This window comes from Trachurus japonicus, chromosome 3 (genome assembly GCF_045865225.1).
Source record: "Trachurus japonicus isolate A0001 chromosome 3, Traja_1.0".
Lineage (NCBI taxonomy): Eukaryota > Metazoa > Chordata > Actinopteri > Carangiformes > Carangidae > Trachurus > Trachurus japonicus.
The window spans coordinates 14,108,778-14,674,673 of record NC_140909.1 but is presented as its reverse complement, the minus strand read 5'-3'; the positions used below and the strand labels follow the sequence as shown (position 1 = coordinate 14,674,673).

The 565,896-nt window shown below is 40.0% G+C and overlaps 9 protein-coding genes across 14 annotated transcripts; 4 read left to right on the top strand and 5 right to left on the bottom strand.

Annotated features, from left to right (window-relative positions):
• Nucleotides 1-1,518: 1,518 nt before the first annotated feature.
• Nucleotides 1,519-8,534, bottom strand: kifbp (kinesin family binding protein). Of its 2 annotated transcripts, none has more exons than XM_085763375.1 (14): nucleotides 8,297-8,534; nucleotides 7,977-8,248; nucleotides 7,331-7,429; nucleotides 6,602-6,681; nucleotides 6,388-6,446; nucleotides 6,075-6,199; nucleotides 5,732-5,825; nucleotides 5,362-5,474; nucleotides 4,067-4,216; nucleotides 3,655-3,729; nucleotides 2,716-2,878; nucleotides 2,420-2,594; nucleotides 2,143-2,328; nucleotides 1,519-1,904 (listed from the first exon to the last, which is right to left on the bottom strand). In XM_085763375.1, exons 1-14 carry the CDS (start codon nucleotides 8,499-8,501, stop codon nucleotides 1,766-1,768), a joined length of 1,935 nt encoding a protein of 644 aa, XP_085619501.1. In that variant the 5' UTR covers nucleotides 8,502-8,534; the 3' UTR covers nucleotides 1,519-1,765. The 2 variants fall into 2 exon arrangements, with proteins under 2 accessions (XP_085619501.1, XP_085619511.1); XM_085763385.1 differs by having other exon boundaries at nucleotides 7,977-8,251; nucleotides 8,321-8,530.
• A 1,752-nt stretch (nucleotides 8,535-10,286) lies between these two features.
• Nucleotides 10,287-13,980, bottom strand: mpc1 (mitochondrial pyruvate carrier 1). The gene is made up of 4 exons (XM_085763363.1): nucleotides 13,794-13,980; nucleotides 12,437-12,533; nucleotides 11,509-11,641; nucleotides 10,287-11,143 (listed from the first exon to the last, which is right to left on the bottom strand). Exons 1-4 carry the CDS (start codon nucleotides 13,866-13,868, stop codon nucleotides 11,119-11,121), a joined length of 330 nt encoding a protein of 109 aa, XP_085619489.1. The 5' UTR covers nucleotides 13,869-13,980; the 3' UTR covers nucleotides 10,287-11,118.
• A 1,880-nt stretch (nucleotides 13,981-15,860) lies between these two features.
• Nucleotides 15,861-21,335, bottom strand: LOC146989737 (globoside alpha-1,3-N-acetylgalactosaminyltransferase 1-like). Its single transcript, XM_085773104.1, has 10 exons — nucleotides 21,286-21,335; nucleotides 20,636-20,722; nucleotides 20,080-20,112; nucleotides 18,053-18,187; nucleotides 17,733-17,841; nucleotides 17,268-17,381; nucleotides 16,950-17,066; nucleotides 16,617-16,750; nucleotides 16,256-16,333; nucleotides 15,861-16,104 (listed from the first exon to the last, which is right to left on the bottom strand). The coding sequence occupies exons 1-10, from the start codon at nucleotides 21,318-21,320 to the stop codon at nucleotides 15,957-15,959; spliced, it is 990 nt and encodes a 329-aa protein (XP_085629230.1). The 5' UTR covers nucleotides 21,321-21,335; the 3' UTR covers nucleotides 15,861-15,956.
• Nucleotides 21,336-30,050: 8,715 nt separating this feature from the next.
• ddx21 (DEAD (Asp-Glu-Ala-Asp) box helicase 21) lies at nucleotides 30,051-38,725 on the top strand. Of its 4 annotated transcripts, none has more exons than XM_085763323.1 (16): nucleotides 30,051-30,202; nucleotides 31,116-31,328; nucleotides 32,042-32,182; nucleotides 32,541-32,613; nucleotides 33,019-33,197; nucleotides 33,304-33,421; nucleotides 33,604-33,789; nucleotides 33,890-34,035; nucleotides 34,293-34,442; nucleotides 34,612-34,773; nucleotides 35,882-36,001; nucleotides 36,366-36,439; nucleotides 36,630-36,789; nucleotides 37,127-37,261; nucleotides 37,506-37,550; nucleotides 37,644-38,725. In XM_085763323.1, the coding sequence occupies exons 1-16, from the start codon at nucleotides 30,119-30,121 to the stop codon at nucleotides 37,899-37,901; spliced, it is 2,244 nt and encodes a 747-aa protein (XP_085619449.1). In that variant the 5' UTR covers nucleotides 30,051-30,118; the 3' UTR covers nucleotides 37,902-38,725. The 4 variants fall into 4 exon arrangements, with proteins under 4 accessions (XP_085619449.1, XP_085619439.1, XP_085619430.1 ...); XM_085763313.1 differs by having other exon boundaries at nucleotides 32,538-32,613; XM_085763304.1 differs by having other exon boundaries at nucleotides 31,116-31,337.
• On the bottom strand, nucleotides 38,643-64,978 carry chs1 (chitin synthase 1). Its single transcript, XM_085763349.1, has 34 exons — nucleotides 64,877-64,978; nucleotides 61,460-61,595; nucleotides 59,035-59,220; nucleotides 58,313-58,514; nucleotides 57,120-57,280; nucleotides 56,746-56,821; nucleotides 56,312-56,430; nucleotides 55,641-55,818; nucleotides 55,274-55,370; nucleotides 53,377-53,473; nucleotides 53,141-53,262; nucleotides 52,790-52,885; nucleotides 52,268-52,432; nucleotides 52,040-52,187; nucleotides 51,585-51,650; nucleotides 51,326-51,501; nucleotides 51,093-51,151; nucleotides 49,863-50,063; nucleotides 49,567-49,735; nucleotides 49,252-49,367; nucleotides 46,833-47,012; nucleotides 46,629-46,733; nucleotides 46,357-46,471; nucleotides 45,514-45,595; nucleotides 45,210-45,433; nucleotides 44,811-44,932; nucleotides 44,585-44,666; nucleotides 44,048-44,201; nucleotides 43,673-43,777; nucleotides 43,166-43,276; nucleotides 42,709-42,846; nucleotides 42,485-42,564; nucleotides 42,038-42,104; nucleotides 38,643-39,877 (listed from the first exon to the last, which is right to left on the bottom strand). The coding sequence occupies exons 1-34, from the start codon at nucleotides 64,921-64,923 to the stop codon at nucleotides 39,800-39,802; spliced, it is 4,260 nt and encodes a 1,419-aa protein (XP_085619475.1). The 5' UTR covers nucleotides 64,924-64,978; the 3' UTR covers nucleotides 38,643-39,799.
• Nucleotides 64,979-101,360: 36,382 nt separating this feature from the next.
• Nucleotides 101,361-475,006, top strand: LOC146989734 (CUB and sushi domain-containing protein 1-like). The gene is made up of 75 exons (XM_085763336.1): nucleotides 101,361-101,904; nucleotides 189,559-189,775; nucleotides 225,605-225,717; nucleotides 289,873-290,067; nucleotides 291,033-291,240; nucleotides 304,388-304,500; nucleotides 305,363-305,440; nucleotides 314,797-314,878; nucleotides 317,445-317,569; nucleotides 323,364-323,485; nucleotides 336,821-336,924; nucleotides 337,265-337,377; nucleotides 346,878-347,060; nucleotides 347,250-347,435; nucleotides 352,040-352,180; nucleotides 356,240-356,361; nucleotides 356,488-356,560; nucleotides 358,004-358,142; nucleotides 359,123-359,310; nucleotides 359,523-359,711; nucleotides 365,176-365,292; nucleotides 365,411-365,626; nucleotides 367,161-367,349; nucleotides 369,073-369,242; nucleotides 376,641-376,797; nucleotides 378,773-378,964; nucleotides 383,455-383,581; nucleotides 384,091-384,302; nucleotides 387,110-387,301; nucleotides 389,320-389,458; nucleotides 393,014-393,201; nucleotides 394,864-395,058; nucleotides 405,425-405,541; nucleotides 405,658-405,771; nucleotides 407,458-407,553; nucleotides 407,711-407,914; nucleotides 408,307-408,431; nucleotides 408,561-408,657; nucleotides 409,658-409,762; nucleotides 415,333-415,451; nucleotides 415,797-415,866; nucleotides 416,748-416,864; nucleotides 417,421-417,630; nucleotides 420,257-420,445; nucleotides 423,216-423,393; nucleotides 428,402-428,547; nucleotides 430,126-430,206; nucleotides 431,902-432,015; nucleotides 433,263-433,379; nucleotides 434,554-434,625; nucleotides 435,663-435,809; nucleotides 438,812-439,000; nucleotides 439,097-439,282; nucleotides 439,591-439,788; nucleotides 441,091-441,264; nucleotides 443,370-443,543; nucleotides 444,384-444,557; nucleotides 446,163-446,351; nucleotides 447,997-448,173; nucleotides 450,122-450,307; nucleotides 453,889-454,065; nucleotides 454,674-454,853; nucleotides 459,322-459,495; nucleotides 459,603-459,669; nucleotides 460,251-460,357; nucleotides 461,558-461,631; nucleotides 462,685-462,796; nucleotides 463,009-463,188; nucleotides 463,697-463,759; nucleotides 464,441-464,602; nucleotides 466,522-466,634; nucleotides 469,436-469,523; nucleotides 469,822-469,948; nucleotides 472,308-472,370; nucleotides 474,670-475,006. The coding sequence occupies exons 1-75, from the start codon at nucleotides 101,769-101,771 to the stop codon at nucleotides 474,827-474,829; spliced, it is 10,833 nt and encodes a 3,610-aa protein (XP_085619462.1). The 5' UTR covers nucleotides 101,361-101,768; the 3' UTR covers nucleotides 474,830-475,006.
• Nucleotides 475,007-508,688: 33,682 nt separating this feature from the next.
• myom2b (myomesin 2b) lies at nucleotides 508,689-536,155 on the bottom strand. Of its 2 annotated transcripts, XM_085763252.1 has the most exons (39): nucleotides 536,095-536,155; nucleotides 533,461-533,564; nucleotides 530,866-530,923; nucleotides 530,516-530,670; nucleotides 530,252-530,338; nucleotides 527,886-527,974; nucleotides 527,529-527,579; nucleotides 527,216-527,380; nucleotides 526,621-526,782; nucleotides 526,311-526,452; nucleotides 525,457-525,656; nucleotides 525,190-525,243; nucleotides 524,961-525,088; nucleotides 524,568-524,751; nucleotides 524,250-524,424; nucleotides 524,020-524,141; nucleotides 523,694-523,881; nucleotides 523,476-523,602; nucleotides 523,150-523,328; nucleotides 522,091-522,205; nucleotides 521,645-521,807; nucleotides 521,409-521,515; nucleotides 520,295-520,339; nucleotides 519,612-519,748; nucleotides 519,256-519,400; nucleotides 518,785-518,847; nucleotides 518,348-518,415; nucleotides 517,408-517,521; nucleotides 516,996-517,083; nucleotides 516,786-516,824; nucleotides 515,822-515,927; nucleotides 514,935-515,001; nucleotides 514,453-514,549; nucleotides 513,781-513,817; nucleotides 512,235-512,257; nucleotides 512,015-512,070; nucleotides 511,831-511,920; nucleotides 509,602-509,727; nucleotides 508,689-509,272 (listed from the first exon to the last, which is right to left on the bottom strand). In XM_085763252.1, the coding sequence occupies exons 2-39, from the start codon at nucleotides 533,541-533,543 to the stop codon at nucleotides 509,063-509,065; spliced, it is 4,245 nt and encodes a 1,414-aa protein (XP_085619378.1). In that variant the 5' UTR covers nucleotides 533,544-533,564; nucleotides 536,095-536,155; the 3' UTR covers nucleotides 508,689-509,062. The 2 variants fall into 2 exon arrangements, with proteins under 2 accessions (XP_085619378.1, XP_085619386.1); XM_085763260.1 differs by lacking the exon at nucleotides 533,461-533,564.
• Nucleotides 536,156-538,831: 2,676 nt separating this feature from the next.
• Nucleotides 538,832-545,528, top strand: rnaset2 (ribonuclease T2). The gene is made up of 10 exons (XM_085763281.1): nucleotides 538,832-538,928; nucleotides 540,370-540,447; nucleotides 540,637-540,691; nucleotides 541,592-541,641; nucleotides 541,869-541,926; nucleotides 542,186-542,250; nucleotides 543,301-543,414; nucleotides 543,641-543,689; nucleotides 543,847-543,918; nucleotides 544,087-545,528. Exons 2-10 carry the CDS (start codon nucleotides 540,377-540,379, stop codon nucleotides 544,264-544,266), a joined length of 714 nt encoding a protein of 237 aa, XP_085619407.1. The 5' UTR covers nucleotides 538,832-538,928; nucleotides 540,370-540,376; the 3' UTR covers nucleotides 544,267-545,528.
• Nucleotides 545,529-547,217: 1,689 nt separating this feature from the next.
• On the top strand, nucleotides 547,218-565,164 carry rps6ka2 (ribosomal protein S6 kinase, polypeptide 2). Its single transcript, XM_085763270.1, has 23 exons — nucleotides 547,218-547,511; nucleotides 549,991-550,107; nucleotides 551,734-551,815; nucleotides 552,588-552,668; nucleotides 553,038-553,117; nucleotides 553,795-553,901; nucleotides 553,994-554,031; nucleotides 554,138-554,280; nucleotides 555,398-555,468; nucleotides 556,127-556,215; nucleotides 556,507-556,571; nucleotides 559,100-559,202; nucleotides 559,299-559,444; nucleotides 559,772-559,894; nucleotides 560,242-560,331; nucleotides 560,478-560,636; nucleotides 560,793-560,954; nucleotides 561,112-561,188; nucleotides 561,501-561,618; nucleotides 561,738-561,794; nucleotides 562,041-562,121; nucleotides 562,459-563,429; nucleotides 564,059-565,164. Exons 1-22 carry the CDS (start codon nucleotides 547,407-547,409, stop codon nucleotides 562,606-562,608), a joined length of 2,244 nt encoding a protein of 747 aa, XP_085619396.1. The 5' UTR covers nucleotides 547,218-547,406; the 3' UTR covers nucleotides 562,609-563,429; nucleotides 564,059-565,164.
• Nucleotides 565,165-565,896: the final 732 nt, after the last annotated feature.

Sequence of the window (565,896 nt, the reverse complement as noted above, 5' to 3'; positions counted from 1 at the left end):
TTAAACATATGCTATAAATGTATATGGTAACCTGATGTGATGATGGTGTTGGAAAGCACTCTTCATCATGTCACACATTTATAAAAACATAATTTATGTATTTTATTTTCCTTTTTTTGTCATCTATCCACACAGATATTGTCGGGTGAGAAGACTGTTGTAGCCTTAGGTGATGTGAATATGATTTTGATCAAGTGCGTATTGATGTCACTAGATTGTCTACCCAGTAGCTTCACCGCACACACCCTGAAGGCCTCAGGGAGGAAGTAGCACCTAGGCAAGGTGACATGACCTCATGGTTTGTTGGAAATAGCAGCAGCCCACACATCTGACCTCTTTTGCAAATAGTTCCCTGGCGAAAACATCTAACGGTATCCGAGAATTGACTTAGTATATCCTCAATTAAATGCAATTAACAAAACGTGTCTTTATCTCTAAAGCTCTTACATGAGAGTGCATAGTTTTAATTCAGCTGTACCATGTGATAAACGTACACAAGAATGCTTCAATAATGAAACATGTAGGACACAAGTGTTGAGGGTTGATAAAAAGATGTAGGGTGAGCTATACAGTAACTTTTATAGGACATCAAGACACAGTCACAGACAGTTTAAGACATAATTTGGTTTTAATAGACACAGTTTTAGACATTTCTCTGCATTAAGCAGTTTAATAGTCTGGAAAACCAGGTTCTTATACTCATCTGGAGCCCAAACTGAGACAATTTAAGCCTTTTACTCAGAGACTCAAAGTCATTAAATCTACTCAGTAGTCCTGCTATATAGAGCTACACCAGAGAAAAGACTGAGGCGCCATTTCATCCCCAACTTGTCTCCGCAAGTACAAAAGCACATATTGGTATTGTGGCGTGAGTGTGTAGTACTTCATTGCTTTACCATCATTACATTTAATATCGACTGTACATAAGATAGGATGACAGTGTGATTCCTCAGAGACAAGAAGATAATACACATGTTCATCCAGATGAAGCAGGCATCATGCAAAATTATGACATCTAATACACCGACATCAGTGTGGTTAAGGATGGTTGTTTCTCAGAGGCAAAACCAAAAAGCAGTAAAACATGTCAAAAACATGTCTGACTACTGTCTGGTTGCTGTGGTTACGGTGAGCTTCAACACTAGTTTTATTTTCAGAGATTTCAAGTCACTGAAGAAACTGAATTTTAATGTGCTGAGTGTTTAAATAAAGAAAATGAAGCACTATCAAATGAAAATCAATATGATGAAGAATTAAAAAAAACAGTATGAACCAGAAAGAGAAGATGTTTGAATAGTAAAATAAAGTTAAACAGAATGAGACAAAATAAAACTCTTTTATGTACATATGAGCTATAATGATGCATTAATCATTTCCAAAGGTGTCATCTGACATTTTAGCCATACACCCACATTTTAATTTATTTATGCGTGTCGTGTAAAGCATTAATGTTGAGCGACAAACAGGTTTTGATTAATTCTGTGTTAAAAACGTGAAGACGGTACACAGTAATTGACAATTCCATGTTGATTTTGAGAGGAATATATTTTTTCTGTCGTGTGAATTAAAACTAAATTGACCACACATTTTACTACATAAATGTAAGCACGTAAGTATAGTGTATACTGTGTTCAAAGGTCTTGAGGCCATCACCAATACAACTATAATAACGAAGACAGTCAGTTTATGTGCCACCCAGTTTCTCTCATCTGGATGCATTTAATACAGTTAGTGAACCATGTCGGTCAGTGAGCGGAGCCATCCCTCAGTTGTTTAAAGCCATCCTTGCTTTGAGGCGGTTGATTTTGAGAGGCAGCAGGCCGACCATCTCCTTACTCAGCTCCAACTCCGTCTCCGCAGCCGGTGCTGCATCAGGATGAGCCTCACAGTACTGCACCACGTATCTGGACAACAGGTGGAGGGAGAAAGCGATGGTCAATACATCATAGTGCCTTCAACATTAAACTGCAGAGTACATCCTTATCCCATTAATTAAAATGAAGCATTTTCCTCATGCTTCTGTATTAATGTCAACCTGTTACTCTCATCCAGCAGAGTAATGCAAGGGAGCAAGTATTTCAATACACGATAACGAAAAAGTTTACATTTTATCACAACAAATGGAGAAACATATTTTCATACTTGTAGTTTTCCAGAGATCTGTTGAGGTTTTCCAGCTGAACAGAGGGTACAGAGCTGATGAGCCGGCTGTGCAGTCTGGCTACTCTGAAGCGGGCCACCAGTGCCGGTCTGAGCACCTCCTCCTCCAGGTGCTCTGGATACTTCCCTTCTGGAGAACGGAGAGAGTCCAGGAACATCTGGAAGTACCTGGAGAAGAGAGAGAGGATCACAAGTCACTCACTCATAGAATAATGAATATGCACACACAGGTACTCCACACACATATATGTTCACTTACTTGGCGGAGGCGGAGCAGAGGTGGTTGAATTTCTTAATGGTATGATTATCTAGGGACTGTGTGTCTGCTTGTCTGTTGGCCAGTGCCAGTTTCAGATCCATCATTTCATTATAGATCTCTGCCAACTCAAACATCAACTGTCTGCGGATCATCAGGTAGTACTGGGAGTTCAAGTCTACAGGAGGAGAAGAAAGTCAGATTTAACAATTCTGATGTCACCTCACATTGATGCTGACTTTATATTATATGTATTTTCAAAGGATGAAAAAAATGAAAGCAGAAAATTATCTCAGTACCACTGCAGATTGGCTCTAACATATCAACTCTTCGCTTGTGCATTTTGCAGCGTCGCTCCAGATCCTCTTCGAAGAAAGCCAGGGCCCTGAACAGAGAACTGTGATCCTGCAAGATCTCTATGTGGTCCGTCACATACCCATCCATCTGAAAGTACTCCTTGGCCTGCAAGAGTGAATGAAAGGATGTTGCAAATACGGAAAAACTGCAGACAACACGAAGAAAACAAAAAGCCCCAAGGATGACTCTGCATAATCAATCTTTGACTGTAACCACTGGATCTCAAACACCCACATGTTTCAGGTTTAATCACCACATTTAACAGCTGAAACTGGGCTGGGTGTATCAAGATAAAAGATGAAGGACTCCCCACCCAATCAGATCACATTCTTTACTGAATCAGTAAACACTTAATAAAAACGTTGTCATACTTTCTGAGGCTGCAATTTTGCAAAGTGTCTTCGCCCATTGTCTTTATCACTGTGAATTATTACTTCAAAAATAAATCCTTTTTTAATTGTAGTCGTCTGTCAAATTGAATGAGTTTGACATAAAGATGACAAGTCGGTACAAAGCGGCACAGAAATAACCTCACGTTGGCAACACTGTGATGAGATCGAGATGTACACTTCAGACAACAACGTGGTTGAATACTGTAAGGATCAGTTGAGTGTTGAGCATCAGTGCAGATTGTGCAACGCAGTCGAAATCAACTATAAATATCACGGTGCGTTCACTTCTGTGTCAATTCATGTGAGGTTTCTTTTATAGATCCTAATATCACACAGTATCTCAGTGGGCCCCAAAGCTCTGCTGCTTCTAAAGGAAGTTGAAATCCAGTGTAACATTTTACTGAAGTCATTTTTAAGTCTCATTCAAGCCTCTTTGTCTATCCAAGCAAGTGTGTGTGTGTGTGTGTGTGCATGTGGTGTTGTGGGTACCTGTGTAACATAATTCTGTCCCACTAAAAACACAGCTCTGGCCTCAGTGAAGTCCAGTGGAATCAAACAGCCCACCTAGAAAACATAAAAGTAGAAACGTAAAGCTCATCTATTTGAATGGGTTGGTATTTATTCACACAACAGCGCCTTCTAGTGGCACAATACTCTCAAGTCTTCAGCTCTTTGCTCGGTTGTTTGTGCTTGTGATCTACTGACTGATGCTATCACAGCCTTTCACTCCTTATATCTGCTGTGAAGACACTGCGGTGTTAAAATGTTAAAGGGAACACCTCTGCTGCTACTGGTGGAGACATTATGGTGATTAAATATGTTGATGGAGATACAACATGTTTCTTAACAGTGGTTTTATCAACAGCATTGCTAGAAATAGTAGAGGTCTTATCAAACAGACCTTTTCCTCCAGACTAGCAATGGAGTCAAAGGTATCTTCGGAGCCAAACAGCATAGCACTCTTCCTGCCCTTCTCTTCCTCCTCCTCCTCACGTCTTCTCTCTCTCTTCAGCTCTTCCTGACGATCATTATCCAGTTCCCCGATGTTGTCCTGGTTACAAACAAGCACAAGACACACAGAACAATTAACTTCATCTGAGCTCAGCAGGAGCAGATATAAAGATAATCTACACAAACAAACATTTTTGCACAAATAAACATTGCATGACAAGATTTATTACAGTGATGATCATTATCCTAAATCGTCTTTTATTTCGGCATAATCTAACATTACATAATCTTAATTAACTTTGTCCACTTCTTTCTGTTCCTTGGGTTTTTAGTTGATACAGTTAAAGGGATAGTTCACCCTAGAATGATATTTCGCTCATTATCTACTCACCCTCATGTTGACTAAGGGCTGGAAGAAGTTTCAGAGTCCACCGTCCCTTCTCTGAGTTACAGGGGGTCTTGGCGTAGCAGTGCATGTCCATATAACGGTTGCAAAGGGACACCGGAGCTCTTCGTAAAAAAACACACACAAAAAAACATCCAAATACCTCCATGATGCTCGTATGTAATGTCCGTCTTGTGCTGAAGCCCCAAATTGCGTAATTGTCCCGAAAAAAATTAAATAAGTCTATATTTTAAGTTTGTTTGTAGCGGAAGCTTCTCGAAGCTCCTCTTCCTGGTCCGTCCAAATCTCGCGTGATTCGCAGTAACCGCACTGACGCCGGCGCAAATCACGCGAGATTTGGACGGACCAGGAAGAGGAGCTTCGAGAAGCTTACGCTACAAACATGCTTGGAATGTGGACTTATTTCATTTTTTTCGGGACAATTACGCAATTTGGGGCTTCAGCACAAGACGGACATTACATACGAGCATCATGGAGGTATTTGGATGTTTTTTTGTGTGTGTTTTTTTACGAAGAGCTCTGGTGTCCCTTTGCAACCGTTATATGGACATGCACTGCTACGCCAAGACCCCCTGTAACTCAGAGAAGGGACGGTGGACTCTGAGATTTCTTCCAGCCCTTAGTCAACATGAGGGTGAGTAGATAATGAGCGAAATATCATTCTAGGGTGAACTATCCCTTTAAGTTTGTTTGTGGGTGGTGCTCTTTATGCTCAGTCACACTGGCTATCACGGCTCATAAGACTTGAGTCATGTGACCTGGGACCAAGTCATGAGCCTAACACATTTAAAACCCGCCATAGGCACAAGTACAACCACACACACACACACACACAGTACCTCTAGCAGCTTCTTAGCATCCTGCAGGATGTTGAGACAGTATTTTATCCAACATCTCGCTATCTCTGCTCTCTTCTGCCTGAGCTGCTCCCTTCGCTCACTCTCCGTCTCACCTGTGTCACACAGACGGAGAAAAAGATGTTGACAGGAAGGAGGAGCATGAACTGAGAGGGGGGCCAGAGAGAGGAAGGATGGTAATAACTGAGGAGAGGAGGTAGGAGTGGGCACACAATTGCAACAAATGCTTCCTTCACAGTTGTGGTATCTCCTGTTTAACTCAATGTAGACAGAAACCCCATGTAAAAGGAAAAGTAACTCAATGTGCTTATGCTGAAATGTGTATTTATTAAATATTTAGATGGATACTTACTTTCCTGTGCTGCAGCCTCAGAGGGAACTTCTCCGGCCAAACCTGATATGACAGTAGCTGCTGACAAGCAATGTCTGCCTTCCATGTATCGGCCCTAAAAAATATTTTTTTTTAAATTTTACACACATACCCATCACTTATTACTTGTGCTAATGAACATCTAGACCACATATTGATTATAATAAATACAACTATGAAATCAAAATTATTTTCAACAAGGAAATTGTAACTTTTAATTTTTAGCGAAAGTGTGTTGCATCCAAGGCAAAATAGATGAAACATTTTGGGTGATAATATTAAGGTTTGAGGTTTGAAACTGATTGTTGAATCAATATGAGATTACCTTAGTGATGTAATATTGTGATAGTGTAGCAGCGTTCAGTGCCCACTCCATGGGATTGAACTGATTTAATTTTAACTGCCTCTGCAGCGTAGTGTGACAATAGGTGGCAGCACGCTCAGTTTCACCTGGATGACAAAACATTATAGTTATTATAACTATCATTTAAAAAAAAGCAGAAAGCCTATAACAGCACACTACACTATATTCACACAATAATAAATACATAATAAAAGGTAGATTTAAGTCTGACAGAGTATTTGGAGTTACATCCGAGACATTTTACATAAGATTATTCAAACACAACAAGCCTTACCAAGGTTTTTATAGACTTGAGCAAGGTAGTACATGGTATGAGTGTAGGCCAGCTCAAACCTGGTAAGTATAGAAAATATAAAAGGAAAGATGAGAGGAAAAGAAGGGAACAGAGATATACAGTATTAGGGGAGGCAAAGTGAAGTAACTATAATATTACTATAATAAATATGAAGTTAAATCTGTAAAGTGTGTGAGTGTGTGTGTTTACTGACCTCTTGGTCCTGTCCTGATGCGTCAGCAGGTTTTCCTCAGTAGTAAAGTACTCCGTCATGTCGGTGGGAGGACTCCCATCCTGAAAAAGGAAAACACCACAAACATGGCTGCAGAAGAAGGAATGGACTTGCACAATGTTGTGTGTGTAATTTTCAAGTTGTGGTATGTTTGCTCCTAGCTCTTCCCCTGCCGTCAATTTACCCTTGAATGTTGGCGTCACCACAGTTATGACAAGTGACAACATTGTCAAATATATTGCTCCCTTTTGGCTTCATGGTGCACTGTATTGATATTTCATCTTAAAAAAAAACAAAAAAACAAAGTGCAATCAGGGCTTCAGGCTAACTTTTTTCACTAGGAGCACAGTGGCCCCTAACTAAAAATTTTAGGAGCGCAACCAGAAAGTTTAGAGGGTGCACACCACAAATCGACTTGCATAGCAAATATTCACATTTCTTTTCCATTCATGATCCTCACACACATTGTGTGCCTGACACCTGTAATAACAGAGTCCAGATTCTTTGAGTCGCCCCTTTCACATATCACCAGTTTAAAACAAACCCATTTACTGGTTGCACATGCGCAAGTAGATGAAAAATGTACTTGCACAGTCTGGAGCCCTGGCAATAAATCAAAAACACAACAATACATTGGTCTTTCTATTCTGGCATGTTGATGATGATTACCAGCAGCTTCAGTGTTACAGCCAAACAGGAAACTGACTTTACCTCCTTCATGTAACGTTGGTAGATGGATTCAGCTGTTTCAAGGAATCCCTGAGCAGTCTCTGTCTCATCTCGGCCGGCCCACAGGATGCCCAGCTGGTTCTGAAAACACACACACACACACACACACATGTTATTATGAGATGTGATTTAGAGTTTGGTTTCCTTTTATTGAGTATGTGAATAAGTTCAATCTCTAATTAATCATGTTATCAAAGTACTTTCTCTTGTCAACCTGTCTGACTAGCCCAGTGATGTTAAACTTATGCAGCATTGGATGTTTTCTTTTTTTCCCCTTGTACTCTTGGTCCCAAGGGAGGGAGTAGGGGAGGGTAGGCTACTAGGATTATGTTTAACTTACGAGAATGATATGTACAGTATGTGTGGATGTAAACTTTTGTCTTTACAACTGAAAATGCCTTAAATAAAGTTATATAACCCTTTTTTAAAAAGATGACGTGATTTACGTATGATTGATCAGCAGTTAGTGCTTCAGTCTTTTAACAAAATACGCATAAATACAGGTGTATGTTAATCTTAACGGCTGTGGCAGCAGCCTAGCTGGTTGTCAATATTGTTGCTAACGTGAAGCTAAACAGTCATGTAACCTGTATATATGTCTATGCATGTAACAACTAGTCAACGTTACCCTGACGTGGATAAACAGTGACACATTGTCGCTCGACACGCCGCATCTCTCCAGCTGTTTCATGCAGTTCATCAGATGTTCCTGTCCGGCTGACAGCTCCTCCGTGTCGACGTGGTTGACGCCGAGATAGTACTCCACGGCCCCGAGTTTAGCGGCCCGCAGCCCGGCTGGCGAGTCGCCGCTGAAGCCCCGACCGAAGACATCCTCCGTCTGCCCGTCCAGCGGCGGCTCGGGCGGCCGCTCGTCGCCGCTCTCTCCTCCTTCTCCTCCTCCTCCTCCTCCTCCTCCTCCTCCTCCTCCTGCTCCTCCTGCTCCTCCACCGCCGTCCTCCTCCTCCTCCCCACCGTCGCCGGCTTCAAAGCTCTTCAGCGAGCAGTAAATCTCTCTGAGCAGCTCCCTGGCTTTGTATTTGGAGCGGAACGGGTCATTTTCTGGGTCGTTTCGTGATTCTACTTCTGTTAAATTTTGGGCGTTGGTGAATTTGTCGCAGATTGCTCTCCACTCATCGCTGCTGAGAGACGCCATGACGGTGTCTTCTTCCACTACGCTCCGCTCAGCTGCGCCTGGATCTGTGTTGATTTCATTACCGCCACCCAGCGGTGACAATCAGTTACTGCAGCCTATTCCGTATTTTATACGTTAAACCAGCACTAAGTAACTTTTCAACCTTCATAAAATATTTTCATAACTTTTGTGATGATACATCGACTTACAACAAGTTGAATGACACCTCTGTCATGGCCTGAGGGGGTCTGTGTCTCTTTCTCTGGCACTAAGCAGCTTTGAGGAGCATGGTAGGAACCCTGCTCTCACTTAAGTTTCACTTTCACTTTTGCGAGTCACAACAAGGAGGGAACAGGCAAAACGGCACTTTAGCAATGGATTATGTTTGTGTTTTCACTTTGAAATGATCCACTGGAAACAGAAACTTAGTTTTGATGTCTTCTGTTAATTTTAATGCAGGATATTTACAGGGCTTCACGCTAGTGTTCATGGGAAATGGAGTCTTCCTTCAGGCAAAACACTACCGCTTTGGTCCACAGGCGCCGCCAAACTCAACCAAAACTGAAAGTTCTTTACTACTGCTTTAATTTATATCTTTTCCTCCAGGCATTATTTCAGTGATAACCGGTTGCTTTACAAATTACAATAGTGCTTAAGTACAGTTATGAGGTACTTGAACTTTTTTTTTATTATTATTGTACACCACTACATGCATAAATATTGTACTTTTCACTCCAACTGTATGTAAAAGTGATTTAATGTTACTAACGAATCTAACATCTTATATACAGTACAGGTCAAAAGTTTGGACACACTCAATGCATTTCCTTTATTTTCATGACTATTTACATTGTAGATTCTCACTGAAATTCCACTAATGAACCCTGACAAGGCACACCTGTGAAGTGAAAACCATTTTCAGGTCAGGTTCACCTCTTGAAACTCATCAAGAGAATGCCAAGAGTGTGCACAGCAGTAATCAGAGCAGCAAAGGGTGGCTACTTTGAAGAAACTAGAATTGGTGGGGGCAGAGCTAGAGGAGGAGGAGGAAGAAGGAGAGGAAAAAGAAAAGAAGAAAGAGAAGACAAAGAAGAAAAGACGTGTTTTCAGTTATTTCACACTTTTTTGTTAATTCCACATGTGTTCATTCATAGTTTTGGTGCCTTCAGTGAGAATAAAGGAAACACATTGAATGAGAAGGTGTGTCCAAACTTTTGGCCTGTACTGTATATATACAGTAGCCTATATATCAACATTATATTAAACTCAGTAATAATACAAAGCATTATCTAATGTTTTATTTATAATTATGAGTCCACGACAGCTATGCACTTCTAGTTTAGTAAAATTGTGACTACTTCATGGAGTATCTTTACCCTTGCAATATTAAATGTTAAATTGCAGGTTAACTATAAGTTAAATTGGAGCAATCCTACATCCCCCACTGGTTTTGACAATGTCACTTGGCTCCTATTCATTTCATGGTGAGTACACAGAAAATGGTATAAGTATGAAAATATGTTTAATATATTCATAAAACTTTCTAAAATTTTGACATAAGGTTCAAAAATTGCATTTGAGGTAGCCCCCATTCCTTTCCAAACAAGTTTGAAAAAAGTGTCATCATGAGGGCGTTAGATTGCAGAGCACATTCTTGAGTGTAAATAAAGAGCAGTGGCCTGTTTGTCATTACCATGATGCGTATCTCCAAATAACAGGGCAGGGCAGTAGCAGGGCTTCAAAGCAAAGAATAAAAAAATAAAGTTGCAATGCTGAACTTTGGAAGAAGAAAATCAACTCACTGAATTGTGTTCAAGTTGGTTATTGCCAGTTTATTTAAACAAACCCAAAGAATCAATTTGTTAATCAGGGAAAAAATATGTAAATTATGCAGTGGCAATAAATTAATGTGAATGACATGTAGCAATGACACAGGGTACATGTTTGGTCAGCACTGACAGAAGCAGCTTGTCTTGCCAAGTTATGTGAGCAAATTCAACATTTGCATGATTTAACCAGTTGAATCACTTATACTCTCATAAAACTGGTCATTAAATTACATCCTTGTGACCTTTACATTTTCAATATACAGCATAAGAAGAGCAAATAAAAGGCTCACCTCTGTGTGCACTCTGAGTAAAAGTTAATGAATGAATGTCCATATGCTCAGCCAGTGATATATATATGCTATAGTGCAGACATGTTTGCACAGGCTAACGAACAAATACTTAAATGACTAAGGAGGTATGGCTGTAATAAAAAATTTTATGTTAATAACTTGAAATGAGATGATTGGTGAAAAATGATTATTTTAGCCAGTTTGAAAGTGCATGGCCCGAATGGATTCAGTGTGCAAAACATAGTTAAATGTTACATATTTGTGTGTCATGTTGAAAGCAAAAATAAACCGGAGCACTTGACCTTTAAGCTTCTAGGAAAGCTTCTGCTTTTATTTTGTCTGTCTATTAAAAAGTGACTAAAACTTCACATGGATGATCAATCATGGTAATATATCATGGTGTAAGTGCCACAGTTTTCAAGGATTAAATCAAATGTTTTCATGTCCAGGTTTGGGTGGCTGTCGTGGCAACATGGTGCCACTCTGCAGTGAACGTCCGCCATCTGCTACAGTCCGTCACTAGGATCCACTCTTCTTCTCCAGGCTGAAATGATACAGAACCAGTCAGAGTCCACACAGTTACAGTATATTCTAACCTCATGATCAATCATCATCAATGCAAAGGGAAGCACCAGATATTTTCAATCATTTCAATCACTGTCATTTCTTTAAGTGAAGCTTAACAGGACAACTGAAGACTCTAATGACACCAGTAACGAAAAGAGAAGTCTAGTGGTTCAATAACCAATAGGACTGGAATCTGTAGGCAAAGTGGTGAAAACAATCCAGAACAAAACACACCTTTTTTGGTCATTTCAAGAAAATTTACAAATAACTCCCAGAGCAACAATTTGTATATCTCCTTTAGGCAATGACAGAGGAAAAAAAACTGATTAGAATATGACTTACTTAAATTTAATGAGACGACTGGCTTGGACGAGCTGTGCACTCTCATTGGTCAAATGGCACGCAAACAGTAGCCAGTTGCGTGGCTGCACCTTGTAGGCAAACCTCATGAAGAGTAGTGAATAGCAGCACAGAGCTGAGAGAATATAAACAGACAAAAGACATTCATTAACCAACAGTTATACAAAATTATGAGCTCTTGTTATCACTGCTGAAACAGGCATGCTTAAATAGTTTAGCATGTTAGCCACAAAAGAAGATCAATTATAGAGTAACTAACAGCTCACATTTTCATATGTTTAGCTTTGAAAACTTTGAAACAGCACAATCCTGCAGGTAAGTGGGGAGTAGAGCTGCAACAATTAATGGAACAAAAATCAATTGTTAAATTAATCGTCAACTATTTTGATAATCGAATAATTGGTTTGAGAAATTTCTTAAGAAATAAAGTTAAAATTCTCTGATTTCAGCTATTTTAATGTTGAATATTTCTGGTTTCTTTGTTCCTTGATGACAATAAACTGAATATCTCTTGGGTTTGTGGACAAAACAAGGCATTTTTGATTGACATTTTTTTTTAGCATTTTATTGACCAAACAACTAATCAATTAGTCATTTAAATAATCGACAGATTAATTGAAAATGAAAATAATCGTAAGTTGCAGCTCTAGTGGTGAGTACAAACTCTTCTGTCACACTTCTGTTCCTTTAAAACCTTTTTGAGGCCAAAGTGAAAACACTCTTACGACAAGGAATGTGACAAACAAATGGGACGGCCAGGAAATAACAAAAATTGCGGCTACAAAGTGTACAAATTACAACCCTTACCCTACCAATGTGACATTGGGATCCAGAAAAGCAGAGAGGTGTTGTGACTTGTGTGCATTTGTACTTTTTTTTGACTATCAGTATGAGTGTTTGTGTGTCTTACCAAAGGTCATCCTGCCACTGATAATCTCAGGGCTTTTTTTCATATCCGAGATGGCGGCGATAGGTAGACCCCAGTTTGCTACTGGACCCCAGAAATGCTGAAAAATAAAATAAAAAGCATGTTAGTAAAGATTTAAAAATGAAAAATACAGTAGATATGGCATTGGCTGCACTGTACAACACCCACATTAAAGTCAAAACAGACAGGGAGGAGGACAGACCAACAGCCCGTCACAAATGAGGAGAGACACTTAGAAACAGACACTGATAGACAGACACAAAGAATTCGTACTTACCGTGCTGTTTAATGTTTTGTTTTTCAGGGGAGATAAGGAGGAGAAAAGAACAAAAAATACAGATAAGTCACACTGACAAGAACCAGGTCATACAAGACAGTCCACGGGTCTGTTCTGAGCCATTCACAAATCATTAAAAATAATGTACAAATCATTTGAATGGTCTTGCTGCAACATCAAGTCCTTGGATGAAAATGTTTAACAATTAAAGAGCAGTGACATCCACACTCTCTAATAGCAAAATAGTACGTGCTCTGTCAGAAAACCCCCTAAAGGTCATACAAGTCATCATAATGTGAGCCTTAACCACCTATATAGTGCATTTGTTTCACAACCACACTGTATTTTTTTAAATGTTTTATAAAAAAAAATTAAAAAATATATATATATATCTCACAGATAGACACCCTCGTCAGCATGTGTGTCAAACGTAAACAAAGATGGCCTCTTACATCAATCACTCGGACATGGCCTTCACTTTAATCTGTGACAACTGTAAACAAAGATGTCCTGCACGATACTGTAGATTTGACTCTGTTCCTGTGACATTAACACACACTAAACTGCACATGTACACACTAATCAGTCTTCTCGTCACCTGAATAAGTAAAAACAGCAGCTCTCCCTGCCTGCACTTTACTACCAGAACCAGAATTTGGCAATAGTCACAATTGCATTGATGTAAGCAATGCACCACTTCCTGGTTGTTTCCCCAGAGTCACTGACACTATGCCCCTCTTGCATAGTTTAGTTATAACCCAGAAATACTGGTTTATGCAGACTTTGCTCTTCTGCATTTACAATATGCTACAGTAGTAGCCTACATAAAGCTGCTATTGCAACACCACCGTCCTTGAAAGCAAAAGGAGAATAAAGACAACTAATGCAACAGTCGGCACCACATATACTTAGGATACTTTAGAGTTTTACTAAAGCGTAACTTCAGCGGGCTGCTTCACATTGACTACGTTACCAAGCTGTGTAACTCCAGTCACTTCATGGCCAAGAAGCTAACGTACATTAGCATGTGTGCTAACAAAGATATTCAGTAGATGCTAACACGTACCTCATCAAATATTCCCTGAACTCTTTGCTCCTCAGGTGGTCAACAGCTTTCCGTGCAAGTGTCCCTGCCATGGTTTAACGTTAGGACGGTGTGTGTTTTGACCGAGAATGGCAGAGTTTCGATGCTGAAGGGCGACTGGAAGCTCAGTTCAGAGGACGACCGGTCAAATTTGCGACCACAACAATGACGCTTTACGACACTGACGTAATGACGCAGCTCAACCAGAGGCCTACGTCGGTCAAGCGCAACCATGATTGGATCGGTGTGTGGAACCTCCCATATAAATACCTCCCCTTACCAACAAAATTGAGTCTTATAAACTAATTCACAGGTAGACTATCCCTATCACCCTGCCAAGCATTAGCCTATCTACTGAAATTTAAGAAGAACATTTGTGTGATTGCTCATTGTGTGAGTCTGAACCTGAAACAATGATGCACCTGTTCTGGCACTGTCCCTTTAGGCTACTGTCATATTCTGGACAGAAATGTCCCGGGCAAGATTGACTTGATTTTTCTCTGTGTTAGAAAGATGTAGGCTACTGTTTGGTTTCCATAGCAAAAAAAGAAAGAGTTATATGTAATCAATTTGCTGATCATTTTTGGGAAATGTCATATTCATAAAAACAAAATTTAGTCACTCAAAACCTTAATTTAAAGCTTTTAAAAATAAAACTGAACAGTAGCAGAGGCTACATCCAAGATATAGCTATCTGACTTTAATAACAAAATAGCTGTTAAAACTCTTCATTTGTGCTCATTATTTAATAGATTAAAACTCCCCCTGGTTTGTTTAATTAGGCCTATTGTTTGTGCAATAATAACTTCACTTATTAGGTTGACAATGCAGACAATGTTTTTCTTGTTGTTGTTGTCAGTGATTCTCAAAACGAGAGCCCCTTGGTGGATTGTGAGGTTGTTTACAATAAGGAGGCAACACGAAAAAGTGTTCAGTGCTCAATTCACTTGAAATTAATCACAAATATGTTCACATATTAAATTAAAAATCCATCACAAATTCATGTTGAAATTGAGTTTCAAAATCATAAAACAGATGGTCTGCCTGCCACTATTTTAAGATTTTGTTCAGGTCATTGGATACAGAGCCCCGATTGTCTAAAATAAATCTCTTTGCTTTTGATGAATAAAATAAATGAGTAAATATCAGATTTTGGAGGATTATAGAGGAACATCACTGCACGGTAAAAGTCACCCTAACACTGCTGGGAAAAGAGCACACACAGATAAATGTGCATATACAAACAAATACCTGAAATATGCTCATATATTCATAAAGACATTTTCCCCAGAATAAATAATAACCATAAACAATAAAACTGAACTTGATTATTGATTTATTTTTTATAAAAAAAAAACTAAAAAAAAACATAACACAACAAAAACAAAACAGTAACAGTAACACCTTTTTTTCATTATATTCATCAATAATTTTGATTACATTTCAATCATTGTAATACTATAATGCACATAATTTTATGTTTGAAAAATATTTACATGTAAATGAATGCAATAAACTCATAACATGCTGTAAATCCCAGAGAATCCAGAAAATGCAGGTGCAGTAAAACATCCCTAGGTGGCAATGAAAACATTTAAATACAAAAATGAAAGTGTATTTAAAAAAGGACAATCTTCATGTATGTATAAATTATGTGCTGAGTATCTTTTTAAAAAATAAAATAAAACAAAGGTAAAAAATACAAATAAAAACATCTTAATGAGGCTCTAGATATTTAGACACAAAAGTATTAGGTGAGACTCCACAGAAGTAGCCTACACTGTCTTCCGCTGCTATATACAGTTTATCTTGACACCGCATGTTATTAACGTCTAAGCGAAAGGATTCGCTTTACCATGGCCAAATAGCACATTGTTATTATTAATTCAACCATGAACATTATTGTGATAGACAACTGTTGTTCATCTTAGCTTAGATAAACTGTCAATCCACTATTGTTAAGAACCTGAAAATGTGTTTTTATTGCTGCATTTATATCTTGGAGAGTAGCCAACAAAAAACAAAACTAACCACACCAACTACAGTATTCCCATTTTTATTTATTATCATTATTATCTTTTTTTATAAGCCTATCTTTTCTTCACAAGGCTCAGTGTCATAAATATTAAATTGACTCAATATCACTGTCCGCCATTGGGCCGCACCTCCTCATAGTTCTTAATTAGCTGGGAGACCCTGACCACTCTGACATCCGCTGGTACAGGGTCGTAGTCCGACCACAGATACTCTGGAGACAGCACCTTGGTTGGTTTGTTGTATAACAGGTACCTGCATGACAGAACAACAGACAGACAAGCTACGTGAACTTTTGTCCCATACTTTAGATATGTCATCTGTCCTCCTCAATCCATCCATGAAATGGTCCGACCGGTTCTTTAAAAATAAAACAAACAAACAAACAAACAAACAGAAACTGTACCTGTTGAGGTGACTTTCCTCCTGCCATATAGCTTCAATGTTAACTTTGGCATCCTCCTCTGACTGCTCATAACAGTACCTGGTCAAATAGAAGAAGCAAAACTGAGACAGGACACAGTTGCTAGATTTACTGTATTTATTTTAGGAAGTGAGTGATGAAGCTAGTTAAACTAGTTAGACATTAACCTCAAAACTTTGTAAGAGGCTTGCATAATGGTCACATTTGTGTGTAAGGAAGACACTGAATAATGAAAGGTTGTATGCAATAATCTATCTGTTAATCTAATTATCCATAATATTGTCCACTATCACTCTGCCTGTTGTCTTTTAATTAGAAATAGCACAAAAGTAACCAAGGGTACCTGACTAGTTTGTACATTTCCTCCAGATATCCACCCCAGACAGCAGCAGTGTAGTAGTAGTCTCCTTCACCTAAAGGAATATACGCCTTGGACTCGGGCCGACGCTCATATGGAAACTTATCCCTGTGTGTATCCTGGGGCGAAAAAGGGAAAAAAGTATGAGTGATTTGTGAGGGTAGTTAACACTGCAACTGATCAGAAAACAAGGCAATAATAATGTCAATAACAAATATCATTAAAAAACAACAACATCACATTGCTTTATGGTGAACATAGATAAAGTAAAAGCTTCAATTAACTGATGAGAAATACTTGAGGAAAAGGAATAAAAACCTTGTAGTAGCCACGGTGAAGCACAGCAGATAACGGACTTAGAGACTCTGCTCCAAAATGGCCGTGGAAGACACTGTCGATGTCCATCATATAAAGATAATCTGCTTCATTACGGATCTGATAACATGACAGATGAGACATAGTTGGACTGAATACATTAAGATGTGCGTTATTTCAGAGCACCATATTTTATCTTCATGCACCTCTCAGTGAGAGATGGATCCTTTGAGCAGTGAAGATTTTAAAGCATCAATTTGGGTTACCATATAAAAGTCTCCCATGGCCTATATGGCCATGCATATGTTTTGCGTTTCTTACCTGTTTGTCTATGGTAATGGTGGCCCATTTCATCCTGCCAAGCACTACGTCCTGCCACCGCATAGCACTGGGAACAGGCACAACAGAGATAATCCGGTCCTTCCCCAGGTTTATCTGTAATTTGTGATGAAGATTTGTGCAAAAAACAAAAATGAAACTCTCATGGAGGTAAAAGTAACTGTCCTCTCATTAGATGCCATCATAAAACACCTTTTTGGCACACAACTGACAATAGGTTTCATTTGGTTGTACAGTAGGGGGTATTTCTACACAATGAAGATAATAGTGTTAACATTGTTTTGTTGCATAATATAAGTGCCCCCCCCCAAAAAAAAAAAAACTGTAGTAAGTCAAATGAAAGCCAAGCACTCACTTTTATTTTACCTTTAGCTTCAACAGCTTTGTCGTTAAATAGTGTATGTTTAGCCCCCTAGCTATTTTTGTACATATTAATCAACAACTCACTTCAGGAACTTCTTTTTTGTTGTCTGTGAAGATGTAGTAAGTGACTCTGAAGCCAACAAGAAAGTACTTTTCACTCGACTCAAGGAAGCCCTTCAGGAATTTAGTGTATCTGAGCAGACGGAGAGAAGAAAGCCAGAAGATTCATCAAGACAAGAGAAGACAACACAATACAACACAGAAGGTCAGTAGGATATACAGTATATGAGGTAGCTTTACATTTTCAGGTTCACGTTTATGATTTCAAATTTCATCTTCAAGCAGTGGGTCAGTGGGTCGAACCTCACACCCATTATATCCTGTGAGAAATCCTGTGCACCTACTTGCCAACAGCAAACACCACCACAGCAACTCTTGGGTTCATTCTTTTATAGATGGCATCAATAACAACTGGATCAAAAGTTCCCTCCCAAACCAGAGGAGCATTCCAGTTTGTCACCGAGTTCACATCTCTGCGTCTGGAGAAAACACAGAAATTGAGGATTCAAACCTAGATCTTCAGTATTAATGTGTGTGTGCGTGTGTGTCTATGAAAATAAGTATAATATCTCGCAGGCCATGGTGGCATGACAGATGTCATATTTCATCCACAGACGGCCAAATCTGGCAGACAGTCTGAATGTAATTAACATCAGCACACATTTCACCCTATAAAGCAGTAGCTATTTGTGCCAAATATTGCTCCTCGGATGCTGTCTGTACATGAAGAAGAGAAGAACAGGTGTACTACACGCATAAAAATTGTATGCACTCAATAAATCCAAATGTAATATCAAGCTAATGGTAGCTATGTATTCATTACATGAACATTCATAATTCAACAGAACGTAGAAATTTTTTTTAAAGCAGAAGTAAGCGATATATTTGTGTTAATATAAGTCTTAGTTATATCATCCGACAGCAATCACTTACATAGAGTGTTTGGACCGAAACACGGGTCTGTCAGTCCCTCTGTTCTGCTCTGAGCCGAGGAGAAAACTTTTCTCGTATCCTACAATTTTTATCCAATGAGGAGAGAGAACGGCATGGAGGGCTGTGTGTGCAGCCAAGGGATGCGCCTGAATGTGGCGACGTAGGGACGAGGACTGTTATGGTGCGTTCAAGGAAACTCGTAACTCGTGTTTTTCCGACCTGTGAAGTCGTACCAGTTCGATCTGGTACGAGTTCACGGGTCGGAAGTTACGAGTGGCCGTTATAGTGACTTTCACCGGTAAAACAGGTCGGAAAAACACGAGTGGGTTGCCTGGAACGCTACAAAGTCGTAAGTTGTGACTTGAAGCTGTAATTTACGGTTTCAAAAGCTGGCCTGGAAAGCAGCATTACCCAAAACGACCGGATCGCTTACTTCTGCTTTAACCTTCTATACAAACTATATGCCAAACATCTGCTATATTTTCACCTTAAGGTGCTTTTTATATTATATATTATTTACACAGTCCACCCATTATTACGTTCATTAAAAAGAAACAATTGGCATTGCTTTTCATAATACTGTAGTCATTTGACTGATGAGTGAGCCAGGCCACAAATACCAATGTTATGATCAACGCTGAAGCAATTGTAATCACACATTTAAAGGTACAATATGTAAGAATGTGGCCAAAAACAGTTACTGCAGTCAAATTCAAAACACAGCGATCTCGTTTTTTCTCCCAGCCATAGCGGCAGCTCAGTGGAAGCAGACTGAGGCTGAAATGCCACTGACGCTGCCGTGACTGGGAGAGAGGGCTAGGTGGCGCAACATGTAAACACGCAAATTCAAAACATAAACATGATTTGCAGTCTGCAAAAAAAGATTTTTAATGCGAATACTCTGGCTGTACTATTGTTGTTGGTGAGTTCATCATGTTATATGAACATTATTCCTATTAGGAGGATTTTACGGCCAGTTGCTTTAGATTTCTTACATATTGTACCTTTAATTAATGTGTGTCTATTCTTGATTTATGTCCTCTCTTGTGTTCCCGCCAAACTGGTGCCCAACCCTAATACCAGTGGTTTCTGTTATCTGGCTTTTTGTGTGTGTTTAGTCTGCTCACTATTGTCATCTGTTCTACAGAATTTACTTGTACTGTAAATCTGATGGTATGACACACACTGTGACGGCTTTCACCAGCATCATATCCTGCTACGGTCGGCAGGAGTTGACAGCAAACAAATCCTGATGAATGTCTTAGTGAAACCTTTATACCTTGGACAATATTGGGTTTCAGTAAGAGTGAGTGCTTGTATAAAGACGGAGCTAAACAAAATATATAAAATGGAAGTCTTTGCTCTATAAACGTAACAGCAGATAGAGAGCAGACACAGACATGCACACAGCAGATTTAAGATGTTTTCAATATCTTACCCTTTTTGCGTGTCTGGTTGAGCATATTGCAATCTGAAAAGAGAAAGAAAACATTGAATCCAATTTAAACAGTCTAGTGGAAACTAATTTGGTCAGAGAGGTAAACACAGCAGAAAATAGTAAAAACAGTAATAGTAATAAACAATGAATACTATAAAGACAGAAATGGTGACACGTTTCTGTGAGTTATTTGTTAAATCTTTCTATCCAACAAGCCTTCCATGTATTTGTCCATTGTTATTCAAGGACTTCAGAGGCCTGTCCCAGCTAGTGTGCCTTATGTGCCAGTGTAGGACATAAAACTCTAGTGATGATTATCCAACAGAAAAAGGTGGAGCAAGTTTGCACATAGAAACTGTGAGAACAAGCAAAGCTGGCTTTACATTCTTCATACTTTATGACCTGAAACAGATCCTGGATTGCACAATATCTTTTGGAGTTAAGACTGTGTAAACATTTTATTGAGTGGAGAAACATCAACTAAAGTCACACCAAGTGTAAACATGCATGAAACACCTGTTCTTCTTTGTTCATCAAAAGAAAAGTGGATTCTCACCCAGTTTTCATCTTTAAGTTTCCAATCCTCCATCCATTACAATTTGTTCCCATTGCGTTCTTCTCATCACTACAGGGTGGGCACATGCTTAGAATGGAAACACAAAACAAAACCATTATTAGGTGCATTGTGAGGGGAAAACCGTGACATAGCATTTTGATTCTATTATTTATCTATTAAATAATTCTATTGTTTATTTATGAATGTGAAACTCTTGAAACTGGCTGGATTTTCTATTCTGTACAAACATGGCGGCGCAAGATGGCGACACTCTCTAAGCAAGACCCTTGCTATGTATAAAAGAATAATTATAAGGCTATGAAAACCAAACTAATTATATCTAGTGATTATACACTTATACAAATATATTCATTGGTAGTATATTCAGATTTTGCCAGTAAACCATGACAAATTTACACACTGTCCCTTTAATGATTGACAGATTGGCATTAATGTCAGTGGCAAAGGTGTGAGAATTAACCAAATGAATTCTTCCTGGTTGGTAGTGACAGATTAATGAGCGCCTTACACAATGCACAATGTGCCATTTCATCTCTAAAGTTCTACATGACAGCCACTGGATTTTGGGTGTTTTATTACTTTCTGGTGATAGTGTTTCTTGAGTAACTAGTTCAGTGGGTTTGACTCACCACTGACGGATTATTTTCGTTTCATTGTTGCACATGAATGGATACGTTTTCTTTGTCGTAGGGAAACCTTACCTGAGGGGCGGCATGGAATATCCAGAGTAGATATAGGTGGCTCTGAGAAGACACAGGGATGAGTTAAATAGTGACAGATGTGTACAGAAAATATTTCCAATTTCCATCACTACATTAGAACATTTCTAAATACTTGTAAGATATCAAAGTGGAACAGAGGAAGGACGCTGGAGCACACTGTCAGTAAAAGCTTTTTAATGAGGTGTGGCTGCTGACGTTTGGACCAGAGTCTCGAACAGAGCTATTTTGTGAATGGGGGGGTTTAAAACCTGTGCCTGCTTCTCTGATTGGGAGAGCAGGGGAATGAAGTCATCACAAAATCAAACACATCAAACAATAAAACAAATGATGTATGTATATACAAAAACAAACACATCAAACAATAAAACAAATGATGTATGTATACATATTAAAATATACAAAGACATGATAAGAGATAAGAACACGATCTGATACACAGAATACAGAGATAAAAGCCACGTCTAGACACCATAAAATACAGGACAAGTTCTGGTTTTTATTTGATTTTACTGTGTTTATCTTTTATCTCTTTTATCTCATTGATTTTAATTTTGTTTTATCGTATTTTATTGTATCTTATTGTGTCCATTGTTTTATTGTGCTTCTGTTGTGTTACTTAGGCTATTGTATTTTTATCTTGCACTTTGGAAACCTTGTGTTTGTTTAAATTGTGCTATATAAATAAAATTGGATTGGATTGGATTGGATTGGATTGGATTGGTTTAGAGGTGTTCAGGGTGAATATCCAGAAAGCCTCTCTCTGTAGGAGTTTTTTTGATAATGTTACCACCCCTTGGTTGTGGGGGGATTTTTTTTCGATCCCCCAGAATTTGAGGGTAGCTTGCACTGAGCCATGTTTGGCTTGATCATAATGCCTGCCATTGCATAAGTTAGGTCTTTAGTGTGGATAGCATTTTTATGTTCAGCAGCGATCCTGATTTTGAGCGATCGTTTTATCTGCCCAGTATATAGGCTACCATACCGCACGGACACTTAAGTATGTACACAGCACGAGTGCTTTACAGTTAATACATTTTTTTTATCTTGCACGATTTTCCTATGCGTGGGTGTGTGAATGATTTGACATTAGAGGTATTGGAGCAGTGTGCGCAATGTCCGCACTCCGCAGCGATGGAAGCGCTTCTTAATCAGTTATAGTAGGCTATGTCTGATTCTCCGTGTCACTTGTCTTTTGTTGTTGTTCCATATCCTCTGAAACACATGCTGCATATCAGATAGTTGCTATGAGCTATAACCACAGTTATGGTAAATCAAACCTAATTTTCCTTACTGTCCCTGTGATGAAAGTGGGTTTATGATTGACTCAAAATTCTGTAATTAGTTAAGAATAACAACAGTTCTGTTTCTTCTCACATCTGGCTCCAGTTCTGTGCCATGGAGGCACATGTATTGGTCAAATGACCCTGATGTCTAAAGCCGTATGAAATGCAAAGTAGAAGGAACTGGTTTGATGAGATAATGGCCTCAAATATGTCAAATGCCACAGACAAGCCTTTCAAAGTGCAGCCCATATTCAGTGCACTGAATGACTCCTTCAAGATGATGTCATAAACAAAACAGCTTACAATTGATGAAAGCATGATAATGGCCAGCAAGTTTATCAGGGGCAAACCAATCCGGTTTGGGTACTAGTTGTGAAACCTTGCTTCACCCACAGTGTACAGCCCTAATGTGGCATTCAAACAAATAGGACCCAAGTTAGGGCCCAAGTGTAGTTCTTGGTCTGGCTAAAGTTCTGTCAGAATGCACATTTGTGGATGCCTTGTTAAACATGTTAGAGTCATTTTTTTATTTTTATGTGTGTAAATACATCAAAGTAAAGAATTTGTGAAAATCTAGCCGAGTATCCACTAACAAAACCAACACGAGAAGAAAGAAAAAATCATACAGTATTACGTGTTATGGTCTAAAGAGTGAAATGCATGCATTTATTTTGCAAGGAAAATTTTGGGATTAAACCTAAGTTGAGGACCTATCCCCGACTGATTGTGACTGATTTTCTCTCTTTTTTCCAAACATTTAAAAAAGTAATTCTATCTTAATCAGAGAGATATGATACAGAATGACTGAAACACTGCATGACCTCGTATGGCATATAAACACTTCACAATGACTCTCTTTTAGTTCAGCCTTTAAAGCAGAAGTAAGTGATCCGGTCGTTTTGGCTAATGCTGCGTTCCAGGCAGGCTTTTGAAACCGTAAATTACAGCTTCAAGTCACAACTTACGACTTTGTAGCGTTCCAGGCAACCCACTCGTGTTTTTCCGACCTGTTTTACCTGTGAAAGTCACTATAACGGCCACTCGTAACTTCTGACCCGTGAACTCGTACCAGATCGAACTGGTCCTACGACTTCACAGGTCGGAAAAACACGAGTTACGAGTTGCCTTGAACGCACCATAACAGTCCTCGTCCCTACGTCACCACATTCACGGCGTCCCTTGGCTGCACACACAGCCCTGCATGCCGTTCTCTCTCCTCATTGGATAAAAACTGTAGGATACGATAAATGTTTTCTCCTCGGCTCAGAGCAGAGCAGAGTGACTGACAGACCCGTGTTTCGGTCCAAACACTCTATGTAAGTGATTGCTGTCGGAAGATATAACTATTTAAGACTTATATTAAAGCAGAAGTAAGTGATATATTTGTGTTAATATAAGTGAAGTCATACCAGTTCAATCTGGTACGAGTTCACGGGTCGGAAGTTACGAGTGGCCGTTATAGTGACTTTCACAGGTAAAACAGGTCGGAAAAACACGAGTGGGTTGCCTGAAACGCTACAAAGTCGTAAGTTGTGACTTGAAACTGTAATTTCCGGTTTCAAAAGCCTACCTGGAACGCAGCATTAGCCAAAACGACCGGATCGCTTACTTCTACTTTAACACAAATATATCACTTACTTCTGCTTTAATGCGTGTATTGAATTGCATTGTTTTAAAGATTAACTAATTAATAATAAAAGAGGTATGAATAGTTCACTTCAAGGGTTGTCAGTGCATCAGTCGTTGGTCAATTAAGACTCTTACAGCTCCACTGGCTCCCTGTCCAGCAACGGATACAATACAAGCTCCTCTCCATAATCTGCCCCCCCTTTATCTCTCTAACATGCTTCACCCATATACCCTCCCTCGCCCACTCCATTCTTCATCTGCTGCTCCGCTTACCACACCCCTGTTCAAACTTAGTTCTTTTGGTGCTCGTGCTTTTTGCTGCTCAGCTCCCAGACTTTGGAACACTCTCCCACGACAGACCAGTAATCTGGACTCATCTGCTACCTTCAAGTCACACCCCAAGACACACCTCTTCAAAACTGCCTACTCCCTTTAATCCCAGTAGATTATATTATATTATATTATATTATATTAGATTATATTAGATTACTTAATTTGTAACCGCAGGTAAATCTGGCTTGCAGTGAGAGATATTCATACAAAAACAATACAATAATTAAGAAACAGTAAAAATACCTACACAGTTCATTATCATCCCCATCATCATTCTATGCTGCCTCATAAAGTGCATGTAAAGTGGCTATACCTCAAAGTGCACGGCATAAGTGCATAAGTGGCACACAACATCAAATCATCATCATCATCAAGTTACATATAGGCCTAGTCATCAACATCATCATCATCATCATCATCATCATCATCATCATCATCATCATCATCATCAACATCACCACCATCAACACCTCAACCATCGTCAAGATATCAACTCTTATTAAGATGTATGATGGCTGCAGGGACAAGACTAGCCCTGTGCCTTTTAGTTTTGGTCCTAGGTGAGACCTGTCCCCTAAGATGGAACCAGTGAGTCAGTAGTTCATCTATCCGTTCAGCCACCTGTATTTGTATGTTCTGTATGTTTATTACTTGTACATTAATCTTGTTATTTGTATGTTCTGCTTGTTTGCTATTTATATATTTGTATTTGTATAATTTGGTACTGTACTGTTCTAATGTTTTCTGTTATCTATGTGTAAGGCAGCCTTGAATGCCTTGAAAGGCGTCAACAAATAAAATGTATTATTATTATTATAGTGACCATTGCAAACTTGACTTTTATCCATTCCTCAAATCCTGAATCTCAAGCTCATTCAAGTAAATGCTCCTTGATCTTTGGCTTCCCCCAAATAATTCACATTTGCTCCCTGAGGCCAGTGTCAGGTGTACAGCCACAGCTCATGGAGACGTACTTTGAGTCTCTCCCGTGACCCTTACTTGAATCATTTACCACTGCACATGATGACAGGCACTTAATAAGAAAGCTTGTTATGCTAATCTCGTGGGATTTTTTTTCTAAAACTCTAACAATAAAATCTCAACAGTGCCTGTCTTATGTGTTAACACAAGGAGAAATGTGCCAAAGCATGCAGACCAAAATATAGTCCTGTAGCAAAATACTTATACCCATTTAAGGAATCAGTTACCACTAGGCACAATTATTTATTCCTATCACAGATCAAACCTATTTAAACCTAAATGTAGAATCTACAGGGTATTTTTTAGAAAGACATGTAGGACTGTTTTGTATAGTCTTATACAGATATTACAGATGAAAGACTTACCCCAAAAAGGCGAGAAGAAAAGCTACAAAGACTATAACATGGGTCCTGGAAATGTGGAGATACATATTCATTCTTTGAATTCAGCTGTTGTCTGACCAGACTATAGCTGTAAGATGAATACTAATGAACTTTCTTTAAGGAAAGAAAAGAATCTTAAGAAATTAAATGAAACTAAGAAAATTGGTTGTATGCTCAGTCTCAAAATAACCTAACACGAGCACGCCATTATGTGTTTACAGAGCAAACTGCTTAACAGGTGAAGCCTGAACTAAGCATGAGGTAGAATCAAACACATGTAAGTAGGAGGAGTAGGAGGGGCTGCAGTGGTGGACTGATATTACAACCAGGAAGCTGTACAAATGGCTAGAAAATAAACTGATGGACAAATCCCTCAAGAGTAATGCAGACATTAAAACCTCTTTTTTTTTTTTTACTGAAACTACTACCAATATTATTCTGTCAAACACATGTGTAAAGTGTATAAAGTCAAGGAAGACCTGAGCCTCTGCACAGAGATGACCACGTGTCACATCTAGTGTTCTCACTATTAGTAGTTTATGAAAAGAAAAAGCAGATATTACATAGGACCATATATAAAAATGAGGGAACGTTCACTGCTCTGCGGAACATTTGTCTCTTGCTCCTGATGGAAAGTTAAGGAAGTAAAAGGGAAATCCTGACTGGTCAAACTAGCTGAACCAGTTTTTAAAAGTCAATGATCCCCAACCTAGCAACCCCCACACCAGCCCTCGCTATTTGCTCCATCATTTGTATAGAAATAGGTAGACTTACACAGAACACAATGGGATATGAACATACAAGATGTTCACTGAAATATTTAAAGGAGCTATGTGTATGTTTCCCTAAAACCAACCAACCAACAAGTATTGTTGTGTTTACAATACAAAGGGCTATAATATACCCTCTGGGCATCAGTTTTTCCACAGGGGCAACTGTAACAAGGCAGGACAACTGAAGTAAAGCTAGCTGTGGGCAATCTGTAAAGAAGGTGAAGAGCCTTTGCGTCTGAGACCTCCCTTATTGGTCCCCACTCCCAGGAAGCTGCTTTGAATAATTTTCAGTTGAACACTGCGTAACACCAAGATAAGACACACCCCGCTCTGGGAAAAAAAAAATCGAAGAAACATGTGACTTGACCACTGATGTCTGTGTGTGTAGCCTACTTCAGTGATGTCCCGTCTCAAAAGAGACGACTGTACATTACACCTGAAATATACACTGCTTAAAAAAATAGCAGAGTTTCTGTTTGGACCGTGGACACACAGCTAAGATAACATGTCGCCGACGCCACCTACATAGCACACAGGGAGTGTTTGCCTAACAAACTGGGGAGAAACCTGTGAATCTCATCCTGTGGTTTTTTTTTTTCATCCCCTTGTTAAGTGCAGCCACCCTGTTTCTGGTGTAATAAAAAAATCATGAAGATATAAATGAAACGATTATCAATCGATCAATTTTTTAACTTTAAAAAATTGTTTGCTACGTTTTTTTTGTTTTTTTTTTCCTCACGGCCTGCTACTTGCCCTTTTGTGCTAAAACAGCAACAGTAAAAAACTTGAGTATCAAAATAATAACGAGTTAGTGACAGGAGGAAGAATTAAAAGGAAAGGCAGTCAAAATTTCAACATCCTTTGTGGGGATTTCCCCCCACATTTCCAATGAATCACTGTGGTAGTGAGGAATCTTCACTTGCTGCATGCCTGCTTTTTGCAGGCTGAAAGCTTTAAAGGTGTACAGAAAAGAAAACTGAATTTGAGCCCACTCTGGATCATAAAATTAATGTGATAACTCATCTTTCAGACGATGCAGGCCAAACTTTGTGCAAAATTCTATTTTTGAGTAAATCCGGGATGAAAGTGTGTATTTTTTTTTTTCGCATTGGATAATGCAGGCGCACGGATTATACGTCAGCCTGTACACGATTCACCAGCCACTGATATTGGATCCGTAATCCGTCATTCAAATGTCTGAGACACGCACACACACACAGAGCTCGGGCTCGCCCCAAGCTTTGAATATCCCGCCCGCTCGAATCAAATTTGTTTTCCTTACAGCTCGTGACAACTCGACTCGACAAACAGGACAAATGGCTATTTCTGTACACCTTTAAAATATTGTTGACTCAAGGCACATTTTATCTGTTGATTAATGATTGGCCTGATTGATGGCCTTTCCTTTCTTATGATTTCAAAAGAACAAAATCCTGATAATCTAGCTAGCCAGTAAAACAGGACTATTAATGAGGTAGCATTTGTCCCTGTCTGTTTTATTGTTTTATTTGTTCGGATCCCCATTAGCTGCGCACTAGAGCACCGCTAGTCTTCCCAGGGTCTGGTTTCATGTGTGTAATCTACACCTATTTACAATAATTGTTGGAATGGAAAAATAAGAGTAGCCTATTTTACTGGGCATGGATTGTGTCGTTTTGAACTAGTTTTGTTGCACATATGATCTTTTCTTATTTCTTATGTGCCATAAAAACGATCAGTGCTGTATCAGGCCTGCCATTCAGTATTTTATTTTATTATACCTAGGCTATGTGTGAAGACTTCTCCTTCACAGTTTCATCCAAATTTGATCTATGACTTTAAAATGTTCAAAATTACATTAGGGGGAATATTCAACATGCTAGAAGTTGTAGTCTGAACATGTCCAGTCCTCTGTGATCCAACTTGTAGCTACCTTTACATTATTAAAACATAGGGTAGTAATGGCACTGTTGTTACTGCACACTGTTGTTATTTGAGCTATTTATTATTACAGGCAGAGGAGGGGATAACAATGATTGACACTGACAAACTCAGTTTTTCATTTATTTATTTTGTGGAATATGCCTGATACCAACACAGTGAGACAGTAGGCCTACGCCATCTGCTGGCCAGGTGTCGATAGCGTTTTGATGTTGACTATTGGACTAGCTACTATTGTATTAAAATGGCATTTCTGTTGTCTGGTTATAATCTTATTCTAACACAACTATAATGTATTTTTTGCGGCTGCTTGGTTAATTTTTTCATCATGTAGGCTATTTCATAATATCATTTTAAACATTGTTTTTCTCATGGAAGCCGTAGCATAACAATTCAGGCTCCGTAAGACTTCTCCTTCACAGTTTCATCCAAATTTGATCTATGACTTTAAAATGTTCAAAATTACATTAGGGGGAATATTCAACATGCTAGAAGTTGTAGTCTGAACATGTCCAGTCCTCTGTGATCCAACTTGTAGCTACCTTTACATTATTAAAACATAGGGTAGTAATGGCACTGTTGTTACTGCACACTGTTGTTATTTGAGCTATTTATTATTACAGGCAGAGGAGGGGATAACAATGATTGACACTGACAAACTCAGTTTTTCATTTATTTATTTTGTGGAATATGCCTGATACCAACACAGTGAGACAGTAGGCCTACACCATCTGCTGGCCAGGTGTCGATAGCGTTTTGATGTTGACTATTGGAGGAGACTAGCTACTATTGTCTTAAAATGGCATTTCTGTTGTCTGGTTATAATCTTATTCTAACACAACTATAATGTATTTTTTGCGGCTGCTTGGTTAATTTTTTCATCATGTAGGCTATTTCATAATATCATTTTAAACATTGTTTTTCTTATGGAAGCCGTAGCATAACAATTCAGGCTTCGTAAGCACTGCATGGCACAATAGTTTGCACTGTTTCTTTTAAACTAACAGTGACAAATTACTGTAGCCTATTTTATATTATTTGTTTGGTTGTTTGTCTGCTTTGTGTATGTGTATGAGACTGGACCACTTTTTCGAGTCCATAATAAAGATTATTATTTTTTTTATTATTATTATTTTATTATTATTATTATTATTTTTTTTTTCTAACCCTTAACTGCTCTTTGACTCCCTTAAAGCTCGCAGTGGTGTGTCGTGTGGTGTGTTGACCGTTGACGTGTTGTACCCATATAGTAGCCTACTGTATATGGGTTGTACCTTGCTCTGCCGTGCATCGTCTCAGTTACTTACATTTCTATGTACCGTATGTGTGCCTCGTGAACGCGCTTCCACGCGCCGCCCATCTTGCGCGCTCCTTTCCGCCCGTGTGCCCGTGGGTTAGCCTGTGTGTCTACGCAGAGGGGAAACATCTGAAGAGAGAAATGCCGTCTAAAATCATCTTTGACACCGAAGAACAAGCCATGGATGAAGATGTCAACACCGTCGTTGAGGCTAAAACCCTGAAGGTGAGCAGACTCGGGGTCGTGTCAGTTATTATAAGTGTCTGTGTCTGTGTCTGTGCTGCTCCCTGTTTGACAACATGTGGCTGAGCATGCTAACATGAAACTTCGGCTAACCGGCGAGCTACCTACCTATGTTTCTGTCGCCACACCGCCGACGCTGCTGACAAAGACGCACACACTCGGAGTCAAAACATTGTTGGTCTTTGATGTAATAACCTGCGACACACACACGGTGTATGACGGTAAACACGGACGTTTTCTCCGGTAACGTTAGCACAGCCGTGTTAGCATAGCCGTGTGGTCACATGGCCTGTCCACGTGTAAAACTGTACTGATGTGGAGAACATGGGGAACGAGGGGTGAAAAACGTGAGGGGTCTTTAACAGATTGTTTACATGCGCACGTTTTCTCCGCTGCTGTGAACCCGATGTGCTCCGTCAGCTGTCAAATTCACAAGATAGTAGCTCACCGGTGTACAATTATGGCTACTTTTTATGATAATTGACATTTTCCTGAAAATATTTTTGACAACTTCCACGTGTTATTTCCATTGTCAAATACATTTTTCCCCCAACATCACGGGAGTTTGAACAAGTCACTATAAAAGCAGTTGTTACGTAATTTAACTTGGATGAATAATCAATTAAAAGGAATACTAAATTATATAAAATTCCTTTACAAATTTCTAGTGTATCCTTGTTTGTTTTACTCAAATATAGTTAAATTATGTTTTTGACATAACAAGTGCAATGTCAATGTTTTAACATTTTAAATACAATTCAATATGAAATGTGATAACACTTTAGTACTTGTTTATTTTTATTTTATTTTAATAAAAACAAAAGTAGCTGTGCAGTATTTCAACAGTTGTTTAACTGAACTCTCATTATTTGTGTTGCTTTTATTGAACAAAAAGAATAAGACCAAAGAGGGCAAGAAGTTGAAGAAGAAGAAGTTGGAGGACCAGGAGGAACAGGAGGACCCAGGCTGTGAACCTCCGGCACCTAAGAAGAAAAAGAAAAAAGACAAGACCGCGGATCAAGTGAACGGCCACTCGGATGAGGCCGCAGACATGAATGGAAACACCGATGAAATTGAAACACCAAAAAAGAAAAAGAACAGTGAAGAGGTCAGTGTTGTGATATATATGTAAATATTAGTATAATTTTCTTTATGAGAAGGTCTGATCTTGGTTGTTCTGTGGGACACTGGGTGATCCTTCCTGTTAAAGCAGAAGTAAGTGGTCCGGTCGTTTTTGCTAATGCTGCGTTCCAGGCAGGTTTTTGAAATCGTAAATTACAGCTTCAAGTCACAACTTACGACTTTGTAGCGTTCCAGGCAACCCACTCGTGTTTTTCCGACCTGTTTTACCGGTGAAAGTCACTATAACGGCCACTCGTAACTTCCGACCCGTGAACTCGTACCAGATCGAACTGGTACGACTTCACGGTCGGAAAAATACGAGTTTCCTTGAACGCACCATAACAGTCCTCGTCCCTACGTCGCCACATTCACGGCGTTCCTTGGCTGCACACACAGCCCTGCATGCCGTTCTCTCTCCTCATTGGATAAAAACTGTAGGATACGATAAATGTTTTCTCCTCGGCTCAGAGCAGAGCAGAGGGACTGACAGACCCGTGTTTCAGACCAAACACTCTATGTAAGTGATTGCTGTCGGAAGATATAACTATTTAAGACTTATATTAACACAAATATATCACTTACTTCTGCTTTAAATTGTAAACATTTAAAGTAGATAAGATTGTTGCTAGTACTGTAGATATTATGAACTGTCTGGCGTATTTGGTCAAACTCTGTTTCCACTCTGATCTTTGGGTTTAGAAGAAAAAGAAGAAGCAACAGAAATTAATCGCCGAGGCAGCAACCAACGGACATTCCACCCCAAACACCCCAGTTCAGACACCGATCCAGACGCCTGCACAGTCGAGTGAGGAGTCAGCCAGCGACAGCGAAAAAGAAACGGTACGACTTGTGGGCTTATTGTAAACAGTTTTTCCTCTCAGAAGTTGAAAGTTTGTATTGATACCGAATGTACGATGATTGCGCTAAGGAAACTGTTCCTTATTCTTCTCTGTCTTGTGTCACATTTTGTTAAGATATTCATCATTTTATCATATTATAATGGAAAATTGAATTTTGTAATTGTTTTGTTTAGAAGCTAATTTTCCAACTCTGCGTTTCCAAGCGTTTAACATTCACAGACTTGAATTATTGATTGATTACTGAGTTTACTAGTTGTGGTTATATTACATTTTTGATTTCTTTTGTAGACAGAAAAACATAAAATCAAATAGACTGACTCTGTTCATCTGTTAAGCAGGAGACACCAGAGCAGAGGGAAGGGGCCTTCTCCAACTTCAGGATCTCTCAGGTCACCATTGAGAAACTAAAAGGTAAAAATTGCAATTATACCATTGTTAATCTTTTCCTCTGTAGCTGAAAACCAGAGATGCGCAGTCCGACATTTGATGTGTCTGCTTCTACATGTGCAAAGCTGACAAGACAGTTGTTGCACTTAAATCAGAAGCACATTTATTATCTTGGCTTTTATTGACTACTCAGGCTTTTTAATGGTAGTTGTCATTTTGTGTTGTGTATTTTTTTGAGAAGTGATGGGACAGATGGCAATCACTGTAATAATGAACCAGTCACAGATTGGTCCTCAAATTCCTTTTATTTTTCTTTAATGAAAATGTATGCTGGATGTTTATCAATGATCCTAGGAACTTTGCTCAGTCACTGATTAATTGTTTGTCTTTCTCTCTGCCCTGTGACTCCACGTTGTATCATCTTCTCAGCTCGGGGAGTCTCTTACCTGTTTGACATTCAGGTGAAGACATTCAATCCTGTGTATGATGGAGAAGATGTTATCGCCCAAGCCCGAACTGGAACAGGAAAGACTTTCTCCTTTGCCATTCCCTTGGTGGAGAAGCTCCAGAAGGATGCAGCGGGGCCGATCAGAGGCCGGGCTCCCAAGGTGCACACACAAACACCAGTCACTGAAAACTAGCATCAGTCAGCCCCGGCGACAGTGGCTCTCAAAGTATATTTATGTGTGACCAAGTCTGTTTGTCTGTCTGTAGGTCCTGGTGTTGGCACCGACCAGAGAGTTGGCTATCCAAGTCGCTAAGGACTTCAAAGACGTCGCAAAAAGACTGTCTATTGCCTGTTTCTATGGAGGAAGCTCATACATGCCACAGAGTAAGCAACATTTTGTCAAATAGAAATCCTTTTTGAAAATGATTTAAGTCCATTTATTCATGTTCAAATTAATTCTTGCGTATTAAAATAGATTTTAATGTACAAAAGGAACTTCTAATCATAGCTTGCTATACTTAATAAATCAATGTTAATAGTGACCATGTCCTTTCCTCCTCCTCCAGTTGATGCCATTCGTAATGGTATTGATGTTTTGGTTGGAACCCCTGGTCGTGTCAAAGACCACCTCCAGAACAATAAACTCGACCTCACAAAAGTGAAACACGTAGTCTTGGATGAAGTGGACCAAATGCTGGACATGGGATTTGCAGAGCAGGTTGAAGAAATTTTGACTTCATCATATAGTAGAGGTATGGTAAATCTGTATGTCCTGGTTTGTCAAATAAAAGTGGAAAATGTTTAGTGAAAAAATTCTTATGCATCATCAATTTCATGCATGTTCCTCCACAGACGGTGAGGCAAACCCCCAGACTCTGCTGTTTTCGGCTACTTGCCCCCATTGGGTCTATGAGGTGGCCAAGAAATACATGAGACCAGAATGCAAACATGTTGATCTGATTGGCAAGAAAACACAGAAAGCTGCAACAACAGTTGAAGTAAGTGTGTGTGTGTTGTATTTTGGTTATTGTTAAGGACACATTTCAGAATATTGACATGGGGACAGCTTGTCCATCTGAGAACAATGGTTGACTTGTTTTTGTCAGTGGTTAAGGGTAGAGTAAAGTTTGAGTTGCAGAGAAATGAATGTAAGTCTATGCAATGTCTGTGGCAAGGTGAAAAGGGCAATAGGTATTTGATGGGTGTCCCTCTCACTGTCTTTCTCTGTGTATCTTTCTGTCTCTGTCTTCTGTAGCACCTGGCCATAGCGTGCCATTGGTCTCAGCGTGCAGCAGTGATTGCTGATGTGATCCAAGTGTACAGTGGCAGCCATGGCAGAACCATTGTGTTCAGTGAGACAAAGAAAGAGGTCAACGAACTTTCCATGAATACGTCCATCAAACAGGTGCAGACATAACGCATACCTACATATTATGCACAAGCTGCTTTTTATGAATGGCCTTTTCATACACTTGCAATACATTACACTTTTACTGTCGCCTAACTCCATACAAATGAGAAATGAAACAGCATTTGTGTGCATTACTTATTGTATTTTGTCTGTATGTTTTCAGAGTACCCAGTGCCTCCATGGTGATATTCCTCAAAAACAGAGAGAGATGACCCTGAAGGGCTTCAGGAATGGGACCTTTGAGGTTCTTGTTGCCACCAATGTTGCAGCCCGTGGATTAGATATCCCTGAAGTTGACCTGGTGATCCAGTGTTCTCCACCAAAGGTGTGAAAGTTGTCAGTGTCATATACAATCTTTTTTCTTTCACTTGAGGCATCATAGTTCACTGGGTAGAGCAGCCGCCCCATATACAGATGCTATCATCCTTGCCGCAGCAGCCCCGGTTCAGGTCCTCCGGTGGCCCTTTGCTGCATGTCATTCCCCCTCTCTCTGTCTCCCCATTATCTGTCTCTCTACTGTCCTATCAATTAAAAGCCTGAAAAGCCAAAAAATATATACTTTAAAAAAAAAAAAAAAGATGTATTTTTTTAACCATCTTGGATTTATTAGATGTGACATATCTTTTAGATGTAGGTTAGGTTTATTAATATTTTCTAATTGTAAAATGCAGATTCTCATTAAAGCAGAAGTAAGTGGTCCGGTCGTTTTCGCTAATGCTGCGTTCCAGGCAGGCTTTTGAAATCGTAAATTACAGCTTCAAGTCACAATTTACGACTTTGTAGCGTTCCAGGCAACCCACTCGTGTTTCTCCGACCTGTTTTACCTGTGAAAGTCACTATAACGGCCACTCGTAACTTCTGACCTGTGAACTCGTACCAGATCGAACTGGTACGACTTCACGGTCGGAAAAATACGAGTTGCCTTGAACGCACCATAACAGTCCTCGTCCCTACGTCGCCACATTCACGGCGTTCCTTGGCTGCACACACAGCCCTGCATGCCGTTCTCTCTCCTCATTGGATAAAAACTGTAGGATACGATAAATGTTTTCTCCTCGGCTTACAGCAGAGCAGAGGGACTGACAGACCCGTGTTTCAGTCCAAACACTCTATGTAAGTGATTGCTGTCGGAAGATACAACTATTTAAGACTTATATTAACACAAATATATCACTTACTTCTGCTTTAAGGCAGCACATTTAGAAAGGAGCATTTGCAAGCTCCAGGTGGAGTTGAGTAAAAAATGGAAACTGATACAATAGACATGATCCGTGGTTGATTAGTTGATCCATGAAAAATGAGGAAATTAACTCTCAGTGGATAAATGTTCATTGCACACTTTCTTACTAACATAGTTGTATGAATTAAGAATCATGGAGGCTTGTTACCTTTACTTCATTTGACCATTTTTTGTTGTCCCTGGTTGTTGTCAGGATGTGGAGTCATACATCCATCGTTCGGGACGTACAGGTCGAGCGGGCAGGACTGGAGTCTGCATCTGTTTCTACCAGAGGAAAGAAGAGGACCAGCTGCGCTACGTAGAAACCAAAGCAGTATGTGTTTTTAAAATGGGTCAAAGGTGCAGAAAAGCAAGCAAGCAAAAATGAAAAACATGCTCAGTTGTTTCATAGTTGAAGGAAGCACTGTAAAGAAAACTTGAGTAAAATTTGTTTCCTCTAGTTGAAAACAAGGCAAACAGTGAACATTTTCTTGATTACACATTCTATAGAAGTTGTGAAACCATGGTTGGTATTATCATATTTTATTGATTCCGATTGTGAGTCTGCTTATTTACTTTGTTTTTTTAACCAATGGTTAGAGGTCAGGTGAAAACACACATTATTTTAAGTCATGCATTAACTATTTTTTGTTTTTTTTGAACATTAATTAAATGCACTTAATTTTGTCCCCATCCAGGGTATCACATTCAGACGAGTTGGTGTTCCCACAGCCAATGATATCATCAAGTCATCAAGCAAGGACGCTGTAAGGTGGGTTATTCAGGAAAGTCACAGGACTGCCATTATAACTCAGAGAACTTGGTTTAGTGTAAAGCTGTTCCATTGACTTTCAACAAACTGCTTCTCTAACATCTCCATAGTCATGCCCAGTGTGAAACTAATTTCCTGATGTCAAGTAACTTTAATGTTTGACATGATTTCATTTCTTCATTGTGGATAGGTTTCTGGACTCTGTTCCAGTTACAGCCATCGAGTACTTCAGAGAATCAGCTGAGAAGCTAATTGAAGAGAGAGGAGCTGTTGATGCACTCGCTGCTGCACTGGCCCATATTTCTGGAGCCACAAGTCTAGAGCAAAGGTCACTGCTCAACTCTGATGCTGTAAGTCAAATGTGCATGTATACAGATACAAAGCAGCACATCTAGATGCACTGCTTGCATTAAAACAACCACTGCTCACACCTGACACAAGCCTTATGTCTGCTCTAGTTGAGCTTCACTGGTAAATGCAGCATGGCAGCTATGCCACCCCATGGGTATAGCACAAAGACAAAAACAGCTAAATGGTCCAAAAAGCAATGACCCTTGTATATAAACATGGCATGGTATCACTTCTGCACATTCAAAATGTAGACCCTTTCTCTATTAGATCCGTCCATGGATTTGTTTTGCTTTTAGGTGATGTCTAATCTCTGATTTCACCTGTTTATACTTCCAGGGTTACACCACTATGCAGTTGGTATGTTCTCAGGAGATGCACAATATAGGGTATGCCTGGAAAACCATCAAAGAACAGCTTGGAGAAGAGGTGGAGAGCCACATAAAGGGAATGACCTTCCTCAAAGGCAAAACGGTATGTGCACACACAAACATGTACGTACATTTGTGTTGTGTTTCTGGTGTACATGCACTTACTTACCTTGATTATCAGTTGTCAAATGTCACAATACATGGGGAGGGCACTGGTAAATTAAAATGTTAATTGAGTGAAGGTAAAAGGTCTTAAAAATTGTGGCTCATCTCATGTGGCTCTTATTTTGAGAGCACAGTCATAGATTTAACCACTCACCATCTCCCCCTCATTGTGTTTCTAACAGGGAGTTTGTTTTGATGTCCCCATTGCCAAAGTCAAGGAGTTTCAGGTGAGAACAACAGTGAAAAGGCCAATACTTGTTGAGTCAAGATTGAATTTGTGAAAATATAATGTAATGTTTTTCCTCTTGATCCCACAACAGGATAACTGGAAAGACGGACGCCGTTGGCAACTGACTGTAGCCACAGAGCTTCCAGTGTTGGAGGAGAAGCAGTTCAATAACCGCGGCGACAGAGGGTATGGCGGCGGTAGCCGTGGAGGAGGCTTCAGAGGTGGAAGAGGGCGGCATTTCGGGGGAAATGGTGGCCGTGGTAACAGGTTCCAAAATGGCGGTGGTGGCTACAACAACAACAGAGGAGGAGGACACAAACGCAGCTTCAGTCAAGCTTTTGATTACTGAAGAACCCACCTGTGACTGATAAGACTGGCTGTCACTCATCTGGGCTGGCAGTGGTTTTTATTGGCTGTCAGTGAGAGTGTTTGATGTATGGCTGGTGGAAATCCCCATTATGATGCAAGCTGAATTGTAAACTGTCAATCTTGTTCTTATGTTAAATGCACAGTACAAATATAATTTTCAAATATAAAGTAAACATGTTATCTAAAGAACAAGATTTATTTCCAAGTGGCCACATCCAAACGGTTTAAGATCAGATTTTCTGTGTACAATTAAATAATTAATAACACAGTATCACTGGCAGCCAGTGTTTCTGTAAAGTGATTCATCACATGAATCTCGTGAATTGGCATTATCCTAACTACATAAATTGGAAAATAATTCACCTACTATGTCTTGAACTGCGGATAATCCAAATCTTTGGCTACTCAAACCATAGTACGATTTACAATATGTGATAACATTAATTGAAAGTTTGAATGTGTCATTCACTGAGTTTTAGGTGATGTGTCGTTTTTATATACTGGGTGTTTGGGGAACATTGGTAGCAATCAGACCTGAGCCTTTGTCCAAAATCCTCACATAAGAACTTGACAACACTAGCTAAGTGTGAAGTACCATGAAGCTGCACTGTAGTGCAGACACAGAAAACTGTGATTAACCTTTTACACTTGTGCTCAGTGTCAGGTTGCTGCCTTATCCTTGGCTGAAACTTCTCCCCAAAATATATTGGATAATTGCTTTGCAATTGCCTCTATTTAATATTTGTTTCTACTGCTTCCATTCATTTGAATGATATGACTTATTCATTAAAAAAGGTCAACTGAGGTCATCTTTTTTCTTTTTATCAGGATGTGAAATACATAACGTATAAACAATGTGTTAAGATGTATATTTCAAGAATGCTTCTTAAGATCCCTTTACATTTAGGAGGATCAAGATCGCATGTCCTTAAATTGATTGCTAACAGTTTAGATAATGTAATTTATGCAGTTTTATAATTTTTAAGATGTGACTGAGTAAAACTTACTGAGGAAAAATCCAGCACATAGTACAAATAACATAGATTTTGGAGCCATCACACTACCCACAGTTAAGCCCTCTTCCTTTAGCTAACATCCTACTTGTCCCCACATAATTAGAATGAAAGAAAAAATATAGATCTTGTAGCAAGTCAAGTTACATAATATTCTTTTCACTCAAGTAGTGTGTGTGAATTAGACAGGAAGACGAATATGAGTCGGACCTTAAAAAGTTTGAAAACATACAAGGCTTTATTTTGACATGATTTCAGATAGGTCATAGTATTTTTTTTTCCTATACAAAGATGTATCACTAATGACATTTACCAAAATATTAAGTCTTTCTGAGAAAATTCTTTCTATTTGTGAAGGTAATTTACATTTGGTACAAATAATCACACCGATTAGATTTTCAACAGTTCTAAAAAGGCAACATGACAGAGTACCTTACACTTTAAAGTAGGCCTGTTCAAAATATTTATAGTAGATCTATCAAAATCCTAAAAGTAATCCTCACACCTACTTCATGTGCAAATATGGCATTTAAAAATCCCTGACAGCATATGTTGGGGATCACTTGTTCAAGTTAAAATAACTTTCCATCTACGGTACATCCATTACATTATTATGAGTCACAAAAACTGATTTTGGTGCAGACACGCATGAAAAGAAAAACATTATCATTCAACAGATCACAAAACTCTTATGTAAGTTTTCTTTTATAGCCCTCCAAGTCTTAAGAACAAAACATTTTAACCTACAGACCTTTCTAACTGTTGAGCAAAAACTTGACTTTACATCCTGACAATTTCTCATCGGACCATTTTGTTTTAACAGCTGTGCAAGTTGTTGGATTTTGGTGGTTTCACTCGGTTGTAATTACAGGTCATCACTCGTAATGACAAGTCCATTGGCATAGTGGTTCTCCATAATCATGCCGTCATCATCCTCCTCCTCCTAGATCACAGAAAGTCACAAAAAAACAATGACATGAGCTTATAATGTCTATGGCACAAATTTGCATGGATTAAATATTTAAAGAAAATTCTTTGTCAAAATCCCCAAACCCAAAAACTGCTTATAGGCTACCACAGGCTATACTAACCCAGTGATTTTGCAGGAGTTTACCCTGTTCATTTGGCTAGACAGACATGCTATTTTATAGTGCTTTGTGTTGATCCTGACAAGAACTGAAGATTAAAAAGTGATTAAGTTAATTTGAATTAAGAACTCAATGGCAGTGTGTCAACTGAATTCAAGTGACCCAGGCCACAGACAGCAATGTTGTTTTCTACCCCAAACCTAGAGAAACTTCATAGTGTTTTAAAGTCAAATGTGCCATTCCATTAAAAACATCAATATTTTTTATTTACAGGTCTTTTGCTGTATAGGCCGATCAGTGCGTCCCTAAATTTTAATTAAAATCAGTGAAACAGCGCCCCTGTATTGCAATAGTGGGGTCGTTGTACAGGTGTGTGAGTTAGCTGGCCGTGGCCGTTACGTTCATCACGTCATCCTTGGTCGCTATGACGCATCAACGCAGGTGAGCTAGCCTAGTGACGCCAACCTCGCGCCTAACGAGTAGTGTTTACAGCTTACAGCGGCTGGGACTAGGTTAAAAACTGCTAAATGAAGCCACCATGGCCCTTTCCACTCCAATTAAACTGTAAAAGTGTGCGAGGCCGTTGTTCCCGGAGGGAAGTGGGTTCAATGAACAAGTTTTCCTACAACGGCACCTAATGATTATAACCGCGGGATTTTTGCCGAACTTTGCATCAACATGGCGGACTCAAGTTAGAAGTTAATGGGAGGCCGACGGACCCGCGCCCGGATAAAGGAGGACGGTGAACATGATGACAGCAAGCAAAGACGTTGAATAGACGGTATGGTGCAGTAAAATGTGACGTGGACATCTTTAAGCATCTCCCAACAAGGAGGAGAGTTCTTCACATAGGCCTACCAGTGGGTAAGTCAGACAGACAGACAGACAGACAGACAGACAGACAGACAGACAGACAGACAGACAGACAGACAGTCCCTCTACCTGCTTTCTCTTCTGGCTGACCACCTGTTGTGGCTGTAGGCTAATGCATGTAACACTTTGCCTCTGGATGTGTGGTTGCTGATGTGGGTTTGTAACTTGGAATGCTTGAACTGAACAGTTTATCATCCTAGGTAGCCTGAGTAAAGGTTGGTAAAACAGTAAGACAGTAAATGCCTTGAATTGAGGTGGCTGGAACAGAGTTTATCAGCCTACACTTGTTCAGCAGCTGTGGATTTGTGACTGTGTGGCTTAGGCTAATTTTTAAAGTCTGATAGTTGCTTGTTGGATATCTATCTATCTATCTATCTATCTATCTATCTATCTATCTATCTATCTATCTATCTATCTATCTATCTGAACTAGTGCATGCATATGACATCAGTTGTTAACTAGGATCCTTCTGCTCATTTATTTCAACTCCTTTACCACCGTTTTTGTTAAATTGACACACAAAACGTGTGGAAGTTAACTGGCAGCTTTTAGAAGTTGAAAGATAATTTAGGAATGGTATTAATGGGCTGCAGCAAAAAGTACATGTGACTTTTTTTTTTTTTACCATACCATTTATCTTGAATGAAACATTTCAGTTATCCCTATATTAAGTCCATTTTGCATTCATGCACTAACATTAAGTATCCATTAGTTCACGTCTGTTTTGACTAAATGCTATTCAATCCCTTTTGTGAAATTAACTGAAAATACACCACTGTGTGTGAATTGTGTGTAGTATGCTGTGGCAGTTGTGTTTTTGCCCTAGATGCTCTCAAGCCCTAGCCAATCGCAGTTTGAGTGAGGTTTTGGATGCACGACATACACTGCTGTGACAGAGGAGTGTAGAGTTTCTATATTTGGATGTCCGAATGAGCTGGCATAATGTTTTCGTCTAGATTTGTTTGACGTTCTGCTCAAATCTCCCATTGGCAATTTGTTTTTTCTTCTTGCTTTTTAATAATCAAGCCTCTGCAAATACCTGACAAGGATTCCAATTAAAACACAAAAAACAATTTCCTGCAGGCTTAGGTGTACACATAAATACATACGTGTGTGTATGTATGTGTGTGGTTGTTACTTACCTCATCTCTCTTTTTATAGTCTTTCTCTGTGCTGCGATAGGACACCACATGGATCAGTGTGTAGATCCTGCAAACAGAGAGGCACCGAGATAAAACACAAGTAGAAAATATGAAAATGAAAATGAGGCAATAGATGCACAACAGTTCTGGTAACAGCAGGGGATATCATTATAATCCTCTGTCAAGGCAGGAATTTATCAATCAAAATTCCCCTGCTCCTGGCAGGAGAAATAATCAGTAGAAGTTCAAAAACATTGGTATTTCTTTGCCACTGCCTCAGACCTGCAGTATCTGAAAGTTTGAACGTTTCCTACTAAGTTTTCAAGGTCAGGCTGCGAGCAGTCAATCTGGCAAATAGAAAATCTGATTTTACAGCTGCAGTAAAGGGGGAAAAAACTGAACGTAAGGGGATGAGACTGAAGTGTGTGTCTGTGTGTGTGTTTGTACCTGTGATATAACATAGCCAGGAATTGGACGAGGAGAAGAATAGCAAAAGATAACAGGAACATCAAACTCAGAGGCTCCACCTGTCAACACAAAATGACAGTAATGGTGATAACTTTCAGCGGGTTTTACAGCACCACTGATAGACATTCAGAAATACGTCAGCCTTCTTGTCTCAGCAGCACAGCACATTGCATGTATAGGACTGTCTCTCTGCCGGCCCACACCTTGAGGTATTCTCCAGATTCAGATCCGTTTGGATAGTATTTAGGGATCTTGATGCTGATAACATCATTTCCAATGGCCTGAAGGAAGAAGGTGGCGACCACCCACAGCACATTGATGATGAAATACAGGAAGACAGCCTGTGGGGAGGGAGAGCAATTTAAAGCTTTTTCGTAACTCCACATGCTAAGATACTTACAACATACTGTATGTCACATTTATTGCCTGCAATGTTTTTAGAGCTAGCATTCAAAATGAACAGGAATTTTTTTTAACCAAGATAATTAGTTAGTTAGTTTCAGATTATTTCAGACCGGACATGTTTAAAAGAAAAAATTATGAAAATGTGTTAGTTGTCTCTTTGGCCTCTCTTCTGCTGTCAGCCTCATTAACATTACAGATGACAAATGGTAAACATTTGCAAAACAGTTCATACAATACAGTAACGGTAAATCTGACCTTGTTGCGCAGTGACTTCAGTTCTTTGCTGACCTCCGCCTGATGTTGTTTATCCTGCTTAATGGGCTCCAAGTAGCGCTCGATTAATTTGTGCCAGAAGTCTTGCTCACCCTAAACACACAGAATCATGCGCACACACATTTTGGATTTGTTTTAATTCGGGCAGAAGGGAAATTGAATGGGTCATTTGTTAAATTCAATACCTCTATTATTCAGATATTAATTTTCATCTGTCTTAAGCCATCACAATTTAACCATTAAGTAAAATTTCTGGATGGTTGTTTATTTTTTGTCATCATCAAGTAAAGCCAAGAATGCCAGAGCATTTATACATCTTTATGACCCACCCTAGTAGACATTTTACTCTCTTAATCGTGACAGATGTTTTTGAACTTTACCTGTACAGAAAAAGATTCTCAGCTTTATAGCTGGGCCTGATGTGTTCTGCCACTTACTACTGTAAAATATTTGCTTGTCACAGACCTTGGGTCTGAATCAGCATCTTACCTCATCTAGTCTTTGCACTTGCGGGGCAGTGAGTGTCTTCTCGATGGCCCTCTTTACTCTCTTCTCTAGTCTCTCCATGCGACTGGTTTTCAGGACACGTCGAGCCTAGGAGACAATTATTATATAATTTATTTCTCTCCAGCCGTATAGTTTGATTTTATAAATAAAGGCCATGTAAATAGAGTTAGAAATGTGATGCAATACAGCAGTGCTTATTGTACATGCAGGGGTTGACATTTAGCAAAACAAAATATGGCAAAATAAACATGAAAAGATTGAAACTAAATAGCTGAGCTGTTGGCACCTAACTCATCAAATATTGTTTGAAAACACAGAACAACATATAATTTCAGTTTTAACCAAAAGAGTTCTCACCTGCTCTGCCAGTGCGTATTGTAACTCCTCCAGCTGGTTCTGTGACAGAACGTCTTCAGGCCCCACTGCACTCAGCTCTCCATTAAGAGTATCTGTCAACATTAAGACCAATTCTTCACACACCTCGTCCTGGTTTTTGTTTCGGAGAGTGTATCTGAGGATAAAAAAGGCACACACTATTCATTATTAAGAATTTCTGTATGGGCTACCTTAGAATTGAATAGACTTTTTATTGTCATTGTATAAAACAACAAAATCCCTAGTTGCTTTCCTGTAGGTGCCACTAAAACCAAACCAATACACACACAGACACCATCAGGCAACGAAGTGTATAAATAATGAATAAATGATGCAGAATAAAGAACAGAACACCGAATAAAAAGTGTCAGAAAACACAGATAAAAACTCTGTCATATTGCATAAGCTTATTATACTTGTGTTCTTATACTTGTACACATACCCGCTTGTTGACATTAGTAACGATGCAAAGAGATGTGAAAAGCGATTTCATTAATTTGTATAGTCTTAATATTTTACCGTATTTGTTCTTGTAGATTTCTCTTCATGTTGGCATAGGTCAGCTTCTTCAAAAACTCTCGTTTGACTGGCGTCACCCAGTCTACACACACACACACACACACACACACACACACACACACACACACACACACACACACACACACACACACACACACGTAAGTAAGATCATATTGTGTATATTGTGCTCTACATAATAGATTTAATAAATTAAAATGATTCTTACCACTGACAGGAATCTCTTGCATATTCTCCAGTTCAGCCTTCATGTCATCATCATCATCATCGTCACTGTAATCTTCATCAGATGAACTCACTGATCCTCTCTTTTTTTCATCAGTATCATTACTGCACACATACATACATGCACACATTTATTAGAAATTTGGGTTTAACCTCACAATTCCCATGTATAAGTGTATGATATTGATATACTGATATTTTCAAAATGAGGTACAACCAGTTTCGGACACCTTAAACTTAAACTGTGTTTACTGTCAGCAGCAAGTAGAGCTGAGTTTGTGTTGATGAATAACATAACAGTTTGGTTCATTGACTGAACAGCTGATTGATTCATATATGGAGTGACCAAATAGCTCGATGATATCCATAAGTTAATAAATACCTTCCAGTGGATTCACTGTCTTTTGTTGCCTTCACGTTTGCTTTGACTTTGGGAGGTTTCTCAGCTTCTTCTACAACATCTTTGGAGGTTTCAGGTTTGGCTTGAGGCTCCTTACTTGCAGCAGGCTGTGGAATTACGTCCTGGTTGGTGACTAGTGGCTGGACCTGCTGTGTCATCTTGCCTGCGATCTGTTGTAGCGTCACATTCTCTGTGTCCTGTGTGATCTGCAGAGCAAAATGATAAAATAAATGTACCGGTACCCATCCATCAATTCATCCCATAGCTGTTTGGTAATAGGCAGTACCTGTATCTTCATGTCCCAGCAGCAGAGTTGACAGTTTTTGTCACACAGAACATTTTGGTTCTTCTTAACTTCTCCTTCTTCCCTGACAGACAGAAAAAAACATGCACATTATATTTAAATACTGAAACACATAGCAGGTGATTATTGGTCAATCTGCAGATCGGATAAGAAGTGAAAATAAATGGATGCATGAATTGGTAGATTTAGTCAGCTAAAAAAGTTGTTCTGGCTTTTGGTTGGTTATTCATAACCTGATATTTTTATATAGGCTATCAGTTGTGCTGCAGGTCTTTTAGTTCTTCCACTTTTTAATGTTAAATGTAATTGAATGCACCGTTCTCTGGCTAATTGTGCTTGTGACATTGAGAAATCAACTCGTGATACTCAGGGACATATGTATATAATGTTGTTAATCAATTTACCTGATATTGAGCATGGATTTCATCACATAAACACTTTCCTTTTTGAATTTTCACCACAGGGTTAAAGCTATAGTGCGTAACTTCTATCGCCCCCTAGAGGATTTCTGCGTTATTACAACTGAATTACAATAATAATTATTAACAATAATAATAATTATAACTAATACTGAAATCTTGCTCTTTCTAATACTGTTTTTTGCTGCTTCCACGAGTACCACTTTTCCCTTTACTGTTATCTTTACTCCTGCCACTAATGCCATTAGTGCTGAAACCACTTAATCAGCTCAGTTAAAGGATTGGAGAAGGATTTATTGATGATTTGATTTGTAAATTGGGGGATTTGCTGCATATTTTAAATATCACTGTATTTTAAAAATTAAGGAATTTAATAGATGAATCAATAATGAGATCAGCGCATTACTTGGTTTCTCTCGTGCCCCAGGACACATTGTCCATGTTAACCAGTGAGTAGATGGTCAGAAGGAGATATCCACTGGGGATACAGATGAAATACATCAGACCATACAAAATCATTCCTGTGGAAGAAAATAAAATAACGTAATGTAACATAAGGTAATTTGAATAACATGACACACAGTTAACATATTATAGCATAACATAGAATGGGTAATACAACATAACGTGATGTGAAAATGTGAAAATTATCTTTATAATGAGATTATATAACCATACCAAACTCCTCTGGGTGTAGTATAGCAGTCACCATGTACATGATTGTCATAGAAACCAAAAATATGCCAGTAGGTGTCAGGAAGGTTTCTTGAACCACCATGTCACCTAAAAAGGGAAGGTGATACATGCATGTGCATTTAATGGTTTAAAAGATTCTTACAAAAAAATGTCAGTAAAATTAAGTAATTTTTTTTTTTTACATACCGATGATGGAGAAGAGGGATGCAGTCATGAGGAATGCATACAGAACACTCATAATACCAGCAATGACAATTTGATTATCGGACTTGACTAGAAAACAGATGATGATGTAGAACACAGGAGGAATGCTTGCAATGACGATGGAAAGTGTGCCAGTGAGTTTGAAGACAAACTGGAAAGCACCTGTTAGGAAAATACATAGACAAAGACAGAGATGGTCAAATAGACAAGAGGAAAAATAATATGCAGATGCAGGTACTCATTGGTGAAGGGACAAAAAGTCATGCATTTCAAGTCCATATCCATTATTATCACAACCAATGGTAATTTACAGTATGACCAGAATCCCAAAATAGGAGCTGCTCGAGTCCACATAATAACCACATACACCACAGAAATAGGTAGATCATTAAGTTTTTGTTTCCTAAACATACTGTGTGATGCTATGATTAACTTGTTGTCAATACCCCAATCAGTGTCATAAACTGTTGTAACCACAGGGCCAAAGGGCAGGGTTGCCAACTCTCACGCATCTGGCGTGTGTCACACGCTTTTAGGTCCTGTCTCACGCTCTCACGCCACTCAAACAATTCTCACGCCAAAATCAAGCGATTTGGCAAAAAAAAAAAAAAAAATTTAAAGCAAGCTTTGACACTCATCAATAGGCTCTCTGATTGGTGTGCGTGATGCTTATCCGCGTGTCGATTGGACGGCTGCTCAAGCCTGTGATCACAGCACAGTAGGACGGGGAGTTGTCGATCCGCTACCCCCCCCCCCCCAACAGCGGCACGGTGCTGAAGCCTGGACCCGACTTGGTCCGAATCCGATGGCCAAACAAAAAAGGGAGAGAGCGAAGCCCGAGACACAACCTGACCTGACCGAGTTATGTTTTCAGACTGAACGCGGCTCGAACTGACGCCTGCGGTCGGGCTGGTTGGGCCAGTCCGTTGAAAACTATAAAATCAAGATGCAGACTGGGTAGCACAAAAGTACAGCCAGGCAGCTCAGTCCAGAGAGCAGAGGAGAGAGAGACAGCGCAGCAACAGAGGTGTGTGTGTGTGTGTGTGTGTGTGTGTGTGTGTGTGTGTGTGTGTGTGTGTGTGTGTGTGTGTGTGTGTGTGTGTGTGTGTGTGTGTGTGTGTGTGTGTGTGTGTGTGTGTGTGTGTGTGTGTGTGTGTGTGTGTGTGTGTGTGTGTGTGTGTGTGTGTGTGTGTGTGTGTCTGTGTGTACGTCTGTGTGTACGTCTGTGTGTACGTCTGTGTGTACGTCTGTGTGTACGTCTGTGTGTACGTCTGTGTGTACGTCTGTGTGTACGTCTGTGCGCAACTGCGCATGCATGCACGTGGGCCATACCTGCAAACTCCGAATGGGTATGTAGAATGTTTATTACAGAAGAGAAACACACATTTCAGGACCTGACTTGTATCATCAGGCTGTAGTAGAAGACTGAACAGGACATGTCTGTTCTGTCCTTTCATATATTAATAGGCTCAATAGGCTGGTCCAGGCCAAAAGCCACAGCTCCCCACTAGACCAGTTTCATACACTCCAGCCATACAATGATAGGAACCACAGATCTGCTTTTTTCCCTCTTATCTGAAGCAAATGTTGTGTTTTCCCTTTATTTTCTTCTCAGAGTACACCAGAATGCTACAAATACATGTTAAAATCACAATTTTTTCCTGGGGGGGTGCCCCCAGACCCCCCTAGAGGGATATACGTATTTTGTCACCTATTACACCTCTAGCCTACTCAGTTTGCAGGTATAATGTGTGTGTGTGTGTGTGTGTGCGTGTGTGCGAGAGAGAGAGAGAGAGACAGAGAGAAAAACTACAATAAACATAACTATTATTATTATTATAGACAACCCCCCCCCCGCCAACAGAATCTCACTCCAGCCCAGGACCAAAGGTTGGCAACCCTGCCAAAGGGTCATCTGAAATCATCTCACGTGTTCAAGTGTTCACGTGTTTTCATGATAAGATGAAATTTCCTGGAAAATTAAAGTGTGTGAAGCCTATTGAAACACATCATCCCTGCAGTAATTGTAGTAACTGCTCTTCAAAGTTGTTTTATAACAGTAGTTTTGAATAGAAAACTGCACATCATAGCTTCATGGGGAAAAACTTAACTTCCAGCACAACAGTGTTGTTGGGAAGATACTGCAAGGTTTTGAAGGAAATGTTCAGGATTTTGTTTTGAGGCAAAAAATGATAACACGATGAGAAATAACAGTTTTTTGGTAACCCATTATAGGTCATGTAAACAGACTGTTGGACCCATAACAATTGGGGTAAAGGGAATCATTGAACAGAAGAAGATATGAGATGCAGAAACTGCGAGAAAATTACAATCACTGTAGTCATTAATTGACCGCCAGTAACAAAGGACTGGTACAATAATAAACTAGACCAGAACCTACCTGCTATCATGAGTGTCACAGATGCTGGACCAAGGATGGAGGAACCAACTGTGAACATCTGGTATAGGATGTAAAGCCTTGAGATGGATGAGTTTCTCTTCACTGTCTCTCCACCACTATAGGTTAAGTCCAGCACAAAAGAGTGTATTTGAATACGATGTGCCTTTCATAGAGCAATAGTAAACATGAAGTGATTGTTCCTCTGAATATGAAACCGTATGGATAAAATCAGGATGTCAAATTGAGATTAGCATTTTAATTCAGTTGCTAGCTTTGTAATGAACCACTACTACTTCTAAAATAGATATCACTAACCTGTGCAGAAGGTCCAGTGTATTGGCCAGTGTAGAGGGTCCCCAACGTCTCCTCTGGTTGTAAAACTCTTTGAACTCCTGCGGTGAGTTGGTGTATGCATCTGAGGCAGCATTGTATTCGACACGCCATCCTTGCTGCAGTAACAAAGTACACAGCCAGCGGTCCTCCCCTAGAAAAGTATATAAACAGATAGAAAATGTGTTAAAGCCTACAAGAACACTCAAAGAAGAAAGTTGAACAGATAAAAGTATGTAGAGGTAAAAATGTCTGTTGCATGTGAGCGTCTGTGTGCCAACCTTGGTCATATTGCACATATTCTACCGCTCTTGATGCAGTTGTTGTGTATCTCTTTAAAACATTGTCATCCATTAAGGCCGACCCTCTGAACAGACTGAAACATCCAGGACTGCACAGCACGGAGCCAAACACGTGTTCTGCTGTCTTTTGTAGCCAATGGCCTACTGCATACTCAAACTTCTGGTACCACACCATGGGCCCTGAGACAGAAGACGGACATGTTAATGAGCAGACAGAAGTCACAGAGACACAGTGACAAAGAGAAATGGAGGGAAAAATTAGCAAAAATCACAAGATAATGAGAGAATACACTTGATTTATGGACTGGACCAGTCCATTACACAGACATTTAACTAGCCCCTCTCCCAAACTTTTTTTCTTATTTAGCTTTAAAGAAAAACTGACTTATTTTTTTAACTGTATGAGGAGGTAAGACTTGTGTTGTGACACTTTATATCGATTTATATAATAATGATTTAATGTTAGTGCCGCAAAATACAGTCCAATTAATATAGTTTGCATCTCAGCAACCAACAGACCCATGTATGAACCAACTATTAGTGATGTAGAAATTAGGGGTGGGTATTGCCAAGGACCTCACGATACGATACGCATCACGATACTTGAGTCACGATACGATACGATATTGCGATATCCAAATTTTGTGATATATTGCGATATTCTACATAGTTCACTGAAAAATGTAAAAGGCATTATGCATCTTAAAATCCGAGTTGTATGTTCATCAGATGATAGTGAGAATTTATGGGACAAACTGAGTCAAAACAATGTAATTCAAATTATCCATGCCATTTTATACAAGTGCAAGTTACAACAACATATTTGCATGTACAACACACTGTCTAAGGTAGCAGTACAGTGACACCTCGCGGAGCAGAGGTGCGAAAGTCGTACTGGATTTATGTCTGAAACATGATTTATTTGAAAAAAAAAAAAAATGTTGAGATTTAAAAAAAAAAATCGATATTTAAATATTGAATATCGATATCGTATTGCCATATCGATATTTTTGCCCACCCCTAGTAGAAATGTGGTGTTACAAATGGTATATGTTGTGACTTAAAGTCACATTTACCATTTAAGGACATTATTTTAGTCCTATTCATAGATGCACTGCTATGGCCTTTGGTGATGTTACTCTGTACTAGCTCAAGTAGCAGCTGCAGAATAAATTCATGATCAGTTAAAAAAAAAAAAAAAGTACTTACCCATACCAGTCGGATGGATTCTGCCACATGCTGCACCTACATTGTCATACATTCTCAACCTGTCAATCAACATGTTAAAAAAAAAGAAAAAAGGTTTACGTAATAGTGGGTGAATAACTGACAAAACTATCTTAAGCATTTACTGTCCATCAGTAATCTGTTGATGGTGGAAAAATATCTTAGTCCTGAGTTACAATAGTACAAGTCAGTGGGTTAACTTTTCTGTCACTGACCTGTCCACAAGCAGAATCACAGCTTTAGGCTGGAAGTCGGTGTCTCCGTCCAGAGCCAGGATATATGTGTTGTCATCTGAAATGAATTTTCTCTTGTTGTCGTTATCATACTGAGGCAACAGGAAACTCTCGCCATCCAAAGAGATCAAACTGGCTCTGGACAGGTTGTTCGGGCGCTGCAACAAGATAAATCGGTATTTTATATGCTTACTGTCAAAACATGAACATGTATTTCACACAAAATGCAGGATAGCCTTACAGGGATCTTCTGAGGGTTCTTGACGATGTAGCCCTTCCAGCCGAGGAGATAATACAGATACATAATCTGAAAGTCATATATATGAATTAGGGTTGTCCAATAAATTAAAATTGTAATGTAATATGAAAGAGCTGCAGTTACTTTTTGATATGTCACAACTTAGTGTACATTGCATCACAGCTCACACACCCCAGGCTACAAATCATATTCCTCAGTACAGGAGTCTGTCTTCTTGGCTTCAGCTCCCAATCACATCATAATTAAAATTAAATGCAATCTGCATGTGTTTCAGTCCCAACATTTATACAACCCTTAGTGTGGAAATCCACAAATGGGATTGTTATGATACTTGGATGCCAACTTAATATGTATTGTGATTTTTAAAAATGAGTTTTATGACAGCATACTCTTTTCCAGTGTAACATCATCCTCAAAACATGATTAGTGCTTCATACCTGTGACCATCTTTTCTTGTTCCTGATGAGGCTTTTGTCTTTCAGGTGAACATAAAGCATGTTGCCTTCTGGCATAACAAACATCAGCCTGCCACCGTAAGGAGCCTCAATGATTGACACATCATCTGGCTCTTTGTTGGTAAACACCCTGAATGGTTAGATGATTGGTTAGAAAGACAGACATAATAGAAATGTATGTAGTTAGATAGTAATAATATATAATCTCACCTATAAACCTCTATGACAACACGGATCAAGTCGTCAACATATTCGTTAACCAGCCTCTTTCCTGTCTCCTTTTCAGTCATGAAGGCATCGTCCACATAAACGTGACATTCAAAGTCAAAACAGTCATTATGTTCCTCCTTTGGATCGCCTCGATAACGGTCCAGTCTGAAAAGACAAATGACAGTAACAACACTGCAGATGCCTATGAGATACTGATTACTCTTTTCTCCTCTACTAACTGTCAAAGCATTAAATGAAATGGTAGGATAATCTAAATTTGTTTAGTGTTTTAAACATCTTTTATGTCTAAAGTCATGAACAGATACAGTACAGTGGACACTGACTAGAAGTGACCCTTGTACTGCCACACCCTAGACTTTGACATCACTACAGCAAGATGAGAGTTTAAACCAGTGGAAATGAGCGGAAACATTTTTTAGCTGCACTTAAGTTAAGAAAAATAATTAAACCCATATCCTATAGTGAAACCGGTACACACGATTTGCAGCGACTGTGTCAAACCTGAACATGGAGGTGAGAATCTTCAGCATTTCATCATAGGTCTCATGCCACATTGTGGCACAAAGGTAGATCACACAGTTCTGTACCTCATCCTGGCTGTTGATCAGAAGATAGGGGATGGGAGAAAATGTTAACACACAAATCTCAACATTCAAGGAAAATGTAATAGTTTGCGGAGGCTGGTGAATGTTGCAGTCCCATTATGCCAATGATTTCAGACAGTAATAATCACACACTCAAAACCTTTTGTAGTGCAAAAAGTTTTCAATTCTGGTAGTTGCATGCACTGTGTATACAGTGTCATTATGTGATAAACGATAAAGTAATCCTGACTGTTCCTCTGCATCTTACCTCTCTTGGTTTTTGGCTCGTGGCACCTTCATCTTGGTGTTGAGTAGCAGAGACAGGTCAATGAAAGCAGATTCATAGAGTCGGCGAACAAAGAGCTGAGATGTTCTCTCAATACGCTGGACCTAAGACATTGTGAAACATAGAGGGAGTTTGTGTTTGTCCAAACTACAAAGAAAACAATTTATCATCTTCACTAATATCAAATCTTACAGGTAGTTTGTGTGTGCGTGTGTTACCTTGATCTTCCAGACATAGTAGGTACATGTGACGAAGCCTAACCACATACACACTCCCTCCAGTGCCAGCATTGCAAAAGGCCATTGCATGTAGTGGCTGTATAATAATAAATAAACATTCAGGTCAAAATACGAGTACATAGATGCTTGCAGATGGGGAGCATACGTCAGTCCACCCAAAAGTCCGACGGCCCATCTCTCCGACTATCCATTAATCCGACTTTTCTAGACCCATTGGGTCGACTGCCCACTGCTTCGACTAAAATAATCCCTATATTGCGACCAGGGCTAAATCCGACCATCCAGAATTCCGATTTTGGACGGGACCGGCTCTGGGTCAGTTTGGAGAGGCTCGAGACGAATGTTATGTGTTTGCCTCCTTTCTTTTTTTTTCACCACCGGCTTTCCTGTTTGTGTCATTTTGTGGAGCAGTAAACAACCCAGACCCCTGCCCGTTAACTACATCCTACTGGAAAAACTACTGACAAGTCAAACTGTAGTTTGTTAGAGGACTAATTCATCTGACATAACCTCTCTCTCTCTCTCTCTCTCTCTCTCTCTCTCTCTCTCTCTCCTGGGATAAAGGGGCAGATTCGACATAAGATTATTCTTCTTTCTGCTCACTTTTGTTGAGATTTGGGAGGTTTTTGTTTTTATTGTATCTTATTAAAATGCAAGATCATTTTTCTGACTGATTAATTGCCCGATGTCGCCCTATATCTCGCTTTCTTTCCCCCGCCCTCCGCCCTCCGCCCGTTGTCTTTGTTGTCACTTTGTTACTTCGTTGTCACTTTGTTGCCGCTCCACAGAGCGCACATGGCTAATTAATATGCACGTGCTGATATGGTTGTCTAGACGTTCCGGGGGCGGAATATGTGGTGTGTTCACGTGCGCACCATTCTTGGGTCCAGTGTGATTTATCAAAGAGAAATTGCGGAGAGTTGTGCGTACGCACAGTTTGATAGATCTGAAAAAGGTGTTAATATTTTGGGTGTACGCCATTTTCGTCTTTTCGCCATAGGCCTAAGCAAAAATTTAGTAGCAGTTTTACACTGCTTACTTACAGTTTTGATAAATGAGGCCCCAGGCCCTAAGCCCAGACGCTCACAGCTGCAGCTTCTCCGCGGCGCTGTCCGTGGTGCTGAAGGTCACAGGTTAACTTGTTCTGTTTGTTTATCATGTGTGTCAGTTTTGTGTGTGACTTGATAGTTTATTTGTTGAGATTAAGAACATCACTCCCTCATCAAACAGGTGATAGGCGGAAAGAAAAAAAGACACTTCTTCCTCTGCTCCTCCTCCCTCACTCACTCACTCACTCACCTACACACACACACACACACACACACACACACACACAGAGGACATACAGTAGGCTACAGCGATGAAATCACATAACTTAAACATCATAACAAGAACATGCGGGGTCGCTACAATATTTTCAGTTGTGCAGTAGGCTATTATTAATAATGAGCGATGAGTGCCATTGCTACGTGGCATGATGCGCACCAGTGTTTGTAGAGCCTGGTTTAGGGGTGCTTCTGGGCCGGATTAGTCGGGCTAATACACTGTCGTAATTACTGGGAGTCGGAGCACCGGGCATACTTAAATCAAGGAAATGGGAGGTCGGATTAATGGACGCAAAAATATAGAAATGTGTGGTCGGAGAAATGGGAAGTCGGACTTTGGGGTTGTCGGAGAAATGGGAAGTCGGACTAATGGGAGCAAAAATATAGAAATGTATGGTCGTAGAAGTCGGAGAAATAGGAAGTCAGAGAAATGGGAAGTCGGACTGACGTCACACGCCCCTTGCAGATTACCAAATACTTTGGATTTTGTGTTAGTTTAAAATGTTGGCTGAAGCACAGAAGCTGTGTTGTACTCACTCACTCATACATACCTGTTAAGAGAAGTCCGACAGATACTCCTGGTAATCTCAAGTAAGACTAGAGGGGTTGTGTTCTTGTGGCTCAGGAAGGCTAAGCTTTCACAAAATGCTGCAATGGAAACATATCTTTATGTTTTGGTGTGTTGGTGCAAGTTAAACTGTGCAAATTGGAAATTGAAATACTGGAGAGGAAAGCCGGCAGTACAGCTCAAAGGCTCCCAGATCCAAGTGATTATTTTTTAATGATTATAAAATTGACGGTATTTGGCGTATATAAACAAAAATGGTAGGGGAATCACTGAAGCGTTGCACTACACTGTACATTCGAAGTAAAGCAATAACAAAAAAATGTTCATTGGTTTTATATTATAAAGTGTACCTGGGATGTTTCCCACATCTGCTCCGTCCAATTTTTCTGCCTGGGTTATGAAAAGTATCAGGCCCAACATGAGCACTGCAGGTCCTGTGCAACATACTGGCAGTGCAAAACTCATCCTGACTGCATGAATTTTACAGGCCACCACCCCAAACCAATGGCATGCTGCTGAGCAGAAGGCCTGAGACAGGACAGAAGACATAGGAAATATTTATTAGCAATTCATTGTCACAAATGAAAATTTTAAGTTTAGCAGCTGCTAGGACTGCTCATGTAAATGAGCTGCAGTTTATCTGATTTCCATGAGGTGCCATTAATTAAGATGTGATGATGAACTGTTCATGGCATGTGTTGCTCATGTCTGGAAAGCATAGCTCTTGTTGGCTCCGCTTCAAGTTCTCTTGTGGGGCATTTCATGCACTCTTGTGGGTTCTCATAGGACTCCTGAACATGTGCTTACGTGCAGTTTAGCTATTTGTTGCTACAACTCTGTGTGGCCTTTAAGTACATAAAGAGCAATGCAATTTGTGTATCTTCAAGCCAAATAGAGGAAGACAAGGTTATATTGTACTTTATGCTGTATACTTTCTCTTTATGACTGCTATCAGGATAGAATAGGATAGACTTAATTGTCCTGATGGGAAATTTGTCTATTCTGTCTTTCCCCTTCCTACCTGTAAGAAAAACAGCACCAGTCCTATTTGCAGTAATTCCCAGTCCTCTGCCTTCAGATTAAAGTCCTGCCAGATGATAGACTCCTGAAAAAACACGTTGTATAGTAGGTACACGCCACCTACAAAAAGAAATGTTGATGTAAAAAGGTAATATAATAAACAGTATAAATATACATACACAAATACTAACAAAAACAAATAATATGTTCAAACTGATTAGCATGAAGTCAAGTGTACTGATTTTAAATAGCAAGAGTTCTTCTCATGGTGAACGTTGGAAATTACATTTTCACCGTCTCAGCAAAGCAAAACGCATTGACATTGGCTGTTGACATTGACAATACATTTCAAGAGTGTGTGTTTGTGTGTGTGTTTCTGTAACCGTGACTTTTGAGTCTTGTGTGTTGATACAGACATTTTTGGCAGATAATTACCTATCACAAGTATCCTCAGAATGCTGCTGATGACAAACACAAAGTCCCTGAAACCGTCCAGTTCTGACAATGTATCCTGCAGGAAGGAAGGAAAAGACTCTCACAGTTAATGTCAAGTCACTATTATCCAGATGTAAACCCAAAATGGATGTTCACTTGAAGCTGAATCAGAAGACATGAAAAAAACAAACAAAAAAACATAGTTGGCTGTGTGGGCAGTACAATTACAAAACATTACAAAGTTGAAAGAGAAAGCATTTTTTAATAATAAGTTAGTCAGTTCTCTTACAATATTATATTGTGACTGATTAGTAGTAGTTCTGTTGTTGCAGTGAAAAAAGAATATAAATAACACATTATAGAAAATACTGGACCTGCATGCTGTTAGTAGCTTGCAGTGGATTTTCCCACCAACAAAGGGAGATCAGAAGTGAAGAGAAAATTCCAATTCCAACATAGATGAAGCAGTCGGCACTCTGTCTGTCCACATATAATGATATACGGACATAGTAGTCGAGTCCCACGAGGCAGTAACCTGTTAGGTAGGTAGGTAGTTGGTTAGTTGGTGAAGTAGTGAGGCAGTTGGTAAGTTCGTTGGTTAGTTCTGTTCTTTGACAACTAGGGACAACTTCAGCTGGTGACTGGACAATAAATTACACAGTCCAGATATCCCTGAGATTATTTTAATATAAAGTACATTTGCATAATAAGTTATAAAGAAGAGTGTGATTTTGTGAAAACACAATTGGGATATGGTTATATAGGGACAGATTATGGTCTGATTAATTACAGAAAAAGAGAAGTTAAGTTACATTCACATTTAAATGAAACTCCAACCTTTCCCTAGTCTTAACAAATCTTTGCTTAACTTAAATAAGATGGGACTGTGGATGTGAACTCTGGTGTCACAATGACAGTGACATATTTTGGATGGCCCCCTGCTTGTGACTCCACTGTGCTAAATGTAGTTTCTTGGAGAATAGACACATTTTTAGCTATTGAAGTGTTTCTCCTCCATGAAACCTCAAGCTTGCAACCTATGAGAAACGAGTTTCTGACTGCTCACATCACAGCCTGTCAGAGTTGTTATGCTAGTTAGTAGATCTTGCATCATTCTTCAGAGACAGTTGTCATAATTAGGATGGCAGATTTACTGCACCAGATGGTTCTGTTTAACAATGGGAAGAAATGACAGGGCTTATAATTAGAGAGACACCTCAGTTCAGTCAAAAACCTGAGGGCACAGACTATGACTGAAATGTGTTCAAAACAAGTGAGAGTGCATCAGTATGAATCAAATTATTGCATGTTTGCTGTGGGAAGAAGAGAAAAACAAACTGTCATCCCCTTTTACCCTCACTATTATAGTCCCAGTTTTGTATATGGATCAATGTGGCTATTAAATATTAAATTTGAGCAAACAGTCTTTTAAAGGTAAATGTCATTATGCTTTTATGCAGCAGTGACTTGTTAAGGCTAGGGAGTAAAGTCAAGTAAATTCTCACCAGACGTGATCTCAAAGCACTTTAGAAATAGAGAAACTGTCAGATTTCAATTAATGAGTTACCTGCAATTGTAAGAATGAGGGAGCAAATTGGGAATATGATTTTCCACTTTTCCCTCTGTAGTTTAAACACAATCTGCATAATGGCAGAGACAATGCAGACTCCTCCACTGATGAAGAGATTAGTTAACACGTCAAACTGAGGCATCACGACCAGCACCAGGACTGAGGTGCCAAGAGACACCAGACACTCAATCGCACAGACCTGGAAGAGACACAAAGACACCATTATGTTAAATTATGTTTCAGTGAGATACCTGGTCTGCTCTCAAGGATCTCTAAAGGAGTTTCAGATCCAAGCAGTCAAAACATTGTAGCTGTGGCCAAACCTCAAACTGTCCACATACTTTTGTGGTTGAATAAATTGACCTTTGTTTAGGATTGGCTTAACAATGAGGGAATCTAATTCCTTCTCTCTTTTATTTTTAACAATGTTATGCCGATTTTCTCTATTGATAGAGGCAGATGTGGAGATTGTTTATTCCCTGTCTGCCATAATTTTGAAAATCTACAAGAAGCATCATTCTCATTGATGTGCATTGTGTACACCGTGACTAAGTACAATATGACGATATCTTCCACTGACATACTATGGTTAAAATGTGCTAATTTGCACACGCAGACTTCACATTACATTATATCCTTCTGATTTTAACAATCTTTCTACAGTATAATCACATGCAAACATTTTACATAATGGATAAGTCTGCTTTAGAAGAACATACAAACGACATGGTCCTCATGTTGGGCTGTACGAAGCTCTTGAAGGCACATCTCCACAGTGATTTCATAAACACCAGGAAGTTGGGGCAAACCAAACAGAAAACCAACATCAGCATGTAGAATTGTTTTTCCTTTGGGCTGCGCATGGAGGCCGGACTGGACAGCGTTGACAACACCAAGAGAGAGCCCTGATTGGAAAAACAACTTCAGCATGTTACAAGAAAAACAAAGTCTGCACATATGAGACATGATTAAATGTAGATTTAGGATTTGCTCAGTCATAATAGCTTTACAATTCATGTGTTTCTCTTTCTGTATTTTCTTTAGCACTAAAATACTGAAAGTGGGTTAAAAAAGAGTTGACAGTGAGTAAGTACACAGCAGGGATCAAAGTCCTCTTTGTGACAATACTTCCATCTACTATCAATATAAATATGACTAAGATTTAATAACTCCCCCTGGCTACATCTACTGTAGATAGTAAGGGCAATCAATAGTCTTATTGTCACCCCAATAAGGAAGTTTGTCAGGTTAAGCAGTAAACATTTCTTTATTACATTTGAAGAATGTAGTGTCAAGGGACATGATTTCTTTGAGACTGACTGTGGCTCAGAATGAAAGGCAAGGCCAAAGGGGGAGAATTAAAAACTGAAAGAGAGTGGGACAGTAGCACAGAGATAGACGAAGCAAACACAAGACTGAGAGAGAAAAATGGAGATGACGTCTTCAAAGAGGGAAACAGATCCACAAACAGTGAGAGATAACGCAACAAAGGGAGACAGATGGGTACAAGGGGATCAAGTATTGTAACTGTGCGTTCACACCAAAAGCTTCCAAAGCATCAAAAACGCTCGAGGGTGGGCGTCAGACAAGACAGCTCCTAAAACGGCAAATATTTTCAGCCGCTTTGGCCGCTCGTCAGGTGACTGACGTCAAAGTTCGATCGCGCTGGTCATTGGGGAGCCGAAATACAAAAAAAAGGCAGCCAACGGACATCTCTATTCTGACAGGTTGCCGCCGAACCGCGTCATAGCTAATTACCCTAAAGTTAAACCTGGCTCAACTTCTCGTCTGGTGACGCTTTGGAAGCTTTGGAAGCTTTGGAAGCGCGGCGACGCCTGTTGACGCTTTGGATGCTCAGTGTCGCCGGGCTCTCATTGAAAATGAATTGACTTCCGGCGTTTTTGGTGCTTTGGAAGCTTTTGGTGCGAACGCACAGTAAGACCTGCCCTATTATAAAGGGCAGGAATATTATTCTTGTTACTTTGTGGACAGACGGGTAATGACAGATAAGTCACGTTTTTGTAAACAGTTTAAGTCCTGATAGAACATGAACTACAATCACAGCACTGAAAACAATTCAGTCTAAATAATGCATAAATAAATGTGCTTTGCTTTTGGTGTTTGTGGTTATTTATAGTTGATTTATCTAACATTAAGAGTGTAGCTTAGATTTATTTTAAAAGCATTCAGTTTCAGAGGGTTGGTCGAATATTTCAGGGACAATAACTCTCAGATGCCAGCTGCATAAAGTTATACAATTAAAGTATCCATTAAAGAAATGTATCATACATCAGTTTTGATCAGCAACAATCACAGGGTTTTAAATGATTGACACTTGCTTCAGTCTCCCTTCTTGTCTGTGAATTGCATAATCTTAAATAGACAGTAACAGCCTCAAACACACACACTTATAAGATCCTACTAAGACTAGGACTAAGATCCTAAGGTGAAAATTTACCCCAAAAGTTTAAAGCAGATATCAGTGGAATGTTTTTGTTAATATAAGTCCTAAATAGTCCTATTTTCCGTCAGCAATCACTTACATGAAGTATTTCAGCCTAAACACGAGTCTCTCCGTCACTCTGCTCTGCTGTAACCCGAGGAGAAAATTTTCCTTGTGGGATACAAGTGTTATCCAATGAGGGGAGAGAACGGCATGAAGGGCTGTGTGTGCAGCCAAGGGATGCGCGTGAATGTGGTGACGTAGCACGAGGACCAATTGATGCCTGACAAGGGCGGGGGCTGCTAACTCATGGTGCGTTCAAGGAAACTCGTACTTTGTGTTTTTCCTTCCTGTGAAGTCATACCAGTTCGATCTGGTACGAGTTCACGGGTCGGAAGTTACGAGTGGCCGTTATAGGGAACTTTCACAGACAACAGGACGGTAAAAACACGAGCTACGGGTTACCTGGAACGCTACCAAGTCGTAGTTGTGACTTGAAGCTGTAACTTACGGTTTCAAAAGCCTGCCTTGAACACAGCATTAGCCGAAACGGCCGTGCCACTGATATCTGCTTTAAGCTCTATCCCTCTGAAACCAGAGAAAGTAACTCCATAGTATTACGTAGTATTACTCCCTTCTATAGAATAGACATTCATTTATAGGTAGACAATTACACGGGTACTATATAATGATTATCCTACCTTGGCAACGACTGCACTGGCCAAGACGGCAATCCCCACAATTACAGCCACCAGATACTGGGCTAGCTGGAAACATATTCTCTTAGATTCCTTCTCTGCTCCCACTGGGTTCAGCTGGAATGGATCCCATGTATCCCTGAAATGTACACATGGACATACGTATATTAACCATCATGAGTTACCAGTACAGTTATACCAAAGTAAATGAACCAAGATGGCAAATCCATGACAGAAGGCTAGTGAAACCAATTGAATTGATGCCTGCAGCCAAGACCAAATATAGGTTATTATAGTATAAAGAAATAACAATGATAGTTTTGTTGTTGCAGGTCTTGATAGACATATAAAATAACTCTAAAATAATTGTCAGTTTTTTTATTTTGTGTGTCAGTGTGCTTTGTTGTTCACAGCTTATTTGTGTTGCTGTGAGATGGAAGGTAATAGAGTAAAGATAAGGGTAAATGACGTATGGGTCATAATCCAACCTAGGAACTCTAATACTCGGGTATCATAGATGAGTGAGCCTCCACAGAAAACACAACTTAGGATGTTTTGATTATCTATCAGCCACTCCCTGTTGCTTGCTGATTGTCATTTATGACGGTTTGGATTTTCGACAAGGAATTGATAACACACGTGGTCTTTGACTTATCCATAGCAACTATCATATTATCAGTTTTGTACTTCGAGCATACAGTAGCTGCTCCGTGTGGCACGACTCATGTTGGCAGAAACTGTTTACGTATGTGAAATGAGACGTGTGTGTGAACAGTAATGCACTCTTTTTGTCAGTGATGCGTAAGTAGTCATTATGTAATTAACCATGAGATGCTGCTCTTTTTTAGAAGGACTAAGCTTTTAAAATGTTGGAGGCTGGGCTGTTTTTAATTTGAATAATCAATACCAATTATATTATAATAGAGTAGGAATTTGTACCTTGTCACATAGATAAGTGTAACACAGAATACTAACACTGATGCTACCTAATCCACTCACTGGACAGCAATGCCAGTAAAGAAATTGATCTTTAATCCTGCTAAACGCTCTCTGGACCTTCTGGCATCCATCATAACACTTTTGTATTTATTTGTCCGTGCAGTTCCTGTTATAATTAATTTTAGCTAGCTCCATGGTAAACTCTTTAGATTTAGATTTCATTGACACCAGTGTGTTTATTTTAGGCTATACAGACACTGTACGCTTTTTCTGACACTATTAAAAGTTATTTTATAATCATACCTAATTGAAATTTGTTTTCCTTTTAAGTGTTCCTTTTTTGTTAAATACATCACTGCTTAATATAATGAATTAAAAGCAATCTGATGCCAAAAACACCTGCAGTCTTTTGATTTAAGGCGTATAAATATGCAGAATGTGATTGAAACTGTAGCATGTATTTAACATTTTAAATGGAGCAGCACTCCCTTAGCAGCAGTTTGTATCTGTTGGGATGATATCAGCCACAGCAATAAAGAGAAGCACAGTGGTGCACCAGGGAAATTAGCCGTTTCCTCAAATTGTAAATTATACTTAATATAAACCTGGTACTAATACAGTACTTGATGACTATGAAATATCACTGGACAAATAAATTCATAATTATATCCATTACCAATATCTATCTCCTTAGCAATTATCCTCCTAATAATGATGAAGAGGTTAATAAACTTGTGGAGGTGCAGCAGCTGGCTGTTTCAAAGATGCACAATGAATGTATTTGTCTCTAAATCTGTCTCATGGCTACAGCCAGTCAGACACAACTTCACCACTTGATGGTATGAAAAATTTTGACTTGGTTGTATCGCTCGTTAAAGAATAATCCAAAGTGGCCCTAATAAGGAAATAAACTAACTCTGTACGCCTTTGCCAGTTCCAGTCAATCGCTGTGATCAAGTAGTGATCGTTGCCAAACAGTGTAACCTTTGCTTATTTTCTCTCTGGAAATGATGACGGTGCAAAACAGCTATTTTCATACTGGATCTGATCATGTTGTAGATGAACATAAGTCAGCCATTTCTGACTTGAGACTAAACCTAAGCTATGACAAAGGAGGTTTCCATTATAAAGACATTATTATAGATACAGACAGCATCCAACTTTGTCTGAATTTGTGGAGTACATTCAATAATAATAGTTCTTAGTGAGATATTTCAATCAATCAGTGACCTCCTCTATTAATAATTTATTTTATCAATGTTTTAATTCACCGTAATGGAACAGTTAGCTCTTTCCCATCTTGTAGTATAGTGTTAAAGTTAATCTAGAGGCCAGATCTTAACCCAATAGGGATTCCATCAAAAGGTTTTTTTTTCTTTATAGAAATTCTACAAATTGTTTAATTTCTGTTTAATTTTTTTGATCTGATCTTTATCTGTCACAAATGTAAACAAATGTAGTGTCTGTAAGATAATATCACACGAAGAATAATATCTTTTTTCCTCAGTGAACAAAAAAGTGAACCTTTGAAATTTCTGATTGGCCGAATGTCCTTTGGCAATAACGACCCCCCAAAAAGTGTTTTTGGGAGCTGATGATCAAACTGGTAAAATGTTGAGGAGGAGTTTTTGGATCATTCTTCTTAATAGAACAGTGTCAGTGCAGTCATTCTCTAAGGATGCCTAGAGATCATTTGACGGAAGCTTTAATCCCAGTTGTAATCGGAATACAAACTGCTGTAGGCCAACAGATACCATGATTGTGAAATATATCTCACAAAGACAGCTGTAAAGACATAGCCACCAGAGAAGAGGATGGACTTTTGCTGCCTAGGAAGAAAGTGTCAGCTATATACATTTTTCTACCCCATTGAATGTGGTATTTGATAGGGGTGGGAGAAAAAATCGATTCACATAGATATCGCGATATCTTTTTTGACGATTTTTAAATCGATTTTTTTTTTCAAAAATCGATTTTTTTTTTTTTGAAATTTTTTTTTTTTTGAATTTTTGACATTTTTTTTTGAATTTTTTTAAATATTGTGCAATGTGTATTTGTTAGCCTCTTTTACATACAGAGAGTACAGGCTTTGAAAAGGGTTTAAGTTCATTTTATAATGGAGTATGTTAATTTATAGGCTCCTACAGTGTTTGTGTGCAGATAAATGTTAAAAATGCGACTAAAAATCGAGAGAATCGGCAATATCGTAGAATCGCAATTTAAATCGAATCGGCATCCAAAAAATCGTAGAAGAATCGAATCGGGAGAAAAGCATATCGTCCCAGCCCTAGTATTTGATCAGGCAGGCTAAGTGAGACCAAATTGTGGCAGCTGGACACAGTGGACTTCATTTATTATGTATTTAATATGTATTCAAACTCAGCTTATTATCCTCGGTTTTCATCTGTAACAGTCGCCGTCTTAAATGAAAGAGAAACGCAACTTAATGAACTAGAGGCAACAAAGAGGGTTCATTTTTACCTGTGCCGCCCTTCTCTCTTCTTTCCTCTGTATTTGAGTTCCTCCATCTTGCTTGTCTACTCCACTGATAAGGCTGTGGTGACCTTTGTTGAGTCTGTGTGTCAAAAAGAAAGAAAATTCAAACAGAGCATGAAATTAGTATTCTTATTTTGGTAGTATAACAGAAGCTGCACACAATTACTTAATTTTTATGTCATTTTAAAATGTTGGAAAACAGAGAAACGGTACCTTTATAATTCTTCAAGTTGTCTGCAGTCCACCATTTGTGTTTTTTTTTATCTCTTCAAAAAAGTTCTCCCTTCAGTGCCTCAAACTTGAAAAGATGTCCTCCAAACTCAAATGTCAGAAAACTTTTTATCCACAGGAAAGAAGTTTGAACCATTCAAAGAATGAAATGATATGAAATTCCAAGTCATGAATACAAAAGCACGTATTTTAAATTGGTTTCATTTTAAAACACGGGGTGTTAGAAACCAGTTGTGTCACAGCCTCAGCCAAACTGAGAGTCTGTCAGTCGGTTCGTCCTTCGTTTATTTGTTTGTGCGTTATCACCAGTTTATGAAAGAAACACCCATGCAGAACATCAGGTTCAACCCTCTCAGGTGTGGTCTGGTCATAGTTTATGTAGGCTGTGTAAACCAGGAAGTGTGTGCAGGTTTCAGAGGTATTGATGAATAACCATAAAATACTTACCAGCAGTAAGGTACGTGATTGGGGATTTGGGTGTGTAATCACAGCGTCTCACTGACCAAAATGTCTATTGGTTTTAAATTTATGATGGGCAATAAAAAGGTACAAGGATCATTTGCAATGACAAAAACACACACACACACACGCACAGTCCAAAGTGTTTCTAATTAAGTAAGTCAACACTGTTTAGTTCCCTGCGCTAAAGATGACCATAGGTGAAAAAGATGCTATGGAGGTGGCACTGGAGTTGTTTTTTAATCTCTCATAAATGCTTCGTCATTTTTGTCCTGATGTGCCAAGATTCACTATTCTTCCTTAAATATGGCCCCAAGATGAACAGTGTAGTGTTTTGTAGTGTTTTTATTTTAATATTTTATGTTTTATTTAAGTGTTTGTGACAGCAGCCCTGAAGAAGCATGAGATACCAAGTCTTATCTGTTCCTTATCTTTCTGTATGGTTGTTAACCTAATGTTTATAAGCTCAAATATCACTATGGAAACATTTACTGTCATGACGCCCCTTATTTGACGCCTATTTGCTCTGGCCTTCTCTAAACATAGTCTGTCGGATTTAATGCCATTTTCACAGGCAATGTGTTATTTTAGGTGCTGTAAAAAATGGTATAATATTGTTCCAACACCAAAACAACAAAAAAGCTTTACTCAGTTTATTGTCAAGGTCAAGTGCCGACCTTGTTGGCAGCTACAAATTTAGTGTGTTAATGTTACCACTGGGTGCCAGTACAGAGCTTTGATTGGAGCCTGAGCCGAGGCTTCATCTTTTTTCTAACACAAATGCATTCACACCACACACATTGAAGAATCATTGGACTATGCAAAAGAGTTTTCATCATGCATGTCTTTAGTGTTGTGTGTACATATTTCACAAGAATGAGTGTGTTTGTTTGCATCTGTGAGGCCGCATGCCTGTAATACTACATCTCTCTCTACCTGTGTGTGTGTGTGTGTGTGTGTGTGTGCGTGTGTGTGTGTGCGTGTGTGTGCATTCATTTCAGTGTGGTGTGGGCTCAGAAAGAATGTCTCTGTCAGGTTGTGGACTCTCATTAAGATGCGCTGCCAGTACATAATAAGCTGGCCATATGGTCAACATGGCGGTGGTATCTCCCCCCACCTTCAGGTGGTTGAGTTTCAAAACAGTTTGATAATAATAACATACAGCAAGGCAGGGAAGAGCTGATTTTATGTTTTTAATTTGGAGAAGCAAGAGTATTTGCAAGATAAAATGTTAAAAAAACAAAAACGATCTCTTATTGTTCATTAAAGGGGATGGGGATGACTAACGGATCAAAAGAAGTTGTGTCAGACAAGAGAGACGGAGTTTGGCACCTTGTCATTTCTCAGCTCCACAGTCCTGCTCCATGATCTGTGAAATGTTGCTCACATCACAATGGTAATGTCACAGAGGGCAGTGTTACTGCTATTCACAGCTGATGCCTCTCAGATCTACAGAAAGGTCAGTCACAAGGTACCCATCGCTGGCGCTGATTTGGGCACATTGAAATGCTCGGTGCCAAACTATAATTAGTAGCCATATGGACTGTGTGTTGAGAATAACTACCTGCTGTAGATACACATGGAGAGGCTACGCTTACGCTCACTATTAATCGGCTGTTCAGAGGCTGTTAAATGGCATGGGAGGAGTGGGGTCAGGAATGAAATGTTAAATCAAACTCCCGAGATTGGCTGAGTGGAAACGAGTATGCTCTTTGTTCTTTCAAAGATGCAGAAGTTTGATTTTATTTCTAACTTTAGTTTTGTGTAGAAGGAGCCTTATGAAAAGTTATAAGTCTGACATTGCTGGTGTCACTGTTCGTTCTTCAGCTGCATGTAATGTAGGTTTATAAGCCATTTTAAGCTTATTGTTTCTGGTGTGTTTGGTTGAATCCCCCTTACATAAGACTGTGGGCAGCTGCTTCCAGCTCACAAGCTCACACTGCCCGATGGTGTAATACCTGCCCAGAGTGAAATGGTGTAGAGGCGCTGACGTAAATTATGAGCTGGGGACCTAGATAGTTTTCTCAGCAGTCATTAGAACAAACCAAGGCTAAAGTAACACTAAATATAAGACATACCATATGTTAGGGAGGTGACCAGACAGAGGTCGTGTTGTTCATCTTCTGTTTGATCTATAAATAATACGAGGCAATAACTTGGCGCTTCATTCACTTGATAAATGAACATTGCTGATCATTGCCATGGGTTAATTCTCAACCCCTCTGTCAGTCAAAATTATAGCTTTGACACTGCTATTGAAGTGTGCTCACAAATTTAGCAGATAGACTACATTTAGCTTTGGACTGTCTCAGAAGATACATTCAGGGTCCGGAGAAGATTGCACTGCCACTGATGATCACTGCATTGAGAAATCATGAAGATGCAAACAGAGTTTTTTTTTTTTTTTTTGAAAATTATGCTCAGCAAGAACTCTAAATAGGCTTGAGGGTGTTGATCAGCTCTGATTGTGCTGAGAGAATATATTTAGGTAAGAATCAATTGAGATAAGCCTCCCCCTGGTCCAATACACACACACTTCAGAGAGGCATATCGTTGGTTGTTTCTGTGTTGTCACCACTGCTACACACTAAAAGATAAGTCTCATAAAGATATCTCTACAAACTGCACTACTTAACACAAGCTTAAAATTGTGTCCCTCCACATCTAGTTTGAAAACTGGAACAGCTGCAGTTTATGTCTAGAGTCTGCCAGAACAATATATGGACATATTTCTATATAGAGCAAAGATGTTTCAAGGCAGAAGTACTGTATTCAGAAACACCAAGGTCATCACAGTGTTGTAGAGCTGCACTCTGTAAATGTGGATGAATGAGGTCTGAAACAAAATGAAGATCAGCACAGTCTTTTTTCAGAGAGGTAATAAGTTAATGCTTTTAATCTGGCATACATTTACTTGACTTAAAATTACACTTTACTTGAAATTCATAAATGTCCTTATTATGCGACTGTGGATGTTGAGAAATTGAATTAATAAGTTACATTAGGGCTATGATGAAGTTGACAAATGTGTACTGTATTAGATTTCTGTTTTGGAGCAGCAGTAGATCATAAGGAGATTTTTATTTTTCTGGGCCACTGTGTATATATATTTTTTGCAGTATTAAAAAATCTGTAGTATCAAATGTGTGGGGAAGCCAACACCCCGTCGGGACTTCCTAAAGTGTAGTCTCTTTATGGCTTGTTGGACCTCCTCTAATGTAATATCGCTCCCAAATATCCTCCAGATAATTATCCGTGTCCTCCTGGTCTTAAGTGCCCTGTGATGTATACAATGTTTGATAAAATATTCTAAATGCTTCATTAATCTCCCTCATGTCTGTCACCACGGCCCCTTTCTCATTCACTATACTGGCATCTGATTGCTGTTTTTCTCTCGGGCCAAGAACTTCCTGCCATTTCCCACTGCTTGTAGTACCTCCGTGTGCGCTGGATCAATACAAATGCCGCTTTCTTCTGCAGTATAGGATTCAATTCAAGTTAAAGGTTCAATTTTGATGCATACATATTTTTTTGAATGTCTGTAATTCTAGAAAGCAACCCTTCATTGCTTGTCTTGATAAACAGTGTTGCCACTCCTCAGATAGCTGTCCACTTTCTTTAGATGCAGAAATAAATTGTTTTTTTTTTCACAGTCAGATTTGCTCCCTTGATATTTTAGCATTCCTGTCATAAAACATAACAACTGCCATATAAATCTGATCCTTCTGTTGCTTTATGTGTAGCCATCTGTCATGATGTATGGCGTCGGTGTATATGAACATGTGCACTATAAGCCAAGTCCTGGTTTCCACTCTTATATAACATACTCATCCCTTTAGTCACCACAAATAGATAAGAAGGTTCATCATAACCTGTTATCTGAAAGACAAAGACAAAGGAAGTAAAACAACCATGGGGAAATATTTTCAAAATAAAACAGGAAGTCAACAAGAGTCCAGTGGGTCAAAACTGTCCAAGGGTACAATCCCTTCATGGTAGACCATGACACCCCCACCCTTTAAGTTGAGTAGCCCTCTGCTATGAGCCTTATAGCACATAAAGCTTGACTCTGAACTGTATTGTGTTGTCACTTTGCACCAATATAGGCCAACCAGTGAGTTCAGAATCAAAGGACTGACAAACCCCAACATCTGAATTTGTATTTATCTAAGCTTCAGTGTTAACAAGTTTCACTTAAAATGAGTGCCATCGTGACCAGCAGGTTTTGTGTAGTTGAGACATGAGCACCATCTACTGTGCTTTTAAAGTATAATTTGTCCTGAAGTCTACAGCTTTGCCAAAGCCAAACTAACATCCAGGTCTGGACACGGTTTGTCCAGATCCCTCAGTCATCAAACCGTCCCGCATTTTATCAGGCTCCTGACAAAAGGATATCTCCAACTCCCTCAGGGGGAGGTAAAAGTGTGTCGGATATTGTCAGCAACCACTCTGGACACGGCAGCTACATCAAACTTCTTGGGTCTGTGAATGATGTCCTGTGACGGATCCTGGAAGAAAAAAATGCTTATTTTCTTTCCCAAGTCACTTGTCCCTTCTCTCAGACTGCTCGCAACACCACCACCCCATGCTGTTAGTCTCGGTAAATGTCAGTCTCCGCTGCCTCGTACGCTCAATTACCAAATTCAGGTTAACTTCAATATCCAGTGCATCATAGATAAGCTTCTGCACCCCCCCCCCCCCCCCTGCATATCTCACCCTTCGGCACCTTCCATCACTCCCACTATACGGACATTATTGCGACTGCCGGTATCTTCAAGATAAATTATTTTTCTCCTGGAGCTGCTTGATGAATTTCACAGAAGTCTTGGCCTCAGTCATTCGAGTCCCTAATTTCTCAACTGTAGTCTGAACTGCATCCGTACCTGCTTTCAGTCCACTGCCTTGTAGCTGTGTTTCAATGTTAATTAGTTCAGCTGAAGCTTCTGTCTGTTATCCTGATCTTTGAGGAGCCCCGATTTTGTCCACCACCGTCTTTGGAAGTCTTACAAACCACATTACTGAAGGTTTGTTTTTTTAAACTGTTTCAGGAGGTGAGTGGGTAAGTAGTTTAGTGGAGGATTCCCTTCTGTGGGCATCCTGGGTGCTTGCTCCAGTGAAAGCCTCCACAGTGTGTATTTTTTAAATTACCAGAAAGTATTGTACATGTGCTGTCAAGAACTGCAGAACTCTCACTTGGCCTGTAACAGCCTGTGCTGTGGCTCTATAATTCACCTTGACCAAAGCCCAAAATACTCATGATTAAATTTCTTCACTCAATGGCCCACTAGACAGTGTTTTCCCCCCTCTATGATATGATTTCACAGCCGGGCGAGAAGAGGGGAGCCTAATTCTCTGATAGAGCACAAATCATCCATTAATCACAAAATAAGCTCTTAAAACTAGAGCAGGTAACTGACCTTTTACATTTCGTTTATTATTCTGCCAGCCACACTGAAATTTAGAGAAGATTAGCATCCGACTGCTTAGTAGAGATAACCAGTGACAAGTTTTATTGGCTCTCTTGAATTGTTTTTTGTGCATTTATTTAAAGATAACTTCCATAATAATTTTTGAAATACATGAAACCCATCTGTGTCTTGGAATGGGGAAAAAATGACTTAGTCAGACAATAGTCTGCTATTGAGAATTGTTAATTGGATTTGTGAGGCTGTTGGTTGACTGCCACTGGGCCTCACTTCTTCAATTCATTATACAGGCGACAAGGTCAGCTGGTACACTAGGTCCTCCAGTAATTGCAGGTTTGGTTGTTCAAATCTGCTGCATGTGGAAGGGTCCTTGAGCAAGACACTGTTCTAGTCTACTCCAGGTGCAGCAGGTCAGTGATACCATCGTTTTTAGGGTGAGATGAAGTCTTAAATTGATGACCTACATGCACACCGGCTTTAGATTCAATGTGCACCTTGCCATTGTTGACTCAAGACTTGCTTCAGACATTACTGAGACTCAATAGTAAATTATCAATGAAACCATAGACTTCTAAGGCACCGTCACCAACACAGGGGAATGTGTTTCATGTTGTTGCAGCATGGTGTCTACTGTCTACAGGATATGAACCACACAAATGCCTTTGCTATGTTCATGCCATATTGACATTGTAATTTATTACAATAAAGGAGGATAATTGAACACATTGAAACTGTGCTAAACATGTTTGTTGCTACTGAACACACATGTCTGTTTTCTACTAATGCTGATGACAAATGATGGCTAAACAAAATAGTAGATACTGCGACACCTTACAAGAGGAAGAGTCTAGGTTGCTGTGTTTTCTCTGCATTTACATGGCTGAATGAATAGCTAATAGTCACATCCAAACCTTCTGTAGACGTGCTGCAGGTAAACAGAGGCATCGCTTTCATATTATAAATGGAAGTTCTGGAGAGTGGACATTTTCCCCACTGATCAAACAAAAGGAAAATACTGCAGAGCATGGACAATGATAAAGAGAATTTTATTTATTTCAGATTTATTTAAAAAGAGCAGTAGGACATTTTAATTTAAGAGAGAAGCATTAAACAAATATTACTCATTAAATTAAAGACTTCACAAGGGAAGGAATGCAAGACAAATGCATAGAATGAAAAAGATACAAACTTGTGCGTGCGTCCTTGCTCAAAGGACATTTTCACTTTGTTCTTTGGATTCCACACCAGGTATGATTTCGACCACCTCTGTGACTCTGCTGCAGTACATTAAAATGTTTTGCTTCCTTCACTCAAATATATGTTGCCTCTGAACATAATCCAGGCAACGCAACTGCTTCTTAGGAGGCTGTTTATTACTGTTCTCTTCTCCTCTCAGCAGGAGGTGAGGTTCCACTAAATTGACTGTAAACCGGCTCATTGCAGCAACATATCATTAGAAAAGCAATGCAAATGTTTAATAACGCATTTTAGTCAACTAATATATCCATATTAGTCAATGCTTTTTCCTATAAGACTGTAGTTTCTCAGTTACTTTCTAAAACACAGCCATGACTGGAAGCAAACTCAAAGATTGTTGGGCTAGTATTGTCTGTTTGGAGAAATGTGAAAAAAAGAGTATCTTTGTTATCACATCACAGGTGTGTGTTCGTACAACACCTCGGTGTGTGACTCAGTCAACGAGGACATAAACTGAGCTTTCCATAACAAAAGCCCTGCAAATGTCATATGGTGTTGCGTGTACAGTCGGTGAACTCCACTGATCAAGTCATGAACAGGCTGTGAGTGCGGCCCTGCACTCTTTCCGTCTACTCTCACTGTCATTTGCAATTCTATCAAGTCCCAAAGTGACACATTCCGCCTTCTGTTCGTCTGAGGACAGAATCACATTAAAATATTGTTGGTGTCCTGCAGAGAGAGATGCATTTGTGGGTGTGTATGTGTGTAACAGCTGTAATGCAGAATGATAAGACAGATGGCATCAGCTTCTTTGTTGTGCTTTGTTGTCTTGTTAACTCACCTCTCTGTTTTTTGTTTGTCTTTCCCTCTTTCTCTCTGCCTTTGAGTTTGGAATCAGGTTTTTCTTGTTCGCAGCATACGATGATATGAAGGTGTTTTTTTTTAAAGAATTTGGATGAATGATATCATAGGGCTTGTGATGTACACAAATAGGATATTCATGTAGCACATCCTCCAATCAGTGTTTTGCTTGATGTCTACCTGCATTGCTCTCTCTATTTTTCTCTCTCCTCTGCCTTTCACAAAGGTTTGGGTAAATTAACTTTGCTTTTCATCAAACTCAAACAACAACCACATACAAATAAAAATGAATCCAAACTTTTCCCACAAAGTTTACATTGTTATGACAGTGGCCAAATCCAAATCAAGTTGGTCAATAGTTTGTATCATATCATGAGGACATGACTTGTGCACTGTTGTGAAAACCAGTTTCTTAATCCTTTAGTTTAAAATAAATATTCTTTTAATCTTTTTTATTTTTTAATCACATAACTCCCACTAAACTCTTGCATTAACAAAGATAATTCATAACCTTCAGAACTCTATTATAAAACTGACGAGTCTTCAGGTTGACAGATCTTGTCAGTGGCATTGTACATCATGATTAGCAGATAAACAAATATCACTGGTTACTTTATCTGTAACAGTGAATTGATTCAGCCCTGACATATTGTATAAACACCTAACACACAGTCTGAATATGCTCAATGACTGACACTTTCTACCTTTATTGCACCACAGACTTTCCATACTTTCTTTGAAGTGAGGGAAAAACAAAAATAATACTGTTTTACCTGTCCTTTTCCTTCTGTCCTCTTTCACCTCACTTAATTCAGTATGTCTTTAATTTTCAAAAGCAAACAGTCAAAGTATGACTTTTGTCACTGCACCAGTTACCTGCTGCAGTCATGTGAAAACCCGGTTAGAAATTATTCTTGGTTGTCATTTTCTTGACACTTCTCTGCGTTTTAACTTAGATTTTAGCTTTCAATTCAACTTTTGTTGATGTGGCTGTACAAATTACATCACCAAGGTTATTCCATTAGGATAAGGACCACGGCTGGAGCAAATAATTGCAATCTTCAATCAAAACATTTACAAATATGATGCATTCTGCCTCAGACTCATGTCATGACTCCTGTGTGTGTGTGTAGTGTCAAACAAAAATAGTGCAACCTCAATGCACTAAATGAGCTTTTACACTGAACATGCTCAAGTTGGTGTTGGAAGGTCAACTGAATGATTGAGTTTTAAACTTGTGAACACAAGCGTTGTTGATTCTTGGGAGAAGGCGTCTGTAATGTACAAAAAAATCCAAGCAGCAAAGGACATCAGCACTGACTGTTCAAACAATAGAGGGGTGGTGTCCAACGCTGCGTGGAAGGCTTTAGGATTGGTTTAGGTGACTACTGTTGTTGGCGACTCTGGATGTGCGCCAGGTCCCTCGGTGACAATTACATCCCGTTCTTACCCTTGGGCCCGAGCACATTGCCTCGGCTAGTGCCTTGCTGTTGACTTAGAAGTGGAGTGGACCAGGGGACTCTGCTGTTTAATTACATCAAAGCTGTCTTTGATTCGAAGGCTACAATAATTCATTTAGGTTGGAAAGTGGCAATGATTGGAGCTGAGGATGGATTGGTAGGAGAACACTGTATTGAAAAACAATAGCCCGGAGCTGCTCATTTAAACAATAATAAAAGCAGAAGAACTAAATGTGAATTTCAGGTTTGGGGCCCATGAATTTAGTTCAATATTAAAGATTGTGAACTACTGTAGTTAATTTTAATCTGCGTGAACTGAACTCTGAGCTTGCTCTTGTGAAGTGTAAGGTTGAGTGACTGTCTAGCAGTAATTACTCCCTTTGTAAAGCTTATAATGATCTATTTTTAGAACTGTGTTTAAGTGGTCAGTCCTTTATTCTGAAATAATTGTAATGTTGTTGATGTTTTTTTGACCTCTATTGCATACACAAGGATCATGAAATATTTGAAAAACCTCTCAGTATAATTGAGTCCATGCAGTTAAGACACATTGTTTTACTTGATTAAGATTCAATTGAAATACATTTTATTGAATTTAAATAATGCATGGATTTAATGTCCCTTTATCTGATGAACTAATGAAAGATCCAACAGCAATTCAGCCTTCTACTTGATTACCTACTTGCACTCCAGGGTCAGAGAGGGCAAAAACCAATGCAAATGTGCATTAGGAAAATGGCAGGGGACAGTCCTGCATATACAGGCAATAACTGCTTTCACACATTGAAAAGTGTTCAGTTCAGCCACACTAAATTATGTTTTTAGACTCTGAATAAAGTAGAGCACCCATGTAGTTGTATAGAGAAATGCAAACTCAGAAAAGTCCCAGGATCCTCTTGCTGTGAGGTGAGGAACATTGAGCCGCTCTGCTTCCTGGTAGCAATAGTAGATTAATAAAAGGAAAAGTTTTCTCAAGTTTCAAAAATTCCACTTGGGGTTTGCTTTGTTTCAGAAAACCAAACTTTACTGAGCAGAGAATTTCAAAAAAGGAATTAAGAAATGGATGGTTGGGTGACAGAGAAATGATGTTTACATAGTGAATCAAGGCACGGGGGTGGACAGAAGCAGAGAGGAATGACAAACAGAGTGGGGAAGGGAGCGGGGATAGACAGACAGACGGGAAGGAGAGAGGGATAATGAGGCAAAGGGAGAGGCACGAGAGAGAGGGGAGTTGTGCCAGCGAACAGAAGATCAAATGGGGAAAAATAAAAAAAACGATGCAAGAATTGAAAGGATGAAGGGAGAGAAGGAGGAATTAAGAGCAGGTGATAAGAAATGGACAAGAGGACTAATTGAAACCAAGTGAGGGAGAAAAGTATGGACTTGGGTGAGTGGAAGGTGTTTGAGAGACAAAGACTGTGTGAGAGGGAGATAGGGTAGGAAAACAAATTAAGAGAGGAGGGAGGCTGAAAGAGTGACAGAATGAAAGAGTGAAATCAGATGGAAAGGCCTCTCTTGTTCATCCAGGCTGAAAGTTGAATCACAGTTTACAAGCTTCTGCCTTCAGACAAACATGTTTTGTATGTGCGCGTGTGTTTTTCCATTAGGCAGTGATACAGGAACGGAGGCATTGTACCATATGCTCTATGATTCTTTCTTGTACTAGAGTACAGCCTACCCATATCCACATTATTCTTAGCCTACATTTAATGGGCCTGTTATTATATTCTTGGAGAACTGTGTGTGAAGGTAACAGCTGAGTGACAGCCATACTTAACAAACTTAAATTATTGCAAAGAAATCAAGTCAATACAACATGTCCTGTTACTCGAGAGAGTAGAGCACACAATTCAGCTGCAATGGGGCTTTTAGTCAGATGATAATATGTATGTGGAAGGACAATGTACAGTAGAGGAGGTCTGCGGTCTGCAGTCACCTGATACGGCGGTTGCATTGGCAAACAATCTCATCTGTCATAATGATTCTCACAGAAGACCACAATGAGGTGTCAGGGAATGATGTATAGGATAGGGCACAGGTCCACTATACAAAGGTTGGCATTCCTGCCAGACACAGCACCCACACAAAGGCTGTTTTTAGTCCATGCTGAGACAGGAGCACAGGCACCATGCAGAGGCCCAGATCCCCACTAATGGCAGCACAACAATATCTGTAGGGTGAGACGTACGACAACAGGTTCCAGCATAGGTCTGCACAATGAAAGGAAAATTTGCAATGCGCAGTAACATTGTTCAATATGATGTGGAATAATTAAACAAATATTGAGGTGTACAAAGACAGTTTTGCTAAATTAAGAACGCAAATCACAATTTGTCATTCCTCCTTCTCTCATACTTGTGCTGCAGGAAATGGTGATAAGAGCGGGTGACTGCCTTTTTACTCACTGAGGTTGTGACCATGATCATAGTTCTTGTCAGCGTCAGCCAAACAGCTAAAAAGTTCTGGTCTCCGCTGTCGTCAGTCGTCACTGTGCTGTGTGTGAGAAAAGGCTGCAGCCTGCCCAAACAAAATGTGGGTTTTTATTTCTCTTTTCTTTTTGGGATGTGTGAATAGAATTATTTTTCTAATTCATTGCATTTCAGTCAGTCATTTGTGATGTGTTTATTGCATATGTTCATATTACGATAATTTATTGGTCATCACTATTTCAGCACTGTGATCCAATTTATTTAGGCAAAGAAACCTCATAAAGAAACCAGACGGATGAGATGGGAACCAGATTTACATGTTTTGCAGGACAATCTTATCCAACTTTATTTATTCAGTTGAAGTGCGAGTAATATAAGCAGGAAGCATTACACAGACTCTTAGGATTTCCACTCTCCTCCACTCAATTCACCTGCAGATTATTTGTTGACTACCAAATTAATATTCATGGTGGCTCAACAGCGTCTTTCTCCACCACAGTTGAAGGCTACTTGTTTTCTTTGTGGCACAAATGAGGGAACAGGCCCTACTGAATACTACAAGCTGCAGTCCTATGTCGAAATACTGAAAAATACAATAATGGTAATGGTAAGAAATGATATCTAATGAAGTCGTTCTGTGGTAATTTGAGGTAGGCAAAAAGTAGATCTGGGATTCTGTAGGATGTTATTTACTCCACTGCCACCACTGAGCGGTTTCCTACATCCGTTCTTGCCCTTTCTAAGACAAAATGGTCAGCATGAAGACAAATGATGTGATGAAGACATGATGTACGATGGAGATAACTGGCTGATGATTAAGCTGACAGACGGATGAAACATGGCTTGAGGGAAGTTCGGTCAAGGTCTTTGGTGTGACTTTATTTTCGGGAAGCGATGGCACAGGTGCAAAGTGCAGTCAACCGCAGAGATCACACAGGGCATGGTGTCCAAGTTTGGTATCGCTGAGGCCAGGGGCATGTGGTTCACCTGCGATGCCGTCAGAAACTACAGTAAGTGGGATCTTGAGGAATAACGTTGTCAGTGGGTGTGTGACTGAAGGGGCTGGCATTAATCCATCTCCCTTCACTTCTTTAAAAGCAGGGCACTCCTCTCACTTTCAGGTTGTAACTCTTTTTTTTTTAACTAGGTTATACTTTCCTGAGGAATTTGTCATCAAACTGAACAGGCAAGCATAAAGTACATGCATTATATGTCAAATGGCTTCAATAGCTGGTGCTTTTGTCACAACTACAATAGCACACACTCTGTGCTTTGGGTTGTACAATACTTGGCTAGTCTAGGATCGCCCTGCTGACACAGAACAGCTACAGTAAAGCAGCAGGGGCTTTATCAGTATGTCCTGTCAGCACTGACTAATGTTGTACCAACCCTTCCCATTTCTGCATCTTCAAAGAGTTCTTGAGTGGAGTCGTGCAGGATTAGGAGGCATTCAGACTGAGAACAACCCTGTGATAAGGTGCCAGTGAGTAGTTGATCCAGGAAGTCTAGTTTGAGTAGATCACACACAAGTACACACACACAGACATACCATCCCCTCCAAAATATGCTGAAAAAAGAAACAGTTTGTCAATTTGTCTCTCAAATGCAGTTTTGTGTTTTTTTATAGTACATTTTTGGCACTTTTCCTGTGAAATGCCGCTGTGTTTCTGCCCTTCCTTATTTTTAGTCTGTTTTGTTTTGTTTTTTTCTCCTCCAAATGCTGCTTAGATGCTATTTACAAATGAACTAAATCTGATCATTACATAGCTTCAGTCTCCAACTCTCTCTCTCTGGCTGTTTCTCTAAATCATCAGTTAAGCCTCCATTTTAAAAATATTTTATCTTTGGTGGCATACACATAGCCTACGTTATTTTGGAAAATACAAACAAACACAGGAAAGTATCACAACAGTGGATGACTTTGTGAAATATATGGCATTATTTAATTTGTAAACTGTGTATTTGTGTGTTAGGACTAAACATGTGATGATGAGTGCATGCTTAGGCTATGTGTCAGTTGCAGCTTTATTAATGTGAAGGTCATTCCCACTTAAGTTAATGTTTTGTGTGTTACATGTAGCTGATGCAGCTGTGTGCAACAATAGTTTCATTAATACCTTCTTTTAATGTCAGTTAAAGTTGAACTTGATGAAGGAAATGGTGAACAGAATGTCTTTTTTGAGTATTTGATACACATTATTTTTATTAAGTTGATCTGAGATATGAGCAGGTTCCTCTCAAAATGAAGAGAAGTCAAGGTGTTGATAAAATCCTACAATAAGTCATGGGACAGTATGTAAAATGTTATCTTACAGAGTTGACTGTGTGAAAGATTTTTTTATTCTTCCATTAATTGTTCATTCCCTGCAAAGGTCTAATACACCCAAAGATATTAAAGGTAGAGTCTGGAGGTTTTTGCTCAAAAATAAACGCTACACTTATATGAATGAAATCTGTCTTAATCATCACCTATGGGCTTCTAGTCCTGTGTGGTGGTGACTGTGTCTGCAGAGCCTCTTCCACCCCCCTTTATTTTGGTCTTTTGCTCTGTTTTGTTGAGCATGGGGATGCCTCTGGGTGGAGAGTTGTGTTTTCAGAGCTCAGGTGAAGCAGCACAAGTATGAGGGCGGTTAGCTCCGCTAGCTGTACCGGATGCTAGTGAGTGCTAGTGGCGGATGCTATCCACCACCGCTAACACCTGCTAACGTCCGCTAGCGGTGGCGACTAGCATCCGCCACTTCCCAGCTCACCATAACAGCTGTCCTACTCGTTACAGCCAAGGGGGCAGTTGTCGGTCTGAGAAGTGAAGCTCACTTCCGCGTTCAAAAAACTGCAATCCCCTCGGATTCCTCTGGGGGCTGGTGTCAGAAGGGAGCATTCCCCATAGACCCCCATGTTAAAATCGCCGACTTTACATCCTCAGTAAACATGTTAAAAGCCTGGTGTCAGAACGTTTTTTCGTCTCAATCGATAGTTTCTACCCCCGCACACACTCTGAGGGGGGTGAATTTTTTTTTAACTCTACCGTTTTACTGTTATTAGGTTAAAATTCTGGCCAATTAGGGCGCGGAAACGTTGAGTGACAGGTCCGAGCAGCTCCGGAGACAGGCTGCTTCGAGGCCAGTGGGCGGGTTCTCGGCCGGCCAATCCAACATGGCACTGTTCAGGCCGCCATATTTGAGTCACAAAAACGACTCCCCAAAACCAATGGGTGACGTCACGGACGCTACGTCCATTCTTTTTACAGTCTATGGTTACAGCAGAATTCTCGAGGCTCCCATTTCGTGCGACGGTCGGGTTTGGTTAAATTACTTTTTACAGGGAGAATGGAGGCTCTCTGCCCTCCACCTAGGGTCTCATGGCCGAAAATTAACCTTGCAATAAGTGCTTCCGAGCATTTGTTTTCTGAAAACAAATGCACATGGCCGGGGTGGAGGGAGGAGGGTTAGCTCTGTGAGTTTTTACGACATTGAAAATATGCACTCTGAAACTGTAGGGGGAGCTCTGTAGAGAAAAAAAGTAACCAGACTTGCATAGTTAACCTTAAGGTTTGATGGTTTGATCCCCAACTCCTCGTGTCACTGTTGAAGTGTCTGATTCTGAACCCCAAAAATGCCCCAGATGATGAACCATGTACCCAGAAGCACTAAGAGTGTTGACGACCAAGACTGGCTTAGACTCGAAAAGTTCTATATAAATTAAACACATATATTTTTCTCACAGATTCCAATCAACCATGAGTGAGAAGATACAGATCATTTTTTGCATGCTTTTGTTTTCAGATCTGTCTCACACACTTTGTAAAAGTTCCCCATGGGCGATATGTTGTTTCTGTTGTTCAGAAGCATTAATTAATTAGCATGAATAAGACCCATGTTCCATGAAACAGGTTTGAATCCCATACAGTAGATGCATTGCGTACACTCTTATCTTTATCACCACCTTTTAGCCTACTGTTCGTGTCCCTGTCTTAGACTGTCACTCAGTGTTTCTCGAGGATATCCATAAAATAATTGAGCTGTGGTCTGCTTACTTCTTTCACAGTGTAATCCAATCTGTGTGTCGTCCAATTACAGTAATGGGTAATCTGATTTCACCTACAATAAGACCTGATCTTATTACACTTTGGGAGTCATAAACTTGTCTTTACAGTAATGCAACACCTGGGAAATCTCTGTGTGTGTGTGTGTGTGTGTTTGCAAGAGCATAAGAGAGAGAGAGACAGGCTTATGAAGAGAGAGACAGGAGGTGTATACAGAGAGGCATACAAGAGACTTTTTGTACTTGTGGAAGAGAACTTGATTACTTTCATTGGACCTGACCTCCCAAACAAATCCAATATAACTGTCTGCTAGCTACTTACACCGCAATCCCAGTGGTGTGTGCGTGCGTGTGATTGTGTTTGTGTGTGTGCACGCACATGTGTATTTTTCTTTGGATAGCTTTGCTGTGTGTGTGTCTGTGTACGCCTGTCTGTTTGTGTTTGTGTGTGTGTTTGTTTGTCTGCCTGACAGTGTGTTTGTCTATTCAGTTAGTAGCCAATAGGTCAAAGCGTGGGTCAAGGTGACTTAGTGAATCAAAACAAGCTAATTAGCTGCTAACCTAATTAACTTGTCTAACAACGCAGGTAAAAAAAGAAAAGGAAGAAGGAAAAAAAGACAACATTCACCCTCCCTCCTCCCATTCCTTAATGAAATATGTGTCTCCTCTCTCTCCTTTCTTCTCCTTATCATAATCAGTCTCTTCTGGGCATAAACTCAGAGTTTAACCTCCTCAAAGTCAATTTACCTTCCTGCCTCACTCTCTCTTCTTTACCTCTCTGTTTTCTCTCCATTCCTGTCCTCAGTTTACCTCCATTTTCTTTTTCACATTTTCTTTTCTGTCTCTTGTCTCCCACTGCAACTTCCACTGCCCTCTGTCTCAGCATGAAGAGCTTCTCTCCTTGGGGAGGTGATACGCTGCTATCGCTACTACTTTCCCCATAGACGTCTGCGCATATGGAATTATGTTAGGGACTCAATACTGATCGAACAGCAAAAAATTTAGTAGTTTGATGGTAGGGTAGGGAAAGAGTGGCTTTTCACCTTCAAAACATTTCACAATTCAATTTTAGCTTGATTGATTAGTCATCCAACAGAAAACTAATTGGCTGCTCTCATCATAACTGATCCATTAATTAATTTACAGGCATTTGTAAGTAAAACATCAAACTTTTAATGGCTCCAGTTTCTAAAAAGTGAAAAGTAAGTGTATTATTTCACACTAAACTGTGAATGTTTGGATCTAGGGCCTTTTGAAAATTCATCACTTAAAGATTTATATACAAAAAAATCTTCAAATTACTTCCCTGCGTGCCATTGTGGGCACAAATCACAGTGGTGATCCTTTGTAGGCTGTTGGAGTGGTTTATGTTACATACGTTGAATGTACCTTTTTTCTTTTGTGCAATGAAATAACACATCTGCAATAATAATATTTAGTGCAGCAGAGAGTGACAGGTAAATATTGTCCAACGCAATAAAGCAAAAATAATCCAAGCAAAAGTAATGCAGACACAGAGATCAGAGCAGAGTCTGGAGTCGAACAGTTTAAAATCAATGTTATCGGCTTTATGATAAAAACCAACTGCAGACACTTCTAACAACACAGCAATACAACAACACCGTCACCGTCTCTAACGTAAATATCTCAACCTCCAGGAGGGAGAGAGAAGGGAGGGGGGGCGGCGCTATCTGCAAAGTTTTGATTGTGTTGTTTGAGCTTCATCTAAGTCATGGGGCTGCAGCATGCAATCAAAGTCAGTCAACATTTAAATGGTGGCAATGGTAGAAAATGAAGGACGTGTACAGAAAAAAGAAGAGTGTAGGATTAAGAGAGCGTGAGACAGCATGGCCCATGCTCAAATGAATTTCAGTCAGATATGCCAATATGAGATCGGTTCATTGTGGATTCCACTGAGCATTTAAAAATATTGGAGATCTGTGCTGGGCTTCACTACTTTCTGCCATTTTGGCAAACAAGACAGAGTTATGGCCACAAGCTCTGAAAAGAGTTGTACACATGAATTATGTGAAAATAGTACACACTGAATTTACAACCCAACAGGTGCATTGATATTGGATGATTTTGTTAAACCTTGGAATATAGCTCCTGCCAATGTTTTTTCATGTTCAGTGCCAACATTTTCTTTCATCTACAATATCAAACTGACTATGACGGGAGGGGAAAGAGTGTGTAGTCATAGCAAATAAACCAGGGGTGGGCAATTATTTTTCCTGAAGGGCCACATGAGAATCCCAGATTGTTGCCTGGGGCCACACAAATGTTTGTCACCTCATAACTTGACAAGCGCAATTACAAACACAAACTAAGACACATGGTTAAGTTTTCATGAAAAACATGAATGTGTGGTCAGAGCAAAATTGGGATTCTAGTTTAAAGTGAGTGACTGAACTAAACACAATGTGTTTACTTACTTAAATCATGATCATGATATGAGGAAAAATAGAAAAAATAATTTCTTGAGGTTCACTTATGTCCTATATAAAAGTAAATGGGTTTTTTTTTGTTTGTTTTAAAAGAAGGTTTTTTGCTGCACTGCAACAACAGGCCCAGCCCAATAGGTGGATACAAATATCGACTGACTGACTCACTGATGATCAAGATTAGCAGCTTGGAAATGGCGTGGAATTCAACATGTAGTTTTAAATGGGCCATGTTTCATTGTCTCACAACAGAAAGGGGAAAAAAACATGTAAACAAGAAGAACTTTTCTTGCTGTATTCACATGTGAGCACAGAGAGCAGGAGAGCAGCTGATAAAAGGCTGAAACCAGCTGACAAAATGCAAATGAAACTTGATGGTTTCAGACTCTTCGACAGCAGTTTTCACCTGTGTCCTCAATTTCACACACTGAGCACACTGGTCCATCCATGTACCAGGGATCATCTTGTTAATTGTCTTCTACGGATATCAGACTTGAAGCCTTTCAGGCCGTGAAGGCAGAGACACAGCAGTTGTGTTTTAAACACTCATGGTTACCTCTGAGGCTGACCTGCTTTGAACAAATGGTTTAATTTAGAAGGCTGTCATACTTCGTGCACAAGGGCCATTAGTTCAACCCAGCAGGGACTTCTACAGGCCCCTGCTAAATGTTCGATAATTAGCTGAGGAGGTCTGAAAGAAATGCGAACAAAACTACACACCTAATATTTCAAAATTTCTTTCCAGGAAGTAGACGTTGCTATCGATTACATCAGCAAAAAAAAAATACATGAAAGAAGATGTTTCACTTTTTGTTTTTTAACTGTTTTCACGCCTGTGGAGACTGCATCGTGCCTTCAAGTGAATGTCGACTCGGTGTATGTCAGCTTGCCGGCTTCACATGCTTTTAACCAGCCGTGAACTTGTACTGAAAAACCCCATCGCCATTACGCACACACAAGCACACACTCTGTGACTAATGCTTTGGAGCACTGCTCTTTTCCATATTATGAAAACATACCTCTTATCTTCCCACTGGAAGCCCGTTTGTATGACCTTGTGCATCATTACACGCGAGACTTCTTTCCCATTGACTGGCCATTTCGTATGAGAGTATAAATTGCTTTCTAATAAATAGAAAAAGATCAGAGAGGAACATGATTGTGGTGGGCTCCAAAGGAGGTTAAGGAGGTTACTTGGCCATGTCTCATATTGATCACTATGATGGGGTATCGACCCATGTTAGATTATATTTTCTAATTTGCTAAAAGACTGTTTTTAGCTCTATTATAACCCAGGTGTCCTCATCTTGCTTTGTAAGTCCTCTTTTATCTATGGGTGGTAGAAGAATGAGATAATCATTGCTCTGTGAAAACAAATCAACTTGATTTGCAAAGCAATTTTAATCCTTTGTATTGAATTATGTTTGTGTTGAATTTGGTTGATTTGATGACACATTAGATTATCACAACGCAGTGATGCCAAAAATGTCTAATAGACAATATCACATAGTTGGATCTGACAGCGTTTTTGAATTGCTGATTGACAAAGTTTTTTAAATCAATTTTTTTCATAATAAATACTTTTATCCTAGCAAGATAATTTGGTTCCAACTTCACAAATGAGGGAATTTGGTACTTTTCTCTGTTTTATAATTTTATACCAAATATACATTTAAGTTTTAAGATAATTTTAACATTGGTGTTTAAAGAAATCGCTTTGAGCTCTTGGAAAGTGTGAAGGGAAATGTATGGATAAAATGGATAGAAGACACTACTTACTGTGTGCTGTGTGGGAAAAGCTTGCCACACTCATTTTCCATTGCAGTCATGCATTCACATGGAAGAAAGTAACTCTGTTCAGCGCTGCAGTGCTATTGACTTCAGAAACCGTTTCATATAGAATTCAGATGTCTGTTTTTATGGTTGGTATAGCATAAAAGCAACATGATGCAATCCTGTGGAGCAAGCTGGCAGGGAACACCATTTCCAGTTTTTCGTAGCTGCCAAGTGTAGGCTTGTTTTGTCACTTGGTAATGATGAAAAGGTGACACGACCCTTCTTACGCACACATAATGATTTGTCATTATGTAGATGAAATTGACTTGGCAGCATACAATTGTGAGCATGTATTGCGATGTATTGCTGCATGAGTTCAAGATGACAGTATGACTCTTACAGGTCATATTGTATGCCGCTAAGTATGGTGCAAATATTGTTAACCACTCCTATTGTATTGTGTCACAGTATTGAATTGATTGAAATTGTAGTGTTAGCAGAGAGTGGGCTCATACAGACTATGAATTACTCTCTTGACATGATATTATCAAAGATGAAAGTGTCATCATGAACATACAAGAATATTTTTCGTGTTTTAGCATCTCATCAAGTCTCATCAAGTGTTTAAAGGGTTATCACATTATCTCCATTTGTCTCTCCATCAGTGTCTCTCTCTCTCACACACACACACACAAATCATGCAGAGACAAAAACATTTCTTATCTACCAAAAACAAAGCTTGGACATGCCGAGTTGTTAAAGGTTCATGAGGCAAGATTTGTGAAGAAATGCACATGCGTTTTAAGTTTTTTACTGCTAATGGGCGATGAAGCGTTCAAAACCAAAAAGAATGAGCCCACTCGCGTATCTCTCTGTTGCCTTGAACAGGCTGTGTGCTGCAAAATGCGCTGCAATTCTGGGTCCGAATTTCCCGCGCTGTCCGCGGATGTGACGTCAAATGACGCTGCATGCGCGTCCTCGACAGCTTTCCACCGCTTACGACCAGTGGCGGTCGGCGGATGTCTTGCAGCCTGAACAGTTATGTGAGCAGCGAGTAGGGAAATAACGTCACTTTCTTAAATTTTAATATTTTTTCATGCGAGAAAGTGACAGTTTAGATTCCCAATCTGTTGTCAGTTTATCCAAATAACGTCTGTAAGTAGATTTGCTCCGACATTTTTCGGAGGAGTGCAGAGCCACACACGAGCGGTAGCAGCGGCTCGTCACAGAGGCTGCAGCCGGGGAGCTGAGCTCATCGGCCGGGCAACAGCTGTCCTCCTCCCAGGGAAGAAAACGAGCCGAGTAACTTCCCCACAGGTTTTTAGAGGTTTTCTGCCGGCCGGTTGAATTGTTTTTAGGAGATAAATGCTGGTCTCATTGATGAAATCTAACAGTGGCAGTCGCATTAGTTCATTTGAATGAAAAGTGAAGCTTCAGGTGTGTGTGAGCAGCGCAGCCTTGGGGCTCGATCTGTACGTACAAAAATCACCATATTTAGGCTACTTCAATAAATAAATAAATAGTTTTACAATGAGCCGATTGATTCATCCGTGGTCAGTTTATCCAAACAACGCCTGTAAAGAAATTCTCCGACGTGTTCGGAGGAGTGCAGAGCCACTAGAGCAGCCGAGCGGCACCAGCAGCTCAGCGGCGGCGGCCGATGTGCTGACCTGATGCCTGGGCGGTCAACCTCCGGGTGTCGCCGTAAATTGAGCACTGTACAATGAGCGCGGCATGGCGCATTTACTGTTTATTAACAGCCAAGCGCGACATGTGTGTGTGTGTGTGTGTGTGTGTGTTGTGAGAGAGACAGCAGGTAGAGGGGCTGACTGGCAGAGATGAGAGATAGTGAAAAATGTTCTTTTTTTCTGTGAGAGACTGCTGCGGCGGACCCAAACGAAACTGTGGCGGCTGATTAATGGAAAACACTGGTATAGTTTGCCGTTTCCAATTCAGCCACAGTGTCACTGTCACATCATCAGCTGCACTGCTGTGTCGAGTTGATGCGCGCTCCCGCACCAGCTTGGCTGATGGCTGCAGTAACCCTGACGGCCGTTGTATCGCTAAGGAGTTTTATTCCTTGATCTTGCCTCAAGCTCCTTTAACTAGGTTTTTTTGTAGAATGGCTTCAGACAACTGATGTGCCATCACTGTTATCATTTCATTCTACATTCAGACGATGTGTTGCTTTTTATATTAAGTGCATTTTATGAGGTCTGTGTTCTTAAAAGTGAGCTCATTCCCGTTGCTTAGCCTCCTCTTCCGATACAGTAGATTCTCGTTGGATGGTTTTGTTTATGACAGCTGTAGGACAGGAAGGAAGGGTTAGCATGAGCAGCCACAGAAATTTAAACACGATCATCAGAATATACACGGAAAAAGACATCACTGTATGTTACCCATTCTGACTAATGGGTGATCTGAAGGATTTCCAGCGCATAAACGTCACAGCAGTGACAGCTTATCACCAGAAGTTATGCCAAAAGAGAAAAAACACTCAGGGATTACCATGCTTAGGTAAATAAATTTGCCTGCTAACATCAGGAATAAAATAAATTCCACTTCTATCATCAGAAATAAACTCACATCACATTTGATGCACACACAAGTCAGTCAGACATGCTGCAGGAAAGGTAGACGGATGATCAAACGGACAGACAGGCAGACTGATATGCCCTGCTCAATATAAATTGACAATGTGTGCAACCTCTGCAGAGGGTCAATGGCTTTTCATTGATTGGAAATGAACTTATTAATGTGGTGCGTGTGCACGTGGTAAAAAAAAAACAACAACAGAGAGGAGAAAGAAAGGAGAGATTGAGGAAGACGGAGACCACATCAGAGTTGCATGTAGATGTGCTGAAGAGGAAGAATTGGAGCTGGGCAGAAAACTGCAAAAAGAAAAGGAACATGAGGAGAGAGAGCGAGAGAAAGAGAGAGAGGAAGAAAGAGAGAGGGAGACGGAAAACAAGACAAGTGAGTGACAGAGATCAATAGAGAGAAGTGGGCAGTGTAGAGGACGAGCGAGAGAAGCTGAGGAGATGAAAGACCCGTCTGCTGATCTGCTCCCCAACTGGAGAATTGAAATTGAAATTGATCTCAGAGACAAGCGTGTGTGTGTGTGTGTGTGTGTGTGTGTGTCGGTGGCTGTCATGTCAAGCATATAGGTGCATGGTTGTGTATACCTGTTTAAACTTTGTGTTGTGTCTGTGTTCATGCAAGCATATTAGAGCGAGAGTGGGGTCATCAGGCCGATCGACTGAAACGGGGAGACACTTAGTGAGCTCGGTCAGATGCTGTTTAATAAGGGTCAAATATTTTCAGATGGTTGTTACTGCTGGGTCAAATAGTATTTGACTGGGTTAAACTCAAAGAAATTTTCTTGACCTCTGGCTGAACATCATTTCCACTGAAGTACCATGAAAAGGGAGAAAAATAAATGTATCCATGTCTTTATCTGGATGTTGAAATCTAAACCATTTCCTTAGGCCATTTTCTTGAAGAAACAATTTTATTTTTAGTGCATTGATTGCGTGCGTGAGTGTCTGTGTTGATAGAGATAACATTGTAATTATAATCAAAATCCTCCATCCTCTACAGAGTTTAGGATACTCTGCAATATTTCAAAGATGTCTAGAGAATAAAAGAAATCCGTAGGCACGCTGAAAATGTACTTGAGGTATTTGTGGACATATGTTTATTTCCAGAACACAGAGCACCTGCTGTTTATAAAGCCTGAGCACTTTTGTAGACAGATGTTTATTTCACAAAGCTCACTATTGTTTGAGTAATTATGTATAGATCTACTCTAAAACACCTGTGTTTACTTCCTCTCCAGGACTTTATAAAACATGTGGTATATGTCTTGTCCTCTTTCTATGAAACTGGTGTGGATCTAGTTTCTCTGTTGTTACCATACAGTTTATGGTTGTTACACAGGGAAACAGATTTGTGTTTATGTTATGTATTTAGATGTCATGTTGGCCCTATAATTGTCCCAGGTATATTATATGTAATCCCATACTCCACCTCTACTGGGTGTGGCAGAAAGGTTAGGGCCAACTTTATTGCAGCATCAATACAAGTGCAGAATAAAATCAGGACTCCAAACTGCCCATAAATGGCCCCCAGCATCCTAGACCAATGTGTGTGAGGATCATGAATGAAAAGGAAATGTGAATATTTGTTTTGAAAGTGGATTTACAGTGTGTGCTCCAAAACGTTCTGCTTGCGCTCCTACATTTTTGAGTTAGGGACCACCGTGGAGCCCTGAAAATAAATACTAGCACCTCTGCAGCTGCTGCGTAATACAGTACAGTGCCCCCTGCACGCTTGTGTGTAGAAATACAGTTGTTCATTGGTTGAAAAAATGTGATACCAAAGGAGAGTTATGTTTTATAGATGACTGATATTCCATGTGAATGTTCTTGAATAGTCTTGGTTGGTGCTTTTAAATGCGTTTTAAACATATCTTTTTTAACACATAACCTTGTTAGTCCGGGTGCTGCCAGTCAGCTCTCTTAAAGGGATAGTTAAACATTTTGGCAAATTGGCCCATTGCCATAATCCCTATAGTTTTAGGAGTAGGTTTGTTACCTTTAATTGTCAGTGCAAGCCATTTTTAGAACAGCCGAGCCGAGCCACAAACTGCTCAGAGCTACGCTACAGAGGCTAATGGGATTTCTTCCAACAACTCCAAAATGCTCTGTTGGACAAGTTGTGACCTGCACATTCACCACGCTATGAGATAATAACGGAACTTTTCGAGACAGAGTTGTTTTTGAGGTAAGTTCATGCAAAACCGCTGATGCGTGTTCCCATCGAGGGCAGTTTTTCAGTAAGCAATCTCTGCATTTGCCTCGAAAACAACTCCGTCTCGTAGCGTTGCATTATTATCTCATAGCGTGGTGAATGTGCAGGTCACAACTTGTCCATGAGAGCGTTTTGGAGTTATTGTGTATTTGATGAGTTTGATGAGGGAAACCAAGAAATCCCATGAGCCTCCGTAGCGTAGCTCTGAGCAGCTTGCGGTTCTGCTCCGCTGTTCTAAAAATTGCTTGCACCGACAATTAAAGGTACGAACTAACAAACCTACTCCTCAGACTATAGGTAGTATGGCAATGGGCCAATTTGCCAAAAAGTTGAACTATCCCTTTAACTGGGAGGCTGCTGATTAAAATGTATTACAGGTAATGTACGTCTATATTATATGTATAGTATACCTCACACAACCCCATGAGCCAGACAGCAAAAAACTATTTGACAAACAAATGAACATGTATTTTTTTAGCAGATAGGTGTCTCCTTGTGTTTGTACGCTATAACACTCTCATCTCCCTTGCTAAACCCCGCGTTTTTAGACGTTTCTCTGCATATTCTGTCCGTTTTGTCTCTTTCACTTATGCCTGTCTGTCTCTCTATCTGAAAGACGAGTTGAGAGGAAGTTATTCTCATTCAGCACAGCAATTCACAGTGCAATCACAGGGAATATGCAATTAACGGGGAAAGCCTTCAGTCAATAGCACGTTGTGTGTACTCATACACCTCACCCACCCTCTCTTCCTCCTCTCTTGCTCACTCCCTCTACTTCAACTCCTTCCCTCCATTCCTCCAGTGTCCTCTTCTCTGTTGTTGAGTGCCTCCTTTACTCTCCTCCCCCACATTAAAACCGAGGAGTTCCTTGCCCCCTCTCCTTCCCCCATCTTTTTGCAAATCATCTCTTACTTAACCACATCTCATCATCCCTTACCATCACTAATACCCACCAAACTCCCCTACATCCCTTTCCTCTGTACAAGTACCTCTCTCCCTCCTGCTACCCCCTCATGCTCATAAAGCTCTCATCATTATCATCCCCACCTCCTCCAAATCTGTTTACTCTCTCCCCACCCCTCTCTCCTTTTCCTCACTCCCTCCCGAAGTAACTCAGTGGCATCCTAATTCGCGAGTTCTTCCCTCTTGCTTCGCGACACCTATTTTCTATTTTCACCCCAGTGATGGTGCAAATGGCACAGAACCGTTCACAGAAATCTGTGGAAGCTGACATGGTGTCTAAAAAAAGTCTTTCTCCCATTCATTATCAGTGGAGCCAGTCCAGATCAGAGTTTTGTCTCTTACTGCTCTTTTGTTTCTAGCTTTGGGAGGCAGTCGTAAAGGTTCACAAATTTTACGATTATTCCTCTCCTCCTCTTCCTTTTTAATATGATCTGTTCCAAAACTCCCTGTTTTCCGCTCCTCCTCCAACCTATTTCATAATCACTGCCTCATCAGAGCCATTACACTTCACCTTTTCCATCATATGCTTTCCTTTTCTTCCCATCATACGGCACGTTTCTTAATTCTCCCTTCATCATTAGCTTTTATTTGCACTCTTTCATGGTTATTCTTTCAATTCATACCTTCTTGTGAACCCATAATCACACTTTCAAACTTTTACATTTCTATTAAACTGCTTCAGATACATATCAACTAATTTAAGCCTTATAAATTTTGTGACTGCAAGACTAACTCTCTTTCCCAGGCCATCACGTTCAGTCACTAAGAGCTGAGATATTAAATATTAGAGCCTTCAAACTATAAAAGCCTGATTGAAACTAAACCTGTAGGACAATAATATTGTTGTTTTTTGTGGCTGAAAGAAATCACCATGCTCAGGTTTTTGAAGTCAGTATTTAAGCACAATGGAGAGTACTCATAAGACATGTCATACTGCCTAGCAACAGCCATGTTATCTCTTACATTGCAAGGAAGATATTTTCGAAACCTGAAGGGATACTTCACTCAAAATCGATAATTCACAAATTTTCTACTCACTGCCATGCCAAGGAAGGGTTCGGAGAACTTTCGGAGTCATTAAAATGTTTTTGAAGTTCCAGGGAAGGTCCGGCTGGCAACGGAGTTTCATAATTATAATGGTTCACTTTTGAATCGTCATTGATGTTTGTGCATATGCGCGAGATTTGCTGCGAGATGTTCTTCCGTGTTTACATCATACATCCAGTGGTTTACAATGACGAATGAACATCTCGAGGGCAAATCTCGCCCATGCGCACAAACATCAACAGAGCCACTGGGAGCTACTGCTACAACAAAGCTAAAAACAGAGATCAAATTATTTTTTTTCCAACAACTTTTTAATATCGCAGCTTCAGGATACTTGGGTCAGTATGGACGAGCAGTATGGAGGTATTTGGATGTTTCATAGTGTGTGTTTTGGACGATTCAAAAGTGTAGGCCTACTCTATCCACCGCTATTATATGAAAATCTGTTGCCAGCCGGACCCCCCCCGGAACTCCAAAAGCGTTTTGATGACTCTGAAAGTTCTCCGACCCCTTCCTTGGCATGATGGTGAGTAGAAAATTGGTGAATTATCGATTTTGGGTGAAGTATTCCTTTAACCTCTCAGAGCTGTTTGCATAATCTTCAAGGTCACTTTACTTATTAAAACTGGACAGGTTCTCACAAAACTTTCCTGCAAGACAGGACATATGATCAACGTGGTTAAATGAACACTTCCCGTCATCTTTCCTTTAGCTAATTAAGGAGTTTATGTCACATTTTAAATCAGCAGGTGTTTACAAGGTTGATGAGCTGTTGACTTACTCTGGTGCTGTAGAGAAGAAGGGAAAGAAAAACAGACTGAGAGCTGAGGTCCCAATGCTTTTGTTGAGAACTTGCTAGACTCGCCAAGGACTCTCTCCCTCATCTTCATCACATATCTTCTCCTGCCCTCTTATCTCTGTAATTCTTCCTCAATTCCTCTGCTGCCTTTTGTTCTTCCTTGACTCTAACCTTCTCTTGTCTCATTCATCTTTGTCTTTCCCTACCCCAGCTTCACTTTTTTTTTCTCTCGCTGCACTGTAGCATCCTAGCTCATGTTTGTCTCAAATTCTGTCTCAACCTCTCTTTTTATTTTCCTGACTCTTCCAGTCTGTGTTGTCTCTCTCTCTTTTAGATTCTCTTCCCTCCTGTCATTTTCCCAAAAAGGCATCATGTTTGACTCTGCACTCTCACAGGAGAACAGGTGTGCTCTCTATTAGCTCACAGTAAGACACGGGCACACATGCTCACAGACGTACACACATACACGCACACATACACACAGACCTCACAATTCAACATAAGACAGAGGACCATGTGTGCATGGGAAATAACTGGTCCAGCACACAAACGTAAATTAATTTATTTAGAGCAGGATTAAAACAACACGCCCACCCCAAAAAATGTGCAGATTAAACTACAATAGAATACTAAAATGATGAGTAAAAGTTGATAACATAAGTAAATGGAGTAAAATGAAATAAAGACAAGAGATAAAAAAAAACATAAATCAATTATATATTAAAAACTGAAGCTTGAGTTATAACATTATTGTGAATGAACACGTTAATATAGACCCAAATGAAAACAGACAAATTAAATAGGTTGTTCTTTTATTTTTCAAAATACCAAGAGAGCTGCTGTTCTAATATCCAGAGGCTTTGCACACAGTTTAAGGGCATAAAAACAAAAAGCTGCCTCACCAGTATTTCTGTGGGACACTAAAAAAGGCATTGGAGGATCTCCGCTATAGGGAGAAGCAAAGCGATTTTCTTCGTAATACAGTAATAAGGGAGTTGCAAGTCTAAATGTCTGATAAAGGCTATAAGACTGGGAAAAGGCATGAATAGTAATTTCAACATCATTATGAGTTAAAAAAAAGAAAAGAAAAGAAAAAAGGTTAAAGCAGGTCTTAGTAAGATGAAAAATAATGTTTTAATTACCTTAGTTAAAATTGAGATTTGAGACCTCCAAATATAATGTAAATTTTCTCTTACTTGTTAATGTCCGATTAAAAGAGGAAGAAAGAGGAAGTAGTGCTCTGGGATCATTTGAGGAAATGGATATTCAACTACATATTGTCAGCATAAAAACTGTGAATCACATTGTGATGGTGAATCATAATTCCAAGTGGAAGTAAATATAGAACACAAAATGTGGCTGAAAAATGCATTTTCCTGAAAAACCATTCATTTATTATCAGCTTGGATGTAGCATCACAGAACCAAAGTCGAATGGGCCTGACCATTTCTCCGTATAATAACTGAGAATTGAAATTTGAGTTAGTGGGTTGTGTGTTAATTTTTTCTGGTGGTGTATTGTATGTGTGTTGGTGGTTTTGTCTGGAACAGAACTGTGAAAATGAATTTCCCTTCAGGGACAATAAATCATGAATCTGAATCTGAAACAAGAGGATCAACAACACATTAACATTTTACTATAATTCTTAGATTTACAACTTTTAATAGCACAGTCTCAGTGCTATGATGCTAATCAAACCATTTTTTGGTTAACGTTTGCTAAGCAAGGGTAGATTAGAATTTCTTTATCTAATTATTAAACTCTGAGTTGTCCAGGTTGGATTTCTTATGGAGCGATTTGACCATTGACATTTTAAAGCAGCTCAATGTTCTGTTCTCTCATGAATGAGGCATCTTAAAGCTATTTCTGTCAAGTTGAATGAATAGAATAAAAACAGTGGTTCACCTTGAAACCTGTGCTGCTCATTAAAATATGCAGTCTTTTTCTTTACCTGTGGGGACTCAAGCTGAGTCAATTAAGGCTCTTCTTGCCAGACACTGACTCAGTAAGATATTCTGTAGTCTACTACTTCTCTTGGGGATTCAAACACAATAAGATAAGGTTTTTAATCTGGTACCCAGGCAATGTACTCTAATAGTGTTTTTGTCATTTGGGTACCAGTTTTGAACAGGTCCCACAGCACAGGTTGCATTCAAACCCTGAGTACAATATAATTACATATGGATAATGCCAGCCTGGTTTCACTGTTAAGCCCCGGAAACAACTTACCTTTTGTACATCCTGATTTACAAACACAGGAAACACAGTATGTCCTTGCTTAGACTCCAAGGTTAGACAGAGGAAGGTGTAATGGAGATACCATGACAACCACCATTATATGCTACAAAGGGCCAACATAACATGTTTGGGGTTAAAGTCGCACTATTCATTATATGTATAAGTATTTTAATCATTGAATTTGGGTATTTCATTCAGTCTCATTGTCACAGGTATCTAAAATCAAGCACCTAGCCATGCTGACTGTTTTTACAAACATTTGAAGAAGAATAGGTCGTCCTAAGAGCTTGCCAAAACCTTTTCGTCCCTCCCAGATATTCCACAATCAACTGTGAATGGTGGTATTGCAAATTGGAAGTGTTTAGGAACCAGTGCTACTCAGCCATGAAGCGGCAGACCATGTAATGTTAGAGTGGGGTCAGCGAGTGCGTAAAAGTCATCAACGCTCTGCTGACTCAACTGCAGAGTTCCAAACCTCCTCTGGCATTAACATAACACAAAAATTGTGAGCAGGGAGCTTAGTTAAGCTAAAATACAACTTACCAAGTCAATGTCAATGATAAATTATCCTCTCCATTCATCAGTCATTCACTCAACAAATGCATTAATTGACTATTGAACTCACTTCCTTGAATTAATTATTCAGGAAGTTTATAGAGGATCAATGGGAACATGAATCTATAAATACAGAGTTATTTTTTCTGAGATGTTGGGCTGTTGCCAACGGTGATTATAGCATAGTGAGAAAAAACAGGTTTCCTTGAGTACTATACTTTACATTGCAAGTTGAGACTAACTTCCAGGCTGTATGTTTTTCCTGGAGGCTCACCAAGGCAGAAATTAAGTCATATAGGGATATTTGAAAAAGAAAATTAACAAGTTGTGGGACAAAACCATCAAAGCTCCTATTATTCTTTACAAACTTTGGAAAACTCCTTTGAAGGAGCGCACTGTTTTACTAAAAGCTGGAATATTTTTTACTCTTGTCCCACTGTGGTCCAAACTAAGAAAATATGCAAAACTTTAAAGCTGTTGGAGACACTAAAATAGAAGGAGGAAAGAGCAGTCTCTAAAATATTGTCCCTGTACTGTACCTCTGGAAACTTTTGAGGAAATGATTTTTAAAAAAGACTGTCACATTCTCATGGATGAAACTTCGAAGGTCAAGGGTGTGCCGACCTTAGAAAACATGGTCTCTGGGGCCTTTTCATAGAGAGCAGGTCTTCACTAATACTACTACTATATATAACGCCAAGAACTAAGAATTTAGCAGTTGATGATATGATCCAGTCCTTATGTATGGTCATGAGATTTGGATAGTGAACAAAAGATTGAGATCAAGTGGTTTCCTCCATAATGTGGATGGGAGCTTCTCCATGTAGATTGGATCCAATTGAGGTGGCTTAGGCATCTTATCAGGATGCCAGAGCACCTTCCACTGGGTGTTTTCCAGGCACATCCGACCCAGTCGGAGCCCCTGAAGTACACCTCGAGCATGCCTGGAAATGCCTTGGTGCCTGCTAGGAAGAACTGGAAAGCATGGTTAGGGAGAGCGATGTCTGGACTGGAGTACCTTGCTTAACCTATTGCCAACCAACCCCACTCTTAAAGGGATAGTTCACCCAAAATTCAAATTTCACTCATCATCTACTCACCCTCATGTCGACTAAGGGTTGGGAGAAGTTTCAAAGTTATCCGTGGCTTCTCTGAGTTACAGCGGGGCTCTGTGCAGCACTGGATGTCCATATGACAGTTGCGAACGGACACCACTTTTCTTCGTCCAAAAAGACACACCAAATACCTCCATAGTGCTCATCTGTAATGTCCCTCTTGTATTGAAGCCCCAACATGAGAAATTGTTCCGAAAAAAAATTAAATAAGTCTATATTTCAAGCTTGTTTGTAGCGGAAGCTCCTCTTCCTGGTTGGAGGCAGACATTACAGACGAGCTGTGTGGAGGTATTTGGATGGTTTTTGGTGTGTCTTTTTGGACGTAGAAAAGTGGTGTCCGTTCGCAACCATCATATGGACATGCAGTGCTGCACGGAGCCCCGCTGTAACTCAGAGAAGGCACGGAGGACTCTGAAACTTCTCCCAGCCCTTAGTCGACATGAGGGTGAGTAGATAATGAGTGAAATTTGAATTTTGGGTGAACTATCCCTTTAATATTTAGTTGAAAATGAATGGATGTTTTGTCATTTTTCCAGTCTTGCTCATTTAATTATGTGAAATATCTAAGTCTTGCTTTGTATAGGTGCAAGGTTTCAAAAAGATGAATACACATTAGTTTTTTTTTTTTGTTTTTAAGCATACCTTGTGAGAAAAGTAACATTATCAAAGCAACCAATCTATTTTTTCCTTATGACAGTCATTAAAGAAGAATGCGTTTCAGATCTGGATGCACTTTCAGTTTTTGTATAATGAGGTCAAAAACAAACAGAACAAACAAATATATCTGCAGTGGTGGAGAATACTTTCTTCTCTGTTTTCAATTAATGTCAGTGCAGACACCGGTTTGCAATATATTTTTTCCTCCACGCTCTGTGCTACATTAGCAGTTCCTGAATGAGAACATGCTCTTTTCTCCTCCACTGTCTATTCACATTCACCAACTACTCAAGGCTCCAGATGAGTTCTGCAACCATATAACTGTGGATTTTCCCCACTACCTGTGTTTCTTTTGGATGATATTCTAGCACAACTAGTCTTGGCTGCACCTCGTACCTAACTGTATTACAGTGTTGTAACCACACAATTACAGCAAACCAACCTCAAGGGTATTATAGCTTTTATTCAATGAAACGCCTCCTTTACACTGCTTAAGAAGTGTTTTTAGGACTACTACATACATCAGAGCACTGCCCCAAGCTACTGTATAGACCCAAGCTGCTTCTGAACACCTGCGTGAGCTGTGCATGTGGTGTGATGCCATGAATGTGAATGTGGAAAGTTGCCATCACTGAGCTGCTGCTGGTCCAGTAAAAACCACAGAGATCATTGTTATCTGTGCAACAGATGATCCACTCTGCCAAATATTGCTCAGTTGAGCTCCCTGCTCGTGTGGGAAAAATTCTCAACAATAATCTGAAGGCTGGTGCATTCAAATGCACTCACACAGTGACGCCTTTTAGACAAAAACAGAATGAGCATCACTGACTCCGCAGAGAAAAAGTGGTTAATCATATCGTATTCTGATTCATTGTGTTCTGTTTCAGCAATGTATAAACTGAGAGTTCAGCTCATACTATCATACTCCCTCTGATGTTCTCCGCCTTTCTTTTTAAAGTTGTCTTGCGGTCCATCTTTGGCCATTAGATGGCAGCCTTACTACACAGAGCTATGTGAAGGAGCTATCCATGGTGCTGAATGTTCTCTGTGTCTGGCTGGTTCACAGACTATGTTAGGATGACTAATGTTTTTAGTATCTATCTATCTATCTATCTATCTATCTATCTATCTATCTATCTATCTATCTATCTATCTATCTATCTATCTATCTATCTATCTATCTATCTATCTATCTATCTATCTATCTATCTATCTATCTATCTATCTATCTATCTATCTATCTATCTATCTATCTATCTGTAGCAGATGTGTGTTTGTGTAAAGCGACCCTCTTGTCGGTTGAAAACGGCAGTCTTTTTGGGAGTGTATGCTGAATGACGACTCCCACCAGTTGATGTAAAAAATGTTTTTATAAATATATATAAAATGACTAACCTAGTCCAATGCACAGAGAGCTACCAGCTTGATGGATGACTCACAGTAATGCTGTGAAATGGCTCAACCCACACACACACAGAGCTCACCGAAACACATGACACACACTGATACTAACACATGCACACAATACACACACACTTCACATACACATACTTTAGCCTATAAACCCATATGACTCTCTCTTGCATGTGCACGCATGCACACACACACACACACACACACACACACACACACACACACAGGGTTGTGATATCAAAGTTGAGATGGTTAACTATCTCTTCGTGGAGGAAGGGGTTTCCAAGTGGAACAAAATCAGTGTGGATTACCAGGGTGGGAGATTAGCAACAAATCTATTATAAAAACTATTTAAAGCACAGACAAGCTGCTGCTGCATCCTATAAGTCCTCTAACATGTGGTCGTAGGACCCAAAGGGGCTTTTTAGGGTTCTGAAGCAAAATGAGGATTCAGTTCAAATACATTTTTTTCCTGACATTGTAGCAGCTACTAGCATGAGCACTCGCTGATTAATCCAATTGACACACAAAGCAAATTTATTTTATTTTATTTATTTGTTTATTTGAATGGGACAGTGCACATTAATGGACATTAGAACATGTCAATATGCCAGATTATAGCAGGATGCTACAGTAGTTTCCATCCATAGTCCCAATAACATAAAAACAGTTCAAAACAATACAACATTACACATAATAATAAAAAAGTGAACAACACAAAAGGCAACAATAACAATAAAAAACACATTGAGATACACAAGTTATAATATACATACAGGTAATTTACAAAGTGACTGTGGATAATGAAGTAGTCCACAGGCAGGTGGACCATAAGAGTTTTGTTGGTCAACCAAAATCTCCCTCAGAAGTGTGTTTGATCGGCTCTGCCATGATGGCAGCAAATGGTAAATCCTCAACCAAACTGAAAACCGTCCCCGAAAACTACGCGGGATATCACAAAAGCTATGTCAATTTTTTACAGTCTATACTTTGGCCGCCCACTTGCTGGCTTTCCTTTTCATGAGTTGAAAGTAATGGGTGGCACCTGCTGTGAAATACTGTAATGGGCCAAATTTAGAGTGACGTGTAATTTGCATTTGCCTCTAAATCTTGCTGCTGTTGGTCGTCTTGGTGGCTCAGCGGGCTAAGTCTCCACGTTGTGTTTGTAGCGTTGTAATCTTGTTAGCGTGATCCTCTGCACATTCCACCAGGGACGGGGGATCAATAACTGGCTCGTGGCTCCGTTTGGGGTGCGCACACAGACACACAGACACACACACACACACACACACACACACACACACACACACACACACACACACACACACACACACACACACACACACACACACACACACACACACACACACACACACACACGCCCTCAAGTACTTTCAAGTACTTTCCCAGGCTACTTTATTTGAGGTCACATGATGTTGAACCAAAAAAAAAAGAACACTCTACCTTGTGCCAATTAGTGTGTGTGTGTGTGTGTGTGTGTGTGTGTGTGTGTTTGGTTTCTTCTGTCCTGCCGTTCCAGTCGTTTTCTGTTATTTCTACCTCACCTCATTTTTGTTGGACCTTCTCCCTCCTTTCTTTCCTCCCCTGTAGACTGAGCCATCTCTCTATTTCTGCCCTCGTCCTCCTCTCCTTCTCCCAACCCAGCACTTTTATCTTCGTCTCCTCTTCCTCCATGATTCCTCTGTCCCCCTATCACTTAATGACCCTCATCCTTCCTTTCATTCCCCATCCCCTTCTTTCTCCAAACCTCAAGCTTCTTCTCTCTCCTCCCATCTCTCTTTCTCATTTCTGTCCTCTGAATCCTACTCTTTCTCTTTATTTCCTCCTTTGTTTCTCTCTCAATTTCTCTTCCCATTATTTTCACGACTTTGCTCCCTTGTTGTCCAAAAATAATCTTTGCACCTTTTTCTCACCTTTTTCCCCAATAACTATTCCTCTCATTTCCCTTCCTCCCGTCCTCCCTTCCTGCCACCCCTTGCAGCCCCGCTTTACTCTCCATCCTTTAGTGCTGAAAGCACTCTCTCGTTACAGCTCTCTCTTTTACCCTTTTACCTCCTTCCCTTACTTTCTTCCTGCTTCTCTCGTTTCATCCATCACTTCTGCCCTGTCTTCCCTGACATGATTCTCTTCCCCTTCCTCTGGCCCTGTGATGCATCTTCCTCCCCCCTTTTTCATGAATTCGCTCATTTCCCTCCTCTTCCCTCATCCTCTCTTTCTTAAATCAGTTTCTTTGCTCTCCTTCCCTTGCCATCTTTCCTTATTATCCTCCCTTCATATCCCACTCTTATCCCACTCTCCTCTCTCCCATTCCTCCCTTCTCACTCCTTCCTTCCTTTCCTCCCTCCCTCCCACTCACTTTCTTTCCTTCTTCGATTTCCTCCCTCCCTCCATCTCCTCCTCCACTAACACTTTTCCTCCCGGTCTTTTACTTCCCCGTGTAACCCTCTCTCTTTCTCTCTTTGCGTCGGCCTCTCTCTCTCTCTCTCTCTCCCATGCTCTCTCTCCCTCTCCCTCTCTCAGTCGTCGCTCGCTCGCCGTGCTGTGCGGACCTACCGACCACCTCTCTCCTCTCCTTCACTGATTCTCCTCATCTCTCTGTCTCTCTCCTCCGGTCCACCGGTCTCTGCTATGACAGCTCACACCAGCGGCGTGTTGCCCGATCTCAGACCGTCAACCCGTCACCGGTTGTCCTGTCCAAACCTTAACATGGACATGTGTGTGTGGGATATCCGTGATTGATCCTCGGGTGTAATATCTTTTTTTTCTTTTTTTTTTTCTTTTTTGTTTGTTTGTTTTGATATAATAACGAAAGAAAAAGGAGGAGGGGGGCGGCCGTCCTCTTTTACCCCCCTCCGCTTCCTTCAGCCAAGCAGAGCGGCAAGGTGGGGAGAAGGCTTTAAAATTAAGCCAGCTTGGATTTATTTAACAGCAAAATGACGGATTTGGGAGTGCCGGAGATGCTGCTGATGAGGAGGAGGCTGCATGTGAAGACAACGGGCAGGCTGAGACGCGACCTCCCGCTTCTCCTCCTGCTGGGGCTTGTCATCGGGGATTTCTCCTCGTCCAAGGGTGAGTTTTAGAGGTTTTCGATTTGTCTGCGTTTGTGTGCGTGCCCGCGCATTTGCATGCCGGTATATGTGTGTGTGTGTGTGTGTGTGTGTGTGTGTGTGTGTGTTTCGGTGTGTGTGTGTGCGCGCGCTTCGGAAGCGATCAGAATATTCGCGTCTATGCGCGCACGCGAGAATAAGGCAAGGTGATTAATTCGTGCCGTTTTCTTGCGTGTGTGTATGTGTGTGTGATGTGTGGTGTGTGTGTTTGTGTTTGTGTTGGAGAGAGTTGCGGATGTGCGTGTGTGCGTGCAGCTCTGGTTGTGTGTGTGTGTGTCCATGAGTGCGCGCGTGTTTCAGATACCGAGAGTGTAAATGAGAGAATTAGAGCTATAGCCTATATATACACGCACTGGAAACTGTGTGTGTGTGTGTGTGTGTGTGTGTGTGCGTGTGCGTGCCCGTGAGAGAGACAGAGTGCAGTGCCCAACTTGGACACAATATTACATCTGAGTAACAGTGTAGGCATGCTCTCTTTTTTTGGGCCTCAGTGCTGTGCAGATATTTTCATCAAAACGAATAAACCACAATTTCTGTGAGGTTTGTCCCAAGTGTAGACAACAAGCGCTCTTATGCCAAATCCTGTCTTGGCAACTAACTCAATAACCTGTGTTACTGTAAACAAAATGAGCAGAGAGAGAGACTCAGACAGAGACGGGCAGACAGGGATAGGGTGAAATTTGATCTGCAGGGCAAGGAGAGAGGAAGCATGCTCATGGTGAAACATGATTTTGTGGAGTCACACTCACAGAGGAGCAGTTGTCTCAGAGACTGTGGAGAGTCTGAAGGTATGACAGGGGATTGATGCTGTTTGTCAGCAGCCCAGCAGGTCTGTGTCGGTGGGGATATTGTGGCCATGGAGGTTGCTCATGTTGTAGATAGATGGATAGGTAGATGGACAGATGGATGGATGAGATAGATGGAAAAAGAAGCATTAACATTCTCCTCGTTCGGTGGGAGCGATACTGTTACTCTGTTTATCAATAGCTTCTCTGTGTGCACTTGTGCACGTCTCCTCCCTCTCTTTCTCAATGCCTGTCCTTCTGTATTTCTCTCTCAGTCTCCCCCCTAACTCACACACACATGCACACATCTGTCAGGTCGCTCCCTCTGTGATTAAGGGGAAAATTGTTCTTTTAGCAGAGGTAAAATTCCTGATAATTGTTGGTGGACAGAAGTAACAGTTTTTGTGTTGTTCCTGTGTGTAGTCCCCATGCCTTTCACTCAACACTCATCTACTTCTCGATGATTCATACTCTGAATTTTTATTTTTTTGCCTGTGTGTTTGGTTGTGGTATCTTTATTTGCATTCCACTGCTGTGTATGCAGACTGTCAACTTGGAAATAAAGGGATTGGAATGAAAATGTGATTGTTGGAGAATTTATGCACATTCATGAATATGATGATGGTGCTTTTAAGGTCTTTTTGATTGAAGCAACTGCTTCTTATCACCTGTGAATCGTCTTTCACTGCACATTTTTTCCCCCCATTGGCACAAGCTGTTTTATAGTCAATGCGTCTATTATGTTTCTAGTATCATTATCAGTTCAAACACGTGTTGAACATGTAACATGTAATTTACCTATTTAATCCAAGACTAATGAGAGCATGACAATGGCCACACAAAAAGCCTTTTATTAAAGAGATGAGCAACAGACCAGAAGCTATTTTTAGCTGCTGAAGAGCTAAACACAGAGAGACGGAGTATAAGAGAAAATTAAAGGGCAGACAGACATCTGGAAAGACAGACGGAGGGTGGCAATAATTTATTTCATCAAACCTCAAACCCCAGATGGTTGTCAGCCTTTTAAATGTGATGTCGCATTTTAAATTCCAACACACAACTAATTATTGATTGTCTGGAAATGTCACTTAAAAATGTCATAAGAAGTCAGCTATCTTCAGACATGAACTCAAGTGCAAATAACAGATAATGACAGAGTGAAGATGGATGGTGGTGGTTAATTATCATGATTTAACAATAAATTTGCAAAGAAAAGTGGATTTGGATCTTTTTGCTCTTACTCTGTCATTGATATCAGGGATTCTTTCCGTAATCATAGAAATTATTTTAGCTAAAATTTTGAAAGTACAAGTGATTTTTCAATTTTAAACTCAATAAAAATGCACTTTATTACATAGACACGTTTAATCTGTATGTGAATACACTAGTTTCTAATTAGATTAAATTAATCTGACATTTTATTAAAAATCAAAATCAGAGTGAATTTTACATTATAACCATTATATTGAGTCACGTCAGTTATTTCATATCACATGAAAACATGTTAACCGTGAGCCATCTGTATGCACACAGAATTCTGTTAAACAATAAACACAAAATTAGATTTCTGTGGCCTTTTCTACGCCAATATTTAGCTGCCAAACCCACTTTATTAAAACCTCAGACAGAGAGAGAGAGAGAAATCAACCCATTCATCAACAGGTTGTTTCAGCCAAGAAACGTCCAAACATCCAACTGTGATCATAATTCCCATATTACCCAGCCACTGTTCATATGAATAATATATTGTAATTACACTCGACCATGGATTGTACAAAAAGACATTTTGGTACATGTTCGCTCTCTCTCTCACACACACACACACACACACACACTCACACGCACGCACACACGTATAAATAAAAACGAGATGTCCGAGAACTTCATTTTAGACTCCCACTGGGACTATGAAGCACTTGATTAATCGCTCATGCACACATTCATTTACACACTTAGAAAAATAAACATGCACAACACACACACTCACACTCATACTCAGACACATACTTAGTTTGATTCCCTTATCAAAGTAAGAGCTGATTTAAATGTCTGTCTGTAAAGCTTTTTAATGTTTTTATCCTTATGAGGGTATTTAGCCCCATACATACACAATCGCACACACACACACACACACACACACACACACACACACACTTGCACAAGTACATGCACACGGTGACAATTAGCTGACATTGAATCAATGCCAAACAACAAGATATTGGAACTAGCTGTCTGTCCCCCTGCTTGGCATACTAATATCACACACGGGACAAAATGAAGCTCTCTCGCTCTCTGTCTCTTTCTCTCTCCCGTGCACGCACACACACACACACACACACACACACACACACACACACACTGAGCACACGCGTTCCTGTGGATGAGACCATGGCTAATTAAAACAGAGCTCTCTGCCCAATCCGAATTAACCGTATGTTCACAAAACTGAGGCACTGAAACGTATAGGGGCAAGAGAGAAATATAGCAATGACACTTGTAAAACCTTAATAAAATATAGATTGTGTGATAATGTGTATGTCAGGCACTGATCAAAAATTATTTTTCAAGACTTGGGTTTTGTAGTAGCTCTTGAGCCCACGGCATTCTTGAGTCAATTAAAGGTGTTCAGAAATGGCCATTTGTCCTGTTTGTCGCGCCTCCTTCTACGAGTTTCCACGAGTTGGCGCACAGGTTTACCCGAGGAAAACAAATTTGATTGGTCGTTATCGAATGGGCGGGATATTCAATGTTTGGGGCGAGACTGAGCTCGGTGTGTGTGTGTTGTCTCAGACGTTTGATTGACGGATGACGGATCCAATATCAGTGGCTGATGAATCATGAGCAGCGTGACGCATAATTTGTATGCCTGCATTTTCCAATGCGGAAAAAAAACTACCACACTTTCACCCCGGATTTACTCGAAATATAGAATTTTGCTCAAAGTTTGGGCTACATCGTCTGATAGATGAGTTATAACACTAATTTAATGACCCAAAGAGGAATCAAATTCGTTTTTCTTTTCTGTACAGCTTTAAACTTAGTCAGATGTCACCTTTTTTTTCATGATCTTCCCTACATATGTGACGACCTGTTTTCACATAACAGGTCCTGTGCTTAGGCCACGTAATGCCATTTGAGACTGTTTCATCTACTGAGCAGTTGAGTACACACAAATCTTGTGTTCATAATTCACCACATATATATTTATATTTCTTAAAGTGTTTAGAGGAAAAGAGTAATTCCCCCTAATGTAGTTATAATAAGATATTTATTGATGTATCTGTCAAGAAAGACTCTTTCAGTGAGCATCCAAAATGGAAGCTGATGCGTTCTCAGATAATAAATGAGTGACAATATAATAAGCCACAGTTGGAATTATGTAAAATATGTCTTCGTAGAGAACTTTGAAATGTCTCTATCTGCTTACAACTACAAGTAAAATGTTTACATCGTACTTATAAATAGTTAACATGGGACTAAGAGTGTTACCAAGTTTTTTGAATTGTAGAATATCTGAGAATCAACATGATGGGTGAGGCCTTTCATCTAGAGCAGAGAGCACAAAACCTCAGATAATTAAAGGATTATTTTTGGAAATCAGTATAGTGCCGTATTGATAGTAACTCACCCAGCGCTTTGATTTGTCTTGGTTTCTGTGAGCACGGTATTGTTATGCATTATGTAGGAAGGAACAGTTGTGCAGGTCCGTGGGTGTCTTTGTGTTAGTGCTGCTGTGTTAATGATGTATTTCTTTGTGGCTTACTTTAAATTGAGCGATGGCGGTTTGTGTGTGGTGTAGTGTGTGTATTTTAATAATTGCCTGCTTCCTGTGAATGAGAAGTGTGATAGTGCTTATAGCTTTCACCTATATGTTGGAAAGATAGACTAGAAGACATGCACACACACACACACACACACACACACACTTCTGTTTTCCCCTCAGTCGCACAGAGGCCCACACACAGATCAAACGAAAAGAGCAAGAAAGTGTGTGTGTGTGTGTGTGTGTGTGTGTGTGTGTGTACACGTGTGACCTGTGGCAGAAAACGCGAGACATGTCATTGAGTGCTGATGATTTTCAGGTACTTGAGGGTCCTTCTAGTTGTCCAGTGAGACCAGAGAATACACACACACTTCAATACAGTTAACTACCGCAGAGTACACAGTTCAGTGGAGAGCAAAGAGGTAGTAAGTGTATGTGTATGTGTATGTGTGTGTGTGCAAGAGAGGAAGAGATACAGAGAGGTGTAATGAATCCTGGAAGCCATGAACCATTTGTTTGCTTTGAAATTTAGATATAGAGATATAAACTGTAGATGCAGAGTCACGGAATAGAGTTTAATATCAGGGAACACACCAAGTACATATACATGGGTCATTATGCTTGTGGTGCTGGAAAGAGAAAGTTTTTTTGCCCTCCATGCTGGCTTGGAAATGAGTGGGTAATCTGTCTTTATAGTGTTCAAATGACAGAACTTTTAAAAGAGCCATGGCCTACATAGAGTAGACTGAGAGGGCAGTGAGAGAGACGCAGAAAAGAGAGGAAAAAAGAACATGTGTGAAGACGGAGAGAGAGAGAGAGACAGAGAGACAAAGAGAGAGGCAGAGATCAGAATAAGTGTGTTAAGGGCAGATTTGGGTGGAGAGGAAGCAGAGGAACTGCCATGCACCGAGAGACAAAGTGAAGGAGAAAATGAAAATGTATTCCTCAGTAGACGTGATTAATCAGGAATGACTTTTCCATCTTGTGCTGCTCGGCTAGTAATGTCTGGCATTAAGTAATGACATCATAACCCTGTCCCCCTTGAATTTATACCTCAGATATGGAGGGAAATCCACCGAGCTGACCTGAAGGCAGAGGCAAACAGGGCTCTAAAATCTGTTGATATTAATGACTGGACTCAAATATTTCATGCTTGCTGTAAATACTGCATCACACGCTGCAGAATCTAACATCTATCCGTCATTTAAAATCACAGAGGACACTGGGGGAAAAAGGAAATAAAAGAGCATGTATATCATATGAAATAGCATGACAAAGCTTGAAATTATGAACATCATAAAAGTGCTGTTGCATCGCTGGGCCAATTGTGTTTTACCGCCCATTAGTATGCATGAGTAAATGCCGCGTCTGCTTGATGTCAGGCTCTTTTTCTCAACAACCACGTAATGTTTTTTTCCCCCAAAAAACCTTTAAAACCAACTAACAGAGACCACTACATTGCTTTTTGCTGTTCTGTTGTCAGCATACATCAAGTTATCTAAATAAAGATCTGGTGTAAGCTATTGAAACTCACGTCTGATGAGCTCTGTGCTGGGACACAGTCTGATTCATGACTTGAAACTTCTCACTTGGTTGATATGGGGCATTTAATGCAGTCACTCTGGAACAGCAGTTTGTAGCTGTTTTCCTGTACGTTGTAGTGCCGACGCCTCGCTGTGGTGGGAGCTGAGGGTTATTTCATAACACAGGATTACTCAGCCAGCCAGCTCTAAAAATAAGCATGAAATGAACCTCTCAACTGGAGTTCATAATGAAAGATCGGTCGGTGTGGCTACAAGACATCCATGAAAACCAATATCCAAATTTAATTTGAAAAATTATTCAGAACATCAACAGCTATGCTACATTTTTTTAACCAATTCCAGGGAAGTACATAATTTTGACTGCTTTCTGTTCATTTCCGATGTTAACGGGCATGCAGTGTATTCTGGTAGTAGCGTAGTGAGTTCAAGAAGCGCTGCTGCACATTGACCGCTCCATTTATGCATAAAATTGAGGTCCCGTCTATTTTATTCAACTTTTAGATGTCAAACCTGGCTCACTACCTGTCAGAACTTCCAAACCTTGTGAACAAACTAAATGTGTTCAGGGGCATTTTTTCTATCAACGCTTGAAGGGTTTAGTGTACTGTGGTGTGTTTGTCAGCCCCAGTATAGTCAGACTTCAAAACGTTATATTGACTGTTGTCGTAATCTGTAAACAGTTCAATTGCCTCCATTCACAACTTTTCAGAAAGAGACGATGCAAATGAAAAGGTTTTACAAATGAGGAGCAAATTATTTATCACTTTCCTGATCCAAATAATTTTGTTTAGTCAAGATAAAAGATCTAAACTAAGCAACATCATCACATATAAATGCACATCAGTATAAACATAAAAAAGCAACCCTGTCACTGTACTTACAATGCTTTTTTTTTTTCAAAGGCTTTTTTGCCTTTAATTGGCAGTACAGTCGAGAGAGACAGGAAATGGGGAGGCAGAGAGAGGGGGAAAGACACGTAGCAATGGGCCAGCAGGGTCAGGATTTGATCCAGGCGAGGAATATAGCCTCAGCATACCGTAGGCTATATTATAATATGTAATGCATTTTTTTAAAGTATATTTTTGGCCTTTTAATGCCTTTAATTTATAGCACAGTGAAGAGAGAGACAGGAAATGGGGAGGCAGAGAGGGGGAATGACATGCAGGAAAGGGCTGCCCGATGCGGGATTCGCACCGGGGCCGCCTGCAGTGAGGACTGTAGCCTCATAATGCATTTTTATGTGCTAATTGTTGTTTACTGTTCCGCTCTGGACAGTAGAAAACTAAAGTTATACAAGAACACAGTGAGAGGTCAATAACTTAAAGGTAAAGGTACTTTATATGTCACATATACAGCTTGTATAGAGTGAGATTCTTTCCTTGCATTTAACCCATCCCCGAGGAGCAGTGGGCAGCCACGGCGCGGCGCCCGGGGACCGACTCCAGATCTTGAGCCGGTGCCTTTGGTAAGGGAGGCTGACTGGAGGATTAACCTAACTGACATGTTTTTAGTGGTGGGGGAAACCCGGGGGAAACCCACGCAGCAGAGTTATCATATGCTTTTAACCTGGAAGTATCTCACTGTGTATTATGGCTGAGACGATGACGGTGCTCTCAGTCACTAGTGACGGGCTCAACTGCTAAAGGCTTCTGATTCAGCCAGCGACAACAACAGTGATTTAATGTGGTTGAGTTAAATGTTGAAGAGATTTAGTTTAAAATTCAGTACCACCTCTGTTTTGAACATTTGGTTCATTTTCACGGCAGCAGTAAGTGTCAACATTTGCAGGTAAACAGCAGAACAATGTCAAAGGGACACACTACTGGGCAGTTGAATTGAATGCGAACTGAAGTTGGACGGTACTGCAGCAGAATTAGAGCTAAGAAATCACATTTTTCCATTCACCCAATGTTTCTCCTTCTTCTTCGTTTTCTTCTTTTAGCCCTTGGTAGCAGTGACCTTACTGCATCAGCACATTGGTCTCTCGAGTTTTATTTCTTTATTAATTTTTTTGATGTGGTGCCATTGTCGGTCTGAATGTAAAACTGCTGCTAACTACCGGGGGTATCCCAAGGCTAGCAAGTTAAAATAACACAGATAAAAGTAATATGGTAATTACTGGGGCAGGTATGGAAAATACTGTAAGTTGATGAGCGTGCAGGATCAGCTGGGAGGACCGGTAAGGATTCAGTGTTTTGCTCAGGGACACTAAAGCAGGTTTGAGATTTATTTTTTATTTTTATTTTTTAGCTTCGATCCTGTAAGCAGCTAAATGATGGCGCCTGTTTACTGTGTCATCCTGCCGCTTCACACCTGTGTATCTGTCGGTATAATGTCTGCTCTCTGCCTAATATAGTGGCTAATGTGTCTGTTAATGTAGCACTTTTGCTGTTTTATTATTTCCACTTTGCCTCTCTGTTAGCATGGCATTTTCAATAAGCTGTAGGCTAATGGCTGGCTAGCGGGCTAACATTAAGCAGGCTAATGTGTCTGTTAATGTTACATTAGTGTTATTTCAGTTTTTCTCTTGCTTAGTTCCATGGTTTAAGGGCATAGTCTGTGCGTGTGTGTTTTATGTGTGTGTGAGTATGAGACACTGTTACAGCACACCTACGCTCTGTACATGTGTGTGTATGAGTGTGTGTGTATGTGCGCTCTACATATGGAGCCAATGAGTTAAATTTCCATTTCAAAGCGACGAGTCAGCAGCAGCAGAAGCGACTTTCATCCATTAATGTGATTTTTAGGGAGCGAGCGAGACAGTGAGAGACACACACACACACACACACTGAAAGAAACACATAGCCACAGTAATAATTACTCTCCAGGTTGGCAAAGGGTTCAGATTGTTTATTAGTGTCTCCCTCTCTGTGTTCCACTCTCGCTGACAACCACCTCCCAGATCCCTCCGTCTTTCTCTGTGTTTTTAGTCAAATTATGTGTACTCCACTTATCTGCTGAACAGTCCAGTGTTTTAATGCAGTTGTCACTCACATTAACGGGTTCACTGCTCTTCAAAGTGGTGTTTTACCACCGTATCTGTAGAAAGTTGAGAAGTCTGCAGAAGATGAATCATTTTGAAGAAGAAACGGTCTGCGAGTGAGTGTGGGTGTTTGTCTTGGCCTTAAAGAGAAAAATGCTTAGGGTTAGGGTTAGATCTGTATGTGTTAGGGGGGGGGAAAGTGAAAGGATTATTTTGTGCTTGAGTGCCCTTTTGTGTGTGAATGTCCATGCGTAAGCTAAAAGTGTGTATGTGTGTGTGTTCCACTGTGTCAAGGCATTATGAATGTGTGTGTGTGTGTGTGTGTACACAGCTTTTCTGACTGCAGCCATGCGAAAGCTGTACAAGCTGTGTGTCATATTAATGTAGTGCTGCAAGTTGAAAGTGAATGTGTTAGTTACGAATTTGTTTATATATGTGTATTGGTGTTTGCTTGTTAACACAAGTCTGCATGAGTGGGTGTGTTTGCTTGTATGAGTGTGTCCATGTGAAGGAATTAAAATGCATTTCCATAAAGTCTGGAAGTTTGTGTGCAAATGAGCGCAGGCAGAGCAACTGTGTACAAGGATACAAAGTATGTGGCTGTCAGTAAAGGGTTGTTTATCGTCAGAGTCCTGTGTGTGTGTGTGTATTTGTGTGTGTCTGCACTCTCATGCGTGGTATTTGGAACATTTCTGTGCATGTCCGCATTAATAACCAGCATATTTGTCTGTGCACTTGTGTTTATGCTTTTTCAGTTGAGCTTGTGTGTATGTGTACGTCTGAGCATAAATGCATTAGCCACAGGCTATCGCTGCTCCAGTAGCATCGTTCTTATTCTATTCATTTTTAATGATCGGTAATGGTCGCTAGCAGTGTTGAACCTACATCATGAGGACACGACAAAAAAGAAAAAAAAAAAAAAAAGTATGGCCCCTGTGGTGCACAAAGTGAGGAAGACAGAGGCTGAAAAAGAGATTGGGAGAAAGTGAGGGAGAAACCAGGAGGGTGGTAATAGATGTTAGCTTGTAGAAACCAAGATCATAGGAGCGCTGCTGGAAAGGTCCCGTGATGCACCGTGCCACTGCAGCAGAGCCCCACAGGGAAGACAGTGGGAGAGGAGGGAGGAGGTGAGAAACTGGCCAGCAGGTTGGCTGACTGACTGACTGACTGACTGACTGTCAGTTTGATTTACGGACTGAATGATGGACTGGTTGTTAAGTTGATTGACTGACTTGCAGGCTGATTGGTTGTGTTACAGGCTGGCTACGTGACTGACTGAGGCAATTGCTGATTTGTTGAAGGCCTTCTACAAGGTACCTTCTTAATGGCAGAGCAGGAGAGGAGGAGGAGGAGGAGAGAGAGAGAGAGCAGACGGAGAGATGGAGGGAATGTGAGGCTCTCAACTGTGTTTAACCGCTACAAAAAAAAAAAAAAAAAAGGTTTGGAATGAGTTTCCAGGGTCCAAAGGCCAAGAAACGTATTTAGCACATAATGGCTGTTAAATTGTTTCTTGTTAAATTTAGGTTTTATTTGTTCCCATTAAAGACCACAATGTGCTTTATTACCAATGCTTCCCTGTGCCATCCTTGGGGGAAATAGGATTTTATCCACCGAAATCCAGAGGAATCAAATCAAAGTAAATCAAATCAAATTCAATTGTATTAAACTAAATTAAATTACATAGGGCAATGGAAACATTTGAAACAATTCATCAATTCATGTAAAAGAAAAACTAAAACAAAGAAGAGAGAGGAAAAAAAGGTTTAAAAATGAAACGCTGAGGTTTTCACGGCACACTGACATCTGTAAGTGTAAACTGAGCAATATTGCCGTGTCAGCTGCAGAGGCGAGGCAGGGAGATGGATGGAGAGACAGGGAAAAATGGTGAGGAGGTTGAAAGGAGGAGGGAAAGAAGACATGCAGCAGGGAGGGGGTTAAGAACGAGGAGGAGAAGGAGAGAAGGAGGGAGGGAAGGCCTTAAGCAGTGTGATAAGGAAATAATAAAGGAAAGGTTGTAAAGTCTCCAGCCGTAGCAATATCAGCTGCACACACACACACACACACACACACACACACTTGAACACACACATTCTTGCTCATTTTCTCACAATCACACACACACACACACACACACACACACACACAGCTGTATGAAAATTGATGTTGCAGTGTCCTTTACAGGCCATTAAATCCGAACAACGACAGTCGCTTACTTCTGTCTGACAAATGATGGCTAAATAACACAGCTTTTCTGTCTGTCTGCCCGCCCGTCTTCCTTTATGGTTTAAAATGCAAGCATGTGTAAATCTGACTTTGTTTTGTTTTTTTTAGACTAGTTATGTTTCTTTTTCCTCCCTCCAACATTGTTCTCGACTCAGATTCGTTCTAATTCTGCCAGATTTCGCCGCCAAAGACGGTATCAGGTCCCTTCAGCACATCTTCAGCACATTAGACAATAAGCTGCTTCTGTGAGGAGTTTCAAGTAGTGCTTCTTGAATGTCAACAAGCAACCGATTCTCTTCTCTCTCTCTCACCCCGTTTTCTTTCCTTCCCTCTCCACTCATCCCTTATCTCATCTCTTGTTACATCCCTCTGCCCTTTCTCTCTCCCCTCATGTCTTCCCGTCTGTTCATCCCTGACTCTGACTCTACTCTACATTTTGCCGTATGTATCATCCTCTGCTCCATTTTCCCCCCTCCCTGCCACTCATTCCTCTCAATTTGCTCCCCCTCCCCCTTTTATCGCTGTCCTCCTTTTCTCCATCTGTACCTCCACTGTTTATCCTCCCTCTCTTCCTCTTCTGCTCTTCCGTCCTCAACAACTTCCTCCACCTCACTCTTTTTTTTTAACTTTCATTCAGTATCTCTCTCTCTCTCTCTTTGCCCTTTTGAGTCCTTAGATTAGGTTGTTGGCATTTTCATTGAGATGTCTATATGACCACTGAAATAACTCTCCTGTCACAGTCTCATCTGCCCTCTATCTACTTCTTTTCCTCCGTCTCTTCATTCTCCACTTCTACTCCCCAGCAGTTCCTCCTCCTCTCTTCACCAGCCTTTTATTTTTTTCTCTCCATTTTATCCTCTTCCTGTGCTGCTGCTGTCTTGCTTCTCTGCCAATATTCCTCTCAGTTTGTCCTCTCTCTTTCTTTCTCAGTATCTCTATGTCCTCCTCCAGCCTTTTCACAATTCTGCACCTCATCTTGCTACCCCCCCTCTCCTCCCCCTTTCTTATTTTCTTTCTTCTGCTTCTTTATTCTCTATGCCTTTCTTTCTACTCTCATTTTCCCCTCTCTATTTCCTCACCCGGTTCCGTAGATCATTTGTCTAAATGTCAGATGGCCACATCAGCCACTGTTGGCGTTATATCTGTTTGAGGGAGACACTGGGAGAGAGTGAGTGAAGTGAGGCGAGTGTGTGGTGGTGGTGGGTGCTCGGCTGATGCTGCAGTTTTCTTGTGTTTCTGGCAGTGAGGAGAGAGAGAACATGTTTAAAAACGATACGGGGTGCGGGGTGGGTGTGAGAGAGTGAGTTGGCTTATAGAGAAGAAAAATTAGATAAGAGGAATGGAGGGAGAGAGGGGAGGGGGCAGGAAGAAAGGAAAAAAAACAGGAGGAGAAGGAGAGAAATGAAGAGAAAGGGAGAGGGAGAGCCTGCGTGTCTACATGCCTCTAATCTGTTGATGGTTGAGGGGAAGCAGACAATAAGCCATTATCTCTCGAAGACTTAGCTTTAGCTGCAGCAGTACGGCACTGCATACTGCTAGTGCCAAAGCAGCTTACAGCACAGTTAGGTACCCAGGATGCACTGACACCCATACAGGAAGAGGGGAGCACATCCAGAGTTTAAATAAGGAGGGCCATAAGTTATCAATACACACAGCTTAATTATACTAACAATCAAAGCTGATAAGAAGAGCCAACATGTAAGAGATTAAAACTGTAACATTTCCATCTTCAATGGACAATAGCACATATACACTTAGGTGGCATTTCATCAGGAACACTTAGCTATAACTAATGTAGTCTAATCCCACAGTCTCTCTTTAAATCCTACCTTCATGGAGGTTATGATGTTCATTTGAATAAAAACATTAACAAGAACTTAAACTTACTTTTAAAAGTGACTGCAGGGACAGAACGGGACATATTTTACATTCATGCTGTAAAGACATCAAGCCCCAGTCTTCAGTGTGTCACAGTCCTGCTCTCTGTACAGCACCGGTCAAAGTCTGGACACTTTAACACAATACTGTATCTAGCAGACAGGGTTGAACTGTGTAGGAGTGATAACTGGTGACTTCCAGCGGGGAAATCTGATTTTATTAACAGTTTCCTATTTATTTCAATTATTTGACTTTGCTGTTAGTTTGAAGATGTGACTAGAAATTAATAGACATAAAGGAGCATTGTACAGAACAAGGCGTGTATAAATGCCAGGGGTACGGCAAACATCCAAAATCCATGGTGTGCAAAGGCACAAAGAGGCCACACACTGAAAATATGCATCTGTATAGATCCTGTGGGCCAATGAAGGAAAGAAGTGCATCTAGATGGAAAAACTAATTCTGTTTTCCTCTACTCCTGCACATTAGGCTTTAATGTATTTAATGTTCTGCATTAAGAGCCGTAAAGCTTACAGTTTTCCCTATATTCTAATTAATATTTAATCAGGAACCTTATGCACCTCCATTTGCAGTTAAAACTGAATGATTAAAAAGTTAATGTACTTCCTATGGTGGTTATGTTTGTGTTGTTTTTGATAAAATGGCACCATGTGGAGACAGATTCTTCTTTAGATGTTTGTAGAGTCCCTTTTAGATGTTTTTATTTTCAAAATCTCAAAAGACAGTGGCTCTGAAGTGGCTGCAGGAGAGAGACTCACACTTTGTGGACCGAGCTACCAGAGGAGATTGGACCCTGGACCTCATGTATGCTAATGTTAAATAGTTATAGTGGTTCTACCTCACACATTACTTTTTGCACATTTGCATTAGTGCATTTTAGTATTTGCTAACAGTGCAATTATTGTTTCCATTTTTTTTTTAGTAGTTTTTACTTTTTTCCCACTCATTTACTTTATGTGTGTCGTGCAGTTGTAACAAAGCGATTTCCCTGCAGAGATCTTACAAGTTTCTCTGATCCTCGTTTTATTCTTTTTGTGTGTTTTGATGATTCAACAGATCTTATTTTGGATTTTGCTCTTTCCATTTCTGCTGCCTTCATTTAACAGTGAAATGAGCAGCGACACGGAGGAATTGCCGTTGTACAAATGGCGTTGCCAGGCTTACAGTGACATGAAGTTATATCAGTCGCCTGCGTTGTTAGATTTTGACCCTTAACTCCTTACTCATACCCACTGTCAGTTTAATAAGCAGTACTGTCATTTCCAGTTTGATGCTCACTCATAAACATTTTCTTAAGAGCAGTGTGTAGTGAGCATGCTGTTTAGGGTGATATTTTTTGTATTTTTTGAGGAAGAAGCAGCTTTTAAAGTTTGACAAAGGTAGTATCAAATCAAACAGGTTTGATTGAGATTCGAATCTCCGTAGAATGAACGCATCACACATCTGCAGTGATGAAAAAGGATAAAAGTCTTATAAACATACAGGAAAAATCCACATTTGCTGTCTAATAATCTCTTTCAGGCTCTCTTTCCTGGTGCTAGAAACAGGAGGGAGACCAGATTTGACACCAATGCTGTTAAAAAGCTGACGTCACTGCACTGACTAAGACAGAGAACACAGAGAGGTGTCACATAGCAAGCCTGCTCCTCTCCTCTTTTCCTCTCTCCCTTCTTCTCCTAATTTTGATTTTAGCATTCATTTTGTGGCATCCAGTAGCCTGCTGGTGTGGAGCTGTTTAGAGGGCATGAAGAGCTTTCTAAATGATGGCTAAATTTAACTAAATGACTTCCTGCACTCAGATCTGATATAATGTTCTCCCCTGCTCTTCTCCTCCTCTCTGGATCTTTCTCTCTCTCTGCCTCATCCTTTTAACTATTGTCCTTTTCCTCCTCCTTCCTCTTGCTCACACGTTCTCTCTCTGTCCTGAAGTGTGATCCGTCCCCTCCCAGCCCCCCATCTCCTGCCTATTTACCTTTTTCATCTCTTTCTGTCGCCTGCTCCGACCACTCCCTCTTCATCGTCTCACTTCCTTTCTACTAATCGTTTTGTTTTGTCTACTTCCTACTCATAAAAGGGTCAGACTGTTCTCTGTTTGAATCTAACTCTGTCTGAAGTCTTAATAAGGTGGCTTTGGAGAAATTTTCTTTTAACATATTAGATAAGTCAGCTGGCAGGTTGTCTGTCTGTCTTTCTGTCTGTCTGTCTGTCTGATCTATCCACTTTGTCCCTGTTTTTGTCTGCTGTTTGTAATAATGTGCCTTTGACTGGAAGCGGCAACTAATTAGAGAACAGATCTTTTACCTGAAAATTATGGTCAGAAAATTGGAAAAGGATCATTTCTTTTAGATCAGCAGTCATTGGTGACTCAGCCAACCACCTAGCCTGTCTTTGTGCTACTCTCTTCATCCACTAACAACCTCTCAGTATTGCCTAATTATCTAATTTATATGTATAAAGTCTATCACTCATTAGATTACCATATATATTATGTAACCATATAATTATGTTGTAATATAATGTTATGTTGAAGCTGTAATTTATATTTCCTGATCTGTGGTATCTAATTATTATATTTATAAGTTTGTGATTTATATATTGATACAGCTCCACATATTACATTGGAGTAATATAACGTCACATCAAAGCTTTAATTTAGTTAAAATACATTGTTATTTCATGGACCCCGTGAGCTACTGAAATAAGATATAAATTATCTTATTAAAAACAGCTTCGGTGTTACAAATTCATGTAACTTAATATAACATGATATGATATAATATCGAAGCTCTCTTTTGAACAAATGTGTTGCCCATCCTAACCTCAGAGGAAAGCCACACACACATTTGAAAAAAACAACAACATGTGTATTACCAAAGCTTATAGTTGTAGCCCACCAGGAGAAGCCGGCCAAAAATATAACACCACTGCCCGTTGCACCAACCCTCACGTATCATCCTACTGAGCTTTTTGGCTTCTATCGTTTTGTTGCTGCAGCAAATGTCACATGCATACAGCTGTTGGTGACCGCCGGTCATATCAGTCTTCACTTCGGGGGCGTTTAAAATGAACAACGATTCGCAGGAACGTAATGTTCTCAAATACAGTAAAGGAGGCTGGAGTCATGATACCCACTTTTTACATCAGGCAAAAAATAGTTACCTTTTTGAATTAGGCTAACCAGAAAAAATCTGTCATACGAATAAAAAATATCTTTTGCATTAGGAATACACTTATTAGCTTTGTTGCAGTGAGACAGATGAGAACACTGATAGTACTACTCTCTTGTATCTGTACTGTTAACATGCATACTATAAGCAGGGGAAAACATTTATCTTGGCTCTTCAAATTCTTATCTCCACTTACTAATTAAAACGATATACCTTGTTCACTTAAATTGAACACAAACATACAAATGACAAGTTGTGGTTTAACGACAAGGCTCCTTATCACTTCTTTTGTCTGTGCAACTGAAAACAAATAACTGGCATCATTAGTGCTAAGGCTGGATCCATTTTAATCAGATCTATTTACGTATCGAGAATACATTACATTTGTTTCTCTAATTTGAATTTCCACCTTAATATTGATTCCCCACTCGACACAAAACACCAAGGAAAATCCAGTTGCATTTAATTGTGCCTGTGAAAAACTGTTTTCTGGTCTCAGTGCTGAAAGCTTCCAGATCTCGTTGTCAGCTCCGCTCGGTTTTTCATATTTTAAAAAAACCTAAAAGTGAAAATAATCACTCTGTGAAATAAATGGACATTGTGAAGATGCTGTAAATGTCTGCAACACAGGTCGATTGGTGCAGTCAGCGTGGCTCAGCTCAGCAGGCTATCTTGTATTTCCACAGTCTGCATCGTGAACATGACTGATATGTTAATCAGAGTATTATTTATGGTTGAATGTGGAAATCATTGATGAATGCATCATATCTCGCATGTTGTGCTAAACGTGTCATCTGCAGTCTTGTTTTAATGAACCACTGCATATGAAGTTATGTTGTGTAGTATTGACTACTATTAATAATCACTGTTTATGATGCCTGTGATTAGTCATTTGGTTTTCCCAATTACAAATGCTACATTTATAATTGGTTGTACTGGAGATTACATGGTACAGTAAAACATTGTTATGATTCAGGTATTGAAAGAATAATTCTGTATCATGTCAGAAAAGCAACTCTTAGCTTTTTTGTTCTAAAATCTCTTTGCCAGAGGCTTACAGTGCATCTTGAAAGAAAAACAACTTAAAAAAAAAAGAGTCACCATGGGGCATCTTGGTGACCTTGTTGTTTTTCCTTCTTGCATCTGTTCTTTCCTCTTCCGCCCCGTGTTTCAATTTTTAACCACATTTTAATGAAAACAAATGTCCAATGAAAAAATGCACTGCTACTTATATTACTCCACCCACTGGGTTACGATTTCCGCCTCACAATATGGATGGATATAAAACAAAGTATTACAAGAGATTGTATGGCCTTTTCCCAGCACAATTATTACGTTGGATGTGGCATTTTATAGATGTGGTGATAAATTTTTTACCATAAAACAGAAGATGAATACGTTCTCCCTAAATGTCACATCGGACGGGACCATCCCCATGTTTCCTCTTCATCTTTGCATCCTTTCTTACTAAACTTAATATGCACATAATTTCATCCCATTCTGCATTAAAATTAAACTGAGCCACCACATCCTGTGTCCTTTTTTAATTTTGTGTATATATTTCCATACAGGCATCATTGCAAAAAAAATCAAATATGTATTTGAAAATCCATGAAGGTCATTATCTATGCTCTTTTAAATCAGCAACACCATAATTTAAAACCCGTCACGTGAAGAACCAACACCTGAAGACATGACAGGATGATGCATCCCATGGTTTACAAAATTATAGTTGCAAGGCAAAGGCATGCAAGGCAAGATGTCTGAGAGTCTGTGAAGTGCAAGGTTGCAGAAGAAAACTGTTGACTCCGGTCTTGTCATCCACATCTTCTCTCCTCTGTTTTCTTCCACTCCAACAAGATATTACAACATGACAGTAGTTGTGGACCTCTGGCCAGCTGCATTATTACTGTCAACATTCGTGTCCAAGGATTTTCTCTCCCTCCTATTCCTTTGTCTTTAATCTGTCCCGAGTAGCTATGATAGTATAATTGAGAGTGACCGGGTCTTCGCTGTGATGATTAACGTTCAATGTATCGACATGAAAACACACGCACCACTAGGTATGATGTGATATCAGTCGGGGTGTAGCTGCAAAATCAGTGTATCCGTAACACAAACGACGTGATCAAGAGATGACCACCGGTGCATGAATCAAAACAATTACACACCCATCAGGTTCTTACAACGTTCGGTACTTAGAGGATAAGATCAAGATCAATGGTGACTCTTAGAATATTGGGCGATGAGAACTGGTGAATATTTCAACGCAGCACAGTTTCCTTCTCAGCGAGGCCAGGAGAGATAGTTGTTTTCCTGTTTTGTTGTTGTTGCAGGCTGTGACAGTAGGCATCCTTCTCTTTAATTTATTTGTCTTGGGATGACTGCAATCCCCAACTGTATATTTCTACAGTAACGCACTGTAGTGCCTTGCTCAACAGCAGCTCAAATCTGCTGTTGTGGGTCAAAAAAAGGTTCTTCCTCATAAATAATTAACCGTAACATTTAACCGTGCACCTGTGGTACTGGCAGTGTTTTGTTGTAATAACTCACCACTACTGGAAGAGCTTAAAAAAGAATATACGTATATAGGAATATAAATATATGCTAAATATGAAAGAATAAGAGCAGTACTGTAGGAATATTAACAGCGTTAGATGCACATTTCTTTTTCAACAAGTTTGAAGTAGTGAATGGAAATTTAGCATGACTTACCACCCAGCCGTTAGCCCTAGTAAGGTTATATGAATGAATGAATGACTATTTATTTTCATGTCATGCCACCATCGTGGCCCATCCCATATGGGATTACAAGACACATTTACTGACAAATCAAAAACTAGACAGTCCTTCCTGTTGGTATTACCCACCACACAAGTGTGACACATAAATAAACAACTTAAGGTATACTTTCAGTACTCATCTGTATATCGCTCTTCGTCTCATTGCCCAGGCCTTTTCAAGGAATAAAGAAAATGCTAATATTTTCAACTGAAAAAGATGTTTTAGCTTCTCAGGATCGTCCAACCACACAAATTCGTTATTTGGATCTACCTTGCTAAACAGTTTTTGTCTTATGAAGTCATAGAAAGGACAGTATAACACAAAATGAATTTCATTCTCCACCTCTTGGATTTCACACAAAGTACAAATTCTATCGTCTTCTGCTATAAAGTCATTGAAAACCAGCCACTCAGCACTATGGAGCTACAGTACAGTGGGAACTCTGCTGATTTTGACGGTCAGTGCTTAAAGTTTATAAAGGATGATGATACAGTCCTCGACCTGGGCCTTATTAACAGGCTGCCTCTCATTAATTATGACTGCACACGGGACAAACTATCCTACTGCGCTGCTTAGAAACTAGAAAGTAAACGTGTTGATCTGTGTGTCGTCTACACTTGGCTAAAGGCACAAAGTGTTTGCCGCTGTTCTGAACCATCACGTCTCAAAGGTGGGGCGCAGAGCCTGCTCTCATAGCCTCCTCAGAGCGCCGTCACATTGCCTCCTTGATAACGCTCCAAGACGCTGTCTCTTGTGCATGTCTTTGTAGTCTTGATGCAATGAAGCGTAGAAATGGGGATGAGGGTGGACCCTTTTTTCACAGCCTCTCCATTCAGCATTCAGCTGTACACTGGACAGTGATAGAAAGAGTTGTGTGAAGAATAAAAAAAAAAAAAACAGGAGCGAGAAGGTCAGCCTGTTACTCAAACACTTTCAGACACCTGGTCAATTGCTGTGTTAGGTGTGGAGTTGGATTGTGAGATAGATGTATACATATTGTCACAATTGTTTCACATGCTGTTAGACAAGCATTGCATTGAAATGCTCCACCCTGGGCTATAACAGCCACAGTGAAGTGAAACGTTTCCTATTCCTTTCCTCTCGTAGAATGGAAATACCAGGCTTAAGCTCAATATGACTCTATTGTATCCATAGCAGTGATAACATAACATGCTGCGACCTCGTCTTTCCCTCCACTGCATTACATTACATTAGGAATTCACCTTTAACTCAGTTTAAACAGTGTCCCCTGCTGTGAAGTCACGGCTTTTCCTTAGTGCCACAGAAAGAAGCTTCATACTGTAGTAGTTTCAATCCAGGATGCTTCTGTGTGGATGTGGTATGTTAGTTATGCAGCTGACATCTTCTGTGAGGGTTATCCTGCCAGTCTACATCTCCTGGGTCCACGCGTGACGGCATTCAGTAATGGTTTCACAAATGTATTGCTCCGTGTCTCCTGCAGGATGAAGGATAACTCTCCAGATCTGTAATTGATACCATTACCACAGTAACACCAGATACCACGGATATTAAAAAGTGGACATTCAATAGGGAGATGCAATCTCTTCTCTTCTTCTTCTTTGCCAACTTGTCATCCTTGCCAGTGATTTACCGACTCTACACTTATTTGCTCGGTGACGTTAATTCTGAAAAGTGACAAGCAACAAATCAAGCTACTTTTCTGGTGTATCTTAGAGAATCTCAGTGAGCGTGAGCTGACTTGATTAATATGCATATGAACATATGATGGCCTCAAAGCAACTCTTTGAGAAGCCAAATACAGCTTTGAATAATAAAACATTGCCTCTCTTTTCTGTTTGTTAATAAAATGTAACTGTGGCTCTACGTAGGATGTTTTAGACCAGGGGAAGGAGGGAGGGCTCCGCCACTTTGGAGGATGATGATAATTTAAATTTGAGTTCAAATTTCTGCTTCATAAATTGATTATGGAAGCAATGCAATCTACAAGATTACATTATTGTGTGTAATCGAGTGCATTACTTGCAATTTCGAACAAGAAAATGCATTTCATTTTAGCATTTCTGGAGCTTTACAAGAGAACAGTTATCCTATCACGAAAGGTGACTGTGACGGTGCTGAGGATGTTTTTCTGCAATATGGCCACTGCAGCAACATGATAAAAAAAAGCTTGCTTGGATGTAAAATGTTGCTTATACAGTTGGCAAGAATGTCACGCTGTTAGCCTACTTCTGGTGAATAGTCACATCATAAGATTAGTGATCTGATTTCATGCTCCTTTCCTCTCTTCCCCTCTCTTCCCCTCTCCTCTCCTCTCCTCTCCTCTCCTCTCCTCTCCTCTCCTCTCCTCTCCTCTCCTCTCCTCTCCTCTCCTCTCATAGATTGATAGATAGTTAGAGGGTTCTTTAGTTGGTTTGTTATTTATTCATTTCTCTATAGGGACTGTTTGTTGTTTGCGTGTGCATTCTTCTTTGCTGCCTGATTCTGTCATAACTTTCTGACAACTATCGCAACTATCTAAGATATAGTCAATTAAGAGGGATGCTCAGTCGCGCCCTGGGCTCTGACCTGGAACAGTATAACATTTTTTCTAACTTTTTAACAACTGTCCTGTTTATTTCTCTGCAGCAACGCATGAACTGGAGGCAGAAAAACATTTGTCTTTTGAGCAGCATTGTGGACAGTATGTGGGGCGTGTCTCGCCTCATGACTGTGTCAGTAACCACAGTTTTGATGCTCTCTATTCAGCTTGTGGCTTTTATTTAATATATTCAGATTGAGGCAAGATTTTAACTAACTGTGCTCTCAAGTCCTTTTTGCAGCTTTCATACTGCAAAAGAGTGGTATCAGGTAATGATTATGATGAGAGACAAACCCTTTTAAATGAAATTCATGCATAAAACTAAGTAAGCATTGTAGTGATAATATTTTTTTGTAATGTTATTGCTTTGGTTTAGCATAGCTTTTGATTCAGAGGAACTGTAAATCATATGTGATGACGCTGCCGTCTTTGGTCTCAGGCACTGAGCAGTAGAAACTGAGGCGTGTTTGCATTGGTGAGTTGTCAACTGTGATGAACTGAATTATAAAAGGTCAGTGGAGGTGGTGGTGTTTGGTACAAGAGCACAAGTTCATCACAGGACATTTTTTATTTTAAACTGAAGATAAACTCATATTGTCATGACCCCAGACTCACTTCTAACAGGCCTCAGCTGACTGTAACTTTTAAGAAAACAAGAAACGCTTTCTGTGTGCTCATTGTTGTACAGTACTACAGCAACTCATAACATGGAGTTTGAGTGGTTTTTAAATCTTCAAGATAAACCAGTGTTGTTTTCTGACCATTTTCTTGCAGCAGTTTTACATCTCATCCAGCATTTATGAACATGGGAGAAGAGACAACTCATCTCTCCCATGTTCCCTGTCAGCCATGTTTCCTCTCATCAGGCTTTGCTGTAGTCTGTTGATGCACAGTTTTAGAGCTGTGACAAATTATTAGTATTGATTATTCCCCTAATTATTTAGTTACTATTTGATCTGTAACATACCAGAAATTTCAATTTGCCAGACAAAGTGTCACATCCTCAGCCTTTTTTATTCAGTTTGAAGATAGTCTGATAATCAAATCTTCAATCTTCACATTTGAGAAGCCTTGTGTGTCAGAGCGCCGGATTTCTGTCATTTTTGCCCGAAAATTTATTTCAGTGTTACTTACTTATCAAAATTGTTGCCTTTTTAATCGGCTTCATCCTCTTCAATAGCATTTCAGACACATTTTGAGTATTATTTATCTGCCTTTAGATTTTCAGACATTGCAAAGCCTTTGTTGACTGTGCCTGGAGCAGAAAAAACATGATAACAAAGTTAAAATCAACTTTTCCTAACTACAGATTTCATGTAGAGAAATACACAAGCATCCATCTTGCATGAGGACCCTGCATGTGAAAAGCACCGTACCAATGCACAGCCAGGTCTTTGTGAGAGTGTAGCTTCAATCACAAATCATTAGCATTTTGCCAACAGCTCAGGAGGTCATGAGTGTCAAGTTAAACTCATCCATCCAGGGCTTTTATGAGTAGGACATTAGGCAGCCCAGAATATAGTCTGTGAGACAACACTCTCAGTCTCCACTCCACCAGCTCTTTCCCTGCGGTGGAAGATTGAGGCACCCGAGAGGAGGTTGAACAGATATAAAAACTAATTTGTTCCTGTACCCAATACGATTTTTAATGGCAGGAAATAATACTTGTGGGCACTGGCCGTGTGCGGTAAGTCGCCACTGTGCTCTTTAAATGCAAAGGCTTTTATAAACATACTATACTCTAGCTCGCAGTAGTGTGGTGTCCCAATTCAGCAACTCTGTTGTTTTTTTGAAAGCTTTGTTGTGAGCTTTGTTCTGGTGATTTTCACTTTTCCTCGAATTATAAAATTGGCAGAGTGCAAAGACAAGTTTTCTCCTTAAAAATCTGACATGTATTGTAGTACAGTATATCTGAATGTTCTTGTATCTTCCTCTGTCACATCGCCACATGAAGAAATCACACATAAAATTGTTGGCTACTAAGCAACAAGCATGAAACAGAACCGAGGAGTAGCAAGACTATTGAAGAGCTGTGGAGGGCAGTTTTGAAATTCTGTCTGCGTGTGTGTTTGTGTGTTTGTGTGTGTGCACGGCACGCAGACATGGTGGGTGAGGGTGTATAAAAGAGAAAGAGGAGGAGAAGCAAATTTAGCTGTCTTTCAGTGTTGTGGTGACTTGGTCAGAATCATAACAACCCACAAATCAATGACCAAAAAAAAGAAAAAAAGAGTCGTATATGAAACAGACAGACACAAGCAGACTGCTCGAGAAAGAGAAGAGAGAATAGACAGAGAGTATCTTAGTGACTTTGTCAGTAACTAACCGCAGAATCAACAGCTCAAGTAACAACATGGAAGAGTAAAAATGAAGAAAAACACAAACAAAAAACAGCTCAAACCCAAACCTGTTTTCATTCTCTGAGGACATTTTTCTCTGCACCAGCAATGCATCAGGCAGCAGCCAAACAGATACCACTGGAAATTAGAGATGTCCTGAGCTGATCCAAAGGATTGGTATTTGGGCTAATCCAGGTATATTCTAATGGATCACTACCAGCTAAAATAAAATGATGGCAATCAAAATCCTGTTATTGCCGTGCTCTGCTGTGTTTTGTCCACCTCAGCTTTCACGAATTACAGGTTTTCTTCTTTAAGACCAGTGAGCATTACGCTGCAGCATCCTGCTGTATAAGCCAGTGCAAATTAGCGTGTGTGAATATGAAATCTTATTTGGATGCCGTGGTGAATGACTCAGAGTTCAGCTGTCACTAAGCATGACATCCTTACTGCTAGTGTTATCATTACAGAATAGAACAAATGCTTAACAAAACCAGCAACGTATAAATCCCATCATCCTGATGTGAGATTACTGAAATGGCTCCCATGGCTGATTAATATACATGTGATGAGGCAAAACCTGAGAGACCGCTCCTTTGTTCGACAGTGTTCAACTGTTCGCTGTTGGCTTGAATGGCGGCCGGGTTGTATAGACATTAAGAGCCTATATAGGAAACACAAGACCTTGTCATGTTTGTGTGTGCGCATTTGTCTGCAGGTAATTGATGCGTTGCATCTTTTAACAGAATGGCAGCCATTTTCCCTAATGTCTTTTTTCAACATGGGGGAAGTTGGCATTTAGCCAGCACCTTACTATGTGTCTCAATCCATTAACTAGCAACTTAGATATAACACAACACACTGCCTCAACCGATTGCCTGGCAACATATCTCATTAGACAGTTTTATGAACCCCAGATTAAAGTCTCTTATAGAAGACATGTTGGTGTCTGTCTGTCTTGTTAGGTTTGGAATTCAAAAGGAAGCATTTAGCTAATGAAGAATGTGCACATCCTGCTGTTACAGAGACGACTTTAAGTTCATTACTGACCAGCCTATCATAGATTGCATTTATAATGAAAGTATAGAAACACATAATGCCTGACATATTAGCTACTTATGTTTTCATCTATCCTATATATTGAAACATGACAGACATTTGACATATTGTTATATATATGGGAAACAAAAGACAATGTTGTTGAACAATTCAACGTTGAATAAAACCTATGTAATGAATATCATAATGTTCAGATTTCTGAGCTTGTTGAGAGGTTTGAGTAGATTCAACAGATCCAGGCAAACAAGTGGCAGCGTAATTTCCATAGTAATAAGCATTTACAAACACAGGATATCCTAAGGTCTAGGTCCTGCTATTGTATACTGACTGTGTTCAATGTGCAAGCCCAAACAGTCCAGTATTATGATTACATGAAAAGGTGGTGACACCTTTTAAATTGTTGAAACTGCTGTGTTGAAGCCTTGAGTTCGGCTGTTGCCATTTTGGTTTTTTGAAAACAGAAGAAACCAGATTTGGGGGAGAGGGTGGAGCTGAGGAGGACGGTGGGGCATATCTGATTTCAACATACACCGGGAACCTGGATTCATCTTCCTCCTGTCTAAGCTGTGCAAAGCTGCTGCTAACGAAGTCAGTTTTGAAGGTATAGTTCATATCATATATGAGGAGTAACTTTGTAATTATATTGAAGGTGAAGTCACTGTGTGTGACCTGGCTGTGAGGTGGAACTACTCCTATATAACGAGTGAAATACAATATTGTGTTTTGCAAAACAATAATGTTATCAGTTAATTAATGGCATCTCCATGCGCTGGTTATTCAGCCAATCAGGGGATAGAAATTAACTAATTTAACAAAGTTACACAGTTAGTGATTTACAGTAACTATATTCTCCTAGTTCAATGAATGGAGAACAGTTTAATGTTATGTTAATGTGAGTTAATATTAATGGTCTGTGGTTAAGTGTTTGTAAGATACTTTCTTCATCCTGTTCATTTCAATGTCAATAACATAAAGAAATAACACAAAGAAATAATATTTCTCTCTTTAAGAATAAGATGAGAGCTAGGAACCATCACACCACACGCATCCACACACAGAGTATTAGTCACTTTCTATTGCTATATAATACAGACAGGAGTCTGCTGAGGGAATAATGCATTTTCAGATAACTGTGGTGACTTTGTTTAATAAGAGAGCCATTTCTTTAGCCTTTTTCTCTATAGCCTATGATACATTACTCACTATTAGAATGTTTTTTTTCTTTCCCATCCAGCCATAGTCTTGGGACATCTACAACCTTGACGCAGCCAATAAGCAGGACCTGCATCACCTACATCTGCAGTATCCGTAAACTAATCTTCTCTGGCATCACCTTCAGGCAGCCCTATGCATGACCCTCACTTATGGGATTACACCCCTGGGCCATTTGTGCTCATTTTACCCATAGTGGAAATTAGATGTATTTTAAATGGTTTTACTGAGTCCATTAAAGCCTAAGAAACTTTTTTAAACATACAACAACATAATGTCTAATGTAATGAGTGTTGTTTTTGTTAATTTTGTCAATTTTTGACTGCAATGTTCACTTTGCCTATTGGTCCCTTCCATGGTGAACTAAGTAAACCATTAAACAGTTTCCTTGAACAGACTTCAGAACAGCTTCTCCCCCAAGCCGTATTTATTTTTTCCAGTATTTTGCATTTGATTGTAAATTTCACACTGCATTTTTAATTCATCCATTTATTACAATATTTTATAAATCCATATAGTGTTTTAAAGTGCTGAAATTAATACAGCTTTTAATGTGCAATAAAGGCATTTATGAAGCTCCCTGCTTTAAGATTGTTGATGATTTTTAATGAAGCATATCTGGTATGAATTTTAACAATAGCAAAATACACAGCATTGTAGTCGCACAAGAACACAGAACATTGATAATGAAGGTGCAGGACTCTGAGAGTTTGCATTTTGCTTGTGTCTTGTGTACTTACAATTTTGATAACTCTACCGTAGTTCACTTAAGTGTTTCATTATGAGGCATATCAAATCGAATCAACTTTATTTATAAAGCACTTTTGCAGCACAAAGTGCTTTACAGCCCCACCCCCAACAACCCCCATCACACACATGTGCATACACATACACGCACACACACACCCACTCATGTTATAAATTGCCCACACACTCTCACACACAGTAGTTCAGACGTGTGAGGAAACACTATCACATGGAGCTGTCTGCACCAGCACAACTAAAGATATAGCAGAATAAAATATTTGAATTAAATTCTAAACAATGGATACAAAAAGACTAAGAATGACAATAAAACACAAGTAAAAGACTAATAATAGCTTTAAAGCATCAATACAAAGTAAAGTAAAAAAGGCTAAGAATGGCATATGGTAACTTTGGAAACTGGCACTTGCTAAAAACGCAGATGCATACTTACAGTACAGTATACATGCATACTTAGATTAGTATTAATCAAATTTACCTTTTCATTTGGACTTGACTGAACACTCCCACGGTTTTTTCTTGACACGTTTCTCTATCCTTTACCATGGGATCCTCTCAATCCCATGGTAGACAACCATAAGGCATACCCTGTTGTACTGAAGACTTGACAAAGTTTACCTGGGTAGTACAAGAGAGTGACTTTTGTACAGTCACACTTTGCAGTCAGTGGAGTCGCCCCCTAATGGTTATTCGGTAGAATGCAGGTTTATAGCACGTTTTTTTTCATCCTGGTCTGTGATCTTGATACACAGGCGTGAGTAATGACAGACATGGTCACTGAACTGAACGGCATTTGTTACTTGCCTGGTAGTGGGTCTGGTTTGGCTGTTGTGTTGTCTTAAGCAAATAAGAGAGAGAGAGAGAGGAAGAGAGAGGGGGAAATGAGGGTGGAGGAAGTCAAAGGCAATGAAGGGGGTTAGGCAAAGAGAAGCCTCAGAGAGAGAGATGAAGAGGAAGAGTGAGTGTGAAGAGCAAACGGAGAGGGTTGAATAAAGGTTCCGGGCCCCAGAAGGCCGAGCTCTCAGACATTTTAATCAATAACCGCAGCTCTATCAAAGGACGGCTGATAGGCCAGAGACAGAGGGATTGTTCTGCACTCACTGCCTCACCCCCAAGGAGTGACTCAACACTCTGGGACTGGGCGAGGAGGAACACGGCGGCAAAGACGGATGGATGAGGACAATGACGTGGAATAAGGGATAGACAGATAGCACGGCAGAGAGAGGGAGAGAAAAGAGCAGACAATAGAGACACAATTACAGAGACAGAAGAGGGTGAAGCAGAAGTTTTTTTGATAGATTTTCTGCTAGTGTTGGTTATTTTCTGCCATTATGTCACAGACGGAAATTTTGGAGTGTGTGCGTGCATGTGTGTGTGAAATAAAAATCTTTTATGCGACTTGACAGACTGCTGCAGCTCAAATCTAAGGACTGTATTCTGTGAAACTTAATGTATTTATTTCCGTGTGTGTGTGTGTGTGTGAGAGGGAAGGACATCTTCTGTGATCTGAAAGAAGCTCAGTTGGTCTGATGGAGTTGGACATGGAGAGAGAGAAAGGAAAAGTATACGCCTTGTTACTATCATAGTAATGTTGATATAAAACTTAGAATAAATACTTCATACGTTTGTCTAAATAAATGTTTTCTGGAAATTTAACCAATGTTTGTTATTAAATTGCCTGGATTCATGGCTCATAAACACAGGATGCTGTTTGTAAATGTGGAAAAGTGTGAGGTGTGGACCTGGCCATTTATCTCAATATTTACCTTCACCAAGGTGGCTGTCTCTTATGTGCCTGTTGCCTTGTTTATTCTTTTATCAGCAAGATTACACGAGAAGTGCTGAACCAATTTGCACCAAACCGAGAAACACAAATTCAATTTTGGGTCAGATCCGGATCATTTACTATGAATTAAATTTTTTTTCTCTGAGGTCTGGTTTATGTTGTTTGACACTGGCCTGGGCGGCAGTCTGCATTTTATTGAGCACATTTTTTTGTTTATCACCATTATTGTTCTCCCTTGATTATGTGAAGCTAGTGTTTATTACTGTTTATAAAATTACTGAAATGAATGCAAAGGAGCTGCCAACCCCTCTACAGTTTTCTTCCCCAAATGTGTCAGATTTTAAATTTGAGCAGAACCGCAGAAGTAGAAATAAATCATATTTTGAGTACATTATATCCCTTGACTGACTGTGTAATCTCTTTGTGATATTGATCAGTATGTATTGTAATATAAGGTTACAGTTGTGTGAGATTAATTAGTATAACTGTCTCTGGAAATATTAGTTTCACTATATCACAGTGACAGCGATATTTTAATGGAAAAAGTATTCACATCTTTATCTTAAGGTTAAGAATTAACAGCACACAGTAAAAATACTCTAATGCTATAAGTACGAGCTGTAACACTATTACAAGTAAAGTGCTTTGAAGGGTTGAGGTCCGTACTTGTGTTCGATGTTCTACTTTTTACTTTTACTTTTTAATCATTAAATTAGTGTTATTAAATTATTATCACTTGTGCATTTGAACTAGGTCTCTATTGTACTGTTGATGGAGGTGGAGCTCTTTTGAACTGGTTTGTATTCAGCTGCAGCTAATAATTTCATTATAGGTGAATCTGCTTATTATTTTCTCAATTTTATTGATTCATTGTTTGGTTTGTTATAATGCAGAAAAAAGGAAATTCAGCCACAAGTATTTAAAAAAATATATCACAAAAGGTGCCATGTGAAGTATTGGTGGAATATTATTTCCATGCATTTTTGTCCACATTTTTTTTGCAAACATGATACAGTATGTGTCTTTGAGGACAACCCTGCATTCATCCTTGGAATATCCAAAGTAATCCCACCCTGCTGATTTTAATTTCTTTTTTTGGGAGGGGGGTGAGGGTTGGTGATAGCAATCTGCCCTCTCTTTGCCATTTTCTCCACTGCATGTGTGAGTGTGGCAGCGGAGTAGGAGGGAAGGAGATGAGCAGGTGAGATTGGTTGAATCCTCATATCACCCAGGCCTCTCTGTCGAGTTTTGTTTGGGCAGAAATGCAGTAGGGAAGGATGTGTTGTGGAGCGGAGAAGGAAGAGGATTAACATCATTGATGCCTTAGAGATGTGACTCATGACCTTTACTGGCTTTCCTCCCTTCTTCTTCCCGTGCCTGTTACCTGTCACTCTCCGCTACAAACTACGGATTGAAGAAAAAAATGATGTAACCTTGACAGAAAAGAATTCAGAATCACAGAGTCACACTTTGGTTTCTGAAGGGGAGACATGTCGCCTCTATTACTCTCCGAGGATTCAGTCTGTGGCGCGTCGTTCAAGAACCATGTGCTAAACATTGTAATGCTCCGAGCACTATTTAAACTCTGCAACTCTGTGTTTCTCAGAATCTGTGTGTGTGAGACCGAAGCCATTTCTGTGAGTCTCGGAGGAACATGCAAGTGTGGAAGTGTAACAATAGGGTTGTTAAAAATGCACACAGCTCATCTCTTGTGTGTGAGCGTATGAGAAGTGATTAATTGCACAGTTCTGCATCCTGCTGCTACGGTGTCACCAAACAGTGCTGTGTGCTTGTACATGTGTGCATTCGCAGGGGGTGCTTGTGTGTTTCATTTGATTTACGTTGCCCTGGTTCTGTGATCAATCCAGGAAAATCCTAGTTCATGTTACCAATAATTAATAAGTTTCTCTGTTACGGCCGAAAAGTGGTTATATATATCTATTTTTCTTTTATAAAGAAGCATTTTATAAAGCCAATTTATTTCCTCATTCTGGAAAAGATGTACTGGTATGGACAGAGTTGTGTTTTGTTTAGATCAGGAGTGTCATTCATTCTTTTATTATGAAAGCTGTGATTTGCATCTGCAATAAACCAAACTATCATTCTGAATTTAAAAGGATGCTCTAAGTGGTCTCGGTAAAGCTGCATTTAAATTTGAAATGAATTCAATTATTTACAACTCAGGCAAAGTTTGTATGTATCACTTTTAAAATGAATCCAATCAGAGATTGTAAATGTTGTTTTGTTACCTAAATAATATAACTTGACCATCAAATCCTTATCTGTCTACACTCCGACATGATGGAATTTCTAATAACAACTTAGTTTGAAATAACATTTGTAAAAGCTTGACTCAAAATACAGGTCTGCTTCATTCCTGTCATATCCAATTACAAGCAGATGCCCCTCAATGTAGTGCATCCCTCCTCCACCACCATGCAATTGTCAAGGTGTTTGTTCCACATGTCAGGTTCTCACTAAAAGCTAATTATTTCTTCCATGCTCCATTACCGGCAAACCTCACATCAGGAGACGCATGCATTCATCAGTGTGTCTGAAATTCAAGCCCTATTTTAAACATTTTGGCTGATTATCACACCACCCTGGACCCAATCAGCACTGTATTTATGAAATGGCCCTTAAGCGACCCCTCTGCCTTTGTCTGGGGCAGTTATGAAGAGCCCTCTGAGTGACTTGCATCTGAGTGCATGAAACGGCACAGCACCTAAAAATTCAAAGCAACAGCTTATGATTTGAAAGGCAAATGTCCTTGTTGGGTTTTATTTTGTTGGGTTGGATCTGCATGGGCTTTCCGGATGTTTCCTATCACAAGCAACTGCTACACATTACCTCCTATCCCATTAGCACTACAAAGTTACCTTTATCATCGCTGGAAACCGACAGCATAAACAGCCTCGTCTAAGAAGAAGGGAAATGTGACAAAAGCTGAATGGCAACCAAAAGAATGGACAAGCAGAATGAAAAGGAATTCACATTTTCATTTTGGAGTTTCTTTTCATCCCACAAAAGTTAATGTTTATTTGAGCGCATTAGAAGCATCAAAAGGCTGGTGGTGTAGTTAGCTCTTTGTATTCCTTTTAGCCTTTTAGACCGAGCTCTCAGTTCAATTCATGGAGCTACAAAGTCACCCTATCCCAATGAGAAAACAACTGATCCATTCTCCTTTCCAGACTAGGCTTCTATGGATAGATGGTTTTGTATGTTATATAGATTGTAAACTCTGATTTACACTTGCGGTTGAGTGAGATTCTTTTTAATTTTTTTGCTGCGCCAAATGTGGGCCGTGTTTTGTACCATAGGCTCTAAAAAGGTGTGATTTCACAACATCATTTGTACTCATATAAAAGTCACGTGCAGCCTGTGGGCTTGTGCGTATAAAGTTGACAACGCTGGCGCTTCACATCGTTGTCATCGCATCGATCATCCCGGATGATCTGACCCAAATATCTTACTCACTACATTTAGCACTTGATCTGCCATAAAGAATGATCCTCCTCGGTTTCAACGGTCACAACAATAATCTTTTTGAATTAAATTTCACGTCACCCTGTGCACACCGTCACTTGAGTGTGCTCTGAGGAGACGGGAAGCGAAGACCTGCGGGTCAAGGTTTTAGGCTAAATAAATAATCTTGACTTGACCGCACTGTCGACACATTTTAGAGAGACTGCATCTTCGCTGTGAGACAGTCCTGAGGAAAACAGTTGACAGCAAGGTGTGTGGGTTATTCAGAGTGACCAGGACATTGTTTTTGGACAGGCACATTCATGCTGAGTCTGTCATTTTTCAATGTTTTTTGCACCACAGACAAAACTCCATTCACCTCTGTCAGATTGAGGGTGGTGACAGCAGATATATGAAGCACCCAGTAAATAAAAACCAAAGTGTTTACATTGAAATACCAGAACATCCATCCAGCTGTAAATGGTAGAAACGGTTATGTCTTTTATAAAATGCAAGATGATAGATGTGATGTTCCTCTTCTTTTCAATTAAAAGATTACTTAAATAAATATCTACAGTGTAAGTGGATTTTTAATGGCAGTCAATACTGGTAATCTCAAAAATTATACCTAATCCCAATCTTGTAATTGATAGCAATGTAACCCACCAGAAAATCCATTTTATGGCTCTAACTGAGTATGGCATACTGTGAGACTTTATTATGTAATAGTTTTCTTAAGCCTGTAATTTGTTCTCACTACAGGTGGGACTTGGCCTTTCAAATGGCTTCTATTGGGCAACTGGGCGGTGTGGTGGGTGTGTTGGTGAAGGGAGAGAATAAGCTGATGGCAAAGGAGAGACAGATGAAGGGAGAAAAAGAGAGGGTCAAAGCCAGAAAGGCATTGAAGACAGGGGATGGTAAAAGAGACAGAAAGAGAGGGGGGACGGCAAAGAGTGGGGAAGGCAGATAAAAACAGAGACTTGTAGATGCACAAACTGACAGCCTCTTGACATGAAAGAAGAGGGAGAGAATAAAAGAGAATATTAAAAGAACTGTAAGCATGCACTTATATCTACACACATACACACACACACACACACACACACACACACACAGAGAGAGAGTGAGTGTGTGTATATGTAGTGCCTGCTCTGTGTGCTTGTGTTTATTAGATTTGAATCTCAAGCTGGAATAAAAAAGGGAAAAAGAGTGGGAAAAAAATGCGCAAGAGCCTTCGAGATCAAGGAGAAAAATCTGGCACAGTGTCATGTATGTTTTAAACAGAGAGACAGAGAGATGGAAAGAGACAGAGAGGAAGGAAGAAAGAAAGATGGACAGATTGCAGCATAGAGCGAGACGGGGAGGGAGAAGGAAAGGGGGGAAGGAGTTAAGTGGAGAGGGGATAAGGTAAGTGGAGGTGAACAGTAGACTGTTCTGGAGCTCTTTCTCCGCTCATTTAGTGTGTTGCCTTGATAATATCTACTAAGGCACACACTCTCTCTCTCACGCACAAGCACACGCACACGCACACTACTGTAGCTCTAGTGATTACAGGAGAGCATGTACTGTTGTAATGTGTGACAGGCCTGGCTTTACAGCTCGCTAACAAATATCCTAAGGCAATACAAACAAAAGCACAAGGTTACATTCAATTCACATACATGCGTATGACTGCAGTTGTATTGATAGAGGCTCTGTATGGAACAGTTTCAGGCCCATTATATTTACTGTATAGCCTGTATGTTGCTTTTTGAAGGAGCACTTTCTCGTGATTAGGCTCCTTCATGAAGACGAGGTGGAAGCAGGCAGGAGGCTCGGATCAGTGGGACAACATCACACTGTGTGAGTGGAGTGGAGAAAGATGGAGAGATGAGCAGACAAGTCGAAACTATTATTAGCCTGCTGCTGTTAACTGCCTTGGCATCCTCACATGCACACAAGAGACACACACTCGTTCACATATACGCACACGCACGATGCGCACGCTGAGGGAAGGAGATACTGTGCATTCGTCATCCATATAGAGCTGCAAAAGATGGTGTGTGTGTGAGAGGGAAAGAGAGATGATGTGTGTGTGTGTGTGTGTGTGGTGGTACTGTAGTGGAGGGGAAGCGCTAAAGTGGACGACAAGGGGCAGAGAACAGAGGAATGAATGGGAATAACGGAAGCGACACAAGAGAAAAGGATGGAGGACAAGAGGAGCTGAGAGAAAGGGAGAGATAACCGATGTTCTCGTCCTTGTATTAGCTCTAATTCCCCCTAATGTACCTGATATTGAAGGGGGAGTTCACCCATTTTCTCTGACCTTGACTATAGCACTTTGAGAAGCTATGGAGATACAGAGCTGGCAGAGATTGTCTGGCTCGGCGCCAGCTGTTCATCTCCACATCATTCGAAGAAAAAAAAAAAAGAACACTGCTTGTTTTATTGCAGCATATTTTACCCTTTCTGTCATCCTTACATTCATTCTTCTGTTGCTTTCTCTTCTCCCCCTCCAACACGCTCATACAGTCTATCATGTTAACGATACCGTGTTAAAATACATATGATGAATTTGATGCATTTCAAACTGCGTGCTTAATCGAAACACATAAAACGAAACTCAAACGAAACCTTGGAGGAGATTAGTGCGACTGTAACTGCAGCAGCAGAAGAATACAGCAAAGAATAACAGAACAAAACCCTAAAAATAGAGTAAAAACCAACAGGGGCTCTCCAAACATTATGCAGCTGACAGTTCCAACACATGCTGAGTAGAGTCTGTGAATCTACAGAAAAAAGGAAATACTGTTACTTATGTCTGGAGGGTACAGTAAACATTGACTGATTTAGCTTACAGTTTCTTCACAGGCAACATTTCACCCTCTAAATGAAGCCTGACTCCAGCCTGTCTGTAAGATGTTAACTGTGTTTTGTATTTTTTCAGAATATGCAATTGATATTGATTGAATGAGATGATCGGACACCAGAGTTTCATTTGGCTTCTGTTTCCAATAAGAAACTGTTCCCCGATGAGCAGACAGCCAGCTTAGCTTATTTCAGCCAAGCTGCATTCAGCTGTTAGTCGCTGCTGACTGGCCACTCATGGTTAAATTAAAACTTCCAAATAGGCTTTTTCAGGTTTTTTGCTGACACAGCTGATACGTCGCTTGATACAATAGCTTTGCATAAAGATTGGACACAGCAGGAAACATGGCAGTGTTGTTTTCTGGCTTGAAGAATCCTGTCTGCTGCTAGATCACATCAAGTAGCTCTTGCAAGAAAGCAAATAAGCATTTTCCCCGGTGTGAACTGTCGCTTTAAAATTTTTATTCATAGTAAATATTTTTAATAATGCAGTAAAAAGTCTACTAAACTGTAACAGCGGAATAGATACTGTTTTCTGATTATCAACCAACAGACAGCAGAGGAACAGACAGAGAGAGAAGTAGCATGGCAGGAGACTATTAAAGTTGGAGAAAGACAGAGTGAGTTAGATGTGAGGGACAGAAAGACACAGTGGGGAACAAGAAGTGAAAGAAAGAGCTTAAAGATAAATCAGACACATTTCAAAGCGCTGGTGAGGAAGTCCAAAGGGCTTTGCCTGCCTCTCTGCACCTATCAGAAAATAATACACACAAGCACACGGACACACACACAAACACACATATATGTGCTTTAAGATCACTGACATAAAATGGTTACGTGGGCACATTAAAGACGGCAGTGTTTTGTAGGTGCCTGTCTGCACACTTCCTCTCTGCTCTCTAAATTCCTCCCCTCTTCCTCGTTCACACCTTCCTTCACACCGCCTATTTTCGCTCCTCTGTTTCCATCTCTAACCTTAGTCCCTGCCATTTGAATAATGACTTGGAGTTGTCATTCATATGCAGAACCGGTGCAACATGGAAATGTGATTTATCTTTTACCTCAAACCTGCGTGTGCTCGTGCATGTGTGTGTGTGTGTGTGCATATACATGATTAGCCAGTGCTTGTAGAGGAGAAAATTTGTGTGTGCATCTGTGTGTGGGTGTTTAGTGCGACCAAATCAGGAACAGTTTTACCAAATTAATGCATGAAACTAATCATCAGTAACATTGTTGTTACCAGCTGCAGTTGTCTGAGTCTGACTCACAGCCTTTTAACATGACATCCTCTCTCCATCCCCCAATTCCACTGCTTGCTACCGTACTTTGTTCTACTGTGTTAAACTTACTGAAGCAAAACCTAATAACATAAGTTACTTAATGACCTATAATAAGAGTTATTAAAATGCAAAAATAATGTGCTGCTTCTTTGAAATTTATGGATCGTTTTGTTTTAAAGGTGGAGCACAAGACAAAAACAAACAAACATTTGCATACATTAATCAGCTAGGGGAACAGGGTGTGTAAAGTATGTGCAAGCTGTGGAACAACCCGTCGTAGTTTAATCAGTTTTTAAAAAATATTTTAATTCATCATATCATGTGGCCATTGATCAATATAACCATTTTAAACACAAGGATAATGTGTTATACAAAGTTGTTATCCTGGCATTCTCCTCCAAGGCCCAAGTCTTCATCATTGAAAATGTGAACACAGGCATATGATGATTTGCAATGTGAGGCGGGTAATGACGATGTTAGACGAGTCCTGGCTTGTTTAGAAATGGAGGACAAACAAAAGCTTTGACTCAAACGCAACCGCGAAGAATTCGACATCTAGAAATCACAAGGTTTTTTGCTGCGTTTCCTCCAGTCTGCTCCCCCCCCTCCACGGTGAAATTACTTCTTTTATTCGTCTACCTTCTTGAATGCTATCATTCAGCTACACCACCGTTACGCAGTAACTCCACAGTCACATTGTTTACACCAGGGACCAGCTGATGCTACTGAAGCCAGTCTGCCTGATGACCACAGAAGATGCAGAGGAGGAATGACACAATGCACGACCCAACACAGAAATATAGAGAGACTGCATGAGATCATTGAACAATAAGATGAGCAAGCTGTGAGCAAGTGTTTCAAAGAGACATAGCCAAAGGAAGATATCCTAGATCTAATTGTTACTATGGAAGGCTACAGGACAGTCCAGGAGTTCAGTTTCTGCCACCTAGACAAAACACATTTTATCTTGCAAATGAGTTACTGATTTCAAAGACATGAAGGTGCCATTGACGACATATTTTTTATGAGATATAGATAGTTCTGTGCTTCTGAAGTCATGTAGAGCAGGGACACGGCCATGAAAACACAATGATACTCTTGACATGAGGTGCCCTTGAGCCACAGCTTTTTCGTGTAAAGTGAGCGTAGATCTGCTGATACGAAATCCAATCTGCTATCTGTTTCTCTTTCTGTATATTCCTCTATCTGTGCTCATGTTCTGGTAGGTATAGGAGGAGTTGAGCTTTTAGTGTCATAGTCTGTTTTGGGGTTTTATCGGACCAAAGCTACAACATGGAACACACTGGTACTGTGACAATCTAAAAAACTAACAGATAATCCCTGTCTTTTCATGTGTATCACAGATGGCACTTCATCGTGGATGTTGCTGAACAACAATTCTCACACAGTCATGGCTAATAGCTCGTGCAGCATCTGTTATTTGCAGCATAACATCAGCTCCAAATGACTTTTTACTGTACCGTGTTGTTAAGTGGTCTTTGCTTGCTGTAACCCAATTTTGTGCACCACAAGTAACCTAGTATGTGTCTGCTGTGTGTATATCTGTGTGTGTGTGTATGTGTGTGCACAATTATTCATCACAGTCAGTCCTGCCAGATGCTATCTGCCACCCTGAATCAGTTTGATCGAACATGCGCACACACAAGCACACACAAACGCACACAAGCACCACACTAATCACCTAATCACTCACATCGCCTCGTCCAAGTACTTAGTTATTTCTCAATGAGTAAAAACTACTTAACACTTCAACTTAGCTCAGTTCATTGTATCCTGGAGAGGAGAGGAGAGGAGGTAGAAAATTAAAGTAAACACGGGTGATCAGCTGAGGTAGCAGAGGAACAGTGAAAAGGAGTGGACATTAAAGTAGAGGAGACATGACGATCTGCATCTTTACAAAGTAACATAATGCATAACAACAAAACCACTCACAAGAAAGAGGGGGGTAATTTGCTATAGAAAAAGACTTGACGAAGAGCACTGGGAATGCTCTAAACTGCACGTCAGATTACAATCATTCCTTTCGAGTAGCACTTCCAACATCTCTGCACAGTATGTAGACCATTTATTTATGGTTCACAGAACATACTGTAAAGATTGTGCTTGCTCATGTTAAATGATATGGTAATTCATTACAGTGTGGACCACCTAGAGTGTGTGAGCTTGCATCACATTACGAGAGACCGGTACGTTCCTTGATACAAGTGCATCCAATTTAAGACACAGCCAGGTGCATTAAAAACAGCGGCTGTCCTAGTTCAGCGTTCAAATGCTGAACATCTCCTTTGATTCAATACAGTATCCTATCATTTGGAGTTTTAAAAGTGATGAAAAGTATAAATGCAGTTTGTGAGATACGACTTTGTCAGTAAACAAGAGGCAATGTTTTCTCTTCTCACAGAGGACACAATGATGTGCTCTAAAACTGTCACCTGTAATGAATCTGAGGACGTTGTGATAAACAGCATCAGGGGCCAGAGAGTATAGAGCTGCTGCATCCATGTAAATCACATCTGAGAACTCTAATAAACAATGTTTGTCTACACTGTTTAAAGTAAGATGCTATTTATTTCTGTAGAAATACCCTCATTTAAACCCGAGCGTGCTAATTATTTCCATGTTTATCATTGAACAGATTTCTCTGAAATGATAATACTCATAACACAGACATTAATTGATTGGATTATTTACTTGTGTTGTGGTGCAGGGCAGGTAATTAGCTTTGTCTGATTGTGTAACTGTGTGTTTTTCATGAAGGTGACTGTGAAGGGAAATAGAGTGGAAGCAGAAAATTAGTCTTTCAGTGAATATAAAATCTATCTTTGACCTTGACAGAAAAACAGCTAATTTTTATATATTGTATATTTTTGTGACCTCTCATGATTGTGTGAATAATTGACAGTTTAATATAAAAAGTTTTACCTGTTCGCTTCATCTTTCCCCAGCTCTCATAAAGTTTTAGTTGTCTAAACTACGTAACCCAACTCTACCCATAGAAGAATCGGAGCAGATGATGGTCATTTAAATACTTGGTGAAGGTCAAATGCAACAATAGACTATTTTGGTGTTCAGGTGTGATGACTTGTTGCACTTTGTGTGATGGTTTCTGTAATCACACATTGGCCCATAGGAAAAACAAGAGTCAAACTGTGAAGACAACGCACATACAGTATTATATATAGGCTATATATATATATATATATATATATATATATATATATATATATATATATATATATATAAGATTTTAAACCCCTTTGCTATTAATATGACTTATAGAAAATGTACAGCATAGCCTACTGTACTTGCATACAGTGTAAAATGTTTCCACTGTTGAGGCTGCTTAAGGGGAAAGAAAGGAGCCACTAGATGTCAAGGGTTTCTGATAGACTTCTTCACAGTGTTAATGAAATGTGAACTGACATTGCACATGAGAATGGGTGTGGATCAGGGTCTTTGTAATGGTCAAAATCTTTTTTTTGTTCTTAAACTGTTAACAGTAACCTGAGGAGGGAGAGTGGAGGGGAAGTGTGAAAGTGATAGTGATGAGCAGGGAGGAACTGGTGGTGGTGCTGCGGGAGGAGGGGAGGAAGGAGGAGGAGGAACAAGAGATAAGGAGGAGAGCGGCAGAGCAAGCAGAGAAGTGGCTTGTCAAACTCACAAGAGACCTGAGAGAGAAAAAAAGAGGGAGAGGAGAGGTGAAGACAAAAGAGAGGAAGGAGTGGAGAACGGGAAGCAGCAGCAAAGCACAAGCGGGATAGAGCTCATGGAGGAGGGCAGAGTGAATGCTGTTGCTGTGAGAGTGAAAGAGATGAATGTAGGGCAGAGGTGAGGAGGATGGAGGTGTGGAGTCAAGAGAAGAGAAAGAGGGCAGGCAACAAGATGGATGAACATGGAATGAGAGAGTGAGATGGATGTATTCAGCAGGGTCAAAGGAGAAGGAAGGAGAGAGGAAGGACAGATGGAGAGGTCAAGAGAGGAGGATAAAGAGAAGAGCATAGAGATGGATGTATAGATGGAGGCGTTGTGTTGCCTGTTTACGGCTGCATCCCGTCATGCATCTCTCAACAACAGTCCTGAGTCCAGTCACAGTCAGTCAGAGACCTGTACAATTACAGATCCTTCCTTTTTGACCAGCTTGTCCAGTCTCCTTGTATTCATGTTGGACATGCTGCTGACCCAGCAGCTTGCAGCATAAAACGGTGCACTGGCCTCCATTGACGGATGCAGCATTTCACTGCAGGTGTCAAAGGACCTCTTGAATTCAGAAAGCCTCGGCTCTGCTCCTTCAGGTTGATGACATCCGTGTTCAGGGACCACTCCAGTTTACTGCCTGGTATTTATAAGCGTACATTACCTCAATGTCCTTCCCTGGCTTCCCAAGTTAAGGCTGAAGGATGGGGCTGACACCACCAAAAGTCGAGGTCTTGCCGCTCCATTGACTGGAGGTCATTGTCTGACACCTGTTACTCCTCTTCCTGTCCCTTTCATGATGGACACCACAACAGCTGTGTCATCTGTGGAAAAAGTCATAGAGTTGTATTTAAAGTCCAGCGTACAGGAACAGGAACGGAGCCAGAACAGTTCCCTGTGGAGCCCCAGTGCCGCTCACCACTGTCACTAAGACACAGTTACCCAGCCTGGCGTACTGCGGTTGTCTCATCAAGTAATCCACAATCCAGGATGTGAAGCAGGGATCCACCACCATCCCTTTGTGCTTGTCTTTAAGAGATGGGTGGGTTGGATGGTGTTAAACGCAGTTGAGAAATCAAAGAACATAATCCTCATGTAACCACCTGGCTCATCCCAGTAAGAATCGGCCTGCTGGAGCATATAAAGGATGGCATCACCCACTCTAATATGTTCCTTGTGGGAGAAAGGGTCTAGTGCATGTTTAACCTGCTTGGCCTCGAAAGGTGGAGGAGCAGTTGCTCCAGGGGCTTCATGGCGTGTGATGTGAGGTCCACCAGTCTGTAGTGATTTATCTCAGCCAGGTGTCCTACTTTAGGTACCGGAACAAGATATAAACAAGACACAGGACCCGAAACCTCCCTATTCATAGATTTAAGATGTAGATCCCCCGGAGAGGCTCAGCCAGCTGGGCTGCACAGTCCTTTAACAGCTTTGGACACAAAACATCCGGCAGGAGACTTGACCTCAGTGTGTCAGAGTTGCAGCAGTGTGGAGGAGCTGCGGCTCAACCAGTGAGAGAGAGAGAACAGGTGATACTGTGTCAAACAATCTTGTTGTAGCACAGGTTGAACTCATAAATCAGTGGAGGGAGTCAGATTTAACCCACTGACATGCAGCGTCTTTTGCCGCTTGAAATATTTACCTGATTGTAGCAACATTTTTATTTTCCAAACTGAGATTTTACACGAGCCACTAATGTTTTGGAATCAGTTCTTCTTAAGATTTTCATAAGTATCTGCAACTTTACACAGGTAGTTGTGCATATTTTAGTATTGACTACAAAATGCACCATATTTTACATAACGCTGCACCATTCTCTTAAATATGCCATAACTTTGTGAATTGATTTCCCAACTTCCATACAGCCACTGGTTTAATTTAATCTCAGGACGCAATTAAAAATCAACTTGCAAAGACCTGAAAGTTGCTTTATGTATAATCCATCACAATGGATGGCTCCTTTTACTGTATTTTATTTTAATTTTGTCAAAGTTAGACTTTATTAATATGGTGATGCAGTTGCAAGCAGGAGCTGTTTTTAAAACTGTCCTTGTCGGTGCACTCAACAATGCTTCAGTGGACTGAGAGTCATCTGTCGCAAAATATAGCACAGTGTAGAGGATAATAAGCAACACTGGTGTTATAGAAATATAATCTGTAATTGGTCTTGTCTAGCCTAAAAAATATTTCTGCAGCTGATGGTGATTTCAGAGGTCAGACTGTCCTCAAATGCACCAACAGGGAGAGTTAAAAAAAATAAAAAAATAAATAAAAAAATCAGTCCCTGCTCCAGCTGCATCACTATGCAACCATGTTTTTTTGATGGAACAAAACAAAGCTGTTTTGTTGTTCACTGTGATGGATTACCCATTTCAGTCAAGTCTGAAGTCTCTGTAAGTTGATTTTTGTACCCTGTTGAGATGATATAAAATCAAAAAAGTGTCTGAAAACCACTCTAAAAGTTTCGGTACACAATTGAATAAATCCATGCATCATGAAGCAGGGAAACAGAAATCTGCATAGGAAAAAGTAGTTAAATAACTGAGCAGATTTTCCTCATATATATGTATCTTTATTTTTAATTACCCAATTCACACCATGCTTCTTGTCCTGTAGGTGTAGCCCACCCCCACTTCTACCTGAAGAACAATCTTTAAGAGACGACCAGCCTACAGTACAGTTCCTGCACACTTTCTTTAGCTTGAAAGTTTTTGGTACATACAATAACTATATGTTTGTCTTAACATCATTTTTGTATATTCTTCTACTTTTTTTTACCTTGCATGTTACAAATGCTACTGTAACAACCAAACTTCCCATGTGTGGGATTAATAAACAGTCTTATGTCTTGGACAGGTTGATATTTAGTCACATTTCACCACATTTTCAATACAGGACAATTTCCTTAAACAGGAATTGTTCCACTATGATATAATTGTTTGATTTTAATTATTTCTACATCAGTGACTGTATCTTTAATTCATATTGTTTATCACAATTTATTAAAAAAACAAAAAACATCAACAAACCAGATTCTTTGCTTATCTGACATCTAAATTGGCACCGTGTTTTGGAGGTCACAGACTGCCTGCAGTTTTAAATGTGCCCCTTCCCTGTTGCACTGCTGACTGTTACGATAGTCCGTCCAGACGGAGGACAGGTCGGGTCTGTGAACATGTGCCTGATCCTGCTGAGTGAGAGTTTGTGCTTGTGCAGGAGGACGGGCGGACAGACGGATGGACGGATGGAGGGAGTGGTGCAGATAATAGGTGACTCTATTCTGAGCTGAGAGACGAGGAGGTGAGAGAGGATGGATGGTTGGACTGGAGCGGCGGGATCAGCGTAGATAATAGCTAGACATAATATCTGGCAGAGAGAGGAGGGAAGGAGAGGGGAGAGACAACAGGTAAAGTGAGGCAAGGAGTGCTCGGAAGGATGGATGGATAGAGAGGATGGAAGGGCATGGGTAGAGGGATGAGTGCAGATAATGGGCTCAGATCTAATGTCTGGAAGGAGGAGAGACAGAGACGGGGAGGTATGGATGGTTATGCGTGCAGGAGTGGAGCAATGAGTATAGATAATGGGCTCCATCTAATGTCTGGAGGGAGGAGAGGTTACAAAGATAAGAAAGAGGGATTGAGAGATGAGGGACAGCACTATCTTCATACCTGCATGCCATGCGTATTCAGCGCGTATTGATAGTGAATGTGTATTTGTTAGGTGATATTTGGATAGTCTCTTGTCTATTGTGTGTTCTGTGGTGACCTATTGGATGTGAAGTGCGTAGGCCGCATGACACTGAGCTGTGATGCTGCGAGCTGAATGTCTCTCCATCAGTGTCACAAAGACATATTCCCTGCGCATGTCCTGTCTGTGACAAATAAACTGATTCCTGTGAATGTACTGTGTGAGGAGCAGGTAATGGGCTTTATCTAATGTCTGCAGGAGAGGAGAGGAGAGGAGAGGAGAGGAGAGGAGAGGAGAGGAGAGGAGAGGAGAGGAGAGAAGAGAAGAGGAGAGAGGAGAAGGGAGGATAGAGGATGGAGACAGGAAGAGATGGATGTGCTGATAGAGAGGACTGGAGGGATGAGTTTAAAATATGGTTAGATGTGATGTCTGGAGACAGAAAGTAGGAGAGAGCAGAGTGCTGGAGAGAGACAGGTGGATGGAGGAATGGAAGGGATGAGCATAAATGATGAGATAGGTCTAATGTGTGGAGGAGTGGCGAGAGGACACAGGGGAGGAAAAGAGGGAGAATGGATGGATGGATGGAGGGACAGGGTACAAGGATGAACATTGTGGAGCAGGGAGAGTGAGAGGGCGAAAGAGAGATAGATAGATGGACAGTGGAGGGATGAGTGTGGATAATGGCTAAATCTAATGTCTGGAGGGCAGACATCCATCTGACTGACCGAATTATAGTCCGGCTCACTTTCCACAGACTAATTACTGGAACACAGAATTCTCCCTCTGTCTTTCTCCCTCTGTGTCTTTGTCTTTTCCCTCTGTTTCGGTACCCAGGGTGATTTTGAAGGCTTATGAGAGGGGAGGATGCCCATGCTGATAACACACATCTCTGCTCCGCTTGTAGATCTGCTCACCTGCCCTCTTTTCTCCCTTGTTAGCTCAGATCCTCACATACCCTCCCTCCCTCTAACAGATGGTTTTTCTGAAGAAAATGCAGTTCGTTACCTGGCTGCCCCACCACCACTGTGCTCATTTGCCTTATTTTTCTTTCCCCGCTTCCTCGTCTACGATCTGTTTTCAGGCATAATCTGAACAGAGGAGAAGCAGCAATCTACCTGTCTGCACCTCTGCTTGTTAGTGCCATTGTAAACGCGCACACCTCTTGTTTAAGTATATATTTCAGAGAGTGAATAAGTGGGGAAACAACAAGCTACGTGCTCTGTGAAATATTTATCATGACCCTGCTACATGCTGTTTTAAGTAAACTTTGATCAGATCGGGCTGACTTGTTAACGGTGGAGGCTGAAGGGAAAACGTGTTCGTCGAAAACAACAAAACTGCCAACCGTCTCTCCTGTTAGCGCTTGTGTTTAATAAAAGTAAGTGCTAAAATAAAGGAAATGCCAGCATAAAGGCCTTTTATAGGGTGTAGTGCCACCAGAGCACCTTCATTGAGCCTTGGCATGAATTCTGCAAGTGTCTGGATTTTACAGGGGGGCCATGGATACAGCACGTCTCTTTTACAAGAAGCTCCATTATTCATTGTTTTGATGGTGGAAAAATAATGCCTTTGGCAGTGCTGAATCTCCTGTTGTGTTTAGTTAGATTCAGGTTTTAGTCTCTGGGACCGCTTCGGGATTTGGTTTACATCATTTTAAGGCCTATCAAACCAATTTCCTTTTGTTCCCCGTGGATGCAGCTATTATCTTCCTCTCTTTGACAACATTAAACGTGCTGTCAAAGACACTCACTGTAGCTCAACCACATCATGAAAAGCACAAACCACATGAGGGAGTCGCTGCGTTTAACTCTTGTCTGCTCACTGAGCTTAATCTGAATGATGACACATCTGATCTGACCATATGATTTTCTTTGCACAGTAGACAACTACCTGCAGCACTGGTCTGCAACCTGCAGCCCCTCCACTTTAGCCATAATAATATGTGATAATGCCATCTCTCACACAACTTGAACATCTTTGTGAAATGCTCCGTCTGCTGCAGCTTTGGATTGTCACTGCGCTTTTTGTTTTAGCTTCTCAGATGATACAAGCACACAGTATTGGCAGCTTTTGTCCATGTGTTCTCCAAACTTCATGTTCGTTCAAGACTTTCCAGGATTTCTCTTTAAGTGAAACTGTCAGTTAAGTCCTATCAAGCATCCCAGAAACTGATAACTGCTTTTTGCATAATTGCAGCCAGCACTTCAGCTGTTCTCTGCAACCGCCCTGATTCCCAGGAATAAATAAATATTAGTGACAGGACTGTAAAAGATCAATGACACATCAGCAAATTTACAGTTATCAGTCCTGTTGTTTGTTGCATTGCATCAAAGCAGTTTGTGTGAGATCAATGCTGTTTTAAGTGTGTTTTAAGGTCACTCTTGAAACTCCATATTGAACTGGAACAGAGGGTCACAGTCACTAATAATCATCACAGACTAAACCACTTAATTAACTCACAGATCAATTTCAGCTAATCATTTTACCAATCAATCATGCTCCCTTGGGACTTTCAGCAGGTTGTGTCTGTGTTTGCTTCCTGCTGCTTTTAAATTATCCATTAAATAAAAAGACAAATGACTTAATTTCAGGGACGGCAGGACATTGTGTCCTACTGCCAGGATGTACCTGTGTGTGTGTGTGTGTGTGTGTGTGTGCGCTGTTTACGCGTTGTTTAGAGCAACTGTTATGATGATAAAAACAAAAGGGCAAAGAGCAAAAAGTATGGGTGGGTGTGTGTCATTGTGTGTGCATACATGCAGTGAATGTACAGTAGAATACACACAGATTAACCGAACTGTGTGTATGACATGGCATCAGGGGTTTTTGTCAAGAATCGATATAAGAGACAAAACAAATATATTTATGTCTGTGCACGTCTCTTTGTGTACGTGTGTGTTTAGGATTTACCTCCTAAGGTTTGGGTTGTTTTGTGTTCAGTTCAGCATCAGGTTAGCACTGTTAAGGTCTAACACTCCCTTGTTTTCTGTGTGTGTGTGTGTGTGTGTGTGTGTGTGTGTGTGTGTGTGTGTGTGTGTGTGTGTGTACATCAGAGAGAGAGAGAGAAATGGAGAGAGATAATTAAATCTAGCTCCATGTTTCTACCTGTGGCTGTGTGTATGTGTGGTAATTAAATCTCTCTCTCAGTATATCTGAAGGAATGGAGATATGAGGCTTAGTGACAGAATGATTTACTGTGACACAATGACACTCATATTAACGCACTGTGTGTGTGAGTGTGAGAGTGTGTGAGTGATAAGTTAAGAGAGACCTTCTTGTTGGCTGACTTTTGACTGCACTTCATACTCAACCATATGTGCGGCTACTGTACACTTGCTCCATCATATTTTTGTTTTTTAATTCAAGAATTGATCTGTTTTTTGTTTTTTTTAGGTTAAAAACAGGGTAGAATCGGATCGATCCCAAACATTCTGTAGTTTACTTTAGTTCAGAGACTGTGGTGCATCAGGAGCCAATCCCTTGAATTCCTCCCCACTATCAGTCAGTGCATTTTAAGCAGTGCTTTAATGTGCCTTTACCCCCCCCCCCCTCCCTCCTTGCATACAAGACTATGCATCTTTACTGTGTATCTACTTTGTAGGGAATGCACTGAATTGCTGTAGTTATTTTATGTATCAGGTAACATTCATCAGACCCGAGATGAGCTGGAAAGAAGCTGCTGCTCTGTGTCTGTGTGAGGTGCAGCACAGGCTTCACCTCCACAGGGCAGTTGCTGGATAAGAGCTTAGACTTTTGCTCTCACCTCTGAAGTCCTCTGTCAGTAAATGGTCTGCCATGATGTGCAGACAGCAGACGGGGCCAGTTAGAGGCAGCGTGGGCCAGCCCGCTCACTTTAAGGCAATTTTCATGGATGAGGTCTTTTCTTTCAGGAATGAAGTGGAAAATAGTCTGAAGCTTTCTCATAAATCTTTGTGACATGAATTCATGGTCTGTTATGGTTTTGACTCATGGGTTTTTGAAGGCTGATCTTCGAGATCCATTATCTGTAAGTCCAATCATATTTTATTGAAAAAACAAAGAATTTAAAATTCACAAACAGATTAATGAGGAAGGGGCTTTCAAGGACATCCTGGTGCCTGTTAAAAGTTAAAAAGGTATCTATATGGCCTTCATCATTAAGCTTTTAGTGTTACCTACAGAAAATATCTCACAACACTGCTGTTAAACCTCTTTCAATATGCCCAAGGTCTTTACTTCCTTATGAATCATAAAAGTTTTGAGTCTCTTGAAACCATTATATAGCGTTTCCATGAAAAAATCATCTGCTCATACCCAACCAAAGACAATATGTGACTATTTGTCTTGTTTAACCAGGCAAAACAAAGCTGTTCTATAAATGCTGCATGAAGACGCCGTCCTGGCTGCTGCTGTAGATTCATTTCAGGCACTAACTGGAAGCTTAATCTGAGCTGTGCTCGCCACAAGGAGACCTTGTTTACAGTGAACGGCATGAACGCTGTCGTTTTGGAGCAGGAAGCACAACAACTTTTGGATAGTTGGAACCTCGACATCTTGGAAAATCTGCTGAAACAGATCTACTCCTATTTTAAGGAGTTTAGTTTCTTTAATCAAAATCTGTAAAAGCTGGTGAAGATCATACATGTCCAACAGTCTATGTGAAAAAGCTGTAAAGATCCACCTACTACCACTTATTACTTTGACCTACACAGTAAGACAACACAGGCAAAGAAACAGAACGTCTTTAGTTTTAAGCAACATTAGACATTGCATAGATCATTTATATGCCTACATAGTCAGTGTAGTTTATTTACTTTATCAACATTCATACCATACAGCACTGTTTCCAATTAGTAACTCTAAAATGTGATTTAATAACATTAGAATATACCTGATATAAGTTAATTTAGTGACAAATTGTCTGTTAATTTGCAAATTGGTGGTCTTTTGAAATTAAACTAAGCACTTAATGTCCTATCTCAGTGTGACTGGAAACTCAAGATAACAGATTCTTTCCTTTTTTATTGTAATGTTGCACACACCACCACCACAGCGCGTGTGTGTGTGTGTATCTGAGAGAGTGAGCGGGGGAAATATAGAGTAAAATAAAACAACTTAATCTCTGTACTGTCACATTTGAGTCTTTATTTGCTTTGCAGCGAGGCAGCCTTAGTGTTGCAGTAAAGGCCAAATCCCACAGGTTAGATGTCTCCTTTATTATTATAGCCCTGAGCAAAGGACACAGACACACCCACATACACACATGCACACACATTTTCTATAGTTAGGAGGACACACACTGGCATAATGGATCCTAACATAACCTCAATCATCATCATGTAACTTTAACAATGAAGATGTGTCCCTGCTTCCTATTGGCTGAGGTCAACTGGGGTCAAGACCTTTCAAGTATTTGGGATATTTATTTACCATCATGTCCTAGCTTCAAATCATAACTTTACCTTTAATCAGCCCTTTGGAGTTGTGAGGACAAAGTTTTCTTATATTGATGGTTTCAAACCAGTTGTGTCCACTCAACCATAGAGAGACTGGACACACACACACACACACAAACACACACACACACAGAGGGAGAGAGAGTAACTAAATCCTGCAACCTTGTACCTACCCCACTAAAGGTACACTCCCACCCGCCCATCCACACACCGCGCACACACATACTGGTGAGTTATCATTGCTTTGCCCTCAAGAGCACTATCAGTCAAAATGTAATTCAGTCACCACTTGATATACTAGTGTGTGTGTGTGTGTGTGTGTGTTTGTGTGTATACTGTACATATCACCGTGTCTGTGTGTGTGCATGTATGAGTGGGTGTGTGATATAATGGCAGGCCAAAGGGGGCACCGAGAAATAGAGGGAGCCGAAACTCAAAAGGTATTCTTTAGCTTTTATTATCATGATATTGCCAAGGGCAGAGAGAGCGTGAGAGAGGGAGAGAAGACGGAGAGGGAGCAGCGAAGATAGATGGGAAGAAGAGACAGACAACCAGTGAACAACGGAGAAAGAAGAGGCAGAAAGAGGCGGTAATCTCTTTTTCCTGTGGGCTTGAGATGTAGTGCTCCTTGGCCAACACTTTTGTGCATCTGTGCGTGAGCTTATGTGTGTGTTTACACGTACACACCTAAGCTTCACATGCCTGTGATGCTTTTGTGTAAGATTGAAGTAACTACAACTGAACCAGCCTCAGTTATTTTTATTTTCTCAAACTTACAGTGGACATGTGTAAATATCCAAATATCCGAAAATGTGTTGTCTCATGGCACAAAATGAATATACCTGCTTCACAACAACAACAGAGAGGGGGCACAATTGTCCCAGCAGACATTAAGCTACAGATTTCAGCCTTTCTTGCGACAGATGGTGGAGCAATGGAAATGCTGATGGTTCCCTGCATCAAAGCCCTGCTCTGATGCCCAAACACAGACTGAGTGACCACATTCAATACTGAATGAAGCATGATGATGACCATGTCTTCCACCAAAATGTCAAGGCCTGCGGCAGATTTTCTGAACCAAACAGGGGCCTGGATGAGTTCCTCTTTGTGAAGTTTTTGCCTTTCCTTGACTGTTGGTGCATGTTGTTTCCCAAACCGTAATAAGTCTGATGTAACTGAAATAAGGCTTTGTCGAGAGTCCAGAAGCATTTTGAGGTCAGGAATGTGCATTATGTTGCCTTACAGTACATTCTGGCTAAGTACTGTACGCGAAAGATCTTAGTCCATTGCTCAAGGTCATGGGATGGTTTACCACACTGTGTCAAGACTCAACATGAGAGCTCTACAGGCACTACACTATAGCAACACAGCACTTTCAGATCCAGTAGAAATTGCTCCCTCTGGAGTCATTATGTTCACTTTAGGTGGTTGTCGCAGTAAATGTAGTGACAGTAATATAACACTGAAAAAAGTGTCTTTTTGTGTGTAGTGTGTGTTGTGTTGGTGAGAGGATCTTACACCGACAGAAACAGTGAATGTAGTGCTGAACATTAGCGTTTGCTGTATTGTATTTTTTATGAAAAGGAAACACATGCAGTGTATGTCACACCTGCAATGCTATACACATCTGATACATACATCTGATTGTTGGTGCCTTTCTAACACCCAAGGTCACCTTACATGTAAGAAACAAAAAACAAAACAGATATGAAATACAATAAATACATACAAAGAAAATACAATGTGGCTAGAAAAATAGATAAGGTGGATAAAACGGTTGGGAGACAGAGTGTTATAGGGAGTAGGATAACTAGTTAGCTTATTGTTTGTCAGGCAAGAAGGGAAAGTGTCCATCTGTTATTGAAAACCAGCTGACTCAGATGGTCTGCAAGGACTTCTCACCCCCAATCCCCACATACTCTGTCTCACCTCCGCTCCGACTCTGTTGCCGTTTAGCTCCATTTGACGGAGCAAACCCTCGCCCACTGCATCCGGTCCGTCTCCAGAGCCCAGAGCAGCAGGAGGCCCCGAGGTCATGGGCGAAGCTTTAGCTATAGGGCCCCCTGACTGATTGCGGGTGGAACTAATGTTGACAAAGTGATGATTTACGATTTGAAGTTTGTCCTTTGTGTTATATTTTGAAATTTAACGGATGCTCTGTGCGTTTGTTTTCTGACGTGGGGCGATCTAATTGACGTGAATCGATGCGTAATGGCAAAACAGACCTGCTGTGTATTTCTGTCGGACCACCGGAGCTGTGACGGACTGGAGATGCATCAAAGAAGGACCGCAGCGCACACTGTGTGGAAATACTCAGATCAACATGAATGGGAGCAAATTGCTCCATGTGCGTGTAATGGAGTCAGAACAGCGTGGTGTATGTGAACATTTGGCGTCAGAGTTGTGATCAAGCATACACCAGCAGGACCTTTTCTCTCCACAACCTTCTACCCCTCTCAGCCTGAGTTGCTTTGTCCTCATTCTTGTGGCCATTGTGGCAGCTTTGCCCTAGAAATTTGTTTTTCATTCATAAGTTTTGATGGAGAAACTTTCCTGAGTTGGAAGAGTTCTTTTTGAGGATTTGTCACTGCCAGTTCCCTTTTTGTGTCGTGCTACAGGTCTTATATAGGCAACCTTGTATTTGGTTTGCTTCCTCAACTTGGTTAGGGGTTAATTTGACACAGGCAACCTACAAACAGCGACACTTGTGACAGGTCAGTGCAGCGCCATGTGCAGCACCGAGTGTCTGCGGATCAAAAGGTAGGTCACATTGTTTCTGTGACTGCCACTGCTTTCGACATCTGCTCCATAACAGAGCTGAAGGAGACCATCTGTCTGCAGCTGAAAAAGCAGAACAACACAGAAGAATCAACAGAGCTTTTACAGTAAGTTCTGCTTAACATCTGAGAAGTTTAGGCAGAAACACATAGAGAAATTGACAGTTTGTTGCATCGAGGAATAGAACTAGAGTTTGTTTAAAAGGATCAGCTCTTTGGGGGATTTCTGTAAAAGTCTGAGCCGCAGCACAGATCCTGCAGGGAAAACAAATCCCTTAATAAACATAGACAAACATATTCTGGTTAAATCAACAGTATGAAAAATATAGGCTCGAAAGCAAAGATTGTGACGGTGAACACACCAAACATATTTGGTGTGGTTGTATCAGCAGAGTAATACAGGAAATATCAGGTGATGTGCTGTAGTGTCCACCTGTGTGAATGTGATTGGACGATGCAGTGAGCTGATGAATGAGCTAGTGATTGTGAATGAAGCATTTAATGCTAAAGAGCTAATAAGATTATTGGTCGCTTGCTGTAAAAATAAAATGAAATACTGCATTATACCATAAGATTTGCAATAGCTTGCTGTTACTATTTTGTTCCCCAAGGACATCAGAATTTACAATATTCAACTGTATTAACGGAAAACGGTACACCACTGTACAAAATGTCCTGCATTTTTACAGCAATTTGTTACAGTGTAAGCATGTATATTTTATTTGATTCCTGTACCGTATGCTTCTAGGGTAGCCGACATTGCAAGCTAGTATTGAGAGAGGATGGCAGCCAGACATGTCCATCACATGATGAATATCTCATGAGGAGTTAGGGGAAATTTATGATGGCTCCTCAGCCTGTTGACAGGGGTGAGAGCCAAGGGTCTACAGATTGTGGCAAACCAACAAAAACACAAAAACGAAACGTCATAAATTAGCTCGCAGTCAATCTGAAAACACATGGAGGGGAATAGAAGGAGAGTGTGTGTTCCCTGCTGGTGCGATTTTCCCAATTAGCCTCATCTGTCGTGGTGGATCCGTGGTTAATAACTAAGTTATCTACACTGCTCATTAAGACTTCCCCGGGCATTGTGTGCCATCAACATCAAACACAGTCTGTCTCATGTTTTTTTCTTTTTTTTCTGTCCCACATCTTCTGGATATGGAAGAGGGTGTGTCTCCTGTCTGTGTGTTTAACAGACTAGTAATTAACTAGTGGTCTCTTATCTCCTCATGTTGACAGAGTTGTCAAAAAAGCTGTGAGTCACATAGACGGCGACGGAAAGTTGGAAAGAGATGCGGGCTGATACGGCGACATACAGGCATATGAGAAGAAAGTCTGTGTGTTTTTATTAATACTTTAAAGGGACCTCTGTGAGTCTCTTGTCACTTCATGTTGACAGAGACAGGGAAATGTGTCTGAACACATGAGTCATACAGTGAAGCAATGGAGGAAGAGAGAGGGAGAGAGGATTAGTGCTTGCTCAGAGATTGGATTTATACATTATTTAGTGTTGCGTGTGTCATTGTTATGTGCTGTCCGGCCACTGCTCTCGCCTCACTACTAATCCAAATTTCATTGTCCTTTTAGCACTGCAAGGCTGATTTGAAAAGTGTAAACCTCAGATAACAGGAAAGAGAGGGAAATAAAGAGGGAGCACACTGGGAGGAAGACAGAGGGAGTCAAAGAGTGAATGAGGCAGAGACAGAGGGCAGGAATGAGTGACAGCAGGAAGAGATGACTGTGGGATTTTAGATGAGCGAGAGACTGCGGAAAGATATGAGGGAGAGGGAGAGAGAGAGAGAGGGGAAATTGAATGGGATATCAGATGAGTGGGCCATAAGTCACTGTCTTCTTGCTTCCTGCTGTTACTGTGTTTCCATGACGATAATTAGCATATCAGACATTAACCCCACCTCCACAGCCCTGATTGCCTTGTTAACCAATTAACTTCAGAATCAGTGAGGAGTAAGACAGAGAAAATGGAAACTGGATATACAAGTCTTTTAATTATGGTGGGAAAAAAAAAAGAAAAAAAGTGGGTCCAACATTTTGCTTCACCACCTTAAGAATTGAGCTCAGGTTGATGATGGAATATTAAAGTTATACATTTTCTGAAAGCCTTGCGAGGTCTAGCTTAATATGGTGTCTTGCTACCATAATGATGTTAATAAGGTTACCGTTTGCAGGCGGAAAAGCTATGACACTCCAAAGACTCTAGATTAAAAAAAAAAAAAAAGCCATTCACTTAAGGTAGCTTTGTACATAATATCATCATTTGAGTCTTTTAATTTGCTATGAAATTAAGAAAAAATCACTTGCACCCTTCTTTTGAATTCTATCACTGCTCAGCCACTGCTCAGCCAAGATATTCGGTGCTCTATGAGCTGACAACGTTACTACTGTGGCCTTGTGCTTTAATGCAAGATTACACACTTACAAGACACAAAGAGCAGCCCTGAAGATACAGCAGCAACTGAGAACCAGAGCATGTGTGAGTTCACTCCCCATAGTCTCAACAAGTCTCTGGGTGTCTCTGCGTGACAGGACTGGTCGGCGGCTGCCTGCTAAAGTGCCCTTGAACAAGGCACTGAATCACAAACTAGTCTGGCGACACTGTACTCACTGCCGGGCCTCGGCTCCATCCGTTCTCAGGAAAAGTTTGTGAAAGGACGATGTATTCTGCAATGAAAGGTGGCTGCACAAAAAAAACAATTCTAAAGTGCCCTTGAACAAGGCACTGAATTCCAAATTCCTCCAGGGGTGTTGCATCGCTGCCAGCCCGGCACTTTGAGAAGGGACGCCTGTGTGCATATATATAGGAAGCTATGCAGAATTATGAATTTAAGGTATTGCACTGTAAAGCAGAGAGGCCTGACTCTGAAATTTATCTTCAACTCTGCAGAAGCCAACAGGAAAATGTAAAGGATGTGAAAGACATCTCAGTTCTATCCAAACATTAAAGGTATAATATGTAGGAATTCCCCCCATCTAGCGGCGTGGTTGCATATCGGAACGTATTCTCGATGTTGCATTCACGTGAAATCGGGCAGACGTCAGACAGACAACAGACGCTGCATGTAACAGGATAAACAGGCGTCTATGTAAACAAGTGGTCCGCCAGGTATGAGAAAGCTTTCATTTGTATGCGGGTGTGATTCGACTTCAGTGAAAGCAATATTTGATTTTTGCCAATAAAAAGCCAAATAAGTTACATACTGGGGCTTTAATGGTGATGTGTGTGTTGTACAGTGTGCTTTTAGGCAAAGCAACACGTTCTTCGTTGGTATCATACAGTAGTAGTTCAATCATCTGAGAGAGATATTAATAGCCCAACAACGCTGTTACCCTCATATGTACAATGTGTTTCAACTTCTGTTTTGTGTCAGGCTGTGAATCACCAACTTTCATCTCCATATTGGACAATGATTCGATGGTTGTCAGTATCACAACGTCTGCCATAATACAGTTTCAATTCCATGTGATTCAGGGACTCGTGATTGATATTCAATGATATCATCTGTGATTCAATAAATTAGCTTCATAAAAAGGAAGGCTTTTTTATTTTTTATTTTGGGCTCACCTAGACTTTTCAGTGAAAAACAATATTTTTAAAATCAGAATTGGCCTCCTATGCACTATAAAGTGCCACATTCCAATTTATTGAGTTTTATAATTTTCACCTTCTGTAAAAGAAAACTGAAAGAATAAAAGTTCCTATTTGTTCACATTAAAGCAGGTGTTTTTTTGTGTAAACCTGAGTCCTACCAAGCAAAATATTTTTGAACTTAGTAATTAGCGACACACATGTGCAGAAGTCTTACTCATACTCAGGGGAATTTCAAAATAAAGGTGTGTCTTATAGATACAGTACAGTAATAATATGTGGGCCTATTGATAGATTGATATCTTATAATAGCCTACACCTCTAGTCTCAGGATTCTCATCAAATTGACTTCCAGCTATTCACCACTTTCCGTAGAACGCCGCTGGGCGTCGCCATGACACTCAATTCACCGACAAGTCGGTTTCGCACTTCTGTCTCACTTCAAGCAGAATGGAGCTAGCCTAGCAGTCTGTCTTAGAAGTGTTTTTATTATTATTACAAGTTCATAGAATGTCCTCCGGTACGACATGTGCTGTTGTTGGATGCACAAACAACTCAAGGAAAGTTAAAGATTTTATGAATGGAGCCTGTAACGACCATAAAGCCAATCGCAAGAGTTGTGGATTAGAGGCTGACACGGGAGTGTTTTTTCAATCCCGCCCCGTCCCGTCCCGGTCCCGTGACAAAGTAAAAAAAAAAATCCTGTCCCGTTCAAATCCCGAATAAATCACTCCCGATCCCGTCCTGTTCCCAATTTTTTCTATGAACACAGTCATCATAGATCCCCCCTCCCCTCTCTCTCCCTCAGCGCACTGCAGGCTGAATGACAGACAAAACAAGACGGTAGATGTGGCGTCAACACATCTACCGTCTTGTTTTGTTATTTCAATTAGTGATAATGAACGCCCTCCTCGTCCTTTCTCTCTCCCTCTCTCTCTTTTTCTTTCTTTATTTTTTGCTTGTCTGCATCAGCTGTTTAATGCGAGGTGGAGATTACGCCGCCGCCGCATCAGCTGACTCCTCTGACTGGCGGAAAACGTTTAATTGCCTACCGGTATGTTGATTTACACAGGTTACACACCGCTACGTAGCCACGACAGTGATCACTGAGGGTGTGCAGTGTGCATCAGCTGTTTAATGCGAGGTGGAGATTACGCCGCCGCCGCATCAGCTGACTCCTCTGAGTCAGTCTGACTGGCGGAAAACGTTTCCCTACCGGTATGTTGATTTAGGTACACCTCTACGGAGCCAGGACAGTGATCACTGATGGTGTGCAGTGTGCATCAGTCCACACACTTAAAACTTTTGGACCGTTTTGAGCGCACCATCCTGGCTTGTGCTTCTTTGAATGTCGCGCTTTGACTCCCGGTCCCGTTCACTCCCGTTTACATTTTTTCCCGTCACGTCCCGATCACGTGATTCAAAATAAATTGACTCCCGAATCCCGCGGGAATCCCGATAAAATGTCAGCCTCTATTGTGGATGTCCGGTTGCTACGTTAGCCGCTAGCTGTTGCTACGTAAACAACCGACTTCCGGGGTGGTGTGACGCAATGGATCATGGGAAAATAAAGTGGTGAATAGCAAAAAAAAAAGAAGCTTGCAATCACTAAAGAAGATGGTGTGTAAGTATTAAATGATATCACAACTTCAAATTCTGCTTTAACTGTCTCGTGTAGTGGTGCACTGGTAAAGTAGGTTATGATGTAATGAATCTTGGTCAGCTGTCCTCTCGGCCAGGTTGACTCACTGAAGTTGTTATTTTCTCTCTGTCATGAACAATACTTTCCAGCCAGCAGCAATGATCACATCTTGGCACCACGTGTCAGTTTCAGCCTCACACAGACTCGGAGTATGAGTGAATTGCTGTAATTGTGATTTGGGCACTTTAAGTAAGCAAGTTTAGGTACCTACTGTAGCTACATACACACACACACACGCACGCAGGACAGGACACAAAGATCAGAGAGCAGGATTCCCACTGTAGGTCAGTTACCATAGCAACAGAACAGAACGCACCGGAGACCTGTCGCCATAGGAACCAATAGTCAGAGAGAGAAAGAGAGAGCGAGAGGGAGAAGAGGGAGAGACAGAAAGACAGAGACAGAAGGAGAAAGAGAGATGTAAACAAAGACAAGGATAGAGAGATACTGCGGGGAGACGGAGAGAGAGAGAAAGAGAGAGAGGAAAGTGAGTGAGAGAGGAAAAAGAGAGGCAGAATCAAAGTCACGATGACAGAAGGCGGAGGAGGAGGAGGAAGATGAGACAGCTCAGAAAGGTATGACTGTATCCAGCGTTCCCCCATACAGTAGCTATGTGCAAAGCACCATGTTAGCAACATATGCTGTGGACACATCAAGTGTGTGTCAACCACGGCTCGATACGTCAGCAGCGCGTTAACCAACACACCGGTTTGAAAATGATCAGCTTTACTCTCCGTACAATCTCCTGTGAGATTATGCAAAACATACTCCCTCTCTCTAGGGCAGCACAATGGTAGGATAGCATTACTCACAAAACATTCCTGCCTCGTCAGTGTTTTCAAAACGATGACCTTTGAGTCACAACACTGAGGCTAGCTGCCCGACTGCAGCTACAGTAAAATATAATTTAGAGACTCCAGCTGTTCCTGTAGGTTTGGGCAGAGAGATCAACTTTGCGTTTCCATTTCAGCGTTAACAAAAAAAAAACAGGCTGGCTGCAGGCTGCATCCTGCTTTGCTCGTCACTTGTTTACTGCTTACGGTGCAATATTTATGGCTTATTAGTCCATCACTTAGATGACTTCTTGAAGAACTTTCTTGCATGAATGACACTAACTTTTAAATGGATGAAAGAAAAGATAGGAAGCGGGCCTCTGCACGGCTTTCAGACGGATGCTTACTGGCAGCTGTTTGTAGTCATTTACAGCCTTTTAAAAAATTCATAGTGTATTGTAGCTTGTTGCCTGATGTTTGTAATGTATAGCTGGATACTTATGGCTACTTAGCATTAAACTGGAACCCCCAAATTTTGCCAGCTGCATCCACTTGTAGGAGCAACATCCTGATGGTGATTTGTGTGAGATTTTTTGTCTGAGCTTCAGAAAATAGAAAGTATACAGTAGCATAAAAGTTTGCAGAGTAAGAGTTGCAGCACGGTAGGCTACAAATGAACTGAGCATTCAGTGAGTGTCCACACCAAGTTGTCTGCTGCTTCTGATGGTGCCCTTGATAAAATGGTGCACAAAGTGCGATGTTTAATATCTCAATATACCTTTTGTCCACTTTTATAGTCTTTATAATCGAGTTAGTATCATCCATAATGGTGGTATTAAATTGTCATGTCGTGGTGAAAATGTAGAAGGAGTCAGAGTCAGCCACACACAGCGAGCAGGAGAGGGAGAAAGAGACAGAGAGAAACTACTGATAGGGAGGAGAGCAAAAAGCAGACAACAAGAGGGAGCAAAAATAAGATCAGGCAGCAGAATGACTTAGAAAGGGCAAGCAGAGACGGAGGGAGACAAAGAAAAGACTGGTGTGTATGTGTGTGTCATAGTCTAGAGATTAGTGCAGGCTTAGTTCTTATTCCAATCACACACACTGCCTAATGAGCTAATGGGCCTGACAACTAGACAGACACACACAGTGTGAGGGACAGGGGAAGAGAGGCAGGAAGATAGATGGAAAGTCACTATGCTAGTCAGCCAGCCATTCATCCATTCAGACGGTCAGTCAGCTAGTCAACCTTTTAGCCCCTCGTCCCATGGCCATGTTTGTGTGACTGCTGCAGATAAAGAGGCGCTCGATTTTCCAGTGGCATTTTGTTTTTTGTTTTTAAAAACTGACTTCTCATCTCTTGACCTTCTCGTCTTGTCTTTTACTTCTCCCTCCCTCGTTGTCTTCACACAACCAAGCATATACTGTAGGTCTACATACTAGTTGAAAATGTCAGTGAATGCTATAAATCATGAAGACATGGAAACTTTGATTTAGTTCCCTTCCTGGATTTAAAATGCCGCTCACTGTAGCACCCCCCGTGGTGTCAAGATCGCAATTATGGCGTGCTTGATAAGAGGCTATTTTAGAGATTCGTCAAGTAAATGACTCGCCGACTCGACAGTGTCCTGTGACTACAGTAGCTGAGCTAGACCTATATGGAAATCAGTGACAGCTTCGTGATTAGTACTGCCTGTGGCGCCAAGTTCTGGCTCTCCTGGTTATTATCAACATGTGTTGGAGATAGCTGAATCACTGAAATAATTATGAATTTGTCCTCAGATAGGAAATACTGGAATTAAATACATGGAATTTTAAAAAAGAAAGAAAAGATAAAGTTAGTTTCTCCCTGTTAAAGCAGCCAATTGCTGATTGCTTTGGCCTCAAACAAAATGGTATCGTTATTATTATCATTACCATTATTCTCGGTTATAGTCCGAGCTGACTACTTTTTCTCTTTCTCTTTCCTTTTCCTATTCTTTTTTTTTAACTATCTTTCTCACTTCTTCCCTCTCTCTGTGTTCCAGGCTTTTTGCTGCTGTGTATTTGCTCCGTGTTTGGAATATGATGTCGTGATTTTTCAGACCGCGCTCTCTTTTACTTCATTAAATCATTTTCCACTTTTAGCCATTTCCAGGGGGCATCAGTATTACCAGAGCAGGTCAGCAATTTGCTTCTGCCCCTGGAAACATTGCCGGTGTCACTCACTCCACGAAATGCTAAAATGATTTACTGTGGCCCCTCTGGTAACCATGGCAACCCACCAAACAGCGTCACCAGGTAGAGCTCGTGTTCAGAGGGGATCTTTCGCTTTTGTAAAGCCTCGCCGCTCGTTAACACGGTTGTTAATATTTCGATGTGACGTTGACAAGTGGGTAAATGCATGAATCATCCGGTCTCTAGTGATCTGCCGGTTTAAGACTACAGTGCAGTGTTTTAAAATGCAGCAGGAGCAGCCAGAGAAGATCAGTCGTTTGTTAATCTCCGATGTTAAAAGTGCTGACGTCCTGAGTTAGTAATTACTGATCTTCAGACCTCCCTTGGTAACAATGTAGTCCACAGATGGCTGCAAGATTTATGCATCTATTCATCCACTGACCGTTTTTTTTCCCTGTTTGTAACTTAATTGTCATGTTTTTCAAAGCTTCTTGATGCTTTGAAAAACATGATAACTGTCAGATCTCTCAAAAAAAGATGAATGATGCTAATTAACATCCAGACTTCTGTGGAGATTCCTTTGTTTTTCTCACTTGACAGTTTTTCGGGCATCCTCTATTTCTTTTCAAAAGAATCCACTAAAATGTATTTGGGTGTATTTTGATTTCGAAAATGAGACTTTTAAATAAACCAATAAACCAAAAGCCAGGGTTTAAGATGATGATGGGATGGGGTTTTAAAAATATCTTCCTTTTTTTCAGCTTCCTCCTGTTTTCTCTCTTCATTTAAGACCGCTCACTGTGCTCGGAGCAAAAGGACACTGAACTGTGGCGATCGGTGCCTTTTTGTTGCAGGAAATAAAATATTGTGTTGAAAGTTAATCTCAACTGATGCTATTTAAAAACCCCTCTGTTAAAAGCTCAAACGGTCTGCTAAATCCGCTCTCGTCATTCAACAGCTCAAAGTGAACTATTACAAGAGATTTGTTGCCTTCAGTGTGAAGTTTCCATGGTATTCATCATCGTGTGCTCTGCATGTTGGTGTATTCATGTGTGTGGATGTATGTGCTCGCTTTCGTGGACTGACGGGCCAACTGTCGTGAAATTTATTTGGCATCTGGACCAATGTTCATTACTGCTGAATGCTCTGTGTAGGAAGCTGCAACGGAAAGAGAGAGAGAGAGGGAGGGAGAGAGAGAAAGAGAGAGAGAGAGTCAGAGGATGACAACTGCAGCATCAATCACCCTGTCAACGAGCATCCTTCACCACTTCAGCACCCGGGCACAGGTGTTTGGTTGAGTGTGTGTGTGTGTGTGTTTAGCTGTTAGATATACAGTACGTATGACAGCTACAATTCTGTCGCACACATGAGGTAAATTTAAAAAGTTTTGTTTCCTGTACGAGGACCTCAGGAGACTCTCGATCTGGTCTTTGAACATGGAAACCATCCGCGCACGTACTGTAGGAAAAGAGCGAGTTATTGCAGCACGACAGCAGCGAGGTGTTATAAATGATGGACTATACATCACAGTGTAGGGCACAGGCAGTGAGAGATGCGCCTTTCATGGTGCAGAGCCAGCAATTGCATCAGAAGGCTGTTTTCTTATGCATTTTTCTGACAAACATCAGCGTAGGTAGGGGGCCTACACAAATCACAGTCCACATTTTTCTCTGTTGGATATGTCTTTCTAGTTTCTCTGACCCCCTGTGGATTGTCAGTGACAGTTTTTTGTTTGTGGTTTCCAGGGCTGAACCAGCAGCAACCCAAATGTCTTAGAAAGAGCATGTTGGGGGGGGGGGACTAATGAGTCAGGCTGGTGAAAGGGCCAAACGAGGACAGTGGTCCATTCTCATCTGTCCAGTTATGAGTTACAGCGAGAATTCAGCTACAGTACTGTAAATGACGTCAAGAAAGGTGTGTTTGTGACACTGGGTATTGATGTAGTTACAGATTATGGTCCTGGATACAAGATTATACTTTTACACTTTACAAACGTGTTTTCCAATGAGACTTTTATTGTTAAAAGTTCTGAATACAGTGCAAGCAGCCGTACAAGACGGGGAAACTGAAATCTGATAAAATAAACACCACTACAGATCTGAGAACTGATGCTTCAACCTGCTGATGCATATTGTTCCCATTGTACACCTCATGTTCTTGCATGAGTGGTGCAAGTAATCAATCTCACAGTGAATCAATAACTGGAATGCAAAATATGAGCATTCAAAACTCACTGTTGGCTCAGCCTTATCTCCAGCTTCCTGTATACAAATACAGGAAATCTTGAGAGCTTTGAATGTTTCGAAAAGGATTTGGAAAGTAAGTATGGTGTTTGAGTTTGTCCTAGTTTTGATGGAGGGGTACTTTATTCTTTTGTTCTGTTTTTCCCTTCTTAAAACCCACATAAACTTTTGTGAGAAAAAGCTTTTTTGAATATGCAAACAATCACAGTGTGGTACCCCCCATTGCCTCCGTGTCTTTCACTCACTGCCCTTTTCTTTATTTTTCTTCCATTTCTCAATTTCATTGTCTTACAGTTCATAGTGATTACTTGCAGAGTCTCTTTAGGACGTCTGGGAAGCAAAGTGCAGTTTATGTAACATTTCTACATCAAAATGAGACGTGTTTTTGAAGAGGTATTTTAATGTAAACAACCAAAACACATTTCCGTTGCAAATCCGCCATACACAGAATGTTTTCGTGAACCTCGAGAAAAGCCTGCATGCATTTTATACAATTTGACCTGGTATTTACCAGCGAGGAACACAAACACAATTCTTGGAAAAAAAAAATAGAAAAGAAAGCCCACAATAAATACATGAAGCTGGTTTCATTCACTTTTCCTCTCTCTGTTACTTCTTCTGTCTCTCTCCTCCCCCACAATGTCTTTATCCTGCTGCCTCTTTTTTTCCCTATCCTTTTTTCTTTTCTCTCTCTCTGTAAGTTAGAGTACAGCAAATGATTAAGTCATTTGGAAAGCTTGTATGGTGTTTTACAGTGAATATTGGCTCCGTAATTTGGTGAGTCAAGTCAATGCTACAAGCATATGGAAGATATTGATAAATAACATACAGTTCTCCAACCCCTCCTACACCCGGTGCTTTGCTGTGCTCTCTAAAACAATGCCTGGAAAGTCTGTACACATGCGCAGACCGATGCATAGATACACACACATACACGCACAGTAGTACATCCTCAGACATTTCCCAGCATCCCTTTGTGTGTTTCTTATGGACAATGACTCCATGAAATTATACAAATCTAATCAAAAACCAGGACACACACAAATTCATCCACGCCCACCACACACGCTCATGGGGGTTTCACTAATTTCTTTCCCATCAAAATACAATCCTCAATACACACAGTGCTTCCTCATCTTTTTTACTTTGTATGTTTCACGCGCGCGCACGCACGCATACACACACGCACGCACACACTGTTGTTCTCTCTCTGGCTCTCCACAGTATATTGACAAACCCCACTAGCTAATCCAGTGTGTGGGGAGTGCTGCTGGAGACAGAATTAGGTGGATAACACTGGATTGCCCCCCTCCCGCCCCATCCTTCCCCTCCCCACACACACTCCCCCGTTCCCTCTGCATGCGTGCGTGAGTGTGTGTGTGTGTGCATGTGTCCTCCCTGTGTGTGAGAGAGATTAGATTCCCTACAGTGCACTGTACTTTTACTGTAGATTAACTGCTCCTAATGTGACCTCTCACTCCAAATGTACAGAAGTTAAAAAGTCCTGTTTTGTACAGAAAACCACAGGAGACTTCCCTCCCGACTGTAGACTTAGTCAGATTAAGAATTCCTGAAGTCTTTCCCTTCGCATTGCTGCATCTGTACCTCCATGCATCTTCGTCACCAAGATACATTTCTGGACACTTTAAGTGCTATGAAAATGTCTCTAAATTTTATTTTTCATGATAGGAGGTCTATAGGGCAATTATGATCAATTAATTCACAATATTAAAGTAGCTGCCCTGGGGATCCACTACTAGTTTTTTTCACAACTGGCACTACAACTTTCTCCTTACTGCTCAATACCAATGATTGCAAGCAGGTAGAAGAAACAATAATCCCCAAAGTAAGTGGAGTAATCTAACCTGGATCAATGTCTCCTTTGTGTCACAGTGTTTTTAGAAGAATCATTAAACAACATTTGAAAATTAGATTTTTAAAGTTAGACTACATGTCCCCAAAGTGTGACCGCTTTTAAACTCTGATGAAAGCATGTGCACCAGCAAATTAAAATCTCCATTTGATCCATCCATCATCTGTGATGCAGTATGTGACTCAAATTCAATCACTGAGACTCACTTTGCGTTGCTTGATTGCACAGTGATATCTTGGCTTTGCTTTTGAGTGACTGAGAGTGTGAGAGCAAAGTCGCTGGCATGGGTGTGTTTATTGTTCGGCTATAAATAAATGTTACAATATTTGCAGCCATCACTACTCAAAATTCATTTTTTCACTTGAGTGTTTAAAGGCTTTATTATAGCCAGAGGGCAGCTTACATGTGCAGCTCACATAAGAGCGAAGTAGACGTGAATTCAGCCTGTCAGTAACTAGAAGGCAAAAGAGACAGAGAGAACAGAGCCTGAGAAGAAGAGACAGAGGTGGTGTGAGAAGGGTAAGTGAGCCTTTTACACAAGATTCAGGTTATTCCTACAATATTCTTGACTCATGTATCATTGTAAGATCTGTTTTCTGTCTCAAGCAAATGTGCAGAGGTTTGATTTAGACACAAAAAAAGACACTGATAAAATAACGATGCACACTGACCAGATACAGCATATTCTTTTATCTGTGTATGTGTATGTGTGTGTCTGGCAGGTATAAGTAAATATAAGAGTGAGTGTGAATGAATGTGTGTCTTCAAAGACCAGACCCAGTGAGTTCACTTAAAAAAAGAAAAGAAAAGAAGAAACTAAGAATCATATTTTTGGGTCACTAGCAAGACTTACAGTGGTGACGCCTCCTCAAGAAACATATACACCCCATAATAAGGACAGACCATCTGGACAACACAGTATTAGCATGCCCTTTGGACTGCTGCCGCGGTCTCTCTCTCTCTCTCCTTCCCTCACTCACTCTCTCCTTCTCATATGTCTTGCCAGGTTTGTTGTCTGAGCATGTTTTGCCCTAAAATCAGTCACTTCTGTGGGGATTAGAAAGTCGGATTGAACTGAATGTATTCAGGCTCTCGTTTCCTGCAAGACTTTGGCTGTCTACTTTTGTACATAACCCAAAGCCTACAGCAGAAATCATGTTGGCTTTTAGTGTCCTTGTGTTTTAACCTTTTCCAGAGCACTATCAATCACTTGGCCCCTTGTTGACAGTGATGAAACCGAGGCCCCTGTCATGTGGCAAGCAATGATGATAAACATCTTGTGTGTCAGAGTCTGGAAGCAGACCTTTAACATAACATTGAGTCACATAAAAATACAAAGAAAGTTTGAATTATGTTAATGGAGACACAGCGTCCTGCCATCACCTCCAGGCCAGCTGTTCCGCTGCTGATCTCTCACTCAGTGTTTCTGTCATCTCTCTGAAAAATGAACCATTGTTCTTGGGTTTTCTGCCCATAACGATACAATGATATCCATCACTACAGCTGTTCCACAACCTCCCCAGCAATTATACGCTCACATGCCAGCTTTTACATCCACCACTTATACTGTATTTAGTTTATATCTGTCTGTGTGATTTTTTATCCTTATACTTCTTGAACATAACCAGGAAGTTCCACTTTCTGTAGCTCAAAAAAAAGAAAAGAAAAACCCAGGAAGATATATTTTATGAAAACAGTTTACACGGAAAAAAAAGCGGAAAAACAACATTTTGCCCCAGCAGATGCTAATTTCATAATTCATTGCTGTGCACTCAACCATGTTTGGTGGGATAAGTTCACACGAGTCACTAGTGTAATGGAAACCATTTCTGTCACCGCTAAGTAAATCACATCGGCAACAGTGTCAAAAAAGTGTCAGTGTGTATACCACTGCTTCCCCGTGTCATTCCATGCACTTCGTTAAGATTCAGTTACTGTACTTTAGCCTCACCACACCAGAAGCCATTTGTCGGTTCACACTGACAGCAAGAGGTCCGCAAACCACAAACATGGGATTGTAGCGTTTTTTTGCTTTTCTTCCTGTTCTTGCAAATAATAGAAAAAAAGCAACAGCTTGCTACTCCCTTCACTTTCTCTCTGTCACTTCGCACTAGCAACAAAAGTTCCAGGAGTCAATTTGGGATTTTAATGGGTCACACATTTGACAGCCTGCATAGTAAATGGCTGGTGACAACAGTCGAGGCTATCTATGATTTAACGTGTCCTCAGCACCCCCCCACTGCGGGCAGATGCAGCCAACACCCTCACACCGACCGCATAGCTGTGAACTTAAACTGAGACAAAGTCCCATCTCACATACAGTACCCATACAGTTTTAACAATCTTTGTGGTGCTGAAACAATTCTGTTCAATGTGTATAATTTAATAGGCCTTGTGGTCCAAACTGCATTCGCCTCTAAATGAATAATCGGCTGACAGCATCAAAAACAAGCCAGCGCTGTCAACAAGCTGTCAAAGTAAATAAAACAAACACTGATGCAGACACCCCCCCCCCCCGAAACCCCGATCTCTCGCTCTTTCTCTCTCTCTCTTCTTTACGCTGTGACTCTCTGCCCTGCTGCCTGTTTACGAATCCCTGGAAAATGCACGCTCTTGAACTTGAATGATGACTGTGATCATAGGCGTGTAATTTCCGGATTTCCTGTATGTTTCACCACCGAAATAGCAACTAATCAGCAAGACAGGATGAATGTGAACAAGGATGATGGGTGGGCTAATCATACAGTATGTGGAGGTTGAGATGATGCTGATTGTCTTAGATATCCATTTGTCAGGTCAGAATTGACTACGCCCACAAAACCGTGGGACCAGCTGGAGTTTTTGCTAAGTGGCTGCCCCTCCTGTCACACTGGCTGACTGGTTCACTGACTAATTGGCTCCCCGGTCGGTTGGCTAACTGACCAGATAACCGGCTGACAGACTTAGTGATGGTCGACTGGTTGGCCGGCTGGTTGACGAAATGGCTTAGTGGATGACTGGATAACTGGCTGTCTGATGGAGTGAGTGACTGAGCGGCTGAGCACAGTGCAGACTCACTACTCAAAACCAATAGAGCAGAAACGGCTGCAACCTCAGGTGAGATTATCAATACACACAGAGTCACTGGTTTTAAAGTTGGTGCTGCAGAGCTGTAAGCTTCCCTGAGTTGAGAAGAAGAGATAAAGCGACTGGATCTTTTTCAGGAGAGCAAGTTTTTTAATTTGCATGGGCGAATATGTTGATATTTGGCTCTAATGTTTTATGCCCTGTAGTGCAGTGGATTAAAAAGTCTGGTTTGCCACCAAAATATGGGATCAAACTGGATTAAGGTGTTTCTTAAAATCAGAGGAGAAAACGGCTTTGAAATACTTAGAATATTAGCACTACATCATTAATAAGTGAGCAAATTACTTATCAAACTGAGAGGATACAATTTACTTTTTTAGAATATGTTAAAAAGGTTTTATATATATATAATGTATTTTATTTCCTCTGTTACTGTCAGGACAGTAACAGAGGAAATAGCACTGTGCAAAATATCACACCATAGATCTAAATTTGGAGACTCAGCTTTTTTCCATTAGGGGCCATCAACGTTGTAACACATTACACTCATTATATCTGGAGTCAGATTAACTCCAGATAGAATAATTTTAAGTGCTGGTGAAAGCAAACCAAAACTGTAGTCGTTTCCAGCTAATTGTATTGTGTTAATTGTTTTGGTTCACGGTTTTCTCTGCTTGTTTTGCTTGTGTTGTCTCGTTTTCTCCTCGTCTCATTTTAGCTAATTTGTAATGTTGGCAAGTGTTGTGCAAAATCAATACATTCAGTATATTATTGAAAATGAAAACTGAAATGCAAAAGCCAAAGTAGGGACAGGAGTCAAAAATGATCAATACCTATAAACTTTCAGTTCAACATCGGTTTCATCCTCTATATTGGAATTATGTTAAATTGCATTAAGATTTTTAGCTAACAAATAAAAATTGAAAGAGAAAGCTGTGGTTAGTAAATAATAAATCACCATCAACCCAAGAGTAAAAAAAACTAAACAACAACTTCTGGATCTTTTTAAAATCTTATAAAAAAAAACAACTTAGTCTTCAGGTAACTTGAAAGCTTACCTGACCTTTACTCTCAGGGCTTTGGTCCTTTTTCCTGTTTGGAATAATAGAACTGCACACCAGCATGCTAAGGAAAGTGCAGCATCTATCAAAGTACGCTGCCATAAATCACCTGAGCTGGTCAAACAGTTACAGGCTGCACTGAAATCTGAACTAAACAAACAAAACACAGCTTGAGGCTACTTTTCATTTCCTATTTACTTTGAGTAAAAAAGAAATGTTGAGACATAGTCGGCTGAACCTGTTGAGAACATCCAGTAGATATTTCTTTTTATCTTTTGTAGAGTTGATTCTTTGACACATTTCTTACCAATCAAAATACTGAATATGACAGCCCTTCCAGATTATTTGATAAGATGACTCCATTTTGTGCTTGAAGGTTGGCAATTATGTTTTAGAATTGTGCTTGGTAGATGAAGGAGTTATAACATGTAAGTTGTGTAATTGTTCTGCATTAATGTGTCTACAAATCAATGGGAATTTGATTAGATCTTTATCGAGAACAAAGCTGAGCTAATATTGACAGCAGCTCAGCCTGTGCCCCCTACAGGATGATTTTTAATGTGAATCTGCTATTCACTCTTTTTCCAGTTTTAATCACCGGTTCTATTTGTTTTGGAGAGATGAGACCTCTGCAGATGATTCAGATCACCGTAAAAATGTCATGAAAGATTAACCATGTAACGGTGAACAGTGGTGGAGCAAAGACAGACAACTCCCACAATCCTACGCTGCTTCATGATGTAACCAAACTCTTTTCTGATTGAAAGAACACATAGGGGTAGAAAATTACACTTTTTTTCATTTAACTTGTGCAATATACTGTATTACACAAACTAAAAACACATTTGAAGACAACTCGACACTGTTGATTTCTTTGAGACAGACTAGAGAAAGAAGGCAGACTGGAGACTTATTGCCGCTATAATGGAAAGCCAAATAAACACACAGTAAGAAGCTCAAATTTCTCCACGTTAGTTCACAGTGGGAGTCACCACAGAGACATTGTTACTGCACAGCTAACAGCATGTCTTACGATTATTGCTCCATTGTAATCTGATTGGATGAGATGAGTGCTTTCATTCATTTGACCACTGTAAAACAACAACAAACAAAAAGAAAACTAATTTCCCAGAGGAAAAATAAATGTAGGAATCAGTTCATCAATTCAATTATGTATATGTCAGTTTCAAGTTTCAAGATAAAAAATCAAGAATTCCAAAGCTCTAAAAAGGCAGTTTCTTATAATTTTCAAGGAGGCAGAATTAAAATTAATTTTATTTCAGGTATACAGTATTTTGTGATAATTTATTTTCATTCATTCAATTTCTGTACCGCTTATCCTCACAAGGGTCTCAACTGACCTACAGTAGGGCAAGAGGCGGGGTAATCACAGTGCTAACATACTGTATACAGACAGACAACCATTCACACTCCCATTCACACCTATGGGCAATTTAGAGTTACCCATTAACCAACATGCATTATTGCACAGGGAGAACATGCAGACTCCTCACAGAGGGGCCCCAGCCGACCGGGTGATAATAATTCATTATCTTTAATTAGTTAACAGTGCACAGTTGAAAGAATCAGTTTTCTTTCTCCTGTGTTACTCATTTTATTGCACCCTCACAATTGGCTTTAAAGGGATAGTTCAACATTTTAGCAAATTTTAGGAGTAGGTTCGTTACCTTTAATTGTCTGTGCGAGCTATTTTCAGAACGGCGGAGCAGAGCTGCGAGCTGCTCAGAGCTACACTACGGAGGCTAATGTGATTTCTTGGTTTCCCTCATCAAACTCATCAAATACACAATCCAACTCCAAAACGCTCTCATGGACAAGTTGTAACCTGCACATTCACCACGCTATGAGATAATAACAGAATGTTATGAGACAGAGTTGTTTTAGAGGTAAATTCATACAAAACCGCTGATGCGCGTTCCCATCGGGGTCAGTTTTTTTTCCGGCAAGCAGTATCTGCATTTGCCTCGAAAACAACTCTGTTTCATAGTTTCATGAGGGAAACCAAGAAATCCCATTAGCCTCCGTAGTATAGCTCTGAGCAGCTCACGGCTCTGCTCCGTCGTTCTAAAAATAGCTTGCACGGACAATTAAAGGTAACAAACCTACTGCTAAAACTATAGGGATTATAGTGGCAATGGGCCAGTTTGCCAAAATGTTGAACTATCCTTTTAAAGTCAGGTTTAAGAGTTATTTTTGCATTGGATCATTGTGGGGATAATTTGGATGCTTTCTCTGTGTGTGTGTGTGTGTGTGTGTGTGTGTGTCCGTCCACTAGCCCTCCTCCAACCCCCCACCCCTGCCCCAGAGCTCTCTATTTACAGTTGCTCTCTGCATCCATCACTCTTGGTTCTTTGACTCATTAATGAGAATTCAATCAGCTCATTACTCATCTATGATCAGTTTTTCATTTCTCTAAGTAGCCATCTCTCTTCCACGGGTCCATTCTGCCTCTCTGCTCTTACCTTGTGTAGGACTCTACTACTGCTCTGCTCTTTTAGTGGTAAAATAAAGTGACTGTCATTCTGCCTGGAAAGCTGTGCTCAGGGAAATAACGTCCGCCCATGCCAGCACAGAGTTTCTGTAGCCTATATATGTGTGTGTGTGTGTGTGTGTGTGTGTGTGTGTGTGTGTGTGTGTGTGTGTGTGTGTGTGTGTAAATGCAGGAGGGATAGAGAGATAGAGAGGGAGGTTCATGCATAATGCTGAGGGTGGCGATGGTGACAGGATGTCATGCTCCTCAGGAGTCAGACACCCCTGAGACCAAAATCATAGGAAGGCTGAACCAGGCAGCTTTAAGTTCACTTGATTTTTTTCTTCTTTTTTTTGTCTGGATATATTTAAATGAATGTATTTGTTTATTTAATTTCAGAGTCAGACAAATCGCTGATTGTGGATTCTATGGAGCTTATACTGTAGCGTCAAATGTGAGGTCACTGCCGTAGTGTGTGTGTGTGCTTCAGATCCTTGAACCTTGTAGCAGCTCTTAATTCTGTTTAATCTCAACAGGATCCCCATTCATGGTAATATGATTACTGTCCCTTTAATAGGCTAATTACAATGGCCTGCCATGTAGAACGATTTATGCTGAATAGGCATGATACATTTGACCTGGGTATGTGTGTGTATGTGTTTCTTCTCCCCCTCCCCTCTCTTATATACTGCATTTATTTATTTATTTATTTATTTATTTATTAGCTTCTTTTTTTCCTCCCCCCTCACTCACTGCCCCACCCCATCACTTTCTTTCCGTCTCTCCGCTCACCTTTTTCTCGTCTTTCTAACAGGTTGTTAATCGTTGATTACTGCAGCAACAAAAGGTTAGGTGAGAGCGTTGATGGGATTCTGTTGTCATGGGAAGTGCTGAAGGCGAAACACAGCATCCGCTGAGTTTAATGATCCTGCGCGCATGTGTGTATGTTTAAAATCCCTCGCTAAATCATGCATGAATGTGACGTAATTTGTTGAGTTGTGGGCTTTTGCACACCCACACACACACACACACACACACGTTTATACAGACTGGAGGAGATGGATGTCCTAGGTTCTCGTTAATGCTTCTCTGTCTCACTTCGTCTTCCGGAAAATGACAACGTGCCACGATCGTACAGGATATATGGCTACACACAAGCACACGAACAGATACACAAAGGTACAGATACATTAGAACACACACATGCTCGAAGAGCGAGGGATGGGAAGACAAAGTAGCACAGATGAAAAGAAATGAAGATATGAACAGTGAGCTACACCCAGAGAAAATAAAAACAATCCCACTGCCATTTTTCTGAATATTTCATTTTTACATGGCGCTGCCTGTTAAATCCTTCGTCACCTTCTTTGAGGAGGCCCATGGAGGGAACATGTCATGTCATGTTAAACTTGTCCCAGGCACTACTGTGTGTGTGTGTGTTTCCCTGTTTAGAGTGTGTGTGTGTTTACATCAGCCAGTGCTGTGTGTATGTGCCGGATGATAGTGGGTTAAAAACGATGTCTGCCTCGGCATGATTGCTAATAATCATATTGTTTCTGGCATTTGTGTGTGTTTTTTTTCACACGTTGCATAATAATAACTCTGCAGGTCGGTAAAATGGGCACATAGAAACAGTTGCTATAGAAACACCAGAATAAAAGCACCCTCCCTGGTAACGACACAAGTTTTCATTTCTTCCTGTGTGATGGAAAAGGGGGTTTCACTCTTTGTGTTCTCTCTCGTTCTCCCTTTCCCCCCCCTCTGCCTTTGAAACGAGACAACAGTTTCTCCCTCTTCTATCTCCATGTTCTACTTTTATTCATCATCTCACTCTCTCCTCCTCCTCCTCCTTTCAACCTCCTCTTCTACTTCCTCAGAGGCCTCTATTTCTGTGAGCCAAATTCATTGCACTTGCGCACTTGGCCGTGACTGACGGATTTTCGGTAATTTCATGACCACTGTAGTGGGCTGTCGTGCTCCGGCAGTGCACCTGCAGTGGTAATGCAAAGGAGGCTGGATTAGGAGGAATAAATTATCTGTATCAATCATGAACAATCACATCAGCTGCTCCCTTCCCAATAAACAGCGGCGCGCCCCCAGCACATTCGTTTTGTAATGAAGCAAAGATCCCAGAACTCTCCCATGAGGAAACCGATGTCTCAAAGCACAAATATACCCAATCCCACACAATGCAACAAGTGAGAATCAGCTTGGGTGCTAGCTCAGCAAGATTTATTCAAAGATGGGTAGTATGAGCTGCTTTGAAAATGAAAATGTGCACCGTTCCTGAAATCATAGGCTGCAGATGGAGCACACATACCTGTTGCTGCCTTCAGAAAGACACAGAAGCAAAGAATTTCATCAGCTGTAAAGGAAAAAGGCCTCATACATAATTCCTAAATGACAAATACTGGTAAGAGCAATCACGTTTGATGCGCTTGTAGTTGCGTGTGATCTGCAACTTCAATGCGTACCCTGTTAAAAGCAAAGTCGAACACACAGAAAACAGTGCATTTTCTGAACTAAAATGTGGTCTGGGCAGACAGAGGCATAATTTCAGTTTTTGGCACTAGGCGACACTGACCCAAATAATTTGTGTTGACATCGTCCTCCGGTTTGTCCCTTTCCTGTTGGAAATGTTGGTCTAGTGATGTCAGTGCAAGCAACAACATGACCGAACTCATGCAGACAGGAAATTATCCACTTGCAGCAAGTAAATTCACTTTTTCACCAGTGCAAGATTGCTGTGGGTAATCTGTTCTGGCATGACATTATGTCCGTGAATTCCTTAAACATGACACATTACTCCAATATGCCAGCTATCATAAGGAATTTGCTACAGTTTGGAAACTTTGGAAGTAGCATGTGTTCACGCACTAAGAGCAAGCACTCTGTTTAACATCCCTGAAAACATGGTTTAAAATTTTCACTAACATCAAACATTCTTTACTAAATGTGCAGCAATCAAAGTCTGAGGACAAAAAAACAAAACATAATAAATTCATTAAAAACCCTGCTCATCTGCTGAACTGTATGAATTTGGTTTTATTGAAAATAGCCAAACAAGAAAGTTGCTAACCTATAAAGGAAAAAGAAAAAAAAACCAAAAGCTTTGTCTATGAAGATTTTCAGGGTTATCCAAGAAAAGACCAATTCAAGGGAACTGAACTTTTTTTTTTTTAGGAATGAAGAAGCCTCTTTGATGAGAGGTCGTTGAGGATTTGCCACTCGATTCAACTCTCTGTGGATACTGCACCATGACATATTTTGTGAGAGCTGCCATTTTTTAAAAGAGTCATATTAGACCAAACCTCACAACTTTCTTTCTTTCATTCATTTCTTTCATTATTTTTCTCCTGTGTGAATAACCAAGAAAATTACATGAACCTGAACTGTGTTTTATTTGCCAGAATGAAGACCACTCACCTGTCCTTTCTGTCCTTCGTTTTGTCTTTCTCTGTTGCTATATCTCCATCATGTTCCCTAATTCTGAACTCCTTGTGTGCCTCTTGCTCAGGAGGCAGAGGAGGTGTGCCTCCTGCTCACTGCATGTCTCTTTATCTCATACAAGTTGCTAGCTCATGTGAAACATCAGTGTCCCTACAGATGAATAACAAAGCGTACTGCAGCATATAGAGTATTAGAGCCCCAGGGGCAAATATATACGTAGATGCAAAGAGCTGTATCTCCCCCTCTTGCTTTCTCTCCTGTATTCTTTACCTCTCCCTCTTCATTGTGTGTGTTCATCCCTATCTCTCCCCTTCATTGTCTTTTATTGCTTTTGTGTGTCTCTGTGAATTGAAAATTCCAGGTAGTTTCTAGAAATATCTTTCTTTTGTTCTTTATGCCTTCCTGCGTCATATATCTGCACATTTGCGTGCTCACGCACTCATTCATTCTCTCCAGCGTTGTTCCTATAGAGACCTGTGGCTGTGTGTCCATCTCTGCGGTGGCCAGTTGGTCAGCTTTAACACATCTTGGAATCACAACCATGGGACAGTACATAGCTGCTGCTCTGTCCCGTATATACGTATGTGTGTAGTATGTGTGTAGTATGTGTGTGTGTGTGTGTGTGCAAGAGAGAGAGAGAGATTCTTGCATGTACTTAAACAGTACGCTGTCACACACATGCAGTTATTACACAAATCGCCCTGCAGAGCATCTCTATCTGTCTCTCTCCATCTCCCTCACCTCTTGTCTTGCCCTCTCTCATATACACAGGAGACACAAAAATCTACAGGGACCAATAAACTCAAGAGACAGGCACACAGAAAAAGAAAAAAAAACGGGAACGCAGACCTATAAAGAAAAGGCCTGACAGAGTGAATTTACAGGGATACACTTCCCTCTCCTTACCTCCAGTAAAAGCCTGGTTAGAATTGTAAAATACTGAGCCGGTTCAGGTGAAGCTAATTAGATAAATACTGGAATTGACAGAACCCAATTAATTTCACTGGAGAAAAGAAGCTGAATTATTTACAACCAAATTACTTCAACCCATCTCTTGCCATCAGTTTAAAAACGACATGCAGTGGTTTAGGATGGTAACGTACCAGGCTTAAAGGCACCATTTCTACCAAATGATTTTTTTTATTTTAAATAAGGCACCCAGTATGTAATTCATCAATTCAAAGAAAAATGTTAAGATCCTGGAGGTGGGGGAAGTGTAATATGCCTACATGCATGCATGAAAAGTGCTATATAAATGCATGGAAAGTGCTATATAAATAAAGTTTACTTTGATTTGATTTACATATATTGTAGTATATCTCATTGTTGATCATTACATGTTGCTATCATAACATTTGTTCTGTGATTTTTTGTTGTTGTTGCAGTATTCTTACTTGGCCCTGAAACTGTATCCTATCCTTTGCTCTCATAACATAGTGCAGAGCCAGTGTACACACCTATAGCTGGGTTTTACCTCCTCTCTCCTCCTAGCCCTGTCTCATCTGGATCTTTGGGCTGACTCAGTACTGAGGCTGCAGAAGAGGAAGAACAGGAACAACACAGACAAATGTTACAAACATTAGCTATACGAACTGGCCAGCTAACGGAAGCACAGAGCTGCCCAAAATCTAGTAGCCCGTGGCTGCACAGGCACAAATTTAATATCACCTGAGCTAGCACCTATAGCTGCAATGCCCTTGCTTAGCATTTCACTTGCCAGGCATGCTTAGAATATATCTGTGGTCTTGGCACATTAACTGCATCCTCTCTCTTTTAGCTGCTCTCCATCTCTGTTAACTTTGTACAAACCTAAAGTAGACCACATGTTGTTGGTCATTAGTTGACCAATTACAATTCAAGGCACATTGGGTTCATATCACTTGAGGAAGCACAGACTTTTTTGCTGCTCACATGCTGGAAGGAACAAGTGAGTGCACTTTTATATAATGTAATATTTTCAACCTACAGTACACAATAACCGGTCTGACCTTGTCCTGAAACACTAGCAGCCGACTGAAAACTCCCCCGACCCTCCTGAGCACCACTCTGCATGTTGCTGTAATCTCACAGTGGCACGCTGAATTTATCACTGTCATTAAAATTTTAAGAAGCAATAATTAAACAAAACCAAATAAATAAAATATGAATCATAGAGTGGAAATGCATATGGTATAGTTGAGAAAAAAGAGTGAAAGAGATAGCAGAGATGATAAATGAATCATTTTCACAGCAGGGAGAGAGTCTAATTGAAATTATCATAATATTATACGGACAAACCTGAACTAGTGAGTTCTCTGTGAAGGTATAATTTGGTTTTCCATTACTTCTTCTGTGCGTGTGTGTGTGCGTGGCAGTTTAACTTGTTAAAGTAAAACATCTGTCATTTAACATGATTACTCATTTAGTTGTGTATATGTAGGTAATCTTTTTTTCCCCTAACTTTCTCACAGATTTTATGATTTCTATCAACATGTGTGTCATAAAGAATTTAGGCTGTCAGTGCTGTTTAAAGTTTCCTGTCAAGTAACTCCTGAGATGTTGTAACCAAGGAAACAAGGATGCGGCATTGAAGTTTGTCAGGCGATGTGTCAGGAGACTTGTATTTCACCCTGCTAATTTACAATAACTAAAACATAACATAACTGATATGAAACCACTCAACTTCAGACAATATAATCACAAACAAAAACTTTGACAAAAAAGATTAAGGTGTCTTTAATGAATAAAGCTGTGATGGATTACAGAGGGAAAAAAACAGCAGCAAATTGGTGATGTTTTTATTTAGAAAAAAAGGAAAAACAAAAAAACTTCTGCTAACTGTCATAGGAACTGGGCTACAGGACCACAATAATTTGTTTTTCGTTTGCAGTAAAAACAGTGTTATTGTCAGATGAAACGAGAAATTGATTTCCACTGTCAGTGAAAAATATCTTTATTAAGAAAGAGAGAGAGACAGAAGAAAAGAAGGTAGACAAAGAGGATGTGGGAGTGAGAAAAAAACTGAACATAGTACGTGGAAAGAAAGAAAAAAGACTCATGTCTATTGCTCTCAGCTTCTGTGTGTGTGTGTGTGTGTGTGTGTGCGTGTGTGTGTTTTCTTGTTTTGTCAGCATTGACCCTGTCCTGACCGCTATCTACAGTTCAAATTAGAACATCTCAGCATTATAGTACAATTTACCGCTTACAGTATATAGCCTCACACTAAATACACACAAAGCCATGCACATGCACAACATAACGTCCTCACAAACATTTCTACAGAGGATTGCTTACCATTGCTGGCTCTCAGCAGCAATTTTGCTTTGCTGTGCTCTGACACATGTTCAGTGGATTGCTGAGTTCATGGATTTGATGTTTCCCACCTTGCCTTGACCGCAGAAGATCCTGAAGTGTTTCTGCTGGAGTTTGTATGTGTGTGTGTGTGTGTGTGTGTGTGTGTGTGTACTGACTCTGTGTATCACATTCACAGGTAGACTTTTCAAGAATGCAAAAGACTTAGGCTTTTTTCTCTTTCTTTTTTTTTGCCTGGCTTATCCCAAGGGTAAGTTAAATATTGAGCACACTGCCTCTTTTTTGAGCAATAACACTGCAAGCTAGTGGGGCATCAGTGATTTTCATTGTCACATCTTTTCTAGTTAGATGGCTCGGTGTATATCTGTGTGTTTCCCCTTCATTGACTCGGGAGCACCGCTACACGGTGTCGAGGAAAACTCAGGCGTGGAGAGTTTGACAGTTTAAACTGCAGGAAACTCAAACTCTTAAAGGAATACACAGAACTTTACTTTGGTGAAAAGACACAACTGTGTTGATGTAAGTGACCTCTGTAACTACCACTGCTTTTAAAAGCAGCCATAGTCCATATTATTGTAACAACAGCGGGCACTGACTGTGTAATGTGAGCAATTAATCTTGGGTTTTGAGGCTGCCATTGTTTCTGATTCACTGTCACAAGCCTTGTTGTGTCATTTCCAGCTGCAGCATTGTTGTTTCCATTGAAAATCTTTACAAACCTCTGTGTACCACCTGCTCAGCGGCAAATGACAGACAGTCAATGTAGCGGAGCATTTAGCAGCCAAATATTTCCCTCAGGAGTCGGTGGAGACAAAAAGCAGAGCTAAAAGTGAGAGAATATTGGATTCTGAAAGAGGAAGAGAAACATGACTCCAAATAAATGAGAGCTTGATTTGGAAATAGGCGATTGTTACCTGATTCCTCAAATGCATTCAAAAGATGACAAGTGTCAGCAGATCCAGTGAAATGGTGATCTGCAAAACATTGCATCGTCAGTGGTTATGTCAGGTTTTTACACTTCATGAAACCTTTAAAAGTGACATGGCCAGCGTATTGATCAGTAGAAATGGAGGAACAAGCAGAAAGAGTGGATTAGGAAAGCTTCATATCTAAACTGCTCTGTGATGAAGCTCTTAGGTTGCAGGGCACATATAAAATATAATGAACAACATTAAACCTTAAAAGTCAAGTGGGTTTTTTTGCGCTGTCAGGAATCAGTGTTTCCATCCCTCACAACTAGTAAATTGATTGTGAACTTTGTCACAATGCAACCCCTCAGCCTGAGGCAAGACCGGAGGGTTGTACTACTAAACACACCTGCTTTGTGTACTGTATCTTCATACAGTACTAAGGACCGGGCGTTTTGCCTTATACATCTTTACTCTCACTACATGTTTACATCTGGGAGCTGTCAAAGTCCCTTTTGACTGCTGGTCGCTGAGCGGCTTGGACAAACAAGCACTGCATGCAGCCTCGTCTCACTCACCCTCACATCTCAGATATGGCAGAGAGTTATGTCATTTTAAACATTTGACCTTAAAACGTCCAATCTGCGAGACTCCTCTCTCCGCCGTGACGACACATTTGGTAATGAGCTGTCGTGTTGGCCAGTGTTCTGCACTGCATTTGCCATCACTTCATAAAATTGCCCCCCAGTGCCTTGGCTTCACTGGACTGACAGTAGTTCCCAATCCCCCAAACAAACAAGCGCCGGGCTGCTCTACCGAGACCGATGAAGCAAATACAAATAATGGAATGACAGGATTTCAGCTGGTGCCTATGAGCAACCGTGTCTGTGGAGTATAGCAATATCTGCTCTGAAAAACACATCCATCATGATTTGTAAAACATGTTGAAAGATGCATTGCGTATACAGCTTCAGCGTTGTGTCAGTGGCAAAAACAGAAGGCAGGAGAGAGGCCATGGTTGTGCTCCTCAATTCATTGTTCTTCTCAAGTTTGTTCAAGATTTGTTTTCAGTGCTTTGATTTGAATCCTGTGAATCAGTTCCTTTTTATTCAATTTCATTCAACCTGGTGTTTGAGTTGTGGGATGAAGGATGATTGATTACAGATGCAGAGGTGTCTTCTCTCATGAAGTCAATCTGCTTTTCAAAGCCAAAATGATAAAAACAAAATGAAGGTAATGCTTTACAATAAACGCACACGTGCACAAGCTGTAGGTCTGCAATCACGTGCAATCCTCTCCTGTGCACTTCCCTACCTCTCGCTTTGTCCTAACTGGTCTGCCTCTATCTTTGATCGTGTCTCTCTTTCTTACACACACACGCACACACACGCACACGCACACACACACACACACACACACACACACACACACACACACACACACACACACACACACTCACAAACGCACCATCCATCCTACCTATCTGTGCTATCTTCAGACAGCAAACCCTATTCCTTGCTGACAGTGTTTGGGATTTACTCTGGACATAGCCTTGATTCTCCCTGTGTGTCTTTGCTCGTTCATTGTGTGTGTGTGTGTGTGTGAGTGTGTGTGTGTGTGTGTGTGTGTGTGTGTGTGTGTGTGTGTCATAGTGAGTATGATACATGTCTCTTCCCTTCTCCATTCCTGTGGTCGTCATGGTGACCAGTGACTGTACATGTCCTGCTGTCACCATTCGTTTAACTCATCATCTTCACTTTAGATTAAACGCACAGTTTTAGCTCTTTTCCTATATGCATCTCATTATCATCATCTGACGAGTATATTAATCTTGTATTTGACAAACGTGCTCTTTGATCAACTTATCGAAGTGTAACGAGGGGCGTGGTAGGGTTTTCAGCACTGTTTGTGCAGCGTTCATTAGTTTGTCAGCCTGCACTTATGTGATTTTCACACCGTTTCTACTGGCCAGCACAAGCAAACTCTGCACAGTGTGACTTCAGCCCAAAGAGTAAACACATGGAGGAGAAACTGCAGGCAGTTTGTGATCTAAAGATAAGCAGGGCTCCAGACTGCCCTTAAATGGAAGCAATTTGAGACAGTGCAGTCATGTCCAATCCTTCCACAATCATGTAAATCTATTTAATACTCGTGTTTTTATGGCCTTTTTGTGTTACCCGGTTTATGTTTGGGGACTACGGATGAAATCTAGCAACAGTGCTAAGTCCGGTGTATTTACACTGAGTACTCATGTACTCATTGTCCATATGCATTGTCCCTTCTACATAAACAAAAAAGAAAAAGAAAGTACATTTTTCATCTACCTGCGCATCTGCAACCAGTAAATTTGCTGGGGTTTTTTGGTGAAACATGGAAGGGGCAACGCTATCTGTCATTACCGGTGGCAGGACATATGTATGAGGATCATGAATGAAAAAGAAATGTGTATTTTCGCTTTGCAAGTCAATTTACGGTGTGCACCCCTAGATTTCCTAAAATTTTTTGTTGTGGGCCACTGTGCTCCTAGTAAAAAAAAAAAGTTAGTCTGGAGCCCTGATAAGCCTTGCAAACCAGTCTCTCTGAACTGGTTAATGTGTTTGTAATAAGAAAACAAACAAACACTGAAACGAGTTGCACTCACAAATTCTTCAGAGTTGTGATGGCTGCAAAAAGTTCAGGCTGATGAGTAAGTGTTTGGAGTAATTGCTTTCACAGGAGGACACAATGCCTTTCTCAAAACTATTTTCAGAGTAGTTAACTGCATAGATGGACTTTGGTATTATTTTCCAGAGACCTGCTTTTATCCCCACTGAGCACCAGCTAAATGGCCCAAACGCTCAAATCAAACTGCAGTCCCATTTACTTAAACTGTTTGACAGTGGGCTGACAGAGAGTGCGAGAAATGGCGATAGAGAAACAGACAGACAGAGAGAGGTTGCGGTATTTGTTCTTTGTGTGATAAATATAGGAGGTGAGTGGGTGGAATAAAAACAACCGAACACTCTGGCAGGATAAGAGAGGAAACACAGAGGGATAGATATAATGACACCAGGACAGCTCCAATATGACATAGCGATAATAATAGTGAGGAAGTGTGGAAGAGACGTAATGACACTTAGGGAGAGATGCCGTGATACTAATACAGAGATAATTGTAGTGAAAGGGGGGTGGAGAGAGTGAGAGAGAGAGTGGAGGAGGGGGGGGGGGGGGGGGTGAAGGGATGACAGAGCAGGACAGAGGTAGACGGAGGAAAGGGAGGCAGGGGGGATGATGACACAGAGCTGGGAAATTGGAGAGAAAGAAGCGAATTAAGCTGCAGGGAGGAAAAGATGCACACAAAGAGTTACAGGAATGGTGATAATACTGGTGTAATAAAGAGAGCAAGGCTGGACATCGGGTTGGAGAGTGAAAGAGATAGAGAGGGAAGACAGAGAGAGATGGAGGGTTGCAGAGAGACAAACATAATGTGGGGGAGACACAATGACTCTGACACAGAGATAATGAAAAAGAGGAGGTGGGGGGCTTGAGAAGAGGTGGGAAAGAGGCGAAAAGGGAAAACAAGGATACCAGGAAAACAGACAACAAATCCTCCTCTCCTCTCCTCTCCTCTCCTCTCCTCTCCTCTCCTCTCCTCTCCTCTCCTCTCCTCTCCTCTCCTCTCCTCTCCTCTCCTCTCCTCTCCTCCACTTTTTCATAGCCGACATTGAATCACTGCAGTCAATAGTTCTACACAGCGTAACTTAGAAAGATGCATTTGATTTGTGGCTCAGCACGCCATGGAAAGAGAAGGCCGGCATTTGATTTATGAGCTGGGGACCTTGGGGTCAGGTTCAACCGGAGCTCTCCACCTCTCCGCTGCTGCTCAGCACCTAAAATTTAACAATCTGTCTCACGGTTATGTAGATCTCTGCGCTGACCCGATCCATTACTGAACAATGTACACTTTGGGTTGTTGGGGGAAAAAATTATGAAGAAAAAAAATTTCTCTGCTTTGAAGATATCCAACAACTCTTTATTGTGCAGGGCTTGAGAATCGAGTTGCTTTGGTTCGAATGCTACTACAGTACGTCGTGGGAAAACCTTTTAGATATGGAAAAAACCACAAACATCGCTGTCAGTGTGCAGCCCTGAAATCTTAAACATGCTTTTTTTTCAAGTGGACATAAAAACAGGGGAAAAGCCGCAAAGCCTGTGGGTTAAAAATTAAGTAAAATATAACTTTCAGATTGAGCCCTGTGTTTTAATGTAGACTGACACAGTGCGTGTGTTAACGTTTCGAGCTGGTGTCTGCATGAGTGCACAGCACACATGGACATATGGCATGCGTGCATGTTTTTACCCACATTTATCTGCAGCTCCCACTAACAGAAACAATCGTATTCATTTTTTTCCTCTCACTCAGACGCTGCTAGATGTTGACAGGTCAATCGCCATGTTTCACCTCATCACACTTAGAAAACCGAAAACAAAAGTCAGAGTTAATATCGTTTAATGCATTTGTTAACATGTCAAGGGGGAGGGGAGGTTGGGCACAGAGAGAGGAAAACGTGGAAAATGTATAATTATTCCTGCTGCGTTTCTGTGAGTATCTACATTATTTCTAATCTGTTGCCCTGACAACGAGACAGTCCAGCACACCGAAATTACACAAATTTAAACCTGTCTGACTAACCTTTTTCTATCAAATTAGTAGGCAGGCTCAGATGATTGAAACAATAGACAGTAGATGTTTTGTGCCACACAGATGAAAACAGTATTTTGTGTGAGTCGGTGGACTGGGGGCCTCCATTAATTAATTAGTTTACAGAATAAAAAGAGTGATAAAGGTCTAAAAGGTCTAAAAGGTCTTAGCAACTGTTAAATAGATTACCATGCCTATAAAACAAATGAAATCCACATCAGCCCCATTGCACCTTGTATTTGGTGATAATTAGCACATATCAGCATGCTAACACTCTGAACTTAGATAGAGAACAAGGTAAAGACACCTGCTCATCACTCATTTTGGCAGATACTTTCAATATTGACTTCTTTTTTTTTTTTTTATAAATAAAGATGCCTTGCCTTGCCTTGAAGTGTGTGAAATGTGCTATAAAAACTGCAAGGAGACCTGTCTATGTTGAAATGCACCATTGAGAAACAATGGATGAGAACTGTCTGGACTTTGGTCTCTCTAGGCAACATCCCTAGGAGAGGCATGGTGGTGGAGAAGGAGGATAAACCTGTATAATTGAGTTTAAGGGGAATGGGTGCAGATTCAGAAGGCAGACATTAGTAGAGTTTGATGCGGGCAGCCATGGGTGGCCGGTGTAGGTCGATGGGTAGTGACATTGCAGGCATTGCAGTAGTTGAAGTGAGAAATGGCTTAGCCCAAGAATTGGTGGTATATTGAGTGAGGTGAGGACTGACTTTTCCTTATGTTGTATATAGGGCACAGGGACACGACCAGGAAACACCCAGGTTTCTAGTGACCTTAGTTGGGGTAAGAAATGAAGAGCTGATTTTGATGTTGACAACGTGATGGAGAGACTGATTGGTACGGGTGACTGAGAATTTAGTCTTAAAGAGATTTACTTTTTAAGGTTGTTCCTAAAAGAGGAACTTTACATGATTTTTACCTTAACTATGCTACATTTTGTACATTAAACAGCTTTAGTAATTGTGATGGTTGAATAAATGACTTGCAACTTGTTACAGGAGGAGAGTAGAGGCTCTCTGCCTTCCACCTAGCATCTCTTGGCTGAAAACCAACCTTGTAAGATCAGAGCCTCCTACCCGGTGTCCCAGCTCTCAGATCTGCATCACCTGACACAAACGCGCCCCGTAACCCGTAATCTCTTGTTGATGACAGATAAGACTACACAAATATACAAATCGTAACATTGTATACTGTATGATAAATAATGTTATCCACCGCTCCATGGATTTATTTCTCACCAGCTTTGATGAAAAGAAAAGCACATGGCCGAGAGGAGGGTTAGCAACACAGAGGAAAAGAGACCAGACTTGTATAGTTCCCCTTTAATCCATGTGGATATGTCAGAGAGAGAAGGTCTAAGGTCCAAGGTCTGCATAGAGATTATGGGATTGTTTTATGGGAATGACAGGTATAGTTGGGTATTGTCGGGTAAACATCAGCATTTTGTCATTTTGATCATGTTAGCGTGCTGACCGTACACTACTCATGTAAAAAATGACAGTATTTGGTCGTCTTGTTCACATGGACAGCTGTTAGAAGGACTGACCATATGGTTTTCAGTTACCGGACAGTCTCTCCAGCCAAGAGGAGGAAAATCTAAGCATGGAAAACTAAAGGGAGGAAGAACACAGTGCTACATCAACAAAGAGGCTACGCTAAGTACTTCTTCATGAAATGCCCCAAGTATGGTGCTTCAATGTGGCATCCGGTATGATGCAAATATCTGCTGAATTCTCCTTATCCCATCTGCTCAAAAGTGGGCAGAGGGGGATCTGGCAGCAGAAGAGACCAGAGACAGGAAGAGAGAGACAACTGGAGACAGAATGAGAGACAGACACAAAGACGGCTGAGGGGGAGAGGTGAATTGGGTTGGAAAGACGGTGGAGAACAATCTGAAATTAATCTGGACACTCCAGATGGTTTCGAGTTTGTATATGTGCGCGTGTGAGTGCACATACTGTACATGTGTGCATCTCCGTTGCTGCCAGCTTGGCCATTTGGGCCTGTGTATAGGTGTTTACTTATGTTTGTGTACCTTGTGTTACTTCAGACAAACAAGAACATCTGGAATGTGCACAATGAGCAAGTTCTGATCTTTCTCTGACAGAAAATGACAAAAACTAAACAAAACAAAACACAGAAACAGACGCATACGTAGTTTGTTAGCAGTCGGTTGACTATGTTGTGTACAACACATTGCTGTATGTGTGTGAACGAGAGTGTGTGATATAAGGTTAATAAATCAATAACCGTTGCTATCTGAGAAACAATTACTGCCGGCTTTCATGTCGGCCACACACTCACACACACACTCCGACTGTGCTACGTGTCCTGTATATTCTAGTAGCTTTAGGAGTAAACTGTGTAAAGTATTTCTTGAGGAGAGAGCAGCAGAAGATAAAAGATGGAGGAGAGAGGAGAGAAGTGAAGGTAGAGTCTGTAAATGAGGGAAGAGGAGCGGAGGAGAGCGAAGACTCAGACTCGAGGCACAACGAGGATCCTTAAACTCTGATTGTCTTTTATCTTTTCTCTTGTTCTTTCACTTTTTCACGTCACACTTCACTGTTATGTCTTTGATGCAGCTGAACAAACTGCAGAAACTGACAATTGCATACTTTTTTCTCCCCCATGTTTTTTCCCCTCATGTTTAGTGTAACTACATTTTTGTCAGCTTTGGTTCGTTTTCAGACTTTTGTTTTGTTTTCTTTAGCATCGGCCTTCCTCACACAGTGCGTTCAAGCTGATATAAATTTGTATCTTCTTTCGTTTAGGTTTTGTTGATTCTCATTTGTTTCTGTCCACCGCAGTTACACGTATAGTCTTTACCGGTTTTGTTACACATTAGCTTAGCTTTTGGCAGCTTTAAGAGCTGCTTTATTATTAATGTACTGCCTTTTTTTTTCCCTCTGACTCAACTTCACACTTAAAAGCTATTCATAAATTCTTCAAAACTTAGCTAGCTCTGTGGAGTCTGTTCTTCTGTGTCTGAGTCTGTGCAAATACCTTATAGCTTCTGTCAAATACATTCCATGTGTGTATGTGCAATATTCAGCAGTGACTGACACTCAGTGGGGATGTCAAGAGCTGAAAATACTGCACAGCACAGATAAAAGAAAAGGTGTTGGAAGAGCATAAGAGCACTTACCCCTGGCACCAGATCATATCCCACCTCATGCCAGTTTTCAGTGGAGACATTCATATTGTATGACTATGAGGTTTGCCTAACTTTAAAAGAAGTTTAAATGAGTAGTTGTTGTTACATAATGATAACCACAGCACACATTTTGAAGGAATACTTAGATGTAACATTTTGTGCGCTACGTTGAAGAACTTGAGCTGTTTGTTGTGACGTGCAGAAATGTTGTGAGTGCACCGTGTGGCAAATGTGTTTAAGAAAAACATGACGTGCTTGGCTAAGAAAATAGTTACGTATGCACTGACTCAGTAGAAGGAATGTGTGTGTGTGTGTGTGTGTGTGGGTGTGGGGGTGTATGTGTATATGTGTGTATGTCCAAATAGTCAGTGTAAAAGATATAAGTGCTACATTTATCAACTCGGTGTGATGGGACGACAGGTTGTCTAAGGTCTTAGACATGTTTGAATGTTTAATGTGTATAACAACACAATGCAAGATTCAGCTCATGCTTAAGTGGCTATGAGTGTATATGTCACAGGAGGTTATTTCTGGTCTGAGATCAGTAGATTGCAGCACTAACACTGTCAGGATTAAAGGATTAGTGCCATGAAATCTAAATATATACAGAGTACGTACTCATTCTCTGGCACTTTGCATGAAAGCTTCATATGACATATGTTATAGTGTCAGGGGAGAATGTGAGGCATGTGCTGCATTATGCTGGAGTTCCTGCTATAGTACTCTAGTAACGCTTCACTTGGCACATAGCGTGTACTTAAGCTCCTCTTAGTGTTTCATTGCAAATGCACAAGCCATTACATGAATTCTAGGGTTTTTTGGGGGGGGAAAAGGATGATTAACTTTCATCACAGTGTTATAAATCTAAATTCACTGTCTATGTCTTGTTTTGAACTCTGTATGGAATTTGAAGTTTTTTCATTATAGCCTTGTAACATTTGTCAAAGTCTGTTTCTTTGAAATCTGTAGCATGCAAACAAAGCACGATGTTTCATCTAAAACCTTACCACACAATGCAAAATTGAGTTCCCTGTATTTTAATATAATTTCTTGTCATCTCTCTCTTCCAGCTGAATCGTGTGGTGGTGTAGTCCAAGGCCTGAATGGCACTATAGAGTCGCCTGGTTTCCCCCACGGCTATCCCAACTACGCCAACTGTACGTGGCTGATAATAACAGGGGAGAGGAACCGAATCCAGCTAACCTTCGTCACGCTGGCACTGGAGGAAGACTTTGATATAGTATCAGTTTACGATGGACAACCATCGCCGGGCAACTTGAAAATGAGGTTAGAAATAATTCTTTCATTTACGGTCTGATCTTCTTTCCTGCTCTTCTGTTGCTCTAATTTCACTCTTCCCTCTTTCCACTTGAACTTGCCTGACTCACACTGCCTGGTCTCTACTTCAGCTCTACTCATCTTACCTACTCTGAACAAAATTCACATTACTTTTGACATTAGAGGTTTGAATTCTTTTTTCATTTAGATGGAAAATAGCACGGTGACTGTAGATCGAAGAGTCTACAGTCAGATAGGTAGAATTCCTGTTAAATTTAATGAATAGTTCGAATAAAAACATTTTTGTGAATGGTCAAATCAACTGGGATTTATGAAAGGATATATTTTGACACTGCAGTGGTTTGGAAGGTTGTTTCATTGTGTACTAAAAACTTAGTAACTCTGTCACACCATTTATTGGACTATAAAAAAACAGGTATTTGATAAAAATGTAGTATTATTTAGGAGTATTAGGGCCACATTGAGAAAAACATTTTTTCACAGACTTCGAGAATAAAGTCGTAAATTTACGAGAATAAAGTCATAATATTACAAGGCTATTAATTTATGTCTTTATAAATGACAGGTGGTAAATTACATAAAAAGAAAAAGAGATGTAGGCTAGATGGATCGACCGTCGCACATGCTCTGAAAATATGATCCGTAACTTTTACAAATAAGAAAAAAAGAAAGTTGGACACATTAACAAAGTTGCAGCTGGCATAGTTAGTGCTTTGGAGATAGAGTTGGCAAACAATTGACTGAATTCATAATCTCTGAAAGACGCTGAAGAGATTACATGACTGACATGCCAGTCTGCAATTTTTTTTGATCATTTTCAAATATACGCACAGCAAATTAACAGAGACGAGATATGAAGATATATTTTTCTCTATTGCAAATGAAAATGAAGTGAACCACATGACTGAAACCCGTACAGATGAAGCAGAGAGTGTTGTTGTTTTTTTACATGAATAAATAATGTAGATATTGCCATAAATAGGACAAAGAGTAATAATTTATAGAAGTATTTTATTAAAACTATAAAACTCAATTTTAGCTGTTGCACACCAACACTCACAAACACACAAGGCAAATGGCACAACAGTCACTGTATGCTGTCATGTCTTGTATTTTCATAAGCATTCAGATAATCAGTCTCACTAGGCTGAATGGGTTTACTAGTGGATCATTAACTACAATCTTTTATGATGATCCAAAAAAATGTGCAGGAAAATATAAATCATTGGTGAATTGGCAGCATCCATACTTAGTGAGTTGTAGGACTGTAATATTGCTGCAGAAAGGCAGATAGAGTGGCATCTACAAAGCTGGCGAACTGTGGGAAGCTTATTCATAGTGCTCAGCTCGTATGTAGGAGGGATGAGCTGGGACCGCACCAAGTAGTGTTTGAGGTTGGTGGTGCAGTTATGGATAACAGTGCGTTTTTCCTTGAAAACATTGTGTAGCTGTGTCATTGTCAGTGTTTGAATAGAAGATGTTGCTTATATTTCTTTTTGTGGAAAAGAAGTGTGAAGACTGCAAACTATGATAAGTGGTGGGTTTTGTGTGGAGGTGTATACACCAAAGTATCACTGTCAGGATGCTGTCTCTATAGTTGTTGACTTCTGTGCGAGGCCAAGGCTGTTGTCAACAATTACTTTTAAAGGTGTTAATGAGAGATAATGGATTACATCAGTGTAGATGTATAAAGGTCCAGGATTTAGGACTTCTTCATGGTTGTAAGGATACAATCTAAAAGAAAATCAAAGAAAAAAATAGTTTTGTTATCATGGGTATTAAAAGTTTGGGAAATATTGGTTTGTTTTAATATTTACAGAGTATTTTGATTCTGTGATTAATAAAATCCCAAATTTCCATTCTGAATCACCTCCATGATTTGTACAGTCTGGTGCTTCTGGTGTTAGATTAGCAGCTCGTTTGTTTTGTTGCTGTGATCTCACGTGCGCTGCTCCCTTATTCTTGTGTTTTGGATACACAACAAATAGAATGGACTAAGACGGCTTTGTCTGGGGTTAAGTTATGCTTAGCCTTGCTGATCTTTGGTGTGAATCTTATCTCAAGGCTCAAAGGACTACTTCAAAGCACACCATTTATGAGATCCTTCACTATGTTTATTTCCAAATTGCCTTTTCGTTTCTCTGAAATGAGCTTAAACAGTGGTTAAGTATACCCCCAAAAAATCTAAATAGATAAAATACATGAAATATGGAAACAAAATTAAAACTCCCCCCCAAAAACTTTTTTAATCCTCCTTTTATTTGATTATCTATCTGTTTGCTTCTACTTATGCATCTTTTCTCTCCGCCACATTTACTTTTTCAAAATGTATCCTTATTCAGCTGACTGCCTCTGCTGTGGTCAGTTTAAGGGCACACATTCAGTTCAGTCCAATTCTTACAAATACCAGGATTTCTGGAGTTCATCACCTTCCAAATACTGTACATAAATTTAGAAATTCAAGTTGAGTTGACTTGATTGTATCAGACCTTTAGACTCTGCAGATGACGGCATGATCAAGGCTAGCTTGTCAGGTACTACTGTACACCTTGGACCCCCTACTGACTGTGTGTGTTCAAAGTTGTTGGCCCAAGGCGTATTTCTGCTGAGATAGTGGAGCCACCAGAGTGTGCTGTCTTCAGGCCCTACACTGTGTGAGATGACAGCTGCACTAGAAATCTCCAGCGCTGTCCAGAGCTACAGCTGTGGCATGTGATGACCCCTCCGGGCTGATAGCGCCTTCCCTGGCTCAGAAGGACAACAATATGCTCTTGTCTTTCCTCCTTCCAAATCAGTGCTTTTGTTGTGACTGAGCTGTTGTCAGAAAAGACTGAGGGTTCAAGGGTTTGTTCTGCTCATTAAATGGCTGCCCATTCACAAATGCATGAGAATAAAAGGTGCTTGTGGAACTGCAGTGGCAAGAGACGGTACTTGCAACCTTTTGTCAGCCTGGTGGCTCTGTCGCTGCCACTTGCAGGTGTTAATTGACTCTGGAGTTATTTGGCACTCACATTATCGGACATGGACCCATACATACCAGCAGTATTTCAACTGCTCTGTCCCTTGCAAGCTCTCAAATGTAAAAGATCAGTACTGTATAAGAGTGGTGTATTAGCTGCTTACACAGCTTCTGGCCTTAAGTGCTTTGAGCTCTTGCAGTGAACCCATTCCCAATGTCATTTAGATCAAGTGACTAAGCTGGAAGGTGCAGGCTCATTCTCTCCTCAGCCCTGCTCTGTTGATGTTAGCACTCCTCTGAATGGTGTGGACATTTCTCAAGACAGGCAGCATAGTGCTAAATGGAGACCACTGGCCAGCCTTCCTTTGCACCCTCAGGGTCCTCCTGGTGTGTGTCACTGCTGGCAAAGCTTCGGCCAGGCTTGCGAAGCTTCCTCCAGCTCCAGCTGAGCGTCAGCCGCGATTGAATCACATCCACCGTCCCCTCTTTGCTTATTGGAGTGTAACTTATGTTTTTACATAAAACATTTCACCCTGACCATGCAAGAGCTCATTCCAATTATCCCGCTGCTCTCTGTCTGAGCTACATGAGGGCAGCGGTCAGCCCGTTGACCTCAAACCCTCTCCTTCGCTCAGCTTCTGGTTGAATGGTGTAAGACTTGCTGAGAGACTGCCCACATGGACAGTGGGATGAAGGCAACATGAGCTGACTGCCTTGTCTTTGTTCACAAAGAGGAGCACCGAAAAGGCAGGATATATCTTTCTTTTTTTCTCGCGGTCCACCCCTCAAACTGCCCTCAGACCTTGTGTGTGTAGGGAGTGCTGCAATCTCATATATAGAAGAAGGACTGACCCGGCATCTGTGGCCTCTCCTCACCAGCCCCAGCTGTGCGTCAGCAGTGGTAACTCTGCTCCATCCCACTCATTCTGATGAGTGATGTCAGCAATGTGAAAATATTTATTTCTGACAGTGGAAAACTTGCTTGTTTGTCTTGAGAAAGTCACAGGAACTACTTAGTTACCAGTCCGTTTTGTTGAAGTTCCCATTCCCTTACAGGCAAGTTTGCCAAAATTCAACATGTTTTGATGTTTTTTTTTGCCTACTGCACATAAAGATGGACAGCAGAGAAAAATGCTGAAGGAGTAGTTGGAAAGTATCTGTGTGCTTTTCTTTTTAATACTTTTTTTTTTAAACTGTAAAACCTGTCCCCATGATAGCTGTCTAAATTCCAGCACCACCACTGCTCTGCATCAGTAAAGAAAGTAAAACTTTTTACAGCTATCACTCATGCCTGCAGGGCTGAGTGAGTGATACTCAAAAGATGAATTTAATCACTTTAAGTATCACTTTTAAGGTTCTTCTGTTTGTCACTTCCATGATAGTCAAGTCTCTTTGGAACATAACATTTATTGCAGAGGAGCTGGTGTTATAACTGCCTCTGATGTAATGTTTTCCTCGTGTTAAGTGTCCTGGGATCACGTTCTGATCAGCGTCCTTCCTTACGCAATCTTAAGGATAGAGGGTTTAAATCTGTTGTTTGTCATTTTCACTGTTTTGAGTCATACATTTTGTGCATTATCCAGTGGTTAACACTGTCCGAGGGGTCACATAGATGCCAACCATGTGTGATTAACTGGAGGTGGTGATCATGGTGCAGAGGGTTTTATTATCTATTGCTGTAGATAAAGACTTCTTGCTGGGATTGCTGGAGTGGTTGATGTAGCTTTCGGGACTGTCCTGGTGATGCTACTGGTCATTATCATGGTCGTGAGATGGGCACTGTGAAATGGATTTGTTATCTTAAAGGGATAGTTCACCCAAAATTCAAATTTCACTCATTATCTTCTCACCCTCATGTCGACTAAGGGCTGGGAGAAGTTTCAGAGTCCTCCGTGCCTTCTCTGAGTTACAGCGGGGCTCCGTGCAGCACTGCATGTCCATATGACGGTTGCGAACGGAGCTCACTTTTCTTCGTCCAAAAAGACACACCAAAAAACATCCAAATACCTCCATAGTGCTCGTCTCTAATGTCCCTCTTGTATTGAAGCCCCAACATGAGAAATTGTTCCGAAAAAAATTAAATAAGTATGTTTGTAGCTTGTTTGTAGCGGAAGCTCCCAGCACTGAGGGGTGAGTAGATAATGAGTGAAATTTGAATTTTGGGTGAACTATCCCTTTAATTCAGCAGTTTACTGAACGCAAATGTTGGGGCAGTAATGTGAAACTGTCCCCCAAAGAAGAACGACATCATCAGCTGTTTCAGCCAAAACATCGCATCTTTGCGTTATGTTGACAATGCCCTCTAGTGGATGTTGTCATTACAACAGAAGCTTTGGCAGAAGTAAAGTAATGATATTATAATGAGACAATCGTAGTGAGGGCGAGGTGGGAGGGGGGAGCCTTTAATATGGGAGATCATTGTTCATTTCCTGTTTCCAGCTGACAGTTGTTAGTGCTGTTTTGGTGAAAAACATGTTTATTATTGTAATCATGATGGTGCTCCCCTAATGTTAGCGAAAAAGCAATTTCAATGTCACATCATGAAAGAGAAATAATTATGATTTGGAAAAGTTTTGGAAGGCACTAAGAGATATTATCCTGCAGTGGTGTCGGATCACAATGTACTTAGTTTCATAGATGCATGGACAAATGACTAGTTTTGTCTTTATTCCTATGTGTATTTATATTTTAAAAGTCATAATTTCACATACCCCCTTGAATTAAACCCCCAATTGGACCAGGCCTCTTACTATTAAAGGAAAATACAAAGATATTATTTTTTAGGGTTCTGTTGGATTTCATCATATTTTTAGTTATTTTCTCAGAAGCAGAGAGCGCCATTATGGAGTCAGGTCAGAGGGTACAGCAAGGCCAGCCGCTGACATTCTTATGCTTTGTGTCATGTACCTTCTGGGGCTTGTGTCAGCAGCTTGCCGTATTTCCATTGCTGCACATGAGGCGTTTGCAGAAGTGGTCCGGTCTGTCAGGCCGTGCTGGGACCTGCAATTTCACAAGTTAAGTGATACCTTTTGATCCCTGTAAGAAGTTTTTTTTGTACTCCGTGTGACCCACGCTCCAGAAAGTTAATGAGTTCGTCCACAAACTTCTTGCCATCGTATTTATTTAGCACAGGGCACAAACATCCCTGCCCTTTTCTAGCCTTTGTCCTCTTTTCAAAGGGCATTGCTTTTATGTCTTAATGAACATTTGCCATGTGCATTAGTGCCTGCAATACTCTTTATTCATTGGGATATTTTTTTTTCCAAATAATGCCAATGTTTTTTTTTTCTCCTTATATATAAACCTTGTTAGCAAAAACTTGTAGGTTAGAACTCTGAAAGGGCCAATATCACATAAAATATAAAAGGATAGACTCTGCAATTTTGTCTTTTTTTCCCCTTTGCTTATACATCAACCATCCAGGCCTCTGCACCCTAATATAATATACAACCACCATACTGCTTCCTGAATGAACAATATCAATAAACATTGATTCCTAAGGCAGAATAGCTGACATATGGAGAGAAGGTTGCAGTACTACTTATATCTAATAGAATTGAAAGCTTGCAAACATCATCTAGATTAGAAATCTCATCTATACAAGCTCAATGGTGATAAAAGATATGCCATCAAAAGAGAAACTGCTTCACATATTGTCGCTCAGAGGAAAGATTTGTGGCGGATGCATATTTCTGCTATTAATGAAATTTAGAAATTAAAAAAATAATTACCACTTACACATGATGAGCTAATTTCCATCACAATGGCTGGGGTACTTGTTGTGGCCAAAGAAATGGGTTTATTGTGCACTGATAACAAACAGACTTTGCCCCATAATTCAACACTGAGCACTGTGTCCCTATATATGTCAGTGTGGGTGGACAGAATACTGGGAACACCTTTCATTACGATGCCCTCCATTTTAATGTTGTTGTCGCTGTGTTGGATTGCATGACATTGTTAATAATCTTCCATATGCATACTGTATGAGTAAATTAACACGTCATCTACAAAATAATAGAAACAATAATATCATATTGTATAATGAAAACATTGCAGCAACATGCAGCCACTGCACCTGTGTTAGATACACATTATTACTGTAATTATGGAGTAAAGTGATTGTGGCACTAAGTATTGCTGTTTTTCTTTTATCAAAGTAATTAAGAAACAGTGGCATATAGCTATTAAAAACATACACTTGGGTGCACTCTTTTAACCTGCTGTGAAACTGCCACAGTAATATCAGAATTTGAGGGAGGTCTCTCTGTTCCTCTGCCACAGCGAGGAAACACGAAACATGTTTAGGGAAACATGAAGAAGGAACCTCATTTTGGAAGAGATACACTTAATTTGACTAACTCAGGCTACCTACGATAGGTACCTACAAGCTTGTCCCCTCATCAATTAGTGTTCACTAAAATTAAAAAAAAAAAATCAACCTTTCCTTTAGTATCTGTATCTTTCTTCAGATTTCAGTGCTGTTCATTTGTTGTGTTTGTTTTTGTCACTGATCTCTGCCCCTTGCAGCTTATTTCAGGAGATCCTCCTCTGTGCTCCTCATTTCCTAGAATTATATCACCGCACTTGGTCTGAAGGCAACCTGTAATTACAGAAACCACAAATATGATGGGATTACTGGATTATAGGATTTATAGATATAGACTTTTTCATGCAGTTGCCCTCTTGGTAATCTGTGTAAGAGCATGAGAGCTGCTACTGTAGCTGTAGATACATCAGTCGAGTTTTTACTATTTAGTATGTTCATCTAAGAATCAAATTATGTGTCCAGAATCATATGTTTGGCTGAAGAAGGCAAAGTATCTATTTTATTCAAGTGTTATGTTTTCAATTTTGTCTAAATTAATATCTCTCAATCATTATGTTTCTCATTATAGGGGGGAAAACCACTGAAATGACATTTAGGCCATGAGTTGAGACCAAACTTGTGCTGAAGTGCATACTAATGAAATTATTTTGGGAAGGTTTACAGCTACGGGACACGTCTGTCCTCGTCTGCAGCCTCCACTTCCACAGTAGCCAGTGGTACTATTTGTCATGGACCACCTCAAATTCCACTGGAGGAAATACATGAGAGTTTTTTTTTTAATAACTCAGTGCAGCCAGCAGTTGTTGACTTTATGATACAGTACCAAATGTGGACGACACTAGTCACTCGCTGAGATACCTGTCCACTGTGCTGCAGGATCTAGGATTTCCTGACACATACAGTACCAGTCCCTTCTGGATCCATCCGTGTTATTGTTGTTCAAAATTAGTCCATGGATTTCAATGAATATGTACACATTTTGGTTTTAGGTGAATACATTCCACCATTTACTCACATTTCACTGGGATATCTTCAAGTTTCCTTTGCACATGTTCATATAAGCCGTAAACAGAGGGAATGATGAAGTGAAAAATAAAAGCAGGTGTCTACATAATTTTTCCAAGGAGCAGTGTTTCTGTAGCATCTGGACACAGAACTGGTTTGGGAGGACGGGCAGAGACGGCAGGGGGACACACAGAGCTGTGAGGGAGGAGAAGGGGGCAGAGAAAGGTTATCAGTTAGCTGTTGTGTCTTTGTTGTAGAGAGATGGAGAGACAACAAAATCAAGAGAGCAATACAGGGAGAAAATAGAGACATGGAGAGGGAATGACAAGGCAAAAGGGTAAAGTTCATGCTGTGGTGTGTATCTGTGCGCTGAACGGAGAAAGAGGTCAGCTACCTTGTTCATTCAGCTCCATTGTACACAACAATACACGCATGTACACACACAATGGTAGACTAGTTGTAGTTTTTGCTTCATTGGTTGCTAACTTTAACATTATTTGTTAAAAATTTATATATTCATATTGCATCTCTTCCCTGTTACCTTTCTTTCTTTCTTTCTTTCTTTCTTTCTTTCTTTCTTTCTTTCTTTCTTTCTTTCTTTCTTTCTTTCTTTCTTTCTTTCTTTCTTTCTTTCTTTCTTTCTTTCTTTCTTTCTTTCTTTCTTCTTTCCCCTGTGCTCCCCTCTGAGCTCAGCTTCTGTTATTTTATGTTTTGGATACTTTAAGCTGCTAATAGTGTTTTTGTTTATTTATTCATGTATGTTTGCTGCAGTTTGACAATGGCAACGAGGGAAGGGATAATATATTGCCAAGGAAATCTCCAAAGATTTTAGGAAGTCAGAAATTTACATAGATTTTACATAAATTCATAGATTAAAATGCATGGAAGAAAAAAAAAACTGAGGTATGATCTGAGATTAAAGAAAAAGAAAAATGGGAAAGTCTGAAGGGGAATTATTGATTTTCAGCACTGCAGCTGTATCTGCAAAAAATAAAATAAGACGAACTTATAGAGGAGTAAAACATCCAGTGAAAGACCAAGTAATCAAAATATGACGGCGTCAGGCCTTTATGAGTGATGTTTCATTACTGTGTTTTTAATGCCAGGTCAACTGAACCTGTGTCTGACCATGAATTCACTGCAGAGAGCTGTGCTGTGCCGCTGGTGTAAGAATGCAACAATGAACACACACACACAGTGAATAATATGTAGTACTAATAGATCACAAAAAAAATATATTTTTGTCAAGGTTGATACTAACAGAGTTGTTTTCATTCTTTTTTTTTTCCAAAATGATTTATGTTTAACATTGCTAGGGATTTAACCATTAATTGAGATTGTTATATACATGTAGTGCAGTAAGAACATACACAAAATAAAAAAATAGATGAATAAATGTCCAACTAAAAGCCTCTACTGACTGCCTATTGAAAGAGGAAGAGAAATTTCATTGTGTAAGTAATGTTTACACGTATCATCAACAAATACATTTACAACATAGCACACACATACACAAACACATACTGTACACACACGTGCAGGCACAAGCTGAGACTACCCCGGCTAACTGCAGAGCAAAAACCAGACTTTTCTGAGAAAAGTAGGCCAACACTAGATAACCAGGCAATGGAACTAATCCAGGACTACCGCTAGGGAAGGAGGGAGAGAAGTGAAGAGAGAGGGAGAGAGGGGTGTGGTGGGGGTTGAAGGTAGGACTGCTGGAGGAAGAAGAGACAGAAGCATGCAGAGAAAGAGACATAGGACCAGAGACTGACTGTAACACACACACACACACACACATACACAGAGAGGGAAGATGCTAAAGCTAGTAGAACTAAGTCCCTGTGCGGTTGGTAGTTCTGTCTGTACGTCTGTCTGTGTCTTATTGTATTCTTGATAATTCTCTAAGATGCTTCGACTTGTCACCGGCACATCAGAAAGTTGAATGCAGTTTGATAAGAGTTGAACAGGGTTGGAGACTCAAAGAATGTGAATACGCTTTTTTGATCACTCTTTCATCCTGTTGTTTATTCGTTTGTTGAACTGAACGCTATGCAGCTGTGTGGCTGACTAGGTTTCAAGATGGTTATCTTTGTCCATGTGGACTAAACTGAATACTGCACAGGAGACTTGTGTTTTAATTATCAAACACTCCCCATGCCACAGCTTTGAAGAGTCTGGGATCAAAACTCAGTTTATTGTGGACAGACCAGTGTGTGGCCTAATTGTTTCACCTCACCACTACTTCTCTTTAAAGTTGTATTTCTTTTTTTTTTTACTTTTTAACTCGATCGACATGTCTTTAACACTAAAAAATAAAAAAATAAAAATACGACCAGTTGTGAACTTAACAATCCTTTGTTTTTCCCTATAGCTTTTACCAAATAGGTCACACCTCAGAGTCTGAGGTAGCTGGGAGTTTTTTATCAGGAGAAAAATGAATGTGCATTGTTGTCGAGAATGAAAATGACCAGGAGGAGCTGTGGTCGCTGGAGCAGGCTGTGGACTGATGCTGAGTTCAGCTGTTGGGCCGGACTATAGGACTGATGAGAACATTTAGATCCGCAGACCCCCTGCCTCACCAAACACCTGTTACTGCTGAGACGCAGCAGGGGGTGAGGGGATACAGAAGGAGACATGAAGCAATAGAAGGAGGAAGTTACAGGTACACTGAAAGATAGGAGAGAGAGAGAGAGAGAGAGAGAGAGAGAGAGAGAGAGAGAGAGAGAGAGAGAGAGAGAGAGAGAGAGAGAGAGAGAGAGAGGAAACTGTGGGCCAGTTGCCAGATATCAAGCTGAGCTTTGCTTAAGTTGTCTGCAGGAATCGTGAATTTTGATCACCTGTGTCCACAGTGCATGCACACATACACACATACACACACGCCACTCATTGACATAATGTATTCCCTAACTCCTTACTCTTGCTTTAATCACATTTGAATGCCTAACCTAACTCCACCTCTTACTCTAGTCTAAACCTAACATCAAGTCTCAACACTGAAAGAGCCATCTTTGCCCATGGGGATCTTAATTTTCGCCCCCACAGTGACACAAGTCCCCACGGGTCAGTGTGTATTCAGGTTAAGTCCCCACCAGGATGTAAAACCACACGCACGCACAAAAGCTTGAATGTCCCTGTCGGTGACATTGCTGTGAAACTGAATTCCAGTCACATTTACTCAGACATCTGCAGAAAGCGTTTAATTTACCGTGAATCCAGATTAGGCCTTGCCACAGAAGTTTCACTTCAGTGAAACATCTGAGTTCCTACTTCAGGTTGTTCACACATGGATAGAGCACTAAAGCAAAGTATACAAAAATAGAGTGAGAAAAATACAGTGACAACAAGAAAAAAAGAAAGTTATGCGTAAAAAAAAAAAAAGAATAATAAAACTCCATGGGTTCCCAAAAGAGATCTGGCACCAAACAAAGGAAACAACACAGCACAGACATCAACAAAAATCAACATCACAATTCAAAGCACAGGCCTACTGGATACACTAATCTAAATGACATATGCACTGATGAATAGTTCACCATGTGCGTCGGCCACCCATAGTGATGTCATTCACTGTCTCTCAGGAAAATACAGTGTGACAATCCATGTGTAGTCTTCCTCATATGATATTCTCCTCCTATTTACGGGGGCTGGCAGGAAATTATCTCCTCGTACAGGAGGTGACAAACAAGGCTGAACGCAAACAACAATGCATCACCTCACGCTTCCATTCATAGCCACTAAAGAGTAAGTTTACTGAAACGGCTTGGAGGATGCAGACAGCTTCTTTCCTCTTGGCTACAGTACAGTATTGTTAATAACAGTGAAAATGAGCTTGAAGATGAGGCAATTGGTTCATGTGCTGTATAAAAAAATAAATAGATAAAAATTACAACAAGAGGTCCCTTATCGCCTGATATCTCAAAAATCATCATGTCATATTATAATTAGCTGTTGTTTCAATATACGGACCAAAAATTGCAAGTCTACACCATTAAAATCTTGCCTGAAAATTGTTAAAACTTTAAAAAGTGACCCATAACACTTTAATTAGCGAACACTGAAACAGCTCTCAGCCTTATGTAAAATCCCCGCCAGTCTTTGCTACTGGTTTGTGTGAAATGCATTCTGGGATACTGGCTGTATACTTCAGTGTGAATATCAGCTTGGTAATGGCATACACATTTAAACTTTTAGTAGGTAATATTCAGTATGCTCTCATTGGATATACAGTATGTGCCAGTCAGCACTTCTGGACACAGTAAAGGTCACTGTGTTGCACCTGTAGCCACACCCAACAATGATGTCACCATGTACCAACACTATGCTGGAGGTCGGCCTAAACTAGATGTGCAGCATGTGTTAAGTTGCTCTTTAAAGAGAAACTATGCAAGATTCTTTTCCGCAGCTAAGATACATTTTTATCCTAATTAAAGGTCCAGTGTGTACAGTAATATGGTGGTAAAACCGTGATATCTAGCGTTCAGATCTTAGATTGCAGCACTCACTCATTCGCACTCACCCCTCCGTCACTTTGACGGTGGCCTCTGAGGAAAAAAAACACTTGTTTTCCACGACTGGGAGTATTTCAGGAGCATAGAGCAATGAGGTGAGGGTCTTAACCATTTTACGATATGTCTGTTCCTCCTCCTTCTTCTTTCCTTCCGCCTTCTTCTTCCTTGGTTTATTTATGAACGCGAAACTCGTGGAACGTGCTTTCTGGCTGACTGGATTTTCCGTTTGGGCTGCCGTACAAACATGGTGGCGCAAGATGGCGACACTCTCTAAAGCAAGATCCTTGCTATATGTATATATAAAAGAATAATTATAAGGCTACGGAAACCAACCAAATTTTATTTTATAGCGAATATACACTTATACAAATATGTTCATGGGAAGTATATTCTGATTTTGCCATTAAACCTTGACAATTATTACACACTGAACCTTTAAAAAGCTCTGGAGTAATTGTTATAGTTAACTACATGACTTGAGACTTGTTACGAGTGAGAATGGAGGCTCACGTCTCATGGCTGAAAACCAACTTTGCAACATCAGTGTAGTACCTGCTCCGTAACCCACAATCTTTTGTTTATGACAGTTAAGGCTACACACGTAACATCGTATATGTTATATAATGTTATCCACCGCTCCATGGATTGATTTTTCGCTGGCTTCGTTGTAAACAAATGCACATGGCCAGGTGGAGGGTTAGCAAAACAGTGGAAAAGCGACCAGACTTGCATACGTAGTTCCTCTTTAAATTTTATCTCCTGTCTCCACACACCCAAAACTCTCTATCTCTATGTTTTCTGCTGCCAGACTGAAACAAGGTAAACAAACCCACAATTCGTGGTTGCCGACCACCCAGAGATCCAGTATTTGATCTCACTGGTAGAAATGAGCACAACACAAACAAAAAACATCAGGTTTCATGGAGAAACATTAGTGGTTCCTTGGAGTTTCAGGTAGGCTTCTTGTTATTTGTTTGTCTGTTACTGCTGTGTTTTTAATTGCCTGGCTGTAGCTGCTGTCGATAGTTTTTGGGATTGGGATTAGAGCTGCAAGGGAAAAAGCAGAGCAGTGCACCTCACTTCATTCACTATATTTATTAGTTTCCTGAATTATTAATTTTTTTTTTAAGTCCCCAATTTTTAATCAAAACAAACAGTAAAATCTGCATTAATTTTTCAACAGGTTAAACCCTCAAATAATGAGGCCTGTTCCTTCGTTACAGTCATGACTTTCTCTAACTGAGAATTTACCTCAATATTAATGACTCTTAAATGTTTCAATGCTTCGCTTCGTTTTGTTCGATGTGATTTTTTTTGACAGTCTTACTTTTAATGGGCTGTCATCACATTCATATTTAATGTCACAGCTGTTGTCAAAGTTCAAAATTAGTGAAGTGATCCTTTAAACTCTGTAGCTGTAGCCATGCTACACTCTCCTCGCCTCTCTCTTTTGTACATTTCACAGCCAGCACAAAGCATTGTGAAATATAATAACAGAATCAAAATGATTAATGTTATTAATTACACAGAAATAACTTTAACAAGTTAGATTTTGAAAATAAACCAAAACTAATGTTAAATAGAAAGGCAGCCTACATGCATACCGTCCAATGAAATGATTGGTTCTGCTGCTACGAGTCATCCTCATTATAATATGCATGTGGCTGCTGTTGTGTAACATGCCTGTAGTCTGAATAAGCTGTTCTGTAGTAACCCCAAACAGTGACTGATTTTAAGCACATTATCACGGTTGTATCACGGCACATATGTTCACATGGAGATAGTGCTAAAGTATCACCTAAGATATGTTGATTAAAGGGATAGTTCACCCAAAATTCACATTGCACTCATTACTCACCCTCATGTCGACTAAGGGCTGGGAGAAGTTTCAGAGTTATCCGTGGCTTCTCTGAGTTACAGGGGGTCTTGGCGTAGCAGTGCATGTCCATATAACGGTTGCAAATGGATACCACTTTTCTACGTAACAAAAAGACACACCAAAAAACATCCAAATACCTCCATGCTTCCGCAACAAACAAGCTTGAAATAGACTTATTCAATTTTTTTCTGAACAATTTCGCATTTCGGGGCTTCAATACAAGACGGACATTACATACGAGCAGCATGGAGGTATTTGGATGTTTTTTGGTGTGTCTTTTTGTTACGAAGAAAAGTGGTATCCATTTGCAACCGTTATATGGACTTGCACTGCTACGCCGAGACCCCCTGTAACTCAGAGAAGCGATGGATAACTCTGAAACTTCTCCCAGCCCTTAGTCGACATGAGGATGAGTAGATAATGAGTGCAATTTGAATTTTTAAACCCTGATTGTGAGAGGTTACAAGGAGCAGGTCTTATCTAACCCTGTACCCCTACAGCACAGATGTAGATTTATATTTTGCATTTCAAACCATCATACATCATAAAATGTAATGTGTGCAGGCATGTAGACATGCGGCCCCTGGCACTCTGTTCGACACTGGTTGACTGACTAACCGGCTGCCTGTCATTTTCAGCACATCTGAGCTGGCACTTATCCAGAAAATCTCCTGTTGTGTTTTCCCCCCTTCGGGCGTTTGCTGAGTGGTTATATAGAATCTACACTTCCTGAAAATACAGATGAAAAAAATGTTTGTTTGTTTCAGACACATCAAGGTGGAAAGGCTTGCTGGTAAAAAGCCAGAGTTTGAAATGCCTCCAAAAGAATCTTTTTTTTTTTTTTTTTTCACACAGATACATCAAAGTAGATAGAGGAGAGCGCTTTGATATCAGAGGCAAAAACCAAATGATTCTCTCCACTTTCTAGCTTTCCGTTTTATTCATACATCGGGAAATAACAGTTTTTTTATGCTTCACACTTTAAAACTTTTAGCTAAATGGCCAACCAAAAGTAGCTACCAGATCTAAAAAAAAATAAAGAAGGATTTTTTTTTTCCAAATATGAAAATGTAGGCTAAAGAAACTTCTTTCACCGTGGTCAATTTTTAACATTTTTTTTTTATGATTGTTGGTTTTTTTTTTGTCTTTTATTCATGAAAAATGTGATTTTTTACCCCCTGTATCTCATTTCCTATAGAGACAGAGGTGCTGGTTTTATTCATGTGTTGCTAACAGACAGAAAAAAACATGATGAGACGGAGCAGTGTTTGTTTCCTTCCATCCATCTCTCCAGCTCCTCTCCATTGTTTTGCTTGCTACGACTCTTCTGTTAACCTCCCTTCTGACTTCCTGTATCTCTGTCTGCCTCCCCACTGTGGGTTCACCAGAAAAAAAAATGCTACTTTATTTTCAGTTTTACTCATACACTATTTCACCCACTCCTCATTTCATTTTTAGTCTTTCTCTTTTTCATTTGTTCAGTTTTTCTCTCCATTCCTGCATCGTTTTCTGCCTCCCACTGTGGTTTTCCACCAGCAGCTTTTTCCCTGATTGGAAACTTTTTCTCGTTTCACACACACATGAGCATGCAGATAAACAAGTGCTTCCACACAGTGCAGTTGGACTACAGGGATGCAAGAAAGAGGTTTTTCACAATGAGAGTGGGAGCTCGGGAAATAACAAAAACAACTGGGAAAAAATTCAGCATCTGAATATAAGACCGACTTGCGATGTTATTACACCAGCTGCGATTCCCATCAACATACTGAGTTTCCTACTCATGAGAACTCAGTAGTCATTACTTCGTAGTTATTACCACTATTTTCTTTTTAAATCTTGCATGCTCTCCGAATTACTTTTCCTACAGTAAACTAAACAGAATCCATACTACAGAATTTGTGGTTTTGAGAGAGAGGAGATATTCTCTAAAACATTTGCTCTGTTAATCTGACAGTTCTGCTTTTTTATTTTACAAACATGTTCCAGACCAGAATTCCCTAAATCTTGGCAGAGCACCAAGATTTGGGGAATTCTGGTCTGGAACATGTTTGTTTTGGCACAGGGACTGGAGGTGGTCGACACACTTCAGAAACATCCACGTTATCTTATTTACGTGCTGGGTTGGTCAGCCAGACGTGCATGCAACCACAACTGGCCTGTCTTTTGATGAGAATTGGGGAGATCTAAGAAACCTGTGGCTGCGAATCTTCACTGCAATGCTGTGTGCAGATACTGATGCCGTGGTTGACAGCCAGTGAATGCATCCAGTGTGTTGACTGGTCGCTCTTAAACAATGTCTCGTGTGGTTATCTCACTCATATTACATTTGGAGGATGCAATGTGTGGGTGTGGTTGATTTGATACAATCTGAAAAGTGCTGAAGCAGTGGGACTGTAGACGTGCAGCAAAATGTATCCCAGCCTTAAAATAGCTTACCTATATAACATTTTTAGCAAATTCAACTTTTGCTCTATATCACGTGACTCCTCAGGGTTTCTTTTCCAAGTTACTCTGAGGAGACCTTTTTTCAAAGGGATTAATTTTCATCCATCTGGCTCAATGCTCAAACATCATGTTGCCTCAAACTCCTTCACAGATAGGATAAACAACCAGGCTTGATTGTCATGAACAAAGTTTGATTTGATATTATTTTTCTGCCTTTCACATTTTTGTTTCCTATGAAGGTTCAATTCTTAGATATTGTCATATTTATTAATGTTTGGGGACCGTGGAGGACAACATGGTGGGAGTATTTAAATGTCAACTGTGCTTATGTGGGCTGCCAGTATTGTGGATAATTGGAAGGCTGATTTGTGTGGTTGCTACTGTTGTGTGTGAGTGTATGTGTCCACACTTGTGCGTGTGAGTAGGTGTTGAAGTTGTGTTGTTTGTTGTGTTTTTTTTTCTCTCTGCTAATTTGTGAGGTTTTCTTAAAAAGATACCATGTTAATTATAGTAGGGCATGATGAGTTCAGCTCAACATTTGTTTTTCCAGTTTTTAACCATCCTGATTGTATATGTGCACATTTTAACAACGCACACACTTAAAGAATACATAGACAAATACACAACAATGCTGTCCACTACCTGCTCACATCTGAAGAGTAGAAAAAATATATATATCTGGTAGGATTTAGCATGTATTTGTGAAAAATCTCAGTGCTGGAGAAAGTGTACTTACCTGTAAGAGGACTTTATCTTCACTTCCGTGACTTGAACTAAATAATCTCACCAGTGGACATACATCAAACTACTCACAGAGACATGAAAAGGCATCCATGAGTTTGTCTCTCTTTGAGTTTGCAAAAAATATATAAAAATTGTACAGTTTCCCAAAAAACCTGAACTAAGTCTTATATCAGCCAATGACTCAGCATGCTTTGCATATTTTAGCCCTGTAGCCAATTGCGGCACAGCACAGCACCTGGCCTGATTTTGAATTCATAATAACTTTTTTTTTCTCCCCGCTGTGGACCACAAGGTTACTATAGCAACCGAAGACTAGATGTGATGGGAGACTGACAGCTGGCAGATTAGTGTCAGAGCGATTTGCCACTAAGACACACCTAGAATCACAGTTTTCCCTCACGCCTCACATCGTGTGCATTTTGTATTTCAAAAGTTTCTAAAGAATCTCTCTTTCTTGCCGTCCTCTCCCTCTACCTCTTTTACCCCGTTAGCACAGAATTCATATCATGAAACTGACTTTGGAGTTTACAGAACAAATGTTTACGTTTCAATCGGATTTAAATTTCAAAGAAATTTGGGCCAGTTTCCTTGGAAAAGGGAGGAGGAGCGGGAACGGAGAAAAGAGCAGGAGAATGGAAATAGGAGGACTGAGGGATTCAGAAGAGACAACAAAAGAGAAGAGATGATGAGGTAAAAAGAGAGAAACATTGTGGTGTGTTAAACACTGAGATTTTTAAAATGGAAAATGTCACATAAATGCACACAGTGAAAAATGAGTCAGAAAGATGTCTTTAGGGAATACTGATTTCTACTTCATGAATATGGAAATATTGCTTATAATATTGTGTATACCCCCACTTATTCTGGCATGACAGTATAGTGTGCATGTGAGTGGGTGTGCGTGTGTGTGTGTGTGTGAGAAAAGACGGAAATATATGAGAGAGGGCATTAGAGAGAGGGCAACTGACAGATGGCTGACTGAAGAAAGATAATGTCAAGTATAGTGATGGAAAGAGAAGACAGAGAGAATAATAAGAGGGCGAGGAAAAGCTCACTGTGTTCTCAAAAAACAAACTGGGTCTTGAAAAAATATTTTGAGGACATGATGGGCCATAACAAGACTTTCAGTATTTCCCCCTGTTGCTCTGAAGTGTCTCTGCCTGAGACGCTTTAATGAGAGAGAAATGAGCCGAGAGAGGACAGATGAACACAGGTGTTACTTACCAGTCTTAAGCACCATTAAGCATCTTTTTGAGTATTTTTTAATTGGCATGCTTGATCTTATTTTGCTTGAAAATTAAAAACAGGTACATTTCACATTAAGTATCTGGGTTTAGATTTGGATTAGGACCAGGATTAATCGAAAAACATTTTGTTTTGATGTTCACTGGTACTTGTGTGAAATTTCTTAGTGACAAACGTGAGAAAGCGTGAGAAACTGTTTAAGTAAAGGCCTGTAGGCCCTCTAAAGAATGGGACTTATAATATTAATAATATTATATATGTACAGTATACGATCAGATTCTGAAAACCACATTTAATGATTCCTTCACCACAAGCGCCTTTTTCATTTTCCGTAATATAGGTGTGTTATAATGGGAATGTGAACGTCTGTCGCCCAAACAAAGACCTTCGGTAGCTCTTTTTTAGATTTTCCGTCTTAAATATTAGCTTTAGGTTTCAGATAAAGATTATCAAATAAGTGTGAAAGTGAGGTACAGTATTGTGTTGAGAGCGGTGCGTGTGTGTGGAGTCTGGTCCCATCTGCTGAATAACAAAAAGCACAAACTGTCACTTTACAGCTCGCACTCAGTCAAAAAATGTGTGAGAGCACTCTTTCTCTCTCTATGCCTTGATTCTCTATGCCGATTCATTTGTCACACTCTCCTTTTTTTCTGATTTTATCTCTTTATCTTGCCTGCCTGAACCTGTCCCTGGCCTCATGTATTTAGAAAAAGGAAAAAAGGAAAGGACGCTACAGAATGTCGGAGACGATGGAAAGGAGAAGAGAAAATGGCAGTATGGTGATGATGACAGGAGTGAGACAAGGAAAGAGAGAGCAAAAGAAAAGGAGAAGAGGGCAAGAGAGATGATACAAGGGGAGAGACAAACTACGAGTGTGTGAAGTTGAATAAAGGGGAAGCAAGTGCAGATGATTTGAGGAGATGTTGGAGAGTGGAAAGACTATTTGATCCATTGATTCCCCATAGCTCTGCTGATAAAATGTGATCAAATCTGAACATAATCCGATGGATTCTGTTGCTAAAAACACAGATTCATGCGATAGGTAAAGAAAACGGGGGAAAGAGCAGTGAGAAAGCAAGATAGATAGATGGATAGATAGATGCTTAATTGGCTTTTCCCTTGTTTCTGTTATCTATCAGTGTTAAATGTTAGAAGCTGTGCGTAGGATCTGACCGCCTGAGTCATTTTTAAGGTCTGAACGCCTGAATCATGATAACACTGACTAATGTTGAGTCGTTGTCAGGATCCAAGCAGAGCTGATTTCTCATAGCAGCCATCACCACAGCTTGAGACACACAGTCATTTTACCGGGGTCTATTGTGTGTTCAGGTTTTTGTCATTTTAGCAGTGGATTACTTTGAGTACTACTGTATGAAGGGGTAATAAGGAAGTCTTTCACTTCCCGCCAACATAAAAATAACTTATTATTCTCTTCAACTGGGGCTGAGATTGTTGCCTTTCAAAGCCCAGCCCTGCCCCTTCTTTTGTTTTAGCACATACTCCTGACACACTTTGAGGACACCATCTGTGACCTCAGCCACCTCCACACTTAACTCTTACCTGGTGCTAACTTGTTTTGAAGAGTTAATGAAGCTTGCTGGCATGTTTTAAGACAAACAGCATGAAGGTCTGTGTGTGTGTGTTTTTCTTTTTTTTTAAAGGAAAAACTGTGTTTTTATAATTACTCCTCCTTATTCTCTCTCTGCCATTGCAGGCAAATGTGAAAACAGCCTTCTCATATTATACTTTTCACATACATCATTCTGCACAGTGAGGGTCAGACATCCAAGCAACAAAAAGGAAAACACATTTTTGAGTGGGAGGCGGTTTTAAAACAGTCTGTGTCTGCCTCTGCTCAATGCTAAAGAAAATGACATAATAAAATCCACAGTGACAACGTTATATCCTTGGATGTAAAGGATTGTATGAATCCAAATCTCCAATAATTGGGAATTTAAGCCTCACGAGACACAGGCATCTCTCCTGCCCAGCTTCCCTCTCTCGGTTGGACAGCACAGTGAAGGATTACAGCAGCAACAGAAGGGTGGCAATCAATCAAACAAGGATGAGTAAGGATGTGAAGGAGGGGGAATTCTCTCATGTCAGTCATGTTTTATACCGCAGAGAATGAGCTCAGCAAGAAACCGCGTGTTTTACTTTGGCGCTAATTGAACTGTTTTTATTTTTATTCAACTGGTAATACTGTATCAGTAATTTGGTGAAATTATTTATATAAGGTAGTATTTTTTACTTAGTAAATATGCATATACATTATAATTAACTCCTGTGTTATGATTACCAAATACATCCTTATAAGAGAACGTGTGTGTGTGTGTGTGTTTATGTGAGAGAGAGTTAGAGCGAGAGAGCAAGTTTGAAAACATCCTCAGCCTTTAATTTCTAATCTGCAGCATAATAAACAGCCAAACAATAAAACACTATAGTAAATGCAACAGAATCAAAGCAGACTGTACATGCAGGAAGCACATGCAATGATGTATGACTGTTGATTCAGTCAGTAATATTATTCTCGAGATCGTATGCAGACCCATTAAAACTGCTATAAATGGCCGAATGGATACCCTCCCCCCAACAAGTATAATAGCAAAAATGAGATAATGGTGTAAACGGTGCTCTAATTAAGGACAAGGAGCTCTGTTCTGAATGCTCACTTATCATTGGAGGCATGGAGACAGTAGCTGTAGTTACAATGAGTGCAGTGAGGGGAAAAGTCAGTGTTTCACTATTATGGGTAGAATATCGCTGTTGCTGGTTTTACTCATTTCCAGTTGTCAGTTGTACTGGTGAGCTTGTAAAACTAAACACAAGCCAGAGTCCCAGTTTGAGTTGAGTGTTGCAGCTGGGTCATAGAGTTTGGTCAGATGATGAGCTGCACATTAACTTGGTCTTGTTGTGTGTGCGTCTGCGTGTGTGCGAGAGGGAGAGTGTATATGCATGTGTGTAACGTATGTGTATATGCTTGAGTGCATTGAGGTGTGTGTGTGTGTGTGTGTGTGTGTGTGTGTGTGTGTGTGTGTGTGTGTGTGTGTGTGTGTGTGTGTGTGTGTGTGTGTGTGTGTGTGTGTGTGTGTGTGTGAAGGTGCCCTTCCCTCAGGCCTGTGGGTGTATGTGACTGTAGAAGCTTTTAATGTTCACACCTTGTCAGAAATCTTTCAGTTACCGCACTGATGTGACGCACGCACACACACACACACACACACATGCAGGCATATAGAGGACACATGTCATGGGCTACTAAACAAAACCTGACAGAGAGAGGAGGGGGGGAATGAGATGGGGAGAGAGAGGGTGTAGAAAAGGAAATGAAGGAGGAGGAGGAGGGGGTGGGGGGTCCTCCTAATTCTCGCTTCCTCTCTCTAATCCGCCCCTTCTCTCCTTTTCTCCCCTTCTCTCTCTCACTGTCTCTCAGAAGCATAGAGAATCAGTTTTAATGGTTTGTCAAATAATGCTTTTCTCCCCCACAGTGGATTGGTGATGCAGTGTTTGTGTTAGGGGTGTGTGTGCGTGCGTGTATGTACGTATGTGTTTGTGTGTGTGTGTGCACGCGCATGCATGAGTGTTTGTATGTGTGTGTTTTAAAGGGAAGCTTGCCCTACTTTAGCCCAGTGGTTTTCTCTGTTGATATTGCCCATAGCGCCGGATTATACGCTTTTCAATGTGGTCAAACACACACATTCACACGCACAAAACAATACACACACTCACTACACATACACTCAGAAAACAATGCAAACACGCGAAACCTACACACACACACACACACACACACACACCAGAGAGGGTAATGTACTGTATGTACTGTATATCTAATACATACATGTCCAGACGGTGTGTCATGATATGCATTACAGTACATACATGTTAATGTTTGCTCACTAATAGTATTTAAATTAGGCCACTTGAAGTGTCTGTGTTGGGTAATGATGTGTATGTGTGCTGGTTAATGTGATGTGGTCTTGTCTTATTACATTTTATGATATTATGTGATAATAATATTTCATTACAAATGGAGCAGTATGTGTGTTTGTGTGTGCGTCATAGCATGTCTGCATTAATAATTTCTTATGTCAATACCTGTGTTCACACTCCGACAGAACTATTCTGCTTCACTAGTTTTGCGTGAGAGTGTGTGTGTGCTTGTGACTTTGTGTATTTGAAGATGCGTATCTGAAAGCACGGCCCCTCTGACCCCACGTCCCTCATGGGAATAAAGCAAATTAGCAGCCGTGCTTAACGGTGTCCTCTCCTATAATAGTGAAAGTGTTACCGATGACAATTCCAGCGTTGAAGCAAAAATTAAGATGCAGCACTGAAACAAACAACAAGTAAAAAATCAATGAGTGGGAGTTATCATCACCAACACAACAACAAAAGCTGCTAATTTCTCAAGAAAAATGCAAATTCTCCTCACAGAAATCATCACCCAATGTGTATGTGCACTGAATATGGTGACAACAGGTCTCCACATAAAACCAACACAATTTCATGTTGGCCCTCACATCGTGACAACATGCACACTTCAGGACCATGGACAGTAAACAGTGATCGTGGAGTTTGAAACACACCACTACAAACAAGCAGTATTGTTAATAAGATAAAAACATTATTATTAGATTGGTTCTTTTCCAAACTAAACCTGAACATATACAGTAAGTGGCACTAGTGATTCAGATTTTAAATAAAGTACCCTTTAATGTATAACTACAAAACAGTGTGCAATGCATCATCCTGACCTTTGAGGTTAAGTGGTTGCAGTCTGTGTCGTGCAACTCACAATTTCCCTTCAAAGTCATCACAAATTCCTTCTCCATGGACATTAAGGCGGAATTTGATTGTCGGGCCTGTGTCGCTCGTCTAAGTTTTTGCATGCTTCAGCAAAAAGAATGGTCTCTTCACAGAGGACACGGCTTGTCAGGACAAGGCATGTGAGAGTGAGCTGGACTTTTACCTGTAAATGTAGACATGCTGTACATAATGGTGAAGACTGAGCTGGTATCTTCTCCAGCTCCAGTGTTAGGTAAATAGTCACTGTAATGCCTACACCGTCATGGGCCCAGAAAGGACAGGAACAACAGCTTTTTGTGGTCACTAAAGCAACTGTTTGTTCAGGATCATTTTGTTTTGATGTTAACTGTCAAATGAAAATTAACCAGACCTGATGACTATTAGTATATTATTTTTGAGAATATCTTTGGCCCCGCTCTGTTGGACCTATGGGGCCCTGACACTTCTTGCTGCGTGCATTGTCTACTTTGTTCTCAAAGCTAGTTATAGCAAATCTGTGGTGAGAGTATAAGAGTGTGAAATGTGCGTCTATGTCACACTAAAGATTACTATGCTGCTGCGGGTTTCAGAAAAAAAACTGTGTGACCATGTTAATTCAAGTCCATGGGTTTGAGGGACTATCAAATGCCAAAACAATGTGCAGTGGTTGTAATACTACATCTTCAACAATTGAACACTGCAGCAATCTGTCTAGTCTCAGCCTAAATTATTGCAAGGCAAACAGATGAATACATTTGGGTTGGTGTTATACAGTACTGTAGTTCTGCATTTCATCCAATATGCAGCCTTACGCCAAAAATATCTGGACAGTTATTATTATTTTCTTTAAAACATCTGTACTTTTTTCTTCTTTAGAACAGTTATAATAGTATATAATTTATCATTGGCTCTTCATTGCTACAAAATAAACAAATAAACTAAGTGCTGATACACAATTGTTGGCAGTTATTCTGTTACAGCCATGGGAGATGCATCTCCATAATCCTGATTATTTAATCACAATCTTTCTATCTTTCTTTTTTTGTTTTGTTTTTTGTTTTTTCTAATGGGTAAGCAGATTTGCCAAGAGCCCCTATGTCTGGCTTATATCCATAACTCACATTCACAACTTTTTGCTTTTTTTGGTTTTGTTCCAAGTGTCCCACATTACAGATGGAAAAGAGCCAATGTCAGGCTTTGGGCCAGTTTTCATTTTAGTTTTCCACCATTGCAATGTGCACCAGTAGTTTGTATACACACAATACATGAGTTTGATAGAGTTTCAGAGATGGATAGACTCTTCAATATCATTTGGTTTCTATTGTTTCCTTCTTGCCCTTCATTACATTGTATACAGTAAAGAACTGGTTGGAAATGAGGGAAATGTTACAATTACATGGTCAGCAATTTAAATCTCAGTGTCCTCATGACTCACTAAATCAACTATATTCTTTTCTTTTTTCTTTTTTAACCAGAAAGTGAAAGTACTTTAGTCCCAAGGACCCAGAGTGTTGGCTCAAAGCCAGCAGCCTGCATACCCACAAACACTCGCTGATGCTGCTGCCGCCAGGCACAATGGGCTTTTCTAAAGTGCAGTTAAACCTCTGTTGGCACATTTGAACTTGGTATGCCTTCAGATTATGATAAGTGAAAATTCCACAGTTTTTTTAGGGTTGTGGAGTATTTTCCATGGACCCTGTTGCTTTGCAGGTCAAGGATGAACTTTCGTTCCAAGCAAAAGCATTTTATTTCTTGTGATGGCTGATCAAAATATCTTGGTCAACAGCAGGGTTCATATCGGACAAATGGTAACTGGAAACGGCTCCTCTGTTTATGGTCCACTGACTATATGCTCTCCCTTAACTTCCCATCAAGTAGCAAATCAGTGCTTTCATCACATGGGAACCCCTTCACAACCTCATTGTTTCAACCTGAGATCCCCATTCAATAAAACATCATCTTGTTAAAGTCCACTTGAAGCAACCAGTGACCCATGTTGGTGCCAGATTCACAGTTAGAAAAACACCGGTCTAAGACCAATTGAGATGTGGCTTGATGCCAGCTCCCTACTCACAATATCCTGCTGTCCTGCTTGTGTTCCTTAACACAGCTCAGACAAATTGGTCCCTCTGGGACTTTGTGAGTTTTCTTTTTGGGACCTATTGTGACCTAAAATTATGGTGATTTTTTCCCCCCCAAAAAAATAAAAATGCAATGTGATTTGCATATTGTGATATGATCATAATAATTGAAAATCGAAAAAATTGCACATCAAGGAAGAACAAAAAAAGATACCGAGGCAGAATTTAAGCAGGGATGTGATTCGTACCAAATATGTATGTATGACAAGAAAGACTAATACAGTATATGATGATTTCCTGCATTAGCATACTGCAAATCACAGCTACTGGAAATACTTGATGATGTGAATTTTCTGACAAGTAAGTTTGAAGCAAAGTAAATGCTGCTGTCATGCTCCACTCTAGATAAATGTACCTTCAACTCATTGTCAGCACAGCAAACATTCGATAAAAGGCTAGTTTTGCAACCATCTTTCAAGATTTTGAAGAATATAGTTTGATGTAAAATATCCACATTTGATTTTGACCTTGACTTTAACACTGTCATAATGCAGGCTAATAGAAAACCCTAATGGAAAGTGCCCATCCTTGTTTGTGAAGATGAAAAAGAACCACATCAAAATAGATTGTCCTCTTCATTATCTCCAATTTCAATAATAGCTTTTCTGGTGATCTTGACAGTTAGTGTGTGGAGACATTTTACGATTGATTAGTGTGTTGTTTATTTTAAACTGTTTCAGTTTCACACCTGTGTGCACACGTTAGCTTACACAAACACACACAGACCTCTGCAGAGAATCATGCTCTGGTAGAGAGACAGCCTGACAGTCCCTGTCGGGGTGGGTGGGGTTCCTGGTTGAATATGAGGGGAAGGCGCAGCAAGGTGTCGCTTGAGGACACCGGAGAACCAGTGGGGTTCTTGCCCTCGTATTGCACACATCAAATGCCACCCATTGTCAACAAGCCCTTTAGCAAGGCACTCAGCTCCTCACAACGCTGCAGTGGTGCCACATCTGTGTGAGTTGGTGTGTGCCTCTCACTTCCTGTGTTTTTCTCCCGTTGGTGAGGATGACTGTATCTCAGTGGGTAGCACGCACTCTTAAGAGGTAAAGCATCTGTAATTCCTCTTCAGAGTAAGTTTGTAAGTCTGTTTGTCAGCTTCTCTTCTCTTCTCTTCTCTTCCAAAAACAAATACAAGAAACAACATTAAACATCTCAGTAATACTTTTAAAACCAGTCTTTAAAAGTACTATTTAACAATGTTAGCTTAAGGCTACAGTGGCTAGCCTTGGGTAGACTGTCAAATTGTTCCATAGCCAGCGGTCTGCAATTAAGCCAGGGAACCAATTATCCATAAATACAACTTAATATCTTCTTTAACTGCTCCACATAATGTGGGTATAAAATAAGACACTTACCTCGTTATTTTGTTTTTCAAATTGTCACTGTTGGCTTTAAACCTCATTTCCAAAACGCCAACCGCCTTGTGTTTAATTTAGGCTCTGTGCGTTTGGAAAAAAAAAATCATCCAGTGGGGTTTGAAAGTTGGAGTTACAAGGATTTCAGATGACTGAAGTATTATGTATAAGTGTTAAAACACAGAAAAAAGAAAAAAAAAGAAAAATGCCTGTCTTGCCTTAGGGTGTAGCCTACTCTTTTTTTTCTACTTAAGCAGTGCATGGAGGAAAAAAAAAAGAAGCTCTGGCTGTTTCGGGTATCACTGTCTGGCCTCACAAAATTCCCCAAATTCACAGCTGTGTTGTCAGAGATTTACACCACCACTGTTTTACCCTCTATATACTGTCTACAGCCTGTACAGAAAACACTGCCAGCCAAGCCTATAATTTAACCCAAATCTCCCCAAAAAAAATCCTACATAATAACACTGTCTGTGCCTTCATCCTATTTTCTGCCACTTTTCTGCTGTTTCAATGTTACAAAACATCTTCCCTGCTAAAAGAGTTTGGTTGATTGTTGTTTTTTAGCATGTTAACCTTCTCAACATTTCTTCCATCAAATGTTCACTACATTTCTTTCTTTCCTTTTCCATCACTCTCTCTGTCATTTTCCCCCTTAACAAACACTCCTTTTCTATCCACTTTACCCCGAGCTGTGCTGTCACTGATAGACTAGTGTTCGCCCAGACAGAGTAAAAAAAAAAAAGAGAGAAAAAATGGATTACACTCCACGAATGACGGGTTGGAACAAATTGTTTCAGCCAGGGACATACATCTACTGTACAAGTGTAAGGTGTATCTTGTGTTGGCAAGAAGAAGCCAAATGCTCTGCAAGACTGTGGTGGAAAATAGTAATATTTGTTTTATGGGTTTACATTGGTCTCGTCTCTGGTTTGTGTGTGACAGGTTGTTTTTCTAGATGTCACAGCCGGTAGATATATGAGGAACCAAAGATAGAAATTACTGCTATCTCTCAGAATAGTCAACTTTCCTGCGAAGAAGAAAGGAGTCTTGTTTTCCCATTGGACACCCATGTTGTTTTACATCAGATGAATGGGTTTTATCTAAAGGTCACAGATTTTACAGGGCGCATATGATAAAATTCAAGCTCCAATTTTACAACGGTAGCACAGTAATGTGATTCACCATCAAAGTTACATTAGAAAGTGAGGCTGAATCATATTTTGTTTAGGAGCTGGGGTGCTTACAATGTATAAAAATCAAAGTCCACAGCCTAGAAAGAATATATTTTTTAGGTTTTGAGAGCACCCTGCTGCAGTCATGGTGAGTCACTGGAAAGTTTTGCTTTGACATGAGTAGTTGAAATATGATCTTTTTTTTTTCCACTTCATTTTGCCCCATCACAGCCATCTATTGTTCCAGCTTCACCAGAGCAGTTGGAGGTCAAGCGCCTCAGTGCAACACATTAAACGGTCACTAAATATGTCTTTTCTTCACTTGTTCTGTCAGGATTTTCCCTGATGTCTGGGAGAGTTTCAAGCTACAATTGTTTTGTTTCTTTCCCCTTAACTGTGAGGTGTTAAAATTCCCAGACTGCCAACATCGGTCTTGATTAGGTGTTAGCGCTGATCAATATCAACATGAATCCTTGAAAAAGACAAGCAATCAACATTTAAATATCAATAGTTCAGTCCTGCAGTAATTTAGTGTACTGTATTCAAACAAATGAAGACCACCAGCCTCTTATCAAATCTACTATTCATAAAATAAGTTAAGCCACATGTATTGCTTTATGACAAATTGAGAGTAAGGACAAAGGTTTTTTCCTACTAAGTAATACATTTATTCACATAACATACTCCTCTCACTGCAAATTATAGCTCTAAAACACTTCTAATCATGATGTGTTCTTCAGCCGTCAGTATCACATCACTCAACAAACTCCCAAAGCATTTGAAAGCCTCACTTTAAGTCTACCTTCTCCTCAGGAGAGTAGTTGCCACCGCCATTCCCCACTCCCTCCCTGGTTATTTCATGTTTGGAGAGATGACATCAGAGCGTATAGATGTCAAACAAAACATCAGGTCTGTGTATTCTGCATATATCTTTAATACAATGGTTGACTTACAGTGAGCTTCAGAAAGCTGTTTGAACCAACACAAAAAATGTGAAGGTTTTTGAAATTTTCTACTTAGTGAACGACTGCAAGGGCATGCTGAAGGTTGTCAGGCTTTGATCTACATGCGTACACTTTCAGATAAGGAGGGACATTACGTTAGCCTGACAAGCCAGACTATATCATTAAAATGTATAATCTGGCAACGACCGGTAGACCTCGGCTCAATCCAGGGGGCGGGATGAAGGCTGTCTTTCAAACTGCCTCTGCACCAATAGGGTAGCGCTACGACCAATCAGAGCAAAGAGCAGGATGACGTTAGCCTGACAAGCCAATTAAAATGTATGTCGTCATCGCGTTAAGCCCGCCCAACGACTCTCTAAACAGATAGAGCGCTGTGATTGGTGAACACAAACGGTGTTCGAGACTCAAAAAGTTCCTATGGCTCGTTTCTAGACCCACCTACGGAGCAAATATATTTGCTGCCGCTAGGGTGCGTCTAGATTTCTAGGCTAACATTACGTAAGATTGGTGTAAATTACTTAACTCATTGAGTGCCAACCACGTAATTTCGCGTTTTTCGTTCCCATGCATTGAGTGCCAAAAACGAGATTTCTCGTTTTTTCCTTTTTTTTTAAATTATGAAACTAGACACTTTAACACACCTTACGTGTAAATTTGGGGACTCTACGACGAGCAGAACTGAAATAGATGACGATCAAAAACTCATGACAGCTCATGATCTGGAAGTTTTTATCTGCTTTAGCTGCTCTGCTCTCACCCGCGAGGCTCCAGCAGCTCGGAGCCGAAACAGGACGCTCTCAGCCGACAGTCCCGCCCGGTCTTCATCTGGAGCAACACCGTGTCCTCCCCAAGGTCCTCCCGCGGTAAAATGTGATGGTCTCTGGGCCAAAGCAGGCCGGCACCACCGACCCGTACCACAGAAGGACCGCGACCACCGGTGGGACCGGTGTTCCCGACCTGCTTTTGGCCGAGAGACCATCACATTCCGCGGCGAGAGGCTGTGCCACGGCACGGTGCGTCTGTGTAATTGTTGTTTAGTGGCGCCCCCCCGCCCCCGATGGTGGTTTTGTGAATAGAACAACAATTGTTGTATATATTTATCTTACACGTGCCCTTTGATCCAGAAATGCAAGTGTCAGAAGAGCGACAGGCACAAACAAATGAGCCACAGTATGTGTTGGTGGCAATAATATAGAATACACTGTGGCTCTACAAAAATCGTCAAAAATGGTCGTCAAAAATGGCTAAATTGCTGGTACACTTGACTAAAACTTTGGAAAGGAGCGCGGCACTCAATGAGTTAAGATGAAATTTGTGTAGAGGTGTGCAGCAATTTATCAGTATGTGTGACAATACATAATGAAAAAACAAACCTAACTATTCCATCTGTAAACGCTGTTGTAACAAGTCTGTACCATAACTGGGCTCTATGTTTGTGCCACATTTGCATCCATCGTCACACAGCACTACATTTCCAAGGGCCTTTCTAAGTACAGTATATCAGGTATTTTTGTTAATAAATGTGCAGTGGCGCTGAAATGTGGTTGTGGTCACCTGTAGGGAGAGTTTTGCTGCAAGCCATTACTGCTGTCACTGAGTCTTTTCACACAGACATCTCACTAACTCTATTTTTGGTTTTTCCACCTCACGTTGTGCTCCGCTGTTTTCCTGAACACACTGATTATTCAGTGGTCATGTTTGGGCCGCAGCTGGATGTGGAGGTGTTGAACACATATCTTGAGGTTCACAGATTTCAGGTTAGGGATGTCAAATTTGAAGTATTCCCAGCTGTACTCTCCAGCTGTCACTTTGTTCATGAAAATCAAACATACATCTTTACCAAGATCTCATGGGTCTCCGTTATCATATTGTACAAATGTGAAATGCTGCCAAACTCCACCAGCTGTAATCTTTTGAGGGACTAACTCGTTTACACTTATGCCAAGTTCTTTTTTTCCCGATCTATTCTGTGTAAGTGTGGTCATGTGATGATAATAAAAATAGCACCGATGCTTTTTTCCAATGCCATATTACTGTACTACTATCCAAACTCAACAGTAATCTTAGCGCATAAGGGTCTGTCAACACGAGACACGCCGACAGTCTGATGGACTGGCAGGCAGAGCAAGAGACAGACTGTTAAACAGGCAGATACAGATGAGCAGTCAGACAGATGGGTGAAGTAACAGAAAGGCACACAGGCGAGCGGCCTGGTTGGTTGGTTGACTGTAAAGCTGGCTGGCTGGAATCACTGAGTGGCTGTCTGATTACATAAGCTGGTTGACTGGTTGGACAGTTGACCGACTGGATAAACGGTCACATACTCTAAACCCGGCTCGCTTATTTTTGTGTAAATGTCAAAGAGCCGTGGGATCAGCGCGCTGCGGCTTGATTGGGAGGGAAAAGCAAGATGGAGAGAGAGCGGGAGGAGAGATGGATGGAAAGAGAGAGAGAAGCAGAGCTAGACAGGGATATAGAATCATGTCAGTCCATCAGTACAGTGACAGCCAGGCGATTACTGCTCATTACCTGACTGACTAACTGACTGACAATCTTGGCTGCGTGCGTGCATGCGTGTGTGTCTGTGTGTGTGTGTGTTCTCATCTGTCTCTTGGTCACTCCATTTCAGACACAAATCAATGCACCATTTTATTCCCATTTGACTGAAAGAGAAAAGGGGCCGTGACCCTCGTGCTTGGGTATATACAGTATTTTCTCCAAGACTGTAGATGTCCCACTGCTAATAATGATTAATAACATTAAGATGTGTATATATGGACATTTTTAATGGGACATGTTTTTTTCCAATCAATACATAATTCATTAATAAACTTGTTTGAGCTAAATCTTCATCTAGGTCAATACAACACAGCTTGTTGAAGACGCAAAGAAACAGGTCTATGTCTGTTTTCAGTAGCAGCCATAGTGCAGCCAGTACCTGTTTGATCAATAGAAGTCCATCATGTACCAGCCAGCCTCTCTATAAATCTCCCATGGGTATCCAAATGTAACCTTGACCGAGAGCACAAACGGCCTTGAAAAGTTCATGCACCCATGAAATTAAAAATGAAATAGCAAAGCTTGCTCCCAATAATTAGTTATGCCCATTTCACTTTGTTCACATTTTGTTTGTTGACTGGTGAAATATTCATGTGAGAATGCGACGGCTGTCCCCTGTGGGCCACCAGGGTGATTTATTGTAGCCTGTGACCAGGCAATTCTCTCTCTGGTCGAGAAAATTGAAGGTGCACTGAAAATGCAGCACACACAGTCTGTAAAAGTAGACAATGTCACACTACCAACAAAAGAAATGCCAATCCCACACTATCTAAAGAATCATGGTGTGTGATAAAAGCTCAAAATCAACGAGATGGGTCAAAAAGCATTTTAAGTAAACATGAACTAAGCTAACAAGAATTAGGACAAGTAAAAGCCAAACAGCATGTAACAGCATGAACTTGTCCAGTTATCGTGTGTTAGTTTTGCCATAGGAAAACACAGGTAGCTTTACCTTTAGTGCCAGAATGCCAGTATGCACAATCGGCAGTGGGACAAGAGTAGCTTTGTGGTGCTATGACATCCATGAACACAACAATGTTCAGCCAAAACATAATAAGCTGAACTGTGTTTACATGGGACAACAACTGAAAATTATGTAATTTTAGCTTCTGAATTGAATGTGCTGATGAACTTATTATTTTGTTTCTTCTCTTTTATTCCATTTTGACATAGTCAACATAAACCTTTGATCATGAATCAGGCAATCTAGTGAACACCATTGTAGCATACAACTACACACAACTTCACTGAACTGAATATTGTTTGAGGAAAAAGCAAAATAAGAAATGATCTGAGTAGAGAGGAATAGCTAGTGTTCCACTCACTAACCGAAATAAAACACATGATGTCATACGTGTGTGGTAAATTTCACACATGCATGCATGTAAATACATGTGTGAAACCTATACAGGATGTATGTGATGTCACCCGTGGCTGGGAGTGTTAATTTTATAACTCTGCAAAAGATATAATGAAATGGACTATTGGCCGTTACATCCCCTCATGAAGAGGGGGCAGATATTAAGCTGAATTTAAACATCAAGGACGAATGTACAAGTTAGTTTTGAAGTGTAAAATGTGTCCTCTCTAAGACTTAACTCCTACTCCCCAGCCAATTAGTCTCTCCATCAAGATATGGCATTATTCACCGTCATAAAAATCAGGCTGTACCTGACTGTGGGCTCTAGCTAGGCCATGGATTTCTCTCACCTCCACTACTGGAATCCCCCTCTGGTGGGAATCCCTTCACGCCTAGTGAAACACTTACAGATGGTTCAGAATGACCCTGAGCGCCTCCACTCCTAACACCTTTAACACCCTTACCTGCCTAACAAGCACATACTGTACTGCTATACTCTTTTGGTGCATGTCTTTACCTGATCTCCTTTCACATATGGAAAAGAAGTAGGACTCAGTTCTGCTACTGCACTGAAGCTGCAGTGCAGTTCCTCACTTTGGGTAAAAGCATCTGCCTAATGAGTTAATGTTAACTGTTAATAACTTGCTGACAAAAAATACTCTTTTTATATTACATTATACAAATATATGATACATACTGTATAATGACAATTTTAAGTTTGATCACTGTAAAACTGTTTGCGTGACCTTGTCCTCTAATAGTGTGAACTGCACACAGTGTTTGATCAGCCTACCACCAAGGACCTGAATGCATCACCTCAAAAAAATGTCTGACTACCAAAATAACCTCAAAGTGTGATTACTGGCTCAACAATTGAATGAAAAAAAAAAGAATAAAATATGGTGCCAGACACTATTGTGACTAAAATCTCATTTACACTTAGAAGAGGAAAAACTTCATTTCTCCTTGTGGCTCGTCTCATCACAAACCTTGCATCTCCATTTCTTCCGCCGCCTCTCTCCTCCCTCCATCTCTCTTTCTGTTTGTCACTTTTCATATGCTCCCTTCATCTGTTCATGTCTGTCCTTTGTGTCCTTGCTCTGAGGCCAGAGAATTACACTTTTTCATTTTTCACTGCTCTCTGTTTTCACTGTCGTCTGTTTTGCTTTGCAGTTAAGTGGCTTCCTCTTTCACTGTCTATTTAGTCTGTCCACTTTTCTTCTTCTAGCTTCAGATTCTTTTATAGCTGTCTCTTTTCTCCTTTCTCAAATCCATCAGCACATTTCTTTGTGCTACAAAAACACAAACTATAATGACCTAGCTGACCTTTGATTAAAAGTGTGTTCCATTAAAAAAATGGCATAGAGTAATTGTTGTCACTGTTTTGATTATGTTAGCACTTGAATCCTGATTTAATGCATTTATTTTCTATCCATTCAAATTCCCTTCGGTCTTGTCTCCTCTCACTTTTCTTTGTTGTATATGTTGCACACTGTGAACTGAGGAAAATTGATTGGGTCCAAACTTGTCCCCCAGTCATTGTTCACCTGACCTGGATATATCAAGAGCTACTTTAACACTGCATTATAATTTGTCCTCTTTCAGACACACTCAAAAGTAAAAGACAGCTATTTCATCATTATATACACAAAAAAACAAAACAGTTTTTTATCCAGATTTTTTCGCTTCGCTGTAGTAATCAGAACATCTCATTCAATTCCAACTCTTTCAGTTTTATGATGCTCGGTCCCTTATGAACCTCATCATTTAACCACCTCAGCATGAGCTGCAGTGTAATCAACAGCTCACCACAACAACTGACTTTTCCAATCACATGTTAGTGTAGTATAAATCACAATATGCTTCTTTTTGTCAATTAGATCGTTTTAAGTGTCTGTGCTTTCGATATGGTTTGGTTCGGTTGGTCAGTGGTGTATCAAAGATTCATTTTTAGTCTTGGAAAATCACTCCCTTCACTGTTTGTTTTCTACAGTGGAGAAGACAGTGGGAAACCAGAGAATAGCAGAGTGGGGAAAACACAAACGAGAAAGTCTTAAAAGGAATCTGATCTCAGGCCAGCAGGAATCTTTATGGGCAACGGGGCTGGGGGTCTTAACCACCACATCAACATTGTATTTCACTGTCACATACTTATTTATTTTTCAGGCTTGGCAGCGTGCTCACTCTCTGTGGCTAAAGTGCACTGCAGAAGTTTTCCCACAGACACCGAGTGTTTCATGTTTTCAGATGTGATGTTGCCCCATTCTTTGCTTTCAGAAGTCAAGAGTCAACTGTCTTACTGTGTTTCAGAGTTTGTCTCTCTCTTTTTAAAAAAAAATGTCTTTGTGTTTTTCAGGTTGTCAGGATTCATGCTGCCCTCCCCTATAGTCAGCAGTGGATCTATATTGGCCTTGTGGTTTACCACAGACTTTGCCGTCAGTGCGCAGGGCTTCAAAGCCGTATATGAAGGTAAGACCGTGTGCGAGTATTCATGGTGACGTGTGAATGCTGACAGTTTCTGAGGCAACTGTACCGACATGTTTGACCTAGAAGCGATTGAATCATGCTGGAAAATGTATAGAAATAACAGTGTGATTTAAGCAACACGATGTCCGAAGTGAAGGCCGACGTGAGGCTGGAAATAAAGTGTGCACAACAACCACTGCAATGCTTTAGAGCTTAATGAGAGGATGGTTCTGTTTGCATCGAGTGACTAAAATGACTTGGGTAGAGTTAATGGCCATGTTCTACTCTGGCTTCAGTTGCTATTGATCAGAGGACATCTCATTCAGATATTATTAGGGCCTATCTTTTAACATCATCATTGTCTTGTCTTAATAGGATTCACTTGGAGAAGTTTTAGGTCAGGTATTAGAAATAAGTCGGTATTTAATGGACCCTGTGACAGTTTATAGCGCTGAAAAATCAGGGGGCGAACTCCTCTGTTGATCAAAAGTAGTTGAATAAGCAGTGATGTACATGCAGCAAATTTCTCTGGACTCAGGGTGAAACTGTTTTGCACAGCTCTGCTTCTGATTTATGAGAATAACTGTTCATGTTAATAGTTCTGTGTGGGCGAGTCTTGGCTCACAGCCCAGAGCTGCTATCTTGGTTGTCTCTCCATCAGTGTGAACTATATGTTATATGTAGTATATATATAGTCGCATTCTATATACATGTATTCACAACTACAGTACATGTCCTGTATTTGTATTTTAGCACTGAGAGGTTCACGATCATGTCGGTGGCGCCTTGTTGCTTTCCTGGCTGCGTGGTGTTTTGCTCTGTGTCTTATGTGTGTGTTCTGAATGTGGTATGCAAGACTGTTGCATGTCTATGTGCCTGTTGTGACACGACAACGCAAAAATGCTTAGACTGACCTTTTAAGATATGCACACACACAAGCACCAGCACATACGCTACACATACAAGAGTGCTCCATTACGCTTGTGTAACAGTTCATCTATGAATCATGAACTCTAAATATCAAACACAAGCTCAAGAGACTTGATATACACACTTGCGCTCCTGTGTGTGTGTGTGTGTGTGTGTGTGTGTGTTTCACCTCTATCATATTGAACAGCATTGTGTTTTGGTGTGTATTTCTGGGTGTGTATCATGTGTGTGTGTGTTTGTGTATGTTGAGAGCAAACCTGACAGCCATTAAACCTTTTTACAGGAAGCACTTTGTCTTTATTTTTTTCTTTTCCATTGTTCCGTTTCACATCTGTGGGGACCACTAAATGTGGTTGTTGCCTCAGGAATAGGTATTGGCTGTGTGTGTGTACGTGCGCTCGTGTGCACAGGCGCGCGTGTGTGTGCATGAACGTGATCGTAGGGTGTGTCTGTTTAACTGACAGGTCTTTCTGCTAATGTCTTTTCTCTTTGTTACTTTGTTTTGCTTTGATGTCCTAGACATCAAAAATTGATTTATGTCTGTGTGTGTGTACGTGTGTTTTGTTTTGTGTGTGTGTGTGTGTGTGTGTGTGTGTGTATTAGTGGGTGTGAAAGGCTGTGTGAGTGTTTGTAGAGAAAATATTTATTAAATCTTTTGGTTTTGTGTGTTTATGAGATCAGTCCTGAAACAAGCTTCAAGTTCTAGGTAATTAGTCAGTGGTCTACTTTATCATGATGCCTGTGTGACAGGAGTTTATTGAACACCAAATGCTAGAGCGCGAACACTGGTGAACAGCAAAGAAGACATGATAAAAATGAAATACTGTAAAGAAAATAGGTGTCTACTGCAGATTAGATTCAGAGTTCAGCCTGATGGTTGAGTATCAGAGGGGAGATAAACTGTGGCACAACACTACCTTATTTTATCTGTGCAAAATGCAATCATATAAAAAGTGCGTTATTCTCGTTACTTTGTCTCTCAAATGATAAACAAGCATTTGTCATTAGCAGTATCTTTTGGCACGTGTAATTCAGCCCACCGAAACAAAGTCAGTGTGCACTGAAAAGTTAATTATATGTGTAATACAACAAATTGAGAAATCAAATATTAATCAGGTGCGCATCTCAAATTGTCAGACGTTCATAGAGATTTGAAGAAGTGCTATGCAGCTTTAACCACACTAGAAAAGATCACCGTCAGAAGTTACTGGTGCCTGTGTAAGTCATTAGTTTTTGACTGAAACAAAAACACTTCCTGGCTTCCTGCTCAGTTGTTCAGGCCAAACACTGACACAGAAAAAATGTAACTTTAGGCACTGTGAGAATCACCACTGTTCCTGTCATCACATAGGTTGAAACCAGAGCAGACTCACGATTCATCTCTGGGTTTTGATGCTTGTTATAATCTGCAGAGGTAGACAGGCAAAATTTTGTTTTCATCTAACTGAGGAAAGGAAAAAGTAAAACTGGGGCCACCTACGGTATGAGAATCATCAGTGAAATGCTTGATGGGAATATTATATCAGCAGTGTTCGTGTTCAGATTAACAGAGCAAAGGTAAAGTTACTGTGCATATTAACCGTCCTTAATGCTCTTTTATTTATCATTTAACCTCCCTCTCTGTTGAAAGCAGGAATCCCTGCACATATATTGTAATGTGAATACTGTTATAAACTGATCATAAATGTGCTTTGGTTACAAAATAAGTTACAGTATCAGAAAATAATTTCATGGTCATAGAAAGATGCGAGTGACACAAAAGACCCCAACTTGTAGCACATTTAACCAATGACACTGTGCCTGACAGAAGGTGGACCTTTGGAATCCATGGTTGACTTGTTTTGATGTTTTGTCCTGAGGGAAACATTTTCCTGGTTTGCTGTTGATGTCTTGAGAAGCACCTGTGAATGTAAAGCATAGTTTGTCTTGCGGGGTATTGTTTTACTGTCTTTAATGTTTGTCCTTGTATTTTGGCTACTGTCCCTGTTATTGCTATGGGTTCATGGTGCAACCAAATACTGTTATAGAATGAACAACAACAAAAAACACAATAGAACCAGAACCACTAATCCTCACTCTATGTGACCTGAATTAGATGAATAACAGTTATTATTCAACATAATTATGTCCTGCATCTACATTGCTGCTCTTCTACCTCCAGACTATTAAATGCAATGGCCTCACCTGCACCTTTTTTCTCTTCCACCTCGTTTTCTCCCTTCCCAACTCCTTCTCTGTTTCTGTTCATTTAATCTAATTCACACTAACAAAGAATCTATTCGACCCTGTCTTGTTATTGTCTTTAACAACCCATCTCCCCTGTCTGTCTGCCCCTCTCTGTTAACATGGCAGGTTCTGTTAACAAATCTTTTCTCTGTTCTATCCTTTTATTAAAGGAAACCAAATTGAACTATAAGTCTGAACACAGAGCTAACTGATAAGACCCCAGTCGCCTGAGAGAGGGATGGATGGAGAGAGAGAATGAGAGAGGGAGGTTGGGTCAAATGTAGCTATAAGTGGTGGAAAGCGATAAAAAAAAAGCAAGTTTGCAAACCAGCTCTGCAAGACAAGATAATCATCAATTAATTTCCCCTGAAGCAGAAAGAGAGCGAGAGCGAGGGAGGGATTGAAAGAGAGAGGGAGATGTGAAGGGGAGAGGTGTGAAAAGAGAGATGGCCCGGAAGATGAGGGAGGGGTAGACTGACGGAAGGAGGGGATTTTATATCTAGTATCTAGTTTGTTGTCTTCACCAAATAAAAAACATAAAACACAGCTTTACTCTCGAGAACAAACATCCCCATTATCATCAACCTAAAATTAAAAAAAAAAAGACAAATTTTGAGTGGTTTATTTTATTAACAAAAATGGTGTTTTGTATTTTGTATTCAGGTGCATTGGGGTCTTCTGTGTTGAGGAATCATTGAGTGGGTGTGAACTCTTTACTGCTCCTCCTGAGAAGTTAGACCTGCAGCTTTACTGTAGATGTGGACTTTTTTGAAAAAGTATGCTGTGTGTCCACTTGGACCCTCTCTCCACAAAGGTGGTGTTTTTTTTCGAAGGTAAAATATGCCCCGGTGCCGGCTCCTTCTGGAGCTGGGAGCTGAACATATGTTTAGCATTTGTGGTGCCAAATGCTAAAAGTTATAAATATTTAAACTTTTTGTAAAAGATTGCTTTAGCTCAAATGAGTTTGCGATTGCCGCTTAGCAACAAGAAGCACTACCCCAACATCCGTTAAGTGCTGCTACCTACAGTAAGAGAGGAGACGCTGCTGGTAACCACCCGGTGCTGACAGGGACTTACTTTCCCACAGTGACTGGACTGGACTGGACTGAGCTAAGCAAGTTGTCGTCTCTGAGTTAATCCACAAAAAACTGGAGCGTTAGTAAATTAGTACATGTGAATCAGGTCATATGGCTACTAACATGTTAATAAAATATATGTAATAAATGTAATGAATAATAATATAACAAGTAATATATGTTCAAGGGTTTGAACTTAATGATAAACCTCTACCTTTTCAATATCAATATGCATATAGAGCAAAATTTAAATACAAAAACTGATGAATATTGTAAGAAATCTAAATTCGGTGCATCTTATGTTTTTAACAGATGTATTTTTCATGATAAAATGTTGTGGAAAGTCGGTATAGAAATGACCAGAAAGCTAATTATTTTCAGAAGAAATATATATTCAGTAACGTCTTGACTAAGAATACAAGAGAACTGCTTCAATTAACCAGGCCTATTAATTAAGACTTAGTGTATGTACAATGTTCAGCCTTGTGTGTGTGAGAGAGCGAGAAAGTGTGAGAGGGAGAAAGAGAACGATTTTTGACTCCTACCAGCACCTTACAGACAAAGTAGAAACATCATCTTCAAAGTCTCAACCTCCCACACCCACTCTCCCCAAACTCTCTCTCTCTCTAAGAGAAAGAGGCCGAGTGTACGTTTTCCAGTCCCTAGGCTAGCTGCAGAGTTTCCTCTCCTGTTGAGGGACTTCTGTGGAAAAACACAACTTGGAAACCCTTTAAAGGGACTCTGCACATTAAACACAAGTACACACGCACACTTGGAGGCTCATGCACACGCACATCATCACACCAACACAAACATATGCATACACATACATTGGAGATTACATAGTGATCACTCTGGAGGAGTTACAGCAGGAGAGGAAAGCAGAAGAGAAGCGGGGAAAAGACAGGGGCAGGCCAGGGTTTGCATTTTCGTCAACATTTCGTTTCGGTTTATGTGTCACGGATATTTTTTGTTGTCTCACACTTCTTGTTGTTATGGCGATCTTCACCACTTCAACATGTATATAGGTTATTATGGGGTTTCCCTTTTACACTGCATTACAACATGTAATGTGTGAGTGCCCGTGCCTGAATATGTGTATATCTGTAAAATTGCAGGAAGTTCATCCCCTTTGGTGTTGGCATTTCTACCCTCTCAGTCTCTCTCTCTCTCTCCCTCCCTCTCTGGTGAGCAGACTAGTGTAGAATCCATTAGGAACACTTCTAGGAGCTTCCAAATCTTGCTGACTTGATGCGAGGCTTTGCACAGACTGTGGCACGAGCCCTGTAGCCACCAACCATTGGACGAGATGCAAAAAGATCGCAGCCTCCTGCTCTGGGATTTTAGGTCCTTAGACATGATGTTACACATAAGAAAGATTTATTCATCTAGAGTTTTTCCTCTGCCTCCAGCCAGATAGTTTTCTTAGTGGTGCCTTTATTTCACACAGTTTCGCCTTGCTAAGTCTCAGAGGACCGCAAATAGCCATTGCAGAAAATTGCACTGCTGTAGATGGGAATTTTGACATAATATGAATATAAACTACGGCATGTTGGCAGACAGATAAAAACATGTTTGGATGAGCTATACTTCCAGATGTGAGGGTTAAACATATTAATTGACTATTAGACAGACTATGTCAATTCAGTCCTGGTTTAGATTGACGGTAATTATGCTATGATTTTGTTTATTTATTTGCCAAAAATGATGCACTTAATAGAGAAATGTTTTAGTCCATGACTGGTTAAGGTCACACATCCAAGAAAAAGTAATGTTTTTTTTGGTTATGTCGACCCATCCACCAACACATTCCTCCTTGTGTGCCCATTGTGTCATTTGATTTCTTTTTTTTGCTGCTAGAGGTCACTCAACAATAAAATGTAATAAGATGTTCGCACAAGTGAGCTTCGGGGACTTTTTTTTTCACAGGACTTTCTTTTGGAATCTGGATAATTTAATACACAGCTAGATTTTTGTCACATGTGTTTTGCCTCTGAACATACTGTAGCTGCTGCTGTAGAAAGCACTTGTGTTCTATATTTAGCATTTATAGATTCACAATAATAAGTGTTTTCATTAGGTCCGAGAATTATTGAGCTTGTAGATTTGGCAACAGCAACACAGACCCCATCTATCTGAGTGAAAGTTAGAGGGTAAACAAGTCTCAGTCATTCCAAAGGAAAATAAATTCATTTGGATTTCCTTTTGATTAGCTTGTTGAGGAAATGGGTTGTGTGTATACTGATGAAACGGGTTATATATACATGTAAAATATTAGCTGTTTGAAGTGGAAATGGTTAAGATGGCAGAATTGAATGGGCTTGGTGTAAATATAATTATGTAAATTGCTTTGATGTATGTAATAGGATGTCTTAAAGTAGAGCACCCCTGCTCACATACAGTATATGTAGATGGAAACACATATGCGGGCACACACATGAAAAGACAGATTATACACCTCAAATTCCCATTTCAGTGTTGATGTGTAAAATGTAACTGTAATATCCTTTCACATCTTAAGTGGAAATAATGCTGCTACCAGCTGAGACAAATGATACACAAAACATAGAAAATGTCATTTCCTAAGTTTCTGAAAAGTAAGTGTGTGGCGTGTGTGTGTGTGTTTTCTCAGCAGGATATCAATGATTATGATTACGACTGACATTTACTGCATTTCTCTGTTACCAGTGCATGGCCCATTTTAGCTCGCTATCGACCTGTTATCCCCTGCTCCTATCAGTATCTGTGTGCCCTTCATTGAGAATAATAGGTTGGCGGGTTTAGTCAAAGCCAATGGATTCAGCAGGGAAGCTTCTTAGAGCAAACATAGCAAATCATTAAAGGAAGGAAGGAGCACTGGTGGATTTGTCAACTTGGATAGCCAGGTGCTGCTACATATTTGTGTGTGTGCGTCTGTGTGTGTACAAGAGACATAAAGAGAGCAGAACAGCCACAGTGAGAGAGAAATGGGAGAAGCAGTCCGTTACACCATTAACCCATATTGACTGGAACACCATAGGAAGCTCTTCACTGTGGGAGTGTGTCATATAACGCTGTTGTTACTGACGCCAGCAGTAGTCAGCTACATCGATCAAAGCAGCAATGTCAACCGTCCTGCTGCGTGTTAGTGTGTGTATGCATATGTGTGTGTCACAGGAGTGTCCAAGGGTGATACCACCCTCATCAAAGTGTGTTGTCAGAGACAGATACTCACCCTCTCTCTCTCTCTCTCTCTCTCACACACACACACACACACACACACACACACACACACACACACACACACACACACAGACACATACACACACATTCGTAGTGAGTGTTGTGAGTGTGTAATCAACTTCCCACCATGCAGTAAAGTCAATATGACATCTAAGCGGTTTGAACTTCGCACCCTTTTTGTGCTATTCTCGGTCTGTTGGGGCTAGCTGGTCTCCACACAGTAACTAAGAGCAGAGGTTGGGATATTTGCTCAATCACACTTGGGAAATGTTCAGCACATCCGTGGTGTTGTTTTGTTGGCTCCTGGACAGCACTTCTTCAGATATTGAGCCGTCGCCTATTTGAGCTCCGTGCAACACGCAGCCTTCTATCACTGAGCCACATAGAAGCCTCAGTGTAATATGTATTCTCCTTTAGCCCTAATACTTTGTTAATCAAAGCACATTGCATTGAATTATGTTATATTCAGTTATAATAAATTATATATTAACCTGGCCTACTATTTAGCAGTTATCCACCATATGAAAGTGAAACTTTGGAACTTTTATTTCATTCATGATCCACTGTTCAGGTTTGAGGTGGGTCCAATGATTCTCTAACTATTATTGCTGGTAAGATGGCATGACTGCCATTAAAAACTTAAGTTGGAGATTCATGAAGGACATCATTTGAGGCTAGAGATGCTGTGATGCTATTGATTTTCCCGCTCAATATTCTCCCACAAATTGTTCTCAAAGTCAAACAGACACAGACTGAAGCTCATAGGTTGTACTAAGGCCTGTTAGTTAGACCCAGAAAATGTAAATCATTGGAGAGACAAACAAAACGGGGCAAATAAAGACTACGCATTCACTGCACTTCCTCACTGACACATTGTGAATGTGTTTATCACATTGCTGACCTCGGAGGTTAATGCCACAATCTGTAGACGTCAGGAATTGAAGCATTTAGGGATTTATTAAGTACGGGATTCATCTGATACTGTGTCATCGGACCCCCCCCAAGTTTAGAATTTCTTATCTTTTACGTGCCACAAGTTATATTCAGTGCAATTCAATTGTACTGTAATAGTCTAATGTGAATTGGGGGACAGAGATAAAAGATTTTTGTTGCCTTTTCATATCTGTGCGCCCCCTTTTTATCCTCTGTGTTTCTCCCTCTGATGATAAGCAGAGCTTAGAAAATCTGTGTGACAATCTTCAAGACAGGAAGGACTTGCTTGCTGTCATTTAAGCTGTGCTCTCTCTGGCTCTCAGTCATGCTTTCAGTTTCTCTCTGGCTTTCACTGTCTGAGTTTCTAACTCTGGCTCTCACACCTTAAATCTTTAATACATCATGGCCATCCAAGGGAAAGAGGCAGATTATTATTATCAAATTCTGGTTGTGGCTTGTAAATTGTTTCCGGAGAATAGCTTTATGAAATTTTGATAACTTGGACATCCCTGTCTTGACAAAGTGACTCATTGTTTTTCAACAACGAGGTGGTCACACATGAGGATAACCAGTACATTTTCTTTCTGCTCCAATGCAAAACATGTTTTGGTAGTGGAGAAATCTTTGCGAATGTATCCATCCATCCATTTTCTTTGGCTTATCCAAGGTCAGGTCGTGGGGGCAACAGATCCACCAGAGAGCCCCAGACTTCTTTTCCCCAGTGACATTGGCTAGTTCTATCTGGGGGATCCCGAGGCGTTCCTAGTGCCAGACTGGAGATATAATCTTTCCACCTCGTCCTTTCACCTCATCCTTGGTCCAACCCCCCCAGTACAGCGATTGCAGTACCGCTCCCACTGCACCAATTCTCCAGCCAATCTCGCGCTCCAGCGTCCCCTCACTCGTTAACAAGGCCCCGAGATACTTGAACTCCTTCACTTGGGGCAAAGATTCATTCCCTACCCGGAGTAGGCAGTTCACCGGTTTCCTGCTGAGAACTATGGCCTCAGATTTGGAGGTGCTGATCCTCATCCCAGCCCAACCCAACGCGTCCAGTGAGTGCTAAAGGTCACAGGCTGATGCTGCATCAATAGCAGCGATGCGATCCTCACCCCACTAGAATTTAACCCCCCTGACCAGTGACTACACCTCAGTATGCTGTCCATGAAGATCACAAATACGATTGGTGATGAGGTGCAGCCCTGATGGAGACCATCACCCACTGGAAATACACCTGACTTTGTGCCGAGAACCCGAGCAAAGCTGCTGCTTTGGGCATACAGGGATTAGATGGCCCTGAGAAGTGCTCACATCCCACAGAATATCCGGAGGGACCAGATCATACGCCCTCTCCAAATCCACAAAACACATGTAGACTGGATGGCCACACTCCCAGGCTTTGCCAATGTAAATGTATGATAATCAAAAGTTCAATCTGACTTGAGACTTTTGACTGTTTCCATTAAAAATATTTTACAGAACGAATGTTTTCCCCTTTGATGACCAAACACTGCTGATAGCATTCACTGTGTTTTGGTGTTTTAAAGGACATGTTAATCATAGATTTACATTTGTAAATAAAAATTCACAATGTCATTGCAATTGACAAAAAAGTGTGCATATTTGTATATAGTTCATTTGGCACACCTAGCAAAATCTAATGCAGTCCAACAATAAACAATGCTGCAATAAATCCTACCTGCATAATGTATTGATTCAAGCCTGTATTATTACTACTGGCAGCATCACTGAAAGACTCATTTCTGCATTAGGAGAGAATGAGACCTTTGTGTGCATTGTCTTTTTATTTTACTTCATTACCAGCTTTTGTTAAACTAGAAATGAAACTGTGGTGAATATTTTCAGCCTGTGATAACTGTTCTGTTGTAATAACTACAAAGCAGGGCTGGCCTTCCACAGGAAACTGCCAACTAAGCTGTGGAAACTAAACTGAAACTCCAAATAGCACGTACTCCTGAATGCAGAATGAAGTTGTGAGTGGAGTTCAGAGAGGTTTCTGGATCCTGCATTTCAAAGTCTGCATATTTTAGCAAAATTAAATGCAGCTCTCACCTGAAGCTGAACTAGACCTCTGTCCTTTTTTTTCTGTGGTGGTGGTAGGGGTCTGTTGGATGCCTTCAATACAGATGCAGTTTAGGTAATTTCAGCCATATCACATATACTTTACAGTAACCACGTTCTGTTTCCATCTCATCTTCCATTTTCCTGCAAAAGTCCCCTAATCTGAATGATCATGTTCATGCTTACAGTCTGATAGAGCCCCTACGGCTGCAAGAGATGTGCCACACATAAGCTATTACAAATCACTGTTGAGAAATAAATAACTAACCCTTTTATACTGTGACAGTGTTGTGGCAAAGGCTTGGTCAGGTATGCAGTAAGCACAAAAACAACAGGACAAGCTATACATATACAGAGTAAAATATGACTCATGTGATTTTTTGGGCTTTAATCGATAGCACAGTTGAAAGAGACACAGGAAATGGGGAGGCAGAGAGGGGGAATGACATGCAGGAAAGGGCTGCCCAATTCGGGATTCGAACCGGGGCCGCCTGCAGTGAGGACTGTAGCCTCAACATGGGGCTCTACCAACTGAGCTAAACACTGCCCCAGGTTTATGTGATGTTTTGTGGTGAAAGTCGCTTTATTGATCTCATGATCTGTACATGTTTCCCAGGAGTTCAAATATTAGTTTTGCTGGTTTATTAAAATGCCGTGTTCAGTTAATAACACAAAGGTTGCATACAAAGTCAATGGAAAGACGCAATTACGGTCAATGTCTGTTTTGAGTGTGAGTGACATGAGGTGAACTTAAGCAGGCCAGTGATAAAACCATCACCTACATAATGACATGTTTAAATACTCCAAGGACAATCATTGCAAAAACTAAAAACAATATACCTTGGAGGTTTGCCATTATCGATAATTTCAGCTTTTTCACTGATACCTTCTTTGTGTTTTCCAATTATATCTTTGGCGCATGGTAAGATTTTTAATGAAGAACTTATTAATACAAATGTGCAGTGTACTCAGGTAGAGATCATGCAGAGGACAGTTCCAGCACCTCTCCCAAATTCAATAACTTTCAAAGCATATAGGAAACAGTGCTGCTGCTGCTGCTGCTGCTAACACTTGGAGATCAGATCAATCCTTTTAAGCTTATTTCTTACTTGTTGACCACTTTCACAAAGTAATGTGGGTGGCAATGAGTTCACCTCACTGACTGGGTGTGTATGCTTTGCTCATTTGTATGCAGGTCTGCAGATGAATTTTATCATGCCAAGAACAGATGGAGCAGTGAACCAGATGCAGCAAATGCAAAAAGTGGTGCTGTGGTTATATGTGAGATATGTTTATTGCCTGCAACATAGAACAGCAACCGGAGATCAATGCCCATAGTCACTCCCAGAAACAGTGGGAACCAAAACCTGGAGTGTTTAAAGAGAAATGAGAGCGGGAGAAAAGAGGATGTAAATATATGTGGAGAGAGGATGGAGGGAAGAAGAGAGGGAAGCAGTGAAAACAAAGAAGGTTCATCAAGAAGCAAGAGAAGGTATGTGAAGAGAGTGTAAGGAGAGGAGAAGAGGAGTGGGAAAAAAACAGGAGAGTAAGAGAGTAGACTGGAGAGGAAAGAAGAGCAGACAATCCCTAGAATACCAAGCACTTCTCTGGCCGAGAGAGAAAGAAAAGAGGAGAGGAGGGGTTGCAGTGAAAGATGGGGAGCATCCACAGAATACCAAAGAGAGAATAAATGCTAGGAGGCTTTTCAAGTCATTTTCACATTAATCCCAAAGTGTTTGCTAGTAGTTAAAAATAGACACCTATATTTGAATTGAGTTAGTTAACATCTAGTTTTATTAATGGCTTTGCTCTGATTAGTTGTTTTGACTGAAAAGTTCTTAAAAGTAAATAGTAATTTGTTTGGGCTTGTTAGTAGATGGAGGTGGTGGGAAATATTACAGTTATGGAACCAGGAAGAGGAGGCGAGAAGATGAATGAAAGAATGAGAGGGGGGAATGGGAATGAAAAAAACAGATGATAGTAAAGGAGAGTGAGCGAAGGAGCAAAAGAGAAAAAGAGATAGAACTGACTCTAAGAATCTCACTCGCTTGGCTGAACTCGTACCTTTCTCCCAAGATGCATTCTGTTTGAGATGTGCCTAAAAATAGAACACACACACACACACACACACACACACACACACACACACACACACACACACACACACACACACACACACACACACACACTCACTCAGAGACCCATACCTCTCCCTGGGGTGGTCTCACTGTCATGCACACTGAGACATATACACTGCAGACAAGTTGCAGACACACACACACACAGACTCAAGACATCATGTTGTCTCCCCCTAACTAACCGCCACAAGTTGTTATTGTTTTTGTAGTGGGAGGGAAAGAGCAGGAGAGATTTTACCGCAAGAATAAAAAAAATGTAGACGGACTGAGAGCAAAGAAAGAGGAGAGATGAGAGAGACAGAGGCCATATTGACACAACATAATTAAAAAACCCTGTATTTCCAGTTTTGGGGATTTTTATGTTTTCATGTTAGATGCGTGATTACATGCTATTCCATGATTTGTGACACATTTGAAAGCCCTCTGGCAGATAAAACCCTTTAAAGATGTTGCCAAAACAACACTATCATTCATGGCTGTTTTTACTGCTTTCACTCTTAAGTTGACATTTTGGAGAAACACAGGTTTCACCTTACAGCAGTGATATTGTATCTTAGCATGATTATGTTTACTCCAAATAAGAGCAATTGCACGGCATGGCATTTACTCAGGTCCACCTTAACTTTCATTTTTCTCTTAATCACAGGACAATCACAGTAGTTGGTGCATGTAATTGTTTTAATCAAGGCTGTCACTGTGACTTTTTAACACCATCATCGCTACATAGCTTGTGAATGACCTGGTTTTGTGTTTTTGTTTTTGTTTCAGCAGTGATATCTCCTCTGTTGTTTCAGGTTAGCCGGCCTGCACTGCCGTAGCTGCGAGGCAGCCTCATGCCCTTTGAGCCCTTGCAGTGTCTGTTAGTAAAGAAAAACTACAAATAAAAAAGAACGTGTGTTGCGACAGATCACAGCCAAGTAGACACCAATGAGGAAGTCACGTTTTACAATCGCACCCCAAAGAGACTAGCCTAGAAATGTAGACGCACCCTAGCGGGTCTAGAAACGAGCCATAGGAACTTTTTTAGTCTCAAACACCGTTTGTGTTCACAGCGCTCTATCTGTTCAGAGAGTCGCTGGGCGGGCTTAACGCAATGACGACATACATTTTAATTGGCTTGTCAGGCTAACGTCATCCTGCTCTTTGCTCTGATTAGTCGTAGCGCTACCCTATTGCGTGCAGAGGCAGTTTGAAAGACAGCCTTCATCCCGCCCCCTGGATTGAGCCGAGGCAAAGATATTCAATAAATGGAAAGATACTCCATGAGTGGCTGCTCCAATGATATGAAATGGTATACACTTCCTGTCTCTCTAAATGGGCGTGGCCAACCGTCACCCCACCTCGTCTGTGAACGTGTGTGTGGATTTATACAATTTTTAGGTAGATGAAAGTGAGATATTTATATTTTCTTATGATAACATAAAATATTTACACTACTAACAGTAATATTTAGCATGCCAAAAATAATTTAAATCATTTTCACGGGAGTTCGCGGCCGTTTGTTTGACGTTGCCTAGGAGATCTGTGCCAAATCTCGCGAGAGTGTGTCGTAGAGACAGAGACAGGTCTTGAACAAAGTGGATTTTCTCCGGATCTCTCCGTCTGAAAATTACCATTTTGGTGTCAAACTGTTCAGAAGAGATGTGGCTTGTGAAAAATGAGTCCAAAATTTGCTTCAGTGACCGTGGGGAGAAAGGCCCGACCATAATCGGTGTTCACATTAAATTGTCCCATAGGAATCAATACACTCCAAACTGCCTCTGGTCTCTCTAAAGGGGCGTGGCCGTGCAGAAGCCCACGTGACATGCATACAGGAAGCTAACTCGTCATGAAAGGTCTTGGTTTATAAACCGTCTTTGGCCGAGGTCTAGGCTACCGGTCGTTGCCAGACTATACATGTTAATGATATAGTCTGGCTTGTCAGGCTACAAAGAGACATCACAGTGATCGAACAGTTCATGTGTCTTCTGCACTTGTAGCTCACGTGGCTTTGTCCTGCAATAAAGAGATGTCACATGTAGTCTGAAACGTAGCAACGGCTTTTACTTTCAGGAGCCGTAAAAATGGCTTAATTGCAGTCACGATCTGATTAATAATAATTACATGATTGTGCATGTGAGATAGAGAGCGAGTGAGAAGGATGTAAAGCAAGAAAACCCACTTCTGCCTGCCTGCCTGCAGCCTTTTAGCTCTTTCTTTTACCTTTCTAGTATCTTTCCCAAGCACCTTGTCATCTGTGTACAGCACTGCCTGTATCTCCACTCCCCCACCCCACCCCCACCCTTTCACTCCTCTCCCATCTTTCTTTTCATAAGGGGTTCTTATGGGTGGAGGATAACCACCTCGCTTTATGGCCAGTCTCTCTCTCTCTGCTATCAGTCCATTTAATTCAACAAATCATGACTCAGCTCATGAGCTGCATGTACAGCACGGAGGTGGTGAGTAGGTAGCTGGGTGCCCCGTAAGAACAGATGTGACAGTAGCTAAGCAGAAAATTACGCATCTCATGTGCTGATCTACTAGATTTGGGGATTACATGGTATTCATTTTGTTACATCATCATCATCTGCTACTTGTAATTGGTTAAAGTATTTTGGGCCAAAAAACCAGATCCCTGTTAAAAGATCAGAGCCAACCTCAAATATTTATGCATAATCCATAAATTGCACAGAGACTGAGGTGCACAACACACACACACACACTGTACAACACACACTTGAAATCCTTCTCTACTACCTTGATCTGTTGGTCAAGCTAAATGCATCCTTTCGTCTCCTCTCCTTTATATATTAGCATAGATATATGTGTGTTGTGTATTCGGGATGGAAAATGCACAAATAATTTGTCTGTATTTAATATCACAGACAGAAATGGAGATACAGTACGTGGGAAGACGAGTGCAGCCTCATGCCGTTGCTCCTGCCCTGCACCTCAAAACAACAACCGGTTTCATTTAGATGAGAATTCTTACACAATGTATGTTTGAAATGATCTGTTAACCAAAAAAAAAAAGAAGATGGATCATCTTTTGAATTGCAGAGAAATTGCCCTAACCCTGTCAGCTCAGTTTGTCCTAGTGTGGAAGATGACTGAAGCTCAGCTGTCAAACCTTTATCATCTAAGTGCACTGTTGTCAACATTCCCACCATCACTTGATTTTGGAGATTTTTCTGCATCGCTGCGAGGTTGCCCTCTCAATGTCAGCAACTTCTGCTGTCACTGCCAGTGGCCTGTTCTCTACACTGCAGCTGATATTAAGGACAGATGATTTTTTCTGAAGTTGCCTCAACCTTGTCAATGTAATTTTAAAGCCTGGTGTTTCTGTTATGGCACAATCATGACAACCTGACGTACTGTGAGAAAAGTTGACTCTGTTATTCTGACATTTGATACATCATTGTGACAGTCTTTGGTTAAAAGTAGGTGAGATTCTTGCACTGCAAGGAAGGCGACATTGCTAGTTCCAACATGCTTTTAGTTTATTGGACAAATAAAGTTATATTTAACAAATGCTAAGAACAATTAGTTATTCACTGAAATATGCTACAGGTATATAACCTATATTTATCAATTGTGGTTCTTACAAAAATCATATCCTGTAAAATATAAAAGTAAAAATGTCTTTTAAAGCCATACAGCAATGCTGCTGGCGCATCTTCTAGCTCCGGATCTTTTCACTCACCATGCTCACAAACATTTCCACAGCTGACAACTGAGGCAGTACCGCCACCTTCTGCTCTGTAGAGTACACGCTTTACCACATTGGGCCTACAGTATGGACCGAATGCGACATACGCAAACCGAACCGAGACAGTCGAACCATTTGGTTTGGACGGTTTTCATAAACTGTTCCATCCCTAATTTTTAGCTGTGGGTCTTTCTCTATAATCACAAAATAATAACAATTTGCTAATTAGTGATTTTGTTGTGCAAAAGGTGAGAGAGACAAATACATGTAAATAAGAAGGGGGTTAAGATGCTGAAAGTGAACCTTTATTGCGTTGCTGTCTCACATCTCTCTAAAATGCCAAAATATAAGTGAAATAAATGAAATAAAAAGATAAAACATTCATAAGTATTAGTTATGAAGGATTACTTAAAAGAAAGTCTAATATTGACATAAGCTTTTCTGTTAAATTACCAAATAAATCCTGGATCATGGCATTAACATAGATTATAGACAGCATGCCTCTCTTTCTCTTCTCACAAAAAGAAAAGGAAAAACAATGCTTCCCCTGCCATCATCCTCTTGTTACATTTGAACAATCCCCTTTAGAGCAGCTTTGGACACCCAGCCAGCCAGTCAGCCGGGAGTCACATCCAGCTCTCACTGTGTCCTGTCATTTACCAATCAGAGCCGCAGCCATAACACAGATGGATTTGGCAAACACAGCCACCTCCAGAGTTGGACACTGAGCAATTTCTGTATTTTTGGCTCAACAACCTATATAAGTAGTATCCGGTTCCCCAGTGCCAAATGTCTGGCATGCAGTTATATGGCCATAAATATTATTACCATTTAACCTTTAACATTGCCCCCCCCCCCCAAAAAAAAAGAAAGAAAATCCTGTGTGCTTTAAGGTGTACACACTGTAAGTCCGTGTTACACATAGTGTATAATGCAGTTTCTGTATATCATTATTACATTATTACTTACATATTACATTAATGTTAATGTTTTGTCCAATGAAAGAATGAAGATACCAACAATAGAGTTGTTTTTCTGTTACTTTGTATTTTGATTTGAAAGATGAGATATGTAATATAAAAACCAAAAGGAAAGATAGCTTCATCTGTGGATCATAACAGGGAAATAGATTGGTTTGCATTCTTCATGTAGGCACTGAGAGTTAGTCAGGGAAGAAGAAAAAAGTAGGCCTGCTACTTTTTTACCACAGCACCTGTGCATGCTGAAGGGGCAGAAAACAGGCTAATGATCACCATGCACTTAAATGAATGTGAACATGTGAAATTCTCACCTGCACAATCTCAAAAAAATAGCCAGAGTCCCGGGTTCTGTCTTTGTCATCATCACATTTTACTGTTGAGCTCAGCTTTTATTTATATTTCTTTATTCAACATTCAATTTGCATATGTCATAAAAACAAGATTACAAGTGTTAATAACTTCCAGTCTGTTACACCTTAAAGTTGACATTTCCTCTCACTGCTGCGGATGCTCTGGTGGAGTTTCTTCACTGTAGCAGCAGCTCGCCTCCCAGCAAGTTTACCTGATTACCCAAAAGTCTGGATTCGATGCTGCTTCTTCTCGGCCAGAACGCTCTTATAAGGCACCGGGGGTGTGAAGCTCTGAGGATCTGTGAGAGTCTGCTCAGTGTCTGAAAACACATTTTAGAAGTTAAAACTGGAATGCTGGAGGCTGGAAATTGATCAACAGTCTTAATTGTTAGTACAGTTGGTGAATTAGAGAATTGGACAACATGAAAATGGCTGTTTAGTGTCGGGTTTTGGCCATTTGGCGTAGCAATTTTAGTTGTAAAGTCTGTGAAAAGCTCTTCTGGAAGGATGAAGGCTCCCTAAAGAACAGAAAAACAGCCATCCATTCCTGTTCCTCTTCTCTGCCGTTGTCTTTCTGTCTTTCTCCTTTCTTGTTCTCCCTAGTGCGTCTGTCCTTCCTTTTGCTTTAAGGATCGTTCCCCCTCAGACACATTAACAAGGCTGGCAGAATGGACGCTCTGCTCATTGATCAAAACGCAGACACACACACATACACACACGCGGTAGAATTAAGCACAGACATGCATAAGTATTTCTCCTTCACCCTTTTGCCTCGTATCTCTCTTACTTCATCTCATTCATTTCAATCCAAAGCTGTTTCATGAAGCCGACAGTCCAGTAGACACTCATGACAACACCAATAGAGGATCCATCAAAAGCTCCTAAAGGTGACGGGCTCAACAAGGATGTGGATGATTTCTTCTGACCTATTCGTTCTTGCTCCCATTAACAGCATGTCCACACAGGAGACATTTCAGCCACCTTTCTCAGGAGTGTGTCTCACTAGACTGTGAACAGGTATATGCCCCCGTTTTAAACAATACAAGCCACGTACTGGCTCATGCTCCACTTGTGCATGAACGCAGTCCAAAGCATACTGCTACGCTTCAAGTCTACTTTCTTCCGTTTTATGTGCATAACTACAGTGATTGAATGTTGGGCTCTGAGCGCTGTCAAAACACAGGAGACCTACACTCAAGTCTGTGCCTGAACACATCCTGTGTAGACACAGAGAAAACTGAAGCTGGTTGCTCACACTAGGCATCCTTTGAAGACATGGTGCAATGCTCTGCCTAATGGTTTTGAAAACCTACTACATCACTAAGATCAAGTGTTTTCTGTGACGTGTTATACAGTTTTATACTGGAAAATGACTTTTTCAATTAATATGATTCTTATTTTACTTTTGCTTTACTTTTTACTCTTACTTTTATTCCACCACAAGCACATGCAGATGCCTAAAAGTTTCTGTGCATATACGTATATATATATATATATTTTACAATGCTCTACATTCGTTCCCACCCTGTGTATGCCTCTTAACATTGGGAAAAAAATCACACAAACGGCTCACAGCTTCTTATTTATGATTGGCTCTGAGTCTTTGTGGCCAATCAGCTGGTGGTCACACAAATTGTAGTTATAATAGCTGATAGTTTGTGGGTCCTTACGGGTGGCTTTTCTTTGTGCTTTTTTTTCTCTTTTCCTTTAATTTTTCATAGTGCACAGCACAGTATCAGAGTTGAATCACAATGATGATGAATGATGAGAATACAAAAGATAACACATAATTGATATTACTCATGAAATATAAATATGTAGATACTGTATGTTATAATATGTCCAGCACATTCACATGCATACATTTTATTTATGCTATACATTAAGATACACATTTATAATTTATTTATACTAGTTTTCAATAGTTCATGAAAAATTAAGACACTTTGTGAAAAACTGACAATATTCAGTATGTATATTATCATCAAGTAAAGACAGTAAGTACATTGTCTTTGTCTAAGTGATGTATATTTTATTATGTGCCCCAAGTCGAAATCTCTTTAATGGAGCAAAACTGTACATGTTGTTCTCTCCCTGCCTCTTAGGCTGGAGATATACTTTCTTTTAATGATGTCTTTGTGTGCAAATAGCGGTTAGTCACGCAGCTATCCTGCCTCTGTGTGGAGTTTTGCTTGTTTTTAAAGACAAACTTGTCAATCAAGTCTGTAACATCAAGTTTTGCTAGAAACTAGAAGGTGAACACAGGCTGAACTGGCAGGCTCTCTGTGTGCGTTGTAGCGTATTATCAGTTCATCTATATGGTCTGAGCTTTCTAACACGCCCTCTACAGGTATCCTGTAACAAGTGTAGTACATCCATGACAATGTGAGCAATTATGTTTGCAAGGCAGGTGGTTGTCTTTGTGAATGTGTGTTAAGAAAGCAAATATATCTCAGCCTTTAATGTGGCTCCTCCTGTCATGTTTTTAACATTCTGCTGTGGTTCATCCAGGCATAGACTGACCATGAAACAAGTTGTGAGACAAGAGCCCAAAACTGTGTGTGTGTGTGTGTACTGTGTTTCCTCCCATCTGAGATACAGGTCACTTCCTGCCTACCCAAATGTCGCTTTCTCTCCCCACCCCAGTGACTCACACACACACACACATGCGCGCACACACATACACACAGACACACACATGCACTTGTCTTGCCCTGGGCTGCAATGAGCATATCAGCAGTCAAATTCCCTCCACAACTGGAGTGCAACAAAATCACTGCCCACAACCGCCACCCAAATATACACAACAATATACAGACACATAAAACAGAATAATCCTTGACAGATTTCACTTCTTACGGTGAAAGTTGTCGGAGAGTGTCAGTGAGTCACGTGTGCACATGAGTTTCTAAGGGTGTGTGGACACATTTGGGTTTCAAACCATCACATTTTGTCTGGTCGTCACTACTTTAAAGGCTGTTTGAAGATTTAGACTTGGTTTTAAGGTTCAGGTTAGACTTATGTATAGCTCAGAGCTAGAATTTAGTTGTAATGGTTAAAGTCAGGGGAAGGGTTTAGAGAATCCATTATCTCAGTGTCCTCACAACTATAGAAAGTGTGTGTGTGTGTTTGCATCTGTGCATGTGGTAACCAAACCAACAGCCGCTTGGATGTTTTCTGCCTGCTCATGCAACAAATCCAATTCCAGACAGTCAGCAAACCAGAGATGTCTATCTAAAAGAGTTTCTGCCACCGGAGCCACTGAGGCCAAAATACAATTTTAGCCAGTAAGCAAAGCTTTAGCTATTATTTCTTTACAACTGAGTTAGAAATTCAAACGCCACGGGCTTGAAAAGCCTCTATGTGACAACTTGGAGAGGTGAAAGCAGGGCCAGGGAAGTAGGTTGTTTAGATCTTTGGTCCTCAAACTTTTACTGTAGCTGTATAAGCACTGAGTTGAACATTTCTTCTCTTGCTAGTGCTCCAGCGCCATGTCTGCTGGGGGGAAAAATGCTGTGCTCAAAAAATGCTCAATGTTTTCCTTCATGACCAACATTTGTCAAATGATACACTGTCACTGTATGTATTCCAGTCACTGTAATTGAAAGTCTAAGAGCTTTCGTTCTCTCTCATAGACCTGACAAAATGAGCTTGCACCGTTCCTCGTAGCTCTACATGGATGGTTACAATTTTACATTTCTATGGAGCATGTACACTCATGTGACAAATTAAGGTAAAAACCTAAATACATGAGTAGAGACAGGTGTGTGCAAACAGATGCTTCCACACAAGTGCATTGCGTGGTTGTTTGCAGGGTCAAGGAGGGCAGGAGCTTCGGTCATGAAGATGTTCAACTGGCTGGTGTTTGAATAGGAGCAGAAATGACCATGGTACTAGTGCATTAGTGTGGTATGTGAGGAAAAACACAAGAGCAACTCTTTCCCATGTGGCTGAGAGTGTCATCACAGGACACGATTAGACTCTATTACACAGAGAGGGATATCATAGTGGGTTTACAGTGCATTAACCCCTCATTACAGAAATGAAACCTCTACAAAGAAGTGATACTGTATGGTCAGATATTCACCACATTCTCCGTGCATAGTTTGAGTCCACTCGTCCCCTTAGAGGGTAGCATCACTCCAAATCAATACAAACCTTACTGAGACACTTTATTTGGGTTTTTTCCCTTTAATTTCACTCATCTGTGCCTGTTTGAGTGTGTGTTGAGTGGTTAAATGTCCAGACAGACCAGGCAGCAGAGGCCAAGTAGAGCTCTGATGTATGCTACTTTCCACTCCACTGCCATTGTTGGCTCTTGACTGTACACTTGATTTTAACAGTGCTTCACTTCAGCAGTTACATTTCTCTACAGTGTTAGCAAAGGACTGGTCGGGAGAGACCCAGAGCCAATAAGAGGAAGCTTTGATGGACTAAGTGTGAAAATTAGGTTGCAAAAATGTTTAATCTTAACTTCAATTGTGACAATTATCAAGTGAAAAAAAGAGGAGGTCAAATTCAACACGTCGTTGTCCACTCACGTGGTTGAATATGTAGAAACCTGCAATGACATAAAAGGCTGGTAGCAATGTTAGTGTCTTTGTGATGGAGTCAAGCATGGTGGAGCAGTGCAGAGGATTCATCCAGACTTGAATTTGGAAGGTTGAAGAGGTCACCTATCAAGTGCTCCGCTGCAAACGTCGGCTCTATTTTAGCCGAGACTCAGCGCACCCGCCACCTCAATTATTTAACTACATGACTCTGTGAAAAGCAGGCCAGGTGGAGAGCGAGACCAGGGGACAGAGAGGAGGAGGAGAGAGAGAGAGAGTTAGGAGTTTGGTTGGCAGCAACTCTGGACCATCATCTCACTCACGATTCTAATGAAACTATCAGTGTGGAAAGTTTTGCTCCACAATATGGCAAAAATACCTGGTTGAGGAGAAAATGTTTTTACCGCTCATCAAGTCACGATATCCCTTCAGAGAAAGTGCAGAGTCCATGGTGACTAAATGTTATTACATATGCATGGCGAGTGTTAATATTAATGGCCACATTGCTGTCAGCTTTTTAATATTCGGAGAGAGAAAGACAGAGAGTGGAGGGCGAGAGAGGTCAAGTACTGTGTATAACAAAGATCAGTGCAGAGTGAAGCTGCACTCTACACAACACTTGATGCTAAATGTGTTCTCTGTGGTATTTTCTGTCAATTAATCATTACAGTGCTAATTTTGGGACATTAACACACTCTCTCTCTCTCTCTCTCTCACACACACACACACACACACACACACACACACACACACACACACACACACACACACACACACACACACACACTTCCTTCCTTCCTTTTTTTTATATGAACACAACCAACCAGACATTTAAAATTACACAGCTGTTGGATTGTACTGTTGCTCTTTGGCAAACCACAGAGCAATCTGACAGAGTTAAGAAAACCTGTCTGGACTGTAGGCGACCTCATGTAATTAGTCCATGTAGATTGATTGTAATTGTAGCTATATTATGCATCTGGTGTATTACCACCACCCACTGGACTGGAGTATCAGCAACCTGTATTTGCATGTAGCCCGATTAAGTTAAAGAGAAAAGGGAGAGAGAGAGAGAGAGAGAGAGCAGTCAGATATATAACCTGCAGTGACACATTGAATCTCATCTGCATTTTAACCACAGCTGAGGTACTTGACATAACAACTGAGTAAATGGGGACACAGAGTGACACCAGTGATATGGAGGGGGGCAAGGCAGAGGTTGTAGGGATTATGGCTATTTTGTTGTAACTTCATGACCTCTTTACCCCTATTATTTGGAAGTAATTGAAAATGTACTGTTTCCATGAGATCATGCATTCAACTGCCATGTCCTTTTGTGTCAGTGTAATCTGCTGCCATTGTTGCTTACACCTTTAAAGCCCCAGTATGTAACTTATTTGGCTTTTTATTAGCAAAAATCAAATATTACTTTCATAATTACGTATTTCACTGAAGTCGAATCACACCCGCATACAAATGAAAGCTTTCTCGTACATTAGAATGAGTTGTTAGGAGTCGTTATAAATATACAAGGGGGGGCGCACCGAACCTTGGCTGCCATGTTGCATCGCCATTTTTTACGTTCAGTGGCAGCGTGACCGTAGGTAACCACAGAAACTCAGCGGAGCTGTCGGCTCGGGGAGAAAGTTTTCCAGGTAGCGCCTGTTAAAACTGTCACCACTGTGTAGTGTGAGGAAGGACGGAGGCACTGATGTTGCATTCAGGTGCAGTCAGACACCTGAATGACGCCGTCGGCAAACCAAACGGATGTCATTTTACTTGACGAGAGAAAGACGGTAAAACGTGGGTCAGGTAAACAATACGACATCACCATGACAACATATTGTCACGCCTTGCTGGCGGACCACTTGTTTACATAGACGCTTGTTTATCCTTTTACATGCAGCGTCTGTTGTCTGTCTGACTTCTGCCCGATTTCACGTGAACGCAACATCAAGAATACGTTCAGATATGCAACCGCACCGCTAGATGGGGGTAATTCCTACATATTACACCTTTTAAACATTGCTTGTTTTATCACAGTACTTTTTTTACTACAGTAAAGGACTTCAGTCATTGGGCTTACAGTTTGAAGTTTTGGAGAGCAACAACTCCACAGCTCCACTTACCCTCTGGCTGTAAGAGCTGTCTCTGTCCCAGTGAGAAGATTGCTGTGTTTGAGGAAATAATCCACAAACTACAAAATGCAGCATGCTGAAAAACTCTTGGAAACAAATGTCCTCTGAGGCCCCGACACAGGGCACCATTACCAGCACTGAAGAGCAGGCTGGCTCTGCCTCCTGTCCAGCTGATGCTGTTTCTCACTGCTCAGTGCTGCTGCTCAGCCACTGCTGTCTCTGCTGCTGTAATCTCTGTCCATGCTCACCCCTGGCTCTGTGAGGAGCTTCATCTTACCATAGTGCGACAACAACCAGTCTGGTAACCTGCAGAGCTGCTATCCGCTCCCATAGTCGCCATCAGCAGGTGGAAGGTTCCTGTTTATGTCGGTTCAACTGACATCAAAAGACATCTGTTGTGCCGGGATTTCACTCAAACAGTGTCACAACCGATATTTATGTGTCCAGTCCAACCCCCACGATGCACTTTAATAACTTTTGCTTCTTGTGGAAACGTGGTCACCTCTTCAGTGCAGATGGTCTCTACCATGTGCTGGCTTACAACTTGGTGTAGGGTGTCCTCCATGTCCTCGAAAACATTGTTTAGCTCACTCGGGGGCTATAGTCCTCGCTGCAGCCGCCCTGGGTTCGATTCCACCCAGTGGCCTGTTGCTGTGTGTCATTCCCCCTCTCTCTCACTCTCCCAATTCCCTGTCTCTCTCCAGCTGCCCTTTCAAAATAAAGGCACAAAAGCCTAAAAAAAGGCTCAAATCACACCTGCTTGACATGATTGTATCACATTCAGTTTAGTGCTGACTTGTCCACCCCACATGATAGATTGATCGGGGGCCAAGGCGAAGGACTCACTGTGGGCGTTAGTAACAGTTTCAGAGCTTTATGCTGAGAACTGTAGATGAAGGAGGTCATTTTGATCCATTTTATTGCATTTTAATTTAGAGTCTCCCTGGTTTTAACAGTTCTTTTATGTCTTAATTCAATGATTTCTTTTCATTCTCCATCGCAAGGTTGGACAGAGTTATTATGTTGATTATTGATGACTGTGATATTCACCTTGACGACATCCTTTGCAAATTTTAAGCTGATTTTCTTAACATCACATAGTCTTTTAATTTTATTCAACATGGGATTCATCCCACACACTCTAAGGGGCATACTCTGAACCTTTTTTCTTTTTCCTCATGGTTTAAATATTGGCTCCATTTGTTCTGCAGAGCTGTTACTGAACATAATTGTGTTTTATGCAACCTGTCCTTTTAATATAGATTCAGTGCCCAGTACATTTTTAAAGTGCTTTCACGTTGTGAATCACCTACAGCTAAAAAGTTTTCTGTAGCTTTTCCCCCCGAAAGTAGAGTTCTCTTCTCACACACCTTTAGATTGCTTGGTTAAAACCTTTAACTCATATTGCTCCCTAGTGTTGGATAGGGTGGCTCCTATTAAAATGCAGTTTCCCCCCTTTGGTAATTCATCTCCCTGGTTAAATGACTCCATTCATTGTTTCAGGCATAAATGCCAAAGGTCAGAAAATCAGCTGAGCTTCTTGTTCACCGGCTTTATTACAAACACCTCTTCACTGAGCTAAAATGCATGATTAAAGATGCAAGGGCTTCTTAGTCCACCAGCCTTATAGCACTTCGACTTGGAAACACAAGAGAGTCCAGTTTGACACTAATGCACCTTCACCTGTTTTGTCAAATAATGGCTGTAGTACGTTTCTGTCATACTTGAAAGATAAGATCAGTGATGTCATGGCTAACATCAACCCACATTTCCCTGCAAGGCCTCGCTGAAATCCTCCTCTTCTCCATATCTGGTCTGTATTACAAACGTCTACCTGCTATCTGGCTGTGTTTCAGCCTAGTTTAAAAATGCAACATGCAAGTTGTTCAGGCTCCTCTGAAACAAGACAAGGTCAAAACCAAATTGAGGATGTATAGCTGTTTTTATTTTTATTTTTTATTATGTGGTATTATTATGTGGTATTTTGTTATCCATTGTTTATTTTCTGTTGGGTAATTTCATTTAATTTCCATTCTTTTATTTGCTGTGTTGACTGCACACAACAATTTAGATAAATCCCAGTCTGGTTTCCATCAGAAGCATTGGCACTGGCACCAAAACTGCTATTCTCAGAGTCTGTAATGATGTGATCATGTGATCTGCTGTGGGAAAGTGCTCCATTCTGGTGCCGCTGGATCATAGCACATCTTTTGACACTGTGGATCACAGTGTGGGTTTGTGACTGACTGTTTTTTTTTTACTATCTCTTGGATAAGAGTTTTTTTGTTTCACTTGGGTCCCCACAGGTCTTATATTGCTATTTGTGGTGTACTACAGGGTTTAGTCTTGGGTCCTATACTATTTGTTTTAGCCTCCCTTAGGTCATAATCAGAGGTACATCCCAGATCACAGATAATTCAATCACATTCAATTTTTGTGTCACTTAAGTAGATAACAACAACAGTTTGTATGCACGACTGCTTGATCACCATTAAAGCAGAAGTAAGCGGAATGTTTGTGTTAATATAAGTCTTACAGTAAGTAGTTACATCTTCCGACAGCAATCACTTATATAAGGCGCGTTTCCACTGCAGGAACTTCAGGGTAATTTTACGGCAGGAACCTCCCCCACAGGGCCGCTTACAGAAACTTTTACCGGGCCGAACGGAGTCACTGCCTGGGGTACTCGGATCGGCCCTGAAAATGTCCTGGTGGGGCTTGAGATTTACTCTGTGCTGATTGGTCAGACTCAAAGCAGGATCATGTGACGCTAAGAGAAAGCCCCAAAATAAGATGCATTTTTATAACCCAACGTTACTAAAAACGGAAAAACGGCCGGAAAAAAGAGAATTAACTCAGTAAAAGATGAGAGTAGCAGTAGGCCTGGTAAAAAAAAAGAGTGGTAAATAGGCAATCACGGGATTACGTGACGATTGAGACGGCTTTTTTTTTTTAAGAAAGCATCTATACTGACAGAAAAAAACAACAACAACAACAAGAGCAGTAAAAAATAAAATAAAAAACGCTGCACAACGACCACGCAATGATCGAAACTGTTGCACGTCGCCATAAGAGCCCGGTGGGTCCTGTCTGCAGTGGAAACACGGCCACCGAGAAGGCTGAGTGAGAGGACGGTTCCTGTAGAAGTTCCTACCCCCTCCTTTTACCAGGAACTCCTGCAGTGGAAGCACGGCTATAGAGTGTTTGGTCCGAAACACGGGTCAGTCAGTCACTCTGCTCTGCTGTAAGCCGAGGAGAAAACGTTCCTTGTATCCTACAACCTTTATCCAATGAGGAGAGAGAACGGCATAAAGGGGCGGTCCTCTCTGTGTATGCAGCCAAGGGATGCGCGTGAATGTGGTGACGTAGGGACGAGGGCGAGGACTGCAAACTCCATCGGCTGACAGAAAGTTAGCCAAAACGACCGGATCGCTTACTTCTGCTTTAAGGACTGGATGTCTAACTTTTTCTTGCACCAAAGATGAGATATCAAATTACTGTATTAGATCACTGACCTGTGCTTTACAATGTAGAAATATTGCTCAGCTCAGGTGATATGATTATTCATCCTTTTTATGTCTTCCTGAACTTATTGCTTTTAATATGTTGTTTTAATTCACTGTTAGTGTTAATGTCTACTACTACTAGTAGGACTACTACATACCCCTTCAGGACAATATACTGTGAATAGTATTCAGTGTCTGTTCTGTATCGCTCTCTACTTCCAACCTTGATATTTGCACGCAAAAACCTAGAGATATATGGTTATGTTTCTATGTCAGTGGAGGCTCATAAACAAGCGGAAAGGACCAGTACACATTTGCTAAGTTCTGTAGTGTTATAACATTTTTATCCTAACTATATTTCAAACAACCAGTAAAAGGTGTCCACGACTCTCTGTCATTCACATTTAAGTATTCCCAAATGTGGCTTTCTTTCTGAAAAGAAATTGCTCAGGTATGTGAAGTGATTAGAGTAATTTTGGCCCCAGTTATGTTTCCTTTTCTCTGAAATTACTGCTTTTTACTCTCTGAACTCTCTCAACTGCTTATGCCATTTCCTCCCTCTCTCTCTCCCTCTCTCTGTGTCTCTCCCCTCTCTTTCTCATGCTCTCTCTGTCATCTACTCATGTCTGATGTGTCAGTCAGTCAGGGTCTTAGCAAATCAGTGTGTGTGTCTTTGAGAATGTGCACGTGTATTTGATGTGTGACGTGTGCATATGTGTGCAGTTCGGTGTGTGTCTCAGTGTGTGTGTGCTATCTAGTGGAGCCAGCCTTGTGTTAATCTGACGTGCTTGGTTGACATTCTTTAGTTGAAACTTTGCATGACTTCATGACAATCTCTGCTTAAGCTGAAAGACAGGGTGAACCTTTGTGTGCATGAGAGTGTGTGTGTGTGTGTGTGTGCATAAAAGACAGAGAGACAGAGGGAGAGAAAGAAAGGCAGAAGGCAAGAAAGTGAGAGAGGGGGCAAGAAGAATATTAAGTATGTGTGCATGGAAAAGAGGGAGAGACAGTAAGCCTTTGAAATTGTATTGGGGTATGTGTATGAGGGTTTAAACTAGGCCATTGTGGGATCAAATCTGTGTGCGAGTGGCTGTGTGTGTGTCTACATGTGTTGCAGTCCAGGTGGGCAGTTGGTTTTTTCATCTGTGAGAAAAAATGCTGAAATGAGTAGCAAACTCCAAATGCATTCTTCAATGAAAAGTCTAAATGTTATGTCAGTTTTCTACTGTTTTAGATTAATTTGTGTTTCAACTAAATTCAAATTTGATGTTCTTTATGGTTGCTAGAATACATCTTACAGAAATACAATAATAATGTGATTTGCTAACTAATCTGCACCGTGTGCAGCAGAACAGGCTGAGATCAGGGTTCGTATTTATCACACTTCAAAGAATCACATTTGCTAACTGTCTAAAAGAACCATTTCTGTAGCAGTGAGATGTTCCCCACTACAAGAAAACTATGCTTTTTTTGAGTGACATGCAATCAAGTATAATAGCATTAATGACAGCATTTAATGTATCACAATACATACAGTAATTAATCATATGTGCTCAGAGCACAGGAATAGCTCAGATATAACTACATTGACAAATCACCGCAAATATATCAGTGGGTATGAAGGAACAGGAATTTGTCTATAATTGAGACGAGAAGAAAACCAGTGAAACAAGATGGAGGGATCTCAGCAGTTCTCTTGCAAAAGATATAAGATAATTGTAACATTTTAATAGCCTGTTGCTCATGGTCCATGACCGGTCCATAACCCTATCCAAACCCTAAAGGGGACTTCATATTTAAGTTTCTGGCAATGGAGACTCAGCTCTAACAAAAAATGGACTTTGCAATCAAATCAGTCCTCTTTTTGTTTGAAATTTCACCTATGAAGTCGGACGACGTGAGTCTCACCCAAAATCAAAGAACCTCAGAGGAACGTGATGCAATGATATAAAAGCAGCTCAAATGAATCTGTGCACTCTAAAAAAGATGTGCTGTAGCTCAACTGATGGGATTTTTTTGTTCAAATACCATACAAAGTAATAAGCAAAGAAGTAACAGAATTGTGTAAATGAATGTAATAATCAATTCAAGATAATGATGTTAAGTAAATTCAAACATGATATTGTTGTCTTTTTTCCAGTAAGTGGGACTATCACAAAAGTCTCGGCTGATGTGTCTCTGTTACCTACAACAGCAGATGAGCCCATCAGTGTGGAGATACGCTATTTCTAAGTAGTCTAATTCTGTACCTCTGGAAGGCATGGTCGGGTGGGACCACTGACGAAACAATATATGACGAATAGATACATTACGCTGCAAAAAAAAAAAAAAGCAAGTCCTGTCTTCTCTCCGACATTTCCAAAACAAATCTACACGCGCCGGCCAGACAAACGTCTTCATGACAGTAGGAAATGCAGTCTTCGTTCCGCCGCTTTCGTCCATAGGGGCCGCCAAAATCAACACTAAATGAAAAGTCTGTACAGGGGCTTTAAATAATACAATACAAATACAATTTTAAAATCACCATTAACATACATTTACTGAAGCAATATGAAAAATAAATAGAGAAGAAAAAGGTAAGATAGGCCTACATAAAAAGAAAAGAGAAAAAAAACAGCTTTACTTGTGAATCATTTAACTTATCTGGTCTGAGGCCAAATCACTGTCACATGTTCTTGCCCCAGCCTCTCCAACACAAGCCCTGTTCATCTGAAATAACTGAAATGCTTGAAGAGGTGAGCAGTGAGACATTTACCTGTACAATAGTTCACAGGTTAGCCATTTAGTTGTCACTGTGTTTGCCGTTGTTAAAAATAAGTAGAAAATGTTTTACTGTAATACATAGACTACTACTGTAGTGCACAAGTCATGGTTGGAAAAAGGCATCTCTGTCGTTGGCCTTGTAAGCACTGCACATATGTCGGTCTGTGAGTGCAGGAAGTGCTTCAGTAGAAGGTCTAGGATTTTTCAAGTCAACTGATTTCATTGGTTTAAATCTGTTGCATTTTGTAGCCTTGACATATGATGCTATATGTTTAATACAAAGAAACCTCCTTGTTTCGCGTCCCAGAGTTCAGAGGGCTGCAAAGAATCCAAACTGTGGGATTATTTACATGGAAGCAAAGTGTTTCTTTACACCTGCAACGAGTAATGAGTCTTCTGGATCGGCATGTCTGTGGGGTAATTATGGAGACTCATCGCGCTCCTGTTGCGAAAGAGTCAGCATGCCTTCATTTAATTGCCCTGCAATGCTCCTGACCATGAGTGGGATGTCCCAATCGTTAGCAAACATATTTCTTTGGTTGTCTCCTTGTATGAGCAGTTCAAATGAGCAGAAATGTCACTCCAACGTCAGGACAGCAATTACACTGGGTAAGGCTACGTCGGGCATAACACTAAACAAACAAAGGACAAACTCCTCTGGTACAGCAGAACCCGTCATCCATTTTGTGACACGTTATTTTTTGTTGTCAGCATTACCTCTCAGACCTTGAACTTTAATGTGAAAAAGCTTTATCCATTACTTTTGGTTCTGGAGGCAGCTTTTGTTAGACAGAAAGGTGCTGTTGCTCTTATTAAGAGCAGAGCAACGGGATTTCCCCAAATCCTCCATCATACACAAACCCACACAAACACTGTCATGCTTCAGTGCGCCCCTCTGTTTCAGCTTAGCTCAATCTGATCGAGCCCAGTGCATGGCTCACGGACTCCCACACACACACACACATATATAAACATGCAGACATTCAGAGCTGGAGCAGTTAGCAGCTTTATTAATTTTTCATGAATACAGAAGGTGTTCTTTCACTCCATTGTATCGTGTGCGGATGCGTGTGTGTGTGTGTGTGTGTCTCGCTCTGGGCCTGATCAGATCAGAAATTGAAAAAACATCTGTGGATGTTTCTTGCTGGTGGCTTTCAACAGAGGGTGTATGTGTCATACATGAGTCTGCCGGTCACACTAGCTGGGAAAATTAAAATTGAACATCTTTATTTTGTTTTACCCTTCACAGGAGCGGACTGGACAAGATAAGATGAAACTTTAATAAAGTACGTGAAGGAATTAGGTCGTCACAGCAACATAAGGGAGGCACATGTGAGTGCAGCCACACTAGTAATAAAACTGCACAAAATTACACCTTATGAAAGCGAAATAGAAAATAATAAATGTGTGGTTTGCAATCCAAAAATATGTTAAGCTGAAGGTGGTGGTTGGAGATGAGTTGGAGAACATGGATTACTGAGGTGTGGATAAAGATGGTGCTGCATTTCACTTTAAAAAGTAGCTAAACCCAATAATCTGGTTTATGCTGCTGGTGTTGTGCCATAGGTTTTCTTCTTCAGTACCACGCTACATCACAGAGGGATGCGTTCACGGTGATACCCCAGTGTTTTATATATAGCTCTTCCAAAGTGGAATCAGTATAAGCTCAGACACCCTGACTTTTATCATGCAACTCATGTATTTTCTCAGGCGTTCCCTGATGGGTTAAAGTACACATCTTTTCAACTCCACACCCACCGTTTGTAACAAAGTCTTCCCGTTGAAAATGTAAAACCCAGTCGGAGAAGGCTGAAGAAATCGCCGACAGTTATTTCGTCAAATATCAGAAAGCATCTGAGAAAGCCTTAGACAACTTCACAACTATATTAAGGAGGAATGTGAGCCTTGTCTAAAATTGCTGGAGTGGCTCTTTAGATATACTGGTCCACTAAATTAAAAAGGAGAACTTTGATTTCTCTTTAGTGCCTGAAACTGTTGTTTGAGGCGATTTAAATGGCAATTTTCGAATTTTCCAAAATTTGAACAAATACCACTTACCCACAAACACAACACCACTTACCCACCAGGTTCTCTACTAACATTTAATTCTGCTCCTTTATTTTCCCCCCCCTCATCTGTTTGGTGTCTCTAGCCCTAAGCCTTTCAAGTAAAGCATTTACTGAGAAAAATAATCTGTATAACAAGATGGCATGTCATGCTCTCTTGCTGTATTTGTGTTATTTTCTTTCAAACAAACCATGGAATGTTGCAGCAGAATAAAGCACTTCAATCATTTGAAAGGCATTAAAAAGACATAACTTTGATTTTATAAATGTTTTAAATGGACACCACTATTTCAATAAAAAACAATTTAATGGTTGTTTCATTAGTTCTTTGCATTGTACCTTCTATTTGAATGACCATAGATGTTTTGTTCTGTAAAGCAAACACAGCAGTGTGATTAATATACACATGGTTAAGAAGTGGTGTGTTTGGTTAGGTGTATATAAGCGCAAAAACAAACTAATCAGGTTTATGAAATGATTGCGTTACACTCCCCCTCCATATTGCTATGACTGCCAGAGCCACAGTAATAGCAAACAGTAGAATGTAACTATGGGCTTGGCTGTAATAAGATGCTTGCACATGTTGACCGTCTCCACGGTTTCCCTTTTTTGTGTGTCACAGATTGCATTACACGAGTCATACATGTAACGATGGTGTATGTGTCTGTTCATCCTAATGGGTTGGATAACAGTGTCTACACAGTAACCGGTTTAAAGTAGAGCTATATGCCAGTTCACGGAGGGTTAAATAGACTTGCCGAGGCCCCGAGGCTCAGCTCATTGGGAGTTGAACTGGCAACCTTCAGGGTCACACAGACTGAATCTCTTCCTGGCCGTTCTAAACGATCTAGATAACGAGCCCGTTGAGAGTCGATGAGTGTGTAGATTAGCATAAATTAACATAAATTAGGAAGGCAATTAATATTCTGTTCAATCTGTTCAGAAGTCATCTGACTAGACCGAGAGAAAGAAAAACAGGAAGATACAGGAGAGAGATGCAAGAAAGAAATCAGGCCATGCTTAATAATGTGTTGTCATATATATGATCAGATGAAATGATTTGATTGGTCCATTTTGTCATCAAAGACTAGTGAATAAATACTTGTGAGCAGGAACTAAAACTGTAATGTAATATTAATTCAGATGATGATGTAGCTTTTGAATTGATATTGTTTTTTGATCTGATAGTTTAAAGATGGCACTGGTGGCAGTAATCATATGAGGCTTTTAAAGGGATGCCTCTCATATAGGTCACCAAAATGTTATATGGAGTAATGTCATGCACCTGCTTCATAGACACAAGAGCTTAGTCCAACTTTTAAATATACTGACTTTGAATTAAATTGAAGTAGAAATCTTTAATAGCAGATGGACAAGAACAGTGACAGACGTCCTAGAAGACGTCCTAGAACCCTTTTAAGACTGATATGTCCACAACGTGCTGTGGACGACCTCATTAGTGCTCCAGTAAAAAACAAGTGGAACTTTAGTTGGGCCAGTTTTGTTTAATGCTTAGGTTTGTCCTTCAATGATGCTCTAGGATACACATATTTTTTTTAATCTGCATCATTTTAATTAACCTCATTGCTTCAGTGTCCTTTGGCGGATATCCGTCACTTGATATATTTCACGCAAAACCCCCCCAAAAAATACAAGGTATGCAAAATAGCTTCTACTTCGATGATATGTATTGATAATGGTCTGACCTCACGGAAATATGCCTTTTTATTAATGTATCTGTGTAATCCTCTCTTTGTGGGCTGTTTGGCCGTGTACAACATTGTTACATCAACATATCCCAGGGGGAAATAGCGCTTATTAATCAATACAGCATGTTACTGAACACCAACAAGACGCTACAAGATGGCTATACAGTTTCACCTAAATTGGGTTACTCACAAACATACACACACAGGCGCGTACACACACACATACACAGTAATTGAGCAGTTACAACAGTTACAATAAGAAGACAAATAACAGTGAAGTCATTTAAAGGAATACTGGAGAACATTCATCATAAACAAACTCTCAGTTTATCCTTAAAGCAGATATCAGCGGCACGGCCGTTTCGGCTAATGCTGTGTTCAAGGCAGGCTTTTGAAACCGTAAGTTACAGTTTCAAGTCACAACTACGACTTGGTAGCGTTCCGGGTAACCCGTAGCTCGTGTTTTTACCGTCCTGTTGTCTGTGAAAGTTCCCTATAACGGCCACTCGTAACTTCCGACCCGTGAACTCGTACCAGATCGAACTGGTATGACTTCACAGGAAGGAAAAACACAAAGTACAAGTTTCCTTGAACGCACCATGAGTTAGCAGCCCCCGCCCTTGTCAGGCATCAATTGGTCCTCGTGCTACGTCACCACATTCACGTGCATCCCTTGGCTGCACACACAGCCCTTCATGCCGTTCTCTCCCCTCATTGGATAACACTTGTATCCCACAAGGAAAATTTTCTCCTCGGGTTACAGCAGAGCAGAGTGACGGAGAGACTCGTGTTCAGGCTGAAATACTTCATGTAAGTGATTGCTGACGGAAAATAGGACTATTTAGGACTTATATTAACAAAAACATTCCACTGATATCTGCTTTAAGTAATGGGGACTAGTGCTACTTTATTATATTATACCTGTTTTAGAGACAGGAAGACAAAGCGAGGATGTTGCCTAGTACCGGTTGACACCTGATTTGAATTGTTGTTATTTGTCATTCTTCATGTGTTCAACAGTAAGTGTACATAGCTGTATATATACTGTAGAAGAAGATAGATGAAAGAGAGAGAGAGAAAGAAGGGAAATAATGAGACAGTGTGCAGAGGTAGGATGGATTTCCAAGGACTCATAAAATTCCAGGCATTTAATGAAACGCACACACCCATGCACACACACACACAATGTTCTACCTATTCATGCCCTCATGGTTCCCTCACTTGCATCTCCTCCCACTAAAAACCCAGGGGAGAGATGATGGGATAGGATGCATGAACAGAAGAATCAACACATCACACATTCACCCACAGGGACATATTTGCCCAGTCAAGCGTCATTAGAAAACAATGTCATTCACTTATTTTGCTCAGCTGTATCAGCTGACACACAACTTTTTTTTTTTTTTTAACTTATTGCACTGTTTTATTCTCTTACCTTTTGGCTCAGATTACATGGAGAGAGAGGTTTCCATTAAATCCCTACTTTTCTTTTCACTGTAGCAAATGTTTTGCTGCACACTGAACCCTACACACTTTCACACATTCAACTAAATCGCCCATCATCTTTTCTATTTACCTCCATCTGCAGAACATGAAGCAAATTGTCCCTTAAAAACTTTTTGAAGTGAACTAGAGACCCACATGCACATTTCTACAGTTTTTTTGTTTTTCTTCCCAAAACTTATAGAGTTGGTGATTTACAGTACCTCAAATTCACAGCTCAATAGGGAGAGCATGCACAGTGGTAGAGTTATTGCAGGGCATGTGCTATGCAGGCTTAAATCTTATTCTGGGCATCACATTAAAGATATAAATAGACTTTTCAGTGCCCAGCTCCATCCACACTGTTGAGGAATGCTAGATTTTCTTGTGTGTGTATGCACAGGATGCATTAGGTAAATGCACAGTACATGCTGTATAGTGTATACCGGGTATGTCTCAGCCATCTTAACAATTGAATTGCTTTATCAGCCTTTTCTATTACTTTTCCTTTTCTATCCCATTTCCCCACATTTCTCTGAATTTTCCTGATGTTCTCTTGCTGTGTGTGTGTGTGTGTGTGTGTGTGTCAGACTTGCATGATTGGCTTGCATTGCACTGATTGGCTGAGGTTAGAAAAGCTGCTCCTACTGTATAAGATTGGAGTGAATCTGGTTCCAGGCCACTCCCCTTATATTAGTGACCATTGTATTAAGCCAAAGTGTTCAGTTAATAAATATCATATTAAGTCACATGCGTTATCAATAGTCAAGTGGAATGAGTCAGTGAGAAACTGGAATGATAATGCATTTCCATTTTGGTTATTATTTTCAAATTGGCCTAAGTGACAATAAGTTCCTATTCATTGTGAACTGAACATTGTGTTTTGTTTCCATGTCTTCCAGCAAGCAAAGTAACCAGTTAATATCAAATGATTTTGGTTAATAACCCTCACTCTGTGTCATTACATTGAATGCACTATAAAAGTTTAACAATGGTAAACCTGCCTCACAGAGAACATGTATGATCCCCCAGCCTGCAGTCTAATGAGCACACAGCCTGCAGCCCTTATGCATCACCACAGGGGTAACACGTCTTTTTTAAATAAATCCACATCTCCCCCACACTACATCTTCAAATTGGCTCATTGGCACTGCCACCGTTCCAAAGTTATTTATTAAATGGATTTCATTTCTTCCTGCATAACAAAATGATAAATAAATGTGAAATTCATTACAGATTTTGTGCAACCACAAGTATTTTTTGCAAAGACCTTGCTTTTAAAAACGTGCATTGCACAATTTGCACTTGACTGCCTTTTCCATCTTGCACAAAGTTGCCCTTGATAAAACAGACATACACATGCACATGCAAACACAAACACAAACACATAGCCTTTCACATGCTTATCATATTTTCAGTCTTTCAGTCCATATAAATAAATATTTGAATATTGAGAAATGATATGCAGGTGTATGAAAAGAAGAAATTAGGTGTGTGTGGGGGCCATGGACATATTAGCTCAGGACTGTAGTTACTAAGAGACCATTTAAAAGCCAAGCTTTTGAAACAGGTATTGAAAGCAGAAAAGATCCAGAGTCTATTTCAAAGGTGAGCCGCTGAAGAAAAAAATCAAAAGAGAGGAGGAAGAATCACAAAGCTTGGGTAGTGGGGGAAAAAAAAAAACGTGATGCACAGAGGCCATAAAAATATTATGGAAATTATATTGGGATATGATTCCAGAAGATGAATATGGAAACACTAAATGATGAAGATATAAAAGAGAAGATGAAATAGTGGATGAGAGAATGAAGTCTGATGTGTGAGGCCCGTGGAGACGACACTCAGGGTCTAGTTATTTAGAAATGCTTTAAAGGTAAAGGGGGAGGGGGGAGTGATGTGAATGCAAAAATGCTAAGTGCTAGCTAATACATGGAGACAGTTTACAAAGGGAAGATGGGAAAGACCAAAGAGTGTGGAGATAAAATAAAGCTTTCATAGGTTAACGTGGATTGAAAAGGAAAAGGGGGATAGGAAACAGTGACACAGGAAGAGTGGGTATTGAGGGATGGTAAGAAAGACAGGGCAAGGGGGAAGAATATTGAAAAGAATGAAATAGTAAAGGGACAAAAGAAAGAACAAAAGGAGTGTGGGTGAGAGTGCTGCCTTCAAGTCTCTTTCTATTTCCCCTTTTCTCCCATTTCATTTTGAAGCAATCACTAAATGGTGTTCTTGTCGATATGCATGTGCAGTGCGTGCAAGTGTGTGCATGTGTCTCTCTGTCTCTCTCTTATACCTGTGCAAGTGTAGGTGTAGTGTGTGGCTATCTGTGTGCATGATAGATGAAAGTGTTGTGTGGTGTTTACGCTAGCCAGAGTCATGCCGTGAACAATAAGAATCCTTGATCATACATCAAAGACTTCACATTGACACACACACTCTCATTCACTTTGACACACACATGCGCGCACACACACACACACACACACACACACACACACACACACACACACTTCCTCTGAAGAAGGGGTGAGAAAGTTTAAACATCCTTTCCCTATTTTGTGTACTTTTTATAAAGTGCAGCCTATAGGTGTCACCTCAACCAAACACACAGAGACAAACGTGCTGAAATTCACACACACAGGCTACAACCCCAACTGCATACGCAACGCAACAACTTGTTTGCAAACACAAACACAAATACTCAAGGGACATTAGTTTTATTATTACTGTAGGTTGTGAAAAACTATGATATAGCTGCTCTGCTCTGCTCTGCTCGTGCATCGTCTCATACAAGGGAGACTCATGGGATCAAAGAGTAGAAAATAACCTTGAGTTATAGTAACCCATTACTTTGTTACAAACGCTGCTTGTCACGACACACTCATTATCAGTTCTGAAAGCATTCACGTTTCTCTCGTCACTTATACAGTACATGGCCACGAGGGGACAGCAACATGAGAGAAGGTTATAGACAATTCAACACAAAACATACACATACAGTAAGACATCATTGCCTCATGAGATTCTTCCAGTGCACGTTAGTAATCACATTCAGCAGCCACAGAACAACAGATCCATTTCCTGAAAAACTAGTGAAATTACAGCAAGTGAAGTACTCATTCTCCTTTTAGCTACAGTATGTTTTGATCACACAACCGATGCTGTTTGGTGCTGAGTAGCCAGTGTGCTGTGCAGTCATCAGTGTGTCTTTTTTCTTTTTCTTTTTCCATTAACATCTGCCTGTTAATGCTGAAAACAAAGCTGATGAGAGCAAAGCTGTGGGCTAGTAAAACAAAACAGTGATCCAAAATAGAATAAAGTTTTTTTTTTTGTTTTTTTTTGTTTTTTTAGAGCTGAAGGGAAATGCTAAGTCGGATGATCAATACTTACCTTCCATTAGTTTTTCCCTGCAGTACTGTTTCACAGCCAGCCCAAAACCGATCTGAGCCTTACCTTTTTTTGAAACAAGATGTGGTTCTCTTGCCACCAATTGCCTTTTCTTTTTTTTTTTGATAAAGTGCTTTGACGGATTACTTTGGGAGTTTGCTTCTCACCTCAGCACAGTTCGTTGTTTATGTAACTTCATCCACTCCTACAATCACCACAGAGGCAGCGCCATGCACAGGACAATGACCAACACAGGTTTTAATTCAATGCTATTAGCATCAGATTTCCATTACTGAAACCATTCCTGCTACATTTCTGCAAGAATCATCAACATCATCAACATTATGACCCCTGACACTCTATATAGCACACATTTTGTCTGTTGAATATATCTTGCAGCACACAGAGAGCAACCAAGATGGACTCTATAGAAATACAGCACAGCGTAACATCCTCAGCAGTCTCTGAATGGGCAGAGACTTGAACCTGAGCTGCCAAAGGTTAGAATGAAGGTTAAATGCGCCGTACTGTAGGCTACTATATAATCTGATTAGAAGTGGTGTTGAAGGGTATTCAATTCAAAAGCCAGCCAAATGGTCAAAAGTTTGTTACAGCAAATAAGCCTTAACCAATGTGGTGATCATCAGCATTGCTAAATCTTTAGTATTTTCTTTTTCTTTCACTGATAAATTCTCTGCTATGAATTACATTGCCTAGTGAAATCCTCTGGCTGCCGTGACCTGGTGACAAATGAATTAGTTACATTTCCTTGACAGAAACGAGACCCATTTCAGTAACACTAAAGGTGCGGCCACTGTCAACATTGTACGCTGAGCCTCTGACCCGTGGCTATGAAATTTAATTAACAGAAAAATGGGATGAGGATTTTTTTTTTGACCAGTGAGCAGTGTTTAGTGGCAGTGTCACAGGGCAAGCTCTGGCAGCACCAACACACCGCTGGACTAACTCCGCAACCGACAGATATGATTAAAAAAACAACAACACTGTCAATGCCACCAGGCTTTGGGTTCACCTCAACTATTTACCTGAGGTACACAATGAATTGCATGTGATTTGCACTCCAGTGAGCCATTGTTGTGCCTTGGCTGCTGGTTGGTCTGGCTGAAATATAACCAGCAGTGGCAAAAAAAACAGGGCTACAATTCAAATGAAAAACATATTCTCTGGGTCAGACAATGTTTTATTGGAGTAACCTTCAAAAAAGGCCACAAAAACAGCTATGGATCACAGGAGAAGGTGAAATGTAGCTGTTGAGCAAAAGCAAGAGAACCGGTGGAAGAGATTAGTGTAAAACATGATGGTGAACAGGAATCTTTCAGGTTTTCCTTTTCATACAGGTAAGTCGTTAAAGGAGACTGTAGGATTACTGGCTTTAACATTCTCAGACAGAGTCATTCAGTCAAGTCACATATACACCGCTAGCTCGGAGCATTCGAATAAAATCCCGTCACGTTTGATCCACAAACACTCAGTAGGACAAAAACACAGACTGCTGGCACTCAAATTGCAGTTTTGCACAGAGGCTCAAAATGATGCACACAAACATGCACAATTTGTGAAAACTGGACACTCTGTGTATCCAGGGAGTGAGGGGAAAAAACCAGAAACCTGTCAGTGATGACTGGCTCATGTGACAAAACCTTGTGTGCGTGTGTGCTAGTGTGTGTGCGCATGTGTGTGTGTGCTTGGTCTAATCCTGGTGATTCAGTTGTCAACAGTACATGCCAACAGCAGATGCTTGAGGGTAAATTTCTCCTTTCCACCTACGTATTAGGGTCCAGTAGCCACCAAACATCACAAAATATGAAAAAAAAAGTGTTTCTGCTGCCTAAAAAAATTGGGTAATTCACATTTGCACACACTTCGGGCAAACAGGCATTAAGATAGAACTGTTAAATGCACATATTTCATGCTTGAAGCTGCTGTGGCTTGTTTTAAAAAATAGCATAGGTCCCAATCAAGCCTGTTATTGCAGGTGAAACAGGATAGAAAACAATAAATATTCAGCGTAGTCAAGACCATGGTTTATAGAAAAGAATGGTAATGCTGTTGGAAAAAGGCTCAGCTCTTTCCGCATGCACCACAGCCTGTGAGCAGCAAAATCAAACAACCCAAAAGAGGCAGCAGGTCTTCCATCCTAATGATGCATCTAGTTTTGGTGAAGCCACAGTTCCTTTCATTCAAGGTGTGAGGTCAGAAAGCATAGGGTACCCTCAGGTGTCATGTGGTGCAGGCCTGCTGAGACAAAGCTAATATTCTACTGATTGTGTCCTAAACCAAAAGCATATTTCAGTTCAAAAAAGATAATAAAACAAACTCTCTGTTTTTGGGGGGGAAATAATCCCCACTGGTGTGGAGCCTCGTGGGTCAGGATAGAGCTCAGGTTCCAAACAAAACATCAGTATTGTTTATGTAGTTTTGAGACCAAAATGCTTTTTAAAAGGAAAGTTTGTGGTAGAATTAACTTTGCTAGTTTGGAATAAGATGTAAGGAAACTAAGTCTGACAAGCTATACAAACACATGAAACAACAACTGCAGTTGAGTATTAATTTGAAAACAGTAATGTGGCTTGTGCATCAAAGCCACTGCATCCAACAAATAATGTAATAATGCAGTCTGAGATTGTAAATTAAGACAGATCTCTTGGGTGAATAGACTGTTCCCTGCAAACGACTTGCATTTTTTGAAGATAATAGATAAATAGCTGTCCAAGTTTGATTCAGTGCTTACAGGGATCTAACAAAGCTGCTTTTAAAAAATGAATCAGAGCAGTAAATAGGAGGCAAGGCACCATACTTAGTTCAAAACATTCACATTCAAAACATAACATAATGTACATCCATATACTGTACAGTATAGGCTACACTACTCGCAAAAAGCTAGGGATATTCAACTTTCGGGTGAAATTTATGGAAAATGTCAAAGGTTCATGCTACAGTGATATTATGAAACTATAGGGCATTTAAGTAGAAGTATAGAATGTTAATTTCTTCATCTCAAACAATATATTGAAACAAAAGGTAACAACAGTGGTGGGTATACCACAAGAGAAAACGTCAGTGTCTCAATAAGTTGTCATGTGGCGAAAGGACGTCCGTCCACTTCTCTGCCTTTCTGTGACTCAACCTGCTGATGACACTCTGTGACACTCTAAGCTCAGTGGACACTTTCCTCTGAGAACATCCCATTTAAAGCCTCGACATGGCCAGGTACTGTTAATGGATTGTTAGGTGTCGTCTTGGTCTCATGATGTCAAAATGTGAACAGCATGATGAAGAGGACTAAACTGTCATTGAACCAGAACATTTAGTGGTTGATTCATGGATCAGACACTTGTTGCTGTGATTTTTTGGGGTTAATCCCCTTGTTAGAGAACAGCATAAGTACTCAGACATTGAACAGTTGGACATGTGCATTCATTCATTAAGTCTACCTGTAAAGGTATAGTGCATTTTAGGTTTATTTTGAAATTTCATCGGAAAGCTGAATATTCCTAACTTTTTGTGAGTAGATATACCTGCCTACATTTACACATTATATAGCTGTATTATAGGTGTTATGTTATACAAATGTTGCTGCAACTGCACCATTTATTAAGTAGTGTAAAGAGATTTTATGATTTTATTCCTTGAACCTAGACATACTGTACAGACTAATTTTCTACTGCAAGTCTCTTTTTATAGAGAAGAGCCAATAAAAATAACAAAACAGTCAGTATTAATAAATTCTAGCGGTCTTTGTTGCTTTTTTTTTCTCTTTTACAATCTTTTGTTACTGTTACTTGTTTAGAGCTGGTGGAAGTTTATTGCAAAGCAGCTATTGTGTATTCTGCAGAGACATTGTTGTTGTAATGAAATCATAGGATGAGGACCCTGGCAGGCCAGTGATCACGGGACTATCTTTTGTGTGTCCGCCACTATAATTATTAGTATTAATATTAGTATGGGTGGCACTGGCAGTCATCTCATCAGTCTTCTCTCATTTTCCATCTCTGCTGTGATTTTGTCAGAAATGTAATCTGCAGGGGAAGATAAGGGACACACTGTTCTTGTGTGGGCTACAGGCGCACTTGGTTTTAATGTATTCAGTTTGGTTGTTTTTCAGTCACATGTGGTTACATGTGTATTGTTTGGATGAGCGTGGAAGCTGGTGGTTTTCTGAGATGCTTGTAATTATTACTCCCCCTGTTGTTTTTTTTACGTGACATGTTTCACACAAGAACATCAAAAGTTTCTCTCCGTTGCACTCGCCTCTTACATTCCCTCTGCGTACCCTCTCCCCTTGCTCCCTCTCTCCGCTTCCTTAAAGGTTTCTGCCGCTGCGCTTTCATTTTCTATTTTACATTCTCCTCCTCTCATTCTTACACTCAGCTTTTTGCTTTCATTTTTCAAAAGAAATATGATTTTATCCACTGTTTTATTGGTGTGTATTATAAGAGCATCACTCTCTCGCTGTCATTTTCTGCCTCATGTTCCTGCAGTTATTCTGTCTGTCTTTTTCTGCCCTTTCTCCCTCTATCCCTCCCTTCATTCAGCCGTCCTTCACCCTCTGCTGAAAGATGGATGGATGGAACAAAGTGGTTAATGAATCAGTGAATGATTTTGTGTGTGTGCGTTCGTGTGTGTGTGTGTGTGTGTGTGTGTGTGTGTCAGAAAGCGAGAAAAAGAGATTAAACCAGTGAATGTGTGTGTGTATTGCTAATGTGTGTCTGTGTGTCGTGGGCATGTGGCACATACATAGTGAATGATTGTGTCTGTCATTTAGCCCTCTATGGCTTGACAGACACAGTCAGAGTTTTTCTATTTAGCAAAGTGTGTGTAGGGGCCTGCACAGGAGTGTGTGTGTGTGTGTGTGTGTGTGTGTGTGTGTGTGCGCAGGTATGCATGTGCGAAACAGGATATGAGCTTCTCCAAGCATAGAAATGGTTTTCTCTGGACTGAACACTATTTAAATGCAAACACTGTAAAATCTTTTTAAAAAAGCTGTACAATACAGTAAAACCAAGGTGCGTTCAGTGTCGAACAGTTCCACGGTTCAAGCTTACGCCATCAATCTACGAAGATGATCTTGACTGCTGCAGGATATACACATCTATACCCACACACACACACACACACACACACACACACACACACACACACACACACACACACACACACACACACACACACAGACTCAGCGGTATTTTTTTATAGACTTACATCTGCACAAATAGAATTATATGCTGATTTCTTAACATTAACGCAAACATGCACTTAATTACCTTAATTTCGTATTTCACACACACAGACATAGGTACACACACATATACATCTCTCTCTTGCTCTCTATAGCTTTTGCTTTATGGTGTAAAATACATAGACGCTGCCATCCCTGTGTAGTTTTGATTAATAGTCACTACTCTGCTGGATAATGAACTATAATGTATATTATCACTTAACTATGATTTATATCTGTGCGTGTGTTCCTCTACCTAAAGGTCCAGGGGCTGTATAGCACAATCCACCTATCTTCAGTCTCAAGTTAAGTCTCACTATAAGCTAGGATTTATCCTGTCTTGCTGACAGGCAAATCCTGACTAACTTTATCTTATCTTACTTCATCCGTTCTTATCTCAGGTTAGGAAATACCACAAACGCAATCCAACATCATTTTTTTCTGTCTGTTATATAGCAACCAATGCTACCTTGCTTGTCTCATATAGGCTGTTTGTTTTCTAATTGAAATTTACAAAAATGGAAAAAAAAGGACTTCAGGTATAAGTGCTGGTATCTTCTGATGAAAAAATAGAAGATATATTTGACTTTGTCACCAAATCTCAACACTTAACTAACGTAACTTCTACCTGTTGAAAAGTGAAAGTTTGTTCGGCTAAGTGGTAATCCTAAAGTTTGGAGAGTTTAAGATTTTGGGAAGTTAGAAAAGCTTGTGGAGTAGACATTGACTTCAGAGTGATTCATCTGTAATACATTTTTTCTAAAAGCACGGTCCTTACCCATATCAGCACGGTTACTAGACAGTGATGATACTGTATAGGATGTGAGGTTTGGAAGGTTCTGTAATACAGACCCAGACTTCCAGGTGTGTTGGACGTTAGTCATTGAAATGTTGATTCTATGTTGTTTGTTGGAAGCAAAGGTTTTAATCTTCAGAATCCAGTGTGTGTGTGTGTGTGTGTGTGTGTGTGTGTGTGTGTGTGATCTTTTATAATCCAGTCAGACCGAGGGGAATTTACTGTAAAATGACAGATAAGTGGCTTTACAGGTACATTAATTCAAACTGGAAGGTCCTACGGCAGAACCGCTGATGTTGATGATGATGAGGATGAGGTGTTTGTAGTATTTCTTTATGCCTTTTTACATCAAAACCATATTAAGGGTTTTCGGGTCTATCATATAAAAACAATGGAATGCCTATACAGTATGGATATTAAGTTTTTTTTTAATTAATTCCTCATACTCTGGGAAGGGATATCTTCAGAATAATGTAACTTCATTGTACGAATGTGAAGACAAAATCTAGTCCCCCTTTAATGTAAAAGAGTGTGGTAAAGTTTGATGACAGCTAAGATTAGATTTCAGCAGTTAGACAAATCAAGTGCCAGACACATTTAGTAGCGGGTGCACAGTGGTATTGGCCAATGCTCAACATATGGCAGTGCTCCATCAATGGCTGTTTGGTTGGTCGGTCAGTCGGTTTACGACACTTCGGTTCAGTGCAAGGATGAGCAGTGTGGTCATTAAGAGCTGACTCCAAGGGTCTCTTCCAGTTCGCTGTGATATATACATATGGTTTGTGTGCAGTTGTTGTTGGTAGCTGTGGATTGGTTCTCGGTGTGCATGCTGTGAAGCTCTGGCACCTTAAAAAACCAAAGGGTAAAATATATTTAATTCAATTTTGTTTTGTAATTATAAAACACCAATGGAATATCACAGTGGAATTTCTATCCTGGTTTGTTTTAATTGTTCAGTTGTTAAAGAGAACCACTTGTAGGCTTTATTGTTTTATTTATATAGTAAATGTACAGTGCTTTGAGAGTTTTCATCTTTTACATTCACATAGTAGACTGTAATTAAAGCAGAAGTAAGTGGTCCGGTCGTTTTCGCTAATGCTGCGTTCCAGGCAGGCTTTTGAAATCGTAAATTACAGCTTCAAGTCACAACTTACGACTTTGTAGCGTTTCAGGCAACCCACTCGTGTTTATAACGGCCACTCGTAACTTCCGACCGGTGAACTCGTACCAGATCGAACTGGTACCACTTCACGGTCGGAAAAATACGAGTTTCCTTGAACGCACCATAACAGTCCTCGTCCCTACGTCGCCACATTCACGGCATTCCTTGGCTGCACACACAGCCCTGCATGCCGTTCTCTCTCCTCATTGGATAAAAACTGTAGGATACGATAAATGTTTTCTCCTCGACTCAGAGCAGAGCAGAGGGACTGACAGACCCGTATTTCAGACCAAACACTCTATGTAAGTGATTGCTGTCGGAAGATATAACTATTTAAGACTTATATTAACACAAATATATCACTTACTTCTGCTTTAACTACAGTATATGATCCATGACTTTTGTAACTATTAAGTGTATTATCTGTTCAGGCCTAATCTGTCACTACAAGGCATATGGAACATACATTAATGAAGATGATGCACTAAAAGTGTCAATGTAATAATTTGTCAATAATGCTGCTATCTTCAAGAATTTATATGATTAAAACTATGCAGCAAGAAAGAGATTGGATGAATTGTTCATGATTCATAATTACCTTGTTTTAAGTGTTGAGAGACTCCGAAAAGATCTTTAAAGCCATATGTTGTTTTCACAACACTATAACAATTCATCATGAAAACAAAAGAGTGTCTTGTGTGTGAGATTGGAGATTGAATGCTCGTACTATGCACATACTGTAGATTGTGATTCATGCCTGGTCTTTTATCAAGACAATTGACATTTTGTTTTAACGCCGAATTCAATACTTGCTTCCTCTTAGTGCCATATTTCTGTGGTTATGTTACAACCACTGAGTAAATTTGAAAATCTAGGACACAGGGGTGATCTTTATTGGCTGTGAAACATCAGTGTGTGTTATACTGTAGGTAGTCATATGCATCGAAAACACACACTGTAAAGACTGAGCTCTTATCTCAGAGACACATACACACATGCACAAAGATTTACAAAGAACTACACACTCCTCACCAAAGTCACCCATTTATCTTGTAAATATGTTGGAGCACTTAAGCACAGAGGGCTTTGTGCGTGAGTGTGTGCGTTTGAGTTTGTGTTTCTGTTTGCATGAGTGTTTGTGTGTGTGTGTGTTTTTTCAGCTATACCACAGAAAGCCCTAAAGGGTCTGTTTATTTCCCCAAACACAACATGTATTGATCCAGAATACATGAAACGCCCACAAACCCACACTGATTCATATACGCAAACACAAACAGACACACTGTCTCACTCACACATGCGCACAGACACACACGGTGGTGTGCACAGGTCTATGTGAAATCTCTATCTCTTACTTTATCTCTCTCCCACACACACAAATTGAGCTGAGATGAGAGTGTTAGAGTTGAAATATGGGGAGGTTTAACAGGGCTTACATTGTTTTTATGGTTAACACCCACAGAGGAACACACATACACACACGGACAAGTGGGCCGACAAAACAGGAAAGCTGGGGATAAGCTGTGAGATCACACAAACACACACACACACACACACACACACACACACACACACACACACACACACACATACAGTTACGGTCAAATAGTAACATCAAAGTAACTTCCCGTATTTGCGGAACAGAACAAAGCAGAGCTAGTCCAAGATCAATATTGGCCTTTACACTATCGCCACAAAACTAATTTTTAAATTGTTTATCACAAAATCTCAGGCCAAGCACTACTCATATCTGGAAGTATTGCCCATCAGCTGTATCAGCTCTGCACAATGCTGCAGTCATGGCTAATGTCTTGAATGAAAAAAAATAATTAATTAAATTTTTTAAAAAAATGAAGAAAGAAAATCCCTGTCCATTTAGTTTCAAGGCAAAAGGTACGACTACCTTTGGATTCATTTACAAAAAGTACTGAAAAACAAGTGCTCCGAGAGCTCCCCTGAGCACCATCAGCAATAGTTTTATTTCACTCTCATTTAACAGAAAAGCCTATAGGCTGACTCTCACTGCTGGTTGTTCAAATTGAAACTTAAATTTCCGTTAAAACTTATAAATGGAGCATGAGCTCATCTTTTCAGAGCATATACCAAATATTTAAGATGTGAAAAGGTGCTATTTTCTGCCACACTATAGGCTACCTTACACCAGAACAACTCTACATGTTCATCATAGCTACTCATATGCTGATGTGTTGCCCTCAGCTCATCTCGTATTTAGGACACATCCACAGCTAAATCTGTTTGGAGAGATTATTTGGACCCTCAAGCGTTTAGTCTATAAATCAGATTGTTTAAGTGAACGTGATGCCATCTTGATCTTCTTAACTGCATTAACCTGGTGTTCCACATCTGTTCCTGACTGGATGCGTTGCATGGAAATCAGCAAAGCTCTGAATTCTGGAGGGCGGGGTTTAAGATTGTTGCTAATATGCCCTCACTTATAATATACTGTATATTGTGTAAGATACCTGTAAAGCAAAAAACTCAGTGCAATCGATTATTGTTTGTCTTTGTTTTGTTTTGTTTTATTTTTGGCTGCTCATCTTTTAACCGAGTCAAACTGCAGTCCTGGCGTCCTCCAGGTATTTGTTCCTCCTAGATAGTTAATGAGCCTCAGATACAAAGTGCGCCTCATTAACTTTCAGGGAACAAAAACCTGCGAGACATCTGCCCTTGACAAACAGGCCTTGACACCCCTTAACAGGATTATTGGGCTTTACATTGGTATTTACATCATATTTTCTCATCTAAGGAGAGATCTCAGTCAGAGGCTCGGTCATCAGTCAGGATTATCTGGTCATGTGGGTTTATAGATTCAGCTATTATCACACTGAGCTCTCTTCTGAGCTGCCCTAGTAGTCCCATGCTGTTTATCCAGAAACTGATATCTGTATTGATGCTTGCTGGTAGAAATTGTCACATCCTAAAATATACTTTTGAAATTATTCCCATTATTATTATTATTAGAGCTCTTCACATAGTATGTTCACTGTTGTGGAAAATCCAAACTGCTTCCTGATGCCACTTTTCTTTGTGTTCACAACCTCTCTGTTGCATAGCTCCTGTGGTTGGAATTTTTTCTTATGTTTTGTTTTCTACACCAGGTAAAAGGTTATTGTTCATAAAATGTCAGTCCTCAGTGCTTCCTGATCTGCTCTCTTTTGTCTTGCTTTGTTAGAGATGTGATAAAACCTGTTTTTGTCCTTGCAAAGCATCAAATCGACTTCCCAACATCAGCTACCCTTGGTGGCATTGTCAACACTCACCAGAGGTTCACAAGGCCCACCGCTGCTTTCACATTTATTGTGAAGCGCATGCAGGAAGTGTTGAGTTAGAATCAGCAGCAGCTTTTCAGCCGAGCAGAACAGAAAACAACGGGGCTCCTGCTGTGACGGTTGCTTGAGTGACGGAATGACTGCTGGAAAATAGTGATAAATAAGGCAGTAATATACACAGGGGATTACTTTGGAGCTGAAAATTCAGGGACGCTGAATGATTGAATGAAGCAGAAACATTGTTGTGAGACCTAAAGATGCTCTTAGGTGTGGCGGATGTGACATTTATCCCAAGTGCTCAGATGCCAGTTTCCAAAAACCGCTGCTTTAAATGTTCTGGAGTTGTGCGGTAGAGTCAGCAAAAAAAAGAAAAGAAAAAAGAAGGGCATCCTGTGTTGTCTCAGTTGTGATTACATTAATTTGTATTGCCCTGTGCATCTGACAGACAAAACATGTTGTATCTGATGATAAGCATTATTTGTAGCTGGCTTTAATTTGAGTGACGTGATTAGGAGACGTTCAAAGAGCTCATTGTAAGACTGAGAGACATGTTGTCATATTGAGGAGATGGTACTGACAGTATTTGCAGCTCATACTGGGCAGAATGTTATAGGAATTTTTTTTTCTCATTTGGTCTTTGTCCAGACAAGTTTGTCATTGTGTGGTGGTGTCATGTGAACGTAACAGCCCTCTCTGGCAGTGATTGCCCATTTTACACGTTAAAATTCGTAGGAGCACAAGTCTGTGCATTCAGCTGTGAAGGAACATGGGTCATTTTACTCTTCTGCTCTGCTCACTTCCAAGTGAAAAGGCAAATGTAGGATTAGGCATGTCACACATTTCAGCTGGAAGATGTGCGACATGCATTTCCTGTGTTAAGTATGGAATCACACCAAAAGTCTACACAACATATAAGATGAGATGATGATATTAATTACAGTTATGTGATTTGTATCATCATTCTTCATTTGTGAAGAACCAGTGATGCGGATGTTACACCCTTACAAACTCAAATTAGCTGAACAAAGTCTCTTTTCTTTGAAATGTTGCTGGGTAAATTGCAGTGATAATAAAGGGAGGAAAGCACAAGAAGTAATGACACAGCATTTTAACCATTATCCAAATTTTTCTGTTATTACAGCCCACTTCTGTGTCGCAGAAGAAAGCTTCACTGAGTCCTTCAAGGTGCCTGCCAAATAATGTTCATTGACGTCATCTGGCAGACACCAGTGCAATACGTTTTTCTTCTTCCATAACCAAGATTTTAAAATACCATTTACTAAAAGTAAGCTCTTTGATATTCATTTATCTATCTGTTTCTATATTGTGTATTAGTTGGATAAAAAGATAAGATGTTTGTTAGGCAGGTGCACATTTCTTGTCCTATGTATACATTCATACTTTCTCATGAGGAATGATGCAACCTGTTAGACTTAAAAATGGCTGTGTGTGTGTGTGTGTGTGTGTGTGTGTACCTGTGCATATATTTGTTGTTGTCAGTCTGATGATGTATGAGAACAGTTGTGACATCGAGTTTACCCACAATTCTGTGCTGCCCAGGGGACCATGAACTGTCACCTACCAAGGCAATTGACTGTTCTCCACACATTTATAAGCACACAGACATGCACACACAAGCAATGCTATTAAGTATACACAAAGACAGAAACAGAAGCAAATATGCATTTGGTCACATCAAGATGGACTTCACCTTTAGGATATACAAAGTTAGATACATAACCGATACACACAAAAACACACAGGACAAGACAAATGGATTCACACATATATGAAGAAAGACACACACACGCACAAGCCCATCCATCCATTTTGTATAGTGGGTTGACAGATGTAAATGTGCCCAGAGGACAGCAAGACTAAATGAAGATGCATTAGACCTTGTTCTCGTGTGTGTGTGTGTGTGCGTGCGTGCGTGCTTGTGTGTGTGTGAGAGGGGGGTGAAACAAGCAATAGGGGCACCAATGATTAATGTTCATTTTAAGCATTCGAACACTGAACACTTGTGTCCCTGTTGCACCCAGCTGTATTTTCTTCCATCAACTTTAAGTTGGAGCATTCGTAAATGTTATTTATGTCATGATATATCAGTGTTGTAAACCTTTTTCCTATTTTCTTCTTAACATTCTTCTGTCATGTCCAATCATGTATTATTTCTGACCTCTTAACTCCAGCATTAACTTGTGCCTGTGGGTTCAGGTATTTTACACAACACATTACACATATTATCACAATACTCTGTCTTATTACTACGCTGAGAGATTTAGCAACAGCATTCAAGAGAAAAAAAGAAATCTAAGACCACATATTGAATGTTCAGGGTTTCATGCTCACTACTGTAAAAGTATGCAGTGAAGCATGTGTGATGTATGTTCCTCCGTGTTTTTGTCCTTTCTGACACACCACAGCCTCAGGCCAGGCCACTATTACTACGGGAACCTCGTGGTCAGGTCACGGCTGTCATAGCAATGATGACAGGAAGGATAAAAGGTAGCATGTGTTGGCAGTGCTCTTAAGAGAGGATGGGAGAGCAGACGGAGGAGCAGTGATGAGAGGGTGATGAGGAGACTGGGAGCGGATATGGCTATAGAAATTTTAGGTTTTCTCACTGAATGAAATCCGGTTTAGTCTGCTTCTACCCTTTTCCAGAGGACTGTCTGTCATTGTGGGGTGTGGGTACAACTTTGCTTCAGGCTCAAGGAATTGATTACTTCAAAACAATTGATATTAGAGCAGAAAGACAAATTGACAGAGGGACATTTGCTTTTCTGATTTTGTATTTTCTTTTGTTCACATCATTCCTGTGATGCACTTTATACTATTTCATTTCAGTAATGTATTTCTCAGACAGTAGCACAGAGATCTTGCTGCTTCATTGGTTTCAAGTACAGTAACTTTATTTATGCTGATAAAAACTACAAAATACATTTTACAAAAGTTAAACTATGGCTGTTTTCAAATATATTAGCCTATATCGTTCACACATACTTTCTTCACTCTAGACCGAATGCCGCACTAAAAACCACTTGACAATGACCATTGCTGTCATTGGTCAATATCTTTTACTGTGGGACCCGTTTAAGAGCGCCATATTTCCATGCTAACCTCCAGGGAGAGAAGAGTTGAAATGGAAAAGTAAATGGAGGACTTCCGGTGGCGCTGAAGCGAATGGTAGCCTAAAAACCCGGCTTCTAACCAGTTGGATATTCATCCCCTTTTAAGAAACTTAGCTTGGAAGCGGATAAACAAAAAAAGACTAAATGTAAACAAGGCTCAAGGCGTGATAAAGGAGAGACTGTCGAAGAAACGTAGGCTACAGCAAGGAGGAAAGCTATGAGAACAATGGTGACGCTGACGAGGAAGAAGCTAGCCTCGTCATGCAGGCCATCTATAACGAGATTTGTGCGGATCTTAAAAGTGAAATAAGTTAATTTCTACTTTCCTTTCCGCAACGACATGAAAAAGGAGTTGAACGAGTTTAGAGGAGAAATCAACCAGGAACTCCAGGAAGCTACAGGTGAGCTACAGGCCACCATAGCAAGAGTGGGGGAAGCCAAACAGCGCATACTGTATCCAACATCGAAGAATGGGACACGGCAGCGAAGTAGGCATTCACCCAGGCGCTAGAGAACCAAGAGGCCCTGCAGGCTAAGCTAACTGAGCTAGAAGCATGCTCACACCAGAACAATCTACGTATAAGTACCGAAGGAGTCAGAGGGGTCCAATCTATTGAAGTTTGTAACAAAGCTCATACAGTAAAATCAGAAGTTGGCCCGCTGGTCGCAGACATGGACCTTGGAATACAGCGCTGCCACCGGGCACTTGCCCCAAAGCCTCCCCAAGAGGCACTGCCTAGATCACTGGTGATTTAATTGCTTCCTCGAGTTCAGAGTGAAAGAACAGGTATTGTACTGTATACTGCACAGAGAAAGAAGGATGTTCGCTACGAGGGGAAAACGATTTATTTTGATCAAGAATACCCTCCCAAGATACTGAAGAAAAGAAAGGCATATGTTGGGGTTACTGAGAGAGCTCAAACCCAAAGGAATTTGCTTCCCAATGCCACATCCAGCTAAGCTGAAGATGTTTTTTGACAGCGGCACCCAGGTCCAGGAGAGTGCAGCACAGGCGGCTAGAGACCTGAAGAAGAGAGGATTCCCTACGGAAAACATTAAGGAGTCAGACTCTGCAGCACTGAAGCAGCGGAGAATGGTAACGTGGGAGAAGGCAGGTGCAGATCACTGCAGACAGGTAGTGGACCACAGGCGGATAAGAGAGAGACTACGGAGCTTTCACCGTGCTATGCATCTGTTCCTGGCAAGTGAAATGCCTGAGGGTAAACATCTCCACACTTACGCGGGGTGAGTGGCTGGACCAATGTAACTCTATAGAAGGTAAACCCAGTGACTGCTGATTGAATTGATATCATTGTGTCATCTGGGACTAACCCCCTATCTTGGAACCTCTCTGGGCTTCAAAAGAAAAGTGTTATTAACCCCCATGTAAAGTGGATAACTTATTACTACACTCTAGTCAGTCTACCAGGAAAAATAATACTACAGTTTACCCAGATTTGTCTAAGTTGAACCTTATACTTAAGGGTTAAATAGGCCTACTGTAGTTCTACCTAAATTGGAATTATAGGCCTACCTAAGATGATAACGCTTGGGCTTTTGAGTTTTTGACTTTTGTCTACTTACTATGAGAGTTTAAGTTATTCCTCAAACTTTTCTAGGTTGAATTTTTATAGCTAAAACGAAGATGCTTGTGCAATTAAATTTTCAGTCTACTAAGGAATTCTTTGCTAAAAGTGCTTATTCCTATCCTTATACCTGAGAAGATAATACTTGTGTTTCTCAACGCTCCAATTTACAAAGACAATTAATATTATTATTTACTGAGCAAAAACAATCTTTTTCAAGAAATTATTTGAATTGGTAGTCTTGAAAACACAGGGCATTCAAATTTGTGGTGATGATCTTAATGTCCAACTTCAGCCTAAATTAGATACATCTAATCAGCGCCAAAAGAAAAGTCCAAATACCATTTTAGTCCAGCGGATGCTTGCAGAGCTGGGTTTGATTGATGTGCGCAGAGAGTCTCATCCAGGAGAAAAACAATTCACCTATTATTCCCCATGCCAGTCTGTATATTCACAAATTGATTATTATTTACACTGAACAAAAATATAAACGCAACACTTTTGTTTTTGCTTTTTTTTTTTTTTTTGGGTATGCAAACCAATTGTCTGGGTGGCTGGTCTCAGACGATCTTGGAGGTGAACGTGCTGGATGAGGGCTGGTGTGGTTACACGTGGTCTGCGGTTGTGAGGCTGTTTGGATGTACTGCCAAATTCTCTGAAACGCCTTTGGAGACGGCTTATGGTAGAGAAATGAACATTCAATTCATGGGCAACAGCTCTGGTGGAAATTCCTGCAGTGAGCATGCCAATTTCACGCTCGCCCATTTTAGAGTGGCCTTGTATTGTGGTTAGTAGGGCTGTCCCGATTATCATATTTTATATCGAATATTCGCGAACATAAAATCGATCAAAATCGACACTTCGACAGCTGGGGGGGTGCGCGATCGTAACGTCAACAAACACTGCATATCTCCAAAATCAGGCAGGTTTCCAGGATGCCAAGTAGCCTACTCATTTAATGTAACAATTGCCGATGAGAACCGGTGTCAGAAAGGAAACAAGGGGAAAAAAAAAAATCGATCACGGACCTCGTGATCGATTACCATGGCAACGAACGAAGCTTTGAAGCTTTGACTTTTTGGGGGTCAGCCCTAGTGGCTAGCCTAAGTCACATGCATCCATAGGTACTGTAGGGCAGTCGTGAGCTTCTCCGCACCACCACCGTCTGATACAAACTGCTCGGCCTACTCCAGTGTCTATAACTGCTTTTCCACTAGTCAAAAACTCACTAAGAGATGCTAATACCTGGCTTTGTAGGCAATGGAAAGGGGAACAATTGCCATTCACATCCAGGTCAAATGACTCTGCAGGAGATGTGGGTGTTTATTGACTCTGGCTCCGATCAGGATTGATTTAAACACAAAATGGGTGAACACACTAATTTCAGAGCACAAACGCCGTAAACAGACCTGTCACCTGCCCAGCGCAGTGTTGTTAAACCAGAGACAATGCGCTTGGAGAAAGAATGGGCTGATGCTGCAATATACATTTTAAAAACCCACTATCACCAATCAAAGTGTGTGACACAGAGGCTCCAACACTGACAGGAGCACCAACGCAGGGATGAGACCGTCAGTTTGCAGCCCACTCTTTCTCCTCTGCATCTGTGTGTGTTTGTGTGTGTATGGTATGTGTGTTCTGTGACTACACACTGCGTACACTCCATTGCCTTTTTAACAGGTTTGCCCATATTTGAAAAATCAGCTTATACCTCATCATGGAATCAATCAAATCAATCGAAATGAATATTTGAATAATGGTAAATTATCTTCTGGTTGATACAAATCCTTATTGTTTAATATAAAGTTAGACTTTGCTCTAAAGAAATTTAAGAGGCAGTGATTACATTTATTTGGAAGAAAGGGTGCTCTCTCCTTCAGCTGTGCTATCTGCAGTTTTATAACAGCTGTTAATAACTGAATATCACTCAGTTTTTACAGTCTAATTACATCAACAGTAAAGTGGAAATTATACACCCTGAACATGCTTAAGGCCAACTTCTGCCTCTTCTTGGCACCCTACTCCTAACCCACTGCGGAGAACCTTGAACTATTATTGATCTGAGTCTTCAGCTTGAGGCCCATATTAAAAAGACGCTTCAGCTCATATTTTTTCACCTTAGGAATGTTTCAAGGATTATATCATGCAAACCCTGGGATGACTATCCTGTTGTTGCTGTGTCACAGTTGTGAAACACTATAAATAACATGCCTATACATGAAAGAGTGAACAGTTCCAATTATAGTGGCTTTTCAACTCAACTAAAATAAGCTTAAGCATCTGTACAGCTACACTAATTCATATTTATGTCTGTACTCATGAATAAAACAGTTTTGTGTAATGTAAAGGGGTTTGCTTGTAATGATAAATCCACACAGAATTATCAGGCTGCTATTTTCATTGAAAAATATCTAAAATGTGTCTGTAGTGCCTGCCAAACACCACATCGCAGACAAAGTTAGCTCCTAAAGTCAGCTCCTAAAGTTAGTGGAAAAAGAGGACTTTAATGCAATGCATAATTCTCAGTGTCTGTCGAATATATTTTGGCTTGTTCTGCTGCTTACATGGGGGCAGAAAATCTTTATTTCATCTTTAAAATTGGACAGGGTGGTGTGACTTTGTTCAAACTATGCATATATATATATATATATATACGTATATGAAAAGAAAAACAATTTATATTTTTGAATTGTCTGGCAACAGAATGTAAAAGTAAAAACAAGGCAATACAGTTTAAGTTTAAACATTTGTTTTAAGTTGCTACTGTATTATGTATGGCTTGCATTGATGCTCCACATCTGTTATAAATATACAGATATAATACGGTTCTGTGGCTGTTGGTTTTTATGGTGTCGGCCATCGCAGCATGTGGAGGTTGTATACTAGCAACCAATATTTCTTGGTTCTATATTGAAGCTGGGAAGGCTGAGGAGAACTGGTGTTTAACAGAGTGTAGCTGCTACAGTGATTACTCTGTTTAGCAGGTGATTGATGAGAGGCAGTGTTGGAAATGTCACTTGCCCTGCTAATATATTTCCACTAGGAGAACATGGGAAAGGCGGTGTTAATACATTTTAATATGTTTACTCCAAGGGAAGGAGAACTGAAATGTAACTTTTAAGGGCTTGAGTTTTTATTTGTATTCTTTATGATTGAATGTGGTTGAGGTCTCAGCTGGTGATGGCAGACTGCAGAGCTGTATGTACTGTAGATAGAGCACATTTTGTTATTCCAGTATTTGGTATTAGGCTACACACCCAAGTTCTAATCCATTGGTGTTGTTTACTATGTAACTTGAGATTCTACAAGCCCTGACTCATTAGTCTGTGGTTTATTCCATGGCATTCTCTGTGTTGTAGAACAAAGTGAAGTCTGTACTCTAAATGCCCTCCTTCACTGGTGATCGTTGGGAATTAATGCTGGAAACATCACTGGCTGGCACACTTAAAAGGAAAATCCAACATCCAGAATTGTCAAGCAGAATTCAGATATGTTGTTCTCATTATCTTGGACAGTGCAGTCACTATTTGAGATAATAAACAGCTCTCTGTCCCAAAGCAATAAATGCAGGAATGAAAGCTCTGATCTGTAATATCATTGGGACGTACAGTGCACCATGCTGCTTTGAATATGAACCGAGTGAACCATAACCGCAACATGTTTGTTTGAGTTTCATTGTTGTACAGTAGGTATCCCTTGGTTTTGAGTATTGTTGTGTAATTCTAGAAGACTTGATCATCCATAGACCCAAGGTACTGTAGTATTCATTTTTCTTTCAGCCTGATAAGGTTTGAACTACTAGAAACATCACTGGAGCTTGTACCTATTATGAGTAATATTTCTGTCTGACCAACCAGTATCCAACAAAATTAGATTTATCAAGAACCTGGACATATAAAAGTAGCAAATCCACATGAATTCATACCTTGACCTGTGGAAAGTTTTGAATATGTGCCTGATAAATGACTCAAACACATTACTCAAATGTCAAAATAAGGAAAGAAAAAGTTGATTTTATAATGGTCACTGACTTTTTAACAGTAATTCATCACTGTGTTGAATGTAATGTAGCTGGTACATGTGTGGTAACCCTCTTTAATAAGAAATAACCCTTTCACACTTATCCCAAAACAAATTCCTGCAAATAAGTTTAAAGGGATCAATTGGATGGGGCAAAGGTGCTTTGCTGCAAATGTGGTGTGAGCTGCTGACATATTAAAACTAGGGGAGCTCAGCAGGTAGTGGGGAGCACCGTTCAGTTATGGCCCTTGGCCACAGTTGGCCAGGAGCCCCATTAGTGTTTGGTTGGTTAGAGTTATTATGTACTATGTGTCAGCGAAGCTGTTAATACATTTACACCATGGGAGCACTAGCAGTGCTGGGGAGTCCATTTAGCTCAGGGGCTTTGGCATCTTTCCAACAGCAACAACTCTAATACATACAGTATACACCATAAGAACTGAGCAGAGGTGTTAATGGATTATGGATTGCACCCATTGAGAGATGCTTTCAATGTGAACTCAGGGTGTCAGCAGAGATGTGTATGGGGAGTGATTTATTCAGACTCAAAATGGTGGGGGGTGGGCAGGTAAAATCAAGTTGTCTGCACTTTTCCTGTACAGTTATGCTGGAGAGTTAAGTGTGCAAACTCTGCTATTAAAGCAACAATCTGCAACTGCAGTGTGCACGCATTGTTGAAATGTGATTATGCAAAATCTGAAGGTTTTAAAGAATGTGACTCACTGGACAGAGGTATTTTATTTTATTTTATTTTTTATTTTTTGTTGTGTGGTGATCAAGGCCGTCTGGTGAAACAGCCTCAATGAAATCCTGTCAGAATTTTGAATGAAGACAAAAAAGGGTCATCTTATTTAAAAAAAAAAAAAAAGTTAACTAATCTGACAAAATTTTAATCAAAGCTTTAAAACTCTGAGAGATACATTTTTCCAGACAGATTTCAAATGCTAACATCTGTCTAAATCCCTGTTTGGCAATATGTGCACACGGTCTGACATTTGTTCTGGTTCCGCTTGGTTTTTACTTTACAGCCCCCTGGAAACCAAACAAGAAATTAGTCATTTTTGCCAGGTATGCGGAGCTTGATTTGACAAAACATCTGTTCCAAGTGGGGCTTGTGGCGATTTTCATGCTGTGGATACAGATATAGTTCCCTCCAGTTTTTTTTTTTTTATTATTTTTTTTTATCTCTGTCAGGTAACAAGAGGTCATTATCACACAATCAGCATCAAATACATGTTTTGATCAGCCACAACATCTGGATGATACAAACGCTACTATTATTATTATAATATTTTCTTCTTTCTTGTTTTGTTTGTTTGTTTGTTTCTTTATTTCTTTAAATCACCCTTTTACATCTAGCTAATTGATTGAAAGATTGCTGCATTTTGTGTGTTTAAACTGTATCTTTGTGTGTTAATACCGTACATACACTGGGTGTGAACAGTGTGATAGTGTTGCAGGAATGGTTTCTGTTATTTGTCATGTTTGTGGATATTTTATTTTTCCACCATGAAAACTGATTTCAATTGGAGTCAGGCAGATTTAAATGACTGTCATGCAGGACATCTATTGGATAATTGTTACTGTGAGCCTAATAACTATTACTGTTTTTTATTAGATTCAATTATGTCTGTTATTGTATGATTGAATTACAGTATGGCTGTCCCCAGTGCACTGCATTCATACCACAGGGGAAAAGCAAGAGGTTATGGTGGTTGGCTTTTATCCACCAGCAAATGCTTTAGTGCATCCATAACAACAAATTCAAAGAACTGATTGCTTTGCTATTTTTAGTCGATTGTTGGCTAATATGCATCTTTAAATATTTATTCTGTGTGAAAGAGCACTGTAGGGACAGTGCAGTGAACCTTGCTCAGGATGTTTAGCATTTCTTTCTGCAGCAGCTGTTGTAAATCTGACTTTTACTGATATCACACTCAGACAGATGGAGACATGGAGTTTTTATCCAAGACACAGCTCTAACTGAAAAAAACAACCCAGAAAGACAGACCATGTCTAATTGTGAGCAACAAGAAGGTTAGGTTAGGTTTGCTCTTCAAAGGCTTGTGTTGTTACAGAGTGTGGGGTTATCATTTAAGTATTTCCCTGCTATAGAATTATCTTGTGATTGTTTGACACTAATAGAGAAACAGAAACTAATGGTGGAGAACTCTGAAAATGTATAATTTGGTTAGTTGGGTAGAGGTCGGTTGGTGGAAGGGATCAAACGGAAAATAGGATGCAATTGTCTGTGTACAAAGTTTCTGTGAGACACTGATTATAATTTATTAATAATTTATCAAAAAGTCTTTATCAACACCTCTCTCATCTAATGCTTCCCGTCTCCCTCACTTCCTTATTCCCTTTGGCTCTATATTTTACTTCCATCATCCTTCATTTGTTCTTTTCCTCTTAACACAACTTGTTCTTTCCTTCCTCACTCATTCTTTTTCCTTTCTCTTTCTACTCCGCTCTCTGCTTCATCCCACTTGCATACTGTGTCAATTCTTAGCCTCACTCTCAAGCCGTCACCTTTCTGTCTTTTCTCACCTCTGCATCACCATTAAAATGATGCCCTGTCCTGGAGTTGCCATAGCAACACACTGACCTGCCCCACGGCTGTAAAGAGCCGGAAGGGACAAACACAACAGAGGAGCAACATCAGTCACTTCCAGTGGACGTACGCACACACACACATGCACACAGGAATGCCAGAACAAATACAAAGAAAATACCCAGGATGCAGTTCTATCATCAGTGTTCTTGTGGCTGCCCCGCTTACACTTTCGTGCAGCTGAGCTTTCCTCAATGCCGTGGATATCTAAGGGAAAACATGGATCTCTATATTCTTTCCATCCCACAGTGGGAGTTACAGCAAGTGTGTGAGCACGATGGAAACGACCATCCCGAACTTAGTAAAACAAAAACACTTGACTACTTGGATACATAATTGTAAAATAACTTTCATTCTCAAAAACATTTTCAACATAAATTGGGTGATAAATGTACTTGCTACCAAAACATCTCAGTGCTGAGACCATTGATCATGATTGATTTTGTGGTTGCATTGTCTGATCTGTGGCTGCATGTCCTGGACACGGTACAGAGCTGTTAACTGACCATCACCTAGTGGTGAGTTGGACCAGAGGGCAGGGCAGATGGCTAGACAAACCTGGTAAACCTGCATTGTGTGTAGTAATGGTAAATTGGGAACATCTGTCTGAGGATTGGTCCATGTGGTCTTCAGCTTACACATCTTGGAGAACTTCTCTTGCATCCCGGGGGAGGATGGAGATGTGGAATCTGAGCGGGCAAGGTTTTAAAGCCTCCACTGTGGACGTGGCTGCCAGGACTTGTTGCCTAAGGGTTGTTGTGGCAGGCATGGCTGACTTGTGTTTTGCCTCAAGAACATTCTGGCACATCATCCAGTTTCTCAGGAGGGGGGGGGCAGGGTTTGGCTCAGGTTGTGTTCACAATGGGAAGAGTGAGTGAAGGTAGATTGGAGCAGGAGATTGGTAGGTGGATCAGTGCATCATCAGTAAACACTAAACCAGAACATTGTGGTGAAGAGGGAGTTGAGCAGGAAGGCAAAGCTATCTATTTACCAGTCTATCTCAATGCCAACCCTCACTTATGGTCATATTGGCATTGGGTAGTGAGTGAAAGAATGAGATCAGAAGAGTGAGTTCTTCTGCAGGGTGGCTGTGTTCAGCATTAGATATAGGGCAACGAGCTCCAGAGAAGAACTGCTGCTCCTTCACATTGAGGAAACAAGGTTTTTATACTAAAAGATACACTTTCCATGATATGAGATTCATGTACTGTACTGTATGCTGGATTTCTGCAACATGAGGTGCGCATTTTCTCTATCGCTCAGTATGAGCATGCATTTGCTTGGACCATTTTTTGTGTACTGGTTGTTTCAGAACTATAAATTAATCTTTTTTGTAAAAATAGCTCTCGTGAACTTGTAAATGGCTAGAATAAATGAAATCATAAGGGAGAAGCATCATTCATTCATATTATTAAGTGATAAAAGTTATTATGCTACTGAACACAATTGCAAGCAGCCAATTTGAAGTTCCACAGGCATGAGATTAAAGCTAAACAAGGTTGTATAGAACTGATTAAAAATGAGGCAAACAAACCATATCACAGGCAGTATTATTCTCTCAATCAAAATTGTAAATTGGCTGCAGTAACCCTGAAACTACTATACTGATTGTTGATGGCGACTTGAAATAACGCATTTGTCATTCGTAATCTGAATTTCTTGTGAAAATGACTCACTTACTGTCTCAATTAATATCACTCTACAAGACAAGGGGTCAGGCTCAGCACCATTGATAAAACAACCTAGTGCTGTTTGCTGTGGGTTTTTAGAGATTTATACTTGATCATCTTGCCATAGCTGAGCTGTGGTAGTGAGCCACATTCACCATTATTCCAGACTGATGGCTTGAGACCTTCATTTGCAAGTGTCAGAGTGCTGTGTATTGATTTCACCCGAATGACTGCTGTTACAAATAATTTAATGTTGATCTGTTTTGGTGAGATAATAAAGTGAATAAACACCCCCAAAATCTTTCAATATTTCAATGCACAAATCTGTTGTGTGGTCATAGTGACAGTACAGCATTACAGTTTCACTTAGGAAATGACCATTTGGGTCCTTTACAGTGTAATGCCTGTGAAGAATCAGGTTCTTCTAACAAAGCAGGGTAGTATGGTCATCTGAGTGTAAATAACTTCCCTGTGATTCATGACTTCATACGTACATTCCAAATAATGAGTCAATTAGAGTAAATTATACATGCTTAGGGCCCACTGCAATTACTTCACCTGCAGTGTCTTTTCCTGTCTGACTTGAGTCTCTGCTCTTCCCCATCCTCCTCTTCCTCTCTCCCTTCCACCACTATTCTACCTCTTGCCCTCCCACCTCTTCTTACCTCTCTCCTGTCCGTCTGTTCATCTCCCTTTCTTCTTTTTTCTCCTCTTCAACTCTCTCTTTGTCTTCCTCTCACTCATGCCGTCCCTCCCTCCCTCTTTCGCTCTGTCCTAGTTCTCTTGGTCTCATGGTGAAGCTTTGTCTAATTACCATGCTAGCGTTTAATTGGAACAGTGTACACAAACACACGGACTGACTGAATACCCCTTACATGCAGACACATGGCACTGTGCACAAGCACATTCACACACACCATGACCATTTGGATAGACACTGCATGCACACATTACACACCCAGCAAGTTAACATGCTCCAGTTATACAAATACACATAACACACACCAGGGATGCGCTGTGGATTTTGTCCAGGTTGTACTACAGCCACTGTGTTGCTGCCCCTTCTGTGGAGCTAAGGCGTGTTGGCTACAGTCATAGATTGATTTTGGCCTAGTTATACCATGAGCTGCCCGTAGTTGTTCCCACTGTAGAGCTGTGTCATCTAATAACTGGCAACAACCAATGCACATAGGAGGGAAATTGCTCGTCAGACATCTAAATATCCCGTACTCACACTAACATATTTTGCTGAGTGAAAAACTGGATCATTTTGAATCTCTGTGATATTTGAATTGTGGTTGACTTCTTCTTGTGACTCTTGATTGATTCAATTGGCCCTTTTTTTTTTTTTAGACTTTATGTAGGACAAATAGGTACTTCCGTCAACAATAATTTTCTCTGTTTTCCTCTCTGTGTTTCAGTCCTACCCAGCCATACATGTGGCACCCCCGGCCTCATTCCAAATGGGGTCATCCATGGCTCACGGTACAACATGGGGGACAAGATCCGATACAGCTGTGAGTCAGGTTTTGTATTGGAAGGACACAGTATCCTCACATGTATTGTATCTCCTGGCAGTGGAGCACAGTGGGACTTCCCATCACCATTTTGTAGAGGTGAGTTCTTCTTTTGTATTTTTCCAAATGCCTCATATCCAACCTAAGCAGCGAAAGGAAAATATTTTAATAAAACTGTGTAATTGCTGGGGTCATGAGAATTGAAGGACCTTAACATGAGGTCACAGGCCTGGTGAAGATGAGAGGCGCTGGTGTATTGATTATTTTTGAAGCACAGCAATGTCTGATTCAAATTGTGTAATAAACCAGTGTATGAACCAGATGGAGCCCAAAAAGCTCAAGCAAAGCTCCTCTAATGGTTCATTAGTCTAGAGACAAGAACAGATCTGTCCAGGTCTTCAACAGAGCCAGTCGATTCAGTATCTTGTGATGAATCCCTGCAAACCGGGTTGTTGTTCTTTTATTTATTTATTTACTTATTTTAGCCTTCAATTCAATAATTCCATTTTCTACTTGCTCATGTTTAGCTAATGCCGTTTCCTTTGTTTCTCTTCAGTCACACTGTTAGGTGTCTGACAACGTACAATTAATGTGTTAATGAAACTTCAGTCACAATAGTGCTGGCGATGAGATTGTGAAAATGACAATAGTGTCATTGTTGTAGTGTAGTAACATACTTATTAGCATTTTTATTATGTTAATTTATATTATATGAGATGCATCTGTGATACATTTATTCATGGACAGCAATTAGAATTTAAGCTATTGAAAGTACTGTGAAGACAATACACTAACATTTCTGTTTTATTTAAACCAATCAAACAATCAATCAAAACTTAATTGACTATCACACTTCAGACAGAATAATGCAGTTAAACGTGTTCTACTAATGACTGATGATATAAACAGTAAAACAATAAGAGACTATTGCAAATGGGAAAAATAAATCAAGTCCTGAAAAGAAAGCACCAATAACAACATATGGAAGTATGGAAATACTTGTAAGGAAGGGTGACGTTCGCTTTTCCCTCTCATTTTCTTCTTCTACCTCTGTATCTCTCCAGCGGAGGGAGCATGCGGTGGTACATTACGAGGCACCGCGGGTTCAATAACCAGCCCAGGATACCCTGCAGAGTATGACAACAACCTGGACTGTACATGGTCAATCCTCGCTGAGCCCGGGGACACCATAGCGCTTGTCTTCAACGACTTCTTATTAGAGGACAAATATGACTTCCTGGAAATCAGCGGGACAGAAGCACCGAGCATATGGTAAGTTACATGTCATACACAGACCACAGTGTTAAGTTGACAAAAATGTCATCTTTGAGGGCGCAGGAGTCTTTGTGAAAATCAGCAGGACTGAGGCTTCATGTGTTGAATGGTCGGGTATCTTTTGTGTTTTTGAGGTAGAGGATATCAAACGTACACAAAACACACACAAGCACAAACTCTGTACTGTAGCTGTGTTTTGTAAATTAGGTGGAGACCAAGGATACTTCTTCCAAGAATTAGTAGCCTAGGGGCTTAATTGTTCTGTTGCCTACTAGTTCACATTAAGGAGAACGATTGTTTTTATTAGAATTTTCTGTAGGTTGTGTGTTTCAAGAAGGGCATTTAATATTAACAGTGGACTAATGATGTTGTTAGGGAGGACAGATTCAACTGCTGATTGATTGGCTGCAATGATTGATTACAAGTCCTGTTGATTTTCCGGACTTATTCAAATCCCTCAGGAAAGGTGATAAATTGTTGTTTTCACTCCCATTTTCTACGGTCGTGTGTGAAAATTGGCACTCTCTTGTACTCAAACACACTCTGGTTTTCAAATTTGGAGCTCAGTTGGAAATCACGTCAGTTAGTTCAGAATATCACACATGTCCATTGAAGGCTTAGATGTGTTTCTGCAGGGGCTGAGGCAGCCTAATACTTAAGCATGCAGGGTCGTCACTAGTTCAAGTTGCTGGAACTGCTGGAAAAATCTAGAGAGGAGAAAGTGGAAAAGCATTTTAGTCAGTATTGCTCAGAAATCAACCTCTGTTGGCTGAAATATATTATGGAATGGAATACAGTATGTCTGTGTCCTTATCAAAAGATAAATTCACTGTTTTCCTGCTCGTTTTATCACATGTTTCCCAAAGATCTGCAAATCTACTCGCATTGACATGGCCTTTTCAATGCAAATAAAGAGATAAATACAAATGCCTATGCAACCAGGTGTGTTTCCATCTAGGGGAGATGATGTGATGCGGCAACTCTGTGTCATAGTGGAAATTCAATTGTAATTTGTATTAATCTTTTCTAACTGGTAAATATGATTCTGAAAAATGCATTTATATCACGTGTCCTGCAGAAACGGTCTCCTATTTTTCATGTTCTCCAGACTTCAACTGATAGATGACATTGTCCTCCATGTGTAGAAAATGGTTCGTGATTGTGGCACAAGTTGCAAAGGAATAGAATGGAGAGGTCGACAGATAAATAAGTGGAGCGAAGGAGGCAGAGAGGATAGAGCTAGATGGAAACAAAAGGAACGGAGAATAATTGCACTTTTAGTCCTGTCACCATCAGAGCAATGTGCATCAACCATGGCATCCTCATGATACCGTCAGTGTGTGTGCATGTGTGTGAAATGTTATGTGTGTCCGTGTCAGGTCTTAAGTGGCCCTCTGACAGTGTGAGCTGTTGATCGTTTCTCGAGGCTCTTACAGATTACACACACCCAGTTGCACACACACACTCACCAACACACACACACAGCATGTCTCTGACAGTATAACATTCAAAGACCACTGTCAGCCCACCCTCTGCAATGCAGGGGAAGACAGGGAATGTCCTGGAGAGTGCACACAACATTTTAACACATTGGAAATGATGACCGCAACAACTCAAGTCTTTTTGATGGTCATGATTTCAAAGGATTTGTCCCAACATCCCTAAACATTTACATTATTAGGTCAGCTACATAAAAGTGGTAGGGTTAGGGTCGCATGGGAAAGTTATGGTTTCAAGTTAACATGCACATAAAATAAATGTAAATTTTAAACCCACTTGACAAATATATGTCCTCTTATATGTAGGGCAAAGAAATAAAATGTGTAATATAAAGACAAACTTTATTTAAATTTACACTGCAGTAATATGATCTTTGCATGTTAATTTTTGAATCAGATTATTTTGTAAATTCCCAAACTAAAGTATATGGTTATGTAGTGTATTACTAGTATACTGAATTCGGCTCACAAAGGTTCACTACAAGACATTGGTTAATTGTTTTAATTATATTTCTGTTATTATTTAACTATTTATTTATAACTATAACCATGCCGCTAGAGAGTGGGATAGAAGTTTAACAAAGAAGATTTCAAGAATCGCCCTGGCAGTGTTTTATTACAATTACTGTATGGCTTTAATCTTTCTTGCCACTGACCTCCCTGGTCCTATGTCTTTAATCAGAGTTCACTGATCCCAGCCCAAAACAATATAATTATTTAAAAGCTAAACTTAACTGGGCCTCTGCCGTGCACAATATTATACAAGCCTTAAGTACCTTTCTCCAGAGGTTGGATTAAGAGATGACTGACATTTTCACTGAGGCATGTGGGCAGGTCATTGTGAAAATGACTGACACCTGACAGGACCACTGTGACGGGTTCTTCCTGTTTACTGAGAGCTTTTTCTGATTGGCTGTCCCAAAAGCAATTTCCTGTTTCATGTTCCTGTCTGCAAGCTGGCAGGTTGAATGTCAGGTTGTCGAGCTGTCACATATACACACATATCCACAAACACTGGTGCAGACACACAACATACACACACATACACACTGATATCTATATATATATATTTATAAATATGTGAGTGTCAGTGTGTGTGTGTGTGTGTGTGTGTGTGTGTGTGTGTGTGTGTGTGTGTGTGTGTGTGTGTGTGTGTGTGGTATCATGATAATTTTTACAACCTTCATCTAATTATGTTCTGAATAATAGTGCCTTTTGAAAGCTACAGTATCAGGTGTGTGAGGTCAGATATGCAGGAGTGCAGTCATCAGCTAATGTAAACTTTATTTCACCTGGATTATTTGTGGAATATAAATAAAGCTGCATTAAGCATGAGAAATAGAATAAAGGCAGACGAGTGAAAGACAAGGTAAGAGAGAGGGGGACAAGGTCAAGGGGACAGGAAGAGAGATTCTATAAGGCATTTGTATCGTCGTCCAATGTCTTTATCATACAGTAGCGTATGGCTTATAATATGTATTCCTCTATATTTCTCTGTTTGGAAATGGAAATGCCAACAGGTCACACTGCTGTGTCTGTATGCAGTTAAGGTCATTATTCCTTTCAGTAGTGTTTGCTCATATTTTCCATGAATTCATACAAATACCCACATTGATCTTGTGTTCTGACCAGTGACCAGGAAGAGCAGATTGTCTAAGTAATCGTCATGTGTACAAGATACACCTCGTCTATTACACTCCTGTTTTTTTGTTGATGTTTGTGAACGTCTCGTCTCTAAATATGTAGATTTAGTCTAACTTTTAGACTGACGAAGGTTCCCAGCCGAAACGCGTCAAAGTGCTCTGCCCATAACTAAATAAAGACATTTTAAAACATTTTTCATCAATATGAGTGCCTTGGTACTTTTTTCTGTTTTTTAGTCTAACTTTTACTTTTATTTATAATTTTACTGTAGTATAATGAAATGAAAATGTTGACCCATGAATACTTAATTTTGGAATATTATTTGTGTACAAGGCACCAATGCATAACAGAGCAACCTCCTGCTCCCCTGTGAATTCAATATACATGTTCACGTGTGTTCAGTGTTAAGGCGTTACACAAAGTCTAGCCAGTTATATGTAATGCTACTGCTGTCAATAGATTTTCATTCTGATAACAGTCATTGGGCTTCCCAGGCCTTAAACCCCTCCCCTGCTTTCTACACCCTGACCTCAAACCTTATAGCCCTCCCCTCCTCCCTAATTTATTAATCTCCTTTTTCCTGAATTCTCTGCACTCCCTCTGGCTATACCTTCTTCTTCTCCCTGTCACTGCCCCCTCCCTATTCTCCTCCCCTCCTCTGTCTCAGTCTTTCAAAGCACAGGACAAACTGTGTTCCTTAAAGCCCAACGGTGTTTGTACTGTCATTTTTTCTCAAGTGAATGAACTCTTACACAGCTAAAGGCCATTATATCTGAGAAGCCCAACCACCAGCAATTAATCATATTTTGTTCCTTATTGCTCACTACATTATTCACATTGATTTAAACCCGGCTTCCAGTGTGGAAAACCCAAGAATTTGCTACAATGCATCATCACCAGAGAGTCAGTGATTTTAAATAAGAAGCCTTTTACAGTATGGTTACCGGTATTTAAAGAGGTTGATAGAATCTCTGAATTTTCACATCAAATCTCTACCCGCCTACCATTTACAAGCTTCTAACTAAATCAAAGGCCATAATTGCCAGTTACTCTGTTATTTGACTATAGGGTCACAATACATCATGTGATGAAAACTATTACTCACAAATCAGGTCTCCTACCTTAATGGGGATCTGATATGCCTCTCCCTCTCTCCCCCCCTCTCCATTTGCCTCTCTCTTACCCCTCCAACTCACTCCCACAGTAGGATGGCTCGGCATGCTTCCCATTTATCAGAACTGCCTCAAGTCAACTGCCTCCTTTAAATCAACATCAAAGAACTGTTGTGTCACGATCATCAAGCATGAGGACAGCCAATCCCATTTCACCCGACAGGAACCACAATCTCATTTTTATTGTCCACTTATTGTAGGTGAATCTCCTGAACTCTTCTATTAGGCAGTTGCTCATCTTTATGCAACAAGCAGACATCGGTGCTTTCACTCATGAAGGTGTTGATTCTAACAAAACAACAAATCCCACTTTGTAAACTTCTCAGGGAAATCAGAGCTGCCAGTCTGATGAACCCAGAAGGACAACATCATCTGCAAACAGCAGAAATGATATGCTAATGTCACAGCTGATTGTTTCAAGCAAACAGGGGGAAAAAGGCACAACACTGCTTTGTTTGAACAAACTTGTTGGCTCTGACATCCCAATCTTCCACAGCACATCCCATAGAAAACACTGGGGAACCATGAGAATCTTATGAAAAACCCCAAACAATTATATTATATATATATGTAGAAAGCATTAACAAATCTCCTTCACTGCTGAAATAATTTCAGTTGGTTAAAACTCTAATCTATTATTTCATGACTAAAACAAAGTCCACATTGCTCCATGCATTGTCGAGGTTTTTCGTTGGTTTAGCAGTCAGGCAGAATTTCTTTTTTGTGCACCTTGACCTTGGTCTGTTTGCCCAGGAAGGTTTAGCTGTGTGATTCCTTGATCATTTGAACACACCCTCCAGCCCCTTCACTGAAACTCGAGGCCTTGTCTGTCAATTCAAAGAGCATCGCATTAGGCCTGCAGCATCTTCGAACGAACCGTGTCCATCCTCAGTACCTTGCTATGAAGGATTCGGTGACATCTTCCACAGAAATTGACTCAGATGTTCTCAGTTCTTTTTCTGCTTTTGCTTTTTCCCGATCACTCCTCTTTCTTTTATCTTGCTCACTTTTTTCTAGGCATCATTCCTTTCTTGGTCTCTTTTCTCCACTCTGAAACAACTCTCTTGTCCTGTTATTACATTTACATTTTAAATTATGTTTACTGTCTGTGTGATTGTGTCTGTGTGTCTGTGTGCGTATTTCTGACTGTGTGGGTGTGTTATGAGATTAAAAGTACCGGTTTACCAAGGTTTTTGCATTAAGCACTTGGAATAAACAGCTATCTGGTGTGGATAATGTCCTTTCCAACTTTTTTTTTTTATTTGTTTCCAATCTTTTTTTATGGTGCCTTTTTGTCATTTTGAAGATGTTTACACCCTCAGGGAATTTCAATAAGTTAAAATAATGTTTTGCCGCCAGACAAGCAGCCAACAGGGAGAAGTGGGAACTAAAAAAACAATGCCCAGACAGTAGAAAGTTATGTTTGTGTCGTTGAGATGTTCATGTATCACCGAAAAGCCAGTGGTCTAATAATAGAGAAATGCTACAGTAAGCACAGAAATACCTCTCTCCTGCTCTTGGTTTCTTTGTCCCCGTCTCTTCTCTGTTTTGTCATTTGGCCTCTCTTCTTTTATTGTCTACTCCTCTCAGGTCTGTCAAACCGCTCCCCTTGTTTTCTCTTATCTCCTTTCCTCTGTTCGCATTTCCTCTCTCTCCTTTTTTTTCAAAGTTATGCGGCCCCTCCCTTCTGCCTCTCCTATTCCACATTCCTCTTTGTTTTATCTCCATGAGTTTTTTTTTTCCATATGAAACTTTCACCTCTCAGTTTTTCCCCCTTCTCCTTCTCCATCCCCTCCTCCCCTCTCACCTGCCGCTCCTCTCCTTCCAGCTTCCCTTGCTTTCTCATTTATCTCCATCCTTTTGCAATCTGGTATTTGTAATGTCTAACCTCATTCAGGCTTGTCTCTTTGTCTCACCTCTACTCACTTTCAACCTCCCCTCTAGTGTAACCTCTCCTCTTCTGTTCTTTTAAGTGAATTTCCTGCTTTCACGTTCTGTCCTGTGTTCTTCATCCATCAGGCCCTGTTTGTATCTGCAGGTTCTCTTGTGGGTTTTTTATTTCTTTTCTGCTTCTTTCCTTCCTCTTGCATTTCCTCTCGTTATCCCTAAAACCGGCTTCAGTTTTTTTCTGTCAGACCTGTCCTTCATTATCTTTCTCCCCTTTCCTCTCTCCACCTAACCTCTGTGCTGCAACCTCTGTTTCCTTTTCACCAGCTAGTCCTGTCTTTCAAACTTTTACCACTCTCTCCTCTTTCTTTTCTTGTTTGTGCCTTCTTCCTTTCCCCCTCATCCATCTGTCCTCCTTCGCTCTGACCTCTTGTCTCTCTCTTATTCCAATGTCAGGCAGCTGGCCAGTCCCTATGAATAATGGAGGAGGTGCAGCATGTCTCACACTTTTTATCTGTTTCACTCTCTGCTTTTCATATTTCTTTTTTTTTTATTTTTTGTCCTCCACACAAGGACTTTATTTATTTTATTTAGTAAATTGATTCTTACATCAGCATACAAACTCACATCTACATAATTCTGTATGGGATAGCCACACTTATTATTGTCCCCTATCTTAATCATCAGCACTACATATCCCAACTCAGCCATTAACCATGTCCGTAATCTAACCCTATCCAGACTCTACAGTAGGCTGTTTTTCAGCAAACTTGCTGGACTTTTTTTAAGGATGGGTTTATTAATTTCTTACCATTAGCATGGGCGGGGCTTCCATGGTGGCACGGAGGGGGCACCCGCCCCCCGCAATCTGATTGGCCACCCTGTGTGTAATATCAATTATTGTGCAAAGCTGGTTACCACTGCTATGTTCACTGTACAGAGCTATGAGCATTAACTTCCGACTAAAGCCGCTTTCCCACTGTAATTAGCGGGTCGACGCAGGTTTTTTAAATGTGGGTCCGCCCACTAACAATCGGCATAGGGCTCCTTTTCCATTGACAAAAAAAACCCCGGGGTCTGATCTCCAGCTGGCGAGCTGGAACCGCCACGTGTTGCCATTGATACAGAATGTAACGGCACACATATCACTAAGCACATGAAAACAATTACCTATCACTACAGCAAATTCATTCATTCATACATCTAATTCTACATAGAAATATAGTCCAGCAGTAGTCAGTGTTTTTTCCCCTCCTCTTCCCCATGGATCATAAGTTGCTCTCTCTTTTCTCTCTGTCTTGTCAGTACTGTGCCGTGTTGAGTGTGAGCAATGCATCTATACGAGTCGTGACAGGCGCGACGTCGCATAAATTAGCGGGCTGACCCGAGTCTGACGTTCCCACTGCAAGCTGATTGGAGCTGAGCCGATTTAAACCTGCGTCGTTTGCAGAGTCGTTTGATGCGGGTCGACGTGGGTCGTGACCCTTTGCCACTGCCGTTAGCCAGTTTAAGCGGCTTTTTTGGCTAGTGGGAAAGGGGCATAAGGCTCTTAATCAACTCTGTACAGCAAACATCCTAGTGTTCTGTGTAGTAAATAAATAAAATGGTGAAAGATTGTTCTCAATTTCATCATTTGAGTTTAGCTCTAACTACTGTGTAAGAGTATAAGATATTGCTGTTCACTGTGAGAGTTTATTATGTATATGACTTCTTGTTACCAACATACAGTTGATTTATGATTAAAGCAGAAGTAAGTGATATATTTGTGTTAATATAAGTCTTAAATAGTTATATCTTCCGACAGCAATCACTTACATAGAGTGTTTGGTCTGAAACACGGGTCTGTCAGTCACTCTGCTCTGCTCTGAGCCGAAGAGAAAACATTTATCGTATCCTACAGTTTTTATCCAATGAGGAGAGAGAACGGCATGCAGGGCTGTGTGTGCAGCCAAGGAACGCCGTGAATGTGGCGACGTAGGGACGAGGACTGTTATGGTGCGTTCAAGGAAACTCGTATTTTTCCGACCGTGAAGTCATACCAGTTTGATCTGGTACAAGTTCACCGGTCGGAAGTTACGAGTGGCCGTTATAGTGACTTTCACCGGTAAAACAGGTCGGAAAAACACGAGTGGGTTGCCTGAAACGCTACAAAGTCGTAAGTTGTGACTTGAAGCTGTAATTTACGATTTCAAAAGCCTGCCTGGAACGCAGCATTAGCGAAAACGACCGGACCACTTACTTCTGCTTTAATTATGATTCATACAACTTTTGGGGTTGCCATATCAAGCTTATGGAACAGTCACAGGTGGGTTAAGTTAATCAAAAAAACACCTTTTTTGGATTGAGGGAAATGTCATAGTTTAGGCTGAGATATGTGATTTCTTACGCTTAGATCATTGTCATCATGATTGCATCATAAACGTGGGCTTAAGGTTGTGAAACTTTCATCGATTAAGGAAGCAAAGTTAGCCATCAGTTTCCACATTTGAAACAAACAGCCATCCACTGTGACAGTACCGTGTTTGATAATGCCATCCATTTGCTCCTAGACTAACTTTCGCTTTTGGTCCAGTCATAATTTCTACAACCATTAGAGGTCGCCTAACAATAAAACCTGGCTATGGTTTGCAATAAGCAGCTTGCTTTGCATAAAGATCTCCTCTGGGGATGAATTATCACTCATCAGTTTGAACACAGTAGACTCCGGTGAAGGGTGGCACTACAAAGCTCATCCCCCCCAAACCCTTCAATCAGTAAAGGTGTACCAAAAAAGGAGCTGGTCTGCTATGGTAATTGTGACTGTGTCCAAAGATATTTCTTCAATCAACTGTGCACGTATAGAGTACAGACGGTGGTGCACAGCACAGATGCACAGTGAATAATTGATAGTATATCTTAACTTACATTTCTTTACATAATTAACTTCAAAAGTGCACATTACTCAGTCATGCCTTTTTTTCCTCAGTGCAGAATGGATATGGTTTTAACCTTTCTCAAGAACACAGAGTTTTCTTCATCCACATTTTTCATGTTCATTTGCGTACTTGTGATGTCGAAGGTCAACAGCTTTTCACAGGACACTGTTTTGGCCTATTCTTACAGTACTTCACAGTCTTCCCTAAACTGTAAATGTGTTCATCTGAACACAGTGTTTAGCAGTTGTCAAACACTGGCACAAAAATCTCAAATGTAATGAAACGTGTGGTGTTGTTTGTGCAGTTTCATGGGAGGAGGAGGGGGGCAGAAGTGTCAGATGTTGTTAGTTGGCAGCAGATTTTCAGTTCATCCAAGCTGATTATTTGTTTAAAATGAGCTCATGAACACATGTAGTGAGAAGCTCTGAGATAAGTTTGGTTAAGTCACTCTCTCTTTCCCAGAAATATTTCTGCAAAACACTGCTGAAAAAAACAAATGTTTCGTAGTCAAGTTTTTAACGTTTTAAATTTGGATTTACAAAAACTGGAATGGAATTATGAGGTGCACAGATGGGTCTTCAACTGAGCAACATTGTCAAGAAGATACTGTATGCACACTGCATCGCTGTGTCTTCAATATTATCAAATGTGCACTACGAGTTGATTCGTACATCAATTTAATAAATCTGGAACAATATCATATTGCTATTATTTCATAAATCATATTTTGCATTACATAACCACAGTTTTGCAAATGAGAGGGGGCCCGAGGCTGCAACAGTATAATATCAGCAGTGATTTCCCTAAGTAACACTCTACAGGTAATTGTTTTTCTTCAGGACAGAAATTTGTTGGTAAGACTTAGCCAAAGTCAACCCCACGCTTTTATTTAATCAAATCACATACAGTAGAGAAATGGTAAAAGTATGACTTCATTTTCATTCACATATGACATAATACACATGCTACAATATAATTCATTTTATTTGGAGAGAACAGGTGGCAGGGTTTTGGTAACTCACTGCAGTTATTTGTTATGTGTTTTGAGGTTCTTGTACACACAAAACCTCAAAATATCATGTATTTAAAATTTTAAGTTGAAAGGATTACTCAAATCCAGTGCATAGATTCTAGTCTGGGTACTGCCGGATAAGAGAGCTGACCGGCACAGCTGACTAGCACAGCCATGAGTTGCTGTGAAGAAAAAAACATGTTTTGGACACTTTTAAAAACAGCCACTGAAACAATCCGATATCTGTTCAAATGTGCACATCATGTAGAAAATTGTAAGCAGTTTATCTTGCTGTGAAAACAAGACTTTCCTTTGGCACTACATTATATTTCACCCACTGAACAACTGTATCCCTACGCACAAGAGCATGTAGAGAGTGCACTGTATTATGCCGCTTTCTGATTCACTCAGCTGACCTGCGGCTGCCGCTTAATACTCTTCAAAGTAGTTACAATTATCTCCACCTCAACCAGCTAAAGAACATATTAAATGCCGCTCACACAGCACTGAATTAATAAACCATTATTAGAGGGAGTATTTGATTGCCTAATGAGTACTTTTACGTTAGGTTTAGCTGCTTATACTTATTTTCACACTATAATACTAATTCCACCTCTGGCAGTTCCCCCAATCTCTCAAAGCATCTGCCCATGATGATTACTGAAACAATCACACTATGGTTGACATGGTTCACATATCAGTCATTAATATTAATGTGCAGCTCAGCTGATTATGGCCTTCTATAAATACAGAGGATCTTTCCTCCCACTGTCAGTTCACTTTCATTTTTACATTGACTTTAATATAGAAACATTAATTACTTCATCTAGCCTTTAATTGACTTTCAGTTTAGTAAAATGTGAAATGATAGTTACAAAACTGTGCATATAACATTAGTCTATTAATCATATAAATCATTTTTGTTCCAGCAGGTTGTCTGAGAGGCCAGGCTTGCTGAAGTATAGTGCTGAGATAGAGTCAGAAATCCTTAATAGACTAAAACCCAAATAATATGATGCTTTTGTTTTTACCTGTTCTCCATTGCCCAGAGGTCATAGGTCATGTTTTGTCTAAAATCTCTATCTATTACTACAGGAGTACTGGGAACACTATACAGTATTTATTTGCGTAAGTGTGTGTCTGAGTGTGAAATACATGCATTTTGTAGCCCTTTCCTTCCATTCCTACCGTTGGCGCTGGTTTTCAGCCTCTTATCTCATGTGTCATGTCATTATGTCACACTACCACACATTTGTATTTAACCACAGTAGCAGGGAGAGACCACTGGTTGACTCACTGAGCGATAACACATTGCTCCACTGTAGTCTATTCACTGTGTATACTGTAGAGTTGGAGCGCCTTGGGGCAGACACATTGACAGTGTGTTTCTCTCATCTGACATTTTTTACGTTCTTTTTCTCTGATTTTCATGAGCTGTCTCTTTCTTTCTTTTTTGATTTGATAACCTTCCCAACTGTATTCACAGAAACAGAACTGTGTGTCTCCTGTAATAAGCACTCAATGAGCCCCTCTAACAAGTATTCTTAATATATATATTTTTTTTACCACCTCTCGTATTTTGTTTCTGCCCTTTTCCTTATCTGTGTTTGCTGCTCCCTCATTGTCTTCTCTATCTGCTCAGTATACCTGCGGCATTATTAAAGGCCAGTTACAGTGGCTCCTCTCGCTCTAGGGAGGATGGTAGAACATTGGCTTCCAGGCAGTCTCTTACATCATTTCCTTTTTTGTCTCAGTGTACCATTTTCCTCACATTTATTTATATATATAAATATATTTTTTCACCACTGCCTTGGTTGCTGTTGGTAACAAAATGAGATGTGTGAGGTGATGATGTAAGATTTACCATAGGCAACCAACTCATTTTCTCAGTGGTGATGCTTTAGAAACTGTTTTTGAAGATGTGAACTTTTCTGACTTTCTACCACTTTAACATCTCCATTCACCTCTTCAGCTTTACTATTTCTCTCCTCTAACACTTTGCTTTTTGTCATAAACAAGGTTTCAGTCGTTCTATGGTAACCTGAGAATAGAATTACGCAATCAGATATATACATTTCCATTTATATCATAACTTTACAGAAACCAGTTTGCAAAGATTTGCTGGATATTCCTTCTGCTAAACATGCTTTGGCAAGGGAATTACGCTGTATTCAGTTCAACTGTGCAAAACCTGCTTTTGGTCAGTGATGATCATTATGTGAATGGATAATATCATTCATTCAATTCCCACATCTGCTTCTTCCAAGCTAGTGGAACAAATTGCCTTTCAGCTAAGACCTCTGTAATTTACAGCCAGGCTTTGCACCTCAGATGACAATGCAGAGTGACATCAAATTCATACTCTAGAAAGTTCTTCTTGAAATTTTTTTAAACTGTGTATTGTTCCTCAGATAGTCATATGAATCCTTGGAGTTATTCACCCTTGTTTGTTGTGCAATGCATGATATATTATGTTTGCAATCATTCACGGCAAGTAATTTCACAGCAGTTTTCAGAACAATTGTTGGTCATGGTGCAATCTATAATGCTGCAATCTCTAATTACATGGAAGCAATTCTGCAGCACTTTCTTCAAACAGCTCCAGTTTTGTTCGAGTTTTTTCTACCTTAAATTGAAATATGTAACACTCAACTTCCATCCAGAAACTAATTGCACATTCTGTCAGATAATGATGACCAATTTTCAGAGGGTCATAGTGTGGACCATAAAGAATATACACACATAACACAACAACGCCAGCTTATTTACTGGGGAAGTTTTCTGTGTACATAGCTGCATGCTGTAGTTTGCAATAACAAGTTTTGTTACATCATTATTACCTCCTCCTTTCCGTTTGCCTTGTCTTTCCCTACTTTATTCTCCATAGTGCAAAATAAATACACAGTGGAGCAAAATGTTAGTGCAGGCAAACTCTTTGTCAGGAAGGCTGTCACATTGCAGATAGTTGGGAAAAAAAAGTAAAATGCCTTATATTTTTATTATTCTCTCTTCCAGGTTGACTGGTACAACCCTGCCCTCACCAGTGATATCAAATAAGAACTGGCTTCGGATACATTTCACCTCAGACAGCAACCATCGAAGAAAAGGTTTCAGCGCTCAGTACCAGGGTACGTGTGTGTTATGTGTGTTTTTAAGACATACAGTATACTGTAGTATTTTCCGTGGGCTCTACCTGCCTGTGCTGTAATTGAGAGTAGCATTTACTGTGGACAAAACTCTAAAATCACCTGACTGAACTCGCTGGACCTTCCCTGTCATCTAATTGACTGGTTGTATAGCTTAATTAGCATATTAAGGTGCATATTAGTTTCCACGTGGCGGCCCACATTTAATTGGCTGCTTCCAGTACGAAACACGATGAGCCCGTCTCTCTCACTTGTGTGGCTCCAAACCTGACTGTCTCACTCTGCCATTGGTTCTTCCAGTCTCACCTGTGTGTGTGTGTGTGTGTGTGTGTGTGTGTGTGTGTGTGTGTGTGTGTGTGTGTGTGTGTGTGTGTGTGTCTATGTGTGTGTGTGTGTGTGTGTGTGAGTGAGAGAGACATACAGAAAGAGAGGGAGATGTGCTTTTCACGCCAAGTCTCTTTCTCAGTGGAATGTAGTTTGTTTGTAGCACAGCTTTTTCTGTTATCCTCTGCAATGCTGCTACTTAGGATAAAATAGATGGGATACATTTTAATGCAGCTGCTCTCCTTTGCTCTTCTTCCCCTTTTTCTTCTCTCTTGTCCTCACTTCTCGTTGTCTTTTAATCTCCTCTCCCTTTTCCCTGTTCTAATTTTCAGTGTCTGTCACTGTTGCATTTGCCGTAGATTTGTTATAGGAGTGTGGGTGTGAAGCACACACGTAGTTGATGTGCACTGAATAACAACCTTGAAATTAATAATAAGCACTTTAGAAAAAATGATGTACCCTAATTAAGGTCTAATTATGTATGATTTATAATTAAATGAATCTCCTTTCCCTACTCCAGTGAAGAAAGCGATAGAGCTGAAGTCCAGAGGAGTGAAGATGATGCCCAGTAAAGACTCCAGTCACAAAAATGCTGTCTGTAAGTAAACTGCCGTCTGCTGTTTGTGTGTGTTTGCAGAAAGTGGGACTGTGTGTCATTTAGACAACCATTTTTAAACCCAAGTTGAAACACATCTGGTCACACACATACTGTACTGTATACACCCGTGCATGCCCCCCCCCACCCCCTCCACACACACACACACACACACACACACACATACATGCATGCACGTGCAAAGTACTCAAGGACACACAACCTGCATCCATCTTTGATGTGGCAGGAGCAGTGTTTTCATCTATTTTTCACTGGGGTTGCCCTTCTCGGAGACAAGAATGAGTATCACAATCTCCTCTTCTGTATTTTGTCTTTTCCCCTTCAAAGGGTCAGAGGTTCACAGGAAACTATAACCTATTAATAGACATTTTGGTGTTAAAAGATACAAAATATGATTTTTTTTAATAGAACCAAATAGATAAAACACACACTCAGCCTTAGATGTTTCTTTTGTGCTAATGGTGATCTTTTAACCTGTTCAAATCAGAACAACATCAAACAAACCCACATAATCCTTGAGATATATTGTTTTGTTTTGTTTTTAGCATGCTTGTGTTGAGTGTTTTGCTTCAACAGCATGATAATACATGTACTGTTTCTACAGTGCATTTTAGTTGCGCCTGAGTTCAGGGTTGTTTAACATTTGGAGCCATGGAGTTGTGTACAATCAGTAAACCTGAGTACAGTCAGTTTTGCTGTGTGGTTGTCACATTTGTGTGTCAACTGTGTCCTCCCTCTGCGCAACTACAGTATGTTTGAATATCAAAAGTTGTATTCATGAATCCTGACTTTGTTACCGGTGAAATGGTTTCTCTCATTTTAACTTTAAAGAGATGTTCAAGCCTCCCGTCATCACACCTCCCTGTGGTGGTGTGAGGCAGAGAATCTGACTACAGTCCATAATAAACTCACTGCAGCACAGTGACTCACTTTTTTCTTCTTCTTCTGGCTGTCGCTATTGCTTCCATGCAGTCAAAGTCTTTTGTGTAATCACATTTCAACTTTTATATTATGTTTTAACTTCCTAAATTTCCAAAAATTAAGTGGAGTCTGGAAGGAGGAGGGTTGATTCTCTGACTTTGTGGCCCAAAGCTTGAATCATGCCAACAGTATCCTATTCATTTCCTTGGGTTGTATGGCAAATATTTCAGAAGGAGACAGTGTGTTGTCCATGAGGGCAAATCAGTGGCAGCTCACCTCTGACACACACTGCAAGTCAGTAGAGGATAATTGCAATCCATTGTTACCATTAATGCTGGCCAACATACTGTAGAATAGAAGTCTAAAACAGTGTTTTCTGCTCGTCTATCTTCTGTCCTCTGCCCCTCTCATATGTGCAGCTCTTTACATGACTAATGTTTCTATATCGTGCAGACCACTCCACAGTGCATGCATATCTTACAACATGTCATTTCAATGGGATTTAAATGGGTACTGTCATGCCCTGCTCTGTGCCATTTTTAACATAATGAAAGCCACTTATTGTACTTTTCAAATTAAACTGAGAAGAGCTTTGCATACAAAACATGACTGTGTGTCAGAGCTAATCATTCGCTGCATCTGTAATTTGAGTGCTATAAATGATTAAAAGGATTTAGCAGCCACTTGTAACTCATCCATGTCCTGTAAAAATGACCAACTGTCCTGCTCCTGTATAGCTGTTGTTATGCATGCAGTGAAGAAATCGTCAACAAACCAAGTAACGAGAAGATGAATATATTATTTTCTCAAGCGATGAGCAGGGCCGACGTGGTCAACAAGGGAGAGTGTTCTGCCAAGAAAAACAACAGCCTCAGTTGTTTTCAGAAAATGGCCAAAACCTCTGCATTGTGATTGTGCAGTGGCAGTACAGTTTGTGACTTAACCAATCAGCTGCCAGGACCTCAGGGCCAAGCTGCTATTTAAACCCAAATCATGATATTTCATTATCCATATCAGAAAAGGCACAAACCAATGCCATCTTCCAGCTGATGCATCTGTCACATTGAAACCCCTTTCTTTCTATGGAGCAGTTGGCAAGTAATACATTTTGTCATTTAATTCTGAGGACATGTTCCAGCTACGTACAGGTACGACTGAAAATTACATATGATGAAATATAGACAAAAAAAAAAACTGACACACAATACAGAATATTAGAGCAGATTAAGGAGAGATGGAGTCAGAGGTGCTTGAGAAAGACTAGATTTTTTTTTTTACTTGCCAACAAAACAAATCAAATGCAAATCATCTAATATCACAGCAACACATCTTGACAAAAATATCAGCACTTATTTTTGTATCACAATATCACAATCAGTCTCACAATCAGGTTTCTTCTCTTTCCTCTGGTAATACTTAAATAGCATTATTTGTTAGCATGCGCCAGATTCACCATTTCTGACATTGCTGCCTCTGCTCCCTGACACCTGTGATGTGACCCATCTCCCCCCCTGTATTTCCTTCTATTGTGTAGTGTGCACAACACAAATGACCCTGCTTTTGAATGGCTGGAATAGAGCTGGGCAGCTTGGTGTGAGCCGCTTTGTTTATTTCCCATTTACAAAGCCAAGGCTGTGCAGGAACATCATATTTTCATCAGAACACACACACACAAAGGACAGTCGGGGGCCATGAGGAGATTTTAACTTGAAAAAATGAGGGTATTAGATAATAATAATAAAATGTTTCATATTGTTACATTATAAAATACCATTTTGTTGAGTACGTCTGTGTGTAGTGACCTACTCACTTGCCAAACTGTGTTTAAGTTATTGTAAAACCTGGAGAAATTGTTACGAAGTTAAAGTGTTGAAGTTTTATTGTGATCTGAAAAAAAAGCTGAACAATAAAAAAAAAAACAAGTGAAGGTCTCAAGATGATTCAGAACTAATACACCATTACTTTTTAATGATAGCAGCTAATATGCACAATAGGCGGTACAATAGGTGTCGGCTTTCATGGTTTATTTTGGAGTTTAGGCCATTAAAAGGAACATCTCAAGTAGCTGCGTTGAAGCGTTTATTTACTCAGTTTTATCTCCGTGATATCTTCAGACCTGATGCACCATCTTTGATAGCGTACAGGGATTAAAATACAGTTGCTCTTTAAGAAGGTGTATTTTGAATTAAAACAGAAGAAGATTTTGGAAAAGCTCCTCAAGTTATATTGTGAGGGCTTAAGATATATAGTTTTAAAGTAGTTGATCGAAATGGGAAGTCAAAGAGTGTTTTTATCTGAACCTGAGGACAAATTGTTTCCACCTCCGTGGCAGCTAATGGGAAACCAAATAAACTTAAACACTACATTGCCCACAGGGCAATAAAACAATGAATTTAATGATAAATACAATAAATATCTCTACAGTGTGGTGGGTGGAGGTGGCTGACATATTTCTTGGCAGCTTTGAGATGCTTCTAAAACAGGATTCAGATCATTTGACAGAGGCTTTTGATTATCATGGAAGCCCAAGCTCATACCTCACCCATTCCTCAGCATTTAGCTTCATAATAAAACCCTCATCAATAATTCTGCTGATTTACATGCTCAGCCAAGCATGTGCCAGTGCAATTAACATTAGTATAGTGTTGTGTGTGTTTGTGTGTATATGTGAAAAAGAGATCGTATGTGCTTGCATTTCTCTTCTTCTGTTGCTGCAATTAAAATTAAAGCGGGTATGCTCTGTGTGTATACAAGCGTACACTTGTGTATGTGAAGAATTCCTGGGGCAAATCAGTTTATCAATGATTTGCTCTGTGCTTGGTGAAGAGTTCAGATAGCACACAGTCACTTTTATTCCTACTAACACATACTGTGCTCTGATATGCACATAAGCACAAACACAAAGTGGTTTCCACATGACAGCATCGCCTGAAGTCAACCTGCTGAGTCCAAGCATTTGCTTGTTACGAGCGGGCCCAGCTAACAGAAACATCTTGTTGTGAAGTAACTCTCTTGGTGGTCTGTGGTGATTTTTTTGGAGACTTACATTGAGATGTATAAGAATAAATTCCACTACAGCCTTAGTAGTGTGATGTACGTACTTCATGTCCTCTAAATATAAATGAACTTTTAAAACAACATCTAACTCTGCAAATAATAAAGCTTGCTGCAGTTAACCCTACTACTAGTAATGCTGCTTTACCTCAGGGAGTTTAGATGACTGCACATTACCCTGTGTGTATTTTATCATGACGTTTAAATATAGAAATCACCAGTGGTTTGTGGTGAATGTGTTTAAAGATTCTCCAAAGTACCTATCCCACTTGTAAAATTAGTGCTGCGTTGTACAAAACTAGCTTTGCTATCTGTAATCATTATGTGGAGCTAAAGAATGATGATAATGGCTGTTAACTGTGTAGTCCAGGGATCCCTTAATCTTTTTGAGCTCGGGACCTAAATGAGAAATTTAGTTTCTCACCATGGGACCAATGCTCATTAACACATACTTACATTTTTTTTTTTTATCATGAGCTCCAAAACTGAGGAAATGTGAGTTCTCACACTGGACTGAGGGCTCACTGAGGTTACCCCAACGTAGTAAAGTTCGGCCATCAAGATTGGGAGCCAGGATCATTAAAATGTGAAAAAAAGTGAAGTCAAGGTCCGGTTTTGGTCCCGAACCAGTCTTTGAACTCCATTCCTTTACACTGCATGACTCTCAGGGGTAATATCATAGCTGTATGGTAGATAATGCAGAGTCTTTATGCAATATGTAATCATTACAAAGAACTAGAGACTGATGATAATGAGTTTTACCTGTCTAGAGAATGGAGTGCTTATGAATCATAATCTAAAGGACTATGTGTAACAGCCTAGCCTATATTAAAGCACTGTCTAATGGAGAGACACACTTGAGAATAAGTTTAATTCATTTTGAGAACAGTCTGTTTACGACTAATTCTCACATCGACTGTTGATTAAATCCTGTGATACTAGATAGATAGATAGATAGATAGATAGATAGATAGATAGATAGATAGATAGATAGATAGATAGATAGATAGATAGATAGATAGATAGATAGATAGATATTTTCATACATTTACATACATACAGACAAACAGACACATATATAGGCTACTCAAACACAGATATAAAGTGGTATCTAGAATAATGTGAAATGGTGCAGATAAAAGAAACCCATCTTATAGTGGCCCTCTCTCAGCAGTAACGTTAACTTACTGCTGAGGATGTGTCATAATTACAGGGAGGCTGAAAGATTGTGATTAAGAGGTTTTACTCCCTAGACAATGACCTGGAACTATAATGAATCATCACTGTGTAACCTGATTTATAATCAGTGTTTTCTTCATGATTGCCTGGCAAGGTTTTGCTGGGCCATGGTCTGCTCAAATGAGAGTTATGTGACAATTTGAAACTTAAAATTTCAAGATCATACAGTGACACTACTAAATAGATTTGGGAAAAATCTCACGGTAATGTACTCTATAATCAGAGTCTTGTAGGTTCAAAAAAAGTGATGCAGTGGTAGATGCCTCCTGGTTTGATCGACCTGAACATGAGAAGTTGGAAGGAAAAAGAGAGGGCGAAGAGGATGAGAGGAAAACAAAGGAGAAGAACAATACATAGCCTATCAATAAAGTGCACTTCACATGTTTCTGTCTCCAGCCAGTAGTCATCTGAAGAGCACCTCAAGATATCTTACCTGATACAGATATCAGCTGCTTAAACACGCACGCACGCACGCACGCACGCACGCACGCACACACACACACACACACACACAGAAACAAACATGCTCTCTCCCTCCCTAGCTCTCCCTCTCTTCTCCCACCCTCCCTCATTGTATCTTTGACCATAAGGGTTAATCCATCAGCTGTTATAAAAACTGAACCTTTGTGCTACATGGCTTTGGATTTTAATTGCAAATGTCCTCTATGTTTACTCTTCTTTACGTTGCTCTCCAAGCCAGATTTTCTCTGGGCCAGTGGTTTTTAAGTGTTTCCCTTGGAAACAATATCATTCAAGTAGGAAAACAAAACTAAGTGCAGAAACCAAAAAAATAAACGTAGGGTTCATATAAAGACATTATTTCATGAGATCTTTCTTGATTATCAAACCATGTTAAACATTTATATAACATTTTGAAAGTGAACATTTTGTGTGCTATAGATTTTGCTTCTTTGAGAAGTCAAACCGACTATGCATAGATAAGAGTCCATTATAAAACCAGCCCAATAGTAAGTGAGGCATAATTTTTGAAATAACTGACAGTAGTAGAGCAAATGGTAACATATCTTACAACAAAAAAGTTGTAAGATATCCAGGATGATACAGAATCCTTGCTGAAAAATACGTACACTTTGTACACGAATGTTGAACTGTTAAAGTGCATAAGCGTAGCATCGCCATAATGTCACATTAAGCTGTTTCAAGGGAAAGTCAGCCATTCAATATTTAAAGCACAAGTAAGTGATCTAATGCACTAACACACTATATCTCCTCGTGGTTCACCAGATGTCTGTTCTGTGTGTGCTCAAAAGAAAAAAAATGGTATTCCCACATGGCTCTCGCTCTGTAAATAGGGAATTAACCAATTAACCAAGCCACACAGCACTATTCCAGCCAATCAGCAACAGTACATTTGTCTACAGGACAATGGAAGAAACAAAGAGGGGAGATGAGTGAGAGGGGACAGTGGGAACAACATTAGAGATGGTGAACAAGGCGCATGCTAACAGATGGTGCCAATGGAAGGATTACTAGGGGACAGGAGAAGGGGAGAGAGGTTTCCCCTTCTAGCGTTGCCAGAACCTATGGAGTTTTGAATGGGATTGGCTGAGAGACTGCACACGAGAGACCGGAGGTCAAAGCGAGTACGTGGAGGAAATTTCTACCACTGGCACTGTGATGGTGGAATATACAGTAATGGCTAGAACTGGGAACCAAAATCAGTGACTTCATTTTTCTTGCAAAAAAGAGACGAAAAAACCGCCCCAAATACCTTAAGATTGTTCTTAAAAACAATACTTGATTGAATGTACTTAGTTACACTACATCATTGTAACCACAAAATCTATTTTTTCCTATTGATACTCTTGACTCACTAGTCAGTGGGACCCCCAACTTACTCTTAGGGGTGAGTGCTGCCTCCAGGAAAAATGTCAGGAGGATCCGTGTCATATGTCGGTTGAAAGTAACAATGTTTAGAAAAGTGGGCGCCTGCTGCGATGTGGAGTCTACTACAGAAGTCAGAAATGCCAAACAAGAATGGGCACCAACAAGGAAATTAATCACTTTCTACCAATTCCCAAAAAGTTGACTTTTTGAGATGAAAGGTTTCGTGGAGACACTTTGATGATATGGAAATGACGTTATGCATCATAAGCTTGTGTTTAAATGTTGAATGGTCTTTTAAGTGCAAATATGGGATTAAGTCAGCTTGTGGATTTTTGACATCAGCCCAGCAGTGATATTTGGCAGCAGTTTTTCCTGTTACAATCTCATGTTGTTTGCATGAGCTGGATTTGTTTCAGCAATATGAACCTTTTTTATTTGATGCCAATGAAAACCATTTGAACATGAGTGAGAGAGAAAGGGATGAGAGAGCAAGGCAGACAAAGTGTATTTTACAGTGTGTTTGTGTGGTGATTTTTGGACAGAACATCAAAAAAACACAGCAAAGCAAAAAGACAGCTGGTTCTGTTTGCATCATATCTCACACAAACACACATACACAGTGTCTTTACACTCACAACCCCTCAGCACGCACATAACACAGTCACACAAATGCAGCAAATCATTCATCCATCTTTTATGCTAGGATGCACAAAACTTTCGGCTTCCCTTTGTAAATTGCAGCTAATGTGAATGCGAGAGAAAAAGGAGGATGAGCAATCTGGGAATACCAAAGTGGAGAGATGGAGCGAGTGGGAGCAGAGGCAGAAGCCATGAAGAGAGAGAAATGTGAAAGATACAAAAAAAAAAAAAAAGATTGACAGAAAGAAAAGAGGTGCATTAGGTGGTCAGATATTGCTCTTTCTCCAGGTCTGATTTTAAAACTCTCCTAGATTCTCTTTCTTTTATTATCTTTTTTTCCCTTTGTGCTCTTGAGCTCCTTTTTCAGCAGTCTTATCATCTTCTGCATTTTATTCTCTCATTCCTTTCCATTTATTTTTTGTGTTTTGCTAACCATCATTATTCATCCACGGAGTTCCATTAAGACGGACCGAGTCTAAACTGGTTCCTGTCATGTTGTCTGGTCTCATTTACATTTACATTATGTTTTAGGCATGCACAGATGCTTCCAGCCAGAGCAAAGTCTTAAACCAATACAAGATCCAGAGTATGAGCTGGCCAGAAATCGCCAAGTGTTTTGCTTTTGTGCTTTTTTTTAGCATTGGGAACAGATCATGCAGATAGATGAGAAAAACAGGAAGGAATGAGGGTGAAATGTGAAAACTGAAGCCAGTTCTCTTCATTAAATATCTGCATGTGTTGGTCTCCATTTCCACCACAACAGTTGCTCCATCAGTTTAAGTTTATGCAAAGCTATTTTTTTTTTAACAATTCCTCCCTGAATGTTTATTAAATCTTAATGCATGTATTCACACTATATGAGAAAAAAGTCAAAACATATAATTATGCTTAGACAAAGGCAATAATTACAGCATAAGAAACTCTACATTAGATTTAATAGGTATGCTTGTCATGTGTCTCGTATAGAAAATTTCATCTGTCAGGTACTGTAACTAATCACAATGACCTTAAAAATAGATGCAATAGGCCTGAAAAGTAATGTTTATCCATAGGGCATGGAATATAGACTAAAATTAAATGGGAAATAGTTCGTAAAAATGCATTTCTTCTTAATGCAGTCTATGCAATAAAAGAAAAATAGTGGATAAATTAAACTTCAATGTTGCAGTAACCAACATTTTTTAAATGACCTGAGCTTTGTCAGACTGTGGCTACAGGAAGTAACGCAGGCTACGCTTTGATGATTGGTTCTTTTTTTAAAAATTTTATTCATTATTTTACTCAACCTTTTTCTCTCTGTTACACTGGTCGAATGTGTGAAGTTTGAATATGTGGAATGGGGATGTGAACATCTATCAGACTTTTTATTCAATTTCGTTTCAGATCTTTAAATTGACATTAGACTATAGCTATACTGTATAGGATGGCACTTAAATAGAATGAAGCCATAAATACTCTGCTTTTACTTCAGTTGTACTGTGACAAGTCAAATGCTGTGAAACAGGGCAATTCAGAAATATTATGCTTGAAAGGAAAATGTTTATTGATGCCTCAAAAAATTACTAGATGTGGTCAAATGTTAATAATTTAAAGTATGCAGACTCTGTTTAACCTGATATATGTTTTCTTTTTTTCAGTGAGTCAAAGTGGTCTTGCAGGCGATGTTTGTCCAGATCCTGGAGTTCCAGAAAATGGCAAGAGGATAGGCTCGGCCTTCCAGTAAGTTCACTTACCCTAACCTACCTCAAGCCTAACGTCATTTTACTCCCCTCACCCACATTGTCAATGAAGGTATAGTCAACATTTCCGAAAGTGGCCATTATTGATCCAGTGCAAGGGACCTTTGTTGTACATGTGTGAGGTGTGTAGAAACCAGACTGCAGTTGTTTCCTGTGTGTTCCTATACATTTAGTGCTCAGTTCATGTTGAATTCTCAGAAGTCAGACCAGTTTGGTTATTTTTTGACTGATTACTGATGATTACCACTTAAAATGTTGAGCCTTGCTGCCGACTGAAAGGGTGTTGCACTGTGAAAACACATATTGTTTGCTCTAGGTGAGTTGATCCCCCTCTCATCCTGCTTTGGCTGTACACAATGCTTGTCTGTGCAACAGGAAAGATTGACAACGGGCGCAGTCGGGGACTAAAGATGAGCTTATTTCAGGCCTCAGGACGCCTTGTGTTTGAAATAGGACTGTCTGTGTTTGTCCAGATTATCTTGAGGTTACAGACGCGGTGACTTTAGGGCCCAGCTCAGATTATAAATTGACTTCTTCAGAAACACCTTCTTTTTTTTTAGTTGCCTCACTCTCATCTTCACCAGTCTGCCCCTGTTCTGGCCCCAGAATTAGTCCAATGAACACGGAACATCCCCAACAAAGCATTTTTAGGAAGACTGAAGTGTTTTGTGGTTTATGTATCATCATAAATAATTCCTGTCAGTTGGAGACCTGTTGTTTCAGCTCTGGCTTTTTTAGCTGTGAAGCATCTTATGTAACTGGTCTGGTGTGTAACAAACTTGAAAAAAACTCAGTAATTCACATTTGCAGTATTTTCAATTCTCCAAAGGTGGAAATTGTCACTCCCCACAGGTGGCCTGATCGACAAAGTTGAAGCAGTTATTACTTTCTTTGCCATCTGCAGTATTTAAGACCAGGTCTAACACTGCTGTTACAGATCAATCATTGTGTGTTTACAGTCATTTGTAACCATCATCAGGGACCACCACTATTTACCAGTTTACATTGGCTTTACAAGGGTCCCTACTCATGTGGGAGTTACACACAGGGAGGCCGAGCAGGGTGCCAGAATATGGATCTTGGGTGATTAACAAGGACTTGATGGACGCATGGATTTTTAAATGTTTCGCTCCATGGTGTCTGTCATCTAATTGGTAGAAAGGGAGACATAATTTTATTTAATCAGGAGCGAGCAATTATAAAATAATCACCTCTCCCTACGACACAGCCACTTAGCATCAGCGCTAAATTGTTCTTACATTTTACTAATGATTATGAGCGAATCAAGACAGGCTATTCATTTTTACCTTTTTTGGTGACTATTTCCAGGCCAAACAAAAAAAAAACATTTAAATGGTGATCATTTATCATTTAGCAGCTCTGGATCCCGGTGCTGTTCTTTACCATTAGGAACTAAGAGTGCACAAACTCTGCAGGACCATTAGTGGAGTTGTCTGCGTTAGTGAAAAGTCATTACCTCCATGTGTCCATGTGTTTGCGTGCATGCACGTTGGCATGGGTGCTTGATGTGTGTTACAGGTTTGTATCTAATCATCATTAAGCTCTGAGATGCTGGAGCTGTGATGAAATAAAGCCTGAGGAGAAATGGAGAGGAAACATACAGTAGATGTAGAGAAGACTAAGGAGTTTTCTCTGCAGATGTGCAAGATGGCTGTAACTTAGTTTGTCATGGCAGTTTTGATCTATAGACGAACACATTGACATTTGTCATGGAACAGTTTCAAGGAAATGACAACAACAACAAAGTTTACCTCCTGTAATTGTAAATTTCACAGTGTGGTGCTGGATGTAAGGTATTTTTAGTGCCATCAGCTTCGCCAAAGTAGCAGAAAACTGTAAAGCCAATGACCCAACCCTCCGTGACAATGACACTAACAGACAGATTTGGCCAAGCTGTAAGAGTCCACAGCATTTAACAACAGGGCGGAGCTGCTGAACAACCAGAACTCTAATGTTTTGTCCAGGTGGTAGACTGTGGTGTGTCTCAGCAGGGATGAGACACTAAGCTTTAGAGACAAGACACCATGCAGGCTTCCATTTACATAGCTGAACATCCCTCTCACGTGTTAGACAGCAGGGTGTTGGAGAGACAAGGGTAATCAGAACAAGTGATGAAAGAAAATGTGGAGAAGTCATGACGAGAGAAGAGAGGAGAACGGAAGAGAACAAAGAAAAGCAGACAATAGAGAAATGGCATGGGTGGAAAAAGATACAGAGACAAAAGTGTCTCACAGGAAGAGAAGAATTATAGATCCTAATTGGATGATTTGTGATGACAGTTATCTTCCACAAAGATCTAAAAGCTGCTGCATCATTAATATTGTGACCATCACTCATACATTATTTCTACAATTATCCCCTGAAAGTGTCCTCTCGTCTTGCAATACCAGTGATGATGTAAGAGCTTTCTGCAAATATCACAGTGTCAGCTGAATGTGACTTTGTGAAGCAGTCAGAGGCAGCATCAAAATCACCGTTATTACTGTTTTTGACAAGTGTTGTTACTTGTGTGTCTCCATAACCAGAGTCGGCTCCAGCGTCCAGTTCAGCTGTGATGACAGCTATGTACTACAAGGATCAAAAAGTATCACCTGTCAACGAGTCACTGACACGCTGGCTGCCTGGAGTGACCACAGACCCATCTGCAGAAGTAAGTTTCAGCCGTCAGTCCGACTCAATCTCCTCAGGTGTTCAGCCATCGCAGCTAGAATGAAACTGCTTTACACAGTGTTTTCATGTCTACTGACAGCACTAGTCTATTTTTGTTTGAAATATATTAGACTGATTTTGCTGGCATTAAAGGGATAGTCAAGGTGTTTTTGACATGGGGTTGTGTGAGGTAGTCACGCATAGTCGGTAAATTACCTGCATTAAATCCTGAGCAGGCTGTTAGGAGAGCAGACCAGCAGCACTGGCAGACTAGCAGAGATATGAGTTTGTGTGCATGAGGTCATCAGAAAAATATGACTATGTATAGCTACCTCACACAACCCCACATGAATACCCAAAATATTAACCCTTTAAGTAACTAAATATATGTTTATTTTGCACTGAAACCGCTATATGAACAAAGGTATCGCTACAAAGCAAAGAGCTTCACACAAGTTCACATTCATACACTGATGGTGAGGTTACAGCCCGGTGAGGCACCCACCTGCTTATCTGGGATTCTGTGTGATGCTCAAGGACACTTCTGCAAAGCTGAAAGCAGCAAGCACAAGTTCAGCCATCAACCCTGATGACCCGCTTTACCAACTATTATTGCCCCAGAGGTGCCAAAGTTTGAAATATGCCCTACATGTCATCAGAGACTCCGGCGCTGTAGGCGATGTAGAAATGAAAGTGGACCTGTATTTTCATCATAAAGCAGGAATATGTCATCCAAATACAGCAGTATGAATTTTTAATGTGTTCTTAATAGTTCTTGGATGGTCGCAGTGATATGGCAGGAAGACTGTAGTTCTATTGTGCAGTGGCTTCACAGATGAAACCTGTTACTAAGTGAATTGCACTGTTTGGTTTTTCTTCCTCAGATGACGTGTTGATGATAATAAAATAAAACTTTATTTATTAGATTATTTTATTTAGGCCTTTCTGCCTTTATCATACTGATAGTGAGGGGATCACATGCAGCAAAGAGCCACTGTAGCCAGGCTGCTGTGCTAAGGACTGAGACATGACAGTAACAGCATGCATTTTGCCAGGTGAGCCACAATGTTATCCCCCAACCTTTTTTTTAAGTAATCAACTAAATTATGGTATGGTTCTCCCTGCTGTCTGAAACCCTGAAGGCAGAAACATGCCCACCTCCAGTCATTAGGCTGGACACCTTGACACTGTAAGAAAGTTACTGTCTGAGCTCCTCAAGCAAGGAATCTGATTCAGGTAGGGTTGTTGAGAATGTTAGTAAGGTATCAGTCATCCATAAAACTAAGTGAACTAAAATGGTATAGCAGAGTACATACATTTTGGTTCAGAACTCTGACTGCATGCATAGTTAATGTTCCTGATTGTAGTTTTATTTAAGTGAATTCAATTCAGTCTTAAGTAGATCTAGTGTTGAGTACTGTAGGCAGAATTATTAGGATCTTTTGTGCCAGAGCTAGAAAAATTGTCTCAAAACTTCTGAGTTCTCTACTTGCAATTTTTTATGATTACTTTACACAATGACACTTTAACTACTCCTGGAAACTGATACAATTTCTGTGTCAGGTGAAAAGACAGAGATGTATGCCTGTACAATAATGATCCCTCATTTTAAGACATTAAATGGTAACAGCTTACATCAAAGAGACATTAGCCAAAATTTTCCAAAAAGGTTATATTAAATTTCTGCTATTTGCTAATGCAGTGGCTCTGAAAGTATAGTGCTATGGAGATGTAATAAATAATATCACTGTGATTTACATTTTGATGTTTGTCGATGTTAAAAACACAACTCATCTTCTGACTGACTGGCACAGTCACTAAATAAATAACTGCGTGAGTGGCAGAGCAATGATGCACGAGCTCTCACTGCCCACGTTTACTGACAATACCCTGTTGGGTTTATTGCTCCACAATGAAAAGGCAGAGACAGCTAGCATACACACCCAAGTGTGCATGTGCATACACACACTCACACTGACACAACAAGTGTCCAAGGGACAATGTCACACACCTCATAGCTGCTGCAGCATTTGCCTTGAGCTGTGTGTGTGTGTTTGACAGACAGGCAGTCCCTGTGCTCAGACACATACTGTAGGGTCCCTGTCACATCGTATTATACTGTATGTGTATGTGTGAGCGCGCGTGCGTGTGTGTGTGTCAGTCACTGTTTTGTCTCTATATGTCTGTTTGTGACCGCTAGAACCTGCCAGACCACATGATACTGGCTACTGTTGTCAGGAAGAGGCAGCAGAGGTGGAGGGAGATGGAGAAGGTGAGAGAGGTGACAGGACATGTAGATAATGAGTCTACACTTAGCTTTTTCATTGTTTTTTTTTATTGATCAATTCTATGTTTTGTTTTAGGGAAGTGACCTTGAGCAAGTGATTGTTTTAGGTTTTTGTAGTAAGCTTTTCAGTAAAGAAAGTAGTAAAAAAATATATACTCCATGGTAACCCACATGCATTTAATTGAAATGAAAATTATTTAAATTTACAGAGACTAGAAAATAATAAAGTAGAACTTTATTGTTTTGTTTTGTATTGTTATTGTTTCATCTGGCAGTTTTACACAGTGGTACTTATGCACAAAATTAAACAAAACATATGAAAACCCTGAAAGACAAGTGATCGTTGAAAACATTCATCTGTGAGTGGCATAAACTGGTCCTAATGACACACCACACACTGTGAGTGGCTTTAAGAGCTGGGCTCACCTGTAGATTTGTCATTTCAAACACATGTGGTGCAATCAAAACACTGTTTAAACTCAAGTGTACTTAAAATAATATTGATCCAAAGCTTTGAAGGTTGCCTTTACGCAAGAGGAGGAAAAAAGATATGTATAAAATGATGTGCAAAACATCCATGGCAGAATATTTCCATATGAATTTTGCAACAACCCTGACAGTGGGTGTTAGATTTGAACATTTCACTCAATATGCATTACATTTTATATTCTATTCAATAAAGTGGTAAAGGAAGAATAAACAGATAATATGTGTGAACTGGGTGCAGCTTGTTTCTTTTACTTTGAAACAACACAGACAACGTCATTTTGAAGGGAAACGAAATAATTCAGTGAGTGAATTTCCAGTGTGACACAAAATTACACAACATAGCAACAACTGGAAACTGCACATTTAAGGAAATATGTTTGACAAGTGATTTATGTTATGTATTTTGATATTTTATTTCCCTTGTATGTAATCAAAAAGAAGGATACATAACAGAGAGAAAAGGACAGAGAAAGATGAAGAGAAAAAACAGGATCAATAGGCGGTTACACACAAATAAGTGGGCAGGAAGGGGTTAAAATTCCTATACTGTAGCCCCGATGTGTGGTGTTATCTGGCGTTATCGCCCTCCTGGGATTCAAACCCATGAGCCTCTCTCATTCTCTACTGACACTTTACTGTTAATTAGAAGCCGGTCTCTAGGATGAATTGCTATGAATGTGTTTCTGTGTGTCCGCAAATGTGTGTGTGTACCTGTGTGTATCGCAGTGTGTTTTTCCTCCCTTTTCTAATTAACAGGCAGATCAGTCTTCTGAGGTCCTCCTCTGCCTCTCTTTCTCTCGTGGTATTTTCTGTGTCTCTGTCTCTGTCTCGCCTCTTGCCCTTCCTCCCTCGGTTTATTTTCTCGTCCTTTTTCACATTATCTTCTTTCATCCTCTCTACTCTCTGTGTCTTTCTGACCTCTCTCCTTCACGCCTCTCCACGTGGTCTCAGTCACAAGCCGTCTGTATGTACAAACAGCTAGCTTTACTTTATTATTCCACCCCTCGATTCATTTTTAACCCCTCTCCTTCTCTATAAATCTTTATTTTTCTGATGTTTTTACCGTATCCTCTCTTGTCTTGTTTGTTGCTTCTGCTCCTGTGTCATTGGCCCTCTCTCCCTCTAATGGCAGTGATCACCTCCAGCTAACTTATTATGAAACATAAAGGGCATATATGATCAGGTAGCACTTTCTCCACAGGGTGACAGTGCTTGTTGACTAAAACTGACTGAAAATGTCAAGTATGCCCTTTAACATTACTGCACTCAAGAGAGGGGTTTAAATGGGACTTCTGACACAATATGGCTTTTTTTTTTTCCCCCCCAAATATCCCTTTAAGGCAATAACACACGGGCGGCTTAATGAGGTACTGAAGGCAAGAAATATTACCTTGAATATCACACAGGACAAAATCAATATGGATAATATAGAGCACTAGGAAGAATATTGTGAAAAATGTTGTTGATGTCATGGATCTGCAAGCTTTTTAAGGAGCAAGATTTCTTAATGTTTTAAGAGCAGACGAGGACAGGACACCAGCAGCAGGCGCATCAGACCTTTGCCGTCATTACAACAATAATATACTTTCAGTCAGGCCTATGTTTTGTTTAGGTTTAAGCACAAAAACAACATGGTCAGAATTGGGGAAAGATCATGGTTTGGATTACAAAATGTACCTCGTTTTGGTTAGAAGACCATCAGCACCATGGTTACACTAATAAACACAGTTAAAGTTGTGGAGCGGTCGTGGATAAAAGAAATAACTAAGCTGTTTCACATTGGAAATGAACAGCATTCTCCTTTGTGAAAGCCCTGTTGTTTGTCGATAGAGTGTCTCCACCCCGTCCCCAATAGGGTATACTAAATCTACCCTGATGTATTATACATCTGCCTAACCCCAACTTCCTTCTTTGCTGTTGTTATAGTTGCTACAGCCACAAAATTTTGTTTAAAAATTAAGCATAGCCCGAGTCATAAAAAGCTACTTACACAGACTTTTACAGGAGAGTTTCCAACGTTTTCATTGCTGATGTGTGGAAATACGGTGGAGACGGGTTGATATTTGGACAAATACACATCTCTCTTGAATCCAGTGTCTTATAAAGTGCATAGATGAAGTAAAACAAACCTTGTTATAGACAATACCTGGAAAGAATGGACATGCACACAAATACAGCGTGAATACAACAGAGTAAAAACTGGAGAGTTAATTGTTCAGATTGTTTTTACGAAACTACAGTGACTGAAAAGAGGAGCTTAGGTTTTGTACCTAAGCTTGAGTTACGCATCCAACCAAATAAATCCACTGTACAAACAAACGTTTTTTAGGTCTCTGTGTGTATAGAATCTTTTTCACATTGTACGGATAAATACTGTGTTTTTACACCACTCACAGAGCTACACATTGTTCCCAAGAGACATTTCCCAGTATGAATGTGGATTCAGGCAAGCAATGGTGGTTTTTATTTGGAGAGCAGCAGTATGATAGCCCATGAGTGGAGAGGATTGTTTTTTTTATCTGTGATTGACTGATGTGAATGCTCACACTGCACCATGCGCTTTGGAGTTATCATTACACTGACAGTAACATCAATCAATCAAATGTTCCAGTGGCATTTGTAGAACCAAATTGAAGAATCACTGAGTTTATCAAAACTGAAACTGAACTTTGACAGTTGATTAGAAGTAAGAAGTAGTAGTTTGATCTCACCAACAGTTGGTGTTTGTTGATCTCTCGTGGAAAGGGAACTTGTTGGATTTGCTTGCAGAAAAATGTTGAATAGGTAAACATTGGTTCATCGACCAAGGATTTCATCTTTTACATATGTTTCCCCTAAAAATGGCACCAAAACAGGTATATAATGGTACACATAGGTGCCAAAATACCACAATACCTTCTTCTCCATCACTACTACTAACTCTTTTCTCTTCCAAAGGAAAGATTTGCATTCTTCAAGCATGGTTTTCATCACCTTATGAATCTTTCCTAAAACTCTGTCGCTCTGTCCTCCTCTGTAGCTCGTACCTGTGGCAGCAACCTCAGGGGCCCCAGAGGGGTCATAACGTCTCCTAATTACCCTGTTCAGTATGAGAACAACGCACATTGTGTGTGGGTCGTCACTGCAATGGACTCTGGAAAGGTGAGCATTTTCAGTATTTCATTTGGACGTACATTTCCCTAAGAGTTTCAACATTCATTATAATATGACATCTCTCTACCTGTAGTCACACTGTATTGTCGAATGTAGTGATGCTAACATGCCAGCATGTGACCTTTGACCTTATGAATATTATTTTTCCGCCAATTTTCTTGCCAAATTTTTGCCAAATTTTTGCCAGATTAATATTCAAATGTTTTATTTTTTAATGTGAGATATCGGCTATTCTGTTTTACCCACCTTTTTTCGCTGTATGGCTTAAAATATTAGCCCCAGTGTTGATTTCTACACGCCTATAGTGGTTGTCAACATTGTGATGAAGATGGATTTGCCACTACAGGAGGAAGTTGAAAGACTGTTGTTTCAGGCGTCCTCTCTTTTTTCCTGCATGCTGACTGGATTCTCTTTCTGTTGCTGAGCTCATGGTCACCACACCCCTCAGCTCTGTGGAGGCAACTTTGTTGTTGAGTCATTGTCATATAGACATTAAATATTCATATACCTGCGGTACAACATCTCAAGTCTCTCTATCTACAGTTTCTTTTGTGGTATTATCTTCTTTTCATGTCTGTCACATATCCTGTCTCCACTTCTACTCCCCTACCCAGCCTCTTTACTTTTTGTCTCCACTCTTCTCTTTTTTTCTTTATCCCCTGCTTACCTCTTAGTTTCTGCTATAGCATCTCCCTCTATATTCTGTACTCTCTACTCCTCTCTCCTCACCTCTCTACTCATCTACTCTGCTCTGTACCACACTCTTACCATCTACTTTCTTCTTCTATCATCTTCTTCCCCCTTTCACTTTGATTTGTCGAAAATGTTTGAAAATGGTTAAAGTAGAGCAAAAGGGCAGAGCAAAAAAAAAGAGCAAGCTAGCATTGAGCTCATTGAAAACTGCAGCAAAAAGGGAGCTGTAAGTAAAGAAGAGCAAAATGAGGCTGAATATTCAGCTTGCTTTTTCAACTGCATCAAGAAGAGTGAAAAGTACTGAATGTCCAAGCAGGTACTTGACATGTGACATTCAAGTTGTCTCCAAAGATGGATTGAAATGGATCTTCTCACCTCTGATCCTGTGAGTGAGTGGGATGAAGAAAGCATTAGATTCAACTGAGGAGAGAGAACAAAAATTCAAGGGAGTGGGAAAATTAGAGAGGAATTGGCTTTTAGTTTTTTGTGTCTGTCTCTGACCTCAAAACTGTGAGATATCCAACAGCTTGTATCAAGCTATAACAGAGTTTGACCCACATGCTACCCGCATATGTCAGTGTAATGATTGTCTCATTCAGTGAACTCAAATGAATCAGTGACTTACTCAAATGTATTTTGAGAGAAGTGAGCATTTTGGAAGTTGTATCAGAGGAGCATAAGGCAGCCCTGAGAGTCACGATTTTTTTGAATTAGCATCAGCTCTGCAGCAATGGATGGATGTCTTGTAAGAAGTGCCCATGACACTTCACAGCAACAACTGACGTGGCTGCATTTGTAAACATTTTATGATGAGAAATGTTTTTCATATGATTGGTGATTGTGGTGTCAGGCAACAGATGGAAGACTATACATGTGTAGTGTGTGTGTGTGTGTGTGTGTCAGATTGCTGCTAATGGTTTCAAATGGAACAGTATTACAATAGAGAATAATAGATGTATGTACCCTGAGCTTATGGCAGATGAAATGTATTTTATCTATTATGTGGACATGTGTGCGTGCGTGCACGTCTGTGTGTGTGTGTGTGTCTCAGGGGTGCATGTGTGTTAAAAATGCTTCAGGTGTGGGAGCACTTTAAGAATGTACTATAATGACGGATTATGAGCTACTACAGCTGCTGGCATTTGCTGAATGTCACTATCTACATACACAGAAGGATCAGCAAGGACAGAGACAAACAAGAGGATAAGGAAAGTCGTAGACAAGTTGTAGAGTAGACTATAGAATAGAATCACACAAGGAGTACAATTCATAAATAAAGAAGTCTAAGGTATTAGCAGGACGTTTATCTCAGTGCTTCATATGGAGAACAGCTACCACCTTTTTTGCCTTTCTAATTTTCCTTATCCTTAATCCTCCTCATTCAACCACTTAGTAGAATGATGCAATTTTTCATGATACCACGCAACTCGTGTCTTGTTGATCCGGCAACCAAATGTCCATGGTGCTTTACCATAAAGTTTCTCTCTCTCTCTCTCTCTCTCTCTCTCTAAAATCAATATAAATCATTACATCTGATCTTTGGTAATATGTTTTTTTTTTTTTTTTTTGAACGTACAGTATGCAAATTGTAAGAAGAAGAGTGCTGACCTGCCCACTGGTCTTTTTCCTCGCGATCATGTGCTTCAAAGTCGATGGCAATTAGTTGGATTACACTTGTGCTGTTTTGTATAAAGGCTGTGTGTTCTATAATTTCACAACCTGTTCTTGACACATTGCTGAAAACACAACTTCTCAGATAAACAGTGCTGCTAATGGTTCTTTGTTGTTTGTTATTTTTTACTCTAAGATTAGATTAATCACTTGTGTTTCTCTTGGGATTATGCAGTAATACACAATATCCTTTCCCCACTAAAACAGGCTCTTGTTTCTTGAGCTTGCAGGTTTTCCTCAAAATAAGAACCTCAGGTCAGACCTGGGCTTGTTGCTGTTGTTGTTTCTGTTTTGCCCTCCCTGTGTGTGCACATCATTGCACATCAGAGCATGCATGTGGTGGGACGCATCACAGACCACAAAGCCAAAACTCAGCTCTGTGTTTTCTGTCAGCAAGCACCTCTTTGTGTGGACACCTTGCTTAAAGGGCCCTGACTTGAATTCCCTTAACCCTGTTTAAAGCACATTTTCTTTAAGTACAAGACATGAGTATTCCTGCTTCACATTGATCTTTAATCATGACTTAATATGTGTGTGTGGGGAATGAGACGGATGATTAAACACAGCACTTTAGTATAAGTATAGGTTTCCAAAAAAAAAAAAAAGATGCGTATGAGCTTTTTGTGGTTGGTGATAAAGATAATGCATAGAGGCTTAGGGAGGGAAGAAGATATTTAAATGGAGCAAATGAGCATGAATTAAGATAAATAACATTCATCTTCTTGTAGACCTTTCCTGTTTTTTCTTCACTTATCTGATTCCATCTCAAACTCCTGATTTGTCCCTCTTTGACTCCTCTCCTCCCCCTCTTCGTCTTTATTCTCTCTCCACCTCACTCGGCCTCTGACTGTCTATTAATCCAGATGGCTTCTTTCATCAATAACATGTTATACAAAAATGAGACAGAGACAGGTGTACTTATTGAAGTGTGTGTGTGCTGTTTTGTTCCATCATTGTGTGGGTTAATGTGCAGGTGTTTAAATAGCCAGAAAGTGAAGATGGCTGGTTGCGTGTATTTTGTCATTGTGTTAAGTTCTGAATAAAAGAAGCAAAATCAATACAGTTTGCTCTGGTCTGACAGCCTTTTGGTAAAATGATGTGAGTGCGCCTCTGTTTGAGTGTGCGCTTGTGTTATAAAGTGTGTATACACATCTGATTGTGTTTGATTTCATAAATGCCTACTACTGTCTGTTTTCTGTTTGCCAACTTAATTGCTAAGTGCCAGAGGTTGTGAAAAATGTGTTGTGGAATCAACCGTCAACTTTTGTGTCTGTGTGTATGTGTGTATGTACGAGCGCATGCAGATCTGTCAGTCATTTGATTAATTGATATCAAGCAGATAATTATTTTGTTTCAAGTCTGAACCACGCCTGACTGCTCACACACATACACCTTGAAAAGCTTCGTCACACATGCCCATTAGGCCTATAATCACTGCTGTGGTTTGGGTGTATTGGATGGCAGTCAGGTCCCTTTCATGCATGGATCCTCATCATTATTACTTGAGTGTTTGTAGGACACATTCTGTGACATCCTATCAGACTCTGTTAAACTTTACTTGATACAGAAATTGAGGCCAATAAAGGCCTCTGAAAGAATTTGTTTTTGTGCAGTCCGATTCTGCAACAGTGCATTGATTTGTATCAGGATTTTATTATTACTAATCCTGGAAATAATACATTATATTTATCACAATTAAAAAATGAAAAAAGTAAACTTTAATCTAATTTAGATAAAATCTACAAAATGTATGTTCTGGAAATAAAAGTAGCGTAGACAGTACACTCAAAAGGAACACCCACCCGTCACTCTTCCTTTTCTCTCTAGCTCCACTCAGGCCTTCCACTACGCCATCATCATATGTGTTGTTAGGAAGATTAGGAGTATGGCCTGGAATGCAATGGCTGCATGGTGTGTGTCTGTGTGTGTGTGTGTGTGTGTGTGTCTGTGTAGCAGCTGTGGAACATCTTGGTTTTCATTTTAGTGCCCATCCTAACAGGTTTGAGTGGACATACTGCTTGCATGACGCGTGTGAGTCATCTTGTGAGACAGCTGTGATTTGACATCTTTCATGCATGATATGTGCAGTTCCCTGCAAAAATAGACATGGAAAACATCTGCTGGTAGTGAAATCATCATACCAGCACCATTCCTGTACATGAAACTGTCGCCTTTCATTGTCGTCTCAATGTCTAGATCTGAATAGGAGACAGACAAACAAACAAACAGACAGACAGACAGACAGGCCACATTGCTTTATGGCCATCGCAGTAACCCCACAAAGGCTATAATTATATTATACTGTATAAATAATTTAACAGGTGAAGGACAGTGTACTTTCACTGCACCCTCTCTGACTCTGTCTTGCACTGTCTCTGTTTGTGTCTCGCTCTGAATGAGGGTAAACACAAGTCAAAGGAAACTCAAAGAAGAAGTATAGAACTTGCACTGTTCAAGCTGAAGCAGTTCAGCGATGCAGCTGCCACGTGCACACAAGGCAATCAGTATGTTTTGAGTGCAATACGACACAAGTGTGTTCATGTATTAAATTGACAGTAGTGAGCTTCTACCCCTGACTTTTGCCTTGAACATAGAAGAGAATGCATCAGCAATGATACTGCTCCGAGGAAAGTGAAAGGGAACAGTGCACTGTTGTCATGTTGTATTCTATTGTATCACAAAGTAGTTTATGACGCAGTTTCCCCAGAGCTGTCATGTAGCTGTTGCTCAAACATACAGTAGTATGCAGTTTATTTTCTGAAATTGTCCAGCCAACAGGTCAACAGCACTCAAAGGTGCTGTAACACCTCAACAAGGGAGTTACCAGACAACAGCTTTTTGTTTTGTTACCACTTAAGACAAAGGTCACCTCAGGGCAAAAAATTGCAACACATAAATCTGGGCACTTTCTGGTTAAAACCCACATACTTGCAACCTTGCTTGTATATTTTAAAACTGACTTGTACTTTATTTTTCCCACATGGAAAAATTACCTGTCCAAGCATAATACAACAGGGATATTATTATAATATTTCGTTGTCCAGGCATAAAACAACAGGGATATTATTATAATATTTTGTTGTAAGCTGCACAATGACAAATAAATAAATCTAATAAAATAACTAAGCTGAAAAAATTACATATAAATCAGAAATAGTTGCCCCAAATATTGTACCTTTTACTGAACTATGGAGCCATTTTATTACAGTGCAGATGCAGTGACCTTGTTACATTCAAGGAAATTATTCTCTTGTGGCCAGACCTCGAGGAGTTCAGCCATTCTTTCATCTTTTATCTCCATCACCACAGCTGTTTCCACTGAGCTGAGATCAAGTGGAAGTGCCAACATCATGTTTAACTACACATGCTGCTATTCATGGGTATCAATCACTGTATTTTAAATGATCAACATCTTGTTTAATCCATGCACTTTTTTTCTAAAGTAGAGGACATGCAACTAGTTCTTCAGTTAATGTGAAAATAGTTTGGACATGAGGAAGTACGCTGGCTCAGAGCTAGACTGTCGTGGCTCCAGTTTGTTGATTGTTTTTATTTTGTCCCTGTTTTGTTTCCCCCACACAGTCCAAAGACATGCACATCAGTCAGTCACTGTTAATGAGTGATTGTCTGTCTCGGTCAGCCCTGTGGTTAACTGGCCATCTATCGAGGGTCACTCTCTGGTCAGTACTACTGTTAGAGACTCAAAAGCAAAGCAAAGCAATGAATGAAGGCTAAATGCCTTTTATACACAGAGAGATCTAAATTCCTTCCTAGATTTATTCTAATGGCAGTAGACCACGGGAACATCTCCATGCCATTATTATAACAGACTTAACCTCTATTTGACTAATGAGTTGACCCTACAGCCGAGCTACTGTCTGATACTCTGGCCCAGTAGACTGCATGGGGCTGTGACATTGGACGAGGACCTCTGTGCATGGAGGAGCTCTACTTTGTCCTGGTTAGCATCTCATTGAATCTCTTCACTGCCAAACTAAATGAATTGTCAGGATGAGGATGTGCAAGCAGTGGCCCTCTAGGCACACTGCTCCTGTGTGTTTGTCCCTCATTGCTCCGCTGCATGGTGCGTATCCATCGTACAATTCACTGTACCTGCAAGATGCAGTGCACTGTGAAGATGATTTATAACGCTCTCTTGAGCTGCAACGAGCAGCACAAGCCCTTCAAAACTTCTGATTAAACTGTTAGTGAAATGCTCCTGAGAAATGAACTCTGGAATTGAAAAGAGAAAACATGCATTGATAAGATTCTGTTAATCAATTGAGTCAGTTGATAGATCGATTATAGCTGATTAGTATTCTGTAACAGATTGCTCTTTGAAAATGTCTCTCCCAGGCATGAAGGTGTGCTGAGGGCTTTGTCCTTAAGCCGGGTTGCAGGTTATTTTATGCTTGTTTATTTGGCTGCAAGAAGAAAAGTAATCTATTGGGGGAAAAAAAGGTCCCAAACTGCCATTGTGGCAGCTCACCAATGACTCAACATAGCTGCACAATGACGAGGGAATTCTCGCACACTCCGCTTTCAGGACAGCTGTTCCCTCTCTGCACTACTTCTGGCAAGGGGTCACCTCAGTACATGTTTTAAACTTTTTCTTGACAGTTTGTTTTTGAGGCAGGGTTGTAGAAAATGCATTAAAGCTCCAGTAGGAAGAATATGAATGTAAAAATACACCACTCTTACGCCCCATTGAGTCTGTTCCAGAAAAGAGTTTGACCCTGTGAAGACCTCGTAGATCACCAGAATTGTTGTGTTCAGAGCAGGCATTAGTGCAGCATTGTCAGTGTGGACAGAAAGTGACAAAATGAATGAAATAAGTTTTCTAGTAGGAGGAAGTCAACATTATTTTGACTCTCCAGACAGTTTCTGGTCAGTTTGTAATCATCAGTGTGCAGTTTACTGATGTCACATTATATCAATTTTGGGCACATAAGTAAGTGTTTAAATTACATCACCTCTCATGTCAGTTTGGGGCTGCCAACTTGTGAAAATATGTAATGTAGCTTCGAAGTATTGGATTTTCCATTTTTAAATTCACTTCTGTCATGCTCAGACATGTTTGGGGCTGTCTGATGAATGACGTGCAATCCTCCTGCACACACACACACACACACACACACACCTACACACACACAAAATGAGTCAATTTATAAACGTGCTATTTTGCGTGAAAGTCATGGTGACATGGTTTTCTTTAATGTCTTCAAAAGCTGTGTAAAGAAAATACTTTATTTATTTATTAAGGAGAATAAAAGCTCCTTTTGGTCAGTCGAGAGGTCGAGAGTGAAAACGCTGACCCTCTGCTGTTTTGTTCGAAATTACTGACGTGGGAAAAATAACCTGTTTGTTGTGGTTTTGTTGGGTGCGATCATAAAAAGGAGATTGGCAGCACTGCCCCCAAGATTAAAATGAAACCTACACCCATGTGTGCTACCCTTGGCAGAGGTCACCTCAGCTTATTTTGTACTTGAAATGGCTGACTGAATGTAATTCATTAGACTTGTGCAGAGTGTTGACATTTTAACAGGGCCCAAATCAATTCTTATTTTTTAGGGGAACCGAGGGCTGCACAACAGCATAAGTATGGCAGGTTGGCTGCCCTCTGACCAAAGGACCCAAGTGTGAATAACCATACAGAAAAATCTGCCCTGCTGAAGTGCCCTTGAGCAGAATTGTGAACCTAAAACAGGCCATTGGTAGCTGAGGCTGCTGTGAAGGGATGGATGGATGGATGGATGGATGGATGGATGGATGGATGGATGGATGGATGGATGGATGGATAGATAGATAGATAGATAGATAGATAGATAGATAGATAGATAGATAGATAGATAGATAGATAGATAGATAGATAGATAGATAGATAGATAGATAGATAGATAGATAGATAGAGATCGGTAGATATAGGTAGGTAGACAGACAGACAGACAAACAAACAAACACAGTTACTCAGCAGTGACTCAGCTTTGCTGCAGCCTCAGTGCAACAAAAGGGATTCAAGAAGTCGTCCACCTAATTATGGCTGTGTGTTCTCTTGTGCTATTCTGATGTAAGGTCACAACAACGAGGGCAAGATCAGCAGACACAATATAGCTTGTCAGCGTTCAGATGTTTTTCTGAGGGGGGGGCATCTCTAGGTAGCCTTGCAACCCATTATTGTTCTGCTGTATATAAATGGATGTCTTCAGTGTATAGTACTTGTATTGTTTCTAAGGCTCTGATAACTCAGATACCCCAAAGGATGTCGAACATTGTTTGACTTAAGTGGCAAATGCATATCTATTATTATTAGTAGTATTATTATTATCAGTTTCCCCTGTGTTGGGATTGTCCCCTGAGGACACCCAAAATTTCATGGCACTACAACTTCACTGGCTGACTGAAGGTATTTCACTGTTGGTTTGGATTTCTCAGTGCTCTTAACAATGTTTAAATGGCCTATTGAGCTGCTCTTCTCTGCTCCGTTGCTTACTAATGACCTTAAAGTGATAACGCTTCACTTATTCCTTCAAAGAGCTTCCACGGAGCATGCACTGTTAAACAGAAACTTTTGTAACCAGCCATGACAGCCAACAGCATGGCTGGTATTGTTTTCAACTTGTGAGTGTGTTTTGTGTGAGTCATCAAGGAATACTACCAAATCAAGGGAAACTACCACAGAGGCTGTTTTGAGTGTTTTGGCAGGTGTTGACATGTCTGTCTGTCTATGGACAAATTTGTCGGTGTGATAGTGTTGCAGCTGTGCAAGATACAGTTATGAAACTACAGGTGTTAAAGGCAGTGTTAGTGTTGTTTGCCTGAACGTGTATTTAGCTTTACAGACAGCTAAACACTCTACTAATCAAACTGAAGGAACAGGCCGCTGTGTTGAGTTGAATAGTTTTAATCAGGAAAAAGTGCGAAACTGTTGACAAAATTAGAAATAACAAATTAAAATGTTGCATCAATATGCAATATAGACAAAAACAAGTATTCACAAAAACATACTTAATTTATACAGAGCCAAAAACATTACAGAAAATATGTGTAACTTACAGATGATGCTGTTAATAAACTGTGAAGGCATGGATGGCGATATGGCTGCATCCGTGTGGCGTCTTGAGTAAGAAGAGAGCTTCGAAGGAAGTGACCCGAAAGTAAACAAACAGATCCAATACATCACAGGCAGTGCTCACTGATTCCACGAGTGCTGCGCATTCATGTAATAACGAGTAATGGCCACTGAGTACTCATGGGATTTACAGCTTACATGTTGACAGGTGTCAATTTTGGTCTCATCCCACTTCAAGTTGGCGGCGCAATTTTTTTTACCCCCTTTGAAATATATAAAAAGTACTGCAAGAAACAGAACTCAATCATTTAGTAATGGAATCAAAAGAGAACACATCAAACTGTAGTTAAACTGTGGGTAAATTGTGTGTTCACTGTACACTGTTTAAGTTGAAAATGTATAAAAGGCTAAATTACATTTCCTGTCTTTTCTCTCTCCCATGGTTTATTCCTTCCTTCCTTTCTTTCTTTGTTTCTTTCTTTGCTTTAGAAAATAAAGAAGCTAATCTGATGTGGTTTGGGGTTGCAGGCTGCTCTTAATGTCTTTCTAAATGGGCTCATTTGGATCTATTGAACAGCACTGAGCTTCTTGCTAATGACCTTAGTGTGATAACGCTTCAGTTCCCTCCTTTAAGTCTGCAGCCAAGCTGCCTTGAGTGTCTAGACACAAGCATACACATAAAGAGGTAAACAAAGACAGAAACATGTAGGCAGGCACAGAGACAGTCAAACTGCACTTACACATTCAGTGGAACAGGCATGCCTATCATTCTTCAGTCATTAAGGCAGAAAACCACCTTCTATAGACACTTGCAGGCAAGCACGCTTGGATGCACCGAAAACCGGTCTGTTTCTGCTTCTGTTCTGCTTCACTCCCTTTCTTTATGACCACAAGCTGCTGCAGCTGTACATTCTTAACAACAACCTTAACTTCTCAAGCGCAAACACACATACAGCCCACAACAATGCTGCATCAAACACCACCATCTTTTATTGTTCTTTGTTTGTCATGTTTCACATCCCTCGCAAGAAGGCGTCCTTTCAGATGTACTGTTAGTATTTCTTTTGATTGAGAGGGAGAAAAAAGACAAGCCAAGATGCCACTGAAGATGGCATGAAGACATTAGCTAGAAAGCTCTAGTGAGTTGCATGTTCTTTTTGTGCTTTTTGCAACTACTGAACAGCTTCTTTCAGTCAGTGATAAATACTGCTTTATCCAAATGTGTTTTAAATGAAAGGAGTATTTGTGGCACAAAAAAAAAAAAATCTGTCAGCATAGACAAAGAAGACACTGATGTAAATTAAAATACTGTATATATTTCTCCCTTTTATATGCCTCTGCATTTCTGTTCGTGGATATGTGGCAGGCAATGACTTACTGCCTGTTAAAATAGTTATAACATAAACGGTTTGAAGTTTGACAACCAACAAATAATATCTCCCTGTAATGCCTTTGTGGTTGATGTGATCAGTACCACTGCTGATGGATAAACTATTCTTTTCCTAAAAGATGGTTAAGAAACATCTGAGGAACTTAACAATAGTGATGATGCATCTTGTAAAAAAACATCTGCAGAAAGTGCGGTGCTCTAGTGAACAGAGTGGAAAAGATAATACAGAAATACATCAGCAAATAAAGCACAATGGTTTATTAATGGTCCCTGTGATTTGTTGTTAGCCAGGAGATAATACCTCACCATGTTGTTTTGCATCTTTTCCCCATTATTTTTTGGCCATTTTGCAGAGACTAAACATTGCCAGAGGCGGCAACATTCAGTGTATAATAAGACAGTAGAATACCTTCTATAAGTATCAGTCTCATATTTATTGAGCTGCGTCCTGAATGTAAGTTGCTGAAGTCAAAAATAAACATGTTTTTTTTTCTTTTAAATATTAGCCTATTTGCATAACAGTTAGAGCAGTTGAAGAGAATGTGTGTGTGTTGGAGTGTCTGTTTGAACGTGTATGAACACTTATACATGGCTTCTTTGCTATTCCTGTTGTGATTGCAGTTAATCCCTCAGACGGTTCCATATCCTTTTACATTATTTGAACATTTGCTAGCCATTTTTATTTTGACAAAACACGGCCAAAGGCTTAGCTGTGCGTTACTGATTCTCACATGATGGAAGGGTCTTTACACTTGTCACCTGCCGAAAGGGTTTTCTTCCCCACAGTGTGATTTGCCATGTGATTGATTTTCATCCACAATATCACATATTCATGGTTCATCTCACTCCTTTAATGCACAAGAAGCTCACCAGCTCTTTTTTCTCTGAGGTTTCCTGAATACAGAAGAAATCTTCCATCCTCCATTCTTTCAGGGTTATGATCTACTGCTAATAAATAATGGACAAGCAGCAAATAATAGAACACCAGTATTACAGCATTGTAGAGCGCACAGCAGATCGATGATGCACAAATGTATGTATGCAGCAGCAGCCATCATCATGACTTCAAATAATGCACTTAACACTCAATTTCCCAGTGTTAAACAACACAGGTGTGTTTGCAGGGTGCAGCTCAGGATTTTTCTATGAATTTAAAGAAGGAACATGCCAAAGGATGCTATCAGAGTTGTTGTTGTTATGTTTTTCATTAAGAAAGGATTCTTTTTGGCTAAAGTGCCATTATCATTGCTTGTTGCTGTTAAAAGAGGATGTGGCCACAACCCCACTCCATCGCATTCTTTTGCTCTTTGACCTCAGCATATTTTCACTGTAAATATAGATAAAATCATCAAGTCCTTCAAATACTGATGTGGTTTTAAATATACGTAGAATATCTACTTCCCATTATCGAAAGGACAAAATCTTAACACTAAAATCTTTAGCAAAGCACAAAGATTGTAGCACAGCTTTATGCAGTACTGAACAAGTCCTCAAATGAGCACACACAATCATCCAAGACCTCCACACATGTTCTTTATGACTGTTTTGCACTAATGCCATCAGGTTTTTGATTGAGATTGCCTGCATGTAAGCAAACATGAGGATGTCTGGTTTCATTTCAGAAGCCATTATACTTGTGAACAGCCATCCAAGAAATGATCAGCTTGCCTTGTGTATAGATGGATCAGTGCACTCATGCAGAATATATTCCTTTGTAATGTTGGACATCGCTGACTACCAATGGACTTACTGCTGTAATAGATCTTTAGTGCATTTTATCTCTTTGTGATGATTTCCCTGTTGGTCTATGATACGTTTCACATTGTGGCATATCTGGGATCATACCCAGAATTCCTAGGTTTGATGGTTCTGCCGGTTTCATCAGTTTCCAACATTTAGTGTTGTGTGTTCAAAGACTGAATGGAAATATACATCTATAACCAATATACAACCAATTTTGGATGTAGACCAATGATGAACAGAAAGTATGTAAGCACGGAACCTTTGTTCGTCTCAGTGTAAAGAAACTTTATGCCTGTTTTAAACAGAGATTATCGAAACCCACTTAATACTTTTTGCTCTAAAGTGCTTTTCCTCTGGGCTGCAATTAAGACTCCATGTCATGACATCAGATATAATTACAAGAGTCATGAGGTCATGAGGTTGACAGATGCTGTCAGTCTTTTTGTATAGGATGTTTTTTTGTTTGTTTGCACAATGCTACTTTAGAATGCTCATTATTAATTTATTGTTATTAACGTCAGATACAGCTGTCACTGCTTGAGAGACAGTTGTTTGTGAAGCAGAACTCACATTTTGATGCAAGGCTTTCAAATTTCTCTAATGATATAATCATTAGTTTCAATTACTTGAACCCATTGTAAATCTCTCAGCACTTGTGTTTTTCATTTTGCTTTTTTTTTTCCTGTATCCTCATCTTTACACATGTTTGTTTTTTAATGACTGTGTGGTTGCTTGCTTCTTGTTTTTGTTGTTCTAGGTGATAAAGCTGTCATTTGAAGAGTTTGACCTGGAAAGAGGATACGACACACTGACTGTGGGAGATGGAGGCAAGATAGGAGACACTCGGAGAGTACTTTACGTGTAAGCACTTCTTTCATGTTCTGCCCTACAATATAGTCATGTTGTTACTGTATATAGAACAAGCTAATGATGGTAATCACAAGGACAATTGCAAACACAGGTTTTTTTTTTGTACAGGGAGATATTGGACACAGTGCACTGCATTATTGACTTATGTTTTGTTGGAACTGTTTGAGGTCAACCGGTAGACATTACAAAGGGTGTGAAATATATTATTATCAATATAGTGTTATCTTGCTTATGTAAATAATTAGAATTGACTTAATTAAAAGTAGAAAGTGATAAACCAGTAATCCTTCATAGTTTGTGTTAATGTCTGCATATTTGTGTGTTTGTGTAGACTGACTGGCTCCAGTGTTCCTGACCTCATCGTTAGCTTGTCCAATCAGATGTGGCTACACCTGCAGTCAGATGATACAATCGGCTCAGCTGGGTTTAAGGCAGTCTATGAAGGTATGGCTTCCATTGCAGTGACAGACAGACACACACACACACACACACACACACATTCATAATGGAGTGTGAAAGTCATGGCGTTGCTGACGTGGAGATTCAGTAGCAACGCAACTGTTGATGTTTGTGCATTACCAGAAGGTGATAGATTAATTGTGAGTTAATCAGTTGATCATTCTGCTTGCGTGTTTTTCATATTATGCCAAAGCTGACACAAAGAAAGAGATAAAGTTGGTGACAGTCACAGTGACCAAAGGTGAGAGGGACAGGTGTAAATGCTTCCCTCTAAACACTTATCGTTGCTTGCTTGTTTGTTTGCTTGTTGACATGTAAATAGTGCTGAGATCTCTGAGTTTGTACAATTTGGTGCAAATCCAGATAACAATCCAGGTCAAGTGGAAGAAAATGTTTAGCTGTTACTGAGGTATGCGTTATATATTTGATTACATACTGCATTTTACCATGCCAATGCATCTTTAAATGAAATTCAGCTGGTACTAAACTAAATGCATTTCACTCGAGACAAAGGATGAGACAGGTAGAGAGAGAGGTAATTTGATAGACATGGAGGAAGAGGGACAACAAGAAACTGACAGAGTGGCACAGTAGCAGACAGAATGACAAATTGAGTGAGAAGAAATGGACTGACTCGGAGAGAGTGAGGGAGTGCAAGAGAGGAAGAAAGAGAGTGGAGAGAGATAAAGGTTGCGCTCTTGATACAGCTCAGCTGTGTTTGATTCAGTGATGTTGCTCTCAGTGTTGTTCAGGGTTAGTTCCTCCTGTAAAGAATCTGAACTGCAGAAACTCAGTGTGTGTGTGCCCAAACTTCTGTGACTGGGAGACAGTTAATATCATTTTACAGGACTTTTGCTCAGCGTAAGTCCAAGTGGCACTAACCTTGATTTAATAGCAATATTGGACTTTTCCCTCACACCTTGGTTAGGTCATCCACCTTAGTTACAGTATCCAGTTTTATACAGATATGATTAAATTAAATAAAAAAAGGAAGGAAGAAACAAACAAATGACCCTCTAGTTTTAGTTTTCCCCAGGATAACTTAAACAGCTGCCTGCGGTGTGTTTTGTGTGTGCTTGCTTGTGTGCATATATGTGAATCTGTCACATTGTATAATATCACCATGTTATACACTTTGATCAGTGTTACCCCCTGAGAGCTTTTAGGTTTTCAGCCCTGAAGGAAATCCCAATACGTGCCTGTGTGTGTGTAAAGCTGTCTTGTTTTTGAATGCCGTCATGTAACACTTCACAGTTAATCACTGCAGTTCTGCATTTGTGATTTTGTATGTGTGTGTTTGCAAATTTGAGAGAGAGAGAGAGAGAGAGAGAGAGAGAGAAGGAGATCGTGGAGAGAGAGAAAGAATTCATGAAAACAAACCACTTCTGGGAAAATTGGAACACTCTAATCAAACAAAACATGAGGACCTACCCATTCAAAATGGAGATGTATGGGTAAACCACTTCCACTTCCAATCTCTTTGGTCCACCAGAGAAAAATGAACAGCAAAAACACACACAAGATGAAGAACAAAGTTCAGAGTCAACCAGACTGTCAGAACTTGCTAGACTCCATAATTACAGTATAAACTACAGGACATAATGAAATAATGCAAAACCCAGAAGGCCTGTGGGGCTGACATCGCACACAGACAACAAGTGCACCCTCAACATTGGCAAAAGACTTCTTTTCCCTAAAGCTGGGCATAAGACAAGGATGCAGCTTGTGTTTCTCCCAGACCAGAGTATCCACAGGGAATCTCACCACAATTTTCATAGGCCTATTCCAAAACACAGCCAACCTCCAGAATCACAAATAGAAATACTAACTTGGTACCATCGCTCCTCAAGATGAAAAAGCTGTGAACAACATAAGAGACAAGACAAGAAGGCTGTGTTATGCCATCAAAAGAAACAACACTTTAGACATCCCAATTCAAATCTGTCTAAAAAATAGAATTTCACTGAACAGTTTATTTCACTTTATGGTTTTGGCTATTTATCTATACAAATACATTATACAAAAATCACAATTCTCCTTCTTATGAACTTCTTTTTATTACATTATTTCACACTTTGGCAATGTAAATGTCTGTTTCACATGCAAAGAAAGCCTCTTTTAATCAAACTGAATTGTTGAGAGAGAGAGTTAACGTCATAAACACACACAGCCCATTATGATAATTGAAGCTTTCAGTAAAATGCTGCTGCCAAGTTTTCAGGCTGATGGCAACTGGCTGTGAAAAGTATAATGACGTAAATAATGTTGTTGTTTTTTTAACTCATCAAAGGAGTGAAAATTAGCATTGAATGCATTTAGATTCTTTTTGGTATCAGTGTGATTATGTTTCTTTAGAAAACGTTGTTGTGTGCCTGGATGCCGTCCTGGCATTAAAACCTATACATATTCTATCTAACTTGACTTTGTTGTTGCAAAAAATCAAGGATACATTAGTTAGTTTGGCAAACTGATTCCCAGGTTTTTGAGAAGCAGTTACATAATCCAACAAAGAAGGGTTTGTAATTAAGTTTCCCTGTATAGCGCTGCATTGCCATGTGATTTTAGCATAAGACTGTAAATTGTTCCTGTGCAAGAATCAGTTTCTGTTCTTTGTAATTTGATTTATCTTACCAGCAGGAACTGAAACCAAATGCAAGTTAGGATATAAAATGATTAAAAATATCATATGTTGAAAAGATTAACTTGATTAATCACAATACTAAAATACAAAATAGTATATATAGTGATATTACTTTTATTTCCCTCTATGGTTTCTTATATAGAATTGAAGGACACAGTTTATGTACCTACAGGTAATCTAAATGACATTTTACAGATGAAAAATAACACATCATAGTTGTTTATGTTTTCACATCAGCACTAAATTTTATAAGTGTATTAAACAAATCCCTACGTATCCGACTGCACACCACAGCCTTAATAAACAAATCCCATCACAGGCTTCATTGTGAATGGAGAGTGTTGTCCTCCTGAAGCTGCCATACATCTGGCAGGCCACTGTCCGCCAAAGGAAACACTCGCAGACATAGTTTACAGCTAGTCTGATGGTCATTAGCACTGCCACTGTTAAACCGTGGTGTGTCTCAAATCACATACTTCTCTTAGTGCACTGCTTTACAGTACACTGCCTTGTGCAGTGCACAAATTTCGACAGGGTAGTACTGTCTCAAATCAAACACTGCCGCTGCGCACTTACCGGAAATGACTCGACAGCTTCTTCTTCTATTTTTTAAATTCTGATTGCAACCGGCCGTTGGAGCCCTACTGTATCTATCGCCGACACTTGACAGCGCTTTTGCTGATCAAAACGAGCTATTAAGTTGTGTTTGATTGTGTTAGTGTTGTTGTTGTGCTGTTATTAGTGTTTTTTAAAGACATTTACGCCGGTGTCAGCTCCGTCGCTGCTCAAAGCAACCGCTGCCGTTTGAAAAGTAGTGACGTGCTTCCGCTACGTCACTAAGATGGCGGCCGTTAAGTGTGGAAAGTGTCCATCGATCCACACTCAATTTTCTGGCCGTTTGAGTGCGCCAATTGAGTGTGCATAGCGCACTACATTTTCGCAACACTGCTCAGTGTGAACGCACTTATGTACTCAAAAAATTAAGTGTAAGTGCAGAAGTGCGCGATTTGGGACACACGACAAGAGTTTGAATTTTCCCACTCTCATCTGTGATCAAACCAGCTGTGGCACCTTAGCCTCATGACGTGATTAATCATGTGTCAAAAATGTTTTAGGCGTTATTGTTTCCAGATTAATCGCAAATTAACTTTGACAGCCCTAATTTAAATACATCTAAACCTTTGCATTAATGCATTGCAGTGTAATTAATGAGCAAAAGCCATCCAAACAACTGGAAAGGTCCCTAATGTATCAATGTGGGTATTTTATTCTTCCTTTTACCTGTGAATACATTCATCTTCTGATTTTTTCTACCATTGCACCGGCGATAGCCAAGCAGTTTGTCCATCTAATTCTTGTGACACAATATATGAGAAATGTCTTCAAGGAATATCTTCAAATTTGGCAAAAAATATTCACTTGGGCTAAGTGGCATCCACGATAAGAGCTAGTCAAATCCTCTGAATGCTAAGTAAAGGTGCTTCAGTGCTTTCTTATTTTATCTCCTTTAGTGTGTAGCACTGGAGCATTCTTACAAAAGGAAATGAGATAAAGCTGCCCCATATTCCTTGTGGCAATAACATAAAGAGAGGCACCATTCCATGTCAATAACATACACTGCATACTTATGTAGCCCAGTGTGAGAGCCGCTGACTTCTCTCTGCGCCACGGTTTTCTTTTCGTAAGTCTGTCAGCCTAGCATTGTGAGCCCGGTCCCATTGTTTAGTTTATTGATTTGACTCGTATGACTCTTCCCTATTCACTTCCTCTCCCTGACAGTCAGGACAGGTGGCCTCCTGTTCCTTGGATAGTCCCCTACAAACACGTTAGTATTGCTGATATCGAGCTGGGTGATTGTCCTTTCCCTGTGGGACAAAGCTCTTTATTAGTTCTCTTTACTCCTCTGTAAAAAATAGTCTTTAGGTAAAGACATAATGTTTCTCACCAGGAAATTAGTCACAGAAATCAAACAAGCCAAACAGTGATAATGGTCAAATGGGCAAAACACAGTTGATGTCTTACAATAGAAATATATTTTTAAAAAGATGCAATGCAACATATTCAATCCATCTAATGTCAGAAGCTGTTATTTCTCAAGTCAGTGTACCTCTGGATTCTAGTTCAAAGGAACACAACAGGGCAATGACTAAGTTTAAATAAAGGAATGTATTGATTGACTAATACTCAGGGTAAATGCAATGTTTTATAATTATCAAGTTGAAAAGTGGAGCAAAAGAACAGAGTTAATCAATAGTGGATAAAATGAACTGCGTCACAAGTGAAATCTGAGGATTTCCCTGGTGTGAAAGTGAAATAGTTGGTGTGGGATTCAGGGAACTTCTTCATGACAAACTCTGGTGTGGTTTCCCTGGAGGCAACATGTAGCTGATGGCAGCCGGCTCCAGTGGATCTCTCTGCAGATTGGCGCTTGGCAGTCTGCCAGCAGGCTTTGGCACCGCTGTTGATTTCTCTGCCGTCAGGTGCTGATCATGTACGTCTCTCCTCATCTCTTGTGGGTTGATGCAAAATAAAGCTTTAATTGTGGTTCTTAACTTTTGATAGATAACTCTAGAATAGATTGGTGCTAGCCAGGTGTCTCAAGACTTAATGAAAATGGCAAAAAGTCTAAATTCTCATTTTAATTTGATGTGTCGAAATAAAACATATCATAATTACTTGGATCATGTGGCAAAATGTAAGCTTCATGTAAAGTGTTTGGAGTATAGTTTTATTTCCTTGGGAGCTGGCTGATAGTGAAATAACCTAATAAAACAATATAATTATTGTTTTGTAAATCTAATAGATAGATAAATGTACTTTTTACCGCAGTTCTTTGATAACAAGAATGATAATATAGGATAGTAGTGACACCATTGTAAATTATACAGTATGTTGAATTATGGGTATTCTACAGGAGCTAAATGACAAAAGTCATGGGTTACAGAATAGTTGGGTAATTGGTTTTACATTCAGAAACAAGGAATATGTGTCTGAAAATAGTAAACAGCTAGTTAGTGGTCTAAATTAGAATGGAGCACCTGATTTATAATTTATAATTATCTAAAGTGGAGTGGTTTATAGTGATTATCCATTTCCTTTTGCTGATGCTTTTCGTCTATATGTAACAGTCAAGTACATTTTTGGATCCATAACTCCATATGACTGATGCCAGGCTGGGGATGTTTGCTGCAGATTTGTATTATATTCCTGGAAAGTCTTCATTACATATATGAGTGGGGTTGTAAACTACGACTTGACTGTTGGGTAGATGCACACAACGGCAAGGCGGTAATTCTGCGTTTTCATTCTCTATTGTCAATTATGTAGATGACTTTGTATGATATGTGGCTGTTGGGAAGGGAGTGAAAAAGAGGCATAAATTGTCACACTGAGTTGTAAAATCTACATTCTGTACTTCAATAAAAGTCCATAAACATAGAAAGAAAAGAATGGAGAGAAATGACAGAAAAGAAGAAAGAGAGAGAAAAAAAAACTAAAGATTCAGAGAAAAATGAGTGAGAGTTCTGTCATGATGAGTTACCATAATGACAGTCTTACCAGAGGCTCAAGATCCCTGATATCCATCCTGACACTCGTCAACTGTGTGACAGCTAGCTGTGGGCCACACACACACACACACACACACACACACACACACACACACACACACACACACACACACACACACACACACACTTGACTGCCAATTCTTTGAGTATTCTATTCTTGTGGTTGTACTTACATCCTAACAGATAGTAAAAGTGTAGCATGCATACACAAACGCAGGCTCGCACACACACACATACACACACGCACGCAGCTCACCTTGAGATGTATTTGCCCAAAGCGAATCCAGGAGCATGGTGGAGCATGTGTTACAAGATGACGGATGTCTGGTAGAATGTCAAATTTTAGGAGGGGAGAAGGGGAAGAGCCACACGGATAAAAAACACACTCCCAGGTGAAGGAAACACAAAGAGTGACAAATTGAATGGAATATGATTGCAGGCCAGTTTGGCACTGTACTGCTAATGTGACACTCGTGCCAATAAAGCACAGTATATTGAATCAGGAATCAGGTGGCAGCGGTAACAAGAAAACAGAACAAAGTGGGCGAGAAGGACGCTGACAATTTGAAAGGATGACTGACGCAGATGAGGGCAGAAAAAAAGTATAAATAAGGAAACAAAAGACAGACACAACATATATCTGGAACTCTGTGTGCAGGAAGTACTATTTACGATGGCCCTGAGAGCTCATTGCACTGCATCTTAAGAAAACATATGCAAATACATCAAGCGCGTTGCAAATAGAGAAAACATCTTCATCAATATGACAACACACAACAAGAACAGAAGTGTTTCCAGGGAACACTAAAAGTGATTAACTGTGGACTTCTGGTGGAGAGAGGAATAGAGTAGACGCATATATCGCGCTCTCCCACACTGATCGGAAAAACAATATTTTTAATTAATCCAAATTCGACCCAACTCTTTACTAAAAGTAAGCAGTATCTTTATTATGCTCAATGGCTTCCAGAACCAGGCTGGCAAGGAAAAAGCCACCGCCCGCCACGGCTAACCAGGTTGGCATGCCTGCTCTGACTTGGCTACCTCACTGGAGAAGCACCACCACTCAGCTCAGATCGCCGTTTTAGACCTGCCAACCTATACGCTGGTACAGTTCGCCTCTCTAAACTACGCAAAAAGCTACCGACTTCTATGAGTTCTCTTGAGAAATGTGCAACATGATGACAACACGATGCAGCAGTTCTTCCTGCCTCCTGCCCTCCGCCTCCCTCCCTGTTCCCCATGCCCCTATACTTGTACTGTGTGTGGGGGTGTGCCAGCAAACTTGCCAACTTTTGGTAAATGTGTACCATTATTAACAGTACTTTCACTGTGAAAATATATAAGTCTAAAGGTAAAAAAAGCTCCTGTGATTGTATGTTTTCACCGGCACCAAACCAAAGAGTCGTACTGTAATAGTCTGAGAGGCTTGTAGGAATGACCTGAAGTACGCATCTACGAGGATTACTACCATGATGCTATGGCTGATTTTGGTTAAACGTTCAATCCAGTGTTTTCTGTTCCATTGTATTGTCACCAACTTCAGGCGCCAAAGTTTTGACACACTTGCCCCTCCACCTTCACACAATATCTGGCTAAGGGAGATCTTAACTCATATAAAACTTGAAAAGATTAGATTCTCACTTGTGGGTTCCGGCAAAGTCTTTAGCAAAACCTGACAGCCCTTCATAGAATATTTAGACAGAACTCAAAGTAGGTAACTACTGTAAACCTACCTTGAATATCAAGTATGTCCCAGCAGGTCCATCACTTTTGTTTTTAAGTTATTTTTTGCCTCGATTCCAATAACAAGATTGAGAGAGAGGCAGAAAGGTCAGAGAGTGATAGAGAGGGAGAAGATTGTTAGAATAACGTCTTTGTGATACTAACCCCCCATGTTCAAGTTCACATAGCCCACATTTAAATTGTGTTATAGGACTAAATTTTCCATGTTCTTTGCATGTGTTTTCTTAAGTTGCAGTGCATTGAGCTCAGACTGCCACCTTGCATACAGTATCATATATGATATTACAACCAACAGTTTTGCTTTCTTTGATTTTTACCTCCTGCTGTTTTGATCCGTGTGTGTGTGCATGTGCGTCTTGCATCTAACTGTGCCTCTGCTTATTGTTTTTCCTTTCACAATTAAAGCTGAACTGCAGTACAATTACCTTGATGACAATGAACTGCAAGGAGGGAAACAATAAAATTAATTTCTCAAAGGTTGTATTTTGTTTCTTAATATAGCAATGTGAAATAACAGACACTAGCCACACTGTTCACGGTTGCAGCTGCTTTACACAGCCTTATTAACACCGATGCTAATCTTTCTTTCAAGACCTGAAAATGAAAAGTCTTGCCATTTGTCAGCGTGTTGACAGCCTAATGAGGACTGCTGCCAGCTCTCTATCAAAGAAAGTAGTTATTACACAAATTTAAGTATGGCTCCTCTCCCATCCTGGTCCCCAGCTGACTGGACTTTCCTGTGAGACTGAAGCCTTTGTGTTCAGACTGTACACCCACTACAATCTTGACTCTAACTATAATTGTCTCTACATGGGTTATGTATTTCAGTATATTTTCTGGAGTAGTCTAGTGACAAATACGCTAAATCACTTACCTTGAGAAATATAATTGCCCTTTTAGACTGCATGGCAGCACAACCTAATTTGACTCTACTGACCCTTTTTTAGTTTTCCGTTGGGTAAAATTTGTGTATAGTAACTGACACCTGTTTCTTTTTTGAGTTATCCACACCTGAGCTTGGGCGGATTGGTCCAAGAAAATTTGTCACTACTGCACCATCATCGTGCATCGTGTTAAAAACAAGTGACTGTACATTGCTCACAGTCTCCTGTTACTGTACATGTCTGTTCAAATAAAGAGGAGCAGATGTTTCTCTTTAACGTCCCGTCAATATTGTTCTTTTGTGCTCAATTGTTCGTGTGTGCTGAAGATGATGAAGATAATGTCACTATACAGTAGCTTCATGCATTGTCACGATAGTAACAGCGCTGTAAGTGGTCCTCTGCTCAGGAGAGGACCCAAAACGAGTTGCGGTGGGAAAACACTACATGGCTACATCACTATATCATACCGAGGATGTTCAGATTTCACACACTGACTGATCTGGAAATCAATCTATGCATGATATGGTCTTTAAACCCCACCTCAGACTGACATGAACTGAATGTCACCTTATCACATCATCAACATATCAACATCAGTTATCTACATAAAAGCATGACACGGTGTTCTCTGTGTGTGTGTTACAGAGATAGAACGGGGAGGCTGTGGTGATCCTGGGGTGCCAGCATTTGGTCGTCGTAGCGGCGATCGCTTTCAACACGGCGATGTGTTGACTTTCTTTTGCCAGTCGGCCTTTGAACTTGTGGGTGAAAGGACCATCACATGCCAGCACAATAACCAGTGGTCTGGAAACAAACCCAGTTGTGTCTGTAAGTACACCTTTTTGGTTGTATTAAGATTTTTGTTTGTTTGTTTCTTTCAGTTTTGTTTTGTTTTTTAAATTTTGTGTTGTTGGTCTTTTTTCTTTCTTACATAGTGATGCAGCTATCAATCTATGTGCTTTCATTCATAACCTATTACCCTATCAACTTAACCTCTTTCTTTCCTCTTTGTTTTAGTCTCATGTTTCTTCAACTTCACGGCACCATCAGGAACTATATTGTCCCCAAACTACCCAGAGGAGTATGGGAACAACCTCAACTGTGTGTGGTTGATTATCTCTGAACCAGGAAGCCGCATTCATCTCCTCTTCTCTGACTTTGACCTGGAGCCACAGTTTGACTGGTTGGTGGTCAAAGATGAAGGTATTTATTTCTTAATATTTCTCCAAAATTATGTAAAAACTTTTGTATAAAGCTTTTTCAAGAAGGCAATTTCAAAGCTCAGGATATTGATATGCACATTATAAATTTTTGAACTATTACTGGACATGTATACAGCTGAAATGGTCATATAATTTGGTGGGGCCACTGTTGCTCGACTTAGAAAGATCTTAGTGTAGCTCAGTATGTGCAGAAAATTGCAGAATATATTGGTTGATGAATGGCAGTTCGGGAAGCTGGGGGGGATGAATAGTCATAATGTTTTTATTGTTTCAACACTCCCATAATTTCCAATTCACAAAGAACACATGGCAATTAGATAACTGTTCCCTATTGTAATAAAAATTATTGATTTAAACTGAATCAACCGAGGGCCTGGTTTGACTGACTGGTCATTAAAGATGTGTGTTTAATTGACTGGTGGTAAACCTGGTGTTATGTTATTTTGAAGCAGCCTTTTGAAATCTGCAGGGCGATTAGTGCTGTAAAGCAAAATTAAACTTGCCGTAAATTTTCCTCTAGGTGATAAATCGCATGCTGTCAGATTCAGAAATTAAAACCAAAAACTGAAAATGACTTGTCTTATTGAAATGAAGTGCTCTTAGTAAAGTCTTATAGTAGTATATTTGATCATGACAAGTGTCCTATCACAATCAGATGTAGATCTATAAAATGGTATACATTAATGTTTGTTTAACATTGTCTTATAGTCTATCCTCTTTTCTCTCATTTAAAAGTAAGACATATGCTATCAATCATTTGGCAGCTACACCGCCAATATGATGAGTCACAGTCTGATTTTATGATTTCTAAAAGTGCATACATAAAACAGGAGATGCCATATTCCAGGAGAAACATAAATCTGCATCCCAATGCAGTAAGAAAAAAAAAGAAGAAAGATTTTGCATCACAAAAACCCAAGGGCTTTTTCATTTACCAAGGTTTTTATGGGACCTTGACACTCATGACTCTGTCTTCTTTTTATTCCTGAATAATAGAACAGTGAAATAAAAACAAATAGAAAGCAAAAGTGAATCAAGCAACCACAGTAATAACCCATAAATCTCCTGAGCGAGGAAATGGCAACATGAAATTCAACGTAACAAATCTAATAAAGCTTCAAGATATGCTTTTGAATAGTATATAAATAGTTAACATAATCAAAAAGCCATTGTTGCCATCTAATGTAAGAGAACGTATTGATAAGCGGTGACAAAAGGCTTTTTTCTCCAAATCTCTCTTCTCAGATAATACAATGTAGGATCTTGTCATTCTTTCAGCTGTTGTTCCATTGATTCTCTCTCCACTCCTGGTCTCATGCCTCAACACAATAATGAATACCTAAAAGAGCTTTTACGTTGTTGAAGAACAAAGACTTGGTACTTTGCAACTAAGTCACTGCGTGTCTTATTTGAGTCAAAGTGCATTAGATACAAAACTCCAAGTAAAGACGGAAATAAAGAGAAAACTTTCTGAGGGAGTGTTGGTGAAGAATCCCCATTTCAGATACTCTATGTTTTATTAGTGAAGCGGTTCTGTAGCTCCCTCTCTATCCCTTGCAGGGTTGTCAGCTCACACTGCTCTTCATTGCACCTTTTGTAGTTGGATTCATAAGAGGATTTTGAATATTAGTTTGAATAGAGTGTTTGTACTTAACAATGGAATCTAAAAACACTCTGCAGTGGATCACACTCGCTCACTTGCTCTCTCAGGAATGATATGAAACAGGAATGATGTTAAATGGCGTCGGAAAAGATTAAGATTATTAATCAATTGTCAGTGCTATGATCTTCAACTATTTTAAGACATGTAACTAATCTCATCTGGTGTTCTAATTGAAGTAGCTCCTAAATAACTAATATGGAATAATTATTAGTATCAGCTGTATTGTCAGCAGAGTACTTGTCTCTTTTGGAAAACATGCAGGTACGTGCAAGAGCAACAAGAGTGACTTTAGAAGATTGATGAATTAAAGATTGTTGGGTGTCAGACTTTGAGAAAGCTGTAATTGTAGGTGCTACAAGGTGAGTTTTCACTTAGCTATAGCTGCTGGATTTTTTTAGATGCCGTTTTTCTCTAAGGTAATTAATGAAGGGGACAGAATGCAAGACCCCACATCAAACCGTTAACCATGTGGGAAATGACCCCCAGTGGATCGCCACAGTATGTGACAGGCAGAAAAGGCCGTAATGAATAATCACCGGTGCCTGCTTCGCCCACCCATGCAAAACTGCAGGTGTTTTCTGATGAATCACAGTCTCTGCTGAAACATCAATCTGGTGGACTCCTGGTGGGCAATCAAAAGCAACAAGCTTTGTGTTAGTTCTGGCTGTGAACTGAAGTTGTGCATGCCAATTGCTTATCAGCATCAGTTGACACTTATAATCGACAATCACATGCAAACAAATTTCCAATCACTTTCAATCAAGACAATAAAGTGGTCTTTATAATCCCACAAGCTCTCACACTTGCTCTTGATCATTATGGCGCTGTTGCTGCCGCTGCTGCTGCTGGTTAATCTGTTTATTTCTACCTGCTACAAACTGCTGTTACCGGCTGTGAAGATTGATTTCTCCATCAACCACCTCAGCCTCCTCCTGTTCTAGTGTCTTATTACTATATTTTGGGGGTGGAATTTCTTTCCTTGTGCATTATGTATATTCCATATCTCACTGATATGGGCCTGCTGGGTTCTATTCTGTGTAGCCCTTTAGGGTTTTATTGTGCTCCCCACTGAATCTGTCGCTGCCGATTAGATCACTGGGGAGCACCCTCAACGGCAAAGTGTGTTCTGCCAAACAAAAATGTATAACCATTTGTTGCAGTAAATGGCCCTATGCTGTGACATAAATGTTCCAGACAGAAATGAGGTGATGCATGCTTACAGCTGTACAGGCCAACGGGGGGGCTCTAATGGTTTTGGGTCCGTTCAATTGGTATACAGTGGGTCCTTGAATGCCTATAGAGCAATGCCTTAATGCCAGAACATGCCTTAACATAGCAGCCAGGTTCAGCTATTCATCGCAATCATGTACCACCGAGGGGATGATGGCTACTCTCAGCGAGACAATTGTTCCCTACCATGGTGACAGAATTGTCCAGGACTGAATGGTTCAAGAAACATTCAGGCAAAATAACATTAATGACATGGACACAACAATCTCCAGACATTGGACTGTGAGAATCACTCGAATGCAGCATCTGTACAAAAAAAAGCATTTTTTTTTGTCAGTTGTGGGAAGGACTGGAAGTCAGATTGGTTTGCTTGAACACCAGAACCTGGCAGGTCCCTTGCTGAATCACTGCCAAGACATGCGGAAGCTGTTGTTAGGGCTAAAGGTGGTTCAGTGCTGTACTGAGCAAGAGTCTGTGTTGTGTGTCTGTATTTTTCAGGTCACTGGTTGTATATTTTGTCTGTTAATTTAGAAATAATTTTATAGAGGCATAGGAGGATAATCAAATTTGATTTAAAAAGTCATGAGTCAGTGATGATGATTCATGAATTATTCTTGTTTAATTAGCAGATATACTGTATAGGAATAGCTGTACCTCTCAGTGTATTTTTAGTATTTTGTTATCATTTATTAAAATGTTAAAATACAGTTCGAAGGAAATATAAGTGCATCACATTTTTGAAGACTGTCTAATGTTTACTTTATGTGTTTTTATCAGTATTTTTTATTTGTTACTTGCTAAGCAGAATGAGATTACACAGTCAACATGAGATGAGTTTGATAAATCACACTGTCGGATAAAAATCTCCAAAATGCCATCTGTCCAAGAAAAAAACAGCATTTGTTTTCGCACACTGACTTTGCATTTCAGCATTATCTCAGTAGTTTTAAAAAAACATATAAAGCTGTAGAGAAACAGGTTATCCTTAAATAGCTTTAATACAAAAACATCACCAAAAAGTGAGACTTTTTTGACAATTTAACTCCTTTCTTTTCATTAAAACTTCCAAACGATGTGATGAAATAGTCAAACTGGGCTCTACCAGGACCAGCTACAACATTTTAATAAAACATTCAGTGCCAATAATTTGTCACTCCGAGAGAAACCAATCTTCGGCATGATTACTTTTGACACTTAGGCACATTTTGATGCTAATACTTGTTTACTTTTCTTAAATACAATTTTGAATTCCGAACTTGTGATGGATTATTACCCCATTTTGGCACTGACAGTATTAGTAGACTGAATAAAGGGAATTGCATCAGTCCTTCTCTTGCCATTAAATTGTTAAATCCAAAATGACTGACAGACAGGCAGGTAATGAGCTAATAGTGCAGTGTTACCAATATAATGTTTGACTTCTAGAGAAGTAGACGATGTAATAAAGCAGACAATGAATGTACACTGGTTGGGTTTGTCTGCAAAACAACACCATACAGTAATATGATTTTCCAAGTTAATTTTTTCTCTTCTTGCCCTAATAACATCTAATACATCTCTTGAGGTCTTGGGGGATGTTTTGTTTTTTTTTCCTTCACAGGAGTCCTTCACTTAAGTGTGTCCTTGCCTTAATGGGATGTACCACAGACAAGCAGCATTAAAAAAATTGTTCAAACTCTGCTCTATTTTAGGTCTGTCTGAGCCAACGACATTTGGAACGTTCTCAGGAAAGGATGTTCCCTCTCAGATCGCCTCGAATGGACACATCATGAGACTGGAATTTCAGTCTGATCACTCCAATACTGGAAAAGGCTTCAATATCAGCTATACAAGTACGTACAAACTACCTACCCTTTTCTCTGTCTGTTTGTCTGTTTGTTTGTCTGTCTGTCTGTCTGCCTGTCACATGCTCATATAGTTTTTGTTCACCTTTATTGTACCTTTTTATCCAGGTAGCTTTGCTTGAACACAGTTGAATGTACCTGCTAGTGTAGAGTCACATGCAACAAAAATCAAACAAAAAATGCACCCTGAAAGATTTAAAAACTGCCTTTCGTGCTGTGACATTAATTGGTGCATCCGTTTTGTTTGGTATTGGTGTCTTTTCCTTATTTCTGCAGTTATCCAGTCAGATGTCACCATGGCATCGCATTTGAAATATCTCCAGAGCAGCTTCAGTGGAGTTTTGATAGCAGAAAATTGTTTAGCAATCTAAAAGTGACAGGAGTAAACATGAGCAGAATATTTTTTTTTTTTTTTTAGGTCTGCTACCCAGAATGGAGGAGGATGGGTTTGCTGCACCAGTGCCTAATCACATGACAAGAAAACATAAAAGCCTGTTGTCTTTGTCAATTGTCCATTCTAGCAGGAATATCCAGAATGCTTTGAATAGGGAGGAATCTTACATTTTCTTGAACAGGTGGCTCCTTACATCTCATGTCCTAATGTAATAACTTGTTTCTTCTAGCTAAAACAAAAAATAAAACCCTTTTTTTTTCTTTTTTCTTTTCTTTTTTTAGTTGCGGGTTTGAGGAAGCAATTTTTGAAGGGTTTCAGTGGCTTTTGCATAACTGTCTCCATATGAAATAATCATGAAAAGCTACAATAAATATAAAATACATATACAGTGCAGTAATTGGCACAAATTCAAACTGAATAAGACTGGCAATTTATACAATAACCAGACAAACTGCTGACATGACTGTCTGTCCTGAGTTCCTCCCAAATCATCGTCTGTTTTCATGTCTTACTGATGCTTTACCTGCAGCAGTTAAGCTTGTCCCATTGTCAGACCGACTACTGCAGCCAGTGTGTTTATCGGCTCTAAACTGAACTAGTTCTGCATGAACGATTCTGATTAATTCTCCGTGATCTCTGCATGGTTTTGCACCATTTCACAAACGACCATCCAAATGACCTCATCTGTGACTCTTCCTTGAGAGGGGACATATGAAAAATGGAATTTTTTTGCCTCTCCAGCACCACAATTTATTTAATAAAAAGTCTGTAACAAATCTATAATCCCAGCACAAACATTTTTTCTACACTAATCCTAACACAAATGAAAGGTTTGATGCACTATTGGTGGCAAAAATATGCCATTATAGAGTCTTTTTCAGTCACAAATGGAAAGTAATGTGCAAATAGAGAAATCCAATTTATAAATACTCCCTGTTTCCCTGGAAATGTAATGCAGTGTTTACTGTCAATAGCTATAAAAAACACAATGTCCTGTCGTTAAATACCCATTCTTTAAAAGAGACAAACGCTAAACAACAATCATATAGCTTTTGATGGAACTTTTTAAAAGTGCACTTTTGTCAGATCATGAATTCTACACTGCGACTTAAAAAAAGATCCGACATCTTTGTGCTCTTTCAGTAATTTGGTCTATTAACATTTTAATGCATATATGAATATCAATAGGTGTTGCTGTGGGGATATCAGTGTCTATTTATATGAATAATGTTAGAAACTCAAATATGAACTTTGACACACCAGACATTGCTAAGAGCAGTGCACTGGGAGCGAAAGAGTGGTTACAGAAAATAATACATTTTTAATTTATGGCATAAAGTCAAGGTAAATTGATCCTGTAGGGTATAGGGTGCTTCGTCTAAAGATTTACTTTGGTTTAATGACAGTTTTGATTATCAGTGGTACATATAAATAAGGCTTTGCCCAAACAGTATTGTTAGGGCTGCCTAAGAGGAAACTAAATCATAATCTCTGTTAGGCTTAACTTCTTTTGTAGAAACCAATGCTTTCTATCATTTTCTATCCACAGTTGCATTTTTTCTTTCAATTACAAATTCTTGTTTTGCTCACAACACTGGCAAACCAGTACAGTTTTATGAACAGCTATGATTACGCTCCTATATCTCAAGTTGTTTATGATGGACTGCGATGTTGCTGTTATAGCCACAGCATAGCTGCAGTACCAAGGGCAGATATTTCATCTCACTACTGGGGTGCCAGTGGAAGGTGGCAATACAGTAAACAGAAACATTATTCAGGATAGTTCCATAGGTGGCCACGAAAGGTGATGCCAAAAGGACTGTAGAGGAAAGCTTCATTACTATCACAAAATAATGCTGGATAATTGATAGAGTTGTACCAACATGTTCAAATGCCTGTCCTTTTGCTTTGCCTTAATGACACCACCATGAATCGTTTCTATCAACATTTAATTCCTTTATCATGATTTGTACCTAATTTCCTTTGATGTCCCTTACTGTCTCTTTTTTCTTTTGTCTGCCATTTGACTGACCTGGTTGACTCATAAGTTGTTTTCTATTTCAACCCATACACAGCTTTCTAATGTTTGGCTGTCAATAACATTCTTAGTATTTCATCTTAGTCTTTGTTGTATTTAAATTATATATACGTATGTATATATGAAAATTCATATAGTGATACATGATTTCAACAACTATTTCATATGCAAGAACAAATAAATATCGTAAAGTTTCTTAAAATAATATAATAATATTGAAATATTACTTATACAATGTAGAAAATATATTATTTTCCTTCTGGTATGAGAACCAATTACCCTGTATCTTAAAAACATGTCTGGCATTTATTTAAACCAAACTGCTTGAAAATTAGTCAAAGGTTCAGCAAGTCATAATGATTATAATTGTGGGTAGACCTTTACTGAGTATGCAGTGATTGGTGCAAAATTACCTCAAAACTCACTTGGTGAAGAAACTAAAATGTTCATGATACACACACAAGGGAAATATGTCCTCGCACCTCTTTAAAAATCTGCTAATACAAAACTACACCTTGTACAATGCACTCACTTTAGACTCGGGACTCTTTGACACAAAATGTTCAACATATTGTTGTCTGACTTAGAGGTCATCTTTTCCTCCCCATCCCAGCCCTCTTATTCTGTATTTTTTTCTTCCTTATTTTCCTTTCTCTCCAATTCATCATGTTGATCTCTGGCTTTCACTCTGGCTCATGTTGCCTCTCTGTTGTTTCACTTTTTCATTCAGACACAACCTTGTCACACACTTCTGGTGTTTTAGCCAGACTCATAACTGCGTTTTGTTTTGTTTTTGTCACCTTGGCTTTTGTCCCTCATCTCCCTGTTCTGATTTTACACATATAATTTGAATATTTTGTGTTTTGTCTCATATAGGGCCATATATGAGTGTCTCATATATATGTATACTAGTCTTTCTGTCAATCTTTTATATCAGGCTTGTGAATGTGTGCATGGTTACCCCTATGAAAACCTTTGGCTTTTGTATGTTCGTATGTTCTGCACATGCATATTTGAACACATGCTCGTGTACGCAAATGTGTCTCTATCCATATGACAGTGTGTGTAATACATGTACGAATTTCTGTTTATGTATCTACAAGGTTCGGCTCTTGCTGTTTTTTTCTTCTCTGTCCTTCTCTTTCTCCCTCTACTCTCATTTCCTCTCCATCAGTAGCTAATCAACCTAAGACATGTCCAATCACTGGGTTTGTGCTCTGGGTGGGATCAGGTTAATCTCTGGAATGGGGATAATATAAGCTAAACATGACAGGGTTGAATCCACGTGAAGATAATTCCATTCCCATATTTCCATATCAGTGGAGATGTCACATTCACTGACAGTGAAACAGCGCTCTTTATTTTTTTCCTCTGGTGGAACCAATTTTTCAGGTGTTGAAATAAATTGAAAAACCAGAGAAGACTGTTGAAATTAGTAAATACGCACACGTATTTTTAAACACTAATGATTCAAATATCCATATTATACTGTAGATCATATGTGCGATTTGTCATTTTCTTTTCTCTCTGCTCATTCAGTTGACACAGCAGTTTGCTTTTGTTAATTCTGTGTCCACTGATTGTAACTTTTCTCTTACTGTTATTATCTCTGTAGCATTTGGTCAGAATGAATGTCACGACCCAGGAGTTCCTGTCAATGGTCAAAGGTATGGTGACCAGTTTCAACTAGGCAGCTCTGTGGCTTTTCGCTGTGATCAAGGATTCATAAGGACACAGGTAAGAAACAGATACTTTAACAGAAGAAAGTGAAGTTAGAATTTGGATTTGCTATTTTTAATATTCATATTGGTATATGTGTGTAAGTAACAAATCTTTATATTATATCTTACTATCTTATTTCAGGGATCAGATCAAGTCACTTGCATCATCCAGGATGGAAACGTCGTCTGGTCTGCGGCTGTGCCCCGGTGTGAAGGTGAATATAAACAGACACACACACAGATACTGTTTACTGTGCGTATGAGTAATGGGGGAATCATTCAAAATGTTTCACTTGCCAGACTGTAAGGTGACAAAACATTCAACTATTTGCTTCTTGCTGTGCATCTTAAGTGTGTGTATGCACCTTAGAAATTGTATAAATTTGCTCTTGTAATTGCTTTAGCCTCCAGCCTTCCCACACATATTCAGGCTATTTGCATGCATCTTTCTCTCTCAACAATAATCTTAAATGAGACTGGCACAAGTACTGCTGAAACTCATTCAGTGAGACACACTCATTATATAGAGATGTATCCATAGTGTGCAGATAAGCTAATATGTGGAAGTAATAATAAAAAAAGGACAGCAAATGCGCTATTATTTCAACACTTTTTGAAGGGGAATAGTACCCTCTGGCCTGTGAGTATTTGTATTTTTTTTATCCCCCTCCATCTTCATTGTATTGTCTAAATGACATTATCAAATGTTGCCTGTTGTTAATAAATGGAATGGAGACAATCAAATTGAATAGGGTTGTCACTGTATTAAATATGGAGCATGAGAAAATATTATCTCTCCCATTGGACAGTGAATGATAATTATGCTTTACTTCTAGAGTGAGTGCAGCACACTGCTGCTTGTGGGTAAAAGAAAGATAGAAGAAGAAAAACTTGAGTGTTTCTTTTTCTTTTTTTTGCTGAAAGTCTCAAGTTGCAAGAACAATTAAAGGGGTAAAAGTATCAGCTCCTTGAGAACAGAAGAAGTGGTAAGAGTGTGTCAGATAAGCAAATGAAGATCACATATTGTAGAAAGAGCAGCAGATGATCATGAACTACAGGTTTAAAGTTTTGAAAAATCTGTTATGCTGTATGGCAGCTTAAAGCTGCTAGACAGACATAAAAAGGAAATGGAAACCCAAGGAAATACTGTATAAAGTCTTTCATTGGTTATTGATGTGAAATATGAACCCAACTATAGGTAATTTCTTACATTGTAATGTAGCATAATTGAGATTTTAGAGCTCTAAATGTTAACTATAAACTGAGTTAAGATGTGCCAGCCCTGCAGCCTGCAACCCTCTGAGATGCAAGAAAATGAGAAGCTTTTTTTTTGGCATCATTTGACACATAAATATACTTGATTTCCCCTATAAATGATCGTGCTATAATTATTTTTGCCTTTTTCAAACATGAGCAACTCAAAATTGTTTACCGTAGCACAAGATTGGCACAGCATAATTTGTGAAGGTAAATGTTTATGTATGAAATATAAAAATTCAGAAAGGATTAGAGAGCTAAAATAAATTGAGCAGATGATGAATCTGCTTACTCGATGAAATATGGGTGTCGTGCTTGCTGTAACACATTTACAAGAAAAAAAATTAATTTCTGTGTGTGTGTGTGTGTGTGTGTGTCTGCTTGTCTTTATTTCCCTGTAGCTCCATGTGGAGGCCATCTCACAGCTTCTACTGGTGTACTGCTCTCTCCTGGTTGGCCTTCCTTTTATAAAGACTCTCTGAATTGCCAGTGGGTGATTGAATCGCAGACAGACCACGCTGTGAAGATACACTTCGACAGGTGAAGTTATTTGGTTAGGTAGTTACAGAGAGATGTTTTTCTAGGTTTGTTAAAGTTTCCTCATGTTTTTTAGATAATAAGTCAGATGTTTTGGAGTATTAAATATTTTCCCCTTCCAGGTGTGTGAGCTAGTGCATCATTTATTTAGTCCTTCAGAAGCATTAGAAGTTAGTCAAATTTAAATGTAGTTGGTGAAAATCTGCTAAATGATTCATGTGGGCTTTCTCCATATTTCATCTGGAAACAAGCCAATAGAAGACACAGTGTTGCCCAACACCAGTAAAGTGGATATCTGTCTTATTCAGAGGTGAACTAAGGGCCATGTAAAGTCAGTGTTACGTGATGTATCAGTGGTTCCCAGCCATTGTCTATCTTTATCTAACCAGGTAGTTAATTTGATCCATGTGTTGCCCTTTCAGTAAATTAATAAACTACGTTGATGGATTTCATGCATAGATTGATAACCAGGCTCCTAAGAACCAACTCTGCCTCTTAGAGCGCTGCAGCCGTGAGTGGAGGTGATCCCTCAGGCAGTCAGCAAGTCAGTTACTCAGACTGGAATTGAGGCGCTGAAGGAATTGAGTAAGAGGGAGATAACAAGTCAGTCAATTGTTCAGGTAATTAGTTACACAAGATAGGTATATGGTTGTTTAAGTGTTTAGTTATTTAAACAGGCAGGTAGACTGTGACAGTCACTTTTGTTACTTCAATTAGCCTAGGAGAGGTCACCAATCTGTTATTCTCAATTGTTCTGTGCCTATAATGGATGGATAACTTCAACAAAATTAACATTGCTGCGGAATCCTCCAGCGTCTGATGTGTTTATTGGTTTAATATCTTTTGCTCCTGATGATAAACAAATATTTGCTGTTAGTTGCCTGCACACAGATTTTGTATGTCAGTCATATAAATGCTATCTTCCTGAATGTCAGGTTATTTTGCATGTTTGTTTGTTTTTGTGTGTGTGTGTGTGTTTTTAGGTTTCAGACTGAGGTCAACTATGACACACTGGAAATCAGGGATGGCCCCTCATCCTCCTCTCCACTGATTGGTGAATACCACGGCACCCAAGCACCTCATTTCCTGATTTCCACGTCCAACTTCCTGTACCTGTTGTTCACGACAGACAACAGTCGCTCGGCAGCAGGCTTCAGCATCAGATATGAAAGTAAGCTTGATTTGCGGACCGATAGGGATGTTTAGTCAACACACTCTGAATTGCATGCAGAGATTCACACAGAGTGGGAAAGTGTTTTTTTTCAGTGTTTTCTGAGTTCAGGCTCAGACCAGCATAAAAGTATGTAATTACCCACACACATGTGCACTCATCCTCTTGACCTTGCCTGTGTGCTATTTGTGCTTGTGTGATGTGATTCTCAGGTGTAAAAATGGAGTCAGACTCTTGTCTCGATCCTGGTATCCCAGTCAATGGTCGTCGCCATGGCAGCAGCTTTTCCATTGGCTCCCGTGTCTCATTTACATGTGACCTAGGATATACACTGAGTGATCAGGAGCCAATTGTTTGTGAGCAGAATCATCAGTGGAGTCACGCTCTCCCCAGTTGTGATGGTGAGAATCTCTCTTTCTTTCATTTCATTCCTCTTGATCGGGGCCCCCAGTGGGTTTACACCTTTAGCATCATATTACAAAAAGGATTCGAGCACAACAGTTTGGTGATAATGTGAGGAACTTGTTCACTCGTTAGAATATGGGTAGAGTGTGTAGCTTTCTAAATACAGGAAAGAGTGAATATGTGGTTATCAAGGAAAAGTTCACCTGCTGCACACAGAACCCCATCCTAGTAAGTAGTACTAGGACTATATATATATATATAATTAGATCATAACAATTACAACAACTCAAACACGTGGTAGCAAAAATGTACCATTCATTTCTAAATGCTATTATAGTGAGGGTCTTATTTTGTCTTGTTAGTTTAAATTAGTTTGATGGTTTTTAAATAACTTTCTATGTGATGATTAGTTATTTTCTATTTCTTATTTAAGATTACTTTTTGTCTATGCTCCAGGTCTTTCTAACTGGTGTTTGAGTTGTTGTCGTTGTTATGATCTAATTAAAGATATTTATTGTTTATACGTATTACTGACTAAGATGGGGTTCTGTGATTGCAGCAGGTGAAAATCATGAGTCACTGCCCACTTCCATCCATCCTCCTTCCTCCTCCTGGTTGAAACGTTGTTTTTTATTAATAAAAAAAAAAAATGGGTGCTCTATTTAGCAGTGTGCAGACATTTTTTTCCTTTTCTTTCACTACTTTTTTTTTGTCCTGCACCTGCCTACTAGTCGGATGTGCGTGCACTTTCCTCCTTTGCTTATCAAGGAAAAGTTAGCACTGCAACACCTCAGAAAAAGGAGGAAGGAAAAGAAATTTCCTGTATGAACTGGCACAGCAGGTCAGTGTCACCTTGTTCCTTTCCCTCAGAGGACAAAGCCCTTTCTCCCCCTGAGGTGCTTAAAGCAAAACATGGCTGGAAAAAAAGAGGTCTCTAAATACTCTTGTCAAAAGCAAGACTAAATCTTGCTTTGCCAATAAAATGATCTTGATCTGAATTTAATATAGGACAAAAAAACAAGGTGCCTGATTTATTATGTAAGCTTTAGAGATGAAGTTTTTAATTTAGCAAAGAAAAAGTAGCAACAACTTATTGCTGTGGTAATTTGGAGCCTCTCCAGCACTGCAGAATAAGAGTGTATTACATTATCCGTTGGAAAAACAGCAAAACATTGATTAAAATTTTAGTTTGTTAGACCATGACAACATTAATCTAGATCTTTTACACAGATCCATCCATGCATCTGTTGTCTGTAGCGTAGCTCTTTATCCACGCAGCTAACCAGAAGGGGAGAAGCCTTTGCTAGCTGAAACTGGCTCAGTGCCCCCTAGTCAGCTCTCCAGTTAATCATGGGGCTCTATAGGAAGACAACCGTTCATGCTTACACCTACTGACAATTTAGAGTCACCAATTAGCTTAAAGCACCCAAAGGAAATCTACGCATCACAGGAAAAACAAGCAAATCTGACCCCAGGCCCCAGTTCTTTAACATGTTCCAGCCCAGAAACCTTGTTGTGAGTCAATAATGCTTAACCACCATACCATTGTCTTTTAGGTTTTCAGGAAAAAGCAAATCAATATTGAGAAACTACTGCATGTAAATGTTTTTGCATCAATAAATAGATATTATTCCTAAAATAACCCAACGTGTTTTATCAGCTAAGTGTAAGTACACTGCCCTGTGACATATTTGACCCGAGCTGCTGACTGAGAAATTACAACAGACAGCTGTTACTTTGAGCTCTTGGTCAACTGTCCCACTGATGACACTGACAAAGAGTAACCAGTACTACAGCAGCTGCTCAGTTTAGTTAATTAGATATCAATACAAACATGCTGAATAAGTAAAAAAAAAAAAAAAAGGCCCTTAAACAATACAATTTGGTTAGCACATACAAAAATACTGGACAAAAATGGTCATATTGAGTCAGAGCATCATCAGTAGATGAGATGAGAGAGGGAGTGGGTGCAGCTGTTACCTTGACTTCTTCCATCCAAACTGAGATATACAAATTCTACTATTTCCAGTCTTCTGTGTTTTTCAATTTCACTTGATAAAGGGAGAAGCCATGGAGCTAATTGTACAATAAATGCCCATACTCCAGAATACACGCGACCACAATGGCTCTGGTCTTCCAGCCTCGGTGAAATTATGCAGGTCAACAGGCACTATTGAAACAGATGCTCAGTGGCCACTCACCGGCCCTCTCAGTCCACGTTTACCACAGCTCATGCTGTCATGGGAGACGAATACACAGCGTCTGATTTCATCTGCCATTTCAAAAGAATCCAATTTGAAACCCAAAGTCACGATGTCTCAACTTAGGAGTGAGTACATACTGAGACGGTCTATCTCGCTGTATCAGCCATATAACGTAAGCAGTTTTAAACGGCCACTCTGACATTTTCAATTTTCAGGCAAGCATCCCATCTTACCAGACAGGTGTCACATTATAAGACACACTATTTTAGAATGGCACTTTAACACTGTGTAAGCCTTGACTAAAATTTTAGGTCATGGTATGCTCATATGAATTATTTATGACATGACATTTATGACATGAAAATTCCTCAAAATCTTCCCCTACTTTGTTAGTTTCCTACCTATTGACAATTTTGAATATTCAGTTCCCTTGACACATACTATATTGTGTTGTAACTGACAAACGTTGCATTTAGTGCCACATGTTACACGTCACTGCTCTGGAAACACTGGTATAAGTGTCTTGTAATAAGGGGTTGCTGGACGATATGTTGTTGTTGTTGTTATTGTCGCTGTTTGTATTGTTTTGGTTTGTTTTTTGTTTTGTTTTTATCCTTCTCTGTCTTTTTGTATGTGTTCTTAACTGGACCTAGAGTCTGTACAGTAATAAAATGTATCTATCTATCTATCTATATTTCAAGCTGTGGGCAGAAACCTAAAAACTAAAATCCCAGCTAACACAGAGAAAACCTCCATCGTCCACTCAGAATGGGCTTTGAGATTTTACTGCACATCAGTTAAGAGGAAAGAGGAGCGAAATCATCTTCAAAAACTCCCACAGCCATACTTACAGCAGTGTGTACTGTAGACACATGCACACATTAGGTGACAATGATCTTATTTACAGTGTCGTCTCAGAGGCACAGTTAACATTTTATGAAGTCAAGTCAGACCTCTTGCTATCATCACACACAGTGCACAGCCACCAAAATCTTTATTTTTTACAACATTACAATATATCTACCAGAAAAAAACAAAAGCAAAATGAAGTGTAGTCCTCACAAAGGCATGCAGAGACCAGTCCCTCTCAGTAATGCCACAGTGTCTGTTGGACCCAAACCACTAATCTTCTTCCTGCAGGTCAGCTAAATTGCCAAACAGATAATACACAACACTGGCTGCTCTTTTATGTGTAAGGGACTGTAGAGAAGAGCCACTGTGACATTTTAAAGTGTGCAGTTGGTGCCAGGACAACAACTTGTTAGAAGTGGCCAAAATCATACAGTAGCTCCTCTTAAAGAATGGCCAGACATCCTTTAAAACGAGGATATTAGAAACACAGAAAAAGGAAGAGAATTTAGCAGAAAACAGGTGTGATACATTTCTCTGTTCAACTCTACACTGACCTGCCTGAAAAACACATATTTCTTTATCCGTTTCTCTTTCAGAATTCAGAGTCATGCTTCTGCTCTGAACACTGAAGGCCACCACACTTTGATTTGCCTCAGAGTATTTTGTTAGTAATGAATAGTCGTTCTGTCTTCTTCTTCTCTGTCTTCTATGTTTTTCTCTCACATTGTCATACAGCCCACTTTCGCACACGCACGCACACACGCACACGCACACACAATAACTGCATCCGTCTTCACACTTTTACCGATCACTCACATACAAGTTTGCAGGTTACAGTAGATCTCAGTCATGCACTCACAGACATCAGAACATGTTTCCCTCAAGGGTCATTTAGTCAGACAGTGCCCTAGTTTTAGTTGAATCCTGGTGGGAGTGTGAAAAAAAAAAAACTGGCACTGGTTACCACAATACACACAAGACAGCTAGTCAGAGCGGGAGAGAGAGGGAGAGAAACTCTCATCACAGCTACTCAACCCAGCTGCAGCTCTGTTGAAATATGATGTAGAATGAGATGGAGGGAAAGACACCGACAGAAAAACTGTGAGGGAGAGGCGCTCTCCACACACACACACACACACACACACACACACTAGTCACTACAGTATGAAGACGTAAGAGAAGCTGTAACATCTGTCTTCATTAAGTCCCAGTGATAAATAGTAATTAAACAAACTTTTCACCTAATGAATCATCACAGTGTTAATTTTAGGAGCCAAGGGGGATTTTCATGCATCTATATATATATATATATATATATATATATATATACTCTAACAGTACAGTGAAGTAAAAACAGTAAAGAAAAAGAATTACTGTCTTTAATTTATTTCATAGAGTAGCCTATGTAGCTATAGAAATATCAGAGTTTTAATTTTCATGCCGAACACCTTAAAGCACTTTAAATGAAAGGTTTTGAATTGAAAGAGATGGAAGCACAGTGAGAGAGAAACAAAAAGTAAATAAATTGTTGTGATAGACTACTCACACTGTTAATAATCTATCCTGTAAGACAAACCGGATACCAGCACTGTAACTTTGTAGCTGTCTAGCTCCACTACTTTTTATTTCCCCGTCTCTCTGGCAACAGTAACCATGGACATACAGTTGTAACATTCTACTCCGGTACTGGAGTTTCAGAATAAAAGCATAGCATGGAACATCATGGAATATTACATAAATTATCGAAGTTCAACAGTCTTGAATGAAGTGTGAGCCCTCATTTACTTTCCAATTACGTTACTTTAGTATTTTCTATTCTGCTTTGTCCCAATTGACTATGGTTGTCTTTTTGTGAAGTTTCTGATCTCTCACTCTTCTTTAACAAACCACTCTCTTTCTCTGTCACATTTCTCCTCTCCTCCATTTCTTTTTGTTTTCTGCATTAACTAAATTTTTGGCCTTCACCTTTTGTTTCTCTCACTCTGTAGCTGTATGCTGTATTTTTTATCTACTGCTATTTTCTGCATGTTTTGGACAAAAAAAAAGTTTCAAATATGTATAATTGGTACTACTTTGAAGTAGATGTTGATCATTGTCAACTATTTCATAACATGAAAAGGTTATCTAATGCCTGTTTATTTCATTTTATACAAACAATTACAACAACAAAAAAACCCCGAAAACTTCAGTTAGGAATTGAGCCAGTGTTGCTTTCAAGGCAACATTTACAGCACATTGTGTTACATGTTATTATTATAAGAGCAAAAAAAAAAAATCTGTCATTAAGTAGTGACATCTTAACTTGTATTTCTGAATTTTCTGAAATGTTGTTTGTTTTTCAGCCAGAAACGTTTTTACAATGTTAAAACTCTCATTTTCTCTTTTCCATCACTTTTTTCTTCAGCTCTTTGTGGAGGCTACGTGTACGGTAAAACGGGGACTATTCTTTCTCCTGGCTTTCCTGACTTCTACCCTAACTCTCTTAACTGCACCTGGACTATAGAGGTGTCTCATGGAAAAGGTAAGACATAATGAAAACTACTATTCATTTGCTATTCTTTTTTAATTTGTAAATAAATAGTTTTATTACTCTGCATTCATCTGTACTTCTATCCATCCTTTCATACATGGATCTCCAGGAGTCCATCTTGTTTTTCATACTTTCCATCTGGAGGAGAACCACGACTACCTGTCCATCACTGAGGACGGCAATTTCCTGGTCCCAGTGGCTCGACTCACCGGTTCAGTGCTTCCACCGAGTGTCAAAGCAGGACTCTTTGGGAACTTCAGTGCTCAGCTGCGATTTATATCAGATTTCTCCATGAGTTATGAAGGCTTTAATATTACCTTCTCAGGTAAGAACACTGGCTTAGAAGTTGTTTCTCTTTTGTTAACATGGTTGGAGGACAATAAATCTGTCTGACTCTTGTTTACAGGATAGACTGAACTTGTCATTTTAGCCAGACATCGGCTTAGATCATTCTGATCCAAGAGGACAGACTGAACAGATATCATAAACAATGGGAATGGTTGTGTTGCATTGTTGTAGTATTTACCCTACAAAGGCGGAGGAAACTAAAGGAAAAAAGGTCTAAGGTTGTGAGGCTCTTCACCACACTCATATGTAAGCTCTTAAACACAATTTTATGCCTTTTTAGGCTGATGAACTTTATAGTCACCATCACAGACCTTACATAAAACCTAAAAAAGCATTATTATACTGTACTTTTAGCCCCATTTGGGACTGTCTCCCACGCAGTGGAATGAGACAGTTCAGGAAGGTCTCATAAAATAGCTCTGGGAAACAGCTCTGCTCTGCTCTGCTCTTAAATGGAGGTAGAGCGATTAACCAGATATGCTTTTCCCTAACCACCGCGAGTCTTCATCCTTGAAGTCTTTCCTCTTGTATAACTGAGAAAAAACAATTTGAGAAAGCACAAATCTTGTCACAGCTTCGTGTTATTGTGATGTGCTAAGCTATGATGGCCTCGTTACCACACCTCTCACATGTCTGTCAAACTGTGCGAAGGTTACATGTACAGTATGCTTTAAAGGTGTTTTCAAAGAGACTATTTCTATTTTTCAAACGAGAGGACTGTGAGGGGTGATGACTAACTGGTTAGCCTGTCAATTAAACAGCTACTTTTCTGACCAATGGGACCTTCCAGGGTTGTGTCAGCGGGCTTTTTTGCCTTTAATTGATAGCATAGTAATGAGTGACAGGAAATGGGGAAGCAGAGAGATTTGATACAGGGCCGGCTGCAGCGAGGACTATAGCCTCTGCACATAGGGCGTCTGCTCTACCAACTGAGCTAAACAACGCTCCACATTTATGACATTTTAATAAACAACTTTGCAATAACATTTAACTAAAGGTTTCGTTAGTTAGCCTTAGGAACTGCATTTGCCTTCTTTTTGATAATCTAGGCTAGTTACTTTAAGCAGGTCAGTTTTTTCCAGCTACTTTTCCTCCATTTTGATTAGATTTAGCTACTGTCTTATATATGAGGATGTAATGAGATGTTGGAGCATCAAAACTGATCAATAACTGAACCAGAATATGCTGGTAAACTATATCATCAGCTAGCCATAAGTAGCTGAAGGGCAGTAACTGCAGATTGGATTCAAACTTTGTTTTGTAATTTAAACAAATAGTATATGTTAGATTTTTGTTGAAATATTAGACATATTATTGATGTAATATACAATCATATACAGTAGTAAAACACAATCAAAAAGTTCAGTTTTTAGATGAAATTTGAAACCTTGTGCCTTTGTACAGCAGTTATTGTGATTTTAAACTCTTAACCATCAGGATGAATTCTGCATCATTTGAGTCTCTTTAGTCTAATTCCTCAACAATGTTGTTTACCTCTCCCTGCTGTACAGAGTACGACTTAGAGCCCTGTGAGGATCCTGGTGTACCGGCGTTCAGCAGGAGGATGGGATTCAGATTTCGAGTCGGCGACTCGCTGGCCTTCTCTTGTTTCCAAGGCTACCGACTTGAGGGAGACAGTAAGATCACTTGTTTGGGAGGAGGCAGGCGAGTCTGGAGCAACACACTACCGCGATGTATAGGTAAGATAGTCAAGGAGACAGACTGACATAGTGTCAACATGAAAATATGAAGTGATTGGCTCTGCACACGAAACTCAAACAGTTGATTAAGTTATATTCTCATCTAACCTTCCTTGTAAATTTGCCTTTTGTATACAACATTATTCCTGCTGCATCTAAGTATTTCTGCCTTCAATATATACGGGTTGCTTTATCTTATGTGACAGTAACCATTAGCTCGTAAAATAAAACTGTCAAATGAACTTCTTAAACCTTATCAATAAGCCCAGCGGTAAAGTATCTCTGGTTGATTGTTCATGGTTGTAATTCACCAATATTTTATTGCTGTCACAATGGCAATTTACTGTTATTTGACTGGTCGAACGTTGGTTTTATTTGCTGGGATTTGGCTTTTAGCAGCTCATAATTTGCTAGTATTTGATGAGTATCAGTAATTTATGAGAGTCTGACTGGTGACTGCTGGTAATTTTCAAGCCTCCAAAAGAGCAGACTGAAACTGCTATAATAGCATTATCTGCCAAAAGATCAGGCCTGACTGAGAGGCAACTGAGCGACAGCAGCTGGAAGCATGCACTTGGATTATCTCTCTCCCTGTTTTTCTTTCTAAATGTCCTCCTCTTTACCTCTCGTCTTGCTTTTTAACCATCTAACTGGTTCTCCTCCTCTCCCTCTGTATTTGGACAGTCCTGTGGTAGATAATTAGGGCATTAGCTGTTTTATGAAAAGTGGTAATACTGTGTCTTTTGTTACTCCCCATTTCCCTTTTCTAATTTCTCTGCATATTTTCAAAGAGCTCTTGTCTTGGTTCATCTGCTGTCTACTCTTCTTTTCCCGCTCTTTCTGCATCTCTTTCTTCTCCATTCTTTGCTATCCTCTTTTCTCTCACTCCCACTCGTCAGTGCTGTCCTCACTCAACAAAAGAATTTTTGAAGAATTGCTGGTAGCATCCTCGAATTTATGCTTTTTATCGCATGCCCTAATCTACTTTAAAAACGACATAACATTTAAAAAAAAAAAAAAAAGTTCTTTTGGATTTCCGATTTGTTCAGATTTGATAAAGACTGCATCTTTTTTTTCACCATGAGTTCCATATTGTTCCACACCGCCTTCTCTCTTGTCTATCTCATTACTTCCATTTCCTCTTTATCCCTTCTAAGCAGTGGTGGTCCTTCTCAGTGGGAGTTAAAAGCCTGCTCGGCTCGCTTCTTTTTTTCCTCTCCTCATTTACATATGACAAAACTCTATTTGCACAAAGTACCACTTATTTGAATTCCTAAACTTTGATAGGCACTGCACCTGCCAGATAATTCTGTATAATTTATAGGAAATACTTTTTTCTCTAACAAACTAATCCAGACCTGCTTTTATGCAGTGTTTTTCATTCTGCCCTCTTTTTTTAATCTTTTGCAGTTTATGTTTAATTGCTTTGCTTTTGAATATGTTTTGCTTTTCCTTCTTCTTGATGTTATTGTGTTTCTAAGCTACTTTATGCTGTAAGGTTCATTATAATTATCATCATTATTATCATGTCTGCTAAATTGAATAAGGTTTGTGGTTAGGACACGGACTTTTCTCTATTCTCCCTTTTTTCATGTACAACTATGAGTCTCTAATTTCTTTACACAACAAGCCAACACAGATATCCTGACTGCTCTAAAAGAATTAGGTAGAATTTCTGTGATTTTGATCCACAGTGTCTGTGTCCTTTATTCTCTTGCTGTAGCTGAGTGTGGAGCCTCCTCACTAGGACCAGAAGGTGTTCTCCTCTCTCCGAATTTCCCTTCCAACTACGATAATAACCATGAGTGCATTTACCGCATCACCACTGAAAAGGGCAAAGGAATCAGGCTGAAAGCTGAGAGCTTCTTATTGCAAGATGGAGACTATCTCAAGGCATGTATTTGTGCGCGCACACACACACACACACACACACACGCAGACATGCAAATAAGATCAGCCTCTCCCAATCAGATGGTACAAGTGCATAAATGCATAATTTAATTTACTCACTGACTCGGACGCACGTACATACAACGCACATATGGGACTATAGCATAACTATAAACTCTCTATAAGCACATTGTGTATATCTAGAGCAGAGGTCTTCAACAGGGGGTCTGTGACTCCTAGCGGATCTGCAGAGGGGCTGCAGGGGGGTCGTGGAATTTTTGGTTGATTTATATCTTTTAGTTTCCACATTTATGTTTCAAATGTCATGTCAATTTGAGTAGCTTGTCTGCATGATTATCATGCAGTTGACAGACATTGTTGATATTGGCATTGGTATCAATTAACAAGGTCTGTTTATAAATGGCAGAGGGACAGCCCCCTACTCACTGTGTCTGTACACGTTTAGAAAAAACATGAATATATGAACCTGTGTATATTTACTGTAAATAGCTTAGTAGATTGAATGAACAATACCAAGCTGTTGTATGTACATACTGGGCCCAATTTAATATAATACACATTTGTTTTTAACATAGTGGTTCCTGCTCCATCTCTCCGTCAGTTTGGGGGTCCTTGGTCTGAAAAACATTGAAGACCCCTGATCTAGAGGAATATACTATATGCTCAAACCAACTGATATTATGGGTTAACTATTGTCAAACATTGCTTGACAAGTAAAACGATCATGTTTTTGAAAAAATACGTATGTTTAGATGATGAGGTAATGAAATCAAATACATTTTTTATTACACTATGACCAGCAGCTTGTTAGCTCTTTGCTTTTAAAGAGTTAATAGTGTATGGTATCACTTCAGTGCTATTTGCTATAGTACACTAGTTTTTAAATATTTGAAATATAAAAATGTTTCATACAGAGATATCAAAGACTGTAAAAAGTATCACCAAAAGTAGCCACCTTCATCAGAGCATAAGTGCAGATATCATTGAATGATATAAATAGAAGTATCAGAATGTCCAGCCTCATCTTGACACTTGACTTATTTATGTCGTTCTTTTTAATGTTAGCCACTTCATCACCTTCCTGTGCATCCTATACATTTGTTCATCAAGGGGAGCAGTTTACCTGAATGATGCCATACCAGTTGGAATTTGAACAAAATTCAGGGACGTTTGATTCGTCCTTCATCTTTGTTGAACAAAAAAAGCAAAAATCCACATTGGATGGGAATTGCTCCTCAATATATTTTAAACCCATACTCTACAGTCATTTTTATGTTGTACTGCTGAGCCAAAAGTTTCTCAACACAATCCTCAAAGCCCATTCTGCAAGCTTTTGTTCCAGCCATGCACACCTGGTCCAATTAAGATGTCAGGGAATGTGCAGCCCTTAATTATATGAGGTGTGCAAGAACAAGGCAGGAATAAAAACACAAACGACAGGAAGGGCTTTGAATCCTTGGTTTACCCAGTATGTAGTTAAATTGTATTACCAAGGTTTGCCCTGGATGTTAGATGTGTTAAACATTGCTGTAAGGAGCAATAACACCCCTGTAGGGGTTTATAACCCATGTTTTCTATTAGTGCAGATGGTGCCCCTGCTGTATTAGCCATCCATGGCTGAATGAATACATGAGAAACAGGGGCACAGAAGGATCAATCCCCACTCATTTAACCCACTGTGGAACACACTACAGTGGGTTATTGTTGGACTTGAGGGTTAACCCTTGTTTTTAATGGACTTTTATACACATGAACACACTGGCAGAGGAAACGCATGAGCTCCAATCAGGGTTGGAACATTTTGTGAGTGTTGTGTGAAGACGTGTTCAACAAGAATTCCATAGTCAGTAGTATTTGTTTGTGTGAGAGAAAGAGAGATAGGAATGAATGAAGAAAGTCTGTGTGAAGAGACTGTGAATACAATCTGTGAATAAATGATACATGCGGTGAGATTACACAAAGGCACTGTGTATAAGTGCTTTTGTGAACATCTGTGATGGTGGTAAACAAAAGAAACTACACAAGATGGCGGACTCAAAGACGGCTGCTGGGACTGCATGTCATGTGGTGCAGAGAGTGTGTGTTTCTTTGTTTGAAGCCAACTCATGTTGGCTGAAAAGTGCTAGATTAAAAGAGAGGGTAAGCTACATGCTAGACCCCACCCTGGCTGATTGCCATACTGTGTTGTGCTGTGCTAGGTTAGACTCAGTCAACCTTACCCAGTCCATGGAAAATAAGAAGTCCTATCAATCAGTGTGCAGCTTTGTAAAGTCCAGTGTGGCTGCCTGGTGGGAATAGTCCTACAGGGTGTGCAGCTCTGTGGCTCTCTTTTTTGTCCTTGTAGTAGTATTAGGTGCTCAACACTTACTCTGTTTTGTAGACCCCGTCTTGTGAAATTCAGCTGGCAGACTGTGTCATACACACTTGACTAATCTTAAAAAGGCACACCTGTGTCCTTGCTATTGAGAGAGTGTGGAGTGCAGCAGTGTGCACTGAGCAGGCCTGCAGAGAAGATCTTCCAGGTAGCAGCCGTGCTAACCTGGGGCTGAAACCCACAGCTGGAGTCGAGGAGAGAGGGAGAACAACAAAGCAGCTGAATTTTGTAATTTGTTTTGTTGGCCTAGTTACACCTTGGATGACATGTCACACACTGACCAATTAGCTGAGTGGATTGATGGGTCAACTATGGGCATTTTACTGTATGCCTTTATTAGACAGGCATGCTGTTACTTCAGGAGAGACTCCTATTTATCGTATCAAAACCCCTATACAGGTTTGATCTGCAATATGTTATGATGGAGTTTGGATTGTCACAATGTATGGTTCAGGAATTGATTGAAGTGTTTACATGGTTTAAAGTTGGATGGGCATACTTGTGTATGTCAGAACTACAAAGAGAATTACAGATGTTCCCAAGACTCCTAATTCTTTATAATTCCTCCCAAGAGTACATGTGCCCACTTCAGTGTCAGTCAGGAGCAGCTGTGTGAGCTGTTTTACAGTCTTGATGCTGTCCTACACACATCTTCTAAAACTGTTTCTATTCACAATGTCTCTTAGCGGTATTAGGCCTGAGGGCATGGTTAAGCCAGTATGTGGTTAGAGTGTATTATCAGTATTAGGCCTAGAGCATTGGCTGAGCCTGTCTGTGGTTAGATTGTGTTAGTAGGTTTCTATCTGACTTGTAGAGAGACTGAACATCATTGTACAAGGTGGACACGTTCCCAGAGGAATAGGTTTTTAAAAAAGAAAATCCTCTTAAGGAAAGGTGTGACACTAGGATGGTTAACGGATAAACATGCAGAAATATTACTGATATATTTGAGAAGATGAGGTTGGAATAACAAAGAATGGAGAGAAGACAAAGACATTTGCTCTTTTCCAAATTGAAACTCTGGTCTTCACAAGGCATTTGACATGGTATTTACTGTAATAGATTGATTCCTTATCAGAAAATAACAAGAACAGAGGAGCAGAATAAAGAGTGACTAGAGATCACAAAAGTTAATGAGGATACATTGGATTGTAACATAGCAGTCAAAAACCAAAGAGGCCCAAAGGCTGATTACAATAATCCCACTTTACATTTATTCGGGGCCTACAGCAAAATTATTTTTGGACGCAATTTAGTGGCCTACTTTCAGTCCGAAGGATTGATAATGAATACCTGTAAATTAAATGAAACGCAGGTGTTTTAATGTGCAGGATATTCCAATGCAGTGATGTTGTGTGTGCATGTTGTACAGATGGTACAGTCAAAATTGCTATGATGATAATTCAAGCCGCTTTGTGTTAGTTAGACATTATCATTGACGATGACCACAATCATATCAACAGAATGTGCAGCTGGAATGAGTGAAGGAGCAAAATACATTTTGTCAATAGCCAGTGTTAGTTTTTATCTCTAGAGTCTTGACAAGAGCTTCATCCATTGTTGCATTTACAATGAAAGAAGTTATAATAATGTGTCTCCTGGTGTGGGATTGTGAAAAGATGGTCTGATTGGACCTGAGTTAGCTGGTTAACATGCTAACATCAGTAGTAAAAAACTAATGCAGGGGAGAACAGAGAAGAGAATGGAGTTAATATTGGCATTGCTTTTCAAACACAAGATATTAACCAGTAAATAAATTGAGTTGAATGCTGAACTTGCAGTGTTTCTTCTCAACTGATGAAATTGTTGTCAATGCTAACTGTAGCAACTGCTTATTGCAGTCACCAAAATGTTGGAGGAAAAATGTTGCAAATCTTTAACTAGTTTCAAATTGAATAGAAATTAGGAAATAAATAGTTGGAATCTTCTGTTTTAATGGTCTTCGGTTCAATGGTCTGAGGATAATTGTCTCCCCATTGTCAGAAATCCAGCAGTTTTTCTTACTGGTGTATAAAAGGCATTTCTTCTATGATTAAATGACACCATGGTCATCTTATGCAATGTACTGAGCATTTATTAAAAGCAATGGCAAGAAATGTACAGAAAGTCTGTTAATTATAACTTTCGAAAAGAATTAACAGAAAGCTCCATGCAAACTATAATGAACTGGAAGGAAAGCCCCAAAGTGCCACTTAGGCTAGCAATTAGCATGCTGCTCCCCAGGCTAACAGTAATGGAGGTAATGTCTGTTGCTGTGGCTGAACACCGAGCGCAAACCATTTGTTTCATAGTTCCAGCAAGCTTTGAGCTAAAATCTCCTGTAACACAAGAACCTCCTCATTACAGCTGCTCTTACTAGAAAGGGCTAACCAAGACCCTTTCCCACAAAAATATCCACTAATACGGCCCTTGACCAAATTCACTTAGATGTACACCAGGTCCAAAGGAGAAATGAAGAGAGGGTGATGAGGAAACAAATTGGGGTTGTGCAGGAATTGTTATGAAAGTAGAGGTGGTGGGAGAACGAGAGAGAGAGAGAGAGAGAGAGAGAGAGAGAGAGAGAGCGGTGGTAGATGGTGACATGTTGATTTATGAGCCGCAGGGCTTTTCATTAACCATATCGAGTTTTACTGAAACACAGAAAGCAGGAGAGAAGAATAAAGAGAAAGCATGAGACAAACAGAACGAAAGAAAGACAAACAGCAAGATGCAAAACAGGGCGGCACTGATGGAACGAATGGGATGTGGGAAGGCAGGGAGAGGGAAGGGAAGGGAAGAAAATTTGGAAGGGGGTTACAGATGCTGTGATATTACTCTTATTTTTTTTATATATATATATCTTTTTCTCATTTTCACTCTGTCCTTTCCCGTGTCATTTTATCCTCTTCAAATTTATGTGTTCCACCCAACCACACACTCAACACACTGTAGCTCCTGCTTTGGCTTCATGTAGAGGTGTCTCCTCTGACTGGCAATCCTTGTAGAGAAAAAACAGCACATTGCCTTCGTTCTTTCTCCTATGGCGTCCCTGCCACCTGCAGACCTGTCACCACCAATCTGTGAAAATGTCCCTGGCTGCCAAATATAAGCATGAGCAGTTCACATTTATATCCCAGCTGTGAGGTAGTATTATGGGGTACTTCAGAGCCCTAATTCTCCCCCTTCAAACTGCCATCAAAAGAAGACAGCACTTCCCAAACTACTACATCTCTACTGGTCACACTAAATCGTATTCATAAGTCATCAAACCATCCCCATTGATTGCCTTATTTGGTGTACCCAAAGCTGGCAAAAATATTTCAGCAAGGCAAGCAAACTTAGTCTCATTGACCTCTCTAATAGCCCGCCAGGGAGTAGGACTCTTATTATGAAAGAAACCATTTCCTCCATCTCTAACCTTATGGCTGTGCACACAAAGTCTCTCTTAGAGTTAGAAAAGATCAAACTCTATTCTCCATAAATTTTATTCACAAATATTCTCACTAAAATATGCTCAAATGTGGTTATACAGTTTCCATTTCTAGCTGCATTCACTTATCACTTTGTTGTATCTATGTTAACTTCCAAAAACAATGTGTTTACTGTGCTCGCAACATAACTGTGTATTGAGTCATGTTTTGGAGAAAACAAAAGTACCTAGAACTGTTCAGAAAGGGTACATTTTGAGACTAAATGTGCTGCAGTGGTGATGTGTGCACAACAACCCTTCAGCTGGAAGCTGTTACACTTCGTCATTTGTTGCCAAGTTGCAAAGATCTTTCTGGCAGCCATTACTCTACCCTCCACATCTCCTCGTCTCATAGCACTCATTTGAAATAAATGACTTCTAGCTGTTTTGTCTCTTGTTTGTGTTGCCAGCAACAGGTTCATAATCACATTGCAAACGTCAGGAAGCAAAATTGCTTGGAGATCAAAAAGTAAGCTTGAGTCAGGAGAGCCAAAACTCCTATCATTTCCATCTATTTCATAATTCATACAAAGGGAATGGAGAAAAACCTCATCAACAAAAGAATTACAACCTAAGTCCTGCAGTACAAAACTAGTCCAGTGATGTTTTTACACTGAAAATATAATTTAGATCTAGATGTCCTGTTGCTTTTACTTTCCTATTTTTTTTACTTTGCTATTTTCATCTCCCTTAATGTGCAGCATCTCCAACCAAGTCACACACTTGCTGTTTTTTAACATTAGAGAACATGCATACTGCAGCTTCTAGCTTTTACTGACTGTTTCAAGGAAACAGTAATATCCTCTGTTGACCATTCTCTTGAAACACACATTTTCAAAATATAAACAAAAATTTGGAACAGGGCTGGAGACATCCTCAACTGAGCAGCAGCTACTTCCATCGAGGACTGCAATATCCTCTTTACAGATGCACAAATTAAAGTGATACCTGGACCTGCAGACAAGGATTAAATTGCTAAAACTGCAGATAAGTTAGTACGGCAGTCTCATTCCACTACCTTTAACTGTGGCAATCAATATTTCAAGTAAAGTAACCAATTAATTTATCAACCAGGAAAGCTTCCAACCTTTGTTTCTTTACTCTCTAGAATTGTTTCATAAAAATCTTGATGGTTTAGCATAACGGGAGGCTTCTTCAGTTCTGCTGACTGTTGTAGACCCCCATAACAACTCACTTGTGACTTCAGCATCTTTCATGTGATATTTGAGGCTCTATCTTTGTGGTGCTTCACAAAATCCATGCTGATGCAAAGCTGAGCAAAGTGGCTTTTTCCTGAGGCTCAGTGAGGTTTTTTTTTTGTTTTGTTTGCCTCACTTGCATTGTTTGGTATTTTGGAGTCACAGCACAGGCAACACAGCTTCGCCCTGTAAGCTTTGTATTCCAAACCGTGTTAGTAGTCTATTGTGCACCCACGTTCTGTGATCCTCATCACTTACCTTGGTCAGTTCGTGCTCACATAAACCTCTACAGAGCCACACAAACTAACTCTGCTTTTTATTTGTGATCTGCGCTGTTGTTCCTGTGTGTTGATTGACAGGTATATGATGGAGAAAACACCTCGTCCCGTCTTCTTGGAAACTTCACACATGACGCCATGATGGGCCATGTTATCAATAGTACATCCAATAACTTGTGGCTGGAGTTCAACAGCAACGCTTCTGGAACCAATCAGGGCTTTCGCCTCACGTACACAAGTGAGTAATCTTTGAGAAGTTATAACTTTAGATGAACCGATTAGAAACTAGGCAGCAATATAGATAGTTTTTTTTCTGCATTGTTGTGTATTTGTTCAAGGTTGTTTCAGGATTTGTTCAAGTTTACACACAGTCTCTCACTTTCCCCATCGCACACACACCTTTTCCTTTTTCACATGCAGGCAAACAGTGATTTTCTGAAATGCTAGTAGCTCATCCTGAAGGTCCTTGTAAGGAGATGTTTTTAATTGAAAAGTAGAGTGGTCGCGATTGTGCTAGATTGCACTCGTGGATGAATCCTGCGTCTGCCCTGTGCCTCAGTCAAGTAAATCTTGAGTGCTACATACCAGACCAAAATAGGTGTCATGTACTACAAAGACTCGAGAGTCTGTCTCTGTCAGCGATTTACCAAGCTATTTCATTCACTTCTGACAGCTGAAAAGAGGCCAGCAGTCAGTTTAGCAAACAATTTCTGCTGAAGGTGGAGTCCAAACTGCAATAGTGGTTTACCAAGTGTACAGAGAATGGAAATGAGCATATGAATACTTGAAACACATATAGATGCACTGTATCTCTCTAGTTCTCTCCCTTCCTCCCTCCCTCCCTCTCTCTCTCTCTGAAAGAGAGCACACACACACACACACACACACACACTTCTTAATGGCTTCAAAGAGAGTCTGTTAAGAAGGTAAGACCAGCTGCTGTGTAAGTCAAAGAGGCTATTAGGGGAGCATTTATCTGCAAGTCATTAAAAGAAGGTGAGAAAGTGACACATCTGGAGTGGAAGAGCTGCTGGACGGACGGACAAACGGATGAAGGTAGATGGTATATGGATACTAGATGGATGCTCTGTATGTCAGCTAAACCATTAGACAGCCGTTAATCTGCAAATCATTAAACTGGAGAAGGTGACACCTTCTGCAAAGTTCTGCTACAATGGATGAGCTGATGGACAGATAAGAGAGATTGATAGAAGGTTTAAACAGGAGAAAGAAGAGAGAAGCATCTGATCAAGAGAGGCAGTGATGGTTTCTTAAGTAGGGTCAGGAACTGATAAAACAGCTTTAATAGTGCACAGTCTTCGAGCTGTTTTAATAGAGTAATAAAGATTCAAACATCTGTCGAAGAAATTAACTACTATGGTTGACAGAAGTGAGATGCATCTGTCAAAGGCGAATGGTTAAGGTCACTGTGTCCTCACAAAGGACATTTTTTGGCCATAAATCCACACACACTCTGATCAGGACATTGCATATGCACAAGGTCAAAGGTCAACACTGTCATATCTCAATGTTATACCTATATTTAATCTCTGGAGTCCAAAAGTCTAAGACCACTTTTCCATTCACTTGATTGAATGAGTCACACAGTATAATCCAGAGTCTGGAAAGACATGGATAGAAACTGGAACTTGACTGCTTGATACTAGAATACATCTTCAAGGTGGTATTCAAGTTGACCCATCTGTCTTGGAGGTGGGGAAAACTCCCTTGGTCTTTGTCATCTCCAAAGAACACGGACATCCCTCGCAGTGTGTTCATTCAAGTTTACAGTACATTTGTATTTGTGTGGAATGGGAAATTGTCATTTGATGTTTTTCCACAGTTTCATATAGGAAGCACCACTGCTGCTCACCACACATCATTATATGTATCTTTCAGAAATGGCAGGAGTCCATACATTTTTAAAATATCACAGAAACAAGCACAGAGGGGCAGAATCTCTAGAAATGTCCAGTAGGTTTCACTGCAGCTGTCACATCGTGCTTCAGCAGAACAGTGAGTGTTCAACTTTTCAACAGAAGTAGTTGGATCCAGGAGAGGAATAGTATGACCTTATGTCATCTTGTCCAAAACAACTCTGAATCATCCTCTTCATTTATGCAATGTTGTCTTCCTGCATGGACAGAAAAACCTAATCTGTATCTGTGTGTGTGTGTGTGTGTGTGTGTGTGTGTGTGTGTGTCTCCTTTTAGGTTTTGACTTAGTACGCTGTGAGGAGCCAGGTGTCCCTAGTTATGGCTATAAGATCCAAGACGATGGTCATTTCGCCAACACTTTCGTCCTGTACTCTTGCAACCCTGGATACAGTCTCCATGGCAGCAGTACACTGACCTGTCTCAGTGGGGACAGACGTGTCTGGGACAAACCACTTCCTTCCTGTATCGGTGAGTATGTCTTCATGTGTCTATGTGTCACCGTGTGTCAATAATTCAAAACTACTGTACACAGTCTGAATTATTAACCTGTGGCTGAGTTTTGGGTTTTTTCAATCCTGGGTTTTTTCATCAAAAAGTCATATATAATGAGAAATAAAGAAGGAAGAAGCAGCAATCAAAACAACTCCTGACTGTTTCTGGGCCACACCAAGAGCCTGATGATTCAAAGGAAAGTGAGTGAGTGAACAAGTGATTGAGTCAATTCAGATGAATACTGAAAAAAGTGGGAATGGGGGCTGATTCAACACTCGGTGGGAAATATTTGTAGTGGTACTAATATGCCTCTGAGCGTAAAAACAGCCTGTGCATCTGTGCTTGGACAGCAGGATGTCACTGTGTATGAGATTTTAGTGCACAAGGCTTCTACGTATTTTAAAGATGACACGGTGAGGGTGCAAAAATAGGCAATGACTGTCTGAATTGAACTTGGATAAATTTATAATGTAAGCCAGACTACTTTCTTGTACCCTGAAGGTGCGCACAGTATTTTATGCCAAGGACTTTGACAGAAGCCATAGCTTTCTGTTCTATTCTGAGCATGCACAAACAGATAAATAGAATATTCTATCAGGAGAGACTTTTTTCAGATGCCAGAAAGTGATGTGATGTAAAAACAATATTGACTCATTTGGAATTTGTTGCTTCTTGAATAACTTAAAGGTGAAATTGAACTCCGCACAGATGTCATGTCATTCAAGAGCTTATACAACAAGAATATATTTTTTTAGATCCTGAACAGGGGTGAAAGTTTACCAACATGTACTCAAAATTGATGAGTGCATCCTGTCTTACTCTCAGACCCTTAAACTTAATTTCCCTCACCTTTTATGTGAATATAGTGACAGTGGTGGGAATAATTCCACCTGGAGAAATTGAACGCTTCTCATCTAATTCAGTTTACCCTCATCGACTGTGATAGGATGTCTAATTAAGATGAAAATATTATTATGGGATTTAGAGTCAGACTTCAGATAATTCTGACTCTGCCTTCAACAGAGAGTGATGAGAAAAGCAACAATTTATTATAATCCAATCATGCATACAGCTGATTTTCAATAACTGTCTTTTAAAACACTGGGAAAAAAGGGATACAAAAATCAACTATGAAGTTGTATCAAAGTTATATCATTTAGTTTAGTTGAAAGACCATGACATGGAGTAAATTAATAAAGTTTGAAGGAAGCCTATGAGACTAACAGGGAGCCCAATATGGGGATGTGACTGCTGCTGTGCAATCCCAAAAAATCAGGTTTTAATTTTCAAACAGTGACAATGACAGAATAAAGGTTTCTCATTTGGCATCTGTAGAATATATTTGAATATTTCCCAGGTCTTGAGGTGGATAAGCTGCCAGGAGCCAGATATACCTTTAGTTGGCACTTGGCAGTTCTTAATTAGGTCGGAAAGTAGTATGCCAAATGGATCAAGTGCTTTGACATGGTGATATTTTTCTTTTTCTTTTGCTTATGGACCTGTGAAAGTCATTTTGTGTTCTAGCTTCAGCATGTGCAGCTGGGCTTTCTGATTCGGTGTTGTCATTCAGCAACCACCGGTGAAGCATAAACATGACGCTGAAATCCCTAAAGCAAATTCACAATTTTTATTGTCCGTAATTCCTGCTTGTCCATGAATATTTTTTTGGCTTTGCATATTTTACATGCTGAACCACTTTGCCTGTAAGTATTTCCACCTCTTTGGGCAGACGTGGGCACTTGGCACATGTTCATTTGGAACTCCCTACAGCAGAGCCAAACTTGTGTCTTTCTAACCTGCCAACACACCTGAGCTCTCTGAGGTGGGACATGGTCTCATGTAGTTGCTAATGGCAACTAAAAAGAATGTGTGTGCATAGGTGTGTGTGTGGGGGGAATGAGAATGAGTGTACGCTTTAAGCTGGTGTGTAAATCTCAGTGTGTGTGTAAGTGTGTGTGTGCCGCCGCAGTCTGTCAGTCATTAATTTGTAGCTGCTCTGTCGCTGCCTTATTTCAGGTAAGCCAGCAACCAGGAGAATACTTGCTGGCAGAGCCCTGGGCTAACTACCTCTATAGCTACATTTGTATTTTGCTCCTTTGTCTGTTTGTTGGAGTGTTTGTCTTTCTGAACATCTCCGTCCCTGTCTGCCTGTCTTGGCCCCATATCCGTGTGCGCTTGTATGGAGGTGAGGAGATGGCTTTGCCTCAGGCTGTTTCTATACCGCCTTTCCCTCTTTCTCCCACACCGCTGGCCTACCTCTGTGGGACTCTTTTCTCTCATTCTTTCTCTTCTCCTATTCATGCCGTACACCTGTCTGTCTTCCACTCTGTATGCGTATATCTCTCTTTTTTTCCTGTCGTGGGAAATTGCAGTTTGTCGAGAGCACAGGCGTACTAAATAACTCTTGTTTTTCTCTTTTTGTGTGTTGTAACTCTTCGCCTCTCTACCTGCTTTTCATAGTAAAACACAGCGCAGTAATTGCCTTTACTCCTATGTTTTCTATCACCAGGGATTGAAACAACTGGTTAAATTGTGTGCTTGCGTAATTGCATAAGTGTTTTCAAGTATTTTCCCTGGCCTTGTGTGTGACTCGTGTGTGGTTATCTGCCTCTCTCTTTGCGTTGGTGTCTTCAAGTGAGTGCGTATTTGTGTGTATTCTGCCTAGGGTAATGCAACAGCAGTTGGTTGTCATGTTATTGTAGATTGCAGAGCTGTGTTAATGGTGTTCCCTTAACTCACACAATGCACACACAGCTATACAGCGCTCTCTGTACCAAACTGTTTTCTAATCAGCAGCGATCTGCTGGCTCAGTCGGCTACCATGTGTACCATGTTCTTCCATGATGAGTTTAAATTTCCTCCCAGCCTGTTCTGCTGCCTCCTGCTATCTCCTGTCTTCCTCACCTCTAAAAACAATATAAAAATAACACAAAAAGTATGTTCTCCCTCGTGCATTGAACAGCATCTTTTTTTCTTGAACTTTGCATGCTATAGAGAATTCCTTAAGGGAAAACAGCCATCAAAGTTACTCACCAACCTTGAAAGTGTATAGCAGGAGCATGGATAATTCAAGGTTGATTTAATGATTCAGGCCTTTCTAAACCGATTCTCATTTAACTCAACCTTCACACCTCAGAGTAATTTACAGCAAAGTAAGAGAGCCACCTCTTACAGAGATGAATTGAAATGTTAATATGGCTGGAAAGAAGACCAGAAATATAATACAAAGAATCTGGTTGTATTAAGAATGGAGGTATTCGCATATCCCAAATGTTTCACCCAATCTAAAAATGGTAGAATATCTACCTAAACCTGGCATGCATCAATTCCCAGTGGGGACCTGTGCACTGTCAGACTAAATTACAATACACCCAAGGATAAGACCCAATTCACCATCATGAGCAGCAGCAGCATGAGGCTCTGTTGAACAATCGGCAGTGTAATATTGTCCTTTAGAATGAATGTTAAGTCACAGGAGCTAATTCTGAAAATGATTTGTTTACATACATTAAAGAGTAATTTTTATGAATTATTGAAAATTGAATTTTCTCCTGCACCAACACTCTGCAGCCAACTGGGCCATAGAGAGGTCAACCTCATATTTATTAATCTAATTCTGAAAAGTAATTGTATTCAGTAACATCATTTTTTTTTTATTTGTTAAAAAACAAAATGTTACTGATAAATCCTAAAGTATTTTATGCTATGCTGCTATTATGATATACCAAATGATCAGAACTGTATTCTTGGATATTGCAGACACACAGATCTTAGAGCTGTGGCAGTAAAACAAGACCCTACTGTATGTGTACTGAGTATAAAGACAGAGATTTCAGGTCAGGGGTCAGGTTTTGGTTCCTTACAATCAAGTCACGCTGTGTGTGAAGATCTCTAATTGAGAGTAACACAGTAAACACTAATCGACTAATCCACAGAATAATAGCATATCTTAGATTGTACCCGTCTCTGAGCTGAATGGGGTTATCAAGTTTGGGATTCACTGTGTATAAAGGAAGGTGTAACTGGTGTAACTTTGTATTATCTATTGTCTTTGTTTGGTCACCTCACAAGAAGTCAGTGCTATGACTCATATTCTTCAATACACTTCAAATGTCTTTGTGATTGAGAAGTGCGAGCTTTATGGCTGAGAGGGCTACAGTTCACCAATAATATCTGCTGCACAGTTTATAATTCATAGTAACCCTGCAGTAATCCTTCAGTATATGGCTTTATCCTGTGCCCTTGGAAAATGCCCTGGTGTTTTTTTCTGTTTGCTCTTTCCAGCTAAATGTGAAGATTATGTAACTAGGGTTGTTTGATATATCTTTACTCCTTAATCCAGATCAAAGAAAAATACAATAATACCTTTAAATTATAAAATAGGTAAAGGTAAAACAAGAAGACAAAATGTGTGTATTTTTTTCTCTGTGATGTTTGATCATCCCTTTTGTCTGGTGTCCTTGCAGCTGAGTGTGGAGGTCACATAACTGGAGCGGTGTCTGGGCGGATTTTGTCTCCGGGCTATCCTGCTCCTTACGACAACAACCTCCACTGCACCTGGACTATAGAGGCTGATACAGGCAAGACCATCAGGTAACTATAAAGCACACATAACGACAGTGGCTTACAGTTGTGGTTAAATTTTTCTGGTAACTAGCCGAGATACTGTAGTTAATAATGATTTCACAATAAATGCATATAAGAGCAGACATAGGAGAAACAGGATTTTATAGCATGATGTTTCCTATGTAATTCCAACCTTAACTCTACAGTATGTATATGCACTACAGAGGCAAACACTCACAAGACTGTCAGGTAATAATATATCCGCTAATTAGAGATAGATACTCACTGTCAAAGGCACTGCTGTGTTGGAGAGTACGGCGCATTAGTCATTATGCCAACATTGTGTTTCCTAAACACATTGTGGCTATAGTTGACATCTTTGCGTGCGTGTGCTAGTGTGATGTCTGCTCTCTGCTTTGCTTCATTTTATCTTATGGCTGATGTGATATTTGGTGAAATTACCATCTTAAACCAGGTCGTGGTTTTAATGTTAGCACAGGAACTCTGATCTCCTGTGTATTGTTGTGTTTTCTTAGCCTCCACTTCATCGTCTTTGACACTGAGATCGGCCACGACATCCTGAGAGTCTGGGATGGTCCATCTGGGCCATCAGATGGGGGGATCCTGTTGAAAGAATGGTCAGGCCCAGCTCTGCCTGAAGATATCCACTCGACTTTCAACATACTCACGCTGCAGTTTGATTCAGACTATTTCATCAGCAAGCAAGGATTTTCTATACAGTTCTCCAGTGAGTAAACACAAGTTTCACATGTCAGTGGAAACTCTGAAAGACAGAAAAAAAAAAAAAAATCTGAAAAGTACCATGATTCCTCTCAATTTGTGTGGTCCTCCTCACTCTATCCCCAAGATCCATTTACTGTATGAAAAAAAACCAATTACTGAATTAGCAGTTAAATTAGCTAATTAACAAACTCAGGATTCACCGCACACATATAGTTTCTTAGTTATTATATAAGCCTCATTTATATTGGCTAGAAGAGAATTAATCTGAAATTAATGCTACATTTAACAGGATTTCTAAAAAACCTTTAGCCTAAGAATCAAATGAGAAATTTAATATCTCACCCTGGGACCCAAGCTCGCTAAGTACTGAAACAGTCCACCAGAGACCTGTGGCTCGGTTTAGGTTGTATCCCAGAGTTTAGGAAACCGTGACGTATGGTAACAAAGCTGTGAGTTCCACCTCACCTCAGGTTAGTTATGTAAGCATTGAGTCAAATATTTCTTTGAGACAGTCTTATGTAAAATTGATCAACACCAACAACAATAATGATTATAATAAAGGTATAAATAATTGATAAGTAATGAGTAAAATCAATGTCCATCCAGGCTTTAGTTTTCAGTATCAAATAATACGGGTTCATTTTTTAATCAAACAGAGAGAGTAAACACAAGTGTACTGCTGTTGTTCCTACCCACATTTAGTTTAAAGAAATGACAACCTGCACAACAACTGTGCCCTTTGCTATGGAGGTAACCTTTGCTTTTTGAGTCCCTGGACCCTTTGTGCACTGTCCTTTCAGAATCATTGGCTTAAGTTACTGTGATGCACTCTAGCAGCAAAATCAATCACAGACATACAGAGTAAGAAAAAGTTATGAAGCAGGAGAACATACAGTGAGGTAGCTCTTTCCATCACAGCTGCTTATTCACATGAGTGCATCCACTCACACACTCTCACACACTCTCACACACAAATCATAGCTATTTGACTTCCAAAAACACAGGACCACATTCCTCCACTTGCTGTGTCGCTCACACACTTTACATTTACATAAACAAATACAAATTCCAAACAAAATAACTGTCAGAATTATATATATAAGAGATCCTTATTTCTAGTAATAAATATTCACGTCCAACATCCAGTCTCTCTAACTCTCTGGCATGTTTATTTTTTTCTCATTGCCCTCTTATTTAAAACAATAAATATTTGCACTGACTAACCTGCTAATCAGAACACTTTTATTCCATTAATATGGTAATGCCTCCTTATATTTACCTCCATGCTGATTTACTAAAGCAACCATCACATGTATTTATTATAATCACAGTTTGTGGATTTATTTGGTCTTTAGGTGTGATATTACACAATATTTCTCTTCTTTTTTTCTTACATATTAGTGTGGAATGTAATTTATAAAATGGACTTCCATGCAAACGTGCTCGACTATTATTACGGCGATGGCAGCTCTGGTCAAGATTTGACACTAAATCTGAGTCCTTGTGATTAATTGTTAACTCTACCGTATAATGAGGATTCAAGCAGTAGCTAATGCTGCCCTGTCTATTCTTTGGCAGATCACATAGATCAGTTGTTCCCAACATCTCGGGCTTGTTACACCTTAAAAAGGAGCAGTGTCCCCTTGCAACCCATCATCAACATTTACACACTGTATTATGAGTTATAGAATGAAAAGTTTTAGAAGACATCTGTGAGACTTCTCACAGGGTTTTACTTGCTAATAATTCACATATAGAGTAGGAAGCTGAAAAAATAGTGGAATTTCTTTTTTTTCTTCTTATTTCTGCTTTCTGAACTTGTTCCAATAAAGATCAGTCAAGCTTGAGATTTATATCCAGGTAAGGGACGAATGACAAAATGACAGATTTATATAATCTTAGCGCTCACTTTCTGTACACCACTTGACTATGATAAGAATTTTGTTTTGGTTTCATTCACACATATATTGCAAAGTGCACCAATGTTAGCTGTATTTTAGTCTTTAAGCCAGTGGTTGCCAAACCTTTCCAAATCCTAGCCTAGTTAAACAATGTTGGCAGCCCACATCACCATAACAATACGTAGTCCAAAAAAGGCCTTCTAGGAGCACTTTTTATTTTAATGATAACCATCAAACATTCACGATCGAACTGAAAGCAAGGGAAGCTCAGTTTTTATTTTGACAGGGGGAAATCACATATCGATTCACCATCTGTCTCTTGACTCTCTTTCCCTTTAATTCTTCCTGTTGCTAATCAGCTATCCATTTTGATAACTCCAGTTTTTGTCATGCACGTAATGTTTTATTGCAAAGTCAGAGTGAGATAACAAACAGGAATCTCGTGTGGTTCAGTTGGTGAAAAAATAAGTCTGCCTTATTGGAGGGTAGGTAGTAGTACAGTAGTTACAAAGCAGTGACAGGGCAAACAAGTTTTTACATTTTCATTGTTCAACAAATTAAGTTACGTTTGCACGCTGTTTAGTCATTGAAAGTAAAAAAGACACCACAAGGTCAATTTTGACTAAACCTAGAGGGATGATCCATTTATCATTTAGTTACTAACTAGTCAGGGTGAGGCTGAGCTTTCATGTGTACCTCCAGCTGCCACAGCTACCTTTAATAGAATCATTTTGTCCGTCATTGTCAGTTTGATGACAATAAGCCCCATTAGGACTCAGACTCTCTTTGTCTGCAGCTGCCAGCAATGGTAATGCTGTTGTGTTGGAGTGCGCCTGTCTCACCGCCTCTCTTACTCTCTACCAAAGGTATGTCAATATCTGTCTCTCTTTGTCTTTTTCACACTGCTCAGCCACCACAGCAACGACCTGCAATGACCCAGGCATCCCTGTAAATGGTTCTCGATACGGGGACAGCAAAGAGCCTGGTGACAGTATGACGTTCCAGTGTGACCCGGGCTACCAGCTGGAAGGCCAGGACACCATCACATGTGTGCGCATGGATAACAGATTCTACTGGCAGCCTGACCCACCGACGTGTGTAGGTAGGTGAACATTACTCTGTGGATCACCGACTCCCGATTCAATTAAATTGGAAGTGAGAGTTGAAATATGAAGCAGTGGTGTGATGAGTCAGACGTCAATGAGATATATATCATATTTCATTCAGAATGAGGACTGAATATGAAAAAAGGCAGTAGACATTAAGATTTTTAGATAATGTCCATCAGACACCAACAGTTGCACTATTTGCTTTTATGAATATATTCAAGAGTGGAAGACACAACACATAACACATAAGTGGAGGTATATCTTGTGGTTTTTTTTTGCATGGGATTGTGTGAGGAAGTCATGTATAGTCAGTGCATGACCTGCAGTGGATTCAGATCAACATGCTCCTAGTTAGGACAGCTGCCCTGGACTACCAGCAGATTAGCAGAGCTTTATGTTGCCTTGCAAAAACCCACGAGAGCAAACAGCCACCGAAACAATCCAATATCTGTTGAAATGTGCACTTCATGTAGAATATGTTCAGCAATTTATCCTCCAGTGAAAAGAGCACTTTCCTTTGGTCTCTACTTTTTTTAATTGTTGGACTATATATACTGCATTACACAGCAGCTGATCAGGCCAGCTCAGTCAGAAAGTGACTTAATAACAATGAGAAGATTAACTTTAAAAATGTGAGGTCAGCTTCATAGAATTACACAACGATAGAGGTAGCTGTTGAGAAATAAGAGCTTGTTTGCTTTTTTCCCCGATTATCACCACCAAGCCCACCTGCTGCTTACAGCCGAGTGAGCCTCCACATGCTGCTCCACACCTCATTCACACGATTCTGCCGCATTTTGTTTTTCAGTCTCCCACTTTCTCCTTCCTTTATTTTCCTCCTCGGCTCTTTCCGACACACTTGACGTGCTCTCCTCTTGGTGGTTGGCTGCTTGTGAACGACATGACTTTATTAGGGGGAACAAAATGCAAGTGTCACTTAAGACAGAGTAGATGGATGAGGAAATAAAGGTGTTGATTTGTTGGATTTTTAATTATTCAGGGACCAGTGTGAGGTATGACATCATCACATATAGCTGAAGGTGGGATGTAAAAACTGTGACGAAAGCCGATGAAAATCCCTGCAGGAACTAGTATTCTGTCCACCCTCCGAGCTTTCAGCAAAGGACTACGGACGTTTGCCTCTCTGCTACCTTCTTTCTCCTTATCAGCCGACACTATCAGGAAGTCCTCCACCACGGTCACAGAGACCAGCAATTTGCCTTGTAACCATGCCTGTGAAACACATTATGCTCTGTTCCTGATATTGCCTCCGACTCTTTGCCAGTGACCTCACGTTTTACATGACTGTAGATAAAATGTAGGGCTTAAATCTCCCTCCATTTTCTCTAAGCTTAGCCTGCACTTCCCTCTCCTGCACTTTAACCTCAGGTGTTGAATCCCTGGGTGTTCTACAGCTCCTAAGATTAAAACAGCATTGCACACAATAGACTAGTGTGTACGTGTGCGTGTGTCTGTCAGTGATTTGCCATTGTTAATGCCTTTGTTTACTTCTATTTCACTGTTGGTAATCCGTTCACACCCACTTGCCACCCCCAAGACACCTCCCCATGTTTCACATTCTTCCTTTACCAAATTGCTGCTTGAATGCATCTGTCTGTCTTTCTAGTGTCTCTCTCCTGCTTTCTGGCTTGTTGTGGAATAACAGGGCCGGTAGGGGTGATTCTCCTGCTAACTACCCCCAGTTCTACACTCTGTAACTAAATCTCAACATCTCTCCCTATCTTACTTTTGCTCTTTTGCCCTCTCCTGCTACCTGTGAAGGTAATATCAGCAGTCCACAAGGGGTAATTCCTCCTCTCCTAACCAACTCCTGCTATACCTCCAATCACTAACTCGCTTCCTTTCGCTCTACCTACCTGTGGGTGTTATATGAGTGGTCAGTCAGGGGTGATTTTCTCCAAATTACCCCAAGCCCACTGCTGTGTAATCATCTTTTCTCTAACTCTCACTCTTTTTGTGTCTCTCTCTCTCATTTTTTCTCTGTCTATAGCAACCTGTGGAGGTAACATCAGTGGACCCTCTGGAGTAATTTTGTCTCCTAACTACCCCCAGCCTTACCCCCCTGGGAAAGAGTGTGATTGGAGAATAAGGGTCAACCCTGACTTTGTCATTGCCCTCATCTTCAAAAGGTAGGTCAGCTAAATTCAAAACAAGGCGCTGTATCTACATACCTTTGTCCTAACATGTATTTATCTGTGAAACACTGATCCCTCTCAGGCATTTCTAACAATTTCACTCAACCAAACATTTTATTTTAATGTTAGAATAATAAAAATACCATAGGCGTCTTCAAAACAATATACACAGTGCACGGTTTATGATAATCTGCTGTTAATTATTCTATTTCTGTCATAATGGAAACATGATAAAAGTACTAGATGCAATTTGAAACAAAAGCTGTCATGTCACAGATGTTGAATTACGCTGATTGGGGATGTGAATATTACTTTGAGAAAGTACAAAGTTATTGAAGCATTGATTCCTTGTGTTAGTTAATGAGACTTTCTGGTTGATATTGAAGTTTTTGTAAGAGGAATAATTGCTAAACTTCTGTATTCTTCCCTAATTTTGAGGCAATGCAGCTGCAGCAAATACATTGGGGCAGAGCAGTGGTCTCACTAATGTTATTAATGTTTTATTAGTTTATCCATATACCTGAGAAAACATTACAAACTTCTAGATTTGGGGGATGGATGGTGTCCCCCAAGCTTCTTTTAAAATATATTATATTTCTCTTCGGGCTTAGATTAAAAAATGTATTACCCTCCATGGACACGGTTCATGAGTTTAGTTTTAGTTTTCTGAGTTTATTTTTCAGTGTAGACTTTGCATGACTCACTGTGGCCCACGCAGAGTCAAAAAAAGGTCTGTGCCATATAGTCGGAGACGAGGCCCAGTTTACCCTAATGTTATTTAACATACAGTTATAGATCATTCATGTAAATAAAAATCTCTATTAGCCAGTACATTTGTATAAAACTGCAGCAAAATCCACTTCTACCATAACTGTACAGTGGTTTAGTGTTTCATTTATTATGAGACAATCCTTTCAGAAATCAAAATTAATTCTTAAGACTGCCAAGGCCTTCAAGTTCCTGACTTTCTGTAATTTATTGGCAATTTCTTATAGACTACTGGGGGTCAAAGCAGGAACTTTGTGACTGTATATTTTGGTCTTTTTTATGTAATAATGAAAAGGATTTCTGACCATTTCCAACTTTTGTTTTTTAGTAACAGGGCAGTGTTTATTTACATCCCAAGTCCTGATTGTGCCTCAATGGTGAATATTTTACTAGTCACAGTGGTTAGGGGCCTATGACTAAAGCAAAAGTGAAGATGGGAGTTTCATATGTAGTAAAGAGATAAAAGCAAAGCGGAATTTCTCCAGATTGCCAAAGGAAAAAAAATGACCCAATTTTAGCTTCATGTTTTTCAGCTGGAGATATAATTCCCTTCTGTTGTAACTGTGAGACAGTTTTATTTTACTTTTAATGAAGTTGTATTGATATTGGTTGTTTTGTGGCTCCTATATGTCATTTCTTTGTCACTATTTATCTAATTCTAACCTGGTAATTGTGTTTTTTATAAGCTCACCAGAGATAGACTTTTATGCGAATGCCTTGTGCCTTTGAATCATCAGACAATAGTACAATTCTTGTTTCTCCAATGAACTTCCCCATTTTCTGCTATAATTATTTATTTTATACATTCAACTGACCCTTGGTTTATAGCAGTGCTAAAAGGAATCAGTTAGAAAAATAAGTGATGTTTATGTTCTATAAATGTGCCGGTTACTGACAACTTATATTATAGGCAGTTGAAAATAATGTAAATATATTCCATTGTTCCCTTAAGACAGAACTGACCATTTTGTGATATTTAAACATACTTTTGTCCAAAATACTAAAGTTGTGCATTCAAGTTTCAACAAGTTTTTTTTTTTTTTCTTTTTTCTTTTAACTTTTCTTCTGGCACAAGAGGTTATGGTGGTGTCCCATTTTTGCTCAGTGAGATCTTTGTGTTCTTTTTATGACATTTTGTGGTTTTAGCATTTAGACCCAGAATGTATCACTAATGCAAAAGGTATTAACATGGATCATTTTAATGCTTTGTCATTACAAAAGGGGCTTATGTGTAGTTAAGCCCAATGAGCACCAGATATAAACACAGGGTTTAAGCTTGAGCATTCTTTGCACTAGTTCTAACTTTGGTAATAATTACATATAATTTTTTTTTTAAAACTTTAACATGTCCTTTGCCATACAGGATATTGTTGTCAGCCATTACACCACTTTGACCCAAACTTAGGAAGCATTGACTACATTTTCACGTCTTTAAGAAAAGCATAATGTTAGTAAACCTAGATTTTTGTCAAAATCATTTTGCGCTTAATACTTTTCGCAAAACAAATTATCCTAAAGGTCTAACAACTATGTCACATGCATTGCCTTACTCATAAAATGTTTGGAAAGTTAAATTCTCTGAAACCTGCGTTTCTTCCCTTTATTGGCATTTTGCCACATTATAAGAGCATTACCTCCAACAACTCTTTCTTCCTTTGCAGAACTGTGTTATTAATGAGTGTGTTTGTGGCATGAGTGCATGGCTTTTTGTGTACGCTGTGATAAAACAGGAGATGCCAACAATATAGGGATTTGCTTCTCTAAATGTTGCACCACAGCATCCCTCATGCATGAAAACGCCACAGGGTTTCTTTATACTAGTTGTCAATACTGCTGCACATCCTCTCCTTTTCCCCTCATCTCCATCTGTCTTTGCTCTGACAGGACGCACGCACACACACACACACACACATACACGCACACACACACACACACACACACACACACACACACACACACACACAAAGTTAAGTTCTATGACTTCCAGCCAAGCGCTGAGAAGCTGGTTTAAGTAGGAGACAGCTAATATGCACGTACACACTCTGAAAGCAAACATAGAGATAGGTTGGCGTATATGTGCACATGCACAGCAGTGTGTGTACAAGCACATATAGATTTGTGTGATAAGTGTGAGACAGGCCTAACACCACCACTGTCGAAGCAAATACAGAGACTTTGTGTGTGCATGTGCTTGCGTGTTCATGTGTCTTGTGCTTTTACATTCATGAGGACCAAATGGCTGCATGTAAGTGTAGAGAGAAGAGGAGATGTTGTCAAAGAGAAACCCATGAAGAACTTCCATTAATAGATTGAACAAAATTCAGGCTGAAGCATAGAAAATTCAGTTCACATTTTTGTATTGAATTCACACACTGTGGATACCAAAATATATGTCTTTAGATGATGAGTTAACAGAATGACAACTTGAGATAACACAGATGTTTATATTTTTCTAAAACATCAACAAAAAATGTTTTAATAATAATAATACATTTTATACTCAATACGATGAAGAAAACATTCTAAAGTATTAAATACATTAAATGAAATCTATAAAAAATGTAAACCGTAAGTAGACAAGAAGACCCATAAGAAAGAGATAGCACAAACTAATTTTAAGTCACAAATGAGACAGGTATTTTAATTTAGCACACACCACTGGATTCATTATTTTCATATTTCAACACACACACATACACAAACTATTTGACCATTCCTCTTTTATTCAGAAACCTAATTTTCTCTGTTTTGTTGTCTTTGTGTTTTGTCTTTTTACCCTAGTTTCAACATGGAGCCAAGTTATGACTTTCTGCACATCTATGAGGGTGAAGACTCTAATGGGCCGTTACTAGCAAGTCTCCAAGGCAACCAGGCCCCAGAGCGAATAGAGAGCAGTGCAAACAGTCTCTTCCTGGCATTCAGGTCCGACGCCTCACTGGGCATGTCTGGGTTCGCCATCGAATATAGAGGTAATTGAACACTAAATCTAAAGCTTAACATAATGCAGATTTTTAAGGTACATAATGACCTAATACGGTAAGTCCATTTAATCTACAGACTGTTGATTAGTTGTGATACTAAAAACACTTCATTGAAGCAGTAGTTGTAAAAGTAGTTGTAAGAAGGATGGTGGTAGCTACAGTAGTACTGTAGTATGACAGAAGTGTTGATAGTAGCACAGTAGCAGTGATAGTAACAGACACTAGTAGAGCAGTAGTGATCACAAACAAATAATTTGATTTGTCATAGTATAACAATCCTTTTCATTTCCAATGACTGTTTTCCTTTATATTATATATTCTCAAGATTATACATTCATATTGTGAGTAATATTCTCTGTGTTTTTCAGTTGGTTAAAATAAGTCTTTTATAGCCAGAATCATAGCATTATTATTTATTTTCTCATTTACTTGCATAAAGTCCAGATCCTAGCCACCTGATGAGCCTCCATCTGAGATAATCAGGTGTTGAATATGATAATCGCGGTTTGGCGACTTGGAATGGGTGTAGCTACTGTCACTTTATGTGTTGTGTTAATCTTGATCCAGGAGTGTCTGTTGTGCAGACTTGATAATATTTTAAGCTGCTAAATCAATTAATTCCATCCTTTCTGCGTGACAGAGGTCTTTCTCAGTTGAAAGGGCGTGCTGCTCGGTGTCAGTCCATGAGTTGTTTACTTCCACAGATTTTTACAGACGTTGCTTGACTTCAGTTGATTTAACCACTGTAGTCGATGCAGAACTGATGATTTGTTGTTTGACTAACTAGACTAGATCTGCTCTGTCAAGTTTTAAAAACTCATTTTTCTCGTTTCTCTCACTCCATTTATCTCTAATTAAAAAAAGATTATCTCCTTCTCTGTTGTCTGTCTACTCACGCTACCTCACAACTCTGTCCTTTTGTCATTAATTCACTACCTTTCATCTGCCATCTCTCTAATTAAAATACAACCTTAATCATCTCTGTGTTTTACTTCCATCTTGCCCTCCACCTCACTCCCTCTCTGTCTGTCGGTCTCCCTCCATCAAGCCCAATATCTAATTCAAACTGGATGATCACAGGAAAGCAAACAAGCTGGCCCAACGCCAAGTCATAAAGATCCAAGAGAGTTTTTGACCATGGTTGACACCTCATTTTTAACTCCTCATTTTTTGCTTCCTCATTTTTAGACTCCTCCTGTACTTCTATGTGTTCCCTCCGATCTCGTGGGGGGAATATATATTAAAATTTAATAGAGGATTTGATGTTCAATACAACCTACCATTGGGGTCAACAAAACGCAGCCCATTAACTAGATTAACACCAGAATTGTTTTGGCCCAATGACTTGTTCTCAGTTGAGCTGCATACACAGTCTAAGGATGTTTTAGTAATCCGTACCTGCTATAACTGTATGTTTAAATTCAAATAAAAATTGCATGAATTTGTCATCAATAGCACCATGTAGAGGGTTAATCGTTACAGTGCCCTTTTCTGCCCACATGGGAGACTGTGGTTTGGTGCATTGCCCTAATATGGGTTCTAATGGCCTCACTATGAAAAATAAAAACACTTTAATTAAAATTAGTGATAGTCCAAGTTGCTTGGGCATTGTCTTTGTTCAACATAACAAACCTACTGCATTTTCCACAGAAAAACCAAGAGAGGCCTGTTTCGACCCTGGCAACATTATGAATGGCAGTCGGACAGGTTATGACTACAAACTGGGATCTCAGGTCTCATACAACTGTCACCATGGCTACACAACTGTGGGCGGAGATACCATCACCTGTGTCATGGGTCATGACGGGAAACCAGTGTGGGACCGGCCTCTGCCGACATGTAAAGGTAGGAGACACATTCACCATGATGATGGAAAGTTGCATGTTGGTTAACACCTGTGGCGCAGTGGGGAGAGCAGCAGCCCCATATGCAGAGGCTAGTCCTCGCTGCAGTCGGCCCCGCTTCGAATCCTGCATCGGGCGGCCCTTTACTGCATGTCGTTCCCCTTCTCTCTGCCTGCCCATTTCCTGTCTCTCTCAACTACACTGTCAAATAAAGGCCAAAAGCCCCCAAAACATCTGTTTGCATATCTATAGTATACCACAGTGTTACTGTCAGAACTGAATCTCAACAGACACTGTGGTACCTGAATATTTAAGTTGCACACCATTTAAACGCTGTGTCCTCCGTTTGATTCCAGGTAGGTGGTGTTTCATGTTTACCACTGTGCTGTCAATAATAGTGAGAAGCCACAAAAATGTTTGAAAAAACAGGAATACACTGGGCACACACCTGTGGTTACTACAGAACTCAACTGAGGTAGCAATAAAATGTAAAATTATGATATCTGCTTTTCCAAAACTTTGTTTAAATAGAATAAAAATCCAATACATTCCATTTTGTTTGTCTGTTAAGGACTGGGGGGCTGGATGTGTGTGTGTGTGTGTGTGTCTGTGTGTGCGTGTGTGATCTCCAAAGTGACAGAAACCTGACCTAGTGCCATGTGGGTAAAAAAAAATTCAAATAAGCCACAGAGCAAGGTAGCAAGACAGGGGAGGAATTTTAAAATGAGCACAGAATACACACACACACACGGACAATACACACTTACTTATACCTCTTAACAATTTGACAAAGGCTCCTGTGAAAGCTCTGTTTAATAATGTCTGAGAGACAGTGAAGGGGAGTGGTGGGGGGTAGGAGAGAATAAAGATGAGATAATTGCACTCAGAGTAGCTATTTGAGGACAGCGATGAATAACAGACAGCAAGGAGGGAAAAAAAGCTCATTAAGTAATTTTATCTCGTGATCACATTCATCTAGTTTATTTCAAGATAATACTGCCACTTATTGACTTAAGATGTGTTACAGTTACTACAACCAGCCTCATAAATGCAAAGTTCAGCTTGCTGAAGATGAAGATGCATCTGTGTGGAAAATCTGACTTGTTAGGTTAATAGACAACGAAGTTAACGCTGGAGGAAACAGAAGTCTTGGGGAAAAAAAGCCAGAATTTAAAATTCTAGCTGTAGGCAGAAGCATCGGCACATCCTTCATGCATACACACAATGAAGCCGTGAGCCTTTGGCCTGTGGTTAGTGGAAGATTTAACTGTTAGCAACATTCAACAGACCTAGTCACTACCAGATATCATGGTAAATCTACATAGACAACAAATCAATTAGGCAACAAGACAATTAGATATTACAGCATATTGATCTTAGCCTGTATATAAAGATGGATGCATCCTTTGTGATGTCACCTTTACATAATAGTGCTTTTGAGGCTTGGCAGAGCCTAATTTCATATAACTTCTAATCCAAAAATGGTAGAAGAATTGGGGCGTGCTGAGCTGATGATTTATTTATTAATTTATACACTCACCTACCTATGATTTAAAGCAGCCACGCCCTGAAGTATACAAGAATAATTAAAATTTAACAGAAGTTATTTAACTATCGACAACAAAGCCAACCAGGTTGTAAACAGGTTTACGTCTGCTGTGAAGTTATATAGATATTTGTCGATATTTTTAACATTGGCTTCTCTGTAGATTGACTCACCTTTGCAACCAGCCTTAAGTGGCCTGAAGTGTTTGGCACGTAAATGTTTCTATGATTTATTTCTCAGTTCCAGAGGTTGTCGCTAGATATTCATCTGAAAGGATGTGCACACACTAGAGATGGGATTTATGGCTCTTTGAGGGGAGCCGGATCTTGGTGAGCCGTTCCTTTCAAAGAGCCGTTCAAAAAACTGGCTCATTTGACTGATTTTTTAAATATTTATTACGTTTTAAGAAGCCAGCCTGGTGGTAACTCATTTTATCTTGGAAATAATGGGGTGAGATTTGGAACAAAATAATACAAAATTAGATATCCCACTAATATCTGAGTTTGCATGCCACTTACGTAGACAATGGAGCAGCTTCAATTGACTGTTATGAACACACAGAGATGTTTAAAAAAAAAAAAGAACGGTTCCCAGCTGTGACTCGGTTCCCATCGTTCATGTTAACGAGCCGTTCAATAGAATCGGTTCGTTCGTGAACGTCACAACACTAGCACACACTAATGCAAATAGCCAATACGAAAGCTCTATGAAAGGAGGTGTTATGCAGCTTAAACCAAACCTCATCTATGATAACACAAAGAAGTGATGTTCATTAGCAAATGAGCGCCGGTGCTTTCCCCCACAATAATATATTTATGAACATAAGCCAAGTATTGACATTTTAGTCAGATTTGAGGGCTAGTAATGGAAGACCACAGAATGGTTTTCTATCAAATAAAAAATGATCTGGTACTCAGAATGGTATTGAACTTCATCTGGCAATTGATTCATGTCCTTTTAATGAAATTGAATTTGACATCATTTTATCCATAAGGTGTGTTTCTATCAAGTTGTTACTGTGGTGAATAAAAGATTAATACAGTGCAGTGGCATTGTGACTTCAATACACAGTGTCATTATACATTATAGATTTTTAATTATCATATTGTCATTCTAGGTTCATCATAGTGCAAATGCTCAAAAAATATATTGAACATCGACAGTTTCATATATTCCCATGTCGTGACTGAGTGCACTGAGTTTTAGAAGTTCTTGATTCGCCCATATCACAGCAATATTGGCCCTGCTGTTGTATGGATCAGGTGTTTGCTCTGCAGGACAGAGGTCTTGAATCTGGTCCCTGTCCCAGACCTGTGCTGTGTCCCACATACATGGATTGATCTGTTGAGACAAGTGTTGTCACCTAAGCTATAGGACAGCTCACATAATCAAGGCAGAACAATTTATCTAAATCCAGTCCTACCCAGTAATCTTGCTCTTTTCCTCCCATGGCTCGTATTGCACATTGAATTTTCTCACCACATAGTTAAGGAAGTTTCTCTGTCTGTCTGTCTCTCTATCTTTGGGCAGCTCCTGGGGCTTTTAGACCAAACTCATTAGACAGGGTGAGACCTCTTTAAATAATACATCTCCACTTACACTCCCACTGTCTCCTCTCCTCTTCCTCTCCCCACACATTCCTGTTTTCTCCTCCTTCTCTTTCCCTTTTCTGTATCTACTTCTCACTCTCCTCTCTCTCTCTCTTCATGTTTTCATCCTCTCTCTCTCTTATTCTGTCTTCCTCCCACCTCCTCTGTCTGTGTCTGATTTACTCTATATTTTCCCCTCACTATTTCTCATCGTCTCTCTCTCTCCCCTTCTTGCTCTCTGCCTCTGTTTCTCTCCCTCACTCTCTCTCTTTCTCTCTCATACACACATACACACACCACCCATCTCAAACCGCTCTTTTATTGGTTTCCATGGTAACTAAGAGCTGGTGCGAGAAAGAAGGAATTCTCCGTGACTGTTGATAGGGTTACGTGTGTGTGTGTGTGTGTGTGCTCGTTTGTGTGTGTGCGTGCGTGTGTTCGTTTGTGTGCGTGCGTGTCTGTGTGTGTTCATTTGTGTGCGTGCGTGCGTGCTTGCGAGAGAGCAAAAGACACATAGAGGTAAAGTGAGAGAGAGAGACGTAGCTATTACAGAGTGCCGCCTAGAGGCAGTATTCACACACACACACACACACACACACACACACACACACACACACACACACACACACATATGCATACCAAATACAGCATTCCACTAGTAGTTATAGATACAAACACACTTCAATACTCAACACTCTTTGACGACTCCATACATGTTTCAGTATCAGTTCAGCATACATGTCAGAAGAAGTTCACAGCTGGCCTGTGTGTATGTGTGTGTGTGTGTGTGTGTCTGTGTTCTGTAATGAAGACCCAAAAAGTTTGTTTATTTTGTGAGTCAGCTGAGATTATATTGATTGATTCTCCAGACTGAAATGCTTTTTCTTTTTTTCACCCTGAAACTGCTCTTTTCACCCAAGAGTCAGGAGCTTCACAGAAGACTCGTGTGTATTTTAAGGCTTTTTCTTGTTTGCATTACAGTATGTGTCAGAGCAAGTCAGGAAAGCTCAAAAATGTTTTCCTTAGTCCCACAACGCTGATCTGTATGTCACTCAGATGGTACAATTCTGCTGCTTTTCAAATGCCATTTTGATTTAGTACATGCACACAGGTGATGTTAGGTGGTACAGTAATGCTGCACTTGGAAAACAAAGTTAAAGAAGACTGCAAGCAACGCCAGATTTAGGATACTTTAAAATGGGCTTTGTAAAAGTTGTTTTAAGAAGGAAAGGCACTTAACTCATTTGTTGCATTCATTCTAGTGGCGCAGACTTTTGTTTATTTTGAAGAAATGTCCGCAGAGTCCCTTCAGCCTTTAAGTCTGGTCGCTTTCTCTCTGTTTTGGTCGCTTTTTACTTATTGGAGCTCCCTCAATGTCGGAGTGCATATTTTCACTGTCGTAAAAACTCACAGCTAAATCCCCACCCCCCCACCTCCCCACGGATTGCCTCCTTGCCGGGTAGGAAAGCGATGTCTACCGAGGTTGGTGACACTAACAAGAGATTACGGATAACCAAGCCTGTTTGTGTCGTACTGTAGTGCCGTAAAGCAGTCCATGTTTCTCGCGTGATGAGATCTGGGACATCGGTTCGGAGGCACTGATCTTGTAAGGTTGATTTTCCGCCGCCATTTTCCTCATAACAAGTCTTTTCATTATCACAATTAATCCAAGCTGTTTCATTAAGGTGCAATTTTGGCATACCGGTAGTTCCTCTTTTACAACAATAATTTTCCAGTGGCTCAGAAGGGAGACATCCCCTACTCCTGGTAGGTTTTTCATTTAAAAGGAGAAAGTGTTTTCATTTCACTGATCCCATTATCTAACCTAAAAAAAAAGATACAATAAAAACACCATTTGTAGCAGTTGGATAGTTTGACTAGATTCAGTTTTCGCACAATAATGATGCAGCAAGATGCCATCTACTGAATTTGTACAAGCTCTTAAATAGAGTACAGGTAATTCCACCTCTTCCACCATTTTTTTTTACCCTGACTCATTCAAGTGCAAGTACACATTCAAGTACACCTGAGGTTTATGAGGCCTTGGTAGTGGAAGATACACAGGCTGTAAGTGCGATAGTGCTTTTCGTATTACCTTTTATAAAGTATATGGAAAAATCATTTCTATTTCCTAGAAACTAGAAAAGACACTGTTGTGTATGTGTAATGCTCAGTCAATGGTTTGTGGTTAATTACACTGTAACTAACCACAAGATGGATTCCTTTCACTAAAAAGTTAATTGTAATTGCTATGTTTAAGGTTATTGGAATGCTCCTGTACAGTATGACGTGTTCGACAACTTTAAAAGTTTGGGGTATTTCAGAGATCTTCTGTATTCCACCCCAAAGCCTCCACTGTGTGGGTAAGAGGAAAAGGAAAATGAGACACAGTCAGACTGTGAGAGGTAGGACTGCGAAAATGTTGTGTACGTGTGTGTTCTTCTTCTGTATGTGTGAAGATGATCAAAGAACATGGATGCGTGAGAGAAAGAGAATGACTTGCATTGCGTTTTTTTTTCTTTTGCATTTTTTTATGTGTGTGTCTGTGTGTGAGAGAGAGAGAAAGAGAGAGAGTGATCAAAGCACGTGTGTGTCAAGGCTTTTGATAAGGCTGACACCTGAGCCTAGAGCAGCACCACTGGGGGATTGTGGGTAGATCAAGACAAGACCTCTAGACCTCAGGGGTTCAATGCGGCAGCACAACAAAAATCAATCCAAAAAATATCAATCGATGTCAGTGCGCGGGACTAGGAAGAGAGGAAAGGAAGAGAATTATTACTCTGATGCTTTAGGAAACAAGAAGAAAGTAGGAAAGGGTAGTAATAGGGAGGAAGATGATGAGTAGGTGGGAGTGCAACTGTCTAGCAAAGAAGAAGAAACCAAACCAAGTCTTGCAGGCATGTAAATCAGTTTTTACTGCGCAAGCCTTAGCCAAGAATAAAGGCCCAGCTCTAATGTCCACATTCACGCTCTCATAGACTTTGACATGTGTTACAGAAAAGCCTGCAAGGCTCAGGGCTGTCCCACTGTGAAATTGGAAAGTGCTTCAGGGTTCTCTGGTGCACTTTTTGAGCCCTTTATGCACACTTTCCTCAAAACTGAAAGGCTGCAGAATTTGCTTAAGGGAAATAAGGAGCTAATGGATACTAACATTGTAATAGTTGAGTCAACAGTTTGTTTTATTAGAGTATACATGGAAATCACATCATCACATCACATTGGCAATGGACGGGTCTGTGACCTAGGCAACAAATAAATACAGAGGGAGCTTTACCATTTTGCATACAGCTTCTTTAACCTCTGCACTCTCCCGCGCTCACACTTTCATTTTCAACCAACACAGAGCAGTTGATGGTAATTAAAGTCTGTTAGGGATCACAGCTGATACCGTGGGTGGGCACGGGGATGGGGCCGCAGAGGTACACACACATCCACATACGTACACACACACAAGCAATCAAAATAAGACAAGACTTGTAGAGGCCAGAGGAGGTGAAAAGAGAGGTGGTGAGAATGCATAGTGTGTGCATTAGCGTTTGTGAAGGGCAGGGGTTGACAGAGATACACACCACATACATACACATTCACAAACATTCCCGCTAATTTCATTGACCTCTGCTCGTCTACCCTGGAGTATGAATGTGCACACGCCCACAAAAGTGTTTGCACAGCAGGCTGAAGATGGATCAAGCTACTGTTAGGTCTGCTCCTCGTGGGTCATGTAGCCGTGGTAGGGATTAATAGGCTTTTCTATTTAAAATTGCACCACTCTAATACAGGAGATCCCACACTGTGCTCCGGCTCAGCACAACATAAAATTCATTCACTTAAGTTTTTATCCTGCTGTGTTGTTTGAAGAGGAAGGGCCTAGGACGCAGCAAAAAAAAAGTGTGCCACTGCATTTTTGCACAAGACAGACATTTTAATATGGTATATATACTGTATAATGTGGGTGTAATATACGGTTGCATCACACCATGTAGTGAAGTATTGATTACAGATGTGTGTTCTTTAACATCCATCAGAGACATAGCTTCTCTGGTAAACTATTTTATTAATTGCACAAGAGAAATGTAGGTTGGTTTGGATCTATATTCTCAGTGAATGTTATTTACACACACATTCATGGAAAGACAGACATGAAAAGCACCGTACTTTAGCATTATATAACAAAGCCTTGGAGCCACAGGGGTCCAAGTGATATTTGGGGACAACATGAATTTTCTGCTAAACTAAACAACTTTTGAGCCAAATGCAGTCAGTTGAATTTTTTGAAAAATACATAAGAATAACAGATTAGAGGAGTGATATGCTCGCCAGCTTTGAGTGCAATGGGCAGTGCTCCCAGCAGCAGGAAACAAATGAAAAAAAGATCCATGTTTAAAATCTGAATGCTTCATTGCAGCATGATGTCTCTAAATGACTGAAGTGAAGTGGATGAAACTGGGCACAGCACCATCTTGTTACCATCTACTGGTGTAGTTCATAAATATCAGGACAGAGATCCTAGCATATGCATTCGACATATGTAAGACATATGTATTCAAAGACCAAATAGAGAAACCTCAAACCATCTAATCATGCTTTTCAGGAAACAAACAGTAAATGAAGCTGGCTGTAGTTCAGACCTGGCAGAGCATCACTAGGGAAGAGACCAAGTGTGTGCTCATATCTCTGGGCTTTAGAACTGAGTGAGTCGCTTATTTATTTATTTTAATCTTTATTTATTTAGTGGAATTTCACTGAGAGCCTAGTTCTCTTTTCAAGGAAGGACACAATCATGCTCATATAGTTGCACACATTCACACCTAAGTCATCCACAACAACTACAGTCTGATCTGTTGGCCACTGACCAGCTGCACTAGAGTGTCTGGGGGTTAAGGGCCTTGCTCAGTGATAGCAGTGAGGGAAGGCAAAGTGCTGCTCTTTTACTTTCTCCATCTACACAAAACCTTCCAGGAGTGGGGTTATCAAATCTTTTCATTACAAATATGCTGTAGTGCAAAAATGTGTCACAGTCCACATTTTCTGTATATTGTGACCACTGTGTAAAGAGGCTGCAGCCATCTATTTTCTTCTTCCATCCATTGTATTCAGGGTCATGGGGGGATTCCCAGCATGAGTGTGAGGTAGTGTAACCGCTGGACACAATGCTAATTAATCACAGAGTTAACACATACAAATGGATACATTTTCACATTCACATTCAGGGGTCCATACACATTCAATAGGTTTCTGGATTACCTAACGTGTATTGTTCAGTGGTTGACATTAAGACGGCAGTGTAAAGTGATTAGTTAACTAAACATCAAAGTCTTAGCTAGCACAAGTTATATTTAAACTACATCCTGTGTGTTTTGCTGCGGTTCTAGACACTACAGTATACAACTGTATGTACACGAGCACTTTGCAAATCTATTTGTGCTTTCAGCCTGTGTGTTTCAGGGCAATGGCTTGTTATGCACTCAGTGAATATATGCATTCGAAGCACTCAAAAGGTGTAGGGGGAAAAATGTATTTAAAGAAAAAGCAAACAAAAATTAAAGCTGTTGCTGCACTGAGCAGGCCCTGGCACTGTTGGATACATGGTGTGTGCTGGGATGAGGTAATTGAGCTTTTATGAGTAAGATGTGGTTTCCTTATTTAGTTATGTGGTGCAAGAGAACATGCATCAAACATTAACAATGTTCCTGGACATCAGGTGTGGACCAGATCATGGATCATGGAAATTTCATGGAAATCTAATTTTGTCACTCAAGGGTTACCTGTTTTCAGTGCAGTTGATGCTAATATTGTAATCCTATAATGTTAATATGCAGATGCCTTCGGTGTGAGGCAATCATCAGATTTGGGGCAGATTAGGAATGTTTATTTTACCTAGAACCACTTCACTTTACTCCACCTTGTTTTATGCCAACACATCCAAATGTTCCTCGATGATACATCAGCACTGCAAACATTTATATTTTACAATTAAGCACCATCAAGGTCTTAACAAGTTGGGTGGGTGTGGTCGACTTGCCTGGAGGAGAACATCCAATTTTAAAACATGGCATTTCTTGTTGCCATGCGGTAAACCTATGACTACCAGTATAAATGAAAAACAAAATGTAAATGTTATCAAGCCAGGAACATGTAACGATTTGCTGTGCAATTTACCATCGCAATAGCACTGCCAAAATTGCGGAGTAAAATCAAAATGGCTGATTTCCTTTTGGGTTTAGTGTATGCTTTTTTGTAAGTCAAGGAGGCGCCTTCAAGCCATTTTCCAACACCCATGTACAAGACCCACAAATCATGTGAGCTTTCACCTCACTGGAATGTGTGAGCCCTCAAAATGTGGTCTATTTTCAGGGAGAAGAAGAAAAATAAATAGATCATATCCAATTAGGTCTTCACACTAGTCAGTGTTCGTCCAGTGTAGCAGGTGGAGCATGTGCAGCAGTATCAGTCTGGTTCTGTTACAAAAACATTTCATCAGATATCAAATATCAGATCAAATATCCGTGTTTGGATTGTTAAGTGATCACCTTCACAAAGTCAAATCTGCAAAGCTGCAGGGCTGCACATAGCCAAGAACATTGACATATTACAAGAACATAATATTTAACATAAAATACAGGAAGAATCAGTTGCAGTTCAAATTCTATTTCAATTTTCGTTGTATAGCCAAAGGATGGATGTTCACTTTTACAGCCTTATATTATGGTTTAACCCACTATCTCCTGGTATTTCAGTGGAATACATTGCAGGTTAATTCACTTCTCTTTCCTCCTACAACCTGCTTTTGGCACATTTTATGCAAACTTGCACTTGCTTTTCAAGGTGAATAAGTTTCCTGACACGGCCCTCATAATTTGTGTGAACATTATGAAGTGCAGGAGATAGACCCACACTTAAATATCATCCTGCCATTTACACGATCCTTCCCTAAATGCATACACATAAAGTGGAGAGGGGCACTCCACTGATCTCACGGAAGATGCACCTTGGTAAACAGATAAAGTGCCTTTCCAGACTGGTGAATCTGTTTGATAATGGTATGCATGTCTTTGAGGAACAAAATTTGTCTGAAGTGAAGTGCAAAGGCCTCTATGGATCTTGCCCTCTCTCCTTGAAGAGAGGGTGTATCACTGTACAAATCACGTAAACAGCACCCAGAACATGGAATATAGATTTTCTGAATATGATTTTTAAAGCAAGGAAATCTCTTTGTGTCTGTCTTTCTACAGCTCCATGTGGAGGGCAGTATGGTGGATCTGAAGGAGTTGTTTTGTCTCCAAATTATCCCCTAAACTACACGACAAGACAGACCTGCTCCTATTACATCACAGTGTCCCCACAGTTTGGTAAGTACATCAATTAAATAATTAAAAGCATACCATACCATAGATAGGTATAATAGGTAATTTATATGTTCATTAATTTCTCTGATTTGTTGTCTTGGTTTGTTTATCTTTTTCAGTGGTGTTTGGTCAGTTTGCCGTTTTCCAGACAGCGATGAATGACTCTGTGGAGCTGTTTGATGGAGCCAATGAGAATGCTCGATTGCTTAGCTCCTTGGCCGGGTCGCATTCAGGTGAGTCTCTGAATGTGACCAATTCAGTGTCAGGAAAAGCTGTGTGTCTATCTTATTTGGTCATGCTACTATACAGTAAATGCAACTGGTGTTTTTTTTTAGCTTAAGATGTTGATGTGTTTAAAAAAAACTTGCATTTTAGTTTTGAAATAGTTTTCCCACCATTTTCTGCTTTTGTGTGCTCCAGAACGCATGAACAAGGAAAATAATGAAATCGTCTGTAAGGAAGCAGCTCTTAGGGCCTGTAGAACACAGCACCAGTATTCGTTATCACCGTTTATTTGACAGTGATGAATTTGGTGAAAATCCATTATAGGTTATCTTTACAAGAGGAAATCAGCAGTAGGGCCCATACAACATCAGGCAGCACTGTTACAACACAATCCTCTGTGGGTTTCCTTATCCTCCAACTTTAATCCCCGCTTGGCAACAGTTTAGGTCTGTACACAGTAACACACCTAGAGTGGATGAGGCAAAAACTCAACGTAAATGTCATGGTGTGAAGAATGAAATGAAGAAATATTGATTAACATAGTTTCTGGCTAAATGTGCTCTCATTGCCTCAGAGTTTCATGTTCCTCTGTTGTCTGTCATGGCCAGGGGGCATGCTGCAGGGTAACCCCACTGGAATTGACATTTAGTTTTTTCTATGAAAAACAGAGCTTTTAAAATATTTTCTCTGTTTTGTTTATTCTATTGTGTATTTGTAGAATTTCAAGGGTAGAAAAAAAATTATGCTGTCTAATAAAGGACAAGACTGCAGCTGTCAATGAAGTTATCTCAACAATGAGATGAGCATTGTAGGGTTTGACGATAAAAATATAATCATAATTATTATGATATTCAGTTTTATCTGTATGTGCTTTTAAATAGGTTCCTTAATTGAGTGGGTCAATGAAGCGTTTTTCAGCATAATTATTAACTGAGAAGATGTAGCTGCATGTTGTCCAATGTTTCTCTTTCCAACTACTATCCCTTTAAGTTATGAAAGAGGCCAGTTTGTATAATGTACTGTAGTATGGGTGGATTATTCCTTGAGGTTAATTTGAGTGTAAAACCATCCCTTTGGTTAAAACAGGCAGCAAATAATGAAACACACCAGGGTTTACAAAATTAATGTTATCCACATCATTACACTATCATTACCGTGCACGTGTCCATGCACAGACATGCACACACATGCATGGGCAAACAGATTTGCAGCACATTGTTTCAGGAAACTGACTCATTACAGTGACACACGCATACATGCACACCAAACCTACACACACTTACAAGCATACACACTCACGCAGCTAATGATGGTTCGAAATGTCAGCCACACCAGGTCACGTTTTTCTTATTTATCACTGTTACTTGCTTGCATATGTGTGTACTTTTACTAAATTTGTGTGTATGTGCTTCTGAGTTGGTGTACGTGTGTTTCTGTGCTTTTGCATTCTTATTCATGGGAGGACTACACTTTGCTTTAAGGCAAGGCGAGACCCCCCTCCAAAGTGCCATGTCATGACTGTGTAACCATATGCACAGTACTGGCTGTGTGTGTTTATGTGTCTATGTGTGTGTTTCTAACAGAATTCATGTTTGTTATAATATGTGTCTCAATTGTCTTCAGTAAGAAAAAAAAACATTGGTGACAAGTTTAACAGTCTATTTTGTGTGTGTGTGTGTAATTGTGTGTCCCAGGAGAAACACTGCCATTGGCAACTTCCAATCAGATCATGTTGAGGTTCAACGCAAAGAGTGGCCAGTCAGCTAAAGGCTTTCACTTTGTCTACCAAGGTAACGCTCACTTTGTTTGTCTGTCTTTGTTTCACACATGTAAACTTGCATAAAGCACAATTCAGGTCCAACATCAGAGTCTCTCTGCTGACAACTACACTTTTGTTTTTTCTTTCCTCATTCTTCTTATGTTATTCAATTACTGCCATCATTGTAGCTGTGCCTCGCACCAGTGACAGTCAGTGCAGCTCAGTGCCGGAGCCTCGGTACGGCAGGCGAATCGGCTCAGAGTTCTCAGCCAGCTCTGTGGTTCGCTTCGAGTGCAGTCCAGGGTATCTACTGAAGGGATCCAGTGCTATCCGGTGCCAGGCCGTGCCAGGTGCCCTCGCACAATGGAACTCCACAACACCAACCTGTATAGGTAAGGTTGGCTGATACCCAGTGATCTACAGACAATGCACCCAGCTAACAAAGAAGCTCCAAAAGAAGTTATCAGTCTTCTGGCTCTCTCTGAATCATCCAGTACTGGGAGAGCTGAGATTCTGACATTAATCCTAACTAAACTAAATGTATGCCTGCATGAAATCTCTCTCTGCTGAGACCAAGCCTTTTGCAAACAGCTTCAACTGTCACCTCAGTTAATATCATAAATAACATTTGTTATCATATTCTCTCTGGCTCCCTGTAGTGGTAATTTGAATACCATATTGTGCCTGGCTTTTTCACTGCTGTATTCCAACCACCTGCCCTATCCATTAGCCATTTAGTTGATAGACTTTGCCAAGAAATCCATATTTTATATCTTCTTTCTAGTTCCCTGCAGTGGCAATCTGACTGAACGTCGTGGTACAATACTGTCTCCTGGCTATCCTGAACCCTACCCAAACAGTCTCAACTGTCTGTGGAGGATCCATGTCAGTGAAGGAGCTGGGATACAGGTAAAGATATATAAAAATGATATATATATTGTATATATATGTATATTTATTTACACTAACTATGGAGGATATACAGTACATGAACTCTGAGGTTGTTATATTCATTTATTTTCATTGTATACTACTTAGATCCAAGTTATGACGTTTGCTACCGAGCACAACTGGGACTCTCTGGAGATCTACGATGGAGGAGACATGACAGCTCCTAAATTAGGGTCATTTTCTGGTATGACAATATGCTTGCAACACACACACACACACACACACACACACACACATGAACACACACACATGAACACACAAACTCATGTGCAGGCATCCATGCCCACAAACACTCCGGAGGTCAATGATGGATGGGATATGACAGCTTCTAAACTATAGGCACACACATACACACATGCTCACACATACAGACTGACAGACTTATACGCACACACAAACACACACACTAGATCCATGATGAATTTGATATGACAGGCCTTAAACTATAGATACACACTTAGAGCATGTACTGGTGATCTGTGATGGATGTGTTGTAATACAAAAAAATACAATATATAAGACCTAGAATTCTTCCATGTTCCTGGCAGTCAGAGAGGAGAGGAGGGAGGAAGGGAGGGAAGAAAAGAGAAGAGTTTAACCATGAGCTTGAGTGAAGGGTGGACAAAAAAAGAGAGAGAAGGAAGGATAGAAAGAAGACAGAAGGGGGGCTAAAGAATGATCTAACCTTTTACAATTTCCCAGCGGAGTTTCCCCTGTGACCTGCCCCAAGCACATACCTGTCACACACCTATCACACATAAAACATGCCGCCCACAGGGCCACATGCACACGCGCATACACACACATACACACAAATGACTGTGCCCTTCTCAAGAAGGCACACAGGGGAGCTGCCCACTATAACCACCAAGATCTGGTGTTGAGCAGCTTCACTGGGGCACATGAGAGTTGCTTCACATAAGGACACTAAAATGCTAGCTGTCCATGGAGGGCGAGGGGTCGTTCACCTTCTCTACACATAATTTCCCATCTGGTCTCGGGAGTTAGTTACGATCAAAATCTCCATTGCTCAGGCAGCCTCGCTATGTATTCTTCGTCTAATATCTTCCTGTAGACCCATGTTGTTGTGGCTACATGGACTTTGATGCTATTTTTTTTAATATCTTGTGAGAATTTCCATTTAATATGCTAATCTGTTGTAACTTCATCTCTTGTTTTTATAGGAACTACAGCTCCAGCCCTGCTTAACTCAACATCCAATCAGCTCCTCCTGCACTTTCAGAGTGACATCAGTGTGGTGGCAGCAGGCTTTCACCTAGAATACAAGAGTAAGTAAAACCTTTTAAGACTGATAGACTAAATGATAAATTGATCGGTTTAAAAAAGGTTATACTCGGTAAGGCAAAACAATCAAGCAGTGAATATGCTAGAAATGCACACAGCACGCAAGCACACACACGCACGCACGCACACACCATTGCAGACAAAACTTCACCATCAAATAACAAGAGTCAGTGACCTGAACTGGTTGCGCCTGAGAGCATACACACATACTGAGACCAACATGGGAGCACACACACAGAACACACACCTAGAGATGATGATGTAAATAGAAACATGTAGCGCCAGACAAATACACACACAAAGTGCATTTGCCTGTGTCATACGCACACATAAGTGCAAAAGAAAGGCACATACGCGCAAATATGTCATAGACAGACAAAAGTATGGACATGGATATTAACATCGTGCACTTACACATATACACACCTGTCAGGGCACGGTTGTGCTTTTCAGTCCTTTGTAGTTGTTTTAGCTTAGAATCACTTCTAGATCAATGAACATGTCCCCTTTTGTAGGTATGTGTGAGCGTTGCAGTGTGTGTGGGCACACTTTTCTACATGTGCGTGTGTGTGTAGGTGAATGCACACATTTGTGTTTCAATGGTCTGTATTTTCGTTGATTCTGTGTGTCGTCATGCCATCACCAGGAGTGAAAACCTAGAAGAAGGGTCACTTAAGTACACAGTGTACTGTGTCAGTCTATATTTCTGGATCAGTGTATTTTTAACTGTGTTTATCTTTTCAATAAGGCTTTTATTAGCAGATGCAGCTGATCCAACCCAAATCTGATGTGATGATGACACCATATGTGACACTATGATTAGAACTGGATCCTTTCATATGCAGTATCATAAATAATCTGCAGCAGAAAATGGCACCCAGTGTGGGACAAGCCACTTCTATTTTTATGTTTTAGCATTTATTTTGGTAAAGCTTAGCGACACATATATTATTGAGATGAGAGCAGTGCAGGTCAATGTCCCTTTAGAGAGAGGGCGTTTGGGGAAACTGTGCTTGCAGGAAGGTTGGGATTAGATGTCTTGTGGTTTTTTGTAAGACCCAGAGTCAGGCTTGGGTCAAATTATTCAGCCTCTATTGTTGCGGATCTTGGGTTTGTTTCCCTATATTTGTAATACCAGTGTGGATCAGCTCTGGTCACGTGGCACATTGTGCTCATAAAATCATCACAGGCTGCTCCCTGGTTCATCTTGGCCTTTGTCTCCAACTATTCCACACTTTACTTGATCTCCGATGTTCTCCCCTTTGGACCTGACATCCTTCATCCATCCACTAGATGTCCCCATACTTTTTTCCTGTTCCACTAACTCATCTGTTTTCCACTTGTAACCATCTAGCTTCTCCTCCCATTTACACACCTGTTCCCAGGTAGCTCATCATTCCAGTCATTATTCAAACCTATCTCTGTCTTCAGCTCTCTGTTTCAACATAACTTTTTGTTTTTGTGTTACTTTGTGATGCTGTGTATTGACCTCAGTTCTTGTTTCCTGTGTTATGGATTACATATTTTATTTTGGATTCCTGTTCCGCTTGCCTGCTCATCCACCCATCTGTCTGTAAGCCTGTTTTCATATATTAAAGACTTCTTCACTGCGTTAGCCCGTCTTTGTGTGTCTGTGTGCCTGCACTGTTATCAGTAAGACCTGACAGTATAATCCGACCAGTTATGGACCCAGCAGACCTTTTTGAAGAAGAACGTTATGATTTGTCATCCCTTGTGTGCTGGAATGGGGAGTGGAAAAGAGCCCCTAGCAGAGAGTATAAAGAGACTGCACTAAAGTCAGCATGTAGAGAAAACCATGGCTAAGGAATTCCCTTCCTGATGGGCTCCAAAACTTTCTAAACATCCCTAATTCGTCACAAATCTCCCAGTCTGCTAGACATCAGCCAGTCTCCCAGATGACTAGCCACCAGCATGCTCCAGAGTCTGCCAATCCCCTACTTGCTTCTCAGATGGTAATGCCAAGGTTAGTTTGCCTCTTTCTTGCTGCTCATGCCTCAGTCAGATCGCCTCTGGCCTGTTACCCTCAGGGCTGCAGCTTCTAACCTGCACCCCAGACAGCTAGACTCTGGTCTGCTAACTTTCAGTTTGCATCTGAGCCGATTAATATCCTGTTTGATCTTGATCCTAAAGACCTTGATCAGTCCCATCTCCCCGAGACTCACCTTGGTCTTGCTAGGAGGTACCTAGCGGTTGGAGCCCCAATAAGAAATCAAAGAAAGCAGAGTCCAGAGAGTCTCAGCTGCTTAGCTGGCTAGAGCCTCAGCTGCCCAGTGAGCCCAAACCTCTACTGCAGAGTCCCACAATTGATGCCCAGCTGGACAGGACGTGAGCCATCACCACCGACGTCCTGTCAGTTCGGCCAAGTCCTGCCTGTTTCTGCCCAACTGATGTCTCACCTTTTAGTGACTCACAGGTCCCAGCTAACATTTTACTTGTCCTATAGCTGTTCTTGAGTGGGCCTTTCCACTCAATATCAAGCTTATCTCCAAGTCTGTCCCAAGTCTTCCATCTGGGGCAAATGCCATGCCTGTTCCTGTTGTTGTTCTTGAATCAGCCCACATCAGAACCTGTTCCTTATTCACAGTCCGCTCACAGGCCATCTCTGGTCTCCAGTTGAAAGATCATCGCTTGGACTTTGTCTCAGTTGTTGTGTCTAGCCTGATCCTGATGCTGTTGTTTCATGAGGCTGTCTGCTTGTTGTTTGCCAACCGTATTTGTTTCTGGTTCTCTTCCTTACCTGTCACCCAGTGTGGACCTCTGGTCATGCATACCCCTTTTCACCAAGGCAGTTCTGGGGCTGTACCAGGCTTTCTTGTTTCCATGGTATTTGAGTACCTTTTTTGTTGAGGGCGGCATAGTAATGTAGTCCAGAGTGCACCCTGCCCTCACCAGCTGGAGCTCCAGCCTCTCCTCGTCCCTATAAGGATGAGCAGAATAGCTAATGGATCTATATTATAAAGAATACCTATCAACCATGTCCTTAAGATGCTTCTAATGTGCTTTTATGGCAAAACCATAACAATACCTGCCATTTTGTGGCATTAGCTGAGTATTTGCTGGTTTCAAGGAAACCAAAAGCAAGTGCTCTTTTAAGAACAACATGCCAAGCACTGAGGTTTTTCCAAGTTCCGCTTCAAAATATATGTCATACGTTTCACCAAGAGCTCTTGCAGTTCTCAGGTGGTAGTTTGGCTTATCTCACGATGAGTGCCAACACTTTAATCTCCAGCAGAATTTGTTCCAACTTTGCCCCAGAGGTTCTACAGGAAGTCTCTCCATGAAGTAGGCTTTCAACTTTTTTTCATTAAACACCAAGGTATGCAGCAATCGGGCAACCTATTTGTCAAATACATGATGAGAACAGAGACATCAAAATGATTATTTAAGAAAGAAAAGAAAATCTTGTTGATGACTTTCACATTTGGAATTTATGGACAGAATAATTAAAACAGTAATAGTGTAACTATTTCTGGAACAATGCATGTTATTCACTGATCTTTCACTGTGTTGTTTTCTGTTTTCCACTATGTTTACTGCAGAACCTGGAAAAAATATCCCTCATAGCTAAAAACAGTAAAGAGAAAACAGAATCTTCACATGTTCTTGAATATTTTACCAGCTGCCAGATTTAGCTACATATCGTCAAAGTTTACCCCGTCTTTAGCTATTGTGCTGCTACAATCTCCAGGCCAGTTTTGCAGTAATGGGGTAGTTTCTAAGAGAAGATAATATCATGTGCTGGGGACATGTGAATAATTGTGGTTGTGCTGTTCTCATCATTTAAAGCTGACTTAAGGGTCTTTCTCCTAAAGCGCAGAGTGAGACATCTCTCTCCCCTGACTGTCATCAAATAAACAGAAACAGGAGTATAGTAAATCCAGTCAGTTAGACTTAAATGCTGACACTGACTAGTTGTAGTCTAGTGGCCCTAGTGGGGTGGTTTGTGGTGCTGTCAGCGTTTTACAGAGCATCACTGCTCTCTCATAACCAGGGAAAAGAGGGAGCAGTTTGCTCACACGCAGAGAGATAGGGAGAGGGAGAGAGAGATGGTCAGCCTAATGGAATAGTTTCATTGATCAGTTGTCATGACAGCCTGCTGATGCTCTGCCTAATAATACATGGTGTGTGCAAATGTGTGTGTCTGCGAGTTACAGTCTCATGCAGCTTTTTCACTTATGCTCTTCTAAAAAAAAAAGTCTTCTTCATGCCCCTCTGCAAACACACACTCTTGAAACAGTCACTCATGCGCATGCACACAGACGAGCACACACACACACACAAACACACTCAACCCCCCCTTCTTTCACTCTCTACCCCTCTTCCGCCCCTGTGTTGCCATGGTAACTGCTCTAGGGCAGTCTCCTGCGGAATTTTCCGACTGAAACACACAAGCAGACACAAACACGCACGCACGCACACACACACACACACACACACATAAACACACAGATACTCTCCTAGTGATGCTATTTGATAAAGGGCTGGCTGCTGTCAAACTTATTAAGGATGTATTTTAGCTTTATTGTTGCTGGAATACATAAAGTCATTATTTTACTTTCACATACTTTCAGTGGCACTGTCAGGGATGACAATGCTGCTCACACACCTTTATTGAACAATTTATAAATGAGCTCTTGAGTATAATCTGTCACATTAGTTCTTGATCAAATGGATCTAGTTTTCTCTTAATTTTTCATTTCAAGTAAAATGTATTTATACAGCACTTTTCACAGCGCTGTACAGATCACATCAAAGATACAAAGTTAAGATAACAGAAGCATGTGAAAATGCAAAAAAAACAAAACACAGTACATAATTAAAAGGTAAATAAAAACATGAAATACAGACTCACAACCTCGTCTAAACAGATGCACCTCACGCTTCTTTTTAAAAGAATCCACTGACTCAGCAACCTTTAGAGTGTGGGAAGAACATTTCACAGTTTAGTTGCTGTGGCCTCAAAAGTGTTATCAACATACTGTAGGCCTTTCAGCAGGTACATGGCACAGACAGTAAATTCAGCTTATTGCACCAACACAGGAGCTCGACCATGCGCTGTATGTAAGAACTGGATCTTGTATTTAACGAGGTGGGGATGTTAATATAGGGGTTAAAACAGTCTGTTTGACCTAGTAAGAGTCTGGATACTGTGCTACTAGTCATTACCTTACTGTACCTAGAAGCGTGGTCATGTAGATAAATCCTATGACACAGTGCTATTAATTCTAGGATGTTTTTTTCTATTCTTTTCTTTTGAAATGAATTATGAAATGAAACTACATTGTTGATATGTAGAGTAAATTTGAATAAAGTGACTTAAGATAGATGAATCTAATCAAGGCTGTAATGGTGGTTTAGCTGTTTTGATTTACTGTACACAATTTCCTGTATATATTATCATCATATCATGTGCACTGGACAAACAATTTGAGCCAGAGGCAGAGTAATGATTGCATAGAAAACTCAATGATATAACAGATAATAATAATGAAATTGTTCATCATGCTTCTGTTCTTTTTCTCTTTTTTTGTAGCTGTTGGCCTTACCACCTGTCCTGAGCCAATGATCCCAGCCAATGGCATTAAAACAGGAGACAGATATATGGTCAATGAAGTTGTGGCATTCTCCTGTGAGCCAGGGTACACGTTACAGGTAATACAAAATGCAAAAAAAAAAACCCACATAAAACTGACCAATAAAAAAAAATTATTAGTAAATTCTTACCTCTTTTACACCTTGTGGCTAGTATTAATCAGATTATGCTGTTTATGCAGACTACTGTAGATGCTTAAATGTCACTTTCTGTATGCTTGCTTGCAGCAACAACATGAAAAGGTTATAGCTTTGCTTTAGTTAAATGTACAACAAGATTCCAGCCATAGAAATACTTTCCTCAACTTGTTAAATGAAAAAACAAACATCTTTACTGTTGAAAATGAACCAAAAATTCCCTTTGTCTTCTTCTTTTAAACTAACCAACCACATTAACATTTTCAGGGCCTCTCTCACATTTCCTGTATGCCTGGAACTGTGCGCCGATGGAACTACCCACCTCCTCTTTGTATAGGTACAGACACTCACGCTGAGACATTGAACTGCAAGTTAAAGTGTTTAATGAATGACTGAGTCAATGAGGAGAAAATATGTCCTGTAGGTTGAGCATAAAATGACACAAGAGTGTGCACTCACAGTAACATTGTACAGAAATATAAATTATTTTTATACAAATCAAAATAATAAAGAAAAATAACTGAATGGGAAAGTGCAGCATTTAGTTTTTACAGTGTCATAGAGTCACGGTCTATAGTCTATAGTATCAAAATGCCTGTTGGAAACAAACTGAATTGATACCTTGTGCTGAGAGCCATGCTTCCTAACTTCTGCAATAGTGTTGGAGAACTTTGATTACATTTATATTGGTTTAAAAATTCAGTTCTTGGTGAGGATGTAGCAGGTACAGAAAGTCTATCACAGTTGGACTTGATATTGATTCGTCAGGACTAACTACACTCAAATCTTCCGCCCTCCCTCCCTTCCATTAGGTGTCGAATTCAACATCCATATAGCAGTTAGAGAAAGTTGCATTAACCCAATCTGTTGATCAGTGTGGGCACCAGAATAGATTTTAATATGCTGTACTCAGTCTTAAAACTATTTGTATTATGTGCTTCAGTTAAAACAAAATAAGTGGACTTAATAACACAATTTTCCCTAATCTGCAATCATAAACTGAAAATAGCATACATTAGCATATCAGATATTAGCAGTTTTTTTCAGTTGGGTAATGTAGCATCACCAGCCTTTGTTCCTGCATGGGGCTGTTTATTCTAATCTGTGCCGTAACCGTCTGTGTGTGTTGAACCCAACAAGACAAAGTGATAATCTTTACTGAACATTGCTCATGTGCTGCCTGTTTTAACAAAGTACTTGCTGTGCTTGTGTTGTCAGCTCGGTGTGGCGGGGTGTTGTCTGAGATGAGTGGTGTCATCCTTAGTCCAGGTTTCCCTGGCAACTACCCTGGCAACCTGGACTGCACCTGGCAAATCACCCTGCCAACTGGATATGGTGAGTCTTGTAGGGTGTAAGAGCATTCCTAAAAAGGAATATGTCACTTTCAGGACATCTGTTGGGGTATTCAGGAAACACATTGCATTTTTTAGAGCAAAAACTGCTGCACATATGAAAGCTTCACCACATGTTTCATTGGGGGGTGACACATAGTGCTGTTTAATGACAGTGCTAACTGATGTTGTGAATAGGGCACAGTTTCTACCAGTCGCTGTATACTGCTGGTTTTATGTGTCATAATATGGTACATAAATACCAGCAGTATACAGCGATATATGATTTTTATTTTCAGAAATGATAACAATACACTGAGGTGACAGCAAAACTAGAGGTTTATTGTAATTGTCTCAGGCAATAACACTTCAATTCTGTCTTTGGTGCAGGTTAAAAAAACATAATGAATTTCACTTTGTCCTTACAGTATGTTGTACACTGAAAACTACATCAAATGTGAACATGTTCTGCGGTCATTCTTAAATCTATAAAATCTAGGCCACCCAAGATCCTGTTAGGTATAAGAATCTTTCACATCCATCATGTCTTTGTTCTCTAGGAGCCCATATTCAGTTCCAAAACTTCTCCTCTGAAGACAACCATGACTTCCTGGAGGTCAGAGCTGGAGCACAGCACAGCTCTGCTCTCATTGGACAGTTCACTGGCGCACAGATCCCACCCCCTCTACTGAGCACTACCCACCTGACGATCATCCACTTCTACAGTGACCACTCTGAGAACAGGCCTGGATTCAAACTGACCTACCAGGGTGAGTTCACGTGTGTGTTTTTTTTTTTACTTGATTAATATTTGTTTTTTGTGGTAATAAGTACACACAGACACAAACCCTGAGGTCATTACTGTAGGTACCTTCGAGTTGAAAGTTGCCCCTCAAGGGATGGTGAGAGCACACTTGCACTCAAACTGAGCTGTTTTGTTTCTCTATATTTGGGATAGGGAACACAAGTTAGTTGCTTAAAAATGATTTTGAAAAAAAAAGGCCTTCTCAAATGTTGTGAATAAATTAACATCCAAACCTAGTGGCCAAATTACAAAGCCTTCTCAACTCCAAGAAATGAAGAGCAGGATGAAAAAAACATATTGCTATGAGGTTTTGAGCTTTGATCTGTGGATGAGTCATGCTAAAGACTTATAAAAAAAAACCTTATGGCTTTCCTCTCATCATTAAAAGAGATGGATTGTTAGTAAGCCCCTGTGAGAGACTGCCATCTTGTCCAGCAGGCTTTACTTGTGCTTCACATCAAAGACACAAGAGATGCACTGTGGGCTTATATGCCAGCATAACTAGAACAAGGCTTACTAACTTACATATAAGATAAACCACATTCACATGCACTTAATCATTTCCCCTTTTTTCTCCCAATTAGCAATGTCCAAGTTCCTCCTTCCTTCCTTCACCAATGTCCTTGTCACTGCTAACTCCCACTGTTGGCATCACTGTGAGCAGTGTGAACAGGTTTCCTCGCATAGAGTGGCACCAGATGCTTTATTTTTTTCACCTGTGAGTGAAGGTTCACAGTGATACCCTAGACTGTGTTGAATGAAAACGACTGGCAGGGCTCCAACCTGAGTGCATACAGTACGTTCACCCCTGCATCCTTCTAAGATACAAGCTCAGGGTTTGTACTCAAGGCCTTGGAGGTTTAGGGTTCAATAGGCTGAAGAGTTGTGTGCACATACATTAAAGCTTAGTCGAGTAAGTCCTGGATGCCAAAAAGTCACTATGAATAAAATGGAAAAATCCCTATACACTGATGCTTTGACCCAAACGCTTAAGGAAGCTCTGTTTCCAGTTGTAGAGTTCGGCACTCTGACATTACAGTGCCCAGAACTGCGTGCTTAGTATTGCCCCTGAAATCTGTTTGAGCCAACTTCCTGGTTATAGTTTCACAGCTGAATGTATCAACGACTGACATTGCCAAAACCATACATAAATAAATTGATGACTCAATCAGCATTACCGGTAAATTGAATGAATAATACATGAATGAATACATAAATAATGAAACCTAAATGTATAAATAAAATAAAACAAAATAGAGAAATATATAAGTCTGTGGGAAATAAATATTGGGAACATGGAGGGGAAATAAATGAATTGGTGAATGAATAATAAAGAAATAGGAATTTAAATGGAAAGTGAATAAATAGTTGAATTAATACAAGGTTAAACTGATACAGAAGCAACAAAAATATCTGATATCACATTTACATTACTTAGTTAATGCCAATATTTTTGATATCTTGTTCCATTTAATAATTAAATAGTAGTAGTTATTCATATATTTATTAGTCATCTATTAATATCTGTTTTGTCAGATTTCGGCAGCTTCAGTTCAAAAATGTTGACTTCCCACATTCTCACTGCTTCCTCCCTCAGCCCCTGGTTATTTGTGTGTCCTGTCATATTACTTCCCCTAGATGCTGCCTTCACATGGGACCTCCACTACATCTGTCACCACTTGCTTTTCTTTTGCCTCTTCATGTTTAGTATGTCCAGTTAGTTTTGTCAATATTTGTTCATCTGTCGGCATCTAAAAATCCCACAGGAGCTTAATTCTGACTTTCCTAAACATCCATTGTGACATCTTCCATCTGGACATGGGGTAGTCTAGTATAATAATCAACAGCAACACAGGTGTTCCTGCACACATCCTGTGCCTTGATTGTATTGTTCAGGTCCCTCCTACATCCTGGATACTGTTACCAACAGCATGGACTGTTTCTGAGCAGCTCAGGCCCTGCAGACCCTGTTTGTATTGACCTGGTTGGTTCTGAGTGCTTGTCCTTGTGTTGTGGAGTCCTGCCCTTCTCTCTAGCCTTTGGTAAATTGTAGTCTATTGTCAGCCACCACTGCTCTCAGTCAATGGCTCATTTAATGGAGGGTCTTGACTTGCAATGACACTCATGCAGAGTGAGACATGCTCCAAACAGACCTGTGATACTGATATTTCCTCCAGCAAGTGTTGGCACAATATGCATACATGTCCCATTGAACTGTGTGGGAGGAGATTAGATCTACTGTATTGATGTTGTTGCACTTACTGCTGGTAAACTCTGTGGGTCATAGATTTTTTAAATGCCCCCTAAAGTCCATTAGCTGTAGATGGAAAAAATGGTTTGAATAAAATGATTTGCAGCTGTCATTTTCGAATCACATTTTGGGAGGCAGCGGTGCAATGCTGCTGTGTAAGGCCAGACAGCGGAGTTCAGAGGAATAAATACTAATAAGTACACAGCTCCATTAATCCTAATATAACTGCCTGTCTGTGTTAGTTTCTCGATGCACGATAAAACATCTGAAATTGTATAAAATCACCTGTTGTATTTCTGCACTGCAACTCATTGCTCCCCATCTCTCTCTCTCTCTTTAGCTTATCAACTTCAAAACTGCCAGGACCCGATTCCTTTCTCTAATGGTGACATCATCAACAGTGACTACAGCGCTGGCCAATCAATAACTTTTCAGTGCTACCCTGGTTATGTTTTGATCGGACACCCAGTACTAACATGTCTGCATGGGACCAACCGAAAGTGGAACCACCCATATCCTCGCTGTGAGGGTAAGGACAACCAATGACTTGTAAAATGTTTCTGTGTCTGTTGGTTCTGTTAAAGGCTTATACAATATTCTAAATCAAGGTGCAACCAAAACATGCACAGTTTAAGATATTAGCCAGTTTAGTTTTTGCTTTTACAACCAGCTTTACCCCAACAGCATCCAGTTTTACATCTAGATATTTAGAAAGTCTTGTTTTTATTGATCCACTTGTCACTTTGATTATTTATGGTGAATATCAGGGCTTCATCAAGGAGAACAGAATAGTCATCAACACAACCTAAGTGCATGATGCTATCTCAATTCCGGAGGCCAGACCACAAGTTCAGATTCTTATACCAGAAGGTCTGTAAGGGGAGATGTGTTAACACTCTATTGCCCATTGAGCATAAACACTAAGATAAAGATTTACACTTCCTAGGTGATGCCAAGGTAACAATGTTTTTTTCTCTTTGTACGCAAAGTGTTATCCGGTGATGACACCAGAGATTTAAGACGAAAAAGGAGGGACCATGGCCTTGGCATGTTCCTGGGAGAGAGTACAGGGGTAGATAACTGTCTCTAGCAGTATATCTCAGAGAGGGGCATCTAACTCTCAGCCTTCAGAGGGATTGACCTTTAACCACACACTACTGCATAGGAGATTCAAAAGTGTTTTTAACAGGGTGCCATCCCACTTGGTATCAAAAACATATGTGAACCAGCCTCTCTACCCCCTAGTAGCAATTATAGTGCAGGAACAGAGGGGGTGTTTAGCTGAATATGTAAAGTCTAGTCTGCCTGGTTCATTGATCATTTATCTAATTGAGGCTTATACAAGGTAGAATCTATAGCCTTGACCATGGCTCTGAAATATCAGGCGCCTAACTGTGCTGAGTATTGATAAATCCATCACATTCTCTGTGTGATGGACTCGGTGCTGGAGTGGCTGACAGATTTGTGATTGTGCCTATTTCCCCCAGTCCCACCCTTCTCCCTTCTTGTCAGTTTCGTCTCTGATCTGTAATATTCTCTAAGCTATGTGCTATAAATACTCATTTCTATACTACATTGTAGCCTATATGCTCTTTAGAGCAGTGCCACCTTCATGATCAAAGCGATAAATAGCAACATGTAGTCATGGAAGAGCAAGAGAGAGACACCGCTGCCTGTCACATTCCTATAATATTCCTTTCATATGTCTGTGATTATTTATTATTATCTGTGCTGCTGAAAGTACATCATATACCCAACCACATCCATAAGGAATATTTTAGGAGACTTACCTGAGAATGGAGCTGGTAATGTGACTCAGTAAATTAACCTGCACTGACCACTCTGTGCTTAGCAAGGTAACACTGTACTGTAAAACACAGTGCATTTTGAAAAATGAGCATTATTAGACCAGGGTATCTATTTTCACCCAGCTAAAGTGGTCAGAGAAAAATGGTTACATGGAAGCTATTAGGCCATTTACACCCATTGGCTCCCAAAATTGCTTGTGCACAATTTGTCGCAGTGCACTATTCAATACACGCCATACAACCACCAAATGCTGCTTAAGGAAGTCAGGTGAGATAATATAAGAGCAACAAAGTGAACATAGAAATGAGGTCATGTTGGATGAATGAGACAAGCATTGAGCATTCCCCCCGGGAGACTAAAGTCTGATTCATGTGTGAAATCAAAGGTAATATTAACTTATTTTTAGAGTTATTTGACTTATTACAGTCATTTAAATGACAGTTTAGTTTACTCACCGTGAGCTATTTGGTTAAGTTTTGGGCAGAGTCAGACCCTCTCAAGTGCCTAAAACCTGGATGTTAATAGACACATTGTTTATCCATCCTTTGTGTAAATAGCATTGTAGATTGTGGACATCTGCGTGCAAATAGCATCTGCTTTATTAAAATGCACGACAGTAGTATGAAAAAGTATTAGGATTATTATTTTGAATTTGAATTGACAATAGATGTACAGTTAAATGTGCAAAGGAAAAATAAAAATCACTTCTGTAGTAGTCTTCAAAATATTTACTACTAGCTGACTATGGTGTGCTCCAGTGACAACACACAACCCTGTATCTTCCTGCCTCACTGTGCTGCCTCAACCCTCTCACACTTGCTGCAGACCTTGTACTGAGAACTCTACTCCCATGATTAATAGAAAGACATTAATATGATATCTAAAACTCGGGACAGAATTAAAATGATTTGTTAAAGTCTTACAGGGTTAACTGTAAATTTTGGAAATTTAATAAATATGTCTCTGAGAGCTTTCCTTGCAATTTGGGATGATAAAACGCTGCTACTGCCTCCTCTTCATGCTTAGAAGAGGAAGAGTGTTCAAGTAATTCTCTGATGGCTAAGTACTTGCTTTTGGTGTACTGTGAGAAACATGCCTAAGCAAACCTCAGTCCGATGCATAAAATGTACTGTAAAGGTGTATTACTCATTAATTTAACACACACTTATAAAAAGACAATTGCTGTAGGGAGAAGAAGAGAGATAACTGGATAAAATGGAACTGTAGACTTAGAAATGTCACAGTTAAAGTTAAGGAGTCCCGCAACAATGTCCACTGAGAGGCATGGGGCTTGTCTGTGTTGGTTGGTGGTCTGGGAGCAGGGGGTTGCTTCCATTGGGTGATTCACTTATTACTGGCTATAGTAATGGTAATGATTATATTTTTACTTTTCAGCCATTATTCCTGTCGCCTGATCCTTCCAGGTCTGGTGCATTAGAAAAAAGTGATACATTTGCAAATAGATGATTTTATAACTCTGCTCCCTGCAGCTCCTTGCGGTTACAATGTCACGGCTGACAATGGGACGATCTATTCACCTCAGTACCCCAATGAATACCCCAACTCCCAGGACTGTATCTGGCTCATCACCGTTCCCCACGGACATGGAGTTTATATCAACTTTACCCTATTGCAGACGGAGCCTGTCACTGATTACATTGCTGTCTGGTAAGTCTGCGTACACTCACACTTAAATATACACATGCACACACACACACACACACACACACAGATACACACACAAAAGCGTAAGCTTCTTTTCAGTCTTGTCCTTTATCCTGGGACTGATTGCATCACTGACGGATAAGTCCTGAATGCAGTTTCAGCCCGTCTTTTCTGTGCTTACTAATAAGAAGTTGTATCAACTTTAACATTTGTTTCTCATTCATTTTTGCCTGTCCCTTTCTCTCTGTCACACACACACACACACGCGCGCGCACACACACACACACACACACACACACACACACACACACACACACACACACACACACACACACACACACTCACATGACCTCTTTTAAACAGATGTCCCCGGTATTGATTGCATTTTATTCATAATATATTTTACTTTTTACAAGCACAGTCTTGACTCTGCAAAGATATGTGTCAATTGTTTGAGGGAGATGCACATGAGCCCATCCAGGTGTGTGTATGGCATGGTTGATAGCGGGGATCACAGCTCCACAGACTCCTGATCCATACACACATGTATATACCTTATGTGATGAATACACAGAGTCTCCTGCAGTAATAATGGGATTCAGTGTGGAGGTAAAATTGTAATACAGGGAGTGTGAGAGTAATGCATTTACAATGGGACCACTGACCAATTCAATCTACCTCAGTACCGTGGCCATACACAGACCTGGATAGGGCTCAGGTACTCCGGCAATAATGATGAGATTCAGTGGGGAGTGGGAAATGTAATGAAAGGAGTGGTGGGGTTTGGTTCACAAATCCAGCTGGACTTGGCTGGATCTGCCAAGTTTGTGTCAGACCATGGGGCATTTCTCACTTCATAGTGTCAGTTTTGCATCATATTTTCTCCAAAAGACACTATTGAAAAGTGAATTTATTAGGAAGAAATGTATAGTGGACGGCATCATCATTTGGTGTAGATTTGGTTTAGTAAAGACACACTTGGTGTTTTTGTTTGAGGTCGGGCTTCGATGTTTTGGCTCAAGAGTCAAGCTCCAGGGAGTGAGCAGTTGAAATGTAGGCAGTGGAAAAGTAATACATTCACAGTCAGTGACTACCCGCTTTCAATCTCACCGGCTACCAGGGCCATGGATATTGCAATGGAGAGGTGCAGCATCAGAGTTATTTTGCAGTTGCAAATTGATTTCAGTGATTCAGTGTTTTTTCATGGTAAACAAAATTATAAAATCATATTTGTGGACCGTGTGATCCCAAATGACATCTGTAAAGTGAGATCAGTGCAAACATAACGCACCCAAGTCTGACAAGTCCTTTTCTCCGACCCAGTTGGATACCGCCTACCTTCTTGGACCTTCAACAGTCTATTGCACCGGCATTATAGTCAAGTATATCGAACTGACTCCCACACCAGTAATCTGGTTTCAAAGTTTTAACAATCATCAAGGACACAGTCTTTAGATTTGATTTATTTGAACCACCCAATGTTTTTAGTTTTTTTGATAAATGACTACACTAATTTCAATAGCACAGATTTTACTCCTAGTAAAATCTGTCACTTCACACATTCCCTCATACGGCCGTTCTTTATTTCTTACTACTGACAGCTGCACTGTAGATGTACTGTAGATGTACATCATAGTTATTTCAGCAAAGGTGGAACATCCGTAATTGCCTCGCAGGTGTTGTCAGCCAGATCAAAGGTTAGCGCATCGGGGACATTTCTCTTTGACAGAGATGTGCTTGTTGCTCACCTGCACTTCAACAGATCCTATTTTCTATCTTGCATCCTCGTGGCATGAGGCATTACTTTTTTGCCGAGTCTTTGGGCCATTTTAACATACACAGACGGAAACAATTTTTTTTTCATGTGAGAGGTTGGAGCTGTGTGAGAAGAATAACACGGCTATTCCATTGAATTAATCACCATCATTCGATTTAGATCATGAACACAGGCCCGTTTTTTTGTGGTTTGTATTTGTAATGCCTTAATTATGTGCATAAGCAGCGGACTGTTAATAAAACTGAATAACTGACATTATCTAATTGAACTCAGAAGAGCATAAGATTGGGGCCGCTGCTTTTGTCATGAATTGGGCTTTTGACTGTTTGGATTTTCGAATTCACTTGGACAGAATGTGAGCTGCTGGGTTAATAAGAAATTGATTGGGAGCATAATTTCAATTTACTGTAATATAAAACTTTTAATGGTTAACTCTTAAGAGTTTGATCCCAAAATACAGGATCTTAATAAGTGGACTAAAGCAAGAGTATTATTGATGGGAAAAAAAATCAAGTTTCAGTGCACAGCTGTGGAATGAGGAGGTTTGAATATACAGTGCAAGGTGTGTAACCCTCTAAAAAGGTTGAGCAACGAAGATGAGATGGTAAAAAAATTAACATTAATAGAACATTGCTTTGGCTGAGACAGAGCATTCAATTTCTGAAATGCCAATTGGTAACAGCTGATTCTTATAATCACCAGTCACATTCAAATAAGTCAATGAGGTCTTAGTGGTTATGCTGATTTCCCTATTCACCAGCCTCCCTCTGGTCTGGTTTCTCATTAATCAAACTGGTGTGGGATATCTTTTGCCTTGTGCTTTGCTGTGTCTCGTATACTCCATAACTCAATGATACGTGTCAACTGATTCCTGCCTGGTATACCCCTGAGGTTTATGTGACAGCAGCTGCACCCAGACACCAGGGACTGAAGCCACCCGTCTCTGTGGTCCGCCACCAGTTGTGTTTGGCCCGTTGCCTAATATCACTGAACCGTTTCTAAGAGCATGCAATGGATCTAACACCAAATCAGCACAATACAATATAATGCTGTGTGCTCACTCTAATTACCAAGGTGACGAGCAAACAAAATCAAAAACAGATTTCAAAAATATATTTTATTTGACACCATTGAAATATTTTTGTGTACTATTGGTGTTTTATGTAATATTGAAACTTTGAATTTGAAAGGTAAAAAAAATCCAGTGTTCCAGTTATGGAAAATTTGTGTAGGGGAAATCATGATTTTTGTCATTCAGCAACAGAAAAGCTGTCATACATGCTCAGACAAATTGCAGCACTCAACTGTAAAGCAGCCTCTCACAACAAGAAGGGAAAACATTTAAGATACATCACAACATTTTAATAAACAAAGTCCCAGAAACATCTGTTCTCATATTGCAGTATTATTGTTCTATCAGTGCACTATAATTTCCAACCCTTTCACATGGTAATGCTGCTTCATCTCCACTGTGAAGGCATCAGTTTACTCTCAAAGAGGGGGTTTTGTGTTGGATCCTCTGTGCATAGCCAGACTGAGAGTGCTGTGGCAAAGAATGCACTGCTTGTACTGTAAAATGATTTTATTTGGTGGTGAATGCCAGCTCCTATCAATCTGTTGACGTGTTCCTCCCAATCCCACCCCTGTTCTTAACTGAGCTGTGCTGGTGTCAATCCCCTGTAGTAGATACTGTAGACAGAGTAGATAAATAAGTGCCAAGTCTCACTAAATCACATTTATTTGTAATCTTTATTTTCAGAGGTGAGGCTTACTTAAAGTGTGAGGGCAAACATGTCATTCATGCTTCCTGAGTACGGTGTGTTGTTTCAGCAGGTGCTGGGATTGACATTAGCAGCTTTTGATGCTTATAAGCATACATAACATTTTACGGCTTGTGGTAGGCACTGACTTCATTCAGTAGATTTCACTGGAGCACATTCTTACCTCTTAGGAAATGGTCACAGATCAACTTTGTCCACAGTTTCTGTATACTAATACTAAAAAAAAATACTAAATGCAGTAGGTGAAATTGTGTAAATTATGTTTTTTTCTGCTATGGACTTGTGTGTTTTTTTTTAGTAGGGAAAAACAGAGCCACAAAATCCTTACAGTTTTGATTTAAATGACCCAAATAGCACATTTTTAATCTCTAAATGAGCTCCAACACCTTCGGAAAACCTTGAATTATTGAGGAGCCAAGAGATCCCAGGCACTCTTCATGAATTAAAATTTTAAAACCCTTGTTTAATCCAATGGCATGTTCATTAAAAACCTAAAACTGGGCATTTAAGAACTTTAGAAAATGTAACCTTTCAACAACATTCAATATTTAATGAGTGAAGTTAAGCCTTTAATCCATCAGCTTTGTTCAATGAACTTGTTTGAAATGGGTAAAAAAAAAAGAAAAAGAAAAAAAAAGCAAAGAAAAGAAAAAAGTAAAATATTTTTGCTACCCAATGAACAGGCATGTGGGCTTACCAGATATCTGTTTTATATTATTAACAAAGGCTGCTTTGGTTTCTCCTCCCCTCTGTAATTAAATCCAGTGAGTGAAAGCAAATCCACTACTACTCATTCATAAGAGGTTCATACTGATGTCACCTGCTGACCTGCCTGCTACAGCAGCTATGGCATAGCAACACAGGCAGCATACAGTATTTATGTCTTGTGTGACTGACAATCTGATCCCACCTGAGTGCAGCCAGTTACATTTTTCATCTCTATTATAGATTTGCATTATAAGGAATCTGCAGAAGCAGTGTTAGAGGTAACTGTGGATTTATAATAAGATACATTTGGATTGAGGTGTTGGTGAATCCTTGCAGCGGATCAATGAGAAAAATCTGTATATTTCTGCACAGAGCAGAAGGAAAACGGTTGTAAGCTAAAATAATGGAGGTCCAGCATGGGCAGATACAGCTCAGGATGGTTCAATAGGTACCCTCAGGTTACTCTGGTTGCTGAGGTTAACTATTGCTTTGTAGTACTATTGTGCTGTTTTACAATTTCACACAAAAAAAATATTCCCATTGTAAAAATATCTTTATCTTTCTTTATTTAACTGTCAAATGTATATTAGTGTTATGATGTGATGTTGAATCTTGGATCCTGTTTGTCAGAGGGCTGTGACTCTTAAGGTTTCTGTCTCCATCCCTCTGCTGCTGTGGTGTCAGTGTGTCCTGCTGCCTCCAGTTCAGCATCAGATGTTATTGTTGTGTCTCATTTTTTATTTAGGGATGGTCCAGATACCTCCAGCCCTCAGCTGGGAGTCTTCAGTGGGAACACAGCTTTGGAGTCAGCCTACAGCACCAGCCCAAAGGTCCTGATCCGCTTTCACTCCGACTTTTCAACAGGAGGGTTCTTCATTCTAAACTTCCATGGTACAGAAACACACTCTCTCACGCTCTCTCTCTCTCTCTCTCTCTCTCTCTCTCTCTCTCTCTCTCTCTCTCTCTCTCTCTCTCTTTCTCTCACACACACACACACACACACACATACCTGTAGTATTGTTGCACTCCGTGTGTGAGATTGAAAGCATGATGAATGGTGTGTAGAGACAGATATACCAAGCATATTTTTGTATCTCTGCATGACAATATCAAACTAATTTCCTTAAACAATACATCTTGAATTATGAATTTATATTGTCTTAGTATGAGAGTGTGTTGTGCCTTTATAATTGTTCATCAAATACTGTAAAACTCCAGGTTGTGGGCCTTCCTACAGTGGAACAAAAAGTACTCAGAGATGATAAAGTGTGGTCAATTTTCCTCTGTCACTCTATCACCGGCTCCATTACTCCACTACTATTCAATGTTTTTGAGAAGAAACAAGGCCATACCTCTGAGTAGTGTTTATTCCATGTGACGTGTTTGTATTTACCTCAACACTGAACATTTTCTGAGGAATCACTGGTAGTGTGTGTACGCTGAGGTGCAGCTTTTGTAACTGGGGTTTTGTCATAATCACACAGTGCCAGTGACAAAGAGAGCAACTCGATACATTGTTGCTCAGCGGGCGCCTTGTTTCCACTAACCTCAAACAACTGTTTTGAAGGAACCATACAAACCATCTCCACCTCTGTTTAAATACTTTCTGTTTATGGAAACATGGAGTCATTACTTTAAAAGGGGTTTGGATCAGACACAGTTAAAAACACTGAGAAACATACCTTTGAGGTTAAATTCACTTCTAAAGTTGTTCTTGCAGAGTTTGACACTGTTTTTGACTTGTGAATTCAATCATGCAGTGTTTCTTTTAATCCCACAAGACGCCCTGACAGACTCAGCACCATACTGTATGTGAGATTTGCTCTTCAATTTCTCTGTACTGAACTTTTATTCTATTCTTTATCTTGTGTCTTATTTCCATTGAAATACATCATATCCCCTCTTCTACATTTTCAGCATTTCCAGGCTAGGTTCTGTGCAGCTTAACTATGCTGCCCAGAAACCTTCTGGATTTGTAATTCAGTATATGGTTCTCACTAGTCATGAGATGAGTATATAAAGCTCCTGCAGTATGTTGCACCTGTCACGTTCTGAGGCACAGACTGATGTGCTGTCTATGATGCAGGCATGACCATCCCCTGAGGAACTGTCTGGATATTTAAAATGACAAATCACAAATCAGATCCTCTGTACCGTTCTCCACCTGGACTCTCCACATGAATGCTGTTTGCAAAGAGAGAAATGCACAGCCTGTTTTTTTTTTAACTATGTCAATAAACTCCTTTTGCAGTGTCAGAACAAAGTGCTGTGAAGTAACATCTTTGTTTTGTGGTTCCAATTTTTTCTTTCATGCACATTGCTTTAACTACCAACAGATATAAAAGGTACCTATATATACTGTAACAACCTCCACCCCACACCCCTTCTACTTACTCTGCAACTCTGCAACTACATACACTTCACTGTACTTTTTTCAAATGACATCTGACATCCTGCAACTCTCCCCAGCTTACCGTCTGAAGAAGTGCCCTCCTCCCCCTGTTGTGGAGAATGCAGAGCTGATCTATGAAGATGAAGATTTCCAGATAGGTAATTGTTTTGATTTATTTTTAGCTTTTTTTTACACAAAACATTTGTTGACACTACACAAACAAAAACATAAAACATAAAATAATCAATTTATTATGTCTCTGTGCATGTTTAACAGTGCTTTTCTTTCTCTTTTAAACACATTTTATTTTTACGGCGTCCTCTACACATCTTTACATTTTAACTGCAATTTACAGAATGCAAATTTGGCTCCAAACTCATTAGTTTTTTGGTTTCATATGAGACGATCTATGTCTGTTGCATTTCTCTCCAGCCACTACAGAGAGTTTAGGAATGTGTGTAGTTTAGCATAAATGGGGCAAACAGCTGGCTCTGTCGGTGGGGAAAATGCAACATTTAAGTTGTCTTAATGGTATTTACAGTTGAATATGTATCTTGTAATTTATCAAGCTAATGTTCAATAGGTTTAGTACCACATGAGTCTTATTCACAAGTATGTAAAGAAACTGAAATGCCGTGTGTTAATCTCACTGTGTGGTCCGTAAATAGCACTTAAACCAACAGCCTTTTAATCCACATAGTTTTAACTTCTATTTCTATTACGTGAATTACATTAAACTAAGCTAAACACAACTTGAACTGACCTCTTTTTGCTTATTGTACTTTTATGAAATGTATTACCAAATATGTCTTCCCAAGCTTTTGAATAACATCCATTTTAGGAGAAATAAGCGGCTGTCTCCTCAGTTCTCCATTTTCCCTCAGCTGTATTATTTGATTTGCTGAAAGCATCTTACTCTTAGGTTTGGTGACCTTTTAGTTCAACGGGAGCTGTAATTTTGAAAAAAGTAGATATTTCATGAAACCCCAGCATAATCAATTTGCCCTGCCAGCGGTATGCAGAGCCTAGTTGCTTCTGGCAAAATATAGAATCATTTTTCTGCAGTAAACTTACATTTTGAAATGTCAACATTTTATGAATTCAGAAAAAACCTTGCTGATTTTTTAAAGATTTGTTGATTTGTTATTATTATTATTTGTATTATTGTGCGTTGTATTTGTTCTTTGTTATTGTTTATCTTTTTATCGTTCACATTATATTAGTTTATATGAGGAAAAAATGTCATTAGATAACTTGTCCATAATAGGTCACAAACAAACACAACAGTGATCCAGACAGTGATAGTACAACGACAGATTTGTGCTTCAGGATAAGGACTGCAACTCTTCACGCTGTTCTCTGTAAAGACCAAAGGGGAGTAGTTTGGGGTAATCAGACATAAAAACCTCACAAGCCCTCAGAACATTTGAGAGCGTGTGGTGTGAATTTTATATCCTTACAACCTGGCAGAATAGAGGGCCATAGAGACGGCTCTAGTTTTGTTACCGGTCAATGATACACTCATTGAAAAAGCTCAATGTTGAATCTTGTGTGTTTTGGTTCTGCTCTGCAATTTTAAACTTATAGACCCCCCTGATGAGAATGGACTCACTGCATGTGTTCTCAGTATAACAGTACCAGTATTGTATTACACTTTTGCCTCTTTTAAAATAAAAACCCTGCCAATCATGTCTCTTAAAATGAAGTAAAATAGCCAACATACAGTAACTTTTGTAACTAACATCACTAACATAACTATTATGGAGTCTTAGAATTCTAAACATATCTATAATTTGGTTTGGTATAAACAGTATGATGAAATAACAGGAGTTTTATTATTTTCCCTGTGACAGGTGATATTGTTAAGTATCGCTGTTTACCTGGATACACCCTGATTGGAAAGGCGGAGCTTATGTGCAAACTCAACTCCCATTTGCTCTTTGAAGCTCCAGCACCAACGTGTCAAGGTAAGACAAGTCCCTCACCACAGACAGCATCAGTGGGACAATCAGACCACAAACCCTGAATCTGAGCAATGATCTATGTGACGCCTCATCAAAGTGGTCTGAATCTGTAGTCAGCTTATGTTGTGTCGCTCAGATTTGTGCCTCATATTGGAACAAATTTATTCTACTACAGTACACATACAGTTATTGCAATTACACTTCTATCTAATCCTAGATCAATAGTACGTGTTGGAGCATTTCTCTGATGTTAGCATCTATCCGTGCCACAGCATAGCCTCAGTCATACGCTTTATTTTATAATCTTATGATCATATGTTAAAGCTCCAAACAACACCAATCCTGCATTTTCCATAATGCAGCCTGAGGTGCCCTGACTAGCAAACACCCACGTCTTTCCAGGCCCCCAATTCTGTTGACAAGTTTTCTCCCCAGCCACAGGAGAGATCACACAGCTGTTTGAACTGTCTCAGTGGTTTTCCACATCATAGGAAGCTGATATTGATGAGTAAAATTAAAAGTAGTAGTTGTGTCTGCTCATAAAACGTGACTTATTTCCTCACTGATAATCTACTGCTGGCACTAGTCAAATATTAAACCTATCAGAGGTAAATGTCTAATCAGAGGAGACCATCGTTCCACCAAATAAAGACCTAAATTTGCAAGTGTGTTGTGTTGTAAAAGTTGTGCTACTGTATTGCTGTGTGATTATTGCTCTATCCACCAACACATAAAACTTAGCAGCCTGCTCAGCATCATTCTCAGTGGGTTGTCATGTGTCATTTTGGGAAATGTTGGGAATCAGTGACTGAAATACAATTAGGCTTTAAACGCCTCATGTTTTACGGCAATTTAAGCAGTGAAGAGGCATAAAATTCTGGTAGCCTGTTGGTACTGATACAGTCTTCCATTGTTAAATAGTCTCATTGTTGTGTGTTGTGTGCACATAACTATTGATTTGTACCCCAAGTCGAAAGCACATATTTTAGCAGCAGTTTGCAGCATTAACACATCCACACTGGGAGGTGGTGGTAGTGCCCCCTGGTATTTCCAGGACACAAGAGAATCCTGATTGGAAATGCTCTTTTAAGAGCGTGCTTTCTGTTACAAGGCAGGAGAAAAAAAATAGTAAACACTCTTACAGACAGAAGTGCTCAGCTAGACAACTCAGGAAAAGTCCGGAAGTTCGAAAAAGTTCACAAGAAACCTGAAAGTTTTCACTGATGGGCTTTTATCTGTTACCCCTCCAGCCCAGTGCCCGGCCAATGAGGAACGGACGGCATCATCAGGAGTCATACTAAGCCCTGGGTTTCCTAGCAACTACCCCAACAGCCAAACATGCTCCTGGCTCTTACATATGATTTCAGGTACACTGTCAACAAGCCATGTACGAGGGATGTCATGATACCAGAAACTTGGTTGTCGATACCAATATAAATGAATTTCCATTATTCCCGACCAAAAATAGAATAAGACAAAAGAGGCAACACACACAAGACGGTGTGCAGCAGTGGTTTAAATTGACTATGATGGCAACACCTGCGTGGTGTGAAAATATTAATTTGGAAAGATGGTGTTAGATAATGACACTTGCCTGTTAATGTTGTGAGCACCCAGCTCATGTTATGAGCTGTCACCACGCTAGCGTAATCAAGCTAACGTTAGTAGCCTTTGTGAATATTGTGTGAGCGCTGTTGAAACAGATGCCAGCTGTTAAAATTGGCAAACAATTACACTAACTTTTTTGGATATGAACAGTTTGATGACATGTTGTTTATATAAAGTTAATTACAAAAACTTACTCACACTGAATACACCCTGTGCACAGAATGAGCTGCATGCTTAGATAAGTTGGAGGTTTTTCTTCCTTCAGCCTAATCTGAAATGCTCTGTGACACTATTTGTGCACTGGGCTAACTGTTCATTTCTATAACTTGTCCCAGATGATTCACGTTTTTTATTCCATAAGTCATGTTGTTATACCTAACCTTGAGTTGGAGTACGACTATAGCCTACATCCCTTTTCAGTCTCTGAAGAATCACCTTCAGTACTACAGTAGCAAAGAAATAATGTCACATTTTGAGAATTTTTTGATAGATATATCTTGTCATCAAAGTATTGGTTCTCTTGACATCCCTGGTTCATACAGTTTGTGTATAGGCTGCTGTGTGTGTGTGTGTGTAATGTTATGTTTGAGGGACTGAAATAACCGTGTGTGTATTTATATTTACAAAAAGTTTGAGTGATTGATTGTATGTTGTGTTGTACTGTATGAGAGACTGTCTGTATGTTCCTTCATGTACTGTAAACTGCATGAGTTTTTGTGTGGGTGTATGAAAACATAAGTGTATGTAAAATACAGTGTGTCAGAGTGATGAGTGTGCACATTATGTATGTACATCTGTACTTACATGCATGATGCATATTCATGAATGTTTCTGCGTAGTCTATGTGTGCAGTGTGTGTATGGTCTCCACTCTATATTGCATACTGCTGCTTTTTGAGTGTGATTGTAAATTAAGTTTATTTTGTTCCCCCAGGTTATACCATCAATATCTATGTAGAGATGTTCCACAGTGAGAAGCAGTTTGATGAACTGGAGATTTTTGATGGTATGCAAAGCTTTCTCTGTGTTTGTACTCCACAAAGACACATTCACACAGGCACATACACACACAGCTTTAAATCATGTGTGTTTATGAAAAGTAGCACAACACTTAATAAGATGCACAACACTTAATTTTCATTTGTCGTGTTGGGAATGTCCCCCCCAGGACTTCCAAGAAGTTTGTGTGAGAGTAAATTTGAAAGTGTGCACAACAGACTGTTTGCGCATATTAAGAACTTCGTATAACTTCGCAAAACTACAGCGGGTGGTGACAACTAATTAAGTTTTTGCAAGCATATAATATCAGTTCTTTAATATCCGACTAATATCTGTGTGCTGCCAAGTCTATTTGCATTTATCTTGTCTGGCCCGAAACAGACTGTAGCTGCCTTTGATGTTGCTGACGGCAGTGGCATCATTGTTGAGTAGGTGGCTGTGACTGGAGATGTTTTCTGATTTGGTGTTCCCTTCACTTTGTTGAAGGGAACAAAATGTCAGTATAGGTGTCAACATGACGGTTGATGTTTGCGGAGAACACTTTTAAATGAAGGGTACATTGCTAAATGTATAAACACTTGTATGAAGATAAATGACTTCTTTCTAAACAAGACCAAAGTTGCTCAGGGCTGTTACTGCTGCTTGGATTTATAGGCTTCACAGACAAGACGAGCACAGGTGTCAGTGTTGTGGTCTGTGAACATGAGATTGAGCTAAATAATATGCTCCAATCAGAACACATTTACAACAAGTAATCCTGGGGCACTTAGTGACTTAATGATGCTGTCAGCGTCATGTGCTACATTTCACAGACACAATAAAACTCAGCCTGACTGCAGCATATTGTTCATCTCTGTCTCTGATAATACTCATCTGGAAGATTCTAAGATTATTGGAAATTACAAATTTACTGACAACCACACAAGTATGAAAGAAAAAATGTGTGTAGTATCCATCCCTCATATACAATGAGATATTTTACACATCATATATAACTTATGCTATATACAGCGATTCTGAAATCTCACTCTATTGTTTCTCTAGGATCCTCAGGACAAAGCCCTTTGCTTGTTGCTCTAAGTGGTAACCACTCATCTCAGCTCAACTTCACATCGAAAACAAACCAGCTCTATCTACGATGGTCCACCGACCACGCAACCAACAAGAGAGGATTCAAGATACGATATTCAGGTACATCTAACATCCATCTTTCTTTCTTTTTTCACAGACCCTTTTTGTATTAAAATGAAGTATGAATAGGCATCGCTTGCATTTCAAGTAGGAAGGCTACAATATGGGTCTGGCAAACAAGCAGATGAGTGTCCTTGTCAAGAAAACATGTAATTTGCACCATCCTGCCATGCTGAAAAATCTTCTGTATCTACTTGCATAAAAAACAAACCCAAATGCCTTTCTCCTCATGAAAATAAATTGATGCATCAAGGGTGTAGGTACATAAGCCACAATCATTTAGAAAGCACTTCTAATTGGAAACTTTCTTTTTGTAATGCATCAGGCTAATTAGGAGCAAATGAGAATGAGTAAGAACAATTTGTTAATTTGACAATTTGTTTCAGATTGAGTGCATTATCTCTGCAGGTCCTTGCCAACACGGTGATGTTCAAACCATTAGCTTAGTTAAATTTAGGTTGGAGCATTTCTCAGCAGCTCCCTCAGTCTCAGTTTTTAACTCCTGAAGAATTTGTTGAAGATGACCACCAGTCTCAGTTATAAAAAATAGAATTTACAGCGACACTGATCCTGTTTGGGCTTCAGAGGAGTGAGTCACAAGGTCAGTGTCCTGGCTCCGTATACTGAAAAAAATGTGCAATATATTTTAGTTTGTGGGTTATATCAGCACAATGGCCTGAAGTAATAGTATTGTCTTTTCCCCATGGTGTTGTATTGCCCTGACAGCGGCAGCTATACAGAGAGCAGAGAATTTATGATAGAGATTTCTCACTTCCTATACAGTACCATTCATGCTCTGGTGTGCTTTATATTGAAACATGTCGCACGCAGAGTCCATTATATATTGTGCCGTATATGTATAGTTATTCAGTGGTACAGTGGTGTAGTGGTTAGCACTGTTGATCCTGGGTCTTGGGCTCTTCAGAGTGGAGTTTACATGTCCTCCCCTGTGCTTGCATGGGTTTTTTCTGGTTTCTGGCCATAGTTCAAAGTCATGCACTTTGTTGTACATGCCTTTAGTGGTTGTCTGTCTCAGTATAAGTCTATATTTATCAATTGATATAACATGTATTTATAATTTATTAGTTTTGTTTCATCATTTCCCCACTTCTTCAGTGGGCTGTTTTGATTTTACTTAGCTTTACAGTGCAGAAACAGATAAAAAATGACATTAGGGGAATATATAATGTATGTCCTCACTGATACAGCTCGTACGTGTGTATGCATTGATGCTTGTGTGGGTCTGTGTTGCACACAGTTTAGGGGTTTTTTTTACAGTCACTGGTGCCTTTTTTCTTATCGTTCTGTTCATTCTCCATGCACTTTAACTGTGAAATGACCTTGGTGCCATTTTTCTTAATTGTGTCACATTTATTTATCCACTGACCTTTCTAAAAGCAGTTTGGAAAGAAAGAAATTACACTCACTCTGTTTTTTTCCCCTTTTGCTGCTTGGGTGTGTTAGGTGGTGAATTGGTTGGGCTGTAAATAAGTGTGGGTCACTTACTTTTTATTGGGTATCAACCATGTATGTAATATTTTCAACAGAACAATGCTTTTCATTTTTAGGTTTTTGGATTAATCAGTTAAATATATTTGGAATAAATGAAAAAAATAAGTTGATCAAGTCATCGAGTCAAACCACCTAGTGTTTAGATGTGCCACCACAATACTGCACCTTTCTATATTCATTGATAACTGATTTGCTGGCAAATGTCTGGTGAAATTAATTATTACCCTTGAAAGTTATCACAGCAACAGAACTGATGCTTTATGATATTTGAATGGGGGAAATGAATAAAAGAGCAAATACACCAAATCATAACCACCACCAAAATGTAATAATACGGTAATCATTTACATTTATTTCAGATGTTACATAATACAAGTACAATGATACCCTACATTAGATCACCAATTGAGTGTGTGTCATTCATTGTGTCCGCATTGCACACGCACATGCACTTACAGTATCTAGCCTCATCTTATCTATCGTATTCTGACTGTGATTAATATAGAACTGCTTCTGTATTTTTCTCTCAGCACAGGTAATGTAGGTATGAAGGGTTATGTGAGATTTTTCTTTTTGTAGCGTTTCAAATATAAATGTTTCCTATAGACTGGGTGAGAGGTAATTTCAAGCCTCTACAGTCCCCATAAAACTGCTAGTGCAACTCGGCATTAAACAACAACTGATCCTATGATGTATATAGGCGCTGGGATAAAATCCTATCCAAGAGGAGTTCACGTCCCTTTATTCAAATTATAAAAACTCACTAGTAAGGAAATGAAGGACTAGGCAGTAGTCACTAATCTTTTAATTTTCCTGCAAACACTGAATGATCATGTTAGAGAAGCTTTGATAAGATATGAAATTAGTGGAGCAGATAGAACAGATTGATTTTTGAACAGATAGAGTGAGCAAAAAGGAGGCCATTTCCTCTTGGAAAGACAGGTTTATAGATGAAAATGGAAATTACAAAGTGATTTTATTGTCCTGACTGGAACGGGAAAGTCATTCCACCGATGTGAGGCCAAAAGGGAGACGAGCCAAGACCAGGTGGAGCAATGACCACATCGGACGGGGAAGAGAGAGCCAAGTAGTCCATTGCAGCGTGTTCTGTCTGATGTTTAGACTGTTGTCCATGCTCTAACAGTTGTGCTTTTATGCTCCGCTCCAACAAGACAAAACATTGCATTACTTGGAAAGCTTTCAGAACAAGCACTTTCAGTATTCTGCTTGTGATCTCCTTGTGATGACCTCATAGATTTGTGATTCGTGCCACTGTTGTGTCGACTAAACTCGGTGACACTGTTGCCAGCTGTAAAGCAATAAGGGGCAAAGATGATAATTAACTTGTCTTTTATCCAAAATGCCTGGTAATGGATGAATGAATGCTACAGTGTTTCCACTAATTGGCAGAGTTCCCTGTGAACCCAGAGAAACACATTTTGTTTAATTCGTCTCCCTGTGTCTCTCTCATTGTTTCTGTGTGTCTCCAGCTGCCTACTGTAGCATTAACGATCCTCCGGTGAATGGGGGCGTGGTCAACCGAACCAAACTCCGTCCAGGAAGCAGACTTCAGTTCTTTTGTAACCGTGGTTACCGCCTTGTAGGTTCAGCCAATGCCACCTGCAGGCTCCACACCAACGGGCTGTTCCAATGGGACGAACCACCACCTTTTTGTCAAGGTAAAATTCATCACAGTCATGATGGCAGTGAAAAGTTACAACAAACTGTCTCAGAGGAATGGCCTCTATAATGTTTGTGTCTTTGTCCCGTGACAGCGGTCTCGTGCGGGCTTCCCCAATCGCCGGGCAACGGAAGCTTCCATGCTTACCAGTACACTGTTGGTAGCCAGGTAACCTACCACTGTAACCATGGTTACCACCTTGACCCCGATGTTTCAGTGTCAGCGGTGTGTTTGGAGGATGGCGGCTGGAGTAATGCTGCCTCAGCCCCCAGATGTCTGCGTAAGTGCTGCTGTTTTTTTAACCCTCATAAAGGAGCACTGATATTATGAAGTGATGTTTAGTGATATTGAAAAATAGAAAATGTTGAAATAAACTAGCTATATCCAGATATTTTCTCCATAGCAATTTTCGACCCCACTGTAGCCTATCACTAAAGCATGAAAAAGGCTCTATGGACAAAGTTCCCTAAGCATCCCTCCTGTAGGTCCTTTAACTATAAATAAACTGGAAATTTGAACGGTGAATGGGAAGTTACACAAAGGAAACGTGTAATGTAAATTATTGTTTTATTTTGTTATATTTTCCAGCGGTCCACTGCCCTAGCATTGACAGCGTCTTGTCGGATCACATGACCTACCGCCTGCTCTACGGTAGGCTTGGAGAGTTTGGCTCTATGGCGATGCTGGAGTGCTCATCGGGGTACTATTTGGGCCTTGGGCATCGGACTCTTCGCTGCCTTGCCAACGGGACTTGGGAGGGATCCGATAACCCAGCTACATGCAAGAGTAAGTATTGAAACATACATATAAGCACTGTCATGACCATCCTGGGCAAAAGAAATGACATCTGTTACTGTGAGATTTGTTTTGCTCAGGATCATCTGACCCATTCCCCCTCTGAATGAGGTAATAAAACTTCACTATGATATGATGGTTTGTGCTCCTGTTCACCTCCCTTGGCACTCGGCATAGCATATAACTTCATTTATGAGTCTACACAGGCACACAACCATAGCTGGGGTTTAAGAGATTCCCTTTAAACTGAGTCAACACACATGCCCACATGCTGTATAATCACATACATGAAATACTTCACACTCCACACACTTCACACGTATGTGTTAGCTACTTAAATCAACAACTTTCATGGACGGGGAACCATACAAACCAAGTAATAAAAAAAACAACTTAAACCCACACACTCATACACACCTGCATCAATACAAACTGCATCCCAGCTGCTGCCATATTGTGTGTCCACCCAGCCCGGTGCAGAAGCTCAGCGAAAGTACTTCCTCTGATGCAGTTAGCTTGTTTTGCGCCAAGAAAGCATGTGCTTTTCAATTGGTTTTAGTGGAAGCATGACTGTTTACACCTTGAGAGGAAGCTACTTTTTCTGTGAGTGTGTTTATGCAACACCTCACTTCCTCCTTTGCAAAACTATTCAACAGGTGTATGTGTTTCCGAATGCCTTAGGATCTTTACCACTGTTCGCTGTCTTGGGGACTGTGATAACTGTTTCCAATAGAGTGTACTTCCTAAATGTGGGGTATATGTTGGCAGTGGAAGATTGGTTTTTCAAATAGAGGGTTACTGTGCAATGTGCCTCTGCTGCTTATTTCAGAAAAACTTTCCAATAGGCTACAGAATTTCTAAGCGTTGCATAATGTTTGATATTCCAATGAAAAAGTGAAATGTGTACTCTTGAGGAGTTTCAGAAAATGATTAAAAATTGAATTCTAGTTCACATTAGACCAGTGGTTGTCAAATTTTATTTTGACCTGAGAATGGATGTGTCTGTTCTTCAAGCTGGCTAGTGGTTTGAAACCAGTGTCTCCAATGATATTAAGGAGAAAGGATCTTAAATCTTCTGACCTAAATCTAATTCAGCCCAGCATTAGATTGGAACATTCGATATGAAGTGTTTAAATTCAGGTCTTATAGTCTTTTGTCTATCTAACTCAACATTATGAAAACATCAAACAGTATAACGCAGAGTGTATTATTCCCTCATAAAACCAGAAATGTTCTAATTTCCAGTGTGTTTCTGTAATGACATGGTCTCATTATCACTATTTTATTATTCAGTCATCTCCTGTGGTGAGCTTCCATCTCCACCCTTTGGGACAAAACTGGGGACGCTGACCACATTTGGAGCAACGGCAATCTTTATGTGCAACCATGGTTACACGCTGGTGGGGTCACATGTCAGAGAGTGTGGTGCTAATGGACTGTGGAATGGTGCAGAAACCAGGTGTCTAGGTAAGGTCCATTAAATGTTACAGTATAGGATGTACATTGTTTAGTGACCTGTCCTCAGACACGTTGGAATAAAAATTAACAGTTTGATCAAATATAAAAGCTAAATTACAGATTCAAGAGCGTGACAAGTTAAAAACAATGCATACCGGTAGTGAAATGTAGTGTACTTGTCAGAGTCAAAGGCTTACAGGCATCTTGCATTAAAGATCTATTGCATCACTTTTTGTCAGATTTTACTGTGTAATGCCAAACTAGCGTGATGGAAACATGTTTTCTCTGGTACGCACAGGGCAAGGCAGTGTGTCTCAATTCTTTTTGTAAAAAAGAATAACTGATTTTTAATGGAGATGTGTTAATACAGTGATTTTATACATAAACTTTATTACTACATGGGGTTACTGCAGGACTCTAGGTAAGGTCTATGGAAATTAGACCAGCAATAAGTAAGATAAACTGTGCACATGCCTCAGTAACTCAAATGATCTACAACTGAGACATTTTATGACTTAATACATTAAGGGCTTGATTTAGACCTTCAATACGCACTGACCAGAGATGATTAATCCGGATTTTATACACACACTCTCTCTCTCTCTCTCTCTCTCTCTCTCTACTCTGATTATTCAGCCTTGGAGTTACATGCTAAATAATAAATTTAATGCAGCAGGACACACATTTTATGTGATGAATGCATAAATTAAGGCATGTCCACGTTGTCTGTGTTACTATTCTGAAATTATGATATTAATAAGAGTGTGCAAAATAACCTAAACAATAATGTAATACGAGTTTAAATTCACACTCTTTTAACCACTATTTAATAACAGCTGCAAAAGTTTTTTATTTGGTTGAATGCCAGATACGTAACTGCACTGCATTTATTGACTTGCTGTATATGCTGAGAATCAGACAGCATCACAATGTTGTTTATTCAGTATGATAAAATCTTAAAATTGCCCTTTGACTACTACTTTTTAAATATTGGGTTTATAAACCCCCAAAAATTATATTGAAAGGCCCAATCGGCCTGATGCAGACATAAAATACAAAGAATAACATCACAGAAGTTTTCTAATTAATAGATAGATTGTATGGTCAGTTATTTTCACACAGCAACACTTGTGTTAATGTTCCACAATCCTTTAATATCCGTAATCTGATTTTATTTGTTCATTAAAGAAATGTGATTCTTTCTCGAAAGCAAAGCATCTGTTCCTCGTAAATTTGGAAAGGCTATAATTTGATGTATTTCGGTGTTTAACATGTGGCAGTTTCACACAATCCTCTGTGTGTTGTAATCTGGAGGTACATACAGTATATCGACGCAATAAATCACAATTTGCTTCAAAAGAAATCTCAAAGATGCACACTGCTGTAAACAGTTTTGTTATTCATGATAAAAGCCCTCTATATCTGGTGGGTCGTAGATGGTGTTAAAAGTAGAAATATCAGCAAGAGTAATCTCTCATGAGTTCTGGGAAATAATGAATTTTCTATATGTCTGTTTTCACGGCATTAATCATCATTCAAGAAAGTGTATCGAATCATTTGAGAGAAAACTGTATTAAATGCCAAACACATCAAAGGGCACTGGGTCTCAGTCATTGACTTCATGAGGCACATGAACATGAAGGAAGGGATTGACTGTGAGAGGCGGGTGACTGGTCTGCTAATAGTTGAAATGGTATTGAATACAATTCAACGATTTCCCACACCTAAGCCCTCAAGTTGTGTCCTGCAATTTACATGCTCAGGTTTTAAGAAATCATGAAAGGATGTGGTACTTGAAGGCCATTTAGCAAACGCAGAGAAATCCTTTAAATGTGCTGATTTTAACAGGCCATTAGTGTGCCTGTAATTGCTGCATGGTTAGAACTGCAGTCACAGAGCTGCACCGTTTCTGAGCACTGATCACTCACCCGCTTATTTGAGTATAGAACGAGCACCTTGGTTGGAAGTCTAACCGTTTAGACAATGACTTAAAGTAGCTTTTTTAAGGCTATAACTACAGTTTCATTAAACCAACGGCAATAACTTTTAAGAGAATAGAGTGAGTTTAAGTTAAGTACAGTGTATTAATCTCTATATCTTTCTGTCTCTTGTAGCTGGTCACTGCGACTCTCCAGATCCAATAGTCAATGGCCACATTAGTGGAGATGGCTCTAGTTACCGTGACACAGTGGTGTACCAGTGCATGTTAGGATATCGCCTAATTGGCACATCCGTCAGAATCTGCCAGCAAGACCATCGGTGGTCTGGAACAACACCCGTCTGTGTCCGTAAGTACTCTGTGATGCCAAAACCATTGCAGATCATCAGCACCGCATCATGGTTTACTACTTTGTCATTTACTGTGAAAAGACATAGTAAAAAAAATAATTCCAGTAACTGTTTAATTCTTAGGCCGCTAATTACCGATAATGTCGAGAAATAGCCAAGAAAAAACAGTCAATTTCATAGTAATGTCATGTTTTTCATAAAGGCAAAAGATTGCGCATGCTTTGAACTTTTTGGGAAAGGTCAGAATTTTTCTCCACCAAGTTCTTGCAATTGTCAATTACAATCAATTATTTCTGGGCTATTTCTACGCAATCAATTGTTATTTCTTGGCTGTATTTCTCATCATTTCTATGAAATTGACCATTATTTCTTTTCATGAGATTATTATTTTGCTTTTTGTATGTTTTGCTATATTGCTTTCCCCTTGTATTTATTGATTCTTAATTGTATTGTACAAGTGGTGTATTGTGTCTTTTGTTATATACGTATGTCTGCGTCTGTATGATTGTATCTGTGTGTTGTGACTGTATTAGTTGTTTTTGTTCTACTTTTCCCTTGATGGACTTGGAAGAATATAATAGTCAATTTTGACTGAATGTTTGGACTCTAGGAAGAATATCTATGCTAATGCGCTGGTGCTAATGGAGATCCAATAAATGAAATGAAATGAAATGAAATGAAAAAGTTCTCCAACTGACTTTCCCTGCAGCATTTGTATCTTTGAGCAAAAACATAAAAATATTTTTTAAAAAGCTCAGGAAATTACTATAATGTTCCAAATAATACTTTTTTCCACAACTGCAATTTGTCATACTTTGTCATTCTCTCTACTCCCTTAGCGATCACTTGTGGTCACCCTGGCAACCCATCCAACGGACGGACCAATGGCAGCGAGTTCAACCTCAATGATGTTGTCAACTTCACCTGTAACAGAGGTTACATCCTCAGTGGAAATGCTCGTGCTCAGTGTCGACTCAACGGACAGTGGAGCAGCCCCCTACCTGTCTGCAAAGGTCACAAGCTCATATATTAACAGAGTTACAGATTTATACCCATGTACGTCCCTATAGAGGCATTAGTTGAATCGGTTCTGGAGAACAGGCTACATACAATGGGATGAGACGGTGATGTGGGTTTTTCTTCCATTTCACCGCTGGTTTATGTTAAGAACAAGAAAAAGCAGTCACGCACACAGGCTTTGTCAATGCAGTAATGCATCTTTCATGTGCCTTCATTGTTTTCACTCTAAAATAATTACATTCACTTTCTTTTACTGATGTTCACCGTCACTCAGGAGCAAATGAGTGAGATTGTAATCAAATGACATGATGGTTGCTGAAAAAGAAAACATTAGATCCAACTCAAGCCATGCTTTTTAGATGGTCAGTGTGAAGTCAGTATTTGTTGGCTCAACTTTCTTCTAGCCACAGTATGTCAACTGGAAAATTGTTGTGCAAATGTGCTGCCAGCAGACTGTTAAATTGTGAACTGAATAATTGTAGTATAAATACACTCTTACCATTGAACTTATTCAGCCTCGATGAGAGCTCTGTATGTGTGTGTGTCTATAAATAGACAACTAGACAAATTTATTTGTGCACACACACACAGCTGGGTACATGTCCAGAGACATGTTTCTCTCCTCTGCTGACCATGCATGGTCATTATACTACAAGCCTCCCCAGAACTCTGGTAGTGTCCCCGTTATGATATACTAAAACACAAACGCGCGGGCATTCGGCAAAGTCATGAGAGCAGATCGATACAGTGTAGTTGCTCACATGGGTTTTCCATTGAAGGGATTCATCCTCGCTTGCTTGCTTTCTCCATCTCCCATTCTTTTTTTGTGTGTGTCTCTCTCCCTCCCAGCAGCAGCTGTCAGTTATGAAACTGAAACTTTCTTTGTTCCCATAGGGTGCCAGACCCACACACTCGCACACAAACACGCACTTACGTACACATGCACACACACCCATGTCCCCCATGGACTTGAAGTTGAGTGAATGTCAGTCTCCCCTGTGACATGTGGAAAATCAAACTCCACACTTATTGGACTGGCATCCACCCAGAGAGCAGAGCAGAGTCGCGGGGACCAGAGGAAAGAGCAGAGAGAACAAAGACGAACTCCAGAGAACAAAGAAGGTTATGACAAAGAGCAGTTTAGAAGAAAAAAAACAGGACAGAGCAGCAAGGGTGATCTGAATTTACAACACTGTGGTTCAAGGTTCTGTATCCTAAAAGTATTCAGTCTGCTCTCCATTATTGTGAGAGATTGTTCTGATTTGATTACTTCCATGTTTTGCACAAGCTATATATGAAAACACTCAGCACATTAACCCAAAAATCCACAATTACTGTAGTGACAAAATTTGTCAAAAATAGGGTGTGCCCTTTGCCACCTTCCCACTATGTAATTCATCACATTTTATGAATGCAGTCATGCAACAGTAAACCTGTCAATGATGACACAACATGATGATGATTAATAGATATCTAAAATCTCAGTTAACTACTTTTTCCTCTCATCTCATCTCATCTCCTTCTATTTTAATAGACTTGATTTTAGGAACTTATTCAGTAGTGGATGCTCTAACAGAGTTTTCTGTTCTCTTCTACAGTTGTAAACTGTTCAGACCCTGGCCACGTGGAGAATGGCGTGCGTCAATCGGGCCTACGTTACCCAGAAGTCTTCAGCTATGGCGTAAGTGTGGCAATCCACTGTAAACGAGGCTTCTACCTGCTGGGGTCTGCGCTCCTTACATGTCAGCATGACGGAAGGTGGGACCGGCCAATCCCTCGCTGCCAAGGTATGGAAAGACAAATGCAGATACTGTAGGTTGATCATTTAAACTGAGAGAAAAGATGGCAACATGGGTGCAAGAGACCAATGAGAGAGAGAGGGAACAATAGATTTAAATTCATAGCCATAGCTGGCCAAGTTACTCGCAACTTTTTTTTTGGAGTTCTACAAAATATGTCTACAAAAGTTGGTCATGTTGAACACGAGAAGTCATAGGAAAGTGGGTTTCTATTTATTTTTCTTTATATTTGTCAGGAAAATCCATTTAAGGAGTGAAATGGCTTGAGGAGCCACTGGGAGGAAGATGAGGAGCGAATGAGAAACTGGGAGAGTAAGAAAGGGTTCAAGGGAGAAAATGGGGGGGAAGCAATCATAAAAGGAGGGTGAGAGTATGAAAGAAAGAGGCTTAAAGGTTTGTGTGTGGTGTGTGTGTGTGAGAGAGAGAGAGTGTGTGTTTGTGTGGGGGGGGGGGGATTAAAATAGAAAGAAATAGGTGAGCATGTGTCTTTTAGGGCAACAGGCAGTCTTGTGAGAAGGCCACCAAGGCTGATAGAAATGTAGAGATTAAACTAGAGAGCGATATAGAGAGAATAAAGCTGACTCAGAGATGGAGAGAGGAACACAGAGCTGCCAACAGGGCCACAGAACAGCAACCGAGAGGTAGAGACACTGGCGTCTGTGCATCGAGCATTACATTCAAGAAACAAGGTGTTTTCGGGAAATTGGGGGGAGAGGGTTGGTGACTGTGGGGCGCAGGGTATGAACTAATACAATCTGGGCTAAGGGGAGATATCGGAGGGCCAGTCGTTTGGCAGAAATAGAAAATCGAGAGCGGTTTCACATCTGTGTTCTCCAGAAACTTGTGCTTTGTTAAAGTAGTTTTCGGTACAGATGGGAGAGGGATGGTGGCTCTTTTTAAGTCTTCTAACTATTTAATTCAATTTGAGATGAGTTATTGGTTCTCTCTCTCTCAGGCAATGCAGCTGAACCCAATAAAAAATTAAGCTTTCCTGCTATGACTGTGTATTCAAAGCAGTAGGAGATTGTTTAATAATGAGTGTACAAGTGATATTGTAAAATTACAAATGGTCTTAACCTAATGGTTACCATGCCTATGACATAACCACAAATTCCTCAGTTTGATTCCATCTTGGGACCATGTTTCATACCCATCTCTCCTTCACAATGTTTACTGTCTATCTCTACATCAAATTAAGGCAAAAAAAATGCTAAAGGGATACAAAAGGGGTAAGCAGAGAAAAACTATAACAGAATTGTAAGTCATCTTTATTATTTAAAAAAATAACACGTCTTTTTCCCTCACATTTAATGAATAGTTATCTGATATAGTAAATTAAAAATGCTATCTTTTCTATTTTATCGAAGATGTAGTTCACTGATCCCTCTTTCTTCCTCTATTTCCTGTGTGTGCCTTGACACAACTACACACAGTCACAAAAACAACAAACACTTGTGTTAATCTCACCCTCTCCTTTGCTGTCACCCTCTCCCTCTAGCTGTCTCCTGCAATGACCCAGCTGCACCACCTAATGCAGTAGTATCTGGAATCTATAGTTGGACACGATCCCACACACTCCAACACACAAACTCTAACACCCCCTCTGTTTTTAAATCTATCACTGTCTTTATAGCCATTTCCTGTGGAGACCCCGGCATACCCCCGAATGCAGTAGTATCCAGAACCCAAAGTTGGACGTACGGTTCAGTGCTGCAGTACTCCTGTCTGCCTGGAGGGGTGCTGGTCGGCAACACTACCCGCCACTGTCAGGAGGATGGCACATGGAGCGGAGCGCCACCTTACTGCACTGGTAACAGCAAACCGGTCAATGAAACGACTTGTCTAGTGGTGTCCAGCTAGTAGAATTGCAAAGCTTAGATTTTTAAGCAGTCAAGTTGTCATGTATTCTTTTATACAGGCTGAGTGTTAATAAGTACAAAGCAATAATCCAGCAATCACAATGAAATTGTGAGCATGAAAACTGAGACTGGTAACAGGGAAAATACAGTATGTGTAATTTATATGATGAAGATGTTTACACCAAAACAAACAAACGTAGCTACTACATGTCTTCAAACCATTTTTGTGAAGTGATGTACTGTACGTAGACAACACCACACTCATAAAATACAAAAAAAACTACTAAAATAAACTGGTAATTCAGTAAATTTACCCCAACCCTTCCCCCCGGTTAGGGCTAGACATAGAAATAAAAGAAATTTAAAAAACCAAACAAATAAACAGTACAATGAAAAACACAGCAAACATAAAAACTAAGACTTCAGAATGAGAAACAAACCTGTTTAATAAGAGATAAAGGCTGAATAAAAGAGTTTTTCCACTTGAGAATCATGTCCTCTGTGCTAATGACAGCATCAGATATTACTGGATTAATACACAAGACCTGTCAGTGAAATATGACGCCTTTATGGCACCTTTATAATTTCTATTGCAGGAATTCATAGCAAATTGCTTTGAAAGTGTTCTTGCTCTTAGACTTGTGCACTCTATGCAGCTGTCAACCAGTCCACTGCAGAGGTGAGGGTTATTATTCGCAGTGGTATAATTTTGAAAATGGCGCAGATATATAAATCTAGCCACACATGAGCATGTGTTCAAGGACTTGACTTTTCAGTTTCTTTTATTGCAGACATAAATCACATAATAGAAGAGACCGCTTTTAATGAATCAGTAACTTTAAGTCAGTTAACCTTTGCTTATCTGAAGTATTTTAACATTCCCAACCTCTCTTTAAACAGCATTAAACAAAAGTCTAATAATTTGCTGGTGCATTACTGTATATGAAATTTAATATCAGCATTTGACAATCCTGCTTGTGCAAGTGATCTTGAGAAAACTGTATACTATAATTTTCGGGGTAAGATTGCAAAATTGACTTCAGTTTAAACTGGCTCTCTGCTGCTCTGTGTATAACGCTGCCTGAGCTGCTTGTGTAAGAAACGGGCCAGAGGAAGCAGGTGGAAGTGCTGGTTTACTACTCAGGTTGCAAGTGCTGCTCTACAGTAGGCTTACGCAGATCCCAAAACACTACAACTGATCATTTCCAAACTCAGCATCAACTGTCTCTACAGCTGAAATGCAATTAGCTTACTCTGCTGGCCTCAAAACAGAGCGCTCAGCAGGGCAGAATCCATCTTGCAGCTGAAGACCTCATTGAGATGCAAGGCGCTGCATTTGGAGCTGTACCCTGTTAAACTCACAAATCCCCACCGATGGAACTTAAGCTGCTAAAATTGTGACACGCTCAGTGCTTTTAATGCTAGAACAATTTGGCATCGCCTAAATGCAAAGTACAGTTTTACAAAGTGTGCGTGTCCGGGTACGTGCATGCATTTGTGTGACAGTGCATGTGACACACTGAGTACGCTAAACATTTGTGCATTTTCTGCAATATATATTATGAGATGACTAACATCACAAATGCTTTTTTGTGGATGTTGTTGACCTGAAGCATGAATGCACACATACAGTATTTTTAGCAATAGTAGCTCTAGTGTGAGGCAACCTCCTGATCCTGTGTTTCACCATTTAGTTACATAAAGCAGTACAACCTATTAGAGGGGTAATGGACATCAGTTGAACGCAGCTTTGCAGTGCATGTGGTTACACGTGTCCTTGTATCCCATCAGTTCAGGACTGTGTGGGCCTCCTTCCCTGCCTCGGTGGTGTGTAGCGTATGTGTCTGGCTGTTGACATGCGTCCAGTACATTACCTTTATGTCTCTTTTCTCACTATAGGCGTGAGCCCAGGAGTCTGTGGGGACCCAGGGATCCCTCCACACGGTGCTCGTCTGGGAGGGCAAGAATTTAAAACCAAGAGCCTGTTGCGTTTCAGCTGTGAGGCAGGATACAGTCTGACCGGCTCAGCTGAAAGGACCTGTTTGCACAATGGCACCTGGAGCGGCACACAGCCTGTCTGTCAAGGTGGGGACGTGTTGCAATGACTATTTAGATGACCCTCGAGGCCATCATTTTAAATTTGATTCTATTGACAGATGGAACAAAAGACTCTCTGCTGCAACTGCCACTTCAAGCAGCGCACGTACACCACCTTCATTTTTTTTTAGAAATAACATTCTTAATTCTGTCATATCTCTTGGTCATGTAGTATTGAGTATCAAACAGTTAGTAAATAGATATAGATGGACTGTTATACACTGCTTTCTTTTCCTATTATGAACCCCTCAATAACCAGTTGCAGTAAAATAAAAGGAATTAAATAATAATAATAATAATAATAATAATAATAATAATAATAATAATAATAATAAAAGGTTGCAGTTTGCTTACATGTATGTAACACATTTTGTAAAAATGCATGGCATTTGTGGCATATAGATTTAATTATTCAGTTTAATGTCAAAATAAATCAGCTCAGGCTCTGAAGTCAAACAGATTAATTTCTTCGTTGAAGAATCAGTAGTATCAGGCCACTTGGAACCACTTGGTGGACATGCTACTGACAGTAAGTATCTAATACACCGCCAAACAGCTTGAAGTACATTACATACGTTGCACATAAATTATTGTGTTAGTTAAACTTACTTGCTTTTACACGCATGCACTGAGATAGATAGAATTCTAAAACTGGAGAAGAATAATTATATATGTATGGTGAAATTGAACTAAAACTACATTATGAATTGTTTGTCTTTACCTGACTTCACAGTTACAGTTTTTGTGAATTGCAAAAATATATAGCTCCATTCTCTGAACCAAATCCTCAGTGGCGTTCACCCATTTATTGAATCAGTCACTCTTATAGTAAAACCATAAACATTTTTCACCTGGTTACACACAAATGCATCTCTCATTTCACCTTTTTAACACTCACGGCGCATATTGGTAAACACAAGTGACAATGGTAAAGTATATTTGCAGCACAGATGTTTCACAGTTAGTTTAGAAACAACTCATCATACTTGTTGTCAATGATACGATGAAAGCAATTTAAGACAGTTCAGAGTGCACAAGCTGTTGAAGTTTGAAAGAAACAATGAAGAGGAGGTGGAAGAACAAGACCGGTCATTTCAGAGAATGTTTGTAATTGACCATGTTCTTGTTCATGAAATGACAGGACGAAGAGCACAACCCTCTGTGGCCACCACTGTGTCGTTTTTGCTGCAGTGAACTATTTACACAATCGCTGCACAAGAGAAAAAATAACATTTAGTGGCTGTTAGTGGTGATTTGATACTGTATGTAGACTGACCGCTCACTAACTTGACATTCAACAGAAAATATTTCATACAGTATAATATAGGAGGCGTACAGGGATAGTGGGAGTAGGTTGTTTAAAATAGGGGCGGTTTCAAGTAAGTGTGTGTGTGCATGTTTATATCTGTGTGGCCCAGATACAAAGGACTGAAGTGTGTCACTCCTGACTGACTGAGCTGGATCTTCCACAGCACGGTGGTAATAAAGTGCGTCCTATACAACAGCAGCTTTCAAAGACATTCTTGAAAACCCATGGGAGTTTAGGGGAAATTAAAGTGGGTCCCCGAAGTGCGTTAGACACACTGGAATCCTGAGCTGTTGCCTGTGTTATGCTCCCTATTACCGACTGTACGAGGTGGGCTGAATAAAACACTGCTGACATTAACTCCGTTGTGCCCTGATGCAGATTCTAGATTGAGTTAGATAGATGCACTCTTCTGGCAGTAATTTTAGTGGATAGCGGGAGGAAGAGTGAGTCATACAGTTTTGTGTACTCTTATGTATATTGTGTGGCTGTGACCCGAGCACCAGCAGTATACTAAATATAGAACACAGAAAAGCATAAAGGCCAGGCTGCCTGAAATGGGAAAAAATAAGCAGCGGATCTAGTCTCGTCTCACTTTTAAGCTATTAAATTGCAGCTTTAGTTTGAAATGTCCTTGAAAAGTGCCATATATTTTGATTAATATTTTACATTTGAAAAAAAGTAATGTCAGTCTTCAAAATATTGCTACATAGAATTTATATCTACATGAAATCCACAATGTCACTTTCTTTCATTTCATTTCCTGGTCAATCGTATCTCATTTCGCAAAAAGCTTTACAGATTCATCCGTCTCCCGATTCTACGAGACACAGCACTGACACAATGTCAAATAGTTGAGCAGCTTTGTTGACAGTGTGGTTGAAACTGTCTGACAGTTAAGCAATGAATTTAACTTTTGTTGATTCGTGGTTTGCGTACAAGTATTAGATTTTACAGACACCCATACACACACACACGTACCTGTGTCTATGTTGGTGTAACGCTAATTATTTATGTCTTTCTACAGTTGTTTTTCATTAAGCTAATAGTGGTTAAAAGCTGATTCAGGGAGGATGAGACATCTATCACTGGGACACAAACACAAAGAAAGACATGCACACATCCAAATAAGCACACAAATACAGACTGTGACTCACCCCACCTGTACTTATTACACACACAGGCATAAACAGTAACCTGCTGTAGACATACACACATCGCTTTGTGTTCATGTACATGTCCACCTATACACCCTGTCTCTCACACACACTCTTGGACAAAGCTTTTAAGGGCTCTAACTAATGAATCCTGTCAATAGGTGTTTGATCGTTAAAAGGCCGACAGCTGTCATGATCTTATTAGTGAAATGTGCTGTGGTTAGTTGGTAATTCCTGTCGGTTCTGTTAATGTGCTGAGCCAGCGAACTTAAGATCGATGGATCGCTACGTTAGAGACTTTGAGTCCTTCTTCCGCTGCATCCTTCTGTCCTCCCTGACAGTTTTGTCTTACACACCAGCAGTAGTTCAAAAACAAAGGGATGGATAAAGATCCCAGGATTTGACTTGTCAAAAAAAAATCGTTTATACTGTGAGAACAATACTCTTTAACGGCTTTAATGCACAGCGTAGTGCAGCCGCTGTGAAGATGCCTTCAGATGCCTGAAGATGACTTTACGCATGTTGCAATGTCAAGTCTACAGCTATTTTCAAAACATAATTATGTTTCTTCTGCACTCTTACTGTTAACACTTTGTTTTCCCTAAGATAACCATTGAAGGACATTGTCCACAAGCCCTGACTGATAATTAGCCTCACAACCCTGCTGCATGACCAATGCCTCTTATTTGTTTTTCTTACCATAATGATCTGATGCAAAACACTGATGCATGCATATCTGCAGACATCACGTCCTGATTTTTAACAACAGAAGAACCTTGGAGCATTTTAAGACTTTGGTGTTTTGCTCAGTGGCACTTAGAGTGGGTGCTGCAGATATATCACCAGCCTCCTGTCAGCCTCCAGCACGCGAATAGAAAGCTGTACATCTGCCATTCAGTGCTGGGAATCAATCCAACAACCTTTAGTTATTAATCAGCCTCACTACCTCAAGGACATATTTTATGTTATTTCCAGCTGACTCCAGTGATAATCTCATTATTGCTGCCTACAGCTGATCAGCCTTGAGTGACAGCAACACAGTATTGCTCACACTGATATTATCAGTATGATTAATAGCTGCTGTTTAATATTTCCTAAATTCTCAGCTGTATCCTGTGGTAACCCTGGAACCCCGGCACACGGCAGGATAGTGTTCAGTGACGGGATCACCTTCGGGAACTCAGTGGCTTACGCGTGCTGGGAAGGCTTCAAAACATCAGGCCTAACCACAAGACACTGCACAACAAATGGGACATGGACAGGACAACCCCCTGACTGCACAGGTAGGACAAGTTTTAATGGTGTTGCTTTATTACTGTTGTCTTTGTTCGTGGTAACACCAGGCGTGCAGTCATTATCATGAAACATTTGGTTTTGTTATAGTTTGAATAGCTTTTTTAGCTACAGCACTAAAGCTATATTACTTGAAATAATATCAATGGTGTATGTAATGTTTTTTTTTAGTTAAAGTAGCATAAATCGTGCAGGACAAGGGAAGCCTGCAGCTGTGCAGAGGCAAAATTGTGGAAGGTTGTGGTGTGTGAGTTTTCAACATGTGTAGTTTAAGTGAGCCAGACATGAGGTTTGGGAAAGGGAGGAAAAGAAGGTGGGAGGTAGATGAAATGAAGCGGAGCTGTGCTTCAGGGAAGTTAGGAAAGGCAGACGACCAGAAAGTGAAGTGGGAGGGCGAGGTTAAGGGGCAGGCAGAAATAAGTGAAAACATAGTTTTTCACACTGTGTTAGAAATATCAGTGAGATACAGTAAAAAAAAAAAAGATTATAAGTCCAAGAATGTCACTTCCCTGGCGCACTACTACAGTCTCATCACACACACACACTGCACCTATCGTATTTGTCATTCGTCTTATAAAATTTCTCCTACCACCTTTAGTGATCAGCTGCGGGGACCCTGGGCCAGTGGCCAATGGGATCTATCTCGGAAGTGAGTTCACATTCAACCACACGATGACCTACCGCTGTAACCCCGGTCACTTGATGGAACCAAATGGACGAGGTGTTCTGCGTTGCACTAAAGATGGAACGTGGAACCAAACCAAACCCAGCTGTAAAGGTGAGAAAAACCAACAACAGCCATAGCACCTGCTCCTCGGGTAAAACCGGGCACACGCTGTAACTTTTAGATTTATCCATCTTAACAGAATCTGCATTAAGGGATCAGTTTGACAGTCATTTAACCATTTAACAGTTTTTTGAGGCCAAAAGCAGCTTTTAAATTTAAGAGTAATTTGAAGTGTTGATCATGTACATAGAATATGTCATGAAAGAAACATTTTACAATGAATATGTCAATAAACAAGATATAGGACTCATATGAAGCATATGAAGGTGCAGAGTATAAAACTTGAGCTGTGTTCACCTACACAATCAATTTCGGTGTGGTGTGGGCAAGCATGTATTATGAACATTTAGTTAAATTTTTAGAACTAATATTGACATTCTATCGCCAATCAATAATTCATCTTTATTAATAAATGTATCCTTAATTTGTTGATATTTTTTATTTTAGATATGTTTGTCCATGTGATGCAAGCAAAGTATTATTGATTTTGAGCATGTGAACCCAAATAGCAAATATACAGTATAGGCCTATATAAATCAAGATGTAGTTAAATTTTACACCGCAGCTCAACACCATGTACTGTAGTACATGACTTGAACTGGAAAAGATGTCAAGTCTAAATGTGACAGAAATCTAACAACAAGGTACTTAACGGTAAAGAATAACAATGGTAATTATTGTTATAGAGATGTGCAATTGCACCAAAAAGCCTGACAAATCCAAGTGGCAATTTAAATAAGAGCAGCATGTCAATGCAGGATGGCATTATAAAATAACAGATTGTGACTTTAGCAGTGCATCAGAAAGAGGCCAAGGGAAGATTAACATTTCTCTTTACAATAACAGAGTGTTAAAATGGGGTTTATTTCCTGAAACCCCTCTGTTTTTCACAAACACAAAGGGAAAAATAAAAAAGAATGCATTAAAATAAAATGAGCTGGAGTTTTACAACAGCCCATATTTAGAGTTTAGACTATGATAGTCAACAACAGTAAAAGGGGATGTTTCCTGAGATCCTCCCTGCCGCCTCTTCCCACATACAGAAAATCTCCGGCTGGCTCCTGCAGTTGCAGAGGCTTTGAACTGAGATGAAAAAAACAGAGAAAACAGGGGCAGAGAGGCTACTGAGAGGGAACTGGGGAGAGATGCAGACAGAGGGAAAACAGAGAAGTAAAAGATACTGTAGGTGATAGAAAATGAGACTAAGGCAGGAAATAGAAAAATGAGAAATGGAGGGGAAAAAGACAGAATGTGAAAGAGGAAGAGAGAGAGATATACAAGTAGGAAAGGGATGCAAGTCCTTTGTATTTTCTGTTTCTCTCCCTTTGGTTTCATTCCTGTCTTTTCCTCTCTGCCCTCCTTCCTCCTCACTTTACCCCTGCTCTCTATGTTCTCCTGTTCACGTCTTTTTGTTCATCTCCCCTGTTTTCATCCCCTCTGTTTTCATCCACTTCAAACAATCCACAAGTCTTCATTTGATCCTGTTTTGGAACAGCAGCTTCTTCACACACAGGCACACATGCACACACAGAAACATATTGAATGAAGGAGTTGTAAGACATGAAAGTGTAGCTCGACAGGCAAAATGAATCGGGTGAGATGCAGACAGAAGGAGAGAATGAGCAAGCAAAGCAGTGAGGTGGAGGGATAATGGAGGGAGATAGAGAAAGAAAGGCCGAGGGAGTTAAAGGAGGAGAGAGGAGGAGGAGGAAGAACAGAAAGGATGAATAGGTGCAGTGGAAGAAAACATCACAGAAACACAAAAAGACTCAGAGTAATGCAGAGATTAAGAAAGACAGAAAATGGGAGGCAGAAAAAAGAGGAGAGTCAAGTGTGTGAATGAAAGAGGAAAAAGAGAGAATGTGATGAGCCATCAGTGGAGTGGGGCGATGGAGGAGCGAGTGAGAGAGAGGAAACAAGTGATGGGAGAAACAGACAGGCAAATCAATACCTGCCCCCAAACCTGTAAACACACAGTGAGAAAAGGGATTAGGCCCATGAAATGTGTTGGCTGGGTGAATTGTGCAAAAAGACATATGCCTAAAAGATGGAGGAGGCAGGGAGAGGCAGCAACGGTGTGAGAAAGAGACCAAGAGAGCAAGAGCAAGAGAATGAAAGAGGACTGGAGCTGGGACAGAAGGACAGGGGGAGCAGTGCAGGGAGAAAGAGAAGAAGGGCTAGAGGGAGGGAGAGGAAAAGAAGTAAGAAGACAGAAAGGAGGTCGGGGACCAAAGTGTAAGAAAAGAACAGAATGTGGAGACGTGAGTGGAAAGAAGAAAGGCTGGGTACACGGGGAAAGGATTCAATGATCGCAGTGACAAAGAGAAGAGTTGGGTTAGCGAGCATGGATGAGTTACTGCTCCAGAGTCATGTGAAGCAAAACCAGTGCATTAACAACAAGGGAGAGACACAAATAGAAAATATGAGAGCTCAGAAACCTTCAATTACAGACACAAGTGTTCTCTGGGCATCAGAGACCTGCAGAAATATTGGTCCAAAATGTGAACTGCTGAAGTCAATAAGCCAGTAAGAAGGTTTTATTCTATTTCTAGACAGATGGAGTTTGATGCCAAACAACAAAGTTGTTTTTAGGGAGGAAGAAAACACTCATTCATTTATTAATTTGAATCCCCATTAGCTGCTGGCTAGCCACCAGCTATTCCTCCTCGAGTCACACAACAAAAAATGATGAATGACATGCTTTAAGAAACTGGGATTTGGCAGTGACTTCTGTGCTGGTGTGTAGATTTTTTTTTTTATGTGACTAACAAGAAACTGAACACATAGAGCAGAGAAACACTTGTTTTGAGTCTTGACTTGGTGGAAATGCAAGACTTCTTCAGGACAGTTTGCCGTGAGCACCCGCATTCGCCCAGAAAACCAACAACGTTACAGACATTTTTTTTTTCTTTTTTGATTCTGCATCCAAAACACTAGCCGTAATGCAAAATAGCCTCAGAAATATACAGAGAGAAACAACAAGGAAATAAGGGTAAAGATTGGCAAAGAAAAAAAATATATAAATCAAGTATTTGAGGGATTTATTGTTGAGACAACATTTGTCATATTTCTTCATTCTGTCAATAAATAGTAGTTAGTTCTTTCCTCTGTTCATTTCAACATATGCTTATTGCTTCTTCTACTATATGTACAGCATGTAGGTACTCGCTGTTCGTGTGTGCATGTCTGTGTTCATGTCTGTGTCTGTCTGCTGCTCCCTCTGTGTGTGTATGGCTGTGTGCAGTGTATATCATCATAGAAGAGGGAATGGAGCGTGAAACCATCTGTCTCCTGGTTAGATGAGGATTCAACTGACTTTATTAGATGTTTGAAACCATGCAGATGGTTATCATTATCTGAGGGAGTATAGGCACACACACAATCACGCACAGGCACACACAGATGTTTATCAGGGTGGTATGAAGTCGCATGCGTAGACAATCCATGCCCATACGCCACACTTGCATGAACACGCATATGCAAAAGGTGCACGCAGATGTTATCAACAAAACGAGGTTTCTTAACATCTCTAAAAGATGCTGTAACCTCGTAACAGATGTGCTTTTAATGCAAACTAATGAATTTGATCTGTTGCACCATTTGATATCAACATCGGTTACGTGCAGCAGCGGTTATAAAATCAAGTTACAAAGTAGCTGTAGGTTTGTGTGAATCACTTGCGTTACATAAAAAGCAATCCCACATACTGAGTCTCAGTATACATGTCTTTCTTCTTAAAATCCCAATGTAGGACAGTATTTCATGAAAAGAAGGTTGATGGTGAAATTGTCTTTTAGAGAATATTGCCAGCATCTCATTTGGCAGACTAATGGAAAACAATGTGGCAGATACATAAATCCCAATAACCGAGTGGAGGTAGAAATGACTGTCTGCTTGTTTTCACTTGATGTCACGCCTCCCATCTGAAGCCATCTTGTCATATACATTGATCCTGAATATACAAGTACCTGGCCTTGGGCAAATTTTATGATGTAGATTTTTGAAAAAAGTCTCTCAGTGTTTTCTACAAGAAGGTATTATTTCAATTGTTGGTTCACGTCTTCCACATCTTAGCACAGCCTCCACCGGGGACTTGTCTTAACTGCTGTTTTGTCTTTGTGAGTGCTTATTGTGTTACTAGCTGCTGATTTATTTGTTGTTACTGAAGATAGAATTGCTAAATCAAATGAAGTATAAATATCCCCATTGTACGCATAAGCTATTAATGCCATAGCCTACTACTTGTTGGAGTGTTTGTTTTATACAGTCGCAATGTGAAAACATCTGAGCAATGCTCGCACACACTAACTAGAGCCTGTGTGCATGTTGTCCCTTGAGCTTCTGTGTGTTAATTGATTTTATATTAAATTATCAGTAGATGATCTTTTAAGTGCATGTTTGTGTGCTTGTGTGTGTGTGTGTGTGTGTGTGTGTGTGTGTGTGTGTGTGTGCTCTCCAGTGATCCAGTGTGGACCTACCGCTCAAGTGCATCATGGGAAAGTGGAGGGTACAGACCATTCATGGGGATCGAGTGTTAGCTACAGTTGTTTCCACGGTTACCAGTTGTCCACTCCTGCTGTGTTAACCTGCGAGGGGAACGGCACGTGGACCGGGGACGTACCACAGTGTTTGCGTGAGTTAAGCTGGGAACTGCTACTCAACTTTTATTGATGCACGTCACTGTTGTCCTCATTTCAGCAGCTCAGACCTGTGCTAACTGTTTGTGTTGTCTCTCTCAAGCTGTCCTGTGCGGGGATCCTGGCTCTCCTGGTGGAGGATTCAGAGAGGGGAACATCTTTTCATACCGGTAGGTGGTTGAATATAAGTAATATTAGGACTCATATTTTTGAAAAACCAATGCCTATCCTAAAATTTTACTTTTGAAAGTAGGATTTTTTTTCTGCACTGCTGCTAATCTGACATAGCATCTCCACTATGCTCCTTTACTTCTGACTTCCTGTCACACCTGCATTGAGCTACTCATTGATCTCTATTTGCCAACAGTCATTTTGTAAACCTAAATTAATGCTTGAAATACTGATTAAAACTTGTGGCTTGTTTAAATGTGAAAGAGGTAGGTCTTTACTATGAAACCACCTCAGGAGGTGTTGTTTTTCCCAACAAGGTCACCGAATATTGACTCAAGAAAGTTTATCTGAAAGTGGATTAGACAGTGTGACCCCCATGTCTGGATGTCAGTTGGAGGCATTGCAAAGACAAAATAGATCTAAATAGATTTTGATCTGTGAGTAAGAACAAAGTTTAAACCCTTATCACAACCTCAGCTGCTCTATGGATACGAGATAGCTGCAGGACAGAATTTACTAAATTAATCACAGCCTGAAATAATTGCTCATTACTCGTATTTCCTATTGTTTGCCTCTTTAGGTCTGAAGTCAGGTTCTACTGCCATGCCCCCTACTTGCTCGTAGGTTCTGCCTCCAGAGTCTGTCAGGCTGATGGGATTTGGAGTGGACAGCAACCAGCCTGTATAGGTAATTGAAAAGACAACACATGAAATCATTTTTTCCCATTGTTATACACATTTGTCTCTAAAATGTTACTTTTTAGAATTAGTGGTTCCTGCTTTGCGTCACAGCCCTAAAATATGACCACAGTTAATCCATAAATCAATATGTCTTAAATTGGAAGAAAAAAGGGTTCAGTTAATCTCATGAAAGTCACTCATGAAGCTCACTTTTAAAGGAGTCTTAGATATGCCATAGTCTTCAGCGCATATATTTTAGAAATATATTACACTGACAGAGGGTTCATGTAGATGTTTGAAATGTTACATTATATTTTGTCCTTTGTAGAGAATCTGCATAGGAAAACATTTCATTGACAAGCAATGACTACAACTCTGTTCAAACAGATTACTGGCAAACAGGATTGTGGATCTTACTCATCTACACCTTGCAGCATTAGTATTCCCGAGCAAATCGAGCTGGAGATCTAATCAGTGACTGAAGTGCGCTGCTCTGATATCAGCTTTTGATTTTCTGATTTCTAACGATTTTATCTTGAAAAGCATCCCTTTATTTTTGAGGTTTTGGTGGTAACTGTAGTGAATTGCATGATGATTTTTTTCTAACAAGTTGTGAAACCGTTGGGTAAAATCTCAATCATTGTGTAATAGCAGAAGTGTATTGCAGCCTTGAGGCAACACAATGTTCCATCCTCTGCTAAAAGTAAACGCATTGTCTCTCATACAATGTAGAACTATAAAAGTCTATCCATTTGCTCTGACTAGTGCTTTTCCTTTTACAATTATGATGTCAGTCTTTCCTATACATTAAATTCATAGACAAGGTGAGAGGTAAGAAAGAACATTTGCACTTAAAGAACAAGCACTCTATTGTATTGCAGTTTTGCAGTACACTTTTACTTTAAAATATACACTTTCTTTACACTATACATTAGTCCACCTACATTTCACTGAGAAATAGTCTTCTCTCTGCTTTACCTTATTTATGACTTTATTGGTTACTTGATGTGCTAGTTTAAGTGGAATACGTGTATAAAAAATCCAATAAAAGCAGTTGTATATGTATAACAAATGTACACACTGCACTGTACAGTAGCTGGATGTTTGCTTCTTTGAGGAATGATTATAAAAATGTGAAAACATGTAATTCCCAATTTGTGTGTTTGTTTGTTTGTTTGTGTGTGTGTGTGTGTGTGTGTGTGTGTAGACCCAGCCTTCAACAACTGCCGTGACCCAGGAACTCCAGCCTATGGTATCCCAATCATGGCCCAGGGCTTGCAGGTGAGAGACAAATGGTTTGGCTACAAAACTACTCTATCCATGAAATTTGCAATTAAATATACAAATTGATCAAAACAGTACATCCTGTAATGTATTTTAAATAACCAGTGACAACAACAAACACTTAAAGTTTTCATTATAAACTTTTACATGATCCAATGATGTGCTGAAGGAAGCACTAAATGAGTTGAAATAATGCAAGCAGAATGACTAAATGCATAAATATTAATCTCCTTCTGAGATACAATGAGCCCGGGGTTTGCAGAGGTCCTTGGCTGGAAAAATCAAGAGCTCATCAAACACTCAACACGCAGGTCAAAATTAAAGACCTGGTTAAAAGTGACTCCCAAATCACTAAGGTTAGCCTTTAGGAATGACAGGTAATATTTTCCTTTGTCTTAGAGATGGGGCTCTCTGATGAAAACCAGTTTGATGGAATATATTGGCTATCAAATCCTTAATGGAATTTGAGCAAACATGCAAATCCTTCAATTTGTGAAGGCATAATTGGATATCATCTACATGTCATATTTCCCCTGACATCTCTACAAAGAGATGAACTGATGGTTACTCACTCGTCATTAGAAAAATCCGGCTAAGTGTGTGATGCAGGAGTAGCAATGTTTTTTTTTACAGCATTAAATATTTTTTTTGATGTATTTATTTTGCACACTCAAAAATGCACAAGTAAAAGACAATTTACAGTGCTTGAAGAGGCAAAAACTCAAAGAGCTTATTAGATGCCTTCACCTGTGGTTAACAATGAAATATATTGTCATACAAAACAAAACATACAAATAAACAATTGGAAATTGGAAAATGATAACAATAAAAGAATAATAATAAGGAAATTACACAAAGAGAATAACAATAAAAGATATATGAATATTATAACAATAAAACATATTTTTTTTAAGTAGTAATACATTTGGATTAAATCCACAATTTTGTAAAGTTTTGTTTTGTGTCAGCAGTGAAGTGAGGCACACATTCAAAGTGTATGGATTTAACAGTGGATTAAGATCTTTTTTATTGGAATTTTCTATAATGTAGGTTGGCAGTAAGATTTCCTTCAAGTGCCGCAAAAACTACCACATCCTTGGTTCAACCACAAGGACGTGCCTAGAAAATCTAACCTGGAGTGGAACTCAGCCTGAGTGCATCGGTAAGAAAATACCGTGTGTGATCATTCTGTGTATCATACTGTATGGAAATTTACTTACATTACTTGTGTCTTTCTGGTACAGTTGAGATTTATTTTGTTGTGTGTATTTTCAGCTTTCAATTTGGTTTTACTGTATGGAGACTTTCAGCATTTTATAGTCATTACAGACAGTGTTAACAGTCTTAACTCTATTTACTTTCCTCTCCACTCAGCCCATTCATGCAGACAGCCAGAGACCCCCAGTAATGTCGATGTTCGATCAATGGATCTGCCTACCCTGGGATACACGCTGATCTACACCTGTCAAGACGGGTTCTATCTGGCCGGTGGATCCGAGCACAGAACCTGCAAAAGTGATGGGAGATGGTCGGGCAAACCCCCGCTCTGTAAAGGTATTCAGATCCTATCTTAAAAATGCTTTTGCTTGTGTAAATGTTGTGTAGATGTTGAGTCTAAAATCTAAACTAGATGTCATAATCCCATATGGTTTAAGATAAATACAGATTATCATCCTGATATTATTGCTGTGCTTCCATAAATCAGCCCCAGGCGCACCATGAATGTTCGGGTGATGTTTTTTTTTATCACATACTCATGGTGCTATCTAGTCTCAAAGACAAGAAGCTGATGGCTGTGAATACTGTGATGTATGACAACAAAACAACGAGGTTTATAACCAGACAGGGAGGAGGCTGCCAGCTGCTCTCTGCTTTGTGCTGTGGATGCCTTTTGTCTCTGGAACACCCAGAAGTGACCGTGTCATTGTATTTGACAGATTATTATTTTCTACACTAACAAATGGTTTTCTTGGTCTCAGTTTTCTCTTTCTTCATATGATAAATCCGTCGTCTATCCCTAACGCCTTTAACTATCAATATTCAATGCTTTTTGAAATTTTAGTTGGAGTGAAAGTCAACCCCAAAGGCAGAGGAGAATCAGACGTCCAGAAGAACAAGATTCGTGGTATGCAGAATAAACAACTCCAACACACCCACACACTCCACACACACATGCACAGTAATACATGTGCCACATACATTAGATGTTCTCTGTACACTTATATGTTTCCTTGGTAACTTACCCTTACAGGGTTTCAAACTGAGTTTATTGCGTCAATAAACAGGATTGTTTCATAACATGTCCTAGATAGGACTTGTGGTAAGAGGTTGTAGTCCACAGGGGTCTTCTGTCTGGACAAGCAGTCTCTTTTCAGATTTATATTTCGACAGCCATTATCTGTGTATAGTCCAGGTCCAGGTAGGCTCAGCCAAAGTAAGTGAAATCATTCAGGTGCAATACCATGTAATACCTTGTAAGTTTTAGGTAGGATTTTATAATCAATATATGCATTTAGAGGGCAGTGGAGAGAGGTTAACACCAGAGATACAGACCAAAGTTGTGCAATGTTTGCAAGAATACTGGAGTCATGGTTTCAGACATCCAGACAATAACCCACTGCAGCAGTCAGTTATGAGGGAACCAGAGGTAAATATCTTTAGTCTCTGTTTGGCAAACACAAGGTGGTCCACCTAACCCTGGCACTTTCATGGCTAACATCCCTCTTCATGACCTTTTAGTTGTCACTGGGAACAGTTATCTGACACTAATGCTACTCTTGATTTTTCTCCCCTGTTTTTTTCTCAGTTCCAGTGGATGTGTTCTCTCCAAACTCTGAGTGGAGCGGTTTCTACGAGTACCTGGGGAAAAGACAGCCCACCACATTTACAGTTACTGGGTTCAATGCCACCAGTGGCCGAGTTAACGTTACATTACTGGAGACCAGCGGCCTGTCGATCCGACTGTCAGGTAATAGCAAGGGAAATGACTACCGTAATATTATTAGATTTATTATTCAAAGTCAATTATTAATTTTAAAAGCTATTTTTATTATTATTATGAATGTCATTTTAATTTTTAAGAGTTTGAAAAACAGATACAAAAAACTGACCCAATCAACTGATTTCTTGAGTCAGTTTTATTTTCTTTGATTAAACTTTCATCAACAAAGCTTCTCTTAAAGCAGTACTAAAGAACTTTCAGTTTTGGTTGAGTTTGGCGGTGCCTGTGGACCAAAGCGGTAGTGTTTTGCCTGAAGAAAGAGTCCATTTCCCATGAACACTAGCGTGAAGCCCTGTAAATATCCTGCATTGAAATTAACAGAAGACATCAAAACTAAGTTTCTGTTTCCAGTGGATCATTTCAAAGTGAAAACACAAACATAATCCATTGCTAAAGTGCTGTTTTGCCTGTTCCCTCCTTGTTGTGACTTGCAAAAGTGAAAGTGAAACTTAAGTGAGAGCAGGGTTCCTACCATGCTCCTCAAAGCTGCTTAGTGCCAGAGAAAGAGATACAGACCCCCTCAGGCCATGACAGAGGTGTCATTCAACTTGTTGTAAGTCGATGTATCATCACAAAAGTTATGAAAATATTTTATGAAGGCTGAAAAGTTCCTTAGTGTTGGTTTAATTGTAAGAGATCATACAGTGTATGTTAAAATAGAAAAAAAAAATTTAAAAAAAGACCCAGAACACGATAAAAGCATAATGAGATGGAGGGAAAATACTTCATGGGTACTAAAATGCATGAAAATAAAATAGACCTGTGAAGAAGTGTTGCAACACCACCTTTGCTTTAAATGAGGAAAAGGGGAGCATTAACATCCCAGTGGTTAAAGATTTGCAGACTTTAAATGCAGTGTAAATAACACGAGTGGAGGCACTACTGCCTGTGCGAATACACAGCAGGTTAATAAAGATCCAGCTTTCATTCACACTTATCAAAAAGGCATCACAGATGTGCAGATTGAAATTGGCGCATTGCACACAAGTATATTCAAGTTTCTATAAACATTCACAGTCTGCAAGGCAGAAAATGGTTTGGTGCGAGAGCTGCAGAGCATAAGGAGAATAGAAACAGGTCATTAATATCTTAAATAATAAAACATGCAGGGGCACTGGTGGGAACAAGTTGTGTGCCAGGGCCCCTCTACGCCAGTACATCTGCAGAATCACACCTCATCTAATGGGCCAAATTATTACCTGAACAACATCAGACAGCAGTTCCCAAGCGCCCGAGAGACATTGTTTATGTACTGTAATATACCTATAGAATATTGCATACTGATGACTGGCAGGTTAACAAAGCAGGTAAATCTGTACTCTTGAATCAAAACCTTCAAAACAGCGTTTAGGCAACTGAGAAAAACTGTCTGACTCTCCCACTGACACTTATGAATGTTTTGACATTTCACAATCAATAGTTCAGTTTGAACCCGGGGGTCAAAGAGGATCTTCTGCAGATGGGAAATGAGGCCTGCCAACGTATAAAATGATTTCATTTTGAATGTGTGATATTTCTTTTACATGGACTTGTCATATAGAACAGCAACAGCTCTGAATTGGTACAATAGTTAACCAAGTGGTGACATGTAGCTGAAGGGTAAATGTCACTTTTCCCCCAGTAATGTGTCAGGTGCGTGGTGAAGAAAATAGAGTATGATAATTCAAAATGTCAATGTGTCTGCTTTCCCAGTTTGTCACACTGCCTGTCTGTCTGTTTTGCTTACCACCCAGTCTGCCTGTCTTTCTGTTTGCCAGCCTCCCATGGCTCCTTTAGCTCAATGTCTTGCTCTTTTTCCTGCCAAGTGCCAACACAATTCAGAAACTAAGTGGCTGTATTGATACTGTACCAGGATCAGCCACTTATCTGACTCTGTTTCTCTCTAGGTACCTATAAGTCAGAGGAAAACCAACTGTTGTTGAAAGTCTACCAGGTGAAGGGGCCAACAGAGCATTACTACAGCAAGTTCAAAAACGACAACTGGGCAATGGATGGATATGTAAGATAAACCTCCTCTTACAGTATTTCCTCCTCTCTTTAAAGGTGTACAGAAATGGCCGTTTGTCCCGTTTGTCGCGCCGAGTTGTCACGAGCTGCAACACGAGTTTACCTGAGTAAGGAAAATGAATTTGATTGGTCGTTTTCGAGCGGGCGGGATATTCAAAGCTTGGGGCGAGACCGAGCTCCGTGTGTGTGTGCGTGTCTCAGACGTTTGAATGACGGATTACGGATCCAATATCAGTGGCTGGTGAATCGTGTACAGGCTGACGTATAATCCGTGCGCCTGCATTATCCAATGCGGAAAAAAAAACTACACTAAAATACACACTTTCATCCCGGATTTACTCAAAAATAGAATTTTGCACAAAGTTTGGCCTACATCGTCTGATAGATGAGTTATTACACTAATTTTATGACCCAGAGTGGGCTCAAATTCAATTTTCTTTTCTGTACACCTTTAAATGTGAAGAAGTGTTTTCAGCCTTTGTTTTCAGTGAGGGAAAAGGAACAATCACAGGCCAGATGTTTCAGATTTGCAGACTTAAAATGCAGCGTAAATTACACAAGTGGAAGCACTACAGGTGCAAATACACAGCAGGTTCATAAATATATTCACGTGTTAAGCATTTAAAAATGAACAGAGTTTTAACTCATCTCTTTAATGATAATCACAATCAATATCACAATATTAATGTGTATATGTCTAGACAACAGAAGTCTAGAAGTCTTGTAGTAACATGATATGACTACTCAATCATCAAACTGGAATCGTTGCCCTTTGGTCCTCAGTAACAGAAATATTGAACAGTATGTACAAAATTACTCACCCCAGTTCCTCCACTCTGGATGGGTAACCCTAACCTTAATAACATTATTGCACTGATTTTGTATGATATACAAATTTAATTCTCTTTCAGATTAGAGGAATGATGTTGTTTCCATCTCCTCATCAAAAATATGAGAAATAATTGTGTGAAAGTATCACAATTATCTGATAGCATAAAGAACTTGTGTTTATTTCTGACTATATAATTTCCATCAGTCATCTTGGGTTTCTATCCATTGGACACAGCAGAACTGATTTCCTTCACTTCTCACTAAAAACCCTGGGTTACATATAGCTTATTTGCTTTTTTAAGAGTTGGATGAGAAGATACAACACAATATAATACAATACGGCTTGTATACTGTATCTGTACAATGCACTAGTATATAGAGAATGCCAGGAGGGAGTTTTCTTAACTCAGTGTAGAAATTAGAAACTAGTCTGACCAAAGATCCCATTAAATCAAATCCTCCTTCCAACATCAACATTAACATCCACTAATTAAGATAATTTTGCTTAATTATTCAGTGTTCTACTACTGTAATTGTTCATGCACAAGGTAAACTCACATTGCAAAAACAAAGGTACAGTACCATTACATGTGCACTACTTTTGCCCTACAACCACATAATGTAATGCAAAGCAATTCATCCTCTGTCAGTGATGATGACACATGATGATTCATGGGTGTCTTAAATGTCACTTTATTGCTCACCATAGAGTGAGCTACTATGTGTCTGTCATAAGCAGTAGTAGCTGAGTGAACAAGACAGTGATTGAAGTTACAAGATCTGGCTAAGAAATAGTCTGAGCATGATAACCATTAATCTGGACAGAGATATTGTTGAATTACTACACATTTGTCAGTTCTCAGAAGTTGTTTTCTTTTCTTTATTTACATTAAATGAACACAGTCAGTTGCATTATAACATTGCATCTGTGTCTAAAAAGAGAGAGAGAAAAGAAAAGTATAGAGTCATCTTTGTGTGATGTTCCTTCAGGACTTTTTAACTCTGTTTGATATGCTATTTGAAGTTGGAGGTTTCCACACATCATTTTTACAACTGGGGAATGGATTAAAAATCTGATCCTGTTTGACTTGTTGACAGATGGGACAAGCGAAGGAGGCACCAAGGAACCAAGTGGGTAGATTGTAAAAGATAGTTGGGAAAAAAAAGGCTGTAAGGAGAAGGAAATGAAGGAGACACATGGACAGCCAATTTATCATGTTGGGAATGACAGAAAGAGTGAAGGAGGAGAAGAGTCAGGTTGATAATGGCTGAGGCCAAGTTGTGTGATTCCTGAAAAACAATCTTTTCACAGTTAGAAGATTAAATTTTGATTGTTTTGTTGTGGGCAAAATATTGCCACTTCAATCTCCAAGCAGAGGCAGGTGGAGAGAGGCCAGAGCGCTGGAGGTGGAGAGATACTGTCCTGATGATGAGGGGAGAGGATGGGGGGGGAAGCCTGGCGTCCAAATGTATACAACATTATGTAAAATCCTAAAAAGAAAAAAAAACAATATATGGAGTTCAGAAATCAGTGTTTCTAGTCTAAATAAACTAAGCAACACACTGAATGTCTACTTGATTTAAAAATAACATTTGTTTGCTAAGAACTGAACTTACTTCTTACTAAGAACTTACTGCTACTGTAAACCTTGAGGATGACAACATTAAGCTGATTACTGTTAGCTTGATGTTGTCATCCATCTGTAGTCAACTGTACAGGAAGGCAATTACATATTCACCTGTCGGTTCTTAAAATATTTTCACCCTATAATCACACCAGTCTCACATGCCCTGTTTTTGATCCGCAAGCCACTTTTTTTTGACACTTTGATTAAAATTCAGCACCATTCTCAAAGTGAATTACGAAAAGACCCTCTCTATAGAGATGGCAAGAAAAACATACAGTATCTCCTACAGTCTGTTTCAAAGTTCTCATATTCAGCTGTGTGTTTTGTTTTTCAGGTTACGGCAGAATCAGACCAGAAGACTTTTGTTTACCAGGGGCATATTCACAGTAAAGATTTTGGCAAGTTCCATCTGACGAGGCAAGGTGGGTCTGTCTCTCACATTAGCACTAATACAGAACACAACAGACAATGTACTGTAGACTTAATATTCCTGTGAAGCATCCCGAAAGTGGGACACATGAGAGGAAACGCTAAAAGAGTCAAATTCAAGGAATGTTTTTGTCAAGATAGTGTGAAGCATCTTAAAATTCAGACTGAGTATACATGAGACGCAGAGGTCAAGCATTCAGAATGAATGACAGAAGCGTTACGCGTGCACAAAGGGGTGTTTATGTGTGTGTATCCATGCAAGTGTGGGATTTTCTGTGTCTGTGTCCCCAGGCCCTGTAACCATAGCGATTGACTCATCCAACCCCTACACAAACAGCAGCTCTGTGGCAGCAGCCATCTTAGTTCCTTTCTTTGCCCTCATCCTGTCCGGATTTGCCTTCTACCTCTACAAGCACAGGTAAGCTCCAGCCTCGACCTAAATCCATCACAGAGGACATCACGCAGAGCAGAATACAAAACAGCCATTTGCCATCTCACTTTGTCCGCTATAAAAAAAAGAGCAGGTTTGATGCCTTCAGTCAAAAGTAATATCAAAGTGTGGGGGTGCCCCAGTGGCTCGCCTGGTAGAGTGCATACCATGTAGGCTTACTTCTAAATGCAGCAGCCATGGTTTAAATCCAACCTGTGGCCCTTGGCCCTATACCATTCTCTCTCTCTTTCTCCCTGACTCTCCTGTCTGTCTCAAATGTTCTTTCCAAACAAAGGCAAAATGTCCAAAGAAATAACTCTAAAAAAGTAATAGCAAAGTTAAAAAGTAGAACAAAAATATGTACACATAATAAACATCTTGATCAGTTGATCTTCAAGAGATTCACTTGAACGTGAAACAGATTCACCTTGAATGATAAATTATTTGATTGTGCTGATAATAACTTCAGTGCATTTGAGGGGAAAATGCTGGAAAAAAAATCCTCTAATTACTTTCTGAGGAGCTGACAACAAAACGTGCGCTGGTATTTATCAAGCCTCTCAAAGCGACAAAACAAACTTCAAAGATATTTATTAGATTAAAATGCCTTATGATTGATTATTCTGTTTGGGATATAATGCTGCATCTGCAAAACTCCATAACACGTTCTTGTCATTTACACTTAATTGCCAACAAGGAAATACTTCCACAGCAGTGGTCTTTTAATGCGATGGTATTTATTGGACTGGAAAACATCAATTAAAAGAAAACCCCACTGACAGTCCATATTTGAGGGAAATTATTTTCAATTTATTTTTCCAAACTTGACAACGCAATTTCTCTGAGTGATTCTGAAATGCTTGATAAATATCAATACTGAGGTGCAGTTTGTTATTTAGGTTTTGACAGTACAATTTTTTTTTCAGTTGTAGCTATACTTGTGAAGAGAAAAACAAATAAACAACTCATAAATCCTAAATATATGGAGAAATAACAGTTTCTAAAACAGTTCATACGTTGTAGGGTAGATTTTTTTTTTTACATCCCTTAAATTTATAGTCATTTGTTACAATTAACTAAGAGCCAATTCAACAATGTAATCCTATACAACAGGTTTATATTTTTCATGTTTCATCAAAATCATCATACTGTGTGTAAATGGAGACAGCAGTCTAATTTAATGATGAGGCAACAGACTCCCCGTTTCTGGTGGCCAGAGGTGCAGACGCAGCCCTGGGGCAGCACACACAAGAAGGCAAGATAAATTATCCGCAGGTGGTGTTGCATTGCACCACCCAGACAAGACACCCTGGCAGTTTCTTCACAGACCAAGAGTCCAGGCCAGTTCATTTGTATTACAAGAAAACGGTGCAGAGTAACAAGCCAAATATATATGTCAGTACATATGATTATGCAGCACTGCAGGGTAGTTATTGTAAAATAGACTAAAATATCAGTGATCATTTATAGATAATGATGTGCCGGAGTTTTGTGAAGGATAATCATACTTGGACAGTTAGATGTTACCCTACCTAAGTATGATGTTTATAGGTATTTAACATCTTTGAAAAGTTGTTTGTTTAATGCATGACACAAATGTTTTTACTATCACGCATTAATCTGTCCCTGTACAAATGTGTTTTATTGACATTCAGATGTTACCAAAACGTAAAATAAATAGGATTTATATGAAATACCTGAGAGGACTGCTTAGATATTTTATTCTTTTCTTTTTTGGAAGGACAGGCTGGTTTACAGACACACATTTTAAAACTTAATTATAGCTTTAATACTCCAAACACAGCTTTAAGGTTTAATCTGATTGACCTTAGATATTAATTATTGCTGCCAGAAAGTTCACAAAAAAGATTTTAAAAGCTGAAAGATGTGAGATAATCCAGAGCTATATTGAGGGTAAAATGTCACTGTTGTTTCCTGTTTAAGATTCATCATCTAACGGATGTTCTGCTCTTCATCGCATCAGAATTTTACAAAGTCATCTCACTTGTCTAACAATAGTCATTATTACCATTATTACATGTTGCTTGTCATTTATGATAGCTTTATCTTACAGTGCTCTGTCTGTAGTGAGCCTTGCAATGTCCTGACCTATTGATGTTAATTTGACTAGATAGTAATGTAACGCTAAGATCGTAGCTGCTGCGTACAGGGGTCATGCAGACTTAGAAAAGATGTGATAGTTGATGTGAAACATGTGATAGCTGCTGAGGCCTGTAGACTAGTAATTTCATCATGACATTAGTTCACGTCTTGTTACACAGCCTGTTTGCCAGTTAGCAGTGTGCAATGCTAGTTGATGTATATTAAAGCTGATGGTTGTATGCAGGACGTTGTCTGCTGACACAGATGACAATGAGAGACCAAAAGACACCTGGGGGCCTGGCGGCAGGTAAGACTGACACTTGTCATTCATCTGGTTTCAAACAGCAACCAGACCTCCGCCCGCCGCCACATCCTCCGTCAAACTTTTCATCTCCTGTTTTTAATTTTTAGGTTTTTCTCATGCTGTTTAGTAAGGCTGCACAATTCAACAAAGTTAAACTGATTGTTTCATCGCCATTTAGAAAAATGAAAACTTGTAAATTTAAGATAATATTCATTTGGGGGGGGGAAATGAGGAAGGACACCTTGACATCAGATAAAAGTAAGTGGGGTGACATTTACACTCCATGGCCACATTGTTTTGATTTTATTCAAAGGTAGTGCAGCCCTACTGTGTTAAAACAGCAATCATTAAAAGCTAGATGGAGGACATTTTATTTTGTCTTTGATCTCATTGTCATCTCTCTGTCAGCATGATGCCATCAAGAACAAATATATTTGACCTGCTGTAAACTGGTTTAATCAAAGCAAGTGCCGTACTTCAGTTTGCTGCTGCTTTTTATTATTATTTCCATCTGTTGTATTATGTACTGTATGGTAAAGATAATATTGCTTGCAGAATATAACACAACCAAGCAGAAAGGCAAGCCAGCAGAAAGAGAAATTATTTCTTCTCATAGCGATGTAATAGCTTAAATGAGAAACTAACAGCAAGGTGTGAGTGTGTACACTGCAGTTTGTTCCTGCTCGGGCCCGTGTGTCTGTACAGTATCTATAATACTGTCAAAGCAATTATGTGTGCTGTATTTCATTCTACCAATAAAATTAAACTATTGCACCTACAGCCACAACCAGAAGCCAGTGCAGCAATTTGAACTACTGCCATGCAGGGAGGTCTGCGGTGTGTGTTGGTGTGTGCGCAGTTTTGTAAAGTAATGGGTTGAGCATGTAGGGTAGGCTTAGTGGCTCCCCAGGGTTGGAATTCTACCATTGCGCGCACACACACACACATACACGTATACACTCTTAATGAGGTCAGAGTCAAGCAGCGTTTCAGCTGCAGCACTCCTCCCTACTAATAGTTCCACAGGGTTTGGGAGTAAGTGATTATATCTAACTGGATTATAGGACCCGATTATCCAAAAACGTAATCTATGACAAACAGACAAATTAGTAGCAGGTTGTCATATTTCACCATGGATCTGTTTGAACCTTCCAAAGTAAGTTTTTTAAAAATCCTTATTCCGGCAGATTGTGGAATAATATATTCCTTTGAATTAAAAATCATTGGCAACCATTTTTAGGGTGATGGCAGGTTGCATGCACGCAGACACACTCGCATGAGAGCAGCAGATGGGTACTGGGCTGCTGAATCACTGAACCAGGCAGTTGTTATGGTTCATGTCCTCACTCCGGCCATAATTTTCAAACCAATTTGTAGATTTCTTTTTTTTTTTCTTTTTTTTTTTTTTACAAGAAACCTCATCTAAGTTTGCTCCTTTAATCTCAACATGTCCAACAAGACATCTGACAGAACATGGGAGGATATTTTGAGTGTACTTTTTCAAATTGATATTTTGCTGTCCAGTGGTTCTTAAACTCGTACGGCCTTCATTTCTCTGAGTAGTGCTCTGTAAATTAGTGATGTCGAACAGGATATGAAAATACCACATATAACACTGAATATTTAGCATGTTTCATTTTTAAATTGTTTGAACTATTCACACCAAGGGAAAGAACAATCATTTTCATGTTGACTATATAGAAAGCAGCATGAGCATCCCATTCAAGTTTCTGGCCACCTGACAAATGTAATTTTGTTGTAATTTTTGGCTTTGGTTCAATTCACTAACTCCTGAGAAAAGCATCTGGATCTCTTGGAGTTTACTTTTTTTCCCTTCAACCACTGATTCACTAGAGCTTATCACTGTTTTCCGCTAGGCATGTACTGTACCATACATCTGGCAGGTTTGAGCTTGTTTGTTAAAAATGGCTGCCTGTGATTTAATATTTGAGAGCTGTGAGACTCAACAAAACTGTGTACATGAAAGAAGACCAAACCACTGGCCTAAAAGCAGCATGGAGCTGCAGTGGGCTCAGCTCAGGGATACACTTGTAGTCAGTGTTACTGCGAGATAAACGTGACTAACTTGTCAGTTTTTTCACTGTGACCACTCATACACATTGTATGTTTGAACATCAGCAAATTTAGGCAACTTCACTATGCTTTCCTAAAATGAGTATGTGTTTTTTTCTGTTTCAGAGAACTTTTGGCACATATTTATTACACTGAATGCAAAATATGTTTCTGAAACCATCATTCTGTCATTAACCTGATGTTGCTTCCTTCTTTTTATGTTTTTCAGGACACGTCCCAAAGTCCAGTTCAATGGCTATGTCGGCCACGAAAGCTCCAATGGTCAGGCATCGTTTGAAAACCCAATGTATGACACCAACATGAAGCCCACTGAGGCTAAGGCAGTTCGATTCGACACCACACTCAATACAGTCTGCACTGTGGTATAGTCCAGCAAACCTGCCACTATACAGTGGTTCAGTCCAACCTCGATGTTGCAGTCTGCGGTGTGGCTTAACCGAACAAAAATGAAAGAACAAACTAACCATTTGGACGCGTCACCGTGAGCAGTCTGTGTTGCAGCATGCTGGTCCCCAGTCGGCATAATCTGCACAGTAATGCAGCCCTGCTCCCACAACCTATCTGAACAACGGTATCATCCACTTCTCCTTACAGTGAAAGCGTAAAATAAGTCCTTGAACAATAAACAAGGGAGTAGACAGTGACATCGTCAAATAAGATGAAGTCAGCTGTTCAGGAGATCAGTGCTGGGACCAGAATTCCTCTTAGCACTGTTCTGATTCAAAGATCAAGGGAAATCAGAGAAAGATGGTACAATTAGTTGAACTTCCTCCATGAGCGACAACCTAATTAAAACAGCGCTCGTCCAGTGTCAGTTGACTGACTGTAAAATTTGACCCAACCACCTTATGGAAAGGGCTTTCTATGACCAGTATCATATGGCCCTGGATTAGTCTCCCTTTACCCTGAGTAGTGCTTTACCCCTACCTAACCTCATACCCTCATGCCAAATTTGCACAGTGGTATAGGCTTGCTAACTCCCCCAGCTGTAGGCCAGGCATGGGTTTGACCAATATGATGCTCTACCCTCTCAGGGGAAGCACATAGACTATTCCACTCCCCAGCCTCCATCCAGACAATGAATAGTAATTGGACAATTCGTATATGTCAACACAAAAAAAAACATCACTGGTGCTGGACCAAAACCTCCCACTGGACTTCCATTATGCTGAACTTGACAGGACTGGACTCTCTGATGCTACGGCAGCTTACACAGTCTGTTTTGGTGGAATCTGATATTGATTGTACAGGCTGCTGTAAAGCTGGCAACCTTATTCAGTCAATACAGTGACAACTTCAACCAGACCGATACCTTTAATGAAAATCATATCTCTAATCCATACTGGATGTTGGTATTAGTAGCGACGGACTAGTGGTACCACAACAGGTTCAAATAACAGTTGCAGATAAGTTTGAAATGTTTTAGCCTATTTGGAGATCTGAGTGGGTTCATATATAGCAGGACAATCACAGAGTTTGGTAAGTGGAATGGCCAGTTAAAAATGGATGCTGAAAAGGGTTCCTGTCATTGTCCTTACCCTCTGCTACTTGCTGCATTGCCTTCTATGACAGTGTCTACAGTATTAGGAAACTGGCTAAAACATACCAAATTAATCATTTGCAAATGTTATTTTTTCCTGGTTTATGACCAAAACCAGTCTTTTGTGGGTTTTGGGCATTTGAAAAGTATTCTATAAAGGTACATCAAACTTAAGATAAGTCACATACACAATATTCCACACTAGCACTAGGCAGACTGTGCTGAACCACAAAACCAGACACTTCAGTTGCCAGGCTTGTGTACACAGTGGACTGGTTTCCAGTGGCCTGTCTAACACAATCAAAGAGTCAGACAACTGAGTCTTGTTCTTGGCCAGGATTCTGTGTGGAAGCCTGGAGGCAATAAGCTGTCAAGATCTTCGACTGCTGCAATCAGCTGTGGCCAGATCCAGGAAATGATTTGTCTTCTCGTAACTTTGGTCGGGATTATCAGTCAGTCAAGTGATGACTGATTTTTTTTTCTACAGTATACTCTCAACACAAAATCAGAAACAGACGAACACATTAACAGACAGACCAGTTGACTGACAGAAAGTAGACAGACGAATGGACAGATAGTCATCTCTGTCAGTCATGCTGGAATAAAGAGACAAGGACAGGTTGCTATGGAAACAGAGACAATTTTTTGTCTCCAGTTGTCTCTTCTGGCATTTTTCTTCAGTGAAGATATTGATGAACAGACTCTTATGTTCAAAAACCCAGTGGCCCCATGGGACTTCCCAAACCACTGCTGCTGGGGACCCCAAAATATAAACTTTATATAAACTCTTAAACCGCACAAATTTTGCACTAGTGTGTTTTTCTGACTGGGTTATGAAAAAATGAATAATTTTTGGGTCTGAAATGGGTTTGAAAAATGAGTCATTCGAAAAAGAGAATTTTATTCAAAACTTCTATCTTTAAAAAGATGACAAAACGACTAAATACAGGGTTACAGAGTGTTTGTATATACACATTTATATTTCACACTCCCTGTTAGCAGAAGGTGTGACCACATGCTATATCGTAGTTTATTTTGTTGCCATGACAACATGCTCCCCAACCAGAAAGTTGGGATCAGTTTACCCTGTGGACCTCTGAACTTCTAGTGTCACATACTGGCACCACACTCCTGCCATTTTTAGAGCAATGGCTGCTTCTGAAAACTCATATTGAATACTGTTACTGCTGTAATATGTGGAGGAAGTACGAAGACACCCACCTCCATTATACATGGTCCCACTGAAACACTGGCGCCACACTGCTACTTTTATTTACAGCCATTAAATGCCGTCATTCTCTGATACGCTCCATACCTTATGGTTAACTGAATGGTACACAGTTTGGGATACTTCACACAAAGATTAAACAGTATCTCAGTATAGTCTTATTCTTCTCGGTGAATGACTTGCAGTAGCAGACAGTATAAGTTTTCAGAAACAACATCTGACTGTTTCTCTAACTCTTTAAAAAGATGTGTTGTCCACGTTCCTCACCACTCACATGTTCATGCGTCATCTTTCAGCATATCGGATGCACATGATCGTATTTCAACACACCTTTTTAAAGAGCCCACAGTGCATGCGTGACCTGTTTGAGAAGTGGTCATTTAAGGCAGTGGACAAACAGATACAGTATGTAGACAACATGCACAATTATTGTTGTCAACACTTGCCGCCCCTCCCTGAGCCCCTCCATTGTTTGAGAAATACCTCGTGTGCAGAGAGTAAGTTACATCCTGTTTATCAATGCTGGAACCTCACTGCAACAAATACACAAGCTTAGCGAGTGTGACCTCTCTTTCCGCTTATTTCCTGGTATTTTGAGTCACAATGTCTTGCTAACACCCATGAGTCTGCAGGATCCGAGATAATTGGCTAGTTCCAAATCACTTGCCGAGCTTGTTATTTCTCGCAGTGTTCTCTCAAAATATTTTTATTTTTTTGCGAAAGATGCTGCACTTGGTTTAGATCACAGATGTAACTGCTTTCAGTGTGTGTCTTTCAGTGTCTTCAGGCCCGTTTCCTGTTAGTTTCACTCTCCATGCATAACATTCTGGCATTAGGTTTACACCTCAGGCATTTGCTTTAACCTGCATGACTTTTATTTATTGTTTTTCTCTACTGTTGCCATGTTTGCGGTCATTCAACCTCCATCATACTGTCATATACTTACAAACAGTCCATCACAAATCCATTTATTTACACATACAATATCAAATGATCAGTAGAATGTATGAGAGTCAGATATTGAACATGTATAACAGATAAATCAATTGTTTTTTGAAACACATCTTCTATTACAGTGTCCAACTCCAGGCCAAACTCAATTCACTGAAATCAGAGAGTGGATTTTCCCAAGAACTCAGATACTGAAAAGCATTTGGCATGAGAAAGTTGTTAACATTCACTTATTTTGAAATAACTAAGAATGAATTAACAAGTAACCTCAAATTTACATTTACATTTACATTTTCAGTTTCAATTAAATATGACTCTACCCGAGAGCCGAATGCCGAAAATGAAATGTCCTGAGACAATGGTGGTTTTATTTGGAAGCATGACTACAGGATATTGTTGGTATTATAGTGTCTATTGTCAGTCTGTCATTGACAGTCTCTGCTTGAGGGTTGTGGCCAGACAGCCACAAACACATACACCAGTGTGTGACATGGAGTATAGATATGCAGATGTGTGTAGTGGCTGAAATATTGGCAATAGTTAAAGAGCACAACAAGACAGAAGGCTTGCATTCAAACCGTCTTCACAGGGGTAAACAAGACAACCGCTCTCTTTATTGCTGGAGTGCACCCAGCGCCTCTATTTTAATTGATTTAATTAATTCAGTTGAGACTTCCTATGGAGTCAAGAGTGCATAATAGAGCCTGAAAATGAGAGGCTGTAAGGTTTCCACAAGCATAATAACAGGTCTAATTTTTAACAATTAATGACACTGATCTGATCGCCTGCTGTGCTCGAACTAAATAAAATTACACTCCTGATTTCTTCGGCATGTATAGATCACAGGAGCATAGTTTTCAGATCTTGTCTTCCCACAGAAACTCAGACAAATACAAAGCAAATATTTGTGCAGAACCTTAAAGCCTATATGTCCTGTAAGCCACAATAGCATATAGGAACATCAAGCTTGCGGCAGAGCTCTAAAATTAGTATGGTTTGTGTAAGCTCACAAGGATGCCACATGTGCTCACTGTTTTGGCTGTCAGCACAGAAAAACTTCTGTTCTAAGAAAGAGAGTGTGACCTTCCCTCAAGTAACCCTTCAGTGTTCCCCAGCTGTGTAGAGGCAGATGTCATCTGCCACTCTGAGGCTTGTTTATTTCAATTGGCTTTTTCCTTTTGTATAGTCAATCATTGGAGGGTGTGGTTTCATTCACTGGCCTTGACCTAACTCTGTCCCATTCAAATATAGATTGTGTCAGTTATGTATTTGATTATGTTTATAAATGAGTTTGCCATTTTGCAAAGTGCTCTGAAATGAAGATTAGTTTTCTGGGTGAATGTATTTCTTCATTTCCTTGATTCTGTCTGAGTTCTTACACAAAGACCATTACATGCTGAGTCATGGAGGTGGGGAGGAAGTGATAACGACCCTGGATATTTGAAAACCCAAACCAAATGAAATATCAGAGTCTCAAATAATATAAAACAAAAAAATCTATTTTCAATTCTTTAAAAAAAAAAAAAAAAAAGATCAGATTTTTCCGGTTTAAACTTGGAGGGAGACAGATGTCAACCTGAGATCTGGAGATAATTCATTTTCTTGATCATTTGATTAAAATCATTTGAGAGAGAATCATGGAGAGGACACTTGTCAGATAGCTTCAACTATGTTTCTCTAAAAACAGAAAAAGGAAATCTGTTCTTGGGCACCATCTTTATCAAAGCAAGATGTGTGGTTCAAATAGAATTAAGGGGTGGCGTTTAGCTAACTTGGTAGAGCTGCCGCCCCATGTTGAGGCTATAGTCCTCACTGCACTGTTTCTTTTGGGCAATGTTGGAAATATCTCTTTCTTAAATGAGCTAAACATGACACATACTGTATTGTATCTGCTCTGAGATGCCTTAAGATTTTGGATAATGTTATTTTCCCCAAAGCTTTTTGTAGAACTTTTTCACATTTGTCCTCCATTTGGCATTGTAGCCATACTCAATTAAAATGTGCGACAGCTGTCTGAGAGAAAAAATAAAAAATAAATTATCCTCTAAATTTTAAAATGCCAAGGTTATTTTTGCTTCTTCAGCTCTCACTGTTGGGGTAGAGGGTTTCTACATTTGTCCCTCACTTTCTCTAATGTAGTATTGTCAGCAGTCCTCATTGAAACAAAAGACCCTGGGTTGCTGTACACTTGAGAAAAAAACAAAACAAAAAAAACAGCTAAATTTGTAAATGTCACACACTGCCTTTTCACAGTGTCACATGGCAGACAAGCTTCTAGATTACATCTCAGTGTAGATTACATCTCGATGTAGTAGTAGTAATCTAAATTACATCGCGATGGGGTATGTGAGTCATTTTACACATCAGTGTCAACAACTGCAGGACTGCAGAGTGACTGCTGAACCTCTCCTGCAGGGATAGTGGAGGAACGTTCACTCTCACTTGGGTAGGAACTGTGTCATACATGTGTTCAAATGTGGCTCAGTGGCCGCGTCCACCTGTAGATGGATTTTTTTCCAGATTGAAATCTGACCTGTGTGTGTGCGTGTGTGTCAGTATGTACTATTTTTGGACAATCCTTGTCCTCTTTCCATACACACACACACACACACACACAAACAGTGGATATCATTTTCACTTTTTAGTGTAATCAAATTTAAATATTCAGCATTGCAGTTCATTTGCCCTTGACTTCATCTTTTCCTCACCAGTTGGGATATGACAAATTTCTCATGCCGTGGTTCAGAATCAGAGTTTAGAGGAAAATCTACAACCTGGTGAATCCACTGCAGCCCTGCTTCACCTATCAGTGCAAAGGGATAAACAATTGTCAATTCAGCACATGGCAGCTTGTAGATTGGGATACCACACACATTGATGCTACAATATTCACACGCTCCAATGACAGGATGCATTCTCACGCAGTAAATGTTGCTTGTGAATGTGTACCAAAAAGTATTGTTTAATATTTTTGTTGTCGCGAGTGGTACAGAGATATAATGGCAGGTCCTCACCCGGAAGTTGCCATCACCATTAATGTTATTATTTTAAGCATCATAATTCATAATCATCATCATCATCATCATCATCATCACTGTCGCCTCTCACCATCATCATGTGCTGCTGAACTTGAAGTAGGTGCAAAAGAAAAAAAGTTTTTTTGTACAGAAATCTATTTTTTATGGAGAATTTGTAAAAAAAGAAAAGAAAGAAACAAATTATTAAACATGCTGTACTTTTTATGATTAATGATGTAGGTACAACAAAATCTTGTTCATTAAAGTCAATGTTTTTACTGTTACACACCATGTAAAAATCTATGGTTCAAACTGAGTATCAAATATCAAAATGTCATATGATCTCTTTTGTCTATTATGGCTGCTTTTACACAGGAACAGAAAAGCTTGTGGGACCCGGAGTTAATCTTCTTCATGCTGGAGAGACATTTAGCTCTGGGTCACACTTGTTAAAATAAAATAATAAAAAAAAATCTGCTATTCATAAACTCATAAAATAATGTGTCAATTCCAACTCCTCTAAAGCTCGGGGCCGGTGTAGTTTAATTTAATGTTCTTTACCAAAAAAAATGTTATAGAATGTGACAATACATTAAACATTTTTGAGTGACTTCTAATGCAGCAGCAGTGCTGTTAGACAATAAAATATCTCATTTACATACATGTTTGGGGTTGATTTAGGATGCACACACAGTTAACGTGAAACAAAAAATAAACAGATAGAGAATAAACAGATGTTTAGTGTCATAATGTCATGAACAGTATGTCACAGTTGGGTTGAAAACATCACTTCCTTTCAGAGTCGGTGTTCTTGTGTAAAGGCAGCCCTGTGTGACCGATCCTCATGTCTGTATCTGAGAGAGGGATGACTTCCACAGGCACAAAAGATTTTGGATCACTTGCCCCCATCACGGCCCAAAATCTGACCTCATGGCTGTCTAAACAAGGAGCAATCTGGTTCTCTTGCTTAGACATTATGGGTTTAGAGTGGAAAATAAAGTTGAAATTTAAATTTAAACTCTAGCAGCAACCATTTTGGAGGCTTCTATGTTGGCAAACAATTGGTCAAACAAGACTGGTACTCTTAAGTTTTGAATTAAAGGATGGAAAATTATATTTTTCTGTCCTCCCATGAGATCACGACAGAGAAACATTGAGTGTTATAAAGGGTTGAACAACAGATACTGTATGTGAATGCAGCCTCACAACCTGCTGTTAATGAGACTCACAGTTTATCTATCAGCTATTTTGAAGACATTATTTGAGAATAAAGTTTTTGATACAATAGTTTCTTGTTTGTACAATGTTTTTGTTGACTGTTATTCTGTTGATAAAACCTAAAGTTTCTTCCAGGTTTGCCCCGGTCTCCCTGAACAGTCCAGAGGTGTACTTGTTATGTTTTTGTCTAGGTGCATTGACCCAACCAGCTGTCAGACTGTCTAGACTCTAGACTGAACGCTGCCTATCCCCTTATAATAATCTTATGCAGTAGATTTGGATTGACTGATCTGCCTCAGGTAATATGGATACTTACACAACCTACATTAAATAATGCAAACTATCACCAAATTGCATGCTGGGATAGCATATAGCATGGATGGATGGTTTACTTTAGAAATTATAGTCAAAACCAAACCTGTGCAGGTTGGTCATTTGAGTCAGGGTGATTTTAATCCTGACATTAATAAGGATAATCCGAGGCAAAGAGTGCATTAAAGAGCCTTTTGTTTGACTCTGAATTATGTGTAAAATATAGAGTGATCTCCACTGAGTCATTCAGTTACTGATAGCAAACAATGTGAAGGTCAATTACTGCGTAGCGACTCAGGTGGATTATCTCACTTTCTGTATAGCAGTGAGTATTGGCTGCTAATATTCTGGGGCAGTGCACTCTTTAAATAGAAACTTTTTCACTGCATTATCTTTGTCATCCTCCAAAAGAGTTCTACCAACAAAATTATACTTGTTGGTATGTTTATGACTGACTAATCAAGTTGCACAATTAGGAAGTTTAAAGCCTGTACTTGAGTGAAGAAGAATTTTTCAGACCCCTTCAGAAATGTAGCTACTGTCCTTCGAAGAGTGTCATCAGTAAACATGAGTGTGAGGTTGGGCTTCACCTCTGCAGACTCACAGCTGACATGCAGCAGTGACCTTTTAGCTTTCTGTCCTCATGGTCAATGTAAGTATAGCTGAAATATAACCATTGTCTTCACTTATGTGGTTATTTTTTTCAGTTAATGTCATTAAATCAAGATTTTGACTGTTGGGTAACATGTAAATAAGAATGTGTACATTTGTAATGAAGTTATTTGTTTTAGAGTACTGTATATTTTTAGGACAGGTAGGAGAGGGAAGAACAGATGAAGGACTGGAACCGGCTCTCATATTGGAGTAGGCTTTAACTATTTTCTATTGGAAATTGCATCCTCAATTTCCCACATGTTCCAGCCAAATATTATTCTTTTCACAAGGTTTGACTAAAAATGTTGGGGTCAAAGTTAGTTTCTTTTCTGGACCTTTCTATGGTTACATATTTGGTCAGAAAGTTTGGGACCAGCAGATCGCACCACTGAGAAACTGAATATATGTAATGCACAAGCAACGAGATTCCATCAGGAACTCATGAAACTAGACGAGGACTGAGCAGGTGGGGAGCTGGGGGTCATGGGAGAAGGCAGCACAACCAGTGAGCCGCAGCATGTGGCAGTGTGGACCCGTAGGGCAGAATGATAACGTGTAATGAATGAAACTTTATTTATACAGCCCCTTACAAAACAAGGTTACAAGCTGGTTTAAAAGAGAAATCATGATCGAGCATCAAGACTTAAAGAAGAGATTAAAAGAGAAGAGATAAGATGTGCAGTGCAAGAAATAAAACAGTATAGGGCGAGTTATAAAAGCACATAATTAAAAGAGCAATGCAATGAAATAAAATAAAACAAAGATAGTCAACCTGGAGCAGTAAAATAAAATCTATAGCACTGATAAAATGCTTTAACCAACAAAGAGAGGCCAGCTGATGTTATCCTTTCTTTCTGAATTCAATAGCCTCTTCAACCCCACTGACCCTGTGTCTTTTCTTTATGTATTCATACTAGGTTTTAAGCCTATAAAAGTGTATTTATAAATTCCTCTTGCAATCCTATTTTCCCTGCTATCTACTAAAAGTGGTAAATGTATATTTTAGAAAAATATGATGAAAATGATGCACAAAACAATACAATTTCAGGCTCTTGGGGTAGCCATGAAAAACTTATTGGACTTGAACTAGAATGGCTCTCAGGGAGGTGGATACTCACCCTTCACAGCTAAAATAAGAAACATCACCAGTCATCACTCAATACTCCCATAATGACAAATGAAAACAAAATTTTAATCATTTCTACAAATGTATTAAAAAAGAAAAGACTGATGACAGTGATGCCTGAAATTTAGCTCAGATCATCTGAGATGTTTCTTAAAGAGCTAGGGTAAAACTGTTGATTGGATGTGATTTGAAAAGACAAACACCTGCAACTAAAATTACAGTATTACACTAACCAGTTAGACCCAGTCTGTTTCATCACTTTCCAATAGTGAATCACTGTAGCCGCTGGTCTGTGTATGAAAACCTCTTGTCCCATTTAAGCAATGACTACTGAAGCTCTTGTCAAGTCACAATCACCGTAGCTGCTCCCAGGAGGAAGAGATAACACTTCATTAACGCAACGCAGGGGAGTTCATTATTAGCATGAAACGGGTCTTTTATCCAACAGTCAAAAAGTGGTGACATTTACACTATGCATGGAAGAAACTACATCTTGGTTTGCAGCAGAGAGCACTTACGAATTGCCCCTTTAATTATATTGACATTTAAGCTCATGTTCATCAAATAGATGAGAAAATTCACATAGTGGTGACATTAATATTAAATAGTATTAATACTAATTCTCCTCAGCCTTTTCATCTGTATAAAGTTTTGAATTGCATTTTCTTATTTCTTTTTTTTTTGTTAAATATCATATAATTATCTGAAATATCATTAAAAAAGTTATCATTGTTTCTCCACCATGTGTTCAATTTTCTGTCCTTCCAGTCGTTTTTGTTAGTTTGTCTTTTGAGTTTCCCCATTGGAAAGCCACCAGTTTTACAGGTTATATTCTTTTCAGAAAGTTACCTGCAAGGAGATCACATTCATTAATTAATTATTAGCATGAAACAACTTTTATCCACCAACCAAAAAAGTGGTGACTTTCTAATACCACCACATCAAGCTAAGACCGTAAGTTACTGTGGGCTTCAATTCACAATTCCGACTTGGTAGATCCGATGCCAGGTAACCCGAAAGCTCGTGATTTTTTTTTTTTTCTGTGAAAGTTCCCTATGCCGGCCCATAAACTTCACAACCCGTGCAAAGTCTCGGTACCAGATCAAAAGTACTTCACAGGAAGGAAAACACAATTTAGCTTACCTTTCTTGTTTCCTTGAACAGCACCAGCGAGTATAGCAGCCCCCGCCCTTGTCAGGCATCAATTGGTCCTCGTGCAAAGGGTCTCACCACATGTCACTCGCGCATCCCTTCGCCTGCACACACAGCCCTTCATCCCCAATTCTCTCACCATCTTCCTTTTCCCCCAGTGTATGGAACTTGTATCCCACAAGGAAATTGATATGGATGAATATCTATGAAGCATAAGCAGAGGGGGTGTTTTTTTACGGAGAGACTCAGCGTCTGTGTAAGAAACTACCCGTTCATCTGCATCGTAGTGGAGGAGACCAATGGATGTGGAGTCAGAAATATTTTTGTCAAACATTATTTGTTCCACCATTTCAATCATATCTGCTTTAGATGTGAAGAATTAGTCTGAAACAACATTTGTATCCACCAACCAATAGTTTGGTGACTTTTTAATGGGGGGACCAATCAAGCTAAGAAATTGGGGGGGGGCTACTGTCCCCCCCGGGATCTGCACCCATGTCAAATTCCATCTCTGGTAAAAGTTTGCTTGAAGGAAATAGTTCTGAAACACACGATTAAAAATATAAGATATCATCCACTAATTAAGAAGAGTTGTGTATGGGAATCTGCTACCAGCACAGTTTGAGATGTGACAGCTTTGATGGCCCCTTCACCATACTGCTTGCAAGCATTTGACAGCCATTTGTACCCGTTATGGGAGAAAGCGAATTTTAACAGAGAAGGCATAATTGTATCATAAATTAATGGTGTGTGTGTGTGTGTGCCACTTTATTAAGTTAAAATTTATTTCAGTGGCAACAGTTGACATATTACTAGGCTACTTGATTTTGAGAGATAGAACATTATCTGTGTTTCTCTGTACCTTTTTCCAATAATATTTTAGAGGGTTGTGTGTGGATTTCAGGAGACAGATGGTCCTCACTGATGCTTTATTTAACTTCAAATCAAAAGTGTTTTCTGTCCGTTGAAACAGAATGACAGGGAGAAAGACACCATTTGTAACATGCTCACATTTCAACACGCTTGACTGCACACATGCTCTCTACCTCACACACACACTGATGCATTATTGTTTGTTTTATGTCTGAAAGGTTAAACAAGATTTTAAATAATAGGCCTACAGCTATTTTCTATGCAAAGATTTAGTGGAGTAGCTAAGAGCATCCACAGAATCCTCTCTATTGTAATCTGAAATGTAATCTATTCTGCTTTGTGCAGTCTATGCTGTTAGTGCATGTGCTTTATGCACAGCTCCACTAGTCTACTTCCTGAAATGAACCAGCTCCTTTATTTCCTGTTTTACATTATTGGACCAATTGATTAATCCAGGTGTGCCTGACCATTGTTGTGAGGTCAGACACACCTGGATTAATCAGTTGGTCCAATAATGTAAGACAGGAAATAAAGGAGCTGTCTTATTTCAGGAAGTAGTGGAGCTGTGCATAAAGCCCATTGTTGGCCTTAACCTACAGGACCCGCCCACATGTGAGATGTCTCAGTGCAGTAGCCTACACATCCCTAAGGTCAGAGCTACCTTGCGTGCAGAGTTTCCTTCATGTTTTTCAGCTGAAAAAAGGGCCTGAGACAAAGAAAGAGATGAGAAGAGAGCATAGATTGGCCGTAAGGACTAATGGCTAAAATCCCAGCGGACAGACAAAAACTGTAAAGTTTTTTAAGTTTTCACAACTCTGTTAACCGCGTGACTGATCCCAAGGTCCATGGATGACAGTGTGCCAATGCTGGTCTGACTTCACCGAGATATGAGCTGCAGAGGAGCTCCAACTTCACTCTACATTGACTTTTCTTCTTTCTGATGCGTACGGTAAGTTACTTCATGTAGCCTACTTAATGTTTCACGGCAGTTTTGACTGGTATCAGCCACAGAAGGGTAATGATAAAGTTAGCTAACTAGGCTAACCTAGCTACCTTGCTGTCGCCAATGCAAATTGAACTGTTGCTGTGTCTAGCTGGCTAACTTACTTGGACAGCTTTGCCTTGGAGCATTTCAAGGCTATGCTAGTATACAGGTTGTGTCTAGCTGGATTGTTGTTTTTGTCCGTTCATGAACACATGGTAACTTTATTCAGTTGTGTTTGCTGTTGTGTGTTTCTTGGCGCTTCTCCTGGCTTCATTGCACCTTGCTGACTGAGAAGGTGAAAGACGTGGAGGGATTTGGGCGGGGCTATAGCTTTGTTTTGGTCTGAGATGCAGGTCGTCTAACAGTAGTAACGTTAGTGCAACATCAAGTGGTCGTTTCGTTTGTAGAACAAATAAACTACTTGGGGGCATTTTGCCCCCACATTTTTTAAAATCTATTTGTGCATGTCCAACCAGTAAATTTGCCTTCTTTTTTTTTTTTTAGCACTGGTAAAATGTGGAAGTGACAACGCCTTGGTGATTTTGGCCGCTGCCTTGATTAAAAAGCGTGTGTACATGCCTCAATGAATAGTTAACCGTGACTTTGGTCAGCCTTTCTCACATCATTCTCATTAGCCCCTTTAGCATTCAGTCACCTCTTCTTACAAGTCTTTACAGTAGCTAGAACAACATTTAATAAAAATGGATTTATGTGCATACCATAGCACATATAAATTTATGTGAAAATGGGAAGTCATTTTAATCGGCGATCAGTAGCTAACACGTAGGCTAGGTGTTTTTCAAAATTATAGTAGGACATTTCCAGATACTGATGGCTTAATTTAGTCTGTTATCTACATAATATCCAATACCAGCACAGGATAGTGTGTATCTATTTCCATGATGCACCCCCATTCTTTTACAAAACAAACTGTTATCAGTGACACAGCAAGTGAGAGTGTGGGATGGTAAAATAGACCACTACACCAGCCGGCATAAGGTGTGTATGTCTGTGTGTGTGTGTGTGTGCGTGCTTGTGTGTGTGTGCGTGAGTGTGTGCATCACTCCCATCAGATCAAACTGTAAATATTTCAAACTAAATAAATGGAGTAGAAAGTGGACCATTTTATAGTTCTTTTGTTATGTCTCTTTGTTATGGCTGTTTAGAGTGGCTGTGGTGCACAGTTGACATTGTCATTTAAATCGCTTTACTCTTGTGTCTCACGCTGTACTTCACAAAGAAATGTGTAAACTGTACATTTATTCAGTTAAGATAAAATAAATAAATATAACAGGCATGGATTTTAAAATGGTGATCGATGGGGAAGAGTTGACAGTGAAGGGTAGACTTTTGCACAGACTTGACAGGCTCAAGCAATGCTGCCAAGCTTTAGAGCAGAGTCAGCACACAGTACAGTGATTTATCAATATCACATGAAGTGCCACAATCAAATCTGTGCCCGAAATTGTCTCTCAAAAAGCTCAAATAAGGGTAAAAGATAGATATGTTGGCTTTTTTCGTGTCTCACAACATGGGAGAAAACCACAAGTTATCATCCATTAAACTTGTATTCTTTCATGTCTGTCAGATCAGGCCATTATCAGGATGCTATCATGTAGTCTGGGGAAGCTTTAAGTGACTGTGAAAAACTGTAAACAAGAGTGTGCCAGTCTGTAACTCATTATCAGAGAGGGCGCTTCTACATCTGTCTCTTGATAAAATCACAGATTAGAGTTCTCAATGCTCTGGTCTTAATTGTTGGCAGACAGTTGTTGATTAATAGGAGGACTGTATCGCCACGTGGTTTGCTGTCACAGAATTTCATTATTATTGGTTTCAGTGGAGAGTTTTAGTATTACATCTAAATACGGTCTCAGGGGCCCTTTCATACTGCCAAAAAACATATCTTGGGGAAACACTGAAATACTATTATGTACTTATTGTATTGGCCAATCGCCTAAAATGGGAAATGGCAATGGATTTTGGCTTCATTGCAGGGATTCAGGCATGATTATCATTTTGGCATCATCCACAGTTGGCTGTATGAGTGAATCATTTTCCCTCCTTTGCGTTCTCTCCCTCTCTCTGTGTACATGTGTGTTGTGTGTCTGTGACAAGAAATGGAAATTCAGCATTCCTGTTGCGCAAATGCCAGCCTCATGATTCTCCCATCATCACCCATCCTCCTGCTCTGCTCTGTCTTCTTGCGCTTTCTTTCTCTGCCTGTGTCCTCTCTGTCTCAGGTTTTCCTCTTTGGATATCTGAATAATGGTGGTGTATGATGGTAGATATTCAGCATTGCAGCAAGTTAGGGGAACGCTACAACACAGGTGCACATAGACATGTACACATTCTTCATCCTGAAGGGGGATTGAATGTGTGTAGCAAATTTAATAGCAACCCAATCAAAAACTGAGAAATTTCACACTAAATATTGAGGTGGCTCTAGACCAAAAGTCAGAGGATTATAAAAATCATTTGCATTTATCCTCTGGGGACCATGAATATCTGTACAAAAGTTGGCAAGCCATTGAATGATCATTGAAAAATGTAAGTCTTTCTTTTTTTTTTTCCACATGGGAACAAATATTGGTCAATATTAAAGCCCTATTTCAAAACCCATTGTACAGTCTTCACTACTAACATAAATATTGGCCTCCAGAACTCTGTCAAACCATCAGAAAGCTTCATAAATGACTCCCACACAAGTCAGTAAAGTATAATTATAGAATGACTGTAGTATTATTTTATGTCTTGCTGTTGAATGACTGTTTGTTTATTGTGCAGCTGAGAAACTGAATTTCCTTTGGGATAAATAAAGTATCTATCTATCTATCTATCTATCTATCTATCTATCTATCTATCTATCTATCTATCTATCTATCTATCTATCTATCTATCTATCTATCTATCTATCTATCTATCTAGTATTTGAAATAAGAATGAACCAGAAATTCAGCAATTTGCCTCAGTATTATTTCTATATGGAAATTTAAAGTTGATAGACAAACTATTGAAAAAATAACACCATATTATGTAGTCATAATCACTCATGCTTTCATATGTTGTGAGCAATTTAGTCCTTCTCTTTTGCATTTGGCCAGCACTATCGTCAGCATCACATGTCATGTCTTCTTTGGCAATTCATCTTGGAAAGTATCTTCTGGAAGGTCTAACCCATCCCTGGCAGTCTTAAGGAGAAGTGTCCCCACACTCCACATTCATGGCATCCAGCAAATGTGGGAGGTGGTCATAACCTCTCCACCCAACCACGCAGGTTGCCTAGGGCCCCGCAAATTATGCAAGGGCCCTGCCTCCTCCTCATGTCGAAGCCAGTGTCAATATTTAAGCTATAACTTCGATAGGAGGATGAAGCAGAAATATCATGATCATGGAAAAGCAAAAAAAACCTGACATTTCCACAGTTGAGTTCTTGTACCTAACAAAAATGAGAGGGGTATAGAATTATTATCATGTTTGATCAACATGAGCCAGAAACAATTATTTACGGTATGTTTAATGTCAGTTCTTTATAAAATACTGTTATCAAGAGGTATTGTTTGTTTACCCCATTCTGTTCTTTATTGTTCTATTTATCCTTAGACTGACTGAAAGGTGGACTATTTTTAGCAGGGATTATTATGATCGGAGCACTATCTGGTAATTGTAAATGGTTTACGTGGTTCACAGGTCAGGTAGGAGGGCCTCTTAGCCGAATTTTACCAAACAGAAAGTTCAGGACCAGATCTGACTCCTGAGCAAAGAAATCTAGAGTTTAGAGAGGAGGAGTCTGGAGGCAAACCAGTTTGTGATTGCAGCAGAGTGCTAAAATGCCACATTATCTCACACAACAATGAAGGTAGGGGAGTTTCTTGCCCCTTGACGTCTGCTGCGCTCGCTGCAAGGCGCTTAAGCAGGTCATCCAGAAATGAGATGGGCCTGTCTGTATTCTAGAGGCCAATGAGTTGTTTGTGTAAAAGTGAAGCATCATTAGACAGTGCTGCAGACTTGTGTTGTTAGCTACTCTCTGGCCTCAGACATTCACAGTTACTCTCTGTCCAATCACATTTCCTCCCCTATGGTGTGTTTTTTCCAGGGTGAATACAGCTTCATCCGCAAAGATGAATATGTGCAGTTGTAGTTTCCCTTTCAGTAGTTGACATTATGCATCTCTTCATATTGGCCTTGTTTTGGTATCAAACAGATGTCCTACCTGGACACACTGACACTTCGGACACTAATGCTTCATCCTTATTTTCATCCACTTTGTTTCTCTAGGATTCTGGCATTTGTCATTGTGGTGACCACAGTAACACACCCACAAGTGATATTGTCTGCAAGCACTCTGTTCCAAACTTCCTGCGGTGTTATTGTCTTGTTTCCAGTTATCATGTCGACAATGGCAATTTCCTAATCATCTAAAAATATTCCTTCACTCTTACGGGATGCAACCCTTGATCCAACTGTAAAACGGAAAACAATCAATAAATCTCTAAAGAGCATTACATGTAAAAATGTAAACATGAACTCTGCAGATATGAGTGCATCTTCAAAAAAACATCTCAAAGATTTCACTCCACCCTCTGAATGCTACAGCCCTTGAAGTGGGACACGACACAGCTACGGTCAATAATTATGGCCCTTGTCTCATCAGAGTCCACAACTGCTGGTCTTCCTACACATTTTCCCTCTCACTGCCATTCTTTGCTCTCCATCATGTCTTCCATGATGTCTTACTTAATCGTTCTTTCCAAACAAAATCTTCTCAAAGCCATCCCTTTTGCCTGTCTGAAAACATGGCTAAAATTACAATGAGCTTTATTAAATTTTACTCTCAATGTAGTTAGATTTTCTCTCGCTATTGTGGCTACTGCAGAATGGCACAATTATGTTTTGAACAGTTCTGAAATCAGTGTGTTTAGTGCATTTAGAAAATGTGCTGAATATAAGCTGTTTTGCAAGTGGTGCTGGGGTGGTGTATACGTAAATGAAAGAAGAGGTCATAGAGTTTGGAAGATTTTGTGTGAAAATAATGAAAAATGGCTCATAGTTTGAGTCACATAGACCTCTGCTCCACAGTGTGAAATGTTTTTGACAATTTGGATTCAGTTTTACCAATGCATGTGAACAACAGACAAAACTCAGTAATAGCCAAAGGAGATAAAGGGCAAATCGGTCTGTACAAAGACAGAAGAAGAAAGGGGACATCAGGGTCAACTGGGCGACTAGCACAAACACCTCAGCCAGGTGGGCAGGGCATTAGTGGTTGGCAGCTCAAATAAGTAACTTTGAATTGGAGCTTTCTGTGTAAAATCAATTCAATTCCACCACCTTTCATTGATGTTGGTGTGTGTTCATGTCCTGTGTGTGTGTGTGTGTGTGTGTGTGTGTGTGTGTGTGTGTGTGTGTGTGTGTGTGTGTGTGTGTGTGTGTGCGCACGCATGCCTGCATTCACTATGTGGGTGTCAGGTGTTATACTCGGGAATCTGTGGAGGTTATTATGACCTACACGCACACACACAGGTGTCAGATCAGGTGGTTTGTGATAGTGTGGCTGTAATAGAATCTGAAGACAGAGACATACAGAGATTTATAAGTGTATGTCCTTTCCCCTTGCCGCCCCAGCAGCTTTGTTCTCTGGTGCTTTATCAAACACCTCCATCCCAGGAATTACCTTTGACCAAGGAGTGGTCTAGTTAAAAAAAAAAATCTTATCTTCTCAATAGTCTGTTCCTTTTTCCTCATTCTTTGATTCTAGCTCATCTTTAGGAATGATAAAGTCTTCAGCCCTGTTTCTCACACCCATTAGTGCCATGGTGGGACCCATAACCTAAGCACCCAGGATGACCTTAATTGCTTTCTTTATTGGGGGTGGTATGAAATATGGAACATCTTTCTTTTTGAAGCTTGATTCCCAAAAGAGAATCTGCTCATTAAATAGTGGGGACATTGTTGTGTAATGATTTGGACACAGTGACTGATTAGATCAAACTGGATCGAGTCAGTTCCAGTCTCAGATGTTCTTGGCAGCCAAAAATTAAAGACATACGCTGTGTGTTGTTTCAGGATTCAGATTGTTTGCCTCCTAATTCAGTTTAAATCTGCAATGAAATCCTTGCTGTTGACACTGTGTGTGCAACCAGGAGAGATGGCAATAAAACCAAAACTGATTGAAAATGGTGGACAAATGGCAAACTGCAGATAGGGCTGCGTGATTAATCATTTTAAGACTAATCGCAATTTACGCCTCTACGCAATCTCATTTTTATGTGACAATGAGATCAATTGCATTAAACCAAGCGTTCACTTTTCTTTCTCTTCTTTCTCCCTAAACTATATTAACAAATGACCAGTGTGCATTACTCTGTGACAAACTGTGCAGAGTATGATAAATCTAGCATGTGAGAGATGGGAGTAAAATGCGATGAAAGAATCAGGATTGAGGAAACCCTGTGATGGTGAGGAAAAAGAAATAGGTTTATCCACCACCACCACCACCACCACAGTTCTTAAAAAAATCACTATGCTTATACTGTGGAAATGTTGTGCTGTCTGCTGTGTCAAACTAGATTCCAAGTTACAAGTGGCAGTCAAAAGAAAATGCAACACTGTGAATTTGTGTAACCACCTGAACCTGATTTTTTTTCTCACATACAGTATCACCCGATGAGAGAGGAGCTATTGTTTTTTTAATCCACTTCCACCATCTCCAGTTGGGAGTTTTTTTTCCTGTACAGATTGTTGTAAAACTTAGCATGAAAGATCCTTTTTGAATACGGTAATATAGGTTTCTGCTTTGGTATAGAAGCATTCAAGAATTTGCATTCTCAGGGTTTTAGCACCTTTCTATGGGCCTGTTTTCATAGCCTATACCTACAGCCCGGGGTTCACTCTGAAAATTTTCTCTGTATTCATTCAGAATGTGCTCCGTTCTACTGGGGATAATTAAAATGTCTGTGCAGTATGTTAGTGGAAACACATATTATTGGTGGAGAGTCGAGGCTTCCATAACCTTACAGTCTGTTCGTAGCTCAGAGCAACCCTGGAGCTGGTTGAGAATCAGCGTCAATGTCAAAGACTTTTCAGCAGGTTGGACCATAGACTGTAGGGTTGGACGTACGCTGTCATGGCATCCAGTTGAAGGATGGTCTCATTCATCAGCACATCACCATGAAGAACTTAGAGGTCATACTGACATGGCATTGGGTTGGCTGGTCACAAACAGATTATGTTTTCAAATCAGGTGCCACTGTGGAACAGTGGTTAGTTCCACCACCTCCTCGTTCAATCACTCTTAGTTCATTTGTCTGGGGCTTCTCCCCCTCCCCCAGACACAAGCTATTCCAATGGGTGTCGACAGCAGACCTTAAATTTCCATCAGTATGTGTGTTCACTTTCATGGTCTGGCAGCCGTTTGTGGTTTTTTGTTCATTGTATGGTAGGATACACTCCTAAGCCCATGATATGCAACTAAGTGTAGAAAAGAAATAAATGGGTGTACCAAGGCCATAGCGACTTTAACCTATCCTGTATCTGTCATACAGTCGTGAGGTCTGAAAGCATATTGTCAAGTGATTCCTGTTTTATTCTTTTCTGCACCCTTTGACAGCAGTCAATAAGTCTTTGCCACTTGTGGTTGTGACTCTTGAGCCTGACAGCTGCAGGTAGCAAGCAAGGGAGGGATTATCATCTGATGTAGCTCACTGAGTTGAATTCAGCTTTGCAAGAGGTGTCCTGGAGTCAAGCTGAAAATGGACGGTAAAATGATTTTCTAAGCTGGAGGGTTTCATTTCAACTTTGAGGGGACACGCTTGTGAATTACTGTTCCATGTGAAACACTGCAAGATACTATCTTAACAGATCTGCTTTGTAGGGCAAAACACTCAGTGGTGGTCAGAATGCATTTAAATCCTCATTAAAAATTAGGTGATGGGCGTCTTTGACAGGCTTGCTTCTATGCTCATACAAGAATTACAGAGATGGGAATAATATTCCTTTCTTATCTTGTGGTACATCTGTCCTGCTGCAGTCCTACAATAGTATCTTGATTTCTCACCAAAACATGATCATGTATGATTTGTTCCCAATTATGCTTTTACAGTAATCAAACAGCCACAATATAACATGACATAGGAAGAGATTAGTGTCAGTAGATTATCCTACATGGGAATTTACTATGTTTTTACTACCAACAAAAGTAGAAACAATGAGTATTTGGTAGGGAACTAGTGGAAATTTTAGTCAGGAAATGATTCATCAATTTTCAGTATGAAATGAGGATAATCTGTTGTACAGGGGTTTCCAAACTTTTCCTTGCCAATGCCCCTTTAATAGAAATAGCTTCTAGCCAGCCAAGCCTGTTGAAAACACCCATAATAATATTAAAATACATGTAAAATACAAACAAAAATCTAAATTCATATTGATATGTTTTAAAATAACACACATAAAGTAATAGTGATTTTATTACATCCTTCAAAATTGATTGTTTGATTTTGCCTTCTCTTTCAAATGTGTAAAAACAACACAATGTCTACACTGACAAGAGTTGCACATAGCAGAGCAATAGCCTCAGTGCTTTGTGCACATGGATACATTCAGATATAGTGTTATTGTACAGACAGCATTTCAGCATTAATGTCACTGATCATCTTCAGTCATACATCTCATTGTTGTTACATGTAGGCTATTTAATTGAAGAAGAATGAACAAATTGGTAAAAATACGCTCCATGAGTCTGAGTCCCCAGCTCTCGAGTTAAAGCAGAAGTAAGCGGAATATTTGTGTTAATATAAGTCTTAAATAGTTATATCTTCTGACGGCAATCACTTATATAGAGTGTTTGGCCTGAAACACGGGTCTGTCAGTCACTCTGCTCTGCTGTAAGCCGAAGAGAAAACTTTCCTTGTATCCTACAACCTTTATCCAATGAGGAGAGAGAACTGCATAAAGGGGCGGTCCTCTCTGTGTGTGCAGCCAAGGGATGCACGTGAATGTAGTGACGTAGGGATGAGGGCGGAGACTGCTAACTCCATCGGCTGACAGAAAGTTAGCCAAAACGACCGGATTGCTTACTTCTGCTTTAAGGCCTGTACATACTCTGCAAAAACAGAAAAATTAGTTTGTTTTTTGAGGTGGCAAGAACAAGAGTTATCATAGGTACAGCAATGAGTCCTAATACCTGGATATTTGTTAGCATTTTAGCACTTTCATCTCCCTATCCCAAGGCATATGGCTATTTTAGTAGGTTTTTGGTGGAACAGCTAAAATAGAGTTTGTGGTTAACACAAGCTCAAGATAAATGCCTAAATGTGACTACAAAGGTTGCCAAACATGAAAACCAATCTGTAAGCAATCTGTGCTAGTACTTGCTTCTATGTAATGTATATAATTCATATGAATGTATGAAGTATAACAAGCTAAAAACATCACATCATAGGCCAGCTTCAATTCTGGCATTTTGGTATAGCAGCAGTGAATGGTAGTAGTTATAACACAAAATTCAGAGCATATCTGCAACACAATATTCCACTGACTATTCTATCAAACATATATATAACGCAACAGGTTGCAGTAACCATAACACTCATTTTATACCTGCTCCATTGGAGTATGCAGTGTAGCAGAGCAGACACAGAGACTCTTGGCTGCATGAGCCTTTAAGCTCAACAAATATTATCAATTCAGTATGCCAATACAGCGAGGAAAATATGCTGACAGACAGGAGGAGGAAGAGAGACAGAGAGATTTAAGGGGTGAGAGAAGAATAGAAAGGGGGTGCGTGAACTGACAAAGAAGGAGATGAAGCATGTCTGGCTCTTGGTGCTCTGGTAACTAAAGCAGCTTTCATGATCACCTGGCATTCACACACACACACACACACGCACACGTAGGAGAAACACACCATCTCTCCACTTACCTCCACAGCATTATGTAAGTGCTCCACATGCAGGCTCATGCCTTTGATTGGGAAACTAGGACATGAGAAACAGAGACAAAAACACACACAAACCAGAAGCTCATGCGACCCACAATTAAAACCCTTAACATTGTGTACGGGATTGTGGATATGTGTCTGTATTTAGTCATACCAGTGTTGTATATATTTCTGCTCTTTTATTTTCAGTTTATCACTTAGAAAAGCTTTACAACAAAGAATATTTTTAACAGTTTAACTGATAAAATATTACAGTCTCTTGAGGGCAGGGAAATGTGATTGAAATCATTCTTTTTTATGTCAGTATCATGATATGGAAAAGTTATAAATGCATATGAATTATCAAAGATAAGTTCAAAGGGATTAAATGTGTCCCGAGGCGATGTATTTTATATCATGTATGTATCATGATGAGTATTTCCTCAAAAGTCAGTTCAGAAACTCTTTGCAGATAAAATAAGCATAGACTGCCATCTCACAGACAGTTCAAAATACTTAATCACAGTGATGCAACAGTCCCATTAATCCAGTGGTGCTGTAATGCAGACCTTCTTATTGATATGCAACATTGGCCACCATGTAGATATTAAAGGGATAGATACCACATTATAAATGGGATAGAAAATCAGTGATGTTGGGCATATTTATCTTGTCTCATTGTATTAGTCTATTTCCCACACCAACGAGAGACCAGACTGTTCAAATAGGTAGGACTATAGTTAGTTTTTAACTACACCATGCAAATAATAGGTTAATTTGGTCAAAGAATTGTTGACTGGTTGCATAAAAGTTTATGATTCTGCTGAAAACAGATGAAAGATACATTTCATACATTCAATTATTGCCAAGACTTTCCCTATACTCAGCTGCAACCACTGTAGTCCTTTAAAATACTACTGTATATGGATTTTGCATTCCTGCTTCCAAGTGTTTATATTTTTTGCACATCTTATTTGTGTGTGAGAGTGTGCACCCTCTTGAGTGCTCTCTCTGACATGAGTCGCTTTGGATCAGTGCTGATCTTTTCTATTTTATCTGGACTGGAGCGTGCACGATACACATATACACACTCAATACATGCTCACGAACATGTTTCATTTGTGTTGAGGGCCAGTGAGTATCTGGCTTTGGCCTCAGGTTGAAATGCCTGAACATAGTTCTGGCTTCGATTTGTACGATTTTATTGCAGGTTGTTGATGTCCTTCCACTCTGTGTGTATATAAAAGGGAAGACAGTAACAGGTATGGGTGAAGGCATTGCTGACCCTCATGTTACTAGAGAGGGAATGAAAGCTTGTCTGTGTGTGTGCAGAGGAGCTGCGGTCCTCTTGACAATGATTGGCCATGACAGGAGAAGTGTACGGACCTTCTGCCAGGAGCAAGTTACATGCTGCTACCACACACACACACACACACACACACAGACCACTATTTTACCACCACGCCATGGTTAACTTTGTGAAAGAGTCTATTGTAACCTGAATCCTGACCATATCCTAAACCCAGTTACCCATTAGTCACAATCCCATAAAGATGCTCATGGGGTTAGTAGTATGCTTTTCATCTTGATGATTATCAGACATTGCATTTACTGTACCCTGTAGTATTAGTCAGTAATACATTTCTTGATTTATGCTCTATGAGGTGGAGAGTGGAGATGCATTGAATCAGTGGATCACAGCTTCTGATATTACTGATTGGTTTGAAAAAGTGTTTACAGTAGAGCAAACGCACTCCGCAGGCTGAGGCTCGCTTACTTCTCCAGTAAGTGAACATCAGGTACAATTTAGACTAAAAAAACAATCTAAACTGGTTGGTTTAGAAGAGAAAGCAAAGTGGTGACCATAGAGGAGCTGTGATTTGTAAAACTAATCAGGGGTGCAAACGAATGAACTTAAACTACTAAGAATTTTAATGCACAAACAGACTGAAGTAGATAAAATGCTAGTTACATGCGGCTTATCTAAATGCGGCTGTGTTACCGTAAAAAACACAATTAAGGTGTCTGTTGATTTTTTTTTATTTAGGGGAAACACTGACCTAATTCTTAAAAATACTATTTTAGGTAGTCGGACAGTTTTACTGTGATTTAGGTTTTTTTATTTGTTTTTATTTGTCTTGAAAAATGTGAAGTGCTACCCTTGCCATCAATTTCAAAAACTGTCAAAAAGATCACAGACAAACCACATGGATGACCAGAGCAATAAAAGATTGAAATTAATTCTGTAATGGATCTGTTACCTGCTTTGCAACAGTTCAGTAGGTGAAGAAAATCTTTTCTACTTCTACTGTCTTCAAGGATTATTAAAGTTTCTATTACTGTAAGTCATAACCTCACAACAGACCAGAGCAAAGGGTAAAACATTTACTGCTCCCTTTTGAGCTATTTCTGTGTAGGTGAACCTGGCTAAAGAAATAGGAAATTAGAAGTTTTCAGTACACAAAATATTCTGAAGATCTGTACTGCAACAGGTTGGAAAGTTCATATATAACTTATTTTATTTCATATCATGAGTAAAAAAAGGCAGATCAGAGGGTGAGGAGATCTTTGATGATGTCTTCATAGGATAAATTCAGAGAATGAATATATGGAATAAGAGAGAATGACATGAACTATGAGAGAGCCTGAAAAGGAGGCTTTGACCTACAGCTTCACTAAAAATGACAGCATACATAATATACGTAAAGCAGAAGAAAAAAAAACACCCAGTTTAGTAGACATGTAATACATGCAGAGACGGCGGCTGTCTCACAGATTTAAGTCTCTCTCATTAGTCTGCCTCTGGGAATTTGATCCCCCGGAGACCTTTTGGGCAGAAGTCCTCTCCTCTAATTGTAAGGTCATAACCACAACCACTGTACTCTCATGTCCATGTATGCATAATAAAACAACCTTACACTGCAGCAATAATAGCTCTCTGCTAGTCTTAACTGGATCACTTTGCATTATGAAAGGGCAGATTAGATCTGAGGGACTTTTGACCTCACACACTGTCCCTACTAAACAAAAAGGCCACTGTACAATTCATTTAGAATACTGTAGTTTAATACAGTTTTTTTTTTTTTTGTATATTTTGGGGGCTTTTTGCCTTTAAAGACCCCCTCCCATGAAAATCGTGTTTTTCGTGCTTTTCACATGTTCCTGTGGCATTTTTCTTGTGTTAGAGCACATATCAGCAGAAAAGGAAGTGCAAATTTGCATTTCTGAGTTTTTCTGCCTTCAAATTGCTGTGAACCAATGGCAGACGCAAACTGGCAGTTTCAGGGAGACTGGAGCTGACGTGTCACAGCTCCAGGGGAGGGCACTAGTGCTACAAGCTCCCGCCCCGCTCTGCATCTGGCTCAGAGGTGAAAGGCTTGGCAGCTCGGTGTAGCTGTCAAGGTATAACAGGTATAGCTCACCTGGTAGAGCAGCTTGCACCGTGAGTAAGGACTATATTCCAGTCTGGGATCGAACCCATTGTGGAGTTTTACGCTAAACGCAATGAATCGGTAATTGTACAATGTCCAGCTGTCAGCAAGGAGGTGGCTGGGCGGGTGCAGAGCAGCGCAGTCTCCTCCCACCCTCCAGAGGTGCATTGCTAATGAGCTGGTTTTAAAATGACCAAAAAGGGTCACGGGAGGGGGACTTTAAAGGTGTTCAGAAATGGCCGTTTGGCCTGGTTGTCACGCCTCCTTCCACGAGTTGCCGCACGAGTTTACCCGAGTAAGGAAAACAAATTTGATTGGTCGTTATCGAGCAGGCGGGATGTTCAGTGTTTGGGGCGGGACCGGGCTCGGTGTGTGTATGTGAGTGCGTTTAGCTAACGTAGCTAACTGTTAGCTCGTAGGCTTGCTATGTTATAGCTTGCTAACTTAGCTAGTGAGGGGCGGTGCGTGGCGCTACAGTCCTCACCGTAGGCGGCGTAGTAGTAGTGTAGTGTAGTCACTAGAGACAGGAAATGTGAAAGCAGAGAGAGGGGGAATGACCATAGACTGTAAAAAGAATGGACGTAGCACCCGTGACGTCACCCATTGGTTTGGGGGAGTCTGTTTTGTGCCGCTACTACGGGGGTTTGAACCGCGCCATGTTGGATTCTACTTGCCATATTTGGAGCGGTGCGGCCGTTGGCCGGCCGAGAGCCCGCCCACTGGCCTCGTAGCAGTGGTCTCCAGACCTGTCACTCAACGGTTCTGCGCCCTAATTGGCCAGAACTTTAAACCTAATAATAGTAAAACGGTAGAGTTTAAAAAAAATTCACCCCCCTCAGAGTGTGTGCGGGGGTAGAAACTATCGGTTGAGACCAAAAAAATAAAATGTACCAGGCTGTAAATATGTTTTTTTAAGCTGTAAAATCGGCTATTTTAACATGGGGCTCAATTGGAGTTGCTCCCTTCTGGAGCCAGCCCCCAGAGGAAGCCGAGGGTATTGCAGTTTTTTGAACGCGGAAGTGAGCTTCACTTCTCAGACCGACAACTGCCCCCTTGGGAATGACATGCAGCAAAGGGCCGATTCGATACGGGGCCAGCTGCGGCGAGGACCGTAGCCTCTGCACATGGGGCGCCTGCTCTACCAACCGAGCTAAACGACGCCCCAGTTTAATACATCTTTTAATTGGCAAATAAGAAAAAAGGAATACAAGGAATTAGATTCATCATATTGATAATCACTGTCTGGAAAATATTTGTTTCAGGTTGTCGTCAAATTATGTGCACGTATGAGCCAAATACATCTCAGTATCACCACACTTTGTTTCAGATTATGAACTTGCAGTCTGTAAGGTGTGATGACTGCTCTCCAGAAACATGGCGTTAGTCATTCAGGCAAACACTTGAGAAAAATCAAATCCTCCCACCTGTACGACCACATAGGTTAATTTATCCAATGTTCAGATCCAGTAGGTGTATCCCAGTGGCAGGTGCACCAGACCTTCGTTGTCATGGTAACTTCAATACAACAACAGTCATGTATAAAAATAACAATACAAAGAGGCAGAAACCGTCCTTTCTAACGTTGGCTTATTCTCTTTATGTTATGCTATGAGGTTGGCTATAAAAGAAATAAACTGTGGGTCGTAATAATCTGTGCACACAGACAATCTATGTGATTTTTTTAACATGCTAAAAAAACCTTAGTGTGTAGACTGTGTCTTGTACCAATACAAGTAATGTCCTTTGTCCCTGACAATAATGACAAATTGTGTAATATTGTAATGGACCCTAGAGAAAGGACATCATGGTGGACATAGTTTTGTGCAACCCATCTCCAATAAGCCATTTCAGTTTCATTTAACCATGCTACTTTAACTGAACAAGGCTAAAAAATCAGATATTTTAAATAGTCTTTGTAATATGCATGCTTGTTGAATAGGCACTTGCTCCATGATTACTCCTCAGTTGCACATTTAATTTTTAAAAGATGATCAGGTTGATCTATTTCATAAAAAAAAAAAAAAAAGTTAGCCCATGATGAGAATGTGAAAATATTTCCAAGTGTCTGACTAATGATACTTTGGATTATAATCAAGAAGAGCATGAACGCTCGTGACACTTGGAGGTTTAGTGCTTGCCGATGATGGCTTGCTGGTTTCTGATGGTGTGAAAGGTTGAATTTGAAGTGGCTGATTACAATGTGGCTTCTTTCTCCGAATCAGCCCCTTTAGGTGCACACACGCCTGATCGCTGCGCCTCGGCAGTTCAATGCAGAGAGTCAAGAAGAACATCTGATGTATGGAACAGACAGGTGAGGGAAAACCCAGTGTGCTGCCTTCACATAATAATCTTAGTGAGACAGCTGGCCCCCACACATCAAGAAAAAATGAAAATTGCCAGCAGACTCGACAGTTTCCTTTGTCTGTGTGACTGCGACATGTTGACACGCATCAGGGACTGCGCTGTTTCCAAGGAGCTCAAAATTCATCTGCATGAGATTTGAAAGGAAATAAGGCAGATTATTGTGAGACTGTGTGTAACAATGCATTCTGCAACACAGATATACACCAGGATAAACATATTACTCATGTTTTAATGATATACTTTGCTAAAGTGTCAATCCTCTATCTGCCTTCCCATCTCTGTCGCTTCCTCCAGCTGCAGCCTTCTTTGTCTCTCATCTGTTCTCTGAGCTGACTGAAGTCACTGAAGCGACTGTATGAGCTCCTGCTTGTTGGTACCTCGCCAGTAACACCACTTGTAGGTGTGAATTGTGTTTTGTATGTGTATGTTTGTATGACAGAGGAGAGGGGGAGAGAGAGAGAGAGAAATGAAAGAGTGTGTGCAAAAGAGAAAGAGAGGGTGAGAGACTTGCAAAGTGTCAGTGTGAGTATGTCTGGCTGTCTGGGTGGGTGTGCCTGTGAAGCTGCAAAATCATTTAAATTGGGAAAGGAATGCAGGAATGCTCGGTAGTGATTCTGATCTGAGCCAAATTTCTCTGTCAGAAAAGTCCCCAACCAGCCGCCTTGCAATTTCACAGTGATTGGAGAAGGAGTGAAAAAAGGAGAGAGGGAGGAGAGGGGAAAAAAAGAGAAGAAATAAAGGAAGAAAGGGAGGTAGGCATGAATAGAGAGTGGAGAGATAGGAGTTAGAGGGAGATAGAGGCGGAGAGAAAGAGAGTATGGTAATGCTGAGTTCATTTGTGTTAGTAATGTGCTGTGCGGGGAGAAGAACAGTGCTGTCAGATGAGAGTCTTCCATCAAAAAAAAAGCAGCTTTCCAAGAATAAGCACCTGAAGTTACAGTGAAATCACACATCACTCTCATCGTCTCCCATTCTAGCCGACTCCATTCAAGCTACCCTGAAAACATTAAAACACTAACTTTCTCTAACAACCATTAATTTGCTTTGCCCTCACTGCTCTCTACCCCGTTTCTACTGGGGGCAGGGTGACACATGCTCAGGCAGATGATGAGTCACATTCATAAATGTGAACATTTTTAGACTTGAGTCAAACTGACTATCATATCTGTAATGTGAAAGAAAAGACATAAAGGGAATCACCTGAGTGTGGAGACAAGCGCTCACATGGTGTTTCAGATTTCTGTAAAACAATGACCACTATCCTGTCCAACATGGCTGTACTGAAAGAAAAGCACATCTCTGTGGTTCCTCCAGTCCAGAAGATGATTTATTGCAAGGTGTTGACACAAACAATGCCTCTGGAATTAATGTATAAGGACCCACAGTATCCCAGCAGAGAGGCATTAGGGCCTCAGACTGGAATGGCAAGTAGGCACACTGTCCTTGGACCAAAGATCCAGGGTTTTAGTCCCTATGTTGTCAAGCATCCACTCTGGTGAAGCCTCCAACAGCCAGACACTGAGTCACTACATACAAGCTCCAGGGGAGCTGCTGTGTAGCTGAGCTACCTGGCTTCCCTGCAGAGGGAGAAGTCTGTTTCCCTGCAAAGCACTGCTTAATATCAGTGGAAATATGCCAGATGTGAATATTAAGCATTCCTCCTCCTCGTGAAGATGAATCATTTTCAGAGGAATCCTTTATGTTTACAGTGTGTTTTGAACATGAAATGAGGGTAAAACACATAATTCTTTTTTTGTCGTTTAACATGCCTGGAAAAATGTCCAGAGACTGGTAATTGGTTTAATGTGCATAGTATGAATGAATCTAATCTGCTCACGTCACATGAAATAGCACGGCGATAGAGGAGCAGGAAACGGCTTTATCTGTATCCACCACCCACTCCCATGATTCTTCTTTCCCATGTTGCTCACATTGTCTGCTTCTCTCTATCTCATCATCCCCATCCTTGTCTCTTTTTCATGCTGGACTTGTGATCAGTGATCTTTATATCATCTATATTACTTCATTTTGCACAGATCAAATGTTGCAACACTAAGGCTGGGGGCACAGTGCAGGATTACTGAGCTGATTTCTTTTAGATCTGCCACCAATCTGAGGGGAAATCCCAGCAAGAGACTGGACTGATGGTCAGCCAAGATTATCTGGTAGAGTGAGGGGTTTACAAATTCAGCCCTCGACACTCTGATCAATGAGTAGACATGTTCCAGCTGTCATGATTATGTCAAATTTTATATTTATGAGGCAGCATTTGCAGAGATTTTTTGGATTGGTGTGGGAGCTCCTGTGAGATTGGAGGTGCTGACATGGGCGATGAATCAGAAACAAGGTTTATTTCATTTATTTCATTTCTAGCAAAGTGTGTGACACCTCGCAGTCTTCTGATTGCTGTGTGCGGATGTTATGAACACAAGACAACAGCCAACAATGAGTATCTGATGCAATGTGCTTTCAAAATCTGTTCCAATTTGAGATTTAATCAACTCATCTTATTCACCTTTTGCCTCACTCTCTCCTCTCCCCTCCTGCCTGTTTCCCCCTTCCCTCCCTTCATTCTTTCTCTGACTTGCCTCCCACACCTCTTCTTCTCCTTTTTTACTCCTTTTCAGGTTCCTTTTTCCCGCTTTCCACCATCCTTCAAATTTAGTCTCCACACTCTTTGCCTGTCTTCCATTGCCGTCTGTCTACTCACAATAAAATAATGAAATGATCATCTGTGCTGAAATGGTGAGACAAGCTTACAGAATAATATGTTTCCTGATTCTTCTTCTCTTCCTCCGTCCTTTATTAGTTCCTCCCTTCTTATGTTCCTCCTTCTCGTCCTCCTCTTCTATCCCTCTATATGCCTCATCTCCTTTCTCTGTCTTTGAGGCCAAACTCAGCAGTAATCAGTATCATCATCATCAGCATCAGAATAAATTTCACCATTTACCAACACAATACAAATTGCAGTTTAATAAATGTTTGTGTGTGCTATGCACGTGTGTGTCTGTGGATTATATGTGTGCGTGTGATAGCAGTATTTTAAAGTGTGGCTGTGTGTCAGTGCACACCCAGAAAATGCCTCTGCTCCTAGTTTATCTCATTGTTTGAACAGCGCTGCTTTAATTAGGACAGGCCTGTCTATCCGTGCGTGTCTGTGTGTGTGTGTGTGTTTGTCTGTGTGCATGTGTGTGTCTTAGCAAGTGCGTGCATGTGCCTAAAAGTGAGTTGTACTGTCTGTGTGTACATGTTACCATATTGCCCCCATGTGGAGGACTGTAGAACAGCACATATTCTCTAGTCTTGTTTCTCAACACACACACGCACACACACTAACACACTCCAATGACACGGTGTTATATTTGGAAACACAATTTCATGCTATCAGCACTGGCTAGCTATTCCATTTAGATAGCAGCCGTCTATATATGTGTGTATGTGTGTGTGTGTCTGTGTGCAAGGGTCCTCATGGTTGTGTGCGCAGTTGTGTGTCTGTTGCGTATGCATCTGTTTGCGCGTCTGTGAGTGCACAGGCCGTCGGTGTGTCTCACAGAGACGAGCCCCTTTTCAAATTTAATGAAATTAAAAGTTTGTTGTCATGGTAACATTTGGATTCTCAGTAATTATGTTGATTAAAAATGTGAAAATTAATTAAAAAGTCGGGGAAATGATCTCACAGCAGATGATCAGCGAAACATCAAAAATGATTCAGATCTCCGTCTCTCTTTCTCTCCCTCCCACTCTCTCGAATGCACACTAGTCTCGTTCGCATCCTGTCTTTCTCTGTCGCACTTCAGAAGTCCTTTATAAGCCACGCAACACTGAATTATCTACATTCATCTCTCACACACATCTTTGTGTCAGCCCGTTTCTCCCTTTCCTTTCGCGCTCATTTGTACAGTTTATGACAAGATGAAATTCATCTTCATGTCCAAATGACACAACAACAGCAGTAAAAAGCGGCAAAAAGGGGAAAAAAAAGCCCACACACAACCGCACCCTTCTCACTCACTCAACTCATTCTCAACTTGTTAACGAGCATAAAAAGACTCGTCTCATGCCGCCAGAGCAGGCATGTCAGCAGCAGAGGTAACGCAAAACAATGGCAACCTCGCAGTCTCACTTTCTCTCTTTTTTTCAGTCTCTTCATTACTCCAGTCGCCTCACTCTTCACAATCTGTCTCTTGTTCTCGGACTCTTTCTCTCTGACAGAATGAATAAACAGGCTCAGCAAATTGTAATCTCTTTCTTTTATTAGCAACGGCAAACACTGAAACAATGAATTTATCCTCCTCCCCTCCCTCCTTTCCTCTCCGTCTGCTCTTCTCCTCTCATCAGCTTTAATGAACCACAAATCTCATCAGCCATCTTTTCATCAGCTCTGCCATCACTACTTCCTGCACTTGGGCACGAGTCTTTAAACCTGACTGCTCGTAGAATACCTAGTTCTGCTTTCAGCTGACGACCAGGAGGACCCGCACATAATTGATATTTAGCTGTGAGGTAGAAATGCGTATAGATTTTCCAGATATATGTCTGTTCTAACCGGTTGAGTCGATTTTGAGCAGAGTTTGGTTCTGACATTTTTCAGCGGCAGCAGTGTTAGTGTGACAGCCCCGCTCCACGGCTCTGGTTTACTAAGTGGTGATTCACTGCCAGCTGATCTTCAGCATGTTCACTCTCACCATGGTGATGTTAAGAAGAACAGTGTTATATATGTTTGCCACCATCAGTTAAGAGGTGGCAGGGTAATGACAGCTTTGTGCAGCCTTGACTTATTTCTCTCTGCACCTGTGTTAACATGATCCCTGAAAATTAGCATTATTTTTCAAGGGAGTTCAAAACTGCGTAGCACAAGCATTCATCTTGCCGGAGCAGCGTGGCAGTGACTGGGAGCTGTGATACCAAGCCTTTTTGTTTCTGTGTTTGTTTGTTTTTTGTTTTGTTTTTTTGTGCGTCATCATCCTGAGGAGACAATCACAGAGGACAGTTTTTCAGGCAGTCCTTCATGTATAAAACACTTCTCATGGCTGTGATACCATGCCAAACCATTGATCATATGCAGAGTCATCCATGAGCCCACCTCTTTCCACAGTCACACGACTTGGCTTGGCCCCGTCTTCAAAGGGTGGTGTGTGTGTGTGTGTGTGTGTGTGTGTGTGTGTGTGCCTGTGTGTCCGGTGTGTAAGGAGAAATTAAGAAATCCAGCCAAGGGTTTCATAAAGGAAAACCATCTGTAATGAAACGTCTTTTCAGCGGGATACTGATGAGGGCACATCAAAGCTGTTGTTATGAAGCAGCTGAGCAAGTTTTGAGAGAGTGAGTGTATAACTCGTTACTTCAGCATTCTGAATACACATCAACGTACTGGTGACCATCAATATTATCTGTATAATCTGTCTCATAATAATTTCATCTACACTTACTGTACATTCCACTGTGAATTTAAAACACATCTCATTCATTTCTCTGCAATAGTTTTATTCAAATTCCAGCTTTATTCAACTTTCAATTCAGTTCATTTCAATTAAATTAAACTCATTTTTAATTTAGTCATGTTCTGATATGAAGGGGTAATTTCATTAATGGGGGGTGGGGGTGGTTTCTTACATTTTTTTTTCTTTACTTTTGCAATGTATTGCAGTTATTATCATAGCTGTCAGGGTTTTCTTGACTTTATAATGTAAAGCCAAAGTGTATTCGCCCTATTTAATGTACTGTTTTTTAATTATTAATTGTTCATCATTATCATTGGAAGCTTCTAAACTATGTGTGGTCTACAGGTGCACCACCGTGCAAATATGTTTTTTCCTCTCATATGACTTTCATGCTTTCTACTTCCTCCTGGTAGGAGTGGGGCTCTTCATCCCTCTTCCTGGTGCTGCCTTAGGAGGGGCGGGGCTTGGAGCAGAGGGGGTGGGGGTAGGAGCAGCCTGGGCTTTGGGCTGAGGGATCTCTATCGGGAGTTTGGGGGGGATGAGTGTTTTTGGAGTCAGAGTTGGTTTTGCCTCAGGGATTTTCTCTCCATGGCGGTACACACTCACCTGGAGAGAGAGCATATAACATTGTGTCAATATCATGTCAGCATTTACATACATACATATATAATAGTAGCGTGAAAGAAAAAGATATACACCTCAGTTGAGTCTCAAACTAGGAATATCATAGGTTAGGACTTTGCAGTTACTTTTTAAATCAGGGTCAGACAAAAGTCACAAGGTCAAATATTCGCTCTGTAACAGCTCCCAGTTGCACAAAAACATCTCACTGTTAGGCCCCAATGCAAAGACGAGATTTGTGTCACAGATGGTCTGAAATTTGTCATGGCTCTGAGTAAATCCACTCATTTGCAGTACACAGCAGTGACACTCACCACTATATCCACAGACTCCCCTCCGAATTTGTTCTGGACAATCATGGTATATCTGCCAGAATCCTCCATGGAAACACCTTTGATCGTCAGACTGGCAAACCTGCCCTGGTCCAGGGAGACCACGTACTGAAATAGGAAATCAAAGGTTAAAAAAAAAAAAAGTGAGAAAGGCAGCACAGGGATTTTAGCATGATTTAACATTTAAAATGTCTGCCACTTAAAGTTTTATTTAAAAATTGATTTATCTTTTACTCAGAGCGGCAGCATGAGCTTTGATTACCACCTCCCTTTAGCGAAAGCTGAGCACTGCTCACACAGGGCTTGGTGGACACGAGGACTGATGATTTATTCCAGTTCATACTCTTTTCTATTATGCTGAGCCCTGTCAGCTCAATCAAAATATGATTAAAAGATTAAACGGTAACAAAAAACCTTTTCCATCTATACTTCTTGAGACCACAAACAAAACTATTTATTCATTAAGACCTCGAAGTTGGAGGACACTTGAACACCTGAGAGAAGACCTGGTACAGTACTTGTTTTCTGACCTGTACCATGTGAGTAGTGCTGAAGAGGATACAGTATTTTAATTTCCCACTCATACCTGCCCACTCATTTGCAGGGTCCGGACATTAGTACAGTTAAATGGAGTGGCACTTAAATTGTCATTAGTACAGTTAAATGGAGTGGCAGACAAATTACCTCCCTATTACAAGAAACACTTGCCTTTAATTTTGAGAAATTAAAATTCTGCTGGGATAAAATCATGTTTATTGACAAAAATGCCATATTTGCAATTGGTGGCCTTTTTCTCAAACATGTTAAATGGTGTTGTTAGATTATTTATTTATTAGACCAGTGTAGGCTAATCAGTGGGTTGCTGATTTCTCTTTTGTTTAAGCAGGTTAGGCACTTTAGAAAAAAACATTGTATTGGGTAATTATTGTTTTGGTGGTAACAATGATACTCACAAAAAACTGGGACAAAATATGCATAACGCATTAACCTCAAATATTCACCACCTATTCTGACTCACCTCTACATAAACCTGTGTCGTTCTATTGTTTCAGTGCAATATTCTCTCTCTGTATGCATTTCTGTTTGTGTTTCTCTTAGTATCTCCACTAGCCTCTGAGGTAAACAGGTAGAGGAGAGGCACTCCTGAGGTTTAGGAAACGCATCACCAAGCACATCAGTTCTTGTTTTAGACAGATTATTAACAGGTGAGGGAATGAATAAAGAAAAGGCCAAACTTGAACAGAAATTCCACCTGGACCGCAGGTTTTCAAACTAAAATCTTCAAAGCCGGAAGGAGCCGCAGGAAACTGAAGCTGTTGAAAGAGCCTCCACTGACTAGGGACAAGACTGTAGCCTTATACTGGTTGGCAAGTAGGTCAATGAGTTATGAGAGGGAGATTTGTTCCGTGTCTGATCCAGGAGTGTGCTGATAATATACTGTCCTCACCTTAAGTGATGTACAGTAGTGGCCTCCAGTAAGGGATTATAACTGGTGCTGAAGTCTCCCACAAGAGGAAATAGAGTCCCTTTTATTCATCCTGGCCACCTCACCATTAGCTACATACTGTATATGGATTTTGTTGAATAAGATTATTGAAACATACAGTAGGCTATTTAGAAAACACATAATTCAGATCAGATGTCAGCATGTCCTCCAATGATTTCTGAATTCCTTCTTAAAATAATAACTCTCCTGTTCTATTTTATTAATTGTCATGTAATTCTAAAGGAGAAATTTCTTGTTCTGTCAAGAGGTCACAATTGATATTAAAGCCATTGTAGTATTAATGGTTGCGTATTGCATTTTTGACAGTACAGGTTCTGCTCTGACGGTTACCTCACATATTAATCCAAAAAGTGTGCAAACTATTTAAACACAGTGAAAGTCATTGGGGGTGATACAACAGAATTCAGGTGACATGTACTGAGTGTCCATAGTATCTCAGGTTAATAGAAACATACTTTTGCAACTGTGTGTGATTAATAAGGTAATTAATCTTGTGAGAGGAAGGAGGCTCTTGGTTTCTGAAGAAGTTAAACAGCTGAAAGAGTCTGCAGGAGTGTGTGGCAGGTAGAAACCAAAGAAAAGAAGGATGTCATGTGGTGCACACGAGTCATATGTACAATTTTAATTGCGTCTGTGTTTCAGTGACCTTTAAAACACATTTTGAAATAGATTTTGATCCCTGTCAGAATAATAGAAGTCTTTACCTGATCATCAGGTTCGACGTCCGCACCGTTCTTCAACCAGGAGACCTGAGGCTTGGGGTCCCCACACACTGTGCATGTTAAACTCAGGGTCTATCAAAAGCAATGCAAGGACTTATTAGACACACATGTACACATTTACAGAGACAAAAATCACATACACAGTCAAATACTGTACATACTGTACCTTCTTTTCCATAATGGTGACCACATCAGGCAGTCCTCCCACAACCTTACCACGGTCTGAAACAAAACATTAACATTATTCCTGTTGCTTTTTACTGTATACTGATTATGGCCTTAGGGCTCTAATTGTTAAACGCATGTTCACAGTTGGTTTATGCTTTTACAAGCTGCAGGATGATGTGGTTGTGGTAACTTTGAACAGAAAAAGAGGATGCACTCACTCTTTTCAGCATACGCTTCAGCCCTAAAACACAGAGAAAGGAAAGTTTAAATTGTTTATCCAAAAGAAAAGAAAAAATGACCAGCATGCACCTCTCATTGTGAAAACCTCTGTAATTCCACTCTGCTACTTGAGCATCAGACATCTAACCCTGCATTGTGCAGCTACTAGGTGACATGATGATACCGTCCACTACTTGGCTCTACTCAGTGACCGCACGCAAAACCTCTCTTTCGTTTTTGAGTTACTAACTGTGGTCAGATGGTTTGCCACAAGGCTTTCTGGGTTTAGTGCCAAACCACATTATACTGTGTTTTAATGTGGGACCTTTTCGAATCCTTTCATGGGAAAAATGATATTACTTTGCAATAACCGTGCATGGGCTGTCTGAGCAGCACGGGAGGACCAGAGGTCAGCCACAGGACCAGATGGTTGGGGGAACTCTGCTCTCCTCCTCACATGTTGATATTAAATCAAAAGGGCAACAGGGTGTCACTTGTTTCAGCGTGTTTCTAAAATCTTGTGCTTAAATGTCTTTCTTTGAATGTTAATTAGAAAAGGGATTTGGATGGTTTCCACTCAGCGTGCAGTGTTTAGTGGTTGGAGTTGCAATTGATTTTTCTAAATGGATTTGCAAAATTCACTGTGTGGGGTTTCACTTTGGCCCAAGTAGCCAAAGGAGCCCAAAGGATTTCTGCTGCCTGACTTCATCTATTTTTAGCATTGATTTTTATCTCAAATTACAATATACTGGACTTGTTCAGGCAGCAAGGTGTGGGGTGTTTGGATCCACTGTAGTTTTTGATGTAGCTGTAGGACATCTTGTATAGAGCTAGAAGTACATAGAACTTGCTATAACAGCACAGTGACAACTTCAACAAAGTATTTCTAAAGAAGCTGCTTACAGTAGATCAAACACATGTGAATAATCTGCATAGGGCTCTGACCTTGTCACCGCCTGCAAGTATATACAGTACGATGCTAAGTTCTGTTTAGTGTATTCTTGAACAGACTGGAGGTGGACATGTTGAACTGCTGCAATGCGCAACAAATGAAAATAGAACATATGCACAGTGGGCATATTAAAAACCCATTGATCCTCTGAATTGAATATTTTATTGAAAATGGTGTGTTGGATCCACATAAAGAAGCTCAGCTGAAGTTGTATGAAATTATCTGCAGCCATTTCACCATATATTCTCCCCAGTGGCATCCATGTTATGAAACAAAAAGTTGATAAATATGGTTATAAATATCTATGTTATTTCAAATATTCAAATTTAATCAACAAAGCGTATTAATGGTAAACTTCATCCTTTACATTTCTTTTCCTTTTCTTCTGGAAAACAAGAAGAAGGAACGTGGCTCTGAACAGAAAGTATCAGGGGAAATCATTACACATGACTTTGAGCTACCAGATGTCAAACTTGCAGTGATCAAGCAGAGAAAGTTAAAATGTGAAGGAAAATGTTATTCATCATGTGCAGAGGTAGTCAGACTAAGATAAAGGTGTGTGTAAAATAACAGATTTGAGAGTGTAGTCTTACTTGAGTTTCTGGAACTCGGCGTAGGCCTTCTCATATACTGTGAAAGACAAAAGCAGAATTTCATTGCTACTGTTACTGTCTTCCTGCTTTATTTTGCAGTATTACTCCACGAGATATTTACCCTTTACCCCGGTCTAAAATGTGCCGTGAAAACTTAACTGCAGCAGTGTTCGGTTTCAATAAACGGGGAAAAAAATATATATTCTGGGGAAAATAGCTATAAATACAGAATTTATATACAATTGAAAAGTAGTAGCACCAAATATTATTGAAAAATAAAACTCTTTGAAACATGACAATTTGGAGATAGGCCTTTGAGAAGTTTCGTGGACATTTCTTATACATTTGCTTCATGAAAATCCATGGCTACTGGTATCCGTTACATCCAATATGACTTCAGGCTGACCACAGCTGCAGTTCTTTATGAAGAAGCAAACTTTCTCAGCCAGTTTTCAAGCCTGCTGGGGTGTATGTTTGATATCTAAAAAGATAGATTTTGGTTTGGGGCCATCACTTCAAAGCCTTAAACTACAGATTGAATCCAAGCGCTCCATAAAAGTAAGTGAGTGTGTCGTTTCTAACCCCCTTTTTTATGGTATTATCAATAAAAGGAGGGGGTGACAGACAACAAGAACAAATGAGGGAAAAGTGTGAGAGACAAAAGTTACTGACCATCACCACTGAGGTCCAGTGTTCGTTTATGAGAGTTTTCAGGGTCGGTGATCACAATGGAGTACTTTCCTTTGTCCTTATCCATGGGCTCAATCACCTGTGATTAAATTGGTAAATTAACCATCAGTCCAGAAAATCCATCAATCAGTCTTTGTCCGGCTGCTTAGTGTACTAGTTTTCCTTTAATTCATGGTTTAAAAAAGCTAAATTTATCTATAATTATAGGAAAGGAAGATGCACCATTTAATTAATTGACTTTAATGATTTTAAAATGTGTGATCTTTTTATTCATTAGCTACCCGTTGTGGCGTTGAGATTATCTATTTAAATCCTCTCAAAGTTGCCCTGGTACCACCTCTTTCAAAGCAAGACTTAAGGGCAACAGTGCCGCCACCTGAGGTGTTTTACTGTCATAAAATCACCCATGTATGATCCACCTAACAAGCATACACTGTTCCGCATTGTACAGGAGACGATAATACCTCCATTGTTGCCATAGCAGGGGTTCCTCCAATCACAATCTTGTCACTGTGGGAGAGTTTAGTCTCACTGAGGAGAACAGAAGAGAGGAGAGGAGAGCTTAATGTGTATGTGTGTGTGTGTGTAGCGTAGTGTTTGTATGTGAGTGGGTGAAGTCTGTTTCAGAGGTAATGGAAAATCATGTTTACATGCCTGCCTAATGTTACGCCTAGGGATACCAATTTCTCCCTCTTGCTATCTGTCGCTCTCTCGCACACGCTCACAGAAAGGCCGTGGAGAGGTTAAAAATCTAATCTCCATAATTTTTGTTCTTTGAATAATTGAATAACAGAAAAGCCTCTACCACTCCCTGTCATTGTTCTGTCTATTTCTGTCGATTTCTCTTAATTCTGTCCCTTTTTTCCCAGTCTTTTCCTTTTCTCTGTCCACTCTTTCTCATTTTGTTTCCCCTCCCTCCGCACATTATAATCTCTAGGGTATGACAGAGTGCTTTTAAGTGCAGAAAAACCTTGCTTCTTTATACAAGATGATAGGGGTGTGATTTTTGTCACAAAATAGGGCAATTTCACTGCAATAACCAGGATAATGAAAACACTTGCCAACAGGCATCACAAGTTTTATTATGTGGCTTATTGTTTTTGCCACTCCCGGCAGTTTAACTGGAGAGAAAAGCAAAAATAACATGTTTGTGGTCAGCATGTTTATAGGCAGACTAAAACAAGTACTCTCTTATTCCTCCCTAAACCCACTGCAATGACTACTAATACTGGAGTCATTGTTATTTTTCTCCCTCTTACCAGCAGTACTAGTTGTGGTTGTCATGGCAATTGTAGTGGTGTTATTAGTATTAATGCCATTTCCTATTAGTATTATAAATGCTCTTCCTTACCCATGATACCAGGTGATGTTCATCTCGGAGGTGTAATACTTCATGTGACACTGGAGCTGAATGCCTGTTGCTGTGCAGTGAATGGACAGCTCTGCTGCACTGGCTCCTATAGAGGAGGCAACACAGGTGAAAGAGTTTTTTGGGGGCACATTTCAAATCAAAATCAGATGCATATTTTCCAGTTGGTGCGCTCTAATGACTAAAACAAGAATTCAACTTTCATCTGCAGCCATTTGTAGTATTCATTTAAGATTTCCCTTGTTTTGTTGCCATTATAGAGCTTAGAGAGCAGACTTGTACTGATGAAAGAAAGTGCAGATTGTTTGTATGATGCAGAGAAATAGTTCAACCCACTGAGTCTTTTGTAACTTTTTTCTAACGCTGTTACATTTAAATGGGAGTTTTATACTACACCATGTCTGTATGTGACTTTGCTCACCGCATATTACGAGTGCGCAAGTGTGTCATCCACCTGGTCACATCACCATGGTTTCCCATTATCACAGTAATGAACCCTCTTCTCCTCTGCAACCACTGCTGTAACACTTGCTGCAGAGCTGTCAAGTGACTGTCTCTTAAAATAGGAGTAAGACGCTCCTCCACACTGTCACTGTGACAGCGCAGTGGAATTTTAAAGTGATTTCACCACATGATGGCCAAATGCTTCCAGCATGACAAATTCTGCCACATGCTGATAAGTGTGTGTCTCTGTGTGTGTGTGTGTGTGTGTGTGTGTGTGTGTGTGTGTGTGTGTGTCGCAGTGGGATTTTAAAACAGAAATGTATCAGCATGGTGATAGATCTACTAAATATCTTATCACTGTGTGTGTGATTGTGCTATGTTAAATTTAGATAATTTGCATGGTGACGTTTAGTACCGCTTTTAAGACAGATATCGGTCTATCTGTGTGAGATAGTTAATGTTTGTGTAGCCACTTCTGTGGGTGTGACAGGGAGATACTTACCAGCCAGTTGGTTGATTTTATTTATGGCATCGTCAAAGACTAGAAGAGAGGTAGACAAACACAGGGTCAGGGAAGGAGCTAAGAGAACGTGGCCACCCTCTGTTGGCTATATTCAGTAAGGAAATGGTAATCTTTTGCATCTTCAAGATATGGAATGGATAGAGTTGCTCATATTAAAAATATGATATTGAATAAATAAGATATGTTTACCTTTTCCAGAAATGTCAATTTGGCTCATATCTTTTCCTCTGTCATCACTGATGGTGGCCTTATAAATTCCTGCAGTCTTCAGTGAAAACTGAAAACAATAAAACAGATAAAATAGTAGTGGTGGGAACACACAACACAGGGAATACAGTTTTGTAAATCCTAACACATTGTGAGGTCTGTTTCTTTTTTTCTTCTTCTTGTTTTCAGATACACAGAAAAACAGTGCAGCATTTTCGTAATTTGACAAATTACGGAGCAAAATATTACATCTATGCCCTGACTTAGCATAGCCACAACACAACACGACACAACACAACATCCTAATACCTACATGTATAACATCCATAGAAAGAATAATGTACCAAGGCTTTTAGCATTCAGAAGATTGGTGGTATCAAAGCAAAGTAATTACCAGTTTAATTGGCAGTTTACAGACTCCTGATCCAAGGTCAGGCTTCACATCAGGGATGATCTCTGTGTCTTCTCTGTACCAATGGAACTCAGATTCTTTCTTCAAGTTGGCAACCTGTAATGAAAAGCAGAACCATGCATAATAAAAACATTCAACCTTATTATCTCTAACAAGGTTTTAGCTTCTTGCATAGCCTCTATACTGGATCATCAAAACCCAAGTAATATAAATTCAGTTTCATATAGACCCAAACCCAAAACTGCACTTTTGCTTTTCTTCCAATAATCTGTTTTTTAAGTCACAGAGTCCCCTGAGTTTAGATATGGTGCACTTCATCTTTTCATTTTATTCAATACTATTTAACGCTTGAAGTGTAACAGGTCGATTCAAGATGCTGACTATAAAACTAAATATAAAACTTGTGAGCAATGTCATTAAGGCTTTTTACTTCAGATTTTTATGACCCCTTACAAAATGCAACTTCAGAAAGCCAGCGATGCAAATGTTGGGTTATCTCTCTGGCACTCTTCCCACCTGCACCTCTTTCCCCAAGAGAGCCAAAGCATCTTGTTCTTTTTAAAGAGTATCTTGTATCCCAACTAATCACTGATGCCAACTAGAGAAGGAGCATGTTCCCACAAATTGCTCATACTCACATGAATCAATTCACCCATTCAATTTTATTATTTATTATTATTCGGCCTTAACTGACAAACACGCTAAAAAGATAACAGAAATTGTCTCAATTATATACTCCACATTAACGAATCCAAGGAAAAGCTGACAGTATAATTCTTGTTATTTCCAATCTGCACCTTATCATTACACAGCATTGTCGAATCCCGCGCTCCACAGAATGAATAATTAGCTCTCCAGAGGTCAGCCTTCCATTTGTTTAGAGTGTAAATATCCAATAATTATTGAGTTTGGCTGTGTTTACCTTGCACACCAAAGTGACGGAGCAGTCGTCTCCAATGTGAAGTGACAGGAACTCACTGAAGTGAGGACCTGTGGTAGATACAGGTAGGAGAGAAAGGCCCAGTGAGTTTAAAATAAATTACTTGTGGAACTAGATTGTTTGTCGTCTGTTAATTGCCTCTGGCTTATGACTTCTAGCTTATGGTTTTTGAATTATTCATTCAAGAGACCACCATGTAATATTTACGCATATTTTGCAGTATCTGTTCTATATATTTATGCATTTGGGCATTATTTTGTGCCATATGCACTGACCCCTTTTAAAATGGGTCAGTTTTGAAGTCAGGTTGGTCCACTTCTTTCCCGTGTACTCACTGGTTAGATCGGTTGTCTTCCAGGCAAGACCAAGTTGAGTAGAACTCTTACAGGCCTAAAATTGAGTGATGTTTTGTTTCTTACCCTCCTTGACTCTGATGTACTCTCTCCTCTGATACTCAGCCTCAGCCAATGCTGCCTTGAAACCTGTGTTGCACATGTAAACAGAGAATAATTAAAAGATCAAAGTGTTGCCAGTAGTTGCTATAGATTCCTTTAGAGGATTACTTTGCTAATAGCCTCTTGTATGGGGGTAGAATCATAACTTATTGAAAAAAGCATCCTCATTTGAATCAGAAACGGTGTCCTCCATACATACAGTAACAGAGTGCATTGCCCTAATATTACCTTCAAAGGCCAGGGAAGAAGTACACAGTCACAAACACTTATTGTATACTGTGTACTGCGCCCACATTTATCTTTTTGCAGTTCACTGTTTATTCTTTAGGTTAACTTATTCGTAGATTGTAGTCCATTGTGTTTACACTTGTGTTGACTGGTCTGGGCAGTCAGCAGAGGTGCTTATAGGGAAAAATCAGACCTGGCCTCGCTTACCATCTCCAATCAGAACCAGTGAGCTCTGTCCTTTGCCTCCTCCATCTGTGATCTGGCAGGTAAATGTCCCCTCATTGTCCTCTGTGAAATGGTCCATGATGAACTCAATGATACCTGTAGAGACGTCATGAGCCATCTTGTTGGGCTGCAGAAAAATAGAGTTGTTGTTTTTTTTTGTAGAAGGCCATAATGCACTCAGGATAGACTTTATAAATATGGATTCTTTTTTACAGTGATTGTGGCTTTGTGGCTTTTGATATTGCAACATAAACAGTGTGTTCAGCTTGAAGCCAGAAAGTCATATTTTCCATTTCTCCCCTAACCGTGTCACTTTTTAAAACTAGAGTGTATCTTACATCAGCCCCAGACAGTTCCTTGTTGTTGGCAAAGAATTTGTAGGTGACATTGGAAGAAATCTCTTCAGCTTGCAGCCAGAACCTCATTCTTCCCCTCTCCAAAATCTTATAGGCCAACTCTGACTTCAGTGGGATGACTGGAGGAGGGAACAAGAGGAGAAAAAGGAAGGTCACAGATGAAAAGACACCATTCCACATACTCACTCATAAGTTAACTGAACAGGAGAGGAGAGGGGAAGGGAAGGGAAGGGAAGGGAAGGGAAGGGAAGGGAGGAGAGGAGAGGAGAGGAGAGGAGAGGAGAGGAGAGGAGAGGAGAGGAGAGGAGAGGAGAGGAGAGGAGAGGAGAGGAGAGGAGAGGAGAGGAGAGGAGAGGAGAGGAGAATCAGAATCAGCTGGAAAGCACCAGACAGAGTAGGTGAATAGTGGTTAGACAGGTGATGCAAAAGCAGGTAAGACTTTTTTTTGGATCGAATAAAAAGAGAAATGTGCTCCTAAAAGAAGAAAGAAATCTGAAAGGTTCAAAGCAAATCAGAACAAAGCAAACTGGAAGCATGAAAGGTAGAAATAGAGAGTGGGTAAAACAGATTAAAGACCCAGCAGGAAAAAAAGTGTAAGTGGAGAGAGATTAAAAGGGACAAAGACAGATTATGAGGGATCGACGTAGTCAGCTAGAGGTACCTACCTGGGTGTCTGATATCGTAGCTCTGTGCCAGCATCTTTGTCAACTCTGAAACATAAAAGAAGCAAGTTATTCATGTCATCGGGCTGTGGGCGCAAACAAGTTTACACTTTATACACAGATTTAATTTTAGCATGCACTTTGAAGGCACACTCAAGTACCAGGTTTGGAGTTGGAGAAGTTATTACTGTAATTGTCTTTAAATCGCAATGGCAGAAAACGGCATGAACACTTAAATACTGAAGCAAATGTAGCCTTTAAAAGCCTCAAACTAGACCTAGAGGCCCACTCTGAAACTCCGTAACAAAGTGCGTTCAGAGTTTGTATATTAAATAATTGATAGTTCCCCTTATACCTGTGGTATAACTAAAGTAAATGAAACCTTGTATACTAAAAGTTTCAAAATTATTGTGAGTTAGGCTGAAATAAACTGTAGGCCAAATGGGAAGCAATCAGTGTACGGCGTGCTGAATAACATATTATAGCCTTGTAGCATAATGGTGCAATAGCAGGAAAAATATTGTGAAACTGTCTGACAGAGGGCCCTTTGCCATGAAGATGTGTTTTAAAACACACATACTGCCCCAAGCATGGAGAAATAATGTGAGCAATGTGCTCTGCGTGTATTCATCAGACGTGTAATGAAATTGTTTGTTGCCTACATGCCAGCGTGATAGTTTTTAGGCACAGTCTATTTGCTTTCATCCTTGTTTTCTCCTGTACAATGCCTCAGTTCCTCTGCACATAGTTTCCTTTTGAATTTTGCTTAAGTTTGTACTTTTGATGTTCTTGTTGGTGGGTGTTGGAACTGGATGTTGCTGTACCGCTGTTCAAATTTTCATGTTTGGGGCATGGAAGATATTTACAGGCAGTATTTTAACAGATGGAGGAACAAATGTTTAATGCAGCTTAATGTCATGAAGATAATTATGCCAACAATTTGAAATGTCAAGAGGAATAAATAACAGGTGAGTTTAGGCTGTAAATAACCGCACAACAGGATAGATTTCAACAGTTCAGGCTGCAAATACAATTCGTAATCGCTGCCAGATTTCTGTAGAATTTGAAAGCCAGACTTTGGTGGACACAGACCTAGAAAGTTACAAGTAAATCCTACCTTCAACAGAGATTTTATAGCTGGATGAAACTCCCTGTGTGTTGGTGACAGAAACAGAGTATGTCCCAAAGTCCTCTTTATCCGCGTGCTTAAAGATCAGCTTAGAGCTGGAACGGAGAACAGGAGTGAGACTCAGACAGGCAAAGACAGAGGGATGTTGCACAAATAAGATTTCAAACCCCATATTTTACGCTATTTTGTCTGAAAAATGTGTGTGTGTGTTTGTGTGGTCTTACTGGCTGCCCTCAGTCTTGATCACAACTCCCTTGGAGAAATCTGTGATTTCTTTATAATCTTTCTTCCAGACGAAGTGAGAGCCCTCGTTTATTTGGCAGGACTCAAATGACATAACAATGTCACCTGTCTTCGCATCCACTGCACAGGACACCTCCTGGGAACCTTTAATACACAGACACAAGCACACACAACAGTGAAGTGATCTTTTCTATCAGTATAAAAAAATCACACATTAACTCTTGATAGGTTATATATTTTGCTGTGTCTTTATTTTTTATTCCATTTTATCATATTTGTTGATTCACTTTCATTTCTCCCCCTGGTACTTTCAAAAAGAGTAAGTAATTCAAACATAGCATACCCATGGTGTAATTATTTTATTCCGTCTTTAAGAGATTTGATTCATTTAATTTTTAATCTCCCACTGTCTGTGATCAAAAGTTACCTGCCACAGCCTTGGCAGTCACAGGGTCCGAGGCCCCCGAGGCCATACCCACTCCAGCATCATTGACTGCACGCACTCTCACCACATAGCTAGTTCCAACCTCCAGGCCAGTTACCTAGAAGACAAACAGACAAGGAAATAACTCTGTGTTGGTAAGAAGAGGATATCCCTAAACTTTGGTACACAGATGTGTTTATAGTCCACCAGATATGGTAACTGTGACTTTAAGATTGTAGCAGGACATGTGTCCACTGATGCAGATTAAAAAAACAAAACAATTAACTTTTTTTTTCTTGGGTCCAGATAATCCCTTTTTCTGTTTTTGGTAATAAATTACTCTTAGTCTTTACTACTTTTTTTATCCAGTTTTTGCAACCCACATCTTACAGCCTTTAATAGTCTTTTTAGTAACCGGTCAAATGTATATAAATGTTGGCTGACTGAGGTGCCTGTGTCACATAAGAAATAATGTGCCTGTTTGCTGCTTCTGTTCTTTCTAAAACCAAGCATAAACAATACATCTACCTCCTTTATGTTTAGTATGACAACCCACTCATCCTAGTAATTTCACATGTCACCCACTAGGTGTCAGTGTCATACAGTTAAATGCAAGTATATACCGGTAACTATATTGTACATCAAGGTGACTCGAGCCCTATAGGCCGACAGTGTCTGGAGGTCTGAAAACTGTTATCAGAAGCATGTACAGTTTTGCAGAACTTTTACAGAAATGAGCAAAAGATAGAGGAGCACTGTGCTGAAGATAATATTAACATTTAATAACCTGCAATAGCACGATGCAATGCAGTGTGCAATCCAACGCAGTTGTAATTTGTTTTTGTCTCAGCAGCGCTGACATTAAACACCAACATCCAGTATCTCGACAATAATATGCTACACTTTTAATTTACAAAGTTAGATGAAGTTAAATGCTCTGGGGTGTAAGAGGTACTGTAATTTTGTTTTATGGTGTTCCACAAGGTTTATTGCACTTTGTGACAAATGTCTCATGAAGAAAAACAGAATGACTTAAAGTAAAAAGAAAAAAAGTGCTCTCACCTTGAAGAAGCGGTGATGGACGGCTTTTTCGGTGGCTGTGTGCCAGTCAGAAGTGCCAGTCTTGGCATACTCAACATGATAGCCTGTGATTGGGCCAGAACCGGAATAAACAGGTTTCTGCCACTCAACCACTAAAGAGCTATCTCTCACTTCACAGAAAATCAGGTCATAAGCAGGACCTAAAGGACACGAGGAATAAGAGGAGAAACACACATATATATTTACATTTGTGCTCATGTGTACATTTCATCGACTGTCTCGATTCCAGTCGTTCCCTTCCAAGTTTCAGTGTTGGTGAAATTGGTCAGAAGATAATATTTACTGACCGGGCTCTGGCATAGTCCAGGCCTTACAGGTGATGTCTGCTGAGTGATGGGATGCTGGTCCAAGGCCAGCCAGATTGGCTGCGTACACCTGGAACTGATAGACTGCTCCCTCAGTCAGGCCCTCCACCTGTCAATAGAAAGCAGAACATAGGTAGAGGTTAGGATTAGTTTGTTTGTTTCATATTTTACGGTAGATTTAGTAACAGACTTGGATGTACCTTGTAAACTCTTTCTGTCACTGGTGGGATATGAATCTCCCTCCACACAGTTGTGCCACTGCGTCTTTTGTCAACGTAATACTCCTTGACCTTTGACCCTCCAGAGTGAAGAGGCTTCTTCCAGTTCAGGACCATCGAATGGCCATCACAGTTCAGCAAAGCAACATCATAAGGAGCAGAGGGGGGTTCTACAAAGGAAATATTGAATAGTAATAGTTTCCTCACATTAATCAAAATGATCATCACAGTCCTGCAGGGAAGTGTTTCAAAGCACATAATCATCATCAATCAATCAATAATAGTGATCAGAATGTGCCTGTACTGACTGAGGGAAGCCTTGACAGTAAGAGGTGCAGACTCCTGGGATTCATCACTGAGACCCAGCTCATTGATGGCCTGGACACGGAACACATATGTTTCTCCTTTTGTCAGACCACTAACCACAAACCTAAAAACAAAAAGAACAGAAATGTGTATGTGTGTCACTATAACTAAGGATCAAAGACAGACATGTTTCTGAGCAATACACTGTATTTCTGTTCGACTGAAAGCTTACCTGGTGCTCTTGTGAGGCTTGTGATTGGCTGAGGTCCAGTCTTTGGATCCCTTCACACACTGGTCAATGTAGTAGCCAATCAGATTGTTGGGTTCCTTTGGAGGAGCCCACTGAATGAGGACAGAGGTGTCTGTTACCGTTGTAGCAACCACCTGACCGGGAGCTGACGGCACACCTGAAGGCAGCGAAAAATGATAATTAAGTAAAATAACAACAAACAATCCTTACAGTGACAATAATTATGATGATGGTTGTTTACAGTATCAACTAAATCTATATTTGTGTGATGTGTGAAATGGACGGACATCGGACACAGACCTTTGAGTTCCTGAGTCTCGATAGGTCCTGACGGCTTTGATGGCTCACTCATTCCATACATATTGGCGGACAGAACTCTGAACTTGTATTGTTTGCCCTCTGCCAGGTCAAAGACGGCGTAACGTGGTGATCGTATAGGGACCTGAGTGTTAACACGCTGCCATGCTTCACTGTCTGCCATGGCCTGTGGGGACAGACGGGGACAGGAGATGTGTTGTGTTTCAAACAAAAGATCAACATTGTCTCTTTCAGTTTTGGAGACTTAATTAATATTATCGAAACTAATATACATTGTTCACATTTAAAATGTTTTCCAGTTATGTCTATTATATATTTTCTGAGGAGAGAGTCTTGTGCATTTACAATGAAATTTACAGTAACAGTATTTATTACCTTTTCAATATAGTACCACATGGGAGCCTTCTGGGAATATGCAGGCGCTTTCCAGCTCAGAACTACGTATGTCCTGTCTGTTTCTGAGGCATAGATTCCTGATGGAACACCTGGAGGCTTTCCATCAGCTGCACAGACACACAAATAAACACATACACACAGATTAAACATAGTGGGTCATATCTAATAATACACCTTGAGTGGTTTTAACTGGAATTTAAAAACCTACCTTCAACTTCATCATGGTAAGACACAACATCCAGCTTTCCTCCAAGCTTTTTGGCTACAGGAAGATAAAAGATAAGATCATCAATCTGCTCCAAGTTGATGCTCGAATTATTGAATTAAGTTATGTCAGAGAGACAACAACATTATGGCCATTCCATCATCCCCAAACAGCACTGACAAGAATGTGACTGACAAGAAAATACATTTATCAAGTCTTCAAATGATGTATTATAAAAGGCAGGGATGGATGACATTCTGTTGAACCCACCATGAAGCCTCTCAAACTCAGTGGGGTCCAGGGCAGCGATAGGATCAGACATGCGAGATGCCTTGCTGATTCCATGAGAGTTGACAGCTCTGACTCTGAAGTAGTAGGAGTGTCCTTCAAACAGCCCAGACACTGGGTATTTACAGATCTTAATGGGGTGGTCATTGCATTGGGTCCAGTTTTCAGTGCCAACCTCACATCTATGGATTTAAGATTAAAAAAGAAAAAGCGGACAGGAGTTTAGAAGAAGAGAAAAAAGAATGCACAGTACTGTCTGGTTTTGAAAGCTATCCTGTCGCCATCTGCTGAAAAGTACAATCAAAGTTTGAAAGTAGTGGAGGTGGAACTTGCGGAGAAGATTTTCATATTTTATTGTAGTATATGTAACTATGCATGGGCAATATTATCAGATAATGTCGTTAATTCAATTATTATAATGATCAATCCACAAGAATACAGTGACTTCATGGAAATACTAGCTGAAATATTAACGGAAATCAGCTGAGTTCATTTCATCCATTCCAGGAAATAGAAAATTAAGAAACTAGCTTGATCAAATAGAAGTGTAATTACTGCCTTATAGCTGAAGGCCTCCGCAACTGAAATAACTTCAGATTACATCCATTTTTATCCAGAATCATATCAAATATTAGCCATTTGTGTGACTTTTTGCTGTTACTGCTATTTGCATTCCTGAGTTTTGACTGGAAAGTGTTTTCCAAGATCTCTTCCAAACAGTAACCCCTTAATTTGCACAGATTGTCAGAAAACTCTATGTGATGACTTACAGTTATCAGTTTGTCTCTGTGTTGGTCAGTTTATCTATTTATGGTGTTTATATGAGGAACTCCTACTTGTCCACAAAGTATCCCAGGATTGGACCCTCTGTGGTGGTATTAGGAGGCTTCCATGACACAATGACATAGTCTCTATTGGCATCATGGATCTTGATGTCCATGGGAGCACCAGGTGCAGCAGGGACTGGAGGAGTACCATCTGCAGAAGTGATAGTGTCGCATCATTTTTATAGTTGTGGTTTTTTTTAAGTATAGTAACAGAGCTCTGTGAAGTCCATTAAAAAAAAAATATTACGCCAACAATATATCAATATCAGTTAAATAAAGGCCACAATAGTCTCACTTATGGTATCTAGCAAAACCTTACCTTCAACAGACACAAAGGCGCTGTGTTCTGCGGTGCCTCCTTTAGTGACCATACGGAGCATGTAGCGGCCTTCATCATCTTTGTAGAGACTGGGAATAGTCAATTTGGTGAAGCCTCTGCCAGTTTCAATCTTCACCCACTTAGAGTCAAACAGGCGAGTGTCTACAAATGAGACAGGATGCTGAGATGAGTGTCACCGCATAATTCTTATAAACCTCTGTGCTAAGCTGCTAATGCTATCTCTAGATTTCTATGAATTACACACGAGGTTTGGCTACAAATAGTCCTTTCTGAATATGAGTGATTAATCTATTACAAAATTCTTTATACCTCATGGCGCCTTACGTAATGTAATGTCTGCAGACACATGCGTAGCAAATCAAGCTTCTCATGCGCTGAGAGTCTATTTAACTCCTCTCAGTATAATTAATTTGCAGTTAAAGTAGTGGCCGTAAAATTTTCACATTTGTCCACAGCTGTGCCTGTGGCTTCATGTCAACTAGACTGGATTGGGTAGTCGCCATGGAGCCAGCATATATCACTAGCAATTATAGTATAATTACCTTGTCATAAAATGTTACTTTATAACAATTACCATCTCTATACCACTGTGCCTCAGGCTGCAGGTTGGCCAGGTTGGGGCTCAGGGTCATGGTAGCAGACAGAGTGGCAGATTCTCCCTCGGAGGCAAACACCGGCTCAAACGTCTCCAGAAAAGTAATGTGGATTTTAGTGTAGTGGATCTTGGGAAGCATGGCAGCTGAGAAACAGGGGGAGGGTGAAATGGAGAACAAGACGAGAGATGGGAATAGGACAGGTGGTAACAGCTTGTTGCATCGTTTTAAAAGAGTGACATATTTTATAGCTCAGCTGTCATTTCTGGAGATGCAGGTTATTATCATGCTTACCTGTGAAAGGCAACCATGCATATGGGCAGGACTCCTCCTCCTCCTTGGGGCCTATGTGATTAAAAAATGAATATTCCAAATGTTAATCATTATTATCAGTAGAAATCTCTAATAATAATAAAAATGTAAAAGCTAGCGAATGAGCAGATGACAGACAGATGGTGGTATTCGAACACTGATGGCCTAAGGGTACAGGATCAGTTATGATTCAAGAGCCTCTGGTAAATGTGCTGTATCCAGAAATAAATGTATGTTTAGTTAAGTATTTTCATAATATCATTAATTAAGTATTTTAACTGGATCATAAAACATCACGTTACAACATCAGACTGCAGGTAAGTGGGTAGAAGGACTCACGCTTGACAATGACGGAAGCCTGAGAAGAAGCCTGTCCATGGGTGTTACCAGCAACAGCAGTGTATTGGGCTGTATCATCAGTTGTGCATCTATGAAAACACAATTTAGGTATTCCAGGTCAATAGACCCATCAAAAGTCTTATAAACTCTTATACATTTTGATCAAAAAAGTTGCAAATGGTAAATGGCCACATACCAGATGTATGATGTATCCACAAGGAGCTTCTAATAGGACTAACTGCATCATGCTGATGAAACTAATTAACCAAATGAGTAATTATGTCCTGCATGAATGCATTAAGTTGACTCACAAGTAGAAACTGCAAGATTGCGGGGTTCAGTATTCTAGGGAAGTTGATTTCGACCAGCAGCTCTCCTGTGTGGGTGTACTATCCCACCCAACTTATTTTAGAGAGATTACTGTATACAAGACTTAGCAGTAGGCATACTGTATTTTCTAGAGATAAACAATTGGTCAGTTACTTATATATGAAACAATATATTTGTTTCAAGATTGTCTCCTTACTCAGAATTTAGTCAAGGTAACAATACTTTCCACAAACATACATGCATGCATGACATGAGTTGCAAGTTCAGCATCAGATACTATATCCTATCCGATATCTATATCCTATTTGTGATTTAGAACGGGCTTGATTTCCAGTGTCATATTTGCACGGTGATACTGTTGCCCTAGAAGGCAGAGATGTTCGAAAAGTTAAAATGGCCAAGCCAGAGCTGACATGAACCCCTTAGCAGAATGATCACTCCTCCCTATCACAGTAACCTCTAATTTGATCATCAGATGAGACCAAACAAGAAACAAAAAACTGTTCTTGTATATAGTTGCTCATGGCTCTTAGCTGTGCTATGTAGGAGTGCAATCTCTGACACTGGACTATAAATTAAAACCCATGTTAATGTATATGTGTGGACAACAGGACCCTTGTGTAATTGCAATATTAAGAGGCACAAAGTGCTGAGAAACCAAAGTCCCATTCCTTTCTCACATTCATTATGAGCCACATATTCATGGTTTGAGGAACAGCCTTAACCTCTTTAGTTTAATCTCTTCCTTTTTTCATTATCTCTTTAAACTCCAGTCTCTTCATCTTTCTCTCCCTCACTGAATCTCTGTCTTGACATGATGCTCCTCTCAGCAAATTTCCCATAACCTCATATTACACTAGCATGATTTAACATGGGGACATTTTCACCAAAGCAGAAGGCACAGCCATGTATTATCATAAGGAAAGTATTTGACATAATATGCAGAAGAGACTGCAGTCAGTTACAGCAGAGAGCTGGGGGACATTACACAGTATTCTGGTTGTGAACCGTAATAACGTTCAGAAAACACTATATAGAAACAGAAATGCACCTGTGTGTGTGTGTATCCGTGTGTGTGGGCTGGTGTGCACAGGAATGTCTTGGTGCATGGATCCAAGATCGACAGGAGGGGATTCTACAAATTCTCTCTGACATTAACTTGGCTTTAAGTTTCTACAAGCTCCTGAAAACTTCAAAGAGATTTATTTAAGGTCTAAGACCCTATTTGGAAAAGTTTGAAAACCACCCCAAGCACATACATTTAAGTCTATTTTTGGCTCCTAAAACACTCTTTCAAACTACTCAGCCCTTTCGTGGGGCTCATGGGGCTGAGGAGCGTTAATCCAAACTATTTAATAAGTAAGTGAGTTTCAAACTGTATGGAAGAAACAGACAGACTGAAGGAACTGGAGGTGATTGGATCCGAGGATGGAGTGATGACTGAAAGAATCCTGAAGTATCATGTGGCACTGAGGTCAGCACTTGAACAGCTGAGCTTCCTAAGACTGGAGGGAGAGCGGGTTATGCTCTTGTCCCATATACAGTACAGTATGTAACCACACAGCCTACACGTCAGCTGAGTCTGATGTCATTACTCTAGTCTGAATTTCTGTGTAAATCCTGACAGGGTTGCCAGCAGATATTTGTATAATACAGTTTCTCATGAAAAATTATGGTATCATTAAAAGCCAAGCAAACATTACATGCATTACGATTTAGCAGACCTTAAATATTTAGACACTTGCATTGTTTACAGTAGCCTGTAGTCTCCTCTATTAGTGCATCACCACCTGTCAGTAGTGCACTGTACCATACAAGCTGTTAGAAAAAACAGGTCACAGGTTTAATCCCCACTACGAGTCAAACTTTAAGGATACTTGATTAATTTGAAATCTTCAGCCTCTTATGACATGAACTGACCTTCATGAGTAAAATAAGTTTCTCTTTAATATAAAAATTCAGGCCACTTCTCAGGTGGTTGAAACGCTACAGAACACCTGTAAGATAATTTTAGTCTGTGTTTGAACAGACTGTACCTCATGATCTCCAGAGTATGGATTCCACCTGTGGATTCAGCCAGGTACTTTCCAGAGGACATGTCCAGGACCAAACCATCTCTGTACCTGAAACAGAGGAGAATTATAGTATCTCTGAAAGACACATGGAGCCCTAATAGAGAACTGAAACATACTTAAAGCAAATACTGTTATGGGATAATCCAAAAAAATTGCAAGGTATACTATATTTTGTTGAATTTCGTAATAAATGACCATGTAAAAAAATCTTTAGGTCTTACTCACCATTTTACAATAGGTGTGGGGAAGCCCTCAACAGTACAGTACAGTTTGACTGAGGAGTGTTCATACACGGTGTGGGATCTGAGTCTGACCAGGAACTTTGGTCCCCTGATCATGGGCTCCTCACGCACATACTTGTGCGGTGCCTTTGTCCTCACCTAGAGAGGTAATCAATATTAAACATAGTATAATATACTTACTATCCACACACTTCTTATTGGTTTATTTCCTTTATTTATTATTATTAATATCAGTGTTTTTATCATACTCTTAAAACAAACATCCTATATTGATACAAGCTCATGCATTGATGGTGCTAATTTCATACTACGTGTATGGATTGTGATTCTTACCACATCCTGGATGCGAGCGTGTGTTTTGTACTCATATCTTTCCTCCATCGCCTCAGAGCTAAAAACAAACAGGAAAATAACGTTTTACCTTGTACATGTGCTTAGAATTGGGTAAATCTAGTTAGATTTTGAATGTGTACCTTTTAACAGAAATATCATGTGTCATGTAGGGATGTGTCTGTGAAAAATGCCTTGTGCTGTTGAGGATGTATGGTGAATGTGGGCAGCAGTTCTGCAGGTCCAAATAACAGGCTGCATGCTGTATGCTGTTTGTTTCCAGTGACAGCACTATGGATCTGGCACCACATATTTTCTCTCCAATTACATAACTCCGAAAGTACTTGAATGAAAATGTGTTTTCTAAAGTTTGTCCAATGGTATTTTTAGTTGAATCAATCACTGCTGAACCATAAATCCCATCTAATACTTGCTGCAACATTGGCTGTTGTATCCCAACCGCACATCCCCAAAGACTTAAAAAGTGGCAGTGTGACAAGTTTAAAAGCTGTTTTTACTGAAGTCCATCCATCTATCAACTTTACCACCTGTCTTTCAGGGCTCCAATGGGATAGTGGTTTGAGCCAATTGCGGCCTGGCACTGAGCAAGAGTCGATATATACCCTTGATGGGTGGCCACTGTATCCTTAAGGGAGACGTGTAGAGAGCAACAACCATTCACATTCACACCCACAGCCAGTTAAGAGTCACCAGCGCTCTGCTTGGCAGAAGGGGCCAATCTCAGATGGCACTGGGCAAGAGGTGAAGTGGACAGGTCACTAGACAATAACAAGACAGACACAGAGACAAACAAATATACACATTCACTTCAAGCCCTAAATTTAGTGTTGCTAATTTACCTAACCTGATTAAGCCTGAATTTACACAGCAGCTTACACCATGAACACTACAAAGAGTGAGTTCTGTAAGAGAGTAGCATTCGGTGTTCAAGAGATGGTAGTCTGACATTTAACTTACAAAAGCATATTGCCTGCCTTTGTAAGCTGAGAGAAACTTCTGAACAACTGTTGTCCATTTCTAGAGCAATTTTTGTCATGAATCATTGTGACCGACAGCTGTTGTTTTCTGCGCACAGCCAAATCCAATTTTCCGTTGACTATGCCACTGAAGGCCCCACCCATTGTCATTAGGAAAGACACAGTTTTGGGAAGCTCCAGAAGTCATTACACCGCCGCCACCAGAAAAGAGAACTGTGTATCCTGTGGTCCAGACTTTCGTGACGATCTGATGCTGTGATGAGACCAGGGCAGGAAGTGCAACATTGCGTGTTGAAGACTGCAAGGCTGTTCATGACGAAAAGAAACTCTCAACGTTCTTGAGTTGCGAGTGGATGCCAGGTTGGGATATGACAGACATTTACACAGCCTACGGGATTTGTGAGGGTTTTATCCAAGTCCAAGTTTAAGAACTAAGTTAAATGCTGACTTCACTGTGCTGCTATGAAGAGGAGAATGAAAAGTCCTGTGTGAATATAACAGATCCTATATGACCCTGAACTAGGAAAAATCTATTAAAATCTCCAATGTCTGGTGTGTTGTCATCTGAAGAATAAATTATTATTTTTTAGCACAGAGCAGTAAACTTACATTTGATCAGAAAATCAGTCAGTCATTGTTCAGGGCACATTACATTACATTACACACAAGCTTCATACTTACTTGACTTTGAAATTGGTTTGTAAATGAGCTCTATACAGGCAGGTGCACTGCCACAGTATCAGAAAAAAATAATCCAACGCTTGTAATTGCACACTGTTATGAAGTTGTTGTCATTCAACAGAACATCAGAATTGCAGGGTGGTTAGCTGCTTATTAGCAAAAATAATACAACGACAAGCGAGAAAAAGTGAGCAGCAGCAAGAATAAGACACTTCAAGTGGTGAGTACAGACATGAAGTACAGCAGCCAGAAAACCAACAAACCAACAAACAAACAAACAAACAGACAGACAGACATATAAAAGACAACAAAGACAACAGAATACCCCCCCACCACCACATTCTCTTGTTACTGGTTGTTAAAATGTCATGAAAAATAACAACTAATTAAAATTGGTCAATCAAAGTCCACCAAAATGTACCTTTATTATACCATTAGAACCTTCCTATGATGTTTTATGTTGTATATGTGGATACGTGGAAGGCATCAGTAGCTTAGACCTTCATTGAAAATAGTGCAGAATATATGCACTGCAGAAAGGTTGAAGTGTTTTAACAGAGCACAATTAGGTGTTTTTGATTTCTGTATAGGTGCCAGTAACAAAGCAATTAAAATTCTTTGATTAGCCCTGATGTATATTTCAATGATAAATGTGTGGGGAAAAAAACATGAAAAACAAATTCATCTAGTTCAGCTGAGAGTTAGTTTGGCCTTGATGTTATCCTAATGTTAACCAGGTTAGCTTTATTATTGGTTGTTACTATTATGGCTGACTGTAAGTTTAGCAATTACAAAGCTTCCTACTGCTTCAACAACTACTACAGTATTATCATTAGTGTAATATTAGATCTACTGTAAGAAAGTACTGCAGCTTAATACATTAGTTGTAATTGTTGTAGCATTAGATTCTGTCCTGTACCTGCTATATTCTTTAACCACATATCGGCTCTGTTTGTGGTGGTATTCATGGTTGTAATTCCCACGTTTGAACCGCAATGACATGATGACACTGTGGATATGGACCTGTTGGACCAGCAACACAAACACAGAAAGTACAGAAACAGTATATTCTCACCTTCAAGTCAGACCAGGAACAATGACGCCAACACACACAAACACAAACACAAGGGCTACCGAAACTTAAAGATTAGGCAGTGAAATGTAAGGAAGAAAACAAAAGATGGTTTATTATGTCGAGGAGCATCTGGAGCATTTGGCAGCAACATGGCGTCTTTCTCTCTGTGTGTCTTTCTCTCTGCAACAATGTGTGGCAACAACAATGAGCTATGTGTTTGTGTTTACTGCCTCATCTCCCACAAAAAGAAAAGCCCTCCAGGAATTTGGACACATGTAACTGTCACACACCCAAACACACACCCGCTCACAAACCACAAACACAGCCGTGGTACACTGGTAGCTGCAGCAATGACAAGGTGACACTATATTGATTTACACAGACACACATGAACATATGCAGTAACAAAAGACATGGATGTTGACTATTGTTGGGCATCAACCACAACTGACAGCGCAGATGCACCAAAGACTGTCCTTTTAAATTCATCACCAGCAATTCTGGCATGTTTATTTACTAGTGGTGGCTTATAAATATGGTAAACTTTCCCAAATGTGAAAGTGAATGAGGCAAAACAGAATTTTACATGGGAGGATAGTGATATCCTGCGAGCCCTGTGAAAGTACAGGTCTAATCTTAACAGGTTTTTAATATTCACAAAACCTGCACGAGCAGCAAGACTGAGACATAACATGGCATGAGTCCCACACTGATGATATTACCACTGGTGCAAAAACAGGAAAAAAAGGAGACTCACACATATCACCAACAGCAAAATTCTTTCAAATGTGCCAACAGAGCAAAGGCTTTGGCTCTCTCACTGCTGTTTGCAGCAGCCAAGTAAAATGAAATTAACGAGCCACTAACTGATTTCTTTAAAGAGTCTCACCAAGTCTCTGAGAACGTGCATCTTTATTTTCGCAACATTTTATTGCACTTTAAAGTATGTAGAAGTATCCAAAGTTTATAAGTATGCCACACCAGCAGTATAGTCTCTATTTTTATGGTTGACAATATCAAACTCTGTCGATAAGACCATCCTATCTAGCTCACCCCTAAAGCATTGATGGGCATTTTAATTACATGCATATTCACGTTGCTAAGCATTAGGTACAGGGCCATCATACTGCAACAGAAGAGGCGTTATGTAATGAAAACTCCTTTCAGGCGGTGACAGCTTTCCCTTTCCAAATGATTTGTACTCTTTCTTATAAACTGGGCATCTTACACAAACAAGAACATAACTTTGTCTTACATCACACACACATATCTTGGAACATAATTGTCTTACATCACCTAAATCTTCAGAGAGTTGGAATAAGGTCAAATGAAACACGAAGCGATTTCCCCTGCCCTGCCTCACCCTGAAAGCTACTGAGACGTGCTACACTGGGAAAGACATTCCTTCCTCCACAACTTTGAAACACTCTCCCCAGCTTCAGGGTCACTTTAACTATCACCAAAGCCATGGAACTTGTTTCGAATGCCCCCGAACTGTCAATCAAGCCACCAGTCAAGCAGATAGATTACACCATAAGGCCATAATCCCTGCCCTTTAACCTCTGACTCCTAAAGTCAATAATGACTTGTTCAGTCTGACTGTTGGTTGGTTACCTATATATGTACAAGTTCATTCTCATTAACACACATTACATGAATCATTTGAATCATTTTAGAAATTGAGTTGATGAAAGATGAAAACAACACACCAGAAGATATTGTGCTTCCAACTATACAGATGGGACATATTCTGGTCCCAATCATCCAAACTTCCACCACAGTATCTGTCCTCTGCCTCCGTCAGTCTGGCCAGTACTGTAACAGCATAAATGGCTGCCAAATGACACCTGAGCCGCTCTGCTTGTAACAGTAAACCTCTAAAATTCTCAACCATAACCGAGCAAATTCTTTACCTTAAAAATGAACAGTTGCTATTTTCATTACTTGTGCTCTAACTTATGACAAGGGATAACAATGTCCATTTTCATCTCCATTCAATGTCCATTAAAGCCTCTTAAATTAAGATGGAATATTTGTTAGTGAACATAAGCAAAAGTTCAATACAATAAAAGTTCAAGAGCCACATAGCAGCAATTGTCCAATGAAGTAGCAGCCCCAAGTGTCCCTACCAAATATGTCTGTCTTCTCTGAGTCAATTTTAACCAATTAGAGTGTCACTATGATAAACACATTAAGAGCTGTTACCTCTTTGGTCCCAGACAAGGCAATTCCTGCCATCATTCTTAAAACAAAAGTGTTTCATTTACTACAAGTGATTTGCTTGACATCCTTCATAATTCATTAATGTTATCTTTCTAGGAGCCACAAAACATCCGCTCATGCCCTAATCTGCTCTCTACACCTCCATCCACCTGACCCCACGTGCTACACTTAGATGTGGAACATAGAGTAAATGAAGAAACTGAGGTGACATAATTGATGGCAACAGAATACCGAATAAAAAAACATTTTTCTTACCCCTTGAGATTTCCTTTGCAGTGACTTCGGTTGACAGCCTGAATCCACAGGGAGTCAGCCTAAACCAAGTCGCAGGCCAGCAAAACCACCACCCGTCTCCAACCGACCCCCACCTACCTCTCCCTGAGGCCTTATAAGGAGAGAGAGCTGCCTATATATAACCAGTATCCTTCAAGACTCAGGGCTGCTAGAACTACTGAATTGTTTGATTAACAGTTTTCATCCTTTACAGTTTTTATCGGAAGCCATGTCAGTGCAACTGCTGGTTTCTGGCATGTTTTCTCAACAACTGATGCTAAACAGCTGGTTGTTCAAGTGTACCATCTGATCTAGACAATGCAAACAATGTGAACATGGTGATGTTATGGGAGGAGGGAAGGGGGCAAGACATTTACAGGCAGTCATTTTTATCTTGAAGGAATAGACAGCAATATGGTGAGCGTTCTCAATCACCAGTGCAACAGCAGGCAGATCTCACTGATTTCTCCCGAAGCACAATGGCATAATTAGTGAATAACAAAACCTATTCTAGACAGCATTTCAGAGCTTATACAACATACAAAATCTGTTCTAAATTTAATGTTACTATGGAAGTAAGTGGCACTTCACAGGTAGACTTAGCTAAAAACTAACATGGCCTGAAACAACAGTCCTGTAATAAATCCTCCATCCCTGAACGTTATGATGTTTAGTTTTCATAAAGGTTGTTTTACGTATACGGTGTTGAGTCAACTGGGGAGTTGGAGGAATTTGGTTTTGTGGTGCTGTTGAAATGTATTGTCTTATACAGAGAAGTGTCTCTGTTATTTAGCCTTCATGGAAATAGAAGATAATAGAAACATTTCTTTATATAACACAGCACAAATCATTAGTGCTGCTTAGTCACAATATAGCTCTTAAATTTATACATTTAAATCTATGTGCACTTAACACTGAAGTCCCTCTCCAAGATCTTTCTCCCTGTGCACTCAGAAAACGTCTTGAGACACTGTGTCGCATGCTGAACTTTGGCCAGTGCCTATTTATAAAACTAGCTACAGTTACAGCTAGACTATTCTTGACAGTGGAAGAGCTGTGAAATACATTTCACATCCGAGGTGAAATCATATGATGGTAAAACATGAAGTTATATTTGTGAAAAGGAGTGAGACAGAGTGAGAGAGTGGCAGGGTGAGGGGTTGGTTGGGACTAGATGTAGATGATGTGTGAGTGACACAGACAGACTGAAAAATGAGAAACAGAGAAATTTAAAGTAATTGCAGAAAGACACAGAGGCAAGGGATTTTTTGGAGACTATACAGGGGATGACCTTCACCCTACACAAAATTCAGGAAGCCAGGGTTTTGGGGGCTTTAAGATCCAATACCAATTCAGTATTGGTTATAATTTGGCGTAGCCTGTAATGTAAACATGAGCAAGATAAAAACACGATACAGACACGGAAGACATATAGCCTAATTTATTCAGAATAAGGCACGAATGTCTTACAAAAGGTTGTTAATCTGTGAACTATTGTAATTGGTGTGGTGTGTGTGTGTGTGTGTGTGTGTGTGTGTGTGTGTGTGTGTGTGTGTGTGTGTGTGTGTGTGTGTGTGTGTGTGTGTGTGTGTGTGTGTGTGTGGTAAAAACAGGACTGCCATCTGCTGTCTGTGGTTGAAAAGAGCCCCCTGTTGGCCATGTGGTAGTACACTGTAACCAAAGCCCAGTGATAATTTTAGTACATTATGTTGCTGGCTGACAGTGAACTAGGACTTGCAAAATAAAAGAAGAAAGAATAAGAAAAAAGCAGAGTATGCTTTCTAACACAGAAGAACTGAGCAGCCCAATGCTGTAGCTTACAGTCAATAACTGCTTTTTCCAACTGGATATTATGAAATTTGGATTATTCCAGTTAACACCTCTTGACATTGCAGTCCCTGGAGACAGACCAAAATGAATTTTCTAATTTTACTGAGTCTGACATGCTTAATTTTACACATAATGACTTATTATTTAAAAGTAACCTCTGGGCACTTCATATATTTAATAAGTCAGGCATGTCCGATTAACTTTAAATTAAGATCGTTAGTGCATCTGTACAAAGAGAAATGTCCAACTGAATAGTTTTCTTCAGTCACAGAAAGATGAATAAGGCATAGGCTACCATTACTTGGCTGTTTCTGTAAAAGACCATTTAGAATAGGCTATATCATTCATCATATGCATAGGAATTATTTGGATTTTGGATTTTCCTCTGCTTAGAGGCATAGAGGAGGGAAGCTTGCCAGGGACTGCAGCTGCTGTAGAATTTACTGCACTGAGTAATTCAGAAAATATATTCAAATTCAAACCTATAATCATTATGTGTTACTTATCTCCAGAGCTGATGGCGCTGCAATAAGTCTTTATGATAATTGCGATGTGAAACAAAATGTGACAAGAACATGAACTGAAATCATCATTAAAACCCACTGAGTTTTAATTGTACGATGAACTGCCAGCTGTCTTGAAAGGGGCGATTGCACAGTAGCACACTTTCACACCAGCGAGCATGTTCTCAGGACATCAGTGCTGAAATGCCGTTGGACAGAGAACAGCCGGTCCGATCCGAACACAAATCAAACAAACCACTCACGCCCGCGACGTGATGACGCACTACGTCTGCGGCGCTCCCGATTGGCTGAGCGGGGAGGCAAGGTGGTGAAGCGGTTGGTGGTGGGACATAAACAACAGCCGTACCGACTCGACTGTATCCTGAGTAAACAAGCTAACCTTGTTAACTGAACTAAACGAGAGACTGAGCGGCGTCGGCAGAAAACTACTGCGAGTTTTGGTTGCAATATATCCGGCATAAGGTGAGACCAGTTATTAAGAAAACTAACTTAACTTAAGTTCAGTTAACGTACAGCTTACTCATTGTTAAGTTACACTGCTTGCTTGTTATCAGGGTTTGCTGTGACTCAGGAGTCGACAGTTCAGTTTGGTTTGCTCATGTTTAAACCCCAAACAATGATATTATCCCTTTTTTTTTAGGTTATGTTTTTCACAAATGTATGCACATACTTAGGTATTAGACGACCTTTCAGATTAAGACATGTTAATTTCTTGTGCCCTTTAGCCTACTTCATATTGGCCCGTAAACAGTGAACCAACCCTTCCTCGAGCCTAGATGTCCTTTAAAGCAGTCCGATAAACATACACGTGACATACTTCTCAGTGTGTTAACATGTTAGCTCGCTTGTTGCGTTGAAGTCAACAAGTTTTAACTGGACTGCAGTGTTAAACTTGCTGTAAGAAGTAGAGAAAAGTGTACGTCTTGGTTACTGTTGCTGACTTTGCAATGCGCGTCCTCCATAGCTTCCTTGTTGTCATATTACAACAGACTGCTCATGTACATAATGATAGAGGGATTTTCAGCCTTACTAAACACATTTAAGCCCTTTTTGAGTGCTGCCAAAATTATATTCACTAAAACGACTCAGGTAATGAGTAGAGGTAGGAGGTTTCAGATGCATGATATGTTGTTGTTTTGTTTGTGTGGTCTATCTGAGGGAGAGATTTATCAGTTACTGGTTTTTCCTGTGTTAGCTAATTAAGTGGTCACATGAAGTCTATAACTGCTGACTTCCTCCTGTTAAAACTACTACCTGTTTTTCTCCACTTGACATTCTTTGTGTGCTACTGTCAGTTTTTTTTTTTTTTTACAAGACAACACAGCGAACATACATTGATACATACAATGTGAAATAAGTGTGCGTGTGTAACTCAGTTATAATATATTATATAAATGGTGATCATAATAGTGATGAAAAATGAAATTGGTGAATATAGTAATAGTAACCTTGGTCATAATAATAACAGTATTAAAAAATAAAAATAACAGTTGTGACAGCAATAACTAAACAGCAATAACAACAAAACAAAACAAAAACAAACAAAAAATAATAATAGTAGCAATGATGATTGTAGAAATACGGGAGAGAGATAATAACCAAAGATTGAGGAAGAATGTGGGAGCGGAGGATGGATAAATGAATGACATTTTGAATGAGAAGAAAAATATATAAATAAAATAAACTGTCAGTTTTTTTAATGAACCACTCGCACAATGCAACTGAGGTATGATCAAATTCCATGGTTATGGAAATTTACTTTACTTTAGTGTTAATGCACAATTTCTCCACAGCACAAATGTATAGTTTTTTCTACATGTAGTTTTAATGTGGATGTTCTGGGTTAGTCCAGTTATGTAGATAAAAGCAGCCGTTTATTGACAAGTATATCATCTTGTTGTAGGTCAGACATGAGGCTCAGCTCAACCCTCCTGCTCTGCCTGGCAGCAGCTCTGTCCTCTGCCTTTGTGATTTCACCGCCGTAAGTACAGCAAAATAATACACGCACAATGGCACATGGTCTATAATGAGTAATCAGTTGCTATTTTTTGCTTCTGCATTTGAATGTCTATTAAATTAACATGTAATTGACTAATGTGTTATTATTATCATACTATTTAAACATTCATCAAACTGGACTAATAAGTTATTGTTTGTGCGTGTATTTCAGACACATGTGGACCAAACTGATCCTGACCCACCACTGGCCCAGCACCTTCTGTACTGTGAGTGTCTATACATGCCTTTAGTTTAATTATTCATTTATTTTGAAATGTGCTGGCCTTTTTAAAGATATAATCAGTCTTATCACAGAAACACAATGTGAAATGTCACATGCCGGTTTAATATGTTAAGTGGATTAATATTGATTTTGAGACAGGCCTGACTTTCATTTGATGATTAGATTAGTCAGTTTTCACTTCTCACAGGTTAGTCATGGGGTAAAAGGAGTTCTCTACTGTATGCGTGTTATAAATTGAGAGCAGTGTAAATAAATAACTGTTTATCTAACAATTCAATTGGTAAACATTTCCAAGACTGATATATCTCAGAAGGTCACCTATGCACTGCGTCACTGATTGTTCAATTTTTAATCCCCAAATATCATATGATGTCTGAGTCATGAGACTAGTTGTGGGTCAGCAGTGTGGTTTGATTAGGCAGCCAAGTATTTATGGTCACAAGAGTATACAGTTGGAAATATCCCATAAACATCACAGGACCTACTTCCCTTATTTTGCGCTCTGCACCTTCGTTTGTCCCAGCCAGGTCTCATTTTGACTATTATAGGTTTTATAATCAGCCAAAGTTTTGGTTAAAGGGATATTTATTGCATTTATATGAAATTCATACTTAAGTAACTTCAAAGTTCATTTCATACGTCAATTATTGAGTACCATTTCATGAAGACTGAAACATTGTGAGAGCTGTGCTGTGATGTTTCCTTATATTGACTGAATGGTTAGGTTAGTCTTTGTTTTTTGGTCAGACAAAACAACAAATGTATTATATTATTATATCCCATCATTGCAATAGTGAAAAAACTGTATATTTTAGTCCAGTGAGATAAAGCTACCTGAGTCCAGATGGATTAAAAATACCAATTTTTGTACCTCTCGTTTCAGATGGAACACTGTCATCCCAACATTAGCTACTGGACACTTCATGGACTTTGGTAACTGTGTGTGTGGATGTGTAGTGTAAAATACTGCTCAGATGACTGGAAAATGACCACTTAGATGTAACTCATGTAGTACATGTGTTATATCTACATTACTTGGGAAAGAAACCCAACATATGGAAGAACAGTTTTATGAAACAATCATTGTTGCTTTCATTTTTCATTGCTGCAGTGATATAATGTAATATATATCTATCTAATATTGTGCATTTGTTTTCCAGGCCGGATAAAGGGATTGAGTGTAACCATTCATGGCATTTCAACTCTTCAGAAATAGAGGTATAAAACTAGACACACTGAGAATGTATTATATCTTTTACCTTCCTGTAGGATTCAAACATGTATTTTATCTTGCTTTAATGTGTTGAAACTGAAGATGTAGTTTAATTTATCATAAACTGACACCAGTTCAGATCAGTGTAATAAAGCTACTGGCAGGACAAAGAAGAGGCAGATAATTCAATTTTTCACCTCTTCTCCAGAACAAATACCACCAGATAAAACCTGATGTTCTCTTGTTTTCTGTTTTTGTTTTCAGGATCTGCTTCCTGACATGGAGAAAAGTTGGCCTGACTTGCTTATGCCCAAATCTACTAGCTTCTGGTATTGTATTTTTAATAGTGCTGATTGTAGTGGTGATGCCCAATGCCAGAACATACTTGTATACAGCACACTTTCAATGACAGGCACACAGAGAGGGCAGGTCAAGACATTTACAGAGCCACTAAAACCTTAATGGATTTTTTTGAGTTATGCAGTGGCCCTTCACCAGGATTTATCCTGATTTGTCCAATGGCAATTTCCACTGTAGGTGTTCTTGTTCCTACAGCATTTGTGAGGATGGGATGCTTGCTTGCTTCATTTTGTCAAACCAAGGCTGGGGGGGTCGACAGTGTTTTAACCAACAACACTGAGCTTTCCTATTGTTAGATGTTCAACCAACTTCTGAATTACAACAAACATCTGCTCCTATCATTTTATATCTGTGACAGTAGCAATGTACAGTGGTGTTATGTCTTGTGTTTTCGGTACAGTATATTTTAAAGATATGTTATGTTTCTAAACATCTATGAAAAAAGAATATGAAATATGAAGATTCATCTTCATCAGTTAAAGTCCCACTCCCGCGACCCTTTTCGGTCATTTTAAAACCAATGAGCTGGTTGACAGCTACACCGAGCTGTCAAGCCTTTCACCTCTGAGCCAGATGCAGAGCGGGGCGGGAGCTTGTAGCACTAGTGCCCTCCCCTGGAGCTGTGACACGTCAACTCCAGTCTCCCTGAAACTGCCAGTTTGCGTCTGCCATTGGTTCACAGCAATTTGAAGGCAGAAAAACTCAGAAATGCAATTTTGCACTTCCTTTTCTGCTGATATGTGCTCTAACACAAGAAAAAATGCCACAGGAACATGTGAAAAGCACGAAAAACACGATTTTCATGGGAGTGGGTCTTTAACAGAGTTTCAGAGATAACAGATTACTACAATCATCACACACTACAAACTATGTGATAATTATTCATGCTGATGACATACTTGTGTTTTTTTTAGTCCAGTAGAGTTGCTCTGTGATCTTGAAAATTTGTCATAATAATACATTTGTAAAATTTTTATAGTAGAACTTATTGATGTGTGTTTGTCTGTCTCCTTCAATAGGAGTTACGAGTGGCACAAACATGGTACATGTGCAGCCAGAGCAGAATCTCTGAACAGTCAGCATAAATACTTTGGCAAGGCTCTGGAGCTGTACCACAAAGTGGATTTGGACAGGTACAGAACATGTACATGTACACACATACAGTACATACATCACTTTTATGTGTCCTAGTATTGTCTTGATGTTCTTGATTCCTGTCAACCCTAGGCATATTTGCCACCCACAATGGAGTTCACAGAAAGTGACTACCGTTGTATTCTTGTTTTCATTTGTCACTTGAAGAAAAGCATCAACACCTCAAAAAACCTCAAATGCAAATCTGTGTTTTTGTTATTGTAGCATCCTGAGGAAGTTCAACATCACCCCTTCTTCAGAGGAATACTACAAGGTTAGTCTATGATTTTAAAACATCAGATTTTAGTATATCAAAATGTCAAATTCAGGTGTTATGTAAGAATTAATTTATTACAATTATTTATTACATAATGTTGCAACCATTGTTTCTAACTTACTTTTTCTGCTCTCTCCTGCTAATGTGTTTGTAGTTTTCACAAATTGAAGGTGCCATAGAGAACTTCTACGGCGTTAAACCTAAAATCCAGTGTATCCACTCAAAGGTATTACACTTATTCTCTTGCAGACAGTGAATTTATACTTTGCTCTTTGTGTTTTGTAACCCCCCCCACCCCCCATTTCTTTTTCGCACAAATAGCAAATTTTCACTCGGACACTCACACTCTGGTTGGTTTTTAAACGATATTTGTCTTCGTCGTTTTTTTTGACAGAATGCTGATTTCCAGACCTTGGGGCAGATAGAGATCTGTTTCAGCCCTGACTTCACCCTCCTGGACTGTGAGAGACACGAAGACTGGGACAAGCTCATGGCTGTTGACAGGCCATCTGGGTTCAGTGTGTGTGACCCTGATATTCCAGTTTACTACCCACCTCACCCCACAACCGTGTAAACCGAAATGCAGCAACTCACCGCAACCTTACATTGACACACATTTGCACATAGGTAGATATTCTTCCTTTACCTGCCAACTGTACTGTATTTTAAAATTAATGCGCACACTAACCATAATTACATTTTTCTCAGGCATCCCAGAGCTTTAAGGATAATATATATCAAAAATAGACTCATGCAATCAGAAGAAAGCTTGAATGAAAACATTCAACTTCATGTAAATGCTGGCTGGGACTTCAAAATAATCACCTTTAAGTGTATTGTTCTTTTTATAACCTACAAAACCAGGACACGCAGACACACACTCCACTACTACGTAGTGCTTTAATGGAATTACGTCCCTTCCTGGCTCTAGTGGTAGATCAGTCTGACAGTAAACAGCATGGTTTTCCAGGACACAACAGGAGGCATCGGTAAGTTTTCGTAAAGCCAGGTGGGCAGACAGACAGTTTAATCACTGTACAGTATCTCTGGTGGCACTGGCAAATGACTGGACTGCTAGTTTGTGCGTTTCTGCAGGTGACTCCTAACTTGATTTCATTCAGTGTGTAGGTGACTTTGCTGGGTGTATTTTATACCACCTTTGTGTCCTTATTTGCCACCTAGTGATTGCCATCTTTTACTTCCGGGATTGATTGGATTGTAGTTGTTACATAAATGCATTTCAGCATTATTGCTACATTCATCCAGCGCATTAAAATAGAGGGTGTTGTAATTTTAGGGTATGTCTTATCTGAGGGCTTTTTGGGAAAGTGCCATAATTTTGAATCCACACTGCTGCTTTGCAACAACCTTTCAGGCATTATAAAATAGAGGTAGTTGTCATTAACTGCCCTGTGATTTTTTTCCAAGTACATATGCTCAGTGCCTGTACTGACTTTTTTTTATAATTATTTCAAGGATGGAGCCAATGTTTTTGGTAAACACTATTGTATTATCTCCTCACAGATTTGCACAGTGACTTGTTTCTATTAGTGTTGTTTGGATTAAAAATTTTCTCCTTTTTTTGTAGTTTGTTTTGTTTATTTTTTTTGTATAATGATTTTTATAATCATAGCTACAGTGGACAAATGTTGTGGTTTGAAAGGACTAAGATGAACATTTGTACTTGATGTCAATAAAACATTCGATATCTCGTCAATACACCCTGCAGTCACCAGTGAGTTATTATGTAACATGCAATATTGGTCACTCTGTTATTATTTTTAATTTATGTAATTGAAAATTAATCCAGCCTATAAATAGATTTTGGTGAATAAATATAGCAAAACAGTCCTAAAAAGATGCACTTGACAAGCATCTTCTGTCTGTCAATGCATGTAGTGTAATTTAGTATAGTAACAGTATTAGATTTCAGGCTGTCTATCTTTCTGTACCCACTCAGTGTGTATGAATATTAATGTTGTGATCCCCTTACAGAGCCTTAATCCTACCAGGACAAAGACACCAGTCCATAATCCTGAATCTCCTCCCACAACACAGCACAGCAGATTGACTAAACACATCTGATTACATTTTCAATGGTGCTAAAATGCCTTGAAAGTATGTGCCAGCTATATTCTAAATGTGGTCCAAATCCTGTCAAACACATGCAAATAGCACTATGAGCTCTGTCTTTAGTGACGTTCCAAGTTTGGGGATCACAGTGGAAGCATTTAAGGTGATTTCACCCTGGCTGAAGAATGTGAAACCATATTTCAAAGCCCAGGTCAGCCATGGATGCCTGACCCAGGCAGAGCACCGATCCTGATTTACCCCTGCTTCCATCTATTAAAAAAAAAAGAACTCCCCCATCCTCTCACTTCCCTTGGTCTTTACCTCCACCACCTCTATCTCTCTCTCTCTTCTCCCCCCTCTCTCTTTATGGTTATGTAACACTGCAGTTCTGCAAAGCTGCTGATGTGACAGATCCAAGCACCTACACAGACACACACACACACATACACACACTCTTGCCAAGTGATAAACCAGATCACACTGTGTTCTCAGTGATTGTTGTCATTGTGCCTACCATCTTTATTATTGATCATTGCATTGATTGTTGTCCCCAATAAGTTATTGAATTCTGACGTAATGCAATTGAATCCTGAGCCACCGGAATTTGCAACCTAACATCATGCAGTGTGTGTGTGTGTGTGTGTGTGGCAACCTAACATCATGCAGAGTGTGTGTGTGTGTGTGTGTTATTGGCTGTCATGCAGGAGCAAATAGTGGAAGGGACAGAGGCAGAGGGAGACAGACAGACAGAGGTAGCAGGGTTACACCATGTGACCTCGCCAGCTGTTGCTGTATGCTGGTGGGAGAAAGAGAGAGAGGGAGGTGAGGGATGTGGGGAGGAGGAGGAGGAGGAGGAGGGATGTGCATGTGGAGAGGTGTGGGGGGGGGGGGGTTGTCGGGATCTCGCCGGCTCACAAAGTGACTGGTGACAATCCCTTGTTCTGCAGAGGAGAGAGGGAGAGAGAGGTAGCAGGGGATGATCACACATGCACGGGGCGCGCACACACGCACACACTCTCTCTCTCACTCACACAGACACACACCTCCTGATTCAGCGGAACAGATTTATTCGTCACCTCTCCTCGTGCAGCCTCACGCAGCGCGCCTGCTGCAAAACACAAGACAATCCCAACCCCGGCGAGCAGCAGCAGCACCTGCCCCGTCCGTCATCCAGCCCGATCTGTCTGTGTATCTGTCTGTGTATCTGTCTGTCTGCCTGCCTGCCTGCCTGCCTGCCTGCGTGGATTAACGGCTCTGTTACCGCCTGCCTTGCTCACTGGCGTACACTGCAGCTCGAGACACCACGGCAGCAGCAGCAGCAAGGAGAGGAGAGGTGGTGGTGGTGGTGGGGGGTGTTGTTGGTTGTTTGTGGTAGGATGAGGGAGGGGGAGACAGGCTGCTGAAACCCACCGGAGAGAGAGACGAGCGGCGAATGTGAATGATGGAGAAACTAAAAAGCGACGACCGCATTGAGGATGGACCAATGAAGAAGCTGCGGGACAAATAGATAACCAATAAAAAAGCTCAGTGTTTCTGCCATCTCTCCACCTTAGGATCCCCCCATCCCTGCCTCCCTCCCCTCCCTCTTGCGGGGAGATGTTCATCGTTATGGGATAGGATGCAAAAGGTCTGCCCGTTACCATGGATACCAGCACGCGAAAATTCACAGTGCGGAGATGGTTCTCCATCTACCTGAAGAACAAGGCGGCGAGGAACAAGAACAACACCGGCTTCTGTCAGCTAGAGGTGAGTGGCAGCACAAACTTCTGTCAACTAGACACGAGCGCGCAGCCAGGGAGAGACGACGGGGATTGCATCATAGTTGCACCATGAGTGTGTTTGTGTGTGTGAATATATATAAAGGCCTCGGTTCTGAGAAGTAAACAAAAAAGAAACCGCAGTCATCATCATGTCAGTGTGTGAGTGTGAAGAGTGTGCATGCACATGGGAATGGGTGTGTGTGAGGAATGTGTGCATTCAGGAGTCATTGCTGCATCGTTACAGCTGTTGCTCTGCTTGTCTGTCAAATATCCAAAAAAACAGAGGGGCAGAGTGACACTGACAGAGAGAGGAGGAGAGAGAAAGAGAATGGTTTTATGGAAATACAATTGGACAGGCAGAAACACTAAAGGGCAAACAAAGCAGCAAGGCAGGCAGGTTGATCGATAAATTGATACAGACAGGCTGGTTCAGTGGATGGACACCACAGCAGTGGAGGTATATTTATAGCCCAAACAAACCAGTGGGTGGAGAGAGGGAGAGAGGTTGTATGCTGTTTGCAGCACCTCTACCTGTATGTCTGGGATATAAATAGAAAAGAGACCCCCCCCCTCCCCTGCTGTTGTGACCAACTGCTGATGAATCAACCTGACAGCCTATCTACCTGTCTGTGTAAATGGCAATGGCAAATGTCTGTCTGCTTGTGTTGTGTGCCTGGCGGTCCAGATCTGTAGTGAGATGCAGTGGTGAGGTTGTTGTTTTGTAGTGGGTAAGCTACAGCTACAGATCAGCATCATATGGGAGCATGATGTTGGGGCTTTGAACCCATGGCCCTCTGTTGGGTAGTGGGCATCACTCCTGGCGTTCTGTTTAGAGAATAAAGCAGAAATTAATCCTATGATGCAAAGTCTACTGAGCTACTCTCTATGTGATGAAAATTTCCAGGTTTTCAAGCCACACCCCAATCAGTGACCTCACAGCAGGTGACTATTGACAAGCTAGAGTGTTATATCATAGGCTACTGTAATTTTGAACTCCTAATTCAAAGAGATAGATAGATAGATAGATAGATAGATAGATAGATAGATAGATAGATAGATAGATAGATAGATAGATAGATAGATAGATAGATAGATAGATAGATAGATAGATAGATAGATAGACAGACAGACACACACAATATACCATGTAAACCACCAAAAACAACAACAAAACAAGTCTAATAAACTTAGTACATTTTTTTATTATTGTTATGTCCATAGCACTGATACAGTTGCACATAGTAGAATTTGAGCCTCATATTAGAAGTGTGTTGACACTCTGGTGGGTTAGGGTTACCTCAAAAAATATCTGTTTCAGTCATTATCAGTATACAGTATACCCCAGAAAAGGAGTTGTCGTTGTTCTATCAAGTACATCAACATAGAGCTTTGGACTATAGCTTCTACAGTATGAAAATTCATGGGAAACAAATGGAAAGATCTCTCCCACTGGCAGTTTTTGTTCTTGTAATAAAAATAACTCTTGTAAGCTGAATTTGGGCCCCATGACTCTGGTTAGGGTAAACTCAAACAGGCAAACAAATGTGCTATTAACACATGTCCCAACACTCTCGTTGCAGAGATAGCATCAAAGAACTTGTGACAGTTTGGTTATTTTTAGCTTTGTGTGGACTCTTTGAAATTAATTGCAAGGGAAGTGTGGCTCTTGTTCCATTTTCAAAACACTGTTGTAAGGATTCATCAATGTCCAGTATATACCCACTGTAGGAAGTTAAACCGTGTCTTTGGAACATGAAAAATGTGTTTGCAAGACTAAAATGCAGAAGTGATAAAAATTTACACACGCACGCAAAAAAAAACAGAACAGGTCGAACCAACTAACATGCACATGGATATAACACATGTATTAATCCCCAGCTCACTGCAGTTTGTACTGTTTTTAATCTTCCAACGTGCCCCCTTGAAAGCACCACCAAAAAACATCTACTATTAATAATGTGAGAGATTTGCATACAATTCACGTGTTTACTAACTCCTTTAAGGAGTTCCTACTTGATTGAAAGTGGGTGTAAAGCTCTTAACATCTAAATGACACTGACAGCTTTACCGAATTACAGTATATTGTCACACTGACCAATCTGAGCAGTGCCTCAGGTTGGCAGCTGATCATTCGCTTCACCGAGCAGACTGAATAGGCTGAAAAGGAAAGCTTACACTATGCATCACTGCCAGTGACCTCAGCCCATACCTACCCAGCAATAACATAATTGCTCATAAATAACCGCCCCTCCTTGCATGTTTATGTGTGTTTTTAAGAGAGTGAGTTACTGTATTATCCTCCAAGTTTTATCTGCATAACTGTTAGATTGATAGTTGGGACAGAAGTTTGTCCTTGTGCATGTCTCTCAACTTTTCTAGCTCTTCAGTCTTTCTTGTTTCGGTGACTCCTCTGTCTTGATGTATTGGTATATAACATACTAATTCTGATTTTGTCTCTCTTGTAGGATGACAGCATACTTAAGGAGATTGACATCAGCCACCATGTCAAGGAGGGCTGTGAGAAAGCAGACCCTTCTCAGTTCCAGCTGCTCAAAGTGTTGGGACAGGGCTCTTATGGAAAGGTACAGGATACACACTTCAACCCACTGACACCTAAAATACCTCGTCTTATCAAAATGCAAGGTCATGAGATCATATGGACTTGAAATGTGCACATTTGTGACTGTTAAACATCTCATTAAGCATTTATTGTACACGCAGCTCTAATGGCTTCCAGACTAGTTTGGGATTGCTTCCACACAAGAGATTGATGTTAAAGCAGAAGTAAGCGATATTTTTGTGTTAATATAAGTCTTAAATAGTTATATCTTCCAACAGCAATCACTTACATAGAGTGTTTGGTCTGAAACACGGGTCTGTCAGTCACTCTGCTCTGCTCTGAGCCGAGGAGAAAACTTTTCTCGTATCCTACAAGTTTTATCCAATGAGGAGAGAGAACGGCATGCAGGGCTGTGTGTGCAGCCAAGGGATGCGCCTGAATGTGGTGACGTAGGGACGAGGACGTTATGGTGCGTTCAAGGCAACTCGTGTTTTTCCGACCTGTGAAGTCGTACCAGTTCGATCTGGTACGAGTTCACGGGTCGGAAGTTACGAGTGGCCATTATAGTGACTTTCACAGGTAAAACAGGTCGAAAAACCACGAGTGAGTTGCCTGGAATGCTACAAAGTCGTAAGTTGTGACTTGAAGCTGTAATTTACGGTTTCAAAAGCCTGCCTGGAACGCAGCATTAGCCAAAACGACCGGATCGCTTACTTCTGCTTTAAGGTATAGGAAGTGGTTGAGGTCAGAGCTTTCTATAGGTGTGGCTTTGTGATCGAGGATATTGTCAATTTGGAAATTGCACTGTTGTCTAAAACATGATGCTGTAGTGTAAGGATTTCCCTTAAGGAAACCAACCAGCAAAAAAAACAGCCCAAAACACACAGAAGAACTTGGTGTCCACTTCCTTTTGGCATTTTATTGTGTGTTGGGGTCTCTGTGTGATTTGTACACACTGCTGGATCTGTCTGTGTTTTAACACTCATCATTTCATCCATTTTCAATTATTTCTAGATTAGCAGCATGACAAGTGCTACTTGTGACACATCACTAAATTTATTTGAATTAGTAAAGGCCCACTGAATTATGAGAGTTATGGTAGATTAGAGGTCTGAGTGAGGCAAATGTGACACCACAGCAGATGTTGGCGGGTGGGTTCATTTTCCAAGGGCAGAGGCAGGCAACGTGCGGTCAGCTGGTGTGGCCTGGATCATGTTTACTTAGCTTGCTATACACGCACTTAATTACTATTTGGTGATAAACCTAGCTTTTGTCTCTGTCGCACTGAAACAGCATTCAAGTGAATCTATCATGAAGCATAATTGTCACTGATGCTCACTCAGACTTGGATGGCTGACAAATTTCAGATGATTGTTGGTTGGGGCATGAGGCAAAAAAACTGATGGGCATGGTTTAAAAAACAAAAACAAACAAACAGGTGTTTGTGTGGCTCTGTCCTGGAATTGATTTGACTATAAGCAACCACTTGAATCACGTTTGTTGTTAATATATTCTACTTACAATTATTTTTTTATACTAATGCGGCTACAAAGGCTCATTTGAAATGTTCCACTAGTTTTTCCAATTGTTCATCTAGTCCCAGAAGACGTGATGATGACAGTGATGGATGATGGTGATGATTTTTCAGGTGTTTCTGGTGAGAAAGATCAGAGGAATGGACAGAGGGCAGCTGTATGCCATGAAGGTCCTGAAGAAAGCCACGCTTAAAGGTAAAAAATAGAAACATCAGATGCAGTTAGTTTATAATACTAATACTTTGAAGTGTTAGGGAACAGAGTTTAAATATGGAGGATGTACTAAAAAAAATTAAAGCGCTCTCCATACAGGATGATTTTCATGTGACACTTTTACTTGTATGTTTATTTATGTGCCTGTAGCAATCAAAAAATATCAGAAATGGCCAAATCTTCACTGCAATGCATTATGCTGCAGAAATAGCCGTTGCTCTTTATTTGGCTCTGAGAGGTAATTTGTTAAAGTTAATTCTGGCTTTGCACAAGAATGATAGAAGATATATTATCACCAGAGATCTCAGAGTGCCCTACATTCAGGGGGATTTTAGGTAAAAGAGGTTAGTTTGTACTTTCAATTCAGACAAACTAGTTTGGGTTGAATGGGATTAGTGTAAACGAGGGTGCACTGTAAAAGCAGGTTGAGATGTCATGTGCTGATTTAGTGTCTTTGTACAAGCCTTAATCCTCTTAACCTGCACCCCCTTGAATTTAAGTAGTTATGGTCTCATCCTGTCAAGGAGACAGATGCTGCAATAACACTGTTATTGTAGTTTTCACTCCATGGTAGACCAGCAACACTGTGGGGTGGGTCTAATTCCAAACTGACATTTTTCAGTTAACTAAATGCAGTTTCATCCTACATTAAACACAATCATAGTATTAGAGGCTTGTCATCATTTATCTACATTCAGATAGAGGGAACCAAAAAGCAACAGTGTTAAACAGATTGTGCTTCTCTCTTGTTAAGTTCGGGATCGTGTGCGGTCTAAGATGGAAAGGGACATTCTGGCAGAAGTGAACCACCCATTCATAGTTAAACTGCACTATGGTAAGTCTGACTTGTCTGACGCTTTGCATTGCTAGGTGCTAATTTGAATAGCCAAGCAGATAAAGGGGATTAGGTAACTTTGCATTTGCCAACTTGTCTGTATGGTAGTTGTAATGGCTGAATATTTTTGTTGAGTTTTACAACAAATACACCATTTTTGAAGGATGGATGTGAACATGACCCCATTACAACCTTACTCCTTGTGTGTAATTCTGTCATGAATGAACATCTGTCCTACTTGGACTACACAGTATAAACGGTCTACTACGTAATACATCTTACAAAACGTTACAAAACAGCCCTGATAAGTCACAATAGTATGTTGTTTATAATTTGTGTGTATGTGTGTGTGTGTGTGTGTGTGTGTAGCCTTCCAGACAGAAGGGAAGCTCTATCTAATCCTAGACTTTCTCCGAGGAGGAGACCTTTTCACTCGTCTGTCAAAAGAGGTGGGTTTACTATTGATAGGTTTCCTGGCTCTCTCCCTATCTCCACTTTCAAACAAATACACACCTTTATCTCTCAAGGTCTATTATAGGCCATATAACACAGCAGAATCACCAGGAGTGAATATACCTCCCATCACTCTCCTATCCTCAATACCGTGTTTATGTGACCCTCACCTCTATTACTCCTCACCTCTGCTGATGCATCATCCTGTCAGTAAACAAAAGCGTGTTGAGGTATTTTGCTCAACAAAGTTTTTCTAAAGATTAGGCGCAGTTTTGTTTTGTTTTTCCACTGAGACCCCCAAGTCTAAACTAGTTGTTATTTTCTGTTGCTTTGACAACTCCCTGGAAATCAACACTTACTTTGACATATGGAAGGAGAATTAAAAAGAAACAAATTGTCAGAACAACTAATTAATGACAGAAAAACAGGTGTCCTTTTCTCTACAGTTGTAAGAACATTTCCAATAGAGTTAGAAGATTTATAAGAAAGAGCTGCAGTATATGCAGTTATTCTACAGGGGTTTGAATGTTTTTGTTGAGGTCTTTCTCCTGCTGTCGATGATCAGTTTTGCTATTGTTTGTGTCCAGTTGTTGCTTGAAGTCTCTGTTTTATACTTATATCATTGTTTTATTATGTATGTAATGTACTTCTCCATTTCTATGTGTTCTACTAGGTAATGTTTACAGAGGAGGATGTGAAGTTCTACCTTGCAGAGTTGGCCCTGGCCTTGGACCATCTACACAGTCTAGGCATCATCTACAGGGACCTCAAACCTGAGAAGTACTAGCTCCTTTTATATTTTTATATTTCGATTCAAAAAACAAACAAACATATATTTTAAAGCAGATTTTAATATTCCTTTTTCCCAACAGCATTCTTCTGGACGAAGAAGGACACATTAAGATAACTGGTCAGTGCATCTAACTGCAAAGACTCTGTTTGATTTGTTTTTCTGTCTTCATGTGTCTTTTTTCTGACCTTCATCTCTGTGTCTCTCTCTCTCTCTCTTTCTGCAGACTTTGGGTTGAGTAAGGAAGCCATCGACCATGATAAAAGAGCTTATTCCTTCTGTGGAACAATAGAGTACATGGCTCCAGAGGTCGTAAACAGGAGAGGGCATACACAAAGTGCTGACTGGTGGTCATTTGGGGTTCTTATGGTAGGAATCGTTAACTCTTAAAATATCCTGTTTTCTTTGACAATCTATTTTTTGCACTTGTAATTTTGCCTCCAAATAAGTAGTTATTTTGCTCCCTGGTGTGCATGTTCAGTTTGATCATGCTGTCAAAAACAGCCGGCATGAATTTACTACAGTATACTACATTTTATGGGCCAGTGACTCAGCTCTTAGATCATGTGTCAGCATACTGATTTCTTAATCTGGTTTTCTGCTGGCAGTAAAGCATCTTAATTACCATATCTAGCAGATTAGGTCCCATCACTTTCAGTAATTGTGCATCTGCTTGATTCTGCTTGTTTTGTTAGTTTGGTGGCTTATTCCACTAATACCGAGAAGGAGGTTAACATTCACCAACAGCTGCCAGCTACATCAGGGCACCAGGGAAAGGTGTCACCTCTATCTGCCCTTGGCAAGAATTAAGGATACAAGCTATCACAACAAATAAAAGAAAAACAAAACAAAACAAAACAAAACATGTCAAAATGCTGCATCTGAAGATAATGGAGGGAGCGCATTGTATAAATGATTACATTCAATTTAAAACATTGTATTACAATCTTTCAGACAGACAAGGCTATTAAAATCTGGGAAGTATTGGTATGTCAGCAGAGCTGGCAGATTTGCTGCAACTCATAAAAGTCATCAGGCTGTTTTATGTGCTCCATTAATCCTCCACAGGGCAGGTTCACTCCTTTTTCTGAATCTTGATTTTATTTCCATTTTCTTGTAAATTTCCAATCTATAACTAATGATGTTTCCTATCATAAAATCAAGGTCAAAGCTTGATAAATGTCTGTTTAAATGTGTGTTGTTTCACAGAGTTGTGTGCTGTATATTTCTAACTCTAAATTCTCTAAATTTCTAACTTATTCCATGTCAGCTTTAAGACATTCATATTAAAGGAACAGGTAGATAATGACAGAGCATATATCATAATGCACTGTTGACACTCAATGACCATTTCAAACAAAGTCTTGTTCAAATTAATAATAGGATTGGATACATTGGATGCATTGAGCATAAAGTCTGGAAGAATCCACCTGCACCATTGATCAGCTGACACATGTTCTGACAACTGTCATCATCTGTTTTCCAGTTTGAGATGTTGACTGGATCGTTACCATTTCAAGGAAAGGATCGTAAGGAAACAATGGCACTAATTCTGAAGTAAGTAATTGTTGATACAGGTTTTTCAAGTTGCAAAGTTTTAAATTGTAGAACATTAAATATTTTTTATTATTAAAGCAGAAGTAAGCGGTCGTTTTGGCTAACTTCCTGTCAGTAGATGGAGTTAGCAGTCCCGCCCTCGTCCCTACGTCACCACATTCACGCGCATCCCTTGGCTGCACACACAGAGAGAACCGCCCCTTTATGCCGTTCTCTCTCCTCATTGGATAAAGGTTGTAGGATACAAGGAAAGTTTTTTCCTCGGCTTACAGCAGAGCAGAGTGACTGACAGACCCGTGTTTCGGACCAAACACTCTATATAAGTGATTGCTGTCGGAAGATATAACTATTTAAGACTTATATTAACACAAACATTCTGCTTACTTCTGCTTTAATGTTTCATTTGTGTCTTGTTCTTAGTTTCTGTGAGCTGTATCAGTGGTTCCTTTATGTAAACCATACGACTGCTTTTTGGTCATATTCAAATTATTTCCTCATATTTTCTGACCAGATTCTTCTACAGCAGCATTTTTCTTTCTTTCATTTTTCTCAAGCTGAATGGCTCACATTATGCATGTACTTCAATAAGCACAATGAAACCAATCGAATATTATAGTAAAAGGGACGATAACACCTGTTTCTTGTGTTGTCTGCATAGGGCCAAGCTGGGGATGCCACAGTTTCTCAGTCCTGAAGTGCAAAGTTTATTAAGAGCTCTCTTCAAGAGGAACCCTGCTAATCGACTAGGTAATGTAGACATACTGTAAACCTTTGAGACAAAGTCAGCAGTCATGATCACAGAAACAGCTCAATTAGTTAATAGATGACACCCAGTAAGTGCTGGGAGATAAAAGTACCAAAGCTCATTCTGATGCAGTGAAATAACAGCCATGGTAGTTCATTGGAAATAAGAAATGACTCTGTGTATTCATGATCCCTGTACATTTGATTAGGTTTTTAAGAAATAGATCTTTGTGCCTTATAAATGTGAACAATGACACCACTATCTCAATCTGCCCCTACCTGTGCGACTGACAGGTGCAGGACCAGAAGGAGTGGAAGAAATTAAAAGGCATCGCTTCTTTGCATCGATAGACTGGATCGTAAGTACAATTTATGAGAAACTGTTGCAAAGTATGATTCATTTCTATGCTCCTTCATATGATACCCATGTAGCAGAGTGAAAAAAGTAATCCTAGATTCACCCTGAAGTGAAATAAAGTTGGTTTGTCAACATGGTGAAAGACAGTGAGAACAGGCCAACTCATAGAGTGGAAGCAAATACTGTCCTGCCACCAACAACAGTGCCCTGCTTCCTAACACATCTGAGTCACAGTGTGACTATTGCGGTTGTGTCATTTCATCGAAACCATTCAGCTGCTCACCCACTTCCTCAAGTTATGACCTAAATCATGAAACATGTAACATCCTGTGTATGAGATTTTGCTTAGTGTCAAAACTCCCCTCCTCGACTAACTTCACTGTAACTAATCCTCTTAGCCTTTCCTATGCAAAGTTTACACATGCACAAATGTTGTGGCTTCAGATATTACCTGTGCTGTCATGATCTAACCTTCACTTTCACTCTATGGACTTGCTTAGCTCAAGAAAAAGGCTGTTCTTTCATGTACAAGCACTCTTGCCCAAAGCGTCCTGTTAGACATCAGTGAATAATGCTCTGAAACTTAATTTGTATCTGGCAAACTTGAGCACTGTTCTTGCAGCCCCCGAGGGCGAGTGTCATTCATGCTGCAGAAGCTCTCCACTGCATACCCCTAACAAGAGCAGTGAAAAGCGACTCAGCAATTTTATACCATTGAGTAGCAAAGCACTTATGTAACTATCCTGTGCAGGGTTTTATTAACAATCATCAGACTCAGAAATCAGTGTTTTGACAACAGAGACGAGACAGCACTAGCAGAAGGTGGTAATTCAATTGTAGCAGTGAAAAGAGTGAGGAAGCCTGACCTTTATCAAGCTCAGATCTTCATAATCATGATTTTCTCAGACTTAAAGAGACAGGTTTTTGTTCTCTATAAAATCAATTGTCACAGCCTGAAATGTTAAAAAGTCGTTTTATTGATTGCAACCAACACCTTCTTTTTTATCACTGACATTCAGAAGGTTTGTGATTCTTGGTTATCTGCTGCAGTGACTAGTAACTATCTCATTTCTAACAAAATCCACTGTTATCTGCTTTACATGCTCCCTAATCTCTGCACTCACCGCCAGCTCTCACTCTACTCCTCACTGCATTACTACCTACTCGCTTTCTGCCAAACACAACATTTTCCTATTTACAGATGGTGTTTCTGGCTTGATGTGACAAGCTATCAGTAAGAGGCTTACGTTCTCCTCCTCACTATGCTAATTAAACCACTGTGCTGCATCAGGCTGAATGATTCCTCAGTGTATCATCATCATCAACATCATGTTCATCAAAATCTTGTTTGACTTTTTTTCCACTGTGATACTCTAATCTTTCATTAATGTTTTGATCTTTGAGGAATTTCTATCATAAGGCTGACAAGCAGCCGAGCATCACAGAGAATATGAACCGCAAATCAAATAGCATATAAGAGTGTGCAGTGGTAACAGTTGTACCATCACTAAATCAATTTTTCCCAATGCTGGTGGCCTACAGTTATTCAATGTGTTGACAACTAACACTGCAAAGGTGACACCTGCAGGCCTGACTCAGTAATACACTCCCACCATACAATGGCTATAAGACCGTTTTACCCTGAATCCCCTTATATAACATAATATATGTCTATAATCTTAAGACCCAAACCATCCAAACATTATTTCCCAGTTTAGTTTGGATATTCATATTGTTAATTTTTATTCTTCTTCACTCTATTTTGCTAAACCTTTATGGCAGCAAATAACCACCATAAACCTTCAACCTCCCTCTGTGAGCCACATTTGCAATGACATTAAAAACAATTCTTTAATGGAGAGAGAGTTTTGAGTTTTGATAAGATTACATGATTACAAGATTTTTTATTTGTCATTTCTTATGCACCAATGGACATCAAAAAAATGAAATACTCTTCCCCCAACAATTACCAGTACCACATCAGTGATTGTAAAGAATTACTTAAATATATTAATGAAAATACAATGAATAAAAACTACAACAAAACAATAGCACATTAATATAAAAACACAAAGCTGTCTGAGCACAGTGTGTTAAAATTCTGCAATCAGATCAGATCAGATCCGATCAGATCAGATCAGATCAGAGGTGTGACATGGTGGTGGGAGAGGACACAAAACATTAATAATTCTGATGGCCTGTGGAGAAAAAAAACTGTTCAGCATCCTGTTGGATCTAGAACGGAGGCTCTGATACCTGTTCCCAGACGGCAGGAGGGAAAACAGGCCATGGGAAGGATGACGAGGGTCCTTCATGATGTTGGTGGCCCTGTGAACGCACCGTTGGTTGTAAATCACCAGCAGGGAGGGGAGAGAGGCACAGATGATTTTGCTGGCCGCTTTCACAACTCCACCCAGCTTATGTTTTTCCAGGGCCTTGCAGCAGCCGAACCAGCCGAAATACTACTATAACCACGATTTCTATATGAGGTCGCCTTGTAAATTTGCATCAACTTTTTGTCTTCTGCAGAAGTTGTACAGGAAGGAAGTGAGGCCTCCTTTCAAACCCACTGTTGGGAGACCTGAGGACACTTTTCATTTTGACCCTGAGTTCACGTCCAGAACGCCAACTGGTAACTGAAACATACATACAAATCGGCACATATGACATAAAGCAAACCTGCATATGTTGTAAATCAGTTTTATCTTTGTGAATTTTACACATCCAGATTCTCCAGGAATCCCTCCCAGCGCAAACACACACCAGTTGTTTCGTGGTTTCAGCTTTGTTGCAAGTAATCAAAGCCAGGAGCCCAGTGTTGCTACGGTAGCACCTTCTCGTCAGGAGGTGAACCCCACTAACCCCATAGCACAGGTATGTCTGCAAGAAAAAAAACCCATGTTCTGACTCTCCTATTAAAAGATGATGCACACACACTTATTAGAGAAGCAATTAATTACAGTGTGAAACTAAATCTCAATTGTATGACCTAATGGACACATAGACAGATTTAGGAGATTTAATGATGCTGACCTTTCTAAACATTACCCTCATGAGTCACTGTCAGCTGTTGTGTTACTATCGCAACTGAATTTGCTGACTTAGTATATAATTCTGACTCATACGGTAAGTGAAATATACAGTTACGGTCAAAATATTGTGTGTGTGTGTGTGTTTACTGATTGTTTGTGTGCCCTGTAGCATCTCCGTGGCGATGTGGCCTTCACTGATGTTTATGAACTGAAGGAAGAAGTTGCACAGACTCTGACTTATGTCTGCAAAAGATGTCTGCACAGAGTGACTGCGGTGGAGTATTCAGTGAAGGTAGCGGACGTAACAGCATTTTCTGTAATACTGAACCACGTATATTCAGTGCATGTCACGCTCATGAAAAGTTTTTCTATTTCTATTTTTAGATGCATGCTTTTCACAATGGGCAACAAAGATCACGTGTATAAAGCATTTCATTGAAGTTTAACATAAAACACACTTTCCATTCAGAAAATATCATAATCACATAATGACGAAAATGATTAATGAGATAATGATGAACTTATGGGAAGACCTTTGATTATTAAATGAAACCACCCAAACAACATGCTTTGTGAATCCTGTGGTTTGATTTAGTGTTTGCTTTCACTATATCCAGTGTGTGTTTGTCTTTTTGTCAGATTATTGAGAAAGCGAGAAAGGATCCATCTGAGGAAATTGAGATTCTGTTGAGATATGGACAGCATACAAATATTATTACCTTGAAGGATGTAAGTATAACACAACCACCCATCACATAAACAGAACTTTGTGTTGTCATGTTAAAATGAAAACACTATAAGAAGATGTAGATCAAAACTAAACGCCTATCTGGATCAGACTTTCCCCTCAGCATAGTGTGTCTTTGTACCTGTAGGTGTTTGACGACGGCCAGAGTGTGTTCCTGGTTCAGGATCTACTGAGAGGAAATGAGCTGCTGGACAGAGCTTTGACAGTGCCAAATTTTACAGAGAAAGATGCATCAGACATCATCTGCACGCTGGCCAAGACTGTAGAGTATCTACACTCACTGGGGGTAAGAAAGAACACAAAACAAACTTATTGACATCCGCATATTCGGATGTTTACTTGGTGCAAAATACTGTATCATTGTGCGGTTTCTAAGATGGAAAAAAGGAGACAGCAGCAAAAAATGTGTGTGTTTTTGTCTGTCTGTCGTTCCCTTTTTCAGGTTGTACATCGAGACCTGAAGCCCAGTAACATCCGCTACTCTGATGACAGCGGACGCCCAGAATGTATCAGGATTTGTGATTTTGGATTTGCCAAACAGCTCAGAGCTGAAAATGGCTTGTTGATGACGCCTTGTTACACAGCTACGTTCATGGCTCCTGAGGTATGTCAGGTCACCGAGTCCCTAAAATCCAGACAACAACACCCACACAAATTGTAAAACAAACATTAAATGTACATTTAAATATGATTACTCACAGAAACTAATCCCACCATGCACTTTTTGAAATGACGGCTTTCTGTGTGTGTGCGTGTTGCAGGTTCTGAGGAAGCAGGGTTATGATGCAGCTTGTGACATCTGGAGCCTGGGGATCCTGCTTTACACCATGATAGCAGGGTTAGTTTAAAGTTTAAAAGCATTTAAATCTACCAACGTGGACAGACTGTTGCAGAACAGATTAGTGTTTTAGTGTAAATGGGTTAACAGGACATAATATTGACATTTGCTGAAAATGCTCCCCCTGCTGCTCTAAACAGAATATGTCCTAAATAAACTCCCTGATGAGGCTGTCTATTGTTTACTTCTTTCCAGTGGGATTTATTGTGTTTGTAGTTGTAGATTTCAGAGAGTTCTCCTTGGCCTGATTCATTTATTGTTGTCATAATTTGTCCAGCCATTGAATTACTTTTTTTTTTTTTTATTGGCCAGTTTCAGCCCATTTGCCAGCAGTCCTGAGGACACCGCTGAGGAAATTCTGGCTCAAATTGGCAGCGGAAAATTCGTTATTACAGGAGGGAACTGGGACCTGGTGTCAGATGCTGCCAAGGTTACATTTTAATATTTTCTTTTGGAGATGCAAAAATAATATCTTTGTTGATGATATCATTGCACAGTTACTGCCCAATAGACTAATATCAACTGTGTGTGTCTGAATGTGTTTGACAGGACATTGTGGTTAAGATGCTCCACGTGGACCCTCACCAGCGCCTGACTGCTCCCCAGGTACTACTAGTCAATAATATCACTCAGACCTGCTGTGTATGCTAAAAGGGCATGATGTTACTGTTGCAATTACGAGTAAATATTTTGTCAACTGCTGTACATTTATTTCTCCTTCATGTATAAACATGTGGTCTAACCCAGCATATACAGTAATATATTGTTTGTACTGTGTGTCACTGTTAAGGTTAGGATCACTTGTTGGAAAACAATACATGAGTGAATCATTTTCATTGTGATGCTTTTCAGGTTCTTCGTCACCCCTGGATTGTAGAGAGAGACCAGCTCTCTGACAAAGCTCTCAGCAGACAAGATGCACTAACTGTCAAGGTTAGTGTGCATACACATATGTGGATGTGTGTGTGTGTTTGCATGTACTTAGATTACAGAAAATACAAGCAGCATTTGTGTCTTATCAGATACATCTTTATTCATCTAAATATCAATACAACTTCTGATACACAAAAAACACAAATCTAAGTTTGTAATAGGTAATAATTTTTCAATAGTGTACAAACCATAAACCTAACCAGTTACTTACATGTGTCACATGCTGTAATGTGTTTTTCTGAGTGTCCACTAGGTGGAGGTATCTGCCACTCACTGAGTTGGTGGACAGTTTACAGCAGCATGATGTATTTGTTGCTTGTCTTTTTTTTCCCACCAGGGGGCACTGTCTGCCACATACTCAGCTCTGAGACGCTGTGCTCCCACTCCTGTCTTGGAGCCTGTCCAGTCCTCCAGCCTGGCTCAGCGGAGAGGGATGAAGAAACTGGGGAGTCCGAACGTTAATTCAGACCCTAAAGAGAAGGAGTAGCCCCGGTAATGTGAAGGAAACCCAAAAGAAATTAACCACAGGCCCACAAAATTAAAGATGTTCTCTCATTTTGAAAAGCACAAACCTTGTTACAAAGTGCTTGTAGGCCTATAAAGTGAATGTAGCAGATCAAACAAACCAAGAAATCCAATTATATTCAACAAATTCTCCAACACAGGACAGAGGTGGGGTGGCATCTTTTCCATGCCTTTGCCTCTTAATAAATCTCATACCTACTGGACCCCAAAAATGACATTCAAGATTTCAAGATTAATCAAGGTCTGATCAAAATTTAAAACGCAAATTTGAAATCTTTAAATCTTACGTTGTTCAATCAATTTTGAGCTTTAATTTTAATCCTGCCTTCCAGATAACAGCTTCATAGTCTGATCATGGCTGCTCAAGTGACAGGAATCAGACTGATTTGTAGCTGATATTCAACATGAACACAAGTAACATTTACTTCTTTTTCGTCATACATGTTGAAGCTGTCGTACATACGCACAGTTATACAGTACTGTTGCCTGCCTTGGTCTATATCTTTAGAAGCTCCTGCATCTGAAAGTGAAGGAAATGAGTCTGGTCCCTGAACCAGAAAAATGCAGTATTATTTGCCACAAACAACATGCCAAGTATTCAGTTTACTTTAATTTTCATATTTAGCACATAAAGTGTGTCAGTAGTTCATGGACAAGCAAAACATTAGTTACATCTTACATAGTCATAACTCCAAAAAATACATTTGAATGAGACAGTGACACATGGTTCATCCAGTCAGTCTTCTGGAGCATGTTAAATATGTAAATAAATTGTTTCTTAAAGTCTGTGTAAAGTGAAACTAGATTTGATTTCTGAGTCAGTCACATCACAGATGTCTTATTAACCATCCTTCCTAATGTAAATGCTAGAAATCTTTGTTTGGTGTGTGAAATTAGGGTTTAAAATCATGACACAATCAAGCAGTCCTCTCAGCTCTGGAAGCTGGGGGTGTGTCTGAGGCACTGAAGCCCCGCCCACTTGCTGAGCGTCATCACATTTCGACTGCCAATCAAACATCACCCAACAGTTAATGAATGCTAACCATAGACATAATACGTATATTATGCATCATACCCGAGCAGCTATGGGTCTGAGGCCTGAACATAGCAGCCAAGACAATACATCTGAGTGAGGCACTGAAGCCTCAACCCGGCCGTCGCCAGCAACTGGAGCCTTAGTGGCTATGCTGTGACGACTGGGCCTATGGGATTTATCTATGTCACTATATCCCTATTTAGTCCCGCCCCAAAAAACAGAGAAATCCCTGTCCTCAAAAACAGTTTTACTCTCAAACTCCACAGTTCAGCTCCATATAGTTATCAATCTTTTCACATGTTTTCAGGAACTATATTCTAACATATTTATTATGTTTTCAATCAATTCTTGTATTTTACTTTACACAGACTTTAAGTTAACAATACAATGTAAGTCTTATTGTTCATAATATGCTTAATAATTTTCCTGTACGTATTGTCTTCCATAAATACAGCCTTTGCCTCTTATAAAAAAAAAATATTACCAGTATTGTTAAATATGTCACCACTGCACTCCCCAGATTAGATGGAGCAGATAGATATGCAGGTATTTCTGTAGAACGTAGTTCGTCGTGTTATTTTATTTTTTACAACATATTCAAAATGTGTGGCTCATTCATAAATGTCACACTCATAGCAAAACTTCTAAGCCTGTACTACTTTGTATTATTGAATCAGCATTCAGTGAGACCATTCATCCTTCTGTGTATGTGTGTGTGTACTCGGGGGCCTACTGCCGGTAGACTCCTGTTTGCTCTTAATGTCTTGAAAGCCAAAACATTCGAGAATCACTGTGTCAGAAGTTTGTATATATACTGTCTATTGCTGCTGCCCTGATTGTATCTAAGAAGCTGTACAATCGCAAATACGAGGTAAGACTGAACAGCAGGTTTTGCAGATATGAGCGCGTTACTTTGTGTTGTACAGTTTGCCACCAGTAGGAATGTACATTATGATGCTCCACAATTAATTCACATACTTACTGGTCAGAGGTGAAATGAAATATGTAGTGATGTGTAACCAATAAGCACTGTAGCAACAATACAGTAATTCTGTATATTATGTCTGCTGGTACACAAAGTGGTATGCGTTGTATTGCACTGCACAACTGGAAAAGGTGGAGCTGGACCTATGATGGTGCAGATGAGGCTGCAGACATTGTGTTCTACAATAATTGGTTTGAGGTAAAGCTGTAAATACTGTATTGTTTACTAATTTAGATTGTACATACTGTACTGTCATGCAAAATCACCAGTCCACAGGTAAAATTGTGTACATACATATATATATATATATATTTACATAATGCTCTATTAGCAAGCACTTAACACTGTACATATTGTGTTTGCAGACATGCTGAGACTGTACATATTATATTGTGTTGTGCGTCCATTGCTCAGAGTGTACATACTGTCTATACCTGGCCAATCATTCAAATTATTGGCTTGAATGCCAAAGTTTTACAAATAAAGGAAAATGACAGAAATTACAGTGATAAGAGTACAAGTGTTTTTAATCATATACTGTAAGTCATTATTTACTTATATTTACACATCTAACTGAAATTTAGATGAGGGATTTATGAAGTGTGTTTTGGAAAATGAATCACAACAAGAAACACAATGTTTTGTTTTCATTGCTTAACCCCAATTAAAGCAACAATTAAGCATGTAAGATGAAAAATATCTTAACATATTATTATTTATAAAAATAATTTGTCATAGAATATATAAATGTAATTACAGTTCGAGCAACTCAGGTTCATGGAGACTTTTTTCTATTCTATTACCTAAATAAGATTTTCCTTTCAACCCTATTTTCCCACAGGAAGTTTTTTGCATAATTGTATAATTGCCAAATTTCTCATGTTTCGCTCTTTCTGTTCATTTATTTAGGCTCTAAGGTCAAGAAAGAAAACTAACAATTACAAAAATATATACAAGAAAGTCATTGTAAAGTGACAGACAAATAAGAATACAAAGACATAATTTATGACTTTCATCACACTCACATCTTGTTCTTTAAATCCCATCATAAAAATATAATGTTCAAATAGTGTAAGAAGTTTCAAAGATTTCACATCCAGCATGTCACAAAACCTAAACATTTCTGAAAGGTAGCCACTCGACACAGACCGGTCCGTGCATCGTGTCAGAGTGGTTTTACATTCAGTACAATATGTCTCACCCTAAAGACACCGTTTCCTCATATTAAT

Coding starts and splice junctions, on each gene's coding strand:
- ddx21 (XM_085763293.1), top strand. CDS start 30,119: ATGCCGTCTAAAATCATCTTTGACACCGAAGAACAAGCCATGGATGAA. Junction 33,790..33,889: donor GACTTCATCATATAGTAGAG/GTATGGTAAATC, acceptor GTTCCTCCACAG/ACGGTGAGGCAAACCCCCAG. Junction 36,790..37,126: donor CACTGCTCAACTCTGATGCT/GTAAGTCAAATG, acceptor TTATACTTCCAG/GGTTACACCACTATGCAGTT.
- LOC146989737 (XM_085773104.1), bottom strand. CDS start 21,320: ATGTGCAACAATGAAACGAAAATAATCCGTCAGTG. Junction 20,113..20,635: donor AACTTAAAGATGAAAACTGG/GTGAGAATCCAC, acceptor TTCTCTTTTCAG/ATTGCAATATGCTCAACCAG. Junction 17,067..17,267: donor CCATTACCATAGACAAACAG/GTAAGAAACGCA, acceptor TCATGTTATCAG/ATCCGTAATGAAGCAGATTA.
- LOC146989734 (XM_085763336.1), top strand. CDS start 101,769: ATGACGGATTTGGGAGTGCCGGAGATGCTGCTGATGAGGAGGAGGCTG. Junction 450,308..453,888: donor CACACAGCCTGTCTGTCAAG/GTGGGGACGTGT, acceptor CTAAATTCTCAG/CTGTATCCTGTGGTAACCCT. Junction 466,635..469,435: donor ACTGGGCAATGGATGGATAT/GTAAGATAAACC, acceptor TTTGTTTTTCAG/GTTACGGCAGAATCAGACCA.
- mpc1 (XM_085763363.1), bottom strand. CDS start 13,868: ATGGCAGGGACACTTGCACGGAAAGCTGTTGACCACCTGAGGAGCAAA. Junction 12,534..13,793: donor GGGAATATTTGATGAGGTAC/GTGTTAGCATCT, acceptor TTTATTTTTCAG/CATTTCTGGGGTCCAGTAGC. Junction 11,144..11,508: donor AGTCGTCTCATTAAATTTAA/GTAAGTCATATT, acceptor GTATCATTTCAG/CCTGGAGAAGAAGAGTGGAT.
- rnaset2 (XM_085763281.1), top strand. CDS start 540,377: ATGAGGCTCAGCTCAACCCTCCTGCTCTGCCTGGCAGCAGCTCTGTCC. Junction 543,690..543,846: donor CTTCAGAGGAATACTACAAG/GTTAGTCTATGA, acceptor ATGTGTTTGTAG/TTTTCACAAATTGAAGGTGC. Junction 543,919..544,086: donor TCCAGTGTATCCACTCAAAG/GTATTACACTTA, acceptor TTTTTTTGACAG/AATGCTGATTTCCAGACCTT.
- kifbp (XM_085763375.1), bottom strand. CDS start 8,501: ATGGCGTCTCTCAGCAGCGATGAGTGGAGAGCAATCTGCGACAAATTC. Junction 6,200..6,387: donor TCAAGTCTATAAAAACCTTG/GTAAGGCTTGTT, acceptor TTTGTCATCCAG/GTGAAACTGAGCGTGCTGCC. Junction 5,826..6,074: donor CACAATATTACATCACTAAG/GTAATCTCATAT, acceptor AATATTTTTTAG/GGCCGATACATGGAAGGCAG.
- rps6ka2 (XM_085763270.1), top strand. CDS start 547,407: ATGGATACCAGCACGCGAAAATTCACAGTGCGGAGATGGTTCTCCATC. Junction 552,669..553,037: donor CATAGTTAAACTGCACTATG/GTAAGTCTGACT, acceptor GTGTGTGTGTAG/CCTTCCAGACAGAAGGGAAG. Junction 562,122..562,458: donor AAGATGCACTAACTGTCAAG/GTTAGTGTGCAT, acceptor TTTTCCCACCAG/GGGGCACTGTCTGCCACATA.
- myom2b (XM_085763252.1), bottom strand. CDS start 533,543: ATGTCATTGCGGTTCAAACGTGGGAATTACAACCATGAATACCACCAC. Junction 530,339..530,515: donor CCCACACCTATTGTAAAATG/GTGAGTAAGACC, acceptor CCTCTGTTTCAG/GTACAGAGATGGTTTGGTCC. Junction 512,258..513,780: donor GCCGAGTTCCAGAAACTCAA/GTAAGACTACAC, acceptor TCTGTGTTTTAG/GGCTGAAGCGTATGCTGAAA.
- chs1 (XM_085763349.1), bottom strand. CDS start 64,923: ATGGAGGAACTCAAATACAGAGGAAAGAAGAGAGAAGGGCGGCACAG. Junction 51,502..51,584: donor AGAACCCTCAGAAGATCCCT/GTAAGGCTATCC, acceptor ATCTTGTTGCAG/CGCCCGAACAACCTGTCCAG. Junction 47,013..49,251: donor TGTGACACTCATGATAGCAG/GTAGGTTCTGGT, acceptor TTTTCCTAACAG/GTGCTTTCCAGTTTGTCTTC.